The 569,762-nt window shown below is 40.9% G+C and overlaps 48 protein-coding genes, 2 long non-coding RNA genes, 1 other non-coding gene and 1 pseudogene across 129 annotated transcripts in view; 26 read left to right on the top strand and 26 right to left on the bottom strand.

Moving 5' to 3' along the window:
• Positions 1–68,648, bottom strand: part of LOC122568510 (homeobox protein Nkx-2.5-like) — a 179,611-nt gene extending 110,963 nt beyond the window's left edge. For all 7 annotated transcript variants that reach the window (XM_043728348.1, XM_043728309.1, XM_043728318.1 and 4 more), the window contains exon 1: positions 68,488–68,648. The gene's annotated coding sequence lies outside the window, so the exon portion shown is untranslated. The remainder of the gene's footprint in view (positions 1–68,487) is intronic.
• Positions 3,777–23,312, top strand: LOC122568466. 2 transcript variants are annotated; one of them, XR_006317086.1, is made up of 4 exons: positions 3,777–6,019; positions 16,289–16,485; positions 21,070–23,031; positions 23,133–23,312. XR_006317086.1 is itself a non-coding variant. In XM_043728220.1 (3 exons), exons 1-3 carry the CDS (start codon positions 4,987–4,989, stop codon positions 21,313–21,315), a joined length of 1,476 nt encoding a protein of 491 aa, XP_043584155.1. In that variant the 5' UTR covers positions 3,777–4,986; the 3' UTR covers positions 21,316–23,312. The 2 variants fall into 2 exon arrangements, 1 of the variants encoding a protein (XP_043584155.1); XM_043728220.1 differs by having other exon boundaries at positions 21,070–23,312.
• Positions 68,649–68,910: 262 nt separating the features above from the next.
• LOC122565862 lies at positions 68,911–70,733 on the bottom strand. The gene is made up of 5 exons (XM_043722307.1): positions 70,292–70,733; positions 70,082–70,223; positions 69,624–70,018; positions 69,305–69,507; positions 68,911–69,160 (listed from the first exon to the last, which is right to left on the bottom strand). Exons 1-5 carry the CDS (start codon positions 70,403–70,405, stop codon positions 68,911–68,913), a joined length of 1,104 nt encoding a protein of 367 aa, XP_043578242.1. The 5' UTR covers positions 70,406–70,733.
• A 131-nt stretch (positions 70,734–70,864) lies between these two features.
• On the bottom strand, positions 70,865–75,089 carry LOC122565855 (nucleoplasmin-like protein). Of its 2 annotated transcripts, none has more exons than XM_043722287.1 (5): positions 74,899–75,089; positions 74,526–74,641; positions 73,496–73,709; positions 72,987–73,063; positions 70,865–72,143 (listed from the first exon to the last, which is right to left on the bottom strand). In XM_043722287.1, exons 1-5 carry the CDS (start codon positions 74,918–74,920, stop codon positions 72,036–72,038), a joined length of 537 nt encoding a protein of 178 aa, XP_043578222.1. In that variant the 5' UTR covers positions 74,921–75,089; the 3' UTR covers positions 70,865–72,035. The 2 variants fall into 2 exon arrangements, with proteins under 2 accessions (XP_043578222.1, XP_043578232.1); XM_043722297.1 differs by lacking the exon at positions 70,865–72,143 and adding an exon at positions 72,375–72,691.
• A 673-nt stretch (positions 75,090–75,762) lies between these two features.
• On the top strand, positions 75,763–78,250 carry LOC122567573 (nucleotide exchange factor Sil1). Its single transcript, XM_043726261.1, has 4 exons — positions 75,763–76,092; positions 76,501–76,781; positions 76,854–77,116; positions 77,193–78,250. Exons 1-4 carry the CDS (start codon positions 75,969–75,971, stop codon positions 77,890–77,892), a joined length of 1,368 nt encoding a protein of 455 aa, XP_043582196.1. The 5' UTR covers positions 75,763–75,968; the 3' UTR covers positions 77,893–78,250.
• A 40-nt stretch (positions 78,251–78,290) lies between these two features.
• LOC122567581 (zinc transporter ZIP13 homolog) lies at positions 78,291–92,227 on the bottom strand. 13 transcript variants are annotated; one of them, XM_043726369.1, is made up of 7 exons: positions 87,921–89,646; positions 87,739–87,827; positions 87,282–87,634; positions 82,102–82,212; positions 80,538–80,806; positions 79,887–80,448; positions 78,291–79,786 (listed from the first exon to the last, which is right to left on the bottom strand). In XM_043726369.1, the coding sequence occupies exons 3-7, from the start codon at positions 87,331–87,333 to the stop codon at positions 79,608–79,610; spliced, it is 1,173 nt and encodes a 390-aa protein (XP_043582304.1). In that variant the 5' UTR covers positions 87,334–87,634; positions 87,739–87,827; positions 87,921–89,646; the 3' UTR covers positions 78,291–79,607. The 13 variants fall into 13 exon arrangements, with proteins under 13 accessions (XP_043582304.1, XP_043582226.1, XP_043582247.1 ...); XM_043726291.1 differs by lacking the exons at positions 87,282–87,634; positions 87,739–87,827; positions 87,921–89,646 and adding exons at positions 90,781–90,857; positions 90,930–92,227; XM_043726312.1 differs by lacking the exons at positions 87,282–87,634; positions 87,739–87,827; positions 87,921–89,646 and adding exons at positions 90,781–90,857; positions 90,930–92,226 and having other exon boundaries at positions 80,538–80,803.
• Positions 92,228–94,301: 2,074 nt separating this feature from the next.
• LOC122567551 (F-box/LRR-repeat protein fbxl-1) lies at positions 94,302–100,302 on the top strand. Of its 3 annotated transcripts, none has more exons than XM_043726222.1 (8): positions 94,302–94,984; positions 97,198–97,397; positions 97,562–97,836; positions 97,921–98,187; positions 98,262–98,631; positions 98,711–98,914; positions 98,999–99,231; positions 99,315–100,302. In XM_043726222.1, exons 1-7 carry the CDS (start codon positions 94,874–94,876, stop codon positions 99,132–99,134), a joined length of 1,563 nt encoding a protein of 520 aa, XP_043582157.1. In that variant the 5' UTR covers positions 94,302–94,873; the 3' UTR covers positions 99,135–99,231; positions 99,315–100,302. The 3 variants fall into 3 exon arrangements, with proteins under 3 accessions (XP_043582157.1, XP_043582172.1, XP_043582165.1); XM_043726237.1 differs by lacking the exon at positions 94,302–94,984 and adding an exon at positions 95,327–95,641; XM_043726230.1 differs by lacking the exon at positions 94,302–94,984 and adding an exon at positions 96,214–97,067.
• Positions 99,946–101,925, top strand: LOC122567631 (ras-related protein Rab-28-like). Its single transcript, XM_043726403.1, has 4 exons — positions 99,946–100,078; positions 100,907–101,092; positions 101,202–101,435; positions 101,515–101,925. The coding sequence occupies exons 1-4, from the start codon at positions 100,004–100,006 to the stop codon at positions 101,737–101,739; spliced, it is 720 nt and encodes a 239-aa protein (XP_043582338.1). The 5' UTR covers positions 99,946–100,003; the 3' UTR covers positions 101,740–101,925.
• Positions 101,914–106,415, bottom strand: LOC122567546 (hexosaminidase D-like). Its single transcript, XM_043726209.1, has 2 exons — positions 105,005–106,415; positions 101,914–104,883 (listed from the first exon to the last, which is right to left on the bottom strand). Exon 2 carries the CDS (start codon positions 104,832–104,834, stop codon positions 103,083–103,085), a length of 1,752 nt encoding a protein of 583 aa, XP_043582144.1. The 5' UTR covers positions 104,835–104,883; positions 105,005–106,415; the 3' UTR covers positions 101,914–103,082.
• Positions 106,416–107,709: 1,294 nt separating this feature from the next.
• LOC122567542 (shootin-1) lies at positions 107,710–114,043 on the top strand. The gene is made up of 11 exons (XM_043726199.1): positions 107,710–108,833; positions 109,384–109,543; positions 110,404–110,852; positions 111,540–111,653; positions 111,731–111,825; positions 112,017–112,170; positions 112,246–112,374; positions 112,447–112,592; positions 112,985–113,516; positions 113,597–113,655; positions 113,730–114,043. The coding sequence occupies exons 3-11, from the start codon at positions 110,411–110,413 to the stop codon at positions 113,874–113,876; spliced, it is 1,818 nt and encodes a 605-aa protein (XP_043582134.1). The 5' UTR covers positions 107,710–108,833; positions 109,384–109,543; positions 110,404–110,410; the 3' UTR covers positions 113,877–114,043.
• A 105-nt stretch (positions 114,044–114,148) lies between these two features.
• On the bottom strand, positions 114,149–118,438 carry LOC122567627 (protein BCCIP homolog). Of its 2 annotated transcripts, XM_043726388.1 has the most exons (4): positions 118,176–118,438; positions 116,017–116,157; positions 114,959–115,213; positions 114,149–114,884 (listed from the first exon to the last, which is right to left on the bottom strand). In XM_043726388.1, exons 2-4 carry the CDS (start codon positions 116,125–116,127, stop codon positions 114,345–114,347), a joined length of 906 nt encoding a protein of 301 aa, XP_043582323.1. In that variant the 5' UTR covers positions 116,128–116,157; positions 118,176–118,438; the 3' UTR covers positions 114,149–114,344. The 2 variants fall into 2 exon arrangements, with proteins under 2 accessions (XP_043582323.1, XP_043582313.1); XM_043726378.1 differs by lacking the exon at positions 118,176–118,438 and having other exon boundaries at positions 116,017–116,271.
• LOC122567514 (protein Skeletor, isoforms B/C) lies at positions 116,550–167,985 on the top strand. Of its 8 annotated transcripts, none has more exons than XM_043726142.1 (12): positions 116,550–116,653; positions 132,795–132,973; positions 148,649–148,874; positions 149,790–149,901; positions 163,194–163,432; positions 163,525–163,705; positions 163,844–163,864; positions 163,980–164,370; positions 164,525–164,845; positions 165,012–165,135; positions 165,397–165,691; positions 165,804–167,985. In XM_043726142.1, exons 2-12 carry the CDS (start codon positions 132,907–132,909, stop codon positions 165,924–165,926), a joined length of 2,100 nt encoding a protein of 699 aa, XP_043582077.1. In that variant the 5' UTR covers positions 116,550–116,653; positions 132,795–132,906; the 3' UTR covers positions 165,927–167,985. The 8 variants fall into 8 exon arrangements, with proteins under 8 accessions (XP_043582077.1, XP_043582068.1, XP_043582059.1 ...); XM_043726133.1 differs by lacking the exon at positions 116,550–116,653 and adding an exon at positions 117,100–117,187; XM_043726124.1 differs by lacking the exon at positions 116,550–116,653 and adding an exon at positions 119,289–119,312.
• Positions 167,986–172,723: 4,738 nt separating this feature from the next.
• Positions 172,724–176,529, bottom strand: LOC122567507 (nuclear pore complex protein Nup107). Its single transcript, XM_043726113.1, has 8 exons — positions 176,261–176,529; positions 175,638–176,182; positions 175,078–175,553; positions 174,793–175,000; positions 173,857–174,710; positions 173,455–173,772; positions 173,128–173,379; positions 172,724–173,036 (listed from the first exon to the last, which is right to left on the bottom strand). Exons 2-8 carry the CDS (start codon positions 176,158–176,160, stop codon positions 172,935–172,937), a joined length of 2,733 nt encoding a protein of 910 aa, XP_043582048.1. The 5' UTR covers positions 176,161–176,182; positions 176,261–176,529; the 3' UTR covers positions 172,724–172,934.
• Positions 176,530–176,682: 153 nt separating this feature from the next.
• LOC122567567 (mitochondrial-processing peptidase subunit beta) lies at positions 176,683–179,116 on the top strand. The gene is made up of 6 exons (XM_043726247.1): positions 176,683–176,837; positions 177,406–177,624; positions 177,702–178,087; positions 178,161–178,524; positions 178,609–178,863; positions 178,930–179,116. The coding sequence occupies exons 1-6, from the start codon at positions 176,769–176,771 to the stop codon at positions 179,068–179,070; spliced, it is 1,434 nt and encodes a 477-aa protein (XP_043582182.1). The 5' UTR covers positions 176,683–176,768; the 3' UTR covers positions 179,071–179,116.
• Positions 179,117–179,629: 513 nt separating this feature from the next.
• On the bottom strand, positions 179,630–181,893 carry LOC122567495 (MOB kinase activator-like 3). Of its 3 annotated transcripts, none has more exons than XM_043726080.1 (6): positions 181,430–181,892; positions 181,037–181,187; positions 180,718–180,945; positions 180,533–180,648; positions 180,237–180,463; positions 179,630–180,127 (listed from the first exon to the last, which is right to left on the bottom strand). In XM_043726080.1, the coding sequence occupies exons 1-5, from the start codon at positions 181,478–181,480 to the stop codon at positions 180,299–180,301; spliced, it is 711 nt and encodes a 236-aa protein (XP_043582015.1). In that variant the 5' UTR covers positions 181,481–181,892; the 3' UTR covers positions 179,630–180,127; positions 180,237–180,298. The 3 variants fall into 3 exon arrangements, with proteins under 3 accessions (XP_043582015.1, XP_043582034.1, XP_043582026.1); XM_043726099.1 differs by having other exon boundaries at positions 181,436–181,876; XM_043726091.1 differs by having other exon boundaries at positions 179,630–180,463; positions 181,430–181,893.
• Positions 181,894–182,230: 337 nt separating this feature from the next.
• LOC122570388 (mitochondrial proton/calcium exchanger protein) lies at positions 182,231–186,543 on the bottom strand. The gene is made up of 7 exons (XM_043732626.1): positions 186,278–186,543; positions 185,478–185,935; positions 185,213–185,383; positions 184,823–185,137; positions 184,268–184,735; positions 183,741–184,178; positions 182,231–183,669 (listed from the first exon to the last, which is right to left on the bottom strand). Exons 1-7 carry the CDS (start codon positions 186,333–186,335, stop codon positions 183,253–183,255), a joined length of 2,325 nt encoding a protein of 774 aa, XP_043588561.1. The 5' UTR covers positions 186,336–186,543; the 3' UTR covers positions 182,231–183,252.
• Positions 186,544–187,219: 676 nt separating this feature from the next.
• Positions 187,220–193,492, top strand: LOC122570988. 2 transcript variants are annotated; one of them, XM_043734142.1, is made up of 7 exons: positions 187,220–187,349; positions 188,771–189,063; positions 189,151–189,553; positions 189,634–189,963; positions 190,042–190,447; positions 190,701–191,340; positions 191,961–193,492. In XM_043734142.1, exons 3-7 carry the CDS (start codon positions 189,227–189,229, stop codon positions 192,019–192,021), a joined length of 1,764 nt encoding a protein of 587 aa, XP_043590077.1. In that variant the 5' UTR covers positions 187,220–187,349; positions 188,771–189,063; positions 189,151–189,226; the 3' UTR covers positions 192,022–193,492. The 2 variants fall into 2 exon arrangements, with proteins under 2 accessions (XP_043590077.1, XP_043590169.1); XM_043734234.1 differs by lacking the exon at positions 188,771–189,063 and having other exon boundaries at positions 187,229–187,349.
• LOC122570740 (ionotropic receptor 25a) lies at positions 193,247–200,514 on the bottom strand. 6 transcript variants are annotated; one of them, XM_043733741.1, is made up of 7 exons: positions 200,434–200,514; positions 198,629–198,713; positions 197,543–198,400; positions 196,285–197,417; positions 194,534–195,372; positions 194,110–194,439; positions 193,247–194,035 (listed from the first exon to the last, which is right to left on the bottom strand). In XM_043733741.1, the coding sequence occupies exons 3-7, from the start codon at positions 197,667–197,669 to the stop codon at positions 193,693–193,695; spliced, it is 2,772 nt and encodes a 923-aa protein (XP_043589676.1). In that variant the 5' UTR covers positions 197,670–198,400; positions 198,629–198,713; positions 200,434–200,514; the 3' UTR covers positions 193,247–193,692. The 6 variants fall into 6 exon arrangements, with proteins under 6 accessions (XP_043589676.1, XP_043589761.1, XP_043589851.1 ...); XM_043733826.1 differs by lacking the exon at positions 200,434–200,514 and having other exon boundaries at positions 197,543–197,774; positions 197,850–198,400; positions 198,629–199,805; XM_043733916.1 differs by lacking the exon at positions 200,434–200,514 and having other exon boundaries at positions 197,543–197,774; positions 197,864–198,400; positions 198,629–199,805.
• A 327-nt stretch (positions 200,515–200,841) lies between these two features.
• LOC122572865 (hrp65 protein-like) lies at positions 200,842–210,718 on the top strand. Of its 6 annotated transcripts, XR_006318590.1 has the most exons (11): positions 200,842–201,159; positions 201,608–201,826; positions 202,019–202,320; positions 202,580–202,872; positions 202,961–203,151; positions 203,464–203,557; positions 203,759–203,778; positions 205,310–209,125; positions 209,887–209,942; positions 210,082–210,169; positions 210,551–210,718. XR_006318590.1 is itself a non-coding variant. In XM_043738580.1 (8 exons), exons 1-8 carry the CDS (start codon positions 200,968–200,970, stop codon positions 205,514–205,516), a joined length of 1,518 nt encoding a protein of 505 aa, XP_043594515.1. In that variant the 5' UTR covers positions 200,842–200,967; the 3' UTR covers positions 205,517–209,510. The 6 variants fall into 6 exon arrangements, 1 of the variants encoding a protein (XP_043594515.1); XR_006318613.1 differs by lacking the exon at positions 205,310–209,125 and having other exon boundaries at positions 209,900–209,942; XR_006318610.1 differs by lacking the exon at positions 205,310–209,125 and having other exon boundaries at positions 209,897–209,942.
• Positions 210,719–216,087: 5,369 nt separating this feature from the next.
• On the top strand, positions 216,088–216,978 carry LOC122573037 (ionotropic receptor 25a-like). The gene has a single exon (XM_043738967.1). It carries the CDS (start codon positions 216,482–216,484, stop codon positions 216,974–216,976), a length of 495 nt encoding a protein of 164 aa, XP_043594902.1. The 5' UTR covers positions 216,088–216,481; the 3' UTR covers positions 216,977–216,978.
• Positions 216,979–217,368: 390 nt separating this feature from the next.
• LOC122572992 (ionotropic receptor 25a-like) lies at positions 217,369–218,934 on the top strand. The gene is made up of 2 exons (XM_043738844.1): positions 217,369–217,718; positions 217,919–218,934. The coding sequence occupies exons 1-2, from the start codon at positions 217,369–217,371 to the stop codon at positions 218,193–218,195; spliced, it is 627 nt and encodes a 208-aa protein (XP_043594779.1). The 3' UTR covers positions 218,196–218,934.
• Positions 218,935–224,878: 5,944 nt separating this feature from the next.
• On the bottom strand, positions 224,879–295,096 carry LOC122571471 (tyramine receptor 1). Of its 5 annotated transcripts, none has more exons than XM_043735278.1 (3): positions 294,966–295,096; positions 258,190–258,364; positions 224,879–233,763 (listed from the first exon to the last, which is right to left on the bottom strand). In XM_043735278.1, exon 3 carries the CDS (start codon positions 233,744–233,746, stop codon positions 232,538–232,540), a length of 1,209 nt encoding a protein of 402 aa, XP_043591213.1. In that variant the 5' UTR covers positions 233,747–233,763; positions 258,190–258,364; positions 294,966–295,096; the 3' UTR covers positions 224,879–232,537. The 5 variants fall into 5 exon arrangements, with proteins under 5 accessions (XP_043591213.1, XP_043591209.1, XP_043591188.1 ...); XM_043735274.1 differs by lacking the exon at positions 294,966–295,096 and adding an exon at positions 283,452–283,583; XM_043735253.1 differs by lacking the exons at positions 258,190–258,364; positions 294,966–295,096 and adding an exon at positions 283,452–284,622.
• Positions 288,986–298,970, top strand: LOC122571459 (delta-1-pyrroline-5-carboxylate synthase). Its single transcript, XM_043735209.1, has 6 exons — positions 288,986–289,641; positions 292,691–292,994; positions 295,040–295,687; positions 296,677–297,494; positions 297,568–297,858; positions 298,056–298,970. The coding sequence occupies exons 1-6, from the start codon at positions 289,543–289,545 to the stop codon at positions 298,221–298,223; spliced, it is 2,328 nt and encodes a 775-aa protein (XP_043591144.1). The 5' UTR covers positions 288,986–289,542; the 3' UTR covers positions 298,224–298,970.
• A 501-nt stretch (positions 298,971–299,471) lies between these two features.
• Positions 299,472–302,102, bottom strand: LOC122571464 (U4/U6 small nuclear ribonucleoprotein Prp4). 3 transcript variants are annotated; one of them, XM_043735231.1, is made up of 5 exons: positions 301,963–302,102; positions 300,866–301,420; positions 300,411–300,788; positions 300,127–300,340; positions 299,472–300,055 (listed from the first exon to the last, which is right to left on the bottom strand). In XM_043735231.1, the coding sequence occupies exons 2-5, from the start codon at positions 301,389–301,391 to the stop codon at positions 299,596–299,598; spliced, it is 1,578 nt and encodes a 525-aa protein (XP_043591166.1). In that variant the 5' UTR covers positions 301,392–301,420; positions 301,963–302,102; the 3' UTR covers positions 299,472–299,595. The 3 variants fall into 3 exon arrangements, with proteins under 3 accessions (XP_043591166.1, XP_043591175.1, XP_043591157.1); XM_043735240.1 differs by lacking the exon at positions 301,963–302,102 and adding an exon at positions 301,605–301,750; XM_043735222.1 differs by lacking the exon at positions 301,963–302,102 and adding an exon at positions 301,500–301,679.
• Positions 302,103–302,820: 718 nt separating this feature from the next.
• Positions 302,821–304,067, bottom strand: LOC122571724 (histone H4). The gene is made up of 2 exons (XM_043735783.1): positions 303,267–304,067; positions 302,821–303,192 (listed from the first exon to the last, which is right to left on the bottom strand). The coding sequence occupies exon 2, from the start codon at positions 303,183–303,185 to the stop codon at positions 302,874–302,876; it is 312 nt and encodes a 103-aa protein (XP_043591718.1). The 5' UTR covers positions 303,186–303,192; positions 303,267–304,067; the 3' UTR covers positions 302,821–302,873.
• Positions 304,068–304,659: 592 nt separating this feature from the next.
• LOC122571732 lies at positions 304,660–306,227 on the bottom strand. Its single transcript, XR_006318204.1, has 3 exons — positions 306,010–306,227; positions 305,712–305,921; positions 304,660–305,628 (listed from the first exon to the last, which is right to left on the bottom strand). It is a non-coding gene; the product is annotated as an uncharacterized LOC122571732 (long non-coding RNA).
• Positions 306,228–306,364: 137 nt separating this feature from the next.
• On the top strand, positions 306,365–307,305 carry LOC122571658 (histone H3). The gene is made up of 2 exons (XM_043735709.1): positions 306,365–307,186; positions 307,257–307,305. The coding sequence occupies exon 1, from the start codon at positions 306,401–306,403 to the stop codon at positions 306,809–306,811; it is 411 nt and encodes a 136-aa protein (XP_043591644.1). The 5' UTR covers positions 306,365–306,400; the 3' UTR covers positions 306,812–307,186; positions 307,257–307,305.
• A 2,053-nt stretch (positions 307,306–309,358) lies between these two features.
• On the bottom strand, positions 309,359–310,290 carry LOC122571641 (late histone H1-like). The gene has a single exon (XM_043735674.1). It carries the CDS (start codon positions 310,220–310,222, stop codon positions 309,551–309,553), a length of 672 nt encoding a protein of 223 aa, XP_043591609.1. The 5' UTR covers positions 310,223–310,290; the 3' UTR covers positions 309,359–309,550.
• A 2,434-nt stretch (positions 310,291–312,724) lies between these two features.
• On the bottom strand, positions 312,725–313,838 carry LOC122571676 (histone H2B). Its single transcript, XM_043735745.1, has one exon. It carries the CDS (start codon positions 313,672–313,674, stop codon positions 313,303–313,305), a length of 372 nt encoding a protein of 123 aa, XP_043591680.1. The 5' UTR covers positions 313,675–313,838; the 3' UTR covers positions 312,725–313,302.
• A 60-nt stretch (positions 313,839–313,898) lies between these two features.
• Positions 313,899–314,839, top strand: LOC122571668 (histone H2A-like). Its single transcript, XM_043735727.1, has one exon. The coding sequence runs from the start codon at positions 313,937–313,939 to the stop codon at positions 314,309–314,311; it is 375 nt and encodes a 124-aa protein (XP_043591662.1). The 5' UTR covers positions 313,899–313,936; the 3' UTR covers positions 314,312–314,839.
• Positions 314,840–316,100: 1,261 nt separating this feature from the next.
• Positions 316,101–316,614, bottom strand: LOC122571662 (histone H3). The gene has a single exon (XM_043735722.1). The coding sequence runs from the start codon at positions 316,562–316,564 to the stop codon at positions 316,154–316,156; it is 411 nt and encodes a 136-aa protein (XP_043591657.1). The 5' UTR covers positions 316,565–316,614; the 3' UTR covers positions 316,101–316,153.
• Positions 316,615–316,771: 157 nt separating this feature from the next.
• Positions 316,772–317,422, top strand: LOC122571727 (histone H4). Its single transcript, XM_043735797.1, has one exon. The coding sequence runs from the start codon at positions 316,816–316,818 to the stop codon at positions 317,125–317,127; it is 312 nt and encodes a 103-aa protein (XP_043591732.1). The 5' UTR covers positions 316,772–316,815; the 3' UTR covers positions 317,128–317,422.
• Positions 317,423–319,314: 1,892 nt separating this feature from the next.
• Positions 319,315–320,722, top strand: LOC122571674 (histone H2A). The gene has a single exon (XM_043735740.1). It carries the CDS (start codon positions 319,562–319,564, stop codon positions 319,934–319,936), a length of 375 nt encoding a protein of 124 aa, XP_043591675.1. The 5' UTR covers positions 319,315–319,561; the 3' UTR covers positions 319,937–320,722.
• A 216-nt stretch (positions 320,723–320,938) lies between these two features.
• Positions 320,939–329,762, top strand: LOC122571632. 2 transcript variants are annotated; one of them, XM_043735662.1, is made up of 4 exons: positions 320,939–321,407; positions 324,041–324,218; positions 327,427–327,618; positions 328,722–329,762. In XM_043735662.1, the coding sequence occupies exon 4, from the start codon at positions 328,722–328,724 to the stop codon at positions 329,406–329,408; it is 687 nt and encodes a 228-aa protein (XP_043591597.1). In that variant the 5' UTR covers positions 320,939–321,407; positions 324,041–324,218; positions 327,427–327,618; the 3' UTR covers positions 329,409–329,762. The 2 variants fall into 2 exon arrangements, with proteins under 2 accessions (XP_043591597.1, XP_043591589.1); XM_043735654.1 differs by having other exon boundaries at positions 320,940–321,407; positions 327,385–327,618.
• A 151-nt stretch (positions 329,763–329,913) lies between these two features.
• Positions 329,914–332,001, bottom strand: LOC122571590. The gene is made up of 2 exons (XM_043735549.1): positions 330,916–332,001; positions 329,914–330,345 (listed from the first exon to the last, which is right to left on the bottom strand). Exons 1-2 carry the CDS (start codon positions 331,999–332,001, stop codon positions 330,016–330,018), a joined length of 1,416 nt encoding a protein of 471 aa, XP_043591484.1. The 3' UTR covers positions 329,914–330,015.
• A 511-nt stretch (positions 332,002–332,512) lies between these two features.
• LOC122571652 lies at positions 332,513–335,207 on the bottom strand. Its single transcript, XM_043735696.1, has 4 exons — positions 333,873–335,207; positions 333,154–333,318; positions 332,942–333,070; positions 332,513–332,826 (listed from the first exon to the last, which is right to left on the bottom strand). Exons 1-4 carry the CDS (start codon positions 333,876–333,878, stop codon positions 332,620–332,622), a joined length of 507 nt encoding a protein of 168 aa, XP_043591631.1. The 5' UTR covers positions 333,879–335,207; the 3' UTR covers positions 332,513–332,619.
• Positions 335,208–336,130: 923 nt separating this feature from the next.
• LOC122571549 (cytosolic carboxypeptidase 1-like) lies at positions 336,131–367,988 on the top strand. 6 transcript variants are annotated; one of them, XM_043735483.1, is made up of 20 exons: positions 336,131–338,140; positions 339,712–339,764; positions 340,160–340,305; positions 342,533–342,615; positions 343,230–343,341; positions 343,506–343,648; positions 343,716–343,860; positions 344,003–344,134; positions 344,273–344,416; positions 345,207–345,378; positions 345,741–345,807; positions 346,003–346,178; positions 346,275–346,863; positions 347,337–347,846; positions 348,128–348,306; positions 365,692–365,944; positions 366,382–366,506; positions 366,596–366,748; positions 366,833–366,987; positions 367,206–367,988. In XM_043735483.1, exons 3-19 carry the CDS (start codon positions 340,164–340,166, stop codon positions 366,960–366,962), a joined length of 3,255 nt encoding a protein of 1,084 aa, XP_043591418.1. In that variant the 5' UTR covers positions 336,131–338,140; positions 339,712–339,764; positions 340,160–340,163; the 3' UTR covers positions 366,963–366,987; positions 367,206–367,988. The 6 variants fall into 6 exon arrangements, with proteins under 6 accessions (XP_043591418.1, XP_043591380.1, XP_043591400.1 ...); XM_043735445.1 differs by lacking the exon at positions 339,712–339,764; XM_043735465.1 differs by lacking the exon at positions 339,712–339,764 and having other exon boundaries at positions 336,132–338,140; positions 366,848–366,987.
• LOC122571600 lies at positions 348,373–358,793 on the bottom strand. The gene is made up of 5 exons (XM_043735561.1): positions 356,354–358,793; positions 354,680–356,279; positions 352,103–352,460; positions 351,325–351,480; positions 348,373–350,294 (listed from the first exon to the last, which is right to left on the bottom strand). The coding sequence occupies exons 2-5, from the start codon at positions 354,723–354,725 to the stop codon at positions 349,583–349,585; spliced, it is 1,272 nt and encodes a 423-aa protein (XP_043591496.1). The 5' UTR covers positions 354,726–356,279; positions 356,354–358,793; the 3' UTR covers positions 348,373–349,582.
• Positions 367,436–379,931, bottom strand: LOC122571613 (mitochondrial uncoupling protein 2-like). Of its 2 annotated transcripts, none has more exons than XM_043735584.1 (6): positions 379,806–379,931; positions 376,140–376,683; positions 375,785–375,906; positions 373,755–373,864; positions 371,895–372,104; positions 367,436–371,281 (listed from the first exon to the last, which is right to left on the bottom strand). In XM_043735584.1, exons 2-6 carry the CDS (start codon positions 376,257–376,259, stop codon positions 370,896–370,898), a joined length of 948 nt encoding a protein of 315 aa, XP_043591519.1. In that variant the 5' UTR covers positions 376,260–376,683; positions 379,806–379,931; the 3' UTR covers positions 367,436–370,895. The 2 variants fall into 2 exon arrangements, with proteins under 2 accessions (XP_043591519.1, XP_043591525.1); XM_043735590.1 differs by lacking the exon at positions 379,806–379,931 and adding an exon at positions 379,017–379,038.
• Positions 379,932–380,805: 874 nt separating this feature from the next.
• Positions 380,806–380,879, bottom strand: Trnai-aau. The gene has a single exon. It is a non-coding gene; the product is annotated as a tRNA-Ile (tRNA).
• A 1,881-nt stretch (positions 380,880–382,760) lies between these two features.
• LOC122567984 lies at positions 382,761–385,958 on the top strand (annotated as a pseudogene).
• Positions 385,959–387,306: 1,348 nt separating this feature from the next.
• Positions 387,307–394,214, top strand: LOC122571628 (proline-rich protein 2-like). Its single transcript, XM_043735639.1, has 3 exons — positions 387,307–388,241; positions 391,284–391,690; positions 393,855–394,214. Exons 2-3 carry the CDS (start codon positions 391,334–391,336, stop codon positions 394,185–394,187), a joined length of 690 nt encoding a protein of 229 aa, XP_043591574.1. The 5' UTR covers positions 387,307–388,241; positions 391,284–391,333; the 3' UTR covers positions 394,188–394,214.
• Positions 394,215–395,984: 1,770 nt separating this feature from the next.
• LOC122571729 lies at positions 395,985–399,051 on the bottom strand. The gene is made up of 4 exons (XR_006318202.1): positions 397,703–399,051; positions 397,423–397,566; positions 396,206–396,448; positions 395,985–396,125 (listed from the first exon to the last, which is right to left on the bottom strand). It is a non-coding gene; the product is annotated as an uncharacterized LOC122571729 (long non-coding RNA).
• A 197-nt stretch (positions 399,052–399,248) lies between these two features.
• On the top strand, positions 399,249–508,595 carry LOC122571507 (nesprin-1). Of its 7 annotated transcripts, none has more exons than XM_043735352.1 (52): positions 399,628–400,458; positions 417,109–417,170; positions 417,915–418,010; positions 418,089–418,172; positions 418,312–418,404; positions 419,143–419,327; positions 419,818–420,205; positions 420,293–420,439; positions 420,920–421,460; positions 421,900–423,583; positions 423,711–423,819; positions 424,110–425,154; positions 425,409–430,946; positions 431,047–431,335; positions 431,467–431,986; positions 432,076–432,524; positions 432,629–432,824; positions 433,119–433,193; positions 433,916–434,068; positions 434,519–436,766; positions 437,106–438,417; positions 438,682–439,045; positions 439,474–440,082; positions 440,312–441,097; positions 441,328–442,488; positions 442,781–443,560; positions 443,834–444,484; positions 444,809–445,410; positions 445,656–446,298; positions 446,439–446,777; positions 446,926–447,231; positions 447,480–447,631; positions 455,236–456,046; positions 456,691–456,849; positions 456,943–457,305; positions 458,015–458,125; positions 461,459–475,459; positions 476,599–476,703; positions 476,856–477,155; positions 477,607–477,741; positions 480,141–486,082; positions 486,181–486,877; positions 487,069–487,368; positions 487,499–488,455; positions 493,979–494,281; positions 498,114–498,371; positions 501,070–503,805; positions 504,169–504,353; positions 504,719–505,225; positions 505,506–505,749; positions 506,396–506,451; positions 506,876–508,595. In XM_043735352.1, the coding sequence occupies exons 1-52, from the start codon at positions 399,783–399,785 to the stop codon at positions 507,093–507,095; spliced, it is 50,673 nt and encodes a 16,890-aa protein (XP_043591287.1). In that variant the 5' UTR covers positions 399,628–399,782; the 3' UTR covers positions 507,096–508,595. The 7 variants fall into 7 exon arrangements, with proteins under 7 accessions (XP_043591322.1, XP_043591332.1, XP_043591314.1 ...); XM_043735346.1 differs by having other exon boundaries at positions 461,456–475,459; XM_043735359.1 differs by lacking the exon at positions 433,119–433,193 and having other exon boundaries at positions 461,456–475,459.
• LOC122571688 lies at positions 450,290–454,252 on the bottom strand. Of its 8 annotated transcripts, none has more exons than XR_006318191.1 (4): positions 454,125–454,252; positions 452,062–452,934; positions 450,533–451,567; positions 450,290–450,454 (listed from the first exon to the last, which is right to left on the bottom strand). XR_006318191.1 is itself a non-coding variant. In XM_043735754.1 (2 exons), the coding sequence occupies exons 1-2, from the start codon at positions 454,099–454,101 to the stop codon at positions 452,115–452,117; spliced, it is 354 nt and encodes a 117-aa protein (XP_043591689.1). The 8 variants fall into 8 exon arrangements, 1 of the variants encoding a protein (XP_043591689.1); XR_006318179.1 differs by lacking the exon at positions 454,125–454,252 and adding an exon at positions 453,910–454,031 and having other exon boundaries at positions 452,062–453,380; XR_006318182.1 differs by lacking the exon at positions 454,125–454,252 and adding an exon at positions 453,177–453,310.
• A 146-nt stretch (positions 508,596–508,741) lies between the features above and the next one.
• Positions 508,742–514,530, top strand: LOC122571620. 3 transcript variants are annotated; one of them, XM_043735615.1, is made up of 6 exons: positions 508,742–510,442; positions 510,546–510,892; positions 510,956–511,098; positions 511,309–511,542; positions 512,259–512,397; positions 512,679–514,530. In XM_043735615.1, the coding sequence occupies exons 2-6, from the start codon at positions 510,569–510,571 to the stop codon at positions 512,718–512,720; spliced, it is 882 nt and encodes a 293-aa protein (XP_043591550.1). In that variant the 5' UTR covers positions 508,742–510,442; positions 510,546–510,568; the 3' UTR covers positions 512,721–514,530. The 3 variants fall into 3 exon arrangements, with proteins under 3 accessions (XP_043591550.1, XP_043591540.1, XP_043591560.1); XM_043735605.1 differs by having other exon boundaries at positions 512,564–514,530; XM_043735625.1 differs by lacking the exon at positions 511,309–511,542 and having other exon boundaries at positions 512,564–514,530.
• A 545-nt stretch (positions 514,531–515,075) lies between these two features.
• Positions 515,076–525,238, top strand: LOC122571607. Its single transcript, XM_043735574.1, has 4 exons — positions 515,076–516,603; positions 519,685–519,837; positions 523,217–523,567; positions 523,811–525,238. Exons 1-4 carry the CDS (start codon positions 516,013–516,015, stop codon positions 523,973–523,975), a joined length of 1,260 nt encoding a protein of 419 aa, XP_043591509.1. The 5' UTR covers positions 515,076–516,012; the 3' UTR covers positions 523,976–525,238.
• A 1,021-nt stretch (positions 525,239–526,259) lies between these two features.
• LOC122571714 (acylphosphatase-2) lies at positions 526,260–530,531 on the top strand. The gene is made up of 3 exons (XM_043735778.1): positions 526,260–526,495; positions 527,068–527,194; positions 529,941–530,531. The coding sequence occupies exons 1-3, from the start codon at positions 526,423–526,425 to the stop codon at positions 530,053–530,055; spliced, it is 315 nt and encodes a 104-aa protein (XP_043591713.1). The 5' UTR covers positions 526,260–526,422; the 3' UTR covers positions 530,056–530,531.
• Positions 530,519–536,795, bottom strand: LOC122571535 (rab3 GTPase-activating protein non-catalytic subunit). 3 transcript variants are annotated; one of them, XM_043735411.1, is made up of 19 exons: positions 536,386–536,795; positions 536,210–536,317; positions 535,995–536,076; positions 535,770–535,896; positions 535,460–535,661; positions 535,054–535,381; positions 534,413–534,856; positions 533,955–534,334; positions 533,496–533,861; positions 533,227–533,427; positions 532,765–533,146; positions 532,611–532,705; positions 532,285–532,536; positions 532,029–532,202; positions 531,765–531,946; positions 531,465–531,686; positions 531,091–531,381; positions 530,855–531,007; positions 530,519–530,765 (listed from the first exon to the last, which is right to left on the bottom strand). In XM_043735411.1, exons 1-19 carry the CDS (start codon positions 536,468–536,470, stop codon positions 530,613–530,615), a joined length of 4,227 nt encoding a protein of 1,408 aa, XP_043591346.1. In that variant the 5' UTR covers positions 536,471–536,795; the 3' UTR covers positions 530,519–530,612. The 3 variants fall into 3 exon arrangements, with proteins under 3 accessions (XP_043591346.1, XP_043591351.1, XP_043591357.1); XM_043735416.1 differs by having other exon boundaries at positions 533,955–534,190; XM_043735422.1 differs by lacking the exon at positions 536,386–536,795 and having other exon boundaries at positions 535,770–535,906.
• Positions 536,796–536,989: 194 nt separating this feature from the next.
• LOC122571565 (exportin-1) lies at positions 536,990–545,666 on the top strand. Of its 6 annotated transcripts, none has more exons than XM_043735526.1 (14): positions 536,990–537,148; positions 538,213–538,447; positions 538,531–538,725; positions 538,796–539,146; positions 539,217–539,936; positions 540,026–540,260; positions 540,345–540,508; positions 540,641–540,775; positions 540,863–541,006; positions 541,080–541,226; positions 541,315–541,563; positions 541,647–541,899; positions 541,982–542,232; positions 542,343–545,666. In XM_043735526.1, the coding sequence occupies exons 2-14, from the start codon at positions 538,250–538,252 to the stop codon at positions 542,487–542,489; spliced, it is 3,189 nt and encodes a 1,062-aa protein (XP_043591461.1). In that variant the 5' UTR covers positions 536,990–537,148; positions 538,213–538,249; the 3' UTR covers positions 542,490–545,666. The 6 variants fall into 6 exon arrangements, with proteins under 6 accessions (XP_043591461.1, XP_043591442.1, XP_043591436.1 ...); XM_043735507.1 differs by having other exon boundaries at positions 536,990–537,262; positions 538,217–538,447; XM_043735501.1 differs by having other exon boundaries at positions 536,990–537,262.
• Positions 545,667–546,158: 492 nt separating this feature from the next.
• Positions 546,159–547,627, top strand: LOC122571647 (ribosomal protein S11, mitochondrial). The gene is made up of 5 exons (XM_043735685.1): positions 546,159–546,668; positions 546,796–546,923; positions 547,000–547,100; positions 547,180–547,245; positions 547,422–547,627. Exons 1-5 carry the CDS (start codon positions 546,430–546,432, stop codon positions 547,527–547,529), a joined length of 642 nt encoding a protein of 213 aa, XP_043591620.1. The 5' UTR covers positions 546,159–546,429; the 3' UTR covers positions 547,530–547,627.
• Positions 547,628–547,749: 122 nt separating this feature from the next.
• Positions 547,750–556,901, bottom strand: LOC122567977 (clotting factor G beta subunit-like). Its single transcript, XM_043727202.1, has 4 exons — positions 556,702–556,901; positions 550,364–550,668; positions 549,007–549,158; positions 547,750–548,249 (listed from the first exon to the last, which is right to left on the bottom strand). Exons 1-4 carry the CDS (start codon positions 556,899–556,901, stop codon positions 548,085–548,087), a joined length of 822 nt encoding a protein of 273 aa, XP_043583137.1. The 3' UTR covers positions 547,750–548,084.
• Between the last annotated feature and the right edge of the window lie 12,861 nt (positions 556,902–569,762).

Here is a 569,762-nt window from a genome sequence, read left to right as displayed (position 1 = left end):
TCGAAAATATTTGACACGGTCAAACACGGCATCGTTTGGCGAACAATCGTACGAACGTGGCGAATCGTTCCACGTACAGATAAGGAAGCAATTTTCTCGCGTACAAACAATCCCATGTCGAAGAAACAAATTTTTAGCAAAGGATGAACGGGGAGGGGTTAAAACGTGCAAGTCGTAAAGTCAAGTTTCTGTTCGGAACAGGTAGAGCGGCGGCTTTCGACCGGTCAACCCTCGACGATCCATCCTGCGTCTCGTCCTAATCCTGTTTGCAGGATGAGCCGACCGTTGCGACCTATGTTTGATTATTTTAGGATTCTCCAAGGTACGCGAAAGCGTTTTGTCCGACGCGTCGGATAACTCTGTGTGCCGTATGTACGCCCACTGGAAATCCTCTTTGGGTTCTTCTCTATCGGACTATCTGAAAACATCGAGACCCGACACAAGCGTTTCACGAGTCGTTCAGTCTATCCGTGTACCGAGGTAAAGGAATTAGAGGTCTTTGCTTGTACGATCGATCTATTAAAAAAAAAAAACAAAAAAAGAAAAAGAACTGTAAGAATACGCCATCTCGTAAGTTCTCCGGTATTAATTTGAAAATTTTTAATCAGAATGTCCGAACGTTAAAATGCTGGAACAGTTGAATTTCGAAATTTATTTTACGGTTGCTCGTCCGTTGAAAGAGACGTTCTTTTCGCGGAAGACGCAAATCCCAGCAAAGTGCACGCGAATTAGAAAAGCGTCGAAGAAGAGAACGAGGCGGGGTAAGTTGGTCACCTGCGAAAAGTCCGGTGTCGGCCGGTTGCTGGTGGTTCCCGGCAGGACAAAGAGCCAGATATTTAAAATTCTATTGTACCCTTTAAACGGCCGGTATTATCTCGTTAAACTGTAGGCGTGGTGCGAATTTCGAGCTGTGTCCCGAGGGACAACCGGATTAAAAAAGGAGCGACGCTACGGGACGCGACGATCGCCGCAAGTGCGCTTGCAAAAAATTGTCAAACTATGTTGTAACGTTGTTGCAAAGAGTAGCGATGTCTCGCGGTAACGTTTAAAACAGGAGAACGGAAACGGCGAAGGAGACCGTGCGATCGATCGAACTGCTCGTAGACTCAAAACAGTGGCATCGACCAGTTGGAACGTGGTTCTCTAAATCTCTGTCAACGGCGCGCGTCGACAAAAGCGACGTGATTCGAGCGGGACGCGAGGAACGCGAGCACGAGCGCGCGAGGAGGAAGAAGAAAGGGGAGAGCCGTGTCGCGGAGTCGATTTCGAAACGACTGCTTTGCTCCCAGGACGTCGAGACGAGAAACGAGGTTTGGTAGCGAGAGAGGCAGCGGTGCAGCTAGGGGAGTCGCTCAACCATGAAACGCCAAACTAAACGGCGCTTCGAGGCCCAAATATGAGAGCCGACTCCCCTCGATGCTACCACACTTTGCCCTTGCACACGGTGCACCGTGTTCTACCGCACGGCCATAACCAACACGACCATAAGCAACAGGGCTATACGTACACGAGCGCGTACGAAGGTACGCGAACGCAGAGGAAACGCGTGTATTTATTCCGGCGTACGAAAGGAAAGCACAAAAAGGGCATAATGGACCCCGTAGCCAGATAGGTGTATATAATGAGGTTAGCAGAGGGGTGGAGTAAGGGAGGCTAGGCCAGCGGGGTGGTTGTGTCGCGATACGAGAGCGACGGAGAAGGGACGAGGCGGGGAAAGGTGGAGGGGGGATGGTTCCCCCTCATCCAGGACGCATCTGCCCCATTATGCTGCCCCGAGGCACTCCCGAGACCATTAATCCTCGCTAAACGACAGCCATTTTGTACCTAAACTGGATTGCCGACTCACTAACTGGTTTTGAGGACGCTTAATAGACTACTCGGCGCTCCTATTATGGCGATCGAGCATCCGCGCTATATTTCGGTGTCGTTTATTCCCCGCTAATGTGCAAACGGCTTTGGGAATGTCCGGAGACGAGCAGCTAACTCCTCCTTCGCGGAAGTCCAAGGGAAGAGGGAGGATGATGGTACGCGGGGGGATGATGCTCGCTCTGCTCGTTTTCGATAGGAACCGAGGGACGTCCGAGCTTAATCCTCCGTGGATCGTCGATTCGCAGCCGAACGACGACAATAACGACGGCGACGATGACGTTGGTAATTGGAAAAAATCTTCCTCGTTATTGCCGCTGGGGAACGATATCGTCGTTGCTATTAGGGTCATGGAATTCCGGTGCATCGACGACGATTTCGTGTCTATATCCAACTATCTGCGATTGCGATTCGTTTCGGAAGAAAGCGAAGCTTTCGTCGAAAGTATAAAATCGTAACGTCTACTGGAAAGAATTGTCGAGAAAATCGACGGAGGTTTTCAAGAGGAAGGAAGCTTGGTAAAGTTTCACGCGAACATCCTTCCAGCAATGATCCTCCGTTTTCGTTGGATGGCAGCCGAACGACACCCCACGAGCTTCCTGTCGCGCAGTTCTAACAAGATTTTGGTTAATCGGCTTGACTCGGTGTGACGGGAAAGTTCTGCTCCTCTTTCTTCCACGTGGTTCTCCCACGGGACGTTGCGGCTTTTGGCTGTCACCCGGGACTATCACCGGCAACCTGCCGATCGGATTAGTTTAATCCTAAAATATTGTTCGGCCGGTATACAACAACATCGCGAAGATTCCGCGAAAGGACAGTCAACCGCGTATCCGGGGATTCGCCGGCCCAACGCCCCTTTGACGAGATTCGCTCGTTACGGGAGTCAATTAATTTTGCGTTCCGTGGCGTCATTACGACGGTCTTTGATGTAAGCTTTCGGTGCGGATTTTCGGCCCTTCGATAACGAAGTTGCAGAGCCGCTCGTTGTACCGGCACGATATCAATGGCGAGGCTTCGATCTGACGAGAATAAAAACTAGAGACTAACTCGGAGGATCTTATCTCGCTATACTGCGCGTTTAACGTGCACCCTCGTGGACCGCTGCTGTACTCGGTCCGTCATTTCCCGTCTTCAACGGCCAGTCAGTTGGGAATCCACAACAAGCACGTCAAAAACCTGCCAATCAAACTTCCAATTTCCATCAATCACCGACCGTTCGATACCGTCGTCTATCGTAGCCTGGTAGAACGCGAGCCACCCCTGCCTCGTACGTACACCCTCCTACGTGCAAGTCCAGAGATCGCGAAATTTCCGCAGAAAAAATGATCCTGCCCGTTGCAGCAGCACGACCAAGGTATCCCGACAACGTCATTATCTCGTCAAACAGCCGCGTAGCCACGACGACGCGGCGACGCGACGAGGGAAACGAGGAGGAAACGTGCGCGCGCGTACACGCGCGCTCACGCACAGGTACCGACACAGACGCACGCGGGGATTGCCAATCAATTCGCGCATCGCGCCCGGGAATTAGACAATTAGGAGTCGTCACGTTCCCCGAGCAGTCGCCTCATCATCCCAGACCCCGCGTCGTTCCGCTTCAGCCCCTTCGAGCCGACCTTCCCCCACGCTCGTCCACTCGCTCGTTTTCATCCCCACGCGCGACGACGCGCATCAAGCGCCACCACGTTCACGATCCAAGCAACGCCATCTGCCAGACGATGGGAACGCGAGGGGCCAACTCGATTTCCCCGATGCCGAAGCGGGAGAAGAAGTCGAAGGCGACGTTGAAACTGGTGTTGGATTGGCCGAGTCGCGCGGTACAAACACGCCCACCGAACAGGGGTCCGGGTTAGGGCTGTGGTGTGACTGGAGTGGTTCGCATTGGCCGAGGATAGGACACGGTACCGGTTGCACGGGTTCCGCGGGGGCGGCGCGCCACGGCGGCAAGCACCGCGACGCCGGCCGCCACCGAGAAGAGAGAGGACGTCTCGGCAGGCCGCAGCCGCAGCCGAACTGGTAATCAGTGTCGTTTCCGCGCCAGCACCGGCCACCACGCGGCAGATTACGCAGATTACTCTCTGCACACCCCCCGCGCGTAGCCGACCGTTGTGACACCGGATTGTGAGAGTGCGACGGGGACGATACGCGGATCCTAGCTTCGGCTACGAGCTCCGGTTACCTGGGAAATCGTTGCATCGTCTGTTGTAGTTGGACCCTTGGTACGGAATCGTTCGACGGAACTCTGACAACGTATCTGATAGATACGAAGTTGAGAAGTGCGCTTGGTTCTTGGCTCTTGCGATTCGACGTCGTTTCGCAATTGTACTCGCGCGAGAAACTGTGTGCGTCGGACACACAGATCGATATGTATTGACGCGTCGCTGGTTCGTCGAATCGGTACCGAAAAGTGGATCGAAGGAAGAACCGTAAGAGACGGCGTAACGATAATGTCGTTGGCTGCTTGAGCAGAAAGACCGGGAGAAATCGAATCGTCATGCCGGTCTCGTAAAGAAACTGTTGTGACTTTAATGGGGGGATCCGCTCGCGCCGGCTCGGTCGGTCCACGACGATGCGGCGGGTTCTGAGAATAACGGGCTTGGGAGTCGTTCGTCGAATGCCAGCCCGTGAACATTGCCGATGATGCTGCTCAGTATCGAACTAATTGCGAGTCGATAAACTGCTACGATGACGGTCGTCCCTTGGACGTCGCACTGACGTTCGGCAGTTCGCGTCGATAAGCGTGCAGAAGCGAGGAAAACGGAGAACGATGACCACGACGTCGTAGGTCGGTGGACGATACTCGCGTGCCGGTAGAAGACGAACGGTTTCCAAGGATAAAGCGGTGGCGAGTAGCACGTACGTCCGCTCGTTAGCTGCTAGTGGCGTCGAGATAGCCGAGTGAAAATTACGATGTGCGTTAAGTGATCGATGGCGAGGTCTTGCAGAGACATTTAGGAAGCTCGTGCTACGACCGAGGATAGGCGCTACGGCAAAATTCATAGCCTGGTAACTTGTCGAGAATCCCGAGAGGGAAACGTCGGGAACCTCTCGACCGACAACCTGATCCCACGATCCTCGTTCTCCAGCGGTACGAAAAAGAAGGAACAAAGGGTAATCGGCATGAGTAACAGCGAGGGCGTGGTGACGGGCCAAGGAACCGGAAACGATCGCCTGTGCGAGGACGTCGATATGGCAACTTCGACGTCCGCGTCGTCCAACTTGAAGCCACGAAGCGGCAAGATCAGCTTCAGCGTGGACTCCCTGCTGAGCGACATGAAGAAGACCGGCGTCAGCGGTGGCGCGTTCGCTCGACGAGAGAGCGACGATCGGATGGATACTGAGAAAAACGTGGACGTGGAAGCGAGGTATCGCGAGTTGCTTCTCGAGCAGCAGAGACTTCAGAGTAGAGAGTTACTAGCGAGGTTGAGTCCACACGGGCTGGCGTTCGCGAATCATCATCATCATCATCATCATCATCCGTCGAGCAGACTGGATCAGGATCATCCGTCGGCCGGTCGGCAGGAGATTCTCACCGTGAAGGATTTCTCGAGAACGGCCAGCCACGACAAGTCTTCGTCGCCGATTAGAATAGACCAGGAGGTACAGAGGGATCGAGACGATCGGCGATTGTCCGCCAGTTCGCCGGCCAACAGGATCGCCGAATCTATGATTCAGAGGGAACGCGGCCAGGAAGAGGACGAGAGGATGGACAGGATCGCTGGTCCGCGATCCGTGTCGCCGGTCAGTAGACGAGAGATCATGGACGATAGAAGCGACTCCGAGGCGAATCGTTCGCTGGAAGGCGACAGGACCACCGATCATTTGGATCTGGAGGATCAAGAGATCAGAAGCGTGGGACAGTCGGAGGATTTAAACGTGATGGACTCGGACTGCGAGCTGGACAGAGAGCTGGACAACAATCAAGAGAAGGAGGAGAAGTCGAGTCCGGTAGTGCCTCAACCGATTCATCCAGGAGTTCAGAGGCCGTCTCAAGGACCGCCTTACCTAGCCGGTGCACCCGGTGCACCCGGCTGGAATCCTGCGGGATTTCCGCATTCTCTCGCGGGCTTCGCGTGGCTACCCCCACCTCCGCATCCGCACAATCCTCACGGACATCTTTACACGCCTCACGGAGGGCCAACTAGTCCGAACGGTAAGTACCTTTCTACCTTCTGTCCGACCTTCGACCCCGTCCGACCTTCGACCCCGTCCGTTTCCATCCACGCGTTTCCGTAAGGACGGTGCCACTTGCCGGTCCGGAACAGAATCGCCGGATCGAACGGCGCGATCGACGAAGGAATGGAAGTTTCGTTGGAAACGAAAGGCACGAGAGCGAGCAGCGAGGCCCGTGATTTAAATGGCAGGCCCAAGAGGCAGCGTGTTCGAGTCCGCCAGAGAGACGGAAGCCGCTTATTATAAAATAAACGATGGCACCGCTATCGCGCGTCCCACATCTCGCGCTCGAGTCGACCGTAATTGCGCGCGCAATTTTACAGCCGAATTGATCCCTTCGTACAGATTATTCGCAATAAAAGAGTCCCTTAAGAGCGCGTTTAATCGTCGGTTGTAAAAACGAGACGCGTATAATCCACCATGGTATCGCCTTATCGAAACAGAGCCGGCGCGCGTGCATCCTACTCGATGAAACTCGCTTCCTCTCGCTACTTGCTAACACGATCTCGCTATTACGATCTCGGTTCCTGAACCAACCTGTACCACGACGTTGGAAATACACGGGCGAATCTCAGAAATAACAAAGCCCACCTCCTAAATGGTATAAACGGAAGAAAATGGGAAACCGGTTGGCGTGAAACCGCTTGAAATTCAGGCGAACCGTAGAAAGGAGCATCGATTCGCGGCTGGCGCGCGCGCGCGCAACCCATTATTCTCCGGCATCAAAGCCACATCGCGCGGTTCGCCGGTGGAATATTAGCCGAGGGCCGGGTACACGCTACTTATCAAGCCGATTTACGGGTACGGCGTAACTAACTTGCCTCCGTAAATCGTTATTCTCGTTTCTTTTTCGCCTATCGGCGGTGGGTTGCGAGCCGCGCGGCCGTCCCAGGTTACAATGTTGATGATTAGGAAGGAGTACGCCGGGTGCCGGTGGCACAGGCCACGACACTCGTAACACGCAGCCCCATAACGCTCGATATTAGCGTTGCCGGTCACGCGAGAACCCGGTTATTATCGGAATTACGTGCTAAAGCGTTCGCCACTGGTCCGCTTCTCCGGCTACGGCTACGTAATTCAACTCTGGAACTCGGAAGTTGTTAGGCTAGAAAAGCCTTTCCACCTCGAGAAGAGACCACGCTGTGTACGCAGTTCTCTCGCGGATTTATAGTAGGTTTTTCCTCGGGTTGGTTCTACGTGGAATTTCGCATTTTGGCAACGATACATACGCGTTGAAAGGGCGCGTCGTCGATATCCGCGAACGAAAGTAAACGATCAAAGCAGACTCTGAAATCGGGTATCGCGAGATTGTTAGATTCGACGGAAAAATGATTTATTAACGAACGGATGACGCGTTCACGGCAAACACGATGATTGGACGTAACGAATCTTTTACGTTTGGTTTTCGTATCGCGATACGCGACGCGACATGCACAATGCAGAGACGCATTTTTCTGAATCGCGCTCTTTATCTTCACGCCAAAGATCTAACGACGACGGTTTCCAGTTTCTCGACTTTGTTGCGTTAATGTCGCTCGAACAATGACGATGATTAACAATTCGCGATCCTTTGATACTAACTACCCAGGCTATTAGACGCACCTTCCATCCTTCGTTTCCTGGTTGAGCGTTCGTTCTCATCCTGACGCGGATGAGAAACGAGAATCGTTGTTTACGAGGCGAAACGAAATATGTATTTGAAAGTTCGCGGATAGCAGCGCGTCGATGTATCCAGGGAAAACTGTTAGTCGCGTCGGTATCGGTGACGTCTGGTGTCGCAACGATTTCCACGAAGCGATTTGCTCGGCGAAAAAATCGGTCTTCGACGTTAGAGGACTATGACGACCGAGTAAATCACCGATTGACTGGAATTACTTTTGTTTCCTGTCGAGCTAGGGCGTGGAATACGTCAACCACGCGAAATAATCGGTCAATTAAACCAGCTGGCTACCCGTTTCGATCCATGAATCGTTCTACTCGCGGAAACGCACCGTGGCAATGCCTTCGCTCCTGATTCTGACATCCACGTCGATTCTTACACGTAATTGACAATTTCACCTTGTCGATGACAGCTTTGCGTCAACCGCTTTAAAGTCTCGCAATTCTGCCTAGCTCCAATTAAAATTTTTACTCCTGCTAAATTAACTTCGTTCAGAGAATTCGGGATCGAAGTCTTACAGGTTCTCCTCTTCTTTTCGCTAAAAGGTATTTTCACTCTCGTTCGATGTCTCGTAAATTAAAATTTCGCAGGTCGATAACAGTTCCTCGGAGTCTCGACCTCCGATTAAAACTGCTGCCACCTCCCCCCCAATAAACGTTTATTTAAAAAAATCTTCCACGAACCTATGAGATAAAATATATAAACAAAAAGGATATATACTACACTCTCATTGGTTGTCCCTTCGTCCGAATCTCGACGGCCTATGCGAAAATCGACAAATCATGCAAAACGGGGACTCTAGGGAAGCGCGGTTGCGTTGTTCTCGCCGGCGAAATTACGAACGTTACGGTAGTGGGAAACACGCGTCGTTTCCGAGAAAGAAATCTCGAAGGTCGTTAAAGGCTGGTAGAAAAATCTCGGGGAAGGAACGCGAACGCGTACGTGTGGAAGAGACGTACTTCTCTCGGGTAGTGTCGTTACCACCGTGTAGCCGAACGCTGAAGACAGGGGATGGACACAGGGAGATGTACTCGGTAGTTCTCGAGCTCTGAGCAGCATGATAGAGTCATACATAACGCCGGCCATCCATAATGCATTCAAGTCGGTCTAAAAACTGCCCTTGTTAGGTTCGCCCTGGCACACCCAGCTTCCTGACCAACCTCATCCACTCGCGCTTTTTGCGAATAATAACGACAAACCGCTCGCCTCTCCTCTCCCCTCTCTCTACGCTCTTCTCCTTCTCTATATTTTCGAGTCACGATATTTCCTCCGTCTCCTTTTCTCCCTACTATCGCCCCCTGCGTGATCTTTTTCGTTCGCTTTGCAGCGCGAGACCAATTACCCGCGTCTCTCGACCGAGCTCCGGCGAAGTTGATCCGTTTCGAATTTCCTCGACGCTGATTAACGCAATCTTTCCCGTTCCTTCGCTGTCCCGGTGGATGGCCACTGATTAGACGGCATCTCTTCGAGGTGAACGAGTTTTTCGAGCGCGTACGACGCTAGTCGTGGGTGACGACGGTTCGACGTGGCGAACGTGGAATTTCGAGGGTGTTCCGGGACGATCCACAGACGCCAGACATTAGGATGCTTTCGGTAGTTAGCTTCCTTCGGCGGATGCCTGTTCTACGCCGAGATTCGTTCGCTATCACTTCACCTTCGGTTTTTCAGCAGACGTTGCAATCTGGCGAGTGGAATGGCGATTAGATGGATCGGCCAGTTGATGAAGCGAGAGGCGTGCAAGGTGTATGAATATTATCTCGCGAACGTTCAACGTTCCCGTTGCACCATCTGTTAAAATGTCGTTGGGAACTTGCGAGCGGCTGCGTACGTTCGTAGCTCTCGCGGGGCATCGAATCTTTCGTTGGTCGGGCAAATTGCTGCTAGTAAAGCGAACTCGTTCTCGGCTAAATTCGTCGGTGGTCATCGTCGAACGATAGAAACGCGAATGCCGTTGCGTGTCGACGAAATATTCAGCGAAGAACAACGCATTGCCGACAGCTGTGAACGGAGTGCCTTCGTTGCCACGCAAAAACTTAGCCAGACCGCGAGGAGTCGTGTTGCAAATTCTAATTGCCCTGCTTTCACCTAGCTTCGGCCGTTTTTGCTTTTCCGATTCCTACTTGCGGAGTGACGTGCGAAACTTCGACCATAACCTTCGAAATCTCTGTTTCTATAAAAATCCAACTTCCGAACTCTATTCTCGATGGCGTTGATCGCGATCGGTTCGTAGAAACGTCGTGAAATCGTGCGAAGAATGGCAGGCGTCAGCGAAAAGTTAGACGATGGAAAGCTCATCAGAGAGTCAGGGTGGTTATCAGAAAGGCAGGGGTAGAGAGGAGGGAGGGTGTGTGTGATACTAGCCTCGTCCAGCCGATAGATAATCCGTAGGCCTGTCACTGGGCGGTGGCGTTTCGAAAATTATGAATACGGACGTCATTTATAACGCTCGAACGCCACCGTCGGCCTGTACGCATTTATCTGCTGGCCTCCGTGTCCAGGAATGAATTAACGACGCTCGTCCCCGATGATGTTCCACAAAATATTTCGAACAATTCATCATTCCTGCCCGAGCGTAATTACCGTCCACATAGCGTTTCGTCGGGGAAACGAGCACCGCCGACGGTCTGCCGCGGTTTTTCCGGAAGTCGGCCCAAGAAAATCCACCCCTTGGCGCGTTAATTGCCGTGAAACGAGCCCTTTCTTCTCGTTTATTGGTAATCATCAACCACCGACATTCTTCCACAAGCGTATCGATATCTTTGCGTATTCTTGGCAGCGGTTCAGGTTTTTTAACAGGACGTTTCTAAGAATCGAAGAGATGCAGCAGCGATAACGAGGCGCGGATGCGATACGAAGAGAAGAGGGAAGAACGTAATAATAAGCCACGTTTCTCATTTTCTACAGCACAGCAATTTCAAAACTCGGTAGGTCGCGTAGTCGATCGATCCCGCGTTAGCGCAATTGCCTTTTGGTTGGATGTTGCGCTTGAACGTGCGTTTTCTCGTCCTCTTCAAAATTCTTAATCTGCTTGACTGGTTAATTACACCTTTGACCGCTACAAAATTTGATCGACCTCTCGGTTGTTCTTGAAAGCACGACGTCTCTGCGACTAACAAGTTGTTTTCCTTTTCAATCGCGTAATACCAACATTCTTCTGCTTGATGACAATGCGACGCTAAAATGCACGGACATGAGGAAAAACACACTTATCGTGCTTTTTCTACGCGATTCTCGTATTCGAGGCTATTGAAGACGACAGAGAAACGAATTACAGCGTGGAGTCGGACGCTAATGAATCACATTCATTTGCAACGTTTTGTACAATTCGGCGGCTGTTGGATACGTTGAGTTAGATACCGCCGATGGTAGATAAGTAACTCCGCCGGACACGCCGAGGTAGGATAAATGGTGCACACCTGTTCGACGGATTTTTATGGAAGCTGCTTTCAGATTCATGGAGAATTTGAGAGAGACGGTTGTTCGCTATTCGATAACGCGATGAATTAGCATCTCGCCGGCTTCTCATGGGATTACTGTATCTACATTCACCGCATAGCCAAATAAACTAAATAAACCGCACAGAGACATCCGTCGACCTTGTATCTCGATAAAAAAACGAATGAAAGATGTTGAACTTTAGGTAGAACGTCCAACTCTGTCCGTCAACCAAGAATTTGTACAACTATCGTTTGTTCTGATCTTTGCGAAATTTTTCTTTTATAAAAATAGAAAACCAGTAGAACCTATTTTAGAGAATTCATCGCCGAAACTGGGAATTTTTCGACACAGAGAGTCTCACTCGATAGAACGATAAGAACACGTTGCCCTTTGATTTTTCCTAAATGTCGCTATATATATATATATATATTTTCCTTTCCCAACGACGTGACAACCATCGTTTCTAAAATTCGTTAGAACGAAACTGCTGCCGCTGCTAACCAACGTACCGAACACGCAACGCCAACGGAAGTATCGTTCTCTTTATTCTCTGACTCGATCGATATTCCATTCATGCCGATTTTTATCGCTAATTATGCGGCGCAGCAAACGAACGATCCGCATGCACGTTCGGAGATCGTTATTAACGCGTTTAATTAGCGCAGTTCGAGCGCGTGGCTGGGTCTAGCGCAGCGCGGTCCGCGCGCGATTTCTCGGTGAAACGATACGGGAATATTCGACAACGAACGACAACGAACGGACGAAACAATGCGATCGTACGCGCCTGACGCATCTAGCCTCGTTAGTCCCTGCGTAGCATGTGGTAATTAACGAGAATTAATTGGCTAGCAAGAAGAACATATCGATCTGTTGCGCGACTGGAATCGCCGATTCACGGAGACGCGTGCTTGCGACTCGAAGGATTTCTCTTCCGATTGTGGTGCGTTTCATCGCGCGTCGATCGATGTCTCGTTAATTGCGAATCTCCAGCAGATCGAATAATTAAGTTTTCGTTAGGTCTCCGTGTCTTATTCGATAAGGGAATCAAAGAAACAACAATCTTATCGTCTTCTTGGCGGAAAACAACGTGGACGTTGTTGGACTTTTAGTAAATTATATGAAATTATGCACAGGTACTTGTACCGTGTTCGTTCGTAGCAGCTAACGCAAGTAACACGACTAACGTTTCTATAATATTTCTCAATACTCGTTACAACCTGATATTTAGGTGAAAAATTAACGTCAAAGCGTTTAACGTAGAGTATGCTGGAGGATAGAGATGTGGCAAAAAGTGATATTGCCATAACACGGAAACTGGTAGAAGATTGAACGATAAAAGAAAATTATATAGGAAGAACAACGCGCGCTTGCTATCCCAGCGGCTTATGATCCGCAATTAATCGTAGAAAGCGGGCAAATTAGTAATCAGGTGCAACTTATTGCAGCAGAGAAGGAGTAAAAGTTTAATTGGTCGGTTGGAGTTGGAGGTTCGTCTTATTTGCGAAAGAGTCGGAAACTTTGTCTCGTTGCTTGCCGAGAGTCGACGAATATCTGGATTCTCCGCGGAGAACGTTCGCGCGTATACGCTGCCACGTATCGATCATAAATTATGCGAACATTTAATTAGCAGAAATTAATTGTCGTTCATAAGAAACATATTGAACGAGGGGCCGGTGATTAGTAAGAGACGTAACTGGCCGAGATACGCGAATTGTTAGCGCGATATCGCGAGCGTCGACAGAGAGCGAAAGATGAAACCCGTTTCGTTCTGCGTTTCATCAGCGACTATTTTACCCGGCAAAGAATTTATTGCCGCCGCGATGGAGCAACTTCATTGGGAATTCATTACTCTTTCCCTCGCGAGCAGATAATGCGCGAGATGTATGGAGAAGAAGCTCGCGATACAAATGATCCGCGATAAATCTCGATAATTAATAACGAGCATTCTATACGACTCCGTGACACGGAATTATCGGTAAAAAAAAAAAGGTAAGAAAGCGTAGGCGCGGAAAAAGCGATACTTTAAGGGCAACTTTCTCGTGTTGCGTTCTAAAATGTTTTAAACCGTTAAATATCGAATATAGTAGGTACATACGTTCAAGCAACCGTTAATTACGACCATTCGATTTTACTCGATCTTCACGTCGGCCACGACTAATTGCTTTCTTCCATCGCAGTTCCAATTACGAGGCACAAAAAGCGAGGCGATCGCAGTCGCTTGTCTTATCGGAACTGGGATTTACGCTATCGTTGGCCGATTAACATCGTTTGTACATCGAAGCTGTTTCCCGGACGAGGAGAGCTTTTCACGCGCTATAGATTTCTAATTGGCTTTCTCTGCCGCGGGAACAGCCACGCGAATATTCGAATCTACGCTCGAAGCTTGTTTTCGCGAAAGGTATTCCTTTCGAAAATCCTGGATCGTTTCCTCGAGTAACGCCGTTGCGAACGCCTCTCAGCGGCCAAGTGTCGCAAGCGGCCGATGCAATCGCCCATTGAAACTTCCGTGTCCCACGTGGTGCCGGGAGACAATGCCAAGCCAAACTCGCACACAAACGCGAGAACGCGAAAGGAAAGAGCGCAAAAGTTCCGCCAGGCTGGCCAGGGACAGGCGCAGGTGCTTTGTCCACGCGCTCCGCGGAAAGTCAGGCCGCAAGATATATTTCCTCGGAGATCCTAGCGAGCGTTTAATTAGCAGAAATTAATTAGCCTCTAAGAGGAACATATTGATCGGTTATGTGAGCGGACTAGCCAAGCAGGCTGGTCGATAGCGGTGAAACGGGCAACGCCAACCAGAATGGAAGACGTAATACCGATGTCGCGACAGATCCGCTGGACAATGCCGCCAGCCCGTTCCCTGCTTTTTGTCCCTGGCCGATCGTTAATTAGCGCGTGGAATTCGCCGTTGCCCCGCTGCTTGCCACGAAATCGTCATCCTTTCGACCCGGTCCTCGACCGAACAGCGGCTTTTTGTCACCGGGGCCGACCAACGAAATCGTCCACACGCCACAATACTCTACCGATCCACCTTCCCGATGCTATACCGATAGTTGTACCTACCGATCGACGACGGACGATCGCTAACGACGCTTGCTTTCTTCGTACCGTTAACGATAATCGAGTATACCGGTGAAGCGACGCGGCGAATTGCGTCCCCTTAATGTCGCCTTGTCCATGGTGAAAATTGCATCGTAAAAATGAATCGACGGACGAGGTAACGGTAGAACGATGGTTTTTACAGAGTGGCTGGAGCTTTCAGGTAAACGAGTAGTAATTAGTTTCTTTGCCGTAGAACCGGCAGACGTTGTAAACGTTCGATCGCAACGGGTAGTATGCGTACGTTGAAACGTACAAGGATGCTCGAAGCTCGCGAGTTCGTTTAAAATACGACGAGACAGTCGTCCTCTGGCGGAGAAAGAATCCGTAGCAAAACGAGAGCGGACCGAAGGAAGGATCGGCTAATGACACGCGTACGAGTTAATCATCGAACGGCGGCAGGACGCGAGGATAATCACCGCGTTGAACGAAACGCGAGCGTAACGGGGAAACGATTTATTTTTATTTCTTTGTTTTTTCTTTCTTTTTTCCTCTTTACGATTCAATTTCATCGATCGTTGGCGACCGATCGGTGGGGAACCGTTGCCTCGGCGGTCGAACGTGCCCGGGTTCGCTTCTGTAAATTGGGGATTAACGACGAACGCCGCCGACGCTGGTCGCGGAGAAACGCGCGTGCGCACGCACGACCGACGACCGGGTAATTTATGTGAACGCGATCGTTAACGCGAAACGAGGCTGGATTTTCGCGCTGCCATCTCGATCGTTTCTGTCTCTTTGTCTTTTTCTTTCCCTGTCTTGAGTTTCTTGTCGTCGATGAAAGTCCAGTTGGCGTTCTGTACTTGGTTCGTGTCGAACCTGAGGTGAATTTGTTGAGCACTCGCGTACGCCGATTTCCAAAAGAGGACGATCTTGCCATTTCGTACGAGCGTCGATACCCCGAAGCCAAGGACTAAGCTTAAGGCGTTGGAACAATGAAATCACGCAAAATCGTTCTCGACGAACCGAATCGAAATCGGTAAAGGAAGGAAACCGGTAAAAGTTTAGCGCGTTTTCGTTGAAATGGTCGCGCGCGCGCGCGCGCGCACTAATTAACGGCCGCCGATGAACGTTATCGGTGGCTCGCGGATAATTATTATGCAACGCATACACGGGAATAACGTGACGATAATTTCGTACCATCCGAACAAATCTGCGCGGACATGATTAATATTACGAACTTTGTAACGCTATCGGATATTCGAGAGCGTCTCTCTCGTTTCTATCGCGTTCGATGACATAATAAACGATAAACGTATACATATAAATATATACATATACATGTATGTAGCATGGACGATCTTCCTTTCGCTGTTTCGATCGACCGACATAATGCATTTTTAATCGATCGAGTGCCGCCCGAAGGAAGAGACAGACGGAAGGAACGTGTGTTCGCGTTCGTTGTATATAAATAGCGGTCTAGTAAGTAAGCGTAAATATCCGTAAATGCATTTATCATTAACGAGTGGCATGGAGAAAGATGATGAAAATAATGGTATAATTGCAACTTCCCTTCTCTCTTCTTTCCATCGTCTTTCGCCGTGCGTCGGTAGCCACGATATCGAACGTTAATTTATCAGCCTCCGATAGTACGACAATAATTACCTGGACTATCGCATCACCAAAAAATACTCTACGGTTCCGCGCCGACGATATCTTAATTCGCTCTCCCGATGTGATCGTTCGTGTTAATTTAATCCGCGTGTAGACATATTCTCTCGTGTAGCGATCGAACGAGCGCTGCGCTATTGCGGTCGTGGACATCGCCAGTTTATAACGTTGCCTCTTAAACTGGCGCGTTTCGCTACCTTTGCTTCGGCAGATTACGTAATTAGTCTATCTACCTCGAACATTAATTAATTCCTTGGTTCTTCGCGCAAGTATCTTTGAAAAGGTACGACACTCTATTCGACAACACCCTGTTTCACAGATCTTGCAAAAGATGCTCGACTTCCTTCAAATAAATCTCTAATTCGCCAGAGTCGACGATGCTGGGAGAACCAGTCCCCGTTCAATCGTGTTTTGTCACTGATCGGCAGTTTTTCGAATCTGTTGCAGGCGATCTGAGGCTGCCAGGACCGGGGCCAGGGCCGGTCAGGTGCACCCTGAGGAAGCACAAGCCAAATCGCAAGCCGAGGACACCGTTCACCACGCAGCAGCTGCTCTCCCTGGAGAAAAAATTTCGCGAAAAGCAGTACCTAACTATCGCCGAACGAGCGGAATTCTCGTCGTCCCTTCACCTCACGGAAACGCAGGTGAGGCTGGTCGAAAGAGTTTGCCATTAAGCTTCTAACCGCCGCGAACAATTAGCCATTAGAGGAGAAGCGTTTTGCGCGCGGCTTTGCAAACGCGTGTAGCTCGAACGTAAAGAAATGCTGTGCGTTTAGTTGGTATACTCCGTAGAGTATCGCTCGAAGAAATTACGTACTACGGCGGAGATAATCAAACGATCGTAAATTTGTATGTCCTCGTTGAGTGGTCGAAAGTAAATAACGGATGCTCAAGTACCAATATGGAAATTGACTATTAGGTTTTGAAAATGTGTATAGTAAAGCTAAACGGTTTAACTAAACGTGTCTGGGAAGAAGACGAAGATTTACCGGCTATCTCCTCTTATTAGTTCCGACGATACGAGATAATGCACGGAAAACCGATGTTGAGCACGTCTGTGCATTTTGTCCCTTTATGAGACGCGCGCAATCTACGAACAGCGCTCGAATGAACGGTGGTTCGCAAGTTCGAATAACAAAAGCTCGGCCGAAGATGAGCGTTAATTTGTTCGTATGAACGAGCTGCGAGTAAACGGCAGTTACACTGCGAGGAGATTTAATCGATCGTTCGGCCAGATATTAGATACTTGGAAATATCGTAGCCTGAAATACGTGGAACTCGAGCTTGTAAGAGGCTAAGAAGCTATTCTCGGAAACGCGTAAATAGAGAAAGTGGCAAAAAAGAGTGGCTCGCACGCAACAAGAGGCTCATTTCGTTCGAAAGCCCGTCCCGTGAACTTACGATTCGTTCGTCCTTTACGTACATTTGTTCGTCTCTCTGTAGTTTCTCGCGATGCTATTTTATTTCCCTCTGTTACGGCCGGTTCGTTCGTTCTTCTTTGTTTCGTAATTGCCCGGCCAGGTCGCGATCGAAATGAGCAAATTCTTGTCTGGTTCTCGCGCATCAGATACATCACATCGAGGCGGGTAATTACACACCCTTCTACGGAGTCGGCTGGCAATTAACATGATTGACGTTAATTAAATTGAACGTAATGAAATGATATTATACGTAATTTTTGTATCAGGCGAAATGATCGGCGCTCATTTGGCGCGCAACGAACAGAAGACGCTTTTAAATGCCGCCGGTAACGGATCGACCGGGCCGAATTGTTTTCTCCGTTCTATGCATCGTCGTACGTACGCGCGACACCGTGGCGAATCAAAATACATACACGAATTCGTTTCGGTTTTTCGGAGTTTCCGTGCGTTTTTGCGACACCCGATCAGGCGCGCTCGCTTCAGGCGTCGTTTCTTTCAAACTTTACGTCGACCAAGTTTCAAAATGTTTTATATAACGCGCGCAACATATTCGTAAAAAGTGTTTCTAGGAGTGTTAGGATACTTTCACGAACAACTGTACATTGTAGGCGATATAATTGCGATACTAAGAAGGACTTACCATGTACACGCGTAACTATACCACGGCTTGACCGGATCTATAAATTCACCTGCTTGTAGAGACTCGTAAAGTCGATACGCCGGTTCATTTGCTATGTGCACCTTGTAAAATTGACTACGAATAACGAAAACTCGGCTGGAACATTGAAAAGTGTTTTTATCGATACGCTGGGGTAGAAAGAGCACGATGATTAGCTGTCTGACCCTAACTTTCTGCCTCTACTACTAATTTGTACTAGACGCGGTGAACTGTTTCCTCCGCTGATGATAACGAAATACACGCTCTGCCGGGATATTAATTAACCACAGTACTAAGCCGCTAATCATCGCCGGTGCAAGTATGTTTGAAATTGATCGTGTCTTACGAGACAGAAATTTGTCAGACGAATCGTAATCTCGCGGCCGACCGATTCGATTCGTTTAACGGTCGTTTAAATAGCGATGAGAGAAAAATCCTGGGAACGAGGTAAGCCGTAATAAAATTAACCAGCCAGCGTTTACGCCAGCTAGACGTTCGTTGTCCCGCAACACGTGTAGCAGCCAGACCAAAAAGACGATCGTCATCAGGCCATTATCGTTCGTAGCTCGGCTAGCGTGCTCGAATACACTTTGCGTATTCATTACGATGCATCGGACGAAATGAAGCCTCGTGTCCTGTTCGTTTGCTTGGATAAGCTACGATCGTTCGGTCGCCTCCTGTCTTCCTCGTCCTTCCGAAACGGTCTCGGATCGCCACCCTGCCGGCACTCTCCTCTCGTTATTCACCCACGACGAAGAGGTATGTCCGCGATTTGGGTTGCGATATTCGCGCGGTTACAACAACGCGATAGCGCCGTTTTCTCCGTTCGAAGGATCGATCCTTCTCGAAGGAACGATTCGGCGTTGTTGTTCGTGTGTTTGAAAAATGATCCGTTATGGATCGATTCGATCCAGTCGCCTACGTGCTACAGATAGAGGACAACGATCGAGATTTAACCTGTTCGGTTTCTCTGGTCGAAGGATCGATTTTAATCCTTCGTCACGGTGATCGAGAAAAAGGGAGGATAATTGCAGGAACGGAATAGAAAACGCAGAGGCGGTGCTGCTATTCCCGTGGCTGGAAAATTGAGCGCGCGAACCGCCGATGGTAAAGCGTCAGGCTAACCGTGAAAAACAGGAAGTCGTCGCTGAAGAGAAAAACCACGCGGAATATCGCAATATGTCTTTCCTCCTTCGGGGAACCAGTAACGATTTGATTGCACATTGTCACGCGATGCGAGATTTCTACTTTCTAAGCGACGAGAGTATCCTCCGCGAGGCCTGAGTTACGTACATACGCCTAACGTGTCCGACATCGTGGCTGATTTATTAAAGAGTTACGCGATTTATATCGTTTTTTTTTTTTCTCTCTTTCTTTCTCGCATCTGCATTCTTATTTACCCTTAAACTCCGCAACATTATACCAGCTTTAGCGATCAGATTACGGCTCCTTGAACTCGTTACGCGTGCTCCAGGGTGTTTAATGCTAATTCCCCGGGGAGCTAACGTAGTCGGCGCGCATTACGCTCGATAAAAATAGTGGTAACGAGAATAATAACGACGATAATAGGAAGATCGTCGTTGTTACGCATGCAGCTACTAGGACATTAGCGTTCCGATGATGGATTAAGTAGCTGGATCAAGCCTTCTTCCAACATCCTTCATACTTTAACAGTTAGGAATATTTCAACGACTCCAACAAATCTTTTGAATAATTTCCGTTTAATTCGAACAATCCATTGTTTCATCGAAATCCTACGATCTCGAACACCCGTCGTCTTTCTCCCTTTCTACCTATCGGTGCACCTAAATCCATTCTAATTATAAACCTTTGAGCCAAGGTATCGACAAAAGTAACTCTGACTTGAACGAGTACGATTCTTTATATATCGCTGGTGCGATTAATAACGTCGAAACGACCGTGCACATGGATGCCAATTGATTTCGATGTTCGTTAACTAGTCGTTGACGCGACCAACGAGAACGGAAAATTTTCCAGTGGACGATTGCCACAGGGAAATCGCGATCGATTACTCGTACTTGCTACTAAAAACAGACGCTGAACGCCGGAGCACTGATGGTCGGACAGCGTGTCGTAATTCGATGATTCGCGACGCGGCTACAGCGGCGGCCGCATCTGTCCAAACAGAAAAATTGGCCGGCGACTGTGCAAACACAATTAACCGGCCGAGAGAAGGGTTTCGAGCCGCGAATTCGAGCCGCATATTTTTCCACGTAGCAAGTTTCCAACTACATCGACGAATTCCAACAGGCCGCTCCGTACGACCGGCTGCTTTCACCAATTTGAGCCGGCTAATTACGCGCTAAATAGCCGTTCATGCAGTACCGTGGTGCACCTATTTTCTCTGCTCGCCGTTCAGCTCGATCCCGTCGCGTCCCTTGTTAGACCGCTTACGTACCGCACGCTTGATCGATAGCGTAATTATTTAATTACGCGACCGCGCGTATCGACGCGCTCCTCCCGTCTGTGTCCGTCCACCGCGGCCGTTTTCTACTTTAGCTGCAAGTCGCGTCAAGCTTCCGTGGACCAGTCGTCTGCGAGTACGGGGACGAGGTTCCACGAAAATCCATCTTCGAAATTGTAGATCGCGTAGCGGTAGAAGTAAATTATAAGTCGAAAGTAAGCAGCGTTTTGGGTGTTGATTGCAGTCACTGCTACATACCGGATAATAGCACGAGGTGACGCGGTGCTCGTTTCTGTGGTGACGATTTGTAGAACAAATTTCGAGAACCGAGCGCAGCGACGATCGCTCGTTAAGAATTTTTGCTTCGTGCGATTATTACGTCGTTGTCCGTGCAACGAAATATTTCTCGACTGATCTTGAAGGGGATTTGTAGTCTTGTAAGTCCGAGGAGAACACGGTCGTTTCGTAGAGAAATAACGCAAAGATCAAGAGCGCTTTATTTGCACAAATTACGCAATCTAACGGACGCGTATCGTTCGGCTGTGAGATCTCGCGAACGTCCGATCAGGTTACAAGAGGATACCGCGGAGCCAGTAAGAACCGACGAATGCTTCGGTTTATTTTTTTGACAAAGCCAACTTGTTCGCAACGATAGCGCGAAACAATGGATTCTCGAGACCCTCGGTAACCAGATTTAACCCTTCACGAGTTTCCTCTGTTGCAGGTGAAAATTTGGTTCCAAAACAGGCGAGCGAAGGCGAAGCGCCTGCAGGAGGCGGAAATCGAGAAGCTGAGGCTTTCCGCGAGGCCCTTGTTGCACCCGAGTTTTGGCTCTGGCCTGATGTTCTCCGGAGTGGGGCCTCCTGGAACACCAGGAGTGCCTCCCTTCATCGCGGCGGCCATGGCTAGGCACACCCATGTCGCAGCCGCGGCAGCCATGTTCATGGGGCCCCCTGGACACAGACCTTAATAAGGCAGAGTCGAGCTGCGCCAACTCAAGTCGCTCGAATCCTGGCCAGTCTGCCTCATCCAGACTGCCGAACGACAAGAAACGCGTTGCGAGATTCGATCGAACTCGAACAACTCGCGGAATCGACTGGACCATAGCCTGGCGGCTCGTCGACTTCGTTTGGAAAAGAAAAAACGACAACTGCGAGATTCGTTGGAAGCGACCGTGGAATCGTTGTACGGCTAAGAGGTGGAAGAAACGAGGACCAGAGAGGAATCTGTGGTGGTTTGGAAGATGGTGATGGGTTTGAAGAATTGGTGTTGAAGTTTCGAGATTCGGCAAAGCAGAGAAATTATTTTTCGAGGCGCGATCGGTGTTCGAGAGCGAAACGAAGGGGTGAGAAAATCGGGTGGAACAGATCGGGCAGGAGCTTCGAACGTAGGCTTTTCGAATTTGTGGCAATAAATAATCAGTGATTTGTGATCGCGAGCAAAATAGCGGAGAAAGGAAAGGAGGGAACGTGGTTTTCGAAGGGTGGCATCGCGAACGACGTACCGCGATAATTAAGCGGAAGCTCCACGTTCCAAAAGACATTACGGTCTATCGCCAGGAAGAGGAAAACAAACCGATAACCACCGGTCGGGTGAAAAGCGCGATCTTCAAACTCATCACCGTTGGAGAACCTCGGAGAAATCGGAGATTTCGCTTCCATCGAATCTGCGAAACCTATTCCAGTGACGATAAGTGAACGCGATCTGGTACGGACGTGAAGGAAATTGTACGCGAGGTCGGCGCGAGTTTATAACGCGCGATACGAGAATGCCGGTGTTCGTTCGTCGTAGGAAGCGACGCGACGAAATGTTTTCAGCTTTGGTCGCGAAACGATAAATCGACGGTGACTTTTACCGCCGCGATCATTCGCCAGAGTCAGGGAAAAGTCTTTGAAAACGTGGCACCGAACTCGCTGACTTTCGTTTCTCTTTTATTTTTCTATGTTCGCCCGTTTCTTCGCCTCGAAATCGGTTTATTCCACGCGAAACAGACACGGATGAATTTACAAATACGACGACGAACGTGATCGAATAGTCGCTAGAGGCTGGTCCGTGCGATCGTGACGCGACGGCATTTAGAAAGCATTTTCAAGGCGTTTGATCTCACAATGAAAAAAATCGTACGAAACCGATGTACATATTGTAAATAGACGTCTATCGAATCGCGTAAGTGTACGTATGTATATATAAATATTAATATATCGACGCATGTACAGGACGTTCGGCTTCCGATTTCGCGAAGAGAGAGAGAATGCGACGAAAACCGGAGGCGATCGACGAAAAGAACAAAACGAGAAGCGACTCTCGACGACGTTGTGATCGCGACTCCGCCGTTTCAATTAACCCGCTCCTTCGGCTCGTTTATCCCCCGGAGGGAAATTTACGGGTGAGATAATCGATTAGGTCGAAGAAAAAGAAGAAGAGAGAAATACGCTACGTAGCCGATGACTCCACTCTAGAACAGCTCAGCTAGAATTCCCGCTCGCAAATCGTTCTTTAACGATCGCATCGAACCGAGTCGAGAAGTTCGACAGGTCGGACGTCTCGTTCGTTTAATCGGTCTTTCATCGAGGTACGCGCACACAGAGATTCGAAATTAGAGACTTGACACGCGATCTTCAATATTCTGCGCCGAACGCAACGCAACCGGTGTGACGTAACGAATAAATTCTCTTTTTTCTAAAAGGTACGTAGAAATCCGCGCGTTTTCCCAGCCAAATTCTTCGCTAGATTCGGTAAATGCGAGCGTTAAATGGGATATTTCTTTCTGTTTCACGCGTCCAAAAGGGCGAGGAGAAGCGTAAATTCCGATGGCATCCGCGATCGACTCGAGATGGACGAATGTATCGCGAGCACACTGCGAACGCGACGAGGTCACGGATGTACCTAAGCGCTCTGTATAAATGTAACATGATAATTTATCCATGGAAGTATACCATAGCGAAATAAAAATGATTTCAGTATTTACGCCGACTTGTTATCGATTACTCTTGCGTTTATCCAACCGTAATAAATCTTCGAAGGTTGTCGCGTTATTTCGCGGATCGATCGAGGAGTGACTCGTGAAATCGAAACGAAACGCGAGATCCTTAAGTAATCTGCGTGGCTTTCAGGATACGCGACCAAGAGCAAAAGGTAAGTGGAGGAGAGAGTCATCGAACCTGGATCGATCGTCATTACGTACGATTGAACGGGAGAAAATAAAAGAGTAAAAAGAAAAGAATAATCCGTAGAAGTGAGAGAGAGAGAGAGAGAGAGAGAGGATCGTGGCAACGACCTCGTCTCTTAGTCGAGCGTGATCCTTCGTTGAAAGAAGTATTATGTATATCTTATGGAACGGAGGGAACGAAAGGCGAGGGGAAAAAATAAAAATGAGAGAGAAACGAGGAGAAAAGAGAAATGAAAGAAAAAAAAGGGGGGCTCCGTCGGGCGCAACGAAATGTATCGCAAAGTCATCGGTGAGGAGAGCGACGGTCTCGTATATGGCAAGTAGTCGAGGCAACGGTATAGGGCGGCCGAAAGTGTCCGCCAGATAATTAGAAATATGTTAATCCGGCGTAGCCGCTAATTGGTTTTTGACTAAATTTTTAATTAAGTCTTAAGCCCGGGCGGCGCGCTGATTTATCGCGCGGATCCACCGGCTAATTATAAAATATATGTATACGTACGAGAGACCCACGCACACGTGACGCCGCCGCGTATCTACGCGGACCCCAGCCCCTGTGTATGCACCTGTCTCGAATAATCTGTCCATGAGCGTCGTCGACCACCTTCCATTTCTCCTCGATACGGATATCGACCGTCCAATTAGAATCGATTTCTCCCGTCGCTCGCTTCTTTATCGAAATATTCGATATCGTTAAAAATCCTGAACGATCTACGAACTCTTTATCTCGCGTACCAGGTTACTTTCTCGAAGTAAAGAAGATGTTCGGCAGGAAATTAACGCGTCGTAAGATAAGACGAAGTGGTGTTCGTATCCATAAAGAGTTGGGAATTGGAAAAGAAGAGAGGGCAAGCGATCGTCGCGATTCAAACGGAAATTCGACGTTTCGGTTAGGAGTCGACGCCAATGCGTGCATTCGCGTATACTTACGGGTCCACGTTGCCTATCCGCAAGAACGGGGTAGAGTCAGCGGAGCCACCTTCTCGGACTAAAACGAGAAGGCCGGCGGATCCGTTCCACTGGCACGTCCGATCAAAGAAGTTCGCCGCCTTCTTTGAATCCCTCGGCCGCTCGTAACTGTCGTCCTTTCGTTCGAGACCAGTAGCCTAATTGTTTCTAGCGGAGCCGCTGATACACGGGTTATTAGAAACGGTCAAATCGCCGGAAGTTGTCGCTGTTTTACGACCCGAGTCTTGGTCCGTGCGCTCTCGTTTCTATACGACTCACTTGGAAAAGCACACGACCGAACGCAAACTCGGAAACTCTGTGGCCGTTCGTGGTATTTTAATTGCTGGCAACGTCGATCGGAATCGCGCGACGCGAAACTACGGGTAAATCTTGGCGAATCGCAGAGACACGCATCGCCAGAGACAGAGTATTCGTCAGTAGCGTGACTAGAGGGCACAAAGTACGATCGAGCCGGACGTTGTCACGCCGAACCGACTTTCCCCTCTTTATACGCAACTGCATCTTGGCGGAAGATCACCTACGTGAGCATTCACAGAGATATACGGAGGAAACGATGACGACGATAACAACGAGTGGCTGGAGGAGGTCGAAAGGAAGGCGAGCAAACGCGCAAACATCGACCCTCTACAACGACGATTTACCGTTAAAGGGTTTACAAACAGGCGCCAGGTATTTGCTACGTCCGCGGATCGGAAGCTCTCTCGGTTGCCCCTCTTTGTTCAACGACGCGCGGTCCTTTTCTTTCTCGCTGCTCCATGTCCGCTGCTGGCCTCCGTTTCACCGGATCCCTCTATGCCACAGGAGAGTCTCTGTTACACGCGCTCCGATCGGCGCTCCCATATAGATGAAATTTATGTACGAGGCCGACCGATCCTACGCATGCGGTCACATTGAGCGCTGACAATTAATTAAAGAATAATTTCTTGTCTTCGCGATACCCGGAGGAGCGTCGCCAGTTGGCGGCCAATTATGCCTCCGGACGAGAACGGAATACCAAGCAGGCCTGTCGACGACATCGAGAGAGCCCCTTCGATGTGTCCGCTCCGTGCTACCGCACCTCACCGTCTTCTTTCCTCCCTCCCTCCCTCTCTCTCTCTCTCTCTCGAACCGTCTCTACGACCGACTACTCTTCTTTTCCGTCTGTCGCGTTCCCGCCACGATTCCTTCCCTAACCGTGTTCCACGCATCGCACAATGAGAAACCTGGATCTCGCGCGTCCATCGAGAATTTCAACCGGCACGGGATTTCAAACGGATACGATGGAGCCAGCGAAACGACGAGCGATACGCGTCAGGTTTTCGGCGAATTTCGCAAAGTGTGTTGCATGGGATTAGGAGGAGTGAGGGACGCGTGCGAAAAAGATGGAATTTAAACAAAAAGCAAAAGTGCGTAAATCGTTCGTTCGTTCGTTTGGAATTAAGGTTGAAACGGAGGCGAAATATCGTTCGGTTTCAACGACGACCCGTATCGAGCGTGCGAAAACCGGGGCGTACGAGCTGCGGAATTACAAGCGTGAAATGCGTATGAGCATCGTGTTCGCCGGTTTTCACCAGGATTCACGTCGGACCCGAAAAGGGTAAGAACTGGGGCCAAGCGCTAGCCTCTGGACCGGAAGGCAGCCAGGGAGGGGGGAAAAAATTCACGGTTAACGCGTGCATCGAAAGCAGGCCTCCCCTCGTTCAGTTTATCCAAATTAATTGGTCGTAAATTAAGCGGCTGGTCGGACGAGCACGGCGAAACGAAGCGGGAGCGAGAAGCGGCGAGTGGATCTCTCGGGGCCTCTCTCGGAGAGAGGCCGTCCTGAAACGCGACAGGGACACCGTGATCCACGGTTGCGTGCGTACGACGAGGAGGAGACGCGGAGAAAGGCCGACCAAGACCGAAGAAGACGTAGATAGAACGGAGAGGATGGAGAAAGAGGGAGTTACCCGAGCACGAGGGGAAAAAGAGAATTAAAAAGGCAATGCTAGCCGGGGGACAGTAGCGCATCGACACGCCATTATGTGGCGGCTGGGACTAATTTATACAAGAGAAAGACGAGGATGCCGCGGAAAGTCAATCGTGCCAGTGGCCGGTCGAGCGGGACGAGGACAGCTAGGTGGCGGTCGTTCGGGCGACGAGGACGGAGCGAAGAGATCGCGGGCATTACTTAAAAGAGGGTTCCTAATTGGGAGCCAGCCACTGTTTCGACGGGTGTACCGATGCTCGGATTCGTGTCCCGCAGAAGGGAATTAAGGAGGAAGAAAAAGGGACCGTGGATTCGAGGAAGGAAAGCTTCCTTTCTGCCGACCCTCTAGCCGATACTTTGATCGAAATACCTTCCGACCGTGTTTACCTTTTCGGGCGTGTCTTCCACGTAGACACGTTGAAGGGTTAAATTGGCCGTTGGTTTTTTATGGAACGGTAGTATGAATTTATTACGAGGTGTAAAACGACGAAGCCGGGCGAGCGACCTTGGCTGACGATTGATTTCGTACGAGCCACGCTGACCGGAGACCTCTTCGATTGGAAACCTCTTACAACGCGATAACTGGACAGCCTAGCACAGATCTCGACGCATAATTCACCGCGTGAAAGGGCTTTTTAAGCCAGCAGCAGGCCACCGAAGGAATCTTCCCACTAGAGAATCACGACGAGCCTAATCGGTTCTATCTGGCGGAGATCAAACGTATCGAAGCAGCGAGGTACAGCGAGTTTCCTCGTGGCCGCTGGGAAGCTTCGGTACCGCTGGCACGTACGTCGGTGACAGGGGAGGAAAGAAGGGAGAGCAAGAGTGGAAAGAGTTAGGGGAAAAAGGAAGAAAACGCTGTCGGGTATCGATCGTCCGTGGAACGATCGCCATGTCAAGTTCGGCTTTCGATGGAAGCGCGCGCAAGTAAAGTAATCGTTTCTCCCGAAGCTTACACGCGTTTCCCATAAATCGAGCGGATCGCTAGGCAGGTACGCGGATCATGTGCCGTTGCCGGTAATTGCCGGCAAGATGAATCGAGACGAAATCCCGTTTCCGACTTCGTAGGAAATTTACGAAGCCGGCCGGGCAGAGGACGAGTTGCGTTTACGGCGAGAAAGTCGCCCGGCAAGAAAGTCTCGCGGCCGATGCAAACGCCGCACCGCGTCCACGAGACCAGCGGACGCGTTCAAAAACCGCGCACGGATACTACGTGCTCCTAATTAGGTACGAGCTGATGGCTGTTCTTACGCGCACGAAAACGATAGAACCAGATCGGTGACGACCGGTCGCCACTCGTCCACTAAGATTCGCGGCTCGTCGGCTAATTCCCGCCGCGTGTCGTTCCGCGATGACGTACGACCGTCTCTCTAGTTACGGTTTCAACGGGTTAATGATTGACTCGGTGATCGATGTATGGCACAGCTACGGCTTCGAAACTTGTAATTTACGTTCGAATAAAGGCGACAATAAAAATCGTAAATAGTCGTTAAATTAGGAAACGCGACGGGAGAAACATCTGGTCTTTTCTTCGATATCTGATGAAACGAGAGAGCTCGATGAGATCTCACGGACTATCCGACGATCTTGAATTTTCAAGCAACGAAGATAAAGTATTCGTTAACAGTGTCTTTATAATTTCAAGAAGCAACCTCGAGTAGGTTTTCGAGTAGAGAAAGAGGAAAGGAACGAACGTCGTTGCCCGATGAGGAAGGTACTATTCCGTTCGGAATCAAGATCACCGATCTCGATAATACGAGGCTTGTCTCGTTTTATCGTTACGAACATCGACGAGACGAAAACGAATATCGCGCGTTGCTATCGATTTCGGTGACGAGTGGAGAATTGGCTTGAACGGTGGAACGATTACAGGGTGGCGAGAATTTCAGGAATCCTCCTGAAATTTCTCCATCTGCCGGTAGCGCGAGAACCAGCGCAGTGAATTCTTATTCCGGCGTTCCAGGGAAATGGCGTTTGGTAATAAAATCTTTTATTACGCTACTCGACAGGCGGGCGTTAAGATCGAAGCTAGCCTCTCTCTCTCTCTCACACACACACACACACACACACACACACACAAAAACGCTCTGGCTCTCCAAACTGTTTCAGCTTGCACCCAATGAAATTTATTCATGGCGGGAACGTCGATGTCGAACTTTAATACATCGGATATAAAATTAAAAATTATCTCCGCATAATGCAATTGGAGGTTACCTCGTTAACTAAATTACAACTTTCTAACTACCCATAAAACGGTTCCCTAAAAACTTATAAATTTTCGGATCAGCAGGCTTTTTACGGTGCCGAACTCTCTAACGCGCCGAAAAAAAAAACGATCAACGTGCTTCGCGTCGCCGTACGGTTGACAATTTGTCACGATTCCGGTTATCTCCTCCGCCCGTTCTCCCTTCCCTCGCCCACCCCCTCCTCCACACCTATCTGTTTCCGCTCGTTGATACGCGCCGTAATGAGATTACGCTTTCGCGTTGATTCCCGTGAAATTTTCCGACGCCTTGTTGGCTCGATAATTCCTTCCTCCTTCCATTTGCCTTCGAAGGAACACGCGTAACGCGTACGTGTCCCACTACGCTTACGGTAAATACTTGCTCCTTCGAAATCCTTCGGAGACGCTTGTGACAAATTAGACGAAGCTAAAGAATCGTTAGAAACCTGTCGAGACCATCGAAATTATTAATTCGACGTATTCGTGGCAACAACCATCTGTCGGGTCAGTCTGTAACCGTCGTCTAAGAAGGACCAAGACGAAAAAGATAAAAGATACAGCGAACGAAGAAATCACCGTGGCATGTTTTCTGCTCGAATCAAGATCCTTCGACCGCTACCGCTGTATCTGTGTCCGGCTCGTAGTAGCATCGAGAAACAACGTTCTCTTATTAACCAAAAATTACTTCTGGGAATCAGGATGCGAGTATGTAGAGGTAGCCGCTGACGCAAACGATCGGACTTATCGCGCCGCTCGATGCAAGCCGAGCCAGCTCGACGAGTCGTCCCGCAACAAATTCGCCGATTAAGAGAGCCGCTGGTCTCCGCGCGGTGAAAATTATAAATTCAGCGGGATCGTTGAGCGAAAAACGAGCGGGCCAGGCATTCGCGCGGTCTGGTCGATCGGCAATAATTTGTCAGATACGGCAGCGTCCGGCCGGCCATTCAATTATCGTCGCCGACGGCACGCCTCCTCCGACACCGGACGTTCGCTTCTTTTTGCCTTCTCCGTTCTCCGGCGCAAGACGATCGTCGCTGCGGAATGCTAGTTTAAATAGGTGTTTCTCCGCGAACTACTCCCGGCATTCGAGAGGCAATTAGCCGGCCGGGACCACGCGCACCTTTGTACAAATTGAACCGAGCGTCCCGCAGATTTCCAGCGACATCGCTTCCTTCTGCCAGGTTCTGCCACCTTCTGTCGACGCCTGACTCGTGCAACGTACAACGGTAAAGAAGCAACGTTCGAGTAGCGTTTGTCCGCGAAACGCTGCGCAGGCTATTTACTTGTACCGAGGAAAAGAGAAAAATTGGAAATTGAACGAGACTTCCTCGATATGGTCATTAAGGGACTACGGAGATTGGTGTCGTTTAACGTTTGCCGAGGTGTAACTCGAAAGGTACTTACTCGAAGCTGCAATTTTACCGGCAAGTTATTATTGCCTATTTGGCAGAAGAGTGTATACGCTGAAATTAAACGGAAAACTGTACACCGTCTGCGTAGACGCAACTTCTTTATTTCTATATTCCGACTGTGCGAAAGATTCGTACCGTAAATGCCAACTTAAACAACCTTGAAATACCTAATGTTTCGGGAAACGATCGTTCTAAGAGAAAAGTCTATGCAAAATTCGACAAAGTACATACATATTTCTTTCAAGCTATACACGCGTGGAAAGCAGTTGAGGTTACAAAGTCGAAACTAATGCACCCGGATATTTGGCGAACTACCTTAAAATTGTCAATCATTCGTATGTTTCTCGTTCGCGAAGGAACAGTTTTGGGTATAAAGTATAAAGATTAACGCCAACGTCCAGGCCCTCCTATCTCGTTCGTAAGACAAATCGGATACAGTGGACGGCAAAAAGCCGGTCCCATTTGTAACGCGTGAAACGCAGAACGCGATCAGCGTAACGAACGACTATGCGTTTGCCGGTTCGCGTAACACGCGACAAAACGGCGATGCCTGCGGAATTGCCTGTAATAACGAAACGCGGATCGACGAAGAATCCGAGCTACGCGAGACAGATACGAGCTGGCCGTTGCGTTTTTAAGGGACGTCGCGAAGGTTAATATCGTTCTTTTCTCGGTGGATCGCGACCGGTTTCGTAAATAGAACGTAACACCGCGAATCGTCGCGGTTCGGTTCGTCGCGAGAAAAACGTTCGATCTGGACGTTATGAAATTGTATTAATTGGCGAAGCCTGCGCGAACGTATTTCTTAATCGCGGTGATCGGTCGGATTCCACGAATGATCGGCATTTTTCGGATGCGACGCCGCGCAGACAAGTATGGTAATGCGTTCGCTCTCTTTTGCTAAATTGCCTTGGATCGTTATATAATTGCGGCGTTTCTTTACAATCCGTTATTTAAAAGAATTCCTGGTATAAGGAATATCGAAGTTTATCGAACGATGTCGTTTCTCTAACAGGGGAGTCGTCGAGTTGAAAGAATTTTATAGACCGAGAAAAAGTGTACGATATTACTACGAAAAGTACTTGCACGCGATTAATTAGGTCGAAGCGCGTTAAATTTCGTATCAGTCGCTGGCACTTCCGCGCTGTTACGAAAGATCGATACTACGAAACGCAAGAATACGCGCAAACATTTGTTGCGATCGCTATGCGATAAATTTCACGATAAAATTTTCAATAAGAGATTTTTGTTGCATTACGATCGGGATTTTGAACGTTGGGAAACGCGACAAGCAACTTTGTACAATAGGAGAGGAACAAAGTATATGGGAAGCTCGAAAAATTCCGTGGAATCCGACGACCTCGTTAAACTCGTAGATCGAATCGGAATTATCATCAGCAGCGGTGAGAAAAATGTCCAGCACGCGGTGCTGCGGATCAACGGATTGAATAACGCGTGGCTCGTTAACTCCATATATCTCCAGCGTCACTGCGGATGAACATTAACGAAGGAAAGTGTCGTGATTAAAATGCCTGCAACCGCAACAGGGGCGACCGGGTGCCTGCGCGATATACGAACGAAATAACGCTAATAGTGGCGCGTCTTTATATTACCGAAGGATACATGTAAACGGCAATTAAGAAACGGAGAAATGCAACAGTTGAAACGATGAAAAATTGAAAAATTTATGGACGTCGAACGTTGAGATTTGATGGGTAAGTTTCCGATGAACGCTACCGATCGACGATTCGTTCGCTCGAATATCGCGAACACGGATAATTGGTACTCCGACTCTGCGAATCAAAAATAACGAATTAAAAGCTAAAGAGAGAAAGAAGAAGCGACGTTCCTGGAACAGATACAACTGGCGCTTATCATTTAGCGAAAAGAGTTAAAAGAAAAAAAAAAAAGAGAAAAATGTTCGAGTGGCAATTTCAGGGACGAATTCGAGATTCGGGAAATATTCGGTGGGCCGATCACGTTCGTGGGCAGGGGCACGCGGGTATACGCAGGAAATGTTGCAAAAACGTCGCCAGAATCCTGGGGCAATTAGTCGATATTTTAATGCGCAAAAAGCCGGGCCCTCGTTAGATCCTCGCTACGAAGGACCGAGCATCCGCCACTTCCCAAAGGGCCATTGATAAAAACGGACTCGGTTACTCGACCGGTGCGGCACCTTGTTAGCGCAAGGATTCTCGGGTTGACAGCTCGCAGCAAAAATAACACGGACGTTAACCCGATTCCGCTTGCGGACGGACTCGCCGATTCGAATCGAACCACCATGAACCGAGCCTTCTTCGACCGGTATATCGCTTGGACTTGTTGTATTTTTCGTTATTCTCGTCGCCAGTTCTTTTTCGCCTTCCTTAAAGAGGAAGAGGCTCCTATTCTCCCCACCATTATCGAGGTTTGCCTGCTTTTCCCGCTTCTTCTCTCCTCATTTCCGTTAATTTGTTCGATTCAACGTCTCGTAAATCTTTGTCCCCGGTCAGCCGTTAATTCACCGTGTGTAACCGTTTAGCGTTACACACTCTCGGTTCTCTCCAATTTATTTGGCTGTTTATGACCGAGCTATGAATATTCAGGCCCCGCGTAGACCAGCCTTCCCGATTTTTATGGCCTTTAAATACTGTTTCGTATAAATTGAATCAGCGCCCGAAAGTAATTCAAGATCGTATCGCGCCGCATTTTTCGACCTGCCTTCGAACCCGTCCGATAGATCCGGGAGAATTTTCGGCGATCGGCCGAACCGTGTCTCGTCTATACACCGATCAAAAATCTACTTTGCGATCGACAACGATCCTAACGTTTTACAGCTGCGAGCGCGTGAATACGCCGTTGGAGGAAAAATCGGACGCGTTATCGCGATTAGAGTAAAATTTTCGAACGTTTCCCGTAATTACCGCCTACCCTGCGAGGTTATCGTTACGACGGTCACCGTACACTTTCAACTGGCTCCCCTTGCTCCCCACGGTTTTAGCTCGTTCTCTCGATAACGCGTTATTAAGCAAGCGGGGCGTTAACCCGAGGTTCCAGGCATCTACGTTTCAGCGGACGTTTCAACGGCGAACATTTGTATACAAAATGCGCAGGAGCTCGACGTCCAGGCGTAATCGGCGACCATAACTGTTTAAACGATATTAAACGTACTTTATCTCTTTTATGCCGCATTACCCCCGGCAATGCTCTCGATCCCGCCCGTTTCTCTTGCTTTCGCTTTCTAGACTTTATAAAACACTTCTCCTTAAACCTTTATTTCGTCGATTCAACGTTTCCGTCCTTCTCCTTCGTTCCTTCGACTCGTTTCTTTTTCTTTTTCTTTCTTTTTTTTTTCTTTTCTTTTCTTCCTACGAAATTTCACGATGAAACAATTTTTTGTCGTCGCACGGTGTCTTCGTTTATTTTCGACCAGGTTTCGAGTCGCATTTACGCGGCCGGTACACGCGATCGTTGGTCGGTTTGAAACGTTAACGAGCGTCGATGGCGTTAATTTCACGTTACAGGTAACACGAGGTATCAGCGCGAATCGACTTGTCGATGGTGAACTACACGCATCCGTTGCCGTCCTATTAGATATGCGTGCCACCGTTTCCGCGCCGATTAATTGCACGTACGCTTTTGCCCGAGCTACGAATATCGAGCGGCGAATTAAGTCGTGTGCCGATAAGGGCTTTCAATCTTGGATTTACCACGTCGCGACGGTTCTATCTTCGTGGCTTCGATAATCTGCCGGGTTTTGCTCGTAGACTAGATCAACGCGGATTGCGCGAGACTTCAGATCGCATTTCGATAATTTACAAGTAACAGGAGTCGCTCGGATTCTCGCGATCAGTCGAGCAAATTGAACAATTACCGTACCGCCCGTCGTTCGCCCCTTCTCCTAATAATAACGATGATAATAATAATAACAATAATAATAACAATAGAATACGAGTAATAAAACGATGGATACGCAGGAGAGATAGAATCACGGCCTTAATGAAAGATAAAATATTCTATAGGAAACGCGTGTTTAGATCAACGTCATTGAGAATAACTTTGTACTTTTATCGCGCTTTATAGATCGAAATAGTTAATCTTTCACCCTTCTCACCCTTTCCACCCTTTAGGAGGATAGTACCTACCGATAAGAATTCCAATCCTACATCCTAAATGATATACAAGAGCGCTTGCAATGCAAAGAGAAACTAGAAACGAAAGATAAATGTAATCGACGCGGACAAGCAAACACGAGGCAAGGACAACTGGAAGTTGCAAGACGAGTGGGTATCGCGCGAAGACGCAAGAAAATGAACGCGATTCGTGTCGAGAGCCGTGTACGATTCACACTTTCATGCAGCGTGGATATTCCAGTTTCGAGTTATCGTTGCTCGAGGCAATCGTGTGGCGACGTACATTCGCGTATATACGTGTAAACAGAGGTCATTAAGGAACTTCCTACACTTGGACGACTTCCCCTTTGGCCGGGCCGAAAGCTCTAATTATTTCTTGCTTCACAGCGATCACTTCCGCGCGCGGTCGCCACACAGGTGTAACCGTTTACGGGAAGAACGGTCGATCGCGCGCTTAATTGGAATCCGATAAGCGTATGCCGACGTTTCGAGAACCGTTCCCTCCAGCAATGGACATCTAAATAGCCGTACTTTTACTCGCGCCCCGGAACAACCTCCAAGATCGTTCTTACCAAGCTGCGCACGAAGAGTTTCCAATAGGAAGTAAGCGCGTTCTTGTTCGTGCCTGTTGTTGGTATTATGCCGTTGGTATAATTTTTGATATATCGAGACGTTGATGAAATTCTTACATCCGCGGAATATATTAAGAATAAAGTTGCGTACAAGGCTCAACAGTTTCAAATTCCATCTTCGACTTTCCGTAGAATGATCAAATTCGTGTATGACGAGACGTCTGACGTTATTCTGATAAAAAAGAAATTTCCCGTACTTTAAAACCGAAGAAGAGGAAAGATACGTTTGCGTCGATCGAGGTACGAACAGTAAATGGTTGCAAACAAATTTTTAATTTACTTGACGACTTTCCTGCAAGAAATTGTCAGACAGGTCGATAACTTTCACCAACTGGAGGCGAACTTCATACTTATTTTTACATCGTGTATTTCAAAAGTGAGACACGAAAGTGAAAGAAATTTTCCCAGCAACAACGAACGTCTACTTGAAGACCTACGAAAATATCGCTTAGTAAACGCGTCTGAGTATTCCCGATGTAGAGATAAACCGGAGGAAGTAACGATCAGATATTATTCCTGTAATTTTCCATTCTTAGCCCTTAAAATTCCGCTTTGACGGTTTCTTCTAATAGGACAGAATTATTTTCAATTGTAACACAAACCTACCGCATTCCTAAACATACTCCACAAAAAATTCCTCGAGCACGCTCCAGTCCTCTACCGAAAAAAAGGAATTCCAAGTAATCCAAAGAATTATACGTAACAGGAATGAAAGAACGGCGCGTTCTGATCGCGCGCGTACCATCGCAGAACGAGCGATGGCATCGTGGTCGATCGGTGAACGCGGCAGCGGCAGCGGCGGCGGCGGCGTCGTCGTCGTCGTCGTCATTCCGGTAGACGCGATGACAATCTCCGGTGCCGTAGGCCCGGCTAGGTGTGGTCCTATGCTCGAGGTAGCGGGTTTCCAGGAACGCGAGCCATTAGACCTTCTGGCTGGTGTTATAAATTGTACATCGTTTAATTAGGCTCTCTTCCCGCCCGTGTCCGGACGGCTAAGTTATTTACCATTTACTCCCGGTGCCCCTGAGCCGCTGCTATCTCGACCGTGCTACTGTGCATCAAATTGGATCGGGATTGGGTCCTGGTAGCTGTCGCTGACTGCCAACCTACGTTCTAGGAGATGGTCACGGCGTCGCGTCGTCGCCATTCGTAGCAGAGGTTACGAACGCTTTCGACGAGGTCTGTCGTTGGGCTGACGGGGCAGAGGGGGAGGGGAGTTCAGCGCAGAGCGTAGAATTCAGCGAGGTTAGAAAGTCGGTTCTCCTGAACGAAGATCAGGTGAAATCGCTTTGAGATCTCTGTACTTGGTTTTCAAGAACATCGTGTCGAGTCACGTCGCTACTTCACAGCCGCTTTTTCAACATTCTCATGCAACGTGTACTCGAGAATTATTACACGTTAGAATTATAGCCGGAATCGATATGCAAATGGTAGAAATTTCGTTTCACTTTCTTCGTCTCTGCACATCCTGTTTGTTCTCTTCGTCTCGCGATACTCTTCTATGATCCGATTTGTAGACGCGTCACTACCGATCGACGAACAAACTCGCGTATTCTATATTTCTGATTACAAAAGGGAAAGGGATGGAGCTAGGTGTGCTTTTCTTTGAAGAGAACACGCGAAGATAAAGAAGCGATAAATTCACGTATCGCGATCTCGTCGGCATTAACGATGCGAGTTGCGCGAGTTGTCCAAGTAGGTACTGTCGTTGTTTGATAGTCGTCTAGATTACCAAAGTGAAAATCGTTACAGCTACTTGAAAGCACCGATTACAAGCCAATGTCACGGGACGAGAAGATATTTTGCAGCCGGTATCAAGATCGCAAGCTTCCATCGACGACGATTCACGATGCCAAGACAAACTCGGACAAACAACGTTACTCGCTAATTTCGGTTCGCGCCTAACGATCCGGATAGCTGGAATTTTCACTCGTGGATACGAGAGACGCGAAAATGAAGAAATTCACGATTCGAAAGCGACACTGATAAAAATTCCAAGCTTATCTTCGTCGATGGGATCGAAATTAGTTAGCCGGCGATCGGACCGCGCGGCTGGCGAACGACCGCTCGAGATGAACCGAGTAAAAACCGGAAATTATGCTCGCAATTAGAGGGAATACCCGGGTGCAGTGGCGCGCCTAAGCCACCGATAAAATAATCACGCTTAATACGCTCGTTTATTTTTTGCTCGCGCGCAGCCGTTTAAATTACAAGTAGTTAGACCAGTCATCGCCAACGATCGATAAAACGAATCGCGCCATCGACCCCTCCCGCGCGAATAAAAATCTCCGAGTTGTCGATCATCGAATATTTCGTCAAAATACGCGAAAGAAACGAAAGAGAGAGAGAGGGAGAGAGAGGGAGAAGATGAACGACACAAGTATCGAGTGCTCTAGTTGAATTTCTATCGACGCATCGTAAAGATTGTTCGGTTTACAGCTATCTTGGATTTTCAACGCGACTGATACTTGGAGTTTTTGTTAACCGGTCTCCGAACGAAGAAAAGCTAATTCGAGGGAAAGATCGGTCGGATAAAAAATGAATTTTACGAGCGTGCAACGGGATGCCATCGGTCTCTAAAACGAGAAACCACTTAATAACTTCATAGAAACTCGTCGACCCTCTAAAACCGCGATACGATATGAAATAAAAATAGGATTTACTAATTACCAGGCTGGAAACGGCCGCACGAATCCGGCCGGATCCGAAAATTAAGGACTCTGCTTGGAGTTCGTGTTAGCGCCGGCTCGGGTTTGCTCGCAGTGGCAAAAATTCCGGCCTTATCTCGACCGATGAAGTCGAAATTAGTAGCTGGCTACCGTACACGGCCCCTCGCGGCCACGACACGCTGGTGGTGGTGAAAATCGGTGATGACACGACGCGCCGATGCCTGGTAGCGTCGAGAAAGGGATGGCCGTGGTCTGGTGGCCGATGGTGGTGTTGGTGGCGAGCGTAGTCACAGGTCGAGAATGTGTGACGTCGGTGAACGTGACAATATTAATAGCCGGTATGCCAATAGCAGCCGCGCTGCTCGTGGTAACATCAATGGCGAAGTTCCGGTAATAGCGATCGTTCCGCGTAGAAGCGGCTCCGCGAATTAATCGTCGTTCAAAAAAATTTCGCCACGAGCTCTTCCATAGTAATTACGGTTTCTAGTTGGAACGAAACGCGGACTTTCCGTTGAAAAGTCGAAAAATCACGATCGGAGTGCGGCGGAACGAAATCTTATTTCCGTAAATTTACATATCGCGAGGAGATAACGCGACCAATTGTAAATTCCAATCGTAAATTTTTCGAAACAAAGTTTATAATCGTCTGTGCGTTTTTATTTATGAAGTTAACGGACATGGTTTCTGTGCGACGAGAGTAACGCCACGACGACAACAAACAACAACAGCTGGTAATTTCACTAAAGAGAAGATGCGCCTCCACTCGATCGTCAGAGGGGAAAAATGCCTGAACAGAGTAGCATCGTTTCCACGGTTTTCTATCGGCGTGGTCTTCGAAATTTCGCCAATGCAGAACCCGTAAATCGCCGGGGACGCGAGTTCTCCGGCGCGCAAACACGGGGACAATGCATCGGACAGCGGAGCAACAACGGCAAACCGCATTGTTAATAGCGCGGTAATAACAGTTACAGGCGATGTCAGCGGCGATCGGCCGCAGCGGTGGTTGTAATCTGGCTGGTAATGGCGCTGGGCAAACCCACACAAATTTACCCCCTACGACGTACACAGTGGCCGTGAGAGAGTGGCGAGCGCGCGAGCGCAACGGCGGACATCCGTAAGTGTTGGATTCTCGGCCGTTGTTAAGTAAATTGGGTCCCAACCGGTTTCTTATTTCGTGGCCACTGTCTTACTCTCCACGCTCGGGCGTAAGGCGAGCGCTCACCAGCAAGAACCACTCGGGTCCCGATCGGTCGCTTCCCTTCTTCGGGCTCGTTCCCCGGACGTTCAGGGCCGTACGATAGCTCCCTGATAGCCACCGTGACTGTTCACTCTTCGTTCGAGTATCGTTTGTTCGAAAGAAATTTCAATTTGTAGAACATAATTTAGACGATAGAATTGACATAGAAATCGTATTCCTATGTCAGGAACGAAGTTAGGGATGAAATTAGCAACGAAGAGTCAGCGTTCGTTTCGCTACGAACGTGTACATATGGAATTGTAAGAGAACAAGTCCGAAAACCAACAGTCTGACGGGAATCGATAGTCGCAGTATCAATCCAAACTTTTTTCTATCACGTGAGCAAAAATTAATAGGTAAAGGCTCGATCGATTGGATTAAGCGGTGAATTAAGTAAATTCGATCGGTCGTTTCGGCGATTTTATTGAAATGAAAAAGACGACGATACCGAGACGAACGAGACGGATCAAAGATACTCGGTACCGTCGATAGAATCGAAGAAACGATCGCGTTTCGTCTTAATTTTCCTACAGATCCTGCCACATCGAGCGTCCAAGAGACTCGGCTAACGATGCACGTTACGTTTCTTTCATGCGCTGCCGTTTGAGGAGACTAAGCTGCCGGAACAAAATGGAAACATCGTCGAGCCAAGCGAGATACGTAGTCCCCGTGAAATCTCCGTTTCCCCGGAAGCGTATCGATCATAACAGTCCCACAGGACGGAGGCGGCCTGGTGGTATCAGCGAAATACATCGTTGATATCTTACTTAATAACGCGAACCTTTCACCGGTGCTTCGAGTCAAACGTGAACACCGTGACCACGTACGAGCACACCGGTCGTTTGCCATTCGTAGAAGCTAGCGCGAAAACTCGTTAATTGTTCGTGGTTCGTTAACTCGTCCACAGGAAAGGTCCCACTCTGGAGAGTGCGCGAGTATCATGCTAATGGCGGTACTCGACCGGTCTCAAGAGGGATGGACCGGGGAAAAAACGTCACCGACAACAGAACAACGCACCGTACAAGTGCCTTTGAATATGGCGTACGATACTCGTTTCGCCTAGGTTCTTCGGATGCAACGCTTCAAGCGGAAATAAATTAAAATTACTTTCGTAGTTGTCGTAAAAACTGTTGCGGGATATAGTCGCTGGTTTGTCTACCTGGAATTGAAACGCGACCGATTAAAGGCAAGAAGAATTTTTGATCCGCCCACCCAACGGGGCTGATCCGTAAAAGGGTAGTTTAATCGGATATCAAATTATTAACGTTATCGAGAGTATGGCGTAGGAAACACAGCAGCTGGTCCACGCGAAGTATGCACGTACGGCATAAATTTTTGGAGATCGATCGGATCGATAGAATTGCGACAGTTCGTCAAAAAGGTTGTCCAAACTTTTTAAGGAATTGTAAGAAAAAATTCTAGCGGAAAGCAAATCCACAGTGCCTGCTAATTAGACAGCCACGTTCGACGTACGTTCGAAGATAAAGTAAAACGTGCGAAAAAGTCTGGCCTCTGGAAGTCGCGCACAGGTCGTGCACGAACGCTGAAAACGGAACGCGTGCACACGTGTTTCGTGGAACACGGTTGTCGCGGGCCAGCTTTTGTATGTGCGTGTGTCCAGAAGTATGTGCCGCGAGGTGGGTCGCCGCCTTTTGTTTTAGCATGGGCAACTAAGGGAGCCCTCTCTCGAGTGGGTTACCACGAGATCTCGCCAGCTGATATCCCCGGTTTTTTGTCAATTTATAAGGATTTATACCAGCGAACCGCGGATACGCTGCCTCCCCCTTGGCCCTTCCGACCCTCCCTCGCCGTGGACGCGAAACCAACGTTTCACCAAGGGGTGGTCCTCGTGGGCCAGGATCGACGAGCCTGCCCGAGAAAGGGAGAATAAAGCTTCGTCGAGACAAGCTTGCCGGGAAGGGAGGAGAAGCGGCAAGGAGGAAGGGAGGAGCAGTGGATCCTGGAAGACGGTCCGACAAAAGGAAACCGACGCTTCGTTGTTCCTGGAGCTGCGAGGTTTTCGGGTTTTCAGTAAGCAGGAGAGGGTTTCGAAATATCCTCAAACGCCAATCAAACGTACAAGTTTCGTTCGGTACGAAACGAACGACACGACGTTGCTACGATTTTCGCAGCTTCGTGCCTCTAATAGCGAAATCGCTCGTCTTTGTCCGTCGCGTCGTGAAACGTACAACTCGATTCCACCGAGTTGCTCGGCATGACGGTTGCAGGATCGCAACCGCGTCGTTGTACGCTCGCGCTCGTAAAGCGATCCGCCTCGTACGATACCTCGGTGAACGCAACAGCTTGCAAAGCGTAGAGAACTAGAGAGACGAGTTATACCATCGGGGAAATCCAATTCGCCGTACTATTACGCAACGATTAATTACCTGTAGGTCTGGGGGGGATAGCTCGCGAGGTAAGATTAACTCGAAGACGAAATCGGAGCGGAGCACGAGTAAATAGAGGCGATTGTGCGGCCGGTTGGTCGAAGCGTGACGCGGAGATTCGCGAAACGAGTGGACCGGGACCGGGGGTTGACAATTAAGCAATTATCTTCGTCGGTGTCTTCGTCGTCGGGCCATTTCTCTCGGCCCATCCCCCCTTGATCGTCGCAGCCAACGGACAAGGACGACGCGGCAAAGAGGGAAAGTGTCGGGCCGAACGGAAGAAAGAGGAAAGGCGAGTTGGAGGTGCAAAAGGGTAAAAACGAGCGAACGAGCCGCTTCGTGGGTCGAATAAAGAGGAAGAAGGTGAAAGAGCGAGGCAGACGAGGCGAAGGGGGAGGGACCGTATCTTAATGATATTGTAGCCGGCGTGCACACGCGCAGGCTTCCTCTAATTGCGCCACTGAAGCGGCCATGTTACCCAGCCGGGGGTGCAACGGAGAGGGAAGATTCTCCGTGAGGACCGCGTACAGTGTACGTGTCTGCGTGCGAGCTTGTGCGCCGCGCACACGAGGAAACCTTCGCGAATACACGCCGATCGTACGGGCGCAACGTGCACGCGCGTCGAAGAAGGACAGAGCGTCGCAGAAAAGCCATGCGTGCAGGAGGAGGAGGTGGTAGAATAGGGGGTGTAGATTAAACGAGGACGCGAACAACGAGAGGGGTGATGGAAGAGGGGCGACGGAGGGAAAAAGAAGGGGAAGCAGGACAGAGGCAAATAGAAGATGTTCCCGCGAAGAGAAGGACGGCTGACGGCGAAGAGGAAACGCCGATGCACCTAGCGAGGGGCGACAGAGAGCGAGAGGAACGGAGGAAAGTTGTACGAACAGGGGACGCGGAACGCGAGGGAGGAGGAACGAAGGGGAAGAGAGGGAGGAGGGAGAGAGAAAAAAGACGCGAACGTGTGCGAGGAGGAAAGAGAAAGGAAGGGGTGGGAGATCGCGGCGAAAGAGAGGGGATCTTGGAGGTAAAAAGCTGGAAATGCAGCATGGCGGTTGGGAATCGGTAGCAATTATTACGAAACGACGACAGTTGAATGCGAATACTCGTTGGGAGGAAGGGGACGAGGAATTTCGGGCCACCGAGTTGGACGCGGGTGGTGAAACGACGCGGCGACACCTCGTGGAAAAGTCGATTAGACCTCGTCGACGCTCTAATTGTCTCCACGGGCGGACCAGCGACTTTCCACGTCCTGTCCCGAGCGTATTTTAATTTTTCGTTGCCCTTTCGCTACGACGACCGCTGAAAGCGTAATTTGCGATGGAAATGGTTTTTGGACGAGCTGCGTTAATCCGTGACGACGATTCAGAGGACCAGCCACAAAGACACTCGGTCGCTTTTACAGGGTGGCATTTTACAGCGGTCGCCTTTTCACCGTACAAATGTTGCCTTTCGAAATAGGAGAGCAACTTAATCTCACATTAGCCCGACCATATCTCACGTTTAAGGCGAGTGCGCAAACGTGACTGCACTTCTGACATTTCGAATATCGTTGTATTTACCCGACACGTATCCCGCTACAAATACCCGTGCTTCAAACTTATCTACCGCGTGCCTATCTTGTTTGCCATTGCCTGGCCGCTCTCGCGTGGAAACAATGCAAAATAACGAGAATCTGTTCGTTCCTGCTCCTCGGCCGGCATCGTGTACGATTTATTTACAACGAACGAAGGGTTCGCGACGATACGAGGCAATCGCGTGAACGCGTCGCAGGATCCGACGATGATTCAACGAAACGCTGTAAACACGGACGGCGGAAAACGAAGCGGTAAAGAATATCTCTGTCGGATCTCGATAGACAGATTTACTGTGCAGCCGCTAATAACCGTACAAACTACGTCTTACTATTTTCCTAATTCGAAGAGACGAAGAGAGGTTACCGGGGAAAAATTTGACGCGTAATAAACCACCAGACCGTACCACCGTTCGGCAGTTATCGCAATTGCTGCACGGTGCTTATCGTAACGTTAACTGTTCGAAGCTGCAGTCCGCTTGAATTTCCCAACGTTGCCTACGACCTGGCCGAGTTTGCAACGGGGACGTGCTAAGATAACAGGATTGTTTAGACGCGTTGCTACTTTGGAACATTTGCGCATTGCCGGTTAATTGTGCCATCGAGAACAGTAACTTCGTGTTTGGCCGGAAACACGGATAGATATGACGTCAGGAGTGTAATATAATTGTACGACGCGACGCTATGCAAATCGACGCGTCGATTATGCAATTGTCCGACAAATTACGACCGACCAGAGAAAGATCCCTGTGTATTCGTACTTTCGTCACTTTCCGTTCGATCGCTTACGCGGGAGGAAAAGCACGTTCGACGATCAGAGATTTCAATTTCCGTTAATTTACGGTGCCGTCACGGTGTTTGTACGAAGAAGTGGCTGAAACGCTATATAACGCTCTATGGGGGCAAGTGAATTACGACAAAAACGCGTATCACAGCACGAGATTGCGATGGAAGGTGGAAAAGCACGCGCCATGAGCGATCGCGAGGACGGCTCGTGGGGTGGCCGACGTTTCAGGGGATGCGAGTTAAAATGGGTGGGTTGTTCGGGCAAGCAACCACTTTGGCGCACGCGTAACCGCTGCCAGTCAATATTAACCGACGAGTCAGCCTCGAGACTTCGGTGTCACTGACGCAAAAACTGGCCGCACCGAGGCAAACCTTCCAACCCCGACGACGAAACTGCCCCACCGTCTTTAAATTAGCGACGCGCTCGCTTTACCATTACCGCCAACTTACATTACCGATGATACGCGCTTTTATTAAAAAGGTTTATGAGATGAAAAAAAAAACACGAATGCGATAGAAAGTCTGACAGAGACAAATACTTTAGTAATTCGCGAGGATAAACGAGAAACGGTCGTCGAAACGATAACGTGAGAATTAAAGAAGAGGAATACCTTTACGCTTAACGTTAGACTTATCGTGATCGACGCTCCACCTCAACGATGAACGTCACCGACGACGTTAGGTCCACCGAATCGTAACATGTGTCTAAGTATACGTGGTTGATTTCGTTTCTTGTATGGAAGCTTCAAAATCTCGAAAGAGATTTGTTCGGTGTACAACGATGGCGCTTGCAAACCTAACCTGATTATTCGAAAATGACGAAACAAACGTGTATACAGCCACGTTGGACAGCACGCGTTAGGTCGCGTCACTCTGTAGTTGCAGTTTCGGTTTACCAAGTTTCTGCGTCAGTTTCGTTTTTCGTGTTTCAAGGAAAAAAACTATCGTCAGCGAAACATCTTCAACTAACCACCAAACCACTAGCGAAAGACGTAGCGTGCGACTGTAACGATCAGTTGATCAAAATGAAAATAGTGTAGCGAACGAGAAATGAAATAAACGTCGATGTTGCTTCCACCAAAAACACCTGTACGTTTTTAGCATTTAGTCGTTGTATGAAGAGTGAAGAGAAATATATTTGACAATCATCGACCGAATGGATTTGGCAGTCGACGTGCGAAAACTGTTTAGAAAACAGTCCGATTGGCCACGAGAAAAGATATTTTTCGATTTAGCAATTTTCGTTGAGCGGAAGGTGGCAGGAAATTCGTTGAAAAAGTCGGAGAGATCGAACAAGTTACGAACAAGCTTGGCTAGGGGTAGCGAAGGAGGTGTTTGGGCGCGATGTCGCAAATAATTGGTCAATAATACCCTTGCGGGTGGCGAAAAGCAGGCTGGTCGGGGACAAAACGTCGTCGTCGGGGCGTTATCGTGTACAGTGTAGCCGTGTGTTCAACGAATACCAGCCCCTTCCTCCGGTCGGGCCCCTACCCGGAGGCAGCGCTGACAACTTCTCATTGTCCGGGATTCAGCTTGACGTCGCGGGGACGTGCTCATTGTTAATTAAACTACGCGTCGCCGCGCCATTGCCGCAGAACTCTCGCCGTGTTACTCGCCCGATAACTGTGGGCCTGCGGCTGTCTCTCGCGCGCGCGTATCGAACCAAGCGAGTAGCATTTTCTCCTCGCAGCGTTTTACCCTGCCGCGCTGCCCCCGCGCATGCCAGACACGTTTCATCGAGCTGTCGCTAATAACGCGCCGGTTTAATTACCACGGCGAATTAACAGCCGAGCCGATGGTACGCGACCGTTCGATGGCCGCCTTCGCGATCCGCCTTCTCTTTGGCTTCCGCGTGCACCATCATCGTAAAGGATATTTTTTCGTGGGAAAGTCGTTTTGCTCGGACACCGGAGTTCCGGACCTACGTTCAGGCAGGTTTCCACGGAACACGTAGATTACTCGGCCGACTCACAGGCCACGCCGATCGACTTTGTAAAACGAAAAATTGACAAGCCGATCGTTCCACAAATGCCGTTCCGTAGGATTTACGATTTCTTCTTCGCGATATCGTCGCGATACATAGACTTACGGAAGGAAATGTAACGTGGCGACCAACTCAGTCGAAAACAAAGAGCGTAGCTAATCGATTCGGTCTTTGAAGAAAGATTTTCGCATCTTCCAACGAGAGTCGCGGTACCAGTCGTTTGTCGTAACGGACAACGATCGAGATCTGCTGAAATTATTTCTACGGCATCGTGCGCGAAAAGAACGCAACGTCCCAGTGACATCGAATAAAAATATATCGCCACGGAATAACATTGTCCTGAAAGTGGAATCCCTCGCCGACTCGTCGAAGACGTAGAGGATCTTCGGTGCGCTTAACACGAGATCGCATATTACGTACGATGGCCGTCCTAATTCTCACGATCGGGCGTCCCGATGCTCCTTAAGCGGGCCATAAAACGCAGGAAATTACCGGGTAGCAACGTCGTGACGTTCTTGCCGATACGAACCTTATCGTACGTAAGCGGCATCGCTTCGTGCTCGGTGGATCGCAAAAGGGTGGTGACGGGGAGGCGGGGATGGAGGGCAAAAGGCGCGAGATAGAGGGTAGTTTCTACGGAGGCTTTCAACGAACCATCTCACGTGCGACGATTCTCTATTGTGTGTGGCGGCCGAAGCGGCTTTTTCTGCCGGCGGAATCGTTCGACTCCTAATTTCGGAGTCAGGCGATGGGAGAAGAAGCATCGCGCGGTATGAAGTGGATATAAAAGGGACGGCATAAAGTCCGTTCTCGCGCGAGGAATTCCGGACTTTGTTTTTCCATGGAGACCGAGTCTTTTTCGAAACTGTTCGCACCAGGGTTGACAGTATCGCCGCGATGAACTGACGTCTAGAAGTTTACGAGTCGTTTTTGCGGAAGCTGCGTTTCCGCGAGTTTCTTCGTCCCGTTGGAATTTCATCGAGCCGATTTTCACCTTCGATTCCGAACCGGAAAAGGAAAGTACTGTTCGCTCGGTCTATTGGCCGGACGAAGGAGGAGAGATTCCGAAAGACGGCAAAGTCGTACGAGAAAGAACCGGTGGCTCGAGCCACGAAGCTCCCGTTCGTAGAAACGGCGGCTAGGCAGGCGAAGCGGAACGTTCGAAGAATCCGGATCTGCGACATTCGTGCAAATTAGCAGCGACCGGTGACAGTATCCATGATCACCGTGACACCGAGTAACCACTCGTCGCTCCATACATTCCTATCTACGATCCCCGTGGCCGGCCGTGACAGCCACGCGGAGATGTCTGTCCTGTGTGCGCCGTGATCTTTCGCCGTCCAAAGAATCCTCTCTTCGAGCGGTAGCAATATCAGCAACAACACCGACCTCGAACAGAGTCGTATACGTTCTGTTAGGCGGAGGAGGGCATAAAACGAGAGGTCGCTAGCTCGTAGTCGTGGCTGTGGCTGTGGCTGTGGCTGTGGCTGTGGTTGTTGCCGGCGCACCATTCTTCCAGCTTCTTCTCTCGCGTCGCCTTTTGTCTCCCTTCTCTGCCGTTGGCTGGCAGCCTCGTTCGTCCGTATTCTCGTCTCGTTCCGTTACCGTGTCGTTTCCTCGTCGTACGCACGGATCTCCCGGTATCCCTTTCTTCGTCCGTTCTTCGTCTCGACTCGGCTGTACTTGCCTCCTTCTCTTTCCTTTTCGTCGACCGCGTCTGCGGGGACGATAGTCGAGAGCAGAGGCAGTAGAGAGTAGCTACGAGCTCTCTGGAGCCCCGACAATACCCAGGAAATTACATAACTGTTGGAAATATCAACCAATACCAGTGCTCTGGCATAGCCGCGAGAGCCGGCGGCGGCGGTAGCGGCGGCGTCGGTGGTGTCGGTGCCAACCCCTCCGTGCCATTATTATAACTGGGTAGGTGGCGTATTATACGCGGCCGTCGGGGAACTCAGGCGGGCGAACGAGATAGCACCGTGCCTGGAGAATGAAACGAGAAATTGAGTTGTGCTGAAACGGGGAAAGGGGCTGCACGCCGCGGAAGGGGCGCGCCGGAGACGCGGCCGACCGCCTCGACGACCGGCGTCGCGATGGACGCGAACCTCGACCGGGCCCAAACAAATTTTACTCCTCTTTCACGCGGTTTTGTTCCTTAAGGAAATTTCTTATGGCGATTCTTAACGTAACGTCTCTTTGTCGAATTATTCTTCGAGCTGATCTTCGTTGATTTCGTGAAACGACGGCTTGAAAAGTCTGTCCCTTTAATTTTACTAATCGCGTATCGATCGTACTTTAGACATACGTTGCACGGCTAATTTAGCTATAATTACTCGTCGACCATGTAAGGAAAAGAGATGTTTGTACGGAATGGCGGAAAGAAGAAGGAAATATCGACACCTTGAATCCATCGCTATTGCGGAGAGAAGTGCGACGAGAACGGGGAAAGATAGTGCTTCGGTGGCGCGTATACCGGTGGCAGCACGTCGACTGTCGAGTAATTCGCAAAAATTAATTACCAACTTGTTCCACGGAGACAAAGGAAAAAGGAGCTGCTTCAGGAATAGTCGCACAATGGAACGGGAACGCGAACGTTCCTCGAGAAAACCCGGCGTACAATCGTGCGTTTCGTCGCGCGACTGTCGTTGGAATTTCTCGCCGCTTAATCGACTACCGTTAATGAACTTTACGATCCATAGAGCCGATACAATTCGCGCTATTAGACGAAACACGGTAGCCGTAAAAAGAAAATGATAAGATATTTATAGAAATAGAGTAACGTCGACAAATTCCACCGTGATAATTGTAAAGGAATTTAAAAGTGGATAAAACGAAGGCGATAACGAAAGATTAAATAGCGCTTAAAGGAACGATAACGATAAATGCGGATAGATAGGGAGCCACTTGAAACAACGCTATAAACTCGATCAACTTGATACTGTATGCATACCGATAACAGCACCAACCCCCGGGACATTTCAATTCGTAGATACAGAAGGGTCCATAAAAACTGGTCGACGATATAAATAAGCGTTTAATGTTGCGCGTTCCTAAATTGAATCTCGGCCATCCAACGATCTGTGGACAAGATCCTTAGGGGTGAAATCTCCGGGAAACTATTGTCCACCCTGGGACGTACGTCGCGGCTCGTGCGCCAACAGTTACTCGTGACATATCTTTGCCAGCGTTTTATGCACCCCATAAAAGCCGGCATTACATACGAAAAGTCAAGCGGCACGACGATGGACCCCATACGTTCTCTGTTTGCCTATTATGTATGGTTTACCGTGGTTTAACCAGGGGAAATCTGGTAGCCAGAGAGGGAAATACGGGAGGGGGTGAGTCCCGCGAGACTTATGACTGTGATTAAGTGTGATGTATCGAGGAATGAATATCAAAAACTCAGGGCGAAATTCACCCCCGTGATTTCTGCTGTTCCGCGTAAAATCGCGCCTACTAGCGACATTTTTCTCACGATGCGCGAGCAACGGCTGCAGATGTATCGCCGGTGCGCGAGATTCGAATTTCCGACGATCCGACTTTTTCGGCAATTTTCGATCTAGGCAATTTCCTTGAAAACGTGCAAGCGGATCGTGCGACGATCCAAGTTATTTGGATCGGAAATGTTTGCTCGTGACGATAATCGGTTGCACTTACGTCCGACCATCGAAACTATTGAAATTATATTCGCAGAGACCGTTTGGAAACCTGGTCGCCTGCGCCAGTTTCTATCCTCGTTTGAGTAATAGATCGCGGCTGTCCGACGACTACTGGTCGTAGCTCGTTCGCCAACGAGACGTCCCCGCTAAACGCTTTCTTATCGCTAGGCGACTGAAAAAGCGCATACGTCAAGGAACGTGACATTTAAACGCGCAACAGCTAATGAGGAATACTCGCGGCGAGACGGAAATGAGCTGCGAACGTATCTGCTCGATGGCCGCGAGCCGGCATTATGCGTGCTTTTATTCATTAAGGAACAATCGACCGGCGGACAATTGTTATAAAAACTTCAACAGGGAACAGGGAAATTCAGGCTCGCGACGTTGTTCAATGGTGCGTTATTTAGAAACGATCCTTCCTTCGTTTCTGACGACAGTCGTCGTTGCGCGATTATAAAAAGCCTGGTGACATTTTCGTTTGAAAGCCGAGCGCGATATCTGTTACCTAAATGTCAGCCGTTCGCGGAGACGCGAGCACAGTGAAAAATTAATTTCTAAAATTACACGTTGGTCGAACGTAATCGAAGAAAGCGATCGCGCGACGCGACGTATCGTCAACGAGAGACAAAGAAGAGGGTAGAAACAGCCAGCAGCCGATACGAGGAGGAACGATAAAGTGGCCGAAGGCAAAAGACACGGCGTAATGTCCCGCAGAAAGCGAACATTGTGTCGCGTAGCGAAAGGGGTAATTCCGTAGTAGGAAGCCTTATTGGAAAAGAGCAGATAAGGGGGGTTGGCAGCGGAGAAGGGAGGTTTGGGTGGCGCGAGTAGGTGTGAATGGGCGTGCAAACGCGGCGTTGTCGGTGAACACACGAACGAGTGCGGCGGATGCACGCGTGTGTGGGTGGCGATGGGGGTGACGTCGGGGACGGGTGGCGAGCAGGGGCGAGGCAGAGGGGTGAGCGGCAGCGTTGAACGGAAATTAAATATGCCTCACTCGATAAGTCAGAGTACCATAGGAGGGCTCCGTATCAACGCCGGGAGATGAGCTATTGTGCTATTTTCGAGCGAAATCTCGGCGAGGCCATCCCCTCGAGTTCTGTCTCTCTGTGTAAAACGCTTTTCGCTTATTCCGTCGCAGAAGCGAACGGATATCGGCATGGTCGCTGCTTCCAAACGGGCATTCGACGAATATTCTTTTATTTTTTCTCTGTATCCTCTTTTCTTTCTTTTTTTTTCTTGTTGTTGTTGTTGTTGTTGTTTTTATCCTGTTTCCTTTTTGCCGAGTTTGTTTGGAGAGAAAGAGATCGAGGGATGGACGTACCGCGAATTTCCGGCAAGAAGGCGAGGATCGATATAGACTCGCGAGAATCTTTTTTCCTTTCGTGCTTCTGTCGATAGTTGTTATATCTTCCTTCTCCTCTTTCTTTTCTTTCTTTTTTTTTTTTTTTTCTTATTCCCTCCCTCTCCCTTTTTTTTTTTTTTTAGTTTCAGTTTTAATTAACGAAGACGAAGGGGAAAGAATATCGGCGATTTATTGGACGATCGTTTTATTCGCACGAAATAACGAGAGGAAGAAAGAAGTTAATTTAACCGGACGGTAAAAGCCGGCGATGCGAGCGGAATAATTATATCAGATTTATTATCAAACTCGGTACAACCGCGCGAACCCTTAGATAATAGGCTTTTTACGACTCGGTCGCGCGAACTACCCGATTCGAAAGTTACGATACTGTAAAGCTCTCTTTACGAGGCCATTACCGGGAGCTGTTACTCATATTTTTTCCTCAAACGAGTCGAGAGACACTTCCAGCAATATCATCGCGGAATGACCGAAATTCCTGATTTAACCAGAATTAAATATTAATTCCACCTATTGTTTTTCCAGCGACGTAAAAAAAAAGAAAAATACTTCCATCTTCTTCCACCCTTCGTCTCTCTTCGGATACGATCGAATCTACGTCGTGAAAATAATTCACGAAACAATGATATAAAAAAAGCTTGTCGTTCTTAGGGACAGCTTCGTGCCCGATGGAATAGCAGCGTGTTCGGATCGCAGCGGGCCTCCGAAACGAAGGAAACGACGCTCTCGTGAACGATCTCGCATAAACGACGTTGCCGCCACTACGACGAAGTCGTTCGTGCACCGGCACACTTTCGAATATATACTTACGTCCGTTGGAGCTGCAGAATCGATGCTCTCGAGAGATCATAACCGTGACTGGAGTGGCCATTCACGCTGAAAAACTTTCCTCGATGAATTCGTCCCGTGAAATCCCGGACAAAGCCTCGTTCCGACCGACATTTTCGTCTCGCGATGATTTTCCAAAATCTCTAGCCGCTGAAAGGAACTGGCATTCACGCTAGAAGGGGCATCGTGTTGTTGCCCGTTCTTGTGGCAGCGGTTAATGAAGTCATCGCTGAAAGGCGACGAGAAGATCGCCTGTCATAGCTATTCGATATACTCTGTGACGTTGTGTCGACTCTTTCTTCTCGAAGAACGAAATTTCGCGAACAAGTCCCTCGCTGGCAGCAAACATTTTTACCATAAGCGGCTTCTCACATTGGTGTAACATATTTGTCAAAGAGCATGAGCGAAGAGTTTCGCCGCTCGAAAGTACATTGACGATCCTCGAAGTATAAAAGATGTGGAGGTACAAAGGAAAGATTTGGCATGTTGACGCTATTAATTTTCCCGATTTAGCCTGACAAAGCAATTAGTCTTCTCGAGAAGATCTCCTCCTCGACGTTCGCAAAGAAACGTGTTCTTAAAAATCCTTAGTCATCTCGCATCCAAGTCCCCGGCCGTATTATGTAGAAAGGTTAACCCTTTGCAAATTTCCTCCAAACGTTTCGCAGAACAGCGACGCTATAAAAAATATCTTGGAAATAGACTTGGGCAGCGCACCGAGGCGAAGCTAATCGGGATGGAAAAATCACCGGCCGAGCGAACCGTAGAACCTTTTCCCCTGGAAATATTACCGAAACATTACCCGAGGACGGTGCCCATAATGCGGTCATTAGGATCGAAGTCGTGACAGACACTCGATCGGGTCGAAGGCGACGGAAGGTCGAGGAAGCGAAAAATGAAACAACCTCACGGGCCAGTGAGCCGGAGCTCTCTTTCTGGCCGTTTATAAATCCGACATAATGCGACCCGAACGAGATTATTTCACGATTTATCACCTCGGGTTCGCTGAATGCGTAGGGTGGTCTATTAGGTATCGGGAGGGTGGCCGGCAAGATGGCGGCCGAAGCTGGCGAACAATTGCGTTTCGGTCCGATGACAAATGACGCGGGAACCGTCTGCCGTCTCTCTGACTTACGACTTTTCCTTTGTTCGCGACTTGGAGCCGATACCACGAAACCGACTCAGGTGTTTTCTTCGGAGCTGAATTTTTCACGGGCCGTGATTCTAAACTCTCTAAATTCCTGTGGCGCCTCCGTTCTTCCCATCCATTTGCTCGAAATTTATAATAAATTTATTTTTACGTAATATTCTTAATCTCTCCTGCATATCTTACGGTTCCTTTTTCCACGCGAATCGAGACTTACGATACATCTAGCTTCGACCGGTATGCCGTCAATTTGTTAACGGGGCCTTCTTCGGTGTTCTTCTGCGTAGGACGATTTTGTTGACCGAACTCAATTCGTTTGCCTGTTTGCTCTTAATGCTCGATTGCCTCTGTTTCGTGAAAGCGACGATCGCAACGATACGAGTCGCACTAACGTCAATGAATAATCGACGAATCGTTAATTTCGATCGTACAAAATATTTTTCACGGCAACGATGATAAAGTCAGTTATCGAGGTTAATTAGGGTTCCGCTTATAATTACTTCGTTTCGAGCAAAACAACAACGACGCGATAATAAACAAAGTCGAACAATAGAGGGAATAGCGACCAATGTTTGTATTTTTTATCCGTCGTCCATGAATTTTTAGTAGAAACTAGCAAACGAAGAACGGTGACGGTAAAATACCAGTTTGTTATAATCGTGAATTATGGATATTCATCGGCGAAATTGAAGACATCGATGGAAATATTTACATAGTCGAACGAGCGATCGAAACGTAATACTTCCGGCGATTGTAAACCGATTATCGAATCAAAATAATTGGAATACAATCACTTAACCGCGAACGAAGGGTCAATGCTTCGGAACAATCGGGCCAGGCATTGACACTGATGATAATATGTCAATGGTCAAAAGGACGCGTCTGGAAATCGTATATCGTCGTTCGCGTCATAATTAAGTCGAATGTTAAATGTTAAAATTAATCGAAACGAAACTATCGGTTCATTCCGATGAAATATCGCGATATTTCTGGAATTTTCCTGAATCGTAGACAAGTAAAATTCGTTACTACGCGGATTACAAAGTGACGATTATCGTAGATGGATGTTAGATCAGTTAGAAACATAGACGTAAATGTATACTCGTAACGTGCAAGATATATAACGCATAAAAATAAGCAGAAAAATAGACCAACCAGAAGATGGAACGACGATGAGAAATAAAAACGGCCAAGAGGTTAATACGATGTCGTCCGCCATAGTAGAAACGTAAAGGAGAATCGTGTCCGACCAACATCCCCGAAGTACGTTCCTAATCATGGTCGCAGAAAAAACCATCCCGAATCGAATTTGCCGTGGTTGTGTCGACAGTGGTCGCACGATCGCGCGGCAAGATGGACGAGCTCGCCTCGTTCTTGTACTTGCCTTCATCCCTCCGTTGAGAGGAAGCAGCGATCGAGCAGGAGGAACGGAGAAAGAACGAAGAAAGGCAGTACGAGGAGCAAGGGGAGCAGAGAATGGGAGGATAGAACAAACAGAGGGCGAAAAAAGGAAGATTACGAGGAAGATGGAAGGGGATAGACGATATCGTGTGGCGTTCGCTCGAAACGAGAGCTGCCAACGAGTGAACACGAGCCAGGTGCAAAGTGACTCTGGTAGAGTTCTCTGAAGACGGAGGAAGAGCGTTATCCCGCGAAGCTGGCCCGAGCAGGAAGGAGAGAGCGGCCAACAGAGTCCTCGTATGTCGGCCACAAGTTTCTCGGAACACAATCGCATATAATACATATGCAATAGTCCTGGCTGGAGTCCGCTGCCAGTCCGGCCGAGTCCTGAACGGGTGTCCAGAATAGACACCGAAGCTGGACATCGTTGGATCGTGCAACATGGCCGCCGTGAGGCGAGCCCCGCTCGATAATTGAAGGGCAGCCCCCCGAATCCCTTTCCACCTCCTTGTTCCGGCACCGTTCTCTTTTTGTTCGCCGTGCAACGCGCCGTTCTCTCTCTCTCTCTCTCTCTCTCCCTCTCTCTCTCTCTCTCTCTCTGTCTCTCGCTCGCTCTCTCGGTCCGCGATCGCTTGCTAACCGTACCGCAGAGTTATGAGTCGCGGGGATAATGTCGCTTGTTATTAAGACCCCTATCGACGTTTCCTAATCTACGGTTAGCCGGACCACCTTAGACATCGGGGGCTAATTAAGATCGTCGGACCTTGACGGGACGTTGCGCTCTAATTGAACTCGCGGAATCCCTCGACGTTCCGTGAACTCGTCTTGGCGTTAAACCGGTCAGCTTAGAACTTACTCCTATCCTATCGTTTGTCGTTTTTCTTTTTTTTTCTTTGAAATTGTTTATATAGTTGGGCGCAAGGGCGATATATCTATCGTTGCTCTATGCACTCGAAGATCGGCGAAAAAGTGAAAGAAGGAGGGGGTTAGGCAACGACGATCCCAGCGAGACCCACTTAACAAACAACGCTTAGTCATCGATCGAATCTCGATGGTAATACCGATTTTCTCGCGCACACGCCGCCTGCGAGAACGACGGGGGACGTCAGGAAACCCGGTCGGCTCGGTTATCTCCCGACTTATCGTCAGATACAATAATGGCCCGGGAAAATGTCCCCGACACACAATAATGGCCTGTTAAAAGACCCACTTTCTCTCTCCCTCCACGTGTGTACCTTGCGCTCTATCCACCGCTACCTCCCTCCGGTTCTTCTTCTGCTTCTTCTTCGCATCCCTTGCAACCTCCGGAACAGTGGCGTAGCTCGGCCGATAGCCAAAGAAATTCGCGAAGTTTCGTGTTCGATTAACGGCGGCGTTTGCCGTTTCGCGGCCGTTTCCGAGCACCGTCTACGTTGTTCCTGCGACTCGCTTTTTATTAAGGCGGTCGAGCTTTCATCTCGGGCAAAGTATAGCACGTGAAACGACGCCAAACTACCAACAGACCTGTCACGGTTGATACAGGAACAAGCGACTTTCCAAGGACCAAGCCGATACGATTTTCCCACCGTACAAACATACACCTACGAAACAGGCACTCGAATTTGTGTACTGAATGGATACGCCGCTGCAGATATTACGCGCGCGTGCGTACACACGCACAAAGCCCTGCGAGACGCAGTTACACGCGCGCCAGAGAAAGAGAGAGACGAAAAGATAGGTAGAGCGAGGGGCTGCATCCTGTCGGGGGTTGATTCGTATTACTCGTGTTTGCCGAAGGGATTTTAGGCTTCCTCGAGCACGGTGGGGAAAAATAATTAAAAGCGTTTATCTTGCGTAATCCTGGCCACGGGCGGATGATGGGACGCACGAGCGAGGGTAGGTGCCCCACGCACCTGTGATTTCTCCACCAAGCATAACAGATCGTCGCGGAAATATCGTTCTCGACGCTGATTAAACACGAATCGCCCGCTAGTAATCGCAATGGTACGTCGAGATGATAGGAATTTCGATCTAGTCACGTGTTTCCACTCTTGGCAGTATCTACCTTTTGGTTTCATAGTCGGAAAATAAGTTACTGCCTTATTCCCTATCGTGGCACGTTGTGGTGATTTCCAAAAATACGGTGAATTTTGTATAATAACAGGTACAAAAGAGGAATGTTTCACGAAGAATCATTCTCAGCTCTGGATGATGAATTTTTGATGAAAAATTTGTGCGACTGAAAAAATTCCACTTTACGTAATTTTCCGGTAGACGTGTCGTAAAATATTCGAGTTTTCGAGTTTTCAGGGCTAACGAGCGAAACAATCGTTAGGCCGATGTCACGGAATAGTCATACACGAATTCGATCTAACGAGTTTGGTTGAAATTCAGGGTCGAACGATCGCCAAACACTTCCGCCGATGAATATTTATCAAATTTACCGATTGTTGTCTCGACACGGACCGACCGACCCATTCGTTCCTTCTTTAGCCGTGTAGCTGCAGCTATGCATATGCATGCGGAGTGGCGCGTTGATTTAGAAAACAATATCCACGTTATTTGTCCCTTGGCGTAGAATCTCACTCGCGCATCAAACAGTTCACAGTTAAATAAATTCCTTCGCGTTGCATGCGATTTCCATCGATTCACCGGTAGAATTAACATTGGAAATTTCCATTGTTCCAAGCATCTCGCTCCATCGTTTCTTTTATTCCTTCTTTTTCCGTCTTTTTTTCTTCCTTAACCGAAACCTTCCTCCCTCTTCGTCGGCTCCTTCTCGTTTCCTTCTCGGATGCGTAGAATCGTAGAAGGGAAAGAGGATTCGAAATTTGGGAGAAAATCGATAACGAAAATGAAGCTAGGTATTTTCAGACGAATGTGAACTGTCCGGCTATCAATGGACAATATCGCTCGATCGGTTACGCAATTTCATGGAATCGAACTGAATGTCATCGATCGTACGTTACTCGGCGGAATCGATAATTTGTAAAATTCGTCCGACTCGACGGAAATTTAAGATCCGAGATCTGAAAAGCTCGCGATCGAGTAAGCTTACGCAAAGTACGTTGTAAACTTACTTTGCACCCGCCGTTGAAAAAGGTAGAATGTTACATAGAGATTTAGATGTCGATGCGCGATCGCTGATATCGATCGAGAAGAACAAAACGTTCGTAAATCTCTTTCGTCGTAAAAATGAAGGGAAATTCGTAAGGCAAAATTGTTGCATATTCAAGCCGAGCTGGATCGAAAAGCTGGGCCGGGGCGTGTTACAAAATAAGGTCGTAAACGTCGACCGGGGCATTGAAAGGCCGAATCACGCGCACAATGTGGCACACGAGAACCGTTTTGCCGTCTAAAATTGCGACTCGATTCTTCTATTTTATGAGGGCCGCGGCAGAGCCAGCCGGTGCTTAATTGGGCAATTACTATTCCGAAAATTGACAGCGCAGTCAACCGCTATTTAACCAGTGGCGTGTGTCAAAGAAAGAGTAAACACGTCCCGTGACCAAACACACCGGACGGCGAAATGGTACACGAGCCGCCACATTGCCTCTCTCTCTCTCTCTCTCGACTCTACAAATACAAATTTAACCCGCGGGCCCGCATTTTACGACCGAGACATAGTGCTCCAGCGAAATCTCTGTCTCGTCCTCTTCATCGTCGTTCGCGTATCCTACATTCGGAGACAGCCCGTGCACGTATTTACGGTGTGCGAATCATGCTCGAAAGTATGGCCGAAGCACTTGCAAGCTCGTAGCGCTGTACCGGCTGAGCGGACAAAGCTGTGGCAACGACTTTAAACCGAAACTTTTCCTCTTTTTTAGCGTCACTTAGCAAAGGCTATTTCCCGTTTGATCCGTTCCTGGATCCTTTCGATCGTTGGAGTAAATTTGTTCTTTCTTCTTTTTTTTTTTTTTTTTTTTTTTTGGAAAATTAAATAGATAATCACCAACTTCAATACTAGGATTTATAAGATCATAAAGCTCTCGCGAAACGATCGACGAAATTATTGAATCTCCGGAGAATTGGCTAACCACTTGGACTTGCGACTATAATTGCGTAAAATAATTTACGAGCAGCAATAATCGTCAGATCGGATAATCAACGAAGATGTAATATAAAGCGTTCGATGGAAACGATCGAATTCGTGTTAAAACCGTCGATCGGATGAAAAGGTACGAGTAATCGATAGAAAGTGTCGAACGAGCTGAACATATCGCGACTTGCGAATAATTAATTTTATTAATTTGTTATCGATCCCGGCGTTAATATCGGGTCCGTCGTAACGAGCAGCGAGAGCACGAACCGCGTCGTTTAGATCGTAAATCCGAAACTGCGGCGATCGTTTCGGCCCGATGAAATGAAACTTATCGCAATTTCAACGTGCCCTCCATAATGGACGACTTTCACTTTGCGTTGCCATTGACTATGACTACTTAACGTCACACGCACCGGGCTACCGTAGAAAAAGTCCGTGTTAAAAAGGCGTTAAAAAGACGGCGATTCTTATTGGAACGTGATCGTGTTGCCGAAGCTACAGCTCGTTTCGAATCGATTGGTAGCTCAAGGTCACCAGGGAACGATCCCCCACCACCTTCGTTTAACCTTCCTCTCGGCAAATGCCCATAGAATCCTCGAATCTCTCAACAGTCTTGTAACAGGACTACGACTCGCTACATACAAATAGTGGTAAACCAATCGAAATCGATAGTGATAAAATTTTCTCTCGCTATAAATAAAATTTTAAAAACTGCAAACCCGTCGATCGTTGATCGACGACGAATTACGTCGTGGACGACGTAAGTTTCAATCTCACGTTGATAAATTAAGATTCCTCGTTGATAAAACGCTGGCGAAAGTTTACTACGTTGCGCTACTTAACGCCTGAAGTATCGAAGTAGAGGAAAACTTGAAGCTTTTTTACTTGGAAAGTACAGTAAGATTACCATAGAGAAATTGCGAAGGAAAAAATAGTTAAACGCAAGCTTTATCAACAACACCGGTGAATTGAACGCAAGGAACAGGATAAAGGGGTTGAGTGAACGAGATTGCCGGGGTTCATTGTTCCATTTAATTTCGTTGGCCCGGGGGAAGGGCTTAAAGTTTTGAAGCGTTAATCGGCAATTTCGCGGCCGGGAAAAATCTTGATGATGTTACGGTGAACTAATAACGTAAATACAGGTCGGATATATTCGAGGAAGGTAAAGTAAAGCCGCTTCAGCCTGGCGGACAGTTAATGGGACCACCCGTAGCCGTACTCTAATACCGCTACGATTAAATGCAGACAGGATATTAAACTACGCTCTATACATCGCGGTCATAACACATTTTGACAATGCATCGTCAAGGCAATAAAGTAAAATCGTAAACCTCTTGCAACGTGGTTATCCACGACTACGAGCTCGAAACGGTGTCGTATAAGCGACATGCGACGCCATAACGATCCAAACTTTACAAACGATTCTTTCGCCTATGATCAACTAGGTTTGACGCGCGGCAATTTCGAACGTTACCTCTTCATCGTTTTCCAAATTACCTTCCAGCTTCGACGTTCCTCGACGTCTCAAAAATATACAGCGGAAGCCCACTTTTGTACGAACTCGTCGACGGACGGAGAGTAGCCGTTGCCGTTCGCCGATACGTAAAATAGTAATTCGCGTGCGCATAAACGAATTCGACTAACTAAAACTTGGTACGAACGAATGGCGTTCCACCGTAATTCTAGCGAGGCGAAAAAGTAATTGCAAAAGCGTGCAGCTCTAGCGAATAGAAACCGAAGTGGAAATCGGACAGGATTGGAGCGTGCAACGGTACAAGGCGAACGGGGTCGTTCGTTCGGTTTCTCAGCGGTGCAACTGAAATTCGAGTCGGCAGATCTAATGGTGGCAAAGGCGAGTCATCACGTACCTAGGACGGAGAACGGGCTCAGCCACCAGGGGCCACCGTTACAGGGACACGAAAAAGAGAATGGAAATCACGAACGGCAGAAAGAACTCGTGTCGTGTTACCGCGGGCATTAGCTAACGCGCGTGTCATCGCGCCGCGAATCGAGCCGTAGACACGCGAGAATTCGCGGAAAGAAATCGTTCCCTGCACCCGTCACACGGCTAACGAGCTCGCCACGATCGTTGGCTCGCTGCTCGCACGACCTCTCCAAACTCTTTCTAACCGATCGGTTGAAGCTTCGAATCGGCTACAAAGTGGAATTAAGTTCCATTCGATCGTATTCGATCTTCGTTTCGCTCTTGCTGGTATTAGCTTGTCCGAAAAGTGATCTTTGTCTCGATAGAACAAAATGCATCGTACGTAATTCGATAAAATAATATGAAACGGAAAATGTTGCGCATCCATTATTTCCTTCTAAAACGAAAGAAACTTTTCAGACCACCTGATACTTAGGGATTCGATGAAGTTCGAATAATTGGACATCTCTGATCTTTGGTTCGCACGGTGTTAAGTCCGGGAGAACAAAAAACGATATAAATAAATCGGTTGATCTTTATCGAGATTATTATGAAGACGTGAAAGAGACACGTGGCAGATCGTTGTTGCTTACAACGATCGTCTGGAAGCTGCAACACCGCACGGAGACACCGCAACGTGCAGTCGTCGTTCGAGGCTATCCAACTGTCGCAAACATCCATAACAGCTTCGAAATTCGCAAAAGTATTTCCTGGACAAACACAAACGTTACATTTTACGCCGCCGTCCGTGCGAACCTTCTTATACCTGATTCGTTTCCCAGAGAAAGATATACTCGCGTCGCTTTGTAATAATACGTAACACGGAGAACGAGTCTACGTTTAATAGAGCACGTTTAAAGATACGCAAAAGCGACATTGAATTGCACGAGAGAAAAGAAAAAAGAAAAGGGGGAGCGACGAGGCAATTTATCAAGCCGCGAGTTAACACAATATCGCGTTAAGAAGGAGGAGCGAGCGAGCTAGGGAAACTCGGTTTCGAGATGGCTAGTCGTATTTTCGCGCCGGTTGATTCACGAGCCGCTTTAAAGCACTTTTCGTACATAAAGAGGGATATGCAAGACGTTTCGCGATACGACCGGGGTTCTTAAGATGAAATACCGTTATCAGGAAAGGCGCGGAGCCGTGCTCGCGGGGATGATCCGCGACCGCAAATCCGTTCGACGTAATTGTCCTTGGCGCTGACGAATATATTTCGCGGATAAACGGTCGTACGATTTCATCGTGGTCGCGCGTTTTTCATTTTCGCGATATAACGGACGAGATCGAGCATAATAACGTCGCGATAGCTCCGCCGGGGGCAAGGTTCGAGGTTTCCCTTCTTTCGTTTCTCACAATTTGCATTTTCGTACCGTTGGACAGGAGGAAACAGGTTGGAAAGGTTGCAACCTTCTGTCGCTACGAAATCGGAGGAACAAAGTCTTGCCGGGTTATTAATTTACTATCGTCTCTCGTTTGAGGATACGTGCGAAGATAAGACGTAGAAATTATCAAAGTGCAGCTTGGACAAGATCAACCGCTTTACCATACTCCCGTTTCGAATACCTCCGAACGAACGGAAACGTAGTATTCCGTGGATTAGTGACGTTTTCAACCACTGTTGAGGTTATTAGATGTATACAGAGACGCGTGGATAAATTATAAGGTAGAAAGATATATTTTAAATACAGAAGTGAAAAGCACAAGAACGAAAAGAGATGATTTGAGCTGGTGCAGATCCGCACGCTAGCAGCGTTACCCTATAACTGAAAAGCCCGAAGCCAACGTCGCCTGTCGACTGTTTATGGTCTGCCTTCGTCCCAGTCTTTTGTCTATACGCTGTCGATGGCTTCGGTGCTTTAGAAAGCTAAAAAGACCAGATGTAGAGTTTTCTTAAAAGCGGTGACCTTCGACAACCACGAGTCGGTCTAGCACTCGCGACACCTTCCACCGATGTACGTACAAATCCTACAGTCCAAGGGCTTACGATCTATTTACCACGAGCCTTGCAAATATTTCTTCAAGACTAGTTGCACATCCGCTTCCCGATCGACCTCCAGCCACTTTTTTTACCAACGCGACTAGAAGCCTAAAATTCGTTTATCGTATACGTTCGCTGCTCGACTACTTCAAACCTCTTTTACCTCGCTTCGAAATATTTCTACTTCGAACCACCGTTCCGCCAACGAAACGACCCAAAGAGCTAGGAATCTGACTGACGCGAATACCGATACGATTACTCGAAGCTTTCCAACTTATTTCCACAGATCCGCTGCGAGATCCACTCGTTTGCTGATCGGTACGCGAGCAGTTTTTTTTTTTTTTTTTAGAAACGTTCGAAAAAGGTGAGATCGAGTGGCCGGCGAGACAGGACTCGGAGTTTCGCGCGGATCCTGGAGATTCGCGTCGCGCCGCCGATGTGTAGGAACGCGGTGGTCGGCGCACCGCGAGCGCCTTTTAATCTTGTTTCTTCGAGCGTCAGGCATTTTTCTGGGAACGGCCTCTTTCTCGCTCTCGAAAGAGAGAAGCGGCGAGAGCAGCCGGCCGGCCGTCTATTTTCGCCCCCGGAGACGACGATGCTGAACGTTTAAACGGCCCCGCGGTGACAAACGCCACGAACAGATAGGCCGGGACAGAACGGAGGCTCGCGCGATGCAACTCGAACGGATGCTTGTACCATTAACCGCAGACCGCAGATTGGGATAGATCCGAAGCCTAATGGAGTCGTACGCGGCAGCAGAACGGTGAAACAGCGTGGAAAAAAAAGAAGAGGAGAACGAGGAGATCTCGTATCTCGTGTCAAACAAATATCGTCGTTCCCACGACGCCTCGCGAACACCGTACCATCTGTTTTGCTTTGGATCGTTCGCGGTCGCGCCCTTGTTCCGCTCTACGGTTAACGATTTACTCGTGTACCATCGGTGGTGCACGTGTCATCGCCATTAGCTTTTCCAAACAGGTAGTAAATTCTCGGATATTCAGTACGCAAACCTGCGCGAATATACGCGAATCTCCGTAGAAAACGATTCGTGATAACGAGATTTGTGTTTCTCCCGAGGAGAAACGAACATCGACGAGGACTCGCTATCGTTCGAAGAAAGTTACTCGATGGTTCTGCCGAACTTAAACGGATTTATTCCTGTAATTGTAAAAGCAGATGATCTTGCGCGATGAATTCTTTCAAAGATTTCAAGCGTGAAACGAAACTTGTACGACTTCAGATAGAAAGATATGCCAGTCCGAACGAGCGGCTAAAATACGTACTACGTAAATCTTGCGACTCTTCCTGTCGCTAAATCATACCGTCATCGTGGCTTTTATGTTTTCGCCACCGTTTTTCGTCGATCGATCGATTAAGAGAAACAAACGAGCAAAGAATCCGCCGCTTGGTATCGCTCGAGAGCCGAGAACAAACGAAAATCGAAAAGAAAGAACTCGTATCCGTTTAATCCGGTGGATGGGATACGCGAAAGCCTAAACCACCGTCCGGGACGTCTGATTATCCAAAAAGGAGAAAAGAAAGGAGAAAAAGAAACAAAACGCTAGGAAACACAATGAACATCTCATCACGAGGACAAAACCCGTCGCATAAATCGTCGAGAAGCGTAATTGAATTTCTTCTTGGCAGAGCCGGGGGACGCGTTCCCTCCCTGAAAAGGATTCCATTTTGAAGGATCTCGTAGTTACGGCACTGCACGCTTCCCTTCCCCGCTTCTGGCGTGTGGCATCTTCGTTGCTCTCGATGGCTAGCGAACGTTTTAACCCGTGCGCCGGTCTTTGCCGGGATATCATCTGGCGAAGGTGAGACGCAGCAGAGAAGCGCACCCGGTACGCTGGACTAATTGGCCGATAAATCAACCTCCGGCTTACCTTCTCTCCACCGTAGCTCCGCTGGACCTTTTAGACTCATAGGTGGACTTTCCGGACGCAAGGTATACACGCGCCCCGAGTCTAATTTTGAACGGCGGTGCTCCGAGCTCCGAGAAATTCACGATACATATACGACGTTTCCGACAGACCCTTTTCCACGCCGCTGCCGCGCGTATTCCTTCAAACGCCGCTCGTTTCTTCTTCCCACTTTCTTTTTCCCTGCCTGATATCTTACAGCACGATTCGTCGTACAACAGTTTGTCGATCAATTAGCGGACCGAGGATAGAATTTTTTCTGCGCGTTCGCACCGATTCGCACCGTCTCTGTTCCTCTCGCTTTCGCCTCTTTAGATTCAGAGATTCGCCGTACAGTTCGTCGATGGATCGTCCGATCGAAACTACGACTGGTAACCGCGTGTCTCTTTGCAAAAGGCAAAAAGTACAGACGACGAGTCTCTTGGAAAGAAAACAACGATTCGTTGGTACTAATTACACGGCTTGAGAGCGAGCAGCTTAGCGAATAGCTCGAATGCCACAGGTTCGACTGGTTACGCGTGTCTTGGCAAACGCGGAAACGCGATGTACACGCACCTCTCAACTTTATCCTCTGGTTCGCGCGATCTCGGGCGAACTTGCGCATACGTTGGCGTACTTGATGCAGCGATCAAGTCTCGGACAGAACGAGGCGAGAGGTCGGTCCAAACGAGCACCACGAAGATATTTTATCAGCGAGGATCGAGATCACCGCCGATAGCCAAGCGACGAGGCGAGAGCCGACGTGATAAATTCTCGAACGCGACTGCCGCTCCGTCAGTCGATTCGTATTTTCGCGAAAGTTGCAGTCCCTTTCGTCGACAACTCGCCGAGGGATTAGATCGTGCGCCTACGGTTTCTCGCTCGATTGCGACGCCGAAAGGCTCGATTTTCAGAAAAGGAGACGAGACGAAAAGTAATATGAAAATGAGAATTCGCGTGGCTGACCAGCGACTGAGAACCCAACGAATCTCAACGCTACGAGCGATCAGCTCGCACGTGGCGAGATTGCGAAGCAAAAGAGTCCCGTGTCAATGAAAAGTTGTTGAGTTGGAATTGTCGTAGAATTTTATATTTGACGAATAAAAACCTAAAAGACTCAGGAGTCTCCCAATAAGACGCGAAATACGGACAGCGACGAGGAAAGATAAGAAATTACGTAATTATCGTTGATTCGGAGGAGAACCGCTTGACACCATCCACCGCACCAGGCACTAGAAACCAGGCAATCGGATTTCGATAAAATTCCAAACAGCGGGAAAAACGGTGGTCGATAGAGTGCGAGGTCTAAGGGAAGGAAGAAACAATTTAAAAAATGGAACGCGACCACCGGCCGGCGCGGGGTAAGATTATCGTGGCGAGACGATCGGCACTCGGTGCTCCCGTAATTTGTGTTTTCGTTATTGCGTCCGATTCCTGTTCCCCGAAGGCACGAGAGAACAACGACGGTATCTGGTGTCGCTGAGCAGCCGAGAATGCGAGAAACCTCCGCCGCGTGTGGAACAGGTTCTTCGTTTTCCGGGGGCAGATCGGTGTTCGCTTGTTACCGCGAACAGAGAGAGGAGAACGGAGAAAAACGAAGAATTAAGAGGGAACGAGACGAAAGAATACGGCCTGCATACGTGGTACGTGTGTGTGCTCGAACGCCACGTTAAAGGTACACGTGTGTACAGGTCGCACAAACACCAGCACGTACGCGCACTAATCGCATCGAGCGAACTTGTTGGAATTAATTGGTCCGGCCAATTAACGCTCACGGCCTGAAACGCGTCGAGGGCAATGAAGGCGCACGATTGGCCTGCTCCCCGCCACCCTTCGACGCTCGATATCCTTCGGCAGCGAGCGAGCTTCCTGCGAGGCCCCTAATTAATTTCGACTCGCGATCGTTCGCAGAAAATCGGACGGTACCGCGCGGCCACTTGGACAGACCAACGATCGGCGTCGCTCGGATCGATCGCTATCGGCTAGATCGCGAGATAGGTTCGTAGGAAAGTGCTTCCGATCTTCTGCCACGTACTTCCATAAACGGATCGTTCAAGCATGCAGGCTGAGATTCGCCGAGCAACGCGATGCATTTCTAGTTATTAGTTAGTCCGGATTAGGTTTACGGACTCGTGCACGTGCTCAGGTTTACGCGATCTTTCGCGCGGGACGTATTTTTTCCAGCTTTACCGCTGGCAAATAGCGTCAGGGCGCTCGTTGAAACGTTACGCCGCAACGATTGGTCTGGCGCGATTAAGGCCTTTTTAAAGGTCCTATGGAAAAAAAGAAATGATCGATCAACGCGTGAAAATTGTTTTTTAAATACAATCGACGGGGGAATGGAGAAGAGAAAGAGATGCCACGGGACAGAAAACAGACCCGTTTCTCCCTTGCACCGAAAGGAAAACGTTGCGTCCCGCGATAACTCGATTATTACGGAACATATTGATTCGTGTACGCTGCACGAGGAGGGCAGCAAAAAGCGAATTTGAATCGGACGGTAAAACAATGAAATAACGATGTAATCTTCGACAATGGATGGCATAACCGGCCGGAGTCGCTCGTTGTCCGCTTGTTAACGATGAAATATTACGTATGTACGGCAGCTGTCATCTTACTTGTCCTTTGACGGCATATTTATACCGGTTTCACCCTGTTCCGCGGCGCCCGATCGCCGATAACGGATGCCCCTCGCTAATGCATCTCGCCACCAAGACGCTTTTACGCTTCTGAATTCGTTGCGCCGTCGCCTAGACTCTGCACGCGGTAAACGTGCCAATTTGCAGACTATTTTACGCGTAGGAAATTCTCATCGAACGCGACCGAACGAATCGTATTTTTCGTGTTTCGCGGACCAACGATTTTAAGAGTCTCGAAAATATCATTGGATTGTCGCAAACGTTATGCCGTTAGTTTATCACGGAACGATGGGAGAGCTGCGAGCTATCTCTAAGAAGCTTGTAACTCTGCGTTTAAACAGCTTTTTTCCAACTATCCAAGTATCCTGTACCGAGATACGTATTCCCTTTTAGCCGCCGCGTAACAAAGAACAGAAAGCAAGGAACCGATCAAAATGAACGTATCGCGTTTGTATCGTTACGTTTTGTCGGCGAAGAAAGAAGGAAAATCGAAAGAACGAAAAACTTAGTCGTAACGAATAGCTTTTTCAATTTAGCCGACCGATTTATTCCACGACGCGAAAGATACGTTACTCCGTTATCGGGGAAAAAATTGTTTAGATAATAGAGAGAATAAAAATTTGCAACAGGCGCGCCAGCTTGGAACGTTAAAAGCGGAGTTTTCGCGAGACAACCGAGCCGGAAAGCTTTGAAACAATGTGGAAGCGGAGGGCTTATCGATCGTGCGCGATTGATCGACGTGTATCGAAATCCTTCGTGGATCTAACAGACTGTCTTTCGCGGCACATTTATGCCGGGTTCGTACGGTGCATGACGTCCGATGAACGATAACCGGCGTACGCGCTAATACCCGCAATCAGAAACGGAACAGGATCGGGAATCGGTAATCAGGATCGACGTTCGCATTCTCCAAGAGGCCATTACTCAAAGATCTGACACAGCGGGAAAAGAGGTGTCGCGTGACGATTAAACACGCGTTACCGAATTCCTCGTTGATCTATCCTCGTTATTGTTACATATTTATCAGGGGGAAAAAGAACATATACGAATCTCTACGGTTCTATTTTCTATGGTGGGAGAAGCCAGAGGAAAAGAGTTTTCGTTCGTTGAAATTGAAATTCACACTGAGTGATCTATGTATCTGATAATAAGGGACAGATTGATAATTCGCAAACGGGGAATTGGAAATAAAACAGGAAAACGGAAATTCAAATCGTGGCGGACAAACTATCGAGGAAAAGGAAAGAAACGGGAGCGAAGAACTGTTACGGCAGTGTCGAGTTTTCGATCGAGCCACGATCACCGTGGAAAAACACGAAGTGAGAAGAAGAAATGGCGGATCCGTTTAACAAGGTGCTTCGCCTACCGGATAATACATAAGGGGTATTAAGGCCGCTACTCAATTGGGTATGAGCTCACCGAGAGGTGGACGTCTCAATTTTCTTCGCGACTTAATGACCGATCGTTAAAACCCGGCTTCGCCTCGAACCGGCTCCTCGCCGCACGAGAACCGACAAGATGAAACGAGACGAAGCTACCCGGTCCTCTCCTCTGCCTTCTTACCCACACCCTCGTATACACACCGGCAATTCTCGTCGTTCTAACGTAATCACTGGCTTTCTGTCGTAACGACGTTTGTAAGTATCGAGACCCTGCCGATTTCTCGTCACGACTTTACTTTTCTCGTTATCGACGAGTGCCGCGAATATCGTGACAGTAGCTATCGCGTTTTAATTCCTCTAAATAATATCGAATCTTATTCCCCTTATCCCTTTTTATTTATTCCATATCGGTATATTTTATATATCGCAGTAAGAAGAATTTTTATCCCTAGAAATCGTCTCTCTTTAACGACTCGGATTATGTATCGTCGTTTCGAAATAAAACGTTGCGCGATATTCCGCGTCGTAAATTTTTAATACTCAGGTGGCGCTGCATACTGTATCTTAAAGGTTATTGCGATCAAGAATTCGAATATCGTATTACGAATTTACGAGATCAGCTAATTTCATGATTCTTAAGCTTGGCTTTCATTGCCCGTATTGGCTATAGAATTATCCGTAAACGATTTACCGTGCTAAGTAATTACTACCTCGCATTTGCATCGATCAATGTTCACCATTGATTTCGTTCAATTTATCCGTCCCGTGTATCTACAGACTATACAAATTATCTTACTTACCAGAAAAGGAAGCTTTAGAACGTTATTTCGATGCGGCAGTTTCTCTTAAACCGGAAGTTTCGTGTCGTCGTTCTGCTGCACCGTTTTCGTCTTCCAAGGTTGTTGAAATTATTTTTATCACAAAATTACACAGTCGACTAAGACGCAACGACTTTAACGCGGTACCGAACAAACAAAACTGATCGTTTCATACCGAACTCGCCCTCTGCTGGGACAACGTTTAAACAGTTTACTTTCACGCCACTTAATCTACAGTTGATACATCACATTTTATATTCTACAGTCGATATGTTTTTAACAAAAAAAATAAATAAATATAAAAAAGATAATTATAACATTTACATTTTTACAACAACATCCTAGATTCGTAGTCCTAAGTATTCGTTGAGGCGTGCCGCGCGTCCATTCGACCAAAAGCTATGCCTAAATATTCGCCGATGAGCTTGGTTGTGCTTTCGCTAGTCGAATTTCTGGTGCGCTGCGCGCACGTTCCGTTCGCAATTTCCGTGTTTCTTCAGTTTGAATTTCTTGTACCGCAGCAGTCGCGTACTTTTTTATATTGTTCGATCGAAATTTCGACACTAATTTCCCATCTCCAGAGTAATCAACGGGATTTTCAGTATTCGACGACTTAGTAAGTGACAAAGTTTTGTCGACTTCGTTTTCATATAAACTAGGAAAAAATAAATACGTCCGATCAATTTTCGGGGTAAAGAAGAATAGGATGCAAGAAGGAAAACATTAAAAGAAGATAGAAACATGTATTTTAAAAAAGCAGATAATATACTGACATCTGTTACGAAACATATGATCTTACTGAAACGGTAGCCATTTTGTAAATTCTTTGCTACGTCTTTTTTTATTTTGCGCTGCTAGTTTGGCAATAATTTTTGCGTCTACGTTCACTGACTTCGTTTTTTGCATACAGTTATTTAATCTTTCAATGTTTAACGTCAATTGCTGTATTTGCACTTTGAGTGTCGCATTTTCGTGAACTAGTCGAGCGTTTCGTTGCACCACCTGAGAGTCCAAACAATAAACAATGATTTCTTTTTATATTAAAACAAAAAATAAAGAATGAAACGTTATGCAATTTAGAAATGGATTAGGATCAATTGCATTTTTATGAAACTCGCCTGCAAAAATTTTGCTTTGCTCAAAGGTAAAGGATCTTGAAATTTTTCGGAGACGATTATATTCAGTTCTTCTCTCGCTTCGTCTAATTTCTCCATCATATCCGACATTACTCCTAGATGCTCCTTCAATAATTGATCAAATTTCTCCCTCAACGAATCCTTAGCGTATTTCATTCGCAAAAACTTTATACACAAATTGTACGTTGTCTCCACTTTTTCGTTTAATTCTTCTCGCAGCGATTTATTCTCGTCTTCCAAACATTCTCGTACTACTTCTAATTCTTTTCTTCGTTGAGATAATTTCGAGGCACTACATCGTACTTTTTGTCGTTGCATTTCACTGTCAAAGAAATCCTTCTCTCTCTGATAGAGGAATCTTTCATCGTCCAACTGCTCTGAAATTAAGTCGATACATTTAAGAATCGCGATGAACTCGAATCAAGTTTCCAAAGTCTTACGTTTCAGGTTCCTCGCGTATCTTTGTTGTTTCTTCAATTCGGCCGATAGTCGATCATTATCTCGTTGCATATTTTGCAACTGAACATCCTTTAATTGTATTATGTTTTCTAATGATATAACTGTTTCCTTCAGGTCTGCCACCTTTCAGATATACATATATTAGGACCGCTGATTAAATATCCATATGAAATGACTCGTACTCAACGTACTTGTTGATATAAACTTGTTAATTTCTCGCTGGCTACTTGACATTGTCTACTTGAGTGAAAAATCTTCGCGTCTGTACCCCTGTTCAAGCCGTTTTTGCAACTAATATTCTGCATATCATAATAGCGAATATTACGTGCTAGCGATCGGCGGTAAAATTTTCTCGACCTTAAACTACATCACATCAAAATGTTTCGTATTGTTAATTTCATTGATGATGTTTCACTTACCTTAGTATGTTAAAAAATTTAGTTATATAGTAATCTATGAAATTTTTAGGTTCTGTTCGTTTGTAGACAGTCACAGGACTCTTCTAATAAGATAAGCTGATGTACCTCTTATAAATTAAAAATCATTGACATGATGCTTGCATTTATTTCCTCGAGAATTTTATAAACAGGCAATTTCTGTTCTTCACATAATGGCGAAAAATCATTTTCACTAAATTATTAGATATCTTTGATTGTACTAACAAATGACAAACGCTTGGATGTCATAAAACTCTGCAAACTACGAATACATCATTTTTCTTATACAATCAGGAAAGGCGTCTAAATAAAGATTACATCGTGCAATACTGATTAAAAGTTGTGAAATTTTTTATTGTATCGTATATGTACAAAATAGGTGTACAGACTACTTATCAATCGTATGGGCGTGTCCTATGCACGCGTTACATATGCCTTTATCGCATATGACACTGATGTAAGAGCATCACATTGTGTAGTACACCTGTGTAATCCCCTCTTCTGTTATCTTTCATCAAATGGAATGAATATCGAGATGACTCGTAACTATGTTTCTTTTTTAAAATCCTGATCTCATTTTTTTTATCCTCTTTACAATCATTAATAACATTCTAGCATAAGGGTTCTGTGACTATTACCCTTTCCCCATCTTGTACACACGAAAATAATAAATTACACTGGAACGTTATCTTCGAAATTTGTTTCTGTTTTCCCTTAAGGAGCATAGTAATTTATCTTTTTTTTTTTTCTTTTTTCTGCGAATCGCGTTTACATTACTACGTTAGAATAGTGTACCTTCGCATCACTGGAAGTATCGATGTGTGAACACGGCATCGGAGAAGACAAAAAGGAAACAATACGAATACACCTCACTGTGGGTCCGTCCGTGCTTTCCACTAATTTTATTAACAACAACTGGGCCAAATATGTTTATTCTTTCCACATTTGCTTTTAAAAATTCACATTTGTTTTTACATCACCATACATATCTTTTTTTTTCTTTAGTAATTTTCATCACAATTTGGTTTTTTCTTTCTTTTCTTTAGCAACCCCGTAACAAAATAAAACAAGCTAATACATACAATTGGCTCTCAGAAGAATGCCCTCTGAACTTTCAACTCCATAAAATTTTGTCAAAAAAATAATTTTTGATTCACATTCTTAATATCCCACAGAGTTTGTTTAATACGGGTCATTCCTCTAAGGCATTTTGGGGAAAATATTGTTAAAATAAATCCCACTTTCCGTTCATAACAGACATGTGACATGATTAAAATTTTGATACATCAAAGAAATGCAACATTATTCTTCGTACATAGCATAATATTTTATAATAGTTCTTATTGGTCCAGTTGTGTTGTAGAAACGTGGAAGGCAACGTTGTCGTCTGATAATCTGGTGAAACGATACTAGATTCGCACAAATGCGGATGATATTGATGGACTTACGCTTAGCCTAACTTAAAAGTTTGTTGTTTCCATAGTAATAAGGCTCGAGCTTATTTTTTCTTGTTCTTATTAGCTTGATTTTTGTATTTGGCTGCAGTTGTTAATTTGGCATTCTTCTTCTTGGGTTCATCTTCATCGTCTTCCTCATCTTCTGGCTCCTAACATGTTAAAGTAACAAATAGAATATAACTATGCGAATATTTTGCAAAGTTTCAAGCGCTAGTGTTACATTAAAATGGAAACCTAGATGCGAGATTTTGTTTTATAAGAGATTGTATTGTTTACTGACATTCTAATGCATTTCCTGTTCCTATAATACTAAAACTATAATCTGAACACAAAAAATGGAAAAAGGAGGAAACATGATAAGTAAGGAATAAAAGCAACTATTTCAAAATGGATGATTTATTATGGAAAAAAAGAAAAGACACATGGAATGAAAATACAAACGCAGAAAGTTATATCCACGACTTTCATTTATTCCTCAATCTTCAGTGCCCTCCCGCCCTCCCCCCGCACCCCCGGGGAAATTTTAAGTCATATAATGGGATTTTAAAATACTCTTGGTAAAACTTGTTTTTCAGGGATGATTCAATAGCAGCATTTTAATATTAGGACTCTATTTGTCTACAGCTTCATCCATCTTGGCACGCTTCGTGCCATTTTTTTTACCCTCTGCAGAATGCTTTCTTTTCTTTTGCGGTGCCTGAAATTTGTATTCCTAGTATATAGAAAATGAAATACTATCACTTCTGGTAATATACATAATAAAAGCATAACAAGGACTGCTAATATCAAGCTGATCTATTTATATATAATTGCTTCAGTCGAAAATATTCCGCATTTTCCACATATCAATTCTCAAAAAGATCTTATGCAAGCCTAATTAGAATGTCAGTTATTAATACAATCTTTTCTTTAATTGTAATTTTTTCAACAACTTTTAATATGTACATATTATCTATATCATTACTCTAGATTAATCATTATGATTTCTATACCTTATCATCATCATCATCATCGATGTTCTCCTCTTCCATTTCATCATCCATATCATCAAACTCCTCCATGTGTGTACCTGAAAAATCCGAATTAATATCGTACGGTTTATTTCAATGGCTTTTAATTTCATATGCATTTTCTAAGAAAACAAACAGAATGTTCTTGACAAATTATCGCAAAACAATTATCGTAACTAGATAAAAGAGCTGTGAAATATGCATTTCCGTAAATTTAACGTTTGAAGATCTTGTTCAAATACTTTTGCAGTTCGAGATTCCGTCTAAATTTGCTATATTGTCATTATCACAACTGTTAAAAGGCGTCCAGTTGCAATTATCGCCCTTCTCTATGTTATGTTTAAATTTAATATAATTGATTGCTCGAAAAAAGGGTATCAACACCTTAACATGCATTTCATTAGAAATTTAATTATACAAATAAGACGTTAAATCTTTGCTATAAAAAGTATCCTAAATTCGATATGGCAATAGATAATATTCGTTCTTACCAAGTAGATTATGTCCTACTATGTGAACAGGACCACTTCCTTTAACCAAAGTAAATGTGACTGGAGGGTCAGGAAAACTGAGATCCAGAATAATCTGTGCAGTTTTCCCCATTTCCAGCAGAGCAATTGGTGTTTTGATGGGTCCTTTTAACCCCATTGCTTCGACTTGTAATACATTAAGTTCACCAGGTTTAGCCTCTGGACCTAGAAGAGCCTACAAAATACATAAACAATAGATACATGTATACATATGCATGTATATAGGAATAACAGTGTTTTATGTAAGGCAATGTCAACAAGAACCACAATTGTGTATAATTATTACACAAATTTATGAAAGGAATCCCATTTGTGTAGAAATAAAATCTTTATCCTAATCAATTGTAAAATATGACTGCTACAAACAGTTATGAACACTTCTATAAAAAAAAAAGCTTGGCAAACATTCTTAATTTACATACGTTTATAAACGTTGGATTGTTTATCTATAATTAGCGAATATTTTTATATTAAAATATATGTAAATAATATACATTCACGGAACAAACATCATGATCACAAATCTTCATTGCTTTCGTTTCTCGAAAATTCGGAAACAAAAAGGGGGTCCTAGCGCGTGAAAACAAAGAATGGAGGCTATAATAAAGAGCAGCATTTTAATTTCGTATTACGATTAAAAATTCGCGCGCAAACCTAACAAGAAGTGATGAAAGCGCTCGAAAAATCGTGATTGCTAGTGACGCCAAATATTGGTCATATATTTTTGCACGGTTAATAGATACATATACGAAATATTGGCGAGTTCGTAAAAATACAGCAACTTCGTATGGAAATAAATCAGAGATATACATCGCAAATCGAATAAAAAGGCCATTCTCGATGAAATCGCGCGTTAATGAAAATCCGTTACTCTTAACCGAACATCACGAAAAGCAAACGAAACGTATATAATGTATCAAGCAGCAAAAAAAAAATATATATATATATAACGCAAATTTCCAGTGAATTTCTATCGATATTTTTTACTTACCATTTTTATGATCAGCTTCTGATCGGCGCCGAAATGTTGGTTTGTTCCGTCTGCGTCGTCGTTTTTATGCTCTGGATCCCATACCTCGCTAGAATTCAGTCCTTCGAGGGTAATTCCTGGACACAGAAATCACAAGAGTACGCACACGGAATATCGTAAATGCTTGCCGTTGTACCATAGTTTGATAAAAAAAATCAAGTTCGTTAGCTCTTTAGGGGACAATGGGGTCTCCTCGTCACAATGGCCGAAAACCAGCCGGCGTCTCGACCATAATACCGCTCGCGTCGAATGGCCAATGACGACGAAAGTAATAGCGTGCTCCACAAAATAAAGGAGCCACAACGTTCCCGATAACACAGCTTCTAATATTTACCATAAAGATACTCTTCTGCCATGACGATCGACTTGATATTAAAGGATTCTCGTTAGTGGAAGTATAGAAGCAACCCGTTGGAGTGTGCGTGCCGAACGAGAGTAGAGAAGCCCAAGACGCCGCGCGCACAACGTTCGCTGCGCGAAGAACAGTGGTCGCACGTGCTAGACGAACGCGTAGCAAATGAGTTTCACGTACTCAGCCTTGCGCGCCTAGAATACGTTCTTCTCTTTGATTGGTCGATGTACTTTCAACTATCATCAACAGCGTTGCCATCTAATATCATGAACTACACCGAAGACTTTTCGACGGGTATTATTTACCCCCCTCCCCTCCATCTTTATTCAGCCGGTTATGAAAGAAACGAATCGAATGAAAAATGTAACTGTTCAAATTCACTCTTTTTATCATTATTCTTTGCCGATAAATGTAAAAATCTCGCGCAAGATAACAAAAAATTAAGCGTATTAATTATTCCTAAACAGAAGGTTATATATATATATATATATATATAAGTACATGCTGATATACATTAATCCCTATTTGATGTAAACATGGAAGATTTAATTATTGAATTTTTAATAAAATATTATTTCTCCTTCAAAATAGTGAAATATGCAACTATGTAATTACTTTCAATCCTTTTTCCCTAAGAAAATAATAAAGAAATTTAGTATTATATATTTACGAATGTATATTTTTGAAAAGTACCAAAATATTTTGTCTATTATATATACCAATCTCAAGTAATTATTTAAAAACGACTAATATACAGTAATACAATTTGAATGAAAAATTTGGCAACGTTGTACTGAACGACTATTGGTCTACGTAGGCCCTGGTGGCAACACATGAAACTAACATTGACACACTAACTGAATAAATATCGGACGCAACACGTGAATAATACTTAAATTGAACAAAAGAGCGATGAAAGAGACCCGTAGGAAAATTGAAAATTTTCTATAATACAGTTAACAAAATATCATTAAGAGAATTTTAATAATTTTATGAAAAGTCATTGCCGTATCTTGAGAAAAGTCGTAGCCCTCGGTTAACCACAGGAAAAGATGAGAATGCAATCCAATACGATTATTCTAACTTGTTTACTTTTGTTACCGGTAGTTCTCGGAGACCTTGAGAAAAATGAGACGACATTTGTACCAACTCGAGAATGGCAAACTGTGAAAAGAGGTAAGCGAACATTTATTTAATTTCGTTCTACGTACATTTTGGGACTACTTTTTTACGCAACTGATTGTTCTCTTCCTAAGACCACGTCAGTCAAATTTGACATCGCGGTTTCTTCGAGACAATATGTCTGTAGTATTCAGGCCATTTTCTTACGTGCAGGATTATGCAGTTTACAAAATATTTTTATGTAAACTTCTTATTTATTATCATTTCGAATATCTGCAGCTTATTCAAATACAATATTTTATAACTTATACCACAGTGACGTATAGAGAATTTTATTTAAAGGTGCAAATAGATTGGTCATTTACTTCATTTTTTAATTTAATAATTTAATTATTCTTTCATAAAAATGATATCAGTTTATGTTCTTATTACATTCTCCTTTCAATTCATTTAATCCATTAGGTACATCTATACCTGCAGGATTACATGTGCGACACAATTTTGAAACTGGAGTAACAGAAGCTAAATTAATGGACGGTAAAAATTTAGAAAAAAAGGATTCAAACAAAAATTTGAACGGTACGAATACAAATTCTATAATATTGCATCCCGAGAACACAATCCTCGAAGAAAAGGATCATGTACCAGCAGAAAAGACTGATTTGTTTAATTACTCGATCGAAGAATTGAAGGATAGATTGAAAAAAATGAAACAAGAGGGTGAAGATTTTCCAGAAATAGATGTAACTACTTTTAACTATAGTCTTTGTATAACGTATAAGGAATTTGTTTAAATCATTTATAAATATTTCTAGATTGAACACTCAAAAAAAATAAGGCAAAAATTTAGAGACTATGAAGCTTTGAAGAAAGAATTTAAATCATTTGAAATAAACTTTACTGTTAGTGATTCGGACTTGTTAAGTAGCTACATTAAAAAGTTTCAACCTTATAAAAATAGAGTCACTATGGGAATTTTAACGACTGTAGAAACAGAAAGAATTTTAGATATTTTGTATAACTTAGAATACCTGCTTCATCGCATTGATAATGCCAAAGTTTTTGCTGATATGGAAGGGTATGTATAAAAACAATTTTTTTTTCTAATGAAATATCAACATCAGAGTCATTTTCTCACGATTTCTTAATTGCAGTATGAATAAAATTATATCTCCGTGCCTCAATGGAACAAACAACGAAATAAAGATCGAAGCTTTGAGACTTCTGGGTGCAGCTGTCCAATCTAATCCTAAAGTACAATTAAAAGCATTGGAAAATGATCTTGTTCAAAAACTTTTACACATATTGTCTACAACTAGTAAAACAGACTTGAAGTCAAGATGTCTCTTTGCTTTGGGTGCTCTGATAAGGCAGTTTCCAATAGCACAAAAAGTGTGGGTCGATCATGGAGGAATAGAAATATTTGGACAAATTTTAGTCGATGGCCAATTACAAGTACAAATGAAAGTTATGAAATTAATCAATGATTTAATTGTAGAGCGACAGCATATAGAATATATTACGGATGTTGCACAGCAAGAACTAAGAGTACGAGCATATTCTGCTGCTGACATTGAGAGAAAATTATTAAAATATTCATATTGCGATCACTTAAGCAATTTAATGATAACAAGCTTCAAAATTGATCTTAGTGATTTGTTGAGAACTAATTATGAATTTCTTAAAACTATTTCTGATAGCATGATCACTGCTGCTCCCATCTGTATCGACAAGTGGAGAAAACATAAAGACGAATTTCTTCCCATTATACAGCACATACTGGATTTGCATCATGATTTAAATATACTAATAGGTATGCTTCAAACAATCGAAACTTCTCACGATGAATTATAGAAAGAAAAGAAAGATATGATTAAACGTTTGTAATGACTGAGCTTCAGTATTTATTTCGTGTCGTGTAGATATAATTGTACAAAGTTTTCATGTGCGATGAAGAAAATCGCATGAATATTTTGAATATTGACCGTGCATATTTCATAAACATTGTTGTCATCAGATTATTACCAGTTTTAATGGATGGATGTACAATGTATCATAAGAAAAGCGTGTGTGTATATATACAAATTAGAAAATTATTCTGTACATATAATATGTAAGAAATCTGAGTTACCCATCCAGTAAATGTAAATGAGAGTGTCATGTCTTTTTATGTTTTAAGAATATTATTTAATAAATTATTTTTTACTATTCACATTTGTTTCGTTTCATAGAAAAAAAATTGTTCAAAGATATATATCATAGAATAAAATACTTTATTTACAAATAATAGTGATTACATACGAACAGTTTGTTCGTGAAGTCATAGTTTATAGAAAATATACTTGCCAAGTCGCTGATTAAACTAGCTTCGTAATTCCGAATTTCTATTTACATGTGCTTAAAAACGATGCTCATGTATTAAGGTTTCTGTTGTAAAAGAATAATCCTTTAAGTACAAGGATTGCGTTTTGTTCGGTTTATAAAACCAGCACCTTTAGATAATACACGAGACTACGGAGAATAGATGGAATCTCCGTTCGATAACTCATCTAATTCGTAAACTTCTCTAAAATACTCGAGTTTACACAATCTTTCAAATTTTATTAAATACAATGACTCTATATCTACATACCAATTTTACAGATTTTACATAATATCTTCGCATATTGTTCATCATCAGGAATATGTTATATCCTCCTTTCACAATAAGGTAGTTAAGGGTTCAATACATTAGGAACTTAAAATATACATTTGTCGGAATGATCGAACAAACCGATAGATGTACCCACAAAATATACTATTTTTCTTTTTGTGTAATTTACAATCCTTTTTTTTTTTGAGTTTCAATTTTTTTAACAGTAAACGAGGAAGCATAGACATTATGTACACGATGATGTTTTACAATGTGAAAGTCACACGTCAATACTGGTTTCACAGTGTAACGCCTAGATAACGAAGTTTAAGTGCAAAATAAGTCGATATCATAGAAACGGAATAACGTTTCATGCAACAAGTTTTCGATTGTTTATGGAGGAACATACGTATATTTATGTATAAACTATGCCAGGTTTGTAACAGAGTATCCCTTAATGCAACAATATTGATGGATAATACCGAATTGCCGATAATACGATCCCCGATAAACGATCGAAAAATATAAAAGTAACTTGTACAGATATCCCTGTTTTCTTTGTCTCTCTCTATCAGAAGAACATTAATTACCGCAGAAGGAGATCGACGTTATTTTTATTTATCGAATTATCTAAACGTGAACGTATTTCAAATATACAGATGACTATGAAGTTTTATATGAAACTAAAATCAGTACAAAAGTAATTTCTACATGAATTTGGTCAGTCGTTAACCGTCGTTTTTCATTTCCTTTGTCTCCCGGCGTGGATGCACCATCATTGAGCAACAAGTATTACGCGGTAGAATTTCTTATGGCAAATTCGAATGACTTGTCCCGACACGTGTCAAGGATTAATATAATAAAAACTTACACTCGACACGTGTCGATATATATCGACAAGTAGTACCTAATGCTATTGCTAAACGAAGTAACTCTATTAATCGAAAAGAATCGTTAAGAATGCCATAATGGTAATACCAAGGAGCAACGCGCCTATTTGTTTCAAAGATTCTTTAGGATTAGTAGTTTCCTTAAGCAGTTCGGGTAAAATGGTGACCATGCTGATATGAAGGAAGCCACCCGCGGTGAAGGGCAATATCCAACCTGTTTTCGCTCCTAAAGAAACACAATAGTTACAAATCTTAAAAATGCATATTCATTGAGCGAAGAAATTCTTAAGCCGTTTTCCTTACAATTTTAAAGAAGCGATACTTACCTACTTCACCGCCAGAGAAAATTATTGCGGACATGGCTCCAAAAATGCCACCACTGGCTGTGAGAAGCTGCGCCCGCGCAGCATCCCATCTGTTGAATCCACTGCGTAATAAAATTGCGAAATCTCCGACCTCGTGCGGAATCTCGTGTATGAGAATAGCAAACGTGGTGAGAGCACCCAAACGGAAGGATACGAGGAAAGAACCGCCTACAGCCAATCCATGAGTAAAGTTATCTATGATATTGGCTATTAGATTAAGATAGCCAGTTATATGCTTGGACTTTTGTTTCGCAACAGTCTGTTCATCGCTAGAATCTTTGCCCGCTTTGTCTTTTTTCAAATAACCTCTCGACAACTCGGTTGAAAAACCATTAGCGTTCTTTGCAAGTTTCTTTAAACAATCTTTTGCCTCGTTCAGCGGCAAACCTTTTAGGGTATTCGACAACTCGTTGCACATTAATACTGGCTTTATGCCGTTGCTAATGAAGCCGTTCCTATGGTTATCTTTGAAATCATTTGACAGTTCGGAGTATCCGCTTTTCTTTTCTAAGAAGGGTCGCAACTGTAAGAGTAATTTGAATTACTTGTATTAGTATCGTGTGCAAGAACAATATATTTCGATCGTACATTATTTTAGAATCGATGTATCACCTCGTTAATGGCTTTCGAAAATTCATTGGGAAGTCGCTTTGAAAAACCGTTCTTCGGATTGCTTCCGATCAAATTAATACAGTTGTTATTTTCCATCTCCTTTTCAGCTTCGGTGCTAGTTTTTTCGCATAGTTCTGTGTTGTTTATGGACGTATCCTCGATTTCAGTTTCTTGCTCGAAAGCAAACAGTTTCTCCACTATGACGAATACCAAGAAGCCTCCTAGCACCCATAGACCGCAGGTCATCGATGGATGTCTATCATCCGCTGCTGAAACAAAACGACGTAACTTGCACAGATACATGTAAAGCGATTCTAGACCTTAGAGAGGACGACACGGTCATTTGGAAGAGAAAAAGATGGCCAAGGTAACTGAGAAATTGTAGGTAGACTAGAAACGAGCCAGTTTCATTTAGGAGAGGACAGCTGGCAATTGAAATCCGCAACTGAAATACAATAGGGTTTGAGAATGCCGTTTGAATCGCTCATAAAGCAGTCAACGGAGGTGAAGGATCGCCTCCAGTCATGCTTAGCATAGATCTAATATGATGAATTGCAGCCTGAGACCAAAGTGGTCCGTAATTTAAATATATGATCTTCGATTGAAATTTGTATTGCTGCTTATTCAATACGAGTGGTATTGTAAAACCAAAAATACACCGTCACAAAAATGGCGAAGCAAAAGAAGAGATTCATCTATTTTTAGCAGGAATCATTTCGAAATCTTTAATGCTTCTTTTATGTTATACGATACTCCAAATTTTTGCAGAGGAAAGATCGATAAAACCAACTGTCAAGTCCGTGTGTACGTGCATGCGAATTGCATATATATAGTTTACGATTAAACGACATAGCGAGATCAGTCGAGTTTCACGCTCGATGCATGGATATTGCGTCGATCGATCGATTCTTTAACGACCTCGACTTAATCTTTGACACTATTCTCGTATATTTTGTTGAAACTTTTTTCTTTTATCTAACGCTAGCACCACACGATAAACTCGTGGGTCTTCCCGAATAGAATCGTTCAAGGCTGTTACCCCTTGTAACTTTCTCATTACATAACTTTATAGTACACATTGTGTATTAGGTAATGTTTCGTCAATGACGTATAAAGAACTAAATTATATCACTCTAGAAACGTTGTTATTCTTTGTACGTTAGCGATAAGTTTCGCGTGTGATGGTGTAGATTTCGTAGCAATTCGAATTTGCCGTATGGTTGAACATGTTTGAAAGATTGCAACACGTTCGATCGAACAAAAAGTTCGAGAAAGTTTTGGGGGAAGATGGGGATAGAAAATGTACGTTGTTTTCGTTTCGAACACTTCATACTCAATTATGACAAGTTTCAAGATTCTCCGAACTCGAAGAATGAAAAAGAATAGAGGAGAATTTTGTGCCAAGTTTGTTCGTGCGAGCTTCGTGATTGGTTTGCTCGTTATCTCGCGTATGATTCGCCAAAGCAAGAACGAGCCACCAGTTGATGATAGTTTTTTATTATCTGCCAAGAGTGCAGCTGGCACCACTGATTCTTTTCATTTCCTTTCTGTAGTATTTTCGTACCTTTGTTCAAAGAACTGTTCGCCCATGTTTCCGGCAGCAGATGTAGGAAGACGTCGCCCAGAAGGCCACCGACTGCGAAGCTCAGCAATACTTTCAGCGTATTAGCACTATCTGTAACATAAACAGGGTCGGCGTTCTTAAAGAAGATTCTAGAAAAAGAAGCAACATTTACGAATTATTTTTATATCGATCGATATAATTTACTGTTATAATTATTATCGTATAAGTTCTGCGGAAAAATTGATAAAATTATAGATAGAACATGGTATAGGATAAGGAAAACAATTACACGTCATTGGATGAAAAAGTGCAGGAGGTTGTACGTAACAGATCGAAGATGTTCTAGAAAATTGTTCTAACTCTCCTCCTACGCACGTACGCGTCTGTGCACGGATGGATGGTCGGCCTTTCCTGTACGAAGCCGATAAATTTAAAGCTAAATCGGGCGATGTTAACAATTTTACCATTGACTGAGTTTCTTTATGGGCATGGATACTTTCGTTAAAATACGATTTGGCCCTTATCTTCTTTCTCTTCGCTAATCAATGATAATCTAGAATGAGCGAACTCGATATAAAAATATATATAGAATATCGAGTTATCTGAATTTTCGATTAGGCAAACATACAACAGTTGAAATTTAATCAGACGGTATCTCATTTTGTGCCACATGGCCAATTATACTTTGAAAATAATAATATTACATTAAGATAAATAATAATAAAATAATATCCGAATTCAATTATACTTGCTAGCTCATTTACGACCACAATTCGTCATCTGATGGTACATCTCATTTCATCGTAGGTTACGTAAAGCGTGTTATTATCTTTGTTCCCGAAAAAAAATAGGCGGGGGTCTAACCGTTTTATTTAATCGTAACAATAGGCGTTCAAGAAGTTGCAATTTTTATTAAAAATTGAGTGGAAATAATTTCATCGTTTCATTGGAGACGAGATAATTATTCGATAGACCTTGCTCCACTTGTTGTAGAAAAAAAAAGAAAAAATGAAGTAGACTGGCCTCGATAAACAGCCTGAGTTTTTCAAATATTCAGATTCAGATATTATTTTAATAATTTCACGCCAAAATATCTGCATTCCTATTTCTGTAATGAAGTGCCAGGAGAGATACGCAACAACGATAACGGTAATATGCAACAATTAACAAGTCTGTTTTCACAATGGTCGATATACATATTTTTTATTAATTGGCCTTTATCACGAATAGCTTTCGTTAAGTGGTACTACTTATTTTACGCGATAAACGCTTATTTCGTTTAAGGCGACCAATAAACTTTGGAGCCTGTTGGATACAGTAACCTGTTATGGAAAATTCTCGTTGTTATGTAGATGTGTACTGCTACGGACTGTCAATTTACACGTCTAACATGTTCGCGAGTCTACAAAATCGTAAAACGTGTCCACAGAGATGAAGAACATTCGCCGTAGCGATAAGCAAACTAGCAAATAGGCGTATCTTGAAAAATCTACCGATCAAGGATTAATTAATAGAAGCAGTATCATCGTTTTTCCGACATACGATATTACAAATATAACTCGCCTGTCTAGACCTTCTTTTCGATGGAAAATTTAGTTTTCGAGTAATTGTCTCGTTGGCAACGCGAACCTTGCACTGTCCTCGTAATCGATATATCGGTTCAGCAGATTATACGTCTCTCAGTTGCATTTAAAGCGAATGAGCATTTACATACAATATTACACGTGTGTCGCGCTCGCTAGAACTAAACGCCCGTCGATCAACCAAGAAAAAAGTTATATCATTAGCGTCGTTAAGCATCTTCAATAGCCACCGTAATCGTAAAAGCGTTGCCATAACACGGTTTCGCAATCGACCATGGGAACAATAAGTCGTTAGTAATAAAATTGAGGACGAAGCGCTGCCCAAAAACGATCGCTGCAACGACAAAACCATTTCTCTGTTTCCTTTATAATAATGACCAATTAAACGAACGATGTCGAGTAACGGGAGCTTGTTTTCGCATGTTACGCAACTCGCATATTTTTAAATAAACGCTACCAGAGGTAGAAAACCACTTTCTATCATTTTATCATTTCGCGAACAGAATCTACAATATTCTCAGTGCGAGAATTGATTGCAAATTATTAATAAATAAATAAAAAAAAATTGAATTACAATTACAATTCGTTTTGAGTTAAAAAAACTTCCGAATCATCGTGTACGCGAAGAAATCAAGAATTAAGCGTCGCCCGAAAAGATTATGATCTACGTAATGCCAAGTAATATATACGACGTTACTGTTCCCCAGTTGCGATATTCTGATTTTGGAACACGCGATGATAGCGAAATTAGAGAGAAAGAAAAAGAGAGAGAGAGAAACAGACCATAAACTTTAAGAGCCAACGGAATTCCCCGGAATTTATATAGACGTACAATCTCTACCAGTTTCTAGAGACGTTGTTTGGCTGCGATTTCATTACTCAAATCTAACAACGCCAATCTCTCGATAAACTGGCGAACGATGACGATGATGCGTATTATCTTTCGAATTCCGAATTGCATCGCGCGATAATGAGTATTCATCAGTTCTACCTCTCTGAGTTTACAAGAAATTCCTCGAATCGTTTGAGAATCACGTCGCGCCTTTTCCACGATGAAATACCGATACAATGTTGCAAATTGTTAGTAGGTATTCGATGTATTTACCAGGAATACGGAGAATTTGCATAGATTAGAATATCGATTGTGGTTTCATTTAGTCATCGTTATGTTCCTGGAGGGAAAACGCGAATATAAAATTGCAGCAGCGTGATCGAAATTGCAACGCTTTGATTGCAAAAACTGTACTTATTCATAGAAATAGAATCGACGGGATAAGTGACGCAATTTAGAACAAACGTTATGAGTGAATAGTAAACATGATGGCACACGATGGAATAACTACAATGTCGCTACAAAGTTATCAACTAGATAATTCGATAGCGTATCGGGAATCGATCAATAGAACGTTGATGTTCATTGTTTCCTTTTATTTTTCATTGTTCCGTATCGGATAAATCATATCTGCCGATAGTTACGCAAGATCAGCGACAGGTCTTTCGCTGGTTTTCAAAACGCTATATATCGACGAAGTTATCTGAAACATACGATCGGCTTTTAATTATATTTTGAAAAGTAATCACTGCGTTCTCTGAACACGTGACAAACTATGCTATTGCAATATCAAACAATTAGGTACCTTGTTGCCTGAACGTGCCAAATACTTCTTTCTCGGTCTCCGCATTCTTGCCATTACGAGGATAATTGCACGGATGCACAGGAAAGAACGTCTGATAACAAGCTATATGCGGTTGTGAACGATATTAGAGCATCATCACTATGTAGAGCACTGGCGGTGCATGATACTAATTATCTAACGAATCATTTGAAACGCAATCCCCTAATTGTTCGCAATGGAATAATTAATTGACTATCAAGATATCGAGCACACTGAATCCAACCATGAGACAAAGAGGTCGTGCGTAAGGAAATGTTTCGCGCAAGGTAAGAAAAACTTGGCCACGTTCTTCGCGTGAATTTTGCCAAGAAACGCGGTGAAATGCGATCGTACACGCGAAATTATATAGTATATAATATATTCACAAGGAAACGCGGTACGTGTGTCGCGTGATTCTAAAATAGAAAAATCGATCGGATGGCGTGTAGAAGCATTGAAAGAAATTAAACGCGCGATTCGATGCAGCTGAAATTGTTCGTCCACGAACGAACCGCCTGTCACAATCTAATCGTGATCGGGTTGAGCGAAAGAGAAATGGAGAACGCATCTGTGAACGCAAATCGTGGAGCAGAGCAGCGAGACACGCTCGATAATAGATTCGTTCGAGAACAGTCGTTCTCTCGGTTAAAACGAGGGAAGCTGTTTCGTTTCGCGCGCCATCCACGCGATCATTTCCAGATTTGTCCGTAACAATCGTTCCGTTCTAAATGGAATAATGACGATGTAGACTTAAACGCGTTAATTCCCCGAGGCTTCGGACGGCCTTTTTCATCCAAACTTTTAATAGGTCTAAATATATGTTACTAACAACTCGAACAATCTGTTTCACAGACAACGATTTCAATTCATACTTTGAAATGACTAGTATTTAGATGTAACTGATAAGAGTGTAGCATCAGAAAGATAATAGAAGTCGGTAGTAGTATAAAAGGACGATCGTATCGGTAACGGAATGCGCGATAGGAATGCCGTTCATAATGAAAGATCGAAGGTTCCAGAGGATACACGTAAACGAGAATACAGTCCGATCGTTGAATGGCAGAAAATCGGCTTACGCAACCTTGCATCATCGATTTGCAGTTTCGCGATGTAAATGGCTTTTCTCAACCCCTACGCGCCGCTACGAATGAAACAACAAGAAAGAGGACAAACTCTTAAACGTCGATGACCAAAAGCGATGTTTAAACTGGCCAAGAACGAACAGGCGTATGATTCACGTGCCTCGCGATGAGATATGGGAGAAAAGGAACAAGAAAGATCTTGTTCGAGTCATAAACGAGAATAACAATTCGCTTCGCTGCGAGAAACTGTACGGCTCGGAGAGTCACAGTCGCGTTACAGGAAACAATTTAAATTCAGTTTCGCTAGTTGTAATTTGCCGTTTAAATGGACCTACGGCTATTGATCGTGCTTTGCAAGTAAATTCTAGAACACCCTGCGAAGACCCTGCAAGTCGTGGATTTCCTGTCAGACGTATCGCAAAACCGCGAACGATGAAAGCGTGAAAGTGAAAAAAACTGCCTTGAAATTATCGTCAACTAGTTTTGCAACGGAAAAAGTACAGCAGCGTAACGATTAATTTTTATAGTTTCTCCTTTTTGTACCCAAGTATAATGGAAGATGGCCAGTGAAAGTCAGCTGCAACAGCTGGTCCGGTCTTTCTTCGACGGGAGATTCTGAGATGCCCTTTGTAACCCAAGGGTCCCCTGGGATCTCAGGTAGCAAGTTTCCATGTAAAAATGAATAGGAGATACGGGTTGACGGGTCACTATTGTAGAAGAAAAGTTAAGGGACTGACCCAACAAAAGATTTCAAACTTGCTCGTAGCGCTAACGTAATCTTTATGCAAACAAGAAATAGTCTGCATAAATCGACAAATTAAAGAAATCTATTTCGTATGCAGTTAACGTTAAAGTAATACCAATTTTCACGTAATAACGTGCGAAGTGGCGTCGAAATTGCCTGGAGACCATCTGCCTCAACTACCTCGTGTCCTTGAATTCTTTCTACCGGTTAAAACGACGTTACACATATATACAACGTGCAATCCACCCACGGAGGAATTGGAAATTTCATTCGTATTCTTCACTGTGTCCAACAGGTTCCACGACCTTCGGCGTACAGTGTGTGCCACGGTAAGCCATTCACACACGTGAACTTTACACGTTGGCACGATCCGAGCACTTCTGCCGTCATTGCTTCGATTCGACCTTTTACCTCTACGTCCTCCAGTCGATTTTTGCAAGCTCGAAGACCGGTTTCACATTCCCTATCCTATTTGTTAAAAGTGAAATTTTCAAATTAGTAATTCCTCGTTTATTATATATTTTCAACTAATTAAAAGAATAGGCAAAAAGCAAAAAAAAAAAAAATCCCACCCTGTTACGTCGCGTGAGATGGTCCGTGCGACGTTCTTCATTGCCTGACCTTCAAGGCCCAAGCACCATTATACAGATCTTCAATAAACCTAAGGCCCCACCATAAACTAAATCTTATTAGCTTGCAGAACCTTTAATCCTGCAAGTATTTTCGGTTTATAGCTGGTACTTAGAACAGTTACCTTGACTTTTCTAACGAAAAGTGTGAATATCCAATCCACGTTCTTAGTTCAAAAAGCACACCCACACCGAGTTTTCCTCCGTAATCAGACAAGAACGAACTTCACTTGTTCTCATAACGACAGAGCAGTCACTTCGTCTCTATACTTCGTCTACGACATCAAGAGGGTCAACTCAATTTCTACTATATCTACTACACCAGGAGAGTTTTACTTCTACTACATTACTACATTCATCCGTAAGGGCCTTGCTCTACTACGACAGAACATTCAGTGTATCTCTATCGGACCTTCATCCGTCAAATAATCGTCTATGACATTTATATCACACACAAAGGCGTAAGTTTTCGTTGCAATAAGTTGTTGGAAATTTATAAAAATTATAACCTGTTAATCGCAGTGTTATACCACATCAGTAACCCCTATTATCCTAAAAGAAATAAGGGGATCGATCTGTTCGTGGTGTCGATTATTATAATCGTAACGGGAATTTACGACTTCCGTTGACTTTCTCGCAATCGCGTCTCCCCGCGACTGATCGAAAATACCCGAATAAGAAAATTTGAAGTTTGAAAGGTTAAATAAAAAGGTTTACTTCTTTTCGATATTCGTCTCCTAAAATGAACGTAATTTGTTGAATATATACGAGATCACATTTGCATTTCCCGCTTTGTTTCCTAGTTTACAAATTTCATCGCTACAATGCATGCCATCTCCACGCAAGTTCTATGACCTTGTCTGTTCACATTGGCGTGGAACAAGAGTCATCGCGCATTAACACGGACCACGGATTCTGTTAACGTGTTTCGTACACACAATGGACCATCCTGTCTGCATTTTCCTAATTTCACCTGGTATCACTACGTAACGAGACGAAACAACGACTGCTACTCTCGTCGACACGTGTAACACTAGAAAATATATCTCTCGTTTCACAGATCGGAATTAATCCTCGGCCACTGACATCAGGTCAAAGCGAAGTTTCGTCATTTTTTCCCTGACCGGTTATGGTAGGCGCTTTCTTTGGGTGCACGATCCGGTATTCCGTCGTGAATCTTAAATCCATCATCAGATTGGCCATAATTCTATCTTTGTAATATTTTTAATATTCAAAGGAATCTATCACGAATGCAAAATATAAAACGTTTTATGTAGAAACGAAAGAAAGTGACTCAAATATACAAATAATCTTCCGACACCGACACGGTATCAACTGCATGCGATTCGAAGAAGGACAAGTATTCTGGCGCAGTTTGTAGCACTCCACCGAGAGAGACAAGATTATGTTTCAAGAGAAGCCTTTGGCACGATGCATGGGATGGCTGGGTAAACAATATGCGCAGTATTGCGCAGCGGATTCTTTCCACGTGGCCGAATGAGTTTCTTTTCGAGCACTGGGAAGAATTCTTTCTATTCTACGTAATAACGCGTCATTATTTTTACCTCGTCTACCGTGGTGTCGTAGTTTTCAAGGAACATGGCAATTTTGTATACACAAAATTACAAAATTTTTTTCTAAGTAAGAACGAAGAGCATGGAGATATTACAAACAATCGCTAGGAGATACACAATGACGTTAATTTCCATCAATTTGCGTAATCTTCCTGTTGAAACACCGTTATCTTTTTATTCCTAGAAGAACTATACGATTAAATGGATAGAATATAGGAAGAAAGCGTGTAACAAGCGTGTTTTTCTTGTCTTTCGAATAATTCTTTTCGATTCGATTCGATCGAGCACACGTTTCTAATAAAATCAATGGTAAATGATCTTATTTTCATACATTACGGTAAACAGGATACTGACCATACTGACGAGCATTAACACGGTTGAAGAGTAAGAAATATAACTGTCAATCTGACGTAATCTCTTGCAAATGTATACGCTATTCTTTGTTCGCGGACTATTTAAAGAATACACTGGAAAAAAAGATCATACAATTATTTATAATTTCATAAACATCCGTACTATAGAAGTAAGAATTTTAAATCTGTGAAATTTATTATTGCTTCGGTATTCGTACTATTAACGATATATCTGCAACCCATATCTTAGGGTCTAAAAAACGTAACGAAATAGCTTTCGTGTAAATACGTATATATTTGCGTTTATCTTACCTCGAATACAACAATCTCGTATTCTTGTCAAATAGCTGCGTAGTATACTGACATTATCGGGGTTACATGACATATTACACTAAAGTTTGCTGGAAAACATTCTAACAGCAGCGATCACTAAAAAGTAAAGATAAATATATTTTAAACGGTACACGACTTATTGATATTGGGCAGTATTTTTCTAACGGATTTTAATGGTTATTTGCAACGAATATTCTGCAAAACGATTTGTTACTTCTGCAAATGATCATTGAATCTTAAAGAAAAATATCATCCTACGCTCACGCGATAAACTACTTATGCAGACCCTTATCACCTTTATTTATAATATTTTATTGCAAGTTAGTACGGGAAAGACTGATTAGATAACTAATTAGAATTTCATTAAAAAGAAATGTGTTAATTTCATTAGTTCTTATTAATAATCTAATCTTCCAGCAAATAAAACGTGATTCAAAGACCACACACGAAGAACACGCTTGAAGAACACATTAATTAATGTTGAAAATTTTCATTGGAGGACTTCATTTGTTTACTGTAAATTTATACGCGCATGTCATTTATATATGTAAAAAGAAGTCTCTACGTAAAGTTTAAAATAAAAAAAAGTAAAAGCATTGTATTAACCATAAACATCGTGCTATAAAATAACAAATTACTTTGTTGGCACAGATCACCTGTATTAAACCTATTGTGAAGCTATTTCCCGCGTGCGCGGTAAAATGGAAGTAAACTGTATACATAACCTCCTTTAGCGATAGTCAGAATGCCTTGCAACAGGAAAACATCATTGATTCCATATGAATCATTTAATAGGTTCATGCTGATTAAAGAAAATAACATGACAATAAAGGAAAAAGGGGATCAATTGCGTGCCATTGAAGAAAAATATTACCTCCAGTCCTTAGGTTGGCACCTTCTTGAATGGGGATGATAAATAGGGGGAAAATACCAGTCAGTCCAATCAGGGTACTTCCAAGCAAAGAAAACAGCCATGGTGTGTTATCGAAATATTCCACCGTCGTCTTCCACGGCGTCCACATCTCTTCTGCGATCATTTCATATAAAAATCCGATAGAATAGGTACAGTTCTGTTGCATGCACATGTCTGTCGCCATATTTGTGCGTCGTGTATCGAACACCGAACTTGTCAAAGAAACACTTATCTTTTCTCAATCTTTTTGATTCTTTGGTTTCCTGCTTGATGTTATGATCTTTATCAAAGTTCGTTGGAAATGTACTAAGCAAAAATCACAAGAAATTTTTACTTTCGAGGTTTGTTTATGTAAAGATAACCTCTGCCGAATACCTTTAAGAAAATACTTGTATTTTTTCACTGGTTAAACGTGTAGAAATAACACTAATGTTTGAAGAATATCTCGAGCAATGAAACGTCAGCTGTTGAGGAAAAGATTCACCAAGAAAAGCGAATGTTTGGAAATCGTCGAGACAACGACAACTGTGCGCCCGACTAGCCTACACTGAGGACTGAGTACGGACGCTACAAATCAGACAGTCGCCGCCTCTACCAACGTCGTCGATTTTGTCGATCAAATCAAGCCTCTTGTTATTTCATACCGCTGCGATGCGGGGATAAGAGCTGCAAGATCGGTCCTCCAATGATAGATATCAAAATGACTCTGTCCGACGATGTATTTCTCTGTACGCCTTCTTCTCCTACTCCTTTTCTCTTTCTTCAATATGTAACTTCTTATTCGACTCGCATTTGTCACGATAGTCTTTCATACCAGCGAAATCAGGGTATAATGCAGATTGACGTTCGCCTTAGAATATCAGCAGCAAAATGCAATCTTGTCTCTTGGTCTTCTTACCTTGTTATGTCTTTAATCAGGGTACTCAATACGCTGTGGAAATTTGAATCACTGACGGAGTGAAGTGGTCACCTTTGCCGCCACAGCTGATAAACACGATTACACAACAGCATACAGTATATGCTTGGAACATATGTATTCGCGAGAAGTTGCGACTCTTCGGTTCCTATATTTTTGGTTATATAGGTCTCAAACTGGTAGTGTGAGCACACAACGAGTGTGACACTCACCGACCAACGAATAGAATTGCAATGTTGTTATTCTGTCCTTTTTTTGTACTCTCAGATTATTTTGCTAAACAAGAAACAATGTGTTATATCACCCATTCACCACAACGATGCAACAGCCAATGAGTGTTGCAAGGAAAGCAGTCCTTTTTATAGCTACTAAAACACTCCACCAGATTGCTCTACGTACGAAACAGAGACGAAAAACATGTCTGCCGCGGATGAAAAAGATAAACAAAGGATACAAGAGGAAAAGAGAAAAAGGAAGCGAATTTAAATCAATGGAAATGAACTTAACACAATTCAATGACGAGACAATAAAAATTGCTTATTCCAAGAAAATGTTTTGAAAAGAGTAGACGAGAAAGGAAAAGGAAAATACATTTTCATCACTATCGAAGTTCATAGAGGCGCTGCTGTACTTCCTTACAAATCTTTAGATATGCATGCATGTATATACTGTATGTACATGTATAGTATAGATTACAGATATTACACGTAAATTAAATGCGAAGTAAATTGAAATATGACTTTTAGTACCGAAACAATTATGTACAACTGTAAGAGAGATAAAAGCTTTAGAATTTTTTGCATTTGAAATATGTAAAGTACTTCATTGAAATTTTAGAGTACATAGATTTAATTTAACATTCCAATTTTGCGCAAAATGGCCTCCACGTGACAACTAATTTCATTGTATCAAGTTACTTTTTTTGGTACTTTTATCGCATTACTTCCCCGTATTATCTGTTAATAGATGTGTATATATTTCGATTGCATCGTTGCCAAGATAAAAAGAATATTCGATTTTTAAATACTATGGACGTACGTAATTATACGACGTGGCATCTTTTGCAGATAAAATTAAACGCATATTGCTCTTCAGATTATCTTTTTCGCAGTATAGCGAAGTAAATATTGCGATCTATTGCGAAACCCCACTTTCACGATCGTCATTTCGATGATCGATTAACGTATAAACATACACTTTTCTTTACTGCTAGATAACAATTGACTGTCAACTGTTATTACTGATAAGTTTAATAAATACGAAAGCAAAGAGCGGGAAGAATGAACATGACTAACATAACATAACATATTGCTATTGTGCAGTCATATGCAAAGACTAGATTAAATGAAAAATGAGATTTCCATCCGGTAAAACGCGCAATTGCTCGTAGAAGTACATATTATTAAGAAATCTCAATCTATCTAAAATATTGTCTCGTGTACCTTAAATTGTTATGTGCATATATATCTAATAATATTCATACAGCAAATTGCAAACTATTATCTATGTACATACATATATTTATACAAAAATGTTTGACAAGCGTATCTTCTTCAATCGAAACCTACAGTTGGTAACGTAGGACTTTTAACGCCATCTTTATTTACGAACCGCAAACATATGTGTATAGGAACTTAATAAATCTATAAATTTCTATCTTTCTCATTGTTTTTCTGCTTTTCGATAACTTGAAATAGTTAAAAAATAGTATTACGGAATATTGTGATATTTTGTTCTCTTGATATTTGGGAATCATAATGAATCATTTAAAGACACGTCAGCTAGAGGAAAATATTTATGTCGATAAAAAATTATAAACAAACTGGACATAGTTAGTGTACATCGTGCAAGATCTTGTAAGTCACTGTCGGTGTTCGTACATTATGTGGCCTTAATTAATCAAATTGCTAATGGCGCCAAGCCAAATGCTACCTATTTGGCCTGCAATCAAAAAGATATTCAACAACTGTCACGCATACAGGGCGTTTGTCACTCGCAATATTTTTACGGTATATTATAAAAAAATAAAGATAATATAGATTTATATTTTTTATGAGTCATCATTGACACTCCTTATTTGTCTGGCAAATTGTTTGTTTTTGTTAAAGTACATACTGGACAATGAAACGGTCTGTGTTTTACAGATCAAACAGTTATAGAATCAAAGGTTGTTGCGTTTCTTTGTGATCTAACTGTGACTAAAAATAAATACAATGAAAGGGTTATCTGAATAATCCGAAATGGAATTCAACATGTTTTTTGTTGTTGAATTTTCGAAAAGTCCCGCAATGTACCATGACGGCCCTCTGTTGGCTGTGGATCCTTGCGTGGCACAGCTCTCCAGCGAGTCTATTTTAGGGAACGACAGAAAGTTAAGATTATTTTAGTTACATTTTTCACCTCCGATCTAGAACGTAGGGTGCTTAACATAAGAACATCACAATGGTCGACTAGGTTGATTTTCGACAAGCATCGAGGGTTGCATGCGTTCCGACTAACCAACGATAAGTATTTAAAATAACAAAGAAGAAAAAGGATTACTTCGACAAGATTACAGTCATAAGATAATTATGTAATCCAAACGTCAACACATTTTTCGTAAATCGAAGGAAGGACGTCATTAAACGATGGCTTACTCTTCCATCCTCTGTCAGAAAGTATCTACGAAGGAGAACGTACGCAATCTCGATCTTCTTTACCAAAATTCGTATTTTTCCGTGTACTACGTGATGCACAAATCGTTTTTGTGAGATTTCATTCTACGATTTCCTATCGTTCGCTCGAGTGTCATTACGCGTTAAACTAAATCGCAAAGGATATGGTGAAAGTGTAAAGTCTTTATTCGTTCTTTCGTAGCGTTTTCAGTAAATAGTGTAATGTTAGAGTGTGCTGTTTTCGTACGGAGATACATATATATGTATATATAGCCATATAAACCTTATTTTCTCGATATCTGAATTCGTTCTCGATCAACCGATATATCATCGCTATGGATGCACGAAGAATGTCTAACTGGAACGTACTGAGCGTAGAAGCTGCACTTCAACAGCTCAACAACTTTGACGACGATAAGAAGGAGGTTATAAAACGATCGAATACGGTAAATTATCAAAACAGACATTAGCTTTCTTTCTCATAACAAAATTTGTTAAACGTTGTCGCAATAACAATCTTGCATTCTTCTTGCACCGTTTAGAAGAACATCTGCAATATCGTGCTTTTTTATATTTACAACTTGCAAATCAGAATTATGACACGTAGAAGATGGACTTCTTCTTTAGATCGTATTGGTAGGATGTACATACAAGTGCGTTCTATCTATTCTTATCTTTGCCTGATGTCTGCCTGACTGACTGCTTGCCTTTATTTATAACTAATTAAGCTACCACTCAGCTTGAAATGAGTCCTAGCATCGTCCAGTCAGCCGACGAACTCCTGACAAATTGGTTGCCGGCTCGGGACCGTTTCTGAACTCGCGGTGACTCGTGTGCCTGTAAAATATATTGACATGAACGAAGGAACGTTGAACTGTTTTGCGATATTTCTGCATATGACACGGTTTCAATAATTCGGTGTAGATCGAGGAAGGTGTGGTTCAAAGTGATTTCTCCTAGATCGATCGTACAGCACGGTGTAATTAATTGCATTTCCAACAATGAGCACCTGGCATCAGCTGGACGTGGAATTCGCCACGAATGCTATATCTAGAGACGACGTCGGTCGTAGCATTTATCGGAAAAGAATCGCGTCGAGCGTGGTAATTATTTAGTTAAAATATCAATCGATAGTTCTGTTTGATGGAAAAGTTTTGATTCAATTTTGAACGTTTAGCTGGGCAGCTAACAATTTGTCCGCGCAACAGCGTTCATCTTAGTATTGCATAATAACTTTGCGCTTATTTGAAAATAAAAAGATCCTATTTGTACCGGATGAAACCATCTAAGCGATGACGTTATCGATTGCTACTATGAAATTCGTTATCACATCATGTGACACGCGAGATTTCTTGTGATAGAAGCTGAACTTGAACTGAAGTTCAGCGAAAAATGTTGATTGTTAAAAAAAAAAAAAAAAAAGAAGCAGATGTATCGTTTAATAAAATTAGAGCGACGTTTCTATCCATCTTGCTATTTGATCGAAGTACTCGATTTTTTAATATCCCAAACCAATGACATCGATAATCAGGTAACAGAGTCCAAGTGTTTTATCGAGAAACAACGACTCGGATTCTTAAAAAAAAAAAAAAAAAAACATTTTCTTGCAGTACATATATCTTTGTGTAAATACCACGTGTTTTGTTAAGTCTCGTGTCGGATAAGTTCCAAGTCTTACATCAACCAGGCCGTTCTGGCAGATTTCTAAAAAGCCTATGACCCTCTTCGATGAGACAAAATATAATAATGGTCAAGTGTTTCACGACGTCCGCTGAAATCAAAAGAAGTAGGAAAACCCGAAAAAGAAGAGGTGAAATTTTGGTAAACATAAATTTATCAGCAAATAAATTCCCGACTTTCTTGTGTCGATTTTTAAAGAGATGTAAAAACAATTTTCATCGACATTATGTTGCAAGTAAATTGTACAAGCATTGCTGGAAACTCTTTTATTATTAACGAACACGCGCAACGAGTTTCGAACAGTAGCTGTAGTGAGACTCGCGGATATTTCCTAAACTTCACCGAAAATCTGACGTTTACGGGAAACACAAGGAAATGTACCTTGGCTGCAGGTGACGAGTTTAAAATTAAAGCGGAGACGGGTCTTCCAAGTCTTATATTTAGGACGACGCGCAGGCGCGATCCGATTAGAAATCCCCGTCGAAGACTTAGAACTTCTGATTCCTTGAAATCTGCCGTGTGCCGCGATTTTCACGAACCTCCTTCGTCGTTGAATAAATATTTCCGTTTATCTTTACGTATCGGTAATTTTCCGCGCGGTGCAAATTTCAATTCGCCACACGTGGATTAAACGTTCATCGGATCGGATAGATCAACATCCTGTCGATCGAAGTAAGCTCTTGCGACAATATCTTTCCAAGGGGAAACCAATTTTGTGCCTCGAGTACATTTTGAGAAAATAACAAGATGGATCTCGGGGGTGTCGATGTCTGGGGTCAGATCGCCGTGGAAACGTCTCAGATGTTCGTTTCCGAGGGCGGCGTGGTTAAAAGTCGCTTCGCTGGGACAGTAAGTGATCAACTTTACCAAAGATGTGACGAAAGACGTCAACTCGAGTTTGCTTTTTTAATTGCAGGCAGCTGTCCAATTGTTTAACGCGTCTCGTACTAAGGATTATTGTTCTTTCGTTATTTTTTAGACGATAGAGAAGCTACCAGACAAGGTATTGCTAAACGTCTTCAGTTATCTGTCTCATCGCGAAATATGCAGGGTAGCACGTGTGTGCAAAAGATGGCGGCAAATCGCGTACGACACGCGATTATGGAAACACGTATCTCTGCGACCGGAGATCAGCGGATTGCACGTGAATTCTTTGGACAATCTGCTGCACTTGATCAGGTAGTAGATACTTTCTCGATATAATGTTGGCAGGTAACGTTCGCGTCCTAGGTTCACGCCAGAATCAACTTCTTCTCTACTTGCCAAAATATAACTCGTAAACGGTAGCGATATGCTGGATCCACGCAGCCGTAAAATATTAAAATAACATTCTCTGCTAACAGCACGCGTTTTGGAGCTTCGCTGAGGTACATCGAATTGCCGATCGAATTGATCACCCACACGGTTCTTCACGAATTGGCGAATAAATGTCCAAATTTGACTCACATGCTTCTCGACTTCTCCACTGCCATGCAGCTGCACGATTTTTCGGAGATGCAAGCCTTCCCGACTAAACTCAAGTACATGTGCATCTGCCTGTCGGAGGTAATCTTCATGGAGGGCTTTATGAGAAAAATTTACAATTTTATCAACGGCTTGGAGATCCTTCACCTTATAGGTTCGTGTCTACCTTGAATTCCAAGCGAATCCTTATCAAAGCACCTGTTTCAACGAGAAACTAACTACATCTAGAATCTTCTAGGAACGTACGAGAAGGTGGAGGAGGAGGAGGAGGAAATCTACGAAGTGATAAATGTGCACAAATTGAAATCAGCGACCCCCAATTTGCGAGTAATTAATTTATATGGGATCAATTTTGTAGACGATTCACATATCGACGCATTTTCTTCCAACTGCATCCAGCTCGAATGTTTGGCCGTGAATTTCTGTGCCAAGGTCACTGGCTCAACCATGAAGACTCTGTTTCAAAGGAGCAGGAGATTAAAGTGTCTCCTCATGCAGGGAACAAGTAACTAAATATTCATCAACGTGCAATCTTACCTTCGGCAATGCAAAACTTGAAATGTTACGCACCTTTTTCAGATCTCCAGAGCGAATACGTGATGCAGGTAGAATGGGAAAAGTCGAGCATCCAGGAGTTGGACGTTACCGCTACAGATCTGTCAACGGAATGTCTGATCGACATGTTGACCAGAATTCCAGGCCTTCGTTTCCTGAGCGCTGGTCAGCTGAACGGCTTCAACGATAGCGTGTTAAAAGCCTGGGCTGAACTCGGCAATCCTCGGAACCTGATCGCTCTAGATCTGGATAGTTCCGATAACCTGACCGACGATGGTCTGCATAAATTCTTGTCGAGATACGGTCATCAACTCTGGGGGCTCGCCTTATTCGGCATGCCTCATATCACCGATCAACTATGGCAGAGTGTATTACCCATATTGACCAATGCCAAGTAAAACATATTTTTAGATCTTTAATATCTTTAATATACTACGACAAGATACCTCTGAAATTCCTGCATCTTATTTTAGAATTCTTGTAATGGGAACACAGGAGAGGTTAGGCGTGAATATTCACGTGGATCAGTTGATGGACGGAATTGCTAACAATTGTCCAAATTTGGAGCGGTTGGAACTCCGCTGGGACCCAGAGAATCTCCGATTCTCCGACAAAAGTCAGAAGGCTATAGACATACTACGTGTAAAATGCATTAAATTACGGTGCTTAAGCTTGAGGTAATCATACAGCCGGATAATTATATTTGAAGTCGGGCAATAAATAAAATACACTCTATAATTGTAAAATCGATGCGCTTGCAGCGATGGAAGATACTATGAAATAGTAAAGGCCAATTTTGAACGCGCCGACAGACTGACGGTCGTTCGTACGACAACGTGCTGCCGCGTGTCTAATTACTACCTCTTAGCAAATTATAAGGATTTGATTTTTAATTAACTATTACGATATAAATATTTGTACATACGCTGCAGGGATTCGTACATAAATTCTTCCATAAGATACAAGCACCGAAACGAAGAAGCATATCAAGAAGGTAATACATGAAAAGATTAAACAGAGTAGACGCTGAGACAGATATTATGGAACGTATAATTTGTAATAAATTTCTTGTTTCAGCTAGCGAACAACGACGATTACGATAGAACAACGAATCTACCTGCGATCACTCAACTACTTACTCCTGCCCACGAAAGACAGATACATATTTTTTTACACTATTTTCAAGCGCATAGCGTGAGTAGACGACAGGTCGAATTACTTCGACCCTTGAATCTCGAACCGTTTGATATTACCATACCGTTACCTATGTACTATGTACGCTATATATGTATACTATACATATACACCAGCAAAAGAAAAAGGAAAAGGAAAACAAAGAATGGGAAAAAGACTAACTACGTAATCAATGAGAATTATTACGAAAAACCTTGACACGTACAAGTACAAGACCTCGATCCATTATGTCACAGGGTATTCATAATTAATCGAAAGATCGTCATTGGAAAAAGTTTGTCAAGTATAATATCGACGAGAGACAGAGGTACGCACCATAGCTGTTCGTATCGATTATTCGCTAATTTATTCATGCAGCCGTGTAGACGACGACGACGTCGCACTGCCCACGGCCGGTCGGTCGATTCGCTCGATTTCATTCTCTAGCCACATGCCAGACCCTTCGTTTATATATTGCATTATAGTCGACGCAGAACCGTCGTGGCCGACACGACTTTTCGCATGATTCCCGAAACTTTCCGTCGATCGTCGCGTTTCTTCCTTTCGTGCTCCTTTTATCCCGATCTTCCCCAATGTCTGACGTCGAGGAGGACCTACTGGTAAAGAAGCTGAAGATCGTGCTGGTCGGTGATTCTGGATCCGGCAAAGTGAGTTTTCTAATGTTCCCGGTGTTCAACCGGAAGTGTAATCCAAGTCCCAAGCGACAGTGTACTTTTTCTAGTCTTTTGTTTTTGCGTTAATGCGAAGGTAACAAAATATCGATTTGACTTTCGATCGTACATTTTTGAAAGGGTATACACATACGAAACGTCGATGTATTTGATTAAATTGTTTCGAGTTCAGAGTGCCTGAGCTTCGAAGAACCAAGCAACGTATCGATTTATTTCCTCCGTGCGAAGTGTGGTCAGTGCCACAATTAAACATACTTTCGCAAGTATAGAACGTTTTACGTTTATTGCGCTTTACTTTATTGGTAATAACCATTTTCACATCTTCGTCGCACGAAGTGTCATACACTGTCAGCAATGAATCTTTAGCAATTAGAGTCTACAGTCTACGCGTAGTTCGAGCAAAATTAGGTATTCGTGACTCGAGCCGTTTCACGTCTGTCTTGAATTCTTTTCTTCGTCAAAATTCTTTTGCCCAATAACAGGAATAACTTCTAGTTCTCAAACAACTTCTAGCTATTAATTAGCAGGTAAGGATAACACGCGAGTTTCGATCGACGTAGAAATTCCGTGTTATGATCGAATGCCCGAGCAACACTCTACTGATCCGAAAAACCCTTAGTTATTAAGATTACTATGTATATTGATCGACAGTCGATGATTTATTTTAGAATTTTTTTACTTTCGTTTCTTGAAACCGAAAAGCTGTTCTTTAATTAGAAAAGGACGACAGCTTCTCTCTTTCTCTCTCGTCGTAACGATAGAATAGCAATTCTGGATAACTGAAATTCAAGGATCCCTGTTTAGACGAGCATCGCTCAGAAATTTTGCAATAACGAGTTCACGAGACAGTACACGCCAACGTCTGGAATCGACTTCTTCCTGAAGAACGTCAGCGTTGGTTTTTATAAAAACGTTAATCTACACTTATGGGACGTCGGTGGTCTTGCGTTACACGGGAACATGCTGGACAAATACGTCTTCGGTGCTCATGTAAGAAAACGGAATGCATCCGACATACGTTTCAGTCGAAACATCATTTCACAAAGAAAAAAATCTAGATCAGCTGTTCTTCTACAGGAGGAAAACAAATATTTTTCAGATAATCCTTTTAGTCTACGACGTCACTAATAGCTTCAGTTTCGAAGTTCTGGAAGAATGGATAGATAAAATCAGAAAATTGAGCGATAACTACGAGGAAACACCACTGATGGCCGTAGTTGGTAACAAATGCGACATGGAACATCAGAGGACGGTGAAAAAGGATCGAACACACAAATTCGCCGCAGACAATGGATTTCCGTCTCACGATGTTTCCGCTAGAACCGGTGAAGCGGTAAAATATTCTTTAAACAATAAGAGGAGCAATATCCTGTACTTCCTTTTTAAAAAAAAAAAACTGGTTTTCATTTCAGGTCTCTTTGTGTATAGTGACCTTAGCTGCGCAAATTTTGGGTGTTCGATTAACGAAAACAGATCAGGACTATCACAAGCCAATAATAATTGCAGAAATAGGCGACACAGTGGACATGAGCACCATTCACAAGGTCGTGAAAAGGATCCCCACGAAAAAGCAAACTCAAATACCATTTCATCCCCATTTACCTGGTTCAAAGTCGTCAGTTTGCCTGCTACAGTGAAAATTACCATAAGGAAGAGTGGTTTTTGCGATACAATATTTTTGTCGAACGTCAAGGACGGTTCACCTGTACATAAGACGTCCATACGAATATTTTTCGCTACTTTCTTACCGTACATAAGAGATTACTTATACTTTGAGGGGCCAATGCAATAAACCACTGGTGTCTTCGTAGTAGATTTAAAAACAAATTTATTTATTGATAAAATCTTACTACTTGCGGTAATAATGTTAATATGGATCGACGTAACAATGTTAAAAATACTTGTACAATAATAGTAGCATCGTTCGTTACAGTGATGTATATACACTGTTGATTGAGTACATGCCATAGATTTGTATTCAAGTCCTCGGTAATTTTATCATACATGTATAAATGCTGGCGAGAAAAGATCGTTCAATATTGAGAGTTAATCCGTGAAAAAAATCACGGGATAAAGGAAGCTCTATAATCGCATTTAAACGTCGTAAGATTAAATAAAACAAATATAATAAATTTTTATTCGCGTTTTAAAGACCGAGAGAAAACTCGTTCGTCCATATTAAACGACTCGCAGATGTACCTCTATTTTTATAAATTGTTGATTCACAGGTTCTTTTCTATAACTAATTGTTAATGGCACTAATCATGCAAAACTATATGCAAAGAGAAAACAAATATACAAAACAGAATGCATACAACGGAAGAACACGTCATTTAACAAACAAGAATGAGTAAGATCGCGGTGTATGCGTATTCTTAGAACAATTAGCTTTGAATAACATAAACGTAAGATGCCCGTCGGAAGTGTTAAACGGTGAAACATGTTAATAAATAGCAACTAAGTTAGTGGAGCCCTTTTCATTAGGAATTAGTGACGTAACGATTCAGAAGATGGAATAATTAATCAACGTTAGGATCAATTTTTAAATTAACACTGCATCGAAACTATATACGATATTAGAAATTCAAACTTTAAACCCATATTCTAGAAGTGTTAGTTGAAAAACTCTAATTAGTTCGCTCTTCGAGTGCACGAATTAAGATCAGTTTTCATTGATCAAGTGTTCAATCGAATGTTTGTTAGACGATTCGAAGAAGGAAAAAAGGAAAACTAATTTACGGACGGTGCAGTCGATAGAATTTGATCACCCGCTTGAATCGAGATATAGAGTATATTCTATATATTTTAGACATATAACGTGCAAAATTATAGTTTTGGTAAACTTTATATACCATCGATTACTCGTCTCTTTATAAAACAAAGATGCTAAGTGTCTCGATTAATACATCGCTTCTTTTCTTTACTCTAGTGCGATCTTCAGTCTCATATTACACGTTATGGAAACTATTCATTTATTAAACTATAAGATAGGTTTTGTTAGTGGTCTTCTTGGCCATACGTTCTTTTCTAAAATCTTTTCTTTAGCCTCCCATAGTTGAGTGAATTTCTCGTTCAAAGGAGCGATATACGTTTCTATCCATTCTTGTATAGTATAATTGTCATATATGTATTCCATAGCTGTTCTAATTTCTTTTTCAATATACTTTATCTCCGTCTTGTGTTTATCCAGTTCTGCAACCGCTCTTTCTACGTGACTAGGATTTGAAAAAGAATATTTTAAATTGTACGGTTTCAACCATCCCTTAAATGTGTTATCCTCTTCCATTTTACTAACTGCTTGAGTCAAAGAATACAGCCGCAATATAGCAGCATAAATAGATACACCGTGATAACTACATCTGGTCCAACCGTATTGAGGTTCTGGAATACTTAGAGAAATGATGCCCTCGCACTCTAGCGCTTGTAATACTGAAGTAGGTACTTCTATCGGAAATCTACATAAGTCTGGAGCTTGCAGGATCGCTAAATTTACAGCAAGCGAGGGTATAGCAGATGGCAGAAGTTCGCACAGTACGCTAAAGTGATCGTACCTTTGCCACCCTGTTAATATCGCACCCTTAAATTTAATTTCGTTAGAATATTTATTGATAATCTCCAACCAACGCTGATGATTTTCCATATGATAACCAATATCGGTATAATATCTATCTGGAGCAGTAGCACCTTTGAAAGCTGTAGCGAGCCAGACATCTTTCCAAACCGACGCATAGTTCTTCCACAATTGATCTGTCAATGATGCTCCAGGATCGGTGGTATATTTCCAAATAACAGGCTCTACCAATAAATGCAAGCCTCTGTCTATTATTTCATCGGATGATATTTCTCTAAATTCGTCGTCCCACATAAGAACAACAAGATCTGGATACTTATTTTTTATATATTTTGCCACTTTTGAAACATGATCCAGAAATAATTGTTTCTTGCCCCACTGTCTTTTAACCATTGTATCTAGGCATCTAGAACATTCTCCTATCTGATAAACTTCATCAGCTCCAATATGCAAATGCTTTATATCAGGATGTGCTTCTACTATTTGGTCTATCATTTCGTATATCAATGGTAGAGTTTTGTTGTAAGTAGGGCATAAAACTTGCGGGTACCTCGAAACCTCTCTATAGTCTTTATATTGATCTAACTTGAGAACAAATTCCATATGACCGAAAGTTTGAATCAATGGTATGACTATAAGCTTATTCTTACTGGCTATCGTTTGAATTTTTGCAATGTCCTTCCTAGTATAGCAATTTCCTGCACTGATATTTTGTATCGCTCCTTCAAAAGGAAACATGTCTTCGTATTCTATAAGTATACCAGTGGCACCTAAATTTTTGAGCAAATTTAGCAGGTACTTGTAATAACTTGCCTTTGGAGGAGCTCCTTTTAAATCTAAATGCACGATTTTATGTCCCTTAAACAGGGGAACTGTTTCTGCGTGCAATCTTTCATAATTAATATCGTTGAATAACTTTCCTCCTTCACTTTTCAATTTTCCCATTATTTGAGCCTCTATTTGTTTTTTTCTGGCAATGCTAAGAGGATTCTCGGTCAGATCACTCAGTGGATAAACCTCTTCGATCTTAAACTGCGGATTTAATTTATTGGTCGTGATGTCCTTGACCTCATTATCGAGAATATGATAAATAACAATCAACAGAGTAAAACTGATCATTATGGTGATCATTAAAGAGGCTCTGCCTCCTAGTCGTGTCATGATTGTCAGTCCAGCAGAACATCAAGATTGAGTCACCTTATTATTACTTCTGTTTAAACAAAGTTATTATTATTTATAACACGAGTTGATTGTTCTTTCCAATGAATATCGGCACTTGTACTTGTAAAGCAACGTTATGTTGTTTTTAAGCTCGCTCAAGTTGAACTTACATAATATGGATTTGTCATCGGAAAATAATGTAATATTATCTAATTAATTGCATTTGCAAAGAAACGACACCAGTTCTTTTCCTTATCACAGATTAATGACAGAAGGATAGAAACAATAAATCCTCGTTACTGCTATATAGTGATAAACGCTATCAAGGAGCAGGCTGGGCAACTGTACACGATGATAAACGCCTGCTAATATAAATTGTTATAAGATATTTTATATTGGTACATTCATCCCGTTGGATTGTTTAACTTATAAATCAAACATTTATATATAATATATATATATCTCATTTAAATTGAAATTGAAACATCGTAGGAACATTTCAGACTTTACAATGTGTATTTTTATGCGATTGGATGTCACGTTATCGAAAATACGAGAAATATTCCCTAAACTATATACATTCATGTTTCTCACTGCACAGAATACTTGCAAGATTCATTACACTTAACTACTAATTACTACAAATTTGATAAAACTTTACAGTCTACAATAATATATCTATAAGATAATCAAGAGACAATGCATATAATTTGATAAACATCATCTCAATATCTTCTAGAACGAACTACGTACATGTACATATATTATTATTGACAAAGAATTATAAACGAATAATCCATATTTATGCATCGTGAAATTTCGTGAGAAGAGAAGATATGAAATCAGGGCTGCCACTGTCACGAGCTTGACCTATAAATAACAGCTCGTCATTCTGCATCGAATTTACTTAATGAGATCCAGCAGAACCATGATAATTTGCGATGATGTTGAATCAAGGCATGCCCCTGGCACACTCTTACGTCGCAATTTCACTTCGGCTCTTCAAACATTCTTTTTCATTTATCGTCGACTAACATACGTGTGAACAAAGTACTCAATGTGTTCGTTTAATTTACGGAGAAAATAGGCGCATTGATTAGGCGCATAAAATGCAGAACGAAGGGCGTGAAACCAAGAACGAAAATAGAGTTCTCGTACGTTTAACAAGAAAAGAATCAAAGACGAGCGAAACCGGAGAGGCTCACAGCCGTGTAATCGAATCCTTAGTAGCGAAATCTTAAATCCTAGTCCTTTATCTCGTTTCCAGTTTCCGCGAACTGTGCATGACCACCCGTTATATACTTAATGAACGTGACTCACATCTCTTTAGTTATGACGAGAGTAGGGGAATAATTCTAGACAATAAAGCTGTTTAATGATGCCACTCTACGGAAGTTTAAACCACGCGCTTGGAATAACGCGCGTTTTTGCGACCTTAGCGATTCCAACTTGTTATAACATTTATCGTAGCCAATTTTATATGCCAATTGTACTCGAAATTTTTAATTATTGCCGTTGCGTCTTTCGTACAATCCGTACACGTGAATAGGTTAAATCAGATTTATCATCAAAAGTACAGGAGTAAGGATAGTTCTTCCGAAAAACAAATAGTACATATTCCCTGAACAAGATACGACACATAAGAGGGAAAATATTTGTCCTCGCGAGAAAATATTATCGCCAGTGTTTGAAGAGAAAGTCGGATTTTGAATTACGCCGTTCCTGCGCAGTAGATCGTCGACGCTGTGCAGTCAGCGATCAATAAACGTACACGGAGGAATGGAAAGCTATCTCGAGCCCGTCATTTTCCTCCTAACATTTTAGGCATAAAAATAAACGCTACGATCGATGTAAATCATTTTTAAACGACGCGAACGAGCTTCTTCGAAAATTTTATGATAAGTACAGATTCTCCGAACTGGAGCCCACGAGAGATGTTTTTTCGAGGCACGTTTATCGGTGACAAGAACGAAAAAAAACGCGGGGTCGATTGTATCAAACGAATGTGTTTAATTCTCTCGCATTTACATCGGTTCGAGTCTCGAAGGCGTCGACGCGCTTTCATAGCAACCGAACCGAGACAAAGACTCGGCTTCAACGATTATTCAGAAATCATGACTCAAGTCCACGTATGTATGTAGACGCTGTATCTATGTTTGTACAGTTTTTTTTCGCAAGTATGCATGCAGCTGCGTGACAGAAAAAACAAGCGTATCGCAGGGGAACCGAGATCATTGTATCGTTTAACTAATGTACCTGACATATGCATACTTTGACAACTAGTGCATGATATCTGCATCTGCATCTGCATCTGCATCTGCATTGCCGACCAATTAAATCGAAACTCAAGAGGCAAAACCCGTGCGTCGAAACAGAAGATTAGCAGTACGCTCGAGTTAAAGAAACGTCTTCTTTATTGCCTCGTATCCTTGAATTAATCCTCATAATTTTATCAATCGTAGTCTTCGGGTAAAATTTATGAAACCTGCTGCTCGAGGAGCACCGAAATCTGTTATTCGTCGCGGTATGTATAAAGTACACATTTGCTGTTTGTCAATGTCGATAACTCGAGCAAATTCTGGTGAACGAATTCGATGATTATTTCGATTATTAAGCGAATGTTACGTGTGGAGCAGAGACGCGTGCCGTTGCACATTCTCTTGGGGAAATTTTTGATCGTGGGCATATGTACCTACTTGCACGGTTCCGTACGGAGCAACGATATATATATATATATATATTTTCTCAAGAGTCTTTCACGGCTGACAGATTCGGTGATAACGCGTTATTAAAGCGAGCTACTCGATGCACTGCGCAAGAAGAGGCCAATTACACGAGAAAACATTTCTTCGTTCCTTTTATTGGCATTAAAGAAACATCGGTGAACAGCCATCTTTGTTGGCAGTTTACGAGATAACAAGAACAATTAATAGATTAATTGAAATAACGCGAGCCTCGATATGCTACGATAATGTAGGAAAACCGGCGCGTAAATAAGTAAAAGAGAAATAAAAAAAAAGAAAAGGGGAAAAAGATAGATTGTCCTTTTATCGGGCTAACTCAAGCTGGGCAATTGGCATTTCTTTCGAAATATATCGCGAAATTGTGTGTAAACGAAAGAAGTATGGCGTGCGAGGCGCGATTTTTCGCTGACAATGAGAAAACCTTGCGGCCACTAACGCACACACCGACGGCTTTCATTTTAAAGGAAGGGCACGCAATCTCGGGCTCTTTCGAGTCGTCTGGTACCTCTTGAGATAACGTGACATTACGGTCAGCCGTGCGAGCAGTATGCGCGCGAACGTCGGAGAACGCGCATCTTCGTTCTTCTTTTCTGTCGTCGTTCTTCGCCTCCCCGCTGATCGGGCCATAGTTCCATTAACACAGCCTTCGTTGCACAGTGATATTCTTTTATATTCGTTTCATCGTCGTTCAATCGGTTTGTAAAAATGCAGCTACGTGCCCGATCGTGATATATCGATCGGTATATCGGTGTCGAACTTGCCAACTATAGATCGTAAGTTTCTAGTCGCACAGTTTATTCCGTTTTCGTCTTTGCGTTCTTTCTTCTCCTCCTGCGTCGCGTACCTCGCGTAATTTTGTTGCAAAGCAACATACGTAATCGTGGACGTTTGTTTTTGATAAAAAGAATGCGGGAAATTGCGTCGAACGAAAGTATGCACGGCGCAAAGAACACCGTTTGACAGCATTCAACATCCACCAGCGCGAAACAGGAAAAGTGAAAGGACTTCATAGACTTCCCGTAGAGGCAATGCGGCAGGTGATGCTGCCATTCGTACGTGTAACCGTAAAATTACGTCCGACGTGCTTTCTTGACCGACAATCGTGCTCTTGGAAAACGTTGCCTCTTACTACAGTCTCGTCGTACATCTGCGCGCACACAAATTGGTCCTAGTCCAGATCCATGGACAAAAGCGTCAACTGATCGTCGTTCCTTTATCAATCGACCAACGTAAATGGTGAAACGATACCAGCAAGGTGATCAATTGAATTGCAAGTGGCATATACGCACGGAAAAGTGCAACGATCTACGTGACCGTCGACCCGCTGCGTTGATGTTTGCATGACACGGCACGTTTCGAATTATCATTTTGCTCTTCCTCGATATGCCGCGTCCGTCGTCGTTGTCGGGTTCACGGGACGCGAAGCTTGAATTAAAAATAGTCGGGCTTGGTGTAAAAACGCCAACGAAATCTTTGGTATTGCCATAAAACATCGAGGACGTCTGCGGGACAGATTTTGCGGCGCGCGGTAGATAAAGCGTTCGTCAGAAGGAAGGCGTCGTCATCGTTTCTAACTGGTAAACGATACTCGAATTCGTCCAAGTATTTGTACATCGTTGTACGTTTTCTTACAGTTAGATACTTTGGAATAACGATAAGCAACGCCGTAACGAGATAAGAAGTAACGTTTGACTAACCGCGATCTCGATCGGAGACTTCCGTAACGACCACGCAAATGACCCAAAAGGTTTTAGATTCCGGTGGTCGTTAACCTAAACCATTTATCGAAACATCGGATTTTCTAGAATGACGCGGGCCGCAGTGACATTAGCGATCGTCCTCACGAGCAACAGTCGCTCGTGCATTCCAACGAATCAACTTTGAAATGTTTGCGGGAGATCTAGCTGGCTCCCACCAAGTCTAACAACACGTGTCCTCGTAGTCTCGCGTTGGAACGTTGCACGCGTAAGTAAATACGATGCGCTTCTTTGTTTCTCGTTTTCACGCGTGACCGTTAAATCAAGCTGGCGTAAACAAAGTAATACGGCGGAAATTCGTTCGACGGTTGCATCTGTCTGACGGGCAACAGTGTCAGTAACGATGATAGGGACCAATTGGACGGTGACGTAATATATCACAGAAATAACGTTTAAAATTCGAGGAGTGGTCATCGCGACAACGGCGGCTCGTCCGATTACAATTGACATCGGTATTGCGTTTCATCGATTCACGCTGATCGACGTGCTACGAAACTGCCACGAACCGGCACGATATGTATTTTCCTGCCCGATCGTTTATTATCGAGAACCTCCGTGAGAGAAACGTTAGACTCGCCGAACCAACTGACTTCACAATTACCGGTAACTTGATTCGGGATTCGTTGGACGTAACACGTTTATCATTTCCCGGTAAGTTCGCGTGGCGGCTCGGAAAGCATCTTATCTTCCCATACCGGGTACTTCGAGATTCGTGGAATCGAGATTAGTCACGAATACATTTTGACAGAGCCGGCTATTTCTAACGCGCCTTGTGGCCGCAGGGGGTGCGACCGATATGCGTATTTTTAGAAAACGATGTTATTAACCCTCTACTGTTTGAGTACGCTTCGATAGGAATACCCTTTCACGTTGCAATATCCGCAGAATCGTTCGTTTTCTGATCAACGTCTGTCAAATATATATCTATAATATATCGTCGATGAATTTCGATCGCCGCGGGATGTAAGCGTGAAATTTCGTACAGTGTTATAACTATTCTGTAGAAGGTCGATCAACGAGACGGAATAGCAAGGCTCTCGCGAAAGCAAATATATCGTCTGTTCGCAGAGGCGACATGAATAAAACGGAACTGAACATCGTCTTGAACACCGAGCCAGCGAGGACATCCTCGAGTGTAATTCACTCGCACATTCCGGTGCCGAGGATATCGAATGCGATTAAAGCCCAGGAAAGGTGTCCCCCATCCCGCAGGGGGTCCTTCGAAAAGCTGTCGCACAGAGGAGTGTCGGTCGCCGCTCAAAGGGCGTCCTTCGAGAAGCTCGACGCTTCCGTTCAGCAGCAACGATCGAGGAACAATAATTTGTCGAGCTCGAGCATCGAGATGCGCAACTCCGAGACTGAGAAACTTGCTTTCCACGCTACTGCTAACTGCAAGACGAACGAGCTGGTCGGTGTCGCGAAATTGAACAGGAGCAATAGCCTGGAGAGCAAGTGGAAGAGCAAATACGAGGAATCGGAGAAGAGGAGGAAATTGTTGCTACAGAAGAGCGAGGCCGGTAATTAATAATTAGTAATAAGTTTCGCGGCGTAATGAGCGTTTGTATGGGCCGCCTAAAGTCGTTAGAGAACTTTATTATGATTCCATTAGTCATCATTAACGAAGTGACGAAACACGGCTTCTTCCCTCCGCTTGCGAACATCAATTCGATTAAACAGTTGGGATAGGAGGTTGGTAAATATGGAACGGCGCCGGTTGTAGTTACAACTTTCCTCTCGTACATCTTTCGGGAACTTCTATTCTTTTTTTTTCTTTTTTCTTCTTTAACAAGTGCTTTATATAGATATTTCTCGTCGCGATCTTATTTCTCATTTATACGCGATCAATTTCTAACAGCAACTTCGTTTCTTCGAAACGATTAATCTGTCGTTGCAAGAAAGATCAAGGTGTAATGGACTTACGTAAAATAAGAGCAAGGCATGATACGTATAGCGAGAGGGAAGTGGCTGATGCATGGTTGTAGTTCATGGCCAATCATCCGGCAATCATACAACTTAAACGTTATTCGGTCGTGATTCACTCGTGCACGCGAAACGAATTCTATGACGTTTCTTAGTCATTGGCCATACGCGATGAAATTATAAATTAATCGGAATAAAATATCACCTGAGTATCGTGACGTCTGCGTCTGTGAGTACATTTGCAATTAAACTATTAAAGTTCCAATAAACGTTTTTTATCGCAGCAAGCAAGGAACATGCCGACTTGGAGAAGAAATATCAACAACTACAGAGACAAAATAGCACTTTGCAGTCGCAAGTCCAAGAAAAAGAACAGAGACTTCAAAAGCTGCGAACAGGTAGTTGTTTATAGATTGCAGAAACCTTTTCCGACGTTCGTTATTTTTATTTAACGAATTCCTTAATTTCCTTACAGTTTCCGAAGCAGTATGCAAAGAATACGAACAACTGAAGCATCAATACGAAACTGAGACAGGCGCTATGCATAAAGCCATGCAACAAGCATCGCAGGTAAATCTAAAACGATCCGTTTCGCTTTTATAATTGTAGATGCCGTGATACGGAGCTGGCGTATTTTATTGTTCGATATAATCTTTATTATTACACTTAATATCGCATAAGGGGAAAAGTCTGTTTCCAAGGTTGCAACTGGGCAGGCAGTTCTATGCATAATTTATCGTATAAATTAAAATCACTTTCAGTGGTACAGACAAAATCGCGAACTAAAGAGAAGATCGCAGATCATAACTCAAAAATTCCTGCAATCGAATCCGGAAGGCTCTCTAGACCTTGAGATAGCAGACGAAGTTGACTCGAATTTCGAAGATCTTGATCAGTTGAGAGAAACGGTGAAAGGTATAAACAGAGATTAGTAGCTTACAATTTCACCGTTAATTATGCAAGTTATTTGTAAGAGCGGGTAATTTGCAGAATTAAGCAAAGAGATAGCGAGACTTCAGACGGAGTTGCATTCCGCACGCCTTCAAGAGTTTGAAGCTCAAGAACAAGTGACGCATTTGACCACGCAGCTGGACGAGGAGAGAACTCTCAGACGAAAATGTAATTGGGAAATATCTGTACGATTCTCCGACGTTCATGTAATAATATATAATAATGAAATTTTCCAATTAGGTGAGGAGAAGGTGAACGAGATGAAGGTGCAAAAAGAAAACATGGAGAGGGTGACGAAGATGGTTGCAGAGGAAGTGCAAGCGTTGAAAGCTCAATGCGATCGCGAGAGAGAAAACGCGAAGATTATGAAGATAGAGGCCGAAAGGGTAAGATGCCTTTAAAATGGCTATGTCAAGGCAATCGCAAGACAAACAATTTAAAGAATGTCATGTTAGCGTCACGTCCTCTATAGAGATATGCTACCGACCGGTATCCACGCCAAGCTTGGGTACCGTGTTCTAGTTTCGGGTCTTCATACTTGTAAAGAGAGCGATATCTTTCTAATTGATTCTTAGCAATGGTTCGATGTCACGATACTCCGCGTCACTTGTAGAATGATAAGAATGTCCTAGAAGGATGTGGCCACGTAGTGGGAAAGGTGATGAACCATCTGGCGAAAGGACTGAGTCGAACGGCTCGGCACTTGCCCCAGAATCTTGAGGGAGAAGAATTATGCATAAAAATTTATAACAGGCATTCTGTATCGTACATTTAACAGGTACAAAAGGAAAGAAACGTGCTGGCTCATCAGAGCGCACTCCTGATGGCTGAAGTTGGCGATGACCCTAATGGAAGATTATTAACCGTTCTACAAGAGGTGGAGTCTTTGAAGAGACTATTGGAGGAAGAGCAACAGAGCCATGCTTCTCACATACAGATGCTGGAGGAGAAGTTGGAGGAGAAAGAGTCGAACGTCGAGTTCGAAATAGTAGAGGAAAAGTTAAAGCTGGCCGAGTCAGAGTTGGAAGTCGTAACGCAAAGGGCAGAAAGGGCGGAAAAGTCGGTGGAAACTCTGGAAGGAGTGGTTCAAACTTTGAAGGCGAAGATCAGTGAGCTGGAAGAAAAGCTTTCCAGGCCACCACCGCCCCCTTTACCTCCACCTCCGCCGCCGCCGATGTTCAACAACGGTGGACAATCGTCGATAAAATTGCTGACGAAAGAAAAAATTAATTCGGAACGAAATGCGGTGACTGACATGGAGAACATGCTTGGAATCACGAAAAAAACACCGACGGTTGCGCAACAGCCTGGTAATTATGTTTTAGATTTTGCAGGTGGTTGAGCAACTGTGCTAATATCGTGCGTTATCTTTATTTTTTAATCGTTCCAGCTATCGACGATATTATCAACCAAATAAAAGGTGGCCGTTTCACGTTGAAGCAAACGGATGTAAGTTTATGCAATCGTGGACATTAGTTTTGTATACGTAAACTACGTTTCTCAAGTGAAACGATTCGTTGCAGAAACAAAGGGAAGAGGAGAGAAAAAGACGACAGGAAGCGGAAAGCGCGCCGCCCGCTGTCTCGGAAATGTTAAATATTTTGGGTACCATGAGAAGAAGAGCCAAGCCGATAAAGCAATCGTTGAAATCAACAGACTCATCGACATAAAAGTAGATGCTGTCAGTAATATGCAAAAATATTTGTACGTCTCAGGCACGAGTTACGTGCCATTGTTCGGACATTAATCGCAACGCGTATTTTTTTAAACAAAGATCTGTTCTACAAGAATGTTTATATTATTTATTTAGATGGAAAATAAATTTTCTACCACTAAACGTAGTATCTGCATTGACGGTCCATGAAAGATCTAAATATTCATATACTTTTAGGTATAAAGAGAATGAATAACAGATGATTACAGGGCAAGTGACAGGAGACAGTTTGCAGTAAGCAGTACGAAAAGGTGTATTATAAAAAGCTGATTACATGTAAAACATAGTAGTTCATTGTACAATAGATTGTCAAAGAAACTAACTTTCGAAAGCGTATACCCTCCTTAGGTACGCAAAAGGAAGGTGCTTGTTCTTTCTTTTTCTTAGGAATATGAGATGAATTAACGTTAGTCCTTCAAATAGATTAAGGTATTTCACTTTTTATTCTGTCGATAATTGATTGTAATCTGAAAGCTTCGAAGAGAAGCACTCTCCTGTAAGGTGTCATTTCATCGTCAGACTCAGTCCATGTTCCAGATACAGCGCTGTCCGATTCTTTCTCGACTGAAAATTCAAAACTTATTGTTGCTTCCTGCGCAAAAATTTCTTCCTCTGGATTGCTCCATACAATAACCGGATCACACGTATTATCTTTCTTTTTACTTTTTGCTCTTTTAACTAATTCCGGTCTTTTTGTTTTATAGAATTTACAGATTAATATGTAATAGGAAAAATTGAAGGGCATCTTCTTGTTATTTGCCTTTTTTATATCGGACATTAAATTTTCCAAAAGTGGCACGGATATCTGTGCTGGAATATTAACAAATCTTTCGTTGATCAATAAACCTAATACTTCCGTCTCGTTTTCAAGAAGATTTTTTATCATAGTATCTACTGTGTCCGTTGCATGTTCCTTTGCCATTTGTGTCAGTAATTCTCTGAGTTGTTGTATACAAGGATAACTCTGAAATAAACCAACTTGTGCATCACCGAATGACTTTTGTACCAATTAAATGACATTATATACAATATACTTACCTGTTTAGAAGATAAATTAATTACTGTAGTAATACCAAACACATCGTTGACATCGGTATCTTCGTCGTCCGATTCCTCTAAATCCGCCGATTGCTTGACAACCGAACCTACGTAGTTTTCACGGATTATTAAATCTGCCAGACCACCTAAATCAACATGAGCCTTCAAAAACAATTGTTGTAACAAGGTCTTAATGCCATGATAATCCGGATCCACTGGATATCTTCCTTCAAAGTCTACTTGAATTTCCATTCCCTAAATATAAAGAAGAATTTTATACTTTAACGTTTATTTATATTTAATATTTTGTATTATGACATATTAATTGTGAAATATGAAATTTGAGAAATATACTTAACTTAATTACAGAATACAATTCGAAATAAATTCACATTTTTTTTTATTATAAGTAATTTTTATCACAAATTAAAGATGTCTTTGTCATTAACCCCTTAACCTGCGAGGTCGCGTTAGAGACGTGGTACGTCGATCGGGCCGAACATAAACAACACGTGTGAGGGATGTGGTACGTCGATAGGGCCAAACATCAACAAGACGCGTGAGAGACATGGTACGTCAATGTTATTGATTCATTATTTACTTCAAAATAATAAATCTCTTTTGTTCGACGATCAATTGGTAGCAGTTATTTATCAAACATCTTGCAAAATAAAATTAGTCGTACAACTTGTGCACAACTTCGAGCGCTCAGCCAAACTGTCAAGTGGCTTGACACGAGACCGACCATGTCCTTGCTTATGACACGCGCTATTGGAACATAAATCGTAAGACAAGGGGTTAACAACTTACAACACTGTATTTGCTTAACAATGCTTCCATGGAATTGGCACTTTGTTGGTTACGACAGTTATACGAATGATTTTCACAATTGCTAAAGATTATACGCGTACTTAATTATTATGTTTCATTTTCGATGAATGTCAATTGTCTCAAAGACAGCTTTCAAATAAATGCGAATCAAAGACCGCGTGCTCGAAAGTAGGGTTAAGACCGACTAATCACATTTTATACTGATTTTTTTCACTCAAATTGCTTACCTCTTCCTCCAATGGTTCCTTCTCGTCATTCTCACTACTTGACGAACTTTGATCATCGTCCCTGGAAAGTGGGAAAACTCGCTGGTCACGTTTTTTGGTCGGAGCAGCCATTGTCACGGACTAAGGAGCGGTTCTGCCGTTCTGCTGGCCACCACGTGATATATATATCGTAGTATCAACGCGATTGTTTTTAATTTTCAAGATCGATAATTACTTGTTCAAGTACGATATTAGTATTTATATCTTTTTAATAAAGAAACGACCATAAATATTCCTTTTTATCTTTTAACAAATATCGGTTAGGTATTCGATCTTCACATAATGGATGTATATGCAATTATTTCAAATATAAAACAGTAAAAATATTTGTTTAGTATCTACCAAGAATTGTGAACGATAACATTACAATATTAATCGCATAAAATAATTATATCGCATTTAAGTTTTAATTAGTTTAAATTTCAGTTACTTTAAACGTTCGTCGACAGATGTCGCCAAATACATACTTTTGTCGTCGCGCGGCTCCAGTGATCAGTCACAGCTCATTTAGCGCGCGAGTATGCTGTATGCAGTGTAGCGTTAATTTTGCAAGACATTTTTGCACGAAAAAGGAAATGTCTTCGAGGCGAGAAAGAAGGTAAGCGAATTTGACGAACCATGTTATTTATGGCGAAAAGGCACGAATTAAGTTAAGAAAGAAAAAGCAAAAGGATGTGTTTCGTGACTATACCGAAGGTCGTAAATTTCGTATCCACCGCTGTGGAAAGTGTCGTCATTCGTCATGCGCTTGAAACGTACCGCGCAAGCGAACTGTTTTTTTGAATAAACTGTTTGCTATTTAGCTACTCGTTACCCCGAAATGTAATCATTAGGAAGGATAATGCGCGTAACGCTACTTGAGAAAGTTACCTTGGATTCGGTACTCGTTCGATAGGTTTCGATATAACGGGAGGGAATAATTTGAACTCCGAATCACATACTCGTGTGCAGTGAGGCGAAGACGCGTCCGTTGTCGGCACTGCAAGCCAAAATTCGATTAAAGTTCTCGCGCATGGGCCGAAGGAAATCCTGTTTTCTCAAATTTCCCGGAGTCTGTCAGGTGGCACCACGGCGTTCACCGGTCCGGGTACATCACATCGAACAATACGGAGCAGTGCGATCGCTTTTTTAGGTTATAAAAACACGTAGCCTTATAACGTATATCCCCGAGTTATAGAGTAAAATATTCGCGCAAAAAGCAGAGCCGACGGTGGCCCTCTTTTGTCGTGCTCCCCCGTGAATATTTCGTGAGTGCTTTGAGCTGTGGCGGGCGGTGAGATGGCTGTCTCTCTTTCTCTCTTCTAGTACCTGTATTTCTATATATCTATCTCTGTTTCTTTCTCTTTATCTGGTGTTTTTATAGATGTTCGGCTGAATAGATGTTCTCGAACAGTGTACCATGTACATCCCCCCTTCGCGATTGTACCTCGTGATACGCATACAACGTGTATATATCGTGTATCGATGTACACAATGCTCCCGATGCATTAAGGATTAGTTCGATTATCAGCTACGTAACCGGAAGTAAATAGTTTCAGCGAACTTTTACGCGACCCGAAGGAGCTACGAACCTTGTCTTACATCTCCATCTTAACGTCTAACGTTTCTTCTTATGTTTTCTATTGATTTTTTATTCGTAACAAAATAGCATCTTTTTTTTTTCTATATAACATCGATTATCTGGCTTTTCGTAAAAAAGAAGAGACATAAGGAAGAACGAGTAATTTAATAATCGATTTCGTACGAACCATATTTCGATGTACGCGACTAAAAATTTGCTTCAAACAGTCGATCGCATCTCGCAACAACAACATATGTTTCGGTTAATCTTTTCGCGATTACGTTTAACGTAAGCTATGGGTTTTAAAGGCAGGTAAATAACGGCACTATCCGCGGAAGATGCTTAGAGTAAAAAATCTCCTAATTAAGGAAAACGTCAGCCTTTCCTTCTCTCGTAAGTCTCGTTGAAACTATTTAACAAGCTGAAATTGAGCTACTCCTGGCCACCGAGCCACTCTCTCTATATACATACATACGTGTACACGACTGCAATGTTTTTCATTTTTTGGCTGCTCGGTGTCTTTTCTTTAGCGCTGTTCCATAGCATATAGCTGTCTCACCTGCCTTGATCTGTACCACCTGTGCGTTTCGTTTTTATCCTATGCTTCCTCTCGCGAGACGCGTCCCAACGGAAGTTTCTCGACTGCCGGAAACCACGTCGTTTCTTTACGTTTTCCTTGTCGATCCAGTCGCTCGTCGAGTCGTTTCATCGTGACGTTACACGATGAGATACGAGACGATAGAAAGATCGTATCGAAAGTGAACTGTTCCAGGTATACGCGCGATGTGGACGCGAGATCTCGTTGAACGGAGGCGATCGAACGCGATTGCCGATTAATTGCGCCGTCCCTCCCCTGTTCTCTAATTCGATAGCCTACTACCGATAACACGCAAACCACCGTGGCTCGTTTGATCGCGGACGCAAGAGAGAGCGAGCACGCGTTTCACGGTTAACAGGCACAGGCCATGGATGATGTTATAATTTTGGATCTCGTTAGCTTCGGGGGATTTGGTTTATTGATTTCTCCTCGCCGTTTTCTTCTAGACGGCCTTCGAGGTGACGCGTCTATCCGACTTTGTCCTTGTTCGAACGTTTGTTACGAGACGAGCGTTCGTTTCAGTGGAAATTCCAAAGAATTAAGCCGGTGTTAATCGGGGAATTTGGAAAATTTCGATAACACCACGGGCGATCCGTAAGAGTCACGGTAGGATCCCTTATTACGCGGTAAATACGTACGTACCACGGTATACGAATTGGTCAAATGTTTCCTTAAGCGTAATTTCTGTATTTCTATTTTGCAAATTATTTCCGAAATCGAGTTGTACGAGTACCGCGTTGTACGGAGTCCTACCGTAATCGTTTATTGATTTTATGCGATTTGGAATTTCGCGTTGCCCTAGACCGTTCCATACTCTTGCGCTGTTTGTCGCGCCGGTCTGTACGACGCAATTCTGCACGTTTTCGTTTAAACATGTGTACTTCGGTACGATACATCGTACACACGTAGGTCGTGTTTTTGTTCATTGAAACGTTTGTCGCGTCGCTCGTAATATGACAATAATGATAATTATCATCGAACGAATAGAAACGCAAATAGATCACATATCGGCATCGGGAAGAAAGTGATCGCGTCTGCTAAACGTATGGAGTAGTTGGTGCGATTTGGACACAAGGCGTTCCTCTTTTTTCGCCGGTGGTGAGAATTACAGAGCGAGACGAACGAAATTAAGCCATATGGTTATATCGCAGGGGTGTGCTCGGCCCGATGCGCCGCGCAACTGGTTGATTTATCGGTGCTTTCGCGTAGCGAAAACTAGCAAGAAGGCCGAATTGAATTACGCTGCGTGCACAAATTGCTTTATTCAAATGCAATTTAAGGGTCGCGCGTCTTTCGCAGACTGCAAAGGAGAGTTTAAAGAGGCTGTTGCGTTAGGTATCGTTCTCACATACTGTATATCGTCCTGTTTATCGATCTGCTGTTTTTCCCCTCCATTTTTTCACGAACCATCTTCGACAATAATCTTTGGTAACGATTTTCCGTCGGTCAAATTATTTCTCTAATTCTACACGCAGTAACGCGAACTCGAATTTCGAATTGAAAAAGAAATCGCGTCGGTTCACGATCGAACCACGTTTTACGTAACGCGCGACGTAAATTTGCAGAATATGAGGCTGGGTTAATCAACTTTGGTCGACGCTACGTCAAAGCGTTCGAGGTCCTTTCCTGCTTGACCTTTCGAAACGGCAGCGTAGGTGGACATTAACGTCGTATCTTGGCTCGACGTACTCCCGACGTCGACGCTTCTTCCTGCTCCTCTTCTTCCCCTTTCGATGGCAAGAATGCTCGAAGCTGATCACATTGCAGCGCGTCGAAAGTTCGGAAAACGTCGGAATATCGGACGCGCCTTGGTCAAGCTCTTTCCTCCTATCGAGCGGAATTTTTCTGCCATTGGAACAAGTTGTTCGTCGAGGGGATACGTGTAAATTCGATCGAGCGTTTTTCATCGTTGCCCTCTTCGGGTTGCGCGAATCGCCAGAGATTTATCATCCTCGTTTCTGATCCTTGGCCGAAGCCGAGTGGTTGAGAAACAAGACTAACAGGCATCGAGTCGCTACGTTTTAAATAATTACGATTGAAACCGACGTGAAACCGTGATTCTGTACTTTTCTGTTTCGTTTCCAAATCTCCGGCAAATTCTTTTAATTTTCTTCTATTTCTACGCCGTTTCAATTTGGACGAACTCGAAGAAAGCAAAGCGGCCAAAGCAAATAGTATCTTTGACTTTGAACACGCGCACCATATCATTGAGGATATCAATCCGACCGAAATACCTTCAGTTACGCTTCTATACTCCCTATAGGGAAGATTCGCATGATAAAAGCTTCTTAGAGTAACTAAGATTCTTAGGATTCAACAGGAAGTGAAAGATGCTGCGTCTCGAATATCGTGCAACTTTTCTCTGAACCTCGCTGTCAACTACTTAGCGATATCATTCACTTACATGGTCGTGAAAATTTGTTTGTTTATTCGTGGCGGCGCTGATTATTCGAGTAACGATTTAGCGCAGCCGTTTCAAGTCGTCTGGAATAATCGTGTGTCCGCGGTGGATAAAGACAGGTTGTCCTTTTGTTTCTTAAATTTCTCATTCGCGAAAAGAATAACGAAGAATGTAGCGTATAGAAGATGATAGCGTATGATTAATTGTATGTTAGAGTTCTCCTTTATCCGGTTTCTAAAGCTTTCGCGGGGGATTGCTAATATTATGTTACGTTGGTTGGCGCGGTGACGTAGCAGGATCTTTATCTGCTCCGGTCCGGTTTTTCCGGTTTCACCCTCGCGGCTTAAACGTCGTTTCCGGTTGCATCGTTGCCAGTCGGTTCGACCGGCGTTCGAATTTAAGTCGACTCGGTGCATTGTTATTCACGAAGCGTTGCCAGTGAGCGCGAGTAAGAAGAGTAAACACGAACGTTTCGAATGTATTTGCGGGTGCGATAAGAAAAGAAGAATAGAAGAGAAGAGAGCCACGGTGATATTTACGATGAAAATTACGACGGTATCGCGTTGCACGATCGTTGGTCGTTATATCGGAGCCGCGACGAAAATCGTTAATCAAACTGTTCTCGAAATGGAACGACCGGGTCTAATAACTCGCTCGCAAGACAGAATAGGCTGCACGGTGAATGGAAGTAAGGCGTCGTATTACGGCAATGTTCCGAAAGAGAAATCTTCCTTATAACGTTGGATTGTTATGCGAGGAAGGCTCGAGCTGTATAATGCCATTGTATCGTCAGGATAATAGGGCTATTAAATTTGCTATGTGAATATCGTCGAACGATAAAAATATCCGTGATCGCTTATTAAAGTTCTCTCGTTCGCTCAGCCTATGCTATATGTTCCTTTGCGTATCGTGGAAGGAATTCTTCCTTGCAAATGTTCGCCCATAGGAAAAGCAACGAAACGGAAAGAGAAAAATCTTTCTAGCGAACAGTTAACAAGACGGCAAGACAAGGTTACTTGTTGGATCGTTAGGATTATTCCGGTAACCGAAGAGCGTCGATGGTCGTGTTCGAACGACGACGAAAGAGTATAGCAGGACCGTTGCTGATACACCGGAACTAATTTGATAGCGTTTTGGGTCAGCCAGGGTCGTACGGGAAAGGAAAGAGCCCCTGAAGGTTGCGTCCTACTTCCAACGTCGTGATGCTTGGGTGGGAGTGCAACAGAAAGCAACGGGTAGGATAAGGACTGGGTGGATCTAGGGGTGGGAGAGGGAAAAAACTCTACCGCGAGAGAAAACCGAATCAATAAACCTACGATCTCGCCTCCAGCCTGCTGCCTCCTGCCTTGCACCTACTTATGTAACTAGGCGAGCAGTTACGACCCTTCGAACTGCATGCTTGCATTAATGGGCCGACCAAGTACTGCGAATTACCTTGCCGTTCGGATAATTAATTAGCCACAGCGATCTTTTCACTTCGGACGTTGACGCGACGATAAATAGCCGAACGATTCTCGCCTCTCTATCGTCGTTATCTATATATTTCTATATATTTGTAAGTTCGTAACGTTCGATCGACGTTTCGACGTTTCGACGTTTCGAAGCCGCTTGCCGAGGAATTTTTATTTTCGTAGAAGGATAAATTTCGATTTTCAGTTTTTCGGGAATTTTCCGCAAAATTGTACATAGATTCGAGATAGATTCAACGAAGATATAAAGTTTCGCGATCAAAGTAGGCGGATTTAAGTCGACGATCGATTTCGTATCGCTCCCTCTAACGTTGGATGGGGGTGCGTTTAGCCTCTGGCTGCGATCGAATTATATGGCGCTCGCTATCTCGAACGTTTGACGAGTGACAATTAGGGGAATATATCTTTAGAAAAGTAGATTTTATCGTGACAATGATCGAACACGGATAATTGTGTTTCTTGGTGCCTTGGTGCGCAAGGCAACGGTCGCAACATTCGGAATTTATTGGAAAATTCGATCGACGCTATTCCGCACCGACGTGACTTCATTTTCTGGCCAACAGTTGACAGAGTATAATTCTCGCAGAGAGATAGACACCGTGGCAATTGTTACTCGTCTTTGTTTCTCCAGACATTGTTCTCTCATTACGACAGGATGTCACGAGGTTTCAATTTCCGCGGTACATTTAAATCCTTCTACTTCTCCCGATAGCTTGTTAGCTTTAGTTCTCGCCCGCGGCTCCAGCAATTACCCGACCGGTTCTGGCTCGAATTATTTTCTAACGATAAGACAAATACGTAACAAATATCTAACGGGGATCGTTTTAAACCATGTCAATTACGCGACGATAAATTTTTATTTTCAAATAAAGAGAGAACGGCTATGAAAAGAGACGTACGATAATTAAAAGAAATTCGTTTCTGTCGTGCGTCTATCGTACTTACTTTTATTTTATTTTATTTTTTATTTTTAATAACAGGGGTTCGTTCGAACGAGTCCCTGGTTTCGCAAAATTGTCCGGACATCTTAATTGCGAGAAGAACGCGCTCATTTATGATAAACCGGGAGAAAAGAAAAGGGAAGGGAATACAAGGCCGTGGCACAATGCTGTCTGCCTTGAATTTTGATTGGAATGCCCATTGTCTTCCATTTAATTATCTGTTTAATGCTGACCGTCACCTCTTCCGCCCGTCCTTCGTACGTACATGTTCCGTTTGCGTGTCCTACGTATGTACGAATTCGCGTTTGCCGATATAATTAATGACTCGCGATGAAGACCAACGATCAGAATCGACGGCAATCAGCCTTAATGGGGATAACGATGGTGAAACGAAAAATTGTGGAAAAGGATAATACAAAAATTGCCGCGCGAGTATTCCGACGTTTAAAGATCGTTTCTTGTTTTAATTAGGAGAAAATACATTATCCACGGGCGCATATGCGAGGTAGCGACCTCTTGGAAAAAGAATTTCTTTAGAAGAAAATTTGCATGTTTGATGGGGACCATCGAAGATTCGAAAGAGCCTGTACTTTACTTTCGTTTTCGACGAGATAAAATATTTGGTCAGTTACATTGTCTACGGTCTGTTACACAAATACAGTGGTCACGTGGCACGCGGCGAGCTTCAAACGTTGTTTGCGAAGGGAAGATATTAAACTTCCAACATGATGCACGGCCTCTCGGACTCGGAGCGTAACTCCGGAAAGGAACTCGGGAAAGGAATGCGGGTATCGAGTTTCAGCTCCTTTGTGTACAAAGAAACCCTTCGACAACTTCGTTTCAAGCGTTTCGTTACTTATTGCTCGAATAATTTAAAGCAGTAACGAATCTTCATCCGCTACTCGCGCGCTTCATTTTCCAAACTCTTCGTTCACCCGTTAAATTTTCATCGTACCGTAGGCGATATAGTCGCCATCCCTCGAAAGAAAGGCGCCCTTCTCGGTGCGGATCGCGACCGATTTCGCGTCTCCATAGAGCTCCACCGACATAAAAGCCGCCTCATTTCCTCTCGCAACGAAACAGAGAGAGAGAGAGAGACAGAGAGACAGAGAGAGAGAGAGAGAAAGAAGAAACAAAGAATGAAAAACGAAGTAAAATATCATTTTCGAATCGTTCTTTCGCGCGAGCGGTTCGGAAATCGCGCGGCGAAACTCCAGATATACGTATACGCGAGGTTTGGTGGTGGTCGTCGACGCGATCGAAGGGAGCGAGAGGAAAAAAGGACCGAGACAGAAGTAAATAAGACAAAGGTCGGAGAAGGGACGGTAGACCGATGGAGGGATGGAAAGCAGCCGAGGGATGGTACGTGGTTGCGTGTGTGCAACGACGGGCGACAGAGAGAGCTTTTCAAGGAAGCGACGTGTGTGCGAGAAACGCGAGAGCTCGTGCGCCGGCTGGCTACGGACAAAAGCGTGGTTCGAGCTTTTTTTAATTGTGTCTCTCTTACACCTGCTCTCGTTCAACCTCCCTGCCTTGGCTGGCGACACGTTCCACGTGGCCCCATTATCTCTTCTTCTTTCTCTTCTTTCCCTTCTTTCCCTCCTTTTCGTCCATCCTGAATCGGCTCGGTTTTATCGGAGTATCGCTCGACTTACCCCCAAGGACGCGCGGCCGTATCGTCGTCCACGAAACCAGGCTGGTTTTACGGATTCTCGATCGGGGAAAGACCTCCCCGTCGTCGGTTCGGAGAGGGGTGGACGATGACGCGTGAATCGGAGAGATAGAATTTTATTTTCCATAGGCGCCGCGCTATTTATGCCTCGTACGGCTGGAAACGGGCCTCGATACCGTGATATATTCGCGCGTGAGTGGCCGAAAGCCTGTGGTGAATTTGCCGGTGACGCGGCGTAGTACCGCGTGTCCTTCGATTTTCATCCCTATCGTTCCGTTATCGCGACCACCGCTCTCCGAGACAACGACTCTCGCCAGTTTATCTTACCCCCGTGAATTTTCCCACGTTTCCTCTTCATTTCCATACATTGGCTGTCGCAAGCTTGTAGAAAGCGTCGCTGGTGAAATTATTTTTTCTCTATCTCTTGCGGAGAAATGTTGAGGAACTTTCGAGTAGCCTCGATTCGCGCGTTGCTGTACGCGTAGAACTATCAAAAGTCGGGGACGATTGGTCGCGCAACATTGTCGTTCCTAAAGTTTTAAGCGGTTTGCGTTAACCGGGAAAACGTTCCAGCCTCGCCAGTTCTTCCACGGGGACAAGCGTATTCTTGAGAGGAATGGCGCGGCTCGAGCGAGTAATTTGAAATTCAGCTTCGTTCTTTCTTACGTCGCACGAACGAGCTTGCCTCCTCTCTCGCAGCGAAGCAAAGTCACGCAAACGAGTTTAGAACGAGAAGAAAGGAGGAAAAATAGGGAGTAGATGCGTTATTATGTTTCTTCGGAACCGATACAGACAACGGCGAGACGATGATGCGATTTCCCGTTGACGGGAACGAATTTACGAAACGTTGCATGGTCGGTTGTGGGAATCGAGAGGCTGCTTATTTATCGATGCACGATCGGTCCTGCGACAATTTCCCGCGCAAAAGTTGTCGCGATTCCATTATGATGATATTATAGAGAGGAAGGCGAAACGTTTGAGAATCGAATGCAAAGGAAAAGTCGATTAATTGGAAGAGAAAAACTTGGCAAGAAGAAAATCCGTTTTCTCTTCGTATCGGAATGAAATTATTCGACAGGATACATCTATACCGCTAGGAAATTCGGAAACTGTTTGCTAACGGTCCTAAACGTCTTTTCTTCGAAGCACCGACATTCACGTGCTACGTTCGCGCTTTCATTAGTACGGTCGTAACCGTTGAACACACGACGAAACAGAAAGCGCTAGTAATTTCGACTCGCTCCTTCAAAATCCTAGATACCCGATAGGATCCTAGCAGCGGATTCAGCCAGCGCAGTGGCTGCATCCTTTTGCCGCGCGCTGAATTCAAGTAGTCAAAGTGCAAAAGCTCAAAAAGGACGCCTCGCTGCGCGAAGCTTCGGGAAACTCGGACTTTGAGTCTCTCTCTTTCTCTTTTTGAAAGTACGCATTCACGTAGGCAGGTACTGGCATGGAGGAGGAGCAGAGAGGAAGAGAAAGAGGAGAGAGCTTTGAAAGCTGTCGCAGGAACGAATCGGATGGGCGAGCTGTTGAAACGCCGCCGTAGAGGATGTACGGTAATAGATTGTACAACCGGGCGATTCTGCATGAAAAAATAAACCACGAGTGTCGGATAAAAGTTTTACGCGCGAGCCATCGTTTTCGAGAAAATCGACTTTGATAGTACGAGGGTGCGTACTCGCGTTCGCTGCGCGTAATAGCGGAATTACCGTCGCTGTAGTTTGCAAGTCGATTGCGACTGTTTTTACGTTTACGTGAAATTTAAAAGCACAAAATACCCTGTAAATGCATATAAATTATTCGATCGGGTGTATACAGATTTGCATAAACATTCGCGGTCTATTCGTAATGGTTTTTCGCGAGTTGTGTGTTTCGAAAAAAAGAAAAAAAGATTTTAATCTTTGCAAAACGATCCAAAGATCGCTGCATTTTGATCTTTCTCCCTTCACGATGAACCGTCCAAGTTTATCATTTATTTCGAAACACCCTGTACGAGCTAGCGAGTCGAGAAAGAGGTAGCACATTTCTCATTGAAATACCGTCATATTTCCGCGTTGCCAATGCGTTTCGCGCACACAGCTGACTAAGACGTACGAGCGAGCCGGGTTCGATCTCGCTAAGAGCAAATCACGCGCCGCGCTTTCTGTGAGTCGAATTGGAAATAACGCGAGAAACGAAAGCCATCGCTACCCTCTCTCCGAGGGATCGTTTTATCGATAGATCTTAACATTCTCGCCGCTGACAAATTTCTTACATTTGCCTGTCTGTCCGTACGAAACCGTCTCTACATATTTCCAGTATTTCTTTCTAAGTACGTATTTCCTTTGAATTCGCGTCGATTCTCTTGTAAAATTCCACGATCGTGCGGACTTCGTTCCGTTTACCTCGTATCAATTTTATTTCAAATTGCCTGGACGCTTGACGCGCGTAGAATCGCGTTGAGGCATCGTTCGATCGGAAGCGATCTAGGAGCGGATTAAAATCCGACGATGGGATTTCGAAACGCGGCCGATCTCCTTTTCCGCGTGTATATTCCGAAATGAAATTAAACCGTTCGATTCGGTGTCAATCAAAGTGGATCCACTCGGATGATATTTGACGGTTGCCGTGAAAATACGCATCGACGAGTCCTTCTAGAAATTACGTTACGCCCTTATTACCTGTCATTGTTCGATAACGATATATATTTAATTAAATCGGACCCGGCCGATTGAAAGCAGACGGGACGTGCTAGATTTTAACGAACCTGTCAACGTCGTCGTTCCCCTGATGCGGCCACTCGATATTCGTTTCTGTCCGACGGAATGCTCGATCGAAGTTATTGTCTCGCTGTGTTTTCCCAAACGGGCAAATGCGCCCCGTTACGCCTGATTATCGATCTTTATCTAATCGACCAGGGAAATGAACAAGTTAAATTTCTTAAGAAACAAAATTTACTTTTCCGCGATATAGATCAAAAAGTCAGAACGATAGATTTAAATTCGTTGTAACCAATTATCGCGATAGATTATTAATAGAATCGTTTTACGCGCTACGTCCTGTTTGTCGCGTAGAGTACCGTCGATTAATTCGACGTCCGCGAGTGGACGTCGTAACCGATTCCTCGGCGGACGATAAAAAAAAAAAGGGGAAAAAGAAAAGAGAAAAGATGGTTGCGGTCGAAAATGATCGTACAGTCGCGTTAAAAGCAACGATTTCATCGACCACGGGAGCCGCGCGTTACGGACACGTTCAAAGCTCGCACGAACGACCGGCGAAAGTTGGTTATAGCGTGCCGTGCAAAACGTATCGTCGGAGATGACCGGAACTGCAACAACGAAACGACGAAACAGCGATCCGCTTGTTACATCCTGGAATGTTTTTAATTGACCGGTAGATGATCATCGATGCTTGATCGACTCGTGATTTACCAGCTGATGAGTATATTGCGCAGAGTTGTCCGAGCGTAAAGAAAAACCAAGATTTCTCGACTTAAGCACGCCTCCAATAACGAGATCGGCCAGTGATCGAATCCTTTCACCGTTGTTTTAGTTTGATCGCGAATCGTCAAATTTTGAACGAATGTTTCGCTTGTTGTCGATCAAGGATCATCGGCATCGAGAGTGAAAATTCACGATTTTGGCAGAGGCGGCATAGAAAAGAAGGAGATAAAAAGATAAAAGAATCTGGTTGAAAAGGATAATTGCCGATGAATGGGTTTGAAGCGATCGAAAGGGCTATATCGGTCGCGCGTGTATGAACTTTACTCGAAACATCCGGAATCGAGCAACTTTACTTTACGTCGATTATCTCTTTATTTATGTTTCAATTCGGTTTTATTCTATTTTCTACCGTACCGCGCTCCATTCTCCCGCTCGTTATTTTGTTCATATTTACTTTATTTCATATTTCTATCATTAGTCCTTGTTACTGCCTTAAACGAATCGCAATTATTAGCCTGCCATTGTCTCAACTTTGTTTCGCCTTGCCCATTCACGCGTCCTTCTCTCCTATTTAATTTCCCTCTCGGTTCCTCTATTTTCATTCCACGAGCAAACCAACACGGTCGGGGAGACAGATAAAGCCGTTGAGCTGATTTCGAATTCTTTGCCGCGACAACGAAATCGTATTACATTCATTAAAGGCTGTGAGCCGGCTAAGAACACAAAACACTGGCGAGGGTAGCGGGTGAAAGAGGGGGTGGAACAGAGGGATCGGTGTATAAGTGCGATACGTATCGAGGAGCGAGAAGACGACGAGGAGAGCCGAGTCGACTCTAACGTGTCAGTGGAACAGCGAACCTTCTAACCGGGGTTCGTTACAAGAAGACACGATCCGCAGCTGCAATTGCATCCCCTTCTGCCTGACTTTTCTTCCTGATAACGCGGCGAGATGCTCGGCGTGCCTGCGGTCCGTTTCTCCTGGTCTAAATTTCGTCTACGTCTGTCTCTAGCGATGGCGTCGATATTTCCGAGCTCCGGTATCTCCGACTTGCCCTTTATCGTACCTTGACGGAAGCGTTGCGCGTAGGTTTCACGTAGGACGATCTGTAGTTCTTCGAACGAACTTTAACCTATCGCCAAACGAACGTAGGTGTCGAATATTCGGAACGTTATGACGTACGTAGAAGCGACACCGTTCGTCACAGTTACAACGTTTGCCAAATCGTGCGAGATACGAGCTCAGTTGCGATCCGATAGTACGTGCGAGCGGCCAACGGACTGACTATACGGTATTTCCTACTATGTCGCCACTATAACGAGCTATAACATTCCGCTTTCGTCCTTGCTTTCGTCCTTGCTTTTGTCCTTGCTTGCGTCCTTTTTATTTCGTCTCAAAGAATCCGAAACAACTTTCCGCGCTTCATCGCGATCGTTCACTCGTCTCGCGTTCTCCAGCGCAACCCTCGCCCCTTGCCGGTATCGCGACTCTCTTACGCCGTTTGGCCGCGTCGCGATCCTGCAGATCGAGAGGAACCGATCGCACGATAACGATCGACGACGTCTCGACGAATCGGTATCGATAAGTCGACGCGAGTGTATCGGTCCCATCGCTAGCGGCGGTCGTGTTAGACCAGAGCTCTTTAGGTATCCAGGGTGGGGTGAGATTGGGCGCAGAACCGGCGTGGGTAATGGTGACTACGTTGGCTGGTAGGTTCCGCGGGGTTAGCAGGGCCGAGAGGAAGGCGGCGGTGGGGTGGACTCGGGTGGCACGGCGCGGGGGTGCACCGCAAGCTCGAAAGTTGGGAAAAAGCCAAGGAAGGGGTTGTGCTTCGAACGGAGGTCCGTCCGAGGGCGCAAGCTCGAGGTCGTCCCCGTATCCTCCCACTCTGGCACGCGATAGGTGGAGCCTCCCTGGCCGCCAATACATGTCCTGGACCCGTGTACGCTACGTGCGTAACCCCAGTCAGTCCTTCCACGTCCGAAAACGCGCGCTCTACGCACCCGGTGCGAGTGAGCTTAGCGCGGGCTCTCCCTGCTCTCTCTGCCGCGCTGCGCTGCGCCCAGCGTATCCGAACAGGTTAGCCCTTTTCGCGATACCTGCACCAGAACGTTCGTGCTCGAGCGCTTTCAGATATTTGTTAAATCGCCGACGATTCGATCGTTCGTGCCTCGATATCGTTGTCACGCCGCTGTCCCGCCGACGTGATAGCTCGTTGTCACGGATTCGGCGAGGGAGATGCCGGTGAATCTGTTTTGGAATCTGTTTCGACCGTGACGATTCGTCCAGCCTCTTCGTCTTGACTCTGGTGATGCTTTCCGAGTTGCTCGTCGTAAGCATTCTGGCGGGTTCTGCGTGGATTTTCTAGCGCAAGGCGCCACCGCCGCTACGCCAGATCGTTTGTCTCGAAAAACAAAGCTCGCCGTATCGTAACGCGTATTGGTTCTTTGCGAAGATTTATTAAAGAATAACAAGCACGCTGCTTGGTAAGCTGCAGCGATTTACGATTTCTACGAGCAACGATTGGAAGCGCTGGAATTTCAGTGCCAAAACCGCGAAAGTGCCAGGTTGTTAACGCGGAAGGGAAAGTTCCAGTGTATTTCCAGTGACGTATTACCTCGAAAGTATTCGTAGATAACATGGAAAACGGTCGAATAATATTTTAATATATCGTCGTACACGAATGTACATGTAGGACGGACCCTTTCGAATCGATAGATCGAAAAATATCCGACGAATCGTCGGTGAAATAGCGAGTATTGCATTTCGAGCAACTCGACCGCGAATCGTGCGCCGAATGAAATTCGCTTCTTCGTCCGATGTGAAAACGCCAGTCGATTTTCGTGTGCTCTCGTCCGGTGCAAAGAGATTACGGCCACGATCATATACAACGGCATAGTGCGTTGTACGATAGATACGTTAATAATAATCAGCTATCGGTAGAGAAATAATACGGCGGTGAAAGCGTGGAAAACGTAGAGCGTCAAAAACGTGGATCGCGCGATTTCATTTTTACCAGCAACTATATCCTTTCGAAAACGTTTTCAAATATTCGTTCTACCGTACAATCGTAGAATCGTGGTAACAATCGTGGTAGGAGAATAAATCACGATACAATTTCATCAGCGATCGTGTTTAAACGTTCGCGGAAGATGGCGCGTTCGGCTTCACCTAGCTCGATACATTTCTACTTTCCATCGGCTCGCATTGCGCGATTGCGAAGGAACGCAATTATCGAAAACATTGCCGAGCAATGTTGCAACCAAACATTGCATACACATTGGAACAACAACGGTGTACGGGCTTGGCGTACCAGTACGTGTGCAGCTTACTTCCTGTACATCTCTCCTTTGGTATTCGCTAGATGGCCAACAGAGTAATTAAAGATGCAACGTGTGAATGAACTCTGACACGAACACACCGATGGCATTTTAATTGCTCGACGCATCGCATCGCGTATCTTACTCTCTCCTCCTGTTTGCTTCGCCAAGCGACGTTTATCGCGTTCGTGTAGTGAAATCTTCCTGGTCGATTCATATTTATTTACTACTTGCGCTACTTGCAAATAATTCCTACGATCTGAAAATTAAAGTTAAAGACCGATAGAAATTAAGGTAAGCGTAAGAGTAAAACGTTTCGCGTATTTTCTTTCGATGGTACGGTAATCATGTTCTCTGTGCATAGAGCGCAATTTGCTCGCTCAGGAAAAAACGTTACAGCCGTTGTGACAACGCGAGATTCAACGTGAAATCCGTAGTTTCTTGCGATTCTATCGAATCATTCGACAGCAAAGAGAAAAACAAAAAGAGTTAGAAAGAGAGAATGGACGGCGGGAGTCGGTAGACTCGTTCGGAGGAAAATATTTGTTGGCCGCTGATAGAAAGTACCGGCGCGTTTCGTGGACTCTCTCGAGGTCGTGTAGACTGTACGGCTGTTTTTTTCAAACTCGCCAGCCGGTACGGGAAAGGTGTGCCGGCAGACCGATGGCAAATTTCTGCTCAGTCGACGTTGTCTCGGTCAATAGTCAACACGTTCTACAGGAGTCCGTCGCCTCTCGTTCACTTTTTCACCGAGCTTCTTCCGACCGATCGACTCGAGTGTTGATACAATTCGTTTTGCTTAGTTTCTTTCCCCAATTACTCGCACGCGGCATTTCACTCGATGTTCGATAGCACTTTTATCCTCTTTGTCGTTGGTAAGTTGCTCGTTCAACAACTTGGTTATTCCGAATCTCGGTCGTGAAACGTCGTTTAAACGACGATCGATTATTTTCCTTCGGAATCGTTGAACGAATTTCGCACAGCTGTTCTTCGAATTTCGCGAAAAAATAATTTCAATCTCTCTATTAACATATCCTGGCGCGGCTAGATTCAACGATTCAGGGTACATAAATAATCCTGGACGAGTAAGTAGGCGATCATGAAGCTCCTTAAAGCCTTTGTCTGAGACACAGTGGTTTCCGCGGCGAAAGGTTTTCAAGGATCTTCAAGCGGCGTGCTCACCGTCCGTTCTAAAAAACAAAGATTTTCTGACCGCGACAGCTCGAAGCACGCGGAAAAAAGGGAGAAAAAAGAAGGAAAGAGGGAGAGAGAGAGGGAGCAAAGAAAAAAAAGACCCCGCCGAGAAAACTCTCGCGAGGATAGTCGAGGCTTCACAGTGTTCCTTTCGAATTTCCAGATCAAAAGTAAGTGCGCGCGTGTGGTTCGTGTGTGTATACATGTGCCATCATCCGCGTGAGCGATAAGCGGGAGAGAAGAGGACTCGGGCCAACAGAAGCCGGAACCGAAAAATGGATGCGACGTCACTGCGACTCATTTCCGGACTGCTTTTGTTCGCCTACACCGCGTCACACTTTGGTAAGTCATTTTGCTTAATAAAACTACTATTTCTTCCTCTGTGTGCATGCGTGTGTCTGTCTGTGTCGCGTAGTTGAATCCTCGCGTCGCGAATCTTGTCAATTTTCGAAAAACGCGTCCTTCTTTAACCGATCGTTGTATTTCGCGTGCATAGAATGTCAAAATTATATTTTACAGGCTTGCGGATAAGAGGGGGAATTAATGAAAATTGCCCATCCTCTAGTTCATAAGACTCTGGTTTATTATCAGAGAAAAATTCCACGCGTACACTCGATTAATTAAAAGCGAAGATAGCTTAATTCTTCGTGTCTCGAAGAATTTCTGAAGCATAGCCTAGACGTGGTGCCCCTATGATAATGCTTAGATCGTATGTCTTGATTATGCTTACAAATACTATTTCCGTGGAATGTTATTTTATACGCATTTGTGTTTAGTAATAATAATAATAATAATAAGGATAAAAATTTTAGTTTCGTTGGTAAGCGCTTTAACAGCTCGCCATTTTTCCGGTACAAATACAACCAACTAGAACGGCTGACTACGTAACACGTGTTCATACCGCAGCCACGATATTTGAAACACGAATCGCGACGCGTTTGCCTTTCGCTACCCGAGCCCCGTTCATTTCAAAAAGCATTTCGATGTTTCCAACGTCCGTCGATCCAGCGTTTCTGTCAACCTTTCTCCGCCTCTGTTTCGCGTTCCCGCCACAAATCATCGACGATTGCCGATAGAAAAACCCGTGTGAAATTGTCGTTGATCAACCGATCGCGATATGAAGGCTGGTCGATTAAAATCCGTAAGATTAAAACGGGGCTTAAAGTTAATTGTATCAACGGGAGTAACGTTCGCTTATCGGACACTAGGATGGTTATGGTAATTTCAAAACTTTGAGCGATTTAGAAGGTAAATTGCTAAGGAAAACGAGGACGTGGCACAGCAGGACCGAGGCAATGGTGGAAAGGCGGCAGCAAATGCGTCGCCGTAATTGCATAATGGACCTGGTGTGTTCGCGTCGAGATACGAAGCCCTGGCCTGGTTTTTACTCGAGGACTTTCACTCCGCATCACTGGCTCTTCTCTCTCTCTCTCTTTCTCTCTCTATCCTTCCTTGTTTTCGTATTCATCTCCCTCGATACTCCTCCTCTCGTCGCGTTTCTGTTTCTCTCTTCCTTATTTTATCCCACGCGTTTCCTTGTTACTCCATTTTTCGCTCGCCATTTTTCTTCCCTCTCTGTCCGACCGTTTTTATCTTCTCTTGCTGCCATTCTCGGTTCTCTATTTAGCGACGTATCGTTATCTTTATTCCTGCTCGTAAATGTGAATTTAATTTCGCACCTCGAATAATCGAGGTACGACAGATCCTGAAATTCAATTACATTCTACAAGAATTTTCTCATTCGCGTGAAACTTTTGCAACGCTGTTGCGAGGATGCGAGAAACGGCGCTGTAATTTCCGTGTACTCACCACGAATCACGATGAACATCGTAAATAATAGAACCGAGGAGAAGGATCGAGGAAGGACACCCGGTATATAAGGAACAGGCGGGTCTCTGTTACTTGGCATTAGTCGGTTTCAAGTACGGAGTATTGTTTCTGGAGATCCCGCCGCTCAAATTGCCAGCATTTAGCGGCTTATCTGGATTATCGTTTCCCCATGCACGGTCCGAGGGAGCATTTTTCGTGGGGGGTAAAAACGCGGGACGGTTCGCGCTTTTCGAAATTCACCGTGTTTTCTCTCACCGGACGATATTCTTTTTCCTTCTTCCTTCCGCCGTCTGGAAAAGGATTAAAAGGAGAAGAGGATTAGAGACGTTTTCTTTTTCCTTTCTTTTTACCCCTCTTATTCGTTTAATTCTTTTCTTTCTCCCTCTCTATTTCCCTTCTGTTTTCTATCTCTCTCTCTCTCTTCAAGCTCGGTCTCTATAACGGAAATAATTTCAGCGGAGAAGGAAGCGTAAATTCAGTGAGAAAAATTACGCGAGATTTCAAGATAAACTGGAAGCTGGTTTAATGAGTTGCGTTCAACTGGTATAAAAGGGATATATATCGTTTCGCAGCCGTATATCGATTCGCACTGGGATCGTTAATTGATTACAGAGCGCAATATTTGCTCTATTTCTTTGCGTACAGGCACACACGGTTGAACGTTTAACGTTTGACCTACTTCCTACGGATAATTTGAAAGGCTTCTTCCCAAGGTCAATCATGCCCTCTCGACAAAATTTTACCTTGGGATTAGAATCCGATCGGATATTTATTCGTGGACGCTCTCTTCGTGGGCTCGCGCGTGTCTTACAACCGCATTTTACGCGGTAGATATTCCGCGTGCAAATTGCTTTCCACGATAATGAAAAGCATCTTCGTAATAATATTTCGTTTGAACGTTAAAAGGCAGCCACTTGCTCTAGAAATGAAATATTTTTCTCGAATTTCTGCCTGAAAATTCTCGTTAACGACCAACTAGCTTCGCTCAAAGGCTCTGCTTGCTTCCTTTCTTCGTCATGAACTTATAAGGTGTACCATAAATATGTCGTATACTTTCGCAATGTCTAAAGCGACGATAGCCGCCGTCGTATACGTACAAAGCTTCGAGGTACGTTGCACAAGTATCGAAAATTATTTCTTCTTAACGCTGTGCATGAAGATCTTCCATTTACGAAATTCGCTACGCAAACTCGTAACTCGTTACTCGTAACACGAAAAGTCTGAGAAACATGCTCGATTTCCGGGACACCTGGTACGTCGGCATACACGGAGATAGAACAGGGCGCGTTCATGTAGCTTCCAATAAAGCTCCGTTCGAGTGCTCGTTCGGTACTCGACGAATCTTGAATCGGACAATACCCTCGTGGTACGTCCATCTGAAATAACCCATAAGGTCCCTCGAGTGTAGCATCTATATAGGGAGCGGTAATGCCTCGTGGCACGGTTACGAACATCCACCGTACAACCAGCGGAGCAACATTTTTTACCTTCTTTGTCAGGGATTACTTCCGGGTCAGCAGCCAGACTCGATCGTGTCCAATCCACAAGCTTACAGATTACCGGACATACTTGTCACGAGCGTGGTAACGCGACGCGTATCACGTGTAATCCATCGACTTTTCCAGCACGCTTTTACTCACATTTTTCTTCCTTCCATTTCGTTTTTCTCGTACGGAGTTTAGTTCGCAGTAAGACGACTCGGTGGACACGCGTGCAAGCGCGAGTGTCATACGAAAAATATCGTATATTCCAGTTTCTCTGTAATTACGTCCGCTGGAAATTTGTTTCTTCATCACGACAATGCGTTATTTCTCGACTGTGATCGTGCTACGTTCGATACATATTATCTCGAGTCGCTGGAAAACGAAATTCAAATGTACTTTCGCGTATCAGGGAGAAGAGGTCGGGAGATGTCTAAAGGAACGCGGTTCGGTTCGAAGCAGACGCGAAGACTCGCGGAGATGGAAATCGCGAACGAGAACAGGCATTCATCGGACGTTGCGATCGCGAGGTTACGCGGCCGTTCGTTGCAAAAGTAATCGAGCAATTTTTTCCCTTTTTTTTTTTTCTTGCTTCCCCGCGGGATTACTTCCGGTTCAACGAGTCCCGCTCAGTCGGGTTCAATCTCCGTACTCTGTGTCAGATTACAGAGTACTCGCCGTAGTAACATCTATAGTAACACGTGTGTAGTATGTAAACTCGTGGTACGCGTGCGCGTTTACGGACCAGTCGCCCATATGCATAAAAGGCGAGTACTGCATATATGTATATCGCTGGAAAATCGGGCGCGTTCGTGTGCGTTCGATGCATATCAGGGACGCACACGATCTTTATTCCTTTTCTTCGATCGAGATTGTATCGCGTCTACGATTCCATTCGTTCCGACGAGTTATTATTCCATATGAAATATTATATGCTCGTGAAATATTTTTAAACGACACGCGATGACTAGAATGCTACAGAAAAATGATCGGAAGAGATTAAATTTGATTTGATATTTAGGGGATGAAGTTTATCATTTATTTATTTACCATTTAAAAACGAAGGAGTTTTACTTCCATTACGAATACAATTGACACTTATCGATGATAAAAGACGGAATATCGATGTGTCGCGTAATCGCGATACAAGCAACGAAATAATAGACGGATAATAAAGTAAAAAGAATAGAAATGCACTCTGCTTTCCACTCGATCGCCGGAACGAGAGTGAACCGCAGAGCGCTCTGCACCCTGAAACTTAAGTAGCTCCTACCAGAGTGCACACAGACAGGGTGGGGAGCGTCGTTTCGACGCGGCGCTCAACCACGGCGTCCCCTCCGTGATACTCGACGGTAGTATGAGGGGCGTCGTTTCAGCGCTCGCCGCTCACAATCAGACAGCCGAGTCCCCACCGTGAAGCGTACGAAAGAGCACCCCACCATCGCCACGCCACTATGGAAGTGGAATAGGTCAGCCGGACGTTCTGAATAAACCTTGTAGTTACGATTATTTCTATACATTTTGAAACTTTCGATTCTTCTGCAAGCATTTACCGATAGAGTAGCCCAGTATCTACCACTGTGGAATCATTAAAGCGCAGAGTATAGAAAGTACGATATCCTAAGATAACTTTCCATATTTGTTGCTAATAAAATTCTATCGAAATTCCAACGAAAGTAGTAGAATGTTAGTGATGGTTTTCTTTCCGGTATTTCTTCGAGTCACGAGCGACTTGTTCTAGACGTTGCTTTATTCGTTCGTATTTACGATTCGTTCGCTCGTACCGTACGTTAAAGTTCGTTTCGTTATAATCGTCCGTGTGCAAGAAACGAATCGGTTTAGCCATGTTCGGCGTGAAAAATTTACGGAGGATGATAATTTCCCGAGTATATCGCATCGAACAAGATTCCTATATTTTTCTGGAACATCGGACGCTTTGCAATTTTCCTCGCATGCGAGCCTGACGCGCATGCATCGACGTAATCGTGCGCTTGTTCCTTCCATAGATGACACAGATGTGTCGTGGAACGCGCCCATTACCGGAGATCGTTATACGCGACTCGTAACGAAATTTCAGTATCGTTTCTTACGTTCCCAATTTTTCACGCGTTACGGAACGTACTATATAGAGGAATTCTCGCGAATTACCAAATAAAACTGCGATACTCCGTTCCAACAGCGAGACTGTGCAAAAATAAATTTCGACGATTTCTATCAGAATTTCTTCCTTGTCTCGGTCTAAATCTGCGTGTATGTTATACGTATTTACGACGTTCGTTCTCGTAATTGCTACTATACCTTGACACAAATGAATCGTATACCTGGTATCCGATCAGGCGTTGCTACGAGAGTCCTGGAATGCGACGTCGCGTCATTCTCTCGTCCATGATCTGAATTATATAGAAAATTATGGCGCTCTTGGACACGTAATCCCACGTAACGCTTCATTAGCGGTGAACCTGCGTCTCTAGTTTATTCTTAGCACTTAAGTTTGCACCGTAAATATATCAGTTCGACTGAAGCATTATTTTAAGGATCGATATATACTCTCATCGAGAGTCTCGTAGTAGAGTCTTACAGAGAATTTAAATTCTTATCGTCGCCAGTCTTAAAAGAAAGGTTAATAAAGCGACAAGTATAGAAAGTTGGCACCGAGCAAGAGCGAGCGAACTGACGCATCCCCGTAATTAAAATTCGACGGTAATCGAAGGGAGGCGCGCAATCGAAGATAGAGGATCACATGTGCACGTGCGACGCAGCGACAGGCTACTCGGAGTAATTGGAGTCGGTAACGGGTGTACATTTAATGCGTGTATAGTATACTTGTTGCTTGTTCGCCAGATGTGTGGCTCCCAACGGAGCCGGTTACACGATGCTTTCGAAACGGCGAGCAAACGGCGACCACCCTCAAAGTTGGCGGTTCGGTGTTAATAGATGTAAACGGCCAATTCGAGGCTTTAACTAAAGGGATTTCTCCCAGTCGGCGATATCTGCGATCGATCAACGGTCCCACTTGTGACCGATGGAGCAACAGCGAGATATCAATCGACGATCGAAGGATGATATATCGAAGTCCTATTCGCAACGAGGTGGCTTTACTCGCGTCGAAACTAGAACTTTGATCATCTTTCGTCTAGCTTCTTTTCTGCTATTTCCCGGCCTCTTCCTACTCTCGATTAGAAAAAGACAAAATTTGATTCCATTGTTGGATCAGTCTGCCGCATTAACCGGTGGTCCGACATAAAACGCTCGGTTTGCATTGTCAGACGGTACAACCCCTGTACCTTAATCTATCCGCAATCAAATGATCACCCATCTCCCCTGGGGATCCCCTTTTCTTCTTTCATACTATTTTCTTATCGACTCCTCCGGGGAGAGAATAACCCGGAATTGCATCGTGGCTGGGCCTATCCGACCAGCGAAACGGAATGAAAGGCCGTAGTCAAAGAACGCGGACGTATCAGGGAAACAATTTAACTAATGGAACCGTATTGCCCGTAGAGATCTATGATCGTACACGATGCGCGCAACCGGCCCCCTTTTTTACGCGATATTATCCGAATTTTTCACCGGTCGTTCTTGTTATCGCTGGCCGATTCTAATTCCTCGGAATGATATCGATCGATATCGGCCAACGTCAACCGTTCAAGAGAAAGACGTTGTCTCGCGGAGGTACTGGAATCAACGTCTGTACCGTTAGTTGGGCCGAATTCTCTCGATCCAACGAAATATTTCGTTCAGATACTTTTACTGTATTCGTGTGCTTTACCCGTATGCGTCGATGAAGGCACAGATGCATCGCGTTAACTAAGCAGGAACGGCGTATTTCATTGGCTTCGTCTTGTCGACCGTATCGGAGCCGGGTGTAATTTGCACGTCTTGCGGATGCATAATGTGCTATTAGACGAACGGCTGACACGTGCTCTGACACGGAGTCATTATCGACCGTACTGCTGTCTTTCTCGTTATAACACCTCGTGCTTCTATGCCTACGACTTGATAAAGTGAGATACACGCGTGTATCGGAAAACTCATCGCCAAACACGCGCTTTCTTTTACCTTTCTTTCGCTTCACAGTCAAATAAAAATAAAATCAAAATCGAACGAAACACTTTGATCGTCTGCGGCGAGTGTAATCACTTGCCTCTTGGAGCAATCAAATAGAAAGCGGTGGAGATCGTGATCGAAATTGGCATCCAAATATTCCGATATCGATGGCACAGTGATCAAGTCGGCCGAAGGGGACGATATTACAGTGGCGTGTCTCTGGTCCGTGTTTGAGTTCCACTGCGATATGAATGTCTCCCCATGGGGGTGTCGTCGCATATCGATTGGAATGAGGTGCTAGCTACGCGTGCATGTATGTATCTATGTATGCACGTCCCGCTTCCAGCGGCCCTACGTCGTAACACGAATTTCGTGGGAACCGTAGCTTCGAAACGGAGGGAGTCGACCGTGAATCGTCTTCCGACCGATGACACGGTCACCATCGCTGCTCCACGATAATGGTGTCAGCCAGGTACATTTGTCACATGCGCTCCGAATCAGTCCGTATCAGTCCGTGTCGGGCGTTCCGAACGCGCGAGTCGCGAAACGCTGATCTCTCAGGTCACGATCATTAAAATTCGATTTAAGTCATCTTTGATACGAAGCAATAGTAAAATTTGTCTTATCTACTATTTTAGGAAGCATCTGTTTTACGAAATACATTTATCCAACAAGAAGGAACTTTTCGGAGCAACATATAGTATTACGTGCACGCTAAATAGGACGGCTGTCACGTTACCTGTCCACCCTTGCGCTCGTCCCCCATTCCAGTCGCTCAAAAGACCATCCGAGATAATATCTAACGGATAGAGTCCCCTTCCTAGTTACCATTACCCTAAGCCACGTTTTAACGAGCGGTTATTCGATCGAAGATAGTATTCCATTATTACTCGGCGTAAATCGTAACCAGCGACAAACTCCATTTATCGAAATGGAAGCGTAAACAAGTCGGTGAAATAAACGGAAGGAATGTGTCCAAATAGAACGGAAAAGTAAAGATAAACGAAAAGAATCGTCCACGTGGACGTCGAGCAAAGAAACATCTTATCCAGGAGGATTCGTTTTACCCGTAAGCCGTGCCTTTATTTTCTACACCGGTCGTGTTTGTCGATCACCTTGAGCCCTGCAGACAGTCTACCCGGCACGAGTTCTATTTCCCTGGAATCCCGTTTCTTTTCACCGGAAAGTTAACCTGCTCCCGTCAAAGGTATTTCGTGATGTTTTTACCACTTGAACGCCGGCTGTATCGAAAGGCGTGAAAATGCTTGTAGACCACGGCACCGGTTAGACTCTTATAGTAAACGAGGTGCGAGAGATCGAGGTGTATCCTGACTACGGAGCGAGTCGCACAGTCAGTTCGATATCGCCAAGAGAGGAGGGAAGAGGGTGGTCTTAATGCATTTGTCGAGGTAGCTATGGTACGCATCACCAGGCACCCTTTTTGCAAGCTCAGCGTGCTCTCTCCATTCGCTCCCTTTCTCTCCAGCTCTTTCTTCTTCCCTTTTTATCCCCCAGCCTGCATAAGCACGCTCGTTCCTTCTTCTCCTTTTCCTTCTTCCGCGTCTTCTTCGAATCGATGCCGAGTTTCTTACTCCGTTCGATTCACCTAATCCTTTCTTCGTCCCCTTCTTTCGTTTCCCCGTTTATTTCGGTTTAATTTTGCATCGGTTTCACCTTCTCCTCGCCGCTCCTCTTTCCGTACTTGTCTCTCTTTATTTGCGTGTTTGTCAGGTTTTAGAATTTTCCCGAGCATAGCATTGCTTTCGCTAAGTCAGTCTTCGTTTATTCGTCTCTTTATCGCGCTCTTTCTTCCTCTCTTGCCCGTATCTCCGACGCTTCCCCTCTCCCGAGAGTATAATGACTCTAAAACGAAGCGACCGACCCCTTGGCTTTAATCTCTTAACGGGCAAACGGCAAAAAATATCATTCGTATTCTTGCTCGGAGACGGACAGAGGCTGTCTGGCCCGATCAATTAAGGGATTGCCTTGTCTGCGACAATTATCCGGATTAACCGGTGCGCGTCGAAAGAATATCCGCGGATTAGAGCGAACGCCCTTTTAGGGGAATATCTCTATCTTCAAAGACGTTGGAAAAATCGAGAACTAGATTTTAATGAGCGACAAGGAGAAAGTATAAAAAGATCAGATTAGGAAAAAAACGACGGTGACTCGGCGAATGTTTCGGTTATGGAAGAGCGGATCGTTTAAAACGTTAGTCTAAAACGCGGAATATCGTTGCGATCATACGACTATCTTTGTTTCTTCGGTTAAGAATAAATCCAGTCGAGAAAAATGTCGCTCGTCTACGTGGTGACTTAACGATCGGCTGTGTTGCGTAATCGTTGCACGCGCATTTGCTTGAACGAACGCGTTCGTTTCGACGATTTTCCTGTCTCGGATCACAAAACGGCTGAAATCCCTTTCTCTTCCACTCTCGATCATCCGTATGATCCGCTTTTAATCGTATCACGAAAACTTAGAGGTAAGCTGGCTTATAAAATCCCAAGCGACGGTATGAATATTTATACGAACAGGATACAGGTACAACAGGATGTTTGAATAATTCTAAAAACGTCTAGAGAAAACTCGCTAGGCTAGGAAACGATTCGCTTAGAAATAAGGCAGATATCGACGTCGTCTGTCTGACTAATCGGACGACGAACGAATGCCGGTAGAGTAATCGAATATTCTACGAAATCGTTGAATATCCGGCTGTTTAGTCGCCGAAAGGCGACGCCTCCGCTTCTCTTGTTTCGCTATTTTCAAATTCTCAGCTAGTGTCGCAGACGACACGCTCTCTCGGTCGGGAGCACTTAGAAAATCGATAAGCCCTGGCTCGCTTGATCCGCCGCTGGCTGCTGCCAGGCCATATCTTGATTAAAATCAGTGCCACCCGGCACTCTCCTTTCTTCACCCTTCTCGCGCAAGATCCAGCCCTTCGCCTAGCGATGAATCCGGTTAGTCTCGTTAACGTCTTAAGTCACCGGCTTCTCCAACCACCTTCTCTCTTTCTCTCTTTCTCTCTTTCTCTTCCATGCTCTCATAACCTTCTTCATCCACGCCACTTTCTCCTCTCGAGGACAATGGAACATCGAGCTTGCTCGAAAACTTGCACCGCCACTTCTGCTCTAACGCGTGCCCGATAAAATCGTTCCACGACGGGCTTGATTCGACGGAAGCACTCCGGCAGCGCGCGTACACTTCGTCGTTAGGATCATCGCTTCCGACGATTTCGACTCCTCTTTGCTGGCTCCTTCCACCAATTTTTCTTCCGACCAACTTTTTTTTCTTCGCGATTTCATTCACGTTCGATTTCACCGGATAGATAAGTTTGAACACAGTTGATCGTCATTCGATTAATTTAATCGCTGCTTCTTTCATCGCTTCTTTCATCGCGTCTTTGCTATATAAATTGCCCTATTTCTGTGTAAATAATATCGTATCAACGTCGATCTTTCTATTCCCGTTATATTTTCCTCGAATTTACGACATTTCCTTACGACGAGTGAACGAACCGAAGAACACAGCTGCCACGCGTTAGACAAACAATTTTTAGAACGTAACTCGTTATTCGTTGGAAAAGGAAATATTCTCGCTTGTGGTAATTGCTGCACGCCTATATGACATAAGGTGAAAACCGATACTGCCGAGCCATAAATTGATGTGCTCCCATCGCGACGCGGTAGTCGTATCTGTTCCTCCTGCGGCTCTCTCCGCGATCTCACGGTGTCTCGTTTATCGTCGAACGAGATTGGCCGTTCTTTCGCACGAAAGTGAAAGTTCACGCGTTTGTAGGTCTAGCCAGCTACCCAGCGAACCGGTAGAGAAACGACTGGTTGGCTGGCCCGCATGTAAAATCGGATCGTATTCATTCCTTGTGGTCTGATTATCCGATGTTATTTGAACGGGTCAAATCGGTCTCACGAAACGGCAGAATCGTTACAAAATCGAGGCGAGAACACTTGGCGCGGCGTTGCGTCGCGGTTGCGCTTCGAACCAGCGCTAATTGAAACTTTAAATTTAAATTTATTGCTACGTGGGTGGTTACGTAACAGGCGGAACTGTTTACGCGTAACGCTTACCGCGATGAAAAGAAGAGGACGAGTCTGTTGATTGCAGTGACTGCGGTAAGACAGGGTGATCTTACAGCGCATAAATTGGCTCGTTATCTTGGCATCTTGAATGAAACGACGCGCCTGTCGTATCCTGTTTTCATTTTACCTTCGTTTCGCCTCAAGTTTGTAAACGCGTGGTATGTGAAAAACGAAACGGGATCGACTTACGGTTTTTCTCCCGTTCGTATAATCGTAGGGCACGAAACGTGATCAATTTTGCGAAGGAACAAAGAGGAATTGGTAGCTAATTGATTCTCCAATTAGCTTACATCGGTGATCGACGCGGGTACGTTTTTTACGAAGCTGATGGTCACAGCCAGAAAGATGATTCCTGCAGCGTTATTGCGTTACGATTGAAAGTAAATACACCGAGGCGAACAGATATTTCCAGTGGAAACGAAGCGAAGAACATAAGCTGCGGGAAGGCGCGACGCGGTTTCTTTAAGAGCGAGGTAACAAGAGAATTTCTCGAGACTTTTCCGGTTAAACGCGTGGCCGAAGGCACGCAAAGTCTGGCGAAGCCATAAAAACAATCGAGTTCTCGCCGCGACTAAAAAAACATTTGCTTCTAATTAATTAGCTCCAAGTCGGAACGTAGAGCGTGGACAAACTTGTCACTTACTTTCGTAAACGGGAGGTTTCGTAAACGGGAAACTTCTATCGAATCGTTGAAACACACGCGCTATTTCTATCATCGATCGATCGACCGACCGATCGGTTCCGTAAATAGAAACCGGTATAATGTCATTCACAGTTTTGTAATAGTGGAAAGGAAGGAGGAAGATTTAAAAGGAAAGAGAAACGTTACGATTCCTCGATTTCATGGTCGTTGGCGGTGCGTCGCGCGAACCGTACTACCGCGCGACGTGGCAAGATAACGAGTGAATTTTTTACGACTATCCTCATTAAACGCGTGCCCGGAGGCGAGCGGTGGATCCGCTGAATCCGATCGAAAGAGCAAAGACCATCGGCGCCAGAAGCTAACGAATCCTGACGCTCCCAGCCCAGCCAGCCGGCTGCGATTGTGTATTTGGGGCACATGCAATATGCTTTGTGCTACGCTGCCCCGGGGCTAAGGTATTCCCCACAGTGGCCCGTGAAAGCGGAGTTATAAGACTGACGTGTGCCAGAGAGGAGAGACTATTCGAAGAACCTATGCGCGATTCGGGGTCTCATCGACGGTTGCGAATAGCACGACGGAGCCAGGATGCGGGGAAGAGAAGAACGAAGGGAAGAAGCACGGTCGGCCGATGTTTACTCGGTTCGAATGTTGACCGTACTCCCTTCGCCACTCTCAGATCATATCCTGCTTTCAGACGAACCTCTCAGGACACGTAGTCGCAGATTCCGTTAAAGCGTCGCTCACGATTCACAGCGATCGTCTTGCGGAGCATCTACGAAGACGCGGACGATACATGGTTCGTCGATACATCGCTTAAAGTTGGAGGATAGCGGACAATGGGTAGCAGGTAATCGAACGCGAATCCACCGATTAACGACGAGTACGCGAGTCAAGTACGTTAAAAGAAGAGCCGGCTGACCGTGTCAACGGATAGGAAGAAGCAACGCTCGGCGAAGCCGTGTTTAAAGTAGCACCGAGTCGTAGGCGAGGCGTCGCATCGTCGCATTGCGTTAATTCGTCCCGGTGATTACGGATCCATTAGCGTGGCAGCCAACAAATAGCACGGTACAATCCAATAACCGTCGCGGCCCATAATAAAAGGGGAGGCAGTTTAAGCACCAGTCGGGGGTAGTTTAGGCGGTGGCGCGTAGGCACGCACCTACATAATCTCTCTTTGCCTGTGGACGTACTTGTGCACCAGTGTGCGCTCCTGTTTACTAGTAGATATTCTCTTTCGCTTCTCTCTATCCCAAGACGCTTCTACATCTCTACCCCTTTGCGTTCGGATTCCCTTCTTCCCTCTCTCTCTCTCTCTCTTTCTCTCTCTCGTCCTTTCTACTCGCTGTTCTTTCCTTTCTTCTTTTGTACTTTTCTACTTTTGCCCCTCTTTCCGTCCACGTCATTCCATAGCCGATTTCGCGAGCGCACAGCGAGGGTCGACATCCCCCAATACCGGCCAGATAGCGATCACTGCGTTCATTGTCGCATCACCGTAATATCCTGCTATGCCGATGGGGTGTAGACACACTACGTCAACGACAACGACGACGTAGAGGAGGACGGATCGAGAAGAACGGTAGCCGGAACCTCGACGTTCACCAATACAACCGCGATCGAACGGGGTGAATGGGAATCGAGGGTGGACTAAAAGCCTCGAGTCTGCGTTTCGGTCCAACACCGCACCGGTGCGCGCCAACGACGTGTTAATTATCCTTGGGCGACGGCGATGGTGTTTCGTTCCCAGCAAAAATCACGCACCACTAAGTTGCACGTTCAATGGGAATTAATTGAAGAGGGAGCTTCGTGGCGGTTAAGAATTATACGTACGATCGTGCCGAATTACGTCTTTTTGGACCGGTGGAGAACGAGTTGGCAGGGCAAAAAGGTGTACGGCTTGAGGCCCGATGCGGACGAGCGACTTTTGCTCGCAGCGATATCGCGCGGTCGAGAGTCGTTGACCTGCATCGAGCCTAATCGAAGTATCGGCTCGTTAAACGGTTTGCGAGATACATTATTATTATTGATCGATGTGCAATGTTTAATTGATCGGAACGTGCATTTCGGGTATTAGAAATTGTATTAATATCGAGTTGTTACAACGCGTGGAAGATTGAAACATAGCGATAATTAATAAAGCGTTTGGCGTGTCGGTTTATAATATTAGCGGGCAAAACGATTTGACGAAATTTTAACAGAGAGCTACTGTTTTTAATGAAATGCCCAACTTCGATCGGATCTTCTTGCGTCTAGTTTCATCGGGTGGAATATTTGTCGGGAAAATATCGTAGATATACGATCAAAGTCGTTTTTCAGCATCGAATTCGGTTATTTAAAATATCAAATTGTTTATTACCTTTTGTAGCGAGATTGTAGCCAACAGCGGCGATTTATCCGGTTGGTAAAAATATAGGTACACGCGAAGGCGTGTGTGCGTATGCCCTAAATCCAAAATTCCGATCGAACTATTAAGCCGATTGCGACGAGATTTGAAGAGAAATTCGTGCATTCGGCGTGCATGAAATAAGATTTGCAGAGTATCGGTTTTTTCGCCTAAAAAATACCGATGCTTCCCTTTAGCTCTGCTCGGACAGCAGCCAAATCTATGTTTCGGTTTTTGTAAAATATCGTAAAATACCTTAAAATACCTTAAAACGAGGAGAAATGTTTTCGAAACAATGTTTGTTGTTGGAAATATTATTCGATGATCTTTACGTTATTGACGTTATTACGGATGTTTACATATTTGCGGGAGATTAATGTACGCAAAAATGTACACTGTGTGCAATATGGAAAATATTATACGATACAACTGAAGCAAAGAAGACCGAGGCGAGAAAGAATCGTGAAAGGTAGAATTTTGCAATTCTACGAGAGAAATCCTAAAATGCGATACAGGCGAGGAAGAATATTTAAAGGATGAATCGTATCTCTGTTCAAGTATCTCCATTTCCTCGATTATCTTCGTAAAGTAAAACACAGAAGCTGATAAAAGCCGTGTCAGCATCTTCTGCAGCCATTGCGCGAATCATCGTAAACGTTCGCAGTCTAATTACCGCGCTTACAAAATACAATAATACGCGATCCTCGTGACGAGAAAAGATTACTCCGTGCAAATCGAATTCCCCTCTATCCCTGGCAACCGATCGCGGATAGTACGGTCTCTCGAGGAGCGCCAATAAAACCGGAAATAAATCCTATCCATCGCGAGCAATCTCGCGGAATCCGTTTCCCTCGATTTCACGCTTCAAACTGTTAAACGCAACCGCTAATCTGAAGGCGAGAAAACGCTCGAAGACGATCGGTTCGCGCGTCTGAATCCGTTCCCTCCTACAAACGATCCACCGGTGATCTTTACTGCCGCGGCGGCTCTTCCGATCTATTCGCTCGTCCAACTTTATGGGGCCTGTCGAGCAAATGAAATGAAATTCATGCAAATCGCGGCACGGCCGGCTGGTCCGTCGACGCTTTTGTATCGGGGCGGCGATGCGTCCAACCTATATCACGAGGGTGAAACCGTACTTCCCCCTTTTGCAACCGTGAACGTAGCACGCCTCGAACGAAGCCGCCGCTGCGTCTTTTCGCGGTCTCGCTCGTTTAGGCTCCAGTTCGCTCCATATGTTCGACGTTACGTTAGAACCTTATACGAATAACAATCGTTTAATTAAACTATCACGCGGTAGAAAACTGAATTTATTCGAATTTGTCAGACTTGTATTTTTCGTTCGCGCGATAGCAGCTCGAACGAGCGGATTCGACGGGTGAAAGTTCGGTTAATCGAGCGCTAAATAAAATTTCGTCGGCATAAACGGAGTCTTAGCGTATTCGCGTTAGTTTGAAAGATAAAAATTAGTGGAACACGCGACACGCCGAGCGATAGCATTACGCGCGTTAATTTTTTAATCGATAAAACGATTTGTTACAGGTCATGCAAACAACGGACCCAACTACTACGGCAAATTAATCGGCTCGTTGAAGAACTACGCACATGGAATCAAAGGAGACGTGTACGCCGTGGACGACACGACGATATTCATAAAAGGATTCTGTTACGATGGTACCGGACCGGACGCGTACTTCTGGGTGGGCAACAGCTCCACGCCCACCCCACAGGGTTACATCGTCCCGTATCCGGAAATAAAGGAGGGCAGGTAGGAATAAAGTTCTTTCTTCGCGCGTAATTTTCCTACACATATTTCTATCGTTGTCGTTCTATTCCTACTGAAATCTCGATGTTGTGTCGCCATTCTTTTACGTTCGAGAGGCAAACCGAATACACTGGTTCTCGCACGAACAAGCACGAACGAAGAAAAGACGAAAAGCGACAAAGAAGCGTGGAACAAAGTTGCGTACGCGGTCAGGGTTGACGCCTGATACGAACGCCGAGAAGAAGGGGAAAAAAAGAAAAGGGGGACGGAGGTGGACGCAAACGGCATACCGTAACCAAGGGATGAAACGAAACTCAAAGAGCTTGTTGCGTGCGTCGAAGGGACAGGCGGTGAAAGAGGAGAGGATAGGGCGGGGGATGAAACAGACGGAAGGCCGGGCGAACGGATTGCGGGGGTGCAGTTAATAAAACGGGAATTATACGGCCATCTCGTTCGGATTTCGTCCACGCGAGCACTTTATTACGTTTCCACTCGCTGTTACTTGTCTCTGTGTTCCGTTCGTTGAAATTCGGTGAAAAAAAGTTGACACCGTCTGAGACCGGCTCGTCCTCCTTTTCCACCCTCGTCGGAACTCTGCGAGCCTTTTAAGTCGCGAGAGATCGCCTCGCACAATAACGATGTCTCGCTTAAACGGATCCAATTGAACGGAGATTATTAGAGCACGGTATTAGAAGTATTTGTTCCTGTTCGACCGGCTCTCCTCGTCTTCTCGAATGTTCGCGAGCACGATCGATACACGGTTGTTTGCCAAAATCGTCGACGCGTTGCCCGGCCAGTCGATGTACGATCTCGTCGGTGAAAAACTGGTCAGCAAAAAGCGCGGTATTGCTATTAGGATAGTTACGAGGACTACAACACGCTGGATCCTTCAAACCTTTTTCTTCTTGTTGCGCTCAGTGACCCGGTGGTGCTCAAATTGTACAACTATACGGACATCATTCTGAAGCTGCCTAACGGGAAACGGATACGGGACATCAAATGGCTGAGCGTTTGGTGTCGTCGATTTACCGTAAGTCAACTCCAACGTTTCCTTTCTTTCTGTGTTCTATTTACCGTGTGTGTCCGTGTCTAGATACATACCTATACATGCATCTATATGTATCATATTTATACGTAGGTATATATCTATATAGAAAGTATCTTTTCACGAGAATATTCGCTGCGTCGAGAATCTATTCTAAGAAATCTTAAACTTTACTCCTCGTCTCCTTTCCCCCCGTATAAATTCCCTTGTCTCGTTGAATCCGACGATAGAACGACGATCCTCTGTAATCTCGTGTACGGCATTTCCAATAAATTTGTGCGACATACTCGGCTCCTTGGTCGCGGCGCGGAGAACGTGGTCGTGGCACGGAGCCACCCCCGTCGCGCGACGTTTTATTCGAAACCCCACGACGCGCGGAGAATGGAGATAACTTGATTTTTTAGGAGGTCCATGGGCCACCCTATCGGACATGCATTCGTGGTCAATGGTGCGTGTGAGATGGATACGGAAGTCGAGATCAGGGGCGTGCACGCGTCTTCGCACATACACATACGCGAGAACGAAGCAGCATAGTTCGGTGCGTGCACGCACCTAAGGCATGCATTTAAGTCGTTCCTCTCCCATCCCCGGTTCTCCTCGCTTTTTCTATTTCTTCCGGTACTACTTTTCTTTCTTTCCGGTACTTCTTTGCTTTCATGAATTTTCACAGAATCATATCGATTCATGGGATTGACATAAAAAGCATCTAGTTTTCGGAGAAATGTACATTTTCTCGTAGAACTCGCGCATTCGATGTTCGACGATTATCTGACGTTAACGATCATAGTAATCCGGAATAGTTGCAATTACGCCAAACTGGCGATATTTCTGTGCGCATTTCTTTACCGCGATACGCTTTTTTGCGCGGTTCGAGAGAAACATCGCGAAGCTTAACAAGTCTGTCCATCCTTTTCACCATTCACCCCTCTTGCACGCCCACTCGCTTACCCACAGATCCAGAGTCGTCCGGTCGGTCGCACGAAAGTCAGTATCGCTTGTTGGAAATATCCGAGGGAGAGAGAAAAGGTTTGAAACGAGCATATCGACGGTAGAGAGCGGAGCTTTTGCTCTTATATTAGGAGGGCTTTAATATCGAAGTCTGAGGGGTGCTCCCATACCGTGACAACCCTCCATCAGACACGCTCTGTCACCGCAAAACGCGCTGTCCGCCGCCTATGCTCCATTCTACAGGGTGTCCCGTTACGATCCGCCCGGTAAGTGATCGTCGAGTCCTTTAATATAAATCGATTCCTCTCTCTCTCTCTCTCTCTTTCACTCTCGTTTTGAGTGCACCGATCAGGAACGTGAGTAGAAGCCAGACCAGTCGTCTAAGGGGAACACGATGAATGTACGATCGTGATTTTGCGATAGGAATATAGAAAAGGCTGTTCTACCATTTCGCGAAAGGTTGCCTGGAAAAGATTGAAACGTCGCTTTCGAAAAAATCTATTTGTCATGGAAGTAACATTTAAATACAGTGGAAAATATTCTCCCGTTTCTATGTTACGTAGCGCGATCGAAATTTTCCTCTTATCAGACAAGTGCATAGGTAACTTTGAAACTTTAATAACTTTAATAAAAAGATAATGTTAAAAAAGAGATGAAAATGGAGAATCGGGTACATTCGGTTTCCCGCACTAAGGTCAACACCCTGATAAAGTTTAAGAAAGTTAGCATCTTTAAAACGTTGAAACGCGCGAATGAACCTTCCTCCGATAGACGGTGTCTATTTGACGGCGTCTCGATACAACGAAAAATCCCCAAAAATACGATCCCCGGAAGGTCCTTGGTTTCTTCGATACGGTGTTCTTCCATTTATTCGTGATTCGCTAAAGATTTGAAACGGCTGGTGGGGTATACCGATCTCTCGAAGGGGCTGACCGATACACACAACAGGGGTAGGTTTTGCTTGGGTATCTGGTAGACAGGAGCTGTCTGTCAGTCGGCACTACACCCTCGCGTTACGTCGAAGGATGTATTGTTGGAATAAGCCTTCTTCTTGTTCCGCTTTTCCTTTTCCCCTTCTGTTCTCGTTCCATCCATAGATACACCGCTATCGCTGCGCGATGCTTGGGTTCCTTTTCAAAAGAACTCCAGGAGATATCCTTGCTCGATATCAAACCACCGTTCAATGGACCACTGATTCAGATAGGATTTAGTAATTTTTTTCCAGCTTCCATCTCCCCTTGCCGGACAGACCAACGTCCAAAACGGTCTCGCCACTTTTGCACGCGATTGGGGGAAGCCTCTGACTGCCGCGATCTTATCCGCGGGGCTTCCTCGGGGAATCCAAAACGTTCAAGTCGTTGATCGGTCTTTCATCTCGATCTGTGCCTTTCTCTCTTCGTCTTCGAACCGCTTTTCGTTAGTGTATTCTTTTGGTGACTCTATTTGACCACCGTGAAAGAGCAGCGAAGAAAAAGAAAAGAAGGCATTCCGGTGGAAGATACTTTGTTCGTTCTTTGAAATATATTTCGAGTATATCCCGCTGCGATGCCTTGATTCGTAAACTTAATTCGATCAGAGAGTAGACGTACAATGAGAAGAGAAATCGTAGAGTCTGTTGTACGTATCGGTCTGAACAGTGAACGACAGCGACTACTGCGGCACGCGTTGCCCACTCACGACGCTGCCTGCGAGGAAAAATCAGAAGAAAACGAAAGAAATTAAAGCGGAATAGTTTCACCCCTGAATCTCGTACGTGCTTTCTGCCATTATGAATATGCACGGTTCGCGTTATAGGTATTTAATCTTTCTCTGTACCTTTCGTGCGATTACCGGATGTACGATAATAGATAATGATATTATATTGATATGATAATAGATATACGTTTCGTTTAATTTATTTGAAATAATTTAAAGCGTAATACAGTGGATCTAGTCGATTCTAAGATACTCCAAATCGATCCTCTAAACGACAAATTATAGATCGGTGGCGCATTTAAATTCTATCAGCTGGGGTATCGCTCCAACCACCGGTTTTCGGCGATGGTTGTGTTTTAACCGGAAGAAGAAAGGGTCGTCCTGTGGGCGTGTCACGGCATTTGCATTTAAATTCTCCGTCTCTTTCCACGAACACTGGGAGTTAATTAAACGCCTTATAGTTTTCGGGGTGGGATGATGAAGTAGGACTGTTTGTGGCACCAAGTGGACGATCCTAACCCGCTAGAACGTCAATTAATAACCGTTTCAAACGGGTTGTAAATACGAGAATCGCGTTCCGTTTACGGAATACGATCGTCAACCACCGTCTACCTCCGTTGTCAATTATTGCGTCTTCGTGAAAAATATTTCTAACGTTATGTAATACGTATTACGGTCGTATCTTTTGTTTCGTTGGAATGACGAAACTGAAAAAATATCAATCTCGAACGAAGATGAAAAATATATACGTATGTAGCGCTTGTTTATTGAAAAAATATTGTCACAGATTACGCAGTCTTTGCGAGGGAAAAATGTGTGAGGAAAAGCGGGGCGAAAACATGAGCAAAAGCTCTCGTATAAATCGTTTGCATTGACAGTATTTATTGTGCCGGAGCGACAAATGTTTTCCAACCACGTTGAAGGACTTCTCGGAAAACACTCCATGGCATTCCAGTTTCGCTCTTTCCAGCCGGTCGACGCTAATCGTCGATCGGAAACTGGTAATATCGTCTTCAAATATTTTATCGCTGACACGATCGTTAAATACATATCGATGTACGCGTATCGATGGCGCGAAAGAAAAAAAGGAAAAAAACGAAACATTTACAAAAAACACGGAATAGCGTTTCCCGGTCTCAAAGCCACCAAAATATTTTCACGTTGGTTTTAATACCGCCCCTTATAATAGAATCACTCGAAAGCGAAGGAAACAATGTTCCTGTTAAATATAAAAATTCCACTCGAAAAGCTTAAAAACCGCGGGGAAAACAGCAATACGCGTATAAAAGTGCTTCTGTTTTAATTTCATCGTATCAGCGTTATCGTAGCTAAAAAGCTCGTGGTAATATTTAACCAGGGCGAATAAAACTTTGTTTTGCAGATCCTTTCCTATGATAATTTCTTAATTTTAGAATAATTTACCCGGTTAACGATACGTTAGTTGGTAGTCTCGTTAACGTGCTACACATCTCGAATGCGATTTTGGCAAGTAAATTACCAGTGCTTACCGGTGATATACCAATCGACCTATTCGCAAGACCAGCTTTAACCCGTCGGTAACTTGGGCAGTTATCGTTTTGTAAAAGTAACGCAAAGTTGTAAGTCGAGAATTGGATCGGGCCCATCGCTAGTCCTGGGTAAGATCGTTGCGCATGGGCAGAAAGCAGCTCGCCGGGTCGATGTTGGCCGGGGCTGGCTGACTGGCTGCCGGCTGCTAACCGAGGATGCTCTCCCCCTTTCTCTTCGTCTCTATCTTCCCTCCCTTCTGCCCTCTATCCTCATCCTCTCCCTCACTCTCTCTCTCTCTCTCTCTTTCTCTCTCTCTCTCTCTCTCTCTTCCCTTCTGTCCTAAGTCTAACTCTTCTCTGTCTCCGTTTCGCTTCCTCTTTCCCTCCAAAATTCTTGCCGCCGCTATTCACGCGCTTGCTTCCGCTTCCACCTTTTGTACCGTTGTATCTGCAAAGACCACCCTCCCCGTTCCCCTCGACAGTACTTTTTGGAAAAATTATTTAGTTTCGTCATCGTATCCTCGTTTTCATTCCCATCCACAGATTCTCTCTCTCTCTCTCTCTCTCTCTCTCTCTCTCTCTCTCTCTCTCTGTGAACTTCGTTTCTTCTTCGTCCCAATGCCTTCGTTTCTTTCGTTGGCTTTCCTTTTTTCCTCTTTGAAGCGATAGTACTCTCGGTACGATGGTCATTACCCTTGTCTGCGGCGTCGCGACTTCCTGGTCGCTTCAAAGGGCCGCCATTTTGAGAAGACTTGGCCGATGGCTACGCGGTCGAGTGGCGAGGATCAACCGCTTGCTTCGAAAGATCGAAGATACCCTCGATCGAAGCTTGAGAAAGAAGAGCGATGGCTCTTTGAATTTTAAAGGGACAATATCGCGGCATCGCTAGCTACCATCGCTAAGGATTTTTCCAACGACGGAACCGAAAGGAGAAAGCCGTCTCGTTAGTGCTCGTTTTAAAAACCGACTATCGATACCGACCGATAAAGCACAAACGTCGGCAAAGGGATCAGAAGAGCCGAATAAATTCTATTCTCACCCGTTACATCTTCCTCGTAACAAGCGATTACTTGTTCCGTGAGACGAAGATCTTCACCGAGGATGATGGTTTTAAAAGCTGTCGTAGGATTCGTTACAGACATACGATTACGTGATTGCACGGTTTTTACGAGGAAAACTCGTTCGTAATCGCGTAACGCGGCCTACGAACCGAACCGGCTAGCGTGTATTGTAACAGGACGCCATTTTGAAGCCACCCCAAAGCTCGGCACACGTTTCAAAGCAGCCACAACGGTGCATCAGGTGCATGACGGTGCTGCAGTCACGCATATAAGGCTATACACGCGTACATCGTGCGGCAAGTACCGTTGGAATCTCGCCAAACCTATAAACTTACCCTTCCGTCTGAGAAAGATCGGTACGCCATCGAGATTTTAACGCGGTCAAGCTAATCGACCAAGTTTAAGCGGTTATCTTTTGTGTTTCCCTCGCTACCTGCCTGCCTCTTCCCCGCCCGTCCTACTCGTCGTTGAAAATAGAACGATATACTAACGAGAAACGCGAACGCCATCGCGCGTTACAAAAAACGAACAACACCTAGGAAAGGGCAAAATTAACACGAGTACGAAACACCTGCAGCCACGAACTTTTTTACTGTCTAAGTAACCCCCCTGCCGGCGGGGCCGGCGGGGGCGGAAGGGGTTACCGACCATGCATTTTCACGGTACATATGAACAGTATCTGCGCAGGCAGCATTCGGATACACATAAGTGGTCGAGTACACACGAGTAGACGTGGAAATGAAATACCGGGCAGAGTGGTTGGCTGGCGATGGTGCAGAAAGAGAGCGGGTCGGTAGCGCGTTGGTTGGCAAAAGCGGTAGAAGCAAAATGAGTGGAACGAGGCGAAGTGGAACGAAGTTAGTATCTCGCGTCTGACCAGCGACGTACTTGAACAAAAGTTATCATTTTTCGTTGCGAAACGAGGGAGCGAGCGAGCTAGCGAACGAATTCCATCTTGTCTCCTCCATTTTCACCCCTACTTCCATTTCCTTCTACCTGCAGGTCCGTTGGCAGATTTTTCTTTTACCCGTTATCTATCGTTCTCCAGGCCATTCTTCCAGCTTTCTATCGTTCTACTACTCCTAGCTACTCCTTTCTATCTTTCTTTCTATAATTTTCTTCTCGCTTTTCTTACCCTGTAACTCGTCTCTTCCTCCTCAACTCGCCTCCTCTCTCCTCCTAACGTCTCCTTCTCTGCGTATCGGTTCACCGATCTCTTTCTCGCTTTGCCCCGTAGTTCTCCCATCGTTGTCTCTCCCTTTTTCGCTCATTCACCCCGCTCGTCGGTTTCTCGCGGTCTCTCATCCGTCTCTTTTCCAGCGGCTTCTCCCTTTCTGGCCGATTCTCTGGCTCGTTCGCCTCTCCTTCGCACCCTCTGTCATCCGCTTCCCCTCTATATATCTTTCTCGCTCCCGACACGCCGATTGGACGGGAGCTTGCGAAAGTTCCAGGTATCCCGGAGGACCGCCCACCGGTCCTCCTGCAGCCGGGAAAGTTTCGTCATTCCGTGCAGAACAGGGAGGGAATCCGCTGCTGATGTTGCTCCGCCGGCGACGCTGTATACCTTGGCAATTGGTCGGCCCTATTCAGAAATCACGCGACACGCCACTTTCTGATAACCTCCGGCACCGAGGTGTAATTAAATTTCCAAGGATTTCGCGAATGAACCTGGACCGTGTGCCCTAGATCGGTACGCTCGCGTAATCGAGATTTCCCAGAGACTTTCGCAGCGTAGGGACGTTTAACGTAAATATTTTATCGCGTTATTCGCTATTCTTTCTTCTTTTTCTTCTTTTTTTTTTTTCTTTTTGATATTTCACGAATCTTTCCGTTAATAAAAACGTATTAGTTAAATAGGAAACGAGTTCGAGGAAATATATAAATATCGAGTAATATCGTACAGAGCGTGGAGCAATTACGTTGGCAAGTTTATAAACCGGTATCAGTCCCCAGGCGGCGCGCGTGGAAACAGCTCAGTCGGAAAGAAGTTCGAAGTGACGCGAGAAATCCATGTAATTAGACTGGTGAAACGTATTTAACGGGAGCTTATCCCCGGTTAGTATAAAGTTTCGATTAAAAAAAAGTTCCATTAAATCCGCCGGCTAAGATATAGAGGAATTACGAGGAGGGGAGGCTCTTTTAATTTATCATCTGCTTTAAATCCAACGGACGCTGCTTGATAGAAGCGGTGCTTTTTAGCTCCGATTTCCAAGGTTCGGCCAATTGCCAGGATCGGAATTTCACGAGAGCCTCGTACAAACACGATGATACTTCCTGACCTTGTTCCATGCTATATCCTTCGTCCATCTACGCTTGACCTTCGAATCCAATCGTCTTCGTCCTACCTTGTATAAATTATTTACCTCGCTTGAAAATATTTTATATTTTGATACTTCTCTCGAGAACATCGGAATCCGCGGTTTACCTCGATCGAACGATTATCCGTTAAACCTCGGACGTCGTAAGATCGTCTAGACGTTGAGACAACGTCGTGACTGCGTTATCAATTTAATCGTCTGTTGGCACGACGTTGAACGATAATCGCGACAGACTAGAATCGCTGGCCCGGTAGCAGTAAAGTGCAACATAACGTGCGTTTGCTCTCGTTTGACGAAGAACAGGGATAAGGGGCGTTGCTATCGAGCCTAACGAGGCTCGATGTCTCAATTTCCGTAAGAACGTGCGCCTCGCAACAGGGGGTGGCCAATCCCGAAGGGGAACGCCTGCCTGTCTAGGGACGATACGGAGCTGATAAGGTGCTAAAATAATATACGGCTATGACCTGTTCGGAATCTCTCAGATTCGGATGCATCGTCGTCCCGTTTCTTTCTTTCCTTTGTAATTATTAGCCTCCACTGCTGAGATTATCGCTAAGGGATCGACAAACACGGAAATGAAATCTTTAGGGAGAAAGATAGAATCGACGTGTGTGTATCGCTGTATCGGGCACGTGGTAGATTAATTTATTTCCTTGGTCAATTTTTATTACGATAATTTTACTGACCTTATCTTTACGTGTATTAACAAAAGCAGTTGTTACATTATTTTTGGATCGAAATTTTAATACAACGTTATTTGGATTCTTTCTTGGTCGTTCTAGACCGTTCAAAATCTTAATTTCACCAACACTTGGATTGTTTCTCCAAATTATTGTAAATTAACGAAATTCGGGCAATTTCTTTCGGAAAGATTAAAGAGATCAAAGTACAATAATAATTGGTGAATGCAAAGGCGAAGGAAGAAGCAACCTAAAGAAGATATTTTTCAGTCACAAGGGCAGATTATTAGATCCGTTCGTCCTTGATCGTGTAGTCGTCTCCCTTTCCCCGGGATTGTTTCTTGATGCTATCTCTGACTCTCCAGTTTGTTAGGGGAATTTATTTGATTGAATATCGACTGTTCGGGCACCCGCCTCGGTTATAACGAGTATATCAGCATCGGCCGTATCGCACCCGTCCACAGGGACCACCCCCGTGAATTGTGTTCGTGGGGCGGTACGGATCTTAATCCAAATCAACCGACCGGCCACTTGGTCACGTTTTTTTCGAAAATAACGTAAGAAAAATGATCGCGGTGAATTTATTCGGAAATCTTGTTCTCTGAGAACAGGTATAATCCGAGATTATAAATCTTCGAATTTTCCATCCTTTACTTTCTTGCAGCGCGTGATTGCAGTTTTATAATTTATATCCATTGCCACTGGCGGCACCAGGAAAACGTTCGCCACGTTACGCGCAAGACATTAGATTTAAAGAGATTTACGCACGGGTGCGCGCATGGCGCATATACAGACTCAAGACTCGCATAATAGAACCCGATTCGAATCTAAATCCCAGCTTACGAGATAAACAGTCTATTAGGGGCTGCAGTAACCCTCGGTGAAACTTCCACCGGCCTATAACGACCAGATCAAAGGTATCGGATCGACGAGGGCCCCTCCTGACCATCGTATCCCGATTTATAAACTGCCGGTGTCTCCCTTTCGCGCGACTTCAATTTACCGGAAATTTTATTCCTCCGATCGATTCGAATTCCGAGTAATAATATTCCGATCATTTTCGAGGAAATTATTTATCGAATTTTCCATCGACGATTATTAGCAGAAACACGAGTCTAGTCAGATATTAGCGATTCTTATCTTATGTAGTATCTTCAATGGAATATACTGTTATTATATCCTGATATATTGTGATTTATTTATAATGAATGGATTGTACAAATATTGACAGAAAAACGATGGTAGATTAACATGAACTAATCGCAATAACACGCTACAATTTAGACAACTCTCGACACAACGGACCCAACGTTCTCTCTCACGCAGACCACACTCTCTCGACGACGCTAGCAACACTATACTCTACAACGCAACTCGCGCTCTCTGACTTGTCGACTTATTCTCTCCGACTTCCAAACTAAAACTGCCCTGCTCTCGCATCTCTTTTGTCTTTCCGTAGACCTACCACGCACGTGTTCCGTGACCGTTCGTGGCCAAGGCCACGTAGGCCCTTTTTACAAAACTATACGATTGAAGAACGCCTCGGCTCTCGCGACATTGTATGTGGTTCACCCGCTAACTTCTAGGCCTTACGTCCGCGATACTACACTTATAATGAAAAAAGTCCGACGTAAAGGGAAACGTGAAATTTCGTTCGAATCGAAAGTTGACCGGAAGCTAGTTTGATAAGGAGCGATTAATTGTTGGCTGCGGATGATACCGTACGCGGCACGTGATCCGTTCGATGATCGACGTCGAAGTATCGCGATTTTCAGTGTTCCCGGCCTTTAGCGATTATCGCGAAAACAATGGCATTTCTATGGATGGCTTGCAGGGAAAAATCGATGTTGGAAAGCGAGATGAAAAGTTTTAGCGCGTGAACTGTCCGAGATGGACGGGCGAATGGATCTCGCGTGAGATCCGCGTGAAAGAGGCAAAGTGAATGGTTGGTGAAAAATATCGGGCAAGTTCGTTTTAATCGAAGGTGTAACGTATCGAGGAAGATCGTGGAATCGCGTGGGCGATCGTAACGAGTAAATTAAAGGTATTCGTTGGACGATGTCTGTATTTAATGCGAAGGGCTGTCGTTGAATATCGAAGGAAGACGCGTGGGTGCTGTCAAATCCGAACATTTCCTATTATATCACCCACAATTTCGTAAATTTACAACGTAATTAATCGTAACGTGAATACCAAAGTTCCACAACCATTGTCCCTTTTTCGATGGAATTTCTTTCGCGTAAAACCCTTTACACGTGGGCACCTTAAATTGTTTTCGAAATTACCTTCTCCCTCGTGTATGTTTGAACAACATCGTACGGTATCGAGTACGTCGAGTAATAACGAATTAATCGACGAGTAATTCATTCATCCGGGGACTCAACGTGCAAACTCGGGTGGACCCTCGACTCGCATACTCGCATAAGCACCAATTTTCAGAAGATCTCGCCCACTCAAAACACCATTAAGCTCGAGTTCTAGTTCATTGGTAGCCAGCATCTCCGTTCTTCTCTCTCTCTCTCTCTCTCTCTCTCTCTCTGTCTGTCTCTTTCTCTGTCTCTGTCTATCGCACTGTCTGCGTATACGCGAGCACATAGCCACTCGCAGAGGGTGGATATGATTGACGAGCCCTTAAACGAAATGGGATTAATGCGCGTGCAAATTTCAAACTCAGCCGGCGGGAAGGGAAACGTCGGGCCCGACTTGCCGATAATCATTATTATTAACGATGGAATTAGTATTCGACGAAGTGCGGACTTGGGAGAACTCAAAGGGGGCTACTTTGCTTTCCGGGCGCCGACATAATGCCGGCGAAAACTTCGTAGACAATGGCGAAAAGTTTCGCATCCGTTTTGTTCCGTCGTTTCCAATTGGCCCGTCCAAATGTTTAATTTCCTTCACCGTTTTCCGATCACGCTGAACTTTCAAAATAAAGGTGAACGTTAATTTGCCGGTTGAATGGCCGAAAGGAATGTACATCGGTGGAAGATTAATTTTTAAAAGCGACGCCGCGCCGTCTCGTTGCTGTCGCCTTTTGAAGCGTGCCGGTTCGATCAACGACGAAGTTCTTTTGCTCGCCAACTTCCTGCCTCGCCGGAAAATTATTAATCGAGTAATCGGCTGGTCGATCCTTCGCCCAAGTTCCAATCCCATTCACACGCGTTTTCACCTGCGATTTTTCCTTCGAAATTCGACACTACCTGGATGTATCTACCCTGGTTCGAGCCAGTGACGCGTACTTCTTGTGCAAGAGAATTCGTGTTGTCATCGTCGGTTAGTATTGGAAAAGTAATCGTGAAAATAAGATTACGTGGAAGGAGCGTTGCGAAGAAAACGATTAAAGAGGCAAGAAGAAAGGTGACCAGTTTCAAGATAAAGAATAGAACGACTAGTTCACAAGCAAATTCGTCAGGATCGTCGTACGTTATGTTTTAATCAGAAATCGGTCTGGAACGGAATATATGTAAGTTTGTGAAATTTCACGCTTCGAAGAGGCTCGTACAATCCGCTCAAGACGAAAGTAAAAGAACAATTTCTGAGGAATTGCTGTTCGAAATTTTCCGCGCCGTTTATCGATGGATCAAGTTGCCGAGACAAGAAAAACGACAAAGTTGCCGGCAGAGTGGTTCTCGTGGAAATTTCTTGGCCCAATTGGAGCGACGTTTTTCCGTGACTCCGAAAGCTTGTCGAGAGGGAAAAGCAAATAATTTAACGAATCCGGCGACCCTGATATGGAAAACTCATATCGTCGGTTCAAGGTATCGCGCGTATCGATTTCTTTGTAGACAAAAGTCTGCGAGTCGGTTCCAAAGAACATCTCGAAACGGGCGGAATCAGGCCACGTATACAGTAGCCTTGAGCGGAATATCGAAGACGTCGAAGATATTCACCGACTTTTCAATCTTCCACTCTTGGCACACTTCTCGAGGAGTCGATAAAAAAGACAATAGAAAAATAGCGGCCGACAGATCCGGTTAATCGGTGTACGCCAATCACACGTGCAAGTAGATGCTTGAACCTATTGAAAAATCCTTAAATAGTCGAAACAAAATTGGCACGTTCGGATCGAATAAAATGGCCGAAAACGAAATAACTCGCTGTGGATATAAATTTGCAAAGTCTCTTAATCGATCTAAAACGAAAAGGCTAGCAAACGTTTCTTAAATATATAAGTGACTTAAAAACGGCGTAAAAATGGGAGAGAAAAGGGAGCAGAGAATAAAAGGGGGAAAAGAGGAAGCGTATAAAACTGTATCGTACGCGAAATAGATTTGTCCAGGGTTACGGAATGAGTTGAGAAATCGTCGCGAGCGCTGAATTTTCTCCCATAAAACGTTCCCCAGGGGATAAGCGAGTAGATCACCCTGTATACGGGGTGGAATCCGTTTCTCGGATTTTACGAGGTCCCGCTCGAGATCTTTCTTTTTCTACTTTCGCCGGTTCTCCATCCCCCACTCCCCTCTCTCTCAGTCTCTCTCTCTCTCTCGCCCTTTAAACCTCCACCTCTCCAATCGCGTTCCTCTCTTTTACTTTCTATCGTTATTCCACTCCTATGCCTTCCTCGTCTCGCTTATTCAGACGTTTGACGGAACTTAGAATATAAACGACCCCAAACCAGACCCTATCGATACGTCAGCTTCAACAGGGGGTAAGGAATGATAGATCGACTTTTTCGACTGGCAGGGTGTAAATATGCGGTCTCTGAAAGACAGCTTGATGAGACGGTTCCTGTTCGACGCCGGAAATCTCTCTCTTTCTCTCTCTCTCTCTCTTTCTCTCCCTCCCTCTGTCTGCCCTCTTGATCCTTTACCTTCGACAGGGAAATCGAAGCTTCGAATCGCTCGACTTTCTCGCGAAACTCGGTCCCGCGCGAGACTGGAAGAGATTTCTTCGACAAGAAGATTAGAAAAGTTGGAGAATGCAATGTTCAGCGCGACTTTGAGAAACCTCAACTTTAAAAATACGTTTGCTGGAAATTGTCACGTTATACGTTGACGCTTTCCCATCGCTCGGATTGCATCGGTGGAAATGTTGGATCGGATCAAACTTACGTCTAATTTGCCGCAGGTGAACTTCGGAGACGTTTTCATCCCGGCGAACCTGAAAGCGCCGAAGGCCAGAGTGCTGCCTGAATTCTCGAGGTTGGCGCACGGCCTCCGTAGCGGCAACATCACCATCTTAGATTGCAAAACTATTTACATCCCGAATCTGCATTACGACGGCGCCGGTCCTGACGCTTACTTCTGGGTTGGAAACGGCTCGGAGCCCAACACGTTTGGCATCAAAGTACCAAGCGAGAGACAAAGGTACATCGTGCTTGATCTATCCCGTCGGTTCGAACGTTCCCTTAAACTTCGTGTGCATTACAAATAAAAAACGAGCATTTGTATTTTTGCAGCTTGGCACCATTAAGTGGTTATCAAGGAGCGGACATAGAAATCGTTTTGCCGGCTAACTTGACCGTGCACGACATCGACTGGCTGTCGGTTTGGTGCGTTCAGTTTAAGCACAACTTTGGACACGTTATGATCCCGAAGGACCTCGACGTTCCACCGGCTCTTGGACAGACAAAGATCGCGGTAACTGGAAACGAACTGTTCGCGAACAAACTGAATTTCATTTCTTAGTATTCATGCACCTGTTAAAAAAAAAACGTTGTTACGTTCGTTCAATTGAGTCTGACATTTCATTAACGAAATGTATTTTTATCGGGATAGCCGCCTTGGTGGTACGATCCTGTAAGTAACGTAGAGTCTATCAAACAGACGATTTCCACGTGTCAGAAACGATCATCCGTTTTAAATACAAGCGTGGCTCCTATATAAAAGGCAAAAACTTGCGTTGTTTTTGCAGACAAGCAGCACGCCACCACCACCGGACAAGGAAACGCCGCCTCTGTCGAAACTCGAGCTGACCAACTGCAAAGAGATAATGGAGGGCCGTGTGCAGGTCCAGTGGGAGATGATAGGAGACGATATCCAGATCAGAGTGTCCGGCCGGATCAACGAGGACCAGTACGTTGCGTTCGGTTTATCCGGTCGCGAAGGAAAGCCCGAAATGATCGGTGGCGACGTGGTCGTGGTCGCTTACGACAACAGGACCGGTAAATTCATCGCGGTCGACTATTATTTGTCGGATTACGCGCAATGCGACGGCAAGAAGGGTGTGTGCCCCGATGAAAGGGTCGGAGGAAAGAACGACGCCGTTCTCGTACACGGAGAACGAAAGAACGGCGTAACGACAGGTAAGAAATTACTTGTTCGATGATCGCGAAAAGCATTTGTATTTATCGTACCATTTATATACGTACTAATTAATTAGGTCCAAGTGTATGAAATTTATTTATTTCGTTTATCATCGAAGATTACAGTATGTAACGTTCGCGATCGACATTTCAGTTACTTATATGAGACCTATGAGTACAAACGAGCCGGTAAAGGACAGAATGATCCCAAACACAGAGACGAGCGTAATCGCGGCGATAGGACCTCTGAATATGAGAGGAGAAGCCAATGCTCATCACAGCTTCGACAGGACGAACGAGGACATTCGTATTGATTTTACGTCGAGGAACGTGCACGAGTGTACAAATTCCCTCTACAACCTCCCGGACATGTCTGACATCGAACCCTGGCCAGCAGCCGTGATCACCAACGAAACTACCTTCAGCACGAGGATCGGACCTGCTGGTGGGAAAAGAGGATACACGAGGATCACAGGTATCCTTCCTTGTATGCTACGTTCGTTGGATAACTTATAAAACGAGCGTTAAAAAGAAGACTATTATTGGGCTATTATTTTTGGCAAATCCTTTTATACCTTATCTTTTTTATACGTTCGTGTCGTGTTGTTTGAATATCGCAATGATCGGGGATTGAAACGTAGGACAACCTGCTTGGGGAATCGCGTGGTACATCAACGACTTGCTGATCCCTGAAATCACAGTGGAGAGAGGACAGACGTACACGTTCATAGTCGAAGGTGGGAACGATCCGGCTAATCCAGCAAGGCGAGTTGAAATTTCAAACTATTAATAGTCCGGTTTGTATTCTGTTTCCTTGATTTCGCCGCTCGTTCGATGTTCGATAATTATAGGAAATTTGTAGCGCCGGCATACCTCGTTCACTGCCATTCCATCGCAATTTTCCATAGAATTTTAGAACGTATCGTCGAGGCCATTGTTTTACGAATTGTTTCTTTTCGAAATTGCCTGCGGAATGATAAGTTTCTGCTTCTCGTGGAGCGTAAGAACGCGACTTCTTTCCTGTAGGTACCATCCATTTTATATCACCGACAGTCCAGAGGGTGGATTCGGTCAAAAGACCGAGACAGAGCAAAGGGCACAGAGAGTGTTTGCTGGAGTAAAATACGACACGGACGGATATCCTTATCCCACGGCGGCTGGTCGTTACTGCGAATGGGTTCACAAGACGGTAGACATGAGCGCGGATATGGAAACTTTTGAGAATTTCTTTGAAACCCTTAGACTAGAGTGCGACAAGGGTGAGCCCGCTAAACTTGTTTGGACCGTGACTGAAGATACTCCGGATTTGGTCTATTATCAGGTACGATTCGTAAAGATACTATTGACATCGTATGAACGAAAGATCCACGCTTTTGCCATGATTGTGTCGCGAATAAAGAACGTTATTCAACGAGAACAATTTGTCTCCACAGTGTTACACGCACAATAACCTGGGCTGGAAGATAAACGTTGTCAACAGCGCACACGCGGCCATTCCGTTACTGTCGATGGTTACAACGACGTTCGTCGTCGGTATGTTACAATTCATAAGATGAATCAATCCTTAAATATTGCCTAAAACATACGCGAGGAGTTACGAGCGTACGTGCGATCGCAAGGTCAGATCTGAAACAAAACGAGACGAAGGGAAAGGTAAATTCGGATTCGAAGGAAGCTCGCGTAGATAACGACGGTGATAAAACAAAAACAAAAAAAAAAAGGCGATTGTTAAAATCTGCTGAACACGATACAAGGTTGTAAGAAAGTACTTAGCTCGTAAGGTTTAATCGTACGTAAAAGATTAGCAGAATATTTTTAAGATCTCTATCAGATTCAATATTTCATATTATACTATATATATGTATATGTATATGTATATTTATATATACGCATATATATATAATTATATATATTATATATATACATACATACATACACGTATTAACACGGCACTTGAGGAGAACGAGATTCGAGGTGATTTTTAACGTTTAAGAATTTAAGAGACTACTTAGGAAAAGGAGAGCGAGAATAATTTCTGACAATAATAATAATTCGGGAGCGGGGTATAAACGTGGATAATTTCTGACAATAACGTAAAACTTGTATTGTTTATCGTGGGTACAGGGAGGGAGACTGTAATTTATCGAGCAGAATCGATCGGTGTAGATCGATGCGTATATCGGTGATAAACGAAAGAACGGGGAAAGTATCCGTGGTACATGTACAATGTAAATTTTGCACAAAGCTATAGTTGAGTATAATGTAACATTAAAGATCGAGTAGTACTTAAGATATACATTTATAAATGCTGTCGACTTGACAATAATACGTAGGGTAGTAAACGATGAAGGAATCGCTGAAGAGAAAAAAAAAAAAACGGGGAAATATGTACAAGGTAACGTCAGACATTATGTAATTTAAGGGTGATACAGTTGCAAACTATCCCCTATACGTGTAACAATGCTATAATATGTACATACTATAGAGTGGACCTTCCTAAAACGGAATGAAAGTATAAAATGTGCCTTGGGTACAGATAATGAACTTCTCTAATTACACGAATTAGGAACCACTCGGACAAGAGATACCCTGTAGTACTTAGGAGCTGGTTTCTTGCGCGTTGAACGTATCCATACGTGGTCAATTCATAGAACCGAATATTAACGTTGATGTTTCGTTTCGCAAGGATATACTGAGCGAAACGGTTCAGTCTGTCTTAACTGGAGAGTCCAATCGAAATCAATTCGCAAAGACGTAACGGCGAGCGAACAGGTAGCGTGATACGTGCAAGGAATGAGATGTCGTGCAACCAAGAAATCAGAAAAATACATAATCACTCTAGAAACGTAGAGATTAACGAGGTAGCGAAAAAGAAGAAACGATATATCTCTCCCTCTTTTTAAACGTGAATAATAAAAACTATGCAGTGTCCAGATTCTAAGTAACGGGGTGTCCTCAAAATTGCCAGCAGTCAACAAAATTCTTTGCAATTCCGATTGCTTAACGTACGAAGACCAGCCTGTATTTAATTACATATGCATTCATACCTAACATAAACATTATATATATATATATATATATATACATACACAAAAACACACACACACGCGCACACACAGATATATATATATATATTAAACATACATACATTATACGAGGTACTACATGCATAAATATAAAAGAAAATTCGGAAATTTACATCGTTTAGCTGTCAACGTTGTCCAGTTTGTATTCGTCCGCGCTTATCAATCGCGATAACCAAAATGACAATAACGATTGGACAAATATCTAGCACAACAGTTTATACCGTTCTGCTCTACCTTCGATTTACGATAGATCAAAGGATCGGCTCCTCTTCGAGCAACACGCGTAAACAAGCAACGAATACGCACGTTGGACATCGTTGCTCGAGCTTCTAAGCGAGATGCGTCAAAGAAACAACAGTGTCAAGTAAGGATACTACGTATTACACGCGTTTGTAGAGTTAATTAAGCGACCGTAAGGCGAAGCCGAAGATTCGTTTGATCGCCGTGTCGATTCAACGCGTCTGGATTCCAGTGTTTCCGGCGATGCTCGACGGCGATCCTCCAGAGAATACCATACGATTCCACATGATTTTCTTCGGGTCTGTACACCATAGAATAACGCATCCTCGTCGCCATTTTCGTTCTTCTTCCTCGTCTCACTGCTTTTCTTCGTCCCTTCTTCCTTATCGTATCTGTTATTCTTCTTTCTAAGCGAATCCTTCGAGAGAGCGAGGCGGATTGTAGCATGTAAGCGGATATAAAACTCCAACTTCTGTGAACGACAATAATATGATACCGACGGATTGCCGGATCGGAAATTCAGAGGGGCTGCTCCGATGAATCCAGCGATTTACGCGCGACCCGGAAGAGAAAGGAACGTTTCGAAAGACGCCGGACTCGACGAAACTTGCTGTCCCGCGTTTCCTGCTTTTACTCGAGACAATAAACGAGCTGTTGAAACCGTAAGGATCGATCGTTCGTTCGCCAATGTTACTCGGACAATAACGCGATTAATCGCCACCAAAGAGTTCTATATTTTATGGAGGGGATGGTAAAACGTATCCGAAGGACGATCGCGACGATCGAAAGTAAACGCTTGACGATATTCGTGGATACGGTTTACTGTTCTAAATTTTGAAATTCCGACAATAATCACGCTCGATCCTTTCAAGTACAAACGTCCGATAATAATCGATCGCGTTTGTCGGTTATTAGATCGGACAACGGATACGGTCGTTCGTCAAAGGAATGGCCGCGCGAAGAAAACGCTCGGTCGTAGGACAGCAGACGCCATTCGTTAGAAGACAAATATGTATCTGTACGGATCAATTATTCGAGTTGTAAGTGTAGAAAAAGAGAACTTAAACGGCGCACAGTTGCGCCGGCATTAAGCTACTAGCAGTAAACGAGTGTACAGAACGAACGAAAGTTTTAGATAGGAATGTGTAAAGATCTTCTCTTTTTAATAATCTCGTCTCTCCTCTCCTCTCCTCTCCTCTCCTCTCCTCTCCTCTCCTCTCTTTTTCTCTCTGTCCGTCTCTGTCGCGTATATGTGCACTTTCTACGCCACTATTTCTCTCTCTTTGTCTCTCGTTTTCACTTTGTCCCGTAGAATATTCACGGAGCAGCCCGAGCGATGTCCCTTAAGTTGTTAGCAGTTAAGGAGAGAGAGAGAGAGAGAAGAAAAAAGAAAAAAACGATAGTTTAGAAGTTAAGCGAAAACCTTCTTTTCTCGCCGTATCGAGGTGTAATTTAAAAACGACGTAAAAAGAAAATATGAAAAGAGAATGGAGAATATGTACGAGCGTCGAAGATGATCGTGTACGGTCGATCGGCCGTCGTTCGAATCGACGAAACGATGGCTTGGTTTCCAGCGTACGACGTTCGAAGCGTGGATTTCGAATCGTTAGCGATTATATTATAGCAGGTAAACACGTTTACATTTTGTGTCTCTCGTATCGTAGTTCAAATAGCGTTTTACTCGTGTAACTTTCCTTCCATAAGCGTCGATCCTCTCGTGCAAATCGACGAATCCAAGAATCGATTAACTCGAGGAATTCAAGCGAAAAAGAAGAACCTAAGAGACCGATAGAATCTGATTCTATACCGTTAGCGCACAATTCGATATTCAAGCACGTTCCTCCTTGTATAATCCTTTCTTGGCTCATAGTTTCGACAAACTTCTCTATTCGTTATACCCAGTTTTTTCCTCCTACTATACCCGCTCACATATCCCTACGAACATATCCTTAATGTAAGGCTCGGAAGGTTTCAGACGAAACGTTCTCGATTAGTGTTTTATTCGATAAAAGAAAAGACAACAGCGGACTGTCGCTTGAATCGGAACGTGAGGAAATTAGATGGAAATTATCGAGCGTCCTCGAGATCGGCCTTTGTGTCTTTGATTTTTCGCAAATGCCGTCTGAGGGACATCTCGAACGATCGGACGAAAAAATAAGAAAGAAACAGACGAACATCGCGGATTGACGCAGAGATGCGCGAAGAATCGAGATCGATCGGAATTGATAATGGGAAAGATTGGGCGAGTGGCGAACGAACCGTAGAGATAAGTAAAGAAGAACGATCGAACTAGCGATTTTAATAGCGTGGATCGATCGAACGGATGTATAACACTGTCAATATGTATGTAACGACAAAGGTCTTCTTGTTGCAACGATGTATCGCGAAGAGAACTGGAAGGCTTTTAAAAGTGGATATCTTTGTGAATCTTATCCTTGTCGTAGAATATATTTTCACACTTAAGAACACGGCGTCGAGAGCGAGAGAAAAAAAGGGAGAAACGGTATATCGGTGCTTCGGCTCTTTGCGCTCTTGTGAAACAGTCTGCTTTCTTGCTTTCGCTGATAAAGTACGTCTACGCGTGTGACGTACGTGTAAAGAAGAAACGAAAGACAGAGGACGCGTACGGGTATCGAGTTTAAGAGTCGCAAAACATTCCGAGGGATTTTATTCGCCAGCGCGATACGAACAACGTACAAAGTGGTGTCGATAAGAAAGAATTGATTTATTACGATAGACCGTCCTCAGTTGTGTTTAACAAATTCTAAGGATCTATATTTTTGAACGACGAGTATCATTGGGCGAGTGCTACGATGTTTTATCGTTAAGAGAGAACGAGTCGAAGAGAAACCGTGTTTAAAAATCCGATCGAAAGTAGTAGAATGGCCAGACGCGAGTGCGAAGAGTCGAAGGAGAGAAAATTTCGTGAAATCCATATCCAAGTATCCGTAGATAAGTCGTTTTCGAACATGCTGACACCCACCCATTAGTAATTAGTAGGTCTCGTAGAGGATGACATAGCTCGTGAAAGTTTAAACGAAGAAACGAAAATAAAGACAAAAAAAAAAGAAGTAAAATATTTATCAACTACTCTATCCGAGAAACGTGTCGAGAAGAGGAAGAAACGAAAACGAACCTGATTCTGGAAAGTATGCGAAATGTTTCGGCGAATTTATCCAGCTCTCGCGTGAACAAAAAAGTAAAAAATATAACGTAGAATTATCGAGAAATGGTAAAACAATTGTCAACCGTTTTTTTCAACGTTTACGTGTTAGACTAGACTAATCAACAAAGTAACTCTATTAATCGTGTACTCGTATTACTGTAAAGTCGATTCAATTGTCAAGGTCCTCGTGTTTTTACGAGACACGTGCGAACATGGTTTTAAGAACATATCGAACTTTTTCATAATTTAATCGTGCATCGTGTTTTATGTTATTCAAAGGAAAAAAAGAAAGAAAGAAAGAAAGAAAGAAAGAAAGAGAAAGAGAAATGAATAGTACCTAAATAGTTGGAATACCAGCTTAATTTAAACGTTTTGAATGTAATGTAATTACGTTGATTGCGTTTATCGAACACCGAACTACTCGCACGTGTCTGAAGTTTATGGCCATCGTGAATGCGAAAATAAAACGCTCTGGTCCAGAGTGTAAGCCTAACTGCATACAAAGATGTATACGAGTTTGAATTTCGATGTCAATGCAGTGTAGTGCATTTTAAGCCATGTATGTGTATAATGTTGCACGTGTCGTCGTTTCTTTTCGTCTTATTTTTGTCTGTTTTCGACCCAAGAATCGTACTCGTGGTGAAATTGATTCTGCACCGAATAGATTTATGTATCATCGAGCGAGAACAGATATTGTGAAAATATAAATGCTCGGACAACTTGTTTCACGACGCTACAACTAGTCGCATTGCATCATCGAATATATACATTCCTTTTAAAATCTTCAAACAGTTATTTCTCTGATTTCGGTGATATAAAGATTGTTTTCTGCGAGATTACTAATATGTTTGAGGTTAATCGATCAACTTAATAAGAGCATCGTAGCTTTCTGAAATAAGTTCGACAATTTGCGAAACGTACTATCGAATCAAATTTTATTTAATTATCAAACTAACGATTAAATTTGAATATAGTAAATTTTTTCAATAACTGTCCACCAAATATGTATAAATAATTTCACATTCTGAAATTCTACGTACTGGCTAAGAACTCTAAACTATGAAATGAAAGTAATTCGGATGAACATGGAGTAAACATGTATATTTTGGTCAATTATTCCGTGATATACATATCTTTCTAGTTTCGATTCATTGGTGAATAATTACAAGTAATCTACGAAAGCCTACTTGATCCTCTGATTCAGCTACGAATAAAGACATTTCCGTGCAATGTTAACTTTCTTGATATAGTCTATACATTGTACGAGAATAGGCGATGGTTCGTTTATAATATCGGTTCATCTTTTTTTCTTTCTTTTTCTCGGTCTCTTTTTTTTACGGAAATAAAGAGGAAAGTAAGACAGCAAATGTACGCATAAAACCACATAGAGAGAAAAATGCTCTCAAAAAAAAAAAAATGTTATGAAAAGACTGCTCTTGCCGGCAAAAAGTATCAACACCCTATGAATATAGAAATAGAGACTCCAATGTACATCACGCATCACAACCACCTTCGTTCTTTATCATGATTCTTACCTTTTCGTTCGATACATAAAACCTTTGAAAAGGTTTCCTTTGAAATTCTATATACAAATAAACAACACTTTTGTATGTATTTATCCACTATACGCAGATCCACGTCCGAAGGATACCAACGATGTGTATGAGATTTAGAAGTGACTAAACTATAGAGAAAGATCGTGGAATTACGATGATTATTATTATTATTCGAATGAAAATATCTCAGGATAATGTATGTCCTTCATTGACCCTGAATTTCTCCGCAATATTTCACGCGTTAAATCTACAGCTTTGACAGCGCTACATTTATTAATGATTGGGTAAAAGGAGCATCTAAATAATCATGAAGTATATAATATATTATGATTATGAATTATTGAACATTGTATCAAATTTTATATTCACTTCTTGTGGTTGACAATAAACTGGTTTTATAAAAAAGCTAAAGGCATTTTCTATACATTTTTTCGATATTAAAATTCCAATACGTTGTTTCGTTGTTACACATACGATTGAATATATTCCTTAGCTATTTATTTAATTTTGCTAAATTTATTTCGGGTATCCCCAAGGATCTTTCTTTTGATCCATTAGGACGAGAGAAGATTCGCAGATTTTCTTAAACATTTCGCGCAGTCTTCCTTTTTGGAACACCTGAAATAAATTAAAGTATCGATTATTTTACCTGTCAGTTTTAGTACATATTGATCGTGTACGAACGGTGATATATAATATCAGTATGTACCTTATAAAGTTGATACTGTTCAGAGGCAAGAATGTCTGCCAATTGTATACATTCAGCGTGTTCATTCATTTCGGTCATCACAGAATGTAAAAGAAGCGTAACTTTTGGAATACAAAGTTCCCGTAACTTTTCCATTTGATGCTCGCGGGCCGCTTCTTCAGGGGTACATGATTCGTCGTTATTGTTATTTGAGTCAACCAACCAACCACCATCCGGGAATAACAATACGTTAAACAATAATTGTTTCACTGCCTATAAGATTAATAATATTAAAAATACTTAACAATCTTTATTTCGTATCAATATGATAAATTTTATTTCACGAACCTTCGTATGATGTTGCATCGTAGTCTTCCACCTTTCCATTTCTACGTTGTATTGTGACTTTTTATGTTCATAAGCGACTTTTTCGGTGAACGTCGCATATGCGGGTAACTCTTCTAACGGCGTAGGTTTTCCATGATGATAATGAGAAAACCATTCGGCGAAACCTTCTTGGGCGTCAAGATACGTTTTATAACAAAGGTATTCCCGAATCGTTGAAGACGCTCTTTTCGACAGATTATTTGTCATCGTGAGATTTGTTAAAGTACCTTCTAGCGTTGGATATTCAGCCATAATAGTTTCAATGGAATCTACTGGAATCTATAAAATTTGACAAGCAAAAAATCATCGTTTAAAAACAACTGGAGAAACATTTAAAAAGTAAGGAATCGTTCAACTTCGTACCTTATTAAAAGCTTTTCTAGCAGCATCAATTTTTTCATTTGTCAGAAAATATCTTATAAGAGCATTAGTTTGCGACAATGCTTCTTCCCGTTGACTTTGATAAAATATTAACCAATCCAGAGCATTAATCTTGTCAACGTCCGCGTCAGTCATAGTACCTTTCAAATCAGTGGGATCGACGTCGATATTTTTAGAACGTATACTTTCTACTACTAGTTTCGTAATTGCCTCTACGTTTAGATTGGCATCTTCTGCTGCAGCTAAACATTTTTTCCGTTGTTCATAATCTTTTATAGTCTCCAAATAACTGGCATAATTTGTTATTTGAAGTTCTTGAGGTAACATAGCTGTATAGAAAGCGATTAAAATTGGATCATCCATTTCAATTAAAACGCGAACATATGCCAACAGAACTTTATCTCCAATTTTATCTTTTGCATTTTTCCCAATTTGGCGAAAGAAATATATCAGATGCGCTAAAAACCTTAGGAAGTGAGGATCGCAAGACTTCGAACATATCATGTCCTCTATTTCTTCCATCAATTTTGGTATTTGATCCAGTATCAGATATTTCTGAATAAGGTGATCGGGTTTATTCGATTGTGCTCGAATATCAGGGTTTTTCGATGCGTGAAGTTCTTTAAATACATCTTTTAACGAGATCTCATTTTTCCAATAATCGTCGGGCATGTCCGTAAAACTTTTTGCCACTAGATCTCTCACTTCCCTTTCTACTTTAATGTCTAACAGTGTTTTCATATAAGCCCATAGTGCATCTTGCCAAGAAGACGCCACTTGCAGCATTTGTTGAACATTTCCACAAAGACTAGCATAAATGGTGCGATAAAATTGACCTGAACGCGGAGAAATTTTAATTATAAGATGCAGCTTGTGGTAAGTCATGTTTAATAGTACAGATAATAAAACAATCATTACCTACACGCCTTTCCTGAGAAAGTTCCCAAGCGCATAATTTCCAAAGACTTCTATTAGGATTTCCTTCGATAGGTAATTTAGAATCAGATAATGTGTTTTGATAGTTGGGATCATGATGAGGTATCCATCCTAACAGACAAGCAGCTCGCCAAGGTTGTCCACAGTATTGAGCTAATGCTTGTGCTTTTTGAAGACGACCACAGCGAACCTATTTAAATAAAATATATTTTATATATTACATTTTTTAAATATTTTTCGATTAATTCTTTATTAAACATCTTGTACCTCTATGAACATTCTCTTCTCCATCCTTGCGTCATCTTCCCTGTCTAAATCATGGAGAGGTTTTCCCTCTCTTATTGGAGCATCCGGATCTAGAGACGATACCAATGGTCTAGATGAACGAAATGGAATTTGTTCTTTGTCTTTATACATTAATAATTGTCTCACAGTATTTTCCCATGCTACTGTTTTATCTGTGAAATGTTCAGTGATTGGATATTTATCCGCTTGGTCTAATGCATTTTTCTCCAACCAGTCAATTATTAACTGGTATTCTCTAATGTAACTTTCAGTTTTGAATAAATTATCTATTACAACTTTTTCTGATATGTATATATTATTTTCGACTGGAGTAGGAAAATTGAGACTATTTATTCTATTTTGATATAAACAATAAATAAGTCTCCATGTGTTCCTTTCATTTTCTAAAGAAATTTCATCTTCTGATATTTCAGTAGTTTCTACTTTTGACTGCATACCTAAAGGATAAAAAATATATAATTATATGCAAAATATAATACTAAAGTACAAAGTCAATACATACACTATAATTTTCTATGTACCTCTCATTATATCTAACGTGTCTGTGCAGTTTTGTATAAAATCTGCAATAGTATCAAATATCTGTGCCTCTGAAAAGTTTGCCTGTAAACTATGCAAGAAATCATAGAAGAGTTTAGACATAACATCTCTCCAAGGTTCCCTTGCTTTTAAAATCATGCCAGTTGCACTACTATCCTCCATCATTTCCCTCAAGGTAAATTCACTTTTTTCTGAAGCAGCCATTATATCTCGTACTTCATGAGGAGCAAGCGTTAATGAAGTATCAATATCCAAAAGATCATGAGCTTTAATTAATCTTGAATGAAGATAGGATTTGCCCGACATTCTTGAACTATTGATGTCATTAAAGTTATGAGAATCATCCACATCTTTTCGTAAATAATTAGTGTTTTGTAATGATAGTCTTTTAGAAGGTGTGCTTTTTCCGCTTAACCTCAAAAATGACCTTCGTTGAGCGTTTTCTTGATTAAGCATTTGAATAGATTGCTCTAAGTTCTCATTGCTATTGTTTATGGTATCCATTTTGAAACATAGACTTAAAGACCTAAAAACGTTTATGCAAGACTACTTATATCATACAGATAGAGAATATTTACAACTGTAGGATATTTAACAATCGTACCGGTTTTCAAATTCACAGTAGGTACTAATAGCGGGATGAGGATAGGGAATTATTTCAATGTAACGAAATTCCCTACATCAGTATCGCATAAAGTTCACGACCGAGTACGAAACATGCACTTTTTTATATTTACGCCATAATGTATTGTTAATATGTAATATTTAATATGATTATATTTTCTTCTCTCATGTTGGACATGTATGTTAAAAAATAAAAGTATTACAAAGATTTTATAAAATGTAATCAAGCAATAATCTCCTCAGTATTCTTTATTTTAAGAGACTCGACTTTATACTTTATCAATTTGATACTATATGAAACTTTGTACAATTGAATTGTTATCGTATTAGATATGGACTTTGATGTATTGTTTCATCAACATTTATTTATATGTATATATATATATATAATATTAAAAAGTGTGCCAAAACTATACTCCTCTAAGCATCAGTTCGAACTCTACCACCATACTCGCCGCAAGGTCGTACAGTTGTAAAGACTTAAAGAAATGGCGACTCGTCTGCTTAAAGTTAGTTCCGCATTGCGGGCTTATTCTAACAAAACCAGCCTCGTAAAGGTAGTAAAATTCAAGTTCTATCATAACGTTGCTATTATTACTAAGCAGTACCGGAATAATTTCTCGAACTTTACGTTCAATTCAATACGATTTTCTCAAGCTGAGGAACCATTGAATCCATTTACTGCTTACGTAATAAAAATGAACTTTTTAAATGTTTGTAGAAACAAAAGAAATATGATGAATTATTATTAATGAATAACGAATAGAATTCAGTAAATCGTGTTCTATAATATATATAGAAATATTTGTATCAAGCTATCATAACCTTAATTCATCTTGCACAACGGTGTCGTAAACAGAGAGAACTTTAATTTTGACAGATATCGTTTTCTATATTATTACAATGATCACATCAATTTCATTTCAATAATTTATAATGTTATCAAATTTACAATTTGTACAATCTTTCAGTTATTATTTCAGCCTATAAAATTAGTTTTGTCAAGATTATTAATATTGGTATATCTTTTAAATAAAATAAAACCAGCATAAAATGAAATGAATCTTTTACACTTTTGTCCTTTTAGTTTTCTTTGCTATATGTCTATAGTTATATTTATATCAGGTACCAAAGCAATGGCGATCTACATCAGCATCATTAAAAGAAATATTGGTGAATCAACCACCAACACAAGTTACAACTTTAGATTGCGGTATGAGAATTGCTACTGAAGACAGTGGTGCACCAACAGCTACAGTGGGATTATGGATTGATGCTGGCAGTCGCTTTGAAACCGATGAAATTAATGGAGTTGCCCACTTTATGGAGCATATGGCTTTTAAAGTAAGTAATGGTGTTCAAGTTTACTTGAAATAAAATGTTAGAAATGACAATCAAAATGGGAATGTAATTACAAACAGGGAACTACTAAACGTTCACAAACTGATTTAGAATTAGAAATTGAAAACATGGGTGCTCATTTAAACGCATATACAAGCAGGGAACAAACAGTGTTTTATGCTAAATGTTTAGCAGAAGATGTTCCAAAAGCTGTTGAAATTTTGAGTGATATCATTCAAAATTCAAAGCTTGGTGAAAGTGAAATCGAAAGAGAACGTAGTGTTATTTTGAGAGAAATGCAAGAAGTTGAAACAAATCTGCAGGAAGTTGTTTTTGACCATTTACATGCTAGTGCATATCAAGGTACACCTTTAGGAAGAACGATTCTTGGCCCTACTAAAAATATTAAAAGTATTACAAGAAACGATCTTGTTAATTATGTTAGGCAATACTATGGTCCACCTAGGTAATTACAACTATCCATAAAATAATTTTATTATACATATATGTATTTAAAAATTATTAAAATATCTTCACAGATTCATTTTAGCTGGTGCAGGTGGTGTAAATCACAATCAACTAGTAGATTTAGCTCAGAAGCATTTTGGCCAAATGAAAGGGCCATTCTATGATGAAATTCCTCCTTTGTTAGAACCATGCCGTTACACAGGATCAGAAATAAGAGTTCGTGATGATAGTATACCTCTCGCACATGTTGCTATTGCTGTTGAAGGTGCTGGTTGGACTGATCCAGATAATATTCCTCTTATGGTTGCAAATACCCTTATGGGAGCATGGGACCGTAGCCAAGGAGGAGGTGTAAACAATATAAGTTTCTTGGCTGAAGCTTCTGCAACTGATGGATTATGCCATAGTTATCAAAGCTTCAATACTTGTTACCAAGTACTTGTTATTAATTTATATTACTACGTATGTATATAATATTGTACATTAATCATGTGTTAATATGAGATATCCTCTTTATAGGACACAGGACTTTGGGGTGTATACTTTGTGTCTGACCCAATGGAAATTGAATGGTTTGTACATAATGTACAACGTGAATGGATGCGATTATGCACGTCGGTGACTGAAAAAGAAGTAGAACGCGCGAAAAACATTCTTAAAACAAATATGCTCCTTCAATTGGATGGAACAACTGCAATTTGTGAAGACATTGGCCGGCAAATGCTTTGTTATAACCGGCGCATACCACTTCACGAACTTGAAGCTAGGATAAATGTAAGTAACATTCACATATTTTTAATGTTTTAAATACAGTTCTCATATCAATAAAATTGTTTGCAGAGCATAACTGCCTCAAATATTCACGATATTGGCATGAAATACATTTATGATCAGTGTCCAGTAATTGCAGCGGTTGGACCAGTCGAAAACTTGCAAGATTATAATGTCATTCGTTCCGGCATGTATAGATTACGAGTGTAAACATGTTATCATCAATAAATTTAGAACAAGTCATAAGTAACACAGATTTTAGCAAAGGAATTGGAATTAAAGTGAGACTATAAAAATTCAAACTATTTGTAACTATAAAATATAATCATAACTATAATATAAAATTATTATTGAAACTACATAAAAAAATGTTGTATTTAATCTTTAATTTGATATTTTATAGTCTTATTTTAATCCTGGTGAATAAATAGTACATTTCCAAATCATGTATTATCTGGCTACAATATAACAATAAATTTATCCTCGAAAAGTTTATTTGTTGACTTATAATCTGCAGTAAACGAAAATTGTATATAATAAGTGAAATTATTTCAAGTAGTCATAATCCATTTCAAAGTTATTTATAAACAGTGAACAAGTTTTTATCATGGAAATTGGTTTATTGTGTTTTATTAATTTTTAAATTTGTACTCTTTTTTTTTTCTTTTTTTTTACAATATGCGATGTTATCTATTTTTATTATTAGTACAGTGTTATTCATAGAAAATGTTTTTAATTTTTAATGCAATATATAAGAATATTACACAAACATCTTAATGACGCAAAATTATATATACAAATATATTTATAAAATAATTTTATAAATACAATCTATTTATAAAATTAATATGTATCATAAATAATCTATTTATAAAATTATTAGTCTATTTATAAAACTCGACGTATAAAATTACTTGAGTACAAGTGCTAATCTGTACATTTAAAGATACATAAACTAATTTTAAGACATACAATTGTAAAAACATAACTTGTATGTTTATACATTAATTACTTACTGTTACAATTAATTATTGTAATAATTGCTGTAACTATTTACCCACAAAAAGTATAGATTTTCAAAATCTAATTGTTTCATTTGTTACACATTTAATATGGCTAACCAGGGAGAGAGAAATATAGTTACATTAATAAGATATCTCAAAGCGGGAAAATATAAAATATTCTCAATATTATAGTTATTCTCAATATTATAGTTAAAGAACTTAAGCACTGTACACAATAAAGCATTTGTTGAAATTCTTTGATTCTGTAAATTGCAAAAAAAAAATATTATCCTGTGGTATCCTAGTAATAAAAATTTTGCAATACTTTTTGAAAAGCAATAAAATTGTACGGTCATTATCTATTTTACTTACATTAAAGAAAATTTGTTTCATTCTAATTTGGTTATGACTTCATGCATTTATTAAGCTTACAACTATCTAGGATTACTTGATGGTGCTGTTGCTTGCGTTGGTGATGCAGTATCCTTGCAAACTTTAGCAGTCATTTCAGCCAATGGTTCTAATTCTTTTGTATTTATTAATTCAAATTCTGTTACAAAATAGTAAAAGTGTTTGTAACATGTATTTACATGTGCTTCCTAAAATAGAAATATTTTAAATTACATTTTAATATGATAACATTTATTGAACATGTACATGGAACTTACTGCTCCTATTGCTACAATACGATCAAAATGATGTATATAGACATGGACAAAAACTCTGAATAAACGTGTCAAAATTTTCCTGCAGAGTGGTACAAATGTTTTTGGGAATGGTACATCTAAAAAGAAATTGTTGCATATATAAGTTATCAAATTACCGAATATTAACATTTTTTAAAACTTTATACCTGTTGATACAGGAAAAATGGTTTCATTATTAATTTGTGCTTCAATCCAATCCATAAGAAGGCTAACATATTGTGGTGCTGGCAGTGCAGTAGGTTTTTTATATTTTTCACCATCTGCCCATAAGTATTCAAAACGAGCTCCGCCACTCATTGTTGGACAAGACGCAGAATCACAATATTCAGATACAGTGCCATATATCAGATTTATTCTATTAAAAAAGTCTACCACTGAAATTGTATTATTATTTATAAAGATTATGACCTTTTAAGCCTTTTTGTTATATAATAGATAGTAAGATTAATAAAAAATTTCAAATACCATGAACTGCAATCCAATCGTTCAGATCTTCTCCTGGTGGTAATTTCACAACAGATCTCAAATTAATTCCTGAATTCAATGAAGCTTGTGCTTGTTTATGCAAAGAATATCGTAATGTGCCATGAGCAAATTTTTTTTTTGGCCTAAATGTCTGAAATGTCAAATAATTAAAAATCCATTATTAAACAAATTTATTTTTAAATACCTATACGACGAATAAAGCGAAAGATATGGATTAAAATTTAATTCACAAGACTCTATGTAAAAAACTTTATAAAGTTTTAATAACTTTACGTAGTTTAAATAGAATGCTTTTAAGTATAAAAATTGATCGGTAATATCAGGTTAGAATTTTTATTATATTTTAAAAGAATGTAACAAACAGAAATTTACATTCACCTTCCCTTTTTGAAAAAATTCCATAAAACCACTTAACGCAGTCATTATGGTTAAATATACAGAAAACCTGCACCTCTTTCGCGAGTAGCGAGGTAACCGGTAGTACAAAGTATTCACTCTGTCTTCTTACATGTGCTAGAAACCCTTGTATCGTATGTATGTATAAATCTTCACTACATTTTATTATTTTCAATTCATTTACAAACATTAGAATGAAGATAAAATGCTGAAATATTTATCATATATGTAATATTATTTCCTTATAAATAAATTTTGAAATTAGTGCTCGAGTCAAATATACAATAAAATGAACAAATGTAGGTGATTTATGATATATGATGATACCTTTAAATGTCTTATTCATTGACCAAGTAGTTTATGTAAAATTCATATTATTACAGTAATTTTAAGATATCTCGAATATGTATGATTAAAATTTTATGAAAATTATATTATTTCAAGTAAAAATTATATCTAAAGATAGAAGGATTTATATATCTAAAGTTAAATAATAATGTACAAAATCAAGTGGATTTAAAGAAATTAAATAATTGCAAATTAAAAATGTAAAACATCGATATTTGAAAGAGAAAAGAAATCATAATAAATATCTCTTATATTCATATATATAAATTTATCTGACATTTTTTTATTTACATATATAATTTTCTATAACTCGTATGAAACATAAAATACTAAATAAATATAATAAAAATGTGAGTGAAAGATATGTATTAATATAACAATGATAAATATGTAAATATGATTATTGACTTAAATTTAAAAAAATTGCTGTAACTTTTATACAGAAATGCTTTTATTACATAAACTAGCAGTTTGATGCACTAAGGTAAAGAAGTAAATATTTTGCTCTGAGCATCATTACCATTCATGTTTGCCCTGAAATAAAATAACTGTTACATGACAATAGACATATATTATATATATCTTATATAATATATATAATATATATAATATATATATAATATATAGTACTTATTATTCAATTTTTCATATAATATATAGTACTTATCAAAATATTATATAATCGCATCTTTATGTAATCGGTACGTACGGGTAACCACCAGTTTTCTGTTGTACACTTAGTAATTAATTATTTTATTTATAAATGTACATCTTGTTTTAACCTTGATTAAGAAGCTGTTATACAACAAAACAAGTGACCTATTGTTTACGGATTATAATTCCGTAATAATCAATAGTTGAACAGACGGAATGATCCCTTTATGCTATTACAGTATTTTGTAATTAGGTTTTATTGAAATAAAAACTGTATATTTCTATCGTATTTCATTACTAATCATCAATATTAGTAACATTATCATAACATACAATTTTAGAAAGAATTTTTTTACATTGAAAGTTTACATGCAAGATGTAGTTCTTGTGTCCAGCACATGTTACCTAGACAATTCGTAAAACAAATAGTATATTGATGCCATTAAATGCATCACAGTCTTCACAATTCAAAAGCTGTTTTAGTTTCATAAATATAAAAATTATATTAATATTTTTTTTGTCCTTATTCGAATGTTTTAAATCTAAAGACATGCATGTAACAGTAACATTTACCATAAAGTGCGTTACTACATACATGAAACTATTACAATTGTTTTTCTTGCAAACACTTTTTACTTTACAAGCTCGTTTACAAAAAAAAAAATTTATAATAATATCGTACTATGGAGGTAGAAATATAATCTAAAGATGAAAATATAATAGCTTTCTAAATTAGTACCCAGTAGAAAGGTTGTATTCATAATTACATACATTAATCATATTTGTTTGTGCGGTTATTACAGCTGTTTAGAGCCTTCCGCTTTTTTTTCAGGTGGTGGAACACCGGGAGTCAACGGAGGATTTCTGACTGGGTCAGAATTGGAATTACTCTTAAAAACTGCAGCTGACTTCTCTCTTTCTTTTTCGGATGAATGTGCAGCAAAACTTTTATTCGATTCTTCAACAGTTTCTTCTAGTTCTTCTTTGCCGAAACTCTTCTCAGTCGTCACTGGTGTAGCAGGAACTGGTGATTTAGGTGGAACATATTTTGTTTGAGTGCAATTTCCATCTTTAAGTTCACTTGCATCTTTTTGTACCACTTTGTCGGTCTGCCCCTTCTCTTCCAAGATTTCTTCTTTATCAATCAATTCAAGCAATTCATCTACTTGCCTTTTACTTAACTTAATATCTTCTTTACCAATTAATTCCACCACCTTAAAATTACGATATGCAATTAGTATAAATTTTCGCTATTCAATTATTTATTCTATATTATATATTATACCTTTAAGACGTCTTCAATTTTTATAGATCCGTCCCTATCGTCGTCCATTTTTGCTAGAATTTCGGTTATGCGTTGTAATCGATGCTGATCAGGTACATTTTGAATCTTTTTAATTACTGAAATTAATTCATCTATCTTAACTAATTCTTCATCAGTTTTTGAGACAGTAATTTCCTCTTCGTTAACAGTATTCTTTTGTAATTCTTTCATTTGTTTTTCAGATTCAAGTTGTGTCAAGACTGCATCCATCTTATTAATCATCTTATTCACTTTCTTAAACAAACGTGTAGCACCTTTGGATACCTTAATATTTTCTATATCTTCTTGGCCTTTAGCAGCTGCTTTTATTTCATAAAGTTCTTTGATATCTTCTTGGTACTCTGCCATTTCTTCCTTCAGCTCTTTCAATTCTTCTTTTTCAACAGACATTTTCTTATCCTTTATAAAATTGAATACACAGTTATCTTTTAAAAATGGTAATAGAAACTACTAGTCTAATACTACCATAAAAAATAATTTTCACATACCTTCCCTAGAGAATCTAAAGCCTGTTCTATTACTTTTACATCCGAATTTGTAATCTCGTCGGTTTTATGGTTTTGGAAAGCAACAGTGGCGGTTTGCGGTTCTTTCTCTTGCCGCTCCTCTTCGATTTTACGTTCCTCCATTTTAATAATTTCAATATTCGTTTTATGGTCCATCTTACCCTCTTTCTCTCCTATTGCGCCTTGGGTACGTGCAACAACAGTATCAGGGAGGGCAGAAATGGTAGCCTTCAATTTGTCTGACATAGGTATCGTTTCGGGGACCATAAGCGCGCGCGAAAGAAGCAGTAACGAAGGTGGAACTTTTTTATTTAGACTTAAGTCTAACCATTGAGACAATTGTTCCTTTAACTTGCTATCTGGTAATCCGTATGCTCGCATTCCGCGGGCCCTACACGCTTGTTGTAATTCAGTTCTAGTAAGTGAGTCTATACCTTCTTTTTCAATTAGCTGTAAAGATAAGTATTAATTATTATCATATTAACATTAATTACTATTTCCGAAAAAGCTTATTATGTGCATATACATAATAATTACTTTATCATCTGCAGTGAGACTTCTAAGTCTCATTCTGAGTAAAAATCGTAAAAAGTTTGATGTTCCAAGAGTTTGTACATCTAGTACTCTACATAATGCAACTAATTGTGGTCGAGTAAGAGAATCTAATGTAATCTCATCTTCGAAAAGTTTGCTGAATTGCATAATTTCTTCGTTACTGGCTACAGCACCAGACGACCGTACTTTATAAAAAAATTCGGCAAATTCTTTGGCTCTTTTCGATTTATAACCAGGTGACTGCACTGCCATATCGTCCAATGTCTTTTGCAGAAACTTCGCCACTTCAATTTTCATCTAAAATTCAGAAAATTATATATATATGCAAGTTATTAAGAGGGGAATTGTTACTAAATATTATAGAAATGATACCTTCAGTGCTTGTTTTAGTTTATCCTCTTTCTCTGTTGCTGTTTGGAAAGTAGATGGTAATAAACCAGGGAAAAATTTAATAACAATTGGAAGTAAAAATTCCATGAAGGGTACAATAATAAAAACAGAGAAAGGAATAAGTCTGAAGACATCCCCTGTTGTTTTTATAAGCTAAAAATAATTAAGTTAAATAAATCATTAAAATAATTGAATGAATATAACTTATAACTATCATTTATAATTATACACGTAATTCGTAACTTACAAGTCTATGTTCTCTTCTACTGAGTTCTTTACCCTTCAAAATTCTCCATATCAGCTTTGCTGAAATTTTCATATCAAGACCTAACAACCTAAATCCATGATAATAATGTATAATTTCTCCTTTGACTTTTTGCCATACACTTAGCTTTTCTACTTTTTCCACTGATTTTGAACCACTCTGAACAATAGATTCTTGTGCTTTATTTTTTATTTCTTTTTGTTCCTTGATATTTTTTACGGTGTCTTCCACTTTGGAAGATGATTCTTGACCATGCCAAGTTGGTGTAATATAAAATGAACGAGACTGTACATATGACAAGTTATTACTATTGCAGTTCTCTGTTATTGTTGAATGCAATAATAATCTATTATTCCTGGTATCTCTTCTACCCATATAAATAAATGCTAAATTACCATTTATTTGATTGGTATTATACCACAGTTTAAAGCAGTAATATTCTGTAATAAATATACTTTATAAAGCATTTAGATGTAAGATGAAGGAAAGCACGAGTATAATTCAAGATATTTTAATATTCATCAGTTTCAATGACATATATGTTGTAATAATATCGATGTAATATCTATTTCACAACATAACCTACAATCGGAATAATTAGATAGATCATTAACAAAATGTTAATGCAAAGTAGAAAATTTATATTAATTTGTCATCGATATTAATAGCTTTAACTACAAATTCGCCTGTTACATAAACATAGTGTGTACAATCTAGAATATATGTATTAAAAAATGTTACAATTATTATTCAATTTGTTATCGAATAAAAATAATACATACGGCGAATTGCTGTTCTGTGGCCAGATATCATCCTTTTTGTATGAATTAAAGAATTCATCTTGTACTACAATATTTTGTTTGTAATTTTTGTAATCTTTTGAAACCGTTTTTAACTGCTATGTGGTAAAATACCTCACCGTCATACATTTTCCGACTTGAACATAGTGATGAGAGAACAAAGATCAGCTAGTTGTTGAACTAGCGTATCACTATTTTTAGTGTAATAATTAATATCTCCGTTAATACCAATCTAGGATTACTTCTTTCAATATATTTTCTTTTTAGAAGTATTTGCAATGAAATATATATCATAATTTCTCCCGAAAAATAGTTTTTGTTTATTTATAGTGTATTCTTAACCGTTTAAGAACATACAGGTAGCATTTCTAAGGCAAATTAGTTACATGAATGAAAACGCATGAACTTCTCTTTATAAAATATTTATTATTGAATGATTTAATAAATACATAAACTATAATTAATTTAATATTATTTTACTTTTAAATGTATAATATATTTTATATTTTATGTACATATATCTACCTTAAATTTTCTCTTTATCTTATTATCAATTTAATATCAGAGAATGAAATATTAAATTCTCATCGAAGGTATTTAAATGGATTTGATGAATCTGTTCTTTTATCTGGATCTGTTCATTACGACCTCCCTAGATTACACGTGTCATTTCTAGTGCTATGTGTCATTATGTACCATTGATAATATGACAATAATATGTATAAAATATATGTTTATTTTCAATGTACCATAATAAATAAAACCTCAAAAATGAAGTACGAAATGAAGTCAGATAATTAGACTATGAATGTTTATGAAAATTTATATTTTTCTGAATATGATTAAGGAAACAGAACCTAGCTAAAGAAATCACATGTTTATCATCGATAGAAGATTCATTTCTGAACAGACCACGGAATCTTGTGCAAGAACTGTACGATTGCCAGCACCTGTAAGGGGGAGGGGCAATGAAGCTTTTAGTAGCCGCCATGTTTTTCTCTGAGTGGGGTGTGTAGAAGAGGCCGGGGTGAAAATCATCTCTCGAGGCATGCAGGTACGTCAAAATTTCCAAATTTTTGTTGATCATGATCGAACTAGCTACCATGCTTGTCACGAGTTGATAGTGCGTTGTGTATGAAGGCAGGTTTGTTGTTATTTTGTAACGTCATGCAGTTGCTCATTCTCTTGACGAGAGAACTATGACTCAGACAAAACGCATAGCGCAATCTGCAAGGTTATTCGCATTGCTCGAACAAATACCTTTGCCAACAATTCGTAGACAGTCAAGCTGCAGCATTATGCACATGAATTTACGGTTTGTTTTCGTGCATCAGTACGAGAGACACCTATCAAGTGGACGAGGCTGGTTGATAATACGTGGAAAACTTGAAAATTTTATCCTATCATGCTCGAATTCCTGTACCCGCGTAACCCAATGATAAACGTTTTTGACAACATTGATAAAAGTGTCGATTCGTCCTGGTAGATTCTGTAGCTTGTTTTTATTTGCGTAGCTCATCTCCTGACCACGATGTGGAACATGTATTTTAGCTCCACGATCCGTGCAACGTGATTTAATAGTCTTTAATACATGAACGTACGATTCTAACTGCGTCTTAGATTACTAACTGTATTTTACATAAAAATTTTCCAATACTCTAAAATTTAAATGAACGTGTTACAAAACGTGACATTTGAAAATTTAGAGTGGAAATATATGTTTGACTTTGTATTATAGTAAAATAAACAAAATTTCATATCAAATGTTTTGTGTCTATTCTGGAGTAAATATTATTCCCACTTAAGGTTAAGAAATCAGTTTGCTTTAGACATTTAATATATTTTGTATTATATTATATCTATGAAATAAAGAGAATAAATCTTTCAGCAACACTTTGATATTTTATATGGGAACTAACCTTAGTCACCAATTTCTGTTCTATTGTGTTTAAATATCTATGACTCATTTTACTTTTTATTTTTTTGTAATATGTGATATGTATCGTTCGCTAATGCTTGTTATTACAAGTGACTAAGTTAGCCAAATTAGTCTAAGTTAGTAAAAGTGAGATTTATTATTGACGGAACTTTGTTTCAATAAACATTGTTTTATTTTTGTATTACTTTATATGTTTATAGGATAATATATGAACTATTAATGTATTGGCACTAACACTTATTTATATTATATGAAAGTGAAAGTTTTACACAATTACCAGATAGTGTTGCTTATGTAAGAAACGTGATAACAATATTTTATAGTTCAGTTATGAAGTCTTTTATAAATTTAAGTTTGCTATATATGTATAACATGGAGTTTTCAATACATGTATTGTAAAATGAAGAATTATATTTTCTATCGTATAAATAAATGAGAATAATGAAAAAGAAATAACATGTATTTCTTTATTTGCATGAAATATTATTTGCATTCAGAATGTCTAAAGTGATAATTTGAGAATTATAAAATTTCAGTGTCAAAATGGGGAGGAGACTATATTTGTTATCCTTCGCTAAGACCTGCCAGCCTCATTTCCACAAGATATCCACCACCTGTGCACAAGAACTAAATAATTTTTAATATCCACGTAACTGAAATCTCAGGAAGTACCACCATTGATTGTGGGCAACGAAACTAAAAGAGAGAAATTACAAGTAACAAGAAACAAAAGAACATTTATTAATCTAGTAAATGTCAAGGTGGTGGATTCAGTAAAATTGAAACATTAAAGGACAATAATATAATACTGTAACTCTATTGTAAATAGGTAATTTGATTTGTTACTAGCTTTTTCATTAATCTTCATTATATCAACATTTAGTATACAACTGTTAAAATTGATTTGCTTTTCAAGGAGAGAAGATGATCACCCTGGAGGTAGTGAAGTCTGTGAAAGTTCCTGGGTCTAGGAGGAGCTTTATTAAAAGGAAATGAGGAATCCAGCACTGCACCTAGTTGGGATAGCGACGTCCCCTGGAGGAGGTGAAGTGTTTGGTACCAGGGCCGAGGAGGAGTTGCGCCAGTGGCTTGAGGCACGCTTGGACGCACTGGGAATCGACCCCGTTGCGTACTCGCGATTTGTACTCAGCCTACTGCGCTGCCCCGACTCGGCCCTAAGCCCTCCAGAAGAAGCAGTTGGTACAGGTAGAAACGGAGGACGTCGCATTCGGGCCCGACCTAAAGCAAAACTGCCCACGCGAGGAGACACAGAACAAAGACGTGCTGTTGTGCAATGTTTAACAAGTGCTGCTGATAATGTGCGTAACTGTAATTCTTATTATCATTTCATACTTTAAACATCTTTTTACATGTATCAACAATATATTTTATTCTATAGAAATGTGGGGTGGAAACGCTGGTCGACGAATTATGTATGAAACTTCGAGACCTAGAAGGAAGTGGTTCAGATGAAAAAGAAGAAGATTTCAAGAAGTCTGATGGTGAAAACAAAACAAATTTAGAGTCGCTTACACCTCGCGACAGAGCTCTCAGATATTACGCGGCATTTCCTGCTTTGCAACCTACGACCTTGAAGAAATTTTCTCAGAGGAAAGATAGGAATTTTGGAAATAATAACAACAACAATAATAACAAAATCAACGGAGTCAACTACAATAACAATAAGAACGCTAGTAAATCTCGCAATAAGAAAACTAAAATGTCTATTGTAAGTATCCGAGATTAAGTCAAGTATCGTAATATATTATCAAGAAGAATCATTGACAAGTTGATCTACTTGTTATAGAGTATTGATTCACACAGAGCAGAAGAAAAGCAAAGTTTTGGATTTGCTAAATCAATGGAACGCGAGAGGGAAAAAGAGCTAGAATTGGAATTGGATAAACTTCGATTGGCACAGTTACAAGCAAAATTTGACGAGAGCTTAGAAGCACTTTGGGATTCAGGACCAGGCAATGCACAGGACACGGCTTCGATTTGGGCAGCACCTACGCTTTCTATTCCTTCAGGACCCCTTTGGCCGACAGACACTACCGAGACAATCTTTACTGTATCCACCTCAGACAATGGCTATGCTACTGACACGCCGTATCAGGAATCTATCGTTGACGACTCGCCGCTCATTCCATGGGACATCGATTTAATCAGCATTGAAGATTATGCGGATGAATGTAGTAACAAGAATAAATTAAGTGAGTATCTTAGGTACATATAATTTACCAGTATCACGATATAGTAATACTGACTTAAGTATATCTAACGGATAGGAGATCGTTGTGACATGTAAGTAAATAACAGAGTACATCAAGTTAGACGTAGAATATCTGTGTCGTACTGCAATGTATGTTTTATTCTCATTTTTTGTTTCATATACGTGCAAAAGTTAGTTGCTAACTTTGTCATCTAAATCAATGATAAATAAATATTTGATATATACCATTCCAGAGAGCAATGTTAACTGGTCTGACTCAGCTATGGATGGATCATGGTGCTGGAAAGGGCTAGGTAGTAACTTAGCTACCTTGGGCCACAGTCCTCAGACAGGTAGCTGCTTCTTTCCAGTCGCACCGCGTAAAACTCCCATTGGAACACGCAAAGAATCTCGTTCAAATCTGAAGGTAAACAGCCTTCCAGAACCGGACGAGGATTTGCTCACTTCCGCGCGGACACACTTTCGTCCAATAAAGGATGATGGTCAGTGGGCCGATGGGACAACATTTCCTGTGAACAATACTTTAGAGCGGGTCGCGTATCGCAGATCTGAGTCAGGAAACTTGTTATATCTTCCTGGTGGAGAGAGTCCTTATATGGAGTATCGAGAGAATGACTCACCGCTTCCACCAGTATCTTCGAATTTAACGTTGAAATTCAGGGTGCGTCAATGTGACAAGTGCGTTCAAACCGAGCCCATTCGATCTCCGGTCAAACGCAGAATTCTCTCCGAACAGGATCATTTTCATTATACTCCGATCGGAATGGAAGATACTATTATTCGCGAAGAAGAGAAAATCGAGAAAGATTGCTATACATTGGGTCAGCTGGACTGGGTACGGTCTAATGTACCTCTGCACAATGATAGGAAAAGGTAATAAAGTGTACATAAAAAGGAAATCCATACTACATGCCGAAGGCTTTGGTTTTTTCTTTTTTTTCCGTTTTGATTTATTACGCTCTGTTGTACCATTCGCCAACCGTCATCGTGTTGGAAAATACGAAAGAAAAAACGTTATGTACCCGTTATTCCGTACTAGTATAACAAAATATACACAAACAAAGACCTCTCTCATTTGTTCGAATGTGTACGATGTGTACAGATATACAATAAAACCAAAGATTATTGGCTGAACAGTCAAATTGAAAACTGTTATACGTTACGTATTATGTTACTCGAGCTACGAACGTTGAAATACTTTTTTTTTGTTATATTTGTTGTTATGTAACTTGAAATTGGAAGATGTGTATATGTATATGTACTTATATGCGCGTAATCAATCACGTGATATGTGGTACATGTTACGAAATAGAGGAACATTTAATTGAGCAAACACCTCTTGAGAGATTGGTCTCGATGCATTACTACATCGATCGGGTTTTTATTTGAAGCGCGCGATTTGGCGTAACGTAGAATGTATATGGTCCGAGTACTTAGTCGAATTTACTGCAGTTACAATTAACGTTACATATTTAATATGTTTTTTCCGATAGAAGGCACAGTAGCAGTTTCGGATGCCAGCCTCTGACGACTTTGCGTCCGTTGACCTTATGAACTGGATAAATATGAGCTGCTACAAATGCTTTGTGACTGGAGAGTTTGAGGTGTAGCTATACTTTTTTTCTCAAGACGAAGACGCAAATTGTTAACAAAGAAAAGAGAAAAAGTAAAAATATGACATTGGGGGGCCTCTTGGCATGTGGAATTTGTTATGCATGTATCCAAGATGGTGCCGTTAAGTGAAAAAAAAAATGTATCCCCCGTTGTCGTTGAACAAAGAGTTAAAAGAAATAAATAAATAATGGTCGCAACGCGAGCAAAGCGAGACGAGAGGAATATTAAACGTTCATTTAGATAATTATTATTAATCCTTTGATAAACAAAAAGCAGAAAGAGAAACGGGACGAAATAGAGAAAGAAAAAAAAAGGTGTATATGTTTACGCAGCGTTTAACGATGAGAGCGCATGCGACGAAAAAGAAGAGAAGTATGGAGAACGTAGTCAATGAGATTTCGTTTGTAGCTTGTTGATAATTTTATGTGAACTTTTTCGAGGAGAAAGAAACGAAAACGAAAAAAAAAGATATATATATATAATTAGTGCGCTGATTTTTCTAGGAATTGTAGCGTGCAGTTTTCCTTTTTTTGTTTCTCATCTGATGTGCAGGCGTTCACTGTGTGTTTGCATTTGATGCATTGCAGGAAAGAGAGAAAAAAATGAAAATAAAATGTAACTAAGAAAAAAAAAAATGCCAAAAAAAGAATGGAATTAATTTAAAGAAAAGAATAAAGAAAGAGAAGAGCAAGCCAAAAGAGTAATATTCGAGGACGGAGTACTTATAAGTATAAATAAAAAGGATAAAAAAAAGTGCCGCACGATATTAAACCGAGAACCATCGAAGTACTATTCTATTTTCTTGTTGTTTTTTTCGTAACTATTAATGGATTATCTTAATTATATCCCCCTAATTATAATTTAACATCCTAGATGATTAATACCCTGTCTCCCAATTCCATCATCCACCAGATCCCACGTTTTAAAGAAACCCAGAGTATCCAATGCTTTTCCAATGCTCCCTCAGAGAGAATATCGGAAAATATTATTGAAAGCGTACATGTGAGGAAAAACAAAAAATATATATGTATATACAAAAAAAAGAACCGTATAACTTGAAAACAAAATACTACGCCTACCTCGGCGAAAAAGCGGATAAGCGGACGAAAACGAGAGAGCAACGTTATTAGAAAAAAAAAAAAAAAAAAAAACGAATGCCTTTTAGTGCGAAAGGAAAAGGGTGAGTAAAACGTTATTTAAAAAAAAAAAAAAGAAAGAAAAAAATGGTGATATGTTAAGACGTCGCGAGGAAGGTTAGTTAAAATGACAAGCAATGTACGTGAATTGTGATGCGAAGAAAGTGAACGGAATATGAGGGAAAAGAAACGAAAGAATATCCGAATAATGTATTCTCTGCGCGAAGTAATGTACGCAAAGGGAGTAACCAAATAAAGGCATTGCAAACGCTGAAGCTCTATGTCATTTATAATTCTAGTCCAGACTTTCTTCTGTAATAAAAAAAATTGTTAATTTTTTAGATATTTTTGTCCATCGTCTTTTTATGTTTTTATTGAACATTAACCAACGGTAAATATTAACATTGAGGTGATATATCTGTAATACGCGATGATCGATTCATGAATATCTTTTTTTTTTTTATCACAGACACATTCAAAATCTTGGTCTGAGTTGGCTATTCTGAAAACCGTGCGTAGGCGCCGGCTGTAAGTTGAATCTGAGTGGTTTTACTTGTGTGATTTTCCCTTTGGTTGTGTTGTTTAGATTAATCTTCGTGATCTTCGTACGGTGTCGGTAGTACCAGTATTCAAAGGCCAAAGTGAAACAAGCAAAAATAATACCTAGAAATATAACAACGAATACTCCTCCGATATTTTGAATGCTTATACCGTCACTTTGACTGTTTTCTGCATCGCAGTCTTTTCTGTCAGGGTTCTTCTTCCACCATGTGTCCTTTAATTTCTCCAATTTCCTCTTGTTTAATAGTATCAAAATTCTACATCAAAAGGAAATTAGGCAACGACATTAAATTAATTAATTTATCATTTAAGGTAGACAAAAGATACATACGCATTATTAAACTGATCCTTCAATGGCGATCCCTGTTGAACGGCGATCGCGTAAGGCTTCCTCGAAAAATCTTCGCCTACTTGGACCAGGTCACAGTTCGTCATAGTAAGATACTTAATGGTCGTTGAATCTTCTATATAAGCAAACTCGTTAGTCGAATCAAGACGCCGAACTCGTCGTAGCGCTTCTTCGGTGGAAGCTGGAAATCCAGCCTCTTCCATGGCTTGCAACATTTTCGTGTATTTGTCACTAACAGGGTAATCCCACACTGCCAAGTTTGCCCTCTCTACATCTGACAGACTATCATTAAGGCTCATTTCCTTCCAGATGCTAAAATGTACAAGATCAATGCTTTTCATCCCTTGATCTTCAAAGTACTCAACTTACAATCTTGAAAGTAGTCCTAATCTCTTCGATTACTTACTCATAGAATTTCCATTCAATGGCAGCCATTCTCTTGAAGTAAATATAAGCTGAAGAATTTATCACCGGCGCATATTGAATTTTATACTGTTTACTGAGATCCTCCAACGTTTCGATTGGAATCTCTAGCCTGGACACTGTCAGAAACGCAGCTAAATTCGCCGTGTACGATGCGATGATTATAAATCCGAATAACCACCAAGTAGCAGCGACCAGTCGTCCAGAAAGATTTTTGGGAGCCTCTCCACCACCCTGTGGTGTCAGGGAAGTCATACAAAACCAGAAACACTCCCTTAAATTGAATTCTCTTTTCTCGTCGTCGTTCTTGTACTTTTCTCGATTGTTCTGATAGCTGTACGGAGACCAACGGTCGAAGATCCACAACAAGACGCTGGTAAAGAGGTAAGCGGCCAGGATACAGAACCATACCTCGTTCTCCAATACCGTGAGGAATTTGAATAACGAGCTGGTTGTTTTCGTTTTCAACATCATGATGGACAGACCGACCAGATCGTAGTAAGGCACCGTGAAATCGACCACCCTCTCCCTCTCCGCTGTGACCCAGACTGATCCTAGAGCGATATCAGCTCGTTTGTCGATCAGCTCTCTCATCATTCCGTTCCAACTCCCATTCGGATTTAAACTTCCATATCGTTTGTCCTCCGTTTCTCGTATTTCGTACTGAAAGCCTACCGTGTCTTTAATCTCGTCCAGCAAGTCGATGCAGAAACCGTAATACGTGCCGTTTACTTCGTTGTACATTACGAATGGCGGATGAATTATGGTGACTACACGGTAGCTCTTCACCGCTGTGGTATTCATCACTTCGTTATTCGTTATCTTTAGAGAAAATTCAATTAAATTCGAATTGGGTCGATTAGAGAGATAAATGTAAAAATTGAATTATTAAGAGATCGGATTCTTTCGCAGGACTGGGATGGTTCTGTAAAGATATTGTGTTTTCTCTGGTAATAAGACTTCGATGAACGCAGTTGTATTTTTATTAGGACGAGTAACGATGGTATCTCGAAACGAATGGATAAGTACCTACTCGATGCATGAGTCGCGAGCATCAAGTTGCAATTACGTAGTTGAAGGGTTTCGCGTTACATATTGGATAAACAAATATAGTTGCATGAACTATTTCCATTAGCGTGCACCGTTATCAGCAGTAATGGTAAATAAATATAACGATTATATGTCAGGGGCATGACTATCGCGATGGCTAGCCGAATGGAGGTCACGACTAAGAAATTAAATTTCCACTTTATAATTCGTCGACTTAAAATACAAAAATTGAATTACAATGATATTTTAGCACTCCTAATTTGAAGAAATTTAACGAAGCATCCATCTCTGTTTAATTCGATCCATTTCATTTAATCGTAACGTAATCTGTAGTGATTAATTCTGCACGATATTACACTAGAGCCGTGACATTCGATTATCGAACAGATTCCTATCGTCGCGTGACTCAAACACACCATAATTTTTTCTTACTGATCAATAGACTGACCTAATCTTGCTTAGAAATATAACGTGCACACTTTATCAGTTCGTCTGATTAATTTCACGCGTGATGAACTTTCTACGCTCTCTTCTGGATGTTGAACGAACATACACTTTGATACTTGAAACTCGTAGAGAAATTGAAGTTAAATATGAATGCTTAAAATAACAAGGAAGAAAAGTAAACGCAAAGAAAGGAAGATATTGAGAAAAGAAATTGATATTCTGTATACACAAGCTTACCTGCAATGGTGCGGAGATGCTCGCGTTCCAAGATCCACTATCGATAGTGTTTGAAACAATCCCATCTTTTATGTCCACTAAATTAATAGACATCTCGAACTTGGCCCGGTGTTCACCATTCTTCGATCCCCATTTAATTCCAGCATAAGTCGGTGTCATGTTTTTATAAGTTTCCTTTAACCTATTAAAAAAGTTCACCTTCCTTTCTGGGGTATTAGTTTTATCGTATTTGTCACATGTGATATGCTTAGGTTCTACTGGCCATTCTCCGTCATCCAAGGCCGATTTCATTGCCCGAACGCCTAATTGTATTAAATCATAATAAAATGCGGAAGAAATAATCGGTTTTGACAAAGACGACTCTATTGGGCTTTTCTTATTAAATTCTGGCTTCATGAAGAGGATGTTCATATTTCTACACTCGCATCTCGGCCAAACGTTGAGTTCCGGAGTCAATAAAAACCAACCGTACTTTTTGCCAGTAAAGTTTAAAGCTTCTGCCGCTTCCAGAGCTATATTGATGGTATTTTCATCACCAAGAATGAAATAGTTCACTATATCCAAATCTCGTAAGCGAGGTAACTGTGTTCTCATTTCCATTACTTGCTGAGAAGCTTCGTTGATCACGTGTCTCGTTGGCACGTTCAACAACAGACTTTTATATTTATGATCCATGACGAAATTATGATCGTACAGAATCGCAGCGTTTGTTATGTTCAACTGAATACACAATTGTCTGATTACTTCTGGTATTAAATCTGTCGGAGGCATCACTTGAATCAAATAGGATTCCTGGTCTGTGTTTAAGTTCCTCCAGTATAGAAGATCTCCTTCTTGACCGTATTGAGCGGATAACGTGGGGATTCCCAAAGCAGCTGTGAATGAGTTAGATATTTTGGCCCCTAAACCGGCTGTCGTCGTGTCTATCACTAAATCTGGAACTCTGGTTCCTCCTTTTTTTACAGCCGAATCCCAAGGTTTGCAGATACGATCGAGAGTTTCGTTGACGTCAGATTCATTCACTTGAACGCTCCAAACCTCGCCCAAATAATTCGGGTATTTTTCTTTGATTGTCTCTAACGCCGCTATTATGCTACTGTTTGCTACTTTGTTGGCTTCATCGTTAATAAGATCTAAGGAGAAAGACGGTGTACAGAAGAAATTAAAGTTAAAATCGTTGGAACGTAATGGATGTGAACAGTTAACTTTAAAAATTTAGAGATTTGAAAATTGAGAGACTCAAAATTTAATTACTCACAAAGATTAACAGCTCTTGTATTCGTAGATCCTCGATTTCCCACGACGTTTCCCTGCGCGTAAACCGCTGATTCACCGCAAAATCCGAGGAATCCACACATGACGATCGTAAATCCCACGAGCCTCATTTCGAGAATACAAAAAAACTAACTCTAATAATAATCAGTTTTTAAGGCCGTCTTTTACAAAACCTCCATGATTCGTCTTTCTTCTTTTATATTATTCTCCAATTTCTTTGAAAGTTAGTCGAAATGATTATTGGGTATAAGAAAAAAATACGGCGTTAAAATTGCAGTTAATTTCCTTACGATAAGTAACTGACCGATAATCGGGTTGGTTTCGATCGTGTACGTGATGTGTCTCGAGATGGGGATATCGCGTGCGGAAATCGGTCAAGCAACTGAGGGTAGTCTCGAAACCCATAGCCAGACTTCCTCTCCATTTCATTTGTGTTTGCCCATTGGTTGCCGCGGGGATGACCCAATCAATTCTTCCTATCAACGCAACTTGTCTTTTCGTTCCCTTTTGTTACTTTTTCGACAAAATTCTCGATCGTCGTTCGTTTTACATTGCTGCGAAAGGAGTAGTAGACGCGTACGATGTTGGAGTTACCGCGAAGAATTTGCATGTCGTACATCGCGTGCCATCAGCCCCCGTTATCTCGTAATTGACCGGTCGGTCGTTAGTTTTATCTCGTCGTATATATATTGTTGAATATGTATTGTTGAAACTTTCAGTTTGATGTGATATCGATATTTTCGTGACTAACGATCGTAACCACTTGATAGAACCGGTTTGTATTCGTTGCTCGTTTTTTACTTTTGTCCGTTTGTCTCTTGGCATGGCTGTAGCTTTATGTCTGCAAGATAGGATCGATCTAATTTTGATCTATCTATCTTCCCGTTCTCAAATTCCGTAAAAATGTTACGTTCTATCGCGACCACATTCAGTTACATATTTCTTGGTGAAACACTGTTTTCGATTATGAAATAAGAGGTATTTTATAAGATACTAAAGAAAGAATAGTTCAGAAAGTGATATATTTATAGTATTTTAGAAACAAAGTAGAATGGAATTTCTAACATACCTAGATGTTCCCTGGTAATCCTCCATCGAATTCTTTCTATTAATATCAAAATTTTCATAGCTTTTAGGTAGGCAGTCAAATAACTCTGAAAGAAAGCAATAAGCAAGCATAGGAAGAAATGAAAGTTTTAAACTCTAGTAGTAACAACAGCGCCCTATAATTGCCGCGCCTGATCAACCGCTGACTTGTCCTACTAACATGCGACTGCTGGCGCGTTTCTCCGAAATAATCAGCAAACTAAATAAGGGTCGATAAAGTAGTAGGTACGAACACGTATCTGAAACCATCTTTATCTACAGTTGCAATTGTTACATTCAATTTACAGCATACATTTGGGTATTTACAATGGGAACGTAAATGTTTGTTCCAAGGAGTAGCTTTAAGTGCCCGTTTTCCAGCCGAAGCTGAGGTTTCTCTTTCCATACCGTTGCTAAGACGTTTTTTAACGTCAAAGTCTTGTCGTTAAAACGTTATTAATCTTTGTAGCTTAAGAGCCTGGCACTGTATGTACTCCGATTGCAGTTGCGTATGACAAAAATCATAAAATTTGTGGTTAAGACAGGAGCCTCGATTTCGAGTAATTAATGCAGCCAATGATAAACTCGCGGACGAATATGTTCTTGCTAAGCTTTTACTTTAACGGGGAAAACTTAGCTACATATTTATACATGATGACAAAAAATTGTTTAACTAATATTCAAATTTGAGTTATAATTGTTTATTGGTGGTAACCATTTCCGTGACAACATTATGGTAGACCGAGCTGTTATTTCATGAATGAATGATTAAATGTTTGGAAAGTTGATAGCCGGCGATTCGAAATTCTCTGGTTTTACATAGTCATAACTTTTGAACCAGCGGATTTCACGCCTTTAACCTTGCGCGATTACAAAATTACAAAAAGAAGTCAATAATTTTTGGGCTCTAAAGTAAAATAAAAATGAGGAAAGGGTCATATAACAGCTCTAAATACTAAATAAATATGAGCTCTAGACACTCACACGTATACATATTGAAAACTGGAAACATGGGAAACCACGGACCACGGTCATATTTTATATTGCGTCAATTGAGTTGAAAAAGATCAACATGGAGGAAAGGTCTCGCTTCGCGCATGCGCAAGAAGTTGCAGTTTATTTTGAATATTTAAAAAATTACTAGATAGTTACTTTTTTATTCAGATTTCTTTAATAATTTAATAATAATTTTAAAATGATAATTTTAATATTACTAACTGAATACTAAGAAGAATATAAACTTTTGTACGCAAAACTGAAATTGTATAAATGTTTTTCTGAAAGGAATATGTATTTTTCATTCGCAGAAGATATAATAGTAATCATAGTAATTTATTGTATATCAGACTTTAAGTCTATTGCGAGGAAGTTCTTTGGCACAAAGCATTAATCTATTTAATATACCTTTCGTTATAGTATATCGTATACCTTCGTCATAGTTATTCTAACCTTATACATACATAAGCGTAGATATAGTTTACGCAATAATATATATATATGTGTGTATATATACATGAACATAGCTATGATACTAATATACTATACTATAATATCATACTATTTGATTGTACTTGTAATGCTGTTCGGAATTTATTCCTTATTGATACCGTTTTGAGATATTCGCAAAAAATAGAAAATAAAAATATGTAGATTTATAATAATGAACTAAAAACGCATCGAAATAAAAATTAATAATTTATAAATAAATAAATGTGCAAATAAATTCTTTACTCATCTCTAACAAGATGAGACATATTCACATAAATTGTATATAACCGTGGTCTAGACCTGTTTATATGACCGTGGGAGCGTGCATGAATCATGAATATAGAAATATTCTTATATCCATGGCATGGAGTTACAAATTTGCGACAGCACATAGCAAAGTATAATCCATATTCATTTATCGTATAAATGCAGCGTTCTCTTTCTATTCCTATATCGCTTTTTCAACTCGCTCACGCACTCTATCTTTATATCTCTATGTAACAGCTAGTGTTAAAATATCACTTCCGGTTAATCTCATCTATCATACATCCATTAAATGTTTTATCTGTCTGAATTAACCAATCAAATGTAATTCCTATTAATGAAATAACCAATCATGTTCTTAGAGAAATGTACCCATAATGCACCGAGAATGGAGCTACATAGGGGAATTGTTCCTCTGCCCTCTAGCTGCCACTGGTGGATCTCCAATCTTACTACTTCGTTTTGAGACGCCATAGTGAAGGCTTAATTTAGCCGGAAAGTCGAAAGTGAGTTAGAACTGTTTCACGACGGAGTTTATTCTTAACAATTACTGCTTGAAACATCTGAGCGATGGCAGGAATTGAAATACCTAAAGTAATACAAGAACCTCAGAATGCTTCTACAGAAAATAGTAATGAAAATCCACGGGAACGGAATCCTCCGGGCGATAATCGCAGTCCGCGTGGTCGAAGAGGAGGAACACGTTTTTCTGGTGGACGCGGTGGCGGAATGAGCGGAGGAAACAGATATAGCGATGGACCCGTAAGAATTACATACATTTCTTTTTATATACATTTAAAGAATATATTTTTTTTCTATCGCTATATTTGCTATAAACTGATGCGTAATACATACTACAACTGCTGGCTTTATAATTTATTAAACGCTATTATTTATAACTATAATCTCTATTTGTATTATATACTTTAATTTATTGTAGTGTTGTGACTAAGACAAAGTTAATCTTTTTTGTGATTCAGTACACATAATTGATTACATTTCAAAAACAATAAAGTTTTATATATGTATAGCGCTGCATATTTTACTGTGGCAAATATAATTTAAATAAAATATAGAAGTACTTGAATGATTATGTTAATATTTCTCAGATCGGTACATCTCAATATTTACTACCACTAAATGTTGCTTTTCTTTGCCAGAATTTTTATATATTAGAGATAATTAATATTGTTCTTATTTTTATGGTTAGGATCGCGTAATGGAGCGAATTATGAATATTAGTGGACCTACGCATGATTTGCCACCTCAAGAAACTACGGAAAAAAAATTCAGTGGTCGTAACCGTCTGTATATTGGAAACTTGACAAATGACGTTACAGAAGAAGAGATCCAACAGATGTTTCAACAATATGGTGAAACATCTGAACTTTTTCTAAATAAAGAGAAAAACTTTTCATTTGTTAAAATGGTAAGTTCAATAAGTTTTGTTTTTTTCCCTTTTATAATATTCTTACATAAACAAAATGATTAAATTAATTACCGTTTGATAAAAAATGATAATAATATTTGGCTGCTATCTTTATGATGATACATATATTATATACGTATTTATATACATATATACATTGTTAAGCTACAACATAATCGTTATTCTTTATAGGATTACAGGGTAAATGCTGAGAAAGCAAAACATGAATTGGATCGCAAAATGGTTAAAGGACGTGCACTTAAAGTTCGATTTGCTCCTCTTGATTCAACAATTAAAGTTAAGAATCTTACGCCTTGGATTTCAAATGAATTGCTTGAAAAAGCATTCAGTGTCTTTGGTGAAATCGAACGTGCTATAGTTATAGTAGATAAAAAGGGGAAGTCCAGTGGAGAAGGGATTATAGAATTTTGCAAGAAGAACTCAGCTCAACTTGCTTTGCGGAAATGCACAGAGGGATGCTACCGTCTAACAGCGTATGTTTCCAATATAAGTAAAAATTCAAAAAGTCTGTTAGCCCAACGCCACGCTTGTTTGATGTATTTTCCTTATCAACAAGTGCCTAAGTATTAATCATATTGGGGGAAAGAAAAATAGTTCCAAAAGGAAGCATGATACAACAGATGTTTGTATTGTGTGCTGAAGATTGGAACACAAAATCTTATTTTAAACATAATTATATTAGATAAGATAAAGAAAGCTCTTGAAGATTTATGTGAGGCTTTTATATTATAGGTCTCCATTACCTGTGATTGTTGAATTATTTGAACAGCAAGATGATATAGATGGTTATCCAGACAAAACTTTACCTCGAACTACTGAATTTTTTAAAGCTCGTGAAATTGGTCCAAGATTTGCAGAAGTAGGAAGTTTTGAATATGAGTACGGAACAAGATGGAAACAACTTTATGAATTACGTAAACAAAAAATAGAAGCAATAGAAAGAGAAATGGCAATTGAGGAAGAAAAATTGGAAGCTCAAATGGAGTTTGAACGATGCGAGTTCGAAACTAAACGCTTAAGAGAAGGTAGGTATTTAAAAGCATTAAAAGATATTGTTTTGATACATATAACATAAGCAATGTGTCCTCATAAATTGATTTTGATTGATTATAGAATTGCGTATGCGTGAGGCTGATCGTGAGAGGCAAAAAAGAGAATGGGAAATGAAAGAAAGACAGGCTGAAGAACAAAGAACACGCGAAGAAGAGTTACGAAGGCGACAGCAAGAAGAAATGGCAATGGCTATTAGAAGACAAGAAGAGGAGCTGCATAGGCGTCAACAGGAAAATAATTTATTTTTGCAGGTGATTACTTCATACTTTCAACAAAAACAAATTTCAAGATCGCAAAATATTTCTATGACAAATGAAATTTTTACATTTCCGTATTAAAAGATTATTTGAAAAATACGTGCACATCACAAGACTATTATTTCTTATGTATTTCACAATGTATTTATTTTCTTTCATATATTATTAACATTTATTATTATTATCATGGAGGCATAATGGGGGCATATTATGTATACTGCTTATGATGTTTTCGGAATATGAAATGTTGTTAGAATATTCACGTTTCTTACTAATGTTTAAAGTTATGTTCCTTTTTTATTTAAGGGACAAGCAATGAGAGGAGGCGGAGGAAGTGGAATAGTAGGGAAAAGTTATGATCCCATTAGTAACGACCGCGATGGATTTGGACAACCTGATGGTAAGTCTGAAAATGTCATTTTTTATAAATTTTAATGTTTTTCCAGCCTGACGCATATTTATTTATTAATATATTTGAATTGAATTAGTTCTTTTTGAAATAGAAAATGTTTATGAAATGTGTATGTTTTTATTACGTATAAAATTTCTAAACCATAATTTGTTAAAATTATTTTTAATTGTAAATCTTACTTTATTATAGGTGGAAGCAACATGCCAGTGGTAATGTATCCCATTAAATTATCATTTTATATATTTATATATATTTATATATATATATACAGAGTATTTCCGAATTCGTGGTACAACTGGAAAGAAAATGGTTCCTAACGTAAAAGTAAGTCGGAAATATACAATAAAATTTGTTCACACAGAGCTCCGTTTTCGAGAAAATCGAGTTTGAATATTTTTTAACTACGCGTCTTACTCAATTTTACGATCTTGGAAACATCCTGTATATATTTTTCATAAAATATTTGTTTTTTCTTAAAGTATTTCTTTGATATTTCATTTATGTGTATTTCCATTTGGTGATACTATGAAACATTATTATATCTATATACGGGAATTTTTTGTTGAAAAAAATTGAACTATATTCTTGCACGGTAAAAAAGTATTATTAGTGAACACTTTTTGCAAAAAACATAAATGGAAGGACTTTAAGAGTATTCTCATGAAGCATGCTTTCCAATATAATAGGATTCTAATATCTGCAACGAAATCAATTTAATATCAAATGTATATCTCACACTAATAATATTAATTAATTGGCCTGTAGAGGTGTATCAATGGACACTGAAATCAAATTTTTTACTTAATTTTCTTACAACGTAAAACAAGTACTTAATTTTAAATTAATTTACCTAATAAGAAAAACATATCACATGTTATATTTGATTGAAACCTTTTACCTACATTCGTATAATAATATATAGTGCAATTTCTGTTAAAGTCATCTCGCCTTAATTACGAATACAAGTGACATGTTTCCTATTATCTATAGCAAACAACTATCGAAACATGTGACATTTTTTATTTTTCTCAAACTTGGCGCGGCTTCTCTAAAAGTAAATATGTTAATGCATCTATCGCTCATTGGAAGATTTCATCATGGTAGAACACTTATTAATATTCAATGTTATGGAATTAACCGTGGATATTTGAAAGCGATAAATGTATAAAATTTTGAGGAAATGTTAGGGAATTTTGATTAATTCTATGTAGATAATGCAACATACAAGTTGCATAGATAGGTTAAGGTTTTATTGGACGAATTCTTCTCTCTATGCTTAAAATTTTTAGTTTTTGATTGTACTGCAAGTTCAGTACGTTTAAGCAACGATCGTTTATTTCTATCTACATCGTACGTGACTAATTTCTGAACATCCTAATTTTTATCCGTAGGTTATAATAAATAGAATCGATTTTTTTTAGTTTACAAGCATTCAAGCATTCTCCATCTGCAAACAACATCTAACATTGTGTTTTCCCCTTTCTTTTCTATGTGATTTGACGAAAATTGACGATGACCTGCGCTGCTGACAAACATGGATGGGCGCCCTGAACCGTGAAATGTATTTATGGTACATCCAAAATTTACAAAACACCGTTATTCATCGTATTAAATGAAAATCATTGGCATTTCGATGATATTGTCGGCACATAACTTTCGACTGCATTGACCTTAAAATATTATTGTGCTTTTACTCTACACGTAATAATTAAATTCATTTTTCTCTATAACGATGATTAGGATCCAAAGACATTTATGAATGCTTATAATAATATGGATCGTGGTAGTCGTGGGGTCTACAATGATGATCGTAGTCAAATGGATTTGAGGGCCAATATGGGTGGTAATAGGGGTGGTGGTCGTGGAAATAGTGCTGGTGGACGTTGGCAAGGTGGAAATGATCGTAATCGTCAGAATGATTATCCTAATAAAAGGAGACGCTATTAAAAATTGCAGAATTAAAATAATTTCTGTTTCTTTGATCGATCGAGAAGAATCGATAGTTTGCATTGGTAGGCTTCACTCATTTTTTTCCAACAACGTTTGCGACTGATCATCTTTCTCACATTTTATATCATAGCATAGCGTTTTGGGATAAAAATAGTAGCATTATATCTTTACAAAATTTTTTCTTTAATTTCTTCTTATTATTTTGTCTTCAAACGTAAAATCTATGTCCGTTTTATTGGAAATGCTAGCAGCAATAAAAGCTTAGTACAGATTGTTGTCTTCGGGACGGTCGTCCAAATTGTACAATCTACGTTCTTCATTGCTTTGGACGAATCACTCCACGTTGTTTCAAAGGGTTGGAATTCTCTGGGCCGAGATAGTTTCTTAACATTACTTCAATAAGCAAATCTAAAATATCTTATCGACGATGAGAAAACAGTGGAAATCTCTGTTTTAGAAATGTTACATTACGTTAGATCGGTCTGCCTTATATAGCGTACAGTCATTTCTAATGCTCTAACTTTACCCATTTCTCGAATTAAAAAAAAAATCTTAATACAATGTTCTATGAATTTTTGATAAATTTTTCGATTTTTTGAAAACGATGAAGTGTAGATTAATTATGAATATATAATCTATTATCTAATTATAATATATTATATAATTATAATATATTATGAAGTGTAGTTATTCTTTTACGAATATAAATTTGCGAATATAAAGGATATTCGTTTTAAAAGATACTAATTTATCATCAATTTGATATATGTATCGTCAAGTTGCGAAGATTTTGGCAGATATTTTTTTTTGACTGAATTGTAGAAAAGAAATCAATATATTGTTAGAAATACATTGATTAGCAACACAATCATATCATTTTTAACGATAAAGAAACAACTTGAGTTCCCAGTAACATCGATTTCTAAAGAAGAGAATCGCATATAGTGGAAAGATGAACCCTAGGTTGTCAATAGTAGAACAGTGTTATTTCATAAATTTTTGCCATGATAACATATAGATAGTAATGTATAATCTCATAGGATTTTACTTCATGAAACAATATGTAAATATTACAAATAATGTATATCAACTTTTATTGCTACTGTATTGTCATAGTATATACTATATATCATTCATAGTTTGTCATTTCATTTAATCCAATAGATTTCCAAAGTGAAAGTATATACTCTGATCGTATCTTTAGTTTTGTTCTTTATGATTATAAAAAAATATGAAATTAGCTTATAAGCGAAAAGTGCGTTTAATATTGACTGATACCAATATCAAAGTCATTTGGTAACTTACCTTTTTAAGAACAAATAAAATTGTACAGGCGTATATATGTGTCTGTATCAAAGATTGTTTGTTTTACCTTGTACATTATCTCTATTCGTATATACGAACCACGCAATCGTATTACACGCAATCGTACTACTTGTAGGTGATAATTAAGCGAAAGTATTTTGACATTGGTATATCTCTGTTAAATTTCTCGAACTTAAATGTGAGTTGTGAATTTCCTAAAAGAATAGGGACATTATAATTAAAATAGAAAATAATAACAGTATTATTTTTTGTCTTAAATAGTGTTATAAAATATATCTCTTTCCAAATGAATTTTCTTTTTATAATTGTTTGAGAATTCATTTGAGATAAATGTTGATCATCAAAAGATAGCAAAGTTTGTTATATGAAAATGCCTGCCCCATTCTGGCAATAAATTGACATTTTCATATTGACATTTTAAATAAAGTTATAGGCAATTAAGCATAATGAAAAGTATATTTGCTTAGAGAGAATTTAAAAATCATGGTGAATGTAATACAAAGGAACTCTCTATTCTGTTTTTATTAAAGATCTATTATTTTTAAATATCGCCGTATTTCTTTCAGGAAATCTTCAACATAAATCTTTTAATAATGTGAGTTTATAGTACAAATTTTTATTATGAAAATATTTTGTATTTTTTCTATTCACTTTTTATATGAACTATAATAGTTGCCTTTCCTTCAGAAAATTTTGTTTAATTAAAGATATAATATGAAACAGAAAAATATATTTTCATAAAATCTACTTTAAATGACTTGCATTATTCTTTAACCATATTTTGTCTCTCTATCTGATCTTAATCCTACAATATAACTATTATATAAATTGTGATTGAAAAATTTCCAATCGTTTTTCAGTTCATTTATTATTATTGTATTCTCGTATTATAATAATCGTTACTTTGTAAACATTGCTAGCTGGACATAACTTCGTTGCGTTGTTACTCGCCTAATTACTTGTTAATTACCCTGACGGCTGGGTTGTTAATTTAGCCGTTGCTAACTATCACGAACTATTTCTGGTGTAGTATCGTTATGGTCCTTGTGAACAATTTTCGGTACAGTACCATTGTGCTGGCCTTGAACACCCTATGTATTCTTTTGGTCACTCGACCCATTAATGCCGCTGTTTCGAACACCATTGTACTCTTTGTGGCCGTTCGACCCTTTAACATTATATTATCGTCATTCAAGGGCGGTACTCTTCAGCTGTAATAACTTTTTATTGCTATATCTAAACAATCAAACAGCACACCATCTACGGATTATCTTCCTGAATTGAGAGCACCGAAGAGAGAACATTCATGTACTCATCGTTAGACAATACTGCGTGTACGCGATACGACGCTTTGAATTCTGGCTATTAATTTCCAACTATATCCTGTCGCTGGCTCACTACTCGTTACTTGAACCGATACTTTGGGTATTGGCAGCTATACTAATGGGTATTTCGTTCCTTCGAGCGTATTCGCAGAGATGAGAAAAATGACCAGGCAAAGGAATGCGGATCTGATCGCTTACTTCTGACAGACCCGGTATAATCAAAGATAAGCACGTGTATTGACTGCAAGAATCACATATATAAATATAGCAACGGATAACGGCGAGCGATAGAGAACAGTACATATTTGTATGTATTTTCCTTGCTCCTATTTTGTCCTGTTAACCATTTCTTCACCTCTGCATTTATACTTTTGCCGGATTCAAACACGGAGATTATTTGTTCGTCTCCGAGGATGAAGGGCGAGAGGACATTACGATAATGGACGACGATCCCTCCACACTAGCTGCTTCAATCGTACATACGTCTTTACGCTTGTCAGCGGAGCTCGAACTTGATGTCAATGATAACCGATCTTTGTCTTCTCTTATCACGCGGTTTATGTGATTTGTAACAGTGCCCACTGTATTATCACTATCTCTTATTACACAGACATTACGTGTTTTTATTAAATATTAAGTATAACTGGTACTCGCGACAAAACGTCGTTTGTCTCGCTTCTAAGTTCTGACGAAATAGAGAATATGAATGTGTAAACTCGAACGCGTGGAATCGCCGAGCGAAAGGAATTCTTTTTCAGAGAATGAATGAAATTCTTTTCTGCTCCAAATGGAGCAGAGCCTCAATGTCGACGCTCGCAGCGTAGATCAGGGCACGCGTTTCAGACGATCATCAAACGAGAGATACATTGTAAAGTCTACAATGTATCTATATTTCTGACAGAAGAGAGTCTGCAATTACAAGATAGGCTTGCGTACTTGAAACTACTGGTACGAGGTGAGTAGATTTTGTCAAAGTGTTATTATGCATAATTCTGTCTTAATCTTCGGGTGGGATATTTATATAAGTATATATAATTTTAATCCATATTTTGTCATTAGTCGGATATTTAAAGCGCAGACGTTTCATATATTTAAACGTATTAATCTGTATTTATTCAATATCGAATACATAAATTATATTCCAGCCATTGAGCAACTCTATATTTTTAAAGGAATTAATAATTTGCAATCATTGCCAGCGAAGTTGGATTCGTCGTTAGACTTCAAAGTTAGAAAACAGATAGGAAATTATAATACAAAGTGGTTTATTTTGTTAATTATATACACCGAATATATGACTGACTTCATTTTCAACCGATATAATTAATAATAACGAAAATCTAATCATTCTGTTACATAATTATTCTGTAGGTGATTAATTAATACGAGGAAATTGTCCAGCCTAGACGGTGTTTTTACCTCTGACAACCAAAATATGCTCGTATACCAACTTTAGCAAAGGTTGTCTGGGTTCATTATTGAAATCTAGGCTGATAACTGAAATTATACTTACATAAAATGTGCTATTTATACCTAACAAGATGTACTCTTGAACTTTAAGATTCCGAAGGAATTTTTAATAACAATCACATTACCGATTTTATTCGTCTCACGTGTAATCTATGTATAAAGTGCATTAATTTATTACGTTCTATGTTAAAACTCGATGCATCGTTCTTATGTAATATATTTACATTACTTTTTATGTTTTTGCAGGCGCTTATAGCAGTTCCTGGCTGAGGAAATGAATAAAACGTATTGAGAAACGAAAAGTAAATTTGCACAAAAATCATTACGTATCCTTAAAAATCAAGCAAGAAATCATATAAAATATAACGATGAAATATTAATCTCAATGTACCGATTATACAAAATTTGAGACTTGGGATTATATGTAATTTCTATTTACAGATTTTTGATTGCATCTGTTAGTACGCATCCCGTAGTATTCGACATACAAACGAAAGATATGCGTGTAAAAGAAGCTTAAGATCATAAGGTTTGTTTCAGTTTTCTCCTTAATTTTCTATATTAACACGTTGAATGCCACTCTAGTTTTAGGGATTGCCGCCACGATGAATTATTTATTATGCGATACATATAACGTTGAAACATTACCTACAAGAGATACGTTACGGTGTATAATCATCATTAATGAATTTCTCATCTCACCGAGGTCACCGGTGACGCCCGTGGCATTCAACGTGGTGTTAAATTGAGATTACTTTTTTTTTTTTTAGTAAAATTCCTTTCTATGATGACAAATAATTGAAGAGAGATTTCAATGATTGATCCAACGTGTTCTGAGCGTATTGCTCTGAACATGTCAATTGAGTTAACATCTACACATAGCATTAACAAAATATTTTTTCTTTCATAGGAGGAAAATCTACGCGTTAAAAGTCGTTTTATTTATTGACACCATGATGGACGCTTCATTTTCCGGAGGCAGTTGAGCGAGCAATGGCAAGAGCACAGCAGTGATGGTTATTTAGATTACAATGTTTTAGATTGTATGACTTTTAATATAGTTTCTTCAAAAACTGCATTAATGTTGTAAAATGAATACACCATTTCACGCACAAAAGAAGACTCCCTCGTCCTCAGATACAGTTTATGGCACATAAAGCTTAAAAGAGACTGTAGTCTCTTGCCTATTTAATAAATAAAAAGAAAGGAAGATAAATTCTAGAAAATAGAAAATAGAAAACATTCTGTAAAATAGCTATTTTACTTGGTTTTTGTAAGACATTGTTATATTTGATGAAAAGTATAATACATTATTCGGATCTTAGACTGTTGTTAGATTGAATTTCGTTACGTTTATTACGAATATTATTCCTGAATGTTAATTTCTATGCTTTTGATGGCACGCTACAGCATATTCGCCTACATTTGCAGTCAGATTTTTGAGAAAAATCTGGTCGGTATGCATATACCACGAGTGGAAAAATCGACACGGTTCGTTTGGTCCTTTTCGTTGACTCTCGCGGTACGACGGCGTGGCGAGTCACTTTTTCCTATGGCACTTTGCATGAAATCCGCAGAATTCGTCGGCCAAAGAGTTCTCGTTTAAAAGAATTACGCGTTCCGTCCATTGCGAGATGTTGAATAAACGATGGTCGAATACTCGCGAAAGCAAACGAATTGCATCGGGACCAGCGGCTATCCAGTTAATATAACGATTTCAATTAGAGTGGCAGCGGTATGTGCAGTGTCACCGATCGGGATATTTATTCATAGAAAATATGTGAATTTTGTCGATGAAACTCGCGGCCCGACTGACATGTATCCTGATTATACTTCTCCTCTCTATCGCTGTCGTCATAAAGAATTATTTATCGAAAATTCGCATCTCATTGGCCGTTATCACGGAATTAACCGAATGAAAATTGCGCTGGAATATGTTAATATCTGACAAAATGAACGTTACGTATATCGAATCTGTGAAGTTAATCTCCGGCTAATTAAAAATAAACAGTTAAAACTCCACGTTTCGATATACATTGGCTTACGAAAGTATTTCAATATTTACCATAGAGAATTATATGTCCTATGTATCCCCATATTAGTATCGAATGTGTTATGCAAAATATATTGAAATTGCGCGATACACATAATATATAGATACAAAGTATTTACAAGTTCCAAACATTTACGCGAGACTGTGTATTTTAAATTTTCGTGAAAATACAACTCGAAAGTTTCAGTGGAGCGATTAACGAGGGTCTTAAAACAACGGAGGAATCGTTTATCGTTAATTAAAGAAAAAGAAGAGATAGATAGATAGATAGATAGATAGATAGATAGATAAATGGAGAGAGAGAGAGAGAGAGATAAACGATACGGAGAAGCTCGCAGAGACCAAATGTGACTCGACTAAGAAGATTCTAATTACTAGTTCTCAACGTCGTTCCCTTTCTCTTTCTCGAAAGTAACGTCATTTGATAATGGGGATTCATTCGACGACTGGAAGGTAGAAAGGCCGAGGGTATTTCGTCAAGGACTCCATTCTCGTCCGTGTTTCCCTCTTTCCTTCGATTTCTCGCTCTCTTTCTCTCCCCTTGTCTCTCCCCTGTGCAACTAGCTCCGAACAGACGCACAGCCACGGAGACAATATCATACGTCGGGAAAATCGAAGAATGGGAAGCAACAAACGTATCTATGTGTGTGCATGTCAAGGTGCTCCAATTTGCGTGCGAATACGTGGAAAAAGCTCGCCGGTGATTTTACAATACGGCGCCTAACTATAGTGCTCGGCATTGTTAGAAAAGAAATACTTTGTGTAAAAAAAAAGGGGGGGGGAAGAAAAGAAAGAGCGGGCGAGATCGAGAGACGAAAAGCGAGACAGAGAGGGAAAAGTCGAGGGACAGACCGAAAAAGAGGAGAGGGAAAAGAGACGGTGAAAAAGCAGTGGGCAAGCTTTCAGTGTGCCATTGCCGCGGCAACTAGCTACATAGTACAGAAACGTAAACGAAGCCGAGAATCGGCCTTCTCGAAGATTTACAGTCGCCGTTTGGAGCCAACAACTTCCTACAGCCATCGGGAAGTTTCCGACCAACGCAGCGGCTTTCCACAAGGATTCCCAAAATTTGCGGGTACGATCTATTGTCGTCGTTCAGGGATTAAACACGTTAATGTAGTCGAATCGAGCAATCGCCTTTCTAACGTAAAATTGCCTTTCATCACGAAACGCGAGGCAAGAAACGGAGAACGTTAAAAACGTATCGAAATTTTGCAATTTTCCAACGTGATCGAAAGAAATACGATAGAGAGAGAGAGAGAGAGAGAGGTCCGCTACAGTTTCTGATTTAATGCAGCGATGATATCGATACTAATTTCCCACGAATTGCATCAAACGACCCGGTCTCTTTCGACCGCGCCGCGTTTTTTCGTTTATTTTATCGGGATTCAGTGACTCGCGGCAATTAAAGTTCGCTTGGCGATCGCGTTCTCCACGCTTTTTCGTTTCGTCCTCGTTATACCGCCGCGCTCTTCTATCGGCCTCCCTTGCCTTTTTCCAGCTTTTCTCCTTTCCCAGGGATGGAAATTCATAATCCAATTTTCGAGGGCCGCGGTGGTTTTTCGGGTTATTAATCGCGGGAACGTGGACCGCGCGCAAATATGACGATATTTCGGGGAGGTAAAAAAAAGAGGGGGGAGGGGAGTGAAAGCGAATCTAACCGCGGCTGCAACGACGATAAATTTACGTCGTTAATTCTCCTGGCAAAGCCGAATTGGCCTGCCTTTGTTGTAGCACGCTGCCACCGGCAATAAATTCACGATTTCGATATCGGCTCTGCCAAAAGGTTGCCGACGAATTAATAACCGATCCATAGATATCGTCATCTGGCTTGCGGCTCGACGAGATTCGTAATTATATCGCATGGTACGCGACTCTTGCCACCCTTATTTCTCTCGAGATTTACCACTCGACCGATCGCTCAGAGATACGTTCCAATTTCCCTGAATTCCAACGTTTGTTATATTCTGGCCATCGAATTAACACCATCTAAATATCTTCGATGTTTTTCGTTTTTTTTTTTTTTTTTATTAAAATTCAGAAACGTGAACGAGCTCTCTATATAATTAATTATTAAGATATTATACATTGTTCTATCACGTGTTTCTATTCCCGTTGTTACGCGAAACACCTTGAATTATCCAACTACGAAATTACACGTGCGATCCACCAAGGGTTGTAAGTAGTTACTTATAATTAAATAATATAATTGCCACGAACATAAACGCAATTAATTCTCGCTCTAGATTGTTCAATTTCAATTCGTACAGATTTAAAGGTGTATAAATATTTGGCTAGGCTTTTCGAAAAGGCTGAGGCGAAAGCTTACCAAGGACAGATTTATCCGCGTGTCCATCACCGGTTGCATTAATTACTCGAAACCGCGGCACCGGCTTTAACCACGAAATTTATGATGTCGCTCGTCGTCCACGATTGCGATCAGAGTACGTGTATAGTGTCAGGCTTCCGAGCTACGAAGATTAATAGCGCCTTAAGTACAGGGATTTGACATTCTAAGACGTCTCGGCGACACGAACAAATTTACGGAAGCCTCAGTTTCGATCCGGAAACGGACACTCGAATCCACTTCTCCGAACTTTGTCGTTCGCGTTCTCGTTGTTAATACTCTGGCGTGCTTTGCAAATTGAATGTAACAATTCCAATTATAGACATAGATCGTATGAGATACGTGTCCGTGCTTACCGTATTATCGACTATCCTTTATTTAGCCTGTTGATTATTTCGGAGAAAGCGTGTCAGTAGTCGCGTGTAAGTAGAACAAGTTGGCGACTGGTCAGACGTACCGGATATGCGACCAGTTACTACTACTACTAGCTTTTAAACTCTTACACTTTCCTTTACTACGTCTGTTTGCCTGTTTGAAAGGCACGAAAATTTGAATATAGGAAGAATTCGATAGAGACACATTGCCAGGAAATATCTTGCCATTTTATTTACACCGAAAATTCTATTCTACTTTGTTTCTGGAATACCGTGAATCTATCAATCTCTCAACTGTTCTTTGCCTTACAAAATCTTACAAAATACCGTTTATTCTACGATCGAAAGCAACGTTTCGCTAACAAATAGCCGAATATAACGGCGATAGAGCGTAAGATTTTCACGAGGTTGTAGAACGAAAGGGGTGAACATCGTTCGATCTTTCTGCAAAATTAGATAGGTGCCTGTATCTCGCGGCCATAAAACTGCAACCAAGCCAAGAGAAAAGTAGATAAAAGTAAGAAATGACCATGGGAAGCAGACCGATCTATCGAGCGGTAACGGGAATCGCTCCACCGTATGTCATGTACAATAATACCAGTGGCACTTTTTACGGATATTGCATCGATCTTCTGAACGACATTGGATCGTTGGCGGGGTTCGATTACACGATCAGAAAGTCTTTCGACGAAAAATACGGGGATTTGGATGCGAAGACTGGGCTTTGGAACGGTATGATCTACGAGCTAACGAGCAATATGTCGGATATCGCTGTCGGACCCATATGGATCACATCCAGCAGGGCTCAGGTATTTATCGATCCTTACTGCGTCGTAAAAAGAATATAAAATTTCTTTTCGTGTCCTAAGCGACGAACGAAACGCCCGGAACGATCAATTGATAGATAGACAAATATTTGATATATCTATATTATATCGCGATGGCGGAATGGGAATTGCGCGTCGATGATGAGCGTTTCAAAATCGTTCGAACTTTTACGTCGGAATATTGGCAGCGACTAAAAAGCGATTCGGAGAATACACGTGGAAATTTCTCCGTGTGAGATCTTTAACCCTTAGAGTGCTATGGATGCATATATGCGTCTGGCGAAAGTCATCGGTGTGGACTAAGGACGCATATATGCGTTTGTCAATTTTTCCGAGCACCTATGCAGAAGTAATACTATTACGTTTGTGTGAGATAAATATAAATGCATTTCAATGTTAATGCCGCGTTCGAAGAAACTGTCTTTTCTTTTTTTTTTTTTATTTAATACTTTGCATTCACAATTTGTCCAATTTAGACATTTGGTAGAATGATCGTGCCGGCACGACACAATTATCAAGAAGAAAATGTGTTGTTTGTGTGAAAAATAAGAGAAGGAACGACAGAAAATGCGATGTCGGATTATGTATCGATGATTGTTTTGAAATTTTTCACGCACAACTGAATTATTAACTTGTGTTATATTTACTAAATTTAGTTTTTTAGTTTATTGTTTTCTAGTTTACTACCCAAATTCCAGTTTATTGTAAATTTCAATGTTTATAATAAATAATTAATACTAAAAAATAACGCTCTTGAATCATTTAATCTCGTGCAAAAGAATTACTATAACTTATTACGATTTGCGCTTTGAATAGTCACTCGACAGAGTTCAGTATAACGAAAAAGTATTCAGTCCACAGCGATCGTCAGCGCTGGCAGCGTGCCGTCCGTACGGATGGCATAGGCTTCGAGTATTTAGCACCCTAAGGGTTAAGAATGCGGTATGATCGAAAAGAGAGAGAGGGAGAGAGAGAGATCTTTGAAAAGTTTTAAACGAGAGACAAAGTTTGAGAAAATCACATTGCGTCGAATAAGCAGTTATCTTGAAATTATTATTCTATTACTTTTACTTCGCTTTTGAAATTGTTTAATTCCGATCGCTTTACCAGTAAGCTAACCAGTAACCGATGATGGAACTTCTCGATGATAAAAAGTTCGTAAAAGTTAGTGGTATAATGGTATGATATCCAGGTAGTCGACTTCGCTGTTCCGTACCAAAGACCAAGCGGTTTCACGATAATGATGCTGAAGAAAAGGAGGCAAGTCCCGTTCCTCAGGTTCCTAATGATCTTGGAGATCGATGTCTGGATAGGTTTTGCGTTCGCTTTCCTCTTCACGATATTTCTATTATATAGTCTGGAGAGGTACTCGCCCTTTAGCTACCGGAACAATCGGGCAAAGTATCGGAACGAGGCGGACGATCGATTCTCCTCGTTGAAGGAGTGTTTCTGGTTCGCGTTCACGTCAATCACTCCCCACGGAGGAGGAGAAATGCCCAAAAATTTATCAGGGAAAATAGTGGCCGGGACCTGGTGGCTGTTTGGCTTCGTCATGGTCGCCGCTTATTCTGCCAATCTCGCGGCCTATGAAACTCTAGAACGGTTGGAGAGAAACATCGAGTCCATGGACGACCTTAGAAAGCAGTATCGAGTTCAGTATTCCACTGTGGCCAATTCCTCGGCTTTCAGATATTTCTTAGCAATGAGATGGATGGAGGAATGGTTCTACACGTAAGACGCTTCTTGCCTTTTAGTGTCATTTTCCACTTAAAAAATGAATCCTCTTTCGGGACTAAAATTATTCATTCCACGATGATAATTAATTATTCATATAGCCACTGCTTTCTTATGGCCCGACGAAGAAAGCTTCTTGCTTCTAGACTAGTTACGCTTAACCCTGCCGCGATCCTCGAATTTTTAAACTCCGATTTTGCTCTCGTTTCGACCAACAAAGATTTTTAACGCTTCGACGTAGAATCGAAACGAGCGATGCAACGGTGTTTTCACATCTTGTTCGAGTTTGAAGCATCATTTGGCGTTGCAGAGATACAAACAGCTAGCTAGAACGAGCTAGAAAGAACGCAGCAGGGTTAGCATCGATTCGAACGGTACTTGCACGATGGTAAAATGAAAATTGCTATATATAGGAACTGGAGACGTATGGCGTTAGACGAGAGTACACCGGAAGCAAACAGATCCGATTATGCCGTGTGGGATTATCCGTTGGAGGACAAGTTCACGAAGATGTATCTTGCGATGAAAGACACAGGATTTGTTCGCAGCGTGGAAGAAGCGGTGAAAATGGTCCGGGAAGCAAACCGCACTTACGAGTTCGCCTTTATAGCGGAAGCTATAACCGTAAAATATCTGACGTTGACGAACTGCGACTTCAGACAGATCGGGGAAGAGTTTGGCAAGAAACCGTTCGCTTTTGCGGTACAGAGGGACTCTCCTTTGAGGACGAAGCTCAATGACGCGTGAGTCTAACGATTCAGATCGATTCGTTTTCTTGTTCTGCTCGGTGAAATCCTAGTCTCTCGTAGTTATAAAATTTAACTACGCGTTTCCGGGCTAACGATATTACCATGATATAATCTCGAAGTGGAAGAAAACGACTGCCATTAGCTCGTTCGCTCGAAGCTCCATTTAGTGCGTAACGATAAATGTTTAATTAAAGGATTACCAAGCTGGCAATTGAACGGAGATTAAACGCTCTGGAGAAGAAATGGTGGGACGAAAATCCTTCGAGAGCGAATTGCCCGGCTGACAAGGATTTTAACGCGGGCTTCGACGTCGACAATTTGGCTGTTATATTCCTGCTAATCCTTCTCGGTATATTGCTCGCTGTTCTAATACTCTGCCTTCAATATTGCTGGTATTGCTATCAGTTAAATAGAAGAATAAAAAAAGTAGGCCTGTATGCGACAACGCGATACAATTCTCGTAGAAAATAAATAAAAACAGAAAAATGACAATAACATGGCATATTTGCACGTTTTCCATGCTGTTTTGTACGTGTGTGTGCTTCCGTGAACGCACAGCCGTATTTTTTCAAACTATGTAATAAAACACAGCAACGAAAAAAGTGAATGTTAATCAGAGGAAAATGGTTGTTTCCTTTTGCCGGTTTTGTTTGTTCATCAGTTTCGCGTATCGCGTTGTGACGCAGCCGAGGCATACGTAGATTCCGATATTTTCGACTAGCATGTACACATCGATCAACTAACTTTGCCCGTTGTTCTTTTCTTTATCCTTAACTAACATTAAAATCATTCCCACCGATCGTTTGAACGATTTCCAGAAAAAAAAAAAAAAAGGAAAAGAAAGAAGGAAAGAATCAATTTCGTCGCAAGTGGTCACGATTTCCAGTCACAAAGATATCGATAACGCGTTAAAATGAAAGTTTCAACGATACACGTGACGAGAGGAAACTAACGATCGACTGGTCAATTACGAGATAACGAGAGGTGACGGCACGCGACGCGTGACATGCAAATTTTTCGCGGTGACTCAACGTCGTACGCGACGACTGTTCTCTTCGCGGCGATGCGAGACGATCTGCGATCGAAAATTTCGACGAGAAATTATCGAAAGGGAACGAAAGAGACAAGCCGCGTCGATAGGAAAAATCGAGTGGATCACGGCCGTGGCGACCGATGGACGAAAACGAACGAAACGAGGCGAAAGCTTAGCTTTCAGTTGCGAGACCACCGTCGATCACTTGACCGATTTTTGCACGCGATACACCGACCTCGGGAAGCACCGTGTACGCGATCGAAACCAACTCGATTATCTTCCAGTTACTTATCGTGAGAAAATTAGCTGCAATTTGGACGCTGGATTTTTTCCTTCTGTCCGATAAGAAAAATTATTTCGAGGAACTTTCGGAGAAATTGGAGAATAAAGTAAAGAAGGGGAAAACGAATTACGGAGATCTTGTAAGGATGGAACGTAAAAATTGATGATTATTGCAGTTGGTTTTTATGTGTTCGGAATGAAGTTCGTGCGATTTATGATCGCCACCGACGATGTTTCCGGCGGATTTTGCGGCGAATTTGCGGTTCGCGTCGAGTGAAACGCCGTGAGTGATCGAGGGTCTGCAGAGACGTGGCTCGTTGATCTTCGCGTGTAATTAAATCGCTCAATTTCGAATCTCGGGCTTCGAATTTTTCAATTTTTAAATATTCATTTTTGTAACGTGGTTCGTTGAATTCCCACTACAGTCTAGTTTCAAGTTAGAGACACAGCGATGGCTACGCGGTTTAATTTTCTATCGAGGGAATGTTTCATTTAGAGAAATTCCGTTTCCTTATTCCAGCTTATCTACTACGATTTCTGAAAGTTACATAATCCCAGCGGAAACTACGTCGACTCTGAAATGTTACGTTCGAGAGAATATCGGCACAACCATAGCGTGCTTATTGCCAGTAACAATTATCGCAATAATACACACATAAACTTTCATTTTTTGCGCACGAAGGCCGTTGCACCGATCTTTCACTGGATAGACAAAAATTTCTCATTTACCGGAATCGTCGAGAATTTCGCGAAGAATTTTAACATTCGTACAACACACGGGTCCATTGAAAATGATTAATGGTCCGCTAGCGAAGTCCTAGAACGGTCGTACAACTATTTCGTGGCGGATCCATTAGAGCAGACTAGAACTAACCATAAGCGATCGAAATACAATCTGTCGTTCGAGTGGGTGGCGTACGGTGAGTTGAAGGGTCAGGCGGTATAATTTTCGATCAAACATTCTTGATACACCGTCGTACAACCCCATGAATGTCAAGTATTTAATAATACCAGTGGACGATAATTGACGATCCACCGAACGTTTCCTAGTTTCCAACATGGTCGTAACGATTTACGAGCGTGCAATCAGTTGCAACGTGGTGGTTCGTTGTTCTATTCGTGCCTCAAGGAACGATACACAGATACAAGCTCCCTGTATTCCCGCATCAATTTACATGCAAATCGATGGACCGAGAAAATCGAATTTCAGAAAATTCTACGGTGAAAAACATCGCGGTGGTTTATCTTTAAAACGTGGCGCGTCGTTCAATCGTTGTAATATAACGGTATTACGCGATAATTGCAGCCTTGATAGATATTAGGCTACCGGTTATCAGTTTCAAACGAGAATACCAGATCAACGATAGAGCGACCACCTACGCGCATCGAAAAATTTAATAAACCGCTATCATCGATCGATCGATCTTGCATGCTTCACACGTTGCGGTGCTCTCGAGCCCGATATCCAGATAAACCCTGGTTTATCCGCTACTTTCGCGCGTTAATTCACTGTCGTATTTATTGTTATTTCGTAGCGGTTCTCAAGCGGACACATTTGTGTGCAGAGTAAGCTGCTTTATTCTCGAACGACTGTCTTGTACGTACGTCTACGGGATATTGATCGGATCGTGTTATACATATGAACATAACGGAGAAACTTTTTGTAGAGAAATGTCGTTCGCGAGGCTTGTTCTTCCACTTACGAACAATTTCATTGATCCTTCTGACACGACCAGTCGAGACCTTATTCGTACCGTGTGTCGTTTCTTTCGGTTTACGAATCGTAGAGCGAGGAAGACGAGCGGCATGCGAGTCAGATAAAGGGGAAGATCAGTCAGTTGATCATCGATACCGGTACATTTATAGCGGAAAATGGAATTGTTCGAAGCTTGAACAATAAACTTTGAACGACGTACTTGCACCTGAAGCTTTTTTACGGTTTCGTTATCTAACATCCACCCTATAGAAATCTTGCACATATTTTTCGATACCCTGTATATTTAAGAAACGCACATCGTACAAGATATAACAGAATATCCTAGAGACAACCGTTCGTAACTTAACGAAATAATCCACGAGATTCACGTGTCTCTATATTGGTGCAACAAGAAAAAGGAAAGAAAAATGGCGCAAAAGAGGGTGAAGATCGAGTTACAACTGGTCTATACGCTGTTATTACTGAGCTATGCGATATTCGGTGCACTGACTCGTAGTCAGGACACTTTCAATGAGCGTTACAACAACGATCGACACCGAGAACGAAGATGAAAGAGCACTTACCTAGATCTCGTGATGTCGAAGGGGGACGTTTCATTCAGGGGGAAGCCAGGGTGCGCGAAGATGGCAGCAGAAAAGTGCGCCCTATCGCGAGTTGCACGTGCACCGTCGGCTGGATGATCGCGCAAAATATGATGGTCCAATGGCTGATAGTCGCGATTCGCGCGCGTGATATCGCGATCGTGCGCTACATTCTCGTCGTACGATGACCGACGTCTGCGAAATTTTCGGATTTCTCGAATTGCAATATTTTTTGCGCCGGTTGTTCGTTTGTACTTGCGCCGCCTCTTTTGCCCACGTGAAAGCAGCTAAGATGGCACGAGCTAGTTTCTTACTGTTAAGGGCAGAGGTCAGAAATAGCCGGCCGCTACTTTCAGCCTCCTGAGGGGCCCTTCGCGACGAACAGCACCGCGTTTGTTTGTCCACCGGGAGAGTGAACCGGCATCTGCAATTATCTTGCGGAATTACAAAGGCTCGCGTGCACTCCGGGGAGCAAGCTGAAACGTCTTCGTTTACTTTGTGTATTATGCAGAAACGCCACGTGTATGCGCGAAGCTATGGGCTGTGGATTTCACGGAAGAGGTAGACGCGTGACAAACAGATTCGACGATCCGTCTAAATATCGAAACGTGCGAACGTCGCTTTAATCCTCGGGACGAGGTTGATTTCCAAAGGAGGAGACAGGAGCTGGATATTACGACGATTCGAAGGGAAGAAATCAAATCGGACGGTTTTCGGTCGTTGGAATGGACAGAAGCGATATTCGTTTGAAGAGCTGGGCGAAAAAACGCGGCTACGCTATGCATAAAACATTAATCAGAGACGTTAATAGGCACTCGGCTCGCGTGGATTTTACAACTTACCTCGATAACGAAGTTCCCTCGGAGGCCACTCATGTATTTTTCATTGAACCTGCCTCTGGTCATCTACATGCATATTTCGACTGCGTTTTCCCGCGTCGTTCATTTTATTTCCCTCTGCTTCGTGCTTTTCTCCCGCTTCAGCATTTCCAGCGGTAGATATATGTGGCGCGTGTACACAGCGACATTGCGTATAAAAATAGTCGCGGCGGAAAATGAATTTTCCAGCTTCTAGAAAGGGAAGGACTCGGCCAGGAAACGGAGCAGAGCAAACAAGACGAATCGACTAAGCCGTGGCTGGACTTGGTTAGAACGTCACAAATATTGGCACTGGCGTTTTAAAAAATGTTCGTTGCTCCGAGTTAATCTTGTATCTTGGTTAATTGTGGCGCACACGCCAGACCAAGGCAAAGTGGACGAGATGAAATTTCGATGAGGGCGAAGTCGGTGAGATAAAATTCCTACGAGTGCAAAGTCGGCCAGGTGAATTTTTTACGAAGGCGATGTCGAAATAAACGAAATAAACGAAATAAAATTTTCACGAATTAATGCGTTCCTAGAGGAGGATGAAAGAGGGCCAGAAACGAATCGATAAGTTTCCTTGCGCCAAAGTCATACGCCGCAAGCTTCGTCGTTCCAATGCTTTTTCAACTGATTCGTTCGATTACCAGCAAACAGAGTCATTTGCTGAAAGCAATGAAACGCTGGTTCTGGGAGTTATCGGGTTGATGCTACTCAACAAGTTGGATGGAAGGGATGATTGATTTACGAGCACACGCGAACGCAACCTTTTTCTATAAATTCGTAAACGATTTACGTATCGAAAGTGGTTGACCTTTGACGGCAAATTTCCATACGAATAATTTATATTTGCACTTTCTTTTCTTTCTCGACGAGATATCGAATTAAAATTCAGATACCTTTCGAGTATCGTTTCATTAAAAAAGCTGTGTAAGTGGAAACGAGATATCGTAAAACGAGGCAAAGAGGCAAAGTCTGTGCGAGAGAGTCAAAACGCGTTAACGCGTAATCAGAGACATTTTTCGAGAAACAAGGATACGCAAGTGACTTTTTGAAAATATACGCGGCAATTTTTAAGCTATTTAAAGTGCCGGTTATTAAATAAGAAGCGACAGAAACGTAATATCCTATAGGTTTAATGAAAGAATGTCCGCTCATAATTTCTACTTGCGATCTTAATTTCATTTTTCCAGGCTTCGCAACGGCTACCGTCGATAGGCGTTCCTCTTTAAGCTTTTAATTTACGATCGCGCTGTATCACTCCCAGCTAGCGTACTGGTTGTGCAACAGATCACTCCATTCGAATTAATCGTAAAATACCCGAGTTATGAAATTTGACTGCACGTGAAAATTCTCGTAATGTAAAGCGTGCGGAGAAACTGCAAGCACACAAATACGCGGAATAGCGTTCCTTAATTGAAATTCTAGGACCAAGAATGGTATTCCAACTAACTCGTAACCTGGCGGCTTTGTCGGCCACAAGTTCGACACGATAGGACGATTTCGGTTTCCTTTATTTCCCTTACAAAGGAAAAATTTGAACGCGGTTGCCGACGAACACGCGATTGCCGGCGATGAAAACGCAACCGCGGCAAACCGAAGGGCCCCATAATTCCGCCGGGCGATTTGTCGGCCGATTCAGCGACCGTCGCGCGAGATCCGTGAAAACGTGATTCCCGAGGTTCGAATAAAATTGCACGTTAAAGTGTCGGGTATGCGGTGAAATCTCACTATGGGAGATTAGAGCGAGCACGGGATATATCGATCAGCCATTGTCACGTACGAACGAGCGGACGCTCGATGATGTGATAGGAATGTTTATCGAGTCGCATTTTTATCATCGCTATCCGATAAGATTGCTTTTTCCGTGATGCTATGAGATTATTCGATTCGCATGATCATTAACGGCCGGACCAATGCCGCATTGTTTCCAAATGCTGCCAATTACGATCTATGGTTTTCGTGACGCGATTATTACCCGCGCGCAAATTTTCAAATAACACGCGGATCCTGTTGAAACTCGGTTGACCATCGGATTCGTAATTATTGGTATCCGTCGAACGATATCGTCGGTGTTAACATATGCCGCGATTCCAGAGTGTCCGCTCGTTTTTTCGCGCGATATATTTTCGTTAAAAAGTTACGCTCGAGTCAAATCGCGAGTACGTTTTCCGGTCGAAAGTTTTGCGACACGTTTTATTAAACCGACTAAGGAAAGCGTTTGGGTGCTTGTTCGATGAAACTCACGTACCACCGTTACCATAAATCGACCCAAGGGTCCGGATGCGTACTCTGGTCGATTGAAAGTAAAATCATTTAGGACACGTGTTACTTTCTATAAGGTTCGACGAAGGATATAAAACACGACTTATTTGTAATGCCCCGTAGAAAAACATAGCGAACGAGTGGAACAAACTCGTTGGCCGTTTACTTTAGCCACTGTGATTCCGTGTACCATGCACAAACACCGCAAAAGTCGCAAACTTTCTGTTGCTGGTATAAAGCGCAGCCTCGTTTTATTCCGCGACCGAAAAGCTGCCGCAACTGCAGGGATACCTTTACTTTTGATTTTTCATACGATCATTTGACTATGTACATAGACGAGCGTGTGCTCAGGAGAATTGGGGGGAGGGAAGGAGGGAGGGGGGGGTGGTGCTTTCAGGAGATTAATCACATCCGAAAAGGGTTTCCACATTTTACTGGTATATACTGGTATGCGTGTGTGTGCGTGTGTGTTTGTGTATATATATACATATTTTTTGTTCCGTATCTTTTTTATTTCTTTCTCATTTTTCATTCACACGGCGGACGCACGAAAATCCCGAGTCAAGAACCGTTCGCAATGGACAACGATAACAACCGTGTTTCGCCTATTTTTCTTCCCTATTATCCACGTACGATCTTTTAAAAAAATTGTCGCGCATAATTTCCGTGTAATAAAACCTTGCGTATTTCAGCGATTAAAAATATCGCTATGGAAATGTAACGCGTTTATTCTCGGAATAATTACGACACGAATGCAGAGATATAGCGGAAATGATTGGTCGCACCATTTCCTATGAAATAGGAACGAGCGATACACGAATAACGAAGAATCGCGCGAATAAATAAGACGGCTATTGACAAGATAATCGTTGTTCGATGGAACTTAATGGGGGAGAAAGTAAGTTAGACGTCTGTGTTAAAAAAAAAGAAAAAAGAAAAGAAGAGAAATATAAAGGAAAGAGACTGCGAACGAAGTTTTCTAGCGAATCTGGTTAGATCCGACGCATTTCGCGTGTTTGTTCAAGGATCGCGCATCCAAACGAAGCTTAAAGGTCGTGAAATTGGAGGAGAACCGTATAGTCGAGCTGTCTATACGCCACTCCGGTGATGGTAGTGGTGGTGGTGGTGGTGGTGGTGCAGGGTTAATCCACGTGAAACGCGAAATACGAAATATGGAAATTAGATACGCGGGACTTCCGGCTTGAAAATAATTAAAGTGATTCACCGCGAAGGGCACTTTGCGATATTGGGGCTTCGTGGATGACACAGAGAGGCGTATTCGAAAGTCCGAAAGTAACGAATCTCGTACGAATCTCGAAAATTCTCACTCTCTGTGTCTCTCCTCTGTTCTTTCCCTTTTACTTCATTCCGTTTCTTCTACTTTTTCAAAGTCGCGAGTGCGCGCCGATAACGAAGATCGAATATACGTGAAACGTTTAAAAAATTGCCACGCTGGATCCGCGTGGAAATTCCGTGCGTCCTCCGGTGCATCGACAGTGATTTTTTCGCTTCCGGTTTAACAAGGTTCCCCAGGTTGGAGAAGACAATCGACGATCGCTTCGATCGATTTACCATTCACGCTACGCTCCACATACTGGTCGTACACGTACACGAATGCATTTTTTTTGGTATCTTCTTCGCCGATATTGTTTGAATATTTACACACTCAAGCGGCAGGCTCGCATGAACGCTCGATGGTCCGTGCTTCCGGGGCGCGATCGGAGCCGTTTCTCCTCTGCCCTTCGTCTTAAATAAAACTAGATGCGACTCGTCGTACGATCGAGGTTCATCGTTTATTCGTATCGACGAATGTAACCGTTCAAGTTCGTTAAAACTTTCGCGGTAGTGACATTGATTAAAGCACGCGAGTACGCAGAGGTTGCCGATTATTCGGTAAGCGCGTTCGAAGGACCCGATCGGTCGCCACGCTCGAGTTTGGGCTCATGGCGCAAGAAGATTCTCCGTTTGCCAGGAACGTTTGCGAACAATCTGGTGCTGGTGCGCGACGATCGAGCCGCAACGAACGGGTTTACGAGAATTTATCGAGCGGATTTGAAAGCAAGCTTGTCGCGGGAACGGCGATCGAAAGAGCAAGAACCAGGTTTCGAGGTATTTTTGAAATTTTTATATGCGAACGAACACGCTTGAAATGCGGCGGGAGGGTGGGCTAACTTCGTCAACGATTTTATTTCATCAGCGTGTCCTCGCGTGAATATTTAATTAACATCGGCAGGCCAGATAAAAATCCGTTGATTTAGAGCACGCGTTTGTCGCACGATGTTTCGGTTATAATGTTATCTACGCTATAACGAACAGCGTGCATGCTTTTCAAGCGTACGAATTTTTCTATTTTCCGTTGTAACGGATTTACAAGTGACAAATGCACAAAACGTACGAGACGAATGGCTATCGTTAAACGACGCGGGCGTGGTCTTAAATTACTTGGATGGTTTACTGGCTACTTTTAAATTGCGAACACGGGCTTAAATTAGCAGACAAGTCTGTAAAATTACGCTCGACGTTAAACATCCTCGAAAAATTCCCTCCACCGGGACACGCGTTTAATGTAATAAATTCGTTCGCAGAGAGAAGCTCCATGGCGCGAATCGGTTCGCCGGACTCGAGCTGTATTGCTATACTTGTAAATCACAACCAATGGAGTATTAGTTTAATAACTAGATGTGTATATATATATATATATATAATATATTTATGTATATGTTATACGTATCTAGCGTAGTGTTTCTCTCGATCGGGCGACCAGGCCCAATTTTACGTAATAATTTATATGTATATATATATAAGATCGTCATGGAATATCGCGGATCAATTTGCAGCTTCTTTTCGTGTGGCGAACGTATAAAAAACAGTCGCGGAAAAAAGCCGCGAATCGGACAGAATTTCTTAAAAATATCCGTATGCTGGTCGATTCTGCAAAGCATACGATCGGCAAAGAGGAGAGAGGTCAACGGTGAAAAGAGATATAGAAGAAAGCGAAATGGACGAAGGAATTTATCGTGCGCGTCGATCCGTGATACGCGTTTCTCGAAAATCAATCTGCTGATACCGATGTATAAGTAAATGCAATGCTTGAATGTAATATATCATGTAGTACAATAATATTTCTACGCACTGGCGAACTTCCCATCCAAGAACGATCGGCGAGATCTTACGACAAGCGAAATCTTGCGACCTCGATCACTTTCCCACTAGAAGACGATCGCCTCTCATCTAAACGATACGTTACACATCCGTGTAGATTCTAGAAAGTAATTGAAACGTATATATATATATACGTACGTAAAAAGTTTCGATAAATATCGAAAGTATTATTCAGGGGACGGACTCTAATTCCTTCGACCGACGAAAGAAACACACCGTTTGCGTCGAATTAGCCGACAGGACTGGGATGAGAACGTTGGAACGAAATTGATTTCGTTTGGCGGTCATCGTTTCGCGATGGAATAATTCTGGTGAAACGTTCGGGAAAGATGGGCGAAGAAAAGCAAATAGGAAGAGGAATTACGGGATCGAGTAATTTGAAATTCTATGGGCGCAGTTCGGTTGTTCGACAAGACAGTGAAGAGAGTGTACCATTCGTCGGACCTGTCGCGGACTATCAGTGAAACAAGCGTAAAAGGGCACGCAAACTGCCAGGACACGAAGGAACAAATGAAAACGGACGAGAACGAATCGATTGGTACGGGCAGATATTGTTGGAAACAATTTTCTAATTGCCCGACAACGCGTAATTACGCTAATTCTAGCCACGTTTGCTCGTGGCACGCGTGAATTTCGTGCAACGAATGTTTCGTGCAATCGAAAAAAAAGAAAAAAAGGGAAAAAATAACCGGTGAAAACGCGTCCTTCCGTGAAAAATAAAACACGTCCCGTACGCATCAGTCAGTCAGGAAATACGATTTTCCGGACGCTGTACAAAATGTACTTTTTTTTTTCAATTCTCATGTTTTTTATTTGTTTTTCTTTTTTGCTCGCGTCTCTCGTTTGGCATATTTCTTTCGTTCTTCTTCGATGGAACAGCGAACGATAGAAAGATCGACCGGCGAACAAATTTCCCACAGCTCTTTTTTACGATGCGGGTATCGCGCATTGATCGCCGGTCGCTTTTAAATGCGAACGCGTCGTAACACGTGTTGCTCTACCGTCGAATAATCCGTTGGAAAAGAGAATTAAAAGCGAGATAATATTGCTAGTATTAAAAAGATAATGCGATAGCTTGCGTAAATGAGACAGCTAGCAAGAGGGAAGGTGATCTCGTCGAAATAACGTAGCGGCGAGCAATTGTCTCGGGATAGCTGATTAGAGAAAGCAAAGGAACAACGGTCTCATCGGTGGCCAGTGGCTCGCGAAATTCGTTCTTCGTCTGGTCAACGATTCGAACGTATGCAATCGACGTGAAAGTGGTAATGGAGAAAATTTGCGATAACCGAGTCTGACTCGTCGTTTCCGAGTTTAACAGCGATGGAAGGGGAGCGATATAGCTTGCATTTTACGAGCACTTCGAGAGAATGTGAAGTCCGGCTTTGCTGGAAATCGAGTCAGCTTCTCGTAATATTCACTGTCGCGTTACCGGAATCTATTATCGTAAAAAGAGACAAACGCGTATAAAATAAAATAAAGTAAAAAAAGGAAGAAAAGAAAGCGCGGGACAGAGAAGAAGAGAGAGAGAGTCGGAAGACGAGAAGGAAAAAATTTGTGATTTTTAAAAGCGAGGAAGAGAACGTGGAGAAGATTGTAACCTTGACGACGATTGGATGACACGGAGAGGACAAAGCGAAGAGAGCGAAGCAAGAAACGGGAACGCAGAGAAATCCACGCAAAGGATTAAAGAAACGCAGATCTGGGATCGGATTCAACGTCCAATTAAAACTGTTGAAAAGTCGCGCTTAATTCACTCTTGGATAGGAATTCGTGCCGCGTTTGGACAGTGCCACGAATAAAGTAATATTCATTTGTCTATCCTAATAATTAAAAATCTTGTAGCGTCCGTAGCACGGCTACGAACGTGTTCTCACAACCTTATCACAACCTTATTATAGAGCGCCCTGGTGACGAGGTCGACTTTTTTGAATTAACCAGCCTTTCGCGCGATCTCCTTTCACACCAGTAACCTACGATACGTCCCTCGCTAACGCTTTTCCTTTTTGCCATGTGTTTTTCTCTCTTCTTTTTTTTTTTTTTTATCTTTTTCCCTCCATTCTATACCTTTTTAACTTTCGCGTTACTTTATTCGATTTGGCGCGACACTCGAGGGGACGTGGCAAACGTGTCACCTGTTCCCTCGTTGATCGGTAACGACTCGTTTTAATTTAACTCCTCGCGCTTCAATCATTCGCCGATACGACGATACGTTATGCCGTGTTTCATCAGCGGCGCGCGTTGTTCCCCGTGTCCCATTAACGAACTGATTCGCGCGTACCATTATATTATTATACGACGAATCGCTGTGCTCGATAAACGATCGCGTATCGTTATTTACTGTCCGAATCATCGATATGTATCGAGTATACGAGGCTTTCTTTTTCACGCTCGACGAACGCCAGAGCTTTTACTTAATTAAAGGACCAGCGAACGTTGAGGCACGAAGAGGCAACTTTTTCCATTTTCTTCTCGTACGAGCGCTTCCGTTTCGTGCACGTTTCGTGTGCTCGCTATCCGCTGCTCGTGGAAAGAGGACTGGAGGCGACTTACATATAATTTTTATACACAGACACATGCAGACCGCCGCAACATTCTCCTACTCGTGTCGCATAATTCCTCCCTTTGGTGCGTCTATACGTGTTACGAACGTAACTTCGCGTCGAATCGTTGACGTCCTCGTCGATAGCGAACCGACTTCTTTCCTTAGCACGCTTTTTTCACCTTTTCCCTTCTTCTCCTTTAACGGTAACCTTTTTCTTCTCGCACTTGGATCCTTCGTTATCGATATTCACAACCATAACACTTGCGATTAATAACGAACGGAGCGAGTAACGTCTACCGCACATTTAAGAATGCGCGACATCTCTCGCTCGTTATCGTTGCCAAGAAAATACCAAACTCTTTGCTCTTCGCTTTTTCTCCCCCCGGCAGGATCGATGCTCCGGTGAAAGTTTTTCCTCGAAACCTCGACCACGCTCCAAGAAAAATCGACAACAATCAACCACGTTGATCTCGTTACAACGATCCGGCTAACGAGCTCCACTCGTCCATCACATACCCCGTTCTCGATTCCACGGATATATGTGCGAGATTTTTCTATCGGTACAAAAATTAACCTGTTCGACGATTTCGAACGCTTCCTTTCAAAATTAATAGCAAACCATCACCCGATACAAAGAATTACCTGAACCTGATGCCTTAAAATTGCTCATCTAATTAAAGACGTAGTTTCAAAAAAGAAAAAAAAAAAAATAATCCAACCTCGGTTCGATTGCAATTGTCGAATCTCGAGATATTTTCAACTGGTTGTCCGACCATGAATTTAGGAGCCTCGGCGACACTTTGTCCAGAAGATTCTTTGAAGAATGCAAGGTTGAACATGGACGAAGCGAAGCAGCTGCCTTTAAACAAAACGTTCTTTTTAAGAGGACTATTTAAGAGAACGATCATCGGCCAAGAGGAAGGTAACCGTGTCTATTGTTCCGCGAATTAATCCCCGCTGGTTTTTTGCTACTAAAAGAGCGCCAGAGAATCTCGAACGGGTTGTATCCGCCTTGTGCACGATCTCATTCGGTAAGTGAGTTACATTAGGAGCGCGTATACCACCCTAGGATACGTATAATCTATCTTCTAAACGTCTTAACTGGAGTCTTGGTCGATTTCGTAGAAAATTCCTATTCGTAAACGTGAATCTCTTTGAGATTGGCAAACGAGAAGAACGCACTTCGGCCGTGTTTCGGTTCTCATCGACGCGCCGTCGACCGATTCGTCGTTTCCACCGTCTCTCGTATTATTTTAGAACCCGATCGAACTGGAGAGAAAAGGAGAGACGAAAACGTGTACGAAACGAATCTCAACTCTTTATCCGCGAGTATCGCGAGAAAAATGCTGGAAAGCTGCGCGAAGAGGAAATTCGAAAGGCTCGCATTGCCATCGATTCATCAGGCATCTTGAAATTCTTCTGTTCCCAGGGGAGCGATATTTTACGAGGTTCGATAGAAAATGGAACGATCGACTCGACGCCGCAGTCGAATCTCTACGCGACTCATACTACTTGAAAACGTTGTCTATTCAATGCATCGGACTGAATCGACTACCTGTTTGGACGAGCCCGATCGACCGATCGAACGAACGTTAAACCGATCGAATTCGTCGATCTGCACCTCTCCTGCTGTGATTGTTGGCGAAACGAAGGTCCACTGCGAGTTTATTCTACGACTTAAAGCACCCAAGTAACGACGCTCAACGAAAGGAACGAACGATCGCGGGACGATCCAGCTTGGAGATTTCATTTCCTTGAGATTCCTTATCCGCGCGCCTTGTTCCCTCGCCCGCTTTGCAGAATTAATGGAACAACTTTAATGAAACGACCTTTTGCGAGAATATCGCCGGTAAATTAGACTATCGTGCTCGCCGTTTGGTCGCTTAATCTATGCCGCGCGATTGGAACTCGCAGTTTGCTTCGCTCTCGTTATCTCGTCCCGGTAAAATCGACGTTCGTGCCACTGAAAATTCATCTAACGTCTGTAAATTGTGCACGGCCGCGCTATGTACCGATAGATTTTCACCCAGCAAACGCGAAACACGTTTTCGTTCGAATTTTTCCATGGCCTCGTCGCATCGTGGAACCGCCAAACCATATGACGTTTCGTGGCGCGAAACGAACTGCGAAACGATGATCGTGGTAGAGTGGCTGACCGAGCAGCGCATCCGCCTTCGTCGTCGGTCCGGAAAAACTCCAGTCGAACTGCGATGTTCGCGTGGTTGTTGTCGTCTTGCTCGACGACCAATCTCAAGCGGGTCGAAGTTTCGCTGTCGTTCGCGGTGCACTCGGCGAGCGTAACGGCAACAAGAACGAACGGCAATGTCTCTCACAGTCTCGGAATAGAACTAAGCAGCCGCGGCTCCGTGGTTCAACGAATGCGCAGCAGCCTTCTGAACGCTCTTCTATAGTCGAGATTGAAGATCGTGTAGATGAGCGGATTGAGCGCGCTGTTCACGTAACCGAGCCACGTGATGAAGTAGACCATCCGGTCCGATGGACAACAAGCCGGACAGAACGGAACGATCACGTACATGAGAAAGAATGGTAGCCAGCAGACGACGAAAACGCCCATGATCACGCCCAGCGTCCTCGCGGCTCGTCTCTCCTTCGACAACGAGATTCTTTGTCGTTCCTCGATGAATTGATACACGGTGGTGGTTGTGGCCGGTGCTCGGCCACTGGCTGTCCTCCTGGAGGAGGACGTGGTCACTGTGCCGCCACCTCCTATCGTTACCTCGGTCGGTTCGTCGTCGATCAACGATGGTTTGGCGTGCGATCGAGGCGTCGATCTCTCGTTATGGTTAGTTTCCGAACTGACAGACTCTTCCGCGTCGTCTACCTCGCGATGTCTGGTCGATTGCACGGCGTTTATTCTACTTTGCCTGGCTCGTTCTCTCAGTCTTCTTCTCGTTGCTAGGAAGATCTCGAGATACACCAGGCTCATCAATAACAGAGGGATAAAGAACGAGCCTAACGACGAGTAAATCACGTAGCCCTGTCTTCTGGTTAACTGACAGGGTGTCCCTGGCTCCAATTCTTCCGGCCAGTCGTTCCAACCGGCCAAAGGCGGCGAACTGATCGCACCGGACAATATCCACACGCCCGCTATCGTCGCTAGAACTCTCTTCAGCGTTCGTTTCTGCGCGTAATTGATAGGATCGGTGATCGCCCAGTAACGATCGAGCGCGATCGCGCACAGATTCAGTATACTTGCTGTGCAACAGAGCACGTCGCAGGTTAACCACAATTTACAAAGGTGTATACCGAAGATCCACTTGCCCAGAAGAAGATAGGCGACGTTGAAAGGCATCACTAAGATGGCGACCGCGAGATCGGCGACCGCCAGCGAGACGATGAAGAAGTTCTGAACGATTCTCAGAGGTCTGTAGGTGAACACACTGAGGATCACCAACGCGTTGCCGAGTACCGTGGTCAGAACGAGGAAGCCTAGTGTCAAAGAGGCGGCTGCGGCTTCCCAAACTGGCAAGTTTGATCCTGTTTCCTCTTCCGGCGGGCCGCAGCCTGTTACCTCGTAGTCTTCGGTCATCGTGCCGCCTGATTCCCCGCTCGAATTCATGTTGTCGAGCCTGCTCCCTGCAACAATAGATCCTCGTTAGCGTAAGAAGAACGGAAATTGTATCAGTCTGATGATTAACCAAGGATGTGCAAGCTTGTTCTCGCGTGATCAACGTTACAAATTCGTGTCGCTATCGCGTTATCGGTTTATCAAAGAAATAAGTAAAACTGGTGTGTTTCGCACGATATCTTTTTCAATTATCAGGCCAACTCGATTAATTATCATATCCATTAATTAATTAGCATCGCTCGTTCGTGTGCATTTTGCAGCGTTTGCGAGTGTAGAAATATAAAATTAACGATTCTGCGAAATTAACCGTAAAAGTAAAGATTGTGGCGCGAAATACGTGTATTTTTATAGACATTCGTTAACGTCGACGATTATACAAGGAACGTTCATTGTTGGCGTTCGTGGCGAAGTAGCGGGTCTCTTTAACCCGTGAAATTCGTAATAGCTAAAAGGATCTAATTTATGATATCCTCGGGTATATATATATGTTTCTTTCTCTCTCTCTTACGCCAACAGGATTAAAACTGAACTACTTTTCCAAAAGCTTTCCTCCACATTCTGTTGAAGAATTTTTTTAACGCTTTATCGTTAAAAATATAGCGCTACGAAAGGACAAGCGAGTTGCCTGGAAACGTTAACGATGAAAATTAAATTGCTCGTTGGCGCGAAATTTCACACAACACCCGAGAAATAGCCCGAGGTGTACGTATACCGTAAGGTTTAAGATCGATCTCGTAATGCATCGTTGAAGCATTCTCTTAGAATTAGTTTGAGAAACCGTGATGCATCGTTTGCTCGCTAGAATCGTTGCAATTGCTTGCGTCCCTGTCGTCGATCAAAGAGCTCGGCTACACGCTTTGGCTACCTTTGAAAAGAGCGATACAACGGCACTCAATGTTGCGTTTCAAAGTAATCGTTTGGTTTGAAGGGCCATATAGAAAATAACGGGAAAGAGCTACACGGCAGCGGTTTTAAGTGCCTCCGTAAATCCTGGCAACGCCAACACAGGCAGCAGTGTATTTCCCCTTTTATGGAGTCTCGTCGTTTGCATCCGCTTGTTTTTTCTTCCCGTGGCGCGGTGTAGGATTTTACACGCGATGGTTCAAAGCGATCTAAGCCCACACGAAGATAATCCCCGATCGGTGACGCTAGAATTTCGCTGATGGCTGGCGTAAGCTTGCCACGCGTCTCAACCTTCGTCGCGTAGATATCTTAGTTTCACATCGCTTCACCAGCAACTTTCAAACGCGTTCCTTCGCCTATTTGCCGGCTGACTAGTTGCAGAGTTCGTTTCTCAGGCAACTTACAACCACTTTCTTCCTATCGACGAGCAAAGTTTCAGCAGGGGACGCTGGCGAGATTTAACGCGTGTTAACTCGCGCTTCTTCGTTCAACGAAGAAGCGTTCGTTAACGGAAAAGAATAATCCGATGGGGAAACAATTAACTAGAGGGAAGCGAGTAACAGGATGGCGAAATAACAGCTTCGGCGAACAAAGAGATAAGAAGAGGGCGAGAGAAAGAAGGGATAGACAGCGTACTTTGAATGGTATTTTCTCTGAAAATTGTTCCAGAGATACACACGCACGGGATAATCAGCTTGGAAGACAAAAGATGTGAAAATACGAGAACGCAGCTATTTAAGGGAGAGGATTAAACGATTGTCGCGGCTCGTTTTAACGCACCGCTATTTCCCGCGGCTTGTGCAGCTACACAAACACCAAGGTTACAACGATGGTTGCATCGTGAAATTCACAAGTACCTTGTCGAGCGATTCGTTCCCGTTTAGAACGCAACAAATTCCGCGACTATTCTCCATAAGCGGTTGTACGTTGGCTAACCATTAAACTATCGCCAACGTACACCCTCCGTTCGATTTATCTGTTAGTATGCAAGCACGCGCGGAACGTGCGATATTTCGTCCACCGGTCATTAGAAATTTAAATTAACCGCGTGGAACGATAAGAATTTTCAAACAGAACGCGTCACCTCCGCTTCGTTCGTTGCCCGTTACACCGCAAAAGGAAATACCGAGTATCTCTCGGCGGGGAAAAAACCAAGCATCTCCGGGCTATAAGTAATCTGCTTGTTCAAGGGGATACAGTTTCTTGGAAAAAATGCTAAGAGGTATTAAAATCCGAGAGAAAGAGAGAGAGAGAGTAAAAGTATTGTATATTTAGACGATACTATACCTTTATGAAGGTATATAATTAGCGTACTTCGTGTCTTCTATTTTCATGGAATCTTGTAGCTAATTTTCTCCTTCGAGCCACCTGCTCCTTAAACTCGAACGAACACGTTCGTTCGTTGTCAATGTCGATCGGTTTGCCAGCAATTTTTCTATACCGCGAAATTTATCGAATTTCATCATCGAGCCAGCGTTGTCGAAAGAGATGGTACGTGTAAAAGCAGACGGTTGTGACATCAAAAAAAAGAAAGTACGATTGATTTCTGTCGATTTCATGTTCCGATTCTTCGTTGTTTCGTTCCTCGGGAACCGTATTATCGTAAGCAATGATCCATGGCGAAATGAAGGCACGCTTCGTCTGCTGGAATCGCGCGGAATTCAATCTGTTCTTTAAGATGGAGAATGCGATATTGCCAGGGAAACGTTAATAGATTCCGTGGCGTGTTACATTTCGATCGATATTTGAAACGGGCCGGAGATTCATTCTCTCGCCCATCTTGTTCCCTTCGCTCAAATACACCTGCTGACAGACCGAGAATAATGAATAAAAATAGCTGCAAGCTGGAACACGCGCGCCCCGTTCGCCGCTCGTCCGATATCTCGCGGCGCCAAACACGGCACATCTAGAATTTTTCTCGATATTTATGTGTCCTTGGTAAATTTTCTTCCCGTGTTCGTTACGCGTCTATCATATGCGCCCGTCGTGGTACAAAGGAACGTGAAAGTAAAACGTGTCATTTGTTCGCTGATCACGTTCCTCGCCACCTGTCGCGCGTAAACAAAGTTTCTCGAGAGTTTAGAAAGGAAGCAAAAATGTACATATTAGGCTGGAGCATATGAGATTTTCGTTTTAATAAAATAAAGCTTCAGGCGAATATATACGGTTTCTTTCAAGGGTGGCAAATTTAATTAAAACGGCTGTATTATTCCAGAATTGTACAAAGTTGTTGGGTATTCTTCATCTACCGAGATAATTTGCCGTACTCAGAGATGGAATAGACGATGCCTTTGATCTTCTGCGAATCAGAAATTTATGTTTCCAGTTACTTTCGCGTCATTGTTCTCAAGTTGAAACTCGTGCAACAACAACACAGAAACATTTTAACCATTCGCCATCACCGATAATGATAATTTCACTGTTTCGTTGTAGTAAATCCTTTTAATATCGAATATATATATATATATAGATACATAATTTTCTTATTCTTTAATGAGGTCGATAATCCGCGAGATGAAATTCGCTAGACAAATTCGAGCTTCGAAAGGTACGACTCTTCGAATGCGTGAACCCGACAGGAGATTCTTCGTGCACCCTAAAGGTCGTTAGCACAGTCTTTATCCTTTTATCTTTAAAAGGATAAAGACCAGTTTACTCGATGAACGTTTTAGCCTCGATAAAGACACAATGTTCCAAGAGAGAAGCAATCGAGATTGAAGGTGAAATCGAGCATTCGTGTCTTACCGGGATGGAAGCGTGAACCCGAAAGGATAAAGAAATTCGTTCTACTAGCTTTCGAGTATCGTCGGAATCCTCGTAGCGAGCCGGGCGGATAATACAAAACGGATCGAGCGAAACAGCCGTTTCTACTTTCTCGGAATCAACGATTCGACCAAGCGCCTTTTTCTCGCTATATACATAGAGATAGAGAAACGTACGTAAGAGACATTTCGATTCGACGAGCTTTTTATCCGAAACACCGTTTGGTTGCGAGTTCGAAGGGTGAAACGATGGCATTATCGAGCGCGAGTTAGTCGCTCGAGCGATAAACTTCAAGTTCTTGTTCGAAGATGTTCGAGGCATGGTGCACAGTTAGCGTGGGGCTTTTTCTTCCTCCACGCACGGAAATGTCAATCGATTCGAGTTTGCGCGCCCTTTCGCTTTCATCAACGAGGAAATGGAAAATGTGCATTATACAGGATGTTGGGTAATTGGTAGGAAATGGGGCGATAAAAGAACGATGCTTTGGTAAAATCGTTTCTCTCGAGGACCAAGCCTTCGTTTTACATTTTCGACTCATCTTCTCACGGGGAATCGCACTTTGCTCGGGCCAACCACCAATTACCAGCCACTCTGTATATTACACGTCACTGTGGTCGGGATTAATCGAAATTGCACTCGTAAATGGCGCACAGACTTTTTGTCGTTAACATTCCCGTTTTCCTTTGGTAAGAAGAGAAGAAACGGTCGACCGGTGCCGTTTTCCTCGGCGAGAAATGAACCTCGAGCAAGTCCAAGTGCTGTGCAAACAGGACGACGCGTCGCTTCCTTGTCTTCGTAATTTTTAATACTCTCTGCCGACTCTTCTATCGTATTCTCTCTCTCTCTCTCTCTCTCTCTCTCTAGCCTCGTTACCAAAGAGGGAAGAGAATCGATCTCTCCGCTTGCCGGCCATGGAACTCGATTGCAGGTGAAGTCGAACCCGCGAGTCGTCTTACCATTTAATTAAAGTCAGACTGACGTCCGATGAAGATTAATTCGATTATATTCTCGCGAGATCGAATTGATTTTATCGAAGGAGGAATAACTAAAGACGAATCTCTATATCAAACCTTTTTCTCCGGGCCTCGTTTACTTCCGGCAACAAAGCAAATCAAAGTTTGCCGGAGCAATCGGAAGATAAAAGTTGTGACGATGTAACGCGTTCTATCCAGCGACACCTTCGGGGAACAACGGTGGAGCCGGCTGAAGGGACTCTCGAGGAAGTACTTAAATCCGTAATGAGCGGAGGGTGGAGCGCGTGATATCGAGCGAACGGAAATGTGTGCCGCAGTGACGATACGACAGGTGTGATAAATGGCGGACCGATTGAACTGTGAAGCGCGAGCAAACGACCGTTACAAGTAGCGAGGACCTATGTTCGATAGACAGATACGAATCTCAAAGATAAATGGAGAGAAAAGCGCGTGCGAGGATAAAATTGTATAGAAGATAAAATAAACGAGTGGAAGAAATACGAAAGAAAAAAGAAAACGAGGAAATTTGTGGTTACGCAAGAAGAGAAGATGAGAGGCTGAAGAGGCAGAGACTGCACATCGTGTGCTACGTGCAAGTATCTTGCAAAAAGACGGACTGAACGCGAGAGATCGCGAAACGTAGCGAATACTAAGCGGCTGTAAGCGCATCTCGTACGTGTTACAATTCGTCGTTGATAAATCGTGCGAAACTCGGCAAAACTGTTTGGTTTACCACCATGGCGCTTAGTACGTTTCGCTATAAACGATAATGCTGTTATTTTAACAACGCTGAAACTTGCTAACCAGTTCGGTTCGTATAGTTAGAAGACACGTTTCTGTGAAATCGGAGCTCGAACTTATCTCTCTTTTTACACAGCGTTAAAGGCATTTCTTGACTCGGTTCGAGCGTCTACTACTTCCACGTTCAAACTTCTACTTTCTCCTTGTTTCGTGTCATTATCCCGAACAATTTTCTCACCCGTATACTTCTAAATCATCCTCGTGACAAAAAGTTAAAATTCCAGCAACAGCTGGATCGATTTGATTCGAACGTAGCCTACCGCTTACGATGCTTTCCCCTCGCTTTCTACTTTACTCCGAACGATTCTCTGACGTATATTCCTAAATAATTCTGCCGGCAGAATTGGAATTCGAGCGAGAGTTGCCATGCTCAGCGTTACCTTCGCTATCTCGAATACTTTGACTACTATAACTCCCAAGGTTTATTAATATTTTATCACGGTACATAACCCAGTTACTAGCATCTTTGCGTGGAGTCTCGGTGAAAGCGTAACACCTTCCCTATCTCCCGAAGCTCTATCAAAACTCCCTATATAACGTTTCTCCTACGGTGCACTCGTAATAGCTCGACGATAAAATCGGATGTGGATTCGCGAATCTATAAGAACGATCTATGCAGCCGTGAACGCAGTGCGGTGCTACCTGAACACGCGGTACACGCAAACCACGTGAGTGTTTGAACGAAACGGCTTTCTGCGCGACCCGATCGTAATTTACTTTGGCCAGGGAGCCGACAAAGTTTCGACGAGGGCGGTTCCATTAGCAGTGCCCTCACGTTCCACGTGTAATCCGCCAATACCGCGCGCGCGACTTTAGATTTGCCGCTAATTTACCGTCTCGCTGTACTTCCGATGTAAATGGTTCGGACGGCTCGTAACTGCCTAGACCACTACGGTAACATGGACGCGGAACGTCCACGTGTAACCTCGTTTGAATCGTTACGTTGCGTCACGAGCATCATAATCTGCATGCAAACTCATTATTTCCTGCGAAAGCTGTTTCACCGCTGGTAAAAGCTGGCCGATCCTTGTAGATTGAGTTGTAATCGAAAAATTGGATGTGCCACGGTTTAACGGCACGCAAGAAAAAGAAAATAAGCGTTTGAGCAAGCGCGAATAATTGGCTTGGCCGAGTTAAAATACAAATTTCGTTACGATTTAATTCGTCAACGATTAAGGTTTAATCGATGATACCGATAATATTGGTATTGCAGAGATTTTTACTCGATTTCATTATTATTCGACTGTTTAATCATTACTGGAAACAAAAGAGAGAGAAAGAGAGAAATTTCTATTCATAACTTAATGCAAATTTTCATTCCTGTTATGCTTATAAATCAAAATTAATCATATAGAGAATATTCGAGCATATTTCGTCCTCGCTCTCGTTACACCGATGAATATAAAACACTGTTTTCGCCACGAATTAAAACAGTTGATAAAGTTCGTTGGCTCGAGTATAATGCTACACGTGCATACCATGCATATGTAATCATTTGTTCGGCTGAAATTGTTGCCCCTTTATGACGATAATGATGTCAAATTATTTTGAAACGCGAGGACGTGCGATACAGATGCAACGATAGATAGTACTTTTCCTTTTTCTGTTCATCTCTCGTCTGCTTTTGTCAAAAGAGTATAACGCGCGAGCGCATTTTCACCAAGGCATTCGCTTGTTTGTTCCATTTCGCTCCGCGAGATCAGCCAAGTTTCCTGGAAACAGGAGGCGTGCAAGAAAAGGGAACAAGGAACCGTGGCTTTTAATAATTTTCTTCTAAAAGACGCCACTGCGACTCTTTCTGGAAAATAGGTAAAAAAGAGAGTAACCTTTCCGAAACGATAGCCCCGTTTCATCGTTGATATTACCACCAGGATAAAACCACAGACCAGGCAAAACACAAACTTGAGGCTTCATGGGGTTTCGCGTCACGCGCGCTCAAATAAGAATCCTGAAAAAATCGATAGCTTCGTCTTTCAGAACTCGCAGCACGAGTTCCACAATTACAATATTACTGCGTCGATTAAACATTCGTATAAAATATTCTCTTCGAATAAATATTATCTACCAAGGCTGTTCGGGATTTGGAATGGCCGCCTGGTAATTACCAGATGCGATCTTCAGGCAGGACGACCGTCGAGAGTCGACGCGGACCCGTCATAAACCGTGGACCTATTGTACAGTCCAGCTACTTTAGGATCACACGGGAAAAACCACGGGAAAAAGCACTTAGGTCTCTGTTTTATGGTACATCTCAGGAAGACCGGGAACGCGGGTTTCCCAAGTGCAAGATCACTGCGAGCGATCCTTCATGAGGGTGGCCAGACCATACTTAAACATACGTCGTTACTCAATTAGCAGTTAGGAACAGACTTGAGACACACCCGCCACGAACTTTCCTCCACGATAGCAACATCACCCAAAGACACTCTTGCACCAGTCGTCAAGTAGTCGAGACCGTAACAGAATTAAACCGGTAACAATTCTATAGCCAGGGAACTAAACACAGTTGTAGTAAGAGTTCTGGAGTAAGATAAACTAAGCGAGACAAACAGTGTTCTTTATATTTCTATAACCCTCCACCTTGGACGCGAATAACGTTCAAGGCTCGCGATACCAACCGATGAGTTGTGCCTGACTGGTCGTCGGTTAGTTGAGTGTCGCAACAAAGGCTACCTAAAAGCTGTATCAACCCATCGAGGGTCAACATCGCGTGGACGCAACATTTCATTTTCAATTATCTCTCGCTCGATTTACACGATCAAATTCTGTCTTCTAATAGCATTATTGAGATACGTATAATTATTGTGTGCTACACTAGATTAGCAGCGTAGTAGTGACACACGTATGTGAATGTGAGTGTGTGGAAGTACGTGTGTGCGCGGCGTCTCGAAAACGAAAGAATGTAAAATGTTCAGTTAACAGTTTGATATGGAAGTTGATGAGACAAAGAAAGTGCTGAGACGCGTGCGAGTGTGTATCGATGAATATCTTTGAAATCGTTTATCAAATAAGTATATAACTATTTTAATATAAATTCTAAGCGTAAACTCAGTGTTCTTATACCATTATTTCGGCAATTAAGATCCACAATTCTCAACAATTATGACTATGAAAGAAAGATGAAAGATCCAGTTCGTATTGCTTTCGATAGTTTTGTCTTTCAGAACTCGCAGCACGAGTTCGATAATTACGAACATTACTGCATCGATTAAACATTCGTATAAAATATTATTCTCTTCGAATAAATATTATCTACCAAGGCTACCTAAAAGCTGTATCAACCCATCGAGGGTCAACATCGCGTGGACGCAACATTTCATTTTCAATTATCTCTCGATCGATTTACACGATCAAATTCTGTTTTCTAATATTACGACTATGAAAGAAGGATGAAAGATTCACTTCGTATTTCTGTCGTTAGCGTTTCTTCCCATGTGTATTTTACGATAGTACGACAGTTAAAGATATCGCATAACGTTATGCGAAACTATATCGTTTGATGGTTAATAGATCGACATGCGTAAATGTAAGCGGTAACACAACAAGCAAATACGACACGTCAAGGGAAACTTGATTCGCGAGCACAGCTCCGAACGAAAGGATAGATCGCGTGTCCGCCACTATTACTTGTTTACCGATTGGGTAAATGCAATCCCGAATATGGTAATTGAAGCGTTAATAGATATCAGATTATCAAGCACGATACCGCTGCAAACTTTCCATGCGTGTGATTGCGTTTAATTCGTGATTCTCTGCGAGTAATTAAGCCGCACATATAGCACTCTCCGAAGTTATTTAATCGAGAATAGTTTCGATCTCACCTGCCATTTTCATGGTTTGTTACATCAACGAGGAAATCGTGTCGAACCATTTACGCAAGAAGATTCGATCGATTTGATTCGAATTACGAGTAGAACAACTAACGATAGTTGTAAGATTGTCTTTGCTCCACGTTATCGAACTCGCCGTTGTTTTCTCACTGATCGGTGTTCTTATTTTGCCACGAAAGTACATTCTGAACGCAACTTTCGTGATAAACGAGAAGGCAAATTCGCCGAGACTTGAGAAATCCCGTTTTCACGATGTTCGCGAAAGATTTTGCTCGTTATCTGTCCGTTCGTGTCCGGCTAATCTAACTGTAATAAAATAATCGCCGTTTCGCTCAGTCTTTAATCCACTTAATTGCTTCGTTCAAAGCTGCACGTCTAAATTAGACTCTCCTTGAAAGCAGCTCGACCAACACACCGCTATCATAATACGGAATAATTGAACGATCAACTACGCGTTAAAGCTCGTTTGTTACTGTTCCAATATTTGACTAGTGTGTTTCGAATTCCTAGACAATTTAACGCGAATTTAACGCAGGAAGGTTATTGACGGAAAACTCGTTGAAGTTGATCGAACAAAACGGTCCATGAATTAAACATAAATACGAATATTTCACCGTAATGCACAAAACGTTCGTGGTAAACTTTTATGAATAAATTATGCAAAACGTAAAATCACGCTAATGTAGTATCGCGGACATAAGGAGTTAGCGATACAATGTCGCGAGAGCTGAGGCGTTTTTAAACCACATACAATGTCGCGAGAGCCGAGGCGTTCTTCAATCGTATAGTTTTGTAAAAAGGGCCTACGTGGCCTTGGCCACGAGCGGTTGCGGAACACGTGCGTGGTGGGTCTACGGAAAGACAAAAGAGATGCGAGAGCAGGGCAGTTTTAGTTTGGAAGTCGGAGAGAATAAATCGAGAAGTCAGAGAGCGCGAGTTGCGTTGTAGAGTATAGTGTTGCTAGCGTCGTCGAGAGAGTGTGGTCCGCGTGAGAGAGAATGTTGGGTCCGTTGTGTCGAGAGTTGCCTAGATTGTAGCGTGTTATTGCGATTAGTTCATGTTAATCTACCATCGTTTTTCTGTCTATATTTGTACAATCCATTCATTGTAAATAAACTACAAATACTAGGATATAATAACAATATATTCCATTGAAGATACTACACTAATAACCTAGAGTTTAATGTATCTTAATGGTCACAGATAATTCAGCCGCGCATCGATCTTTCCTTTAAATTGCCCTTACGAGTCTGCACGAAAACGAGCTTAGAATTTAAAACAAGATTCAAAGTATTTTAAGGATGTTCGCTACAGTCGAGATCGAACGGGCCAAAGGAAAAATTCACCGATGCCAAGAAAACGTTGGTTGCGGAAAATTTCAGCGAGTCCCGATGGAACCAGACGTTTTTCGTCGCTCGACATTTATGACGCGCGAAATGTTAATTAAGTCGACGGAAGAGAAACTTTTCCGTCCCAAAGGTTCCGCTCGAACGCGCTGCGACTCGCGAAATAGAGAAAACTACGAGAATAGGAAGGGTGAAAATGACCCCGGAACGAATTAAAAAATTGGCCCGTGCAGACGCGCGTTCAGTTTCAGCCGATAACGCGGCTCTTCGTCGAGAATATGTGGCTACAAACGGTTTCTTCTCAAACCGAACGAATCCAGTTAGTTTTTATTGGCATTTTCGTTAGAGGATCGGATAATAAAATTAGGTGAATTAAATTCACGAAACGGTGCCGTTTCCTTGTTTTTCCGCGCCAACATCGAACGGTATTTTTAAACGAAAAGAATCGTCTCTAAGTATAACGCGTTCCGTGTTAACTTTCCATTTACTCCACATAGTTGAATAACATGTTGTTACACGTCGTTACCACGTGGTTCTAACACGTAACTAGCGATTATAGTAATTCGAGCCTTCAACTACGCTCTAGAATATCGCGAGGAATTGTTCAATTTTTGAGGGGGTTAATTTCTGGAAAGAAAAATTCTACGATGTCTGCGCTAACTTCTCAGTCAGAATCGAGTGGCACTTGGAAGAATTTCTTTCTATCGTCTGATATGCTTCCACCTTTTAACGTCTTACTTCGCTTTCGCGATAGCAGCCAGACGTTTCTCCATCTCTCCTTCTCTCGAAATTTCACAGATTCTATAGGATTAATAGGAAGATCTCCGGACAATGCGATTTCAATACAGTCGGTCGTCCTAAGAACTTTGATGGAGCGCTACGCATCCGACGTCGCGTCTCATAGAGCAAGTCGTCGCCGGAAGGTGCAATTATCCCGGGATTAAAGAGGAGCTTTGACAACTAAAACTTTCTCACGATCATTTTCTCGTTCATCCACCGTGCATCATCGACTCGTTCCATTTTCAATTTCCGCGGACAACCGCTAACATCACTTTTACTCGGCATCTTGCTTCTTCAGCTACGATTCTTCGCGAATCGATCGCCAACCGAACGAAAAATTCATTCGCGAAGTTCGCTCGATCAACTTCTCGTTTTATTGTCAATTTTAACCCTTCGCACTCTGAATTTCATTTCAATTTCCTTACCAACAGCTCGCAACGATTTTAAGTGTTTCGTTTGAAATTTAACTAAAAAATAAGACAATTTAAATAACTGAAGGAAAAAACGAATTCACTTAAATACCAGTTTTATTCGCGCTACTGTTGTATTTTCTCATTTTTAAGCCTATGATATATCTCGAAACAATTTCCAGGATGCAATCCTGCTTTTCTTTCGTACGTTTCACAGAAAGACGTGTTCCTGAAAGAATGTCCTGAAAGAAGCTGCTGAGATAGAGAGAACTGGTGTCGATTCACACTCGACGTAGGAGCGTTAAGGGTCAAAGCCTTCGACCGGTCGTTGGATTTTTGTAAGATGCGAAAAGATCGTTGTCGGTGGTACGCAGAAATAATGGAAACGACGAAAACGAAAGCACGAACGATGGAAACGATTCGTTGCAACGATTCATAACGGTCGCAGATCGTAATCAAGGCTAATTGCAAGTTTGTGGAAAACTAGCGGAAAACAGGTTCTGTATGGGAACATTTTGCTAGAATAATGATATACGTCTGATAGTATTTTCGGCTGGTACGGCGCGTTCTGCATACAATGAATAATACAACGCGAAATTGGTGGAATTAGCATGGGAATGTATCGCATAATAGAGAAATCGGAATGTTCAAAGCGCGTCTGAATTTTTCATCTATTGCGCAAACATCGGTCGTATATTCGGCGAATGAATTGCACGAGCAGCTATTATGCTTGATCCTAGTCGACGATAACAATTGTTACGCGAGAAGTTTCGACAGCGATGCGAAATATAGCTGGCAACATAATGAATAATGAATCACGAGAGGGATACAGATCGCAGACAATTATAAATCGTCTGATTTATATTGGCACCGTCAGTTGCGACGTTTTCCAAGCTGCCAGCAATCGAATTTCCTTAATTTTACTTAACGTAGGGAACGAACTGTCTCTGCATCGCGAACGTTGTTTCAAACCGATAAATCTTGCTTATTGTTTCCTACGTGACCATTGTACCGATTGACAAGCTCGATGGAAAAGCGATGCAAGTGCACTTTTCTTTTCTTTTTTTATCAGATAAATAGTCTTTTTATTACCAAAGTGGCAATAATGTGTAGTTATACGTTGCAATAGATTGTAGGCATTAGTTTTAGATGCTAGAGATAAGAATATGCCGAGTGCAATACAAGAAATGTAAGGTTTGTAAAATCGAAAGTTTGTCCAAAGCCGACCGGACTAAACTAAATAAATAAATAAATAAATAAAAATAAAAATAGTCTTTTTATTAGGTTCTAACGTTAATTGTTATAATATAATTGTTTTGTAATTATATAAAAGTATCTACTACGAAACGATACAAAAATACCTTGATCCGATTAATTATTACGTAAATGCTACAATAAACGTAGCACTGTGCAAATATTCGTATAGCCAGTATAATATGCGCATTTATTTAGTGAATTGAATTTAGCGAATATTATAAATTTTCAAAGTTCCTATGTAGAGAACCGTCAGAAACGTCCTCCGAGTATTCGACTTAACACGCAGTTGCTGAAATTCAAGATTTTCTCATCTGTATCACATGCTCCCTGAACCCTTCAATTAATTCATCTAAACGACCATCAAATCCTCTTTGCATAATCCTTGCAATCAGAACTAAAGCAGCTATTACTCTCGTTCCCTATCCCAGACCAAATATCAATCTGCGAAACGCGAACACGATTACGAACATAACCGAGCATGATCTCGCGCGGAACGATAGCGACTTCCGGTTAGAAGCAAAGTGGAAGGTACGTAAGCTTTTAGAATTTGGCTATGAATTTACGATACTGTAGCGTCAAAAATAAAACGTCCGCCTTTCTCGGCTACACTTGCTGCGTGATATCGATGTAACCGTAGAAGCAAACGAAACGTTATGGTTGCCATGTTCGATCGACCGATCGTGGTTTTCCATGGATCGCGCGGAACAACGCAGGATGATACCGAACGCCAGCTTTCGAAAGTCTTTTACAGCCGTACAACTATTTAACAAATTACAACGAGAGCGTAGCCAATTAAACATTGCGGACAGTAGCGCGGTACTGGCGTTGATTTATCGCCCTGAAACAAATATATTTGTTCGTTCATAACGATGAATCCATTGTGGTGTTTGCCATGGAAAACAAGGGAAAGGGAGTGTGATAGACGAAGAGAACGAGACAGAAAGTAATCCAGTTAGTCGCAACAATGCGTCCTAAGCAGGCGAAACGTTGTTTCTAACGACGTTGCATTGGCATAATCTGTTCGAGTGACAAACTTCGAAACTATCTCTATGCTCGTGTCTACGATTGACTGGATAATGAGTGTCCGGAGGAAGTAACGAGGAAACTACGGGGGCGAATTTTAAAGAGTCAGGAATGGCTGAGCCGAGTCCGGTGTCTCTGTTTAGCCGACTCGTTCGAAACAGTCGGTGATTTTCATCGGATCGTTTGGAATTCATTTTCTCTGAAGCGAGGGGAAAAACGAAAAACTTTCTGTTTATTCGGTATCCCTCTGTTTTCCTCGGTTTTTCCTCCAGAAACGTTCCGTCTCTTTTTTAGGAAGAAGGATACGCGCTCCTAAAAAATTATGGAACGTCCCGTTATTACCAGCGCTACGAGGTAACAAGATTTTTAGTATTTATGTGCTCGAATCAAGATGTCTTGGCAGATGTACAACGCTATCGTGAATTCCTCTCTCTCTCTCTCTCTCTTTTCTTCTCTCTCTTTTCCTCTCTCTCTTCCTCTCTCTCCGCGCTATCTACGGGTAAAAGTTGGTTGCGGAGGTGACACGCGGAATTTGTTAAAAGTACGGTAAATCACGTAGCCAGCAGCTGAAACAACCTTCCAAACTTCTGACGGACATTATAAACTGCGCAAAACAACCGCAATTCCCCGTCGCGAGACACAGATGTTCAGACGTCCTGGTCTTATCACGCAGCGTCGCAAAAATGAACTTTCGTGTTTCGATACACTCGCGATCCTGTACTCTGGACTTTGCCGACGTTACGAGACTCTCATCATCGCAGGATCTTTCTCTACCTCGCGAAGAATCCAATGACAAATGTAAATCATAGGAAACGAGGCGACGAAGTCGAGATTCAGCAGAAATTCATGATTCGCCGTGTGAAAACAATATTCAGGGAATATTTTCAAAATTCAGAATAGAAATGACTGTTTAGAGATGGTAAAGCGAGATTTAGCGGTTTTGTAGCCGTGTACACTGCCGTTCGTATGTTTCCTGCAAATTCCGCACAATTTTTTCATTCCGTGGAAATTTCGCGCAACGTTTAGTTTCGTACGAAAGGTGACAGTCTGTTTAAACGATTAACCGGCCATGATTTTGCAGTTAGCCAAGACAATTATATGATAATCAGTAAAAGCTGTTTCTCTAAATAACCGGAGAAGTATAATGAATTAACCCTTAGAGTGCTATGGATGCATATATGCGTCTGGCGAAAGTCATCGCTGTGGACTAAGGACGCATATATGCGTTTGTCAATTTTTCCGAGTACCTACGCAGAAGTAGTACTATTACGGTTTGTGTGAGATAAATATAAATGCATTTCAATGTTAATGTCGCGTTCGAAGAAACTGTCTTTTCTTTTTTTTTTTTTATTTAATACTTTGCATTCACAATTTGTCCAATTTGGACATTTGGTAGAATGATCGTGCCGGCACGACACAATTATCAAGAAGAAAATGTGTCGTTTGTGTGAAAAATAAGAGAAGGAACGACAGATAATGCGATGTCGGATTATGTATCGATGATTGTTTTGAAATTTTTCACGCACAACTGAATTATTAACTTGTGTTATATTTACTAAATTTAGTTTTCTAGTTTACTACCCAAATTCCAGTTTATTGTAAATTTCAATGTTTATAATAAATAATTAATACTAAAAAATAACGCTCTTGAATCATTTAATCTCGTGCAAAAGAATTACGATAACTTATTACGATTTGCGCTTTGAATAGTCACTCAACAGAGTTCAGTATAGCGAAAAAGTATTCAGTCCACAGCGATGGTCAGCGCTGGCAGCGTGCCGTCCGTACGGATAGCATAGGCCCCGAGTATTCAGCACTCCAAGGGGTTAAGAATTATACGTATTTGTCCTCGCAATTCCCTAAATTTAAATCTCATCGAAAAGTTTTGTCCGAAACAGCTGCAACACTCGGGAACTTACCGAAAATTTCAAGCAAAATGTGGAATTAGTTAAGAACGAATACGATAGAAAAATTAATAATACTTGTGGGGGATGGTTGGATCGTGTGGTTTCAATGACGAGATAACTCGATGTTGAAAAAATAATTAATAAATACAGAGAATGTTCGCTAAGACGCTCGGTACTAACTGATTCGCTAAAGACTGTGTATTGATCGCTAATAAAATCGCTCGAGACTGAGACTGAAAAACTGGTCGCTTTACGATCGCGTTCGTTTATTTATAATGGTCGGGGGAGTATCGGAAAATTTAAATTTGATTTTGTTTGATGGTTGCACGTAGCGGCAACGTTGTTTCGCATGGAATTTATTTATTATTACATTATGTACGTCCTAACGATGTTGATGCTCCGAGATAAAACAACAACATGATTCGAATTGTCCTGTAACTCATGTGCCGCTGCATATTTAATTAAATCGATAATAGTGAGAATCGATTAAAATTGTCGTAAATAAAGATGAGATTTTTATTGTAACGTCGAACCTATGAATCCCTTATTCGACTTTTGTAAAATTCGATAATTTCTATGCATCTCTCCACAAGATTCAGATCGGATAATAATTTTGGAATAGTTTTCTAATCGTTGCGAGAATAATCTCACTATCTGGAAATGTCCTACCATTTACAAACGGGTCTGTACGGGGATCTGCAAATACCGTTGCCATTTTCGTGTAACCCTGGACCAAAAACAGTGAGAGGTCCTGCAGGAGGTCATTTTGAACCTAAAGTTCGGGTCCTTACGACCTCGTGGATTTAATAGGGACAGTCAGACATAAAACATGCGGTTGCTAAACATGGGAAAAGCAGCACGTTCGTGCAAGAGAAACCTTGTGCACAAGATTGGTAACCCAGGCCAGACAAATCCGCTCTGTTATGGTCCGCGAGAGCGATATACCGACGTCGTAAAATCGGTTCGAAGTTACAGTTTACATGTTTCGAGGATCGAAATTTTTACCATCGCTATTTTACGGCCTCCCTGTATCGCTTATACCAAGTGTACTGAATTTCACGTCTAACTTTATATCATTGAAGCGGTTTTTGCCCTAATGGAAGAGGTAGCAAACGAAGCGTAACTTTTTAAAGACATTAGGGCGAAAGACCGTGTTGAAAATAAAAAACGCGTAAATGTTTGAAGTAGAAAAGTGGAGAAGTTTTCGAGAATATCGAGAAAATCAACAATTCTGTACGTATAATTCTCGTTTTGTAAGAAACGCGTCCCTATAATGCTCGAGACTCTCGGAAGTGAAATCGATCAATCCCACTTTTCGTCAAAATCTCAATTTCATTATTCGGCTGAATGTTGTATTTCCAAGGAAACGGATTACCTATTTCCGTAGATTGACTTATCGCGAGAAGATGCTAAAAATGAAGATGAAGAAAAGATGATAAAGTAGCAATAAATTTGAAAAGAAGAAATTCCAGAATTATTTGTATTATCAAATATCATTTTTATCTCTATCGTGCCAATTTCTTGTTTAATCTCCGCAACCTCGTTAATCGTCTTTCTAATTTACAGAGTTACTCGGTATGGTTTGCCAACGATGCTGTTCGACGTTGTTTCGTAGCTTGATGGTCGGCGTTTATTTTAAACGCGCACTCCACTCTGCATTTCGCGACACTCCGCCGAAGGATTTTCTCAATGTGTCGTTTGTGTCTTTCTCCTCTTTAATCTCGATGATCTTTGATGTTGTTCAAAGGATGACAATTATGCAATACGTTAATTATGCTGCGACTCGCGCGATGTTGCAGTGTGTAGCCTTAATAGCGAAAGGTCCGTGAGGCGTGAGATAAGCTCGCGTAATCAAAGCATTCCATTTCACGTAACCTGGCGTGATATGGCATGGCATGGCGTGACGCGGCCAAGTATGTTTCTGCATTCATGCACTTTTGAACGTACTGCCTTGTTCCTTGAGGGTCGCACAACCTCCGAGCACGATAAAGGGGCTAGAAATTTTCAAGGACTGCTCGAAACTTTTCAAATTCCGGCCAGTTTCTTGCCTAGCAATAAACGTCCCACTAAAGGGATAATTGCGAATCCTGAGCTTCCCCATTAATCGTAACTTGAAGCCCATGATTTATAAGGAAAAACGTTTCGTTTATAGAAAAGGGAAGAAAAATTCCTTTGACTATCGATTTAATTAACACGGTGCGGCTGATACGGTTTCGTTTAACCCGAATCCTTGTCCATCGAGATAAAACGCTAATCGCAAGGTTCAAGGATGAAAAGAGAAAGATTTCTTATTGTTAGTCTTTCGAAGATTTCTTTTCCCGCTGGTAACGAGATTGCACTCTATTCGAATATTTAGATTAAGATTAATTTGTAAAATATTTTGACGAAGAAGTAATATTCGACCTGAATCGATTAAACCCTCGGGGTTCATCGGAGAACGTTTGAATACGAACGAGAATTACTTAGGGAAATTAGTTGATTAACAAGACAGGAACTTTAACGCTATCCCTCGGTTATGATATAATGTGACACGTAATAAATCATTCCGATAAATCTTTCCGATGGTCTTGAAACATCCTTCATAGGTGTTACAGCCCTCGGACCCGTGAACAAAATCGCTATAAAAATTCATACGCGATTGACACCGTTGTTTAACGTAATTTTAGATAACGCTTACATAATCTATCGCAGCTGTTTGCATGCTCGTGCGAAACCCCGTACTGGACTCGGCCGGTTTGCTAATTATCGCATAATCTAAAGCGAGCAACTCGCGTGCAAAGCAAAACTGGCTTAATGAGTCCCCCGAGAAAAGTAGGAAAGAATCAAGGACGATCGTTGGATCGAAAACTGACAACTTGGCTCTGACATTTTCGTTGCTCGAGACGAAGAAAACCCCTGTGTTTCATCGTGATTCTCCATCATCTTTTTTCCGTGTTATCTCTCGAAAAACCCAACTGTTCGATTAAAGAAGAGGATAAGTCACGATCGAATCTTCTTTTGACCATGGCGAAGTATCGAGAGGAGACGAAGAAGCCCGGAAACAACGTCCAGGAGAACGATTTAACGTTATTGAGAATCTGATTTTGTGCGAACGAACGAACTGTGAGATTCGAGTTTCCACGAAACGCCGGTTTCGAGTTCGAACGGTCCATTTGTACCGCGGAAAAGTTTCCCTAAATCTGCTGAAGAATCGGCTAGACTCGGTTTCCTTCGTTCTCTTTCCTCACGCAGTCGCGATAAATTTCGTTATCGGAAATGTACAGAAACTTTCCAACAACTTTCAAATTACCGTCTTACTTCCGGCAATCAACAGTCGTCGGATTATTACACGAACGTTCTTCCACCGAGAAAAGTATTTGAGCATAAACTTAGTTCTGTGTAATTTGTATAAATTAACTTGTCACGCACTTCTGCGTTCGTTTAATGATAATTTCAATGGCTTATAAAGTAACAATTTTCTATCGCCATGAAAAAGAAAAGAAACGCGTAACGCTAGAGCATGGATTACAAAACATTTAAAGTTAAATCTGTTGCTGGCTTCCAATTACCGCAGTTGAATCTCGCTCTTTTTAATAAACGAAGAGACTTCTAACCATCTGTCTACCAACCTTATTTTTACCGACGACGTTTGCATACTGGGTCGTTCAAGTTCACGCAGTCTTTTTCTAGGTTTCTGTGTTCTAAAAAAACCCGAAAAGATTCACGATAGCTGTTGCAAGTTTGTAGAATATCATCCGATAACTTTTATCGCTACGTGTTACCTTGATTTTCCGAAGCCAAGCAAAATTTAAACAAAAATGTGGACAAAATGGAAAATTACTTAAAATTGCTTAATTTTCTGATTAAAAACGACTCGGACTCGTGCGAATAGACGTAAATGTTCTAACAAGTGGTCCCAAGAGATTCAAATAAAATTACGCGTATGAATAATTCTTTTATTTCTTCCTCAAAGTCAAGAAATTTATTTAACGACCAGAGATACACGAAAAATGCTAGAAAATCCCTTTACTTATAATCGAATAATCGAAAAAAGGAAATATCATCGGCCTGTTTACCTCGACGCCTATTTATATGGCGTAACTTATAAAGGGACGCACGAAAGAGGAAACGAACGAAACAGTCGCGTACAATGGTAGCTGGAGTTCTTGGATCTTCACGGACGGAAGGAGCATACTTCATGAGTTTTCTAGCCATGCGACTTTTATGAAACGTTTACGTTCGAAGGATACGCGGGCGAACCATAATCTTTTCTTTTCTTCTTCTCGACGACACCGGTTTCTCCTTTTACAACTACGCGACGCCGGAACAGCCAACGCTAGCATTGCTCGTACTCTCCCGCCCGTGAAAACACTCGCCGACAGTGCAGGCGAATTGTGTATTCTTCGTCCGCGACTCGTCCAACGCACGCGAATTTTTTACGGCAGGCCGAGAAAGGTGGAAAAAATGGTACTTTCGTGTTTCGAGTCTGCGCTCTTTATTCTTTTGCACTTCCATTTAAACGTACTCGTTACTTTCGTCAAGAAGATGACTTCCTCTTCCGTATTTTATTATTATACAGGTCGATAAGTTTAGAAGGACCGTGTATACACGGCAACTGGTTATCCGTGTGTTTCGTTACCTACGTCACTTACATCTCGGTTAGAGTTCCGTTTCGCTGCAATCTGACTTACAAATCGGTCTACCTTTCGATATTACGATATAAACTCAAAGGAATTTGCCGCGTCTCGTCGACCAGAGACGATACGTTTTCCAAATAACCAGACTGCATGGTGGAAGAATCCGCGGGAGAACAGAAGCTTTGCCAGTTACACTGCGCAGGCTTTAATACACTGATCTTCTAGGAGTGGCTTCTCCCTTGTGTTGTGTCTATTATGAGGATTCTATTCCTTTCTTTCTCTTCTTTTCTCTTACCACGCACAGCCAGGAGAATAGAGGACGAGGAAGAAATAGCAGCGATACCGCGGCGGAGTCGCCGCTTGCCGCGAACCAGAAACCAACTCGTTTGTCGACGATTCAGTTTCTAAGAAGATTGATACGATGCCATCGATTTTATTGAAAAATAATACCAGTCGAACGGCGTGTATTGTGAAAGGACGTTTACGCGGAAGCGATCCGTCGTCACTTTCTTGGTCGGAACGACCCCCGACCTGCCTGATCTTATACACATATTTTCTTTAAAAACTCAATTTATCCCCATCGTACCGTCCTATTCCAGGCTCCTTTTCCTTCTCTTCTTCTTTCCTCCTCCCCCTGCTCCTCCTCCTCCTCCTCCTCCTCCCATTACTTCTTCGAGTTTAATCCCAGGGAAAAGGATATTAAATCAGATAAGCGGCGTCTCGCGGGAAAATGAAAAGTCGACGAATCAAAAAACGGAAGATGAAGACGGGAATCAGAAACGGGAATTAGAATGCATCGAGGACAAAAATGGGGCAAGGCTTGAGGGGTGCGCATACGCTCATTCACAGAGCAGGCGTACGTGTACACGTAGAGGAGAACCGTGAGGCCTTTCTCGACCCTCGAATAGACAAAGAGGCGGTAAAATAGCAGGCGAAACGAAGAAAGATGGTGTGCACGTTGACCCGTTCGTGGTTTCTTTATTGCTTTTTGCGATAAAGCTCACGCTAAAGATCAACCTTAAAGCAGTTCTTCGTCCTCGCGAGTAGCAAGAATTATAATGTGGTCGACGTTCGTCGGATGGTAAAAAAAGATTTGTTAAAATCCATCGTTCGTTCGTTCGTTCTCGCTAGGTTAAGACAGGAATATTCGAGTCGAGCTCGAGCTATTCGACGCGCGATTCACCAAAGATTATCAACAATTTCGAAACGATCTATATTTGACAACTGCACCATAGGATTATTCGAATCATTTTCTTGTTCTTCGATATTTTTCTCTCGCGCAACCTAAAAGGTACACACGATATTTTCTCAGCTTTTCGTTATTACGTTAAAGACCAATGATGTCTCAGCAAGTTTGTCTATTCGATACAAAATTCAAAACTGAATTGTTTAGACGTTGAATGTTGCGTAGCTCGATTAACTTGCACGTCGCTATAGTCGTAAACCGGCGAATCGAAAGATCTACAAACTCGTAAAACGCATTAATTTCCTGTTCTTTCGTTCGAGGTTGCTATAACTTAAGATGCAAATCCTCTGGATGGTTCGCCCATTCCTCTAATCCTAATTCCCCGTCCTGACGGCTAATTAATACGGTCGCCATTTGTCACAGTCGCGATAAACCATTTCGCGAATCGCCATTGTTTCGAAGTCGACGTCGACGTCGACGTCGACGGCTCTATACACATCGCGGCCGCTGTTTCAAGCAGACGTCTGTTATTTGGTATAGACAAATCGAAACCAGCGTAAACTTACGGACGCCTTAACGAAGGTGGAATCTTTACGAGGACGATCGACCGCACGGCTACATTTTCCATCGGCGATATCGTAATTCGACGACGATCGGCCCGTTAATAAAGTAACAATAAACGTCGGACCTGGACCACGGAGAGCACACCGGCAGCAGTTCGAGCAGTCCTGGGTTTGTCTTTGTCGCCGAGGCAATCGATAGAGCTTAATTGACTCGAACATGAGAGAGCATTCGTACGTTCAACGTTACATCGACTCCGTCGGCGAATCGGGTCACGGTTTCGACTGTTCCGAAATTTTCGAAGGCCGTTAGTCGAGCCACGTTAAGAGAAACTCGATCGTGTGGTTACCGCTACTATTTCGTCCAGCCTTTGTACAAAAAATATATATATTTCAAGAGGAAATCAATCGTTAGCGTTCAAGAAAGCTGAAAGCTCTCGACAAATTTTCGGCTCGTTGTTCTTACTGCTTCCGATTAACCTCATTGTGCCGCGTAAATTATTCCTATAAATTTAATTGGCAATTGAATATTTACGCTGCCGATTACAAGTGCGTTGTACCAAATGTAAAGATAAAAGAGCGGAACTAACGTAGAGGAAAGAAAAGAAACAAGTCAAAGAGAGGAGCAGCGAGAAATTGCGGTTTTGCCGTTTCTAATGTTAACGCGTATACATTCGTCGAAGCAACTGCCAAGAACTCGATAGAAGCTGTGCAATATCGAAAACGAGATAATCGAAATGACACGCAGGTGTTAGGAGAAAAGTATTGTACGTAAAACACAGATAAACGATTGACTGCACAATGGGCTGGATAAAGGGGTTACCGTGAAGAGTGTTTCGCGATTTAAATCATCCAATATGCACCAACCCCGTACCTCCCCCATTATACACGCTCCAAGTGACGAATTAAACCTCCAATTACAACTTCGATTAATGACCACCGTTGCGGCTGGATAACAGCAAAATTTTTCAAACCGAACACCGAGCAGCAAACGAATTTTTTTTTTTGTTTTGTTTGAAACGTTCATCGTGTTAGTAGCTGCGTTTTCCGCTGCAACGAGATGAAATAACTCCCGGTGATTAATCATCTCGTTAAAAAACTTGCAGCCATCCGTCCTTTCGCATATCGATACACCAATTGCCGTTACGTGTACGTTAAAAAGATGTACGTAGAGTATCTCTGGTTATCGTCGCGTGTCCAGAATTCTGGCTCGAAGCATCTTGACTATTTTAATGGCATTAAGTGATTCGTTGAAACAATTGGAAGGTAACGAGGCGGAACTATGGTTTGAAATTGTTCGAAATTCAACAGAGATATAACTTTCAATGGAACGATTGTTTTACGGTAATTTTCCTCTCTATTTCCTTTTCTCGGTTGGAGAACGTAGACGTTATAATAGAATCGTACAATTTATGACCTTTCCCACAGGCTTAATAGAAAGTAGATGTCGCGATATTTTATAGGTTCAGTGACACGCTGATCGGCGATAAATTACACAAATCCATCAAACAGCTACTTGCAACGAAAGCAAAATAACGACGAGTATTTCCTGGTTGGAAAATTATCTTAAAGACCTTGGTACGCGTGGCGATCGTGACGAAGCTGTTTGAACATCGTGGAACTTAAAATCGTACGGTTCACCGTTGATCGCCCGTATTTCCAATATATTTGTACCGCGAATACGTTCGTACGTCGCGACGTTATATATTCATTTGTTGCGTATAAATACTCGCCCTAGATGCTTCTCGTGAAAAATTCCTTGAAAAATGCAAACAGAAGTCGATGAAATGGCCCAAAAATATCAACGTGCGATTCCATCGAGTATCTAAATGTAGGAATTTTCGCGTATCAACGATGACACCGATAACGCGGAGTATACGATATCATCGAATCAGCGACGATAAAATACATTCGATAGAAAGAATTGATAGCTTTTTATATGTGAAAATCGTAAATAGAAACTAGAAAAACGGAAACTCGGTCGAAAAGCGTATTTTCGGAGGAACGACGGACAATTTAACGAAGTTTGTAACTTTCGCAGGGAGAAAAATACGATAACTGCTGATGATAACGCTCACCGTCGATCCAACGTCAGGCTGCCAATAGTCGTCCAGCGTTCTCTGTTCGAGGCTCGGCCGTCGTATGCACGCCGCGCGTCACATTTTTGGTCGTCAGTTTCCGGTAATCAGCCGTTCGATCGGTTGGCTCGTCGAGCCACAGCGGTTCGTCGATTTCTATCGTAGACTATATCGTCTGTGTAGAAGAGAAACAGAACTAAATTAAGACGTTGGATGATCTCCGTTGCAAAGAAAATCGTTGATGGTTTAACTATGGTGATATAATTATACTTTTTTCTTGTATTTGTAATTATACCAGCAAGCTAGTATCGAATTTCTCTCTGGGGAGAGTGCAACAACGATCGAAGAACGTAACCGACTAATGGACGACCAACTAGATTTACGCGTTCTATCGAACTAACAACGAAACAAAAGAAAAACTGACTCGATAAACGTATAAATGACACGCGGTGATTTATGCTCGGCCAATCGCGCCACTTCTAATTCCCAGCCAATACACATTCTATTTAAGCCAGGCCATCGATCCTTCTTTCCTGCGACAGACATTCTCATCTTTTACATTCAATCTCGAAATTGAAACATAACGAACGATAGGAATAATTGAAATAAATCTTTTAACCGCTAAAACTTATGAAACGATCGATCAGCCAGGCTTGTTTAAAGTCTTAACGAACTCCCCTTAGGTCGGTTAATCCTGCTCGATCAGTAACTAACGACTAACACCACTCTGAATACTACTTGATTGCCAAGTACAGACTAACTGATTGCTTGCAACTCTGATTGCTAACCGAATCCGAAATGCTGATTCCAACGCTTAAGTTACACACCCATCAACGACTAATCGTAACTTTATCGCACTATAAAACTATCGCACCTTGTCTCTAACTCTAACACGTAAGGAGGTTTTCGTGGATGCATAAGAAGGACGATCTCCGTTGTTGTTACGTTGCTCGAGAACGTCGATTCGCAATTTCGTCTGGTCGCAGTCCCGTGAACGACGCAGGGTCAAGTTTAGCCGATCTTGGTCGGATTAACCGTGGCAGGTTTGTCGGCCGGAAGCACGTTCCGATAGCGAAAGAGGGTATTTTGCAGCGCAGCCGCGTTTCTACGCCAATAATTCGGAAATTTCGCTTCTCCTTCGGCTTCGATATGAACGAACAGGATTTCGTAGTGGCCGCCGCGCCTTCGCAAACGGAAAATTTAATTCCAGTCTTAACCCAGTTCCGGAAGAATGCGCGCTAAGAAGGACCTCGAAACGAGCGTCGATACGCTTTTGCATGCGCCACGAGACCGCGTCGAAGCAGCTGGAATCAACAAACCGAATACACAGAGCTAGAAATACCGTATAAACAGAGAATTCGACTGTCCGATCCTTCTGCAAACCAGAGGAGAGACCGTAGTCCTCTTTTCGCGAATTGCGGACGAAACTAGAATTCGTGGAAATTCCCAGGCGACGTTGCACGTATTAACATCGGCTCCTTTGTCGAAACTCCATGTCGTATAATTAATACCATTGTACGAGCTTTCTTGTTTGAACCGCAGAATCCCTAATTATTATCATGGTTGTAGAAATCATCCAAGTTACCAAGTTACTTTACCTACACGCCCCGAGAACACCGGCGCCAGTGGAAACGAAGATCTCAGATGTCGTCGAGTTTACAGAAAGGGTGAAGGTTGATGGAGCGATTGTTTGATGTAAAAGATTGATTCCTAACACGCCACGCTTGTGTGTAATATACGATATGATCGAAGATCCAACGGTGAAAGTCAACGAAGTGGCGATTTAACAAACACGCGGTATTTCAAATTTTTCGATAAACCATCCGTCGATACGTACAGGATTACGTATTCCAGGATCATATATCCCGATCATCGAGGACATTTTTCCCCGTGCAAGTCGCTGCTTTTGCGTCTCTTTCCGGCCAGTCGTATATCAATGGAACTGCCGATCGAATTATCGTAAAATCGTTGAGTCGGCTGAATTCGCGAAGAAATCGTCGTAGCTCGTTTCACGCTACGCTTTCCATCTACCATCGTCGATTCGAACGATGCAAAAGCTATTAATTAATACGCAGCCGTCTCATACAAATAGCATCGACGCGGTGAACGCCGATAACATAATTTCGCGAACGATCCCGACGTATTTGATTTACATATTCGATTACTAATGCCCATTAAACAAAATGAGCATAATTTGCACGTTTATAACCGAAAAGTATTGCACCGACATTCCGATAAACTATCACGGACGTGGGCATAAAGGCAATATTATGGTTTATCGATCTTGTCCACGGACCACTCATCAACAATTATTTTTCCATTGTCTCGATCGAATCGTATGAAACCGAAGTTGTCGATGATCGGGCCGATATCCCGTACACGATCATTGATCTCTGCAACGTGTCGAGTGGTCCGCGCACGTGTTCCTGCCGTTTTTCGGATAATGCAGACACGTTGGTATTGCCGAATTTGTGGCGCGTGTAGAACACATGAAATTGCAGCAGTTTCGCTGATCGCCGTGTCGATCGGAGTGTTGATAACCCACGAACGGAATACAAGCTCTTTCGTAGATTACAATAGACTTTTAGGTTCGTGGCATTTCTTCGATGATCTACTATCTGAAGAATTTATAACGAAAGAGATCGATATTGCCGGTCATCGAAGAAAATTCTCCATTTCGATTTTTCTTTCGAATTTCTAACGCTTTATCACGCTTCGTAACGTACCGATCGCGTGAAAAAAGATTGTACGACGGTGAATATCGAACCGAATTCTTTTGTTCGGATAATATAAAACAATATTGCTGCGGTCATTAAAACGTTCAGTAAATTTCACGCAAGCTTGTCAGGCAGAAAAGAACTCATTCGATGTTCCCCGGACGCGACAGATCAAAAGGCTCGGCGCAAGTTTTTCAAATCCTCTTTCGGAGTCAGCGACATTCTGCTTGAAGGTGCATCGCAGTTCCGCTCGTAAGACGTTCCCCTTATTTCCAAATTCCCTTTGATATCTGAAATGTCAGCGCGCCAAGCACGACGTAATGAATCGAGCGACCATCGTTATTTGACTGACCGACACAAAGAAATTCCTCTGCCTAGGGAGCTAGTTTCAACTTTGTCGTCGGTGCGACTCGAATTACCTATCGACCATTGCTGATAAAAAAAAAACCAGACACAGAGTCTACAGATACAACAGCGGAACGATGTGCAAACTTGAAATTAAATTAACTTTCTGTCAAAGTGGATCTCTGTTAAACGTTTTTCTCTTATTCGTGAATTAACGTTCGTGGCTTAAACGATTTCAATGGCGTTGTAAATGGAAAGACTACAGAAGAACGGTTCCGCTAACATAATAAAGCCATTACGCAAAGCGACATCACTTTTATACATTTCTCCTTCTTTAAACTCGCCTGTATTAATCCCGAAATCTCGTAATAAGGAGCGCGCGAATCAACAATTTCCTCACGAGATTCTCGATAATGATAAATTAATACGGCAGAATGTAGAATCCAGAACGAATTATATTCTAATTCGGCGGAAGTCGCATCGTTGTTGCCACAGCATCGAGACATTTTGCTTTACAGAGATAAAAGGAAAGACCGATTGTACGGGATCTTTACCGGTGTACGATAACCAAATGTAAAATATAAAATTGTTGATATATATGTAGTATCGTAGACAAAAGGCCTAGGAGTTAGGGGGTGAACCAGATACGATGTCGCGAGAGCCGAGGCGTTCTTCAATCGTATAGTTTTGTAAAAAGGGCCTACGTGGCCTTGTGTGCGTGGTGGGTCTACGGAAAGACAAAAGGCATGCGAGAGCAGGCAGTTTTAGTTTGGAAGTCGGAGAGTTTTAATCGAGAAGTCGGAGAGTGCGAGTTGCGTTGTAGAGTATAGTGTTGCTAGCGTTGTCGAGAGAGTGTGGTCCGCGTCGGATCCGTTGTGGCGAGAATTGTCCAAATTGTAACGCGTTAGTGCGATTAGTTCGTGTTAAACTACCATCGTTTTTCTGTCTATATCTGTACAATCCATTCATTATAAATAAATCACAAATATCGGAATATAATTATAATATATTCCATAGACGATATTACATATATAGTTTGATAGAACACTGATACGTAGAAGTAAAAACTATAGAAATTAGAAAGTAATAAGCGTGAAATATTTGCAAGGATCAATTATATATCGATAGAAGAATGCAAGCTAACAGAAATCAAAGAAAAAGCATTAAAAAGAGCAGCAAGGTACGAGGAGAAAGCCTTGGAATCAAAAAAGGAAACTAGCAAAGGAGTGCATAAAGGAAAGAGAGAGAAACTGGGGAAATGGCCAGGAAGAGAGAAGTGGAAGAAAGAGAAAGAAGGGACCGGAAGAGGTGAGAAATGGAGGGACACAGATGGAAGCAAGAGAAGAGCAAGAAAGGATGACAGCGGACTAAATTATAGAACAAGGAAGAAAGAGAGAAACAGAAGAGAGGGGGAAAAGGATAAGGGAATCCAAATATAACAGACAGTACAGAAAAATCGCGAAAGAAGAGTTACCAAAGTACTTAGAAGGGAGGATGAAGTGGAAGAACAGAAAAATATTAGCAAGATTCAGAAGTGCAGACGAGACCGAAGCAAAGGAATACTGGAAAGAAGAGGGAGAAAAAAGATGCAGACCATGTAAAAGGAAAGAAGAAGACTCGAGACATGTAATGAATGTGAAATAACGCGAGAACCAAAGGACATGGAAAAAACACTGAATGAGACTGGAGAAGGACTAACGGAATTAAAAGCAATAATAGAGAAGAGAAGTGCGATACAAGACGGGGAGGAACGACAAGAAGGAAGCGCAGCAAGGAGGCGAAAGCCCAAAAGTTGCAATAGTTGTTAGTCATTAGTTTTTAGCTTTTAGAGATAGAATAATTTAAGGGAGTGCAACACAATAGAATGGATAAGAGAGAAGGTAGATATACAAGAAGCGAAATGGGTATAAGAGATGTAAAACCGAAAGTTCGTCCAAAGCCGAAAGGCACGGACTAAGTAATAATAAATAAATAACAAGAAATATTTGCAAGAATCGGAATAGATTCGATGTTCGCCTATGTAGGATTGAATCATAGACATATCGCACTGTTAAAATATTTATTCACGAAGCGAGACACGGATCGCGATCATGTTAGCGAGAGCTTTACGATTTCCTTAATCCACAAACGTTCGGATCATCCAAGCGAACGGAATCGGTCTGACGATTTTAAAGGCAGCATATTTCGCGTTCGAGCAAACGCACGTGAAATCCCTTCCAATAGCGTGTGTAATTCGGTGTAAACGTGGAAACAATAACGACCCCTCGTCTGACGACACGACACGTTTCAACGCCTCGAAACATCTTCCTTTTTCTTCCCTCTGTCTCTTCGTTCCCGTTTTTTTTTCTTTAAGAATTCACAGTTTCCGTTCTAAAGAAGAGAAGAAAGGGAGAAACGTTAGTAACGAAGTAGTCGTTTTTACACTTGGTCGTTTAATACGGCGCATCTGTTACAAAATCAACGAAGCCTCCTTCCTTGGAACAATTAGCGTCACAATTTCCTTGCGCGCACCCTACGTTAATAACAATGCAATTACAGCTCCGCTTTCGCCGCCGAACGCAATAACTCCTCCACTCAAACTCTATTAGAAGAAATTACAAACAACAGCGGCAATAAATTCGCGCAGAAAGCTTCCAACCTGATGCGTTATTTACGTTGCCTCGTGGAGGTCAGGTTCGTGCGGCCTTAACGAGCCAATAAAGATGATATAGAAGTCACGATTTTACTTGATAATCGTGGAAAATGAAAACACGAATGCTCCTCGACGAGTAATAAAAGTATCGATGTTCCCCGGCACCTTGAAATCGACACCTGATATACAAGTTCCGGAGAGTGAACTTTCGCGGAGTTCATCATTCTTACCACGATTCTCGATGATTCGATTTCAGAGAGAAAAGAGGGGCGAACAGAGTGAAGATAGAAACCTGTGGAAGACGATATGGAGGGTGCATTTAAGCCACACGACATTGAGCGGCGGAGTGTTGCTGGCAAGCTTCCACCGGAAAATGAAATTCTCGGCCCGGAGTTCGCCGATATTGAACGAACCAGCCCTAATGGGAAGCAGAGGAAGCCGAAAACGAATCGCGGCCTGTCCTCTTCCATGGTGTTTCTACAACGCGCCATTTGTCAAGCTCGCGCTGTTCTAAGTCGATCTAAAAATCTTTTGTCCTGTTAAGTAACTGTCTGACTCGTACGCGGTCCATTCACTTTGATGGATGCCAATCTAACACTTTGCAGACGAAGAGAATCGTTTACGTCGAAAATTAATTTCGTTCCTATTCTAAGCTTGGAAAGAAATGTTGTAAAATCCCAGCATACTTATCGAAGTTTCTGCTGTATCGAACAATCATTCGCGCAGTCGAATATTCGAAATATCTGTCGGCGTAAATATCAATTCTTTTGGAAGAAATTATAGGATGAAATATCACTTGTTCGCCCGCGCAGGATTAACTGATTCTCTCTGCCACGCTAAATTGATTAATACCACTTTTGATAAATTCATCGGTTTCACAGTGGCCAGGTACACAGATAATATTTAATATCTGAAAAAAAGTATTCTACCCGTTTTAATTTACAAAAGTAATGAACGCAGCCTGTAAGCGGCTCGATTCTCCAACAAAATCGTTATTGTATTATTCGCTGCTCGGTTTAAACCATCGATTATTGTCAAGCTTAAATTGATAAACCGTTAAGTATCAAAGATATACCACCAGTCTGGTTGATCGGAGATTAAGAGCTGCAAAGAAACATACACCTAAATCAATGTTTGATAAAGTTGTAAAATTGCGTTAACGTGTAAACAAGCGTTGAATTTGCCGCTTTGGAAATACACAGATGCTCTCTTAGAGCGGCGAAAGATATTTTCCACTGAATAGAAAAGAATCGAATGGAAATCTGAAATTCTTGAACAACGAGGTCGAGGGAGAACGAAATAATAAGGGTACGAAATAATAAACGCGTTGCAGGGTAAACGAAGGCGAGAGAAACGAGGAATCACGAAGGGAAAGAAGACGAAACGTCGACTGAAAACTAAGAGTTAAGGTATAACGGCGCGAGGCGCGCATCGCATCGCATCTATTATTTACAGTATGAAACCGGTGAATGTAGAGACGACGCAGCTAAGACGTCCATTTACGAGTCCCTGAGATACGACTTCGTTTTTTCCTCTGTTCCACCTTAGTTTCTATCGTGCGGAGCAAAAGCTCGGAGTCGCCTATTGTCAGACCAAACCACAGATAGATAGAGAAGAGAGAAAGAAAGTATCGAGGGACAGGAGAACGAAACTTGCAACCACGAGCGGAATTCAGTCGTGGGATTTCGTTAAAGGAGTTTGTACGCGGAAACCGGGATACGTATTGGAAAGTCTGTAAACAACAAAACCTTTACGTCTTTTCCCCTTTTTCGCGTAGACCCGTGTCTGTCTCCCTTGACAGTATATGATTTTACACGGAGAACAGAAGCTCGGTTTTATCGCGATAAGAAGCGTATCGGTAGAGGATATCTGGAGATTCGCGGTTGCCTCGTCACGTTAAACGGATCTCCGATATCGAATCCTTTTCCACTTTTTTTTCATGGAAAGCTCCGGCTACACCGAGAATGATAAACTTCGAACGAATGGAAAGAAAACTGGTTAAAAATAATAGAATTAACTGGTTAAAGTGCAGCGATGCGTTAACGCGATATTTCATTTGTAATTTTTCCGCACAATTTTAATTACCGAGCTCCTTTTCTTAATATTGTGATTACGAAGGGAAATTCCCAGGATTTCATTAATCTCTCTTACCGAGGTATTCCTTCCTCTATCTGAACGATACAAATTTAGGAAATTCGAAGATACTCAAATATTTATAATACGATGAACCATTATTCGTTGGTTAATCATAGGAAATCCTCTTACGTGCATGCAACTTTTATGCGTTACTAATTTCCTTCGTTCAGTCCTTAGTGGATTCGTATAGTAACTTCTACACAATGCACAAGACCAACAAAATAATAATACGCGAAACGTTGAATACATCAAATTATACGATAAAATATTGATACAATATGCTATTTTGCAATTATAGAGGAATAACTTAAAAATAGAGAAAAGATATCGATATAAATCGTAATGAACGATAATAATAGAATTTACGATACAGTTACAAAATCGCGTGAAATGAAAAGTAAATCACGCTAGCGTTACCAGCTGCCGTGAGACGAAAAGTGATATTAATTTAACCCAACCTATAATCCGTTCGCTTATCTTATTTTATTTATATTACAGATGATTAGCATCAATGAATCGAGTTTAATAAACGCGAGACGTGTAAAGGCATCGTACCACGAGACGACGGGAATAATCCCAAACTCAACGAAAAAGTACGAAAACTATTTTTATGAATGTGTCGAAAACTAAAGCCGAGCGTCACAGCGATAACACGTATAGGGAAAAGTTGCTCAGAATGTTGTCCTTTGTACATATTTATTTAAAGGTCATTGAAATCCGTGAGGCGTGCTCTTCTCTGTGTTATTACCTTATATTTTTTACACACAGATATTAAATACATATGAAATATAAAAATATAGAAAATGATCGATCAAATGATCGATCAGAACAAAGAGTGTTCTGTCAACATAAGATTGATACGAGGAGAGGTAGCTATCTTAGCAGGGTTAAATTCACTCGATGTTTACTATCCGAACATCGTTCCCGAAGCGCGCAATCGTCTCCCGCGTGTCTCGGTTCGCAACTCTCTCTTGGGTCTCGTTCCTCAAACATATTTACTCGTAAATGTATACACACACACACACAAGAGATATCGACGGATACCGATGCACTTCGCCAAAATTCTACGGCCAAAACCCGGAGACACGACGAAACAACGCCCTCGGGACACCGCAAATCCTCGAATATTTTCATTGAAAAATTCCATCGAAAGACAGATTGATCAAAGTCTTATTACGCGTTCCGTGGCTTCGACGATAAACAGAGGCAACCTTGCTACCGTATTTCGCATCGATTTTCTATAAAACAACGCGAGTTTCAATCGTTGAAAGTATAAAGAAGGGACATGATTTATGGAAGGATCTAAATAGAAAATGATGTGTGCCCGATGGAGCGCGCGTATCGAACGTAAATAGGATTGTAGCTATACTTTGGAATGAAAAAGATTAGCGAAACACTAATCCTCTTCTCGTAATTTCCATTCGTCTTCGTTAACAACGGTCACGATACAACGAGAAAGGAAAAAAGGTGAAATCCGAGCGACGAAGAGAAGAGGATCATCATTGATTCCATTTGAAATCCTTTTCCATTTAGTCCGTCGACTCTGTCGAAATTCGCTAAAGGACGCGAGAATATACCCGCGAACCTGTCGATACAATTTCTCAGTCCGATGGAACAATTTTTCGTTCGATAGAGCGTGCGTCCAAAGAAAACAGACGTTCGCAGCACCGCCGACGTTCACCTCGTATTTCTTTGCTAAGGGTCCGTAAAATAGTGGCACGACCGTTCTTCACGGCTCGCTGTTACCGCTTTATAGATTTTTGTCGGCTATCATCCTATCAAAATTCCCAGGCTCGCGTATTTCTTTCGAGTAATCCTACTCTGGTATCGCTGTATAAATATATTTTTCGTATATTTCTTGTTTAGTTTATATACGCGAAATAAGAATACGCCATGTGCACAGAAGAAGAAGCATCGTTGTTTCGTTAGTCGTTACGAAATGGCGTTTACGAAGCAACAGAGAGGCTGGAAAATCGCTGTTTAAAAAGTAACGGAAAGATTATATTATCGAAATAGGAAAGAATTCTCGGAATATGGAAACAAGAATTGGATCTTTATCGAACGTATGGCTCGATTATTAAACGAGCATGTTTCGAAAGAGGAAATTACGGTCGTACTATTTTTTAATTTTCATATCAATTTTCTATAAATCTTCTATAAATGAAAAAAAAGGGCTGATCGTTGGTAATTCGAGTATATATCGATAAGTCGAACCTGGAGAGAGATTGAAAAATAGGAAATGAATATTTTCTGTCGAGCTTGGAAAGCTTCGTTTTAATACATCGTAAAGGCACACGAGCACCAGCTACGTCAAAGTACTTTTTTAACGGAATTAAATTGCAGTTAATCCTGTCCGGTGAAATTTAAATTACCGGATGCGAGCTTGTAATTACATCGGGCGCTGTAGTCTTTTCCGTCGGACGTCGCCGCGGCGACACTGAATTTCCATCGTGGCTAGACACGAACGAGGATTTTCGATACGCGGCTGCAAAAGTATCGCTTAATGGCGAACGAACGCTAACTAGAAACGACAGGCCACGATACGTTCCTCGTTACTGTTTGCCATCTGGCGAATCCCAGCGTTATAACCTCCGGTCGGCTGACATTGACGATTCATTGCTACTTGCGTCTGACAAATCCCTCGTGCCATATCCTGACTACTTAATGTCCGATACGTGTCTTGCTAAGCCGTAATTAGGTACTCGATTTCACAATTTATCGTTCAACCATTAAATCGGTTGCATCGACGACGCGACATCTAATGAAAATTTACATTTCGAAAGATCGCATATGTAGTATCGCGGACAAAAAGCCTAGGAGTTAGCGGGTGAACCACATACAATGTCGCGAGAGCCGAGGCGTTTTTCAATCGTACAGTTTTGTAAAAAGGGTCTACGGAAAGACAAAAGGCATGCGAGAGCAGGCAGTTTTAGTTTGGAAGTCGGAGAGTTTTAATCGAGAAGTCGGAGAGTGCGAGTTGCGTTGTAGAGTATAGTGTTGCTAGCGTTGTCGAGAGAGTGTGGTCCGCGTGAGAGAGAACGTCGGATCCGTTGTGGCGAGAATTGTCTAAATTGTAGCGCGTTAGTGCCATTAGTTCGTGTTAAACTACCATCGTTTTTCTGTCTATATCTGTACAATCCATTCATTATAAATAAATCACAAATATCAGGATATAATAATAATATATTCCATAGACGATATTACACATCTGTGTCAATAATCGTATTTCTAAGCTTTCTCGTTACGTTTTTGTGTACACGCCATCAGTGAGATACATCAAACTGAAATAGAAGCTAGAACGATAGGAATTAATATTTATCGAAACAACTAGCAGCGTTATTCTCGCTCGAGTGTGCGTATTACACGCATTATCGGTCGCTACTTATCTCGTGTCCGCTGTGTCACAACAATGTCATTGCTGCCGGCCAAGCAGGTTATGTCTGATAATAGATCCAGATGAAACTAGCATTCGAGCGTCCTAAAAATGTATCTGTGTGACGATACTAGTTTACGTGTTTCTTCCTCGCAATTTCCTCTGGAACACGTGTGGCTCGTCGAGTGGAAAGAAGCAAAGGTTGGAAGAAAAAGGACAGATACGATCGATCGATCATTTTTACGTGAGAAAAAAAGAAATTGTCGCGCGTATTCCTTGTAAATGACGAAGAGAAGAAGTCGTGCAGGGTATACTCAAAAGACGAATTAATCGACAGGTTAATTCGAGTTAAATACAATTTGTCTTTCTGGTTTGTGAACGTTTGATGCGGACGAGCAACTTTTTCCATCCATTCGCATCGTACGTTAAACGGACATTTAATCTTTCTCACTGGCGGAAGTGCATTTAACATAAGAAGCAGACTTCGATTCGTGTGGAAAAAAGCTTAACCTGACGTTTCCCACGTTCCATCGTGAAATATATTACACTGCCATTTAACACTCGACCCAACTGTACAAAGCACACTGTCTGCATGAAAAATGGCTTGCGAATGAACCTGCATTTGCCTGGAAGTAAATCTAATTCATGTTCCTTCTGTCTTACGAGACATCGCTAACGTTAAAAACTTCCGAAGATGCAGGAGGTAGCTGAATTCCATCTTCATCGATAAACCTACATTAATCACCATCTACGATCTATGAAATAACGTCATTACTGGCAAGTATGGCGAAGAACAATAACGCGTAATAAATTACCCGAGAAACTTGAAAAGAGAAAGAAAAAGGAAAAGAAGGAAGAAATACGAGATGAACGGTAATCGCGAAAACTAAATCAAACAAGCAACGTAATCACGCGGTGCTTTGAAAGGTGCATATCCGTTTAAATGAGACGCGTTCCAGTAATTAAAGCGATTATTTCAGTAATGAGTTTCCTTCTCTAAGCGCGTCTCATCGGTTACAGCGTTCGTTATCCGACGATCTCTCCGATTCTTTCGTACAACATGCGCGGAATAAACTCTTCCTCTTCATATTCGCGATGCTTGTCTCAAACAAGTCCTGGGCACCGCGTTAAACATTCTCCATCCTGATTACGAGCTGGAAACTCGCTGCCCGATCTCTGGACGATTCGTCGGTCGTTACTAATTCAACGAGCTCGGGCAAACTTAAGCAAAACGACGGTAGTTCACGGACAATTGGTGGGGCGGGCGTTTCGAAAAACGTTTAGTGAGAAACGTCGATAATCGACGAAACGGCGCAAGATACCCATTTCGATGTACGGTGTTTCAGTTTTATGGCTTTCATGGCGGATAGGGAGGTGAACAGAGTCAGCGTCCTTGAAACTCGCTCGTTCTCACTATTTTTATAGTCGCTGGAATGGACGCGGCCTCTCTATTCTCTCTCTCTCTCTCTCTCTCTCTCTCTCTCTGATCGCGAATCATAAAGCGAAACGTATTTCGACGAACGAACTATGCAACTGGAGGAAAGATACAAGTTGACGGTTTCGCCGCGGAGAAGAAGCAATTGCACGTAAACAAACCTTGGTTGTTCCTTGGCTAATTTGACACGTACGACATCGTCAGAGTACCGGAGAGCAGTTTGTCAAGGGGGAAGAAACGTTGTCTGGATAAACAGTTGGGGGAAAAATAGACGAAAAAAGGATATAAAGATTTAGGCTACTTTGGGGCATTTGATCCTGGTAGGATCCTGATCGCTGGTGACACGTTGCTGCGCCAACACAAAGTAAGGTAAGCGCTTGTGGCGGTGGACTTACACCAGCCATTAGAGAAATGGATACACAAAACACGATCCTCGAAAGCTCCTGCTTCATTATCCCTTCCTACAGATACATTCTCCGACCTGACTTCTAGCATCCCATTGTTTAAGGCACGGGTCTGCTAGGTAGACGATGAAGTCACCGGTAGATCCAAGGCGAGATGCACTTGTCTATCTGTATCCTCTCCTTCCATTCTTCTCTTTCCTTCTTTCCTTCGGTTACAGCATCGCAGACCTATTTGTATCGGGCACGACTGTTGACTCTTCTATCGAAGTATCCAACAGCTGATAAGATAATTAAAAGCGTTTATCGTCGAGTATTTCATTCTGACTTCCGGTTAATGTCAATTATTTGAAGTTTATACTCTTTATTATTTATAACACTTCTTTAACTCATTGAAAACGATGAGCAATTAAATCCGCCGTCCAATTACCACGAAATGACGAAACTCGTGACCTGGCTCCTTCCGAATGCAAGCTCAAACTAGTTTTCTAAAGCTTGCTCCCAGTCAAAAATAACTCACATCCGCGTCCGTGTCGTAAAACAAATTCACTAGCTGCGGTAAGAAAATTCAATCGAAGAACTCTCGTTCTCATACTCTGCCCGACAAAATACATTCTAAGGGAGATTGGTAAAATTTTGACCGATGCGCGTTGAATTCAAATCGTGCCGTTTCTATCAGTCGCTGGTATCGGTTAATTTACGGAAGAATTCGAGAAACGAAGTAATTGAAGGTTTTCACGAACGCAAATCGAGTCTGGCTGGCGCGCGGCGCGAAATAAGCCCAGGTAATTCGCTTGCCAAAAATGAGCAGCCTCCTGGCTATTTGCACGGCAAACAATATAACGCGAAGATAATTTAATTTGCAGTAAAAGGATTGGAACCGCCTGGTTCTTGGCTCTGCTCATTTTTGATGAAAATTTGGCGGTACGTCGACTGTATCATCGAATACGGCAGTTAAGAGACGAAAGTTCGACAAGAAAGGAAAGCTTGGCGAAAGGTTACACAGCCAGACGTTTTGAAATACGCGTTTCAAGCGATGCCTACTCGACGAAACTCGGCATTTATCACTCGTTTCACCGAGACGAGCGAAATAATTAATTTCCATGCCATTAATTTTGCAAAGTATCCTTGTAATCTCATGCGCGCGCAAACTATTTCGTATTCCATAATTCCACGCGGTAAACATCTCATAATGGCTGGGGTCGCAAATTCGCCGCGAAATCGAAATCACAGCCGTGACTACGCACCCGTCGATTTACGTTTATTAAAAAATGTTAGAACGACGAATCGCCGATACGACAAGGCTAGTGAAGTCTAATAAGGTTGCAGGTGCATGACAAACATCACGATTGTTAAGGACTTGCGTAGGATGGTTGATCGTGAGATTTATTAGACGACGTTGCTCGCTGTTGAAACCGTCAAATATATTTAAAACGTTAAATAAATAAGTACAGATAATGTTCGCAAAGACGCTCGTACTAACGCATTCGCTAAGACAGTGTATGTTACGTTGTGCGACACTCTACCTCGACCAGGCCACACACCGCGGGCAAAATGGCAACCAGATGTCCGCACGTCCTTACGGCATAGCCTCAATAGCCTTAAGGACCTATCATAAATCTCAGGCATTTTCTAGCTAAAGTCCTTTAAACCGTACAAACATCTTTTTACTGATTCGTTTCCAAAGCCTATTGTTTATTGCGGGAAGACACGGGAAAGTTAGTTTTTCTCACGTACGATACTTTGCACTAGCAAATATCTATCGAGGGCGGCTAAGACCCTTCCTAGTCCATCAAGCTTCTTTTATCCAATCAGAAGCAAGTCTACTGCCCTCACTTTCCTAACCAAAATTGTCATGAACAAATCCGATGGTCCCTTGCTTTAGACGCACCCATCACTAGCTTTCCTCCGACACAGCATCGCCACTTTAACTTACTTATTCTTCACCGTTAGAATAGTCAACATGTCATTACCGGATTTCTATCCTTAAATCAATCACTTATTTAACTTATACATACGCATCAGTGTAACTATCTTCTATATAAAGTTGTCGGAATAAACATTAATTTATACCTGTTAATTCAGTGTAAATTCAGTTGAACCACCCCTATTGTCGTAACAGAAATCAGGGGATCGATCATTTCGTGGCGTCGATTATCTAATCGTAACGGGAATTTACGACTCCCGTTGACGTGCCTTCTCGCGATCGCGTCTCTCCGCGAATGGTCGAATAAACAGTGTATAAGTCGCAAAATAAGATCGCTGATAACTCGTTGATAACTGATAGACTCTGAACTGCTTACGATCGCATCCAAAAATTCGAATTCGTCTTTGTTCGACGGTGCGCGTATTGGCGACATTGTTTTGCCCGGTTTATTTGTCATTGCATTACGTGTTTCTTAACGATATTGATACTCCGAGGCAAAACAACAACATGATCTGAATTGTCCTCTAGCTGGTGTGCCACTACACGATCGCGACGAGTAGCGAACGAAGACTGGAAAAACACGATGAGTCCACTTCTGTTAATCCTCTAATTTTTATGATATTTGTTGATTAACCCTTAGAGTGCTATGGATGCATATATGCGTCTGGCGAAAGTCATCGCTGTGGACTAAGGACGCATATATGCGTTTGTCAATTTTTCCGAGTACCTACGCAGAAGTAGTACTATTACGGTTTGTGTGAGATAAATATAAATGCATTTCAATGTTAATGCCGCGTTCGAAGAAACTATCTTTTCTTTTTTTTTTTTTTTTTTTTTAATNTTACGGTTTGTGTGAGATAAATATAAATGCATTTCAATGTTAATGCCGCGTTCGAAGAAACTATCTTTTCTTTTTTTTTTTTTTTTTTTTATTTAATACTTTGCATTCACAATTTGTCCAATTTGGACATTTGGTAGAATAATCGTGCCGGCACGACACAATTATCAAGAAGAAAATGTGTTGTTTGTGTGAAAAATAAGAGAAGGAACGACAGAAAATGCGATGTCGGATTATGTATCGATGATTGTTTTGAAATTTTTCACGCACAACTGAATTATTAACTTGTGTTATATTTACTAAATTCAGTTTTCTAGTTTATTGTTTTCTAGTTTACTACCCAAATTCCAGTTTATTGTAAATTTCAATGTCTATAATAAATAATTAATACTAAAAAATAACGCTCTTGAATCATTTAATCTCGTGCAAAAGAATTACGATAACTTATTACGATTTGCGCTTTGAATAGTCGATCAACAGAGTTCAGTATAGCGAAAAAGTATTCAGTCCACAGCGATCGTCAGCGCTGGCAGCGTGCCGTCCGTACGGATGGCATAGGCTTCGAGTATTCAGCACCCTAAGGGTTAAAGATGGTCGCTTTGACTTAATACAATTAAAAAGGCGAATGATTTGTTACGTCCAGAGATACGATTCTTGTATAGAGTGTTTTTTAAATGTCAGAAAAGCCGTGAAGCGCGACTTACCCTGGCTTTCTCCTACGTTTTTCAAGTAATAAAACTAGAAAAAAGTGAGAAGGAAAGTTGCAACGTAGAAACATGTTGGAATAAATATGTGGGAGAAAATGTGTAAAGAACTCTTGTCACGGATAAGCGACGAGGCGATGCTCCTTTCGTCGCTCTCTAATTACGTAAAGACCTTTTGGTATCGTGTCGGCGAGCTGGCGACTCCGGCCTCAAGTTCAAAGCGTCGATTCACAAACAACCATCGCTGGAAGGGTAGACGCGATTTAACTTTGACTCGCCAGGTGTAAGGGAGAGAAGCAACTAAGATGGAGCAGTCCGTGTGTCAAAAATAGGAACTCATCGAGGATTCGAACGACGCAAGTTTCGAACAAATTGCAAAGTCAAAGCGAGCGGTAGCTGGCTACGCTCCTCTTACGCTCCGGACCAACAGGGTGAAACGTAGGAGAGAAGATTCAAAAACGAGTTATGCAAATTCAATGCGCGCTTATACGAAGCTTCGTGACTTTGCAGAACGAAGAATCGTCAAATTCTCCTCCTCGTTCAAATTCTCCCGTATTCAGTGCGCAATTTTAGACACTCGAAATTATTCTGTCCGATTTCAACGGTAATTAATTTCGCTGCGAACAAGACAAGGAATAAATTGCCCTTCTAAATAGCTGGCAAACCTTCGACAAACGGGGTAAACGTAGTTAATCGAATCTTTTGATATGTCAGAGGACGTGTTGCAGTCAATTACGCAGGTAAACACGACGGAAAATCATCGCGGAGACTATGATCGGGTCAGCAGCTGTTTGGCAATTATGAACTCGTCGGCTCGAGTACTAATGAATGAAATTGACGTGGCCGCACAAACGAAGCAGCAACGCACAAGTTAAGCAGAAAGGACGCGTGCCACTGTTGGACCACGTGCGCGTACGTTGATCAGGTTAAGGCAGCGAGTTATCATCGGGAAAGTTTGATATTTAAGTTAACGGAGAGTTGACGCGTCTGATGGTATCGAGCAATTTCTGCAAAAGTTTCGTAGGTCGTAACAACGTCCTAACCAGATCCCAGTCTGCCCGTTCGTGCATCCGTTGCTACAAGAAACTAAGGAAAACAGTGCGCACTCCTTCGACAACCGTGAAAACGAAGGGGACAAGTATCGACGAGGACAAAGGTGACGTGCACGCATCGACAACCGCGATACGATACTGCAACGTCGATGAAAGACAAACTTTTGCAGAGACAAATTAATGTTTCCTTAACATACGTAAAGTAAAGTTGGGCTGTTCGCTGACAGATAAGCGACCATATTGAGATGAATTTTTCCGCAAACATCCCTCCGAACGATATTTCCTTGACATTTGCTTTAACGCATCACGGCGTGTTCAATTTGTATCTATTTTGAAATTTAAATATGAATTTTCGAATAGACGTTTGGAATGGAAATTTTGAAAGGAAATTTCCTGCAAATAGATAGGTTATTTTCAAATTCGTTGAAACTCGGTATAGCTGAATGATCGATTTCAATGTCCTTCGATTATCCTATTCGCCGTCAAAGTATACTTTGGGCATATTTGAGGGATTCGATGTCTCGATACAGATTGAACATCGCGATTCATTTCCGACCGATTAAGCACTTACGGAAATGGAACGCGATTGGTATTCGGTCTCCGGCCTCTCCTACAAGTTAAATTCGCGATTAAGAACGGCTTTCGCGTCAATAACGGGAGCATCGAGCGTGACATTTTCTCCCCGTGCCGAGATAATGGCAAATCGAGTGTGTCCGCAACATTTTCGACCCAACCTGTCAGCCTTTCTTCCCCATGGTCTCATCGATTTTTCAACGGCCCCCTTTCACTCGATACTCGTGCCACGAATTTTCCATCGTATTGTCATCAGCCGTGCGTAAATCGTGTACGTACGTGCGTCCCCTGCAGCATAGAAGCTGCTCTATTTCTCGTGCGCTCGTCTATCTCGCGAAATTTCACCCAAAATAATTCGTGAAAATGGAAAATCAGCGGTTTCAAGACCGAGATATCTTGAACGGAATACGGAAGGACGTGGCGGTCGTGTGGTCGTTAAGGGATGATATTGGAATCGAAGCTGCCGTCATTCGCAATAGGTACGCGTTTCAGTTTGCATTACCGATTCCATGGGGAATTTATGGGACGACACGTGGAGAACTTGCAACCTCTAGAAAAGTCCGCGAGTTCGCGACACGAGCACCGCTACGTTCTGGAAATATCTGGCCGAAGCGAAGGTTGAAAGCATCGCGTGTTGAAGAGAAAGACGGGGCGCGGCTGAAAGAGAACATTTCAACGATCGAAAGGAAGAACGTTTCGAGGCAACGGCGAGACAGCTGCCGCTAGATCCGAGAGATTTTTCACGCGTCGTGTGATTACAATAGATGACTCGCTTTCAACGAATCGGTCGACGACGATAGATACATCTGGTGACTTAAACGATCGCGTTATCGCCGATTGAGCACACGCTTCAAGCGCGTTTGCGTAAGTTCTTGGAAATGTCTTACTTACGAAGTAAAGTGCAGCTTGGTAAAAAGAATCCGATGAAAATTCAACCTCTTTTCTACTTTCTAGGTGATTTTCGTCGAAGACGAACAGCTGACGATGGAACCAGGAAAATGTACGATATCGCACGTGTGATTCGGAGGTTACAAAAATCTATTCGAAATACAAAAAACTATTTATTTAGCGCAGACACGAGAATAGACTTTGAGTAGCAACGGTGAAATATAATTTTCGCAATTTTTCATTTTTAGCCTCTGAAATTTCTCTTTCACGATTCTGACGTTCTTCTACCACCGAACCGAATTACATCGATTGCGAATTGTGACATTTTTAAAACACGTACGCTGTATGTCGATGGCAGCGAGTTTAACGCGCGAAGTAATAAACATTCGATTAACGTAGTAGAACAGAAGACCGCTTCTTCGAGCTGACGACAATCTTGTACGCGTTGGTGGACGATTATGAAAAACGCGACGAGGAAAAGAGTAACAGCCAAGCAGTGGAAGCGCGCGTTTTAATTAAAAGGAACGTTCTCCAAAACGGGACGGACAGTTCTTCCATGCTTCTGTCACGGCTCTTCGCACTCTGATTAATCATTTTACGTACACGCTTTCAGCATGGTCGATTGGTGCTCTAAAGCGACTGGATTATCAGCGTAAAGAGTGTCCGGGAATCTTATGCAGCGTTGCATTTACTTATTCGAACGAAATTATCGGAAGAAATAGTGGAAGGAAAAGAGAAGACGAAAAATAGGAACGTCCATTGAACGTCGACTATCGACCAAACTTCGACGCGACACCTTGCAGAAAATTAAATACGATGGGGAAGAAGCGAGCGTTTTTTAAAATATGTACCGACGATCTACGCGAAGAATTCATCGCGTATGACGCGTGTTTATTCCTTAAGTGAAAATAAATAAGAAACTCGCCGAGCAAAGAGCTTTCTATTCGAGAGAAAATGAATTTCCGGCGAGGAGGAACGCCTCGCTCGAGAAGATTAACACACAGCTCCTTTTTCGTGAGTAAATTTTTCTTTAACCGTGTAATCACGCGTTTCGCTTTTATGGCCTGTCCACGAGAGTAGGTGTTAGGTACGATCACACTATTACCCCGTAATTGGTTGCCATTACGTGAAATTTATGCGACCGCTTGTTGAATTAGGGTGGGAAGGTTACGTCGACCGCCATTTGCATATCCCAAGCCACCAATCGAAGGAAAGGAAAAAAAAAAAAAAAGAAGAGCGCCGCTAGCTTTTGTGATCTTATACCGTTACAAAGACGAAACATGATCAAAACCGTCGACTATTAATCTCTATCTTTACAAGGAACGTTATTGGAAATTCTGTCGTGGCGGAAGAGAAACTCAACACAAGAGTGGTTCCATCGACATGCTTACAAGTACAAATTGTCAGATACTCCGTTTCATTTATAACCGGGTAAAATGTCACGCGAACTTACACATCTCTCGAAAGTTTGGTAAATCATTGACTTTCTATTGTACCTTTGACTTTTCGATAGAAAAATGCCGGGCTTTCGGCGAGTTATTGCGATCGCGTGTGATCGGTCACTGCGCCACGATCGCGTCTCTTCTTCCCTCGCTATTATTATACGATATACTTGAGCGTCATAATAAATACTTCATTTCTTTGATCTTCTCTCTTTGACATATTGTTCTTTCGATTCAGTAAAAAGGAAATTAGTCTAGATTCGATAAATTTACCGACTGCGGGAAGAGGAATAAAGGGGATACGATACGAATAGATAAAAATGAGTTTCGTCGGATGGCAAATATTTACTTTGACGACGCATCGATTATTTCTCAATTGTTGTGCAACCTGAGAAAAATAGTCATTCCGATTCGGTGTTCGATACGTCGGAGGAAAGATCGTGTCAACGTGAGGATTTCGGTACCCTCGGAGGATGGACACTGTACGTGTTCGTCCGATACCATTTAAATGGTTTCACAAATCCGAAGATCGAGTGAAAATCAATGGTACGAAAGTGGTCGTGCTCGAGTGCAATCGACGATGATCTAGCAACGGCCGATGAAACACTCGACTTGCCACTTACCTTATTAAAGCTATTTTAACTGACGCAAAACACGACACTATTTACGTCCTTATTTCTCAGGAAATTTAACAGAGCGCGACTCGTTACGTAAATAAGAGCGGATACCTGAGCGACAAGCGCTCACGGCTCTCAGTCCCGTTAATTGATAAAAAATTGATATTCACTCTCTCGATTAAATTAAAATGGAAAGATTCAGTCGGCTTATCCAGTGACAAAGAAAACGAAACGAGAGAGAGAAAATATGCTTTTTAATCCGTAGCCGCTATTTATGTACGCGGGGAAAACATAGTTGTCACGGGTAGAGCAAGAAAACAGCCGCTGTAAAAGAATTTAATATCGTGGCCATCCCGGTTAATCGGGAAGATCGAGTTTAAAAGAATGGGCAGAAAATAAGCCGTGTAAACAGCGGAATGTTGTCCCTGCCCTGTATATCGTGCACGATGTTGCGCAAACAACAGGCAACGTAAAAACGGGTTTTTAGGTTTTCCCTAGCGTCTATCGAGGGCTCGACAGCCTGACGTATTTATACCCAGGCGGCTGGTTCGCCAGATAATAGAAGCAAAATGAGGATTCAAGACGAATTACGAGGATATCGATCAAACGTATGGCCGGATTTCATCTCGTAGCCCGATAGCCAGCTTTTTCCACGATGGCGCGGCGCGGCGATTTTAAACAATCACTCCGGCGAGCGCGATATTTACGCGTCGTCCGGCGGCTTGCTCCTACACGATCGGTTATTTATAAAACCATTCACGATAATCAATAACCTATGCCGTTCTCTCCCCTTGCAAGGCGAAAATTCACCAACACCTCGGAACACTTGTGCAAAACCTCCTCTCGCATGAAGAGAGGAGAAAAAACGAGAGGGAAGAGAAAAAGCAAGAGAGCTAGAGAGAAAGAGAGATATATAGAGAGAAAGAGAGAGAATCGAGGGGTGACGAATACATATTTATCGAAGCCTAACGACGCGACGGACGAGCGCAATCCGGCAACACGATACGAAACACCGACGGTTCATCGTGGAACCTATTGAAAATTTCACGTCGTGCGAAATCCTCCTACGGTACGCTTAAATACCGTCGAGGGAAATGATTATTAAACAACCCCGAAGGTATTAAGGGAGGACGGTGATTTAAACTTCGTGCTCTGATTGCGGCGAACGCGGTTTAACGGGAAAAATATTCACATATCGCGAGTCAATTTATCATCCCAAATTTCCATACACGCGAAACTAGCAACGATTAATAATATTTCTGTGATATTGGGTGGACGATGAGTAGCTTTTTTAAAAGCATCGAACTCGTAAGCGAAGAGTCGTAAAAAGAAGCCGAGAGCAGACGAAAGGTACAACGATTCCTGTTTCGTCGAACATCAACCCCTTGCTATAGTTCTTTCGCCGATACGGCAACCTTCTTCTGGCTCGCGTGGCGAAACTTAGAAAGACAAACCGGCACGCAAATGACCAGCAAAAGTTTCGTATCGGGTGAAACTCTCTTCCTCTCTCTTTCTATGTCCGTTATCTCCCTTTTTCTACAGCGAAGCGACGGCACGTCGCGCCGAGCTGAACTTTGTTTCGTCGCGAAACGGAATACAGACTCCCGCGACCGGCCAACCGAAAAGTACCTGCTCTTTCTGTACCGTTAATCCGGTCGCGCGGCATGAAGACCGCGCACGAGCGACACGCAAGAATAGTTGGTTACAGGAATTCTCCTAACGAGACAAGACGGGGCGAGCATTATTTCCTGTCAGCGAAAAATATCCCAAGCCGTAACAATGAAATATCTATTCTGCGTCGCGCTCGGGATACTCATGGCCGTGTGCATCATCCCTAAAGCATAACGAAGCGAAAATGAAACACAGCAAGATGTTAGCTCGTTTTTCTTCTATTTTCTCCTATTTTCCATGTGTTCCTTTTTCGCCGCTTCCGGTTCTCTTCGTGTACTCGCTTTTTACTTCGTCATCGTGAAAAGATCGTCGTGCGAAAGTAACGATGAATTTAGAACGAATTACGAGTCTAAATTCTTCGTGCAGTTTCGTTACGAGGAAAGAGGAAACTAGACGATCGGAACGTACTGAAAGCTCGCGTATCTTCCACGATATGCCCCTTTACGTTTCGTTTCAACGTTAGGTATATCGTTCGAAGAGAAGAGACGCTCATCTTTTTATCGCGATCATCATTTTGACCAAAGTGCCTTTCTTATTTCTATTATGTCGTATCGTTATTTGTCTCGCGGATAAAAAGGAACGAAATAAACCGGTTTTATCGCGTCGATACGTCGTGAATATGGATCGCGCTCTCGACGAAGAAAGTGCCATCCCCGTAGAATTAAATCGCTGCAACGTTTAAGAAACTTTCTGATCAGTCTGCGATAATTCGATCGATCGGTTGCAGAAAACCGTTTCATCGTGCAAACAAACTGTTAACTCTACGTTAACTAACCTGAATTCTATTTGCGATTTCTTTTTCTACGGCCGTGTATTTATAACCGATAAGAGTAAGAACGTTCACGTAAGAAAGTTAGGCGGCCGATCAAAGAGAGGTGAGCCCCTTTTCTTCTACGGGCCAATCGAAGAAAAACCAATACCTTTAACCGATCGACTAAATACTTCAACTTTTCGATGAGTTCTGTTCCCTTCATTTTCCATTAATTTAACTTTTCGCCGGAAGCCAAGAGCGTCGAACGCAGGCCACTGAGACGCAAACTGCCTACTTCAGGCAAATTGTAGAGGGATGGGCAACGAAACTTTCTGCCAATAATGTAACCATTCTCCGGCAAACTCGAGACAAATATTTCAATAATAACTGCCGCGTATATACGAGTCTGTACGTAAATCTTAATTAATGGACAACTCCCTTTTGATATAGAGCTAGTCACGCGGTATACGCGATGCCATAGAAATCATTAAACGAGGAGAGAAAAAAAGATCGGTCCCCACTGGTGAGGAAACGAGGTAAACCGTCTCTCGCCTAAGCGACACCTTCGTCAAAAGCAACCCTTTTTGAATTCGCTGGAAATCCGTCGTACAATCCCTTCTACGTTTCTTTGATCTTCGGCATACACGCACGCATACACGCGCGCATACACGCACGGAGGAAGTGCGGCTACACATAGAACGATTTTAATCATTTTACACGTAGTCCCGGCGTACGTGCATACAAAACACCCCTAACGAGACGAGAGTAAGCGGAAACCGCAAACTGCTCAAGGAACTACTTCATACGTACTCTGGAAAAAGTATCTGATTGCCTTTGGTGATACGGTGAAGATTCGATAGATTAAGACGTCAGGTTCTCGGGTCTCGTTGGACTATTTGAACGACTGAGCGACCGAGCCGCGAGGGAAATGAGAGCGATACGCGCGTACGATCGGAATCGGTGGGAGCATAGTCGATAAAAGGCGGTAGAATTATATCGCGAATGTCAAATGTCGAGTAAGAAGAGTACAAAAGGGTGGTTTTCTTTGAAAAACGAGGACACCGACTGAAGACGTATCTGGCTCCTACGATAATAATTTCCTCTCTAGAGTTCCCGGTTTTCTGCGTTTTTCTTTTCCTCTTTTTATAATTAATCGATAGCTGGTCGATGATTGCGCACAGCCCCATAACGAATCCCACGGAATTATGGAAGCGGACGTGTCATCGCGTTTAGATCAAACTTTGCTGAAACTTGACTCTCTTCCAATGGGAGGTGGTAGACGACAGACGCACGAATCGGATCGATTCGTCGATCGATCCTCGTGGACACACGAGGATATGCGAGCGTGACGAACAACAAGTTTCACCAAAAAACCATTCCGGCAACGCGTGCTTCCTTCTGCACGCCACTAAACCGCACAAAATCGTGAAAGAAAGTCGAGCGAAAGAACCAAAGATTATCAGACGAATGCCAGCTTTTCGCACTTCTAATCACGATGACCGAACGTTTTTCTATTTCGGACGGGCACACGGTGTCACACGGATCATCGATGAGCGAACAACCAGCGATAGGAAGCCACGCGAAACAGATTTATCTCGTTCCTGTGAGACACGATCTATCTTCGGGGAACACGTTTTCGTCCGGCAAACCACCAACCACGCTAAGGGCAACGAAACACCCGTGCAGCCGTGTAACCGAAGAAACGTCATAACAAAAATATGTGTATCGATATCTCGGCAATGATAATGAGTCTCGCGTACCTGAGATCGGTTGATCGGTGCTGCAGGGCGCGGCGGCATGGTCCCGTCGCAACACAGCGCCGTTCGACGAGCACTGAGCAGCTATTCTGCGCCAACGGGGTTGCGTCGACGTCGAAAAGACGTGAACGGTTGCCTCTCGCCCCTCGCGCTTACCCTCCTCCCACCACGTACTACCGACGCCACTCTTCAGGGTACTCTCACACGTATTACCCTCCCCCCTCTCTATCCCGCGTGCACACCCCTTCTCTTTGTCCTTCTTCCTCGTACAAGCTTGCATCCACTTGCATTCTTTCCTACTTCCTCTCGTTGTCTACGGCCTGTGTTACGTCCTCGAGGCTGCCACCCCCGTGGCACATGCGCGGAGAATCCTGTCCAACAAAACTCTTCTCTTGGAGCTGCCAGAATTGGGAAAAACGGGCCGAGGAAAAAGGAAGAGGCCACAGGGAAGGGGGGAGAAGATGCGCGCGGGGTGGTATTTTCTAAAAAACGTTCCCTTCCTTTTTACTTTTCCCTTTCACTCCTGCTTTCTCTGCCGCGATTCCTATTTCGTTCCTGCTACTTTCTTCTCTGTCTCTTCTTCCGCCTCATTTTCTCCTTTTGCCAACCTCTTTACTATTCACCCTTATCGCCTCGTTTTAACTTCATCTCCCCCCTTCTTCCTTTTCTATTCTTCTCTCCTGTTCTCTTCTTTTTCGGTATCATCGTTCCTCCTATTATTATTCACCTCGGTTCGCCTGGCGAGGCACCTCTTCGTTCTCGCCACCTCTTCGCTCGTTTCCTTTTTTCGTCCGGCATTGTCCGCCCCCTCGTGTCCGTTTTCCCAAACGGACGTTTTTTGTCCGGTGTCACGCTCGCATCGAAGTCCATCTCTCTAAAACGCGTGGCTGAACCACCCTTCTTTCTCTCTCGCTTCTCGTTAAGTTTAATTCGATGAATCTCCTGCTTGCTCGCACTCTCCTGGCTCCGGCAGGGATTTCCGGAGGCTTTTGTTGCGTGCCGAGGGGCCGCGAAGATTCGCTGCAGTTTTACCGCTTCCGTTTTCCCGCTTGTAGTCCTCCTCGTTTTTCCTTCTTCTCTCCTCGTCTCGTCGCTCCTTTCTCTATCGCTCCTGACGGTTACGCGCGCGCACTACCGCGCACTTGAAACGTAACTTTTAGCATGGCTTTTGGCTACACTTGGTAATCCTAAATGGCTTGACGTTTTTGTCTTAAGAACGGTCGCGTGTAGCTTTTATTCCTCGCCATTTACGTTCTGACTTCTTTCATCGAACAAACATGGTCACGCGGAGAAAATGGAACGCTTGTCAAACAACTATATTTCTTAAAATAATCCCACCGTAGGAAAATACCATGATGTAGATTTACGAATGTTTTACGATACAAACGATCGTTTATTTTATCAGAAACGATAACGCAGTAATCGTTGTCTAATTTTGTACGTGGAATAATCTAACGATAAGGCCTGATCAGAAATGACAGAAAACTGTCATAGATAATTGCAGCGATAAATCGGTATTAATACGCGTTGATGTCGACTTAAAGGAAGCGGCGTTAAAGGAGAAAATTTTTAAAGATAAACCTCTCAATTAGATCTACGTTCGTTCCAATACCATCGTCTTGTCGAAGCGTTACTATAATTTTTAGTATCGCTTTTGTCGCTTCCGCTAATAAATATTAGCCACGTTCTGTGATGATTGTTTCGTGAATCGAAGGCGCGCACAAGATGAATACCGCGGCTACGAAAATACAAGGGATAGGGGATGAAAAGAGTTTTATTCGAAGAGCTCGTCCGTGCGTACTTTTTTGCTCGTGATCATTCGGCCTGTTCTTTGTGTTACGGAATTTCGTCTAAACAAATACCGCTTTCCGACGATCTCCTCTTAGCAACTCGAGATACGAAACAATGCGATCGAGATAGGATTTACTATGGAGTTCGCCCGTTTCCCCTTTGTTTCGTACGAACATTTCACGAACTCGCGCCAATTTTTGCCTCCTGGACCGGAACGTTCGACTGGAAAGAAGAGAGAAACGCATCGCGAGGCCACTATCCCTTGCGAGCAACGTTTCCTTGATTTTAAGTGAATTCACCGGTGGTCCATTGACGACGAAACAACGAACGAACCCGGCTAACTTTAAATAGCTTTCAAAACTCTCCGCCACTACGAATTACTTTGTTTTAAATGATGAACAAAAGGCTGCCTTCTGGCTCACCATCGCTTCGTTCACTCTTTTCGTATCCTTTTTGTTCGACCTTGTTTTATTTAGCTTTTTTCCCCCCTCTTTGTTCCTTTCATAATCCGTAGTTTTCCTTTACAGCTTCGAGTTTTCCTACGCCATAATCGAGTAGAATGGTTCAATAGCTATCTCCGGACGATGTGAGGGAATCATCTATATACCAGTCGTCTATCCTATCCCTCCGTTTTCGTATGTTATAATCGAACATAAAGCTTCTGACGGTGGCGTATCTTCGCGATTGCTCGCTTCCTTTGCCGTGCTTCTCCGCCGATTTGTCATTTCATCCTGGTATTTTCACACCAATGTTGTCGAACGCAACTTTCGGTGTAATATTTCAGGCACGATATAAATCATAGGCAAAGGGAATAAAGGCGCCTTTCGATTCTTCTTCCCGTCTGTCACCGTCTTTACGTGAGAAGATTTTCCCCTAAAAGTGTCAACCATTTTCCAATTCCCCTTCAAGCATCTGCTCTATATTAAACTTTGATCTTCTCCGGCAAGATGAGAACTATCTTTGACAAGCTATGTTTCAGCGAAAATCAGTAGAATTCTGCTGTGTAAATCATTTTTCCATCTCCATTGAACGATCCGACAAGAGAACGTAAATGCTGGCAAACCGATATCAATTATTCGTATCGGCAAATACAATCACGTGCGACATGCGTGTCAAACTGTTTACGGAAATACTTAACTTATCGTTGGATTACCAAACGGACTAATCAACGTCTCTGTTAACTAATTAACTAATCTCTCAGTTAATTAAATTCGTTTTTCATTAATCGATTCTCTCTATCGAAGACAGGCACACTTGTCAAATATAAGCAATTCGTCGAGTCAAATCGTCGTCGGGAATGACGGATAAGTATTTCACGGGGAACAATGAATTTGACAGTGAGAATGATAAACAGCCGCGCACCGTTGCTACGAATATTCGATCGGCATTGCACGCCGACATGATTTAGGGCTGCCGGCGATCCTTACGAGCGACAATCGAAAGAGAACACGAGCCGAACGTTCTGTTAAAACGTACCACCTATAGCGATATCACGTCGTTGCAGCATTATATGCGAGAACACAAATCTCTATACATATTTATAGTCTCCTTGCATATCCGTAATTTCATTCAGTTTTGACATTTTTACCGAAATTAAACGATTCGCTACCGATGGAAATCGAAGATTAAATTTGTCTGGATCACTGTGGAAATTGGCTCTATAACGATATTTCTCTGTTTTAATATATGTACACAAGAATTATGTCGATCGAATTAACGTTCGGATGACGCGATGAATATTCAATGTGTCGGACGTTTTAAATTCGAGTTGTATTAATATTAAAAGCACGCATTCAGATGGAAACAATGAGTATTTTAAAGAGTTGGAAACGTGGAAGATATCAGTGATCGAAACGTATCAAATGGCGTGGAAAATATATATCTTTCGTCGTTGAAACATCATTGGACTGGAAATTGTTTGCAACCATGGAAAACCTATATAGGTACACGAAATCTCTTATCGTAGCATGGAAAATAAACTTTAACTATGTATATATCGACAAATTGTAAGGAGATATATTCTTTGGCGAGCGACGGTATCCAACGACGTGTCTCGTCATCCATTCCCGCCCCTTTTCACCAGCCCGCAACCCCACTTCATCGTCGTCCCGAGAATCTTTCAGAGCCACGTTTTCCATGAAAGGATTCCGCGACCCGGCTGCCAACGAATAACACTGTTGTACGATCGTGTCTCAGACATTGGGTGAAACTTATTTTCGAAGGGAAATCTTCGTATTCCATGGCTACCTCGAAGTTCGCGACGAATATCGATAAACCATCGTTTCTCGTTCGCTGGAAATCCATAAACGAATCCTACGCGAACAAAAAGTTTCAAGTTCCACGACGTACAAATATACGGAATTCGAGAGCTCTGATGAATCTTTTATTTCTCATGAAACATTTTTCTATCAGCTTCGGGTAAAACTCGAAGCTCAGGTTGCGAGAACAAAAAGGGGACAGAGGTATCGGAACAAATAAAATGAATTTCGATCTCACGGATATGTCTCCTTTCTTTTCCTTTCTTTCTTTTTCTTTTTTTTTTTTTTTTTTATAGGAAAATCTGTAGAATCAGCCATTTACTTCGTGCACTTTCTCTTGCAGATCTGTTCGACGACGCGGTAGCGATCACGTTGGATTACGAACAGTTAGAAACTCAGCGAATACGATTGTCTTCGAGCTAACGTTCCAGCTGTTCGCGCGAATTTTAATTACGTGCTGTACAACCGATTGGAACTGTATACCTTCGCGTAAACAGCTACGGAATATTTCATGCTGTTCCGCTGGAAACCGACCCACCGTGACTCGCATTTCCGATACGATTCTCATAATTACGTTGCCTCGTATACTTTTCCTTGCGCCATCAAAACCGATACCTCTCTTCCGTCATCGAGATGGATGTAGCAGCGAATTTTACATCCACCGCAGATAAAAGAAGGCAAACAGCCAGCGCGATATTTTTCGTTCGCGTTTTAGTGCGCGTTTTTCCTGAAAACGAGCAGCTTGACGTTTCATCCACTTTTCTGACGATACCGCGACGAGAGTACTTGAAAAATATCTCCTTATCGAACGTGTTTCGTCTCCTCTCGCGTTCACGTAACACGCGTATATACGCGCGAAGACGTATAACCCAGCATGATCGAAGGGACAGATGGAGTTAACGCCACGCCGCGTCGCGTCGCGTCGCGCCGCTAGCTTTTCATATCCACCCATTCCGTACTCCTATACTTTTTCCAACCTTAACCACTCATATTTCACATCGGATAAAAACGCATCATCCATCTCGAAAAGAAGCTGTAATTCCCTAGTGGACGCGATCTCTCGCCACGCTGATAACGTGCTCCTCCACGAGTTACGAGTTTCTATCGAATAGCAAATGCAAATAAGCTATCTACCACGGCTACGAAAACAAACGTCGAACTCGCAATCGGCCTTTCTCGTTTACGCGTATACATATGTACCGCGATCCACGAGCGTCGGTTTATCGTATGCGAATCTATCGCGCGCATACGATGCCGAGACGCGGCGCTGAAAAGTATGAGTCGAACGCGAGTTAGATAGCGATTCTGTTTGCTCCGATTGCCAGGTCAAAGTTCGCCAACTCACGCTACCATTGCTGCACATCTTACATATTTCACATATACGAATTCGTTGGACAAAGGGTGCGTGAACAGGCGGACTTTGCGTGGCCTTCGCTAGCCACCATTGAGTCGACGTTTTCCTAAGCAAGATACAACGACGTCGATCATCGTCTGAGACGTCAAGTTCCCCGCAGAAGAAACTCCATCTCCCACCCGGCTCATCGCGTCACATTTTTGTGCGAGCATAGGCTTCTAATCTTCGGTCGTGATAACGTCGACGTCGTTTTCTACCGCGATTTCCAACAGCGGCAAGTAGTAGTGTGTCGTTGACCATCGTGACGACCGCTCCACCTCGCTACCGAGGTCTATGCTCGAGTGTAGTCCTCTCCCGTCGACTTCTTTCTTTCCTTTTCTCTTTCTCTTCTCATCTTCTTATTTTACCATAAAAATTCTCCGAAGCGAAACTCGCTGAAAGAACTGCTCGCGAGATATTCCCTTCACGGATTATCAGATTTCCCATTCTGAGACACGATCTTCCGATTGATATTTAATACGAATCCACGCTTCTTTTCTATTCCTATCTCGTTATATCGGTAACCTTCCATTCTTCGGTCGAGAAAAGGGCGCACGGGTGATCAGGTGACATTCGTCGGATTAGAAATATCGTAATAGTGTCGCGTTGGTGAGAAGGTGAGCAAAAGGGCGAAGAAGTTGAAGAGGCAACCATGTACGCGAGATTGTTACTATTGAGATCCAGTAAACTTGGATGTATTCCAAGGAGATTGGCTTCGTCCTCTTCGGGGGCGAGGGTGCCCAAGCAAGCAGTACGTGCAATTTTTCTTATTTTCACCTTTCATTTCTTCGCGGCGAGTCGACGGGATCGATCGATCGGAGCCGGGACCGACCAGAAGAACGATTGGCCAACTTCTATGCCGTCGATTCAATTTTTAACGCGCTCGGCCGTCCGTGTTTTTAATCGAACGTTGCCACTCGAGGAAAGCTTTTGTGTCGTCTGCCGGTGTAATTAATAAAACAAGCAATCTGAAGTTACCTGGCGTGCGCGTCGGCAATTGTTTTTTCGAAATCTTGAAAAAGTTGTAGAAAAGGGGAAAGAGGCACGTGCAACGCTCGTGCAACGCAGAACGATAATAAAATATACATGTTATATCTCGAAAATATTTCGCAAACTTATGGAAAGCTTTTAGAAATATACGTATTGTGTTTGTTATACGAAACTTGAAATTTCATTAACATTATTACGAAGCTCGGCTACCACTATTGTATGGATAAAGTTTGAAACAAATCAGAAAATACAAGCTACATTTTCGCTGGTAAACGTTCAAATATTTTCAGAAGCCAGTGGTAGCTTTAAAAGTTATTCGTTAATTTTGTATGTAATTTTCTTATTGAGAAATCACCACCTCGCATCAAAACTTTCCACTGCGTTATGTCATTCGGTAATAATTTTCGCGACGAGATAATAACGAAAATTATTTACCGCTTATAGAATCGAAACAGAGCCATAAATAACGCGTTTAGATGCTACGTAATGCCATATATACAGTGGAAACCGCATTTCGATAATTTTTTGACAGCAAATAGCAACGGACCTGTTAAACGAGCTTTTAAATGCAAAATGCATTGTTCGATTGTAAAGATCGCCAGTTTAATTGCCTATAGTGCCATAAATGTAACGGCAACGTTATCACGAATACATAATACGAATGATATCTCCGTATACACATGCATGCCACGCAATCACCGGATTATAAATATCGTTCACATTTGCGCTCGTTGTACGAGTTCCAACATCCCGTTCTTCCTGTCTGACTTATGTACCTAATGTACGGTTCGATCGTGGAATATTTTCACGTTCTCTTGTCCATCGAAATTTCGCCAAACGTTTTTAGAAACGATGGATCGTCATACTGAACCGATGTATCGAATAAACGACCAACCATCATCGACTACAGCAATTATCGCGTGTACCGGGTGTTTACTTCTCATCAAAACAGTAAAGATAAGATGAAGTGGACTTTCCAAGGGAATCGTGATCCACCTTTCCTCCTCTACAACATCTAAGAGCCGATAAGAATCGTGTTTTATCAATTGCCACTGAATCACGATACAGCCACGATACGAGCAGCCTGGTAATGGGAAACGATCGTCGATAATTCGGATGGCGTGTACATTCTTGTGTATTTCAAGAACAAGATCGGTTCCATCGTCGCCCACCAAATGAGAATCGATGTTTTCGGTAGACCGTTAAATCAACAGGTCGAGCAAGATGACGATTCTTCAATGACATTTCTGAAAGGAGGTAAAACTTCGGGTATATGGAACGGTCGTTCGGCTTTCTATTCAGGAAAAATCCCTACTGTGGGAAAAACGATTCGAGAAAAAAGCGCTTGAGGGTGTCGTAAATTAGGGTAGAGAGGGTGGTTTCAACAATGAGCTCGAACTCATAAACTGTCTTGCCACTGAGACGCAGAGAATAGGCACTCTTTGTGAAGTAATTGATCCTTATGAACATTGAAGAAATGTACATTTACTAGAACAATTAATATCGTTTTAGTTTAGTTTAGTTTAGTTTAGTTTAGTTTGGAAGTCGTCGATGTTGATCAACGTCTAGGGACACGTATACATTCTAAGTTAAGATGCTACTGTTTTAATCGTAAGAGTCCTTATTACCGTATTTAGTCCTACAAATTACGATTCTATTTAATATATCGAAAGGATACGAATAAAGAATGTAGCAATTTTATTAGATCACGTAGCATCATAGATCCCGTTCGACGTAAGGAATTGCGAATTGATTATAGTTGAAAATGAATTGCGTCTTGGGAAGCGAAGATAAGAGAGCACGATGTGATTTATAACGCACAATCGGCAATCTCTGGCTTGCGAAACCAACGGAATCTGCGTCAGAACGAATCCGGAATCGACAATGCGTCACTGAAGAAAAGAAGAAAAATTTGCATAATCTTGGAGAATTTAAATGTCCGAATGAAAATAGAATCTCAAAACGAAACGCGGACTGGCTGAATAAATGTACATACATGTAAAAAGAAAAAACTGCTTATTTACCTACAGATATTTCCCAGTTTTTTTCTTTTTTTAATCTTTGCATTTCTTTACGTTAATTCGAAAAAATCCCTGAGCAGACGCGCAAAAATTCCTTCGACGTTTAATTCGGTGGTACACAAGTAATCAGAACTGTAATTTTATGTAACAGATAGAAATCGGTCCAGGAAGAGGTTACACGTGTACGCGTGGAAGTGTGTCGAGTGGCAATCGAATAGAAATTGGTAGCCGGGAATTTTTCGTTCTCGATTGAAGTGTTGCACACAAAGATAACAGCAAAGAACTCGAACGATCTTAAATACGATTGTGGATGACGCGGACAGCTTAAAAAAAGAAATTCAAAGATCGTCGGGATCTTTTATATAATTGCGTAAATTTCATCTGGTTACGCGTAAAAAAGAATAAAATAAAGCGCGTCTCATGCAACGAGGAATTAGGTAAAGTATAGATGCAAATTAACTCGATGCCGCGTCGTAGCTACGAAGCTGGCAAAAGGTATAGAAATCGTTCGAGGCTTTTCATTTGCAAATGGACAGATCTCTGCTTTAGATTTTAATGACTATCCTTGATGAATATCACGTCTTGAGATACACGTATTACATCGCGTATGTTTCAAAAAGAACGATACGGTTAGATTCTTGTTGCTTGAAATCCCTTCTGACGAGTTACACCGTAACCAAATGAAACGGATACAACCGACGTAAACAAAATCTTATCGTTAAAAAGATTGAAAAAAATTAATCAACATTGTAAGGGAAATCGAACAGACTTACACACGGATAATTGCAGGCGGTAGAGGGACCTCGTAAACCAACGATGTTCAACGAACGCAGCCAGCTGACGTATACAAGACGTTTGGTGGTGAAATTGGGCAGCGCCGTGATCACGAGGGAGGATGAACACGGACTGGCACTGGGTCGCTTAGCGTCCATAGTGGAACAGGTAGCCGAGTGTCAAAACGGAGGTCGTGAATGTATTATGGTAACTAGCGGTGCGGTTGCATTCGGCAAACAGAAGCTCGCCCAAGAACTGTTGATGTCCTTATCGATGAGGGAAACGCTGAGTCCTGGCGGACACATGAGAAAACGATCAGGTACAATTCTACATAATAATACGTCGATCGTTTACATTTATAAACGTGTGATCATGCTCGAAGGAAGAACGCTTATGACAAAAAATCTCTTTTCAGAGAAAAATATATTTACAGTTTGATAAGAATCTTTCTTTCGCACGTGTTTGTCTTTAAGCGTTCGTATCTGTCGCGAAATGAAATATCGAGTTGCATGTGAAAGCGAAGACATGGTCACATATTGAGAGACAATCTTTCATCATTCTTTGTACATAATATACTAATATATATATACTAACGGGAGATTAAGTTAGAGGCGCTTTTTTCCCAATAGTGAATTTAGTACGCTTCTCTACGTAATGGACTCGTTGGATGTGTCTCGGACGAAGTAAATCGATACTAACTTTTGTTCGATCGTGGAATTCATCGACCATTCTAATTCACTGTACAATTGCACAAAACGGAGAAACTTCATGAACGATTCGTTACAATAAAGGGCAATATATGCCGTTCGATGATAATATTATACCACAAATCGGATATCCGGCCGTAATTCAAGCCGAGACCGATCGTTTCAACGTGAATTTTCTTCTCAGAATATTATCAGCCAACTACAAATGAGGGTATACGTTCACCGCGATTGTACTTTACTTCATTCGTAATCCTTTATATCTCGCGCGCTAATGAGTCTCGATTATGGCAAAAATGTATTCGGATTTGGTTAAGTTACCATATTTTTTCGCTCGTATATCTCGCGAGCTCATCTCCGTACTTAATTCATTCTTTATTAATTAATCCCAATTACGCGAGTCGCCGATGTGAGTCACACGAAACGCGAGAATAATAATGCCCTCTCGCGTTTTAGTCGTCCACGGTGAATCGATCGACCGAATAATACCAACGAGTTATGACGATTAAATTGCCTGAATATAAATTCTCTGCTTCGAGTGACAAACGTACAATCTCCTTGCTTGGTAAGAATTGCGCGATGCTTTTCCACATGAGCACAGTTGTCACAATTAATCCGGTAAGGATCGTACAGACGCACGCACGCACGTATGAAAACAGAAATTGAGAAAGAATACAAGGGACATTTAAAGCAAATTGCACGGTTATCATACGAACGTTAAGAACTTTGCGAACAAAAGGAATAAAATGCTAAATAAATTACGTTGCCCGAGAACCAGCTTATTTCCTTCCTTCCTCTAGAGGACGAACGACGTGTTTGCAATGTACATTAGGAGGAAACATTCCGCCTGTTATTTGCTTGTATTAACGGTGTAGTAGAGATATTTCTTTTTTCGCCAGCATTCACGTGACTGCCGTGTGAAAGAGGTCGATACAGGGGATCGTAAATTTCGTAGCAAATACGAATTGTAGACCATTGACGATGGGGACCCGTCGGAACATCCCCGAGGTACTTCCGGATATACAGGGGCTCCTCGGCAACTTGACAATGTCCGGTCTTCCTATGTAGGTTAAACTAACAACCGCGAGCCGCCCAATTCTTTTACTGGTAATACCTTCGAGATTCTATTTGCTCGGGAAAACATTCGCGGTAATTCCTCCTTTTGAGGAAAGCAGCGATCGAACGCGATAGACAGAAATTGCTTGGAAAATAACGCCGCCTTGTTTCTTGTTACTTCTACGGAAACGTTTGTGTGTCCAATAGTTGTCCACCTTCTCTGGCATTTCTAACTCGTTTTGGCAAGAAAAACACGTTAAAAAAGAATTGCAAAAGCATCGTAAATTATCAAGATATCGCTCTTATTTTATCCCGTTTCTAAATTCATAATAATACCGCGGTTCGTCCAAGATCAATTAACCGTTTCGTACCAATTAACAACTCACCAAAAAGAATTTATTGTATCGCATACCAAATTCTAAAAAGAGAAAAATTGCTGCACTCGAATCGCAATGTATCGATACGCGAGGATGAGCGGTCAACTGATTTTGGACGGACTCCAGAGAGTTATAAGAGCAGAAACCATTCACCTAACAGTGTCGTTTGTTGTACCACACACGATCTACTGGCCGCACATTGTAATTTCCATCTAATGTTCACGCAGGCACCCCTTTAGAACCTAGAGCAGCAGCCGCAGTGGGACAATCAGGCCTGATGTCGTTGTACGACGCCATGTTCGCCCAATATGGAGTGAAACTGGCCCAGGTATTAGTCACCAAGCCGGATTTCTACAACGAGGAAACTCGTAAGAATTTGTTCAGCACCCTGAGCGAATTACTTAGCTTGAACATCGTTCCTATAATCAATACCAACGACGCTGTCTCACCTCCACCACATGTTGACGAGGAAGTAGCCGGTAGTGGAGGAAGAAGAGGTATTTCCATCAAAGACAACGATTCCTTGGCCGCTATGCTGGCTGCTGAAATTCAGGCAGACTTATTAATCTTAATGAGCGACGTCGATGGCATTTACAATCTGCCTCCGTGGCATGATGGCGCTAAGATGCTGCATACATTTAGCATGGACCTTAGGGACACCATCAAGTTTGGACAAAAGTCGAAGGTCGGTACCGGTGGCATGGACGCGAAAGTTAATGCAGCGCTTTGGGCTCTGGATCGAGGTGTCTCCGTAGTGATCTGTAACGGAACTCAAGAGAAGGCTATAAAGAATATTCTGTCCGGAAGAAAGATCGGTACATTCTTCACACAGACGACCGAAACTTTCGCACCTGTAGAGGTTGTTGCCGAAGAAGGTAAAAGCTTTTTTACTTTCCAGCGAACTTTTATGCCTTTCGAGTGCTTTATGAAATAAAAGGAACAGGTCATCTAGGTAGCTTAGATAGCTCCCGTAAATGTTACTTTCGAATTTGCTTAAGGAATTTTAACATATTTAATCGGCGAGGCGTCAAACATGAAAAAGTGTTTGTCTGTTTCAAAGAAAAATAATTCGAGAAAGATGGTTACGTTTATGTACGCGATAGTTTTTTCGTGGAGAGATCGGTTAGTAGCGTCATTTTGTTCTACCGACTATAGCAATATAGGTCATCGATTATCGAATGTAGAAATGAAACGGCTTACGGCTGCTGGTATCGTGGCCATTGTACAATTATCCGCGACACGTACCGCACTCCCCTAAGATATAGAAAAATATCACATTATTCGGGGAAGTATATTCAAACCAAACAACTTTTAGTTAACATGGCCGGCCATTGAAAAAGTAAGTGAAAAGAAAAGTAGTTAAATATTCCTTTAACTCGAGAGCTTTTCCGAGCAAAGTCTCTTCTATCCTCGTTACTAGTTGGGGTAATTTTTACCAGCGTCGGATTCCATTAAAACTTATTTAATATATCCTTTGCGGTTCGACCGTTCGATTGCGAATAGCCAACGCGTTCGACCCTTGTATTTCTTTCAAGAATAATCAATTTTATCCATTCAACGGGCGTAGTTATGTACTTTCTTTCTTTTCCCTTACAATATTGAATTAAGGGGAAAAGGGAATTACGAAGGATGTAAAAGACATTTAAAAAGTAATCTCGGAAAACAAAACGTGCAGAGAATCGAGGTACATGAAAAGGAGAAACTACCGAACTACGTCAAATACTTTATGACGCCAAACTTCGTCTATAAATCAGATCCACTTGAGACGCAATTGCATCTAAAAGATTCTCAACGTGGGATCTGTAATATTAACCCCAATTTATGGAAGAAAATCTTCCTCAAACCCAAAAATAACAATTTCCAGCTCGCGCCGGGAGCCGAGTTCTGCAAGCCCTTCAACCAGAGGAACGAGCAAGCTGTATCAACACGTTGGCTGATCTCTTGGAATCCCGTCAAAGGGAAATTCTAAGTGCTAACGCGAAGGACCTCGAGGCAGCGGAGAAGAGTGGCTTGGCGAAAGCTTTGCTCTCCCGACTTTCCTTGACGCCTGCCAAATTGAAGTCTCTGAGCTCTGGTTTGCGGCAAATTGCCAACGACTCCTTAACGAACGTCGGTCGTGTGCTCAGGAGAACGAGACTGGCTGAAGGTCTCGAACTGAAGCAAATCACTGTTCCCATCGGTGTATTGCTAGTGATATTCGAATCGAGACCCGACAGTCTACCTCAGGTGGCGGCATTGGCAATGTCCAGCGCCAATGGTCTTCTTCTGAAAGGAGGCAAGGAAGCAGCCAACAGCAATCGGTATTTAATGGAGCTGGTAAAGGAGGCATTGAGTACCGTCGGCGCTGCAAACGCGATATCCCTTATCTCAACCAGAGAGGACGTTGGTGATCTGCTGTCGATGGGCAAGCACATAGACTTGGTGATTCCTCGAGGCAGCTCTGACCTCGTTCGTAGCATTCAGGAACAATCGAAGCATATCCCCGTGTTAGGTCACGCGGAAGGTATATGCCACGTGTACGTGGACAAGGATGCGGATCTGATGAAAGCTATGAAGATTATTAGGGACTCGAAATGTGATTACCCTGCCGCTTGTAACGCTATGGAGACGTTGCTTATTCATGAAAGCCATATGAAAAGTAGTTTCTTCACGGATGTATGCAACATGCTACAGAAGGAAGGAGTAAGGAGATTAGTGTGATACTGGAACATAGGAATTGTTGTTATTGGATTTACCTAAGTACTTGACATTTTAGGTGAAAGTAAATTCCGGGCCCAGACTGAGAGAACAACTGACGTTCGGGCCACCAGCTGCGAAAAGCATGAAGACCGAGTATGGAGCCCTTGAATGCGCGATCGAGGTCGTGACAGACATCGACGATGCTATAAATCATATTCACAAATACGGCAGCGGGCACACAGATGTCATCGTTACCGAGAACAGCCAAAGTGCCACTCACTTCGAAAGGGAAGTCGACAGTGCCTGCGTTTTCCACAATGCCAGTACCCGATTCTCCGATGGGTACAGATTCGGCTTGGGTGCCGAGGTGAGCCGTTGACATTGAAACTTCAGGAATTAAAAAATTTACGCGTGGAAAAATTTTACAATTATAAAATTTTAAAGCTTACATATTTAAATATTTACATATTTAAAAATTTAATAATTCAAACATTTAAAAAATTCAAACTCTTTAAAATTCAACTTTGAAATTTCAACAAAATATCAATTTCTTACTATTTTAAGGTCGGTATTTCCACCGCGCGAATTCATGCACGTGGCCCGGTGGGAGTGGACGGGCTGTTGACCACAAAGTGGGTGTTACAAGGTGATGGCCATGCAGCTGCTGATTTTGCAGAGGGTGGTGACAAAGTTTGGTTGCATCAATCTTTACCCATCAACGAATCTGCATGAATTAAATCCGAACAATCTGAAGATGTCGGAATCTTCGCTTCTGCGACACGGAGGATTTTACATCAAGGAGGGAAAGATCAAAGGACCGGCATATTTTTATTCACAAAACAATTTAAATTGCGACCAACTAACATCTTTTTCTCCTCTCTTCAATCACTCGTCGCTAAATGTTCACAGATAGTTAAAAATTTAACGAAGTGGAGACGTAGAAAGTTCCACAAGTCATAATGGCATCTGTCTTCCACGAAGATCTTCCTATTTGATAAAAACATCATTACTGTTAGATCATTGTTATTTTAACATAATTACAACGCTGTCAAAATAATTAAAATTAATAAAAATACGGCAATCTTTATAGAATAGTTGTTGTAAAGTGCTGCTTTTATTAGATGAATGTCTAGTTTCGTCTTGGAGCAAGTATCATTCGCAAAAGTTATTGCCGTAACAAAATATATTACTGTCCGTCACAATATAGCTTTCGTCTTTTTTCTCAACGAACCAAAGAATATTAATACCTGGCGACAAATAAAAGCAATGTATCACATACAACTAATATCGTCAATCAATTTGTACTTGTATTCTATATTTTATTACCTCGTTACTCTTCCTTCTGATTATGAGAGAATTAAAAGGTACAAAAAAAGAAAGGAAATAGAAAATCAATTCTTATCGGAAAAGAAACATCCACTTGATTACTCTGGAAAGTTATCGTGAAACTTATTAAATAAAGTAAAATCTCAACAGAGACCCTCTTGTCCTCAGTTACTTCGGTGTTTGTAAAAGTGAAGTCGTCCGGTTATATTCGAAACTCCTCGACCGACTATCAACTGGTAAACTTGCATTTATTCGTTTTAAGTTACCTCAACCATTAATAACCGTAAGACGCCAATTAAGAATTCTTCAACTACCGAAATTTAAACATTTCAATCGATAAAAACATGTAAAGCAAAATCGTTCTCGAATGTAACGTTCGACATAAATAAGGAGAAATATCTTTCAGTAATTGCGTATGATTGTGTTTATCGACAATGACGTAAAACTACAATCGCACATCAAACTAAGTACAAAGTCCAATCTAAATAATTACAAGAATAATTTTACGAGTAGTTGAAGAACCTATAAATTTGTATTCTGTTGTCAGCAGTAAATATTTTTTAACATTATACTTTAGATTTAGACTGATTTAGATAACCACTATAATAATACTTTCTAGATGTGATTATCATATGATACTACTTGAGGAACAAATGATAAAAATATACGTTTATTACTTCTCTTATAGTACAAAAATGAAGTCTTCCTGTATGCGGCGATAAAGTAGTCTTCCTGAATTCGTTTGTCTTCAAATTATTCTTTATTCCATCAAGTCTTTTTACATGTTTTCAGGAGCCCACAATTTGAACGTTCGATCGTACGAACTAGTCCCGATGAATTTATGATCGGGAGAAATATCGACGGACATAACTTTACCATCGTGACCTGGTAACGTTTTAAGTGGTTGCCAGGTTTTATTTGACCATATTTTCGCAGTATTGTCGTACGATGCTGTGACTAGGTATTGTCCTTCTATTCTTTGGTATTTCACGTCTGATAGTAAATTTGTGTGCGCAGGTATCGTATACACGCAAGATCTCTTTCGTAAATCCCATATCTTAGAAGTATTATCTTCGCTCGCTGTTGCTATGTGAAATCCATTCGGGGAGAAATCGATACCAAAGATAGATTTTAAATGACCTTCCATAAACATAATGCACCGTCCTGTGCGAAGATCCCACACTCGACCGAAAGAGTCATGACCACCTGTGGCGCTTACACTACCGTCGCCCTGAAAACTATAGACCAACATTGTTTTGAACACGTTGTTTTTTATCATTGAAAACATATACAATTTTAGGTATGTTACCTAATACAATGCACAGCTCTGGCATGACCTTCCTGATGTAAGACTTCTGCTTGCTGTTCCAAGTCCCAAAGTCTCCAAGATGCGTCATAGCAACATGTCCCAAGAAATCTGCCAGATGGATGAAATGCTAGCCTTGAAACTCTGTGCGGTTCATGTCCTTCGACTTCAGCTAAGGGTTCCTCCCCAGATCCACCACTCCACAACTTTACTGTTCCTATATACACAGTGAATATTAGAATAGTATTTACCATATATATCATAAAATTTTGGTACAATAAATATACCATCCGAAGCGCAAGATGCTAACACACAAGTCTGTCCAGATTTTTCTCCTACCACCTCTTCAGTAATAGTAGCTTTTGGATGAAAAACAATGCAGCCAACATTACAAGTGTGTCCTTTAAGTGTTCTTAACAAAGTACAGTCAGGTACAGACCATATTTTACACAAGCCTGACCATGAAGCTGTAGCGAGCAATTTGGAATTTGGACTGAACTGACAGAAAGAAATTGGCCTAGTATCTCCAATTTGAGAACAGTAAATTGTCAAAGCTTGTAACTTTTTCAGAAGCTCTTGACGGCGTGCTGTACGCGTAGCTGTTGGTAACTCCAAATCCTGCCTTGCCTTACCCAATCTCGCCTTTGCTCTGGGCAATGAATACGCTATTGAATAAATAAAAATATCACACAGATAAACAATAAAAGACAAAAAGACTAGAAACAGTATATTTTAGGCTCACTAGCAATCCAAGAACGTGCTATTTGGAGTGAGTCTGGCCCTTCATGATACCATGTTGTTTCTGTGTCTCTCTCAATTGGATGGGATGGTTTCTCCTCCTCTTCGTGTTTCTTTTTAATTGCATCTTCACCCAAATTAGCCAATAATTCCCTCAGTCTTGTTCTCCTATCTGCAGGTCCTTCACCAAAAAGACAAATAGGCTCATCCAATTGTCTCAAATTTTTCTTTACTTCGGAATCATCAGTAGACACGTTGATTTGACGAGCTTTCTTTCTACGTTCAAATTCTTCTAAGAGAGCTTGTCTATCTTTAGACATTTCATCTTCAAGTTCCATATATTCGTTTGATATGTGAATGTTTCCCAAAGTAGCTGTAGCATTGGCATTATCTCCCAAATTTGTGGTATTTTTTTCTTCTTCGGAAGATTCAGCCACAGCAACCAATCTAGCACGCTCCGCTTCTTCGAGGGATCCATAATGAACAGTCTTTTGCTTCTTAACATAAACCAAATCTTCGTCATCTGACATTTTAGACAATTACTTATTATAGGCAGAAGCTGTAGAAAACAATACAAAATTAATAATACTATATGGTATCTTAACCTCGTAAAATAATTTAAATATAATCTATATTACACAGAAAGTGTACGGAATTATGCTTCTAAGGTATGATGTTTTATGTAGGTTAAACAGAAATTATACACTAGAATAAATGCAATAATAGCTAGAACTTATTAGCACCTATTAACTGTCAAGCGACACTATATACTTCAAATGATTCAAACACGAACATATCCAAGATAAGAAACAACAATCGATAACATTTCTTTTCGTTCAAATCGACTTGTATCGAGATATCGATATTCAAATGACTGCAGCTTTCTTATAGTTAGTTATAAATTTATACATATAATTTATATACACATAGTCATAAATTTATATAAAATTTTGATGAAGAATAATGGGAATATAAGCGGTACATAACACGGAAATGGGAATCTTTGAACTAACCTAAAATTTAAGAACAAATATTCTGATTGGTTAAACGCGTAGGGTATAAAATTATAAGAATACTTTATTTATAAATATTTATACTTACCTAAGTAATTCCGTGTAGTATAATAATATCGGAAATTAAAGTACATATGTATTAAATGACACAAACTGATGAACATATAAATGAAGACATAAAGAAGTCTCTCGGGAAAGCACGCGTACAAAGGATGGAACCGCGGGAAGTATTGCTCCTATCGCTCACCGACACGCGTTTATGTGTTTTGTATACTTGTATACGCGACACTTACGCGACGGTATAGAATATATCAAAAACAACCAATCAGAACCACATTCATTGCACATACTTTATATGTACTTTGAATCTCATAAAAAATTAATTAATTTATAAACATTATTAATTTATTTATAGACATTAATTTATAAATATATAAATATTTAGTATATAAAATATATAAAATTAGTTAATATATGAAATTTTATTATATCTATTCTATAGTAAATTATATTATAAGGTTATTAGAAGATTTACTGAAATTATATTGTTCTAGAACCTACTATAGTTTTTAAACTAGATAACACAAAAACCTTTTTCAATGTATTATAAAGGATGCAATTCGGAATTGACATTGTATGGATTTTAATATGATTCGAGACTCATATTCCTCTATAAATACCGATTAGTCTTCTGAAATAACTACAACATTCAACTTTATAACCTCTCATTCAACCGTTTTCACTATCCATTATGTATAACTTCAGACAAAAGAACAAGCATTTGATATCTAAAAAGCCAACGCCATGAAGGGTTGATAAGACATCAAAGACTTGGTGTAAACATAGATTTATATGATGGGTCTTGCCTTTCACGATTACTTCTATCGATTTACGCATCTTATTAGGAAGTTCTTTGAAACAGAAAATTCCATCGTCAAAAATGTTGTTGGCCCTGAAAAGGGCCGTTTGTTTGTGAGGACGTGAATGCGGCAAGAGAAATTAACCACCAAAACCGTACAGAGTTCTTCCTTGACGTTTCAAGGCGTAGACTACGTCCATAGCCGTCACAGTCTTCCTCTTGGCGTGTTCTGTGTAGGTTACGGCGTCTCGGATAACGTTTTCCAAGAACACCTTCAATACACCACGCGTTTCTTCGTAGATCAATCCAGAAATACGCTTCACACCGCCACGACGAGCAAGACGACGGATGGCTGGCTTGGTGATACCTTGGATGTTATCACGCAAAACCTTTCTATGACGCTTTGCTCCTCCTTTTCCCAATCCTTTTCCTCCCTTACCACGGCCTGTCATTGTGCACCTTGAAAAGTATCAGTGAAACAGCGATCACTAAGTGGATGTTTGATGCTCCTGGCACCGTGCTTTTATACTTACGGTTGCGCATTCCCCCTCCAGTCCGCGCTCGACCAATCAAAAGCCTTCTTCTAGTAACAGCATCGCATACAAGGGGGAGCTACTTCGGTCGAAAGCCGCATATATTACATTGAATGTGAATTTTTTTTGGAATTAAACTTCTCCTCAATTTGTTGATTTGTTGTAAAGTGACCACTCTAAAATTATGAAACTCTAGAATGGAGATATCAGAGAATACCCACTCACATGATCCATGAGGATTACGAACACTGTTCTCAAATACTTTTAATAGGACAGACAGAAGACTGTAATTGATAGGCCTGTAATTACCAGGAAGGAGTCTATCTTTACCTGACTTCGGGATCGGAATGACCGTCGTGGCATCTCAACTGGTTGAAAAATACACCCTCCTTAGAGAGGCTCGGTAAATATAGTACACATACAATATCATCATGTGAGAAACATGCGTCAAGAAGTTTCCCGGGACAGTGTCAAAGCCAACAGCTTTTTTTATGATTCAACTCGCTGAAGTGCTGAGCAACGATACCAGGGGAAATGAACCCAGTAGACACGTCATAATGATTGAAAGAAGACCCATAAGTTTCTCGGATTATCAGTTAACTTACTGATGATTGAGAGATTCCTGAGGGAGAATCCACCAAACGGCTATGAATATCGGTAAAATGTTTTGGTAAAAGAACGCTGGTGAGCAGATTACGCAGCAGAAGAATAACGTGTTCTTGAAGTTTCGATTTTATGTAATACTGGCTAGAAAATATACATTAAACTGAAGCGTTCTCCATCTTCTCCTCTTGCGAGCCTTAAACGCTACAATCCTTCTTCTCATATTGTCAACAAGAAACTTGTAAAAGTATTTGAAAACAGGGTCACCAGAGCACCACCACCTACGCCTAACTGGGTTCCTAAATCTGCTGAACAAGGCCAAGTAATGAGAGCGGCGTCACCTCAAAAAAGTTGCCTAAATAACTCACCTGATTCTTTTCTATAAACAATCAGCCTTTTTTTAAGGCCAAAATTCTTTTCAAGTTTTCGACTATACTCGTGAAATTATTATTCTATTGCTACCATAAAATACAATTTAAATCTTTATCATGTTTTATTCAAAATTATTGTCGTGAAGCCAGAAAATTTTATATGAATGTCTCTAAACTCCTAATAGATATCTCCCCCTATCTCTCTCATTTATCATATTAGAAGTGTGATTAAATTTCTGAAAAAAAGAGATCAATAGTGCCTATTGACGTGATAAAATCGGATGGACGATATATAATGTAATAATATAGTAATAAGTAATTTAAAATTTCTATTTAAAAATATAAATTCAGGTAGTTCAGATTAATTATGTTTTACGATTCATTTTTATTTTTTATGACATCGATTTTATATAATTTAAAGTACACTGAAATATTTAGAATTTATAATTTTGCTGCAATATATCGTAATTAGAATTTGAAGTAAACATCGTACTTTGGTCCCCTACAGAGAACAGAACATCTGCGTTGAACATCTGCTCCACGTCCTTTGTATGCAAAATCCGGCTTTCACTGAATTTGACGGTTACTCTTTCCTAAAAAATTATCCTTTACTTCTGTCCTAACCCTGATAAAATTTTTGTCTCGAAATTAGGTTTAATTTTTAACGAAACTTAAAACATTGCTTTATCGTCAATTCCAGAAATGTACCGTGTAAATGAAGAAATATTTAAGCTTAAAACAATAAATAAAAAGTGAATAGTCTGTGACTTCTGTCTGTGATCGTTGATTGTGGGTTTTGTATCTTTGAACTAAACGTCATTTTGCATATTAAAACAATTGCTGAATAGCTGGAATGGATTAGAAGGATACTCTCCTTCAACTGCATAATCATAAGTTTAAGCATTGAGATTAAAATGATATTAGTTCTTGTTGAATTACTCAAGGACGTAGAACGCTTCTTGAATTTTTCTATATGGCTCTCCATCTTTCTGCTACGTTGTCTGTAAGATCTTACTTGGTTATGGCATTTCCGCTCTGTTGTGGGAAAGGGGCTTCTTGAAGGTATGGTTTTTTGAAACTCACATACTTGATTTTCTGTTCTTTAATGGCTGCACAGACCACCAAGAATTTTGTATTCACTGTATTTATACGGTAATGCCGAAACAGTACCGAGTATGTGTTCAATGAACACATCGTTTGCCATTCCACTGAGAACCAAATGTCCCTTGCGAATCACTGCTCTGCATCGATTGAATTCTATGAATTTGTGCATGTATACGATGTGCATGTATCAGTCACTCTTTTTTTTCTTTTTGTGCTTTTTCTCCTAGTTACTATTAATGCGGTGCACGGAATATTTGTAATTTCCCTTAAAACTCGCATTGTGCCTGGAAGATTATTGTTTAAATATTGCTTGTCCAGTAGGTTTTTACATTTATCACGAGTAAAGACAAGAAAATGTTTCAAAAACCTGTGTGCCTGAATCAAATGGAAATGATTATAATAGGGAATATGTTTGTTGATTTCAAACGATAATTTGAACATTATAATTTGCTGTGGAGTTTATCAGTGGATCAGTTTATCCTGATTTCTAGTTAGAGTATTTTTAGTTAATTCTTGTACGTGTGTTTTAATATTTACGATGCTGCCATCTGCCTCTTCATATATATAATTGCAAATTCTGTAACCACGTGTAATTATTTTTATATGTATATTTTATATGTACATGTAAATACATAGATTTTCATATCTGATTGAAATTGGACTACCTTCTTCCATTAATGGATATAACTATTTTAATTAAGTCACACGATTTCCTTTTGTACTAGGTATTTATACTGATCTTATACCAACCCTTAATGGTATTATCTATTCTTAAATATTATCAAACTTGGACTCATTTGTTGCTAAAATTCCAAATCCATCACAGCCACAAGTAAATTTGCATGAATATAAATGAAATAAAACAAGCAGAAATAGAATAGAAGCTTTGTTGTGCTAACGGTCGCGCAGTACCCCTTCCAGTCCGACGCTCGACCAATCAAAAGCCGGCAGCCGGTAGTTGCATCACATAAAAGTGGGAACTTCCAAGCACGGAGCGTATTCAACACTTGGTCATAACGCTGAACGTATCGGTGTATTTTCTTACGGTTTGAAAGGATGGCTCGTACCAAGCAGACTGCTCGTAAATCAACTGGTGGAAAGGCTCCACGTAAGCAGTTGGCCACCAAGGCTGCTCGTAAGAGTGCCCCGGCTACCGGTGGAGTGAAGAAACCTCATCGCTACAGACCTGGAACTGTCGCTCTTCGTGAAATCCGAAGATACCAAAAGAGCACCGAACTGCTGATCAGAAAGTTGCCATTCCAACGTCTGGTTCGTGAAATCGCTCAAGATTTCAAGACCGATCTAAGATTCCAGAGCTCCGCTGTCATGGCTTTGCAAGAAGCTAGCGAAGCTTACCTCGTTGGTCTTTTCGAAGATACTAACCTGTGCGCAATCCATGCTAAACGTGTTACCATTATGCCAAAAGACATTCAGTTGGCACGCCGTATTCGAGGAGAGAGAGCCTAAACGAGCCTTCTTTTCTTTTTTCTATAAACAATCGGCCCTTTTTAGGGCCAAAATTCTCTTCGATATAGGAACTTCAGGTTTTAGACTGCTATCTTAAGATAATCATTATTTTATTGCATTGTGAAAAAGGTTCACATACAATTCCCGATAATTTGACCTGTTATTCTTAAAACTAACGGTATAAAATATGATACACATGGCTTAAGATTTCTATAATTCGGGTGTTTACTTCTGCTTTTTTTTAAATTAAGATTCTAGACTTATGAATAGTTATTATTTAATGAAATTTTCTACTAAATATTTTAGGCGGACATACTACTGTTTTCCACACAGAGTGGGGAACATCTGTCGGGCGGCTGCCCCCTTTTGCGTTAGGTAACATGACCCTCCGTCGATATTTGTCTATACCTTCTCTTTCTAACATAACCTTTTATCCTTTTTATAGATTCCTGAAATTTTTATGAATTCAGATGAAATAAAATGAATAAAAACACTGTCTTGCTTTGCATTACTTCCATGGCTTGTTTTTTTGTCTGAGATTATGATGTTAGGCTCAGAAATACTTAATGTATTATATCGATTTCAATTTGTATTATGAACAGCTACGAAGTACTTTCGTTTGGAAATGTTTTGTAATCTGTAAGAAAACTAATTGCATTGATGTTCCTTGATGTTTTTCGATGAGTCTGCTTCGATATTTAGCTAGCCATTTGGAACTTTAAACTAGAAAGTTTTGAACAGATAGCAATATGTAAGTACTTGTTGTTCTCGGAAATGAGGACTGGTTTTCATGATATAGACCAGGATTAAGTATGAGTCATCATATTTGATACAGTTTGGGATTGGTAAGGGATACGATAATGGGAAAAAATTTAATGTATAGGATCTAACCAAACTTCAACTATATAACCTGAACGACATCAAACTATCGAATGAATTTGTAAGGAAAGTATCGAAGAATTAAATTCCTAAGTTCAATTCCAAAATATATCTGTAGAATGCTTTTTTTTTACTTATAGACTTTCAATTTTAGTATATTATCGAAGACAATGTAAATGCCCATTCCAATTCCTAAACATTAGCTCTACTGCTTAACATCACAAGTAAATTAGATTGTAATAAAAAAATATTTATAAAAAGAAATACAATAGCTAAAGACTCTCTTCTTAAATAATGTTCGGGATAATCTCTTGACTTGAGATATCACTGCATTAGACTAAATAAAGCAAGACATCATTGAGAAAAGGCAGCACCGTATTCTGCATTACTTATAAAACCCGTGACGGTGGCAAAAACATGTATATTATAAATTATAAGAAAAGTCATGGTATTCAAATAACCTCACAAAATGCGATTTCCATTTCGTAATTAAAGAAAAGTTTGATACTAACAATTAATATATAACGTAAATAATCAAACCTAAATACTTTATATTCAGTACGCGATTCATTTACGAATGACTCGAATGTTAAGTTGTAAATGCAATAAACATGTTTTATGCTATACTCATTATATAGTCGGAGGAAGTCTCTTTTACTCACAAATCATGTGAGAGTTTCTAGGTTTGACGATATGGCAAGCATTCCCTGTTCACACCATCCAAAATGCATTCAGATTTTTTATAATCAATAAATATAAAAAGAATGGTCAGTATATTATTCACGTCTAACACGCTATTATAGGTTATAAAGTTATGATTTAGCTTTCGACTTCTACAACTTTATTATCGAATGTATATTAAAAACTAGAAAATAGAGACAGAATCTACCTACATACGTTACTGATAAATATTTATTTTTGTAAAATACGTTTATATTTGCCTCATTGAAATGCAGTAAAAAGACTAAAATTATATAAATAAAATATTTGTATAAATCTAAAACGTCCACTTTTATCATTCTTTGTAGCATAATCTGGATAAGATAATGCATCGTTTCAAAGTGCAGTTACATTTCACTCATTCACCACGTTGATTGTATTTGTCTGAAAACAATACAGACATCAGTCTTATCCGAATCATATCTAAGAATTAGATATGTAATAAATAGTGCGAATCATTTATATATAAAAAGAACTTTTCTGTGTCTTATAAGTATCTAACATTAAATGATCGTGATTAGAAAATTTTTAAAATGTTCGATTGTTATAAATGTCATTGTCCATGGACAAAAGCATAACGTCCTATAGTAATATACTTTGGTGATTAGTTCCGCATTATTTTTGATGAAAGAACCTGCTGGCTTCTACCTTAATATGCACATGGTTTGTCACGTCTACTATTTTGGCGGGAACTAGTCGATAGTGTAGGGTAGAGAGGTTATGTAGCAGCGCTTCCCTGTTAGATTCCCTAGTACCTTGACCAATCATACAGCATGGTCGGAAACATAATGGTTTAAAAATCACTACCTTTTTTGTACTTCTGGACAAAGGTCTAAACATAACTTATGGTTACGTCTATAAGTTGCGTCTATAGAAGTTCGTGAAATACGAAGTATATGAAATCTCAACAATGTTTTCAAGAATCAATGTATATCAATGAACACATACTGTTATGTACTCCTTTTTCGTATTTAAACCAATAAACAAAATAAAATTTTTAACTATGATAAAAACCTCGATTTGAATTTATGGGTATTTTGTTTCTAATGGATAGAAAACGGTGATTGTTCCTTGTAAAAAATATTTAGTGGCCCTGAAAAGGGCCATTTGGATTTAAAGGGCAATGTAGTTTGAAAATAATTATTTTTTTGCTGGGGATTTAACTGCTTTTGGTGCAGCTGCTTTCTTGGGTTTAGGTGTTTTAGTCTTGGCCGCTGGTGCTTTGGCGGTCTTCTTAGCTTTCGACATGCTCTTGGCTTCACTAGCAGCTTTCGGTTTTGCAACGGCTACCTTGGATGCACTCTTCTTCGCTGGTGCCGGTTTCTTTTCAACTGCAGCTTTTTTGGGCGATGCCGGTTTCTTAGCAGGAGCAGTTTTCTTCGAGACGGTCTTCTTCTCGACAGATTGTACCTTTTTCGGTGCGGCCTTCTTGGCTGGGTGAGGAACCTTCTTGGTCTTAGAAGTCTCACTTTTTCCAGTAGACAACTTGAAAGATCCAGACGCTCCTTTGCCTTTTGTTTGGACGACAGTTCCAGATGTCACAGCAGATTTCAAATATCTCTTAATGAACGGAGCAAATTTCTCTCCGTCGACTTTATAAGTAGAAGCAATGTATTTTTTGATAGCTTGGAGAGACGATCCTTTACGATCCTTCAACTCTTTAATGGCAGCGTTGACCATTTCTGAAGTTGGTGGATGAGACGCCTTTTCACGTTGCGATTTCGACTTACTTTTCGACGACTTCTTCGCTGGCGTAGATGGATTCTCGGCAGCTTCAACTGCGGTACTATTAGAGTTCGCTTTGTCTTCCATTTTTGTGGAAATACTTTAACACAAACCAAATTGTTATACAAAGTGCCTGAAGGTATCTAAACCAACAATGCTGCTCTTGGTATGATAGTTAGCTTTCATGGCAGCGCGTGTTCTTTCTTAAGCGCGGACCATGGAGAGAGTCTCACCCAATATGTCGGATGCCGCGATTCCGTGACAGCGAAGAAGCGGTAAATATACCTTCACTTTCAACCTTTGTTTCTCCATATTATACGCATGTTAATGAACAATAGTTGCGCGAATATATAGCTACGTGTTTGTAGTTTTATTTGTTTATTAATTTTCGGCTGTATTTACGTGTTCAACTGAAATATTGCGCCGTTCGACGAAGTCCGTCTTTTCGGTGCGATAGGACATCGTATAGAAAAAGTTAAAAATCTAAACATTTACATGAAAATTGGCATAATACTTATATAGAAAATCATAAAAAAAGGACTGCTGCTAATTTATATTCAATTATTTTTATCCTACCTGTAATGGATCGTTAAAAAACTTGCTTGATATTCGATCGCTTAGTGATGTACAACGTGAACCACGAATGTTCTATCGTTGGATTAATATCAATTCCCATGGATGTGTGAAATATTCGGTTTATATGCTCGGAATGAATTTTTATTGTATCTTTCATACTTTTAGTATCCTCAAATGAGGATTCATGATATTTGTCTTTATTTAACCTGTTTTATTTTGTATTCTTTCCTTGATGAGGATCATGATAGCGTGTATAAGGAATCTACCATTCAATATGTAAGTTGCAAATACAAATATCAAAATATTTTCATGAAATCGTTTACTTTGCATTTGTAATTCATTTTACTATAAATTAAGTTTCATCTGAGGAATTTAATCACAATTTTATACGAAAACGTAACGATTCTATATGGAATAACATTTTTTTCCTATAGAAAAGCATAAGTATCATTGTTTCATGTTGTATATTCTATATAATATATCTGCTACAAAAATGTTCCTACTTATGTAATAGTTCGATTAATATTTATTCAAGTATACTCTATGCATATATATACATATACATATACATATACATATATATATATGTATTTTAAACATACTTAGCAAGTCTTGTCTCTTGCTCTATCACAGAGTACTATACATAGTACATTACACAGAATACAAAAATCTTGAAGTTCTTGAAGTTGTATAAACTTAACGATTTTTTGGCTATTAACATTTCCTTAAAAGAGCGAATAGTAACTACGTGATATTCATATGGTATCCATTGCTCTATGCTTTCAACTGTTAATATATTATTGGGAAAAATATGGTATGTCAGCTACAATTTGTATCATAGTATGTTTTACTTTGAACATTAACGAATATTATTACGTTAACAAACAACCCAGAACAACAATAATGGTGTTTTCAAAAGTATTTTACATATAAAACATGATAAGAAAGTTTATGATCGGAGTCAGAACTTGAGGGAGACATATAAACGACAAGACACGTCATCATTGATTCGTTTGTTGCATTTCATGAAGAATTTTCTGCATTCTATCGTTTGGGAAAAGATAATACAACCCTAACTAGAGTATTTATTCATGCGTTAAATAACAGTAATAACAGTGTTTAATATTTAAGTGTTATTATTTCTTATTATTTATGCATTATCTTTTTGCTCATCAGTTTGCCCGTTCATCAAAAAATTTAAGTATGGAGGGCACGCGAAAGGTTGTATGTTATGACATCTGGTGTAAGAAATTTCTACTTTGGTTGCCAAAATTTTGAAAAATAAATGACGCGTAATTGTAGGTGTACCAGTAACATAGGTTAAATAATGTATATTTATTGTATAATTTCTTAAGCAATATATATTATTTAAAAATATTTCGTTGCTATATTCTTCCCTCAGAAATAGTCTTTTCTTAGGTGAACCAATCAAATTTCGTATTGCCAAACGTCTGTGACTCCATCTATACGGAAGTCATTTCTATAATGGTTCATCAATGCTATGTTCAAAATAAGTATTAATAGTAAATAAATGTCATCCATTAACTAAGAAATTCGTTACACGTATCTCTTTTATAAATAAGTAGCATTATCTACGAATATGACAATTCCCTGTGTAGAAAACTGTAATAAAATTAATAATTCCGAATATCATGTGATTTTCATACTTTTAACACGTTCGGTATGGTCGGTCTTTCGCTTCCGAAGATAACTTTTACGATTAAAGCGCAGAAAAGATAGTCTTCTCTAATAATTTATAACATTGTCCTAAATAACGAATTAATCAACGTTTCTCTTTCCTCTTCATTAAAATAATTCTTACGTATGATTATTTGAAAAAGATTTTGCTGTAAACTTCGTACAGCATAGGTAATAATCCCGTTAACGGATGTAAATAAAATGCATGCATATGTATGTATGTTATAATTTTTAGCATATCAAAGTAATATGTAATAGTTGGGAGTAAGAAAATAGAATTCTAACCTAAAATTCGGGATTATAGTATACTGATTGTACTAGTAAAACTGCCATTGAATTTATTTTTGTTATAGTCAATTCAGTACTTTAATATTTCTGATAACTCCCTTATATTCTTATAGCTATTGTCCGGAAATTTCTAATTTTTCTTAAAAACATAAAAGTATTCAGAGGTAAATTATTTAGTAAATTTACATCATTGATCGCCACATTGAATGTTTCTCAGATATGAACTGCGCAAGTCAAACAATCGCAAAACACCGCGGAAAACAATTAGAAAAATAGCCTGCATATTTTCTACAAAGTTTTTATTACATTATTAAAGCGATGTGGGTGGAATACGAATGCAATCTTGCATTTGAAAAATTCTAAGTTAAATACTATACAATCGTGAAATAGTTTCTCACTAAATTATTGGATAACGAAAATATTTAGAAATAAAATGTATTAATGCTACCATATTCTATATTGTATTGCAGTATACACGAGGATTTGAAACTCTATTATAAAAGGTATATTAAAATAATGCAGTTATGAACCAAGTTGTTTAACGTTATTATAAAATTGTTGGCCCTGAAAAGGGCCGATGATTATGTTTTAGAAAGCTGCAGAGTTTACTTTGAGCTGGTATACTTAGTGACAGCCTTAGTGCCTTCAGAAACGGCGTGCTTAGCCAATTCACCAGGCAACAAAAGCCTAACAGCAGTTTGGATTTCCCGAGACGTGATCGTAGATCTCTTGTTGTAATGTGCCAAGCGTGAAGCTTCGGCAGCGATACGCTCAAAAACATCATTTACAAAGCTGTTCATGATGCTCATGGCTTTGCTGGAAATACCAGTATCAGGATGGACCTGCTTCAACACTTTATAGATGTAGATAGCATAGCTTTCCTTCCTCCTCCTCTTCTTCTTCTTATCAGACTTGCTAATATTTTTCTGAGCTTTGCCAGCTTTCTTCACAGCTTTTCCACTAGCTTTCGGTGGCATCTTCGAACTTGCTTCCGTAGACTTGAAGTACACTCGTTAGAACAATTCGAGACTGAATGTCGAACTCCGATCCTGGCTTCTTATATATCCAGAAATGCGCCGGCAGCAGCGCACCAATGGCGTGCGAGCTCGCACGCCATTGGTCCGCTTGAGTTCGTAACGGTCGGCCTAATAAAGGCAGGGCTGTAAAGAAAACGGAATATTTCTCTCTCACATCTGTTGGAGTGCATTTGTGATACTTACCCCAAGTTCAACGTAAAACATGTCTGGCCGCGGCAAAGGTGGAAAAGCCAAGGGAAAGGCAAAGTCTCGTTCGAACAGAGCTGGCCTGCAATTCCCTGTTGGTCGTATTCATAGGCTTCTTCGTAAAGGAAATTACGCCGAGCGCGTCGGTGCTGGGGCACCTGTGTACTTGGCGGCCGTTATGGAGTACTTGGCGGCTGAAGTACTGGAATTGGCGGGAAATGCCGCTCGTGATAACAAGAAGACCAGAATTATTCCACGGCATCTTCAACTCGCCATCCGTAATGATGAAGAATTGAATAAATTGCTCTCTGGTGTTACCATCGCTCAGGGTGGTGTCTTACCGAATATCCAAGCAGTTCTGTTGCCTAAGAAGACTGAAAAAAAGGCTTAATAATATACACATCATTACAAATGGTCCTTTTTAGGGCCACAAAATATTTCATTACGAAGGAATTCTTTTGCGTTCATAATTAAGTAGGATGCATCTAATATTTAATATTTTTTTAATCTTACCATGAAGCAATCAATAAAAGTACACAGTTTAGAAAAAACTTTTTACCATAAATTTTGCTACACATATTGTGAAACAGTTGGAGAAATTCTATTTATGTAGAATGTGTTCGAAAATTATGTTCAAACGGGAACGAGGTGATTCATTATAAGATGATATAAAAAGAAACATTTTTTCATATGACAATTTATTCACGAAGTAGTCAACTTTGAAAACTTGTCATATATAGTTGAACTTGGCTAACTACCGATCGGATATGACTAAACAATCAATAAGAAGTTATTCTACATGTGAAAATGAGTCACAAATTACAAACAATTTTTCTATCTAAGAATATTTTCAAGAAATTGGAGGGCATACTTTATAATACCCTTAACCTTTTTTTTATTTTATTTTATTCTTTTTTTTTTATTTGGTAGACTACAATCGATTCTCATTGAAAATTATAAGTAAATTCTTTTGACGTGGTACTGTAACTTGGATTATAAGAGATTTATAGTATGTTTGATTCTAATTGAAGCTGATGCACCCTTAATTTAAGGCTGAAGTCGCAAATCATACCATTTTATTTGTCTAAGACTCATAGTACAAATACAGGAAATCAAACGACCTTTAAAGAACACTGTTAACCTTTTCCTGCCTGCTTATAATACTTTAAAAGATTTCACTTTTCTTATTGCGTTCGTATTTAAAAATTACGATTTTAAAGCATCTTCAGTTTAAGAACCGCTCGTGCTATCATTCGGTAATCTAGTTTACTACATCGCTACCTATATGTTTGGTACATTCTCTATTTTATACTGTACATTTTAAAGCATCTCTTAGGCGTTTCTAGAAATTGTAAGTTACGTCGAGAAAGGTAAAGAAAAAAGCTTGAGATACAGTGTATCATCTGAAAGTGAAGCTTAGAAACAGAAAATCGTAAAATCAGTCAATAATAAACTATGCACGAGAAGTATTCCAATTACGATATTTATAGAATCTTAAGGAACCATAGTTAAAGTTGAGCGAAGCGAGATATAACTTTGTTTTCTGCAATTGTTAATAGAGCAATCTTGCAAAAATCCTTAAAAATTAAACCTAACAATGATTTTAAAAAATTTTAGAAAGTTTAAGATGAGTAATAAATTATCCCTCTCAAGGAGTAGTAGTCGCAGATGCAATGAATGCCTTGTTTCGTGCACAAAGGACGGACAGATGGGCAGATGTACTGTTCTCTATAGGGAACCGTGCCTATTTTAAATTCTGATAGTAGAATACTCCAGCATCAACTTATTATGTGTATTCCAAATTCTAGTTGTGAAATATTCCATTGAAAGAACTAAATTCTAAATGCTTCTGCACTTTAAATTATATAAGTGCATTATTACTCTTTATATTACTTATCTGACAAATTTATTGCAACCATGGACAGAATCGAATATTGTTTTTCTTTTAATATCTAATCGTACTTCTGATGCAGTAAACGGAAAAGATAAGACGAGGTATCTGTTAAGAGACATTTGTATGAAATTTTCTACTTTCACGATAATAACTTATGAATGGAATATAATAAAGTTCGACATGGTATTTTATGGTAGTAATATAAAAAAAGATAAAGTAGTAAAAAAATTTCAGAGTACAGTGAATAATCGGAAGTATCCTGGAAAAGTTCCTACATTGAAGAGAATTTTGGCCCTAAAAAGGGCCGATTGTTTATAGAAAAAAGAAAAGAAGGCTCGTTTAGGCTCTCTCTCCTCGAATACGGCGTGCCAACTGAATGTCTTTTGGCATAATGGTAACACGTTTAGCATGGATTGCGCACAGGTTAGTATCTTCAAAAAGACCAACGAGGTAAGCTTCGCTAGCTTCTTGCAAAGCCATGACAGCGGAGCTCTGGAACCTTAGATCGGTCTTGAAATCTTGAGCGATTTCACGAACCAGACGTTGGAATGGCAACTTTCTGATCAGCAGTTCGGTGCTCTTTTGGTATCTTCGGATTTCACGAAGAGCGACAGTTCCAGGCCTGTAGCGATGAGGTTTCTTCACTCCACCGGTAGCCGGGGCACTCTTACGAGCAGCCTTGGTGGCCAACTGCTTACGTGGAGCCTTTCCACCAGTTGATTTACGAGCAGTCTGCTTGGTACGAGCCATCCTTTCAATCGGTAGGCAAATAAAGTGATGCAAATAAAGCGATACGTTCACTGGCACGACAAGTCGTAGAATACTCTACGTGCTGGAAAATTCCCTCTTTTATGTGTTGCAACTACCAGCTGCCGGTCTCTGATTGGTCGAGCGTCGGGCTGGAGGGGGAATGCGGAACCGTAAGCATAAAAGCACGGTGCCAGCAGCATCACACATGCACTTAGTGATCGCTGTTTCACTGGAAAAGATCGACTTGCACAATGACTGGCCGTGGTAAGGGAGGAAAAGGATTGGGAAAAGGAGGAGCAAAGCGCCATAGAAAGGTTTTGCGTGATAACATCCAAGGTATCACCAAGCCAGCCATCCGTCGTCTTGCTCGTCGTGGCGGTGTGAAGCGTATTTCTGGATTGATTTACGAAGAAACGCGTGGTGTATTGAAGGTGTTCTTGGAAAACGTTATCCGAGACGCCGTAACCTACACAGAACACGCCAAGAGGAAGACTGTGACGGCTATGGACGTAGTCTACGCCTTGAAACGTCAAGGAAGAACTCTGTACGGTTTTGGTGGTTAATTTCTCTTGCCGCATTCATGTCCTCACAAACAAACGGTCCTTATCAGGGCCAACAATATTTACGACGATGGAATTTTCTGTTTCAAAAAAACTCGCTGTGAAAATTAATAAAGTACTGGTGAATTTCCAATCGCTCATCCTTCACATATTTTGTGCCCATTTTATGTATCACAAGCTTTAATACTTTTTTTAAATGACGACGGGTATCTCCGAGATGTATATATATATACTTTCATCGAATTATCTTTTGTAATCTACGCTTGTGTTGCGAATGAAATAAAAATGTTTCCTTGGACTTGTATATGTGTAATGAAAAACCTAACCTATAAAGCTTCTCCATACATCCAACTTTTCAGGTCGATAGTGTTTTCTAAGCTTATTGAAATTGAAAAATTATTCAAAAAGGAAAAATTATCTAATTTTTCAATCCCAGACATTACCCTCTAGATTTAAACATTAGAATCAAACATACGATAATCATTTATTATTCACGTTATAGTACCATGCCAGAATAATTTACTTATAATTCTCAATGAGAATCGATTGTAAACTACTTCCAAATAAAAAAGAATTTTTCAATCCCAAAATTTACGCTATTTCACGTTTGAGAAAGATTGAAGGTTTTCTTTACAAACTGTGTGTAGAGATCATTTTTCTGTTTCACTCATACACTATTGAGCTGTTGTCAATTACAGAATATAAACATATTTATATATCAGTTTATAAAAAATATATATGCATGTGCCGTTAATAGAGGAAACGGGATACAAAATACACTTTAACAGAGAAATATGCATTTTTAATGTTGCTATGCACACGAAATGTTCTGTGTTTCTCGAAGATCGATGAAAACTTGAATATGCGTGCGAAAAGTTCCCAATTGATGTTAAGTATATTTTCAATGGGGATATCCTTTACTTCTAGCTTTAAAATAAGACGAATTTGTCAAATCCTACGCTAGCTTTATACTCTTATGATGGTTATTGTTAGCTATGATAAAGACAATGTTATATGATAAAGACAATATATAATGTTATATATCCGTTAAGTTAATCAAAGATTTGAGAATAATATTCACTCCCATTTTTCAATTTGAAACACTGCCATTAATGCTTTAATGAGGAAGTAACTTTTTTACAAATATCTATTTAAAAGCTGCAAACCAAAACATGTAAACTTATTTCTTGCATTCGTGATAGTTATTCTACAATAACAATTTTTCTGAAGAACAGTAGAATTCTTTCAAAAATATTCACAAAATTATTCAACGTAGTTACGTAGCATATATTTTGTGTAAGTATTGCACTTCTCATGCATATGCAAACGATTTTCTTTATCATCTTTTTTTTCATGTAACATTTTCTTTCGCATCTCGTATGTTTTTCTTTTGTAAGTAAAAGATTTACATAGTATTCAATACGAAATCGTTCATGCCCGCTTATTCCAGAGATTATTACGTCACAGATTATATCATACTTATTACGTACTCACTACCTAGAATGATCTTATGCTCATAAAAATTAGAAAAATGTTGTCTTGATAATATGAAATGTGTTTTAGTGATATATAATCGCGTGTTAAGATCAGTTGCGTTTTTACATCTGCTCAAATGCCCAAAACGATGAGCACTTGAAAACCTTGTACATTCCTAGACCCTTAATGTCATTAATTAGCCATGTCACTGCGCCACGCCAGAGAAAATTACTGAAAATTCTCAATGGAAGAATTGATTGCAAGTTATTAATAAATAAAAAAAAAAATTCCTAGACTCGATCGACCTTTTTGAATCTCACGATGATGACACTCAAAGAATTCTCCAATTCTCATCAAGATATTCTAATCAGACAAATGAAACGACGCTTGGTTACATGAATGTACATTAATGGAAATTTGGAGTTTGCTTAAACAAGCTGTGTATTTTTCATTCCTTTTTACTATCAAACTGTATTATGTGATATGTATTGTTACTTTTTCTTACTTAAAATATTACGCTTCAAATAATGATTTTTATTAAGTTTACAATTGTTATATTTCTATTAACAATCCAAACATGATTTACGATAAGCACATCATGTTTTAATCAATATTTTTTATTAAATTTACAATTGTTATATTTATATTAACAATCAAAGCATGATTTACAAACAAGAAAAATCATGTTTTAACCAATACTTTTTATTCAATTTACAATTGTTATATTTTTGTTAACAATGATAATATGATTTAGGACAAGTAAACGCATAGATTGAGTAACAGCAGCGCACCAATCAGAGAACGAGAAGCGCAGCGTGGCTCGTGATTGGTGCGCCGCTGGGCACGTTTGACGGGTATAACAGCGCTGCTGTTCCGACGCTTGGCATCATTTTCTACCTACGTGTAGAAGAGAGCTCTTCGTTGTTTTCGTTTCTCGTGTAAACAATCTTTGAAAGAAAAGATGTCTGGACGTGGAAAAGGTGGAAAAATCAAGGGAAAGGCGAAGTCTCGTTCGAATAGAGCAGGCCTGCAGTTCCCCGTTGGTCGTATTCATAGACTGCTTCGCAAAGGAAATTACGCAGAACGCGTTGGTGCTGGTGCACCTGTTTACTTGGCGGCCGTCATGGAATATTTGGCTGCTGAAGTTTTGGAATTGGCTGGTAACGCAGCCAGAGACAACAAGAAGACTAGGATTATTCCAAGACACTTGCAACTTGCCATCAGGAATGACGAAGAGTTAAACAAACTCTTGTCTGGAGTCACTATCGCCCAAGGTGGTGTTTTGCCAAATATCCAAGCGGTACTGTTACCTAAGAAAACTGAAAAAAAGGCATAAGCTGCTTTCTCCCACCACTTAAAACTTACAAATCGGTCCTTTTCAGGACCAACAATCGTTCTTACAAAGAACAGTCTCGAACTAAACTATTCAGATCAATCATTTTAAAATCGTTGATTATGTTCGAGTAAACTATCATCATATCGCTCAATTTACGTAATATTTGACCAATATGGTTGATATGCTGACATGGAGTGCAATAGAGTATAGGAGAGGTTAGGTATATAATATTGAATACTATATAGGACTATTAGTAGCAATAATCAGAAATTAATTTAAGGACATTTCATGGTTTTACGACATACGGGTTTTGAATACATACATTATCACCTCTCCCATCCTACCGTTTCTTTACAAATATCTACAATAGCGTGACAAATCGATAGTACTCCGATAAAATAGCGTCTACTCAAAGGATAAGCAAAACCGCGGATTAAAGCTTCGATTCAATCTTACTGTACGGCGCTAGTGTATCGTGAGAGCTTACGGCGAGCTAAACAGATCTTAAGAAAATAATCTCTGAAAGACCTCCTTTGTGTAAGATCATTGAACTTCATTCGGTGAATAATACGTAGTTAAAGTATACATATGCACTTATCGAATACTATTCGATACATTCGTCAAATGTAATACTAACAAAATTTCAAATATCACATTCTATGTGCATTATTTTTCGTGCAAACTACTGTAAAGCTTGATTGTGATTAGTTACGATTCTTCAATCTAAACGATTTGACTAATGATAAGAAGAAAGAAAACTTGAAAATATAGTAGAAATCAAGTAAATAACAAAGTTTGACTTGAATATTTCTTTCACCTTTTTACTCCTATTCATCACTGAAACATAGATTAATATTTAATAATTGAATAGAACTAACTTTCAAAGATATTGATAAAAGATCGAGGATTAGAATTAAAAATAAGCAAGTCCCCTTGCGAGGACATATACAAACGATAGAAAGGAACGAAATTTGAAGGTTGTTCGATCCCTCCACTGACGCGACGCAATATTTCCATTCTGCTCGAGTAAATCTGTTTCTGGTGTAGTGTCCGTGAGACAAAAAAGACGAGGTCGACGGTTGGAAGTTGTCAATGCCATCGAGAATGGTAGACGATCGACACGTGAACGTTCGAAGACGGAGGGGCCTCGTCAAACCGCGTCTATCTGATGCAGACGAAGCGTTACCAGGTGACTCAACTATACTCGTGTACGTCGGTTTCAAAGCGCCGAAAGAAAGGGAAAGTACCCGGGACATCGAAGCATGGGAGCCTGGCGTGCTCTCAGTCCGCGGAAAGCGACTGAACGCATACGAGAAACGATTCTTCGCATCAATTCTGTCGCGCATTCGTGGAGATCGCGATTGAGATTCGTGGTGACACGTTGTGGACCGTTGGAATATCGTTGATTGGATCCTCGTGTGGCGGTCGGTGGCGATTTTCTGTGACGCGGATCGTACTGGATCGAGGAATGGTAAGGAACGATCGATGTGCATGAATCTTTGTTGATGTTCTTTTTAGCGTGGTAGACATCTTGCTCTTTGGAATTCTTGTATATTTAGGACGTATTTACACACGTATTTACGATCGTTTAACAGTTTAAGATTGTTAGCATTTGACAGTGGGAGATCAAATATTCCAAAGAATTAAAGTTGTGCTCTGTGCTGAATTCTTGTTGGAATTTGGTGTGGAGTTTAATTTCTTTTTTTATATACGGTAGTCAGACTGTTGAAATGTCTTATAAAGGTTATTCAGAGAGAAAAATTCGATGGGGAGCCATTTTTATTTGTTTACGAGGTTCTTCAAGGAACGTTAAACGCACGAGGTAAATGCATTTCGTTCGACATACACGTACTCCGTGAACTTTTTACGAGGCAAGGACACCGCGATATCGGATAAGAGGTCGAAAATTTGAAAGTCGTTCGTGCACCGTATCCACACTGTTGCTATAATCAATATAAACCAATAACCAACCCGAATTAACTTCCCCGAATTAACAGAATTAACTTGTTTCCTAATAGTGCAGAATTTGAACACGTTAAAATAGCATGTAAACATTCAAATTGTACCTTGCTGACGTAGCGAATAAGCATCGATTGCAACATTATATTGCGCAAATTGTGAAAGACCTTGAACATAGATTGGTTTTTAGTCAAGTTAACTACTCAAATTGAAATTAATTATGTAAATTATCTAACAGTACGTCGCATAATTTATATACTAATTCGATAAATTATTTCATAATTATTCGAGGTACAGAAAATCACGAAAATATCGTAGAAATATTTCTGATAGACAGAAAATGAAGTCAGAGTTGTTTCGGCATTAAATTAGAATATCTCAACGAGGTTAATCGTATCTTCGTTAATGGCGGCACAGTCCGTAACCACGTACCTCACGATCTACACCGGATAATACTATTATGTTAGCATTACGCAATAGCGAAAATTTCACTTTCCGCGGTACGGTCACGCGCACAAGTGCCCCAAGATAGCGAACCCGTTTGCACGTTGTGTATGCGTTACCTTTGGATACCGGCGTAGATTTTTATCGTTCGTTCGTGCTCTCGTCTCCTGTCTCTTTTCGAAGCTTTTTTACACCGTCTGACTTGATCGCCGTGGCTTGCTCAACCGGTCTCTCTATCAAAACGCGCGTATACTTAGCAATACAAGGACGAGCGTGTCGACGCGCGCCATAGACGATAAATGATGATTGTCGAGTTGAATATACTTCTCGATATTTGAAAATATTTGGAACAATGCGATTTATTAATTTTATTATATATCGTTATTAAATTAATTTTTCCTGAAAATTTTACCGCGTTCTGACTGGCAATTCTATTTTACAATTTCTTTTATTTGCATGGGTGAAACATGAAACGAATAGCAATAGGCTGTAATAGAAAAATCATCTAATTTATAAAGAAAATGATATTATTTTGGATAGTATCTAACATAAAAGAAATTTATTATGATAAATTTGTAAAAAATTTTAAAGCTCGCGATGGTTTTTCCAGGGTCGATGATTATTCAGAAAATTTTTTAATAAATAAACTTTAACAAAAATAATTGTATATATTGTAAGGTAATGTTCCGCTCTAAAGTCTTCGCTTTCTATGTTTCATTAACACTATGCATGAAATTCGTGGTATCACAATGAAACAATTACACAACAGTTGCGAACTTCGAATTGCGTAATCGACGACCATCTATAAACTAGCTCGATGGCGCGGAAAGGCTTAAATGCAACTACGAACACCGTTCTTCCATTTCTCAAACACCGCGTTCGATAACCGCGCAGAAAAATAACCGATATGATCGGTTCGTAACGTTTTATCGTCAACGGTTTACTGCGCAATCCAGCGTCCATTGTTCCGTATATCGTACGGAAGACTGGCTCACCTTTTCAGTAAAACCCGTCGTCGTCATGATGCAACGGATAAAGAAGCGTATCCTTGAAATAGGCGCTTGAAACGATAGTACGCTAGGAAGAAAAATTAGAATATCATCCTAATCGTTAGGACGAATAGTTGATCGTCTTTCGTGTTAAGGTTATAAAATTCCAGTCAGTTATTTATTATTTATTCATTATTCTTAAGAACATAGAATATGATTTTTTTTTTATGTCTTATATTACGAGAAGATTGAAGAAGCTATAGTGATTCGCGAAAGTATCTGAAGAATTAATTATGCATTATATATTTATATATCGGTTAGTTGCATAATTTTACGGTATTATTTTATCGAAATTTTCAGATTCGTTTCAAATGTTTACCAATAAAATCGCGATAATCATGTCCCGTAATAGTGGCGATAAGATTTTCGAAAATTTCCTACATTTTATCTTCTATACTAAGTTTTCAAAAACTTTCAAATTCGTTGCAGGTTTCGATTATGATTAACCTAAATCCATGTATTTCAAAGTGTTTGATCCATAGCATATGCATAACGCGGAAGAAACACTATCTAACGTTTACATTTTATATGCTGTTTATTCTTACGCAATCGGAAAGAGAATATCGGAGTATATGTGAGAATATAAGCTACGTAATGTTATAGAACCTCCGATTGAATTCATGACTAACGATTTTCTTTTCTTTTTTTTTAGGAGTTCTTCAATTAATCGATCGTACATGGAGGAACATCGATCGATCATGATTGCAAATACGTATTGTCTTCGTGGAATGGAATTACTTCAACGAACCACAGATGCTTCAGAATTTCTGCGTGCCTGACATCGCCAATTGGGACTCACGATGCTGGAACCAGTTCTTGGAATATCGACGGTATGGTGGTTGGTGGTGTACGCCAGTATTCTGCTGCTGCTGTCGCCCTTGGTGCTGATCTTCATCGTATTGCTACCGAACTTCCCGATATTGTTGCTCAGAAGAATGTGTTACATTCCGATCGAGTCTATTTGACAAATTGAATCGTCGATTCTTAGAGATCGTACCTCTTTAAACCCCTCTGAGTTTCAATGTTAAAATTTCCTACGGTATAACGGTTCGGTAAGTCGACGATTGAATTGCAGAAGACTGTTGAAAAATGCATTATTGCGCTCGAAAATTCAAAGCATGCAAAGAGTTACGATAGTCTTTGATAATTCTATGAAAGTACAGAGTTAGCTTTATGATTGTAATTTCGAGCATTTAACGAGAGATTGTAGATTGAAAAAAAAAAAAAAAAAGAATTATAGTCCCCTAATAGATATCTGCACAGAGATATGATATACTTGGGACAATGACCATGGAATAAATGGTCACGGTTGAGAACAGACGTATCTATTTTCCATACATTGTTCAATCAAATCAAAAGTAGTCGTAAAGTTAATACTCTATTATGTATCTTAATTCAAAGCGCTCTAATTAGCTATCTACTACTTTATTTAGGTATACAGATTATTAGGACCATTATTCGTACCGTATAATTTATCATTCCCTTTTTATATGACGATTACGATGTACCTTGGAATTGTCAAGTATACGCACAGTTGATTAGGAATGAATTATAAAGCACTCTCTATCGAAACACCGCTATTTTTGTTTATTTGAATCAACATTTAAACACGATTCGATTCTTCGCTCAGTTCTTCTCCTGTCGTGATTCTTTCGCTGCCGTTGCCAAGATTTCGCCATAGCTGTCGCGTGTAGAACAAGTATAACAGACATGTAAAACCGATATAATAACGGGAACGACGTTTCGCAAAATGCGAGCAACACGAAAATTTCGAGAAATCCGTGCGTTTTCGAATCCGGTAACAGTAGCGTCGTTGATTCTTACGTCACTGAGCTGGTTTATACGTTCGTCTCGTGTGCAGAGCCAGCATTTTTATACATAAACATCTGGCCTACGTGAGAATCGAGGAGCTCCAGAGGCACGTGCTGACCATTCTTAGTTGAAATTTTGAAACATTCGAGAAAGCTAATAATTTTATTATCTTTTTACCACATCTTTGTCTTTCTCTGTTCAATTTGAGACATTCGATCCCTATTTCGTAGCAGTATATCTGTAATGAAAAGGTAAAGGGCATAAAATTCTTAAGCAATCGCAAAAGGAAAGGTTGTTCGGGCAGTTCATAGCGTTTTTCACAAGCAATATGTCGTGTGACAGATTCTAATAGAATCGGAAGAAGATTATTTTATCATGAATTTTACTAAATAATAAATTTCGCTATGAACTTTCTCAACAACTTAACGTTACATAAATAGGACATTTGAACCAATGCCTTTACCTCGATTTTCTCGAGCGTTGATATTTTTCCCCTGAATGTCCTTTAATTTTCCTTTCATTAATGAGAGTATTATGTAAACGGGAGTGGGTTTGTGTGTCATTGAACGTTCACCATTTATCTTGTTAGTCATTCGGTTTCTTTCTTTTTTTTCATGAACTTTGCGAACGAATTATTTTTTTATTCGTCATAAATGGCATTCGCGATCGATTGGAGATTGAATGATTAGCGCGTGTCAGTTCGTTGCTGATTTCGTGATACGTGAGCGTGTACGGTCACTGTCACGAATCGATATGTGTATCTCATTAAATCGGGCAATCCATGTGTCTAACTATCGAGGTCCTTATGTTTATTTCTTTTTTCTTATTTCTTGAAACATTTTAATTTGCTCGTAATGTACGGGTTGTTCTGTAACGAATGGCCTATGAAATGTGAAATATTATTTTTAATTATCGTTAGTATTTGTTGAAAGGAAACATTCGAGTCATAGCCACGTGGAAGAAAAAATACTCATAGCTACAATTAAGTACCCGCACGTACGTCATTAATCAAGCAGTTACGAAAAGATCGACCGTACCCTTTACATGAGACGTGTTTGGGCTATTATCCCTTTAGTAATTACTTCTTCGCAGGTTATCCTTATCAGAAACTGTAAATCGTTTGCCTTGCTTAAAGTCAATATTTCACTGCTGACATTTTTATCATCGGTAACAATCGTCGCTCGTTAATACGATTTATTGTTCTATAAAATACAAACTTTACTTCTTGCAGGATGGAACATATTAATACTAGTATTATTCTTATCTATTTATCTCTGAAGAATGTTTCAAGTACAATATTCTTCCAATTTTTCGAGTTCGAAAATTACAAAATCTGCAAATATTTGAACTTTCAAACTTTCAAATTTTCAAACTTTCAAACTTCCAAATCTCTGAAGAATGTTACAAGTACAATATTCTTCCAATTTTTCGAATTCGAAAATTAAAAAATCTGCAAATATTCGAAATTTCAAATTTTCAAACTTTCAAATTTTCAAATTTTCAAACTTTCAAATTTTCAAATTTTCAAATTTTCAAACTTTCAAATTTTCAAATTTTCAAACTTTCAAATTTTCAAATTTTCAAACTTTCAAATTTTCAAATTTTCAAATTTTCAAATCTTCAAATTTTCAAACTTTCAAATTTTCAAATTTTCAAACTTTCAAATTTTCAAATTTTCAAATTTTCAAATTTTCAAACTTTCAAATTTTCAAATTTTCAAACTTTCAAATTTTCAAACTTCCAAACCTCTGAAGAATGTTTCAAGAGCAATATTCTTCCAATTTATCAAATTCGAAAATTACAAAATCTCCAAATATTCGAACTTTCAAACTTTCAAATTTTCAAACTTTCAAACTTTCAAATTTTCAAATTTTCAAACTTTGAAATATTTGGATATTCAAATTCTCGAACTTTCAAATATTCGAGTATTTAAATTTTTACATATTCAAACATTCCAATTTTTAAATATCCAAATATACAAATTTGTAAATTTTCTAATTCTCAAACTTTCAAATATTTAAATATTGAAATGTTTTATTTCTTAAACATATATATATATATATTCCCCGTTTCGAGCATCTTTAGACGCTTCGTGTTCGATGCACGTCCACGTTCACAGTTCGTCCATCAATCGTACACCGTGCATCGCGGTCCTATGCATGGTAAATGTTTGTCCTTCTGCAGTTCGCTGGTTGATGTAGACGGGCCTGATGTTGAACATTACAGTACCGATCGCGGAGTACTTTCGCTAAGTGGTATGTAGTGGGGGAGGTAGGACTTGAACCCTGATTGTGAGACCCCATGGGCCATATATACTACGGTTCCATGCAGTTCTCTTGCTACTTAGTGTCAGCTTCTCGACGATCCTTGCTGCTCTGTAGGGAAGGTATACCAAGAGGGAGACGGATCGAGTAAAAGGTAAGCGTCGTTCATTTTATTATCGACAACTGATCTTTCGTTACACTCGAATTTATATGACAAAAATTTGACGATTCTTCTTCTTTATGACTCTTCAAAGTCAGGTTTTATTCACGAAGAATGAAAGAACGCGTCGCGGAAGGAAGAAATTCGCGTATGTTAATAAGATGAATCATTGTAGCGAAGCGCGTGTCTACAATGTGGTATCGACGTTCTATGCATTTTCCTTCTGTCAATAATTCCGATAGAATTTACAAAGACATTTTTCGTACAATTGCTGCAACTATAAAAGTTACTAAATTAATGGATGATTTAATTTTAATTTTTCGTAGTTAACCGCTTTCCTTGTTGAAATCTATTTTTCTCTCGATTATCTGAACTTCACGGAACGCAAGAATTTCGCTAGGTGCGACAACTCGACTGTTAGCACACACCTACAAAGAAAACAGTCGAGATTTTATTCCGTGCACGTGTAGCTCGCCTCTTTTGTATGCGATCGCTCGAGCAAGCACACGCGAGATTCTTATCCATGGATGTCTGTTATTTCTCAAGAAACAATGGACAGCTGGTTGACACGCGGTTAAATCGCCAGTCTTGCTTTCTAGAAATCTGGATAAATTTTAAGAAGTTCGTATATCTTTTCACTTACAAAACTAGTTCTTCGTAGCTACGATCTATAAATTACAATCTTTTTTTTTTATATATTATATCTTTTTATGCTCCGTAAAGCTATTAGACTGTACTGTGTATATAAACAGGATAGATTCGAATATCGTGATATTATATCGCGAGGGAATTAATACAACACCTCATAACATTCTGACATTCCCGCATAGTTTTGTTCTTGCATCAACGCAACGCGGTTGATAATTGCAACTATCACGTACGTCACTTTGGGGTCGTTTTACTGTACGTATACACGCGTGCTTGCACTAGATTTATCGACGTTGTGCTCGAACAGGGACTTTGAACTATATCATTCTCTCCGTGACACGATAGCTTACGGTACTTGGTGTTTGTTTCGATTGTACCGTCATTTTTCACACGTTGTATCGTACTAAACATCAATTCCCGTTCTTTTAATTCTATTTAATAATTTTCAGATGAATTTGTTGGTCGTGTTCGCGTTGATAACCGTGGCTTCAGGAAATCCAGGACTCCTTCGGGTTCCTAAAGTGTATAACGCCGTGATTACAAGTAATCAAAACTTGTCCCCGTCCAGAGCATATCCAGTGATTCAACCGATAATCCATCGAACAGCGGTTGGATACGTGCCACCGGTTTATTACACGCAAGTAGCGCCTCATCTTGCCGGACCAGAAGTCGTTCATCTTCCTCAAAATCCTCTAAAATCATACAGTCAACGTGACGTACAAGCCGAACCCACCGCTACCGTCGAACAGCCGAAACCAACTGATGCGAAGGATAAAATAGAAGCAACGAATCCAAGTGCAGAAGAGAATAAAGGTTTAAAGTCAGAACCCAAGAGCAAGAACGGGGAACAAGAACCTCTAAGCTTCTATCCCAATTATCAATCGTTATACTACGATCCCTATTTTTACACGTACAGTGGATTCAACCCTCACTTGGTCCCGGGGACCTACTACGTCGACTATCAACCCTATGGCACTTTAGAACCTATTCCAGCAACCACACCGAAGAACGGGTTCTCTGAACATCTGCTTCCAGCTTACCACGAGGAGAAGAAGCTCGCTGCAAAGGAACAGAAAGAGAAAATACCAGATGTACCACCGCCACCCCTTCCGACAGCTGTGCCCAAAAGTTCCTGAAGTGGAACTTGCCCGACAAGATTCTTCCAGTTACGTTTATTCGCCGTCATGGTCAGACTGATTATTTCATAGTGTTTGGAGGAAACGATGTATTTTACGGACGATGAATGACGTTAAACCTTTTGGAACCGAATTTTGTTTACTCGCGAGGAAAGCTTTCTTTAATATTTATTGACCATAGAAACACATTTTTTTCCCAGTGGTTTTGTAAAAAGAATATATACACCAAAACAGAGTAGTTTTACTGAGAACAAATACATTCGTCGTTTAGTCAATTGAACCGTTCAGAAGCCACACTGAACAACTTCATCGATTGCAAATTACAGATGTTATAAATTCTGTTTTTTCAATTTATCTTGGAATTTATTATTTTCTGTGCCCTCTTCTTGCAATGAGTGAACTTACGAAAGGAAGCCATTTGGTTCTTGAGAATCGAATGTTAATGGGATAAAATTAAGAAGTTAATAGAGACTGCAGTTGATTAGTTTGACTTTTGACAGGCTTAATTAATGAAATATTGATGCAATATCGGGAGCGAAAGGATTAAAAAGGAACAATGAATTTGATGTACGAGGGTATTATGTGGGTCATTTGTTTTAATACAAAATTACGGCACGTGGCTGCAACTGTTTTGTTTTTTGTTGACGGCCCACATCCTCACGGAATATGATAATTGCTCGAGATGGAAGTCGTTGAACTTGAGCTTCGCGTTGATAAGGCTGCCGTCCTCTCTACGATTCACTTCCAGTTTCACCGTGACGTTCTTGTTACGATTCAATGATTCCACTCTGATGCATGTAATGCAAAGATGTCCATCCACCGACGTAGTTATATCCGCGACAGTTTGTAACGCTTGGCGTACACTGATGATTATGTTATGCTGATATACTAAATTACCAATACAATTACCCCATTTCGCGCCGCTTTTGTCATCGTCCTGAACACATTTTTCATTGTTTGATTAGAAATTTGTAGAAATACAGTAAAACTCCGTTTACCTGAATCCCATTTATCGGAACAAAATTTTAACCAATGTTTAAGCGAGATTGTCAATTTCTTGCACATAATAATTTCATTATCTAACAAAATCCCACCTGTTCAGGTATCGTTTCGTATTTGGTAAAAGCAAATCCAAGTCTCCGTGATTATATTCTGTGATTATCAAAATTTGTAATTAAGAAACGATCCAGTTGACAGATTAACTAAAGCTTCTGGTTACCGAATTTGCTTATGCGAACCTCGACTCTGTTGCATAGAGAACGATAAGTAACAGGTAAGAAAAATTAGTAAGAAAAAATGTGTGAATTCCTGTTGTACCAATTGTTTGTTCCTTCATTGCGAGTTCAGATAAATTGAGCTCTACCATATGATAGACATTTACTCATAATTTTTTATTCCCTTTTTTTTTAATAGTTTATTTGCATAGGATATTAAGCATGTTAAGTTTAGTCTGTTAAATCTTTGTAGCATAATATATACAATTTTGATAAATACATGCATAACTTACTAGTTTCGAGTCACTAGTCTTCTGATAGTCATTGTTATCTTCCACATAGTCGGAGTCTTCGTCGTAGTCCTCTTCGACATCCCGTTCTAGCGAATTCTCTGTAATTTGAAATTGGTTTGATCGTTTAATAGGATTGGCTATTGTCGTAGTTTCTATGATTTGTTCTCGAATCGGTGTCGTAGAAGAAGTGGAAGTACTGGTCTGCAGACTGTTGTTCGCCTTATTGACTGCGCGTACGCTTTTATTGATATTATTTATCGCGATCTTCACGAATGAAGGCAAGGATACGTTGTTTTTCTTCTCCGAATCGTATTTATACACCACATACTTCGGAGTCGTGGACGTTCTCTTCGCGTACTTGTCCGCTATTTCTCTTTGACGAGCGTGAAATCTGTCCATAACCGCTTTCCTTTGCGCGTAATATTCCGATTTATCATCCTTCGAGTCCTTAGTCACCGCGTAACGTTTCGATCTGTTTGTTTTATTATTGGGGAAATAATTCACGTAACGTCGATTGATTTTCTTTGTCTTGTCCACGGGTTCATCGTCGTTCGAATCGCTCGAACGTTCTTTATTCTTCCAATTCTTGTAACCAGCCTGAACGTGAGCAAGCATCAGCTTTTTATGGCTTCTCTTCGCGCCTTTGAACTCATTCAACGCAGTCGCGTTTCTTCTTACTCTGTCCTTGTGTGTTTCGTCAATTTTATCTCCGATTAAAAGATGTTCCCCATTCTCGATGGACTGTTCCTTGCCAAAGGGCTCCACTCGTAGCCGAGTGATCTTGTATTTCTTGAAAATCGGTTTAATCTTCGTTTCCAGGTCTTCACCAGCGTCCTTTCTACTAATAAGCATGAATCTCCACAGCTTTAGTTTCTTCTCTTTCCCCTTAACGTCGTACGTTTTTAATCCCTGATAGTCTCCTTCCGTAATTTTCGTCTCCTTGAAGGTAGACGACTCGATAATCACAAAAAGCGTCAACGTCAGGGCACCGACCAACCAAACAGTTTTCGGAGTCATATTCACGATCGATGCGAACGATCCTAGCACCAACGAAGCAAATGAAGGAATTCGAAGAGCGTTTCGCATCTTTGACCTCAGTTTATCTACCGTTCGTGGGGTGAGAGACCTTTCTGTTGCTGGACGAGCGATTGTTTCGATTCCTCAAAAATAATATCCAATTATAACAATATGTTTATAAAATTTATCGCAAACCGATGAAAGCAGACTAATTGATTATCTTCCGACGAGACTACCCTATGATCGTGGCGCCAATGATGCAAAACGTTCATTAGCTTTTATCGTATCGTGCAACACAATTACAGCTCTCAACGTGAACATATTTTGTTAAACACATTTAGATTGCTATTAAATTACCACGAAATTACTACTCCATAGAATCGAAGAATTTAAAGCGCAGCTAGCTAAGAACTCTGCTACGTTGGTAGCTTGTTGGCACAAAGTTTGATGAAAGTGAAGAATGTTATTATTAATATTTGTAACGTTAATTTCATATTAATGTTAGCGGATGATTCGATATAAGTAGAATCGGAAAAATGACACCAAATTTTTGATCGCTGGTGTACGTAGCTCAGAAACTTGAACCATTAAATTTCTAAATGAACGTGCAAGTACAAGGAAGTAACGGGTAAAGGTTTAAATATTTTATTTAATTAGCATGAAGCGTGGAACGTAATACACGGCAGTTTATATCGACTCAATGATAATGCTGTCATCGTCGATGTCTTCCCCGCTCTCGTTCGATTTCTTCATTTCTTTCTCTGGCTCAATCTTCGTGTCCAATTTTTCGATGCCATCCTCGGTGCTTTTGTTCTCTGGTTTCATAGTGGTTGTCGATGGTGGGCTTGGTTTAGGCGGTTCTCCCGGCTGAATGGGTTTCAACAGCGGATACACCTATGAAGAATCAGATGGATCATACTTTTTCGATGCCCAACGCACGCACGAAGCTGTTATTGTTGAAAAAATTTATTTTTTAGAGAAATTGAGGTCAAAGAATTTTAGTTTTTACCGGATTCAGTGGAAACCGGAAGTCATGTACAGGGGTGCTATAATAAATGTTATAAGCAGGCAGATGGGAGACCGAAGGCTTCCCATAAGCGATGACAGCAGCTGGAATACCATTCACATCTACGGGAACCTATAGAAACAAAGCAGCGATAAAATAGAATTTCTATAGAGAAATAAAGGAAAAAATGGTGAAAGTTTCAAGAGACACGTTACATTTTGATAGTAAAACGGAGAGTTCTGGTATTGCAGAAGTTGCGGATACACGCTGATGACTTCAGAAGGGTTATGAGGATCGTTGACGTACAAGTTTAGTCCGATTGGTTTCGACTCTATCGATACGACCAGGATTACAGCGAAGGCAAGCAACGTGGCGTAGACCTTGAAAAACGATGGTGAAAAAATTCTGACGAATTCAAAAAGAACGATTGTTTCCTTCTATTTATAGAATGATATATCGTATCGTGTGACACGAGAAACAATGCGGTAGTAAGCTGCAGATTGATCGTACGAATCCTGTGTCGAATAAAGAAACAGCTAGTCCGATGCTTTTGATAATACGAGCTTTGGCTCGATGCGCAGCATCGCGTGGCCCGCATATCAATGATTCCGATTCACAGGCAACGCGGAAACTGATTTTTTTCCGCAGATGTAACGGTTAGCCGCGTCTTGAGAATTATTCATAAAAACAGTGGATCTCCTCTGCCACTGGTGTTATTATCATTCCCAGCCCTTTTGGTCTTAAATTTATTTTATACGAATGAAAGAATAAGAATATATCGAACGAAATATATTATTTGTCGTCGTACCCGTTCACCGAAATACAAATTATAAGAAACTGTTCATAATGGAAACTTGGAGAAGTAGAGTAGGTGTGCTTCGAGTTGGAAAATTGGAGAAACGATATTTAAACGAACGATCAGAAATAGACTCACCTGCATAGTGTGATCACAGCTTCGCGATAGGCTCGCAAAACTATCTGTACTAACCGGAATTTCAGCCCTACCCGCGATTTATATATTCTTCATGGAGAGCAAACTCCCCCACCCTGTCGAATATCATCCGTGATTGTTTTTTTCCTTTGCTCCTACGCATAGCTCTTCTGTCGTTTCTCCTCGGTCCTTCGTCACGATCAACGGGATACTTGCTCGTGATTCTTTTTTTCGACGACGTAAGCGCTCCATAATGATCGAAATATTTTCGACGTTGCCCGAGGATCCACGATGAAGCGATTAATACGACGCTATGAACGATCTTTGTTAGTTAGCCTGGCAGATAACTCAGCACAATGCAAGATCTGACCGAATCTTGAGAAAATCTCATTTTCCACGGAATGATCTAGCGTGTGTTTTACGAGTTTGTCATTAGGGTAGGTAGAGTTATGACAACGTTGTTTTATCGAGGTTAAGATATGAACTTATGAATAACATGCCTGAAAGCTACAAACGGAAATAGCGAATTTATTGAAAAGTATCACGTTTGGTAACAGGTTTCTATATGGTACATGCATAATATCGGGCACAGGATGTATTATAACGCGAGGTTTATTTACTGTTTCGATTAGAAGGACTAAGACGAGATCGTGGAAGGATAGTCACACATAAACCGGTTAACGTTGGAAAATTGCCGTTTAGAATATGAATGAAGGGTGTGGCCTGGCGGCTCTGACACCCGAATTTACATTTCTAATGTTCCCGTGTCTGTCACCGTTCCGTTTCTTCGATTTCGATCATCGCATCGAATTTCTTCCCAAGGTTATGCGCGAATTCAATACTTGCAGTACATAAATTCGACGAATTACGGGATAAATAAAAATATAATTAATGAAAATCAAAGTCTCTGAGAAAGTATGTGCGTAACGTGGTACGCTGACTTAAAGTTATTAAAAGCGAGAAAGCGATAATTATACGTCGACGTGAAATTCGAGATGCACTTCATGGTATTCGTGCCAAAAGAATTTTTGACATTTTCGTTAAAGTTTGCAAGTAACCTCGTTTCGTAATTACGCGCGACAATTTCGTTAGGAAAATCGTGGAGTGAGTTGGGATTCATCATCGCTTAATCATGGTCGTTCGACGGAACTTGCGAAATCGGAAGTGCTTAACTTCACCGTGACTCGGTCCTAGTATGGCTCCCGAAGGATGGCTCTCGAGAGTGGTTAGCCGAAAATGCAAAAGACAACTTCCGATGGTGAGGCCCAGAGGCGAGAAGTGCAGCATTGACAATCAAGGGAGTAAACACGATGAGGATAAATGTTACGCTGACGTTTCGAGGTACGTATTGTCCATCTAAAAGTCATGCTTCGATAGGTTACATTATTTAAAACAGGCGTTTCATACGTTTCAATCGATCGAAACGTTCATTCGAAATCGTTAAATGCAATCTGCCGCACGATAGACGTCCTCCATTCACACAGCGCCTATTTTATTTATTCGAATAGCTCAAAGCGACGACTCCGTGTAGCAATAAAAACAACACGCTTTGTAATTAAAACACGTATTATAAAGATATGGCTAATATATCGCCGAGAACGACTAGGCGATTTTTGTGAATGCTTTGATCGCGCCAACGTCAAGTAAACAGAAATAAAATTTGACAGATTGATATGTTATTCAAACGATACCGCGATGAACTGTCGATTTTTATGCATTCATGAATAATTCAATGGCGTAAAGGTATATAAAATGCGCATAATCTGTGGAAATATATAAAATATCGAAATATTTATTATGAGAATCTCTTCCTAAATCTTACATTCTCAGCGGTGCTTATAGAAATATGAATTTCTATAAATCTCCGCAGTCGAGCAATAAAAATTGGCCTCGATGCAATCGTTAAGAAAAATAAACATAAACACGAACGCAAGTGATAAGTGCAAGGACCTAAAGTGACATAAAAACTCGGACATTTTTAATAATACTTTATGAAAATTCTCGTTTCATCTAAATTACTCAACCGATAACGAAATCCTATAAAAATATACGTCTAAGAACAAATATATAGAAATATTTTGAGCATTAAAAAGATGTCGGCGCGAACCACGAGGGAGCAGCTGATGGACCAGTTTGAACGAAAGCGCCTTTTCGGAAATCGATAGGAAGAGAAGCTCGTGAGGCGTCGACTGCGCTCGTGAAAGTTCGCACGGGCACTAATCAATCCGCGGGAGCTATCGTGTTTATCAACAAGTGCCGCATACACCTGCCTTCGCGTCAGCTTCCGTAACGGTCGTTCGGCAACAACCATCATCGGTGGCAAGCCCTTCGTTGCCAGTGATTCTTCGAATCGTGTTCGAAGACGAGGTTAAAGCACCGAGTCGTGTTCTCGACCAACCACCACCTTGCTGCGTGATAAATCGTGCGTGTTGCTCGTCGACGAAGATCGTCCTCGCCGACTCTTCCTCCGATCTTCTGCCTCCTTTTCTGGTTTTCCGCTTTTGTTTCCTTCGTTTCCTTGGTTTTCTCGTCGAGCGTGAGTTCATTGGAATTACATACTATTAATAACCCAACGGTGTCGTTGCACGATGCTGCTCTTGACCAGCTGTTTTTCAAAGGATTTTTGCTCTCGACGACGAACAGTGGCATTTTGTCGAGAATTTTCGTGTCGATCTTTTTGCGTCGTCGTAGGTTTATCAGATTCGAGATCGTGAAAAGGGAAAATTAAATTTCTAACGGTTTGTTTCTAACAGCTAAAGGTTAATCTCGAGAGGGTAAAAGGTTAGGTCAATGAATTGTCTAACGAATCATCGAACTGTATTTGTGCTTCTTCGTGTTTTTTTATTCATTTTGTCACCGTTGAATTTTAAATGATAGAATTTACGATAGATGTACTTGATTTCGACAGACTTTAGCCCGAAATGAAAATTCGCCAGACGGGCAGATCTTCGCTGTGTTCGCCGGGAAATATATCCACGAAATTGCGAGAAACTTGTTCATAATTATTTTCGGTGACTTCCTCTCAACGCGTATTATACCGATTTATTTGAGGATCTTCGATCGCGTTTGAAAATTTTCTTGTATCGTTCCGATATACTTGCGCCGTAAATACTTCGCTTCTCGAAGTACAAAGTCACCTGCCGCTCATAATTTACTGTCTCACGTCTTAATAAACTGATGATCTTCACAAAACACTGATGGAAGCTTGGAGACATTATCCATCTTTTGGCAAGCAAATTTCGTTCCTGCCATCTTTCATCGTCGCGTCATCTGCAAACCCTCTTTCCACATATTATGTGCGCGTTGAAATCCGCCGATTTCGAAACAATGCTCGCTGTGATCTCCTTGAAAAAGTCCCGAAAATATTCTCCATTTCAATTTACACGACAAAGTGAATTACACAATTTAGCGAATTTTGTATTCTTCGCATTTTTATGAATTGCGACGTGCGTATGAAAGTGAAGTGAATCTATCGAATCTTAATGAATCAGCGATAAAACGTTATTATTTGCTGGAGTTTCGCTTAACTGTCTGCGATGACCGTGTAGAAACCGTGTTTTGTTCCGCGCTTCAGGACACGAGGTCCAATGATGCACCGCTTAATGATCGAGGGGTGCGATCGAGGAGGGTGGAATCGAAAATATGAGAAAAGGGGCGCGGTTTTCGGAAAGCGGTCGTTACTATAAATAGAGCCGCCTCGTGCGTGCGTGCTATGCTTTTAAACATAGTTTTGGCAGCGCGAAACGTCAAACCGCCTCGGAGTGGCAAAGCGCGTGGATCGTTTCGCGAATTTCACGGAAAACATTGGCCGGAATCCTTGTTCCTTTCTGCAATACCTGGTTCAAATCACTGGACATCCTCGAGTCTGGAGAATAAAATGTGACTGCGTGTTATTATTTTTTAAAAAATCATTCGCCCCTTCGTCAACTCGTATCAAGAAGGAAATAAAGAAATAGAAGATTTGCTGACAACATCGAGTAAAATAAAATTCGTTTCATCGTGAAGTCGCGTTTTGATAATAGAACGATCAATATCGTTTTGAACGTACGTCGATTGAATAAATTAGCTGTTTTATTTCGTTGGTTGTTGTGCCGCGTCTCGACGACTCTTTTCTTGCCTTTTCTTCCGATCAAAGGGAGGTAAAAGAGCGGGGAGCTTCGTCTTGAGGAAGAAATGAAAAGTGCATCGGAGAAGTGTGACAAGGAGAACCAGCGGCCGATGGAGAGAAGCCACGAGGCTGATGGAGACGTGCAGGATGCCCAGGACGAAGAGTAAAAATCGCCATCACACTTACAAAAACGCCTGTCCCCGTGTTTCGTGCGTGTGCTCGTCGCTCTGCGTCAGGTTTCCGGTTCCCGTTCCGAACGCACATTTGCAGACGCTTCGATGCACACTTTGCTACACGCTTCTTTTCGTTCGTATGCAATGGACGCAGAAAGTATTTGTATACCGATAGATTTTAAACAGTATTTCGTAAAATTATGGTTCCTTGGTCAATTTGTATAAGAGGATGAGTTCGTACGTGTATATGTCTTGTCAGAGGTCTGTAAAATCGGCGTGCAGGAGAAATAAATTATCGGTCTGATAATAAATAGTTTTCGCACAAATTGTAGCGTCATTGAAAATTACAGTCGAAGGAAAGGAATAAAAACGTGTTATCAGAAATTTGTTGTACGATATCTGTTCTAGCGATGTCCAAAAATATAGAAGCTCGTTATTTTATAAAAGTTGCTTGAGAAACCAGAGTTTCATAGACTGTTGTTTATGCGAATACTTCCTACATTCATCGTACGTTACACATACGTATTATTTCTACTTCTACTACTACATCGGAGAATCGTTTAGTAGCAAGTTCCAATTTTCCTTGAGAAATATCATCTTATTCAAAGAGGAAGGAATGGTTGTTTGATAGAAACAATAGCGAAACGTTCCGGTGGAATGCGATTCATTGCCGGTTGGCTGGTCTCGCAAGGTTAATTGCAAAATATTGGCATGGATAGCGATACGATTCTGGCCAAATAAATTATAATGTTGTCGCGAATGTCCAATAAAATCGTTGACAATAATTGGTCCGTATATATCGTAGGAAACTAGTTACCGTGTACAATGTGTCATCTTGAACGTGGACGGATAGTTGTCATAAAAAAATGCAGATGGCCGACGAGTCTTTCCATACAATTTATTAACTGAATTACAACTTGCGATGCATTCGTTACCCGTATTTTTTATCGTAGCTTTATTTAAATCCTGTTGCTTATAGAATCATAGAAGACTGGCTAGTTCCACGATACCTTCGACTTTCTTTCAATGCAAACATTCGCGATTCCAGTCTTTCGAATCTTCCTTATCGATCAACTTGAACTTACCATCCTATAGTTGACACTTCAAAAACTGTCGATAATTGATCCGGGAATGCATGCAGCGTTTGCTATCGCGATTAACACTCGAGAAGAAAGGAAGAATGGAGCTCGTGTCATCGAAGGTATCGCGGAAGTTCCGAGAGGAAGTAGATATTGGCCATTGCCGCCATTTAGTTATCGATGCATAATGATAACGAACGACTTTGCCATTTATTTCGAACATCGCTTGTTATTTGGCCGTGTTAATTAACCTTGAATTCGAGGCTTTCCGACGTTCGATTTTCATTTCTGTGACATTGGCTAACAGCGTGGCGTACGTGAAAGGAGACTAATGCGCATTACGCGCGAGAAATTGGCGCAACGCCAATGGACAGTCGATTGATGATACCGTGAATGACTCTACGTTCCTCGCGTACCTGTCCCATTTTCTTTCTTTTTCTTATAGAAAAGAGAATCGTGATTCTTTTGTTTCTACATCGCAGATATACGAAGGACATTGTAGACGTCAGTAGGACAAGCCGCTACGTTCCATTAGTTAAGTATGACAATAATGAATTTTATTCTCTTTCGTCGATACACGATCAAACAAACACACCGTTTTATTTTATTTCGTGCGAATAAAAATAGACGACAGACCCAGTGAAAGTTTTTTCGATCGATTGACACGTGAGAAAATAAAAATTCATCGAATGGTTATAAAATATTTTTCCTTCGAAACGAAACGATCAGTGCGATCGGCATCGTTCTGCTTGCTACTGTGTGCAATCCCCCCTTTGTTATGCGTAGCATTTTGGTAGCACGAGATTGCATGTTCGACATCGGTTTGCCAAGATAAAGCGTGCTGTTTGACTTGCAATTCTTTCACGCGCGTAGCTCTTCTCTGACTCTGACCGATAATTGAGCTTTGATTGTCGGCTGTTTGTGGTTTAGTGTGATGTCACCGAGCAACAAAAGCGCGGACGAGGCTATAAACGAAGCGTTGTTGGAGAAGCTACGAAGTTGCGTGTCCAAGCCACAGGAGGCCGATACGTTCAGGCACATCGCGGCTAAGATTCATGCTCGTGTCACGTCTTCAGGTAACCATGCTTACACATACATGTACCTATTGTTTCTTATTTTCTCTTTATTTTACTTCGCGACTTTCACAATTCAGGAAATTACATTTTTGCATCGTTAACAAGTCCGGCAATAAGATTTCGTGCGGATTTAAACGACGTATAAATAGGACAGCACTTTCTTTCTTCTTCTAGGGAAACATTTTTTTGAAACGAGTACGTTTCTCCGGTAAACCAGTTTCTCGTTTTATTCGTTATCCGTTTCGGAATCGTGAACGATCACCGAGCAATAAGTTTCGAATGCGGTAGCAAAGTTTTAAACGACTCGAAACAGATTGGACACTTTAAGACGGAGCCTCGTGCCGCTAAATTGCTATTTTTACCGCGAACGTTGGCTTCTATTTCATCGGGCTAATCACCAGAAACTTGCACAATTTATTATTCGTACCGTGTCGGGGTGCTTGCACGGCCGCCCTTTCGTCAGCAGCGGGAACACTCGACACGTTCCCGTCTCACGAATTTTCGTCCTCAATTCCTTTTTACGTTGCTAACAAACGGCTCCCTGGTAATTCCCGTTCGCACGAACTCTTTCCATGTAAAACGAACAACCTTCGTGTCAAAAGATCGGGTCAAAAAGAGTGGAAAAATGCATAAAGAACATTACCACATTGTCGACGAAAGAACTCGGATGTCGGATTCAAAGTCAGGCCACTTTTGAATACACGATGGAACCTTCATTATCCGCGCTACAAATCATTTACTTTTGAGCTACCTTGTAAACGTTAATACTAAACAAGAGCAGAAGCTCCCAAATAAAAATGTAACAACTTCTTTTCAGCTGCCATCCTTGTTTCTCAAGCTTTTCTTTTATATTTGTAAGTAAATCGCTCTGCCGAAACACATCAGAAATTGACAGAAAGCCATAAATAACGAAGAGTAAAATAGAAAACAATATCGTGAGGAACGATGATGAAGCATTTTCGCGATGTATTGCAGATAAACACGCTGCGTTCACAATTATATTCCCATGCATGCCACGATATTATCAAACGATCAACGCTGCGTTTCATTAGTACATGAATTTAGACCCAGTTTCACCTATGCGAATTTCCATCACACGCGACCGACATCGCCTGTGTGCAGCCATTTCTTTTTTAAACGATTACGATTGCGTCGATGTGACGATAAGGATTCCACGGATTGGCGAACAGGTGTGCCAAGCGGAGTCGCGCGTCATATATTGGCCGTCACTCGTTATTTTCGAAAAGCCGGCTTTCGGTTACATAAGAGTTTTCTTTAATGCTGATAGATCGTTTGGACGTAATCCAAACCGTACGGTACAATGTTAGACTGTCTCCGAGAGAATCGCGGTCGTGCCAATTTGATAAGGACTCGTTGTCCCGTTGATCGATATTTCTTTACGTTCGGAAGCTCGTGGAAACACAGTGTCGTTGCACTGAGTCATCGTTTGGCTAACGAGACACTTTCCATTGGAAAAAGTTTCCTTTGTTATTGCAACATTATGCATCGTCATTTCACGGTTGCTTCCAATACGTAGTTTCATAGAGCGAATTGCGACAATTTTTTTATTCGAGAAAATACGTAACAGACGGAGAGACGGTCTTCCAGAATCTGGTTGCGAGTTGGTTTGCTCAAGTTCTTTTGAGCTGGCTCGCGTTCAACTGACTTTTTTCTCTAAACGCTCGTGCACGTGTTTAATGTAAGTATCTATTTACATTCTTACGAGACCTGCAATTCCTAAATACGTAAACGGTGCTTTATCAACGTTTCGATCGAAGAATCTCCGATTAGGCGATGCTTTCAATTAGAGGAAACATTAAAAATGTAATAGCGATCGATTATATCGAGAATATGTTGCGCCAATGGTTGAATATTTTCTCAGGCCAACAGCTTAGTGTGTAACATCCAGCTTTTTTATGGATAGTGTTCGTGGCATTGGTCGCAATTGGCCTCGTGTCAAGTCTGAAATAGGAGCCATGTATTTTGTCAATGTCCAGTATGCTTGGTATCGCATCTGTTCCTTCGATTATTCATGGTTGCGGGCATTGATTTATCTATGATTTACGTATGTTGTACTTTGTTGTTTCATTGACAGGAAATCGACCAATATAACGACTATTCGTTGATAATCTTAGAGTACAGACGGTCTGATTTTCCTCGTGGAAATTTCGTAAAATTCTAATTATGGCTATTGTATTAAAACGTTTAAAGAATCGGTATCTTCCAGATCGGCGGGTACGCGAGCGCACGTTGGAGAAATTATGGCGCAAGAATTCCGGCGCGATGGAAATATTCATCACAACGTTGGAGGTGGGTAGCTCTTTCAACTCTTTGCGTTCAAACATATTTTCGTTCGCAAAAGTTCGCTTCGAAAGAATTTACGCGCGATGAATTTTTGAGGGGTAAACGACGCGCACTATCTACGGAGGATTAATCAACTGTTGTCTCAAAGCTTCTATCTTATAGAGCGAAACTTTGTCAATCCCCGTTGTTAGATCACCGCTTGGATCAAAGATGAAGGCGCGAACTTTTACTTGAAATCGCGTTCCTGATTTTCAAGGGGCGTGACCGAACGCCCTGGCTTTTGCGAAACCCGACATTTAATCGACACTTCGTGGATCCAATTAAGCGTGCGGATAACCATGTCACGATTAACATTTTGCACGATATGGCGTGGTTAGGTCGCATCAGCCAGCTCGGTCCCCATTGTCTGTCTCGTCGACAGGGTTTCCTGCGGCATGCAAAACTGGAAATCCGTTCGTTCCATTTTCTGTTAAGTATTGCACGCACGCATCGCAGGAATAATTATCTGCATGGCCTGCTGCGCGTATCGAATATCTCTCGATCGTTTCCTTTACTGTTGCAACGAGTCCAGATGCGTTAAGTATAAATCGTGGAAGAATTATAAAGTTCGTTTGTTACAGAACTGCAAGGATCACGTGATAAACTGCAGTATCGCCAGCATACTACACGAATGCATATCACCCCGTGTCGCGAAGGGGAAGACCAAAGGGAACAAGAACAAAAGTGCCACAAGTAATTGCAATTTCTAAGTTTTGACGAGTCGGTGTTATTGTTTCTGAAGAAAATCTGCCAGTATATCTGTCGTACAGATTTGTAGAAAGTTTGGAAACCTAGATCGTATAATTGCTATAGAAGACGTATGGTTAATTGAAACGATAATTGGCTGTCCTTTACAGGATCCAGCAGCCGAATGGCAGTGATGCAGCTGATCAATTTAGGAATCACGCAAGTTCTAGTTAAGCTTTTAGTTAACCTGCAACACGCGGACACTATTTCGAGCGAAGTGCTCACGCAGGAGGTGCTTTGGCTTTTGGGCCAGGTAATACATCGTCGTTACCTTTACAATCTCATTCAACTTCTTTCAATGTTGTAAATAAATCTTACAGATAGCCCAGAGGGACCAGAAGTTCGTGTCAAAGATAAAGATGCTTAATACGATAAAATTGTTTCACACGCTCCTGAAGCAACATTACAACAACAGCAAAACGCTACTACCGTTGTTGTTGACTGTCAAATGTCTGGCCAGAAACTGTGAGTAAATTGTCTCTAGATGAATAGATCTCTACAATTCAGAGTTTACGGATATTTCTATATTTTCTACGTAGAAATATCTGTAACTTGTGTCGAACGTTATAACTTGTTCATAGTTGTTTAAATCCGATTGGTTTTGCAGCAATCTCTCTTCAAGTGTTGGTGAAGGATGGGATCTCCAGCACACTGGAGAAAACGTTCGTATGCGTTGGTTACATGCCGCATCTGAAACTCAGATTGCTGTTAGAGTGTTTCAAATATTTCACAACGAGCAGTACGTAGACTATTTTCGTTTATCGTTAGCGACGCGCGAGCTGATCCCATCAGCGAATTGAACTTTAGCAATTAGCCGGAATTTAAACGAGTACCGGTATACAACTTACTTACACGAGCATGTGTGTTTTGTTCGTAGAACTTTGTTGCACGAAATTCGTGAAGGTGGGCCTTGTACATCTGTTGATGAGGATTTTCGAAAGATGGGAACGATTCGACGGCCCGATGAGACTGAAGATTTGCAATTGCGCCTTGATCACGTTGCAGCACTTATGCGTCATAAGTGAGTTTATTCGTGCCGACCTTTAAGCGTTGCGAATTACGAGAACAGCCGGCCGGAAGTTGAGTCTGTAGGGCGTAGAACGTACGGTCGTGTGCGATGGTTTAACATGATTCGCTTTTCCGCATCGACCATCGTGTTCTTCGGTTATTCCTAAATAAAAATACAAAGCATTTAGATTAGATCTTTATTTATTTAAATCCATCGAGCAAATTGAAGTTTAAATAACAGGACTTTACTGATTATCTTCCATTATCTATGTTTTCTCGTTCATGTAAGCATTTTATGTTCACGACAAATACGTTCGATTGTCAGAGATTCGTTTAATCTGTTAACCGAAACTTCTTATTATTATTGAATCAAGAATTAATAAAAACAAACGACTTCCAGATAAGTCGATTATATCCTTTACAAGCATAAATGTATAATTCGTTCTCGACAGAAATGCCACAATGCGTTAGGAGATTAAAAATGTTATTATACCCTAGAGTTATGTCAGCCTTGATTAACAACTTAATCGTGTATTAACCGAAAGATTGGCCGAATAACCAAAAGCTCGTATAAATGGAGTTCTACCGCATACAGGCGTCGTTTCTTCTTGTGTAATTATTTTTGAGCCGGTTAGTTATAGCTTAGTTAGGACATCGAATGACTCTAGTTATCTTTTCTTACGACTTATTTGCCATTTCTTGCAGAACAAACATATCGCATGTAAATTTATGTACACGTTATATCCACAAGCGGTGGTTTTACGTCGCCATTACACGTTGGGACTTCTTTTTGCCCGTTTCAGAAGCCGGCAGAAAGGCTATCAAGACGAACAATGGTCTGCAACTACTGTACCGGTTTTGCAGCAACTGTCCGGAGGATAAGGCATACGATTCGTTGCTGTCACGTATATGCGGAATAATCAATCAATGTCTGGAGAAGAAGGAGCTGCCGGTGCCCGAAATGTCTCCGGCAAGGTGAACGAAACATTCAAGGACGCACGAAATCGATAAACGCTCGATCGTAGCTCGAATCGTTTTTTCACGACGGTAGCTTATTGCTGATCTGGGCTAACGGTTCAACTATCTGACGTTATCCGTTATTAATAGTAGAAGAAGCATGTTGTTTGTTACGATAATGGTTACAAGATAAGCGATTGAAAGAGAAGTAGAGATTCGTGTATCGATTTACTAAATATTGAAACGAGAATTTTACTTTGGGTATCTCGAATATTCAGTGTGTCTTATGTGTATTGTGTACATTGCTGCGTAGATATCCTCCGGCGACATGCAGCATGATTATAAATAACCTTGTAAATCTGTGTCGAACTCTTTCGCAGATTTGTGCTACCTGAAGCAAACGTTAGACCGAATAGCGCCGAGAGTGGCAGCGACATCGACAGCCAGGTGCGTATTTTTGTCGGTCAGAATGATGCAACGAGTGAAACGTAAGGTTGCGAGGCGCCACACGGGATCGTAAAACATCGTATAATTGCCTTTTGACGCGGCAATGGTTTCTAAGAAACTGTCTTAGGTCAAATGTTAAGTACCGAACCTTAGCGAGCATCTGTAATCTACAAAGAGCAAAATGTCTCTACGCAGGCCTGTAGCGTGGCTTCTCTTGGAAGACTGTACAGTGACCTTGATTCCGGAGACGAAGAAGAAAGTCAGAATTCAAGGACGAACGTGAAAAATATGAATGCTGCCGACGAAGTGGACGAGAGCAAATTCTTCGCTGGTGTGTTCACTTCTCAAAGATCAGAGGAGGATCTCGCTGAGTACGTCGACAATATTTTTAACAGTCAGCTTTTTGCCTTAAACTTTCATTGGGAGAAAGTAACCTTAATTAAACCGTATGTCCCTTGATTGTTTAGATACGGCGTTTTCTTCAAAGAATTAGGCAACCCACAGAGCCAAGTTTGCGTAGCAAAGTCTTCAACGGAGAAATTGATCGATGCAACAGACACGAGAATATGCAGTAGCAAAATGAAAACGTTCACGAAGGATCCGACAAAAGAAGGGACAACAAAGAGTCAAACGTCAAACAATGACACGGCTATCAAAATCTTTAACGACATGTCTTCGAATTTGTCGGATCAACAGGCCTATTGCGTGATAGCGAGCAGAGTGAAAAGCGTGATAGGTTTCGTGAAGGTGGCTTACCCGGATCTAATCGGTGGCGATGGTCTCGGGAAGGACGAGCCCTTGAACAACAAGGACAGGAAGGTCTGTCGATCGAAACTTCTTACGTGCGTGGAACGAGGTCTTCACGGTGGCACCTTGGTTCAAGAAGTAGTCTATGATCTTGACGCTTTAGCTTCTAATAACAGCGACGAGCAAACACCGGCTGATAATCATTTGTGCAACTGGGATGAGAACAGGATAGGGAAACGTTGCTCCGACACCAAACAGCTGCACTTCGAGTCCAGATTCGAGAGCGGGAACCTGAGGAAAGTTATTCAGGTACAACTCTATGAATATTTCATATTATTCCATCTTAATCGCACTACCAGCCATAAGTTATCGCGGACATCGGTCGACCAGGACACCTTATTTATTTTCTCAAAAGTTTCGATTGCCATCTACGCCTCGTTTTTTGCACGGAACAACCTTTTTCCTGAGAAATAAGGGTATCGGTAATGTTGATTAATCAGCGTCTCGATAATATAGAATGCGAATAAAATATCGATTTACTTAAGGAAGTCAGTATTCCTTAATATCCTAACACTCTCCAAACTTACGAGTATGAGTACGTTATAATGTAAAATACTAAATAAAATAAAACATGCCGTGATTTTCCAACAAGTAAATAACGTGTAAATACGATAGTACTTATGGCTGATAATGTATATCTAATTTTCCGAAGAATGATACTTCCGTTGGTTCTCGTTTCGCGGCAAATCTGCATCATTTCTTTCCAATCCGCTTCCTTGCAGATAGGCCCGAGAGAGTACGATCTAATCTTGACCCCGGATGTGAACAGCGGCTCCAGGCATCAGTGGTTCTATTTCGAGGTATCAAACATGGAGGCGAACCTGCCGTATACGTTTAACATCATCAACTGCGAGAAGGCGAACTCGCAGTTCAATTTCGGTATGAAACCGATTCTCTTCAGCGTGACGGAAGCTGAGTTAGGCAGGCCAGGTTGGGTGAGAACAGGCGCCGATATCTGCTACTATCGGAATTGTTATCAACGTCCAACCAAGGGGAAAAATTACCTGTCTACGTCGTTCACTGTCACCTTTCCTCATGCGTACGATGTTTGTTATCTGGCGTACCATTTCCCTTATACGTACAGTTTGTTAATGACTAATATTTGGAAGTGGGCCAGGAGGGTTCCTTCGAATACGTATTTCAAAGCGGAGACTCTTTGCGAAACGTTAAATGGAAACAACAATCCTCTGTTGACCATTACGTCTTTGGATTCTAAGAACAATCCTGTACAGGTGAGCTTCGAAGAGGAAATACGTATAGAATTTCAGAATTGAAAAGGATATTTTATTAGGCCGATGGATGACGAATGGCGTTGATTTTATTACATAGAAATTTTAACTCTTTGACAGGCTGATACAACGAAGATGAATTCAGAACGAACGGCTTAGGAAATATTTATTTCGACGTATATTTATCGTCAAAATTTCTTTTGATAAAAATTCCTATTTTTTATGTTACACTGCGAAAGGATCAATGGAATGATCTCGAAACATGTTTCCTCTTTATTCTGCAGAACCGTAAAGTGATATTTCTAACATCGAGAGTTCATCCGGGTGAAAGCAATGCTTCATGGGTGATGGATGGTACGTTAGAGGCGCTGTTGAGCAACAACCCTTACGTAGCGAGTTTACGAGACGATTACGTATTCAAAATAGTGCCAATGCTGAACATCGAGGGTGTGGTAAACGGTTGGTAAGTGATTTCTAAGAAGGTAATTATGTTAAAGGTTGACAAAGATCGACACGATACCAACAAGAATGTGTTTCGTACCTTTATTAATATTCAATTACACAAGTTGCACATTCGCGCCGTGTTTACGCAATGATATTCAAGATCCATGCGTCGATGACCTATCGTAGCAGTAAGAAAAATCATCTCGTGAATGTTGATCTACGCGTATGCCGATTGTCATATGTCTGGATGACCGAAACGTTGCGATTCGTACGTGTTCCTCGAGTAACCTTTTTCCATTTAGCATCATTCGAGACCCTGAATACTCTGATTTTAGTTCGAACGTTAAAATTACGATCAAGATCGACGTTCGTTACCGTTATCAGGGAGAAAATCCGGGTCAAACCGATCGGCTACGAAACGTTTCATCTTGCAGACGTACGAATAACGTTAACTTAACGTTAACTTAATTAACACATCGATATGCATGAAGATTCGTGGCACGGGCGGACTCCCAACCCTACACCAATGATGATTCGGTTAGCCTTAAGAACAACGATAATGTAGTTCACCGTGCGTTTCCTCCTGTACCAGCTTAATGCCTGAGATCCCACGCAGATGAGTCCTCACGTTCGTGTTTATTATCATCTACCATGTCTACGAGTCAAATAGCGCTAAATGGATACGTGATCCGATAAAAAAAGACTGCTGAAGAGATAGAGAAGAATCGAGCGCGACCGATCCTGTCACGCGGATGCAATATGTCCGCCGGTGCCACTGATTAAGGATCGAATTGAAATGTTGGAATGAATGCCCTTGCGAGAACGATGTCGGCTATCGTCGGAGATCGACGCCAGAAGGAAAAGACTCGCTTCCAAATTTACGTATGTATTCGAGCAAATTAACTGTTAACTTAGCTTAAGTTTCAAAGCAAACCAAAACATTCTTGAAACTTCATTCAACGGTATCAAGACATCTCTGTTTAAGACGAAACCTGATTTCGAAAGTTTTCCTTCTGTCGATCTAAAGAGCCCGACGATTGCGAACGGCGTGAAAGAATCCGACGAGCGCTAACCGGAAATTTCATTGAAATCAGAACGAATGGATGAGCGATGAATGGCAACGACCGGCCCCATCGTGATCGCGATGGGATCGCTCGACCGCACGCGTGTACGCGTGCCTGATGTCCGCTGTATAAACATTAAAATAACGTACATTAATACATCTAGTTCCTCGAGAATCTCCTATGCTCTTCACTTATTAACGAACAACGCGACGATGCCTAAATTGTAAAGCGTTACTTGGACGGAGGGTCTAATACTTTGCCGTTGGTGCGCACTTTGATGTTGTACCTGTAGGCCGGTTCCGCCTCTGGCAGGATCGTGCTGCTGTCGTCGTCTTGATCCTTCATCATCGACGATTCAGCCGCCTCTGGTTGGTCGTTCACGTAGTAATCTTGGACGCTGTCGTATGGACCGACCGTGTGTGCGTCTTCTAAACCGTTATTTGGCGACTCGGTTTCGCCATGCATCTCGAAATAATCCGGTGACTCTCGATGTTCGACTTTCATGTCGGAGGCCGAACGTAAGGAAGAACGATGAACTTCGCGAGTCTTAAGACCATCGAATACGCTGTCTTTTCTGGCCTGTGGACCTGGAGTGTCGGTAAAGAGGCTCGTGATGTCAGGAAGATGATCCGGCCTGGTGTTGTCCAGTTCAGCGTTAGTAGGTTGTTCGTGATCCTCGGTGATTACTGGCGAAGACGTGGACGGTGATAAGGCGGGTTGCTGTTGCTTGTCAGACGCGGGAACGGCCGTGGTAATCAGCCTGCTAACGACCGGGTCTTCAGGTAATTTCTCGTCGACAGAGCTCTCTTCTTCCGGTGTTAACTTCTCGTCGATGCTGCTCTCATTCTGCTCGTCGTTCTTGCTGGCGTTGCTTTCCTCATGCTCGTCGACCTGGTCGTCGCTGGCTGGCGCCGAGGTGGTTGTTATGTAGGGTCTGCGATTTCTGCAAATCGCGCACTAGTTTCAGCAGAACGTTGTCGTCTCGTTCACGACGGCAAAGCGATAGGTTTACAGAGGATTATTATTTAGAATGGAAAGTTGTAACAGTGACTTGTGGTGTTCCCTCTCGTATATTAGCGATAATTCATATTAGCATTGTCTATGGTGTTAAAAGCATATAAAGTACATAGAAAAAGTCTGGCACCACTGCTTAGCGTAATATTAGTAAGATCAAATATTGAAATCGAGAAACGTTGATAATATCAATTTATAATCAGTAGTGTCCACGCTTTTTCAAATTGACGTGTGTGTTTTCCCTGTCTGTCTGTATGTCTGTGTGTGTGTGTGTGTGTGTGTGTGTGTCTGACGTTTGCGAGAAGCGAGAGAATGTGTTATTAATTATAAGCTGTGTTCTCGTGTTCGGGAACGTCACGAGCGATAAGCAGTTTACGTCCGAACGACAGCAAAGGATGTCGCACAGTTTCCCAAGTACCATCTATCTTAACAATTATTCAGACTACATTATCCAGTGAAGCGTTATTTATCAGTTCCTTCTATCAGTTCTCATAACTCATAACCGCACGGAGAAAAAAACTTGCCAGTCCGTTAGCCACTGTGGACTCACTGGCTCTCTACGACCGCCTATTCAATTAACGTATGAGACAAAGACACCTTGTCCGCGATTAATACGCGCTCGTATCGAAACGTTCGCTCGATTAATTTGCATACGAAATACGAAGGAGCCTCGTCGTACCATAAAATTGTTCGCGCTTGAAAAATCGCCGCCGTTGAAAACCCTTTGGCGTAAATGCATGGTTACAAGAAACGCCTATGGGCCGGCCAATTATCGTGTCTCTTTCACTGATATCTTATCGGTTTGTCCCACCGTTTTCTATTTTTTTGTCCGTGCGCCATCGAGATTCACCTTGGTACACGTTGAACTCTTCTGATAGCCTATCTGCCTATCTCATTTTCTCTCTCTTATTCTCGGCGGTTTTGTGTATTTTTGTGACAAGTATTATCTCACCTCTTACCCCTGAGTCGCAGAGACTGGAATGCTGCCGTAGTTGTAGTAGTAGCATCTTGTTTGCTCGCAGATGAAGTCTTTCACCAAGGTGCAGTCCTGGGCCTCCCATGCTAACGTAGGCGCTGCCATCGCGACGCATCCGTCCGCGCTGCCGCTGTCACCGCTGGAACCGAACAAGTTCCGGATTAGAATTTAAATCACCCGGCATCCGTTTATCGATTCGATGCACGCGTTTCCGGGTGAAGACGCGTGCACGCCGCGGAAGGGACGCCGATAATTATCGTTCGTGACGGCGAATCGATCTTCGATCTATTGTCTTCTTCCTTGACGCGAAAGAATCTTCGCTGTGTTTCTATTTGCCTGGTTCTGTAGACAGAACGTGACGCTTGCTTCCTCCTGGATGCGTGTCTTTTGTCTATGTGATTTCCGGTTCTGACGGGGTCTTTTTCTTTTTTTCTTTTTTCTTAACGAAGGATCGTCACGAGGTTCGTTCCAATCCGATAAATCGTTGTTTCGCAAGGTTACGCGCCGAGATAAAGTTCATAATCGAATAGTCACGCTTGCTACTTTCTGTGTGTGCGTGTCCCTCGTCTACGCGATTTCCGATTCCGATGAGATTTTTTTTAACGAAGGATCGTTAAAAGGATTGGAAGGTTCGTTCCAATCTGGTAAACTATTACCTCGAAAGGTTAGAGAGTGGCATAAGGTTCTTAATTCCAAAGGTCGTTACGAAGTAATCTATGAATTGATTTTAGTGGAAGTTTGACGTGCAAGTTGATGATTACCTTTCGCGTGCCACTCGTTGAGGTTCGGTGCCGGGTGGAACGTCAGCGGGTCTGTTGCCAGGTCGCCTCAACATGTAGTCGAAGGTGGCATTGAACGGAAGACCTGTGCTCATCCAGAGGAACATGTCCGTGCCCAACTTGTTGCCGGATGTCCAGAAATCGTATTTAACGTAGCCGGCGTTTTTCAAGTACTGCGTCATCGTGTCTGCTTTTTCCTTAGTCTCGAAAGAGGCCAACTGCAAGCCCAATGAACGACAGTACTGGTAGGCCAAGAAGTAATTCAGTTCGGGACTGTAGGGATTCATCCTTGACACGAAGTATTGCACACCGTCTAACTGGATCGTTGTGATCCTTTGAGCTGTAAATTCGTTTCAACGAACTTATTATTATTCGTTAGAGATGTTCGTCAATTGTCGAAAGAAAGTATATTAGGTAGATATTTCTGCTAAATGTTTACCAAGTGTCATGTTAATCCCCTGCAATTTATTCCTAATAATTGTCCATGCAGCATTTCATTATGCTTGAATACATGGGCTAAATTTATTTAAATGAATTCAAAATTATGTATCGATAGATGCTGTTTACTCTCGAAAATCAACACATGTTTCATCAATTCAAATGCTAGAGAGCTATCGATCGAGCCCATCCCCGACACAGGGCCAGCTGATGAATAAAAAAGGAAATTCCTTTCTTGTTCTCGTATTATCTCATCGAGGCACGTCTCCGCCATTGACTTCCGACCAGACCACAAATGGCAGCCCCAGACGCGGGAAAAATCATCCTGTGAATTCTAATCTACTCGGTGTTCCATTTTAGCATGGCCGCGTGAACCGTTACGTCTGCTAGCAATTATAAATACTTGTTATTCGTTTAATTCGGAGATGCATGTCGCGAAGCGGAAGAAAAATGCACTCGACGTATCCGAACGAACGTCATTCCCATTCACATCGAATTCTATAGCCTTTCAGCATTTTAAATCAGCCTATTCTAACCATCTAGATCTATCAACTACCATTGTCTTCCGTTTCCTTTTCTTCCCTTCCCGTTAATTAAGCTTCGTAAAATTTGTTACGAATACTGCTATTAAAAAATATAGCTGCATCGGTTTACAACGTCACATCGAACAGGTCGATTGTGTTCAGCTTAACTCACACTCCCGCTCGTCGTAAATCATTTACTATCGCGATTTTAATTTATTACCTCTGGGATATGTGTACATCATTGACGCTGTTCGTTATAGCCAGACTCGCAGAATGACTCTGTAGTTTGTGAGAAGTGCCGTGTTCACACGATACATGCCGTGCGAGTTCATTGACCTTCTACGTCTATTTGGTTAACTGTACTTATAAATTATGACCGGTTCAGGCCACCAAATAGTTCGCAGACGACTGCTACAAAGCCTAGAAATTTCGCACGAGCTTCGCCCGAGCTGTTCTCTCCTCTTGCGTGGAAAAATCACCTCGAGATTATACTAAAATTCCTTTAGGAACGTAGATCGCGTTATTTCCGTTAAATTATCAAATTTCTTATCGCAATTGGAAATCGCGATGGACGTTTAAATATGTATTAGATTTTTCAAAGATTTCACGGAGAAAAGAGAGTAGTATTTTCGACGGCACGTGTTACGAAATAGACGAGCAGGCAAATGATTCGAAGCGCCTTGAGAGAGAAGACGCGTGATAAATTGAAAGGGTGCGTTTCGCGTAAAAATGCTCCGGTTCGTGAAGCCCGCGGCGCAGGTGGTGGTAAACGACCTGAAGACCTTGAGACGTCTGCCGCCAGTGCTCTCTGGAAAGAAGACGCCTGCTAGACGCTATGAGCCGCGATTTCATTCACGAATTACACGTCAGTCGTATGGTAATTAACGCGATCGCGATGACGATAGTTTAAGGGCGTGGAAATTTGCCAAGTATCATTACGCGTTACGTGAAATAAAAATTCAGGACGATTAAAAAAAAAAGAAATATTTATCAAAGAAAAAAAATTCGAATTTAGAAAATACAAGGAAAGAATCGTGACATTGGACGGACCTCTTGTCGTTAATTAAAGTCTGGATGCACGGTATCGTCCGTTGAGCACAAAAAGAATCGTTGGGCGAACGTAGCATGAATAACGAACCGCGAAGAAACGAGTCAGAATGACGAACGAGTGATCTTGAAGTCGCGTGCGTGATCAGCGACCGCGAGTTTCCTCTTCAACGTTTGAATGCACCGGACGTCGTCGCAGTCGACGTTTTCTCCGAGGGAACGACAATGCGAGGACGAAAGCATCGAACAAAGAAGAGAAGTTGGAAAACGAATCGATGCGGGTCGAGGTATTCTCCGGACAAAAACTTGGCGTTACTCCAACGATACGAATCATTAAGAGACTACCAGAATTCGAAATGTGAATCTGAAACTGTCGAAAGTTCGAGCAAACTTCCTGCCAATCCACCTTTTGTTCCTAGCGAGTTCCAACAGCCAGATTGGATTCCTCTCTAGTCTCTTCGATTCTCGAAAGCGAAATTTTTCAGATCGAACGTGTAAATTTTCAGCGAATTGAGCGATAACGACTGATATGTCGAGAAAGTGTACGAACCTGAGGCGAAGGCCGCGACGAGCAGCAACAGTAGAGCGATCTTCATGGTGGCGTGTGTCGATTAATCGATCAAGCAGCCGTTTCCGTTTCCGACTCTCGGAATACACCGGATGTTAGTGTTAGGGTCGCGTTCTCGGACTGGCCTCGCGCTGCGCTGTGGGGCCCCTTAAGAGTCTTCTGCCCGGATCCCAGAGGAGGGGGTCGTTGAAGATGATTCACTGGCTAACCTAGAGCAGGACGAGCGGAGCCCACGAAGGGACGAGCGGGCACGAGAGAGCGGGATAGCTCGAGACGTCGACGGGGGATACGAACCGATCCGAAATGTAATCGACTTGGCCGCGCAAAAAGCCTGCGAGGTGACAAGGTCAGAAAAAAATACGAGGTACCACAATAGATGTCGGTGCCGGAGGGTTAGAGAGGATGATGCGATGCGTTCATTGACACGGCTTCGCTCTCTCATGCGTTTCTTCTCTCACGAACTTTGCTCCGTCGACCGAACTTTTTAGCCCACCAACGCATCAAATGTAGATTCTCGCTCGTTCTCGCTTTATGGTACGAAGATCTGTGAGTGTTTTGGCGGTGTGGAAATTATCGATGGTTGGTTCGATATCGATCTCTAACGAACGTCGATCCAACTAACGCGCAACGCGCGATTGTATTTTCTTTTCTGTTTCAACGTGTGTCTGTAGGTCGTAGGTGGAGCGTAAACGAAACGAAAGTGAAAGAATTGAAACGAGATCGAATCGCTACGAGATCGGAGAGCCTGCGAACGAAGTAGCGAAGCCTGGATTGTTAAGGAAACGGAGGAGAACGAGGCGTGAAGCTGTCTAACAGACAGCGGGAAGATGGTTCGACGGTGGACGCTATTAATAACGTTGTCCCATCGTATAGTTTGTTTTACGTTGGTAGTCGTAGCGGATGGAATTTCGCTTTAGCGTCACTTCACGATGTTCATCGTCCTGAATGGAATTGTATCGACGAGCTGGCGCAAAAAGACACCGACCTCAAGGTAGACTTCATTTCTGAGCGTGGTTCGCGAGAACGCGCCACATACCATCCCTCAAAATCACTGTTTCCCATCGTGAACGATGTCGACGATCGGGATGCGTTAACGATATTACCATTCCAGTCAACTTGGATATCGTGGATGTAAATCACGGCTTGCGAGAACCTTGAGAACGTCAGTTGGCAACGTTTCCTCGTTGGAAATACCTTTTTCGTTTTCCCCTCTTTCGATGTTCCATAGGACAGACGTTCGATTCAACGTCTATCTATCGAGTTATATATAAACAAAATTATATATAAACAGCATCGAGATATGACGTAGGATGCTAATTGGTGGACAAGGCTAGCGCACGATTGCAATTGTAACCTGCCAGGTATTACGGGAATCATACACGCGTTCGATATATTGCGCACGGTGGTCGCAGTGACTCGGTGGAATCTCCATGAAAGTCGGAGTACACTGGCGCAGGAGGTTTTGAACCGGTTCCCTTGTTAAGCCTTTGGCGCCGTCTATTCTTATTCTTCGGTCTTTCCGTGCTTAGTTTTTTCTCCGCCGGCATTGACCGGGCCCCATTAAGGGAAGTATCTTCAACGTCTGAAAAACGCGTAATCGCTTTACAATCGTTTAAATACATCCAGCCCCGTATTTTTATCGAGTTTAATGCGTACCTACGGTCACGAGGATAGAGGAGGATTCCATTTTAAAAGCGTCCACACGTTTCGCGAACGCGCTCGCGCCACATTAATTATTTCGATCTACGCGCTCGGCCTCCGCTGCGACTAACCATTACGATACCACGGCGCGTAGATACGAATGAAACGTTCGAGAACTCTTATGAGAACGATGCCCATCTTAATGTACCGGACCGATATTAACCCCTTAACACAGTGAAGTCGTATCTCGTCTGGCCGAGAGATTTCTTGCCCAGCGTTGCTTTCGTCGTGGATCCACGCTCGCGGCATCAGCGTATTCTCAGCGGCAGCAAAAAGGCTCTTGTCTCAAGGTAGGCTTCATTTCTGACCGCCGCGTCTTCTCTCGCACGAGAGATCACTTGCTTCTGGAATACGTGCTGTATGTATTGTATGCTTTTCTCGCGTCGAAACGACCGCGCGCCACTGAGGCCCAGTTACTTCGATTACGATACGCAACCGGTACCGGAGAACCAACAAGCAGTGCAAAATCCCGACGAGACAATTTTCTTCTTCTTCTTCTTCCTCTCCTTCGTCTTTCTTTTATCTTCTTTAGCTACTACCTCTACTTTGTCTTCGTTTTTTAGTCGCTCTTTGTCCAGACCGTATCCGATCGATTCGATATCCTGTAACGTCTCTGGATCGATGATCATTATACGCGACGTGTTATTTCTGTTACGCGGTGTGCGACCAGTCCAGCAAAAAGGAACTCGCGTGACATCCGAGACCCACCGTGTCTCTTTCGATCCGCGTTCCTCTTCTCGTTGTCTCCGTGGCTCGCACGAAAGCACCGCGATTTCTATGTTAAACGATACACGAGTCGATTTCGCTTCGTTTATAACGAGCCGCGTATCGTCTATTTAAAGATTCGACACGGTTGCGTCAGGTAGGAGCGTCATGGAACGGAATTGCCGAAGGTATGCTTTATTACGGGAGGCCAATGTCAGGTCGATCGTAAACAGAGGCGAGTAATTACACGAGCGAGCAGTTAGAATTATACGGATCCTTAAAATATCTCCCGTTTAGTTTTAGAGTTCTACCGACTATTCTCGTGCTCCCTACTCTTAGAGTACTCTATTATTATAAAATATCGGGGGTTGTTATTTTAAGCTATCATTATATTTTACATAAATCCATCGCAACAGTTCTCGTGTGCTCTATTCTCGTTGCAAAATTACCACGGTGTGTCTGCCTGATCGCAACACGTTCCCATCCACGAGGTTCCGGTTTATTACGATCGCACGATTTGTTAACAATCGAGTTATTCTGGCCTATCTGTTTCGACACACTCGACGAAGCAAAAGGAGAAAATAATCTGGTGACTGTCCACCAGGGGATAAGTCAGGCGGCTAAACTCAAATCTAGTATGTTCGACCCTGTAGCTCGGTTGCGTGGGTCACGCTGCGCTGGTGCATTGGCGCAGGTCAGTTTAACAGGTCGGAGTCTCGGCGACGTATTCCCATGGGAATGCAGTCGTTGTGCCGTGGAGTGCACTTAGGTCTGGCAATGCCTACGGGGGTTTCTGTTCGTGGCCATATATCGGTGGGTGAAACGAAAGCAGAAGCTCGATCCTGGATAAACAAGCGATCCTCCACCACCTCCTTCGTCTTGTTCGTCTCCGTTTCTCCCTCGTGTTGGCCCTATCTGCGTGAACGAGATGCTAGGAACAACTTCTCACAGCCAAGCCGAGAGGGATTCTTGGTCCTTTTTTGCGAAAATAAAAGTAAAGAAAAGGAAGACTCTCGAGAGAGCTGTAGGCAACGCTTCTCGTTGAACGAAGAAGAAGAAGAAGGAGAAGAAGAAGAAGAAGAAGAAGAAGAAGAAGAAGAAGAACTAGAAGAAGTATAAGGAGGATGAGGATGAGGAGGAGGAGGAGGAGGAGGAGGATAAGAAGGAGGTGCCGGTGGTGGTGGAGGAGGCGAAGAAAGAGAGGTGAGGATGCTACGGGGGATTCTTCAAGTCTATTTCAGGCCCTGCCAGCAATCGCTATGTAAGGCCCCCGTTCTTTCCATCTTCCTCTCTACTTCTTAAGGAGAAGAGTAGTTCCTCTCTTCTCCTCTACTTAGCCCCCCGTCCCTTTTCTTCCGAGGTTTTCTTTCTCCTTCGTTCGTTCGTTCCACGGGCATGGAACGAACTCCGTTTTAGCCCGCGAATAGCCTCGACGTTCGAGACGATCCAAGGAGCCATACTGCCCCGAAGGCTTCGACGCCGTCGATTCCTTCCATTTTGATACTTCTAGGACAGTGATCCTCATCATCCTCATCCTCCTACCTGCGAGATACATCTATCGGTGTGTGTTGTTCATGTATATAGAAAGCGAGCATCAGAGTTGAGCCCACGTTCGACGCGCAAGACGTCGTTTCGTCGTGAATATTCTTTCCATCTAACGATATCGCGACTACCGCAATTCCTGACGGCAGCCACGGTTTATCCTCGTTTCTTTCACGCGCTTCCTGTAGATTTACGGACACCGCGTTACCTGAGAAGGGAATACGAATCCTCGATTATTTATAGGGTATCCAGGATTCTCGTCGTTTCCTAGAGAATCCAATTAAAGCGGCGCAAAGTGGTCAGGCGACTTGGCACTACGAAAGGGACGAGCGTCCTTGCACACTCTTTTCTTCGATTCGTTTTTCAGAGCCGTGATTCAGTTGCCAATCCGGACGATCTGTATATCGCGTCGTATCTTCTCTTTCAGAATTTTCCACATTTAGTCCAGCGATAGATTCTCTCGTATCGTTCGTTATCGAATCGATCGTAAGGAAAATTATCATCTTCCAATACAGGAAACCCGTGAAATTTCCACTTAAAATACGAGTAGAGAGTTTCCTCAGCGAATTCCACCAAGTAACGAGCATCGAATTCGATCATCGTCCAACGGACAAGGGTTGAGAACGCAGCGGAGAGCCGGCTTATCGACGATATCTTCGATACACGGCTCATCGATTACGTACCTACGTCTTGTTATGCACACGATGTCTCGCGTATATATATTTAGACAATGTCGTTCCCCCAGGATGTAATGTGATTACACGGTCCCGTGAATCGCCGTAGGAAACAGCGAAACTCGTCGTTGAACACACGTAATCCCACGGCGTTCCCTAAATCATCCTGATATCGGGACCGGCGGTCTTCGGACTCTGTCTTTCTCTTTTCCTTTTCTCTTCTTTCTTACTGTGCCCGTGTCTGGGTCCCCGACGAAACCACGAACGAATCACGACTCGCGGCGCATGTGATCGCCGATAGAACGCAGAAATGGATGATAATAACAGCCATGGCGGCGTACGATCATTAAATGCTGCTCTTGCTACCCACCGTTTTACCTGGGCCCCTGTTCTTGCCGCTGTTACGTGCCCCGGGCTCGACGGACTGACCTAGAACCTGAAACCGTGAACCTCTGCTTCTGCTTGCGGTTACACGTTCTCGAAACAAGCCTGGCCGTCGCGTCGTTTTAGTTAGTTAGTTAGTCGATCTTTTTTTCTGTTTGGAGGTCGCCGAGCGATGCCTTGGCTTCGCTTTCGCGTCGGAGACGGCGCTCCAGGGGCGTTAAGCCCCTATATTGCTCAACCAGCGTTATCGTCTATTTTTAAGTTCCCAGATGTTGGTTGTCCTGAGGCGTCCTTTTCTTTCCACTTGTACTTTTAGTTGCTCGCATTTCCGCGCATTACCGTTACAGTTAGTTTTGCATACTCGATACAGTTGCATTTCGCTTTTGTATACCTACGTACTTTTACTTTTTCTCCTCTTGCTCCGTACTGTTACCTTACTAGTTCTATTTCTACCTTCTCCTCTTCTTTTTCTGTCTCTGTCTCTGTCTCTGTCTCTGTCTCTGTCTCTGTCTCTGTCTCTGGCAGTCTTATCGCATGACGATTTTTCCGACCAATTTTCATCCCGATACAGTGGACAAACTCTTAATCCTCGGGTAGCAAAGTCAATTCCTCTTTATTATTTCTTAAGTAAGTCGAAGATTTCATTCCTTAGGAAAATTTAGTTATCGGTCACGTTAAATGTAAAAAGGCTTCATCGCTGTGAAACGAAATATTCGAGGTACCTTGGCGAGGACAGAATCGTTCTCGAACCAGGTATTTATTTGTCTCTGTTTGTCTAGCTTCGATCGATTAACCAACACGTGGATGTAATAAAGTTCATCTTGGATTCAGCAGCACGAACGGCAGAATTTACATTCCTTCTTCATTATGGGCAATTCATTTATATTCGTGGACTACTGCGCTGTGATTTACGTTATTAACATAGTGGGGGACCGACGCCTACCACTGCTATGCCGGAGGGGGAAAATATTCTATCGAATATTTTTAAAAAGTACAATGGACGCTTTCTATACCGTGTGCCGAATATCAGAAGCTATCAATTTGCTCCATTTTTCAGGCATCTGTCAAAGATTCGCTTCGTTAGGAGCCTGTTACCTTTTCCCTTTTTTTCTTTCTCTCGTAGCCAATTTCGAGACTGTTTCGGTTCTGTTTAGCCGGTTCGTATAGATTCTCGGTATTGCGTGTAGTTACCGGAAAGAATTCCAGGGAACTATGCCTGTGGACCAGCCCAGCCAAGCCTCTAAATTAAATCTCGATTCGGATAGGCGAGAATTCTATTGCCTGTTGGCGCGGAGACATTCGTTCAGGAGAACGGAATCGCGAAATTAAATCTCGGGATTTATTGGACCAGCTGCAACAGCTCGGCAGACGAATATTTCGCACTGTATCGTCGAATTCATCGGCGAGGGAGTAGTTAGAGATGGAATAAATCGGTGTCCGATGACGGGACACGAATGACGTTGGCATAAAATCGCTCTGTTCGTTGCTTCACGGACCGAGTGTATCCATTTAGAAGTAATTTCCTGCTCGCTCGTCCTTGGTGCTTAAAACGTTTTCGAATCGATAAATACCGTTAACTATTCCTCGTTTTCTTATTATGCTCGCCGATTTATCTCAGTCGACGATAAAATCGATACGATGGAAGATTTTAAAGAAAGAAGTTTTGCATAATATTCAGCAAAATCTATCGGCGATCCTTGTAACCGAAGGTGCATCGAACTCTGGAAGAACCAGTCGCGCGAATCGCGCGTTTTCCTTATGTATCTTCCTCTCGATCCAACGTGTCGATAATGTAGCAGAATCGATGCACCGGTTGGACTTTTATTAATTCAGGCTGAATCCATCGTCCCGTCTGGTATATTTACGCGGCTGTATTTATGTGGCGCGAGTGACACGTTGTGAAACGCGAATTTTACGAGGTCCGCGGAACGAGGTTCACCGCGACGAATCGCGTTATAGTAAAAACCTGCACGGACATTCCTCCGTTTCGTTCCCTGTGCAAGGGACCGACGCGTCGTCGCGACGTAAGGGCTGCTTTTGCCGCATCAGCTTCGAAGAAACGATCGGTCAGGGCGTAGAAGAAACGTCAGCGAGCCGAGAATTCATCAGCGAATGCTCGCCCTTTTCTCGACCGTTGCTCGACTCGCGCCAGCAAACAAAAAAGAAGAAGAAAAGGTACGAAAAGAGAGGAGGAAAGAAAAAAAGGAGATTCAGAGGCGAGGAAAGAGAGACTGAGTATGAGAAAGAGAGAGAGAGAGAGAGAGAGCGAGGGAGAGAGGGAGAGAAGGGAGGGAGGGAGGGAGAAAGAGAGAAAGAGAGAGACGGAGTGATAGAGGCCTTGGTTTCGCGAAGGAATGCAAATCGGAGACTGGTCACGAGTATTCTAATGCGCGATCGCTTTAGCCCTTCGGCCGGCCAGGATCCTGAAACGAACGTCACACGTCCCTTTCGTATCAGTGACGCTATAAAGATACTCGCGAGCTTCTTGCCGTAGCCTGGTATCGTTTGCTCGCGTGTGTTTCTCTGTTGCCGCGGGCGAAACGATGTATGGCGGCTTGGCGACCCTCGATTCTCGCCCGCGAAGGCATTCGTGATAACCGCGGCAGCTACAAGGTGCACCGAGTGGTAATTTGCACGTTTAAAAGACGATGTATCACATGACAAATTTAACATTCGCACGTACATTCTTGCGTTTACCGTGTACCATTCCGTTGCAACGGAAAATTATTCGTTCGTGTAACTGATCATGATTTCTCTTACGTATATTCGTCCGTTGATTCTTCTCAGAGAACATTATCGCGCAGACGATCATCGCACGAAAGTCGCAACAGGTATCGATCGTCCGAGGATTTATAAAAGAGTCGCGCGCGCAAACGAACGCGCGATTTGAAACCGCGTTCGATCGCGTTCGAGCTCGGTTACGGTCATATTTCAACGACGCAGGAAATAGATTTCTTGCTGGGTTGCGGGCCGACGGGAAAAAAGGAGTTCACAAGCGTGGTTACACGATCGAACCCCGGGATAACCTCGAAGAAAATGCCGCGAGGCGAGAAGAGATGAAACAAAGATAGAGGGGAAGGCTGGACAGGCTGGCAGTAAAGTTCACGGAAGAAACGCGTGATACGTGGAAGACGACCACGAAGAAATGAACGTTGCCGAGGTACCCAAGGATTTCGCTTTACGATTGCAACAACGATCTACGAATTTTTCTTCCTCGCGTCCGTTTCTTCGTCTTCCCTCTCGGACCTCGTTCGCCGAAGTATCGTGACTTCTGGCTGTATTTTCCTTAAAACGACGTAATCCGGCCATGCTGTACATGTCCAGCTCGAAGATAAACAAGGCTGCGAATCGTTCACCGATTGGCAAATGGCAAATGTTACTCGTAACGGGATTAACGATTCACCTTACTTTGCGTTCGTACACCGCGTTGATACGCAAATAAGACTGACGTCATGTTCGAAATTACTTGATATATCCAGCAAAGAAACAGGGAAATAGAGACGGAACCTGTAAAACAAGGCTTTTTCAATCATCCGTGAATTTCTCGATTTGCCCGCATTTCGAATCTCTCGGTGATACGATAATCGGTTCGGTTCTGCCGAGAGTGAAATCAAAGAGAACACGTGCAACCACTTTCGACGTAATCGTCGAGAACGCGGTTGCACCATGCCGCATCGGTAACGCAGTTCAGTAGCATCGTTGCCGATATCGGCGTCTGGTCCACGATTTCCGAAGAGATTCGAGTAAGTGCGCGCACTCGTGAAGCCGGCAAGATCGAACGAGGATGACAGTAAAGTTGAAACGATGTTGATACCCTGTGTGATTTACGGCCGATCAAATAATGACGATAAATCGTGCGATCGGTGCTCGTTAATCGTAATCCAACGAGCGGGCAATTCATCGATATTTTTACGGGTCCAGGTGTACGAAGCTGACGGCGGTACCTTTGAAAATCTCATGCGCGCAGCCAGTTCGAGACGAGTGGCCGGTTAAGTGTAATTTGTACAGGATCTCTGAGAAGGTGAGAGAAGTTCGCGGTCAAGGCTCCTCCGTTCAAGTCATTGACATCGCTTGCTAGCACGGACAGACTGATGTTGGCCATTACATCGGTCGGCTAATAAAACTGCGAAGAAGTTCGTTGTACAATTGCTTCATTGTCGCTCGCACATTGCCGCCACTGCGCGCCATTTCATTCGCCGATTGTGCCGTTCAATTGTTCATACACAAGTACATTCATCGTTGTCCCATCGTGAAATCGTTTTCTTCTTTCGATAGAATAGGTATTTATAATTACCAGGAAGTCGCTGCTTATGATTATAATAAATTAACGTGGCACGCGGTTGATTTATCATCGACGAAAAAAAAAAAAAAAAGAAAAAGAAAAAGAAAAAGAAAGAAGAGAATGACGTGTTTATAATCGTTATCGCGACTGAAGAAATGGAGAGAAAGAAGCGTTCGGTTAATGGCCGTGTTACCTCTTCTTCTTCTAATTCGAGTTCCTCGAAATAGAGGCGAGGATAACGGAATCAAGGAAATCGAGAACCATTAGAGTTCCGTGTTTTTAACGACGAACGAGTTACATCGACGGTGAAGTTCGTCAGCGATGATTTCATTTTAATACACGTCCGAGTGTAATTTTTGCCGGTTTTTTCGTCGGACGTGTCTCTTTTTCATTCTACCCTTTCCCGTTCCCTCTCGTTCCACGCCGGACGAAATCTATTATCTCCGATGACTGTTGTTTTTCGACGATTTCTGCGAATGTTCTCGACGGTGAACGTCCCTCGACACCACAACCACGACGGCGAAGACAAAGACAAAGACGACGAGGACGAGGACGATCACGACGGAACGTGTCTTCGCGTACATCATCCCGCAGGTGCATCGTCACCGCTCGTCCATTATTCTTATTATTCGCCGCCATCTGCCTCGATGCCAGATATCGATCGTTACGTGGTTATCTTGGGTCCGTGTCACGTGCGTCTGTACTACCTTAAAGACCGGAAGCGATTACGAGGCGTCAAATTGCTAATGTTTGTATTACGTGGTCGATGTCTCGATCGGAAGAACGGTCGAAGATTCCTGTCCGTGGGTACGCGTGTAGCGATTGTTAATCCCACGGTGAGCGACTTCTTGTAATCGTGACCGGTACCTGCTAATTATTTCTATCGCCAGTCAATGTTCCTGCGATGGTATTACGCTTCTTACAGAGGTTCAGGTTCTTGGAAGGGCGGTTGGTTAACCTCGAGATCGTGAAACGAATAATTGGCAATTATTAGGAAAAACTTGTATTTTACTCTCAGGCTAGTTACGTCACGAATTTAAATAAATATCGAAATTTTACGGCTTTGAATATTCGACGTAGCGGAGGACATTTTAACGGGACAGGTTCTCGGTCTGTTTTAGCGTGGAAGAAAGATTTAGGCGCGTCTCGCTAAGATGACCAAATGTATTTGGTATTCCAAGTACCTAGCATCGTGTACATCTTGAAACAATCTCAGGATGACAGGTAAAAGCGAAATGGCGGTCTCGGTTGTGTAAAGCCAGGGGTCCACGGTGTAACCCCACTATTAGCTATGCGAGACGCGGAGGCGTCACTTCCTCCGGCTCGACTTCCGGCCGCCGGAAACGTCCTTCTAACCGCGGCTGAATCCTTAAATGAAGACGATCTCTGACAACAGCCCTTCTCCTTCTTCTCGGTTCGACGTGCACCATCGACGTGCAAACTGACAGGAAATTCTAAAACCGTGCTTCTCAGAAATTTGTTCCGCGTTATAAATAGACGTTTATTCGTTTTATATCGACCAATTCGTTCGCCGGTTTAAAAATAAACCATACAATTTCCATATTTTCGACGTTATTCGTGCACAATACGATAATAGTAACGACGACGATCGATGATAGTATTTATTTATTTATTTATTTATTTATTTATTTATTTGGAAGGTTGGCGAAGAACTCGTTGAAGAGTTTATTTTCGATTGATTATAGTAATCGCTACGGGCTGACGAACGAAGACTTGAACAGACGATGGAGCAATCCGAACCGGGTACTACATCCGGTGATCTATCACACGAAGGGTCTGATGGAGTACTGCACGAGGGTGCTGCAAAGACCTCCCTATGTTTTCGTCGACTATCACGGCCATTCACGGAGGAAGAACGTGTTTCTGTTCGGTTGCTCAAGGTCGGGTTCTTGGAGCGCCGCGGACAGGGCGAAACCGGACCAGCCGGCGCAGTATTTGGTAAGGGGACGAAAGAGGAACGAAGACTACTAGGGTATTATTTTTAGATGCTGTACGGGTTACATGCACCGAGAAGTACGAACGGTAATCTAGCGCGATCTATCGAAGTGAATTTACGAGCGGTGCAGTTTTGAAGCTCGCGAGAGGAGAAATATCAGCGCGAAACGAGTTTCGCCCGATGTAATTTACAGCGAACAGGATCGGTACATCGATTCCGTTCGTGTTCCAATTTTAGATACAGTCGATGAAAATATAGGTTCCGCTGCAACTAGTTTGTACGAACGTGATACAGCTTTTTACCTTTATTCGTCGATCTCGTTAAATTTCCACGATCGCGTGACAGTTAATTTTTAATTAAAATGTTGCTGGAAACGAGGAAAGATAAGAGAACGAGTGCTCTCGTATGACTCTGACTATTCTCGTGATACGCGTTTCAGATGTTGCCGCACCTCATGCAAAGAATATCTCCGGCGTTCGCGTTGCCACTGTGCTCGTTCAAGGTCGAAAGGAACAAGGAGTCCACGGCTAGGGTAGCCATATGGCGGCAGCTAGGTGTTTCGAGGTATACGTGCAGACCGTTACTGATTTACCTTGCCAAAACGACGACTTGATTTGCCAGTAACGCTGCATTTTTTTTTTCATTTTTCACAGAAGCTACACCATGGAGAGCAGTTTCTGCGGTTGCGACCAAGGAACGTTGGCAGGCCTGCATCTAGATACCAAACACTTGAAGGCGATCGGCCAAGATTTCTGTCAGGCTCTGTCGATGATGAAGGACTGTGCCGAGGATTGGAGCGTCGACAAGTAAGTTGGCAGAGATAAAAATTAAGATTCGACGATAGGAAGTTTGTATGAGTTTAGTGGAAAGACGAGGAGGATAATGAGAAGGATTTCTGAACGCAGGTCATTGGTGGAAGACTGTTGCCCGCGAAAATGCATTTTGCGGAAATCCAGAAAGGTTCTCCCTAAATGTATTCAGGATAAGACTGCGGTGCATCACATCGCTGCGATCGCGTAACGAACGATCGAGTAGACGATCCGAGGCAAGATTCGTGTAGAAATTTTGTTCGCACGATCGTACCATTAACGACGATTGATCGTTGTACTAAAATATTTATTCTCCTTATTACTAACATTTCCATTTTAACGAATTAAATCTTGCCTGATCGATTTGCTAACGTTAATTAACACGATAACGAGTCGTTTCTTTAAATATCATTGTTTCGTTTTTGCGTCAAGACGTCTCCTTTTTATTCTCTAGGATCCCCATGGGGGAAGGCATTCCCGAGGAATCAGGATGCATGGAGGATGAGATTTCGTCCAGTTGCGAATCGGACGAGTCCGACTTTGAAACTTAGGAATATTACGAAATTTCGAATTTCATGGAATCGACAGGAATTATCGACGATGGGTGTTTCTTCGTTCAGCGATCGGAATGTTGCGCAGGTTTCTTTGTTGACGAATAAAAGAAGTAAGAACACCGGAGAAAGATTCTGAAGATACACTTTGAAGAATTTTTATTTAAACTCGTAACAAATGTCAAGCTATTTCTACGGAGATCCTATCTAGAAACTGAAGCCCCGTTTTAATGTATACAATCTCGAAAATGAACGCGTCGCCATTTGTAAATTGAAACTTCTATTAAATTTGAGCATGTTAAACATCACCGATACCGAAGGTACGCTCGCTTAACCAGAATTTGAGAACTTCGTTCGCTAAAGCAAACGATTAAACGTCATAAATCAGGAAGAATTTCGAGAAATCAACGTCACGAGCAACCAATCCGGGTAGAAGACTTAAAGCGAATCTACAGAGAAGCGATTCGAATTAATTTCAATGTTGAGAAATCATCGCAGCGAATTGTCCTTTTTCTTACGAACAAAAACGCCCACAAACTGATTTAGTTAAGCGAAAAATCAAGCGAGTGTTCTAAGAGGCAAAGTCCATTTTCTTTTCATGCTGTACCTCGCTGTTTACATTAATTGTACGTGATATTTTATCGATTGTGATCATAGAAAATAAAGCTTACTTATAATACGGTAAATATTTCGCTAAAAAGTATTCACCCGAAACTCGCAAGCATCTGAAAATCCTCCCATTCTTACTCGTACTTTACACTAATCCTTAATTAATTGATTCAGTCTTCTACAAGGTCGTTAATCGCATATATCGCTACGCATCTTCGCACGAAGTTTGCCAAATTCGGGCCTCTAGAGTTCGTATTGCTCAACCTTTAATACAAGCTGCTTACAAGCGATACATACTGTGTGATCGGTGCTTAAAGGTATACCACAATTTAGACCAGACAAATCTAGTAATTGCGGAAAGCGCGAAGACAAAAAGTGGCTAACAGTGTATTTTTCTAACGCGGCGAGAGACATTGCTGTCGACAGTGCTTTGTGCGAGATCGAAGCTCGATCGGTGGGACGCGCGTGCAACGAATCGAATCGAATTGAAAGTAAAAAAAAAGAAAAAGTAGAGAAACCAAGTGGAAAAGCTGCGAATTGTTTCTGCGATAGAAAAGAACAGAGAGACAGAAAGAGAGCGCAGAAAATCGTCGAATCGTAACGAATAATTAATAGAGACAGCTTCTTCTATTTCGTACAGTTGTTTAGCGTGCTAGAAACGTGTAAAATCCAAGTTTGTGATAGAAATATTCAGTCGATTCGTTTTGTGTCAATTCTGTTGGGCGTGATAAGAGATAGCTTGGCCTGCTGCCACCTACCACATCGAAGTTATAGGACCACGTCAATTTAACATTAATCGGGCATCTAGGCGTTGAATTCTGTAACACGCAACTCAATTCGTATCTCCGCTCGGTTTTTTCTATGTTTTGAAAGAAGTGTGCCACTCGTAACGAAGGCCTACTACGATAGAACATTCCATACGCAAAAAAACTTCATGAAGCAGAGTTCATTTGTGACATCTTACATTGTTGAGAATGAAAAACACTCGCAAAGTTAATAAAGTATATATACGATACAGATAATAATACGTTCTTCTTGAAATCGGTAAACGCTTTACGTTGGACATGTTCTATCTACTCTGCAGCTTCTTTTACGCGATACAAGGGCAGTAAACTTTCTCGTTACACACGGTAATACAGTACAAAGAGAAATGTCGATCAATCGAAAGTTTTATCAAATGATTTCATTGTAACGAACTGGTCTAATTGATGTCGATCGAGATTCAAGTGTAACAATAACAACTAATACTGTATGGTACTCGAGCTACAGTTACGGATTTCATGAAGATCGATGTGATCGTGTTAAAAAGACGTTCGAATCTTACAGATAAAGTGAAAACAAGAGACAAGTTTCATCGTTGGCTAATAATAAGACTTGTTAATAAGTGTGAACTGAAAAAGACGAGAAACAAAGAAAGAGAAAAAAAGGATAGAAAAAAAAAGATGTTGATGGACGAGATAGTCGGAATTAATAAGATAAGAATTGCTTTTTAATGTGAAACGTACATCAATAGATGATAACATAGCCTTTAAAATAGACTACAAGTCGTCGATCGAAATTCGATAAAAATTGTGCCCTGTATAATATTAATTGACCCCAAATGAGATTATGAATTATCCGCCCCTACTTTTTTCTTTAAATATCTAGCAACGATTGCGACAAATTATCCCGCATAACGCAAATGTTAGAAGAACGAATTACAATTACACAGATAGATATTAGCGAAGGATCTCTGTTTAATTCGTGCCTCGAAGAATTAATCGGAGTCTAGAAACGGAAATCAGTCGAATAATCATTTTGCGTATGTATGCGCGCGTGTGTAGCTTTCGTTAACAGACGTCGCAAACGCGTTAAAATCAATTTCGATATCTTATTGTCTGTCTGGCGTATCGTAATGCGCGCGATTTTACACTAGTATTCATCGGGGGGAGGGGAAGGGAGAAATTTCTTTTTCCTCTATTGTTCTACTGTCTCTAAAGCTGACTTACGTAGCCAAAAATGTTTCGTTATGGATTATTGAGAGATTTCTAAGATATTCTCGATCGTACGTGCACTTCGTTGAAAGACGAAATTTTGTCGAAAAACGAGCATTACTCTTTCTTTTTTGCTTCTTTTTTTTTCTTTTTTTAGAATTAATTGAATCAGGATAGACCAATTGCAATACGCATGGTATTCAAATTATTTTATAAGTAATTTTGGACGGACAAGTTTTCTCCGTTTTGTCAAATCGCCAACTTGAGTTGATTTCAATTTGATCAGATGTCGATGTGGAGTGCACGCGCGGTCTTATCTACGGAAAGAAAAGTGAAAATACAACGATAGATGGGAGAATTGGCTGTCGTCGTTTGCAAACGAAGCTATCGGTAAGATCAACGAAATTGTGTCTTAAACTTTCTTACACTTAACGTTCTTTGGTAAAGTGGAAGAAAGTCTAATGTCTGTCATCGCGCTAACAATTATACCCTACGAAAGAGCACAGCGTAACACAGCTTTTCTATCGTAAACACACCCTCTACGTATGCATAGGCAAGAATCTCTTTCAAGTACTTATTACATACGAATACGCATTAGGTAGAAAAGCCAGCGATAGAAATTGTCCTCTACAGACAGGCGCTTAAGCGTTACCGAATTCATCGAAAAAAAAACCCGGCAATTCCAACGATCGATAGAAAGTAAGTAATTGTAAATTTCAATGAATCAATAACATGCATTATCTAAGGTACTTAAAGAGAAACTTATACGTATGTATGATGCACGCATGAATATTAGTAAGTATACCTGCAAACGACGGCAGGCAATAAGTTCTATTCGAAACGACCAAATCTAACCAATACACGATAATACATCCTCCCATCTCTAAGCTACATGATCGAAATACAGATTATGAAGCTGCAGTTGATTAAAACACGGCTCGTATGTGTATATCTTGTGAATCGACGGATACGTCGGTCGATCGAGCACGTAGAACGCGACAGCTATGGTGCTCACTGGTCGCCGTTCATCTTCTTCGCGTAGACCTTGAACTGCTCGTAAGTGATCCATAGAACGATGTTCCAGGACACTAAACGCGTGAAGCTGGGCGTGAAGCCTTTGTAGAACGCGGATGGGCCTTCCTTCATCATCATACGAACAGCGCAATCCTTCACGCCTTTGTATTCGCCAGGAGCGCTGTTCATGTAACGAGTCTTCACCACGTCTACAGGACTAGCAGCCAAGGTGGTGCACAATCCTGCCGCCACGGCGGCCGTTATATGACAAGGGATTCCATCGCGCAGGTAATTGCGCTCCAAGATGAACTCCTTGATGATGTCATAGCAGACGATCTCCGCCACGTTCACAATCGCGTTTCTCGAGATGTTGGGCATGGTTCCTAAACACGAAAACGTGGTTAAATTCAGCCGAGTTGATTTTTAATTCTCTTACAATAATAGTACAGTATTGCAATAGGCTACGGATCTTCCGTTTAGACTCTAATACGATCGTATCAAAGGATTACGTTTAATCCACGTGAATTCCAAACGATTCCCGTTTCGAACGAGTCTGCTTATGAGAATACCTACTCTACTTTATATGGATTAGAGGCTCGGTGGAGTTGCGTAGATCGGATTAAAGGGTAGTAGCTATAATAAACTACATACACCGTGGCTAGAATAAGGGTTCGGCACATACTCTTATTTTCCAATGAGGTGTATTTTAGCAGGATCTGGATTTACTCTTTGTAGTCGCTGGTAACTCGTTCTTAGAGAACCTTGATGAAAATCGCAGATAAATTTCGTTGTAAGTACAATCTTTATAACGTAATTCGTAGGACGAGTGCGACACGTGTGAAATTACAAGGCAAAGGGTTCAAGATTTATAAACATTGAACGGTGATTTTCCAGAAGCTCGGCAATTTCCGATGGACCTGTACTCTCGCCCGAAGCAAGAGGATCATATTTCTGCGTGTAAACGGTATGGGCTTGTAATATAAGTACTGGTGGTACCTTTCCAAAGGCCCCGCGTTCCTTCTTCGGCAGCAATATTCCTGTATGCTTGCAGGGTCGAGCTGTATCTCACTGATCGTCCATTACTTCCAGCCTGTAGGCGGACCTTGACGACATCGGTCGGTTGAGCAAGGAGCACCGCCATGGCGCCTGTCGTGATTCCAGCGGCGATTCGTACGGAAATACTCTTCGATCCGCTCCTGTTATTACCTGCCAAGACAAAAAAGTACAGTGAAAAGGCAGTCCAGGTTCGGTGTCGGTGTCTGGATTGTTTCGAGTACGTTATTTACGTTCTGTGTCACGGTTTTAGATCGAAAAAAAGTAGGATGCAGGGTGGGACAGATCGCGCTCTGCGCGCTACAGCACGTTTATTAGCTCATTGATTATATTCACGTTACAGTAAACTCTTCTAAATGATAATTTTCAAACGTTACGAGGTCTTTTTTCTCAACGATTATCACGATTTCGTTTGTTAACGGGTGTACAATATGTTGCGAGAAGAATCGGCACGATTATTGACGCGAGATGTTCGAGGCAGATACCCGAGATCAACTATGAATAGCTACCGAACATTATATTTAGTTTAAACTTATTTTTTAAATATATTCCAGTTACCAGGACTGTTCTCGGCAAAGATATCTATACGTGCGTCGATAGAAAGGTGTTGTTGATCGCGAGTACTTTGTGCCATTGATTTACACGGTTTTAGCAAATCTCTTGATGCGAGTAATTGGAAAATTGATCCGTGAAAAAGGTTACAACGATGCCGATAAGTTACGCGAGCAAACGTTTACAACATGCGACAATGAGGAGCAGAGACGAGATTCGAAATTCCCGCTACGACCGTTCGGCTTCTAATCAAGATATTTTATCGTCTAAGGAAATGATTAGTTTTAAATAGAAATAGTAGTCAGCATCAAAATTCCGCGAATATCGACGCGTATACATATGAAAAATATCCAGAACATACATGCTCCTTTTTTTAACCGATAAATATATAAGTTCGTTTACGCGCGACAGATAGAAACTTCAAAGAAGAATTCCAAAAATATACACGGCGGTCGTATAACGGTTACGAGATCAAACTGTGCATTTTTTAAGTATCTCTTTCCAAATCTCTAATTTTGAAAAAAAAAAAAAAGATATGAAAGAAAGAAAGAATAGCGTTCGATAATTGTAGAATAATTTTGTTACAGAAATCGATCGTTCTCGAGGGTACGCGATAATAGAGGGTACAGATTTAGTAAAGTTACAATTATTTCACGAGTGATCCAATTTGCACAGAAGGAAAATACAAACGGCAATCTGAGGCAGCTACTCATCCAGCCATTATCTTTAAATCTTCTTTCTTCTTTCTCTTATACTTCCCTTTCGATAGTTAACTTTCGGTCGTGGAAACGACGTGGATCAGCGATAGAACTAGACTCGATATTCAATGGATTAAAATATGAAAAAAAAAAGACAAAAAAAAAAAAAAGAAAGTAAAAAAGGAAACGTAAACGAAACAGCGTCACGTCCGAGGCGCTGCATTTCGATTCGCGGTCAGCGATTAAAATCTGGGTAAGTCGATATGGTACATTGCTATAGCTTATTATTTATTATCATATATGTATGTATATATATATATATATATATATTATCTCGTTTGGTCTTGTATAATCTGTTAGAAAAAGCACGCGGCAGCCGATGGTGGCTGATTATCAACCAACCAGCCGTTACTTACGCGTGTGTTACTCATTCGTGTAACAGAGAGATGGAGCACGTGCGCAGCGTATGTTCGCACGCGCTCGCGTGTCTACTCGATTATATATCATATAGGAGGATTACGTAATCAAAAAGTTAGGAGTTTGTTGGATGTACCGTCGATGATTCCAGCGTAGCGTGACTTCACCCCGTCGTAGAGGCCCAACCGTATGCTGGCGAAACACATCTGTCTCTGGAGTCCCGCGGACAGACCTCCGTACAGGCTCCTGTAACCACCCTCGCTCAAGCTCACCGCCCTCACAATTTACCCTCAAACGTAGCCCAGGGTCATATTTTTTTTTTATTTTTATTTCTTTTCTGCTTTTATTTTTTTACAAGTTTGTATTTATTCTACATTTACTTTTCACGATTTCTTTTTTCTCTCTCTCTCTCTCTTTCTCTAATTTGCTTCCCTTCGATTAAACTGACTTTAAAATGCTCGAATTCTTGGCTCTTTCTTCCTCGTTTCTTCGATAAACAAAGAACAAGATTATAAGAAATACCAGAATTTCCTATTTCTAACGTTCCCTCTTATTTCAAAAGGAATCGCTGAACGATAATCTGTTGCCATTTTGAAGAAAGAAAACACACGAAACACGTTTATTTTTATTAAGAGAATAAACGATAGAACGATTATACTTGATAGCGGAGACAGTCATTTTTGTTGATTTACGTAACGGGTCAAAACGACCAGGCTGGTCTTTCTAGGGTTAAAATGTCTAAGAAACACGCGAAGGGAAGCCAATAGAGTCTCTCACGAATAACATTTGAGGAGCACGAGAGAAAAGATCAGCTAAAAGAACCGGGAGAGAGCTTGCGCTGAGAGAGCTGGACACGGTTATGACAAATCGTATTCGCGGTGGAAGCGCAACCATGCGAGGCGCCGCTCCGCTTTTTTTTTTTTTCAAAAATCGTTGAAAAAGGGAAAACTGCGGCTGAGCAAAGGCAAAAAAAAACGAAAGCAGAGAAAAATAAGAATAAAAGACAAGAAAAGAAAAATATATTCGCATAGATGGAGAGTCTGAAGTGGTCACGCGATGCCTTCCTTTGTATCGAACTTCCGCCATTAAAGAACGATTATTACCAGTATCACTATAGTAACATACTTATCGAGTATTTGGAATATAATGGGGCAATCGTCGCTATTTATGAGAATAAATGAAAATCCCTCTTTATCGTTATTATCGTACAAAAATCCGAAAGGCATTTCGTGGTCCAAAGAGAAAATAAATAGAGTGATAAAAGGGAGCACCATGGACGCGTTCTTTTGTCTAGTAAACGCAATTACAATATTTCAAGTACTTTATCTAGCGTTCGATTGTCAGTTCAAGGAACAGTCAATGGCACTCGATAAGATAGAAACTACGTAGAAAAGAAAAAAAAAACAAGAGTAACCCAATTAGCGTTAGAAATAAGTAAAGATAACTGAGGAGTAAAATGCCAGTGCATCAGCGGTTAGTCAAACTTGTATAATCGCGATTTCGTTACTTCCATTATGTTATTTCGATCCCCGTTCGTCGTTGTCGATGCGCTTGGAAATTCGAATTCTATGATTCATAGCGCGCAATTTTTTAATACTTTTCTCCGTTCGCTTGTCTCATCGAGTACAGCGAATTGAACGCTGTACGACCGTAGAGGATCGCACGATAATACGATGCATTTAACGATACCAATGAGATCTGCAAAGTGCACGACAACGACGATAGCGTCGATCGAGTCAGTAGTTAGCAAACAACGAGATCGGAAGAGCAATCGAATCGCGGGGCCATGTGCAGAGAATTGGAAATATTCTGGAGTCATGGAATGCCAAGAAGCTATTTTAGAGAGAGTTAATGTGCGGTCTACTAATTCAACGATAGCATCAAGTTACTCGAACGAACAGCCCCTACGATCAGCCAGTACGGAAATTTTTTTTCTCTTTTTCTTTTTTTTTCTTTTTTATTCTTTAAGTTTATGTAATTAAGCGATCAAATAGTCATTCGAGCGGGCGTAAAGAATCGCCCGGCGTATATAAACTTTGGTTCGAATCGGAAGAATCGTATATACGCTAACGATATTTAATACTTATATCAATATCGTAATCGTAATCAGGCTTTTACCTACCCCTTGTTCGTCTTAAGTTACGGATAGGATCGTGAATAACCTACCTTGCTCCTTCCACTCTGATGATGTTTCCTACTGTCCTCAATAATCCTGGCTGTGTATTTCGAACCGCGAGCATAGAGCCGTCCGCTGTTGCCAACAGAAGAGGACGACTTTCTCCGGCAATCTACAAAAATCGTACGGGTATCACTTACGTTTTCTATCATCGGATAGATAGGTTTTCACTTAACTACGCTCGGACCACTACCGAATATTTATGAGTCAACGATCTTTGACTCTCATCCTGTTCGCAAGAACAAAACGGAACAAAACAGAACGAGCTGGACTCGCTGAGAAAAGGTACATAACAGAACGTTGAATGTTAAGTAGTAACGCGGAAATTGATACGTATTTGGTTACCTGCATTCTGACTTTGGCCGTGTCCAAAGGAAACGTCGCTAAATCAGCGATACAGGCTGCTGTGCCTGCAGAAAGTAATTTCATCCATAAAGGGAATTCGTCCGACGCTTGTTGCTTCATCGTGCTCGTTCTTCTCTTCCTTCTCTTTCTCTCCACCAATATTTTCTCTTTTATCGGGTTTTAGCTATTTAGTCTGATCAGTGCGGTCTAGGTTGATGAATGCGTCGGATGTATGGGATTCGAGTGGTGCAAATTTTCAAATTCCTTTGACTCCTTTAAATCACCGCGTGACTGTATCTTTGATCCTTCGAGCTTGCTCGGCTTATCTGAGCGAGATCCTCTGTTAGAAAAGCGATATGTACACTATATACAAAGTCCTACCAGAGGACAGGAACCTTTAGATGATCATTTAGTAAACGGCTGTGGTTTAGAGGTAGAGCTTTTTAGGTTCCCTGAAATGATCAGGATACGCGTGCAGTCCCCCTGACCGCGAGCACTCGTGTTTTATGTCTTGATTGTGAAGTACTTTATACATACTATTCTTCTGTAACAAACACCAAAGCAGAAACAACAATTGATAAGTTTGTCTTTCATGAAATTCATTAATTTGTCGCTCGCCAACACACATCGATCTAAATTATCTTTATCCGACTATCGATCGACGCTCGACTGCTCCACGAGTTTAACGAAAATAACGAAAGTTCATCGGCCGGCAAAGTGGTGGAGCAGAGTGAAGCTACGATCGTTCGACGAACATCGACGCACCAGAGAAACTACATGTGATTCGTTGTTATCGGGATACGAACACGATATAATATCGCGAAACACGGCCCAAACGAATGCGTCGTGACTTGGCAACTGGGACAAAACGATTGTTTAGTCTCTGTGAACGTAGCCTATCGGTACACGTGTGTCATAATTATCCTGAGAACGTCGACTCTTTTTCCCACAACTCGGATTTTATGTAACGTTACTCCGCGCTCAATGACAGTGTTCTCACGCGTGGACAGCGAAAACGTAACTTGCAGCGAATGACACGAAAATAGATGGCTTAGAAAACTATTGGAAAATGGCCAGCGTGACTATACGCGAACACGTCGCCAATCTTTATCTCGTTTAATAACCTTTTAGTTCTTGTATTTAGAATAAAACATATATAGCTTGTTCAGGATAAGTGGCGCACCGTTCGGTTGCCTTTGTTTCCTCCGATGGAAGAAACGAGAGTTGACTCTACTCGATCGCGGTTTTTAACGTTGAAACCAGTTAGATCTGTAACGCGACGTTGTTGCGACCGTGAGGCTATTTTTGCCAAATTGAAACGTTGTCGCAGGTATCGTGCGCAACGTTCTGACACGATCGGACAAAGCGATGGTGGTTTTCTGTTCTGTCGATTATTCGCGTGCAGCCAGACCTAAGGCTTCCACACGGCAAAGAACGAAAGGAGTACCGTTGCTGAGGCGAGTTGTGGGGCAAAGTCCGCGAGTTGTGATTCGAGTTAAGTCGAACTCGGTCTCGTCTACACTTTGCTCGTCGTATTCGCGTCGTTCTTGTCCGATGTCAAGGACCTCACTCTCTCGTACGATTTTTCTCCTTTTTATAATCTATTTCGTTTATATAATCAACGTTTCGTTTGACTCGCGATTTTTAAACTCCCAACGATCGATTAGAAAATTAATTTTATTCTACCGGATTAAATCTTACTGGAGGAAGATCGAAGAGCAGATAGTCTTGGTGTCGAAATTATTTCAACGAGTCTTGTAACTTAAAATTCAAAATCATAAATTCTGACAATCACTTGTAACCTTCAGCCACCGATTTCTATTGGGAACTTCGATTCCTTCTACTCACTCGGTTCCACGATTTCTCCATCGCGAATGCCAGCTATCGACGCGTTCTATTGTGTCGAAAGGCCATGCAAGCCGCTTGCAAACAATGCGATCGATAGTAAACTCCGGCCATGCGCCTGCACCCGTTGCTGCACCCATATTTTTCATGTACCACACTTACATATATACGTGCATATCTATATACACGTATACATGTAATTTATTAAATAAACTAAATTTACTTCTGATTTTTATTATCGAATAAAACCAATTAATTTTAATTGGCTTTTAATTCTGAATCGCATTACAATTTCTAACGTATTGAAGCAAACGTTTGTCGAGATAATTGAAATAGTTTTTGTTTGCGCTATTGGAATAGTTAAATGTCCATAATTCAGAAGGTCTTCTATGTAGATCTTAGGTCGATCACTTGATAAACAACCGGAAATTGTGAAACAAGTATGTAAACAAGATTGATCTCGTGTATGCTATCCTCCTTTCTAACGACTTCGAGCCTTGAAGAGGCGGACTACTGAGATATCCTTGCGCACGAGGATACAGCTGCTGGAAAGGTCCGGGTATATTGATTATCCTGCACGCGAACGCGGTTGCGGTATAGCGATCGTTGGTACACAATGAAGTCAACACAGTCACTGTACTTTGGTATTCTTTCGACGTTCAGCGATAAATACCGGCAGAAAATTGGCACAGAACAAAATGATTTACTTTTTGCTACGATAATTTTTAATCCACTTTTCCTGAAAAATAGCTTGCCATTAGTATGTTTATATTTTTTCGTCTCAACATCACGGAATACGAACAAAGCACGAAACTATATTAGTCATGGCTATTTTAATTTTTAATGATATTATATTAGTGACATTTCTTTGGCGAAGATTATTTAAACAAATATAATTCGCAATTTACGACTCTTTCAATGTTACACGAGTAGAGACGGATAAAAATTGATAGAAAAGGAAACGTCAATTTAATAATTATTATTTTTATTTTTTCACGAAGAATATTTTCACATCATAACGTTTTCACGTACCGCGTATCGTACACTTCGCTGACGACCGTGCAATTTCTTTGTGGCGAATTATTTTTGAACGAGGAATGTGGCAAAGTTTTCCTGGAAATGCACTAATTCGTGGCAGGTGGTTGTGTGGGAGCTTGACAAATCGATGTTGCCGGCCTTTGACTATTCGCGCATATGCATTGCAGTTACAGACTGCAGAAACACGAATCGGCTATATCCGTTTTAATGACATATTGATTGAAATTTTAATTCGTATTACTCTCGGCATCGGAACGAACGAGTGGAATTTGAAACGGCTGTCCTTCGAATGTACGTTCTTGCATTATGTAAACGACCATAGAGTTTGATAACTGCGACTGCAATTTCCTAGGGACTGGTTTAGCGAAAGCAAGTTCTTTCGATGGTTTTGCGTCGAAGTGACCATCGATATCGTTACTATTCGTTAGAATATTTAAGAGCGACGAACACTGACGATACTTTGTCAATATACTCGTGATTGTCTTATTAACGCGAATACTTTTTTTTGCACTTTACAGTCAACACAATATTAACATAAAAGGAATTGAATACGAGTCTTGAATATTTATGACGAAGAACCATGTTTGAATAAAATGAAACGTCAACGATAGGTCAAAGCACCTGACAAACTACGTCGTTAAATAATTTTGCAAAATTCGCGAAAATTTTCATGAATTATTTAAAACGTTAAAGAACGACAAGATTAATAACCTTTTAAGGAATGGTAAATAAATATTGCTGGAGTAATGAAAAACAATGGAGTTCCGAAAAAAATGTACTTACCAAGTGTACAGTGAGTGAACAACAACACAACTGGAACAGGTTACTGTGAAGGCATCGTTTATACCGGCTCGTCGACCAATGGGAATCGTCCAGAGTTGAATTCTGCCTATCAGCTGCCGTCTGTGACGTCAGATTTGGCCAAAGAAAGCTCAGCTTGCGGCCAAATCGATAAGTTCCTGGAATGTGCTGGTATAGTGCTTTCTTAGTTGCATACGGATACATGTACTGTATATATATGCATTGGTGGAGGGCAGGCGCATTACGGTCGACACCCTTTCAATGAAGAACGGTTACGTGTCGCGGAATGTGCAACCCTGAACCATTGGAAATTGCCATAGCTCATCGTGGAAATTTATTTTGCCGCATATATTGCAACTTTTTGCATCAACCAACTGTATATGGCGCAGCTAACTGTATTCGATCCACAGACAAATAACGCGTCGAAAGAAAGGACATCTTCCAAGAACGTAACTTAAAGAATAATCGATGCGTTTTGTCGAATCACTTTTGTAGATGAAGAATTTTTAACGAATCATTTATTATTTATTTGATCATAAATTGTCATTTTATTTGATCATAAATATTGTAATAAATCTTGTATTTGGCTGTTTCTTTTTTTTTTCGTCGATTTAAGATAGAACTTGGACAAATGATAGCAACTCGATAGCTCTTGATCAATGTCGCTGGCCTTCACGAACGCTTATGAATTTCACATGAGTACTAATACTTAAGTTTTACGATTATTTTATCGGTGTGATAAGGATGATATAACATTTGTTCAATCGCTTTTACGCGTGTCTTCTAAACGTAGTCGATAACTATCATTGCGTATTGGATTGGGAAGGAAATCCACGTGATGTTTCATGTGTTGCTAACGAGCATAGGTATATATTAATCGAAACGATAATATATTAATTGAAACGATAAACAAGACGAAATAGGTCGAATAGTAACAGCTCTTGTATAAAATATGAAAGTCGGGAATGAGAAAAAAAATTTTTGGCTCATGAGGGGATCGAACCCGCGACCTTCGCGTTATTAGCACGACGCTCTAACCAACTGAGCTAATGAGCCAGTTGAAAGAACGTTCTTATTTAAAAAATTTCCTTTTCATTTTTTTACGCTTAAGGCATTTTTAAAAAAATTTAATATTTCTTACATATCGAATGATTGTATAAAATAGTAACTGGAAATTATTTTTTAAATGTACGTCAAAACTAGGTGAGTCAAGTACAAGGTCGTTTATAAATCGCTACGCTGATTCGACACAGTTAAAATCGTATAGGATACTTTTTGATGTTCGTCCGTGTTGACAATTGTATTTACAAAGCTTGGAATTGTAATCGTAAAACGATCGTAAAATCTTGCTAATCCACGACGTAATGAGGGAGAGGGTCTTATTTTTAGCATCCTCAAGATGTTTTTGCTTTTTCTTTTTAAGGCTGAGGATGACGAAGCCAGACGATCATTCCAGACATTCGAATTTCACATTTTTTTCTACATAAACATATCCTATTTCTCTCAAAGAAACGAATTTATATAATAGTAATTGAAAAATAATTTGTATTTCTTGTTATGGAATAATAATTTCTTTCGTTAAACGCATCGTTGTTTGATCAGTCACGCATGATTGTTACTTCCGGTAACTTTTCATAACCCAAAATCCATCCCTCGGTCGAGGCGGTCACTCACTGTGCAAATATAATTAGTTTAGTTAGTTAGGAATTGTAATGTAAAATGTATTCAAGTCGAGACGTTCCTTATGGTTATTGCTTCATCAGGTATAAAATGGGAAAGTCGAATTTTCCCGTGTTTAACGGTTATGTCCATCCGCAAGCGACCGATGGTAAGGCGACTAATACCCAGCAATAGTTTTCCTCTGCGACAGCATTGTCACCGAACTTCACTGGTTCATTGTCCTTAGATCAATCACCATCTCTTGACTGATTTATCTGCCTTAGATTAGTCAACGTCTCTTGACTGGCTTTTTCATCCGTTGATAAATCATGAGTTGTAACTTACTATTGTATTTACACGACTCTGATAATACGTCTATACGCATGTCGCGTAACTATTTATATCTACAAAGTTGTTGGAATAAAGTGTATATTGTAACTTGTTAATCCAGTGTTACAATTAGTTCAACCACTTTTATTATCCTAAACGAAATAGGGGATCGATCACTTCGTCGCGTCGGTTATATAATCGTAACGGGAATTTACGACTCCTGTTGGCGCGTTTCCTCGCGATCGCGTCTCTCCGCGAACGGTCGAACAATGATTATTTGCAAGTCGTTGCATTAGACACAATTGATCGATAATGTATATATATATAGTGTTAGTAATTTTTTAATAGTTTGGACTTTGCTATTCTGCTCACAAGAAGAGTCAAATAGTGTTAACATTATGGGTTGTAGGCTATATCGATACATCATGAAGGACAAGTAGATAACAAATAAGATCATTGTGTCCCAATTACGTTTATTGTAAATGTTAGCTAACATTACTGTCATTGTTCGGAAGCAGGAATATATTTATAAGATACAATACCTCTTAGTTTCAAAATTTTCAACTTTTTTTTTTGACTTTATATGAACATCGATTGAACAATCTCATTTTCAGTTTTAAATGTGTAAGTTACAAAGATATTGTATATAAATTGGAGTTATAATTATTGATATATTCAAAGCAAGTTACATCGAAAGCAATTTATAAACAATACACTAAGAGTTCGAAGGTGTATAAATTGAAATAAATAGTTAAATAAAAATAGGAATATGAATATAATAAAAAATTCATTTTTTAAGAAAGATCAGCTGTTCACTTTTATCATTACAGGGTAACTTAACATTTGTAGTAGAGAGCATCGTCAATGCAGAGGGCATTAACGCGATCTTTTGAAAGTCACCTGCCTGAATCGCTATGCCATTTTCGTATCATATGCGACGTTATCGATTCAGTGTGGAGGAAGACTACAGCGCCAGTGGAGCGTTTGTCGCAATCGATCTATTGTCTGTTGTTTAACAAAGTTTATTGGTATTGGCGAGAGGTTCATCATGTAAAGCTGTAACATATATTTTATACTTAATATCTGTTCGACCGTTCGCGGAAAGACGCGATCGCGAGGAGGCGCGCCAATGGGAGTTGTAAATTCCCGTTACGATTAGACAATCGACGCCACGAAATAATCGATCCCCTATTTCGTTTACGATAGTAGAGTTGGTTGAACTGATTATAACACCGAGGTAACAGGTTACAATGTGCACTTTATTCCAACAATTTGTAGACATAGGCAGTTACACTCAGTGCGTATTGATATAAGTTAAACAGATGACTGATTTAAGGATGAAAATTAATGAAGAGATGGTGACTGATCTAAGGACGATGAACCAGAGAAGTTCGATGACGATGCTGCCGCAGAGGAAAACTATTGCTGGGTGTTGGTCGCCTCACCATCGGTCGCTTGTGGATGGACATGACCGTTGAACATGGGGAAACTTTCCCATTTTTTATCTGATGGAGCAATAACCATAAGGAACGTCTCGACTTGGATATATTTAAAAATGGTTAAGGGTAAAATAAGTAAATTAGTTTTATTATAGTTCCTTAGGATTATTACGGTCTGATTAATTATATTTGCACGGCGAGTGGCCGTTTTGACCGAGGGATGCATTCTGATTCATGTAAAGAGTCACCGGATGGATCGGTGCAATATCGTTGCATTTTTATCTTTTTAATGATATTATTAAAATTTGTAATTATTATTCTATTAAATTATCTCAAAAGTTTCTTTATGTCATATATTTTATAAGGAAATAATAGTATTATAATATAGTATAGGAATTAATAATAACAAATAACTCTAATTACACTATATTAATATCCGGTTAAACTAAATTTCATCACTCGAACAGCTCGTTCTCATTCTCGTGTGCTTTGGTGAAAATCGGTCACGGATATTCTCGAGAAGATCCATTTGTTGATCGTTAAAAATGACGCGACACAGCCTTTCAGGGATTCAGGTATTTTCTTGTTTTCGTTAGCCTGATAAGTTACAGCTGGGTCGATTCAGCGAGGCGAAGGAAACCAAGGCGGGCAATAAAAACGAAAGATATGTTTTCGATAATCGCGATATATTCAGGAACTCGGTCACCGGATACAAGAGCGAACTGTTTCATGGGATAAATGCTCGTAACGTTTGAATTTCGCGCCCCAATCTTGCACATCGTGTCGATCGACAATTTAACTAGTTTCACGAATCTATAGCGAACTAGTCACGCGCCTCTATCGGACCGTACGCGCATCGCTTACGTGAGTTGACGCGTTTTCAAACGTTCATCTATAGAATATTGTTCATAGACTGCTTTTCACAAATATAAATAAACATCGAGGGAGCAAGCCACACTTGCGCGCGTTTCCCCGTAACAGTCGAATAACATTGAACAGAAAACGAGTCTGAACAGAGTTTATGTTTTAATTATAAATTTAACATAAAATCAGAAGAAATGATTTATTGCGCGTGCTTTTCAAAAACGGAGATTCGACCTAAAGCAATTTTGTCACCGAATGAAAAGGAAAACAGGGCAATTACTAATGGAAAAGATAGTACAGACATGATTTTAAGCTCGAAAGAACGAAGAAAGGGAACAGTTTTAAAAAGCAGAGATAATCGCGTGAGTCGTACGTTTGAGTGATGTTTTTCTGGCAAAAAGATGTCGCTTCATGTTCAACGTGGCGATAAAAATGTTGCTTCAAGAACGAATCTCGGATTAAAAGGAGGATCGTGTTTCACAATCGAGAGGAAAGCCATGTCCGGAGGAAGCGATCGCAAACAATAACAATCGTAAGTGAGATATGTGCCGTTTCGTATGCCAATTTGAATTATTGAAGATTAAAGGTTTGAGTAGAGAATCAAGAAAAAAATCAGAGCCAAAAATAAAGACCCGAAACAACTACAAATGGATAGGCGATTTCTGTAATTTAAAATACTGTGTCGCAAGAAATCTAGATTAGTCCAGCCGAATGTAATCTATGTACATAATGCGTTGCGACGTCTGTCTTCGGCCAATTTGCGCAAGAGGAGTGATTCTTGCTTTCTACGATTCTACAAATAAAAAGTAACTATTATAATCATGATTACAATTTATTCTTGCATATTAAATAAAACTGCATATACAGTTGCGTACAGTCATAACACCCTGCTAATCGTTGCTATTTTATGAATTCTTTCTTGTCCATTCAGCACGATCCACAAACTATTTAATTCTGTTGTTCCAATGAACGTAGTATTTATGGAAGTTTCGTCTATAATAATATCAAACAGCTCTATCGACTGATACGCAAACAATTTTTATCGATAAAGTCAATACCTTCGTTGTGTAAACTCCGAGACGAGTCACAGAAGACCTAGAATCGTTCAGCCGGTATAAATCCACGTACGTGGTGTATAGCGCAGTCTTTGATCGATTCGCGCGAAGAACATCGTTTTGGAATGGGATCGGTTAATAAACGAGCATGGCTTCAAAGAGAAAAGGATCGAGATCGGTTGAAATTGCAACTATTCGACCTTATAATTAAGGGACAAGGTTAGCCAGAAAAAGATCGGGTAAGCGAGTCTTTTCTTTCTCTTGTTTTGTTATGTTACGCTTTGACATTGTTTGGACTCATGGTTTGTTTTTCTGACAGAAGGAAAGCTTCGACTGACGCTTGTCGACGATTTGTCGCTACTGCTACCAAAAACAATATCTGTGAAGGTCAAGGTAGACACCTGTTAGGCGTTTTTTCAATCGGTTCAATCGAAACGAAGCTTGGTGTTAACGATCCGAAAATACGAAATTCCAGTTTTGGTAATTTTTACAGTTTTGTAATCTTTTAGTTTTCCTAAGATACAGAGTTGTACAAACCGGGAGCGGGTTCATTTACACGAGAAAATAAGTTGAAAATGCACTGTTAAATAAATGAAATTAACACTGCTTTTAGTGTACCCGATGTCAGCTGTACATCATGCAACAATCGAAGAAGCTGTTGGACGTCGTTATGGCAGATATATATATATGAATACAACGTTCACTTCTATAACAAAGTTAGCTAAAATTTGGGTCGTACTGAAGAAGCGAGGTAGTTTTCACAAAACACCAATCGTGAGCAAAGATAACTATATTTCATAACACTTTTTTTCTTACTCGTCGTTTTTTTCTTTCTGGGTTATTAGATCCATCGTACAGTTCTAAATGAAATTTTATTTAATATGTAAGAGTAAGTGGCAATCGTGATTATTATAGCTATTTTTTGTTCCGTATCGTAGGCAACCAGACGAACGCAGCAGACGACGCATTATGTACGTGAATTTTTTCGGCTGAACTGATCCAGATCTCCTGCGAAATGTTTTGAATAGCTGAAATTCACCAACCCAATCGTAGTTCTTTCTTTGAGTCTATTCCAATAACTCTGGTAGTTTTCTCGATTCTATACACGGATGAATTAATTTTTCATAACTCAATTTGAATTTCGAGCAGCTCGAATATTCAAACATACGGACGGCATACATCGTGGAAATATGTTTGGTCTCCAGACCAAAGCTTTAGTTTATTCATTCGTTTATTTATTATATTTACTTACGTGATTATTTCTTTGTATCATCCTGGCAAGAGATCAAAAGATGAAGATCGTTCAAATTAATAAATAAAAATGTCTGAAGGAAGTATCAGTTGCTATGCTATTTCATTGCAGCATTAAAAGAATAAAATCCCGTCTCTTAGAAATCCTCTCGCGACGAGGAACACGATTTGTCACGGTTAGTTTTGGTGCTATGCAACTCTAGCTTCGAGATAAACAGAAATACAGACGACGTGGATATATTTTTGCAATACCTAAGGACTATTACAAAGAAATTTTCCCCGTACTATCGAACTGTCGCAAAATCCTTCGTCTATTCTATTGTATCGGGGATAGAAGCATTGTACAAGTGGGGAAATACTTTGGAAATTACTCAAGGGTCAAATATAATCCGATTAGATGTCCTTAAAATTTTCTGCATGCTGTACCCTATTCCCCTTAACATCCACAGAAACATGAACTTGATGATGGTTTTGCTCTTCTCGTTGGCTGTAACTTGTCTGCATTATCGATAAATCGTGTTACGAGTTTGTGAGTCAGACTACGTGTACTTATATATATAATTAACAATTGACTTGAGAATACAAAGATGAGAGTAAAGAAGATCAAAATATTCACATCTTTATTCTTCAAATATATAAAATTACAATTTTATTTGAAACTAATTATACGATTCATTTCACTATTATTGTTTTTATATTGTATAATTCTTTCTGAAGTATCATAAAAATATAGAATTCTATACTTTGTTGCGACTATAGCATTATTTATAATTTCATATTAGACTTTAGTTTTTATTCAAACCAACTACTATAACGAATCGGTAATGTCGCATGCGACATGAAAATGGTATGGGAAGTTAGATGAGATGATCCCCAAAACATGGAAAACGAAAGAGCATTAAATGTCACGTCTATTCTGCACCTCGTCGGTGATGCAAGAGTTCTATCTTGTATACTCGTCTGTGGTAATATCATTCTCATCATTACCGACTATATCGCGCGCACACGAGTATGTAAGTACGTACATAGTGCCACACAGTTTTCCCTAAGAAAATAACAAATAAAACGCTCGAACTCACATTTCCATCGATCATATTTTCCCAATATCCGCACCAAAGTCTCAAAAATTGTTTCTCGAAAGTGACGAAAATTCCGAAGGCCAAGAAGCTTTCCAAGCCGATCCAAATCTTCCGAGAGAAAAGAAAATGAGGGAAGGAAGAGAAAGAAGAACAATTCTCGCGGTCTTACCTCAGCGCCGATAATAAAACGGAAGCTCGACGGAAAAAGCGGCCGACAGATAGTGGAGGAAGCAAGAGAGATAATCGTCATCGGGGGCATAAAGCGAGGTACAGGGACGAGGAAATGTAGAACAGGAACGTTAAGCGGAATCGCGCGAGCGGTAATCCCAAGCCGAAAGCTCGAACGACGCCAAAGTTAAATATAAATGTCGCGGTAAGCGGCTCCTGGACCGATGAACCAGCGGATCGACTAGTCTCTTCGTGATCTTCGTCGTGGACCGAACTACGAAAAATCGAACCTGATCGATCTCCGTCGATCACGCGCCATATTTTCCGCAACGATCCTCCTCGATTATTGCGGCTCAGTTCGTGTTGTTTCGAGACCTGAGATCGTGGAACGCGAGACTCGTGCCGAATGAGAGTTCGAGGAATCGAGATTTGAACGAAAATCGATCGAATATACACGTTCTGATATTATCGGAACCGTCGCGATTACCGTGTGCTTTTTGCCTACTTTGCAGATTTACAAACTTCGCATTGGATTTCGTTGATCGCTCGTGTCTGCGGTGCGACGTCTTTTCGGTATCGTTTTCATTTTTATTAATATTCCATTAATTGGTTTGCACGTTAAAGGAAAACTTAAGAGATTTCGTTGGGATCTTGGATTCAACGTTATCGGTTTTCTCGTCGAGAAGCTTGACGTAAAAGAGAACGATGATCTTCTTTCGCGCGTGCTAATTTAGTGAATTATTTCAAGAATTTCGCTACTCCTGTTCTTTTTGTAGTAAAACTTTCTTGCAAAGTATCATCACCTCAATTTCAAATTCTACGATCGAAACAGAAACACAGTCGTTCAACTAACGACAAAGAAGAATGGATTTATACGTAGAAAGAATGAGAAACTTTTCATTGATTAGTCGTAAGCTGAAGGTAATTGTAGATTTTTTCAAAACCAAACCGCACGAGTTCCGTCTAGATCGTCATCGTCAGCTCGCAACATTTAGAGTTTCACGTTAATCCTATTCTACGCGACACGATGGAAAGTTTCAAGGATTATCGTCGATCGAGGATAACCGGTACGAGCAACCTGTGTCAGGAGCATCGGTTCAGAACGAAAACTATTTCTGTTCGTTAATTCGGCAGTAATCTTATTTTTGGACGCAGCATCCGAGGTCCAGGATCCAGCAAGCTAACACTGTATTATAACTACGACGTGTTCCTTTAATTTTCGAACATCTTAGCCCGAATTTTCCTCCACGTATCTTCTTCGTCCGCGTTTATTCGCTTCGTCGTTTCAATGTCAACTTATCTATCGGATATACGTTTGATCTTTTATGTATTTCACGCGAATCGCGGATAAAATATCAGGCTCCCATCTTTCCTTGACATCATAACTCCGATGTGTATTTTTATCCAGTTTGAAGAAAGAATCCGTGTGCACCTAGCTATCGTACGTACCTACCTACCTATACAGTTTATCGTCGTCGAGTGGTAGGTTTTATAAATAGACCGTCAGTCGATTCCTCCAGCCTCAGTCGATGCTTTATTAAAATCGGTGGAACGAACTCGAACGTATGGTCGTCCGAACGAGCGTCGAACATCCCCCTTGTAATGGCGCTCGTGAACTTTAACAAGAACAAAATGGACGTGTGTCTTTGACCAGGCGCGTTTATTTCTTTTCAGGGAAAACTCGCCGCGTTTGATAAATTCCCTTGCTGCTCTCGTTCGCATTTGTTTTCACAACGTCGAAAATGGATCCGCTTTTGAAGTAATGCGTGCACCGGCGTAAAAAGAAGCCAGTGTCAAAAGCAGATAGCTAGAATTCTCGAAATTAGGTCACGACCATCGTTCCTTTAAGTAGAAAATCTCGAAACGTTTCTACTGATCGAAACGTGTATCCGATTAGCGTGTACTGATTTTTCATTTCTCTCGTTTTAATGTAAAGATAATTTATGCATGGAACGCGACCGTTGGATAGTCGTTTTTCTTTGATAAATGCAAACTTAGAATAACACGAGGCGCCATTCCTAACCATGGCGCCATGCACCATGTGTCACGACAAAGCTAATTGTAGGTGTTAATATTCGCGTCACTTTCCCAAATATCTGACGCAGTCGTTGCAAATATACTTGCCTTGTCGTACACGTCTGTGGCCAGTGCTCGAATCGTTTTAAAATAGATTTCTGATTATATTTAGTCGGCCTACACTCGATATCCAGCCAAAAACCTTTAGACCTTCGACCCGTACAGCCACGCTACTCTAACTTCCTTATATTTCGATAATTGACCGACATACGTCTGTGATACTCGTTCGTGTCATACGTATCGTTCAGGAACCCGTAAACGGCCTTCGTTCTTCCTTTACAGATTTTTAACAACGAAGAGATTGTTACAAATATTTAGGTAAATTTGCATCTTTTACCTCGTAAAGACTTTTCATAAAAAGGGTGTTTGATCTTAGGGTCGTTTGATAAGACGAAGAAGAATTTTCTCCTGTTGAACGGACGCAAAATTACATCGACGGGAAGATAGAACAAAATGGGGACGATAATAGTGTCTCGTTTAATTTCATTGTTTCTACTTCGCGACCCTTTACATTGTGTAATGCCACGCATGGCGCCGCAAGCTGTCTATTACACATTTTTCACGCGCTAACGTGCAGAAGTCAGCGGGTAGGCAGACAATCGAAGCACCTATTTCGAGAGACTTTTGGACGATTGCCCATTCTAATCTGCCTACTCACTGCCACTAGGCGACCCAGAGCTCGTTACACGTCCAAGACACTCCAACTTCCATACGATATCTCTTTAATTCTAATCGATATATCGACAGGGTTTGATACATTTTGAAAATATTTTACAGAATTTTTTATAAATTTTATGTATCCTATATCATGTACTAGATGTTGCGTTCTTTCATAGTTTACTATTCTTTGGCTTGAAATAAAATTATGATTCATTTCCTACGAATCGGAGTACTCTTTAAATATTATGTAAAACCATCAGCTATTCTACAGGAAATTCACCATAAATTGTAATTAAGAGAGAACTCGTTAATAGACTGCGGATACTTACGCAAATGTATATTTTTACACGTAAACGCAGATCGAAAATTTCCAGTCATTTTCTCAATTTTACTATCAATTTGAAATTTTGAAATTAATTAGCGATCTTCTTTACGTCGATAGATTTTTAACGAAAGAGCTTTCTCACGTAACAGTAGTAGTTGGGTTGTCCGAAAAGTTTCTTTCGTTTTGGAAGGAAATAATAGACGCACGATACTCTCTGTTTTATATTAGTTTATCGAATTATGCACGAACATAATAATAGAAATTGAACGAAATGGATCGTACCTAATTCGATAAAATAATATAAAACAGAAATTATTGTTTATCTATTGTTTATCTTCTTATGAAACGAAAGAAACTTGTCGGACGGCCTAATATAAAAATGACATCTTTCTAAATTCGTAGATTTCATAGCGGTTCGAAGCGAAAGCCAAGTAAAAGCTTGTCTCATCCGCTTAATTTGACAACTAGCACTTTGCTTTTCATACTTTTTATATTTTTGCATATGACGCACATGCTCGGTTTACTCATCCACGAAACATTGTACCACTTTACAGCGATGCTAGGTGATCGAAGCGCGACACGTGGAGCTTCGAAATAGCCAGAGATGTCGCAGCCGCCGTCGAAATCCCATGGAAAACCCGGACCAGGGGGTAGCTGGACACCCAGACCGAACGTGTCTGGCCAGTACAGACCTCCTTCTCCTTACAGTCCCACGGGCTCGCCGCATCCTCAGCGAGCTCGAGGACCACCTACTCCGGTTCATCATGCTCATCCTACGTCGCCCTTGACGTATACTGGAATGAGGCACCCGATGAGCCCAGTGCCGATTGGAATGCCGATTTCTCCTGGAATGTCGCCTGTTTTTGGATCGCCCACAGGATACATACAGTGCCCTAGACCCAGGTGGCCGTCACCGATTCCAGTAGGAAGTCAAGCACCTAGGCCTTTTATACCGATGCAGGTACGTTGTTCTTCGAAGCGATGGCGATAATAGTTTTCCGTATCAAAATCGGTAATTAGAAATCGTTCATGAAATTTACTAACATTAAAAAGTTTAAATGAAAATTGATTCTCGAGGAATTGAGAATTGATAATGGGATTTATCGATGCTGAGAATTTTAGATTGGAACCGATTTTTGGGATATCGTTAGTGGGATTTATTGTGTGAAATTGATCTTCACTGAGTGCTTACTGGGAATTGATAATAGAGTTTATTTCGTGGCACTGAGAATTTGGATGGAAATTGGAATTATGGAATCGATCGTGTAGTATAGAAGATTTTAGGTGGAATTTAATTCTTGAAAAATTAGTAAGAACAAAATGTAGCAAATCCATGAATTTTTCATTAAGCTGGTCGACTGATAATACGTAATACCGAATGGTAATGAAATATAATTTCCTTCAGGCATTCAAAATGTTTAGAATCGATCTTGAATTTAGGGTGTAACAGGGGAAATACTGTTCTTAGTATTTTCGGCACTCTCGGTAGTATTCTGGTTAAATAACATGCTCTGAGGTAATGTTGAGTAACGTACAATCGAGAACAATCGTCGAAACGTGAGATTCCGTGGAAAGTAAAGCAGTGAGATTTACTGTATTCTTGGATCCATTAGTCATTGGGATAGGCAGTACCGATCAGTTAACATATAGATAGCTGCTAACCGGCTAGTTCTAAACACAGGCTACCGTACGAAATTGTCGGCGAAACAGGAAACGTTGCATGTTAAATCATACTGACAGCACGAAACACGTGTCAACTTCCTCCAGAAGGCATTTCTCGAGGGATCTCAGTCTCGAGAATAGATGTTCCTTCGTGACAGGTGAAATGACTTTTCTAACTCGTCGTTTGATTTTACAATTTTATCAACTTTTCTAATTCATTTAACAAATAAAATTGCACAAGTTTCAAGCGGTTGGTTGGTAGGTTAATTTTCAACGTGTATTTAAACATTATTAAACAACATTGTTGCAAAACAAAATTGCAACGTGTATCGTTTAAATTTTCATCGTAGACTCGGATAAAAGAGTTGAAAAAAATGCGATCTTTGCTATTTTTTTCGCGATTCCAACCAATTGCAATTCTCTCAAATTTCGTTTACGCGTCATCTAGTAAATTAATTCTTGTGACTCCTCAATAAAAAAAAAAAAAATCTAATCGTTCGGTACAATTTTAAATAGATTATTTTGTTCTACAAGGTGTCCGAATATATATATATATATACACATTAACGATTGTAGTTGCTGGATTTTTTAAATGTGTATCACCATTTGTTTTCCTACATTACGAATGCTTCTCAAAGAAACATCCAGGCGTATCGAAGAAGATCCGGGCTGCTTCACAGTGAAAATTCGCCACGTGTACCGTTCGTTTTTCACGCCCACGCGAACGCTCGTCTGACTGGCCGAGGCAACACGACGAAATAGGAACACCTAAATAAAATGTAGGCCGCGGCGGGTTCCAACGACCGGTTTTCTCAAACGCGCGCCAGGTGTGAATGCACCGTTAAATGGCAGAATACAATTTTTCGATAAAGGTTCGCGAACCTTGTTGTGCATCCCGTTATTGTTTGTTTCGCTGTTTCTCACGTTCGAGTAGAGAGGATGAGCAGGGAAGATGAATATGGATCGTGTGGTAATATATGGAAATGGAAGATGATAAAATAACGAGATACGTGACTTATAATTTAAATTAGACACTAGAAGAAAAGATGGTTATTTAAAAGTAATACGTATGGAAATATGTACAGTAGATGTACGGCACAACGTTTTGTGAAATAATTATGTGGTAATTTATTCGAGGTGGAAAATAATTTTTTCTGAATTCCTCTATTATTTTCTTATCGACCGAAGAAGAAGGAAAGGGAAAAGAAATGGAAAAGAATAAAAGATGAGGGGAAGAATGGCAAGGGATAGGAAAAGACGAGAAAGTATCAGGAAACTACCCTCGAATTTTTATACTTTTAATCTTCCTCTCATTTTGGCAATTTGTAACGTTGTCAGGAAAATGTTTTATATAAAATTGGAACATCTGTTATACAAAACTTTGTTATATTTTATTAGCAGTATTAGTAATGAAGCAACGTACATATATTTCTCTCTTCTCATTTTTTCGTGCGTTTTAACAGAGTTCGTTGGAAAGTGGCGCAACACCGCCCTTGGTCAGTGGACCAGCAGAATACATGATTGGAACGTACAGACCCGGCGAATACGAGTATGTTGGAGTGCCATTGGATCACTCGCAAACGGAAGAGGAGTCCAGCGGACCCAGTACCGCGGAGATAATAGCTAACCAAAGTCAAGATTACGTGGATGAGAAGCTTGCCGAGTATCAGGCTACGATACAACAGCTTCAAAGTGAGTATTTCTTAGCAACAGTGTACATATTTGCACGTTTTTATGCGGTTCTTAAAATGATAATTCCTGACGATGGCAAATTTATCTCTTCTCTTACTCGATAAGTTTAAGATAATAATTAAAAATAATAAATTACAAGTAATAATTCGTATTAATCGCATAGCTGTGTGTTGACCAATGAATTTTTGAAGAATTATGGCGTGTGAAGTTTTCCATTGGACGAGACAGTTTTTATAAAAATTTTATCAAAATTAACTTTCCTACAAAATATACGAGCGCTAGATTAAGATTAAATGCTTCGCGACACGTCGACGAAAATTCGTTTTTATTGGCAGCTATCTCTAAGAAACGTTACTTCTGTGCAACGTAGCGTTCAAGATAGACATTGACAATGATCTAACGAAAAACCGATGTTCCAATGCTGTTAAGGGATATTTTTGGCAAGCACGAAATCAATGAACGTTCCATTGCCAATTGAGAAACTTTATGGATTATTTACTAGCCTTGAGAAACGCTCGTGGAAAGTGAAATCTATAAAGTTGATTAAGAATTATTGATAATCCACGTTTCCTATGATTTTCTCTCATCGCAAATGATATTTATATTGCGGTATAAAGAACTTGTTATTGCGGATCACGCGAAAAACGTGCGGTTCTACGTGCAAATACAATAATTATCAGAAAACCGCTAATTCACTCGAACAATTCCAGTGTTTATTATTGCATGTTGCGCAAATGGAGTCGCGTATTCCACCATACGATGCACTATCCTTTTGTGGCTTGTTTCGTCGGATAAGTGCGTGGAACGAGTAAGCCGTACGTTCTACGAAGTTGGAAATATTCGTTTACACGTGTTATCATTTTTCGTCTGTCCCTAAAACGATTCTAAACTCGAAACACGATGGATACTTTGCCAACGTTTACGAAAGATGCATAAAATTTATGCGCGCGTTGAATATATGAATTTAATGAGTTTCTAAGAAATGTTCGAATAATCACCGCTTAGTTATATCATCGACTGTATCGTTTTTAACGAAGCCACGTCTGGTGTCTGGCAATCGATTAAGTTGAGTTAGTTAAGTTTACCGCACTGCGGTGTGAAAGAAATCGAAATAACAGATTAATAAAACACTGAAATAGCAAAATACTGGGATATTGAATGTCGGAGAAATCGACCAGCGAATTCAAAATCATCTCAAGAGTCAGCAAGTTTCCACAAAATCTCAACATCGAAATATCACAAATTATTATAATTATTATAAGCTATCGATCTTAGATGAGTTCTGAGATTCGCAAGTTGCCGGAATATTATGAGTACTTCGCAATAAAAATTGCACTGGAACATTAAAAAAAACTCAGTTTTAATCTTCTCGAACATGAAACTATTTTTTAGCTCGCTTATTTCGAACCATGTGCCGGACCTACCGCAAAAAATTGGCAAGAATGCAATTTGCATATGAATCGGTTTGCGTACAAACTCTTTTGGAACAGACTAGATTCATGAAATTCATCGTGCAAAGGTTATGGATTAGTCTTTATTGATCGTTCACGCACAGGTGCCCCTGTATGCGTGTGATCTGCATACTTCTATGTTGAACCGTGTAGGAGGAATAGACGACGATGTCCAGCCTATTTATAAGTGTGACGAAGCACCTGCCGCGGGTCGTTCATGATCGCCACTACTGACATTTTTCTGTCTCGAAATTCAGAACAATCGGGAAATTCCAAAAATCTATCATTTAGCAAATGGTAAATGTCACCATAGAGGAGCACTCTGGATGCTTTCGTCGGAAACATTTGTTTCAGTACACTTTGATGATTTGTGAATGAAATCTACACTCTCGTCTTATGTTGGCACGCGATGTTTGGACGGTATTACGTAGCAGTGACGCATTGTATCGGTCTGTTTATCAATTTATTTCAGTTTGGGTCGGTTTATTTCGCAATACGTTTACGTTGGTTGAGCAGTGAGTTAATTTTTAATCCTAGCTTTGAATTCTTTTTAATTTATCCAAGTTTCGCACCAGCATAGATTTCTGGTTCCTAAGCGTAGATTTTAATTTTTAGACGATATTTTCTTGTCATAAGAAAGTTTACGATTCTGTTAAATTTTGTATGTTTACCTGTATAGCGGACTATTTTATTCGATTTTATGTACACTAGCGGGTAAGAGCAACGATTTGTGGAAAGATTTCCGCAGTAACTTACACTCTGTCAGAGTAATTTCTTCTGGAGCGACCTGTAGTAGGCCATGTCATAGTATTCGTAGCCATATGTTTAAACGAAGCATATGCGTGGTCTCCTAATTTGTATTCCGACTTGCGTCTAGTTCGTCCATTAGTCAGCGTAGCTATTTTTGTGACAACCTGCGGAACGAAGAAAGTTTATCAACGATATGTTCTTTATGTTTACATGTACGCGTTCTCGTATCAAACAGATGTTTGTTTGTTACTGATAAAACGATATAATCTGCCAATACTTGTTGAGAAAGTGTTTGATACACAATTAAATAGTAATCGCGAACAACCCTAGTAATTACAGACACGTGTTTTGAAAAAATATTCCTCAAATTAAATTCTTTATTAATACATTGTTTAACAATTGTTTTATAATAAATAAAAACGTTCCGGCTTAACGTAGCCTGTATAACGACTTAAGATATCAAGTACCGATATTCTCGATATTACTTGGCGATAAGCACGTATTTCAGGCAACGATTAAGCTCAATAGTTTAAACACGAGAAACAATTCCAACATCGAGGAAAGAATGAATAATATTGAACAATTTGGAGCGCAAGTATGTGACAGAATTTAAATTTTCACAGCGTCTGCGTCGTATCGAATGGATATAATTGAGATAAAAAAAGACGAGGATCGTGCAAACATGTGTCATGAAACGAATCGAAACGATACGACAAGCTTGTAAAGCATCAGCCAGAGACTGCGATTCCTGCTGTTTTGTTTATTAGTTACGATTATCACGTGCGTTACGCAACAATGACATGGGGATAACGCGTCAGTGTTTCGTAGAACAGTATGAACTATCGATAAGACGCGTACTACATTTCTTACGACATTCTACCAACGATATCGCTCGTTCTTTATGCGGTTTTGTCAAGCGAGCTAGTTCCATGACCAGCTAAATTCTCTGAAATCCTACGAATTCTTACGTCGTTTTCTATATATAAACTTTACGACACGTTCATTTTATATCAGTAGATATCATAGATATAATTGTTAGGATTAATAGAGACACGAAAGAGAAACCGGTTCGAATCGGATTATCGATAAAACATGTTATTCTCGGTTATAGCGATGTATGTCCTCGAATATTTATTACGTTTCTGATTTCTCTTCTTGCAAGATTTTGATATGGATCGATGATGCTCTTGAAATAATTAGCATCGCGTAGGCGACACCGGCGATTTCCTTCGGAAAAACGTGACTCTCTCTCGTCGCCAGTAATTCAGCTTCGCTCGTTTATCTGAAAATAAAAAAGGAGTCAATGTAAATTGTCTGTCGCACGCCTCGTCACCGAAGGAAATAGAATCGTGGACCTCTTGTTGCGATTCGTTAATAGCATCGGAGTGCTGCTTCAATGTTTCGCGAACGACACTCACCGATAGTCCATTGCAAAAGTGCCAACAGCTTCTTGGCAAGTGACAGCACGTACAAAGCATCCGCTCATTATCGATGACCATTAAACCATTTAATTAAACTATTCGTTGACACGGCGTATCTAAATAATTTAGGTCTTCTTATTAGATTAATTACAAACCTCTTTCCATTCATCGACGGTAAGAACCGAGTGCTTGAAATGAGGAACCTTTTTTTCATAAAAATTGTAACTAGGTTTTTGTAAGAATATACGTGTAATTAAAATCTCTTTATGCCTCGAGGGACAACCACTCTCTTCCGTAAGTTCCCACGGTTACGTCACTTGTCCTTCTTCTCTCTTCATCGTCATACCAATCAAAGATTAAACGTATACCTAGTCTTGTTGTAAATTCTGTTACAAAGTGTTAAAAGCTTTCTGAGAGGAGGAGTAGCTGTCAACGTTGTGAATGGCAATTGTTTCGAAACAGTGGAACCATTGTTTCAAAATACCAAGTGATGGAACTTAGTCCGATTTTGTACAGTGTAGAATGTGGAAGAAAATTGTGTCGTTACCTTGCGTAAATTTGTCTTATATCACTTTTATTGTAAATTTAAATTTGTCTTTTATCCTCTGAAATTTATAATGTAAATATTCTACACTTTAAAATGTTTCAAAGTTTTCTCGTTAAAAGTATTTTACTTCATCATCGACTAACTTTACAAATTCTTTCAACGTATCTATTAAAATAATCATAAACGAACGTTATTAGCAGCATACGTATAAAACGATATTTCACTTTGTCTCATCTTCTTTTTGCTATTATTAGAATATTACAAATATATTAAAAATATTGCTTAATTAGAGATAATTTCTTAACAACCGTCCAATACATTTACAAGGAAACTTATCAGACAGGACTAGGTCGAATCCCTAACGCAGAAACTTCCTCTTCGTACCTCAAATCACTCGACTTTGTTTCCCACTCTGAGACCCATCGCAATTCCCAGCGGTCGCAGTTTTCTCAAGGGGCTCGCCCGATACAAAAATCGAAAAACGTATGCCAATGCGTATCACACGCGGAATACCGAGGATACCAGGACTCTGTCAAAGAATACGTTCAAACGGTGGCGCGAGAAGTGACATTTAACTGGCTGCGGAGGAGAAGGACGCAGGATAAAAGCATCGATCGACGTTGGCATCAGGAAGGTTAGACGAGAGAGGGCGAACAACGCGAGAGAGGAAAGGAGGAAGAGGAAGAGAAGTCGGTAGGGCGTCGACGACGACGCGTCGGTTTGTGGCGCATGGGTTCGTGGCATCGTCATGGACCTCGTCATCGTGCGCGATCTCCTCCTCTGGTGGACGTCGCGGCCGTGGCGTCGGTAGAGTCGGTGGTCGTGGTGGATGTCCTCGTGAGCGTGCAATGCGGAACGTAGGCAGGGAGAATGTTACGACTGGGGGTATAGGAGGGCACGGAGGGCACACAGCACGACGAAACGAGGTGGGGACCCGGCGAGAGGTCGGGACCAGCGAGAGGCACCAATATCGAACCGGCGGCCGTGGTGCGCGGCCGGAGTGCATTCCGTGAGCGATAGACGCGTATCGCACATCAGACAGTCGCCGTGAACAGGCAGATATGCGCGCGTGTGTCGTTCTTCGTGTATACGAGGTAACAACAGCTAGGTAACGATCATTTGTAAGTATTGTTCAATCCGTTTCGGTGGAACGGAGAAGATCGTGTGGGAGACACGAGCGTGGCCACGCGCCACTAGGACGAAACGAAAAAGAAAGAAAGTAGCAGAAAAGGTGTCACAGTGAGGTTTTTCGCTTTGACCGGCGAGACGACGAAGACGGGAGGCGCAGCGGGTGCTGCCGATGTACATACGTGGTGGTGCGCGTAGCAGGGTGTGGTGTGTGGAGAACAGGTGTCCAGAAGCGCAGCTCGACCGTGAAACGAGCAGAAACCGGAAACGTACGGGGCCGGTGCTCGTACGTCACAATGAATTTTCGGGCTGGATAGCCCGTAGAGGAAACATACTCGCATGAACATCATCGGCGAGAAACCTCTTTGAGACACGGTGGTGGTCAGAGCGAGGTGACGAGTCATGTCACATACACCACCGAAGAGCGCGAGTCCAGCCGGCAGCCGGGGTAGCCCTAGCAGCCCGAGCACGCCACGTGGAGGCCGTCTCCGCGATAGGGTCAATTTCTTCATCGAGCTGTTCGAGGATAAAGAGGCTAGACGAAATGCCGGACAATTTAGATCGCCGACGAATCCCAGACCCTCGTCCGGACCTTCTTCGCGACCATCCTCCAGAGCCAGCGATTCGTCGTTCGAGGAGAGCTTCGAACGATTGGTGGAAGAAGGCGAATTGAACGGCTCGAAGGTGGTAAAATTTGAGAAGATCACGGTGCGAAAGAGCGTGAAAGAGATCGGCAGCGGTGTGTCTAGCTCGCAACAACGAGGTTCACTCGCGGAATCGAGCAGAACACCGAGCGAGGAACACGCCCTCGAGGACTCGGCTTATCAGAGTCATAGCCACGGTGCTGCGAATTATGGAAGTAAATCCAGCTCGGTCACGTCGTTCACGAGATTTCCATCCGAAGAGAGTTTGTCGCATAAGAAGGGCAGTAGCCCTCAGCATCATCTGGGCCTGGACGATCGAACGCCGTCCGAGTGGTACGCGGAATATCGTACTCAGAGCTTCCAGAACGTCGCCACCAGGATCGAATATGTGCGCAGTAAGAGCGAGTACGATGCACACATCGCCGAGATTAAAGGTATTCCTTTTGTTTCTTCGATCCGCTCTTTGTTCTTGCTCACTCCGATCGGGAAAGAGGGTGTTGCCGGTGTTCACACACCTTCAGGGTGTGTTTGATTTCGCTATTGGTCTTTAACCTTGCAATTATTCTCGAATAGAGGAACTTTTTCATAGTTCTTGTAAGAATTAGGTATATATTTGGTTGGAATTCCAGTTACTGTAAGAAGGATCTTTAAACAATCTGTATCAGGATCATATCGTGGAAGGAAGACATTCCTGATATCGTGAAGAGTATTCCACAGATACCGATTTAGTAGACGATGATTCTAAAATTTAATTAACTTTCGTCTTGAATTAGTCGCAAACAAAGCAAAAATTAATTAATTAATTTTTCTTAGTATAAGGTCAAGGATAGCGAAATTATTGCAGATATCGTGGTGTATATTCGCACGTTCTAGAGAAATAAAAACAGAGGCTCTTATCGAATTTACGTAACCCTGTGATTCTCTGTTCCGTTAAATATCATTGTCATTGTGATTTATACAATGCAAATTGTTGTAATAATGGAACTCACGCTAGACGCGTTTTCGAGTTTCTTCGTAAGAACTCTCACGAATCGCTTTGATTCGATGGAAGAACAACTTCCACCACCTCTCACCAACTTTACGAGCCACTGTCGCGACTGCAAAGAACTCCGACTTTGTCTAGCTCGGTGTTAGCACCGGTCAATACTAGGAACGTTGCATCAGATAACAGTAACAATAAGAAAAAGATGATAAGATTTCTTAAAAGGGTATAAATGTATAAAGATAAAGGTTCTTACATTTTCTTACACATTCCTAATATAATTATCCGTCATTTGTTCTTCATTTTGTCTTATTATTCGATGAATTATCCTTCATTTAATTGGCCGTTGATTCAATTGATCAACGACTTCTTCGAGGTCCACGATCGATCTATTTACACTTAAATGGGTTTTGTCGGTTCTCCGTTAGTTGAACGCTACGGTTGATACCTTCCGGTGACGATGATCGATCGCCCGTCGTGGAAATTAAAATAAAATTACGCATTGACCTAGATTCACCGACGACACACGATGGCGATTCATTACTCATCAGTATGAAAGGACGCCCTAGGTCCTTTTTATTCTTTTTCACGTTGACAATCGACAATTACCAGGCGTGCGGCAATAAAAATCGACGAATCTCCTTGTTACAACTTTACTCGATTGAATTTTATCTGGCCTTTGTACGTATGAAATCGGTTTAATTCGTATCTGACTCGAACCAAATTGTCAACAAGACACGTGTTTCTATATGTAGCTAATCAATTTAAGTCAAATTCTAATTATCAAGATACACATGGTAGCTTAACTAGAACATGAAACAATCTTAATCCAAATCAAATTTTTCTAATCAATATACGTGACTCACCCCTAAATGAATATAAACTTTTACTACGTACTCGACCACTTTAATTCGAATTTAATTCGATACTAACCCAATCTCAATTTTTGTAACGAAAATACGATGCTTAACCCGAATCTAATTCAATTTGAATCTCCTTCATAAAGCTACGTTTTCTGGTATCTTTCCTAAAGGTACTTTCAAACGCGAAGAATTCATTGTGGCTCGCGTTAGATAATATTTATCTGGTAAATTGCATAATACCAATCGATGTTACTGTAATACCACAACACCTACGAAAATAGATCAATGTTACCATAATACCCGTTGAATTCTATTGAAATCAGTTTACTTCGTATTCTCTCCAATTTGCATCGTTCCCCTCAAAGTAGAACATTTTCTTACTGTTCGTTGTTCTACATAACGTCACGTAATCAATTATGCGTCGATATTTCCACATGAAAAATAAAATTCCAATCGCTCGAGTTCCTAATTTCAATTTTCTCCCCCGTTTTCAAATTACGTCGGAGTTTCTCGCTTAACAGAAAGCAAGGGACGCGGACGAAGAACCTGGCTTTCTCAGCGATCAATAAGTTATTCGCGGCCGTTAAGTACCATATTAGCAATTCCCTCATGGGGACCTCGTGGTACTTTTCTTGGTGGCGACACACGTTCGCCACCAACCGGATCAACTCTTACGAAACCGTAGCGAACACGGAACGACGTCCTCGTCGTCGCAAGAACTTGAAATAATCAGCGAGGATTAGATAAGGGAAAGACGTTCTTAACTGGTTTTACGTCTAAAATAGATAACGCGGAACGCAGTCATAAGGGTCAGACCTGGTTAAACCAGTCGTTTGAAACTCCATGTAACGAACAAGGTCTGATACATCGTTGCCATTTTGCGGCGATGCGATTTTTTGCAATTTGGAAAATTTATATTTGTGGCATTAAAGCTGCTGGATTTGTCTCTATCACGAATTTTGTATTCTTTATAGAAATTTTATAGATCTATATTTTTTATCCGAATTGCTGGGTAAATGTTTTAGAATTTACATCGCTCGTCCGCACTGGGCTTCACGCCGCGTGAATCTTTATCCTCTGTGTTTCCTGATTGCCGTCGTTGATCGATAACGTTAATTTGCGGTTTACGCTCGATAATCGCATTGCCCACGCTCGGCACTTTGCACTACGTGGGATAAACCGGAAAGATCGGTTGTCGACAAGTCGACAATATTTTCATGGCCACGGTCGACATCGCCGGTATTCAAAATACGTAACATGTAGAATACGAACAATACAAGCTATTTCGCTGTAATTTTCCCACGCTACATATTCATTATTCGAATAAAGTGTCTAAAGAACTTCTTCTGAAACGACAGGCAAAGAATAAGGTGTCGGCGATTCAAACATTGAAACTAAACGACTAAAGTATAAAACTTTTATCCAAACTGGTTTTGTCCAAATCGAGATGGAAGATACGCGAGAGAAAGAACTCTCAGCTATATATTTTAGAAAAGATCGTATCTATCAAATACATTGTTTTAATTTTATGAAATCGTTAACGATTGAAAAATCCCTCAAAATTGATATCTATAAAATTTCTATGAAAAAATACGAATCGGTCGTTTTGGCAATGCTGCTGGCGCAAATGCCAATCGATATCGACAAAATTAATAAAACTAGTCAAACATCGTTCTAATGATTCGAAAACGAAAGTAAAATTTGACATTCCGCACAGACGTTGAATATTAAAAAACCGCAAAATGTTTGCGGTCGTGGTATCGAATAGCCATTGATTGGTTGTGCCCCGTTTACGAGACGCTAGTCGTTATCTTGACCTAACAAGCTTTGTTTTATTTGCATTCGTGAGCAATAGACCGGTTCGTTGCCCTGTTTCTCGATCGACCAGAAAACGATTCGCGTATGGCGACTATCGCGACTAACGTTTACTGGTATCGATGCCAAAAATGTATCTGTGTCTGTTCAAATTTTCGGTAACTTTGCTTTGCTTATTCACGTCTGATTCGGCTACTAAACACCTCGCGTCTAAACTTTCCTGATAACTTTGCTCTACTTTTTCCTCCTTTTTCTCAGGCACAATATCCAGGCATGCTAAGTTACTTTTTTACAACTTTCTTCGCCGTCTACTCAACTTTAATTCACACTGGTCGACATTTTCATTTAGGTTTCGCCGATTTCACTCCCAACTACATGGTATCATATTCAGCGAAACAGATTGTCATAATCTGCACAGTCATCTTTTAAACCGTTTTTTATTCGACAGAGAATATTCGAAATTTTATATCAAAGGGATTGAATATTTTCAAACTTTCCGTGATACGCAGTCACTTTTAAAAATTTCCGTTTTATAAATGGCACATTAAGAGAAGCTTATTGAAATTAAACAGTTATCGTTGAAATAAAGTGCGCGTTGAAATAAACTATATGCAATATATTTATTCGCTAACGGAGATGATCTTTTCGAAAGGTGTACGAAGATTTCTACATCCGTTAAAGATCTTTTTCATGTTATCCATGCGTTATTTAAAAGAAATGTTTTAAATCAATAAAATAAAGAATGTCGTCAATGCGAGCGTAATAGAAATTACCTCCTTATCGGGTTCAGCCTTCGGTAAAGAACAAAATTTTCCTCGTCGAGCTAATATAATATAAATAGTCGGCGATATTTGCACGTGGCAGAAGTACAGAGAGCGCGAAAACAGCGGGACAGTGTTCGATTTAATTGAACATAGTCTTCCTTGATCGGGAGAACGGAATCGAATCGTTCAGATAACGCGAACAGCGGCTACGTTAAGAAAAGAACGACGGTGAGAGTGAGGTCAAGGTCTCCTGCGGTTCTCTGGTCCCCCAACTTATTAAATCCTTACGTCACGACACGTTGGCCAACGTACGAATCGGACGTTCATCGAATCGGCCTTCGAGTAATCGGAATCTCAGTCTCGTCTCTTGTTGGAATTCATAGGTATCGCGTGGCTCACTTGACTAAGCGTTTTAAAAAGAAAAGATATGTTGCGTCAGCATCTACGATATTACGCTGACAAACGATCGTCGTTATGCGACACCCGAGTCCCGAAGTACGAATTTCGTAGGAAGAATCGAGAAAAAGAACGTCGAGGAAAACACGTCTGTTTTTGAGAATCTTTTGGAATCGATGGAGTTCTGTTTACGTTTTGTAATGTACAGATGAGTAGATTCGGCGTCAGTAGTCAGACTAATCGGTCGATCGGGCAGTAATTAAAGCTTCGACGATAAATAAATATACGATAAATTTCAATAAATACGTAAATGGAATTTATATTTATGATTTTACGTTATTTACACCTCTAAATTAAAATAATGAATAAAATTAAAGTAATATACATGAACTTGAACCGAAGATATTGGAATGAAAAGCAAGCACAGTGGAGTAGTACTTCGGAAGATAACCGCTGGAGTAATCAATGAAACATTAAGTATATGGACTTAGAACTAATGAAACTCTTCCATTCATGGAACATTAAATGAGAACAATAAGCAAATGAAAAAAGCTCGAAATGAAATCCTCGATTCTTGGAAGAGATAAAATCGATACAACAAAATGCTCGATTTCGCGATAGACGCCTTAAGTCAGGTGTAATAAATTGGACCAAGGGAATGAATGACAGTTGCGTAAAAGCGACGAGGTTCGCTGTCGAAGAACAAACGATCGTTTGTCATCCGCGATGAAAAATGCACGTAACGATTGTTAGGATTCATGTCGAGACAGTGTGTTTCAGAATGTGACACGATCGAACGTAGCATTGTGTTGCGTATAAAACGTAATATAGTAACTCGTATTAATAGTAAACGATGACGTTATTGGGCGTCAGTTCAAGGCTACGCTCCCAGCGTACTCGTTTTGTCTGGAACCTTTTGCTCCGTCTTTCCTTCTCCAACCTTTCCCAGTCCTATATTTTCTCTCTCTGTCAGCCATATTTTGACTGTTCTCGTCTTTCTTCCATGTCTGCTTTTTAAGGCAATCTTCCGTTTTACGATTCTTCTTCCCCTTCTCTCGTTTTACGATTCTTCTTCCCCTTCTCTCGTTTTACGATCCCCTTCTTCTTCTTCTTCTTCTTCTTCTTCTTTCGTTGCTCAATGAAAGGGAAGATTCTGTAAACTTTCCATATTTCTGTTACTCAAATTTGCTCGGTTATTCGTCGTTACTGTTGAAATTATTGTAAATCCTTATCCACGCTTTCGATCGTACGCAATCGAAGATATCTAAAATTAATCGAGATATCTTTCATCATCGCGTCTGACGTGCGTTATTATATACATTTGCTTGGAATCTTTTTTGGCGAAGGCGTCAAGATGGCGTCAAAGTTACCTTTACATTTTCTTCAAGCGAGTCATTCTGCTTCGAGCATCTTCGTTCATACGTTCGATTCCTATGTAATTCATATTCCATCTACGATATTCCAAATTTATTGCTTCGAGCTTATAGAGAACTCGAGAGCTCTCGAGAGCGTAAGAACTAATGGCAACTCGAGAACTAATAATTTCAATGATCCGAGTCAAGATTGAAATCTTCTCTGCGCAAATCTTAAAGATTACCATCGTCAAATAGAAATTGCATGAATCACACGGTAAATCAAGAGCAGTAGATTACATTATTTTTCTTTTTATCGTATCGAAACCCGTAACAAGCGTCACGGTAGCAACAATTTGTTCCCCTCGGTATTGTACCGTATTGTTCTTTTCTTTAACGATTATAGTGTCTATAAAACATCATACACCGTATAAAACCATACAGAAAATATTTTACGTCTCACAGTCACGGTTATTAACCCTTTACAAAATGAATAACCGATTTACCAATTATACTTCAAATAAAGGAAACAGATTACAACACGTTATTTTGCTTTTCATCGTGTCTGGCGTATCTATCTGTTTCCGTCCGGTTCCTCTCGATACCGGTTCTATCTCGTCTACCTGCTACAGACATCAAGCATCTCGTTCTATCTGCAGCTAGATCCGCCAACTTTATCTTCGTCTAGTCAGGCTGGTTAGTCGTCTGAACCGGGCGAACGAGAAGCGCGAAATTGCAGAGAGCGCGATTTAACAAGGGGGAAGGACTTCCTGATGAGGAATCGGCGTAACCTGCCAATCCAATTGGGTCGATCGATAATCTGCTAGCGAGCCGGCGTTCATATTACGGGGCTTTAATCGCGAATGAAAGACAAATTCGATCCAAGATGCTACGAACAACGTGTTTCTCTAGGCTTCGTGGTAATCGGATTTCGTTCCTTTTTTTTCTCTTATCCAAAGTCGTACAAGTGATACTTTACATTCACGTATTATCGTGGATGATCCATTGGTTCGATAACGATCCGATGGATCTCGAAATCGATAGAGATAGATCGTTTCGTTCGAGTTATTCGAAAATAAAAGACGAAAGGTGCCAGCCAGGTACTTCGTGTTAATCGAATATTATTTTTCTACTTTCCCCGATTTTTCTCCGACGCCAAGTTGGATCTTGAAAATGGTGGCGGTAAAAATGAACAAAAATCAGGGAAGAATTAAAGAAATAATATTTAGCGATGGGAAACTTTGGCTTGTTCGTACGAAAGACGATGCAGCGTCTGGTCGCTCGAAATCTCAATTTCTTTTTTGCTTGCCACGGTAATTTAAAACAGCGTCATGTATTCGACAGTAGCGGCTTTGATAATTTATATTTAGAACGTAATACTTTAGGTGTAACACTCGCGATGTGCCATTTTTGCGCGCACATGGCGTGCAGGTGCGTTCCCATTCAGAAACGCCTGGCAATTATCGTCGATGAGCTCGCAACATCTTGGAAATTGAATGGAGTATTCGTTACTAGACCAAACATAGACCAAGTACCTCCAGTTAAGCGATTACCTATCCCTGAGACACGTGATGGACAGGGTTAAGCCATTATGACAGCTCGCAACCTCTATATTCTATATTCGTCCGTGGATCATTGAAAATGTCGCGCTAGGGACGCAAATATCATCGAAAAATAAAAACAAAATTTTTGCCACTTCTTCGAAGTGAAATAAATAGAAGATAACGTCGATAACGACGTCGTTCTTATTTTATTTATTCCATTAAGTCATAGTAATTTAAGAAGCGCAATTTGCAATTTTAATAAACACTGATGTAATAAAAATGAAACCCTCTAATTAGGAGAATCAACCCTCTAATGGATGGTTTGAATATTCTTTTTCTTGTAAAAAGTTTTAATCGATACTTGTTGTAGGTCGTAACTACAAGGCTAACGCCGTAACTAGATCACTTTTTGAATTGACACGCTTACAATTAGCATCATGCGATACTTGAGAACGAAGCTATGATAACGTCCAAAACGTTTGAGATACGCCAAACCTCGTAACACAACTGAACGGTTAAATTGAATTAAATTTAATTTAAGCCCTATAAATTATTACTAAGTCGATCTAAAGTTTCGATGTCTGACCAAGAACCGAACGAATCTACTGAATAGAATCTACTGAAAGATTCTAATGGTCACAGGGAACTGATCGATAACGTCGCGCCGATGACATTGCTCAGACTCCTAAACGTCATTTACTCGAGACTTTAATAAATTACCGGCGTGGTAAACATCATAGTGCAAGAGTTGCACACCACCAGCCTCGTGTTCTCTATTTATAGTCGTGATACTTTTATTCCAAACACGTTGTTAGTTTCAAGAAAAGAGAGGAACGGTTACGCGATTCGAGATTCGCTTCTCTGTCTTCTTCTTTCTCTCTCTTTTTATCTGTCGTCTCAACCTTGCGAATCTCGTTAGAAAAAACGAATGTTCCCCTTACTACTCGACCTGAATCGACTGGCGTACGAGCGAGTTTACAGCCTATTCGAGGACGAACGTCGATTTCATACGAGGATTAATCGCAGAAAGACAACTTCGGCAAGGATTTCAGCGGTCGAGGCACGGTCGGCACGCACGCCACGAATTTTCTCCAATTTGCTTGACGAGCAACCATGGTCGGCTGGCGGCATGCGATCTTACCTCATCCCCTCTGCACTCTCATTAGGAAGTAATTAACAAACAATCACGCGTACAAACATACGGTCGTTCTTTTTAACGGAGAACGATCGCGATGAACCGGCATAAATTTCATTCTCTTGTTTCATTTCATTTTTTAATTTATTATTTCCACGAAGAATATTCTGTTGCCTGGAAAACTATTCAGGGAAAATATTACTTCGCAAATTGAGTAGCGAATGTTGAAAACTGTAGGAAGAATAGGATTTCCCGAATTATCGAAATCTATAGAAATTTTACACGAAAATGATATTTGATATTTTCCCTACTCTAGTAAGTTACCATTTTGATAATGAACTGGTTTCTTTTAGCCGATTCTTCTGATCATTGAAAATTAATTTTTTACTTTAATAGTTCGAGGATGGAAAATATCGAAAACTGGAAGAACAGATTTACGCGATTTTTCATATTTTCTGCCGATTAGTTTTTCTTGCTTTCGTTGATCGACGAGACCTTTCGAAAATCGTAATATCGCAGTTGGAATGAATTGATCGAAAGAGTTATTGGCTGGAACTCTCAAAACTTCGACCCTCGAACACTTCTCACATCGTGTGTGCAACTGCATGCATAGTATATGGCGTGCAGTTGCATTCGATAATTGGAAGTTAGGCTTTCGCGTTCTTACGAATGCGGCTGTTTAGGAAAGTCGTTGCAGTGAACATTATTATCCCGTTGTGTAAACTTGTTGCTGAAACGAGCTCGTGAGCCATTTTCCACGGTAATCATCTGCAGAAACGGAAGTTAGGAATCACTGGGCGTACTTCACCTTGACGCTTGTCTCTTCGTAATGTATTTTTGAAACGTTTTGAAGAGTTTGAGCATCGATAGACGTGGAACGTATCACGAGGTTGAGTTTTATACACTGCAGTTTCAGTTGTATAATAGATCAATTCTCTTATCGCGCTGGGAATGTCAAGGCCTTGCTTCGTTATCTCAACCACCGTCTTGTGATTATGCTTGTTTAACGATCGTGAATTTCTTTCGCTAATATGACGAAAACAAACGTTAGATCGCCGTCTGTGATCAATTGTTTTTTTCTTATTTAAATCTAATTCTTTTACTTTTACCAACTTCCAGAGAATCTGAGAAAGTTGTACGATATTTCTTGGTGTTTCTATTATACGATGCGATATTTCATAGTTATTATTTTCCATTGCTATCTATATCAGAATTATCAGTGATACAAAAGCGCGACTGACGAAGTGATAAGAGAAAAAAGGCAAAATCGAGATGTTACTCTTTATCTTCAGATATTATGTTTCATTCCTTATGATCTGCTGGGACATAGAACCGTGTAAATATAGAGCAACGTGGTGTAATAAAAATACTCAGAAATACACGGCTGATGAACCAAAGGAAATCATAGATTCGTCACGGGTATCGTTTGTACGTCGCGATGAATTCGATATCCTTTGCAAACAGGAAATACAGAGTGGCTGCATGATTCCTTTCATCAACCAACAGTAGTTTACTATACGAAAACTCGACCCTGACATATAGAAGTTTCCTTAGTTTACTATTAACCCGTTTCTATTTACCTAATTAGTAGATTTAATTAAGCTTTTAAACGAGAAGCAACGATGGAAAATAGAAATACAAATTGATGATTCAAATTCATAATCTGTTTTTGTAATTTCATGCAAAACTCCTGGCAAAATGTATGAAAGAAGATGAAATGTACGTAATAGAATCGGCATAGAATACGTTTTATATAGAGATCGGAATGATATGTATCGGACAAAGTATTTCAAAGATTCAAGCTGTTAGAGTAGACGTGAGACTGGTAAATGGGACAAAGTGATCGATGAAGCAGACATCCTTCTTCGAAAGGATCAAGAAAACGGACAAGTTCGCAAGATTGCAGTTGGACGGAGCGATGAGAAGCTCGAGCCTTGTGAAATCAAGTCAGGAAAAGAGAACAAGGTGAGATGACGGGGGGGAAAAAGCAGCCTTGCTCGATTTTCCCTTTTTCAAAAAGCATTTTCTGTTACACGGACTGGGATTACCGGATGATCGGGACCGGAGAACCTTCGTCAATTTCACGAGATTGGAGTCAAGTAAAGAGAATAGAGGCCACGATCTAAAACGAGAAATGAAGGAAACTATCTATTATTTTCCTCGTTGGATGAAACATAATTTAGTATACGAAATAGAATTCTTACTTCATCATGAACACCCATCTGTGTTACTAAATTGAATTCAAACAAAGAATTATAGAGAATAGGGAGAATAAAACGAAAAAAGAAGAAAAGAATTCTCGAGTTGAGGGGATTGGACTTTAGAAAGAGAAAAGAGAGGAAGACAGAGAAAAGTTAATATAATCAAAAGAAAAAGGTCGATTATCTTCCTTCTCAAGGACACCTACGATTTGGCTCATTAACTACGCAGTTTACGTCAATCTCCATCGAATCTTACGAAATCGAAGCGAAGGAAAGGAGCAAGGTGATTCGCACGAAAAGGAAAAGGAAGCTCGATCGATTCCCCCTCTCTCGTAAGAGAGACATAGCCGCTATCAAGCATATGAGGTCATCCACGAGAATTTGTCTCATTTCACCGATCTCGTTCCGTCCTTTTCTCGCCTTCTGCTTTCAACATCTCTGCGCTGTGCAGGCTGAACGAAAGCGCTAAAAATACGAATTTATATGCGCGACTCGTGTTATGCGTGTGCCTCTTCCCAAGGAAAAAAAAGAAAAAAAAAAATAAAAAAAGAAGGAAAAGAAGGGAGAAAGCTGAGATCATTTTAAAATGTCAGACCTACCGTTCGTCGATGGAAAGGAGAAGAGACGAAGAGTATACAAAGACAGAAGAATTTCTGAAAGGCGAATTGCTCAATTTAGTGCTTTGTTAATTGGGTTGGACTCTATGTAGATAGCTACCGAGAAAGATAAATTTTTAGAAAGTCTTCAGTATCTCCATCGAATGCAAATCGGTTACGAATACTTTGAGAACCTTTGATTTACACGTGGATCCTTTGTAAACGATCGAACTAACGTTATCGATGATCAAATTTTTCGAAATTTCAAGTTTCGAGTTGACGTTGTTAATGAATTCGTGGGATTATAATATGCGCAAGAAATGTCACGAACATCAAATGGCCACTTCTGTCGGGCTTCGACGTGATCGTGTCGATTGTTTCTGTTTAATTACGTTTGGTAAAACGTGACTCGGTTGCACGTCTGATACCCGTTATCTAGCGTCGAGACACGTTCGCCTTGTAAAATAGGAACTTAACGAGCAGATTGCAACGTTTCGTTGGACGAGTCTGCGCAAGTTTAAGATAGGTCGGAATTTACTCGTTGTTGATGCAATTTCATATCTCACATTTTATGTATTTTATGTTTTAACACTTTGTAGTGTTACGTTACAAATTACAGATAATTTGTATTCCATTCAAACATTCATCTACGAACGCTGCTTATTCATGGTACAATAAGTAGAATGGAAAATTCGCAGACAAATAATTTGGCGATGAAAAGCTTAAAGATGAACTATGCACAAGTAGTTTCTAACACAACTATTTGCAAGCCTAATGATCATTAGCATATAAGTACATCTATACGTCCGTCGTGCGACGCACAGTAGATAAGTAGCTTGCTCAGTCAGACACAGCCTATTGAATTATTTTTTTCGTGAAAAGCGACCGCACCTTAGGGACGATGCGACCAACGGTAAAAGTCTCACGAATGCTGACCTGAAAATACGAGGGGATTAATCGTCTTTTCGTCGTCCAGAAACACCGCCATTTTACGATGCACGCGAACACAGTCTCGATTCTTTTTTATTCTCTGCATGAACGTTATATTCGACCGTAACAGTGTACGAATAGTATTTCTTTAAAATTTATCGCACGTCTGCCAATGGCCACGACTCCCATTATCGTTCCATTAAGCCGCCAATAAAATGTCAAATCCCCGTAATTTACAACTAATAACGTAATTCCCTGTTTACACTCGGCCTTACGACTCATTCTCTTTTCCTTCTCTACTTTCAGTTTCTTTTCACCGGGTAGATACCTTGGTTCGGTCCATCCTCGAGTTTTTGCTCTCGTCTCCGATCAACTAGCCGTCACGGTGAACGGTTAAATTACATCGTTCCCGCGAAACGTGTAATTTTACGGTGCATTACGTGTGCATCAATCACGTGCTCTTGTAATTTCCCAATGCTGTGTGAATTAATAAAGCAGCCGCGGCTAATAGATAGTCCAGAGCTTTAATCGTTTCGAGATGGATTTTTCTTTTAACAATAAATATATAGCAACGATACAATAACATAGGCTGTACAATACACCCAACTTCGACAAAATATAGGTTGATCGTAATTTTTTAAATACGATATGTTACGTAGCACCTATTGTCGTATAATAGTATCTTATGTTCCAGTAGATCTCAATTCAGCCAATATACAGGGTGGTTGGTAACTGGTGGTACAAGCGGAAAGGGGATGATTCTACGCGAAAAAACAAGTCGAAAATATAGAATAAAAATTTTTCGTTTGAGGTTTTGTTTTCGAGAAACCACGCTCTCCTGACTTAACTCCGCTTGACTTTTATTTATGGAGCCATGTTGAATCAATTGTCTATTCCGAAGAAATCGCAAGTTGCGAGCAATTGAAAGAAAAGATTATTGTAGCCTTTCATACTTTAAAACGATCGAATACGTTAGAAAGTGTTCATAGAAATTTAATTAGACGAGCGGAACTATGTGTTCGGCAGAATGGGCAATATTTTCAGCAATTTTTGTAATAATAAACTTTATGATTACTTCATATTATTTCATTATGTATTCCTAATCTTCCGTTACGGCAAAAACAAACTTAAACTGCGATAATATCCATCGAGACAACGATCTACGGTGAGATCCGTTATAACGAGACGCGATAAAGTGCACGCGTACCGAGCGAAAATTCAAAGTCGATTTTCTCGAAAACAGAGCCTCGAACGAAAAATTTTTATTCTATATTTTCGACTTGTTTTTTCGCGTAGAATCACCCCCTTTCCGCTCGTACCACCAGTTACCAACCACCCTGTGTATTGTACCATTAGTCTCATAAAGGGTGTCTTTCATTTAACGCTAGTTACATCTTTCCCTCGACGTGTCATCAGTGAGAATATCGTTCGCGTGATAATAATAGAACGTTGATATAGTCGCGAGTAGAAATATTCGAGTGTCGAATAATGTATATGCGAGTGCTCTCAACCATATTTAAAAGCCCTGACTCATCTATCACGTTAAAATACAAGAAATAGCTATTAGCAAACAATGTGATAGCTTCCCACGAGTGGCCACCATGATCTACATTTCTATAGCCTCGATCGAAGAACTTGATGCTCGAGGTTGCCTCCCCACCATAAATCCAACGATATAAAAGTATGGAACTTGAACATCATATGAATATTCAGATTATTTACCTATTAAAATATCGTATTAGCATGTTTATTGCGGATTCGTCGTCTTTAATGCTGTACTTGATACCGTGCAATGCTTGCCTCTATACTATAAAATTTGACGTATGTGTCTGATACGAATTACTGTGGAATATTGTTTCGTCATTTCGTGCTACTTGGTTCGCGTTTTGCGCAAAACTACACTGCACATATACCATGAAAATTCATATGTTTATGAACAGAATTAAAGAAGCAGGACATAGACTAACTAAGTAGTATGTCGAGTACTATACTATATGTGTTTTTGTATCTTTAAATTGCTCGTAAACATGTAAAAGCTCGTGGTGTATATATAACCTGAAAGTACAAGCGAACTCGAATCCGCGTCGCGCACTTGTTAACACGTTGGCCATAGAAGAATAAAAAGCATTTGACGGCAATGTGATAATAGATTTTTATTGACATAGAATAGCGGATACAAGGAAAATATTTCTCCGACCTCGTACGTCTAAAGTCTTTTCTTCAGACTATAGCACGAACACGCGAAAGGGGAACAAAGCAGCGTGTAATAAGCACGTCTGTCGCGAGAAGTGACAGAACGCACTGTGTATGCAGATCACGTATGCGTGCCAACAGCGGCTACACACGAGCTTCTTCGTCTTGCACGCACGTGCAGCGTGAGCACTTTTTAATTGACCCTCGGTCCCTAGCGACTTTTCCTCTTGCGAGCTTATCGACGCCAACGATCCATCGTCCAGTGTGCTCGTTCCCAAAATAAGAGCCATACATCCCTTGAAACGTGATTTATAATACGATTCACGATAGAGATTACGGTGTTTTTCGCGGGAACACCGTAATTAGGCTTGGTCTGAACGTTTTTCGTGCGGAGACGAAGGGTGCATAAAATTAGAAACCCTGGGAATTCGCGAATTTTGCTTGTTCCGAGCCACTCTGCAGGAGTTCCCTGCACTTTCACGTCGTTTACTATCGCTTAAAATATTAAAATATTAAGTGTAAAATATCAATCGACTAATTAATTCCCACAACTATCCTTGGAAAGTTGGCAAGTTCGGTAGAAAAAGGAAATTGTCCGACCATGGACATTTTTTGTATTCCATAGAATAAAATACGTTTCAGAGTATTGCAAGCAATCGAGAAGGCTGTTAAATCGCAAACTAATAGACGTCGTGAGATATAAGCGAGATATTACTAGATGGAGTCTATCAATGTCACGTGTAGGCTACATACGTTTCTTTAACGAAGATATTTTAACGTCAATGTTGCGAAGTGAGCAGCGGTGTAGTAGTATATGTACTTTTACCTACGTTTCCTAGAACACGAAAGGATAATAAGACAAATGCAGGCATATCGTTCCGTATGTAAATTTTCTAGAAAATATTACATTATTGGTTATTTTGATAAAAAAAAAAAAGTTTTAGCGCTAGCTAATTTGTAAATGGGAATGGAACGGCACAAAGGTTAACGTAATTGAGAATGAACGTATGCTTTCCCAGCTGTTAATAGCAAAAAGGAACATACGTAAATGGTTGGAAAAAAATAAAACGGCACATTGGTTCTTTCAGCTAGAAATGAATGAAACTCTATCGTATACACGATTCGGGCTACCTGGAAAGATATTTTAAAGGCCCACGTAAGAGCGTGAACGTTTACTGCCAATAAAAGCAGTCTATTCGACGCGGTATACGCGCATGGCTAAATTTACTACGTGGGAAACTGGTTTCAGCTACTTCGCGGCGATACCTTCTCTATACCACTCTGATCGCCAGTTTTTATTTTCCAATTAACCATTTAACAGAAGATTCGACCAGTTTATATGCGATACGTGGAGCAATACCGATTTCAAGCTGAGAGCGTGATTTCTAACTCGATTTACAGTTCACACAACGCAACGATCACGAGGCTCCGCAATTGTCGATGACGTAATGTCAAGACTGTACGTACCATTTATTCAAACGCTGCGTACGAATATTATCGCCTATGTTTTCTCGCCATCTCCATCACGAATTTCGTCGAATATCGTGTCATAATTATTCTTGGATTTCAGAGGCCAATATCGATTATTTAACGATACGGTATTCGAATTGCAAATTCCACAACAGCCGTGATACCTAGATCACGATACATATAGAAGATATTTTTCAAACTCGATAAAACCAGTTTTTTCGTATATGCTCGTTTATTGCGGGAATTAATGCGATTCGTTTATGTAATCGCGCGAAGAATTTTCACTTATCTCGGATGGGGCACGTTTCGAATATCAACGACGATAGAGATCTACGAGGACTTCTTAGTTTCTGAAAACACTTGTTTTCTTTTCAAAAGTATCTTCAACGTTTCGCTTGTGTCAACAATTAACAGACTCGTTGATCGAATTGTTTGTAAAACAAGGCTTAACGAAACTGCCAACTTAATTTGATAAACAACATTTATTTCGATAAACAAAGCTTGTTTATCCCTCGTGATGCTAATTTAATTCGCATCTTGAAAACGAATTCACATAATGCTACAAAGTTGATACCACCTCGAGATAGATGGTTGAATTTACAAGCTCTTTCACTATGAATAAACAAACTGAAATTTCTCGTATAATTAGACACAGGCTTACTAGTGTCATATCGCAAATAATAGAGAGACGTGGAAAATATCCTTGCTTAGATTTAATTGATACGAGGAGCAGACGATTAAGATCATTAAATGAACGAAAATATCAAATTGGTTTTGAGATAAGCGTAGATTTAATATAATTGTGTCATCGATTTATTAAAAATTCCCTTCTTTTCTTTTCAGACGAGCAAGAACGCGTACAGAAGAAAACTTTTGTCAACTGGATCAATTCTTACCTTTCTAAGGTAAGGACAAGCACGCAAAAATTCGAATAAAACTCGTAGAGACAGTTTTCCGGAACCACGTGACAGGACGAAGAACTCCAAAAAGCTTCGGGCTGTTTCTCTTGCGCAAACGATCCCTTTATCCGTAAATAATTCCCATACAGCGAATGTTAGGCAAATTTTCTTCCCCCTTTTTCGTTTTTTTATCGTCTATTCTATATAATAATGCATCGTTGAAATTACTGCTCATCACGAATATCAGAAGTTCGGTGGAATAACTCGTGCCTGGCTCGCGAGTCTCGATATCGTTCCCCTACTTCCGCACTTCCGGATACTTCGAAACTTGAATTAGAAATCCCGGAACTCGAGGACGTGCATGCCCCAGAACCGGCACGACATTGCGTTCGATGCTGTCCTCTGATCGAAATAGGGAAGATTCACCTGTCATGCTATTTTTAATTTATCCAGAAATACACGCACGAAAACTGTAAGGAAGATTCGTTCGTCACGAAATGAAATCCAATTCAATCAGAAATATGACGTGAATTTGAAAAATTCCATCGACATTCATTTAATATAATACTCATTTAAAATAATTGCAACGACTTCGTTTTCTTTCGTACAGTTAGGGATGCTTGGCAACCATATATTTTTATTTTCTTTTTCGACATTTTTCTATATGCATTCTCGATTGTCGTATACAAGTTTCGTTGTGAGTATCGAGAAGCAAGAAAGGAGAGTATCGATGATCGAAATCGCTTTCAGAGAAGTCCACCGCTTCGAGTGGACGATTTGATCGAGGACCTGAAAGATGGTACCCGCCTACTCGCATTGCTTGAAGTTTTGTCCGGCGAGAAGCTGGTAAGTTTCAGCAACGGTTGTCCCGTAACTCTCGATCGATAAGATATGCTCGTACGAAACGCGTTTGTCTGTTCGCAGCCGGTGGAAAGGGGCCGGAACCTGAAGAGACCGCATTTTCTTAGCAACGCAAACACAGCGCTTCAATTCTTACAGAGCAAAAAGGTGAGTAATCGTACTGTTCAAAAATCCAAAACTAGAATTCTGAAACTTCAAACGTAAGATTGAAAAGATTCAAATTGGAAATTGTTCTATGATTTGAAAGCCGTTTAGTATAATATACATTTGTGACTCTCTGTTGCAGATCAAGCTAGTGAACATAAATTCGTCCGATTTGGTAGACGGACGACCGCCCGTAGTGTTAGGCCTGATATGGACCATCATTCTTTACTTCCAGGTAGACGTTCTTCCATTCGTACAGTCGAATACAATCGAAGCTATTGAAAAAATCGCACACGTACTACTAGAATGCGGTAGTTGCTTAAATAAGACGCCCGTGCCACATGTAACATCGAATTACATAAACGCGTTACGATATCCGCGCGGCAGCACTGCGACGATCGTTTGCAGCGGGGATTAATTTGCTTGTGTCACGAAGTTGTTCGATCACATTTTTTCTACCGAATTGTTTCGTGAAATCTTAGAGGAATAATTCTTTATACGAGCACACTGTTCCTTCTTTTTAACCAATTTTTTTTCCCACTTAAAGTTGATAATTTTTCTTATTAACAAAATTAATCCTCGTTAAGAGCGAAGTAAGAAATTACATTCTATTCTGCTAACCGTATTTATTCCATGAAAACAAGCTACGATCGAAGGATCGAAGGAAGGTGAGTAGCTAATTAAAAAAAAAAGAACTGAACCAAAAAAAAAAAAAAAAAATAAAGAAAAAGAAAAGAGATTTCCGTCTAACCTGATACGATGTTTATATGAACAGTAAAGCCGTAGAAAAAGTCTGTGTGTACAGAGGAGAATATTAAGTTAGCACGCACCTACATGATCTTACGCATCACCCTAGTACGCACGCTAGTCCTTCCCTTTGTGAATTTTTCTGTTCTCACCCTCGATACCCCGACCTTGTTGGTTGTTGTTCGAACTGCATATTCCGCGGTCCACTGATCGCGCGTTTTTCTAGATCGAGGAAAATACCAGAGCTTTGGAATACCTTGGACATACGTGGGGTAGTCAGAGCAGTTTAGAGAGTCTTAGTACCCAAGGATCCGCGAGAGGGACCAGCGAGGGGAAACGCTTCAGTAGCGAGAAATGGAAGCAGGGTGCGAGGAAGACTCTGCTTCAGTGGGTCACCAATGCTCTGCCAAAGTCAGTATTTTATACATAATCTTTATATTTGGCTATTTGTCATTTAATGTCCTGCTGTATAATAAGATTCCATGTAATTTGTGCATTTGCAAAAAACGGGACACGTGACAAAATCCACCGCTTTTACTATTTCACTATTATTACACTGTCACACTATTAAAAAATGTATCACTGGAACTAGCAGAGTATTTAAACTGACCAATTCATAATTTTTCATCAAAACTTTATCCTGTTTACGGTGCATTTCTAGCCACGTGAATGATTCTTTTGTAAAACGCAAATAAAAAATTGTTGTCTTCGTATTGCATGCATATCCTTTTACCTATCTTTCGCGTTGATCTCTTTGATGCTAGTTTCATGCTCCGGTCATTGGAAGTTCTGCCATTAAAAAGAAAACCAGAATTAAAATATCGAAAACACCATTAAACCAGTGCCAATATCGCAACACTGATAATTTCTCAATTTACAAAAAGTAAATTTCTCAACACAGGGACATCCAAGTGCGTGACTTCGGCGAAAGCTGGCGTGACGGCAACGCCTTCCTGGCCATCATCGACGCTATCAAGGCGAACTTGGTGAACATCGCGGCCATGAGAGAAGCAACGAACAGAGCTCGTCTAGCAACGGCGTTCGACGTGGCCGAATCCGAGTTGGGTATCGCCAGACTTCTCGATCCCGAGGACGTCGACGTTCCCCAACCTGATGAAAAATCTATCATGACATACGTGGCTCAGTTTTTACACAAATATCCGGAACCAGGATCCACTGCTTCCGATTCGTTCGCGGCTGTACAGCAGGAGTATGATAATCTGCTTGGTTGGCTGTACGAAAGGCTGAAATACCTGGAACAGATGGGTAGCTCCCCGTTGAGTTATGATGTATGTTTTAGTGTCTGTACGATTATTTTAGTACTCGATGAACAGCGGTTTTAATGGTGTTTTTTTGTTTGAATTTTATATTCGAAGGAGTACGCCGCGTTGAAAGCAGAAGTCGAGCAACAGAGGGTTGTGTACAATAAGCTACAGCGTCTCGTCGAGACGCCTAGTATGATCAGCATCACGCGGGACTCATGGAAGCACGTGCAGGATCTATGGAAGACCCTGGAGATGCTGGTGAGTTGAAATTTTATGAAATAATAAATAATCTATTGGGATGATTTAACAGCTAAAACAATGAAAATTTCGACTGGCAGCTCTCAGTCTGATTGACGTTCTGTGTACCATGTTCCATCATCATCAAAGTTTGACTTTAATAAATTATCAGTTCTATTGTACATGTTAAAACACTGTGTTTAATTATGAAAATTTATTGCTCGGTAGGCAAATTGCATCGTTGACGATCCAAGTGAAGTTTCGCTCGGAAACTCTGTTAATATTGAAATAAACTTTTAATGTTTTACTCAATAAATGATTGTTCGATGAATGGATAAAAATCTCGGAAGATTTTCAAACTTTTTAGAAATCCGAAACAGTAAAATTTAAATATCAATGATTCGATGTATGTATGGAGTGTGAAGAAATATGTTTGCCTATAAAGAATTAACTAATAAACGTAACTTGTATATAAAGATATTTTCTATTCCAATTTCGCAGATGTTACGCTGGCTCTGGCTCCTAGACTCCTATTTGCCAGGTGAATTAGGGGTCGTAGGAAGGTGGCTGTGTCGCGCAGAGGACCTTCTGCTATCCGACAATGACATCCCCGAGGAAATGACAGAAGAAACCGCCAACATAATCTCGAATAAGCTCGAGGAACACAAAAAGTTTTTCCTCGATCTTCCGTCCATGACGGAACGATTTCAAGCGGCGAGAAGTAGCGAGGCCGCGTTGAAAGTACATCCTCAACAATTGAACGAAATGGCGACCCGATTGGATAGCCTACCGAGTCGAGCCGCCAAACGTAGAATCCGACTAAAGTTCCTGGAGCATAAGTGCTGCCTTATTGCTTTCTTGTTCCTAGTTGAAACAAAGTTGAAGAGTTGGAGCGTGAAATACGATACTGAAGAGAGTGTGCACCAGATGCTGGAGCAATATAGAAACTTCGTATCGCGAAACAGAATTTTCCAGGAGTTCCAGAAAGCCTACCTGGACATGCAACAAGTCGTCGAGGACTATAAACGCGAAGGTGACGTAGGTGAGTGATGATCTCTGTAATTTTGTTGATTTAGGCGACGACATTTGCCCATTAAAATTTACAAATTCTCAATTTTTTCAATTAATTTTATTTATTTATCCGATGTTTAGCGTCTGTTATTAAAAGTGGAGAGACGAAAGTACGGTTTTCTCTAGTAATACCAAAATGATTACCATTGGTTCTGATTTAAATTAGAAAAATTTTTTTCAGTTTAAATAGAGATATTAGTAACAATCGTTAGATCGTAAGTCACCACGATTGATAGTCTTTATTAGGTAAAACACACGATACAAAATGAATACGGAGTACTTTAAGATTAAATAATAATTGTCTTAAATTATCGTCAATCATCTACGATTCAACGATACCGATTGAAAGTTATAAATCCCTATCGTGGACAAACGTTTACTCTGCAAATATCTGTTTTGCTATGCCCTAGACACTGAAGAAAGCGCGAGCATCGATCGTTTCATGCGAGAGACCAGCGACAAGTGGAAAAGCGTGTCCATGGATCTGCGTTGCGTGCAAAGCATGCTTGAGGAAGTGGTAGCTTATTGGCGTCGCTGGAACATAATCTCCGATGAGTTCGTGACTTGGTTGAACCGTGCTGAACCTGCCTTGAACCTTCCCGAAGAGGACAAAATGGAATTCTTCCAAGATATCAGCGTGTGGAAAGACAAACACCAACAATTGTCGGACACAGTGACGTTCTTAATCGCCACATCCGACGAACCAGTCGCCTTGCAATTGAAGCAACGTTACACGAGTCTCGCTTCTAGATGGGATTCGCTGTTCCAGGAAGCGAAGCAGTACATGCACGCTGGAGACGTGATACGAAATAGAAAAGACTACAGACAGGGCGTGGAAACTTTACAAAAGTGGCTGAGGAACGTTGAATTGGCGTTATCAGCTACTGATCTAACCTCAACCGAGAAGATCAAGGCCTACGGTGAGAAGCTGCAAGTCTTCCATAACGAAGTAGAAGGAATCGAAGATCTTTTCAAGAGTATCAGCAAAAAGTTCCAGTCACTCATTCAAGATTTATCTCGAGACGAAGTGGACAAAATGATGAACACCCTGAAGAAAGAGAAGGAGGCGCTGGTTAAAGTAAGAGCCTTAATACCGATGCAGTTGCACCTGTACCATCAACTTCTGGTTCAGCAGGAGTCTCTAGAAGCTGGCCAGAAGGAAATAGCTACCTGGTTGGACGAAGCAGAGAGAATGTTGACCAACGTCGACTTATCAGGTGGTAGAGAGCATATTTTGGCCCAGTTGGAGCGGCACAAAGCCTTCTTCTCGAGAACTCTCTACTACAAATCCATGCTGGAGTCTAAGAACAAAGTGTTCTCCAGTATAGTGAAGTCTGTGGACAGTCACGCGGATGTAGCTACTGCGGAAGGTGGCAGAACCTTGAGAGAATTGAACGAACGGTTCAATCGAGTGTCTCAGGCGGCCCAGGCATTGGAACAACGGCTTCAGGAAGCTGTTAGGTGCTGGACCAGGTTCAAAGAATGCGAACGACAGGTCTGTGAGTGGCTGTCGGTCGCTGAAACCATGATGAATGACAAACATACCGATAATAGACGATCTATAGAGTATCACAAGAACTTCTTTAGCAATGTAAATGAGAAGTGGATCCAAGACTTTGTGAACGCTGGACAAGACTTGAAGAATATTCTGCCTGCTGAGAAGCAAGCTCCTATTTTGGAAGCTGTCGAAGCACTTCAGAAACGTTGGAAGGAGGTGTTGACGTTCGCTCCTCTTCATTTAATGAGACTCGAGTTTCGCCTGGATGAAACCACGTTCCTGCAGTACCTGAAGGAGATCGAGGTGGAGGTGAATTCGGAACAGCAGGCTTTGATGAAGAATGACAATGTTGAGAATATACTGCAGAGGAATAAAGAGTTTTTCGTGAACCGTGGTACAGTTCTGGAAGTAGAGAAGTGTCTGCAGACTTTGAAGAAGATCAGCAATGCTTATAGCCAGCTGATACCTAACGATACTAGCTTGTCCGAGGCTGCGCAACATGCTGAACGCCTGTGGGAGGATTCCGCTCAGAGAGTGGAACGTTTGAGGGAACAATTGAAACAAGTGCCTGAGCAGTGGGCTGCCTATAAGAAAAAGTAAGTACCGCGAAGAGTTTCCATTCTTCGAATTATCTTTTTACGAATATTTTTTATTCAGATTTCCTTTTTTACGAACTTTTGCTATCTTCGTGAATTTTTATTCATATACGAATTGTCGATTCAGATTTGACGAGATGGTACGATGGATGGACCATGTAGACAGTAACCTGGCGACTATTCTGCACGAGGTGAATACGCTGGAGGAGTTCGAAACAGAAAAAACGGTATTCCAGGTAAGGATCATTCCTATTCTTACTCTTAAATAATAATAGAAATTTAGACGAGTGCATTACAAGGCATTGTTAACGCGAAGCATGAAATTTTCTCTTCACCACACACGTTGTATTTAAACATTTCTTCTTCATTCTCTTCTTGTGTTGCTTACACTGGACGTAGGTTCAAGTTTTAACGGTAAGTACGATCACGTACACTCCACCATGAAAATTCAATATAAAAACCTCACGCTACAATATCCAAGATAAATGTATCGTGTTACAATAATTTTCTTCAAATTATTCGACAGAAAATATGTAGAGAAGCAGACAGCAAGCGGGAAGAGATGAAATGGTTGGTGCAAACCTTGGATAGCCTGACTTCCAATCGTTCAGATCACGAAGCCCTTTCAGAGCAGAACCGTCTGGAACAGTTGATTACTCGTTATAAGAACCTCATACCAACCATAGAAATCACCATGACGAAAACCGATATCTATTCAAAAAGCTACACGTACAGAAAAGAAGTGCGCGAGGTGTGCACTCTTTTGCACAAGGTCAAAGATCAATCGAAGGTCGACGTAGTGTCTGAAATCCCGGAGACCTTGCAGACCGCGGTTACTCATCAGGAAAGCCGTTTGAATCAGTTGGAACAACAGAGATCAAATATCGTGAGCATGCTTCAACGTGGTAAAGATCTTTTGAAAGACCAACACGCGCCTCCATTTGTGTCCTTGGAGGTTCAGCAATTAGAATCAAGCTGGAATGATACTTATGGTCAGAGCGTGGAGACCTTGAAGTCTCTGAAGAGCTCGCAGAAGTTGTGGAACACTTACCTGCAACAGAAAGAGGAGATCATGAGATTAATCGAGCAAGCTGAGGAAGAATTGAGAAAAATCGAGTCGACTACCTATTACGAAGCATCCCAGGTATCATCCGACCTTCAGAGTAAGCAAGACTTTAGCTCCACATTGAGAAAGTCTACCGAAGAGATGATGAAGAAGCTGCAAGAGACGTACAGTCATTTGACAGAGATTGCACCACCTGAAAGAAGGGAAGTATTGAAGAAAGAGATCACTCAAACTGAGAAACGAGTGGAGACTACTCTGAAGACCGTACAGGAGAAGGTTGTCTATCTGCAGGAGCATAGTACCAGGTGGAACAAGTTCCAGGCGAAATTGAACGAATTGCAATTATGGACGCAACAAAGTGCGCCTCAATCGATTGCAGATGCTGAAAACTTGGCAACCACACCCGAAGAAATGGTTTATAGAACTGAGATCTTGCAGAAAGATATTCAGGAGAGAAGCAGGACGTTGAAATTCCTCGAAGAGGAATCAGAGAAACTGGTGAAAGGTACGAACGAAACTTTCATTATCTTTTGATATATTTTTCCTTTCAAATTTCTTCATGATAGTATTTTTATCATGTTTTAATAAAGTTTCAAACAACTTTCTCATTTATACTCGTAGAGTATGTCGAAAAATTTGGTAGCAAAAAATTGAAACAGCCTGTATAAACTTTTCCTGTTTTTCTTTCTAAAACTAAAACTTTTCTGTATAAAATAGATAGTCATAAATAATTTACAAATAATTTATTTGCATATTCAGGTGAAACTGGCGGTCCTGGAAAGCAGCTGCGCGCTGACATCATAAGCCTGGAGAAGAGCATCGAAACTCTTCAAAAGAGTATCGTAGTCCAACGTCAAACAGCCGTGCAGAACCTGGAAACTTGGAAAGAGTACGAGAAAGGAATCAAAGAATTGAAACCTTGGATCGAAGAAGCTGAGTCAAAAGCAGCCACCATAGGCAGCAAACCTACGACTCTGCCGCAAGCAGCTCAAATGTTAGAAACCGCCAGAGCATTCGAAACACGATGTCAACAGCACTTCCCTCAAATTCAAGATTTATCCTTGGTCAGCCAGCGAATATCAGGGAAAACATCAGCCTCCGACGAAGTGGATGCTGTTCATACTCGTTGGAACGCAGTACACGATATAGCAGTCCAAACAACCACGAAATTAGACAAGCTAGTCACTTCGTGGAACAGCTTTGAATCCGAGATCAAAGAATTTAACGAATGGTTGGAAAAATCCGAGAGAACCGTTCTCATAGAACCAAACACCGAAACACCGGAGGTATCGGTCTTAGAAAAAGAGCTGACTCGATTGAAGGACTTCAACAAGACAATATCCGATCATCAAGCTCAATTGATATCGTTGACCCAAGTGTCTGATCATATCAGTCACGGTTTATCTTTGGAAGGAGCGACCAACTTGAAAGCTCGTGTATCAGACATCAAATCCAGAGTCAGTAAGCTGGCTGACACGGTCAGATTGCAGATCAATCGCGTCTCTGATTCTCTGTTAGCTCGCCAGGAATTCCAGATGAAGATCACCGATCTGGAGAACTGGATGTCACGACTCAGATCGAATGTCGCTGAGATCAGCGATGCAACTGTTGATACCGTTGATACCAATCTTCAGGCTGTGCACGCGTACATTCAGGAACACTCCGAGAAACAGCCCAGTTTGGAAGCTATCTGTGAAGAAGTAAAGGTGATATGTCCCAAAGGATCCATAAAAGCTAAAGCTGCTTTGGTTGACACTTACGTAGATCTAGAGAAGAAGTATAAAGCATTAGGCGACGACTTGCAACAGAAGAAGAAGGGATTGGAGAAATGGATAGAAATGTTGAGTTGGTTGAACGACGCCAATGCTCAGTTAAGTCACTGTAAATACGAAGCTGAGGCTAGAAAACCTACTATTGCTGACTTGGAGAGATTCTCCTCGGAATTGCAGACTATATACGAGAAGATAGACGCCTGGAAACAACATGTTTTACCTGACACTGCCATTGGAATTCAGATCAGAGACAAACAGGGAAAACCTCTGTCCGCATCGGGTTTGTTAAATGATTTAGAGAACAAAGCCTTAGCTCTACAGAACGAGATATCCGCGAAACGCGACAGACTAGAGAATCTTGGCGCCAGGTGGAACAATTTCAGAACACTTCAACAAACTATCACGGAGAAGATATTGAACACCCAAACTGCTCTTCAAGAGACGGTTTACAACGTTGACTGCTGCAAACAGTTGGCTCCTGCCGTGGAGAAGATTGATCGATTAATCGAAGAGCATCAGAAGAGAGAACAGGAGAAAGAGATTCTTCATTTCGAAGGAAGTTCCTTGATGAAAGAGGACCAGAGATCGACGACCAATATTCAAGTTGTTTTATCTTCTGTGGATGCTAATTGGGAGAAGGTTAACGAGCTTCTTCGAGAGCAAAGGAAGAAATACGCTGACATGAACACCGACTGGAAAGATTACGAAGAAGCTAAAGAGAAAGTGGAAAAATCTATCAAAGAAGCGACCAGTTTGTATCAATCAGTGAAAGGAGTTTCTTATGACGTTACTCAAGCGAATATCACGTTAGAGAAGCACAAGAAAGCTTTGGAAATGTTGAAGAAGGGCAGACATTTCTTAGACAAAATGGATTCTAAGGCGCAACAGTTGACGAAGGAAGCTTCTTTGATGCCCAGATTCAATTCCGAGCTAATCGAAAACGACTTAACCGATGTCCGACAGCGATATCAAGATACTTTCAACGATATTAGTGAAAAGCTACAAACCTACGAGACTCAGGTAATCATCTGGAAGCAAATAGAAGAATCGAAATCTGAACTTATCAAGTGGCTCAATAATACCAACGACGCTTTGACCACTGCGTTTGAGCGTTTGATGGACGCAGAGAACTGTCAAGCCAGGTTGATCAGATACAGAGAGGAGTTGCCTGGTTATCAACAATTGTATCAGAACATCGTCACCAAAATTGAACAATTAGTGAAATCGAACAACGATTCCGATATTCCTACCTTGAGTTCTCTTCATAAATTGTTGGACGATCAGTTCAAGGTGGTTAAAAGTTCGGCGGATAAACTGGAATCTTTGACGTGTACGTTAAACGAAAGAGAAAGAGCGATTAGACAGGAGCTGAAGAGATGTGGTGACGTAATATCGAAAATTCGCGAAGACATTATCAAATGCGACGATTTGACCGGCGAAAACACCAAGATTCTTGGTCGTATCAATAAATGCCAGGAATTAAAAACAGAATTGGAAGAATGTGATTACGCTCTGTCTAAAGTTGAGGAGACACTGACGAAGATGTCTACGGAGTATCCTAGCATTTCCAAGTCCAGTTTGCCAAAGGAATTGCAGGCTCTTCAGCTCCGAAGAGATGGCGTGGCCAGTCATGCTAATAAAGTGATAGCAACGTTGGTGGCCTTCTTAACTAAACTATACCACGAAAAGTTCGGTGCTCTTCAACGTATGGTAGCGACGCTTAAAGAAAAAGTAGCTTGGTGCGAGCCTGAACAAAGTAGCGATCGTTATAATCTGGAAGTGAAAATGGCGTCCCTGATGGACGTGGAAGCTGGAATTGCCGATTGCACCGCCAGGAAAGAAGACACTGACAACTCCTTGAAGCTTCTAGCATCTGTTGAAAGCGCCGAAACGATGACCGGCTTAAAAACGGAACGTGACAAGGTGGAGAGTGACTTGGAATCCCTGAAGAGTAGTTACAATAAGATCAAGAATGATCTAGAAAGAAACATCGCTCTATGGCAACGTTACGAACTTACATCAGAGAATGTTTTGTCCTGGTTGAAGGAGAACGAGAACAGAATCAGAGCCGAAGCTTCTGCGTTACTTAATTTAGACGATATCGAACAGAAGATTGCAGAAATGAGTCAAGTACAGAAGGCAGTGATGGAGTATCAAAGTGAACTGAAAGACCTGACTGCTCTAGCTGAAGACATCACCAGAGTTAGTTCTGAATCTCGAGTGAATCAATACATCAGCCATCTTAATACACGTTACGATTACGTGTTGAAGTTCCTGGCGCAACATTTGGACAGACTTAAAGAGTTAAAAGAGAACAGGGATCAGTATGTTGCTAATAAGAAGAAACTCGAAGCTTGGATCGAAAATGCTGAAAAAACTTTGAAAGCCTTCGACGAAATCACCGGACCAAAGCCTATAACTTTCTATCAGTCGCGGTTGAAAGAACTGAAAGCTTTCGCCGAAGGACGTGAAGTTGGACAAGCCATATTAAACAAAACTGCGGAAGCTGGCGAAACTTTGTTCGCTAGGGTCACGCCGGACCAGAGAGAAACGATCAGAACCGAGTTGAGGAACTTCCGTAACCGCGTGGACGCAATGGCGGACCGTGCTAACGTGATTTATAAAAGAATAGAGAGCGACATGATGCACAGGTCTTCGTTCGAGGATAAATTCTCTCAAGTGAAACAATGGCTGGTAGACGCGCAGAATAAATTAGGAGAGAAACAGGAATTATTACCAACCTTACAAGAGAAGAAGCTGACTCTTCATCTATATAGAGCTGTAGCACAAGATGTTAGCGTGCACAAGAATATTCTTCAACAGCTGCAAGATAGACTAAGCTCAGCTCCTGATGACGATGCTAGTGAAATGTTGGGCAACGTGATCGAAGCCCATGAAAAATTGTCTAATGAAGTTGAAGGACGAATTAATATAGCGGAGAAATACGTTTCTAACCACGAAGCGTATCTTCAGACGTTCGAGAAGACTCGGGATTGGATCAATACGGTAATCAACGAGGGAACACCTATAATCGAGGACTTTTCGGTGGAACGTGACACGGCAGAGACTAAAATCACTGCTATCGAGAATCTTCTTCAACTGAAAGCGGAAGGGGATCGAACTCTGGCTGACTGTAACGAACAATTGAATATCGTTCTTGAGCAAACTTCTCTACCAGGTCATCCAGCTTTGTTGTCTAACTTTGAGCAACAGAAAAAGATATGGGAAGATTTCCTGAAGAGATCCATAGCCTCTAGAGACAAGTTGAGGCATATGTTCGACCAGTGGTCCGAATTTGAGAAGATTGTGGAAGACTTGGAAGCCTGGATCAAGCAGATGGAGACACAATTGAAGGATCAAAGTTTGAAGAGTACAGAGGAGGCAAAGAGGGCTCATTTACAGAAGCTAAAGTCCTTGGAAGAGAGCATTATCGCGAAAGGAGCTGAATTTAACGCTGCCATTGAGAAGAGTCAAAGTATCGAGGCTGAAGCAGACCTGGCCACTAGAGCTTCCAGACAATCTACCAAGTATCAGGCTATCAAGAACCAAATAAAAGAAACCGTGATGCGGTACGAACAATTCGTAAAGGAGCACAATACCTTCAATGTGAAATACAATCAATTATTGCAATGGATCACGGACATTCAATCGGAATTGAAGAAGCACAGCGAAATCGTGGGCGATTTGTCCGTGTTGCAAAGTAGACAGAAGCTCATTCGTGACCTTGGCGATACTAGAACGAAGGAGAACGCTAGATTCGAGTCTGTCGTAGATCTCGGAGAGAAATTATATATTCATACGTCTCCCGATGGTAGAGAGATTATCAGACAACAATTGAGAAACTTGAGAACTCTGTGGGATGGATTCACTGAAGATTTGCAAAGCACTACGCAGAAATTGGACCAGTGCCTGATGCAATTCGCCGAGTTCTCCTTGTCCCACGAGCAATTGACTGCCTGGCTTCGAGACGTGGAACGTGCCATGCATCAACATACAGAATTAAAGTGTACCTTGGAAGAGAAACGAGCACAGTTACAGAATCATAAGATTATGCACCAAGAAATTATGTCTCATCAGTCCCTGGTAGAGTCTGTTTGTGATAAAGCTCAGCAGTTGGTGGATCAGACCAAAGACACCTCTCTCAACGTTTTTCTACCTTCTATTAAACAGTTGTTCCATAACATAGTAGCGAAATCGAAAGATTTGTTGGAAAATTTGGAAGATTGCGTGGAGAAACATCATAGGTTTAACCTGCAAGTGAAGAACTTCTCTGACTGGTTGAATGGCGAAAGAGACAAGCTCGCAGAATGCAACGATGTCACTGGAGAAAGAACAGATATTAGTAGAAGATTAGCTACTCTGGCGACGTTGAAGGACGATCAGATGCAGGGAACGGAACAGCTTGCAAAGTTGAAGGAACTTAGTGATACGGTTGTTAAAAGAACCGCGCCGAAAGGATGGGACGCCATCAATAAAGAGATCACCGTTTTGGAAAGCAACCTTCGTCAATATTTAAGCGAAATAGGTATTTGCAATTTAAATAAAATTCTTATATCCATAATGTCTAGTTTTACGATTTACATCATTTAAACAATTGTCCCATTTCCTTCTTTTTTGCCGTGTAGAATCTGTGGAAGAAAAGCAGAAGACAGCCCTTCAGAAATGGCAAGACTTCGAAGACAAATTGGAAACGCATACAAAATGGTTCAGCACGATGGAAGCTGCCTTTAGAGACCAACAATTACAACCAACTTTGCAGGACAAGGAGGCTCGTTTGAAAGCTTTGAAAGAGAAGCGTGACGCCATACTGAAGGAAGAATCGAATATAGACGAGTTCGTTGACAAGTCTCATAGTCTACTACACGCGAGCGGCGTTGAACGTATCAAACCCATGATCTCGCAAATTAGCAATAGGTAAAACTGTTCAAACAAGAATCGAAATCTTTCATTGTCGCCAAATCTAGATCTTTATGTATATATATATTTATTTTTACGAAAAGATGAAATCGAGAGTTTCAATGAAATTGTTCAAATGGAAATTTCAGATACCAACTATTGCATGGCCTTAGCAAAGAAGTAGTGACGAGGTGTCAGAGTATTCTAGACGATCATCGGGCTTATGAAGAGAAACTGAAGGTTGTGGATGCGTGGCTGACTCAATTGGAACAAAGTTTGGCCAGTCTGAAGAAAGACGAGGCAGGTGGAAATCTCGAAGAGAGAGTCTCTCGTTTACAGATATTGTTAGCTGAGAAAGAGCAAGGTGAACATCGATTAGGAAGCTTGATATCGTTTGGGGAGAGGATCCTTGCTGACACATCTGCCCAGGGAAGGGAACTTATTCGTCACGAACTAAGGCAGGCTCGAGAACGATGGGACAAATTTGTAGAAGGCATAGATGAGCAACAGAAGAAACAGGATGCTCAGTCTTTGCAATGGACCAATTATCAGGAAACTTTGCAACAGATTTTGGCTTGGTTAGACACTATGGAGAGATCCGTGAAACAGGACTCGACGATCACGTGGTCTTCTCTTCAGGAAATTAAATCCAAGTTGTTGAAGAGCAAGGTGCTTTTAGTTGTTTTCTCGTTTTGTTTTAAAAATGAAAAAGGTAACAAGGCTTGTTGTCGATAATAAAATGTTGTTATCTGTTATAGGGAATGCACCAGGAAATTCTGGCATACAAACGCATCATCGAGGGTGTGTCTGAAAAGGCAAATGCACTGACGTACGCAGTCCAAGCGCCATCAGACGCTCAACAGAAAGCTGCTTCGGTTTCTGGAAGATACGAGGACTTGGTTGAAATGTCACAAAAGAATATAGCCAACCTAGAGACTCTCCTAGACACGTTCCAACAATTTTACGATCTTCAGAAATCCTATCAAGACTATCAGAAACAACAATGGGAACAACTGACCAATTACAGCGACTACACGGGCAACAAAGCTGCTCTTCAAGCTCAACTGGCCAAGATCATGGAGCTTCAAGACGGCCAGAGGGAAGGAGAATTAAAATTGGATATTCTTAGCGAACATGTGGCTCAGAGTGCATCCAACTTATCACCTAGATCGTTAGAATCTATGGAAAGAGACCTGGCTTCGTTGAGGCAAGATTTATTTTATTAGTTTATCGTTAACTGTATTCGAGTTGAGATTCAAATGAGATTAAACGAGTTAAAATTTCTTGGTAAAATGAATATTTATGTTACAGATTCGAGCATAAGAAATTCGCCATTACGGTAAACGACATTATTCGATGCATCGAGGAGAGGATCCAGCAATGGAGCGAGTACGAAAATTCTTTGGAACGTTTATTAGCTTGGTTGGCGGATGCGGAGTCGTCTTTGAAGAATTACTCCCTAAAGAACTCTCTTGAAGAGAAACAAGAACAACTCGAGAAATATCAGGTAATACTTTATAATCTAAAATAAAGACCACAGTTGTATCTTGCAACGTATGTACACCATACAGGCTTACATCTGTAAGAGCAGATTATTCTAATTAAAAGATTAGTTCAACGTTTCGTCGAAAAATTAACTTTCATTGCGCAAAGTCACACTACGAACGCGTTCTGTTTCTTTTTGCGAATAACGCGCGAACGGTGCGGAGATTTTTTGATTTTTAATCAAGAAGAGGAAAAGATACGAGAGAGATGAAGTGGTATACAGGATCAGGCATTGTATTTTGGAAAACTTTCTTAGGCACTGCAAAAAACCGCCTTATCGTGGGACACGGAAGTGACGGAACTGGTGGCCCTAGGAGACCACCTGGACCAAGTAAGAGAAACATCGAAAAAATTTGTTCGATCAGGGTTGTGAACGCTTTTTTGTCAATTGGTCTCTCGTTACTGTCTCCTTCTCTTTTTCTTCTTCTTCTTTCTCTCTATATTCTAATCGTTCTTTTTGCTTTTTTTCTCTCTTTCTTTTTCTTCTCTTCTTTTCTCAACGATTTAGTTTAGTGTGATGTAAATCGAAAATATTACATATGTATATATATATATATATATGTATGTATATTGAAAATGATTTTATAAGAGCATTGGGGTAAGTTTCAAGAACTCGATACACTGTACACTCACTTTTCACACTATCATACTTACACTTGTTTTTTCTTAAACGTTTTACGAGTAGATACTTTAACACACATAAATTTTCTTCTTATCTCCTGTTTTACTTCGATGCATGCAAACGTGTTGTTTTGAGTACGTTTGATCGAAGAATCGTGTTTCCAAGCCCCTACATTGCGTTGTCATGGCACGCGAAAAAATCCATGACTAGTTGATTGAATTCGCATTAACCATCTGTACATGAACATTCCCAAACATACAAACAAACATGCGTGTTACCTCTGTGAGTTCAAGGTAGTTTCAGAAAGACGGGAAGCTACCTAATCAGTACACACCTTTTAATTAGTTTGTTCGATAAAGTACACGAAATTTAAAGACGAAAGCTTCCTATATGAAGTATCGTGGGATTCCAATGAGATTTCTGTTCCATAGATGTTGATCGTGAATCTCCGGCAGAACGAGGCCGAGTTCGACAAGATGAGCGACGAATCTTCCGAACTGATGCAAATTAGTGGGGAAACAAGGTTCTCAGCCAACGTTCAGCAGATCACCTCGCGTTTCCAATCTATTCAAGCGACTGCTAAGGTGAATATCAAAAATTGCATGTTAATACTCATAATTATAAGGTAACATTTATCTTTAAACGTAAGTTATACAAACAATAATTCAATTATTGATCAATAATTTCGCTAGAAACCTTTAACAGGTCTTTTACAAGTTTTATAAAATTATAAAGTCTATAATTTCGACAAGTAGTTCTATAATCTGCGCGATTAAAATTCTGTGAACAATTTAAGAACAATCTTAAAATTCTAATTCGTCTATCCGTCGTAATTTCATAGAAATTCTTGGAGCAACGAATTATTTAATTAGAAATTCTGATTTATCGAGAAAAAACGTCATCTAATTTAGTCAAACATATTTATCATTTACTCTATTCCCAAACATTTCTTCTAAGAATATTCTAACGCTTCCACGACAATTATATATTACATCGTTCAAATTTAAAGCTGGCAATTGTTTAAAAAATCACAGGAATTGGTAAAGAAATGCGAACAAGCAGTGGCAGACCACGCAGCCTATCTGGAGCGCTACAAACAGTGTTCAGAATGGCTAGCAAACACCAGAACTACTTATCAATCCATCAAAGACGATCTCAGCGGCACTCTTCAAGAGCTAACCTCGAACGTAGCAACGCTGAAGGATCTTCTGGCTCGTCAATCTTCGGCAACTCTTTTAATAAACAACACCGTGGAAGCTGGAGAACGTCTTTACTACACCACAGGCATGGACGGCAGAGAGATCGTTCGTCAACAGTTGTTAGATCTTCAACAAGCCTTCGAAGAACTGTACGACAGTATCGCGTCGACCGAACGAGAGTTACAATCAAAGATCTCACGTTGGTCCGGATTCGACGAGTCCAACGAGTCATTCGACAACTGGCTGAAGACTGTCGAGACTCAACTAAAACCAGAAATCGAATTGAAAACCACACTGGACGAGAAACGAGCTCAGTTGCAAATCTATCGTTCATTCTTGCACGATATTCAGTCTCATCAACAAGATTTACTCGATCTTCGCGATAAAGCTGATAATTTACCAGACTCTACTGACAAAATACATCAGACGCTGAAGAAACTGAACGAAAGACACGCTACGGTGTTGAAACGAGCTGCTGCGTTCGTTGAAAAGTACGAAGGCATAGTCAGTGATCACCAACAGTACAGCAAGGCTGTGCTCGACACTCACGAGTGGTTAGACGCGACGCACAATGCAGTTATTCTTTGGGGTGACACGGAATTAGAACGGGTGTCCCTTCACACGAACCTGGATCGACTGAAGAATTTATTGCAGAGTTTACCAGAGGACAAACCGAGAGTTCAACAGATAAGAATCCTAGGGGAAAAGGTGATTCCAGGAACCCTGGAATCTGGTCAGATTAACATTCGTTCGCAGATAGACTCCTCGCAGCAAGAATGGGAAAGTTTGGTCACTGCTGTCAAGTCTACTATAGAGGGTCTAGAAAACAAGCTTCAACAGTGGAACGAGTTCGAAACATCGAAAGAACGATGCCTCGCCTGGATGAGAGAAACTGATACCAAACTCCACGCGGTCGACTTGAAGGCTACCTTGCAAGAGAAGAAGGACCAATTGGAGCTTCTGCGCACACTCCAAGGACAGGTTCGCGCGAAAGAACTAGAAATAGATGCTGTCTCCGAGAAAGCTCAACAACTTCACAAGAATATCACGTCTCGTACCACACATATGTCAGAGTTAAGCATCAAGTATCAACAGATATCGAACAAAGTGAAGGATCTGAACAGTCGTTGGCACCAATACGTGACCACTCATCAAGAATTCGACAATCAAGTGGCAGAGTGCACCAGATGGTTGGATGACATTAGGAAGAAGCTAGCTTACTGCTCTGACCTGGGTGCATCCTCTCAGAAAGATTTAGAGAACAAGATGGAGGTAATTCAGGATCTATTGTTGTACAAGGAAGATGGATTCGCCAAGGTTCAAGGGATCGTAGAACTAGCTCAAGCTGTCTTAGCAAACACAGCACCAACTGGACACAAGGCTATCAACGATGCTGTTGGAAAATTACAGGAACAATGGAGCGCACTAGCCTCGAAGATGTTGGAGACCAAGACCAACTTAGATGATTCTATCAATAAGTGGGCTGGTCTTCTAGAACAGATACAATCGATGAATAAAACTGTTGATTATATGCAGTCTGCTTTGAACGAATTCTTGCCGTTCCAAACGACAATGTCTGAAAAGAGGTGTCAGTTGGAACGTATCAAGGCCTTGGAAGAGAAAGTTCGATGCGAGAATATCGAGGTGGATAGTCTGAAGATCAAGGTGGCTGAAATGATCGCCAGTGGTCCTCAAGGTCTAGCTGCGTCCCAGGCACAGAGCATCTTGAACAGATTCGACACGTTGTTCGAGAAGATTAAATCGCTGTTAACCGAGCGAGAAGAACAATATAAGGATCACAGATTGTACAAAGAAGCGCACGACGATATTATCAATTGGTTGAGTCGAGCTCGTGAAAAGATTCCATCGATGAAACAGAGGCCATTAAGCGATAAATTGGCTATTGAAAATGCTGTGGCTCCATTGGAGAGTTTGTTGAATAAGAAGGCTCAGGGTGAACTCTTGGTGGAACATCTTCAGCATACTGGCAAGGTCGTCTGCGCGAGTACGAGTCCTCAGGGTCAGGAGATTATAATGAACGAGGTGAAAGCTTTAACTCAGAGTTTCGAAGAGCTTTTCAGAGGTAAGTCTATTAAGAGATTTTTAAAGGATTCGAAGATTTTGAAAGATTCGAGAATTTTTAGAGTTTGGTATCGCAGGGTTTAATCTTAGGATCGAAGCTTTGGTGTACCAACTGATTTTTCATGAAGCTAGTTGCAATGCCGACGAATATTTTCTATCGTTAGACAATTTTTTACATTCGAAAACATTTCTCATATTTAATTCTTGTTCCAATTACATTTCAATGACTTTTCTTTAGAAACTAAAGCGAAATTGAAATACGAAGAATTCTAAGACCGTAGCATGACACTGAAAATTTCCATGTTACATTAAGGACGATTTATTTTGTTCAATTCCACAGAAATTAAGCAACAAAAGGATCAATTGGAACAAACCGTGAGTCAATGGAGAGACTACAAGGACGAATACGAGCGAATAAGCGATTGGTTACAGCAGTTCGACATCCTGATAAAGGCGCAGAAGAATTCTCTCTTGTCAAACGTAGCAGGGAAAAAGAAACAAGTACAAGAAGTAAAGGAAATACTGGAAAACCTATTAAAGAGACAAGAACAAATCGATAAATTCAACAAGACTGCATCCAGTCTTCTATCGTCTAACCTGGACACCTACATAAACAACCAACTTCGTCACTTAAACTCGCGCTATCAGGTTCAAGTGAATCTCGCCAAAGACGTTCTGAACAAAGTGGAAACTAACTTGGCTCAGCACGAAGAATACGTAGCTAATTTGGCCAAGACTTGTGCCTGGATCGAAAACGCGAAGCAAATCATTCGCAAAGGGACCGAGGCAGCGTCCACTAGCAGTCGAGAAGAGCTACAGAACAGATTAGACAACATTCAAGAATTATTAAGGAAACGCGAGGAAGGACAAAACTTGGTGCATCTGACAGTAAACTGTGGAGAGAAAGTAATGAGAAATACTCGATCAGATGGTCGCGAAGAGATAAACATTCAATTAAAGGAGATTCAAAATGCGTGGGAGAGACTAGTGAAGAAGATTTCGACGACCAAAGTGCATTTAGAGACGAGTCTGCTTCAATGGGCGGATTATAGTTCGTCGTATTTGCAATTGCAACAATGGATCAACGACAGGGAAGCTAAATTGCAACAAGTCTGTGAACAAAAGGTGTCGAAAGCTAGAAAAGGTCTGGCTGGCTTGAGTTCCTTGGCTATTGGAGAAAGGAAGGCGAATCTTAGACAGACGAACAGTATAGTTCAGGATATAGTGGCGTTCGAGCCGATGATTCAATCGGTTACCACGAAGGCCGAGGATCTTCGACAGGCCACACCAGCCACGGAAATTTCAATAAAATACGAAACTTTGAGCAAACAGGCGCAGGAGTTGTACGCGAAACAAAAGGAAACCGTGGAACAACATCAGGCGTTTATCGACAGTGGAAACGAATTTATTCAGTGGATAAGAGCGGCTAAGGAGAGACTTGGAAAATGTTCAGAACCTACTGGGGATAAGGAATCGTTGGCGAATAAGATTACACAGTTGAAAGTACTGCAAAGCGAGCTGCCAGAGGGCCAGAAGAAATTGCAACATGCTTTGGAACAAGGGAACGCGGCGTGTCAGATCGCCGACGAGGAGGACAAGGAGATCATCGAGGAGGAAGTTGCGATGCTGCAGGAAGAGTACGACAGCTACGTGTAAGTTTCGTGATCTGTTTCGGACTTTTAGAATATTTTATATTTATATGACGTACTTTCAATTACATCATATGTATTCCATAATTTTCTTGATATATTTCTTGCAATTTTCCTTTTTCTTTTTTTATCTTTATCGACATCGTTGACGTTGATAATAAATAACAAGTTCGATAATTCAATAATCAGAAATCAGAAATTCACTGATTAAATGTTCAGTCCAGAATTAATTATTTAAATACCAAAGTTCTATATCTCTTTTGACAGAGACTCGTTGAACAACACGAAGAGTTTACTGGAAGTAGGAATAGTGAAATGGACGGAGTACGAGGACCAATTTTCAGAAGCTACCGAATGGCTCACGCAGACCGAGCAACTGGTGCAATCGTTCAACAAACTTCAAGATAGTTTGGAAGAAAAGAAGAACGTTCTTGAACAATTCCAGGTCCATTTGCAGACGTTGTTCGACTGGCAAAGAGAACTTGATCGACTGAACATGAAGGCTCAGATGTTATTGGAAACTTGCGCGGACACCAGAATCTCGAACGCTATCACCCAATTGACGACCAAGTATAACGCGCTTCTATCTTTGGCTAAAGAAATAATGAGACGCCTGGAATTACATTATCAGGTATATCCCATTACTGAGCTTCGAGTGTTAGAGATGCTTAAGAGATTAGGATAAAAGTGTACAATGTCTGCACAGTTTAGTGTCACATTCTCAAATAATTTTATCCTGCATCTCCTTGTACTGCAGTCTACATTCTTCGCTATTATTTTGTAATATAAGCTTCTATAGTAACCTTGAAGTTATTTGCTCGTACGACATATTTTTCTACGGTTCGGTATTCGATAGATTTTCAAAATATCTTTTTATTATTTTTTAATAAAAATCGAAACTTGAATATCCAAGCTGTATATTAAAATTCACTATGATATCTTTCCAAAAACACAACGGATTAATTCTAATCTTATTTGATACCGTAACTGCTATCGTATAATCCCAAGGATAGTGCAATCAAAATTCCTAAATAATCCTCCGTACCTTTTCGTCTACAGGAACATCAGCAGCACAATACGCTGTACCAAGAATGTCAAGATTGGATCGAACGAACTCGTGACAAACTGAGTGAATGTAAGGAGATTCCAAGCACCTTAACCGAGGTGAACAATAAGCTGCATACTTGCAAGGCCATCAGACAAACCTTGGAACAAGGCCAGAACAAGCTGCGTTATGCTCTCGAACTAAAGGAGAAGGTGATTATGAACACAGAGCAAAATGGCGCGGCAAAGATTCAAGAAGACACAGAAAACCTCAAGACAGAATTCGAGAAATTGTTAGTCAACGTGGAAGACATAAGACAGAAACTTGCCGCAAGAGCAAGCGCGTTGGAAGAATTGAACAAAATTCATCGACTCACCACGGATTGGATCGATGAGATCGAGGGCAAGATTCAGCCGGGTGAAATGTACAAGAACGATCTCAGTGAAAAACGAGCGGTGTTGGAAAAGTATAAGACGGTTCAGAGGGATATTCAAGGCCATGGTGAAACCGTAGATCGATTGAAGGCTCGTTTGGCTGAAGATTCTAGCATACCCGTTGGCCCTTATCAATCTACCATCGCAAAGTACGACGAATTGACCAAGCTGATCGCTGAAAAAATTCGAGTGAGTATTCATTGAATGTATTAAACATTAATTATTATTATAAATATTAATTAAATGCGTTGAGTCGATTAAATCTTGGATGTTATTTCGAAGTTTAAGTGGAAAAAATACAAGAATTTTCCTCGATTTAATCGAACCTGGTAAATAACAGATGGAGAATATTAATATAAACGCGTAATCGAAATTACAATTATAAATATACCATAAACTTGCCTGTTCCTGCTTTTAGAATTTAGAAGAGCAGGTGAACGATCACGAGAAGCTGCAACAAGCTCACAACGAAGCCGCGGATTGGGTTCGTCACACGAAACTGGAACTTCAGCAAAACTGCGACACCCACGGCGAAAAGGAGCGGATCATCGAACGGGAGAACAAAGTGAATCAGATCATCGCTTCCCTTCCCAAGGGAGAAAACTTGATCTCGAAAGTGATTCAATTGAGCGATGGAGTGATCGCCAGCACAGGTCCCGAAGGTCAAGAAGCTATCAAACAGGACGTGAAACAGCTGCAAGCAAATTGGAAATCTTTGCAAGCGCAGTGTCACGAGTCCCAGAAGACTTTGTCCAACTGTATTTCCAGCTGGTCTCAATTTACAACCGCGTTGGACAGCATGAAACGATGGATAGATCATTTCCAGAAGAAGGTGAACGACGAGCAATCGAAAGAGAACAAAACCCCGGAGGATTTAATTCGGTGCAAAAGTCTCGTGGAAGAAGCCGTTCAACAGAAGCCTGTTTTGGAAGATTTGAACGACAAGTGCGAAGCTTTGTTGGAAATGAGCGCTTGTAGTTGGGCTCGTGACAAGACCGTGCAATTGCAGTCGGCTTACACGTCTTTGTTGACGGATATGCAAGGACTGGTTTCCAGGGTGGAGAAGAATTTATCCGATCACACCGAGTTCTTGAAGGCGAAGAAGGAAATGGAAGACTGGCTGCGTATTGCTCGAGGATCCGTGCAGGATTGCATGGGTGTTGGGGATGCTGAGTGGGCCAAGGATAAATTGGAAACCATTAAGGTGTGTTATCGATAGATTTTTATGCTCGCAAAATTTACAGATTCACAGAATGCAGGTAATACGCAATATTTAAATAGTCAAAACTAAGTTCTCGTTATAATTCTTAATAGAAGTTTCTCTCGTTTTTAATAGAAGAAATCTCTCCTTGGTCGTATGAAAATATTGATTTATCGTTGCTGATTTTTCAAAAAATTGTCTTTTTCCTGTGTCTGATTATTCTGTGTCTGTAGATCGTCGCAACAAGAATCACGGAGGGTCAACATCTACTTTCAACATTACAAAACGCGTACGCGAAAGCCATAGACACAGCAGTGCCAGAGCAACAAGACCAACTGAGATCAGACATGGCGGGACTTCTTTCCAGCTGGGAGCAACTGAGCATCGATTTGAACACGGTTCAAGCTCAGCTCAAGTCTCTGTTACACCGTTGGGATGATCACACGGAAGCTCACGGGAAGATGAAACGTTGGTTGGAAGAGACCGAGAACAGTATGCAGGAGCTTCCAGACACAAAGGGAGAATTCGGTGACATGAAAACGATGCTGGAACGTTACAAGCACATCCAAGAGGAAGTTCGCGGCAAGAAAACCGAATTAGATCATCTGTTGGAAGAAGCTGACGAACTGTCCAAACTGGCGAAGAAGAGCACGCCTCTGGATCGTACGAGAGAATTGTCGAAACGTTGGCAGAATCTGAGTGAGAACGTCGATGAAAGAAAGAGATTGATCGAAAATGAAATTGAGGAATACAACGCTTATCATGCAGCCTTGCAAGAGACTGAGAAATGGCTGTTGCAAATTTCTTTCCAACTAATGGCCCACAATTCACTGTACATCACGAACAAAGAGCAAACGGTATCGCAAATTAAACAGCACGAAACTCTGCTTGCAGAAATCGAAAATTACACGAGTGTGCTGGACGATTTGAAATTGAAAGGAAATGGACAGATCGATCGATACGTGGCTGCCAATCCTGAGATAAAAACAGTCATCGAAACGCAACTTCAAAATGTTCAAGAGAGCTACAATTCTCTATTGAATACCGCGTTGCAGATTAAGAAACGATTGGCGGAATCGTTGGTCAAATTCCAGGAATATGAGAACACTTTGGAGAGTATCATGAAGAATCTGGATGCGTATGAGCCGGAAATAGCGCAAGAGATGGAGGCACCTTTGGATACTCTCGATATTGCGAAGCAGAGATTCGAAAATGCTCGCACGTTGCATAATAAGTTACAAGGCGAGAAAACGAGGCTTGCTCTGGCTGTCGAAGCTTGCGAAGCTGCGGTGGCTTGCGTCTCGAGACCCGGAAGTCCTCTGGATGCGCCACCTGTGCAGATTCCGCCGAGAGAAGTAGAAGTTAGGAACAAACTGGAGGAACTGATCGATCAGGTATCGTATTCTTTTTAATTTTTTTAATTTTTTATACGCGTATTTTTGTATCAAACCTTTCCTTTGCACGATAACTTTCTTTTCGTTTTCATTAAAGATTTCTATTAAAAAAATTTGTATTAGCGAAAACGAAATAAAATAATATGCGTCTTCTTGTTAAATATTCTCGTTATTATCAGTTTATTGATAATAAACGATGAAACGCACCGTTTTGCAGTCGTAAAAATAATCATGAAAATTTATTTGATGACGTTGAAATAGCCACACTGCATAATCAACATCATGGTTTCAGGCTCAGGGACATTTGATGAACGTGACGAAAGCTCTGAACGAACTGGAAGAACAAACTCGTCAGAAGAACGTGCTTCGATCTTGGATAAACCAACAAAGAGCTCTGTGCGCCGAATGGAAGTCTCGGCCAGCGAAATTAAGATCCGAAGCTGCGCACGCCGAGTTACAAGCAATGAACGACTTACTTGGAAACGTTGGCGAACGTCGAACTCACGCGTTAACTGAACTATCGCTCAACGAAGACGATCAGGACATCGAGGAAGGATTGAACAAACTGGAAGCAGAGTTGACGGATGCTATCGCCGGAAAACAAGCTGCTCAGGATCTGATTCAAAAGTATAGAACACAGGTGCAGAGTATTCAAGCCTGGTTGGATGTCCTGTCGAAGAAAGTTGACGTTATCGAGAAAGGAAATGGGCAAACTATCGGCCAAAAGATCGCTAGCGTGAAAGAGATCACAACGGAGTTCGAGTCTCAGGGACCTGGAAAGTTGAACGAGGTGAAGACGTTGAGCGATCAAGTGATGGATTCTGTGAGCAACTTGGATTCACAGCAGATAGAAGAACAAATTAAGTCTGTCGAAAGAAGATACGCTGATATAGCGAAGAAGCTGCAGAGGAAAGCGCAGGTATTGGACATGACTGCTCAAGGGATCGAGGCAACTAGGCAGGAGATCGAGGAGAATCGTGATTGGATTGAGCAAAGGAAACAGCAAGCCCAGGTCTCTGATCCAGTTGGATTTGACAGCAAGCAGGTGGAGGAGAAGCTTCTTGCTCTGAAGGTAATTTAATCAGAAAGGATATTGAGATTTTAAAGAATTTACTTATTCGAAGGAGCTTACATTTTTTAGTCGGCTAGTTGAATTATTATAAACTTTGTATTTGTTTTATAAATTAAAGAACTAGAGTTAAAGGTTCGATTTACTATTTTCCAACAAGTTCTTCAATTATAATACTTCTACTTTAAATTTGTTACGGTAAATAAATTTTCCTCGATCTTCATAAGACATTATGTATACATAGAAACATAGCGATACGTTTCTGGTAAATTTTAGGCGATGCTGAAGGAAGCAGAAGGAAAGCAAATGGTGATCGATACCCTGGAGAAACGAGTCGGTAACATGCAGAACGAATTAGAGGCCAATGAACAGCAACAATTGGAAAATGAAACGAAAGCTTTGCGTGGCGAACAATCTCAGCTTTGTACGATCTTAACTGAAGGAATTTCCAGTGCAACGGCTGCAGCCGACGCTCGACGCAAGTTCGAAGGTGATCTGGAACGAACACGGGCTTGGATCAAGTCGAAGAGCAATAACTTGAAGAAGCTGAGTGGGTACCTGCCTTTGAAGGCGTCGAAAGTCGAACAGGATATCATTCAGCACGGAGAATTGGAAGCTGACATCGATTCCTTCAGTGAAAAGGACCTGAATGATATTTTGAAGCAGGGGCACAATCTGTTGAAGGAATGCAACGAGGAGGATCGCGCGAAATTAGGAAAAATCTTGGACGAAATGAGCAAGGATTACGAAGAGCTGAAGAGCGAAGCGCAAGAGAAGCAGGCAGCACTCGCGGATCTTCTTCAAGGACGAAAGGCCTTCGAAAATGAAATAGACAAGTGTAAGAGATGGATCAACGAAGCTGAAGTGGCCACATCTTCGGATCTGAGGTCTTCTAGCATCGATATTTTAAGGGAACAGCTGGCTAAGGTAAGATACAGGTTTCTGTAGCGAGTTGCGTCACAATAGACGTACAATGATAGCAGAATGCATTGTTTCCTGTAACGTAGAATCGTTTGTATTTCCATTTATTGTATGTAAATATTCAGGTACAGAGGAAACTATATATGAAAACTTTGCTTGCAATTTCAGAAGTATCGTAATAAAAAGCACGATGAAATTCTAATCGCGAGATTACTATTATAATTCAATTCTATGATATTACTGTTCGGATTATAATCTCACTTTCGTTCTCCATTCATCCAACCAATTTTTCATCGTCGATTAATTCCTACTTCTCGTGTATCTCTCCAGTACGATCGTCTAAAGAAAGAGGCAAAGGAGTACGCGGACGACATCGAGAAGCTAATACAGCAAGGAAAATCGATTCTACCAACCGTGAGCGACGCTGACAAACTCGAGCTAAACGAGCAGTTGCAAAACATGAAAGAGGCTCACGGTAGAGTAGCTGGTATCATAAACGAAAGAGCTCTGGCTCTTCAAAAGAGCATCGACGAAGCTGAAGAATCATTGGCAAGGATTGCCGAAGCGGTTCAATACATGACAGACGTGCAGAAAGAGCTTCACGAGCTTAATAAACCGATCGGTTCCCGCGTCGAAGACGTGGAAGTTATGCTGAATGCGTACGAAAAGATCTTAAACGACTTAAAAGCAAACAAGGCGAAGCTATCTGATCTCCAATCGGTCAATGTATCTGATCTTCACGGGGTATTGACTCAACAGGACGACCTCATAAAGGCTATAGAATCGCAAATTGCGAAACTTCGCCAGTTACTTCTGTTACGACAGCAGTTCATCGCTCTGATCACTGATATTACCACGTTCATTGCTAAGTACACGGAGATCGTTCGAGACATCGAGAACTCAGGTCAGACCACGGAAGAAAAGATCAAGAGGTAGGAAATTCTTTGCTTCGTATTATTTATCCAGCTATTAGGAATGAATGTTGTACGTTTTGATCTTTATACATTTTGAAAAATTGAAATATTTATAAGATTGATGAATATTTTGTCATTTCTGATTAGCGCATTAGGCTGCTGTAAAGTATCTATCGTAGAAATATTTAACAATGTTACTAACTTTTATTTCAGTGTTGATTATCCTTCGTAATTAAACACGACTGTTTCCGATTTTTATTCAGATACGACGATGCCATTCTAAAGATCCAAGAATGCGAGGCGACCCTGGCAAGTGCAACGGACAAGGGTCAGCAAATCGCAGCAGAAGGTTCGACTGCAGATAGAAACAACATAACGGAACAATTACAATCGTTGAAGCAACAACTGCAAGGTCTAAGAAGAGCCGTGGAAACCCAGAGGGAGCAACACGAATTAGCTGCGGCGGAACACAAGAGACTTGCGAACGAATTGGCCGAAATTCTCGATTGGTTGGAAGATAAAGAGAAAGAAGTGAAATCTAGGCCTCTTCTGGAGAGAGATCCAACAAGCGTGGAAGCCGAACTGAAGAATCACAACGTATTATGCGAGGCTGTCAATGAACATCTGGACAGAATCAGAAACTTGAAAAACTCTGTGCCTCACGAGGAAGGAATGCCTGGTTCGTTGAAAGAAATGCTCAGCGAAGCAGTGTCTCTGTTGACCTCCTTGCCAAGAGAAATGGAGGAACGTGGAAATTATTTGAAGACTAACATGAAACTTAGACAAGAGTACGCTGCTCTTACTGAGAAACTTCGAAGTTGGGTTCGCGAAGCAGAGGTTAGACTGGAAAGCGACAAAGATGGACTCGATTTTGAGAATATCCTGAGCGATCTCGAGGAGCACAAGGTTCGTATATATCGAACGATTTGATTAAAATGAAATAGTTCGACGTTAACGGCTCGAAAGTCTCGAAAATCATACCTGAAACGTATGATTCAAGATTTGTCAAAACCTTTGAATTTTATTTCGATGAATTGTTCTTGCAGATTTACTTCAGTAGCGAGCCAACGATTCGCGAGCTGGTGTCTCAGCAAATACAACAGGCAGGTGACAAAATTTGGCCATCGTTGACTACGTCCGAGCAAGAAGAATTGAGCGCGGAACAACAGCAGCACACTCAATTACTGAAGAACACGCTGAACACCGCAAAATCTCAACGTGCCAGATTGGAACAAGGAGCTGAAACTTGGAGAGACTACACGCAAACCCTCGAGCGAGTTCGAGCTGTGATCGCGAGGAGTAGATTCACTGACGAGCCTGTCACGACTCTGGCTGGATTGCAATTTAACATCCAGAAGATCACGCACGCGCTCAATGATATACAGGTTAGATGATATACAGATTAGTCGATAATCGTCGCACGTTTGTTTGTCGTTAACAATTACAAGACAATTAGACGATGTTTCTGGCCACTTACTACTAAATGTTATCACGTGTAAATAGAAAGAAACAAATGTTTATTTTTTGGTATAGAATCAACAGTTCGAATTGGACCTTTTGAACGAGCGCAGTCAAGAAGTGCTTCGATTGGCTGATGCTAATAACAGAAAGACGATAGAAACACAAATCGCTGAAATCAGTACGGAATGGAAAGAATTGGTTTCCGGGTTAGAAGGTCGCAGAGACGCTCTCGAGGCGCTCTCCAAACATTGGGAAGATCTTGAGGCGCAATGGTCTGTCATTGAAGCTCGTGTAAATGTCATTGAAGAGAAGAGCAAACTTTTGGATACCGTAGTTCGGTCTAAACAACACTTGCAAGACGTTATCAAGGCTTTACATGTAAGCATAACATCTCTCTAATAATTGGATGGCGATGAAAAGGAAACTGTTTTGATATCGTAGAATTTCGAAATTTTATTTACTTTATTTAGAATAAAAGTAATTCAATTAGAGATCAAATGTGTAATAAAAATATGATGTAGTAAAACGTAAAAAGATATTTTATATGCATAAAGAGCTTAAATAAAAAGAATACAAATATGTATTACTTTGTGAAGTTTATTAATCTTGCTTTTTACTGTGTACAGGAGCTGGTAGCGGAAGCGGAGAAATTGAAACCGATGGCAGAGGAAGTGAAAGATCTATCAGGACCTGTTCTAGCGTATCTGGCAGCCTTCACAGAGGCACCAGCCCACGCGCTCGAGAAAAAGCTGAATAAGTTGCAGAATTCCGTCGAATCGTGAGTCGAAACTGCTCTTTTGTTGTTGTGATGTTCCAGAAGCACTGCCAACGACACTGTATCGGTGTCACCAGAGGATCGTATATTTCTTGATTCGCGAACGCGTTTCTTTCGAAGTCGAGAAAACTTTTTATTTATTAAAATTTATTCCACAAAACGTTGATTATTATATACGGTTTATATTCCATTCGTTTCTCGTAATTTTCCGTTCTTATTAGATAACTATTTTATATCTGCATAGTTTCACACAGATCTACTATTCATCGATTATCAGTTACGTTTTTTATTCCGCTTTTATTATTATTAGATCTTAATTCATGTTATCAAATTAATTACATATTTATCTCTTCTATTTTCTTCCAAAAAATCATTATCCAGTGTTCCGCCAAACTGCGGAATCATCAACAAAGGAATCATGCGGTGCGATTGTGTGCAATTTCGAGGCATGTGCATGCGTGTGTATGTGTGTATGTCTGCTTATGCATATTACCATCCCTTTGAAAGGGCTAGGTAATGTCTGCTTCCCCCACCCTTTCGTATATTTTGTTTCAGGCTATCTTCGCATCGAATATCAATATATTATTTAATCGTATATGTATACTTTTGCAATTCTTTTCCGACATAGTACTCTTTTCAGGATAATTTATTTATAGCCACCAATCGTTAGAATTCGTTTATTATTCATTTCATATCAATCTATAAATAGTGAATTCGAGTTTCTGCTTTAAAAGCTCGTTCATCTTACGCGCGCTGATCTTTCTTGCTACGAGATAAATAATATCAAGAAGTCGACTACGAAACGTTGATTCAACCGGGAAGGCGGTCTCGTTGAAATTGTCGCCGAGGAATGGCAAAAATTGAAGAGATAAAGAAACGATGTCGAAAGAAGGGAAAGGACAAGAGTTGTGGTTTCTCGATAGCGGCAGATTCTTTATGGATTACGACACGTATCGATTTAGCATGCATTACGTGTCCTACTGTGTTGTGTCATAGCCAAATTAATCCCATGACGTAATTAGGCCTTGGAAAAAGTTGTGCACTGCGTGTCGCGATATGCATTGCATCATAAAATTAATATCCAGAAACGAATATAAAATAAGCCGACCGGAGATGCCGATCTTATCCGAATCGTATTTCATCCAGTCCATAGACTTTTAAAAAAAACTGATTTTCCTCAATGAATGATGTGGTTCGTGATTATCATCGCTGCTGAAGTTAATCTCAATCAGCCGCTAACTCTCGTTTTCTGTTCTAATTGAAACGTATCTATGAACTGATCAAACCCGTTCGCTGATATTTCCCAGTTATTCGATCTTCGAAAATGATTAAAAAAGAATAAAAAATAGTGGAACTCCTTAAGTAGAACCCGTTTCATCCTCTGAATATTAACGAATTCGATCAATAATTTCTTCCACGAGCGAATAGAGCCGATTAAAATGCAAATATTTAACGAAACGATCTGTACAAACATGAAAGCGGATTATTTTCTCCAATCTCACTATACAATCCAATAGTACACAACAAATAGGTTGGAATATATAAAAATACATAAATGGCAAATCTTGACACGTTCAAATTTCCCATAAATGCACAAACGTCCACGATTCATCACGCCTACGACAGTTCTATTTCCACTGATGCTGTTTGTAAACATGTTTCAATAGATTGCGCAACGCGTTTCCCGAGTAATTCGCACGACGTCGTCGTCGGGTCATTAATCGAGTGACATTAGGTAATCCGTGACTCCCTGCATTCCCATCGATTCGAGAATCGCACGTGAGGAGAACAGACGAGAGAAAGAGAAAGAAATAAAGAGAGAGAGAGAGAGAGAGGGAGAGGGAGACGGTTCGGAAGACCTTGCACGCCACCGCGGTATGTTCTCGTTTCGAAAAGGGGTTGCATTCGCCAACCCCGCACCGAATCGTGGCCCTCGCTCCCTCAGACTGCTTGGTTGTCGATCGAATTTGCACTAAATATAGATTTGACGAGGAAAAGTGAAGCGACCGCCGTGGCGGCACGTTGGCCCGTTTCTGAATTTCATGGCGTAATATCCGCGGCACGGTTTGCACACGTCAGTTACCATTCGTACGCGGCGCCGCACACTGGAAATAAAGCATGACGAGAGAGTTTGTGGTTGTTAAGTAGTCGAGGTTGGTCCGCGTGTCCTTTCAACCAACCGCTTATTAAATTATCGTCTCAGATAGTCTCAATTATACCGAGTCGTTTACGCGAACCTGACGTTCCGTGGTTATACGACCGTGCTGAAGAATATCGTGATTTCAAGGATTATCCGTGCGATAATAAAGCATATAGTAACGTGTATAAATCGATTGTGATTCCAAAGATTTGTCCCGCGATAGCAAAAATTATGATAAAGTCTATAAATGGAATTGCAAAATTTTGCGCAAGATTGAATCAGTAACTTTGGTGTTTATAATTGGATCGTGGATTTAATTTGAAAAAGTGATCACACGTGTTCTATTTGAATTGTATTTGTCGAGGATTTTATTCAAAGTTTATTGTATAGTGAATCAAACGATATATAAGAGTGTCCGACGAGTATCGCTGTCAAGTTGTGCAAGAGCCGAACAGACCGGCAAGTGCGTAGACGCACGTTGATGGTGAACGAGCACGGCATGTCGATTGACAGTACGTAACAATGAAATTTTTACGGTCGTCTATCGGGATAATCGGATTGTACGCGGTTATTGGCTTAAATATTATGACTGTTAGCCCTCGTAGCCTCTCTATCAGCAATCGATACCGAAGCGGAACGACGAAACGTGTTTCGGTGCAGCACGTGTCTGTTCGGCGTTGCCGTCGCTGCAATGTAACAAAGAAATATTCCTGAATCGAGTGTCGGTCGTGTTACAGAAAATTGTGTAGCAGTGATTGGTTTACTTTGCTCTTTTCGTTTCTTCGTTTCTGAACGATGATACCGATGGATCACTGGATTCTACATGGCGGCTTTTAAAATAGAAGTAAAATTTCTACCATGAACGTAGAGGTGACTGATACGCAGTTTATGATTATCTTCTTTGATTTATTTAACCTTTTGTTGCTGGAGATAAAGCTTCTTTAATAGACACATGTAGATATTCCAAGATCGCTTCAGATCGATTTTTAGATGCTGGCAGTACTATTTTTATCGTAGATTCGTATCGTGGCTTTTAGGGTTGATAATAATAGCATTCGCAAGTTCCATCGTCGTTTTTTACCAGTTTTATGATATTTTGTTCAGTCGTTTGCTTCGTGTCATCGACGAAGTTGCGCTTACGAATGAAAGTATACGAGATTCCAGTATATATGTATCCATATACAGTATCGACGTGATCAAGTCCTTATAAGTCTGAAGAATTACTTAACTGTGTCGTGAAACTTAAAATTGGTATGACCCAAATGAAGCGAATGACAGCAATACATTTCAACTGCAGTGTTAGACAAAGCACGCTATGTCATCCGATTTTCATTTACTTAAATCAATAGTTCAAATTCGATAGTTATAAGTAGACTCTTCGCATTTACTTACACAGATTCAGATTTTTATGAATAGAACCAAGGAGATAGAATCCAAATAGAAATTCGTATCACTACTCTCCTTTTTGAATATTTTTCCTCTAAATTCGAGGATTTTGTTCCAAATTTTCTGTACATTTCTACGTTCTTAATGTTCCTTATTCCACGTGTACGTAAGAAGATCCACACAGTCTACCAATAAAAATTTTATCCAAAGATTAAACGTCGTGCGATTCGCGAAGATCTCTGACTCGGATGGAAATCTTTGTTCCTTGGCGTGTTGCAACATCCGATGCAACCTTTCGATTCGCATTGTAATCATACAACGTTCGTTCAACGTGCCAAAAAGAGTAGGAAACAAGCGCGATGGCAAAGATCTTCGAGCCAATGAACTCGCCTTGCTCCCGAGGCGTCTTTGCTCTGCAAAAGACGAACACGATGGATAAGCATAGGAAAACGAAGCAGACGAAGACGAGAAGAAGAAAAAGTCAGAGAGAGCTATATTATTCTTAGGAACAGCGCGGCGTGCGCCGCTTTTCGGCTGTCGTCGATTTTCGTTCCTGTCCGGCTTGGCGAGCGTTTAAACGTAAGCCGCATGCGTCGCGGCGCCTCGCCAAAAGGAAAATTCAAAGCTAACGCTATTACGCCCTTCTAATAACGTTTCGAACCGCGAACGCTGCTGTTTAGCTTGATCGTGCCGCGCCATACTGTTGTCCGAATTTAATTTCACGGCGGATTTTCAAATATCTCACGCGATTCGAACGTCGTCTTAAAGAAGTCGGTTTTAAAGAGAAACGACTCATCGTCGTGCCAGGCAGGGATAAACCGAAGAACGAGATTTGTCGAGAGATTGACAAATTTATCGATTCGATCACGAGGATCCACCACTGTTACTGAAATTGGTATACACGTACCACCTTTTTGCCGTTAAATCTCATCGCCGATAGATATTCGTTCACGTGTTTCTTCAGGCATAGCTATTTTCCTTAATCTTTTCCTTCCCTTTTTTACGTTCTAAGAAAATTAGATGATAATTTGGATAGGGACTTTTGTTTGATTCGTCCGAGTGTCCTTTGGTGTTAGAATGTTTCAAGAGGATAGTGCTTCGTTGGAATATGGTGGATAGATCCTGCAAAGAGTGGATCATTTGATCGGTGTTACGGAAATATCTCTGTGCTGGAGCACGTTGGATCGAGTCGCATGCCCGCATAAGGATTGCATCACGTGCACGAGATACTTCCGGAACTTGCTGCCGGCCGCGATGTTTCAAAAGCGATAACGATCGTCTTGCAAATATTTCAAAGTGCAGTTTCTATGTAACGCCGCGTTGCGCAAATTCAGAGAATTCGAATGACCAGATTTGCATAAGTTGCAATTTTTCTCTCGTTCGTAGAGAAATCTCGATTATTCGAAATATCGTATCGTATTAATTTATGTAGCACACGTTTAAACAGATATTATCTATTTCGTGAATATTGAAAGTGAAAAAGATCGAATGAAAATAATTAACTGAGCTGCTATTCTTTTCTTATTTAATCTCGTATTAGTCAGCGCGCAACGATACAGAGCGCAACGTGTTTCGTAAATGTTCTGTTCCGTCTTGAAAATACCACGACCGCCGGCTGGTGATTGCACCTTGTGTTAAACGCCGTTCATTATTAGCTACGATGATGTCATCGTGGGAAAAGAAACGCGTTGCGCGTACGAAACTTGACATTGACATCGTCAGCTCTCCACGTATTCTGAAATTCCGCTTCCGGGCTGATATTTGCAGACGTTAGGGCTTTCTGGAACAATTGTTATACACGACATTAATAAGACAAGCAAAGAACAATTTGGCAAACAACTTATACAATGATGTCGACAGTTCTTCCTCTTCTTTTAGATAATATCTTACTAAATCGTGGCTTCGATTCAAATTGTCGAGATGAATTTGACTGATTTCTAGAGGCTTCTATGTCATATTTTATTTCTTATTAGACTTCATCTTGCAATTACAGTAATCTGAATGACTAATCAAAATTGCAACCTTAACGCTGATGTCATTGTTGATCAACGTGAAACATCACGAAAACACGATGCACCGGTTCGTAATCGGACATGAGGCGAATCCAAACGAGACGATGACTGATTTCGACATTTCTCGTAGCACGATACACCTATGGTGATGTCGTCATCTTTTATGAAAACTCTTGGCACCGCTCTCTATCAAAACATTCTTTGATCTTCTTAACTACAATGAAGCAAATTCAAGCAATTCGTACCGAGATCCAATAAAACAATCTGCTCTTCTATAAATCGCTCTATTCTACTTTGTTATATCGGCGTTTCTCTATCAACGTTTCTCTGTTCACAAAATGTTTGAAGTATTATATCATGCATTTGAATTATCAGTAACTATAGAGTAATTTCTAAATTAAATAAAACATTCCAACAAATGAAAAAGACAAGTAGCTAATTGAATCCTTGTATATATACGCGGATTGTTAGAAAATAACAAAATCAAATCTTCGAATCGACCAACAGGAATTAAGGAACAGGATTTCTAATAAGATTTCAATCTCGTTTGTTTGTCGTTTGATAGAAATTATATAAATCTTGTTCCCAATCCTTTTCGATAGAGTGCAACGTAACTTTATGTAGAAACGTGGACTCGAAGATACTTTGATTCTGTTACTTTATAACCAACTCGTGTATAATTCTATAAGAAGTTAAGAAATTATACTTCTCGGAATTTCATATAAATTCAAATATAACCATACCCAAATCACGACTATCGATAGAGCAATTCTAAAACGAAGTGTGAAATTCCAATAAAAGAATAATTCCGGTTCCGACATGTAACCGACAGACTTCTCACACAACCACACATGGATCGTTCGTCTACTTTTAGCCAAAGCGTCCTCCGCTCTGGCTGGAACGAAGCCAACCATAGTTGAACCAGCGACACGCATTTCCGATTCTAATTTCGTCGCACCTCTGCCTCGGACAATTCCATCTGACCGATCGATCCGGCGTATCCTCCGCCTTCTTTTCTTCTTCGTCTCGTGACTCCTTCGTCAACCTCTAGCCTACAAGTAGGCTGGACAGGAGCGCGATGATCGCGCATTGGCACGCATTATTGGAGACTCGTAGGCCACAAGAAATATGCTAAAATCTATTTTTACGCCTGGCCTCCGTGCACAAGCACGCTGCTAAGGGGCAAATCGTTTTCCGTTAGTAAGGTGGCGACCACAGGCTTGCCGACGGTCACGTTGGTATTCCCTTGGCTCTGTAAACACTTCTAACTTCCGACTGGATCGTGTACAAAATACACGCGTATTCGTGAACGTGTACGTTGCTCGGTATCTTGCGGAGAACACGCGTAAGTTGTTGCTGTTCGAAGCTTGTTTGACGGCAGGCTATTTCAAACTTTGTTACTGTTACTTCTTCTTTTCGTTCTAGACAACTTCGTTTCGCTTCGTGCAACGCGATATTAAAAGCTATCGAAGCTGCGAAGTTTCGAATTTCAATCCTAGAAGACACGCTATTATCGCTAGGAACTCCTTTGGCGCCAGGCTCTTTCGTAATTTACATTTCTGTCTCTTCGTTTCGTAAGCAGTGGCGGATGCCACCAAACTTGTAAAAGCTCGAGCTTTGACCTTCGAAGAAGTGCCATTTACGTTCGAAGCTACTTCGACGCCAGGATATTTCACGGTTTACGTTTGCGTCTTTTGGTTTCTGCGCCGCTTCATTCGGATTTTTCTTTCGTAACGCGCACTTTCCGTTTCGAGTATTTTTATCGAATCATTTCATTCCGGACTTTTTCACTTCGAATTCCATTTCAAATCTTCACAGCTCGGATCGTCATGTTTCGAATCTTTTCGCCTGGAATCATTCGTTTCCGAATCTGTTCGTTCGAACAAATTTCATTATTTTTTCGTGATAAACCTGTCATGGAATGGGATCATCGCGGTTCGAATCTCGACCTCGAAGGAACGTCGAGAAAAACGATAAAGCCTCACATTGCGTTTAAAACACCGTCGCATACAAATACTCTTACGCGAGGAATATCATCGGAGAATGAAAGAATTCGGTGCTCCTTGTAGGCTCATCGACTCCCTGCAGACGAAATCCAAGAAGGCGGACGAGGACTTGGAGGCGTTCGAAGGCACCGAACGTGAGATCGAGCAGCTGAGGAAGCGTTTGAACGAGGCGCGAGAACGCGCCTCGAACTTTTACGTCTTCGGTCCGGATCAGGACGCGACCGAGGAGGAGCTTGACGAGCTACGCTGGGCTGTCGAGCAGCTCCTCGACAGCACGAAAAAGTTCTCAGGAAGCACTAAGGCGCGGTACCAAGCTAGCCAGCAGCTGGTCCCTAGTGATCTTGCTCAACACCTGACAGCCCTTGAACTTTGCGCTGAAGCGACGGCGCAAGCGATGGAGGAGAAACAGAGGGAACAGAAACGGGCTAGAACCGTCAGATCGGATTACTTGACCGATCTCGACGAGGTTCAAACGTGGATCAGACAAGCTGAATTGAAGGTGCAAGACAGATCCATCGAGCCTGCCCCTCTAAAGGAACAATTGAAACAGGTGCAAGACGAGTTGGGCACGATCACCGACAAGCTCGAACGATTAACGAGAAACGGCCGTACCATTGCGGAGAATACGAGGGACGATACTGAGAAACAGTTGATCGACAGCACCGTTCACAATGTCACTGAACAGTTGAACCAAGTTAGGAACTGGCTGGACGAGAGGAAGCAAGTGGTAGCTGATACCATCGACGCTTGGCAGAGATTTTTGACGTTGTACGAGGCCGTTAAGGCATGGACTGAGGAAAAGAGACAGTTCCTAGTTGAGCCATTAAAGCTCAGCACCCTTGTGCAGGCTAGGCAGAGGCTGCACGAGTATTCGGTACGTCCGAAACATGTCTATCGAACCGTGATCCTTTCGACTAGTGGAGAAAGCCAGGAGAACGTGGGTTTCTGAAGTTAGAATTTATTTCTGCTCCTTTCTTGGGATTGACCTTTGTTCGATCCCTTCGTCTGACTTTGTTGCATAGAAGCATCCCTTAAATTTTCTACTATCTATCGTCGAACAGTTGATATATGCACACTGGTTACAAAGAACGTTGATACATTTAGTATATTTACATACTAATTAATTAGGACCAAGTGTATTAAATTTCGTATTACTACAAAGGTTTGATATTACTGGAAATGAAATGTAGATACGCTTCGTTGAAAAATATACTTTTTGTAGTCATTGTAAGTGGCAACAATTACTGGTATATTACTGTAACATCCAATTCTTGAAAAAGCAATATTTCAAAGCTATAACTTCGGAGTGTGATTCCCATCGGACACGATGTACAACCAGAAAGCTTCAATTGTAACAGCGACGCAGACTATACGTGCTACGCAGACCTAGAGTTCTTCGAAAACACACGTTCCTTTGCATTTCATTCCACGAATGGAGAAATCACGGTTCGGTATTCGTATCTATCTTTCTGTCAACCGTTCGTTCTATTAATGTTCGTATTCGGGGTGGGTTTGCAGACAGCCGTAAAAAGCTGCAAACAGATCAACAAGAATCTCAGTGATATGGGTAAGGAGCTCGAGAGTATCGGTCAGGTCTGCAGCGTGGGCGACTTGCCCGAGAAACTACTCGAAGCTGAAGAAGCTAAAGTCCAAGTAGAGGGTCAACTGTTGGAAAGGGTTGGTTTTTCTCGATCGATCAGCGAATCTTATTTAGTTAGGGGCGGAAAGAACGTGCGTAAGATGAACAGCGTTTCAAACTATTCGTTTCAGAACGCGCTGCTGCAAGAAACTAGCGAAGAATGGGAGCAGTGCGAGCGAAAGATGAAGGAAGTGAGAACGTGGATCGAGAAAGCGAAACAGAGTCTCGAGTCGCCGCAGAACAAAAAGAAACCATTACGAGATCAACATAGTATAAGGGAAAAAATGCTGAGCGATATCGCGATACAGAAAACGAAAATTGGTATGTCGATGGAGAAACTTCAGGTTCACTTCCGATCTGGGATTGGTGGCGATAGTCGAATCGGCGAAACGGTTGACGAGCTGTTGGCCGAGCTAGACAATCTTAATACCAATGTGAGAGAACAGACTACGGCATTAGAGGCTTGTCTAGCTCAGATTGATCAATATCAACAGGTTAGAATTGCTCAGAGGATTGTTTTCTTTTTTTTTTTCTTTTTTTTGTTGCTCTAGACTGGAGCTGTATTCTTTTGAAACTTGATTGCTGATCCGGTTAGAATTTTAGGGAATGGGAAATTAGCTTTACACGTAGGGAATAGAGAAGTTTAATCGGAATATAGGAAGTTTTATCACAGTTTGAAGTAAGTCGAACAGACAGGATAAATGAGAAAAGATGAAATAATGGTGGTGAAACGGTTGAAGGGTATAGCAAACCTTATTTTTCTGACGCGTTACCTTCTTACATAGATGGTGCTTCGAGGTGCATAGTTGCATTTGTTGCACTATGGAAAATTCGATTGCATTCTGTTCAGATGCATCGGTGCCCTTCTAAAAAAAGGATGTAATTGCATTCTGCAAGCGTATTGCTATAAGAAGAATGTAATTACGTGTATAAAAAGTGCCATTTTACAAGTGCACCGTTACACCGATGAAGAATTGCGTATAATTCCTTCGGATATATCCTACAGAAAGGTGAAACTTCAAAGAAATAATTGTGCTATACCATTGAACTATCTTCAACACTATTCCCTCATCGACAATTATAAAAGAAAAAGATTACCTGTATGCGTAGAATCATAGTACTAAAGTAATAGTAATAAAGGGGATCAGCAATCGTTTCAATGACGCCCAAAAGAATACGGCTGACGTCCGTTTGTCGTTCTAGGAGATACAACAGTTGAGGCAACAGATTATGCAGGTGGAGCAGCAACTGAGGACAATACTGAGCCCGACGTACCTGTCCGCCGATAAGGAGAAGGCGTTACAGGAGCAACAGGTAGGTTTGTCTTGATCCCACCTTTTTACCACCTGCACAAGTGCGCTAAAGCAGCAAGTTGATTTTTTGCATCTGCTCGATACCAACTGAAGACCACCACCAGGATAATAATCGCGTACTTTTCGAATCTCTCCCTTGAAACGAGTTGTTTCTTTTTTACTTTTTTTTTTTTTTTATTCGTATATGTATTAAATTCGTGGTCGGGGGTAGTTTTTCATCGATAAATCACGGATTTCTCTCTGGCATCTGCTCTCGAGACACCATGCCTGATCTCAAAATATTAATTTCTCAAGTGACTAACAATTAACCGTCGATCGAGCCAACATTAATTCCTTAACCGCGTCAGGGTAAAATAATAATTTTTATTGGCTACGGATATTTGTGAAGAGACTTATAATTCCATGTATATTTTCATTTCTATTATTAAAATATAGTTAAATAGATTAACGCGAAGTGGCCAATATAAATTTGTAACATCCATATCAGAATTATACCAATCAGAATTTGGAAACATTTTGATAGTCCGTTTTGAAGAGACAGAGGTCGACGTACCTTTTTCTGATTATAATTTCAATCAAGGTGTTTCCGTTAAAATTTCTCCATGCCAATATCCTTATTTTCATTTCGTACGCATCGTTAGAATTATTTTTCCTTCCTCTCCGAAGCTTTTTTTAAACAATTCACCAATGCTTAACAATATAACATCTGTTAGTAACATGAAACATATGTAACAATCGCTAAACATCTATTCACATCTTTCTCTGACTTTCTTTAACTCTGTCTCTCTGTCTCTTTCTCTCTCTCTCTCTCTCTCTCTCTCTCTCTTCTTACCACTTCTTTGCATCTTTCTCGAAAAAATAAGTTAACCTGTAATAACATCATGCTGATTCCATTGTTTGAAAAATTACGAATTTATATAGAAAGAAAAAGATAATCCACGTGCTCTCGTTGAAATTTGAATGCAACAAAATTGATCGTTCTTTCGTCAAGATAGCGATTGAACGATCAAAATCGAGTTCGTGTATTCGCATGCTTAATCATCGTGGTGGTACATCTGTTACGCGGTATTGGTTGGTATCATGCTCTTGACTAAGGTTTTATCTCACCTGTTCTTTTTGTAACTGAGAGATCAATCGGTCATACATCACTGTTCACGCACGTCTCTGCGTTTATTCGTCTGTTTCTCTACTTTCTATTCGTATCTCATTATCCATGTATACATCACCATACTCTTAATCACACACCTATATGTTGTTTCGTGATGGGGTTTACTTGATTTTGCTTGTTTTCTCTTTTCTTTGTATAACGTCACGTGTTTCTATCTTATTTGTATTTTTCTTTTCTCGCCGTCTCTCACTTGTCTATACTATCTATGTATCAATGAGTGTTACAAGAATAACGCAATTCTGAATCTTTTCGAATTGCACCGCACTCTACATATATTACATATATATATACATGTATATATATATATATATTTATATTCATAGAGTAAATAGAATATGAAGGAAAAATTGTAATAGTCGCACAAAGATATGTAAAAGTCGCATCAGTATGTGTAAAAAAAAAAAAACGAAACGAACGATTGTCTTGCAACGTTTCGTCCAGCACACACAGAAATGTCTGTTTCACACACCGTTTCACAGTAGGCTTTTTCGATCGAGTTTCTGTCGTTCACGAAAGTAGCGCTCAGCTGAACTTGTACGTTACGATTTGAATGTATATGCAACGCGAGCGTTCGTCCTGTCGTGTCGAGAAACGCGAAGATCGACAACGAACGCGATCTACACGCGAAAAAAAAAAAGATGTATTACGCAAGAAAATCAAGTGACCTCCAAAACGCGCGCCGAGACTTGTGAGAACATAGCGAACACAAGTCAACGCTTCGAAAGACCAGTCGAACTTACCTCAATAATTTCTCTTATGTTCATTCGTTTCATTTCTCTTTCTTGTTCTTTTTCATTTAACTTCACATTGTGTTCGCTCTTTTTTTTTCTTGTTTAACTTGTCTTTAATCCATCGCATCGGCTATTTGATTTACGAACATTTTGTTTGCTGTACCTTTTCCCGCCTCTCCTATAAAAATACAAAAATCCATCCTCCGTTTCACGTCCCACGTCCCGCCTTCTTCGTTTCGTTTCTGACCATCGTCTTCTGCTTCGCCATCGTCGTCTTCTGGGGTTCTGCGGCGTCCACACGATTATTAATCGTCTCAATTACTCTCCTTTGTTCTCACCTTTCTTTGGTTTCTCGGATCTCTGTCTCTCTTCTCTTTCGATCGAAATTTTGTTCACGATTTTTCGTCCATCTCGCTCGATCGCTCGGCGTGTTGTTGTTTCTTCGTTTGCTCTGTTCGTTCGTGTAGATCTGTCGGGAGAAGATCAAGTCGTTGCAGAGCAAAATCCAGGCGCGTACCGAGAGATCGAAGATCCTCGTGCAACGTGGCAAACCTGATCCAGAACCGTTAGATCCATGACCAGTTTGGTCGTTTAGAGTCGATTGAGATCGTCCAACGTTCTCGCGATTCTACGTGATCACGATTTTGACAGCCATTAGTGTCGTTCCTCGCGTTCTTTTCTCATCCGGTTCAATTCCGCGCACTATATCCGCAGCGAAGAGTACGTCGACACGAAAATGACGACAGAGTCGAAGAGATTCGAGTTCTTCGAGTTTCAAAGAATCCTGAAGCCTTCGACCTATCGTGTAAAAATGTCGACGTTCGTCCTCGTCCACGGAATGGAAACCGATCGATTTTTAATACCTCAGGATCTTTTTTAGCGAACTTTATATTATATATATGAATGTATGTATGTATACGTATATTGTCTATATTACATTATATCGAGCAAACTTTTCCTAAAACGTGTTATTCGTTCAGGCATAGAGAGCAGAGTTGCGTTCATATAAAAGAAAAAAAAAAAAAAAAGTAAGAAAACCAATTTACCAGTATACTGTTTTAAAAGAGAGAATAAAGAGCCCTCTTTATCGCCAAGCAATCTTGTATTTCTTCGCGAGCTACACCACCGCTGATCATAACGTTAATCTAGCATACACGCATATAATACTAAAACTGTCCGACAAAAGGGAATTCTAATCTTCCAACGACCCCTTAATCGCGCCCCTGACCACATTATTTAACAGAGAACCACCCCGATCTCCCATTATTTCCATACCGACTTAACATCTTATCTGGTTCACCCCTGCCACAAAAATCAAACAAACAAAAAATGCAAAACAACACAAAAAAAAAAAATAGAAAAATCTCCCAGAAAAATTGACGTATGTGTATTCCATTGTTGTGCCTTGGCTGTTCCTCCGTGGCGGATAAAGCAGAGCCTGCAGCAAAGGATGGACGATTGGAAGCAACGCGTGAAGATAGTGCTGGATCAAATATACGCCGTGGACCCGTACTATGTACAGAGCAACGAGACAAGGGTCGTCAATCAGATCTCGTACGCGGACATCGCCGCAGGTCGGACAAGTCCGAGCTCCAGGGGTTCTAGCCCCTTTAGAAATCCCCGAGACGAGGTTTCTTCGGTCCCCCTTTCGATTCAAGTGCTCAAACCTACCGTGCAACTGTCAAGAACAGTGGAAGCCCAGAAGCAACCTGTTATCGAACCAATTGGCGACAATACTCCACCAAATGCTGCAATAGCGGAGACGAAGATGAAAGAAGAACAGACAAGACCCGAAGAGCAGAGCGAACAGAAGGAGCCTGAAGTAAGAACCGAGGTTAGAAGGCGCGTCTCTAAAGTAGATTCAGTGGACTCTAGATTGAGAAATCAGTCGAGAAGATCTGGTTCCGTGCGAAAGGACGTTCGGGGACCTATCAGGGAATCTCCTGAAAGAAATTCGTCCGTGGAGGCTGACAATGAAATTTCTGGATCAGACACTTCTAGATCGGTAGTGGAACAGAGGAAGGAACCGTTTATACTTAAGAACACACTGGCCCCTAAGGTGGAGAGAAGAGGAAGGTCTGCCAGTCCCATTTGGATGCCTGGATCAACTTCCTACGCGGATATTCTTCGTGGAAACAGACAGAATTCTCGCAGCCCTTCGGTGGAGACTAGCAAAGATGCTCACGTAGTTGGTAGAGAAGTCGGAGAGACTGTGGTCGAGGAATCTTCTGTAGAAACTGTTCAGACGGAGAAGATGGAATTTGAGGTGCCCAAGGTCGAAGTAAAGGAAGGGGCAACAGCTGAAAATGCTTTTATGGAAGAACCAAGCGAAGACGTAGCAGTGGAGAGCTATCAACAGCAGCCTGCAGAGGTCGTGCACGAAGTTGTACCTGAAGTCGAGTCTCCTGTGAAAACTTCTGAGGAACCGAGCGAAACTCAAACCAGTTGGACGGACGAAAACATTGACGAGTACGTTTTATTGAATGAGAAAGGTTACGAAAATGTTACAAGACCGCCAGTTGCAACTCAACAAGTTCCAGAGGTCTACAACTATATTCATCCGGCTATTCCTGAATTGGTTGGTTTCATCGGGTCTCAGATCGCCTATCCAGTAAGTTCCTACGTCTACATGCCAGCCGCACCGCCTCAGCAAATGGCTCTTCCTCATTACACCGAAAGTCAGATAGCCTTTCCGTCGGAGCCGTACGTGGCACAGGCTAGCTACATCCCTGAACCAGATATTTATCAGCAAAATCAGTTGCAGAAGCATCAACAAAGGCATCCGCATCAAACTAAATTCAAGATCCCTCCAAAGACTACTCCTGTAGTTGTGCAGAACGTTGAAGAGAAGTGTTTACCTTCGAGAGCTCAACAACCTGTGGATGTTGAGCCTGTCGTTCAGTCAAATGTTCAAGCTGCTGTTCAACCTGCTGTTCAAGCGGAAGAAGTTTCCGAACCAGAAAAACCAGTAGAACCAGAACAGTCTATGCAGCAGACTATCGAGCAACCTGTACAACAAGTTTCTACGCCAGTTGCAGAAAGTACACCCGTTAAAACGAAAAGTACTGCCTCAAGCGAGAGCAAGACATTCTCGTACGCCCAAATTTTATCACAGGGTCTCAGTTCTAAACCGACATCGACTACAAGTAGTCAATCATCAACAACGACGACTTCAATCTCGAAACAGGCGAAAGAGCGTTCACGCTCGCCAGTAAACTCTGCGACATCATCTGTGCACGAGTCGAGTCCTCCTCAGGAAGCTAGACAGACTCGGGAATCGACCGTAAGCAAGCCAGGAAGTACGTGGGATATATCGAGGAGAAGGGAGACGAGAAAGACTCACCAGGAGTCGCCAAAGACGAAGATTCCTGAGAAGAGAGCTCGCAGAGGACCAGAGCAACCGAAGGCTTCAGAAGTATTTCAGAAACCCCAGAAGGAGAAATTCAGGACCAATACGGAACTACAGAAACAGGTATTCGAATTCAAAGATGAGATTACTGTGGAAGATTTGACGGCTTCTCCGAAGGTAACTCCGAAGAGTGTCAAGGTTGAGATTAGAAAGGAACAGGTGGACGATGTTAAACCAGAAAAGAGAATAGATGCTGAAGAAACGAAAAAGATGGAAGATCACAAGCAGGATGAAAAGGATGTTCAGGAGGAGAAGGAGGTTGATGTTCAACAGAGGAGCAGATCTCAGGAGAAGAAACGAAAGACGAAGAAGAAGAAGCCGGAGAAGGTGGATGACGAGATAGAGAAGGCCCTGAAGGAGATCGAGGATATGGATAAGCATAAAAAGAGGGATAAGTCGAGGGAACAGACTAAGAAAGATACGGTTCAAGCTACGGTGGAAAAACCCAAAGAGGAAAGTGAAAAGAAGAATGTGAAATCTAATGAGAGGAAGAAACAGGGTAAATCGAAGATGGAGAAGATTAAAGATGAATCGGAGACTGCAGTAAGTCAGTCTAACGCGAAGGAACAGGTTAAATCGAAGGACGATGCGAAAGAGAACAAAGAGGAGAAAGATTCCGGGAAAAGGACCGCTAAGGATGACGTTAAAGCTTCTGAAGAGAAGGCAACGAAGGTTGAAAGTCGAAAGAACGAACCTGAGAAGAGATCTGAAGTGAAGATCGATTCAAGTGAAACGAAGAAAGTGGATGCGAAGGAAGAGAAACCGTGGAAAAAGAAGCAAAAGGGTAAGGAACAAGCTGGTGCAGCGAAGGACAAATCTAATAAAGATACCAAACCCACAAAGGTTGACGTAGGGTCGGAGCAAATTAAGAAGACAATTGATGAAGATAAAGTAGAAACTCCGAAACAGAAACACGTAAAACCAGATTCAGTTGAAAGTGTTGACAATTTGGAGCAGATAAAGAAAGAAGACACAAAGGCTACGAAGCCTGTAAAATCAGATAAAACGCCTGAAACTAAAGTTGAATCTAGGAACAAAGTGCAAAGCGAGCCTAAAGAGAAAGAGCCAATGAAAGAACAGGAGAAGTCGAAAAAGAATAAGAAACAGAAACAAGGCAACGACCAGGAGACTTCTAAAGTCCAGACACCGAAGAAACAGAGCCAACAGAAAGAAGACAAGAAAGTAGAACAGTCGAAACAAAAGAAATCTGAAGAGAAATCAGAAGTAACAAAAGATGTGAAATTGGATGAAAGGGAAGAAGTTGAAGCAGAAGTTAATGTAAAAACTCCAAAAGACGATAAAGATAAGAAACCGGCTGAGAAAGAGAAAGGGAAGGAGGATGATACAAAAGAACAGAAGAAGGAGGATACTGTATCGGAAGTAGAACCGATGGCAGATATTAAAGAAGAACAGAAAACGGTAATTAGCGCGTTGATTCGCGTAATAGAATCTACGATGGAGATTAGAGAAAGTGATGAGCCGAAACCAGAAACAGTGGTGCAGGAAAATATAGACGAAAAATCAACGAATAAACGAGAGAAAAAACAGAATAAATCTGGTGAAGAACAAATGGTTGAGAGAAAGGATTCGAAGAAAGAATCGAAGCCAGATTCTGCACAAAAGGAGGAACCGAAAAAGGTAGTTGAATTAGAGAAACAGACGAAATCGAAGGGAAAGAAATCGAAGAAAGAACCCGATGTTAGTCAGAAGCCTGCGCCTGAAGCGATAAAGATGACTGAAAAAGAAGAAAAGAAGATCATCGATAAGCAAGTTATCGAAGAGAAATCAATTAAAGAGGAAGAAATTGTCACGGAACAATCGAAAAAGGAATTAAAAACTGAACCTGTCACGCCAAGTAAAGGACAGTCTGACAAGAAAAGACGAAAGAAGTCTAAGTCACCGACAAAAGCAAAGAAAGAAGAAGATTCAAAGTCTGCGTTGCCTGTGGAAGAAAGGGAGAAACCTAAAGAAAATGAAGTAGTAGAAGCGGCTAAATTAGAAGGAAAGAATGGTAAAATCGATAACGATGGCAAACTGACATCTATAGAAGAAACGAGAATTACAGGAGTTGAAGAAAAAATTACTGCGATCCAAACGGAAAATCAGAAGGAAGAAAATATTGTTAGCGTAACAGAGAAGAGTGAAACACAACCTAATATCGAAAAGAGTATTACGGGAGAAAAATCTACAGAATGCGTCGAAATATTTATAGACAAAAAGACGGAAGAAACTGTAAAGAAACCAGAAGAACCTGAGAAAGTTGAAACTAGTGACGTGAAAAAGAAAGAAGGAATTCTACTGCCTGAAGTACCGAAAACCGATAGACCCGAAATCCAAGAAGTTCCAGGAACACCATCAAAGTCCAAGAAAGGGAAATCAAAGGAAAAAGCAGTCACCGAAAATATCGCACCCATTTCCGCGGTCGAGCCCAAAGAAGAACCCAAATCCGGTCAACCAAGCACACCGAAGTCTGACAAGAGAAAGAAGAAGAAACAGGAGAGTAAAGACAAAATCGTGGTCGAACTTCCACAACTAGAACAAACGATAATCACTGAGAAACCTAGCACAGACACGAAACCAATCGAAGAATCTGAAAAATTAACGGAAACACCATCATTAAAACTCGTAACCCCACTGACAGAGTCTCGGAATAAAAAGCAAGGCAATGTTAAAAATCCAATTGAAATGGAGAAAATTTCAGTGACAAAGTCTGACGATTCAGAATCTCGCTCGCAAGAACTGATTGAAAATCCAAGTACAGAAGAAGATTCTCTTCTTTCAAAGAACGAGAAAACTGCAAACGTTTCAGCCACTGTTTCACCAACCACAGAATCATCTTCATTAGAGAAATTGTCGTTGGTCGAGAAAACGGTTACCACGGTGACCAGCAACGTGCCTAAACCTGTCGAAGCGAAGCCATCGGTCGAAAAAGTCGTAGAGAACTTAGAAAGTATTCCCTCATCCAAGGTCGTAGGCTCCAAACCCACCGAATTAATCACCCTGCGTCCTGAAACAGTAGAGAGTAGCCTAACAACCACCGAATATGCTAGGGTATCGGATGATTCAGCTGTTGGTATCCCCTGGAAAGCGTTAGATACGTTAGCAGACGTTGACAAATCAATTTCCGATTACACGGTATATCTTGATGATCTTGTTAAAGACGATCAGCCGATTCTGTTCGGTAGCGTTCAGGATAGGAGGAGAGGTCGTTCTGGAACTCCGAAATCTGTAGGAAGCGCGAGAGACGAGAGGGAGTTGGATAATTTCGAGAAAGAACAGGACGCGAAGGTTTTGCAGGATAAATCTAAGCACGAAGTTGAGGGTAAGAAGGATAGGACGAGGGTTAAGGAGGAAGTTAAGATTATCGGAGAAGCTGCAAGTGTAGAATCGAAAGATTCAGGTGAGTTAGTGGTAGAGAGTGAAGGTGAAATTGTGCAAGAGAAAGGAAGGATGGGTACGGGACCGGAAGGGTCTCCTTCTGATGTTGAACAGGGACAGGGAAAAGGAACGGGCATGATGTCGTTAGAATTGGAATTAAACACTCGTGAAGTAAGTATTCTTCCTACTCATGTAAGAGATATGACACCTGGTACAGGATATATTCCCGAACCTGTAACTGTTGACGTTCCTAAGCTTGAAACGGAAAATATTGAGGATAAAACAAGTGCGATTGAAAAGAAGGTAGGAGACGTTGAGGAACGTAAAGTTGATGATTCTAAACCTAGAACGGAAGAAGTTACAGAAAAAGCAGTTCTACTTGAAGAGAAGATAGTAGACTCTAAAAAACAAGACGTCCCTATTAAAGATGAAGATTCTAAACCTGAAAAGAAAAAGATTGAAGATAAACCAAGCCAGATTAAAACACAAGTTGCAGACTCTAAGAAACAAGTAGAAATTTCTGTTAAAGGCGAAGATTCTAAACCAGAAAAACAAAAGGTTGAAAATAAACCAAGTCAGATTAAAACACAAGTTGCAAAGTCTAAAAAACAAGCAGAAGTTTCTGTTAAAAGTGAAGATTCTAAACCTGAAAAGCAAAAGGTTGAAGATAAACCAAGCCAGATTGAAACACAAGTTGCAGACTCTAAAAAGCAAGTAGAGGTTTCTGTTAAAGGCGAAGATTCTAAACCAGAAAAACAAAAGGTTGAAAATAAACCAAGTCAGATTAAAACACAAGTTGCAAAGTCTAAAAAACAAGCAGAAGTTTCTGTTAAAGGTGAAGCTTCTAAGCCTGAAAAGCAAAAGGTTGAAGATAAACCAAGCCAGATTGAAACACAGGTTGCAGAATCCAAAAAACAGGTCGAACTTTTCGTCAAAGATGAAGATTCTAAACCTGAAAGGCAAAATATTGAAGATAAACCAAGCCAGGTTGAAACACAAGTTGCAGACTCTAAAAAACAAGTAGCAGTTTCTGTTAAAGGTGCAGATTCTAAACCTGAAAAGAAAAAGGTTGAAGATAAACCAAGTCAGATTGAAACACAGGTTGCAGAATCCAAAAAACAGGTCGAACTTTTCGTCAAAGATGAAGATTCTAAACCTGAAAGGCAAAATATTGAAGATAAACCAAGCCAGGTTGAAACACAAGTTGCAGACTCTAAAAAACAAGTAGAAGTTTCTGTTAAAGGCGAAGATTCTAAACCAGAAAAACAAAAGGTTGAAAATAAACCAAGTCAGATTAAAACACAAGTTGCAAAGTCTAAAAAACAAGCAGAAGTTTTTGTTAAAAGTGAAGATTCTAAACCTGAAAAGCAAAAGGTTGAAGATAAACCAAGCCAGATTGAAACGCAGGTTGCAGACTCTAAAAAGCAAGTAGAAGTTTCTGTCAAAGACGAAGATTCTAAAACTGAAAAGCAAAAGGTTGAAGATAAACCAAGCCAGATTAAGACGCAAGTTGCAGAGACTAAAAAGCAAGTAGAAGTTTCTGTTAAAGGTGAAGATTCTAAACCTGAAAAACAGAAGATTGAAGATAAACCAAGCCAGATTGAAACACAGGTTCAAGAGTCTAAAAAGCAACTAGAAATTTCTGTTAAAGGTGAGGATTCTAAACCTGAAAAACAGAAGATTGAAAATAAGCCAAGCCAGATTGAAACACAGGTTCAAGAGTCTAAAAAGCAACTAGAAGTTTCTGTTAAAGGTAAAGATTCTAAACCTGAAAAACAGAAGATTGAAGATAAACCAAGCCAGATTGAAACACAGGTTCAAGATTCTAAAAAGCAAGTAGAAGTTTCGGTTAAAGGTGAAGATTCTAAATCTGAAAAACAGAATATTGAAGATAAACCAAGCCAGATTGAAACACAGGTTCAAGAGTCTAGAAAGCAAGTAGAAGTTTCTGTTAAAGGTGAAGATGCTAAACCTGAAAAGCAAAAGATTGAAGATGAAGCAAGTAAGATTAAGACGCAGGTTGCAGAGTCTATAAAACAAGTAGAAGTTCCTACCAATGTTAAGGAGTCTAAACCTATCACAAAAGATATTTACCCATGTTACTTTACAGACTTGGTCAAACCCTACTGGTTCAATTATCGTCCTTACATCGAGGCAGAGATCAATTTCCATCGGTGTTTCAAAGTAGTAAAGGTAATAGAAGAAAATGTGCCTGCTTCTGCAACTCCAAGATTGGAGAGTATCGAAAGAATTGCTCAAAAATCGATTATGAAGGAGCCTAAGGAAGAAGAAGAGAAGTCAGAAGACACGGAGCAATCTGATGCTGAAAGCAGAAAACTTTCACTTATCAAAGAAACTCTGAAATATCCTATTAGCACATTTTACAAAGTAGAATCCGAATGGGTAATATCTAAGCAGGCCAAAGAGAAAGAAGTTATGGCAACTCCTTTGGAGGAATCTAATCTTACAAGCGTTGAAGTTGTGAAGGAAGCAATGCAGATTCAAGAAGATAAAAAACATTCCGAGGTATTAGATGCTCGAAACATTTCAGAAAAAATCATTGACAAAGAGAAAACTATCGCAGAAATTACCACGGAGATTAAATCTACGGACATGATTTTGGATCAGACGGCAGCTCTTATCGAGGATGTGAATAAAGAGCTTGATATGATGAAAAAAGAGAAGGAGCAGAGTACAACCGAGGTAAAAGTAGAAAATAAAGAGGAAGGAAAAGAACCTGAGGTACGGAAGAAGGAGCAGCAAGTATCTGATAAAAAGCCGAAAGAGAAATCAAAGAAAGAAAAGCAGCCGAAAGATGAGAAGTCAAAGCCTAAGAAAGAAGAAAAGAAAGAAATAACGTCACCGGTAAAAGAACCTGAAATAGTCGAAAAGAACGATATTACGGAATTAACCAAGGCTGTGGAACAACTTACTATGATTATCCATGAAGAAACTAAGGAAGCTTCATTGGCATTCAAACAGTCTGAAGAACTTGAGAAGGAAGATATTGCGATTGTACAGGAGACAGAGTTGGCACAGACAACGGAACAACTTGTCACAAAAATAGATGAACCTTCGGCGGTTCAAATTATAGATCGAAAAGAAGAAGAAAAGATAGAAAAGAATATTACAGAAGAAGAACCATTAATCACGTTAGAACCAAAAATTGAAGAACTAGTAAAACCTGCAATCGAATCTTCTGCAGTAGAGAAAGTAAAAGAAGAAACGAAATTAGAAAAAGATAAGAAGGAACATGAAAAACAGAATGAAAAGAAAGAAATTGTTCCAGAACCTCAGATCCTAATTGAAGAGAAAATTGAGAAGGAAAGTGAGAAGGTTGAAAAGCTTGTTTCTGGAAAGAAGAAAGTTTCTAAAGAATCTAAAAAGAAAGATGTTAAAGAGATAACGAGAGAAGAAAAGTTAAGCTCTGAAGAAAAAGCCTTGCCGCAAGAATCTATCAGTGTCGTGACTGAATCAACAGCAACTGAGAAATCAATGAATGGCAAAGTACCAGAGATAAAAGATTCGAATGCACCTGAATCTCCAGTGATGGAAAGCAAAATTAAACCCTCGGATAAGCCTAGGAAAGAAGAAGGAAGGACAAAATCAGGAAAACAGAAACAGCCTAAAGAAAAGTCCGATATTAAAGCTACGTCTACCACAGAAAAAGATGCAAAGAAACAAGAAGAACAGGAAATTGCTTCACCAGATTCGAAGAAGAAACGTGATGGAAAATCGAAAAAGGCAAATGAAATTCCAGCAGTGATTCCTCAAGAAACACCGACTGAAGCTCCTTCGGAAGAAACTAAGAAAGAAGAATCTCAATCAGAAATAAAAGAAATATCTAAGGAAGAAATTCAACCGGTATGCGCTAAATCATGGGCATCCGTTGTTGGTATGAAAGGAACTAGCGATCTTCCTGCAGAAAATGTACAAACTATGATAGTAGCTCCTCAAGAATCGATAACTGGAACACCAGAATTAGGGAAAGTAGCACAGATAGTAGAAACTGCGCCTGAAGAACCACAAAGTCCACAGACGCAGCATAAGAAACATCAAAAGAAGAAAGATACGAAACAAGAAACTGAGAAGGAAAATATCAAGCCTGCTATTCCTGAGAAAGTTGAAGAATTAGAATTAAATATGAAAGATTCTAACAAATCGTACGCTCAAGTAGCAGCTTCTAGCAAGGCAACTTCTCCACAATCGAATCAAGAAGATGTTGTGTTACTTAAACCGATTCCTCTTATGCCTGATCAAAGCTTGGATAAATTAATCGAAGACGAAACAATTACATCTGGAACATCATTAATAATCACAGAAACTGCAGAGGTTGAAAAGGAAACATTCAAACCTGAGGAAATAGCAACAGATAAAAAGTTGAACGAATTAATTACTGAACAAGACGTTTTCAAAATGGAGTCAACTTCGTGGGTGGAAGAAATTGAAAAAGAAGCAATGGTGGAAGAAACTAGTTCCATGTCGCCAATTTCAAGCGCAATAGTAGCCGAAACGCCACAGAAAATGAAGGATTCGTGGGCTACTATTGTTAGTAAACACGCGGAACCGCTGGAACCACTCTCGTCACCCACTAGCGAAAAGATTATGATGAAAAAACAACAAACTGTCGAACAAAATTTAAATCCCCAAATACAAATCCATGTGGAAGAAGCTCCAGAGCCGATATCAATCGAAGAAGTGGTTAAAATCGACGAACAAGGTTTTATGGAATTCGTAAATCGAAAAGAACTGCGATCTAGACGATCGAGATCGCGATCCAGAAGCATCAGACGAGACGAAGCAAACTCGAAACAGTCGAGTGATAAGCCTATAGTTCCTGAAGAAATTTTAGCAGATGAACAAAAGCAGATGGGCGCGCAAAAAGTGGAGGAACAGAAGAAAAAGGACGGAAACAAAGGAAAGGAGGGAAAATCGAAGAAAAAGAGAGGTGAAGCAAAATCGAGCAGTGCAGATCGCAATCAGGTGACAAAAGGTGAACAGGAAAAGGATAGAGAGAACCTTCAGAAAGAAAAAGATAAAGAAAAGACGAGTAGGATCGAGGAAAAGGATATGAAGAAGACGGAGAAAGAAAGAATAGAGCCATTAGTCGAAGAGAAGACACAGAAACAGCCAGAAAAGAAAGATACTAAGCAACATGAGGGCAAACCGAAGACGAAAGAAGTTAATTTGAGCCAAGAAAGCAAAGAAAAGGCAGGAGAGAAAGTTGAAGAAAAGCTTGATGAGGAAGTGAAAGAAGTAGAGGTTGTGAAACCTGAAACTCCAGAAGTAGATAAAATAATCGAAATGGATAAACAGAATTCTAAATCAGCAGATAAGTGGAGAAAAGCAGAAACGAAGGAACAATCTATTGCTGGTTCAAAGAAGAGTAAGAAATTAAAGAGAGGAAAATCTGATAAGGAACAGCCCAAAGAAGAACTAGAACATAAAGAACAAACCAAACAACAAGATGTTCAGGTAAAAGAAATACAACTGAAATCGGAAGATGAAGTTGTGAAAGAACCAGAAACTAAAGAAGTTAAAGAAATTCAAGAAATATCAACAATTGCAAAATCTGAAGCTGAAAGTAAACCTGAGATTGTCGAAGAAATTAAATCTGAAAAATCGATGTCTCCAAGAAAACGTAAAGGAAAATCTAAAGAAAAGAAAGTAGAGACAGTATCAGGAATTAGCGAAACATCGATCGAAGGAAAGAAGGTACCTGAATCTAAAATTAAAGAGGAAATACCTGCAAAAGAGACAGAGGTTCAAGAAATTAAAGAAGTTGAAGAAGAAGTAAAAATTACAAAACCTGAAAAATCGACGCCCACAGAGAAGCATAAAGAAAAATCTGAAGAAAAGAAAGTAGAAACGGTACCAGAAGGAATCATTGAAACATCAATTGATGAGAAGAAAGTATCTGAACTTGAGATCAAAGAAATATCTGTAGAAAAAATAAAGGACGAAGTAGAAGAAAGTGAAACAAATCAAAAGAAAGAAGTTGATTCTAAACCAGATGTTACTGAAGAGAAAAAAGAAGTATCTGCAAAGGAAGGAACTGAGGAGAAACATGAAGAAGAACCAATTAAGTCTCCGCAAACACCTGTTGCAGAAATAATTGTAGACACTAAAACAGAAACAGCAGAGGTAAAAGATGAAGCTCATGCAGACAAAAAGTTGAAACTTTCGAAAAAGGAGAAACGAAGGCAAAAGAAGAAAGAAAAATCTACTACACGAGCAACCAGCGAAGAAAAATTAGAAAAGGAAACATCTGAGACGTTTGTTCCAGAAAAGGAAGAAGAAACAATAACACTGGAAGAAGTAAAGCCAGAAGAAGTAAAGCCAGAAGAAGTAAAGCCAGACGAAGTAAAGCCAGAAGAAGTAACTATTTCATCTGATGAAACCAATCAAGAAAAAGAACTTAATAAAAAACTACAAGAAATTAAGAAATTGAGCGCAATCATCCCTGAGGTGATTCCTGGTGAAATAAAGCTTGTTCCAGAAACTATGCTTAAACCGATAATCAAGGAAAAGGCAAAACCAAGTAAAGAGGAAGCAGAACTTTTGAAATCAACTGAAGAAAAGGAAAAAGTTTCAGGAGAAATAGAAAGCTTTGCTGAAGACAAAATGGAGACACATAAACTAGTTACAGATAAATCTGAAACTCCCAAACCAGAGATAGATAAATCTGAAGTGCCTAAACCAGAGACAGATAAAGCTGAAGCATTTAAACCGGATAAAATTGAAACACCCAAACCAGTGCCGGATGAAGCTGAAAAATACATAAAACAGAAAGAAGAACCAACATCAACTTCGAAAGAAAAATCAAAACGTAAGAACAAACAGGCGAAGAAAGGTAGACGCGAAGAACAAGAATCAGCAACGAAGTCTACGGATGAAGAAGTTCAATCGCCAAAGGATGAGAAAGAAATTGAAATATTAAGCACAGGTTCTACTATTCCATCAACTCCAGAAACTCCAAATGAAACAGTCGATCAAGAGAAAGACGCGACGATACCTGAAGAGAAAATAGAATCAGGTGCACAATTGAATAAGTTGGAGATTGATGAACCAAGGGTCGAGGAGGTTAAGAAAGATGAGAAAGAAGCGAAGGATGTCTTGCAGGAACAAGTTGTTTTGAAAGAAACAGTTATACAAGAAAGGACAGAAACATCTGCCAAAAGCCGAGAAGAAGTCGATCGTCTAGAGAAAACCGAAGAAATTCCAGAAGCTCAGCCTCTAGAAAAGAAATCTACGAAAGAAGAAAAATCTAAAACGAAGAAAATTAAAGATAAGAGACAGGAAGAGGCAACTAAAGATGTCGAGAAAAAGATATCCGAAGAGGACCCAGTAATTTCCAAAGAGGAAATACTAGACAAAGTTTCTGAAGTTAAAACAGATAAGGTCGTTCCACTCGAGACAAAACCGGAAGAAACCATTAAACCTGCTGAAGTAATAGTGAATGGTAAACTAACAGAAGAAGATGACAAAACTGAGAAGGAAGTAACAGAAAAGAAGACAGAAGAAATCGAAAAGGTACAGTCAGGAATTGTAAAAGAACTCGAAAGTATAATGCAAGAAACCGATCAGCTTCCACAACGAGATATATCAACGGAAAAATTATTACATAAAATTGAGTCTCCCATAACCATAGAATCGATTCAGTCTCAACTAGAAACCGAAGAAGAATTCGAAAAATGTATATCCAGTGAACCAGAAATAGAAACGGTAGATATCGTGGTGGAGCCCGTGAAACCAAAAGTACAATTCTATATAGCCGACGAAATTTTAGTTCTAAGTCCGGAGAAGAAAAAACCCGTACAAACTCCCCTAATCTTAAAAACCCTGTCAGAACTCAGTAGATCCAAATTCCTTTCTCTTGATAGCGGTTTTTGGCCGGACAAACACCCCTATCACGAGGCTGAACGCTACCTGTTCGAAAATTTGGCTAACTATCCGATGGAAAGTCTTTCCGACGATGTCAAACGCGATTCTAACGATAAAGATGATTTCGACGGGGATCAGGGCGGTGGTAATTTGAACGAACGCGGCGGTAATGGTGGTCCCTTGAATTCTTATTTCATGGGTGGACCGCATACCGAACGTCTGATCGCCGATCTCCCAGGTGGTATAGGTAGCTGGACCGATTACAGTACTTACTTGTCGAGCGAGAACGAGCAGAGAACGGACCAGTCCACCGATCTGGTTCAGGAAAAGATCGAGAATCCAATGTCAGATCCAATATACCCCTCCGATAATTTACTTTCTGAGTTATCCTCTGTCCATCTCAAGGACGACCAGTCTATTTCCAAATTCGACGAACTGTCGTTGGAGTGTGACGTTCCTACAACGTCAGAAAATTCTGAAGATGTAACATTATTGTCACTGTCCACTGTCGAAGTATCCGCTTCTGGCGAACAACCCCTAAAGCTCGATTACAAGACCGTGAGCCCGGATCAACTATCAGAGTCCACTTATTCCGATCCACGTGAGTTATCCCCAACACCAGGCATCCCTGACCATGATCCAGATCCCAAGAAACATTTAGGTAGAGAAAAAGGATCGATGCAGCGGCGCACTCCAATCGTGGAGACGGAGAGAGAGATGGGGGTAACTGAAGATGAGGCTGAAAAGAGGATACGAGGGATCAAGGTGCGATCACAATACAAGCTGTGCTCGATCATCACCCAATCGAGCCTGAACGAGTTCATTATGTTTCTTGTTGTTCTTGTTACTGTTGTGTTATGCGAACTCGCGTGTGGCTATATGTATTATATGTAGGACACACGAGCTCGCGTATGAGTGTGTGCGCGCGTGTGTGCTTGGTAAACTGTTTTTTACTGTTTTCTTATGTCTTCGTTCGTTGTTGGTTTTACTCTTCTTTTTTTTCAATTTTTAACGTCTTTTTTTTTCTTTCTCTCTCTCTCTATTTTCATTTTTTCCACTTGTCTCTCGACGTGTGTATACATCGAACGTATTATACTTCTTTCTACTCGCTGACTCTGTACGTTTTCACTTTGATAGCCGCTGTTAATAGTTAATTACCACTGTTAATGCTGCTACATTGCTGTTGCTTCTCTCTATCACCATATAGATCTTTGTTTCCTTCCTTCATTTGCATGCTATAGTTTTTTGATTTTTATTAATGCACGAGAGTAACGTTACTTGATTTTCTGGTTGCGTTGCGGTTCACGAGAACATTTCAAAATTTATTCAATATTTTCTCGCGATAAATTCCACTTGAAAGAAAAGAACATTGACAGAAAATAATTCTTTATAATACCGATTAACTTTATTCTTGTTCAAGGAAGCAGTTTGTAGTCACACGACACGTTACGTCGACGTATTTGATCAACAGAAATCCCTCTTAAAATATTACGTAACATGGTGTATTTCTTTAAACCTTTTTATTTTAGCCAATTTTCCCTCTTATAGCCCTGAGAGAGTATTTCTTAGAGTTTGTCCAATGTAAAAGATCGATGTTACACAATACTATAATAAACACGATTATTAGAGCGTCCTATAGCGTTATAACAATTTCTTGATTCTTTTATCAAATCTGCATGAATATAGCTATATCTTCTAAATTTGTTTAATCATTAAAATTAAAGAAATTGCAGCATTTTTTGATACATTTATGTGTTTTCTGTCTGTGCCCCCGTGTTACGATTTGCTACAAATTCAACGAGTTCCTCTAATCCATCGATTAACAGACTGGTATCGAACGTGCACGGCATATTTTCTTCGCCACAATCAATCTTCACGTTCATTAATACATCGCTATCTTACAGGATATCATACAGGAGCGCCTAATGGTTTTACAGTTGAGTCTTTCGAACCTAAAGGGAACTTACTTGCCACGAGATAGCATAGACTCTATGCTGTCTGCAATCACGGTGAGATTACGCACAAAATGCGATCTTACAATATTTTCCAATATCTTCCTTTTCAGAAAGTTACTTTATTATATATTTATTTCAAATTTTCACAGATGTATATTCGGATATTTCATTCATTCTGTCGCTTGAACTATCGAAATGATTTTCAGAATTTACTAACGGAGCTCCAAGGATACGATCAGGAAGTGGGTCATTTAGAAGAAGAATTGTGTAAAATTCCAGCCGATTTGGAAGCACAGAAGCTTCTGTCGAGTCTAGAACAAGTTCAGTCTCGCATCGCCACCCTTTTATCGCAAGCGGAACAAGGACGCGCTTCTTTGGAAAGAGCGCGTGGACAACAAGAACAACGCGGCCACGATATCCACGAATACAAGAAATTCTTGGATGAAACGGATAACTGGCTGAAGAATATCGTGGCTGGTATGAAGCAGCAACAACCGACTACCAAGGTGCGTTTATATAAAATAAAATTTATTTTCAGCCTTCGTGGGTGATGGTACGATGACACTTTGAATTGTACACAGAGAATCGAAGAATATTCGGCACGTGTTTGCGAACGTTTAGAAAAATTCTATTGATTCTCACTGAACGCAAATATTGTTCGAGTATTTCTCGATCCTCTGTTCTTTTGCAAAAATCATGCAAATCGAAATCGCTTGCATCTCATACATTTAGAATTTTCATATCACGATTCTTCATTCTTATTCCTATTGCCAAGAAAAATTCGCAAATATCAGACACGATAGTTGTTCGTGATTTTTACAACACACGGACCTGGTCGACGATCTCGTAATCCCCCGTTTTAGAATGGCGGCGTGCACGATTTATTTTTAAACGAAACCACGATATGCGGAATTACGCATATAAAACGTCTGTCTGTGTGTCTCTGTGCTGGGACAGGCTTTACAGGACGAGCTGAGCAGTCACGCGCAGCGGGTGTCGGAGCTTGAATCGTTGCCAGAAATCAGCACGCTGGCAAAGGTCCTGAAGAATGCGCTGTTGGAAGTGATGTCGCGACTGCAGCAAAGGCAGCAGGTATCCAACGTTTTCCAATGCACGGGGGCTTTCGCAAACTTCGCTGGTCTTCGCGCAACAGTCTCGTGAAATACACGATGATACAGAAACAGAGAGTTCTTGGAGTATGAAAGAAAATTCAAACGAAAAAAAAAAAAACGAAACTAGAGTTGAATAGAACTATTTAACGAATATTCATTACATAATGCATAATAGTTATTTACATTTATACGAATAGACGTAACGTCATGATTGACTTTTCAATTTAACATATTTCATGCAATACGATTATTAATGCAGAGAATCGAGAAATATGAAATGAGAAATTAAAAATTGAAGAGGAATATTTAGCAAATATTTATTATATATATATATATTTATACATACGACTTATTTTTATTTATTATATTTATACGGACATATAAATGTAGCACCATCGATTAATTTAAAATTTAAAGATAGGTAAACTCTGGTCAAATTTCTAATCGATATCTAGTCAAGTTCTAGTCTATTTTGGGATTGGGAATAAAATAAAAGGAATTATTCAGTCTCTTGTCGATGCAAGAGATCTACTACAAGAATAATAAGGATGTGTACAGAGTATGTATTATATATTAAGAAATGGTATACATATACATATAATACTGCCTGTATCTTATACTTTAGTAAATACATAATGGTAATAGGGTGATAGATATAGTCAAGCATGTAACATTCTTTTTGTTTCCTTTCTGCTTCTTAACGTAGTAATTCATGTTTGTCGTATCACGTATCATTTTGCACGATATTTATTAATGGGTAAATTATGACAGGATAAGGTTCTGGTACACTTGTCGTTTCATCTACTTTTATTTATCTTTATGTCATTGCGTTTATTTCTCACCTGAGCTTCTCATCATATGCAACGAATATGGCGGGTTAGATATCATAGGCGTGTTAGTCGACATAACAACTTGAACCACTAAAAAATATATAGAGTTTTTTATAATTTATGAAAAATGACTATGATTATCAGCCCGCCATTACACCGTCATTTTACGCTCATCGCACTGTCATCGTTCATTCTTCTCACAACTTCACGGTGTATTTATTTATATATAAAACTAGCACTTTTTATGTTTCTTTTAGCTTAAGGTAATGAATGTAATTGTATAGGTGCAGCATTTGTTTATGGAATGTTAATACAGTTACTCTGTAATTTTTTTCATGCTGTAATTAAAGTATTCTCATTAATTCCCATCTCCCCCCTTTTTTATTTATCCCTGGATATCACTAAGAAATTCTACGAGTTCTATGTACATATAGACGCTCATGTATATGTGTATATGTAAAATAACGACGAAACGTCTTTCGTTCGCAATATTGCTATTAGAAAGGTATACAAAATAGCGTCTCGTGGAAATTTTAATCGTTTCGCTATTCAGCAACGCTATTTTATTTTCTTATATTTTATTTTCCTTTTCTTTTTTTTTAATTAATTAATTGCTCGATTGTAAATTTTGATCCGCTCTTGATAGATAAATCGCCGGTTGCTTTTTTCTTTATATCACATATACGTAGACCACTTGGCGTGCCCAAAATAAACGCATTAAAATAAAGTCGGACGTGAGCTAAAAATACGACAGTGTTACGCGGAGTGTTCTTGTCTGCAGATATTCTCGTTCTTACTCCTCGATGATCATGTTTTCTAAATAATTCTTTCGTCTTCGTTTTCACCGACATCATGCAGGTGCAGCTATACCGAAATCGAAATAATCGAAGACCCAATCATCGGATGATCAATGTGGTCTTCCGCGTAAAAAACCAGTGATTAACGTAGTGCCATCATTAACACAGGCGCGTTAAATTTTGCTACCACGACACGGTGGAATCCACTGTTACTTACGCCATTGCTTTCAGCCCTGTTGTGCAACAGGCTTTTTGGACAATGCGACGCAATAAAATCTGCCATTATATCTGGTTGAAACTTGAAATCTAAATGTCAAGATATGCAGCAGCAAAGTAGCAAAATTTAATAGCTTTATTGTTAGAGCTTCAGTCACATCATCCATAAAAAGAAACTACATACATACAATGATCAACGTATATTTAACACTTAATTGCTAGAGTGCGATTAAAAATATAATACTGCTAGATAATACAATTAGAAATATGTTAATCTTTTTACTGTGGCTCCTAATAAAATATTTAAATGTGAAATTGTACCTTACATCACGTAACTAAACATTTCTCAAATATCTAGCAGAATAATGTTCATAATATAGTTAAGGGTTGAAAGACAGTTCTATCATTATACGAGAAAAAATGGATAAAATGTATGATGAAAGATTATTTAGAAAAACATTGCAGCAGTCGAAGAACCAGCATCCAGGATGATCACACAGGTATCTTGAACCAGAATTGTTTCTTAAATTTTCCAGGAGGTTTGCGATGAAGAGGCGCAAGCGGACGAAACGTCAGACCGAGATGATGCCACCCTCGATCAGGCACCCTCCATTCATTCGTCCCTCGAAACTAGTATGCCATCTCTAGCCGACGTTTCCCTGCAAACAGGACAAAGTCTGTTAGCGAACATCGTCGAGAAACCACAACAACTGACCAAACAAACGTCAACAAATAAAATGCCAGTTTCAACGGAATGTCACTCTTTGACCACGCAAACCATGGACATAACACACCCTAACATCGAAAACATTCAAACCCAGGAAACGATAAAGATTCTAAAAACCACAGAAGGTGATCACGATGTGATCGAGATAGCCACGAAGAACGTACCTTCCTCTTCCACTCAGGAAATCGATCAGGAACATGCTGAAGCGACAGCAGAGGACATCGTCGTTGATATGAAATATCAAGATCCTACGAACGCTGACAATACCACCAGTGAGTTAAACATCGTTCACGCTGCTCCACAATCGTTCGAAACTGTCCTGGTCGAACCAGATGACGTGACCACCGAAGTGGTAGTAGACGAAGATGGTTCGAAGAGGATAATAGTAAGAAAATTGAGACGAACCACGATGACTAGCAGACAAACCACTCAACAACACTTATCGTCCACGGCCACGGCGATTGGAGACGCGCCATCCGTGGTGCAAGCTTTCTCAGAGGCCACCATGAAGGATCAACAGGTCACGGTGACTACTACGAAGCCAGATGGTACGATAGAAACCACGACAAGACAGATCCATGGTGGAAAAGTAACTACTGGCACTCCTTATAAAGATGTAAAGGTGGAGGAATACGAATTAGCGCCGCAGTATACGCACATGGTGACCCAAGGTCACGTTCGAGACATCAGCCCACAACCTTTCGAGGAGGGACTGCTGATGGAAAGTGGAGAATATCGGGCGCAAACGTCGAGCGTGCACGCCGTGGTACAGCAAGTTACTAGAAGAGTGATTAGAAAGACTAGGAGGATTATTAGGAAAATTACGATTGTGGATGGTAAAGAGACTACTACCGAGGAGATCATAGAAGAGCCCGAAGAAGTGGAGATCGATGAGAAGAATATTCCGCATATTAGCATCAACGTTATTAAACAGGAGGAACAGAGACAGTTTGGAAGTGATGGAGCAACAGGTGAAGAGAAGACACCGGAACGCGTTTTGGTTGAAGAAGTCACTGATAAGGAAGAGAAAGATTTGAAAGTAGAAAAGATCGTAACCGACGACACACCCATGCAAGGACCGTTCTTTGGAGCATTTGCTAAAGACATGCATCCCAGCACGGGATATATAGAAACAGAACCATTGGAAGAAAAGCCATTAATTGATATCAAAAAAGATATTCCAGTAACCGAGAAGAAAAAAGGAAAAGCTGTAGATGTAGCTATTCCAACAGAGAAGACTTTGGAGAGTCAAGTGGAACCTTCGATAGTGGATATTCGAAAGGAACAATCTCCACGAACTCCTGAAGAATCTTTATCGCAAATTCACCTTGATGACAAGAGCTCAAAATTGGAATTCGTTGAAAGGAAACCTGAACCAGTGGACAAGTACGAGCAGGAGCACTTCCTGGTCGAGGTAAAAGACAAAAAGTTGCTTCCGTCGGCCAGCCAGGCGTTCATCGATGCTGAAGTATCTGCTGTATTGCAGAGTCCCATCGGAGAGATCAAGATACGCGAGACACAGGTACAGCAAGAGTTAGCGAAGTCTTCGATCGAGTCGATCGTATCGGACGACATCACTAAAGCGACCTGTAAGTCTGTCGATGCACCAGTAAGCAGAGAAACACCCGGTATCGAGCTAGAAGGTCGCACGGTAGATGTAGAAAAGCACGATGACACTATAGGCACCGTAGATGTACTAGAGGAAAAGCCATCGATCGAAACGGCGACGACAGGAGCACCAGAATCGTCGCTAGAATTTGCATCAACGGAACTACAAAAGATAGTTGACGTTTCAGAAGTGCAACCTATACAGATCGAAGGGGCAGCTTCGACGATTCCATCGATGGAGTGGGAGAGGCACGACGAACCGGACATCTTACCTATACACGTGAAACAGCAGATAGTGAAGAACTCGTTCATTCCGGAGATCGATTATTCGGTCGACGACTACATGGACGAAGCACTGAAACCGGAATACAAACCGATCTTCCATAAAGTGGAGATATCTCTGGGTGTGAAGAAGGACGGCGAAGAGATGCAGCCTACGGTGGAGGTGAAGAGTCAGACTGAACCGGAAGCAGCTCCTCATCGTATAGTGAAGGAAGACGTCAACATCAGTTTACCTGCAGACAAGGAGAGCAAATTAATTATTCACGACAAGATCGTACAAACTTCTCCACCGGTTGCTGAGCCTACGATTGTCAGCTTGGACAAGTATGTCGGTCTCTCAGAAAGAACAATGATTACCTCGGATAAGTTTACTATTACATCAGAGAAAGAGGAAACTGACAAGTCTGTTATCTGTTCGGAAAAGGAAGGAACTTCTGACAATGTGATTACGTCGGAGAAAGAAGACGAGTACCAGACGGAACCCGCGATAGAACCTGAAGAGGAAAACTTTGTACCGCTGGTTGAGAAGATCGAAGAAGAGGTTAAGTCACCTATGTCGTCCATGGAGACGAAATCGAGCACTTCTCTGGTATCCAATATTGCAGAGTCTATAGAGATCGACGTCGCGTTATCTGATTCTTCGAAACATATCAGCGAAGCGCCACAGCCTGATATCACGAAGATGTTCGAATCCAGGGAGCTAGAGACGTTGCCGAAAGACGAAACATCGGAAGGGGAAGACGGTTATGAGGCGGACAGAACGATAATATCGACGACAACGCCGGATGACGAGAGTGTGATGAGGATGAAAAAGAAGAAGAAGAGGAAGCAGAGAATACGAGGCTTCAAGGACGAAGAGCAAACGGAATTCCCAGAGACTAGCTCTGACGATGAAGAATTCACTGATGATCTGGCGCCGATGGAGAGCGAGTACGCGAAAGCTACGAAGAAGAAAAAGAAGAAAAAGAAGCGTGCAGACGTTGACGTAGGTAAAGACAAAGCTCCAGCCGTCACATCGAACGAGGCGGACACACAGACTGTTCCTCAAGCGTCCAACGTTTCTGTTGCTACATCGCCAAAGCAAAACGAGATATCAGAAATTTATATTCAAACCTCGCCGCACTTATTAGAGGAGACCAAGACACCAGAAATCGTAGAAGTTCACGAAGAAACGCAAACTTCTTCAATTTCGCTCGAAGATTCGGGAAAGATCGAAACACCAAAAGTGGCAGAAATTCACGCAGAGATGCAAACGTCTCCGTTGTCTGTTTTGGACTTTAGCATGCAAACTACACTAGAAAAGGAACCTGAAAAATCGATTACGCAACACTCTGAAATGCAAACGTCTCCATTACCCGCTTCAGATTTTGGCGCTCAGGCTGTTACCGAAGAGCCACCTCAGATAGAAGAAACGAGCACTCAAACGATAGAAACTCCTGAGAAGAGAATGGAAGAGTATGCTGTTCAAACTAGTCCGATCGAAGATACTACAGAAGCCATCGTTCCAATCGAAACTGTAGAAATTCAGGTTCAAACCGTAGCAACGGATGTAGTTTCTATCGAGGCACAAACGTCGCCGACTGCGCCATCAACGGAGATGGAGACACAAACAGCAGAGAAAATGGTTGTCGCTGTTGAACAGCAGACCACTCCACCACCAATTGAAGAGAAGATTTTAGCTGGAATAGCTACTCAAACTGTGACTCCTGAAGCACCTAGGACCATAGAAACAGAAGCACAAACTAGCAAGCCAACCAGTCCAGAAATAGTTACGTTGGACTTCAATATCCAAGCGGATTTGATAGAGCATCCTTCTGTCGAGATAATGGAAACGCAAACGACCCCAGGAGAGAGTCCGCGGCAGGCAGACACTCAAGAAACTGAATCACAGACGATGTTGGCCGGGCCAACTCAAGAAATCATGATACAAACCAGTCCAGTTACATTTTCCCCTGAAAAAGTAGAGGTTTGCGAACTGTCTTCTCAGACCAGTTTGGAAGAGAAGAAACAATCGATGGATGAACAGTCTCAGACCGTCACACCGGAAAAGATAAAGACGTTGGACACCTCAGTACAAATAAAGACGTGCGAATTGTTCGTACAAGTTGAGGAAGGTGTACAAATCATTCCCGAAACTCGCGAAGATGGCGCGCAAACGAGCGTCGAAGAAGAGAAACCGTTGTTGGTGACGGCTTCACAGCAAACAAATAATGTATTACTAGTACCTCGAGAAGAAACGGAAGTGGTTAAAGATGAAGAAGGCAATGTGATAGAGGCCACGATGGACGTGGTAGATGCAGAGGTAAAGATGCCTCTAAAACTTACAGAAATTCCAGTAGCACCTGATGTACAAGTACAAGAATATAAAGAATACCTGGATACGAAGATCGAGGAAATAACAGAACCGGAATCTGTTATGAAAGAAACTATTCAAGAGGAATTCAAGGACGAACAGAATCTCCCTGAAAAGATAGAGAAATCAGAAATTGAGGAATCGGTAGCTCCTTCGAAGGCAGACACCGACACCACGGATGCTGAATTTAAAATCCGTTTGCAGGCAACCATAGAATTCCCAACTAGCGACACTACTACCGATACTGCGAGTAAATTCACTGATAGTTCGCAGGATACGACTATTACAGAGGATTTAAGCTCTGCAGGAAAGATAGACGACAGCGTTGGAAGGAGGCAGAAACGGAAGAGGAAACACAAGACCAACGAAACGTCCGTAACGACTGAAAAGGATCTGGAATCCATATTTGGACAACCTGTAGAATCGCGAGATGTGTCTCTAAGATTGTCTTATTCCGATGTTACCAAGAGAAACGTGGGTAAAGAAAAGTCTGCCTCCGGTGAATCTGGTTTCCTCGAAAGAGGCTTTGACGAAGATGATACTAAAATTGTTCCGGACGAAAAGGTAGACGAAGAAATTGTACAAAGCACATCATTGACAATGATTGAACCAATAGCGATTAAAGACGCGCAAGATGTATGGACGTTAGTCAAAGATGAAGCAGAAGGCCAACAAGCGTCAACTGTTCCACACATGCCTTCACCTGAACCGATGGACACGACCGAAGAACCATTTTCTCCTGTAGAATCAGTAGAAATTTTGCAGGAAGATGACCGGCCACGAATCAAAACTTATGCGGATATCATCAGTGAATCTTCGAAAAAACCAGGAAGAGATCAACCTTCGTGGGAATTGTCCCATCACGCGATACCACAGAAGAGCGCGAGTTCGAAAGCTTTCTTGTTATCTGAAACGACAGAATATGAACCTCAACATCAAATCACGCAGAGCAATCAAACAACCAAAGCGATCACTGACCGAATGCAGAGCCTTCGAAACGCTAAACAACCGAGTCATCTAGGAAACATTCTTCATATAGCTCATCTGGATAAAGTGGCAAATGAGAAACTAGCTGAAGAACGAGCTGCAGACGTGAGGAAGGAACTGTCTCACTTGAGAGACGCTGCTCAAGAAAAAGACGCGATTGCCGTTGAAGAAACTCTGGTTGTCATCGTAGATACGATTTCCACTTGGTTGGAAACCATCGAATACAGAATTTTCTTGAGCAAAGAGTGCCCCACTGGTCCCTCTCACGATGATAAAACTTACGTTGAACTGAAGGACGAAGTGGAAAATGTGGAAGAGAATATTCAGGAGCTTAATAATATCTGGAAATTAGTGGAGACCAGTTATCCAGGGGAAGATAGGAAAAACTTGCAGGAATGTTTGAATGCTCTCATGACTCAGGTTAAGATGATCGAAGAGGCGACCGATGATGGAGAGAAACAACTTACGAGTGAGCTCGCTAGGTGGGACGAATTTGTGAATGGAGTGAACAATATGTACAGGTGAGATGTTTGTTCAAAGTTAATAGTACCTTTCATCCTTTCTAATTTTTATCCAAAGTTTAAAGTTCTTCTCTTTTCTTTTTCTTTTATTTTAATAGATTAATCGAAGAACAACGAAAACTGCTGAACGAAATCATCGAGCTCGAAGCATCCACAAAATGGAAGCTACAAGAGCTGGACAAACTGGAAAATATGAACCGGTGTCACATGTGGAAGACAGCAACGTTACTTACCACTTCGCACGAATTGCTACGCGATTATCCTGGGAAACATATTCCAGAAGAGACCTATGCGGCTCACGAGATGACCAAAATAATCGAGCATGGAATATGCATCGAACGTGAACGTCTCCTACAATTATTAGCCTTGGCTGAAGAGTACGAGCAAACTCTTCGAGAATTCGCTCAGATCACCGAGATCGCGGAGAATTTATTAGAGAGTCCTATCTCGGTGATGAGTTTAGAACATTTACAAGAGGAGATGCAGAAGCATAGAAAGTTCTTCGTGAATCTAAACCATTGTCGAGCAATTCTGGAGTCGCTGGAAGGAAATTTGGACCCAGAAACCAGAACTAAATATTCAGATCTTCACGAAGAACTGCATAGCAGAGCTATATCGTTGCTAGATCAGGCTGCATCTAGAGCTCAGCAAATGGCTCTGGCTGCGTCTAGGTGGATTCTTCTGGAACAAGGGGTGAAAGAGGAGAGAGGATGGCTCCAAGTTGCTCATCAACGAGTTCCTGATCTCCAGACTGTGACGTCGTCTGATTATGACCAGTACATCTCCTTATATCAGGTAAATTAATATTTTCTTCTTAAAGAATCGCAGATATAAATAATGTCACGTATTTTAGTTTAGTCTTGTATGAATTAATTTGAGCTACTTTTTATATAATGGTATCGGATATTGGATATTTAGCGTGTATCGATTTTCACTGAGGGAAGAGGATACGGCGAACACATACGCACTTGATTTTTTTTTTCTAGTCTCTGGCAATGGACGTTGCGACACACCACGCTCGGCTTATTCAGCTTCTGAACGTGGCACGCAATCTTCAAGAATTGGTGAACATCGAAGATCCCGAAGATCGTTATGGCGAAGCCTTAGACGTTATCGTGAAGCTTCAGGATAACGTAGAGTCGTCGTTGAGGAAATTGTTGGCATTTAGAGAAAGTTGGTGCAATCAGGAAGCACTAATGAACCGTTTGGAGAACTGGATGACGTCGGTGGAGAAGGAATTGGTCAGTATCCGCGATCCTTCAGGAGGCCATATACGCCAATTCTGGGTAAGTAATGAAAAATCGTTCGAACGATTAATATATTTCAAGAATTAAGTTAAAAGAATTGTTACAAAATCCTACAACCGAAGTTGAAACGTCGAAATTCTTTACACGTCGAATATCTCCATCTTATTAGGAATTGAAGGCGCAATATGAGGTGCACAACAACATTCGAGAAGAAGCTAGCAATAGCTTCGAGCAAGCCCTGAGAATAATTCCCTTATCGGACGAGATGTTGCAAAGGCAGTTCCATCGTGAGGTTCAAGATCGTTGGAGCGACGTCTCGCAGAAAATAAACGACATTCAAGAGCAAGTAACTCGAAACATTTCCTCCGAAGACATTTCGTCCAACGAGAAACTAAAACTCCTCGAGCGAGAACTAAACGAATTACGAATAACCGTCGATGGTTTTCACGGTGTTCTAAAGACGGAAGAAGAACTAGATCTATACATCGAACGTTTGACAGTCTTATTCGATAGGATCTGCTTGATCCAAGACGAGCTAGGTCGCCTAGGCTTGCTTCCCGTAGCAGAGAGCGAGAAGGTCGGTGTTCTACTGTCTTCGGCTCGCAGAATAGAGAGCCAAATTAGCGAAGAGTTAGACGCAGCACAGTTGCTGAGGGAAAGGCTTCAGGCGATCCAGCGTGGCCTTAGTCGCGTTAGAAAAGCCCATCAACGACAATCGTCTATATTGGATCAATGCGAGGGAAGCGAACAACAGGGAAGCGAAGTGGTCGCAGCTGCTGTGGATCGATGTCAAACTGTCGCCGACGAACTGGCGATTTTATGGCAGGATATCATGGGCCTCAGACAATTATTACACACTCTACCAACAGTAATGAGAGTCTCGGTATCGCCAGTCAGCGTCGAACGAGATATTTCCAACCTTCAAGACACTCATACAGACTTAGAAGCCAGATGTTCGCGATTGTTAACGTTGTTGAAGAACAGGCTCGCTTTATGGAGAAGATTCGAGAAACAGTTGGAGATGGTACAGCAATCGGTTCAAGAGGCTGACTACATGATGGAATTGTTAACCGTGCAAGGATCTGTCGATTATGAAAGACTACTGAAAGCTACCGAAAGGCTAGAGGTAAGTTTGAACTTTTATGTCGATCTTCCAAAGGTAATCGTACATTGTGTAAGTACGTTGTTCTTGGTCGGGTACCTACGTCACGCGAGCTAATTGTCGTTAATCAAGGAAGAATCCTAATCGAAACCGTGAGTCGATTCACGACCCCCGATGTAACGTTTCGAGGCATCCAAGATTTACAATAACACGCCCCCGGTGCTCGTATGCTCGAACATTCCTTGAAAGTCTCTCGCGCCTCGGAATGCGTTAAAACTTGCAGAAGTTTGAATAACTAACCGAATGGTATCGACCGGCCTGCTTTTGCGCGCCCTCGACACCTCCAATCGTTCGCAATTGAAGAAACTAGTATGTAACTCTACTGTATAGACAGTATTTCTATGAATATTCCAAAATAAGTTTCGCATAAAGGCTGGAAATCTAATATTGGAAACTTTGTTCATTGCAAGATATATACCTATGTAATCGAATTTTCGCCGATTACTATATGATACTTCCAAGAATAAGAAAAGAAGAAAATAAAAGATATTCTGGAAGGCGTAATAAATTACAATTAATTTCAGGTATGGAAGATTTAAAAGCTAAAGATAAAGTTACTTAAAATATATTTGCTACATAGATAGTCAATCTTCGAATATTCAAATATTCTCTCAACCGACTTTCAAATATTTCAAACGTAAAGCTTTTAAAAGTAAAGCGAGAATTCGCAAAAATTAAAATCCACTTACCCAACGCAGATTATCGATCGGTTGACGCTCTCGCTGTGCATCAAACTTCGAATATTCCATTTTTCAAATCTTCCAAATTATAGCAGACTCGAAATTAAAAACACGCGTTTCTAGAGACGAAAATGAAGTGATGTACGGAAGCATTTCGATCGATGCTCTCACCGGAAGACGCACTTTCCTCTGCGATAACCTTCGCCACGTGCGAGGAAAGCAGCGCGATTCACAGAGCGCGCAGGCGCGTAACAAGCCTGGGATCGGTGTTATCGGAGGTCGTGTATCAGTGACACGAGTTCCGTGGTCGCGGTCGTGTCGAGCGCGCGTATTTGAACGTTCTCGTTCCTTCGTACAGTGACTGGCGACATAAGTGACACGCGAGTGCATTTCTTCTTTCGTATTAAAAAATCTTTCTCATTATGGAGGTCCTCAAACATCAAACGCCACAATTTTGTTAACGTTCGCGGAATGAAACGTAAGAAATATTAAAAATGTGGCAACGCGAATCATGTGAGAAATTGGTGAAACGATCGATGCAAATGATCGTAAGAAACCGTCGAGCATACTTGTGCCCTGGACACGTCGAGTTGATTGAGCGGAAGTAAGCATTGAATATTGATAAAAATGCAAAGTATCCGAACAATTGAAACCCGAGGACGCATCGAACTCTTCTTCAACTTCGTTTCACTATTACGTTAGAATATGTAATGTAGAGTTTGACTATCGTTTTAAGACATACGGTTACTTTTTATTTATACGTTGTTAGTTCTTTGTTATTTATTTTTTTTTTTCGACATTTGATATTTTTGGAGATAAGGGTTGAACGTAACGGTGGGACGATAGAAGCGAACTCGTAATGTTTTGTCACTTCGTGGTGTCCCGTGTGTCGTAATCCTCTGTACAAACAAACCGAACCAGGTCGAAGAATGTATATACAAATATGCAAAAAACGGAGATGACTCGTTATAGAAGGAATATAATTAACAGCTGTGCTCGAAAGTCATTTTTAGTTTTGTTGAAACAAACGTTGTAATGCTTATGTTTCGTGTCTGAATAATTAGAAACAATTAGTCGCAGATAAAAGTCCGTTGACGATTAAACGGTAATCGGCAACAGGTCGGACCAAATGAATTGTCCTTGACGAAAAAACAGATATCGAGTCATCGCGAGTAAAATCCCTCATTTACATTTTTCATGTGCGACGGCGACGCGGCCTGAAATTCTTCCATTCCACGTGACATTATTTGAATTACAAAGAATAAAAGAAAATCAATTCAAGAAATAAAGAAGGACAAACGAAAAGAGCGAGATGTTTACAAAATTCAATTAAAATCTTTTTTATTATTTTTCTTACACTAGAATTGTGAATTACAATAGTCTAATTAGAAATTTTATTGAAAAACAATGAAAAGGGAAGAAGTATTTAATAGAAAGATTCAATGATTCTTTACTACTCCTTCTTTATACTTGAACATTGGAATCGATCGAACCTAAAATATTTACTCGCAATGTAAATTATAACTTTCACTTATCAAATATTCAAATATCAAAGAAGAAAGTGCGGTAATACTTCAAAACAACGTGAGAATAAAATTCTGCCCTTTGCAATGCTATAAGTAATAAACATGATGTGAATCATAATAATCGCGGTGCATGTCGAAGTAAAAATGAAGGAAACGAGCATGTAGCAGACGCTCGCTGATCCACATTGATATAATTATATACGAGGGATGACACAGACGAGTACGATGGCCAGGATGTATGACGCAGTGATACGGTATGTAAACTATGCCATGTGGAAAAGCACGGATTTACCTAGCTTGCAAAGGAATCGATGTTTACGATCTCAGTACGATAACGATTGTTTCCGATTAGGTTTGTCTTCCAAAATTTTTGCCACGAGTTTGCAAAATTCGAATACAACGACAACAAGCGACCGCACCCAAACGCGCATTTTTGACCTCCTGTTTGTTATTCCGCGTACGGTATACATATGGCTTTGTTTGCTATAGATGAGTCGTTTTAGATAAGATTCTCTTCCTTTTTCATTAGCTTTTTAATTGGGCAAGGGAATATTTCTGCAATAGCTCGGTTTGTTTGTTAATTATTTATACAGCGATTAATCTCGGGATGCTCGTACTACAAGAACAGATAATTATTATTAATATATTCACATATGAGAAAGGAGTTTTGCAAATTAACGATGCTGTGGTGTCGTAAAATATGACTCTTTATTCAATAATCTTCTCCGCTTAAAATTCGTATTTCTTTTAGATATTTTTTAATAAAAAATTGTTTTCTTCGCGTTTCAACACGACTACGTTTTCGTTATGCAATGTTCCTTCAATCGCTTTTATTTTTGACGCTCGGCTGATAACGTCATAAAACACTCGAGGAATTTTATTCTTGTCGGCTATATCATATAAAGCGGAAGCTCCAGGCCAGTCGCAACTTCCTGTTCCGTTAGTTATCGCAATACCGCGCCCACAAGAGCAGGCCGGTGCATTTTAGTAACTTCCGGCTCGCGAAAAATCGACCGATCAGCTTCGTTAAAATCGACAAGTACACCATCGGCTGCCATCGTGGCACTTGACGGCTTGAAATAGACACGAAGCGAGTCACGATTATCCGAATTAATGGCACGTTACACGAGTTTCGGGATGCTCTTTTCCTGTCACGAAATTCCATTTCATTTTTCAATTACAAAAAATATGCATATACCAGCTCCCAAGTAGAAACATACGACTTAAAATTATTTCAGGACAAAACGTTCTAAAGTAAAACTTTTTACGAGCGTTAAATTGGAACAAATATCCCTTCATTACAGTTTCATGCGATTTGTTCACGAAACTCATAGATTCTCAGCTAAATAAAACTTACGGTAATTTTACTTCACTTAAAGTATCAGTTTAAAATAAATTCCTCGTTGAACATGAAGCGAAGAAAATTATAGAATTGGCTGAACGAATTCGAAGAAAAAGTTGCCTGGTGTAAAACGAGGTTTCGCTAGAAATGCACTGGCGGCTATTCGATTTCCGCCAAAAGGTTTCGCCGGAAAACCGTCAGCCAGGTGAACGAACTCGAGTACACGACACAAAATTAGTCCAACCACGTTCTGACCGAATTCGAGCCACACAGGCTTCGAAACGTGCTCGTAGTCTCGTGACTCAAAATTATTTATAGCGCATATTTAAAGGAAATTGGCACGTGCATTCTTTGAGTAGCAACAACCACATACACATTGTTATGTACTCGAATATTATAACGATTCCAATGATATCCCACGATCGTGCGAATATCCCGCGCTCTGAATAGTATTCTTCGCGTTCGAGAAATACGAGCACTGGGGCAACCAGAATTTTCTAACGAGTTGAAACTTCTGTCGAACCGGCTTGAGCCTATAGAACTTACCTTCCTTAATTTAAATGCCCGATCTAGCGTTATTCCATTTTTCAAGGTATTTTATTTTGAGATATTAAAATATCTTCGTGTTTTCTATCTTTTAAGCGTCGTTATATCATATAGGTTGTTAGGATGTAATGATCAAATATTTGAAATTGAATTTTAAAAAGCACGGACGATGGAATGAAAATGATAAAACTTTGATCTTCTTCAGTTTTGAAATAGTAAATAGGACATATTAGTTAAAGAGGGTAAAATATTTCTAATGCAGTAAATTAGATAATTCCAACTATTTTCTTTGCAAATATCTCTTTATAAATATCCAAGAGACTAAAATATGCTAATAGAGGTAACTTTATGTGGACGAAGAGGATTAGGAAACGTGTTTGAAAGGCCTCTCGAGTTAATAGCTACGACGGTCGCAATTAACCAAGAGATCATAGAGCAATACATTCATCGTTCGATTAATCGTGTCAAGAAACAATGGAACAATATGCAAAGTCTCTTCCTGTATTTATTCTTCCTGTGCTCGAGGTTATATAATGACTTCACGATTCCACGCGGTGCAAAGGAATAAAACCGAACCTTCTCGTATCGATGTAAAATATCGCGGAACGTACGTCAAAGATAATTTTAATCGTTAGTAATATGCATGAAACGCGTGCAAAGTGTATTTTCCCTGCTTAGAATGTTTATCTTATATGGAGAACCCGTATACGATGAAATCACTAGCCGAACGCGGTTATCCTTGGTTACATCGTGATATATTAACATATGGAAATCGAAAATGGAGGTTGTCATAAGAAGAAGTAACGAGTAAGAGTCAACGAAGAGACAGTTAATCGTTCGTACAAAATCAATTAAAGTTTCATTGAACCCCAGAGGTCCGATAAAAGAAGCCTTTCTGCGCGAGTTCGCTTCTCTGATCCGTATAGCGAAACGCGGATAAACAAACCGATTAAAGGAACTCGACCAAATACGCTTGATCGTATTGTGTATCGCGCAATAAAAGAGGACACAGGAGTCCTATAATCCTTGGTAATTGATCTCCTATAGAAGATTGATTTTACCCATTAGGGAACTAAAATATTTCCAATTTTTATACATTCGAACCATTATTATATTATTGCATTTGTTTAAAATAGTTACATACAGAAATGCATATACTTTCTCTAAGTAAAAATCATTGAGCTAAGCAATGTTAGAATTTCACTGCACCGTTCTAATTACACTGAACTTCTTATCAAAGAAATCCATTAAATCTTTCGTCGACTTTTTGCAAGTTCCTCCGACAATGTCCGAATTCACGTCGGCAAGAGCACAGAAGAGGAAGAGAGACGGGACGCAAAAACTTGTGTATGCGTGGGTTGTGTACGAACGGAAATATTTTATCTTATTGCAGGGTCTGAGCGGTGATTTGGGCGCGCGAGAAGTTCTCATTGGCGAATTGCGAGAGGCTGCCGAACCTCTGCGGGAGGGTTGCGCTGCAGAGGTCCGCGAGAAGGTCGAAGCAGCGGTAAATGAGGCCGTACAAGCCTGGGAGGACACCAGGGCCGAATTAGATGCCCTTTGCACCAAGTATCAGCACGCGTGCAGATTGTGGCAGCAGTACAAAGACTCGAGTGCCGCTGTTAAGGCCTGGGTGGACACGCAGATGGACAGCGTCGCCAACCTGCCACCTGAAGAGGCCGTCAAACACATCAAGGTACGCGCGAACGCCTCTTTATTTACGAAATTTGCACAGCTGGTTAGTTAGTTTATTGATCGATTGGTCGGTTCACGCGTGATTGGCACATGCCTCGATTCATTTGAATTTTATGATACTTTGGATTTTATCTGAAAGGAGAGGAAACACGAGATACAGCGTTATCATGAAAATGAAAAATTGGAGCGTGAAGAGATTAAAAGAGAAAGAAAGAGAGTAGCTGAAAGTGGAAAGTTTCTCTAAGTCTATATTTAGCGTCCGAGTCATCGAATTTGGAATCGTAATTGGCTCAAACTGTCAGATAACACCACCGAAATTTTATGTAGTCTTTGTTGCGATTTCTAAACTGGGGATTCTATTGTCTTTCGAACGATTCAGAGAGTAAACTGTTTTTATCTCTGTGACTCATCGGCGGGCATCGGCTAATGAATTTTGCCGGTAACGCAAGTAACCACGAGGATTCAACTGGCAAGGTAAATGCGATAAAGTTAGCCGTATCTATCGTAATGTTGGATTAGGCCGTTAGACGAATACGAATGTAAAAAAAAAAAAACAGCCGGGCAAATGTTTGGACGCCTTCGACCGTCTTTATGGTTTTTTTTTCGTTTGAACGTTAGTAAACTAAACGGTAGAATCCTCGGTTTGCTTTCGTATATTATTACTTTAAAGGCTTGACAATTTATGCTGGCAGTGGCCATTAACGTTATCACGTCATATATCGATGACATAATATTTATCAACAAAACACGGTATCATTTGTACACACTGTCGAACAAGACAAACTATCTGTTGGGTCTAGATAAGCCGAAAATGTTGTATCTGCTAAAATTTGTTAACCTATCTTCACCCATCGACACTACGCTTCATAATTTTTTTCTGTTATCCTTCGTTTCGCTTATTATTCCGTTTCCCTTCGAATGATTAATAATTATTCTGACCGCACTTTAGCTACGAAAAGACATCTATTAATTATTTCTATTACTGTACCCAACCGAGTATTTATAGGTACCCGTTAGATACAAAAGTCGATACTGAACCTGGTATCTACTCTCGCTAAACACAAGATCAATAACCAAGCAATCATCTCATCCATTTAAAATCATAAAAAAGCATCTTCCCTCCACCGACAAAGTCGATATCTACCGTTTAGTACCACGAAACCGGGAACCATGACTCTACTCCTGCATCGCTCGTGAAAAAAAAAAAAAGACTCTTCAGACAAAGCGATAGCGCGACCAGAACGTCATCGTCCCTTGAATGGGAGCCTCGGGGTAGTGTCATCGTCCCCACCACGCCTAGTGCGGCACAACGGCACGTAGAAGGCACGATTCACCCTACGCAAGTGCGCCGAAACGTGGCTGCGAGGGTAGGTCGTTGAAATACGGGGCAACAGAGTCTCTCCCCACTCGAGTCTCAGGGTATGCGCATCGATCCCCGAAGAAGCGAGGACGCCAGTCTGGTCCAGAGCGTCGAGACGCTTGTTTCTTCACACATCTATTCTATAATCGTCGACGTGTCTCTGTGTGTGTTCACTATCCGTCTCGTTTCTCCGTGTATTATTATCGTTTCTTCAAGAGACCGACCGATAAGCGTACATCGCTCGTAAACACGTTTCGCAAGCATAGCAATTCGCGCGATTATGCGCGTACCATCGACGGTGGCCAAGAACCGTGTCCAGTTTCCGGCTAATCGAAAATTCGAACCGCATACCCGATGTCGCGACGACACGTGCCCGATTTGCTCCTTCTACCGTCGGCTTGTCCGTCCGCGGGTGGATTGTGCGTGACGTGCTGTGAAAAATAGGAACGATGAATAGTGACCTAAATTAAGAAGCATGTGCACACCCGAGGAGATAAAGGTACGATCGAATTGGGATTCTGCGATATCAAACGTGCCCGGCCTCGCTGAAGGACGGTTCTGCTCTCCTATAAATCTGTGCGGCTTATCGATCTTTTACGTCTTACCGTGTTTAGAGAATTTATATGGTGATACAGGTGGTTCGATTGATTAAATTTTACACAATCGTTTTAATTCTTATTCCTGTTTGATTAAAATGTACGTGATTTCGGCAATTTATATGACGATAGCATCGTTCTTATAGCGTTGGTTTCTATTGCATACTTGAATTTATACGTAGATTTTAGTTGGTTTTATTCGATTAGAATTTACACGACAATGATAGACGATGATAATGTATTGTATTCGTTACTTGAATTATATATATAGATATGTTGTTTCAGCATGATTCAATTATAGTATGCAGTCTATATCGACATCGATATATGACGTTCGTGGTTCGAGGCGTGGGATAATTTTGTGTTGGAACTGTGTAATCCGGCGCACGTGTGATGCAACGAACTGGAATAGAATTTCTGCGGAGTCTTCGTGCATGACACTGTGCGCTAATCTACTAAATTGTAGTTTGCATTCGACGTCCCTACTACTGTGACTATTCCTTATCAAAAGATGCAGTTATGTGGCTGTTATCGAGCGATCGTGTACCGTTATTCTTACGTTTTTGATATAGAAAAGGATACAGAAGAATCGCGAACGATACCGAAATAAAAAAATGCTTTCATAATCTGAGGAAGGTAACGCGCGAGACTGAATGCGCGTTTCGTTAACTTAAAATGCACGTAGGCAAAAATAAACCGAATGCGTACTGGAAACGCGATCGAAACGCATCTACTATTTCACGCATTTGTCATTGCAAGTCGATTTTTCTCCTTTTATTTCCCCACAATACCTTTCTTTTCTCTTATTCTCGTTTATTAATTCGAATCATTTATTCCTGCGCGCCCCATTCACGTATTCTCGTTCACACATGTCTGCGTGTTCATGGCTGCCATGAATTTCAAAAAGCATTCGCTCGCAGCTTGCTATCTCCGGTTTCGTTTCTCAAACAATAACACGCGTTTATTTCTAGCATACAGACAACTCCCCTATCTTTGACGCGTATTTAACAGGTTTCTGGAATCCTGCTGCGACCACGAAACTATCATAACAGCTCGATACTAAAACACTTTAATCACCGTGTTTGCAATTAGCGCTAACTCGTCGAGACAAATTTAGATAAAACCAGTACGGAAGTGTCGTTTTCTTTACACCATTTCCTTCACCGTGCCGATAAAAAAAATATAGAAAAGATCATTTGAAACTCGAACGAGATCATCGAACACTCAGAGCTGTTCCACTGAAACTGAAATGCATCTGTCAAATGTACGTATAACTCTACGACTATCTCTAGACGAGATGGATCTCGTGTCGTTTCATTGTGATACGTGATGCTTAAAAAATATCATCCGTACATCGATAAGTTTGCGAGATATCTTGTTTATAGAATCGCGTCAATGACATTGCGTTATGAGAGATTTCGTACGTGAATGTCAAAGGATTCGTAATGATAAATATAGAATATTTTAACCTTTTAAAAACACAAATTTTTTTCCTTTAACGCTTCCTATACACAAAATGACATTTGGCTGTGAATATTAAACGCGAGATGTTTCTTCTATAACGTTACACAAATCACATTACACCGTGTGGTATCACATCCAAGGATGCAAAGGGATTAGAAACTCTCCAAGCGTGGAATGTCACTACACTCTTAAAAACACATACAAACTTCGTTTAGTTTCCTTTTACATAATACATTTTACATGTTCAAACACGTGAGATATCTTAATAATAACGTCGAACAAGCAACAGTACTCTCTTGTCTACGGGTAAACAAGGGTTAATCATCCCTGAGGGGAGGAAACCTTGACTTTGATTTAAAGATTGTCGATCGAAACTAAATGTCAACCTAAGAGTGTTATTCACTTTTTGACAGATTTGCGAGGAAACGATGGCGGAACACAAGGAAAGGCTGGCGGAGCTTCAAGGGCTGGTGGCGCAGATCGCGTCGAACGTCGGTCTGGACGCGAGTGGACCGTTGAACTGCGAAGTGGAGGCACTCGGACAGCGTCTGGATGACATCCGTGAAACTTTGTCGTGTCTAGCGGATGCGGCAGACGCCCGTGCCCTCAACCAGGAGCTCACACGTGGCGATTTATGTCAGACGAAAAATTTCCTGGACTCGGTCCAACAGGCAAGTTGTTACGTAATCCCTTCGTGAAGCATTTATTTTTTTCGTGATATACTTCCTGCTTTAACTAAACGTTCTCTATCTTCTCCTTTTTTTTTTTACTCGTTTCATCCTTTGCTTCCTAGTTTCATGGCAGACTGCGAGGTAAATCTCACTTTGATTGCATAACGCGATCGATAGAGCGTAACGAGTGTTTTATTTTTACAATATGGCGATATCAGGAGGACCTTTCAAGCTCCTTTTTGCATAGAAAACGCTTTCAATCGGATCATGCATTAATTATAAATATAGATATCACATAATTTATTATTGGCAGAGATAAAGGTACTAAACATCGGAGGTCTATGAATAGAGAAATTGTAATAGCCAAGAAATCGAGAATCCGAATAAGGAGTTAACTCATCCTCCTCGATTAACGAGTTTGATGTGTTTCGAATCAAATATTTCATTAATTTTCAATTAAACGATTATTTACTTATTCACTTATTTGATTGTAAACCAAACGTGGAAATTATCTTAATGAAAAGTTATAAGAAAAATCGATGCATTCTTATTACACGAACTTGAAATATATCGGACACTTTCTCCTCCATCAAGTTCGAATAGATGAAGTTATACGTTACAATGTAGTTTAAGCATAGCTGCTGCGTGAATGTAAATGATCTAACGATGACAGGTTAAAGCTCTATTACCTCTCTGAATAATTCATGAAGTATTAGACGCTTTGAATTTATCTGTCGCTTCAAACGCGTTTGCAAGACAGATGAAAAGTTATGGGTCGAACGATAAATCTGGATTAAGCCGTGAAATTCCATTTATGCGGTTATCACTTTTCGGAATTTGGTCGGTATCCGAGATTTGTAAATATTTTGAACCCGTGGTATAGTTATCGGTGGAAAACGTCTTGACACGTGCGCCTAACATCGTACGGTGAGCGAGTGCGTGTTTATTTAAATTAGCGCCAGACGCTGCTAGGGACATAACTACTCTTCCTCAACGGAGGTCATTGTTCGATACAACGTTAGAATTCGAACAGAAATCGAATCGGACGGAATCTTATTGGAGAACGAGTATAAACACTTTCAACTTCCAGGCTGTTTCTTTTTCTTTTCCTTCCTAAGTACGTTGGTTGTAAGTGTGTAAGACGTTTTGCCGCAGTTTCCAATCAAATCTTCAAAACCAAATGAATATTTCAAATCTTCGAGACGATGAAAAATTTGCAAGTCTGAAAAGTCTGTCGACATTTGAAATTTAAAAAGTCTGCAAGAGTTTCCAACTATGGCGGTTAATTAAGGTTTCAAATTCATAAAATGCGGAAAAATTTGAAATTTAAGATCAAAGCGAAAGATTGAATTATGCCGAAGCGATAGACTTGATATAACGAATAACAGTTAATTTGGGATCAATGGATCGCGCAGAAAGTGAATCAGCGCATCGCGGCGCGCCGTCTGAATTCCACAGGGGCGCGTTTCTGAGAAGCGAGCTTTCTAAAGTAGTAAGCTTCGTACTCGTTGAAGAACAGCATATGCTCTTCTTATGCTGGCCTTCGGAGATTCGCATAGAAGTACAAGATACCGCGTGCAAGCGAAACCATATAAATTCCACTTTCTTCCACGCGTAGTAAAACTATTTATCTCGTGGTAACCAATAGAAGAAATGATAAATATCGATTTTTTTCTTCGTTTAATCCTCCGACGTAACATTTTACGGCAATCTAACCGTCGATGTTTCAAGTGGCTCGAAAATACACTTGAGCGCACTGGTTACAAAATATATTGCTGATGGCTATTTTTATTATCGTACAAGGCTAACCTAATAGATAGAGGAAGCGAGTTCCCGAACGAACCTTGGCCGATTCTGCTGTGTCTCGAGTAATTTGAATTCGCTTGGAATTTTTTGAAAGGAACCCACGAATCGCAACTGCGGCTGCCTGTCAAGGTGATTCCTCTGGCTGCGTCAATGGAGTATATCGTTGTATACGCGTCCGTCAGTTTCCGGCGTGCTATCGGGTGCTTGGCACAGGCCTCGATCATTATACCTCGCACGCGCGTTTATATTTTAATCGCCGTAGTTCCGAAACACTTTGTTGTGTCAAGGCCGAAGGGCTTGAGCCCGGGGTGGCAATTACATCAGTCACGAAATCCGCAACAGCTGAATCCGGACGTGCACCCTCTCGACGCGAAACTTTTGCCGCTAACGTACAGGGAGTATGCGACTTCGATTGTGTTTCCGATCGAATTTCACTGTGGATAGTTTATACTGATTCTTCGTTTGTCGGTGGAAATTCCCAAGGGCACGAGGAAATAGTGCCGGGAAAGCGGTATCGGAAAATAGCAAGCAACGAAGCGAAGCACACTTGAGATAGGCAGGGAGATCGTCTTATACCGGAAAGACTCCTTTTTTGATCAGTTTCGCTTAGACTTACGGAATTTCATGTATTGAAGGCAGATTTATTTTTTCCTATGCTAATTATCTTTTGCTAAGTATCCGAATAAAGGTTAAAGTTATTGCTTATTGCTTTTTAGCAAATACATGGTTGCAAAGAAGCTAAATATTAGGAAGTTTTAGCTTCTGCTACGTTAGTTATTCTTTGTCTAAGATAAATCAATTATTTGGTATTCAAAGAAAAGAATCTTTATCCGAAATAAATCTCTTATTTGAAATGACCACGTGTTTAACAAGATTTATTATTTTTTTGCAGAGCCTCACCTCGGTGAGCCAAGGCGAGTCGAAGGAACAGTTGAAGCTCCTCCGTAACCATCTTCTCGCGCTCACGTGCACGGAACCACAGCTACAGTCGATCAAAGAACGCACTCTGGAGGTGTCGACGCAGGAACTATCCGTAGTCGAGGTACTGCAACGATGGCAGAACGTGTTCAGAGAAACCTTCCAACAGTATCACCGTTTATCGGCTCATCTAGTCAAAACGCAGGATGGTGCGACTGCCCTGAAACTCTGGCAGGAGTATCTGTCCGACGTGCAAGATTTCCTATCTAACGACGTGTCCGGGGACTACAACGGTTTATCGAAACACAGAAACATGTGCGAGGTGCATCGAAATCTCCTGACCGACCAACAGAATCTCATTCTCACCGTTCGATCGGAAGAGGGCAGTAACTTATCGACAACGGAACAATTCAACATCCTGACGAATTTGCACAATGAAACGTTGGCTACAATTATGGAAAGACACGCGGCGGTGCGTGACAGATTGGATGCGTGGGACAGGTACAAATCGGACCAAACTAAATTGCTGTCCTGGCTAAAGGAAATAGAAAGAGAACGAAGCCAGTTACACCTTCGATTCATCCAATTACAAAGGCTAAACGAAATTCTTCAGAGGATACAGGCACTGCTGGATAAAATAGAGCAAGGCAAATCTCAATTGGAGTCTCTGCAAGAACAACAAGAAACTTTGCTCGTGAACTGTGACCAGACACTAGCCATGTCCATTCGAATGGAACTTGCAGCTCACGCTCAAAGGATCGCCAATCTTAGTTCCAGTCTCGAAATCTGGAGAGACTACATACCGAGGATACAAAAATTGTATGCAGAATACGAAGAACAGGCGAAGCACGTCACGACAACGTTTTATGAAATTGGTCAAACTCTCAGCACAGCGTTCCACGCGAGGCCTGCCAGTTTGTCGAATACCAAGCAGCAGCTGGAATCTATTCAACAACTGCAAAACAGACTAGCTGGCATGACCACGGATTTAGAGTCGCTGTGTGTAATCACAGAACAGCTGAGGGAGTGTCTGAGTCCCATCGATATGAAATCGTTGAATCAACAACAGGCGCTTCTTCGGTTGCAGCACGGAGACCTCGAACACCAGACCGCGTTGCTTATTTGTAGGTTGGACGAACGTTGCGACCTTTACGATCGTTGGAAGGATAGATCGGCCAGGTTACTTACATGGATAGACGAGACTGAGATCAGAATTCAAGACTGTGACACAATGGCGCCAAACGAACCTCAGGAGACCCTGAAGAGACTGGAGTGTGATCTGCAAGCGGATATCGCGTTGAAACAGCTAGAACGTTTGTGGATACAGAACACTGGTCAGGATCTGATAGAGGTAGCCGAGGAAGAGGAAAGCGAAAGGCTACAGCGAACTCTAAATGAAGTGAACGAGAGATGGGAACGGTTGCTGGCTATGGGCAAATCTAGAGCCAGTAAATTGGTTGATTTGATGAGAACTATGGATACGTTGGAGAAGAGGATAAGCGAGTTAAGGAGCTGGTTGGCCAGCGTGGAGTCTCAATTATCAGAGACGTTCGTGATCGAGGAGATCACTCAGAACTGCATCGACAAGAAGCTCGACGATCACGAACATCTTCAGAAGACGATCGAGGCAGAAAGCGGAAACATCGGCGAAGTGTTGAATCTTTGCGAAATTCTGTTGAGCGACTGCGATGCCTGGAAGACTTCCTTCAACACGGACGCGATAAAGAATGGAATGGAAGGCTTGGAGCGTAGGTGGACAGCGACCTGCGTGAAATCTGCAGAGAGGAAAGGGAAGATCATTCTCGCATGGAAAATTCTTCAAGAACTGGAGAAGATCAGAGCGGAACACGAGGACTGGCTCGAAGAAATCGACGTGGCCCTTTCAGAATTGGAGAACAACCTGGATGAAGTTTCCAAGGAAGAATCGAAGAAAGCCATTGAGAAAACCAGAGGCATCTTCGATGATATAGAGGCGCACGAATCGGTGATCAAGATAATCGAACAAAACTTTAGTCGTTTAGCTAGGACAGGTCTGGAACCAGATAATCTAAAGTCGCTTATCAGCGAGACTAGACGGCTTATCGATAAGTGGCAAACGTTGAAACCTCGAACGAACGCTATTTTACTGGCGCTCCAACAGGGACAGAAGAATTATCGAGATTTCATCACGGTGCACGGCGCGGCGGTCGTCGGATTAACGCAAGTCGACGTTCGACTGACCACGACGCAACATTTAGCTACGTTTGAACAAAAGTCCTCGACACGTCGAAGACTACAACAGTTGAACGAGATCGAAGAAGAGCTTCGTACGCAGAACCTCACATTGCAGAAAGCGGATGAGTTGGCGTTGAAGGTTATGCAAGAATGTCATCCGAATGACGTGGCAACTATCCAAGAGCTGGTGGACGAGTATCAGCTGCTATGGAAAGACATAAAGAAGAGAGTGTCTTCGTTGAGAGCGGAAATCGAGGGACAAGAGAAGTTGGAAGTTGACGAAGCTGTGCAGGTGGAGACGTTGAAATTCGAACAGGACACTGCTGTTCAAGTGGACACTTTGCCGAGGATAGTGAGAATGACGTCTAGCGATGCCTATCTGATAGAATTGGAAGCTGCTCTGATTGAGTGCAACCATGCTTTGGATACGCTGGAAATAGCAGTTAGGCCGGATCCTGTCGCTGGACCAGGATTGAACACAGCTGCTAAGAATATCGTAAGTTTGGATATTATTCGAGTGCTGTAATAGATAGTATAATAAATATCTATTGATATTCATTGAATAATTTAGAACAAAGTATTTCAAACGAAAGTTCAGTGACGTTGAGTGAAGAATCTATTGATTATTGGCAAATTTGAAATTATTGCCATTTAAAAAATACAAGATGACTCCAGTTTCTTATGTATGAAAGATTCCAAAAGCTTTTCTACGCTGATAAACGCTTAATATTAATAAATTTCGTTTGAAATATTTTTTTATTAATTGTTAAAACTAGAATCTAAACATCATGGCAATTGATTCATGCTATGTCTATGTAATTGTTGAAATATCACGTTTGAAATATCTTTTATTTAACAGAGTAAACTAATTGGAAGCTGTCAATCGTCGATCGAATTGGTTCGTCACTTGCACGGTTTGCTCATTGAGGATGGAAAATTAAACGCGCAGGTTGCCAAGGCGAACGAAGTAGCGGCGTTGACGAACAGATACGAAAATCTGTTAATCCTGGCGAGAACACGAGAACAACAAATCAGAGAACTCAGGTAGGATCATTTACCTTAACACGTATAATCAACTACCTAATTACTGTTGCTATAATAGATATTATCATTAGACGTTATTGTACCTGTTTCAACAAAACCAATTGAATGTTAAACCAGAAATTTTTCGCGCACAGGTCACCTAACTCTGACGTTTACACCTTTCCCTGTGATCAGTGAGTGTTCCCATTTCGCACTAACAGTTTCTCATTAACAGTTGTTAACGATCTCCGCTCATTCCATACCTGTTTTTCTCGTAGTAAACTCTGAACATTAGCATGCCAAAAAAGTTCACTTTCCAAAAATTTCGTCTAATCATAAGAAATTTCATAATCATAAGAAATCACATGAAATTTTGTATATTACAGCGATAATGGTAGATTAACCTGTCCCTTATGTTCGCGCCGTAACTGGGCTCAATTGGAGAACGATCTCTGGAGATTAGAAAAATGGCTGGAATTCGCAGAAGGCACGCAAAGTGAACAACATTCGCCACCAAGCAACATAGAACAATTGGAGGATGTCATACAAAATCACAGAGAATTTGTACTCGATTTGGACAGTCATAAGAGTATTCTAGTCAGTCTGAACACTGTCGGCGCTCATTTAGCCGATCACACGGAGGAACTGTGTCGAGCGATGCAACTCAGAGACAGATTAACCGTCGCAAACACGAGATGGGAGAAGGTGTGCAACGTGACAACACATTGGGAGGAACAACTGCAAGTTGCGTTGATGTCGAACCAGCAATTCCATTGTATTATAGAGGAACTGCTTACCTGGTTGGAGAAAACGGAAATTAGTATACGAGCCAGCGAACCGGTCGACTTGACCGAGTCACCGGAAATTATGACCGCCAAGTACAATAAATTCAGGTATGTTTTAAGAGTGTTACATTCCAATACCTGTAAAAGATTACATAACTGTAAGATGGTACATATAGTAAATGGATAAAAAGTAGTAAATAACACACCTAAATTTTGTCATGTTCCTTTCATTTTTCAGATTTTCTTTCCTTCGTATTATGACTTCGTATTATTATCTTTATTTACAATTGTTCCAGCATCTACTAAATTAATCAGACAACAGAACAAATATTTCGCGTATTCTATCCGAGAAGAGACTGCAGTTAAAACAAAATCTTTTTCTTTTCAGAGAACTGAGGAGCGATCTGGAGCGGTGCGAGCCCCGAGTTCTGTCGCTTCAAGAGTCGGCTAATCAATTACTAGACGAGAAAGGCGAAACCAGAGCACGCCTACAGGAATTGCGACTCAGATTGCAGTCCCTTCGCCGACTGACTGGTATATACGCCTTGAAATTAGGGGCAGCTTTAGGAATGGATCCACGAGATATTGGACTCGCAGCCACAACTTCTTCTCTCGCGTCCCTCTCTCACGATGTAAGCTTCGTCTTGTATCTTTCTCACCTTCCTTAATTGAATATTCGAAACGAAACAAAGTCCTTACTATAGAAGACTATTGATATTTAATTTCTGTAAAAACGAAGTAGCTTGTTAAAAAAATTTCCAGGGAACGTCGATGCTCTGAGGCTACTTGCTGGAACTCGATGGTTCTCGCTTCTTAAATGTTAGACCTCAGTGTAGCTATATGTGCACTTACGTCGTAGGATCACGTTAATCGATACTTGAAACACGGGACACGGATTGCAATAAAGATCCAACGAATATCGAATACGAAATGATAGAACCATCTGAAACAGTTCTATGAATAGTTTATGTATGAAAGCATCGTTGATGATGTCTTTCATATCTTTTCCGATTGGATAAAAATAGATGTGACGAAAGAATGGAACATGATTCTACGTTTTTCTCCTCGTACTTCATTTTAATTCGCAGTTTGTATTTTACACGATGAAGACTGTCAATGATATTTATCGTGTAAGATATACAAGTCGAATTAAAATAGATATCCTAAAATTACGTAAGGTTGTTCCTGGTTGGAATTTTATTATTCCATGTCCCGTGACAGTAGTATTCACACGCACAGTACCTTATTGTTTGTGTTTTCTCTTTTACTGTATTGTAGCTACTCGACGAAGCTGCCTCTGGAACCGCTCAGCCCCACGACGCACCTGGCACAAAGTATGTTTTCTTCATTTTCTGTTTGAAATTCTGAGCTGTGTTCTCCAACATGATTTCTATGCATTTACATGTAGAAATGCACATAATCATAAAGTTACCTCAATATCTCGACATCGAACAGAAAACTTGGAGAACGTAAGCTCAGACAGATTTAACTTCCAATACTATTCGTGGCTGAAAAGATGACTTGCGATCTTTTATGCTTCCCTTTTAATCTATAAACGTAAATGACATAGACGACACTATCTCAATGACAAAAATACGAGTACGCTATTTTTAAGATTACGCTATAAATCAATGAAATCTGCATCGCTTTAACTAGCCGACTCTTCAGCCACGAACGATGGTCTGTTCAAATAAAGTATCATTTCCAAAACTCACGATTGAAATCGTAATAAATATGAAATAAACGCGCGTGTTCCAGTGGTGACAATGGCGAACGTACGGTATTATCTCGGGGATACCGTTTCCTGGGCCGAGTATTGCGAGTATCCTTGCCGATCCAGGCGCTGATGCTGCTGCTCCTCGGCGTCGCCTCGTTGGTACCATCCGCCGAAGAAGACTACAACTGCATGCTGTCGAACAACCTCGCCAGAAGCTTCACGCCAATGGTCGTCTATCCGAACGGGCCACCTCCTATCTAATGATAAAGAAACCTAATCTCGGACGCACCGATTTCGTAGGGCCCAGAAGAATGTTCAACCGAAATATTCAAAGAAGTCGCGGGAAGCGGAAACGCGAGATCGCGCACGATCTGCGTACATATGTACCTACTTAACTAGTCTGTCATATGGCGATCCATTGATGCAATCGATAAGAGAGATCAATAATAGATCTGTTATTTTTTTTTTTCGTATGTCAAAATTCTCCTCGAAATGGTCGCACGTTTAAGCAGAACTATAACGTTCGACTATCTTGATGAGAAAGAAGAAAAAAATGGTCAGACGCATTCTTCTATAGACGATGAGTTTACACGTAATAGAGTAATCTAGACTGAAAAGTCTCATGTTGGGATATACTAAACTGAAATCGAAATTTCTTGGCCTTAAATCTAGTTGGATTAAAGCAGGTACGGCGCCTTTGATCTGACCACGTCCCAATGAAAGACTACGTTTAAAGACAGTACGAGCAACGATGCTTGCTATTCGAAAATTTAATGAATAATTCAGTTGTTCTTTCGTTGGATCTTTTTATTTGCTCTTAATATAAAATTCGATGATTTTCATTCGTTTATTCATCGTTGGTATTAAAGGTACAAATTTGTATATTCTCCGTTTGTATAAAATTTGTAATATAATTGGACCTTCTCGTAGACAAACTTTAAATAGAAAATTGTAATTTTTTTAAAACTTGATTTCCATCTCTCGCTACTAAAATTGTATAGATTATATTGAAGTAATACTTACGTTAAATACTATTTAACATATTGATGTCGACATACGTTAAAAATGTTACTTAACGAATATATTCCATGATAGCGTGATATTACATACAATACCAGTTCGACTTTATTTTTTATACGTTGCATTTATAACTCGAAGGAAAGTAGGCAAAGAGCGAAGCTCGATTTTGTATATCGAGAACGAAACGTCCACTGACCGATATTTCAGAGCGTGATCGCGATTAACGCGATTAGTCATTGGTGCTAGTTCGACCGCTATAGAGAGAAACATAATAATTAATTATAATATATTATTATCATCGAGGTGTTTTCGAATTGTTCTCCTTTCCGTTCATTTTTCTACGATTTCTTAGGGTAAACAATGGATAAGGGAAAAAGCGAAGAAGGGAAGGATAGAATAAAAAGAAAAATGAAAAAAAGAAAGACACAGACGTATCGCATAATAATCGAAAACGCATAATGAAATTACCGACGACATCTCGGACGAGGTGCATCTTTTCCGAACGAGAACGACACAATTTTGGATACGCACAAAAGGATCATGAGTTTATTATTCGAGGTACAAAATAAGAGAACGACTGTATTTAACGGCCCGCTAGTTTCGCTTCCTAATTTATCGATATCTTGCTTGCTGCGCGACCGAGCTTTGTTATGTATTTTTATAAGGACAGAGCTTTCCGAAGACGGTGTACATCTGTCGATGTAATATAATTATAATAAATTAAAACCTATAGAGCCTTCATTTCTTTCCTCCTTCTTTTACAAACACTATTTATCTTCCGATGGGGTTAATCCATTTTCAATGTCTAGAAAGAATTCTATGTTTGTTAACCGTATACTATACAATTTTCCGCATTCGCGAATAAAGCTTGCGAGGGAATTTATTATAGTGAAAAATTATTTAACGATGGACATCTAATATTTGTATTCTCGCTTACCATGCAACTACACACATGACGTATATACGTAAGATTGTCATCGAATGCGTAAAATTAACATCGATCGAGAGTTTGTCAAATCGAAAACATCGTCAACTTATAAAGAAACCATTGCAAATACCGCAGGGATGCTATTATCCATAGATGAAGACGTTGTATACATCAATGCTTCTTCTTTGAAATCACGGTCAATGAATAATTCCAAAAAAAAAAGAAAAATAAAATAAAAAGGAAGAGAAAATGAAGAGAGGAACCAATAATAATAGCCATTCGTTCCTGTAAAGAATTAATTTCTGCTCGAAAGAAGGAATAAAGTCATGTGCTTCGTGATTCATTAATGATTACATGATATTTATAACACGCATTTATTAACACTTCGATTATCACCTGACTCACCTTGAACCAGCGACGAGTCTAAGTAACAGAGCAAACATTCGCGATCACGTGTATCCTTCGCGTGAATTCAAGTGCAGTTTGTTCGAAGGCATCGCGGTAATTAACAATGATCCCTGGGATGCAATTATCACGATTGAAAGAAAGCGCGAGTCTCGCGGGCGCCACAATTAACTTTATCAGTGGCGCCTGAAGAAGCGCCGTTAAAAGGAGCATAAATTGGAATATGAGCTCCGCTTAAGTCTGGTGTTGACGCTCCGCGTTAACTACCCTGCAAGTTCATTATACTCAAGACGCGTTTATACTGCAACAGAAATGGCTCAATCGTTTCGCAATGTCGTACAAATTTTTCTCTTCCAACGATAAGTAAAACACGCAACGTTATAGTAGTTTGAAAATTCCTTCTTTCCGCCATTAACTTTCGAAAATTGTTCAAGGCGATCTAGTCAAGTGACGTATTCGCGAGGCATTTATGATTTAAGGATCGAGTAGACTACGTACGCTCGCTTAAAATAGTTGCCGTCTGTAAAAATTATTCCATATTTTCTCCATCGCGATTATGTATAGAAATAAGTCGATCTTAATCTTACTGGGCATCTTATGCATACATACTTCGATCATTTGCAATCGCTCAAGTTAATGACACTTTTGCTTAGTCGCAAGGGTAGAAGAACTAAGATGTCTAATGTTTTGTACCATTTAAAGAAATAAATTATATACCGTGAATGATTTCCTTTAAACATTGACACCCTCGTACAAGAAGAAAAGCTTCTTTATACGCTATCGATCACAGGTTTGGTTATACTTATTACTAAGACAAATATTCTTGAATAATTACTAATTTCAATTCCTTATTTTTCACTTATTTTATATATATATAAATATAAGAAAAAGGTGACAAAATAAATTAATAATTGGAATATCTCGTAAAGTAAATTGTATCCTTATGACTATTTTGGACAATTTTGTCATTCTTCATACTAATTTCTCTATCTCTCCTGTTTGCATACGTACCAACGTATGCCTGTGTGTTATAACAAGTCGGAGTCGAGATCGAGATAATTCTCGCTAGTCGCATATCTGCATCTCAGGATCAATCTAATGAAGTCTATCCGCAGCTGCGTCGAATGCTGACAGGCTCGGGAGAGAGAGAAAAATGCAAAAAACTGGACAGCATTTTGCGAACACTATCATTCAGGTCGTGTCCAGTGATAACGAAGGCGACGGCACTTTTAGTGTTGACGGAACGTTAGTTTACGTAAGAAGACTTTTACACTTAGCTTACTTATCATTATACGACAAACGAACAGAAGCGGTTCAATCGTCGCATCCTCTGAGTCGTTTTAATCTTTGGTCATCAGGTAGAAGAAACAATTGGCTAGGTATGTCGAATTTGGATGGAAGAAAAACAAAAAGCTTGAACAACATCCCCGAAGTGTTCAAACGGCGCGATCATGACGAGTCGAAGGTTTTGTGGAAAGTTTTATCGAAAGTTTCCTTGGAAAACGTAGCCAGCGAACGATTTAAGACTTTAAATGCGAGAGGAGAGGACGCTTCTCCTTTTACTGTTCCAAAGCTCGAAGTCATAAAGCAAAGTGACAACGATGAATCGAGTAATACCGAGGATGAAGCGAACGAAGAGAAAGGATTAAAAAAGCCAGAAGTGCCGAAATTGGACGCCGAGGATCAAATAAAAAATACTTTTAAGGTAACTCCTTCTTACATCTTCTGATTCCTGTCAGATTTTCTTATTTCATTCCTTTCCGGTCAGCTCGATTTTTCAAATATAAGTTTGAAGAGACAGAAACGGATCCTATCGATAATTGACAGTTCTCTGTCGCTCATTCTAATTACTCCGATGACCATCAGTTTTTGGAGAGGGACGTGGACCTTGATGGATATCTATGCTGATATGTAAGTTTATTTATGCTCCGTCTAGACATACTTATTAACTATTGCGGTGATAAACGATGCGAAAAATCTATGAATAGATCGGAAGAACTATTAGTAATTTTTGTCAATTAAAACGATTCGTTGTAATAGTCTAAATCACGCGGAAATAAAATTGAAAGAAAAATTACAATAAAATACACGTATAGAATTATGATTTTGAAATGTTCTAAGGTTCCCGGAATTGTTCACGTTCCTCTTGGGTATTCTAATACACACATGTTTTGCAATTATGAGGAATTTCCTGCATGATCGTGTGCTCGATATATCAAAAAGGAAAACTTTCCTGAATAAAACCTATTGCAAGATCATCCAAATTTTATACACATACGTCTTCGGTATTTCCTGCAATATGCACTGGAGGGGTGCTTGGATTATTTTCGACCACTTCTTCATTTACAATATTTGGTGAGATCGGTAACTCGTATTTTATTTTAAAAGATAATTCTGAAAATCGCGTTCCGCGGATCAATCTCTCAAATAGATAAAAATTAATTAATCAATAAAAGATAACAACGGAGACAAAGATGCGTTAATAAAAAGAACAACATTATACACTTTAGATCTGTGCAGAAAAGGATAAAATAATTTATTTACATTTTAGAGGATCACATGGAGCACCTTATCACTAGCAAGTAGCTGGGATATATTGAGACGGGACAAAAATAGTCTGTTAATTGTGTTTGATACTTTCATTTCCTATGCTAATCTTTATGTTCATCATGAACGCTTTTAAAGATAGTGAGCGTCTCGTGCAAGTAGAAATATGATGATAAAGAGTAATGCCTCAAAACTGACGTTAAAGCATTAACGACAGCATGCCAATTTTCCAGATATAATTAATCGAAGCTATATTGTAACTTCTAATTGTTACGACTTATTTCTAAACCGTAACCATTTAATCCAACTGACTAGATTGTCCCAAAAATTATTTCTAGCTCTTATTACTACAAAATGGTTCATACGTAATTCAATAAAATAATATAAAATAAAAGATCTTGTACATCTGTTATTTTCTTATAAAACGAAACTAACTTTTGGGACAACCTAGTATTTTTACAATAAAGTAATATTCCTGATTTCTTTCTATATTAATATTCGTTAATTTTATCAATTTCCTTTAGGGTAACTGTAACCGCTACTTTGGCGCCAATGATAATTTTGGCGATCTTTCGATCAATTCGTAATGTTATAGCCATCCCTTCGGTGATCAACGTCGACATACTCGCCTTCGTCTTTCGTTTTCCAACGAGGTATAAGCTGGTAAGTTAATTAAAAATATATTTAAATTGTAGAATTATTGATATATTTCGTGATAGGATACACGAAAGATCTAGCAATCGTTACATGTGTACAAAGAAAATAAAAAAGATTGTAATAGATGACCAGTTATGTAAATAAAAATCTTGATGGGGAATCCGAATTGCAGAGATTTCACGATTTTTCTTGGCACTTTGAGAAATATTTCAATCGCTGTTAGATACGGATATCAGTGCGAAAGTCGATGAGAAAAATAAATGTTCATCAAGAGTTCTATTTCACAGATTGTGTATCTCCTCACGAGAGGAGACCTTATCAATTGGTAAAGTGATCGAACAAAATCTACGATGCCGTATCACTTAAGTATCGCAATCGATTGTCAAACGGTTCTAAAGCCGAATTTTCATTGGGAATATTCCGTGAATATCATTCGTACGATAAGATTCATGAATTGTAAGAATTACAAAAACACATATGAATAAAACACGTATTTTAATTATTCAAATGTATAAGATGTGTTTGATTATTATATTAACGATGATAAATGATCTGATCTGATTCGATTCGATTATCTACTGACCAATCATATAACGATACAGAAAAATAAATCATGATAATACGAAAATTACTATCAAAAAAATTGTCCCACTTATCGGGTTTGTAGTAAGCTTTGTATCACAACGTACAAACTTTTAATATGGCGAAAGAAAGCTATTATTGGACTATAAGAGTTATCATGTTATCTGACAGGTACGTTATCTATTCATTGACGCCTCTGAATCGTGAAAATCGTGTACATCGTCGTAGAACGAAAGAATTGCAACAAAGAATCTCACAGGCTTGAAATGGAGGAGTAAGACTTGTAGCAAAAGAGGTAAAATATTATCAGCATGAAAGCTATTAAATACCGTCGGCTAATGTTCCCGTCCAATTAACTTTAAACTGATATTTTACAACTTAACTAAACCCGAAGAGCAACGTTGGCTTTAACGTTAGATCCTGATCGAGGATATTGACAATATATATTATAAATATATGTATTGATAGTCTGAGAGCACCCATAGCCATTTTTCACAAAACAAAAGAAGAAACAGGAATCAATTAACAGTTTGAAGAACAATATTCTTATGTGTTACGTTCCAAGAGAAAATATAATTCTATCCATTGGATGAAACAAGAGAAAAAATAAAATAAGGCAAAGAACAAGAGCAATTTAAAAAATAAGGATCTTACTTGTGCAATGATCATTAAGAGTACGACGATCCTAACGTATCTCTGTGATTCACAATGACGGATTCAATATACAGAGTCGTAGGTGCCCGAGATCCGAATGGACGCTGGAATATTTTTTTCTCTACGTTCAACAAAAGGCTGTCACGAAGGAAAAAAAAAAGAATATGACAGGTCAAGGTAGATGGTCGTAATCCAAGCTTGATTGGTGTACAAAAAGGTGCCGATTAGCGATGCGTTCGACAAAAGCCCGATGAAACTGGCAGACAGGAAACGCCACTCAAAAAAATGAGGCTTCAAGGTGGTTCAGGCCTCTTCTCTTCGGCTACTATCTTGTTTCTTATCAGTTAACACCGGGTTTCCCGGATTTGTTAATTAGCGCCTGACTGTCGCGTATACGTCGATCACGATTTACGTGACTGCCATACTGTAGGCTGATAAAGTACACCGGTTCAGGTTCAATTAAAATTTCCTCCTTGCTACCAGTCCGCGATATCGTCTGATGACACTAACAGCCGCTAATTGCCGTTCAAGATACTTGGTCGAGGGATAAACATGTATACGAAATGTTTCAGTAAAGCGTTATTAATAATTATGAATAGAAGGCGGGTAAAGTGAGACGATCTTAAGTCGATGTTTAAATCGAATGTCATTTGATTTAAAAAATCATAAATGATCTTCAAATCATGTAGAAAAAAGGAAGAAGACTGGTTGAGGTGCTCTCAATTTATCTCATAATGGAGTGTACTCGTGTCTGCATAGGGAGAGTCATTAAGCAGCTCATGTACTTGACAAACGAATACTAAATTGGACTCAGACGGTGATCAGGCCAGAATAAACGAACTTTCTCATTTTTCATTTAAAAAACACCATTTTCAAACGTATGAAAGTCTGGGGAGCAACTGAAGAAACATCATCGTTAATAATTACGAAAACGTAGTTTCTTATACGCTATTTTTAACATTTCTTTTGCATTTTGATCGCAGATTAGGATCGAACGTAGTCACAATGCAAGGGATGATCTATGATATCCTATATCACGTGATCTCGCAGAATATGAATAGTTGGACAATTACAGTCGATACATTTATTTATGTTGAATGCATGATTTCCAAAGTAACGCAGGATGAAATCTGTGATTACAAGATATTTGATACTATACAAGGTATTTAGTACCATACTTTTTCACCTTTACGTTATTTTTTACATTTTCATAATCATTCTTCCCACTGGGGGACCTTGGAAAGGAAACGATGCCTTTGAACTTTCTTAGAACTGGTCGATGGTGGGTGTCGAAAGCTCGTACCCGCGTTCGTTCATCAAGCGTGCACGTAGCTTTAGCGACCTATGGGTGGGGGGTTGTGAGAGAGATCGAGGAAGGAAGGGAAGAGAGCAGAGCAGAGCACCGTACTATTCTCTATGCCATGGCCCGTGTGACGAAGCTGTTCATGATAATGCGATAGTGTTGGTCTGTGCTTAGCACTTGATAAAAGATAGCGGTGACTGAACAGATGTCAGTACTCACCCGCAGCCCGACCTGTCGGTTGACGGTCTCACGTATCTCGCCCCGTGTGCATCCGTGCATCGTCCACGGCCAAGTATTACGCTCTTGCGATTGCGATCCTCGAGAAAGTGAACGATAACACGAAAGCCTGGAGACGCAAGCGAGACGTTTTACGCGAACGAGATTGTGGATAATCGAGAATATTGCCAAAATTATCGTTTCTTTTTTATCAGTTACGATAGGCATCGATCCTGGAATAGACCAGGTGCGTTTCTGTGCGATGTCAAAGTTTCCGGCAGTCTGAAAATGTCAAGAGGAAACTACGACATTTATTTCGACTTTGTATCTACTGTTCGAGAAAATTGTTCCCTAGAGAATTTCGTGCAAGCAACAAACGAAGCTTCTTCGATAGGATGATCACTGCGATCCAGAGACAGTATTACTTTAAGAAGATCCGCTGCAAAGCTTGATCGTCAAGCCGGAAATCGTCCAGCAGAATCTCGACTAACCTCGAATACTCGTGTAGTTAGAAGCAATAATGCGGAGTTATGGCTAAGATACTCGACTCGACCCGAGACGAAGGATCAACAGTGAGATTAAACCTAAACATCGGTCGGTAAGGAGTCGTCAACGTCGAAGACGTGATTGTTTGTCTGAGTTCGTTTGAGATCGTTGAGCACCGTCTGGAGACTCGTCGCGGGGAGTAGTCGCCGCCGTTTTGAATTGAACTTGACAACGATCGTGATTGAACGAGGCTCAATTGGAAGACCAAAGAACAGCTTTTCTCGTCGAATAATGAGAGGCTCTCGGTGGAATTCTTCGAAAGCTCGACCCGAAGGCGTGCACCACCAAAGAGAGCGTACCATCACAGACTCGAATCATGCATGATGAGCGGTGCGACTAGGCTCGATCAGGATTGGATGAGAATGGTCGAGTTACGCGGTGGCACCGGTATGACGAGCGGGCTAAGCGGTCGGTCATCGAGTCGTTTTCATTACACTATACTCACTATTTTGGACACTGTGTTCGCGGCTACTGTGGCCGCCCCGGCGGTGGTTGGTTACTGGAGAGGTACCTGGGGCTTGAGCGACGTCTACGTCTATCCGGAGGATCCGGTTCTCAGCAGCTTGACCTCGATAGTGATCGGTTTCATAGGGTTGTTCGCGTTCAACGTTTCTCAGAATGTCCTGAACGAGCTTTTACACCCGGACAAACACAGATTGTCGTATTACGTCGGATCCAGACTTTACACGGCCGTGTTCGGGTTTTGCTGCGTAAATGCATGGCGTGGCGCCTGGCAGGCCCTCGACCTGTACACGGAACACACAGCGAGCACCGTTTTCGCCACCACCGCCGTTAGCCTTCTAGCATTGGCGATCATGCGTGCCATCAGGAACATTTCCGCGCCACCGTTCTCCCTTTGCTTGGACTCGTGTCCCGGATACTTCGAAGTGCAAACCATGTTTCGCGTGAACGTAAGTAACTGATCGTTCGTACACCGTAGAAACGTAGAAACGTGAAGCTGAAAGAGGAAGAGTCCGATAGATCGCTTATAAATACACGCAAAGCTGGATCTAAGTATGGATCGGTCGAGATCGAATCAAGTTTGTAGGAAGCTTTTAGAGTTCGATTACGGACTTTTATGCAAATTTATATTTCTAAGAATACAATTAAGAAGGTAAAACCCTGGAAGAAAATTGCTTAACCTTCCAAGAATTATAAAAAGCAGTATACTTTTGATATTTCATGTATTTTTCCGTACCATGTGCACTCTGTGCAATTTTGCATCTTCAAATTTCTTATAAGCGCATGAAAATTCGCTGTTTAATCGTTATCTTTCGATCCTTTATGTAATAAGCGATACAGAGTAATTATCATAAATTACGAGGCAAACAAATTATACTTCCTGACAATTGTTTCTTCGTTTTCCTCGTATCAATTGCTTCCTTCAGTTCTTTTTGTATGAGCAAGTGATAGAAATGATCAATTAAACCGCTATCAATTATGACAAGAATACAAATAAGAACCGATGTGTCTTTCTGAATTCTCGAATTCTCAAAGCGTTCAATTTCTAAGAGTGAGATTGCAGAAAATTTACTATTCTTGCTACGAGAACGGTATATATCCTTCTTGCTTTGTTTCGATTATCTTCATATTCTACCATTCTGTTTCACCGATATTATTATGGGTGACGAGTAACCCGACTGAATGAAATTACCCGCAAGGCTACGAAATCTCGTGAATCATTCGTGTCTTTTGAAAATATAAATATTCACAGCTACGCTATCAAACGTACATTTCTATCGAGATTAACGTAAATGTTATAAAACGCCATCATACACGTGGTTTTTCCTTATGTTGAGCTTGAAAATCACAGTAATGTAACTAAATTTTTAAGAATATAATTTAAAATATAGACCATTGTTTTACTCGCTAAATATCATGACGAATATTAAACTTTGAACATTTTATTCTTGCATATTATGTTCATTCTGAACATCTTCGTTGGTCATAACTTTGGTCTCTGCTTCGACGCGCTTCCATTGAAAAGATATAACGAATGATAAACGCAGAATACTATTTTATGGAAAATAGCAATGGATTGTCTTACACTACTGCGATTCTCAATCCTCCAGATATTGATCGGTCGAATCTTAAGTCGGTTATGTCTTACGGTCTTATAAACGAATTAAAAAGATGGGAAAAATCGTCAAATAATCGACTCGTCTCGGCAAAAATGATCACGAGCACCGATGCTTTTCATTGAAAACGAAAGGGGGCTAAATGTTAAGTAGGAAACGTAAGAGGTCTAGACAGCGTGTTTTGACGCATCGGTGAAGCTGGAGCCGTGCGATGCACGGCATCGATGCGATGTGCAAGGTATAAGCACAGTTTCCGGCTGACTCTCCCAATACTCGAACAGCATCGCGTCCGTGCAGTTAGCACACGCACGAGCACGGCCTGCAGCCGCAATTTTCGATGTTTTAACCTTTCTCCTTCGATCGAACGAAACTCGAATGGAGAATCGAACGATAAGATACACAAATTACACGCTTCTGTCTATATTTCGTATCTCTGACACGAGTGTTTCTTTATCTAAATTTTTCTAAAGGAATATTTATCTAAAGTTTGCTGAATGATGAATGGAGGATGAAAGAATGAGAATGGAACACAACTGGTTTTATAACTTGGAATTTCTAAGCGATACTGTATGTTGCATATTATGTATATATATTCTAAATATTTGGGAGGAATTTTTCAACATTCTGACAGTTCTTTTTAGTTGGACAGTTCTTCTTAGATTTGGCTTTTGGTCGATCGTTGTTTTATTTTATCGATGTCTAGAAATGATTTATCGAAGATGATAACGAAGAAGAGACGCAGCGGGATGATCTTGAATTAATTATCACTCAGTTGAGTCCTCTCCGTCACTTAAAAATCGAGGACAGAAGGGTGTCGCGAAAAGTCGACGGGTGATAATACACTCGGATGAAAGTTTACCTCACAAATGGTTCGTCGACCGGAAAATTCTTGTACTTTTGATTTATCGAAATGATTCTCTTTCTCAAAAATGAACCGCGGATCGAACGATAGATCGCAGAGTATTGGAGTAAAGAACGGTTTAGTTAATACGTACATCACGTTAAGAAATCAAGCTGGACGTTTTCAGATAGACATCCTTTTTACACCTTTATCGGATATTATTTGGATAGACATGGATAGACAATAGATTTTTTATGCTTGAGTTTATATTGTTTTAAACGTCTCCTTCCACAATTTTCACTTCTCGTAATACCGCAATGTCATAGCAATATCCCCATCCCTTTTCGACGTGCCAGCAATTTAATGTTCAATGAATCAGTGAATTTAGGGAAGCGTGAGTTAGCGATCCGCGTGAAGAAATCATCAGACTAGAACGATGTTTCTAGTTCATCTTACGGCGACTGAAAAAAACGTTAGAATAATTTTGGAAGATTAAAGGAAATAGGCGGGAAAATCTAGAAACATCAGGAATAAAATAACAATAAGCTTTCATCGAATAAATTTCGTTCACATTCGCGCTTGGAAATGGAATCGCAACCCTCTCGAGACTGACGATACGTCTCAAGGTAATTAGGTGATTTTTACACAAACTTCTCCGAATTGTTCTAATGGATTTGTCATTTGTTTTAAGAAGTCTCAATTCTGAGAAGGAAAATTATAAGTATGACTATATGAATTTGTTTTTGAACAATCAGACATCTAATAATCACATGCCGTAGTACCAAAATTATGAAATTTTCAAAGGATGAAGTTGATCGGCTTTACATATTATTTCGTTTATTGTTAAAAAAAGATGCTCAATTCTAAATATAGTATTTTCGCAAAAATCTTATATATTTATCTTGTAGGATAAACTACGAACTCTATTTTTGCCATAAATAATCTTTGACGTAAGCGATACGCGATTAGCAATAGCTATGCGTTGTTTATCATAGTTCCCGCTCTCTTCAAACATTTCCCGATTTCTCACCTGCAAATGATGTTTATCTATTATTTATGTTGCCTGATTGCAGAACACGAGAGACTGGTCGTTGTACTTATTGGATTGTGCCTTCAGCGTTGGAGTGGTTGGTACGTTGGTTGTGTTCGTTTGGAGAGGTGTCTGGATACTTTTCGACCTCTATCTTTTTCCCAAAGATCGAGAATATTCCGCGATCGGATCCCTCGTGAGTATTATTATTGCTCCTTCTCTCTTTTTTATTTTTGATAATAATAAATGATCTTAACTCTGTTACGGTTGTCGAATTTTTATGTCAAGAAACAAACAAATTTTGCACATTGCACATACGTATAAACAACAATATTTTCGTATGTTCCTAAAACTCGAGAGATTTCTCAACGATGGAAACGTAGCATTTTCATTATAAACAATAATTTCTTAGCATAATCATTGTGGAAAAATAATTGAAAAAGTTAATCGCTTTTTCTTAAATCGACGAAAGCGAAGAAGCTCTTAACGTTTACAAATCGTAGTGTGATTATTTAACACAAAACACCAATTGGCATTGATAAAGATATGAAAAGAAAGTGAAGAAAACTCGATCTCATCTTGAAGATTGTCCACGTTACGATAGTCTATTCACCTCAGATCGCGTGAATCCGTGAAAATACGGTGTGCGTACAAACATTCGATAAAGCAGTGTCCTATCGAACGAACGCGTGTCATCGGGTGTCATTAGCAATCACGTGTTGAACGACATTTTGAAACGTGCCACCTACACAGAGCGCGGTGAGCGGCACGCCGTTGGTCCGATTGTATAATTGAATATTCGCCAATTGTATGATTGCGAGGGCACATGACAAAACTGTTCACGTATGTATGTGTTCGCAAAGACACTTTATTACGGACTGCATTTACTTGTCTGAATACGTTGCGGAGAGAACGCGGTCAACGAGAGGATTTGTTTAATTTTTCAATAATGACGATCGTTGATCTCCAGCCGGAGACCTATACTCGATGCGATTAAACCGTTCTGTACCCATCGAAATTGCTATAGAAATTCCTATCGAAATTCTCCATTGAAATGGTTCTCTCAGGGTGCCTTCAGACAATCAACAATATTATCAATATTTCAAGATTCTCAACGAAAATATGGTTTATCAATAAATATTAAGAATATGTAAGGATAGTCTGAGCGCACCCTCGTAGTATCTCTAGTAGGTGGATGCGTGTTCTGATGAAAGAAACGTCTGAAGATCGGAATGTGTATATTTAGAAAAATGTATATGTTTGATTACTCTGGATCCTCTTGTACAATAGTTTACTAACTAATAATATTAGTAGATTGATAGGATCGATAAACAAGTTGTGGGTTATAGATTTCTCAGTTATAATTCTATAATTTTACGTTAAACAAAGTAATTAGTTAAATTTAATGATATAAAAGAATCAAATAGAAAGGGATCTATCGATATTACTAATTTTTGACCTTGTAAAATTTCATTCATAATGGTTCAATTCTGTATGAAAGTTCTCCAGGACAATAGTCAGAACATGCATCCACTGTAGCCATAGTCTTACTCTCTGATTTTACGCAATCGTGTCGCGTGCCATATTGTTCATCGATCACTCGTCGTTTAAGCTTCGTTGTTCTTCTACACCGACGATCGTGAAATTCTTTCTACAACGTTGGCAAACACAGATGAGCGCACATAAATATTTCGACATTGTGAGCACAAGCTCACAACCCGTGGAATTATTCGGTTGCAAAATGATATTCAATTGGCGCCGTGTATCCTCCGCGACAACAATAACATTCGACTGTTGCGACTTTTTCCCCGCTGGATGATTGGCGGAGAATAAAAAACGCGATCGCGGCGTGTTCGAAAGAAATCTGACGCGACATACGTCTGGCCGATGCGAACGATAAGATTTGTCTAGAAATCAGGCAATTGTACCAGTTCGATGTATAGTCTGGCATTGATGAAGACATGAATCCGAGTTATCGAGAGAAAGATCGACGATGTAGGATAACTTGGAGTAAATAAAATCGAATTGCAATACTTTGGCTTTTAATTTATCGATTTCGATAATTCCAGATTCCTGCAAGAAAATAAATAAATTCCATGGCGCCAGTCTTCTTCTTTATCAATGCTGCTACTGGACGAATGATCGATTTTAAAGTAGATCAATATCTGCGATACGAAATCAGCATTAGGGTATTTTCACAATGTCCGGTTTCGCCGTCGTCGATCTTCATCGTCCGGTTGAAAATGAATGTTGGCTGATCACCAGCCAGTATCACGCTCTTGTTCTACACCGTCGTGCCGATTACGTGTTTAGTCGAGTGGCAATAAAATTATATAATAAAAACAAAATAATAAAATAGCACGGTGGCATAGAAAACGAGCATTACACCGGCCGGTAATCGGTAAAAATGTATGTTCAATCGGAGAATGTGAAAATGTCCTCGAATGTAAATACTCGATTTGATTGATCGACGTTCGTTTGATACGACTATCCTCCTGATGCAACTGTTTCTTAGGAAGTTTGAGAAACAAATCTGAATAGGAAAATAAACCGTCTTGTTACGCTTATCGAAGGTTAACGCATCGGCTTAAAATACAAAGATAAGAGTAGCTTATTGCTATTTTAAAAAAACACTTATGCGCGATCATTGATAATATCACGATGGTATTTACTCGACGATGCTCGATATCAATTTGATGACTGATTCAATGAACCTTCCAAATATTGTCGGATGAAAGTTTGAGTAGATGATGAAGTCCATTTGAAAAATTTGGCAGAATTTGTCGAATAATGTGAAATTCTCGAATCGTGTTTGAAGTCCTTACGAGAAATCTACCAGATACGATTTGCACGATGATGGCGATAATGTAAATCCTCAAGAGGGTCGATGATTGCGCGAGGGTCATCCAATTCACGCATTTACTCGCTCGTAATGCCGCTTCGAAACCGTGAAACAGCGGCCAACTATTTGTCGTCGGTTGATTCGCTGAAAACTCTGACCAACGAGAACGAAAACGTCATTGACGAGCTCTTTTCTCGGCAATGTCGATCGAGCGCGTCAGACAAACAGAACAAAATCGACTGTAGGATTTGTTAAAAGACGAATTGTAATTTTTCCTTATAAAAAGATAGATATAAGAAACAGAGGAAGATCAACCTAATCCTGTATAAGGATATCGACTTACGAGTAACATGAATCTTATTTCATTCGCTTCTCATTGTAATCATTATATTTCTATATATAGAATTTCAAGAAATAAGAAATAAGAAACACGCCAAAGAGAAGAGAAATCGAATACACTAAAAAATATTCACAACGGGAAGAAAAGTTATAAAAATGGGTTTGAAAGATGTAACAATGAAATAAAAAAAAAAAAAAAAAGTAATACAAATGGAGGAGCTGAAAATATAAAAGACAACATTCGACAATTGTTTCATCTAAAATAATTCTCAGTCACTTTGATCAAGGATATTATCAAATTGGTAAATCGGGACACCTAAAATGAATAATTTGCAACTGCCAATGGTTCTCTCTGTTTATTATATATTTGAACAATTGTCGGGTGCAATTGCAGGCCATCGGATACATGATAGTGACGGTGACGTTTTCCTTGCAACCATTGATGCGGTACGCGTGTGCTCGTCTTCAAGGCTGGGCCCGTTTAATAGCGGCCGATGGTTTCCTGCTGCTCAGCTTCCTGGGCACGGTGAATGTTTGGCGTGGCATCTGGAACGTATTGGATCTGTGGCTGGTCCCGGACAACCGAGAATTGTCCTGTTGGATCACCCACGTTGGGTGCTTCGTATTCCTCGTACTTCTCAACTGCAGCAATTCCATCCTCGTTCGCGGCGTTTACATCGACGCCGAGGAGGACGACGGCAAATGCGTCGTATTTCCTTGCCACTATCTTCGATTATTCTTCAAGGTTAGCCCATACATGGAGTCTGCTTAGTTTTGATTTTATTTAGACTTCAATTTTATTAAAGAAAAACATTGCAAACTAAATGTCGCCTGAATGTAATTTACATTCCTAGTGCTTTGGTGATCGACTATTTTTCATTTCCACTTGCTTATAATCAAAAGTCTTATGTATATTGTTCGCTCGAGATATACAGCGATATAGATTTCAATACATCGGTCTAAACGAACAATGATCGTCTGCTTGTAGGTCGAACGCGAGAAGAAGGAAGCGAGACGACGAAACCTGCTGGTTGCCTCGAAGGACTTTCGACCTCGACCAGATGGAAATACCAAAGACACCGAAAATGGCGCGCTTCTATCGAACAGCACCGCCACGACTATTCTACCAACGAATCCTGAATCTCTCGTCTAATATAAACACCGAGGAAACAAGACTCCAAGAATTCGACTGAATTCCCTTTCTGATACTCTCGCCGATCCTCGTGCAATATCAAAATACAGAAAGAAAAACCGGCTATGGAAGGAACATACTTTAAGAGGAATCGGTTTATACTATTCTGTGCTCTCGGCCAGTGATTGTATTAAGTGATAAGTTCAGGGTCACGGAAACTTTTCCAACACAAACAGAATACACGGGCTTCATATTGAAGTCGTCGAGAAGTTTGTTAAGCATCGACGAGTAGACGACAGGTAGACGATGGAATAAACACAACGAATAGTGAAATAGCCGTATAGATCGACAGATAAACGTAGGTAGACACGCAGATAGATGCTTAGAACACCGATTTAAGTTAATCGAATAGGTAAATCGATATGGAAGAAAAGAGAATGGAATCGGGCAAGTTCTCACAATGACGAATTCAACGAATGACTGTGAAAGAGTGACGATTATATGTATATAAGGGACTGCATGCATGCATGTGTACGTGTGTGTGTGCGTGAGTGGGTAGATGAATGTGTAAGTACAAGAAACCGAATGTATATAATTCTGACTTCGTGCATGCTTCGAGCGCGGATCTGTGCGAGTGCATCCGGAGACGTCGACGAGACGAAACTGAACTTGCTTTGTTCACGACAGCGTACACACAAGCGTGTCGTTAAACGTAAGTTTTACACGATAGAAGGTACGTGTATATACACGTATAGAAACATGCACATGGCGATTACTACTCGACGATTTATTCAAAATTCAGAGCGATTCCGTGGGACGAATCCGTGCGTTTGGATTGAAACGCTGGTTCAGAGATCGAACCATCGTGCGTTTTTTCCTGATAATGTTATTGATATGAAATCGATATGACACAGTGAAATACGAAAGATCGATGGACGATTAAACGAACGTGTTTGATCAGCGAATGTTTCAACTATCCGTGACCCGATTAATTTACTCAACCGATTTATTTCACGTGAAACGATTAGTTAATAAGGACTCGTGATTATTTGAAATAAATAACGAGAGAATATCACAAGATGAAAAGTGTTCGTCAGCGTCGATTCCATAGGATTTCTAGTCATCGTTAGTCGCCACCCTCATCGTCGATGCTCCATTCGATCGAGCATTATCGAATTTAACCTTTGTCCGAACGCTAATGATTATCAAGAGCGTACGCTTGTGATCCTAGCGTTAGATGAGACCTTGATGATGACAATGGTAATAGACTGGATACGATCATTATAAATGGGTTATAACCTTCTCCCCCGCATCCTGTACACCCCGCAGATTTTGCTCTTGTACATCAATTACGACGTCATGGCGTACTAATAATTAATTAACTGGAATAATGACGGGACAATGGGCGACTGGCACATCGATAGGAAGTGGCTAGTTCGACGATAAGCGGCTGCCCTCCTGGCCTACATTTAATATTTTCACAATGAACAATGTGCCAGCCGTTGCACCGGAAGTCCGACGTCCCGCAGAAAACCGGAATCGATCGCGGTCGATTAAAAAAGCCGACGAATCAGAATGTTAATTATCGCTCGAACGCTCGAACATCGTTCTCTAAACACGCATATTGCCATCGCAAGATTCTGCAGGCTGTTTCATATGACAGGAGCAACGATATACACACGATATATATTTATACGCTCGTATACGCGACTTTTACCACATTCGTTGAAATAAAAAAGAAAGGATTAAGCTTACGAACCTTCGGCTTTATATTATTTATATCTTTATATTATAACAGACTTTAACGGACTTTCCATTACGGTACCATTTAAACTGATGACACTTTTACGATGCTTACCTTACCTATACTATAGAATTAATTGCGGCACCACATATACAGAGACAAATACGAATTTTTATCAATAAATAATGGTAAATAATCATTATACACTCATCGTAACGAAAAAGTTGACAGAACAATTCCACCTCTTTCCATCGTTTTCAAATTGAATCGCAACGCCAGCAAGTCGTGAGCCGATCTGCCAAGAAGACTATGCGTACGGCTGTGAATGAGTGACTAAAAAAGAAAATACGCGAAGGGCGGTTAAAAATATAGAAAAGGGTCCCCGAGAAAAGATGTGGACGGTCGAAGGACGATACACATCGGTAACAACAATGATTAGTGGTCGTGGTTGATCGATTTTCGATCGATCGCAATTGGATTCTACTCGACATGGTGGGGAGTCTATTTGAGGCGTCGCGACGCCGTGGTGCAATGATCAGAATCAGTCGGTAGGTCGTATCACAGCGAAAGGTGAAGAGAGTGCCCGTCAGAGAGAACGAAAAGAAATCTTCGCCAAGCAACGAGCGTGTTCTGTATGCTGATCGCGTACCGGGAACGTTTCGAATTTTCACAAATCGAAGAAGTGGAGCTAAGGTGACCCGACTTTTCCCCTTTGCCTGGTAAAATGGCAGCGGACGACCCTCTCTGCAATGAACCTCTACTTTCCGTTGAATTCGAGGTCTTTGGCAAGGTGCAGGGTAAGAGTGTAGCTTTATTGGCCAGGAGATCGACGAGTATTCGGTTAATGTTGTTTCATTTAAAACCAAACTCTCGTCGAATATTTCTCGCGTTGTTTTACTACGATTACGGGGACCACGGCTTGGAATGAATAGAACGTCAAGGTCGAAAGAAATGTGTGTTGGACGCAGTGATATGTCAATTGTAAGATAACAGACGCTTCGACAATGGATAATTAATACGGAGAGGAGAGAAAATTTGTGGATTTTCTTCGTATTCTTCGGTTCAATGAGACAACTAACAAACGAATTCGAAAGATCTCTGTTGCCTCAAATGGTGACAATTTGGTTCATTACTTTGCTGTTAATATTCTTAAGGAAGTTCAAGGTTATATCTAGATTCTTGTAAAATTTGACTTGTCACTGCCTAATTCGCTTTGAATTGAATAATTGTCGATGAGACATCGGCAAATGAGGAACATTAGTGGGACGACAGTATAATAGAACTAAAAATTAATGCAATCTGTTTCTCGTATTTTCATTCTTTCGCATCGTGTTACTTTTTAATTCAAACTGTGCATATTTTTCGTCAGGTGTCTATTTCCCAAAGTACGTGAGGGACATATGTCAGCAACTGGGGATTTGCGGCTGGGTGAAGAACACCAAGTCCGGCACGATACTTGGAAAAATGCAGGGACCACGTGCGCTCATCGATCAGATGTGAGTTGCGATTCCTTGTCACGAAGCTTTTGCACAAACCGTCGGTGGCGCCGATCGGTAAACAATGTGAAAGTTCATTTTTATTCGAACTTATCTGTTCCTCTGATTACCAAGAAAGAGAGATAAAATAAGGCAAATTTGCAGAGAGCATATTCCCCCTCTTAGCTTTCTTCGCTGCGTTCAGAAAGAAAACAAGTGGAAAGAAGGAAAAACCGAGCTTCGTTCCTTTCGTTTGTTCGTTGGTTCTGTCGAACAACTGAATAAATTCGTCGAATTAACCCTGATATGCTTGTTATTCGAAGTAATAATCGCAATATGTAATCTTTTGTAACATTACTTACACTTAACGTTATGTTTAACGTTTGTTTAAACAGTTGGAGTTACGAATGAATAATGACAATCAAATATTATGCAAAAGCTTCGTTATAATATCATACGTTCAATTTAAATCCCAGGTTTAAAGTTTAAATTTTCGAAAGAATGAAATTACATGGTAAGACATCGTAAACGTGAAAAGAAATTCGTGAGTGTCTGAATTAAACTTCCTTCCGTAGAACGTTTTGTGCATCAGGTGTAGAGGAATACGAACTCTTGATCTCCCTTTCTTTCGTCTTTTTCTTCCTTTCACCTTCCGATCTTCTCCTTCGTTCCGCGAATTGATGACACACGAGCGCTAACGTAAGCTCACGAATTCAGTGCTCCCGTAAAATCGCGTGACCTTAGCCGCAAATTGCCGAGTAACGGTCATTAGGTAGTTGGGCCTGACTTTAATAATGATCTAATGAAATAATAGCGCGGACCGCGTCGTTGTCTCTTTCCTTCGCGAGTTATCGCCGAATCGCTCTGGTTTCCGACTATTGTCAACCAACCGCTTCTATCGCGTACGATTCTTCGGCAAATAATATATCTTCGTTGCATGGAGAACACGCGGCAGTGATACATGAATTATTCCGCAAGCTATTTAATCAAACTTTCGGGATTTTTAATTGACATCCCACGTTCAATTCGATACCACGTACATACCGTAAAAGTACATGCTGACTCAGATCTGAAGTATGTTCTCTCAGAACACTCAAAATTGGACGTATTAATCGTTTGATTCTGTTGATTTCACCGAAACAATCATAACTGAATGATACTTGCAATTCACTTACAAATTAGACCAACGATGACGAGAAATTATATCAACGGTGATATCGTTCATCTTAATAAGGATATAAAAGAAGAGCAACGAATTCTTTGTAAGGAACGCCAGAGAAAGAATAAGATGAGAAGGATGTAATCGTTATTTAGAGAAGTGAGCCAGACCTACTGATCCATATATTTTGCCAATTGCGTAGAGAGAGAGAGAAGAAACTAGATACTAGAAAGATAAATTATTTCTCTTGGACGAACAACATTGCTGTTGTCGTACGAATAAATATAAACTTGAACGTAGACATTAAACAGTTATATACTTTAAGAGACATGTCATGAGACTGATTTCGCGGTCGAATTTCCGCTGCTCGTGAACCTGAAGTCAAAGAAAATAGCTCGGTCGAGGACGAAACATTGATTTCTGGCTTCTCCCCAGAAGGAATTCGTCCAGCAACTTCGTTTCAAATACGTTGTTTCTTCGTTTGTCGTTGTCTTTGTATGCCGCGAATGTTATTTATATGAATTGGGAAATTCTTTTGCCAAGAAGGGAAATAAAATTGATTCGAATAATAAAATCTCACTGAATTGACATCGTTGTGCGCTCATGTTTCAATCGAAAACAAAAACATAAAGCTGTTTCCTTAATGAAACAACCTTTTGTTCAGTTTAAGGATAAGTTCAAGAATTCGTATAAATCTTTCACTGTGTAATCATTGTAAATGTTTCACGAGCGAAATGCTGAATTCAGAATATCGATGATAGATCGGATCGTCAATGCGCCAATGGCTCGTCACTGTTGTTGTCGCGAGACAGCTGATCGACTTTAAAGATCCTACTTCGATAGAGTCGCTTAAAATATCTGAACTCGGTCTGATTAGCCGCTAATTATAATTGCGAAGTGTGCGAAACTATACTCGTCACTATCGAAGATAGTTGCGTATACAATTTGCGCATTTAATTCACTCCTATTCGACGATTAATTTATTAATAAACTTTACGCGATCGTAAATTATTTTGTCGATCTAAAATAGCTTGATGATGAAATTTTGCAAATTCAACATTCTATGAAAGAGACGCGGAAATGAACACTGCAGTGATTTCAACGCGTGTAGAGAACGGATGATATTAAGGCTTTATTAATGAATAATCTAAACTTGCGTACGCTAATATTTCGTAAATACTTTGCGCGATAAATATTGAGGTTAAATTCAGTTGTCATAAATTTAATTCAATTCATCGTTTTTAATTTAAAAATTTAATTTTTACATAGACTTTTGTTTCGAAAATAGTAGAGCGAGACTCGTTTTCTCTTCTCCTTTGACGAGAAGAATTGCATAGTGATAAAATCGTAATATCGTCGTAAAATACGCAAACATCATAAAACTAATAATAGACAATAAAAACAAAAATGTCAAGCGGAAATACAATCGGATATCTGTCACCTGTTTGTAAATAAGTTGCAGCCAGCATTGCCAAATTGTAAATGTTAAGAGAAGAAATTACGTAAATCTCCTCATTAGTAATTTAAACAACAGTTTCTAATTGTATCACAAATTATGTAAATATATGATAACCCGTTTTCCTACTATAATTGGTTTTCTTATTTCAGGTCACAATGGCTAACGAATGTTGGAAGTCCAGGTAGTCAGATTGATCGCTGTGAATTTACAAATTGGGAAGGCATTAGTAGGCTACAATACAAGGGATTTGCAATACGTTTTTAATTAAACTGTTTCTTTTCAATGACACATTTCTTTGGAAGTTAAATCGAAAAAATGTACTTTAAGGCACCAAAGGTAACAACAAGCACCGGTATATTTTGAACAATTAAAAAGCTTAAATAATTAAGTGATTCTTTATGAAAACATATAGTTCAAAGTATTGAAAGTATTGAATTACAAGATATTTTAATAATTGTAAGATGTATCATTTGAAATGATTAAATATCCAGTTATTTTTAATGAAAAACAAATGAAATAAAAATACATAGAGTTATAGAATATTTGTCCTTTAATTCGTCATATGTGACATATAAACATACATGCATATTTATGTCACAGTTCGTTGTGATCAAATATCTCTGTGTTATATCTCAATGTTTCAAGCACCACTGATGTAACGGGATGTTAATGATACATGTCAAATATATTTTATATTTACTTAAAACATCAAATTCAATACAACGGATTAAAAACAGAAAGCACAGATAAATTTATTATACTCATTCCCTACAACAAATTAATTTACTTAAATATCTTAATTTTATTTAAATATCTGAGTATCATGTCGTTCCCTCGTAAATAAACACCGCATCTAACATTAATTGCGCAAGATGATAATTAGAGTGTGTTTCGGGCAAATGTCTCGAGACTCGTCGTATCAATTCAATAGTGTCATCGTTCGAGCAATTCGTGTTAATTACGTCCGGCACATCCTAAAAATAGTAATCTCATTTGTATACTAATATTAAAATTTATTAAGAATAAAATGTTCGCAATAAATTTTATGATATGTAGAACTTACAAGACTTTCCAAGTATTTAGTAAGAGTTGGACTTATACGAGAAACTTCCTCTAAAAGATCAGGTGATTTTGAAAGATATGCCATCATTCTTCTTCCAGCAATCGGCAGAAGATCTTCTGCTAATTTCTCAACATCGTTTACAGCTGTAACAACCTATCTCAAAATGACAAATGTTTCCTATTCTGTAGTATGCTATATGTACGAATATATTAAATTGTAATTCTGCTTATACTTACTTCCTCTGCTAGTCGGTCAAAACCAATCACATATAATTGACAAACTTGATGTATCCTTAGTTCATCGTTACTTATTTTCCAAATAGATGCTAATGTTTGACACTTACTCATCCATTGAATAGCTTGCATCGAACTACTTATTTTACCATCTATTGTTTCTTGATGGATAAAATCCATTGATGCATTAATTATTCTGCATAAAAATATGGTTCTTAAATTATCTCTTTTATCGTCTCTGTACCATGTTAACATTACTTTGTCTGCCATTGATTGGAAGAAGTATGGCTGTACCTATATATTTAGAATTCAGCGTGCATAGAAATCATAAATATAGATGTAAATTTCGTAAACAATACTTTTTTTGATTTACTCACCACAGAATCAAACAAATTATTTAATGGTTTTAGAACTTTCAAATTAAAATGCGCTATCATATGTAAGACGTTAGCTAATTGTAGATGTAACATGATTAGATCGTACCAAGCGGGTGCTTGAGAAATAGCTAATGCAGCAAAGGGTTGTGGGCCGGAAGTGCATACTTCCCATAGTTCTTCTGATTTAATTACAATATTCTGTCCTACTTCGAGCATTTCAGACTAGGATGGCATAAAGTATATTTATATCGCTTTAATTAACTTTTAATTACACAAAGCATTGATCTATCAAAAACTTACATCGATGAATATTTCTAAAAATGTGACGCAATCTTGTAGAAATATAACTGCTTGTGTATCGGATAAACCGATTTCCTGCATACACAATCTCTCTTTTGGCAGTTTTCCAAGCTTATTAATTAATTTTGCAACTGCTTCCATTCGTTTTTTTATTTGAACTGACCATAATAAGCAACAAACACCTAACAAAGGTGTAAAATTTATTTACAAAATGACAAAAACGTATAATATATAAAATGAATAATTTCCAGAATCCTCTCTCACCATGCCTCATACGTTTCATTGGTATTTGTCGTAAAACACATAATGCAGCTTCGAGCGACTTCAATTGCGAAATATCTTTATTCCACGACATAGCAAATTCCCAACAGATATTAGCTAGCAGAACACTAGTTGTCAAACTGTATGGAAAATGACCTTTTAATAATTTAATTCTTTCTGAAAATCAAAAAGAAAAATGCATAATACAATCTAAAAGACCATTAAAAAATGTTAATATAAAGATGCTATTTTTCTTTACCTAAAATACATATATTAGCATTTGTACTATCTTTCTCTTCACTTTCTGTATCAAGAGATTCTGAAAGAGGCTTTTCTACGTTAGATTGTGAAACATCATCGGCGTTACAAATTTCGTCGGAAGAATTCAGCGTTTCCAAAGAATCATTTGTTGGTCGTGTGTGATCGAATTCCGTATCTGTTGTATCTACTAATTGAGAAGGATCAATACCCGTAGAAGTAATCCATTTTGCAACTATCTCCGATACAGAACCTGATTATAATGATATAAGATAAAAAATACGTTCTTTGACAGTATTATAACATGTAACTACAACGATACAGTACCTTTCCCTTTTGACAGAACAGATCCTAAAGATATATCAAATTTTACAAATGGTAGTGCAAAAAATTGCGTTGTAGTATCTGATGGAGGTTCTTGGCTGAAATTAAAATCTTATAAGCATTGTGATACTTAAAAACAAATTTCATTATTAATTACCTTACAATAGCATCTAAAATCGCAATATCCTCAAGATTTCCAATAAGCAATGTAAATTGACAAGTATCTTTAGTAATATCTTCCCATTCATTTGTCAAGTTATACGCTTCATCGTCTGATTTTAAATCGTTAACAGAATCTTGATGCTGCTTTGTCTCTTTCAAATCATTCTCATTTTTGATACCTTTTTCTTCTTGAACATTATTATCCTCAGTTTTGTTATTGCACTTTTCTCTATACTTTTCTACAGACATTGCAACATCTCTGCACATCAAAGCAGCAGTAAGTGCATTAAATGGATTTGTTGAATCCAAAAGAATATTACGAACCTTTTTCCACCATAAAGATATTTCATTATATTCTGCACATATCTCTTTAACACCTATATAGGTATAGAAATAAGGTTTATTTTATGAAAACAAGAATTTAGACTTATTAACGATATATATTCTCCGAACTTACTGGCTATTGAGCAAATAACATTTAAGAGCTGCGTAAATTGTTTTAGTTCTAGTTCTAAAGATACGTCCCGTTTCTTATTGAGCCAGTATATTAAAGCAAATTTCATGAAAACAAATGGTTGAATGTTACTACTCTTAGCGACTTCTTTCCATGTCTCAATTCTATCATACGAATATACGCAGCCTTTATACATTAATTGAGCTAAAAAAAAAAGCCCAATTATTAATAATAAAATACATATTTCTATAATTATATACTAAAATACTTACAAATCTGATGTTCTTTTTCTGGTTTTATGTCTTTTTTAATATCTATAAATCCTGACGTTCCAAACTCGAAACAAGATAAAAAATCTAAAAATATTCTCCCATCCTCTTTAAATTTTACTCTACATTCTGTGCTAGAATCTGAACACGTGTAACTATTTACTTTATTAAACAATTCAAAAATTCTGTGCACTTCTTTCTCAGTAGTTAACAAAGTCAAAGGTAAACTTGTATTATTATCATCTATAGAAACATTATACTCTGGTGTATCAAACTGAGATTTAATATGCTTATAAAAATGAATTATTTGCTGCAACTGTGTTGTTAATAAATAAAGTGTTTTTGTTGTAGGTTCCATTTCTTCTTTTTCTGTAATATAAAACTTATTGTGTTTATTATTTCAAATAACAGTTTAGCAGAATGAAACCTTGAACTATGTATTAATAATAAATATGTACGTACCATATTCATCTAGCTTTTTGATAAAACAATTTGTAGCTGCGAGTAAAGCATCAGGAATAATATTTTTATTTGACATTAACATTTCCAATGTTTGTACTTTTATTTCGTTACTCTTCAAATCTGAACAAACACTCTCAATTTCTGATATTAATTTCTCATGTTCAAAATCTTCTTCTCGTAAAAATGTTTTCAATTTTTTAAGTATATGTATATCACGCGCTCTCTTCCCATTTTTACTATTAAGAGCAAAATGAAATGGTACTGTAATTTCCTTCAAACCTCCAAGTGGATCCATAAATACACACGAATATTGTGGTTTATTTTTTGATAGATGTACATTATCATTTACACCAAGAAGACCATAATTGATATAAAGTAATCTATACAATAACACTCACTTAAACCAATAATTTTACATCAGTTGCCAATAGAAATGTCTAAGAAAGAGAGTTACTCACCGTCCATGTTTACTAGCAGTAAATGTAGTAATTTTAGGACCTTGTTGAGTACTCCATATGTCTATTACACCTTTTTTTGGAGCATAAATAACTAAAAAGAAAGCAGAACGCAATTGTGGAGTCTGTTTAAACTTAGTAAATGCTTTGTGCATTCCAGAATGTTTTTCTTCCTCCACTTCAATCCAACCACATTGTGCATCTCTATAACCTTTCCACATTCTTGTAGCTATGCAATATCTGTTATCTACTAATAATACTCTGCCCATTGCATCTAATATTACTGACAGTGCTTTATTCGGACTGGATATTATCGAATAACCCTCTCTCATAACATCACTTAAGCCAAACCTACAAGTCATTGGTTCAACCGGTTCATGAGTACTAGTTTTTGATGCTTCGAGCGATGCCTGATGTTTTGAATTTCCCCAATTGAGAGGAAGCCAACTAAACAGAAAGAATAGTAAAGAAATGATATATAATTGCAAAACTCTCTCTATCTATAATGACATGATTAACAATTAAAATTTCAATTATTAAAACATTGTATGTGATATTCATGTAGTTTAACTATATCTCTTCTTGCAGATGATACATCCTTTTGACAATAAATGCATAACATGAATTTATTATGCAACACTTACGGAACAGCAGTTCCAATAGCATTTGCTAGTTTGCTGGCCATTGCTATTGCAACATCTGATAGAACTGGAGCTGAACCACCTTCTAAGGCATAATGAAAACCAACAAATGGACGTTTACCAGTTACAAGAACTAAATTATGCTGTGGTGCACTAGATCTATAAGATGCGTTATATCCACCGCAAATTGAAGCTGTCATTAGATGATCAAAGCTATTTACAGAAGTAGTACCAATTACTTCTGAATCGTTTACAATATCTTGGCTCTTATAACCCCATTTCTTATATGATAAATTTGTAATAGGTGGTAGGTCATCACAGTTTGCTTGAACTTTAAGTAAAAAAAAAAAACATATTATTATAAATATTAAATTTCAATAGAATAATAACATAATTTTGATTTCTATACCTCTAGCTAAATAATTCCTACATGCTCTTAATGTGGAAAACAAGGGAAAACCTTGCAACACACACACAACACTATTATATGTCACATGAACTTCTTCAGCCAAACCGATATCACCTACGTGTTTAGGCGAACGAAAAGATTGACATTTTAATCCCACAACTGGTTCATTATGCAATTGTTCTCCAAATAATAATGCGCCTGTCTAAATAAAAAATAAATAACTCTATATTCATCTCTATTATAATTTAGTTTAACTGTAAGGATTACATTTTCTGAATGATCATCACACATGTAGTTAAACTTGACTTACTTCTGTGTAAAACTTGATAAAACCAGTATTAAAACCAACTATAATACACGTCCAATCTGGATTAGTGCCGCTGCTAGCTTTTCCCAATGACAATAATGGTAAACAGATTACAGATGTTATCCATTCACTAAAAAACACTTTCAATATATGGACATATTTTCAAAGAAATTTATCATAGTAAAAAGATATAAAAATTAATATAACACTATTATAACAAAGACTTACTTATCTTTTTTTGCAACTTCACCATACCATATCATATGAAATTTATTTTTTGCTTCATCTGGTTCTAATGAATCCCACCTTGCTAATATGAAATTATTATATTAATTATAAATAATTAAATATTCTATGTTCAATATACTGTCATTTTTAAACAAGTTATATACAAATTACATAGTAGAAATATACTATTTAAAATTCAATAATATGAGACATACAGATTAATATAATCATCTTTGTATTATTTGCCATAGCAAGAACATCTCCAGTTGATGATAATGATATAAAACAGTCTTGTAGTGGTAATTCATCTTGTGGAATGTCATCTAAAAAATGTTGACACTGACATTTACCATTCCTTTAGGAGACAAAACAAAAGAATACAGTAACTCACGTCTTCTAGTAGAATCTCCAAAAAGTAATTCTTTAATATTGCTTGTATTGGTTAGATTTGCAATTCCCTTTATTTGACAAGACATATCTAATCAATTACATTAATATGCCTGTTTTGAATAATTTCAAACTTTGATCACTCTAATATTACAAATGCTACTCAGGTGATTAGAATATTGAAATTTTGATAGAGACACTTCACAATAAGATAATAAACCACAAACTGTCATATGCTTGCGAATAGGATAGTAATCGCAGAGATTCTTCATCTAAGACTTCACATTTCGTGGTAAATAAACATTCAATAAAATGTCACCGTTCTTATTGCATTAATAATGCGTTATGAATATCGAAAAATCAAAAATACGTAAACGTCAACATGGATTGACAACTTTAGCTAAGAAGCAAAATGTAGATGCGCATTAACCATTCATATGAAACGTTATTCATACCAAATTTTAAGTCAAAATGGAGAACACGTGTTGCATGACATCACGTGACGTAATTTGTGACGTTTAGAAACAGTCGCTAGAGTTTTTCTGATTGGACAAAACAGATCGTTAGGACCAATGAAAATGTTCGTTTCTCCGCAATGGTCCGCGTAACGTGTTCAGCCATTTTGTTATTATTTTCGAAAATCTGTAGGTTGGATTTAAGGACAACGTAAAGCTGCCATTTTACACATTTCTCATTGAATGTGGGGGGAAAACGAAGAAATTCTGTATGAGATTTAAGAAACATAGTTACGACGAAGAACGGCCTCGGTGGGTATCGTACATTTATGAGTGGAGCTCTCTTCACTGGCGATCGTCGCAAACGGAGCAGAGGCAGGAGTGACGAGCGAGAGAACGTGCGAAAGATAGAGAGAGAAAGAGACGGTGAGGAACAGCGAGTCTGTGAAACGAGGAACGAAATTGGTCGCGCGCGGGAATCAGCGGTTGTGTGTTTGGCCTTTTTCTGATTGTGATTTACTGCGAGAGATTGTGATTACTCGTGTGAAACGTGTGTTTTTTACCTACGAATTGAGAATCTATGTGTGGGAGTTGATACGGTATGTGCAAACGCCGTTTACGATAACTTTATTCGTTGAACAACGACGCAATGAGTAAAGTGCACCCGGATAACAAAAATCTACAAATTCCAATGATCTGTTATTAATATTTTACACCTCTATCAGTATTTATTTCTGCTTGATTGAATGTATTAAATGAAATACATTTTACACTAAATTTTCAAACATTACGCACAATAAATTTTCACATAACCTTATTTGCGATTGTCAAATGTAGGTTAGGTCGAGCGGTCGCAGTGCGGTGACCTCCCTCGCTACACGTTAACAATGATTTCCTTTTTATTATTGCTTCTGTTTAGTTTCATTATTTACATTACGTTCTATTCTTTCAGTATACTTGACTTGTTTATAAGTAGAAATAACTGGTTTTCACATAGAAGCAAAACAATAGTACTTAATAATACAATCTTCTATAGGATTCTAATACTCCTGCCTGTAAAATTCTAACAACATATGACAAGCATTTTGCCAAAAATAATGAAATATTAAAAAGAGAAACACACTTTCTTTTCATGTACATTGTCTATTAACAGTAAATGTTAGTATTGTTTATGTTATTATGTATACTTTTGAACTTAATACTAAAATTATTTTTCACTTTGTACTAAGTTATGCTTTTTTAACTATTCATTAATTTGTGGAATAAGATAGCCCGTTTTTGGAAACGTGATGTCTTGTAATATTTGTGTCTTATTGATGCAGTATATATCTGGTTTTAATAAGTCATATAAATATATCAAATTTAATTATTTTCAGATAGAGTGTATGAAAATTGGATAATTTACAATAAACGATGGCAACGTTAGCAGAACAAGCATCTAAGCTTTTGGATTTCAATCAAAAGCTAGATATAACACTTCTTGATAACATAGTAGGTTGTATGTACACTGGGATAGGTGAGCAACAGAGAGTTGCACAAGAAGTATTAACTACACTTAAAGAACATCCAAACGCATGGACCCGTGTAGATACTATTCTAGAATATTCACAGGCAAGGATTTCTTTGATTAAAGCTAATATTTCTTAAAAATATGTAGAGAGTTATTTAATTTATGTATAATTATATGTGTACAGAACCAACAAACAAAGTATTATGCTCTACAAATATTGGAACAAGTTATAAAGACACGATGGAAAGCATTACCACGAAATCAGTGCGAGGGTATAAAAAAATATATTGTAGGTCTTATCATAAAGACAAGCAGTGATCCAGAAACAATGGAGGCTTCAAAAGTTTATCTTAATAAACTTAATATGATTTTAGTTCAGGTAAGTAATTAAAGTTACAAGAATGTAGATACTGTTTAAATTTCATTTTAATAAACCACATCTATTACAGGTTTTAAAACGTGAATGGCCAAAAAATTGGGAATCCTTCATTGGTGACATTGTTGGAGCAAGTAAAACAAATGAAAGTCTTTGTCAAAACAATATGGCTATTTTAAAATTATTATCAGAAGAAGTATTTGACTTTTCTAGTGGACAAATGACACAAACAAAAGCAAAACATTTGAAAGATACAATGTGCAGTGAATTCTCACATATTTTTCATCTCTGTCAGTTTGTATTGGATAATTCACAAAATGTTCAATTGGTGGCAGTTACATTAGAAACTCTTTTAAGGTTTTTAAATTGGATTCCTTTGGGATATATTTTTGAAACAAAATTAATCAATACTTTAGTATTCAAGGTAAATATAACATGTTTTTTATTAACATTTGTTGTGTAATATTATAGTATTTTTATTATTTTCTTTACAGTTCTTAAATGTACCCATATTCAGAAACATTACACTAAAATGCTTGACTGAAATCGCTGGTGTTACAGTAACAAATTATGAAGACGTATTCGTAATGTTTTTTGTTAATGTAATGCGACAGTTAGAACAGATTCTACCCCTTGATACAAATATACGCGAGGCATATGCAGCTGGTGGAGATCAAGAACAAAATTTTATTCAGAATTTAGCTATATTGCTTTGCACGTACCTAAAAGAACATGGGTATTTTATAGAAAGAAAACAATTAAATGAATTACTACTCAAAGCATTGCACTACCTTGTTTTAATTTCTGAGGTTGAAGAAGTTGAAATATTTAAGATCTGTTTGGAATATTGGAATGCACTAGCAATGGATTTATATAAAGCAAGTCCTTTTGCCCCCCAAACGCCGTTATTTATGGCTAAAAATATGACTGTCCCGTCTAGGAGATTATTCTTTTGCCCTGTTTTAACTAAAGTACGATATATCATGATCAGCAGAATGGCTAAACCAGAAGAAGTTCTTGTTGTAGAAAATGAAAATGGAGAAGTTGTTAGGGAATTTATGAAAGACACTGATTCTATTAATTTATATAAAAATATGAGAGAAACTCTTGTGTATCTTACTCATCTTGACTATATGGATACTGAAAGAATAATGACAGAGAAGCTACAAAACCAAGTAAATGGAACAGAATGGTCTTGGAAAAATCTCAATGCGGTAAACATATGCTTAAGATGTTATTATAGCATTCATAGTAAAAATACCAAGGTATACTAACAGTTTCAATTTTTTTTTTTTTTTATTAGTTATGCTGGGCAATAGGCAGCATTTCTGGTGCAATGCATGAAGAAGATGAAAAGCGATTTTTGGTAACTGTTATCAAAGATCTTCTTGGTCTTTGTGAACAAAAGAAAGGAAAAGATAATAAAGCTATTATTGCTAGTAATATTATGTATGTAGTTGGGCAATATCCAAGATTTCTCAGAGCGCATTGGAAATTTTTGAAGACTGTTGTAAATAAACTATTTGAATTTATGCATGGTATGGATACTACATCGTATAACGATTCCACAACATTATAGATTCAATACAAAAATATATTAAGTGATTTAAATATTCTTACAGAAACTCATGATGGTGTACAAGATATGGCCTGTGATACATTTATAAAAATAGCATTGAAATGTAGGCGACATTTTGTTACACCACAAACAGGAGAATTGGTACCATTTATTGAAGAAATCCTTTCTACTATTAGTAGTATCATTTGTGATCTTCAAACACAACAGGTAAAATCACTGAAAACATACGAAATAATTATGTTATATATGTTACATGCAAAAATTTTTCAATATATTTATTGATGATACGTATATTGTATACAACTTTCTTTTTATTTACATGTTCATGCTATAATATAGGTACATACATTTTATGAAGCGGTTGGGTATATGATATTTGCACAGACAGACACAGTAATGCAAGAAGAATTAATAGAACGATATATGCTTTTACCAAATCAAGTGTGGGATGACATAATAAGTCAAGCATCTAAAGTAAATATTAAAAAATCAGAAACACTTTATAAGTTAATGTTCTTCTAATTAATTCTTGCTTAACTTAATAAAAATATTTTATTTAAGAATGTAGATGTATTAAAAGATCAAGAAGCTATCAAACAACTTACTAGTATTTTGAAAACAAATGTAAGGGCTTGTAAAGCACTTGGTCATCCATACGTGATACAGTTAGGAAGAATATATTTAGATATGTTGAACGTTTATAAGGTATATTAATGCTGTTTAATAATTTATTGAACACTTAAATATATATATATTAGCGTTTAACCATCTTTTTCAGGTTATGAGTGAGAATATAAGTGCTGCAATAGCTTTGAATGGTGAGGTAGTAATGGAGCAATCTTTAATTAAAAGTATGAGAGTAGTGAAAAAGGAAACATTAAAATTGATCTCAGAATGGGTCAGCAGAACAACTGATCGTCAAATGGTAGAATTTCATTAATCTAATGGTTATATATTCTAAAGATTGTTAGTATTATCGAAACAATTTAATTTATTGTATATATCATGATCAGGTCTTAGATAGCTTTTTACCACCTTTATTGGATGCCGTCTTATTGGACTATCAAAAAACAAATGTTCATTGTGCTCGAGAACCAGAAGTGCTAAGTGCTATAGCCACTATCGTGAATAAATTGGAATGTTACATTACCAGTGAAATACCCAAAATATTTGATGCTGTGTTTGAATGTACTTTAGAAATGATAAATAAGGATTTTGAAGAATTTCCGGAACATAGAACGAATTTCTTTTTACTTTTACAGGTAACAATATGTAATATTCATTACTTACAAATCGTTTTGTTATGTAATTTAAATATTACAGTTTGAACATTTTTATATTTTAGGAAGTGAATGTTTCTTGTTTCTCTGCATTTCTTATAATTCCACCAGCACAATTTAAGCTTGTACTTGATTCTATAATCTGGGCTTTCAAGCATACAATGAGGAATGTTGCAGATATAGGGTTACAAATATTGTATCAACTTTTACAAAATATTGAAATTTCTGCTCCCGATGCTCAAAACTTCTATCAGACATACTTTACAGATATCCTGCAACATATATTCAGTGTAGTTACAGATTCATCACACATAGCAGGTATGTACATATAAACAATACCAATATGATTATTAAAGTTTATTTTGATATAATTAATTTCGTTTCTGTTATAATCATTTAGGCCTTAATATGCATGCTACAATTCTGGCATACATGTTTTCATTGGTTGAACTTGGGCGAATCAAAGTTCCACTGGGACCTGTACCAGATAACACATTATATGTTCAAGAATTTGTTGCAAGATTGCTTAAAACAGCATTTCCACATTTAACTGATAATCAGATTAAAATAACTGTACAAGGTTTATTTAATCTTAATCAAGATATCCCAGCATTCAAAGAACATCTTAGAGATTTCCTCGTTGAAATTAGAGTGAGTGTTGCTATTTTATGCATGATATTTCCTGTTTATGATTCCTTGTTTATATTCATACAATAATTAAGTACAAATATATAATTGGATAAATAAATTGTTTTCTAAAGGAGTACACCGGCGAAGACGACTCAGATCTGTATCTCGAAGAGAGAGAAACTGCATTACGATTGGCACAAGAAGAAAAGAGGTTACAGCAAATGGCAGTACCAGGAATACTTAATCCTCACGAAATACCAGAAGAGATGCAGGACTGAATTACCAGTCATCTTCGTTAACTGCTTTCTGTACATCTCAATAAGAAACATTCTGTTACACAGACTATTCTATCCTTTGATCTGCGATGTTTCCCACATGTACCACAGCTGCCATCAAGATGGATATACATTACATACTTTTTAAAGCCAAGTTTACAATATAACATTCTTGTAAAGGAGGTAAGCCCGAAACGCGCTGATTGTCTGTTATACAATTTTAAAAGAATTGAAACTTCTGTTATGAGTAACAGGTGAATGCATGCTGAGCAATACTATTTTATGTAGCGAATAAAATAACATTTATACATTGATATTTAGTGGTCTTAACAAATATTTCTTTAATAAAGATGTTTCCCAAAAGCGTTATTTGGTACTGATGCAGTAATAAATGTGTATGCTAAAATTTTGATTTACATTAAAACACGTCCTATATAAAGGAATTAAAAAATTATATTTGTTTCTATATATGTTTTTTATCGATATCATTACATAAATTTTAATGTCAACTATTAAATAACATTTAATAAAATTAAATAATCTTGTTATAATAATAAGGAGCAACCATGCGATATTTGATATTGGTGAGTGTGCTACATTCTAAGGTATACATGTAAGTAAAATCATTTTCTAAACTAAATTGGATTTCAGATATGATATTTAATTCATATTATACATAAAATAGTATTGTTAAAGCAAATTTAGAGGATGTTACACGTATATGTGTGTGTTTGCATAAAGTTGTATGATAATGCTATTAATATTACCATATATAGATATATAGGTACATAGTATATAAATATATATGATCTGCAAATCATACAGAGAAATTTTGTAAATTAAAAACTACATGTCGTATATAGCATTTGTTTAAATTTCACTTTTCTGATATTCCCTACTCTTCAACGATAAATATGTTCTGGATGAACTAATTAATTTTTGTTGTATTTAACTATGATAAGTAAATGAAAAATATACATATATGTATATATGTATATATATATATGTATGTATGTATATACACATATGTGTATATTTAAAAATTTTCTCTCAGTGCATAAATACTTGTTTCTTTTTTTTTTTTTTTTTTGTTCTAGTACTTTAGCAATGAAAATAGTTTATAGGTAGTTTAAATAACATTGTCTGGGGGAAAGGTTTCTAACATTTATTTTTTGTTTATACAAAATTTTATTTATGGGTCTACTTCTACTTCTATTTCATGGCTGTTGCATTAACAAACTTTTAAATGCAACTTCTTTAAAAAAAATGTTAACTACTGATAGTATTATATAAAATTGAAAACATTACATTTTTGTTCAGACTTAAATAACGAATAATATAAAGTATTTTTCTTATACGTATAATGTTGCAAGAAAAGTTCTTGAAGTGAATTATTAACTTACAAATATAACCGACTGTTACCATATCGTAGTAGTGAACGATTGGGGTAAATGATCATTTTTAAATTTATTAAAAGATCGAATAAAATTCTCGAGGAAAAAAGAGAGAAATTTTCGTATTGCGCGCGCGTACACGCGTTCGAGCTTGCCTCCACCACAATCAATGCTACAGGTGCTTGGTCTTACAAGTCATAAATAATCATAATGCATGGTAACAACTTAATAATGTAAAAATTGGTACATGACCTATAGAAACTGTGAAGGTAGACAAAAATTCTAAATAAATTTCGTAAAAAAAAAAAATTACAAAAAAGAAGAAAAAACCGTTTATGTGAAAATATGATACAAAAGAGAATGTAAAACGTGTTTGATTCTGTTCGCGAATTAAGAATTATTTCTTATGATATACGATTTAAAATTTTTATTACAAAATTGTTTTTGTCGAGGATAACACGATCATTATGAATATATTTACTGCTCATGCCGCACTTTTCTCTGAAATGAGCGATGAAAAGATAAAAGAGCGTCATGGCAAGAATATAATAATACCGTTACTGCATTTGAATAAAAACGTAAACGATTTGTATCATATGAATGAATCGAACGACGGTAGCTCTACTTGGAACCCTGAAGCCATTACATTTGATACTATGCGACTCGGGTCTCAAGATAAGCCGCTATTACTCCAGCAGAAGGATCGGGGAAAGAAAATCAATGCCACTTGATGTCATTCTTTATTAGTAGGCTGTATTTATTTGCAACCGGTATTGCAAGGAAACAAACAAACAAACAAAAAAAAGTTTAATGGCATTTTCAAACGATTTGTGATATACCTTGTAAAGATTTATCACAAAAGAAATTATTTGTATGGATAGATGTAATAAGTTACAGATTGTATTTAGTCATACATAGTTGTATGTGATAAGATTACGTGTAATGAGGAAAGTGCTTAAAAGTCGTAAGATATCAAAGTAATAATGGTATCTAAAATAAAGCTGCAACTCAATGTTTTATAAACTGTTCGTTTGTTATACGAGAATCCTAAATTTAACAAGTTTTTACAGTATAAGTAATTTTGGACGTAAATAAGTACAGCTAAGGTTCAAAAAATGATATATCTTTTCTGTTATATATAACAATATTCGGTCGATTAAGAAAGGTAATTTCAGACATGAGTAAGGAAAATGAACAATTCGTTATCTTTCTAAATTAGTCACAATAAGATTGAGAATTCGTGAATAATATTTGAAGGATGAATTAGACAATTGTAAGAACTATATAGTATGAAGTTTTATTGTGTGTGCTATACAAATTTATCATTCAGAGTTTTAAATATAAGAATTCTGTAATAAGGGTTTTTTAAGTGCTCGAAATGTTTGAGAAGATATGTTTCTTTTTGTGTTGATACACCACAAATAGAAGTAATTTAAAAAAGAAACTTATGTTTATCATTACAGTATAGAGATAACACAATTTTATATCAGAAAGTAATTGATTGCAAGACAAGTCTCTTGTTCTCTCTCTAGAATTTCATTTGACCTGAAGAGGAATTAGAAACTAAATTTTGTAAGCTGTTGTACGATGACATTAATCTTATAAGTTATCAAGGATCATGTGACATAGTTGTGAGTACTGAGTACGTAATTACGGAATGGTCCATCACGCGTGTTTGAATGAGTGGATGCATAAGTTAAGAGTTCTATCAGTTATTCATTATAACGACAAAAATATGTAAAGAGTTTAATAATACTTACTAATAAAATAAAGAATGCCACTATAACGATGCTTAATATTTCCGGTAGGATTATGATATATGAATAGCTAAAATTTTGTTTCTCTAATATTGATTTTCAATATTGATCTTTTACTTTTTAAAGATATGAATTAGTAACCGTTATTTAGTCGAAGGCGTATAGGAAAATGTTACGACTGAATTTATAAAAATTAGACAGTCTGGGTATTTTGCTTTTTATAGTAATATAGTTTCATAGCAATCGTACTGCATAATTAAGCAGTAACCAGTTAAAATAATTTCATAACAGTTACTAATTGTAAAATTCAAATTTTGTCTTAAGATATAAATTTGGAACAGGTGTAATCGAAAATGTAAAAATATTTAGCAATTAGCGAATGACTATATGAATTTCAATAATTTCAAATTTTATTTTTAGTATCTGTTGCATTTGAAATTAAAGTTGTGTATTATTTTATTTAAAATACATCGAACCTAATGTAAGCGCCACCTCTGTCAGAGGAAACGAACCTGTTTATCTTATTGCTCTATTGGTAATTTTGAAGAGCTTATCAATTCTTACGAATCGATAACGTTGAAAACAATTAAATTCAGTTGAATTAATTGTTCTTGTTAAACATTCAATTAACGTCCAAATATGAATAAATGTTTTTCTAAAATAATTTCGGTTTTAAGTTTGTTGAAACGAGCTGCAGAGTGTAAGGAGTAGCATAGCACGTACTACTCTGATAGGCAGAGTTTGTCAATTGTTTGGTTTTGTTTCGGATTGCGAGTATATACATAAGCGAAAATGATTCTGTCCACTTTGCAATCTGCAGTAGGATCCTTAACAAGAAGTACGATATTGTCTAATGGGAAATTTACGGTATTACCGTATTTGAAATTCACTAATGTTCGAGATATTCACATAACCTCAAATACTATGAGGGAATTTCGAGTTGGAAATCAAAAAGTAAGAGCTAGCGAAACAGGGAAACATGTAATTATGGAAGGAGAAACAACAACCAATATGACTAGTGCAAGTGAATCGTAAATATTTAATTTTATACTGCATGAGCATCACATTTATATCATAGCTTTGTGTAATATGTTGTATCTTCTTGTAGATAGCTATGCATATTAGTCTAATATAATGTTTACAAAATGTCCATTTCAGGAAAGTGTTGTTTCCTGATGCTTCTACACAGTATAAGCTTTACAACGGTGTAAGATACGATCACTTACATATTATTAATATTAAGTCAACTCCTAACAACACAATAATGTCCCTTACTGATTATAAAGGAAAGTTTTATTATAGAAATATTGTTTCATCGGTATCATTTGTATAATTCTATCGTAATCGATGATATTTTTATAGGAATGGGAAAGATGTTATATTCGGCTGGAATAGAAGGTTTTAAAAATACAAAGAAGGGTACTAACATTGCGGCGCAACAAGCTGCATTTACATTTGGAACGGTAAGAAAAATTTCTTGATATGTTTACTCAAACTTTTGTAACTTTTCGTGTTCTTTTAACGTGCTTTATATTTTCATAGCGTATTTTTAAAAGCGGAGTCAAAACGGTCAGATTGAGAGTACAGGGAATTGGACCCGGCAGAATGGTAGGTGAAATGCATAAATTAAATCTTTTTGTCAAACTATACAGAATGTTTTAAAAAGGTAGGGTCAACCTTTAACAATGTATAGTATCCTCCGAAAAAAGCAAAATGGTCTGTCCCAAATCTTTTGAACATTTTGCGTGTATATTCTTTCAATGACTGTTTTCACATCCATTCAGGGTGCCCTAAAAGGTCTTCAGCTAACAAACCTACAAGTTGTTTCTGTCACAGACGACACTAGAGTATCGTGGAACCCTCAAAGACCAAGGAAACAAAGAAGAATATAATTTATGACATATATTATGATGTATTTGGTAGATTAATTTGTATTAAAATGTAAATTTTGTATATAATTACGTGTTAATTATATTATTAAATTACAATACTCTCGTGGCAGTTTGATTATAATATATAATATCTTATCTGATATAATTGTAATACAAATATTGACTAGATAAAGAGACGAACTTCATAAATTATTTATGCTTACAACAATGGCTTCGCTAAATTTAATTAATAACTTTATTCTATAAACCTATAGTCTTGCTGCGATCAGCGAAATTTGTATTACAAATCGCGTCTTATACTTTATATTAGTTTTCTACATCTATCTTTTAAAGTAAGTTCTCAATAATTTAAGAATCTCCATTAAGACTAATTCAAGCATCGGTTTCTGCTTCGAAATTTCTTCAACGAAAAAAATATGTTACATATTTGACAAGATCGATCTTCTTATGGTACTTCGCTCTTTTTCTTTAAATACGCGAAGAGAAAATGCGTTTCGAAGTCTATAGAGGCAGTTCCGCGGAAAGTGAAGCGAATGGAAAGCTTCGAGTTTCGTTTCATCGTAGTACGTGTTGCGTGATCCAGGGTATGTATTCCGAGACTCTAGTGTATATACCCGGAAGTCGTGGTCGTGCGCAACCCACTCCTGATGAGACCACCCCCACCACCATTATGTTACCATCGGCTTGACTTCCGATCATCAAAGGTCCGCCACTATCAGCCTATGAGAAAATACAATTACATTTACATATGTACGTCTACAGGAAATGGAAAATTTCTCTCTTTCCAATTTCATTGTATGAGGTCAGGATAACATTTACCTATGTCCTCGATATAGGCACAGTGTCTCCAATACAGAAAATCTTTTAATCGTTATGTTTAACAATTACGTGTCGCCCGAGTAATTTTAATGCGTCGTCTTAACATACGATAATCATCCATTGCATAAACACGGCCGACCAAACGTAAAGCGGCGCGATAACAGGGTCCTGTTCAACGAAGTAGAAGGCGGCCGTCAAATGACCCGCGAACAGAATCGTAAATCCGCGATGAAACGTATCGAGTTGGAAATAGCGGCGCGTACCACTTTTCCCGCAGTTACCCGTTCTGATAATTACGTCATACCAGACCGCAATATTTTGTCAACATATTTTTTGACGGTTTTCAATCCCTTCCACCGCCGCCCCCTTTTCGCTGTCCCTCTGGCTGTTTTGCGGTCGAACGATTCAGTCCGGTGGCGGAGACTCGGCCCAATCTCTGCCTGTTAATTCAACCTGCGTACGCATCTATGCGAGCAGCCGGATATTTATCGAAATTCGTGTGGTGGTCGTTGGACAGCACGTGAATTTCGTATACGAACGAGTGACACGTGACCCTCTGTTTAACTAGTTGCACATGAATGACAGAAAAATCGATACGCGCAGCTAGTTGTCTACGTATAAACTAGGGATAGATACGAGACGAGACGATTTCACTTACCCAGCAAGAGTCGCGGCCACCTTCTTCGTGGCCGGCGCACATTTGCTTCGACTCGACGCGGGTCGACTTTCCCTGACTCGCGTACCACTCGCGACATACGTTGTTCTCGATCACGCGAACCTCCACTTTCTGCAACACGTCCGCTCGTTTATCTGCAAGACAAAATAGAACGAGCTTTTGATAAAGAGGCTACGTGGAATCGGTTTTAATCGGACACGATTGTCGAGTGCTTGAAATCTACGTTTATCTCTTTGCTTTCGGTTGCCTCTTTTGTCTTTCGACTACATGTACATGACATAGTTTACTATTTATTGCTTTAATCATTGGAAATTTATTGCTTGGCAGAAGCTACGTTGGTCGCCATACGTATCATATCGATCGTATATCTAATATTGCAAAGGTATATTTGAAGATCGAAAGGTAGGAAAATTCTCAGTGACACGTGACTGGTATCACAGCTTAAACGATATCGCGTATTTAAAAATGTTAGTTTACTGAAATGACACGTAATCAGCGTAGGAAGTTTTCTATAAACGAGGTGTGGTAATATCGATAGATATTCCTGAAATAATAAAAGTAACCAAAAGTACGTAGAACGATTAAAGCTACGTAACATTTTCACACTTGAAGGGTAGTCGATGGTTCTTGGTAATCCTGGATAAATTAAAGCTAAAATTAAGAAACTAAATTAGGCGTAATCTACGTGACGGCCGTAATCTTATATTATGAGGCAAGGGATCGAAATCAATTTTGTTCGTTCTCAAAGTTTTGACGTAGGAAGTTTCAATATCAGTAAAAATATCATGCAAACCATCGGTATATTTTTCCGCATTCCCTTTAGAAAATTTCCATTGCTCCGGAACGCGTATCGTGAACGCGGAAGCGTTCGAATCGAGCAAATTTCACCGAGGGCGCTTTTAGGTGAAAGTTCGACTCGATCTCTTAGCGCCATTAATTTAGGGCAGCGAGCAGGAACTTTGGTGAAACGCGATTTCGACCAAGGTAGAATTCGCTTACTTAGTCGTTCGTGGAAAACTTCGGTGGCACACCTGTTCTACTTCCGTGCCCCTTACAATATCATTATCGAAAACAAATAGACTATGGCAACGTAACAAATTTTTGCTCCCTTTGTTCGTATTTAATGCGCCGATAAAATCATTGGTTCGCTGGAAAATCCACTTTGTAACAGCCTGGTAGCAGAAGCAGCGATTTTCTCGCCAAGTTACAGTCGATTTTATATCCCATTAATCCGATGAAACGCCAAGTAATTAACGTCAACGACTCTCAGTTCTCGAGCGAATTACCGGGCAAAAGGAAGAAGCGAGAAAGAGGGGATGAAGTGGAATTATTTACTTACATTTGGACCTGTCTTCGCCGAACCAACCCCATCCAGCAGCCTTGGCGAGTTCCCCGCCGAAGGCGCTATACCCTGGTTTCCCTGTGGCCACAGGTAAACAGGCGGGTTTCACGCTCTCCGACCAAGCGATTGGCCTTGCAAGTTCCAGAAGGGCAATATCGTCCACGTATTTTCCGCACTTGTGACCAGAGTGCAGGATAACGTTCGTCACTCTCTCTTCCTTCGACGCTGGCACTTCCGGCCCCTTCAGATTGTACTCGCCGAGGCTGATCCGTAATTGACCGGTGGGGATTATAGAACTGCCTCTGAATCAAAAGCAAAAGATATTTATCGTTCGTTAAATCGTCGTTGAGAGTAATATCTATATAGTATATTTTATTTAGGAAAAAGGAAATTTCACGGTGGTCCGAGGAAACGATGCTTCTATGAAAAATTGTAGATGCTATGGCATAGAATATCGAAGTATGCCTAGTACTTGTTACGATATTTCTTAACGGAGAGACAAGTGGGTGAAATAAATCTTTGCTTCGGTTCCATCTCCCTCATTCATAGTAAATTATTTTCTAGCTGTTCTTAATCTCTTTAACGCTGTGATAACTCCCAAGGAAGCACATTTTCCATTTTGTCCCATATCTTATCCCGAAACGTACACGTTACGCGCTACTTCCTTAAACTCGCATCCTGTAAATCCTTACGCTGTAAAGCTTCCAAAGAACGTCTGTTTGAAAAACGACGAGTTATAACTTCCACTTTACACGCATTACGGATACATGTAGGCCAAGTAGGACAAATAGCTGGGTATTCTGGCCGTTTCCGGACCGCAAGGAGTCAAAGTCCAGTAACGATGCCGGCAAGTAATCATCGTGAAAGTTAAGTGCACGAGAAACCAGGTGGTATAAATGTGTGAAATAAAGGCAGCATTCTATATTCTTCGTTTTACGTTCTTTTCCACTAACCTTTCTTCTATTTCTTTCATTCCTCTCGATGTTTCTAAAGTAACGGAGCCAACTCCTTCGTAGCCTTTGCTCGCGATTATTTAACCGAAAGTTTTGCTCCTCTCCGTAGCAAAGCTTCGATATTGGTATTCGAACGGCCTCCAAATGTAGCGGTTTCGCTTAATTAATTGGTCAACGCGGCTTCCGAATAATTAATGAAATTATAACAGTTTTCGTGCCACCCTCTGCTACAAACGAGAGAGCACGAGAAGATGTCTCGTCCCAGTTTCTTCGTTGCCTCGATTCCACCGACTCGCGGATGCTGCAATCACATTCGAGTCGTTTCCCAAGTTTCAAGGTTCGTCTCTTTTTACGAAGACAACCCTCTGTTTTAATGGACCCTTCCATCTTCGTCGAGGCAGTCCCATTGTTCCGGCTCCCGTTGTGGATTATACGATTTAGCACGGATGCATCATCGTAGTTACTCCCTGCCCTTATCATCGCACCCCTTCCAATTAAAATGCACCGCTGGCTAAACGCTGAATCGCGCCACCGGTTAAGGGGAGTGGCCTTTTTAACTGGCAACTCGGCCATTAATCGTACCGTTAATTCGCTTGTAAACTGGTGAGCGCGAGGAGAACGGTTGCCGAGTATTTCGCGGTGAACTTTGTTTCTGTTCGTATCGATTTAGTCGACAATACAGAACTTGCCATTTATTCTCTTTTTTACTGTTTTACTTGAAGCATCCTCGAAATATTATTGCATGATGTTCCGACGAATAATAACGATGAACAGATCTTTGTATCGTTACGTACTTGAAATTCTTCGGTCTGTCCGTGACCATTTTTTCCCATTTCTTGCTTTTCCCCCTCCCGCGATAACTTAACGAATAATTCTCTTTCGCGCGTAGAACCGCATTAACGAAATTTATTTCGGCCGTTTCCGTGAACGATAAAGAAAACGCGGACAATGGTCGGAGTCGGATATATTTTCACGATCTCGCGCTAGCTGGTAACATTTTGTCATGCGTTTTGCATGGCCGCTAGCAATTACCGAGTGGTCTGTAATCTACACGCAATCATGGTTTACAACGCCGAAGCTCCGTTGGATTCTCTCTATGGCCACCCTGTCCAGTTTCAACCCCTTCCTCCGTCATCTCCTCCCTCCCTCTCTCTCTCTCTCTCTTTCTATTTTCATCCCCCTCCCTCCCTCCCTCCCTCCCTTCTCTCTCTCTCTCTCTGTTTCTCCGTGTCTCTCTGTATCGTTCTGTTTCTGTTATGTACTCGACAAAGACAAAGATAGAGAACGCCTACACGTTTCATCGCGCAACACCACTGTCTCGACGTTTAATTACACCTGCATGGACACCGTTCCACATAAATCTCCGCGCTGTATCCGTGAGAAAAAAGAATTACGAATATTTTCGAAATCCTCTCTCGATTTTAGCCAGTGATTGGAAGAGTTTCCAGGATCCTATTACGATGCTTCGTGTGCGATTCCCTTTAAATGAGAAGCGTGGAAATTACTTTTAAATTGAACCACTGACACATTCTGCCCCTTTTTGCGACCCCTTTTTTCTTTTCATTTTAACGTATAATACCGTGCTTTAAACATCGATTCTTAAAATCCGATCGAATCGATATCGACATTTACAATCTACGCGTATAGTCGCTGTATTTCTATTCTTTGTATTTTATCGGCTGATATTTCAAATTCTATGATAAATTCTTGTCGCGATATAATACGTATTTTCCGCGTAAACGATAATTCGCGAAATGTAGACCAAAATATATTCTATACGTGCCGATCAAACGAAGAGCGGTATATCATCGATAACCCATTGCATAATTAATCGCAGACAATTCCGCGAATATGGGGAAAAGGTCGTTGTTAACAACGCGAGCGATTCGATCGATCGTTTAAATAATCTCGTTTGGCCGATCAGTCTGTTAATCGTTCGACAAGAATTCTATTGAATCGTATAAGTATACACCATCGAAACGATTCTTCGTAACGTTATTATTTTCCCTTAAACGCGTCCCGTTAATCGTTCGTATAAACGATAGGAACGTCGTGTTATGCAACCGTTGAAGGATTGATTCGCGTATCCACACAAACACACACACACACACACGCAAACACACATCTCCAGCCAGGACAGAAACGTTTTTCACTCTGGCATTTAATAAAAGGCCGCCTCTTGACTCTATTTGGCGACAGTGTTTACGCGAGTAAATAGCGGCACAGCAGTTTTTAACTTGACACAACGCTCTTTGCGTTTCCATTCGACTCGCTCGTTCGCCGGAAAAATACGCTCGAGGTTTCATTTAAAATGTAATCGTCGCTCCAATTAACATCGATATCGTGTCCCGCGTGCATATACGACCGCAGGGAACGACGGGACACCGGCAAACGACACACGGTCCCGCCGTTTTATATAATTTTAACGAAGTGATTGGCCGTTTATCCGGCCATTCGATAATCACAAAGCCAGACAGCAAGTCAGAGAAACACGTTTGTCCTGTTAACGGTCCTCGATATTTCACCACGTAGGCATTATTTCCCTATACATATCTATATATGCACGTACAAATGTACATTGCGGTTTGAAAGTATCCGGATATCTGCTTACTCTTCGCGAGATCTATTTTCGTTATAAACTTATATATATTATTATTTATATATTATTTATATTATCTATATTTATTCTCAGACTGTTCGCTATTTAAAGTACAAGGCAGATTCAGAAGATTCTATTGAACCGATGGACAGACTTTCGACGTTAGTACAATCAATGGATATTTAAATAGCAAATGCGTGTAATGGTATTTCCAGCGAAGAGTAAAGTACGTTATTTAGATTTACAGTGATAAAAGTGGCAAGTGTTGCTAATTACTAATTCGTTATGTCAATTTGTACGCATTGGTAAAATGTTGTTACTACGATACGTAATTGGGTGAAAATTTCCCTCCGTGTTCGACTTCGACTTTTATCTTTAACTCATCCGATCTTATCCCTTTTATGTTACGATGATTGTGAACGTTTGTAATTTTTTTTCTCCGAGAGAATATGTTTCGCGGGAAAGTGACATGATAAAAATAGGTGTAGCGCGACGTTGGAATTTCGTAGTATTCCCTTTCCTCTTTTCTTCCCTTTTATACCCCTCTTTTTGTTTTCTTTTTTCCTGACACGTTACGTAATTTCTAGAGAGGCGCGCATTAAACTTTTTATCCTTTCGCCGAGCGTGATGATTTTTGCAAACTGCAGAGCGTAATCGCCGCCGCGCGCAACACGCGGATTTCTAGGTTTTTAAATCTGGCACAGATTTGCATAGATTGCACGGATGGATTAAGTGGATTATGACGCAATAACTTGCGGCGCTTTTTTGAGGCAACTTCGTTCTTAAAAAATTGAACTACTCGGGTCGAACTTTCGAGTGATATCTCCCTCCAATTTCTCTTTGGTTTCGCGCCTGCAAATACAGTGATATTTCTCGCTCGTATCATTCGTTACTCGCAGAAAGGTACAAACGAGACGATTTTCTGTCATCTACATTTTCCTCTATAATCATTTTCCAATTGCTCCAAATCCGATTATTCGTCGCTGGCCAATGTTCTTACGAGGATGGATGAAAAATGATCGAAAATGAAGCTATAAAATTTTATCTTGCTAAAAACAGACGCCCTACGATAACATAATTTCTTAACATAGTTCCTTGTGTTTCGACGCACTTGTTCTAAGTCGCGCAAGCATTTTTTATGTTCTCGGAAGAAACGTTTTCGACTGATCGAGAAGCAACGAATCTCTTAGGTCTCTTACAGCTTTTTAGAGGTCGCGAAGCTCACTATCGCGACTTTATCAGAGCAGAGATTTATATCGTATCGAAAGTACGAACCAAGGCTTATAAGCTTTAGTACGAGTACGTTGAAACGCGAACGACTGTGATTAAAAAATTGTCCGCTGCTCTTATTGAAATTGCGAATAATTATTACTTCGTTCTCGTTATCTTTCATTAATTATTCTGCAAATTTCGAAGAACGAATCGCGCTCTATCGTATTTATGTATTACAGAATATCCGTTTTTACGATACTCGTGGCGAATGCATTCGTAACGATACATTTGCATGCTGAAAAATGAATACTGTTTCCGGTGGACGAGGTTTAACCGCGCGGCTATCGAATACCACCATTCAATCGTCGAGATCGAATCGGAATAATTACAGCTACGGTTTGTTGGACAAGATGGTTGCTTGCGTTTCGCTGACATTTTAGCAGCGATATCAAAAACGGTAGAAAATTTTGGCACACACGGGCGCCACTGTGAATATCGTTCCGCGATAAGATCTCTCTTTCTCTCTCTTTACTCCCTCTCTCTCTCTCTCTCTCATTCTCTCTTGCACCCTATAGCGGTGCTCGTAGATTCGATTACAGGGAACAATGGGCAGCTTTCCATGAAGAAACAGTCGGTTTTCTGCCATGAATATTTTCGATGGCAACCTGCATATTGATTACGCGAACACCGCGTACACCGGCATTATTGCAAAGAATGGCGGTATAAACTATCCGGCCGATCGATATTGTAATGCTTTGAAATTTAGGTACTCCTTTTTTCGTTGTTTTTTACGAACTGTCGGGGAAACGAGTTTCTAAATCGAATGGACCGAGCGATTTATTTTGAATTTATAAATAATCGAGCCATATTGTAAAAATATTCAGGGTATTGAATATTGGGTAGTCTTCTAGGCAACGGTGTTCTTTTAAAAGTAAAATTCGATGTTCGAAAAGAATGGAATTTTTATTTCTATAATCATCTTTGCTCGATAGTTCTTCGTCCTTTTTCCTCTCTCTCTCTCTCTCTGTGTTTTAATATTCGTATTATTTAAAGAGAAATCAATCCGATAATAATATCGAGGAATCTGGAAGAATTCGATGAACGCAGAATTTCCGAACGATCGACGTAACATTCAACGAAATTAATTCTTACGTAGAAAATATTCGTTGTCTCTAATTTAAAAATGTCAACTTTATATAGCGCGAAATAAATTTCATTTACTCATACATATAACACTTGGTACATGTATAGAACGTTTGACATAATATTTGAACATGGCAACGAAGCTTGTTTTATTGATAATCTATCTATAAATAAGTGATTGCTTGAAAGCAAATATAACACCAGGAAACGGTGGAATGAAATGCACCGTATATTTGCTGTGCATCTGTATTTAAGTCATACATTTCAGCCGGTAGAAACAGTGATATAGAAACCTTGTTGCATAATACCTCGCAATTTCATAATTAATAATTAACTAAATATCGAGGCCATTAAATTATTTATTATATTGTCGATTAATTAATAAACTCGTGTATGTATGTGGAATAGAGGATGCGTAGTATACTCACGAACACAGGCAATGGGCTGCAGTCAGGACGAATCTTGAATTAAGTATGGTACCGCCACAAAAGTGTCCGCCTTTCCTGCTTATGCTCACCATCCAAGGGAATTCGTGAGGAATTGCATTTTGTCCTCCAACGAGTCTCGCCGTACGTGTGGCAATGTTTCCTTGACCGCAAGGGACATCGGCGACTGTTATTGCAAACATCGTATTGCTTCGTTAACATCCGATAGAAAACAACTGCAGTCGGATGGAAAAAAAGAAGAATATGGAACGGGAAGTTCGGTAAATTTTCTATGAAACGGTGATTAATAATTTAGTCATCTTGATTTCTGGAATTTTTGTCGAAAAGTTAATGAACGATTTAAAAGCTATTCTTTGATATTTCAAAATCCAAGAACACGATGAACATTAGGTGACATTCTTTTATTTCAATGATAAAAACCTTTTTTAATCGTTCCATCTTTCTATATTTCGTCCGAGTGCGTATAATTCGCGAAATTAGAAAGGGATTAAAAAGTCTAAACCTCATCTTCGTCGCAATTAAGTGGAATTACGAGAACAATTTACAATTAAAGGGAAAATGGTCTGAAAAAGTTGCGACCATCGAAGAACCCGAGTTCCCGGTTTCTCCGGTTTTTTCATTAATCGTGCTCGTACACGGGAGCGCCAGGAAAGTTCGTTTCGACTTTTATCAAAAATAATCACCCGGTAAGCGAGGTGTTCGTTAACGCCGAATCAAATCCAGTTTCGGTCGCATCTTTTATGAAAATGGCGTGCGTTTACATAGTATGTAGGAAGAGAAAAAAAAAATCGTTTAATTGGATCGTTGGATGGTCGTTCGAATCTAAATAATTTCAGCAATTAAGCGAGTCGAGAATTTATAAATCTCGTTTCTTTGAATTTAATGAAAATCCACGATGTATTGGTTCTGTTCATTTTAAATCATTCTAATAAGTGTTCTGTACCACTTGAATCACGACTCTATTTACTGAAATATTCCTGAAAAGTTTATGAGCTAAAAAAAGACACAAATGAGCAGTACCACCAAGAGAATATTTAAATACCTCTTTCCATATAAAACACCGTGTGAAAATATCTCCTCGCGATACCATATAGCTGTCATCATAAAATCTCTATAAGGGATGATCCTGAGACTTGTATCCAAAGTTTCCTTCAACAGCGATAGCGATAGCAGTGACGGATAATCACGCATGAAATGAAAATCCCGCTAGAAATTCTGGATCTTAATCCTCGTACGATTTACCGATCTGTTCGTCTGTGCGCCTCTTTCTCCTAAAACTAATCTATAAAACGGGCAACATCTTCAAATCCTCTGACAGGATTTGGACGGCGGGAGGGTCAGGTTAAAACCACGAACGAGACGTGTCCATCTAGTGATGTACAAGCGTTTAATTGAAAGCTGAAGCAGCGCGTACAGCGGAATGTTAACCGATTCAAGAGGAACCAGCCGCTGACGGCACCGTTACTGGCATCGCGCGAATTTAATGCCCCGAGCAGATAGGGATAGATACGGCGGATCTGTCACCGCAATCCCTGCGACATCCCTCCGCTCCCTCCACCAGAATCACTCCCTACCCTTCGCGTTTCCCCTCTCGTTTCACGCCTCGGCTGATTAATTGGACCTCTACGTCTGCACCACCGATCCCACCCACTCTGGTTTCGGGGGTCTCCCTTCGACACTGCAGTTTCCAGCCCCTTTCTCTACTTCCGCTCCCTCTCTCGCGATATCTCTTCTCTTCTCTGCTCGCCTCGATGTCACCCGAATTACGGGAAGAAGACAGAGAACGAAGGTTGCACAGAGGGTGGAGGTGGGTTGGTGGGGTGGTGGTGGTGGGCAGAGAACAGGCATAGAATTCGAAGTCACCTCTATTCGGAAACGCGTAATAGATATGTCAAAAGCAGGCTATGAACATGGTCATGATAATATGCTGATGCCTTCGCCCCCGCCATTGGCGACTTCCCCTTCGGCTCGTTTATCCACCTCCTCCTCTTCCCTGTCGCTGATTTCGTTCACAGTTTGGGCTAGGCCTCTTTTTTTTTTCTCTTCCTCTGCTGCCCTTTCTATCCGACGATGGTCGAATGGACAGGTTGGAGATTCTTTCTCGAGTCTTTTGTGTGGATTCTGGCGGCTGCAGGTGGCAGCGGATGGGGTTATTTTAACGGCTGGAAAAACCCGGATCGCGGCGCGGAGGCTCATGGAAAGAAAGGGAACCCTTTCGGTTTGCTTTGATTCGCTTCTTTTTTCCGGTTTCCCTTTCAAGTGGTTTCATGCCGATTTAAATTGTTGCCAGTGCGTTTTGAATGGCTCGAGTGAGTTTGACAGCCATTCTTCCGGTAAATGCGGTGCGGTTTCGACGAATAGGGTTGATTAGGAGAATATCGTAATACTTAGAACAATGCTACGTGATATAGTATACTTACGATTATCTATAAATCGAACACGTACATATATCAAGGTTGAAAAGTTATTTCAAGCCGGATAAACGAAATGAATAACTTTATGGTTTCAACGACTATTTATTACGTATCCAACGGATAGAATAGCTTTCAAAAATATATTTGTTGTTTCTTTGGTACTTTTTCAGACTACGCTCGATGGTTATTCCGTTTACCACTTTATCCGCGTCCTGTCCATATAACGTATTTTATTTGTCCCATAAATATGGAAAAACGTGCTCGTGACGTAAATGACGTGTATCACGATGGTGAACTCGGGCGGGTTAAAATTGGCTACATAAAAAAAGGAGTGTAAAAAAGATGAAAGAGATGGTCGTTTAACAGGCTGATTAGAACTTGTCGCGTGACGACCGATATTTTAATCGATCGGAATATTTTTATCAGCGTTATACGAAATTTTCATGGGATCCTGTGGCTCGCGTTGTTCCGCTGATCACGAAATTCAATAGTATCTAGAAAACGCGAATGTCGAGTCGCATGAGATATGGCAATGTAAAGGATTAATTGAGGCTGTCTAGATCGATGGCAATTTATCTTGATAATTAATTTATCTTGCCACTCGATACATGTCGACATTATAACCGGACGGTTATGAAAATGATTTACGTAGTCGCAATGGAAATATTTCGCTAATATTATTTCCGATCTGCAAATCGAGAGAATCCTCGGAATTTCGAATCGCGAAAGTTGCTACGATTCTACTTCGTAATGGATCATTCTCGTTTCGATATGCAACCGGATTCCACACTATTATTCTTAATAATGTTACAGTGCGTAATCGAAATTCATAATCGAACACAGGTGATTATACTTTACAAATCTGTCTCTATGTCTTTGTAAGTTTAAATATTATTGTACGATGACACCTATTATTATTTAAGTACCTAAATATTTAAGTAAATGTTTAATTACATTTTCTAATCTCCAATTTCTATTAGATTGGAATGTACGAAATGCCTTTGAGTTCACATAACATGTCATACGAATTCTAATTATTCCTGGTATCCGATAATGAGGTTTTTATGTCTTCTTTACAAACTTTTTTCAACGTGATCGACGATACTTTGATCTATCAGATCTAAACTACAAAGAAAGTACGTCTCGCACGCACCAACTCGATACATGCTATCGCTCGTCATCGAAATAATAATTCCCAAACTTCTTCCCAAAAAATACCGCGTGCATTTTCAAATTCTCTGTCATTGGCTCACGTAGCGAAAGTATGCACTAACGAAATCTGATTGTCCACGGTGATAAGATGACGAACGTTGGCAACGAATCAGACAGCAATTTTCAACTCGATATCTCGCGGTCAAGGCGCCACGGAGCCCATTAATCATACGCGCCTCCTAATTACCGTCTCCGATCGTTTGAGATTGATTTCAGAAAAGATTTCAAGATGACGCACGGGACTTGACGTATCACTCACCTCCCCCAGCTACTCAGCATTACGTCACGACGATGCCATTGTTCGAATCAAAAATCGATGAATTTTCGTTTCTCTAATTTATCGGCAATTACACGTGTGCCCATTAACGCGATTACCTTTCTGTGCGTACCGGCCATTAATTTGTCCCTGGCTATACATCGAATGTTATGCATCGAATGCATAAACCTGACGTTGGCCACTGTGTCGCGAGAAATTGGAAAATTGTAGGCCCGCGTGATAGTAATTGAATTTCGAACGGCGTTGCCCCGGGCGCAACCTTCGTCAGGTTAAGAACCTCGCGAATGATCGTTGAGGATACATTGGCCTGTCCAAAATTTGTCGAACTAGCGAACTGGTCGAGGTCATACACCGTCTAAGTCAGTCGGCCTTCGACCGGGTTATACACCCATTTTTCTATTCAGCCTGTGTGTGCGTGCCTTCCGCATACGTAAGTCGCGAATAAGCGACGTTAGCAGGCAAAATATCCGCGTTCTATGCCCGTTTCTTCGTGCTACCTTTCATGCAAAATAACAAAACATCGCGAGAAATATTAACATTGTAAATTTATCGATTATCACGAATAATCGAAATTGCAGATTATAAATAAAATTATACACTCCCTCTGGACTGCTATGTATCGAAAATTACAAAGTAAATACAGTCATTTTAATTTACGTGTATCCGAGAGAATAGTTTATATTTAGAGAGAAATTGATCGATAGTTTATCGAACAGCGTGTGTTTCAACGGTTGGCGCGGTTCTGGTTATGAACGTCCGAGATTATGGAAATCCCCGTCTTTCAAAGAGTTCCATGGCGGCAATATTTCAAGGCGAATGGATTTAAATTAGAATTCGATTCGTTTTAAGGAGCAGTCGCGCGTGACCGGGTTGCAACGGCACAAGTGCATCGTTGCATCCATTTGGTAATGAATGACTCTGAAAATCCAATGTTAAGCTTGTCATTTCGTGTAACTGCAATTTACGCTGCCCTGCCCCTTCGTTCACGCATAGGTTACCGATCGGGGGCTAATGTCGCGGAAAATTGTTACGTTTAATAAATATCGCTCGGATCGATACGGATTTTCGGTGCCACGGTTATTTTCGATGTGTACAACTTGATGAAGTCAATCGCAATTTCATGTTTGCATAGAACTTGATTCGAATATTGTATTGCATATTTGGTGCTCGTGAAACATGCCCGATAAAAATGTAAACAGCGCATGAAATCGAGCAAACAGATTTAAATGGACTTTGTCTTGTCTGATTCGAACTTTTGCGTATGTGTTCTTCTTTTTTCAAATGTATTTACTTTTATGGGTTACGGTCCCTATGTTTCTCGGTCAATGGTTTTCAAATAATGGTTCTCAAATACTTAAAAAGTCGATATAGTAACGGCGGACGTTGAATTCGGTTTAGTAACTTCCCGCGTTCTGTCGTTATTCACAAGCGTTTTCTTTCGCTTCCTATTCGCTTCTGTTTCTTATTTAATACCGTGTTTAGAAACCTTGCCAACTACTTTTTATATTTACCTACTTTTATATCTTTGCTTCATGTTTATATCTCTCAAATATCGTCGGAATATTCGGTCGATAATTAATAAACAGAACTCATTAAACGCCCAATTAGTTGTAACGATTAGATATCAATTTTCGACATTGAAATTCGAACTAATAAATTGATAACGACCTCGCCCCCTCGTAACATACCTCTGTCAGAATCAAGCTAACTGTACCATAAATAAACCTAACGTAGTTGCTCGAAAAGAAAAGTTTCGCGGTAGCAAGAAACATAAACTACTCACAATTATTGTATTCCTTGGAGATACAGCCGACAACGGCGACGAGAAACACGAGAGACGAAAAAATGACGGAAACGTTGCGCGGGACCATGTCTGTTCCGATTTTCGGTGATCGTTTGTCGGTGCACAATGAAAAAGTGTCGCAGTGTCCGGGTATCGGGGCTTCTTTATACGTGGTTCGTTACGATTGCATCTTTCTCGTCGTTCAGTTTCGTTCTTTGTCTCGCCTTCCACCACCCCTTTGCTCGTCACCCGCCTTTCGGAGGCTCGAACATCGAGCAGCCGAGACTCGTGGCCGTCTATCGATACGATTGTCGCGGCGGAAATCCAATGATAATGCGAGTACGAAGCCGAGTCGGCCCCGATGTGATTTTCAAGGTGATTTCTTCACACTTAATACGCCTGGCGACGTGTGTCTTTCGGCGACTGGTCGGTCAAGGGCCAAGGGACAGATGCGTATCGATCACGATGCCATTGAGTCCGCGATTTTATCATCCGTCAAGGACTCGCGTTCGCGCTATATATCGTTCACGCGCACTATCATTTATACATATATATATATATATATATAGATTTTTCAGAATGGTATCTATGTTTCGCGTGGAAAAGTTGACACGTCTGTATATTTTTAGTATACGTATTTGTAGATTTTTTTCCCGGAATAGGAAATTTGTGTTGCACTCTGAGCCGCAAAGTAACGAATGACACGATGAATTTATGAGTAGAGGATGTTTCATTGATTGTTACGAATGAAAGCTTTTTGCAGTTATGAAAGTTGCAGGTATATAATTGAACGTACAATCGATCGTAAAATTCGTAGTGATTTTTGGTACATTTTTCTATTACGGTATGTGGAATCCGTAGGATGACATAAAAAGAGGAAAATGGTAGTGATATACTGATTGTGAGTCAAGGTTTATGACACTTGACTGGCGTGTATTTTAATATGTAGTAAGTAAATACAGAAACGCGTCTTGAAGTCTTTGTATTTAAACACGGGCTTTAAAGATTATGAATGGCCTGAGGGTTACCACTCGAGTTATGGATTACATATATATATGTATGTTATAAATTTGTGGTTTATTTACTTTTATACTGTAATAAAATTATCTCACAAATAATTTGTCGCTTTAATAGGTAATTACGTAGAAAATACCTTCTCTCGAAACTCAAGAAGCGAGATTAGGATCGATGTGAGATATTAAGATCTACGAGTCTCGTATTTGAAACAAAGTCAGCAAACTAATGCTCTTGTCCATGTTTCTTCTAATTTTCCGCTATTCTCGAAAATGATCCTAATCTTAATGGTTTAAGGTTGTTGCTACATCGACACGACCTCGTTGTATGAGAGAATACGATCTTTTCCATAATCACCTTAGCTTCTTCTTAGATAAAATTAACTAATTACCCGTTGTACCACTAGACGAATATTTAGATATCAAAAATGCCTTTGTTCCTTTTCTTCTGCCATTTATTTGCCCTTGTTAAACATTTCCTAGCCTCCTTGTTCAAACAACATAATACCAGCATTATGTTGTCCTAACGTTCACGTAATTACATCAAAATTAAAGCTGTTCATGGCGGGTAATCGTATTTCGTGCACGCATACGTTCTCCACGACGTTGTTATCGCCGACAAACGACAATCGGATTATGTGCCTACGAATAATCACTGTGACAGGTGGTCAGGATAATCGGGGGCATGGAAGCTGTTGACCGCGTGCGTTTCGCTGTAGAACGATGCAACATTAGTAGATACAATCTCGTCATTAGATCCAAGCAAAATTTGGGCCATTTCTTGTCATGCTTGTACAAACGATAACGTACGTTCCATTCCGGACGATCGAATCGCACAACGATTCCCAATTGAAAATTTAATCAAATATATTTGGTAATTAGTCGCGATTAATATTCTAATGGTTGCAATTACACCGTGGACTCGTGCAAGTCTTTTGTCGGATAAGGAGGTAAAAGAGATTTCAAAGTACCGTTTCTTTCGCTCATCAATCGGTATTAATCAATCGCCAGCGAAATTGATTACTCCTTAAGGGAATTTTGCTGATTAAGTGAGACGAATTTGATTACTTTTCGGTATAACGAAGCTTCGCGATAGGAGAAGTTGGAAGATAATCTTTCTTCGATTTATGACGAATATCGACGTAAATCATTGAAAAAGTAATTTATCGACTGTAATTCCATTTTTCACAATGGTGGTGGTCTCTTTTTATTTCCATTTAATTTATTCTCCAAATTTACCAAATTTCTCTAGTACACTTTTCAAAAACTTCCTAACGTTTTCCATACTCTATCCACCCTAAAATTCCACTAGAAATTATGAAAATTTTATCTCCAAACTTATTCGCCCTTAAATAATTGTCCTAAAATATTCCGAATATTTCCAGCCATCAAAAATGCATCACATTTCCATCCGCAGTTGGAAAAATCGTAAAATCTACGTCACGGAAGTTAAAAAATGGGAAATTTCTAAAACAGCCCTTGGTCTAGAACAACCCTTTATCGTTGACTCGGTAGTCACTTCTCAGGGTTCGTTTCACCACGGAGCACACAGGCGAAATCCGCTGCGTGTGCGGTCACGCATGCACACGTGCATACAGCAGCCGGTACGCCACGGGGAATATGAAAGCGAGAGTCACTCCACTGTTACTCCATCCACGTTCCTCTGAACTTGACCCACTCTTTGTCTCTCGCGGAGTAACGTGTTTCAGTCGCGCCTACGACGTAACGTCGCCGTCCCTCTTCCCACTCGTCGGCACTTTAGCCGGGCCTCACCTTCGTCGCGAGCAGCCGCTCGAGCTCTACCTGCGCCCGACAGGTACATCACGAAATATTCCTGCAGCTGGTTTTAACCGGGTCAAGTTCGTTTTCAGACGCCGGAGATCGGACCCGACCATTCCCCACGGACGCGGAACTGATAACGAGTCGCTCCTCTTCGCCAGAGACTTATCGTCTCTTCTGGTTTACGCCGCTATCATAGCGGTCCTATGAATCATTTTTCTTCGTTTATCTTTGTCCCCTTGCTTCCATGTAAATGCTGTAGTACTTAGGCTAATTGTTTTTTTTTAGCAGTTTTAGCAGCAGTTCTACGATGAATCTGTAGGGATTGAAATAGGTTGATCAATCAACTGACGAAGCTAATTCGATTCTTAAATTGTAGCAATTGTGAATTTGCGAATCCCAGGAACCTGGCCGTGTCTTTCTAGGAGTTATTGATGGTCTCCTCGAAAGGAAGGAAATCTATATACGAAGCTTCATTGTTCTTCTTTATTTTGTTGGTTTCTGCAATTCTTACGAGAAATTGCTTCGTTTTCAGCTTTTTTATTTTCTCAAGATTCGAGAAACATATATATCTATTTCTTATGTTAAGGAATTATTACGTGATTTTAGAAGAAGCTGGATTCAAGTGGTAAAATAGTTAAATACGATAGCAATATCTGAGATCATATTTGTTTTTATACGGTGCGTACGTGGCCAATGTTCGTTCGAACGACGTTTTTGGTGTTCAGTGCTAACTAATAGAAGGACAATGAAATATCTGAGCGGTTGTAATTTTAGTTCATGGCATCGATTCGCCTATACACGCGGTGAGGTCGAAACCCTGTCTCTAGACGAGGAGTCACTGACATCGCGAGGTCGACGAAAACGAAATTTAGTTCGGTGCACTTGAGATAGAAACGACCTTCGTAGCCCCTGACAGTAAGTCACTATCCTATGTTTAATCATTCATTCCACTCAAAATAAATAGTTATTCCGAAGTCGTTCTCATTGATGAATATTCTTATTTTGACTACAAAGAAATTTTTTATTGAAACGTAGGTACATTCGGCCACACAATGCAATTCTTTTGGAAACAAACAAATTAGACGTAACTGATTTATTTTCTTTCAATTTTGTGTTTCTTATACAACAATTTCTATCGAGTATTGGTGGACAAACTTTAAAACGATCAAAGTCTCCAGTTATATGAAATTTTCGGCTTGTTCACGGGTATTTCTGTAGCCAGGAAATTTCACTTTCCCTTAACGTTGTTTGATACGGTTACCGGAACACACACGAGCAGAGAGAGAGGGAGAAAGAGAGAGAGAGTGTGTGTGTGTGTGTGTGTGTGAGAGAGAGAGAGAGAGAGAGTCTTGGGTCAAACGGTGTTCCGGCAGAAACGGCGTCAAAACGCCGCCGGGAATCGCCTCTCGCGACGAGAATCGAATTGTATAGAAGTCGAAAGCCTGCAAGGCCTCAACTACAGACTATCAATGGACTGCATAGAATGTTGCGAATCAAATTACACACGGTGTGGGAAATAGCGAGTACAACTTGCTTGGCTAGCCAATCACTGGCCGATTCATGGGAAAGAAAATCAAATTCTGTTGATGCCGAGTGTGGAACGACATCGTAATGTCACATCGGATAAATCTGCAAAATATTTTCACTTTTGGGCTAGTTTTTCGTCTCTCGGCTCAGATTTTTCAATTACAGTTTCAATCCTCTATCGATTTCAAACGACTCTGAGCTTCCATAACAACAATCTTAATGATTTCTATGACGTTCAAATGTCCCTGTCTCCTTAATGACAACGATTTGAATGCCTTCGACTTTCTAATGTCTTCGACTATCGGTAACAGGACCGCAATGATCGCTGCAACTATCAAACGATCTTGACTTTCTATGACACGAGCTTGCTGATCTCCTGTGGACCTTGAACGATCTTGACCGCCAATGGCGTAATCATATTTTTCAACTAGTCTTCTCTGAAAATGAAAGACATTATCATCCAATTATAAGCCTGCATTAATTTCGAAAAACTATACGAGAACGAGATAGACACGAAAATAAAGTTCGCACGCGACGTTTTAAGATACAGCTTGCAGCTTCGTTCGTGATATATTATATATAGCATCTATTTTATATGCATATAATGTGATTGTCCCCAGTGATGGACGCGAGCGCTATTTTATTTCGCGGATTTCATTAAATCTTGTCGCATTTTCAGACGTGTTTTGTTCTCTCGCTAACCGGTTTACACATCTGTTAAGCTTGTTATCGATCGAGTTCGAATTTTTCCAATCGTTTCCCCTCATTTCTTTCTACTTCTATTTTCTATATAACTCGTGAAAATGCTTGCCAACGAAAATGTTTCGCGCGCTATATCATACGACACAATATCGCTTCCATTTTATCACGTAGCTTCTTTTTAACATTTGAAAATTTACATAAATATACATAAATCATCGATAACTGTAGTATCAACAAATTCTATGGAAAGGACCAGCAGAATTCTCTGCGTATTATATTTATCATCGAAAAATAACAACCTAAAACTAAAGGGTAATTTATTTTATTTATTTATTTATTTATTTATTTATTTGCGCACGTACAGCTTCATATGCATATAAACAGATAGGCCGGAAGCGAGGAAGAATCAGTAGTTACAAAGGAAACAGGAAAAAGTGATAATCAAATGGAAGAAAAAATGGAAAAAATGGTCCGTGTTGTAACAATAATTGCCATGGATAAAATAAATTAGCATAACAAAGAGTACAGTTACCATAATTCGAGAAATATCCTCATAGATCATACTCGCGTCAATATTGTGAGATTACGATTCTTATTATCATCAAACCCATGTGGGAGTTTGCGTGCTAAATGTTGGTTGTATCGGCGTCGTTCTTCGTGAAACGACTCGCAATGTCATGTGCACGAAATGTCCCATGTGACAGAGTGACTGGTGACGAATCATTGCATACGAATGATAACGTGACATTGCTGCATCGACGTGATTACGACTTCGATATGTTGTCGGAATAAACTGGCAACCTGGTTTAAACACGACCTAGTCCTCCTGCCCTGGAAAGGTGTTCGTATCATTGTTGTCTGCGGCGTGTTATCAGCACGAAAGCCAATAGCGAGTCGAGACCGTGGAAACGTGTACTTAATCTATCACGAGCAATGTATTTCCCGATTATATTGTCGGCCAATTTATTACACCTTTCAGATACCCCTGCGTATACAGATGCATAGAAGGCTTTGGCGGATAGTCAATGGAAAATATAAAAATGGTGACGGTGATTTGCTTCAACTACGAGATCCACATTCATTTTGGTAACTGTCTCCGGGAATTATTCTTTTCCGAAGATTCTTTAATTACGAGGATAATTAATTACACACAGTGTTTAGAAATACGTAGGTGCAGTTAGGAAAATCGATTCTAAATGCGAAGACAATGAAACGAGTGTATAGGTTTTAGACCAGACATATCTTTAAGGAGTGTTTCGTATACCTCTCTATACAGAAGAAACATTATTATTAGATCAAAGAGGATTCGTAATTACTCGTTCTTACTGTACGAGATCTACAAATAATCTTCCTCGATTCTACCATTTATTTGAAAATCCTTCCGAATTAACGACATTTCTCTGCTACAGACATCTTCGATCATAGCTATATATATTTAAGTAAAAGATTCTCCTACTCTTCTGACAAATTCTATTTTTAATGAATTAAAAGCTATTATAAAATAATCACTCGTGTATATGCAAATTCATCATGGGATCAAAGCTGTGAAAGATATATCATACCGTATGATAATTCCTCTTTCATATTGCTATTCACTTTGAACTTTTACTTTCGAACCTACCCGGCGTACCCTATCGACACGTCCGTGTCCGTTAAATTCCAGGAGGCGAAGAATCCTGTCGCGGACGTCCCGGTTTCCAATAGTACAACGCGGGGTGGCGTCTTCCTCGCAGCGCGGATTGAAGAAACGGATATCGAAACGGAGCGAACTATCTCCTTGGCACGGAACTCGAAAGGAATTCATTCACGCTCGCTGGTCTCCATCGAATCGTGCTATTCCGTCAATTCGAACGGGAAGTCTCTTTGTGCTCGGCTTCATTGTTCGGTCATCGAACGCGTCCAAGTGTCGAAGTGGTCGCCGCCTCGGTCGGGTTACGTGGTATCAGTTATATAGAAACGAGTCGTGGAACTTTGTCGAATAACTTTAACGAGACACAAATAAATAAATCGAAGATCGTTGAACATTTCGAGCTCGTCTTTATCCAGACGAAGATTTATGCTGTTTTCTTTCGCACAGCCTCTTCGTACCGGTTACGATCTTTCTCTATTTCTTCGTTTGCCAGTATTTGTTTTTCACTTCGTACCAGCGAACACACTCGTGGTTATTTTCTGGTATTTTCTCTGGCGTTCGGATATTGTTAAATAGAATGGAATAATTTTGTAAAGCGTAAGACTTATCGCTATAATGACAAATTAGCTTCTCAAACTTTTGATCGTTTCGTTTATCAACCGTGGCTTATATTAGAAATTCGTCGATAATACTCTTACTTTGT

The sequence above is a fragment of the Bombus pyrosoma genome, linkage group LG1 (assembly GCF_014825855.1).
Source record: "Bombus pyrosoma isolate SC7728 linkage group LG1, ASM1482585v1, whole genome shotgun sequence".
NCBI classification, from domain to species: domain Eukaryota; kingdom Metazoa; phylum Arthropoda; class Insecta; order Hymenoptera; family Apidae; genus Bombus; species Bombus pyrosoma.
This window is presented reverse-complemented; position numbering and strand designations above follow the sequence as displayed.

Bases quoted from the DNA above. Each gene is read 5' to 3' on its own strand.
- LOC122571613 (XM_043735584.1), bottom strand. From the start codon at position 376,259: ATGAAGCAACAAGCGTCGGACGAATTCCCTTTATGGATGAAATTACTT. The intron at 375,907-376,139 runs GTAACCAAATAC...CGATTTTTGTAG, and splicing joins CGGCCAAAGTCAGAATGCAG to ATTGCCGGAGAAAGTCGTCC. The intron at 371,282-371,894 runs GTACCACCAGTA...TTTCGTGTTTAG, and splicing joins AACGCGGGGCCTTTGGAAAG to GAACCATGCCCAACATCTCG.
- LOC122565862 (XM_043722307.1), bottom strand. From the start codon at position 70,405: ATGCAGAATATTAGTTGCAAAAACGGCTTGAACAGGGGTACAGACGCG. The intron at 69,508-69,623 runs GCGAGTTTCATA...TTGGACTCTCAG, and splicing joins GCAAAGCAAAATTTTTGCAG to GTGGTGCAACGAAACGCTCG. The intron at 69,161-69,304 runs GTAAGATCATAT...ATTTTTTCCTAG, and splicing joins ACAAAATGGCTACCGTTTCA to TTTATATGAAAACGAAGTCG.
- LOC122573037 (XM_043738967.1), top strand. From the start codon at position 216,482: ATGATGCTGAAGAAAAGGAGGCAAGTCCCGTTCCTCAGGTTCCTAATG.
- LOC122571714 (XM_043735778.1), top strand. From the start codon at position 526,423: ATGGCAGCGGACGACCCTCTCTGCAATGAACCTCTACTTTCCGTTGAA. The intron at 526,496-527,067 runs GTAAGAGTGTAG...ATTTTTCGTCAG, and splicing joins GGTCTTTGGCAAGGTGCAGG to GTGTCTATTTCCCAAAGTAC. The intron at 527,195-529,940 runs GTGAGTTGCGAT...TTCTTATTTCAG, and splicing joins CGTGCGCTCATCGATCAGAT to GTCACAATGGCTAACGAATG.
- LOC122571668 (XM_043735727.1), top strand. From the start codon at position 313,937: ATGTCTGGCCGCGGCAAAGGTGGAAAAGCCAAGGGAAAGGCAAAGTCT.
- LOC122571676 (XM_043735745.1), bottom strand. From the start codon at position 313,674: ATGCCACCGAAAGCTAGTGGAAAAGCTGTGAAGAAAGCTGGCAAAGCT.
- LOC122571658 (XM_043735709.1), top strand. From the start codon at position 306,401: ATGGCTCGTACCAAGCAGACTGCTCGTAAATCAACTGGTGGAAAGGCT.
- LOC122567567 (XM_043726247.1), top strand. From the start codon at position 176,769: ATGGCGACTCGTCTGCTTAAAGTTAGTTCCGCATTGCGGGCTTATTCT. The intron at 178,525-178,608 runs GTACTTGTTATT...TCCTCTTTATAG, and splicing joins GCTTCAATACTTGTTACCAA to GACACAGGACTTTGGGGTGT. The intron at 178,864-178,929 runs GTAAGTAACATT...AATTGTTTGCAG, and splicing joins AACTTGAAGCTAGGATAAAT to AGCATAACTGCCTCAAATAT.
- LOC122567542 (XM_043726199.1), top strand. From the start codon at position 110,411: ATGAATAAAACGGAACTGAACATCGTCTTGAACACCGAGCCAGCGAGG. The intron at 111,826-112,016 runs GTAAATCTAAAA...AATCACTTTCAG, and splicing joins CCATGCAACAAGCATCGCAG to TGGTACAGACAAAATCGCGA. The intron at 113,517-113,596 runs GTAATTATGTTT...TAATCGTTCCAG, and splicing joins GACGGTTGCGCAACAGCCTG to CTATCGACGATATTATCAAC.
- LOC122571632 (XM_043735662.1), top strand. From the start codon at position 328,722: ATGAATTTGTTGGTCGTGTTCGCGTTGATAACCGTGGCTTCAGGAAAT.
- LOC122571628 (XM_043735639.1), top strand. From the start codon at position 391,334: ATGTCGCAGCCGCCGTCGAAATCCCATGGAAAACCCGGACCAGGGGGT. The intron at 391,691-393,854 runs GTACGTTGTTCT...GCGTTTTAACAG, and splicing joins GGCCTTTTATACCGATGCAG to AGTTCGTTGGAAAGTGGCGC.
- LOC122571600 (XM_043735561.1), bottom strand. From the start codon at position 354,725: ATGAAGATCGCTCTACTGTTGCTGCTCGTCGCGGCCTTCGCCTCAG. The intron at 351,481-352,102 runs GTAATCATCAAC...GTTCGGTTCCAG, and splicing joins CAACGAGTGGCACGCGAAAG to CGGTGACAGCGGCAGCGCGG. The intron at 350,295-351,324 runs GTAAGAGGTGAG...CGCGATTTGCAG, and splicing joins CCAGTCTCTGCGACTCAGGG to AAATCGCAGACCCTACATAA.
- LOC122570740 (XM_043733741.1), bottom strand. From the start codon at position 197,669: ATGAGGCTCGTGGGATTTACGATCGTCATGTGTGGATTCCTCGGATTT. The intron at 194,440-194,533 runs GTAAGTAATCGA...TGTACATTTTAG, and splicing joins ATTGAATGGAAATTCTATGA to CATCTGGAAGGAAATGAGCC. The intron at 194,036-194,109 runs GTATGTATCTTT...CTTTTGATGTAG, and splicing joins AAGGATCAGTTTAATAATGC to AATTTTGATACTATTAAACA.
- LOC122571620 (XM_043735605.1), top strand. From the start codon at position 510,569: ATGTCGAATTTGGATGGAAGAAAAACAAAAAGCTTGAACAACATCCCC. The intron at 510,893-510,955 runs GTAACTCCTTCT...CTTTCCGGTCAG, and splicing joins AAATAAAAAATACTTTTAAG to CTCGATTTTTCAAATATAAG. The intron at 511,099-511,308 runs GTAAGTTTATTT...AAATGTTCTAAG, and splicing joins ATGGATATCTATGCTGATAT to GTTCCCGGAATTGTTCACGT.
- LOC122571464 (XM_043735231.1), bottom strand. From the start codon at position 301,391: ATGTCAGATGACGAAGATTTGGTTTATGTTAAGAAGCAAAAGACTGTT. The intron at 300,341-300,410 runs GTATATTTATTG...CTGTGTATATAG, and splicing joins AGCATCTTGCGCTTCGGATG to GAACAGTAAAGTTGTGGAGT. The intron at 300,056-300,126 runs GTAACATACCTA...GTTGGTCTATAG, and splicing joins AGAGCTGTGCATTGTATTAG to TTTTCAGGGCGACGGTAGTG.
- LOC122570388 (XM_043732626.1), bottom strand. From the start codon at position 186,335: ATGAATTCTTTAATTCATACAAAAAGGATGATATCTGGCCACAGAACA. The intron at 185,936-186,277 runs GTATGTATTATT...TATTTATTACAG, and splicing joins CCACAGAACAGCAATTCGCC to AATATTACTGCTTTAAACTG. The intron at 185,384-185,477 runs GTAAGTTACGAA...AATTATTTTTAG, and splicing joins GTAGAAGAGAACATAGACTT to CTTATAAAAACAACAGGGGA.
- LOC122571662 (XM_043735722.1), bottom strand. From the start codon at position 316,564: ATGGCTCGTACCAAGCAGACTGCTCGTAAATCAACTGGTGGAAAGGCT.
- LOC122571565 (XM_043735526.1), top strand. From the start codon at position 538,250: ATGGCAACGTTAGCAGAACAAGCATCTAAGCTTTTGGATTTCAATCAA. The intron at 539,147-539,216 runs GTAAATATAACA...TTTTCTTTACAG, and splicing joins TCAATACTTTAGTATTCAAG to TTCTTAAATGTACCCATATT. The intron at 542,233-542,342 runs GTGAGTGTTGCT...TGTTTTCTAAAG, and splicing joins ATTTCCTCGTTGAAATTAGA to GAGTACACCGGCGAAGACGA.
- LOC122571641 (XM_043735674.1), bottom strand. From the start codon at position 310,222: ATGGAAGACAAAGCGAACTCTAATAGTACCGCAGTTGAAGCTGCCGAG.
- LOC122571647 (XM_043735685.1), top strand. From the start codon at position 546,430: ATGATTCTGTCCACTTTGCAATCTGCAGTAGGATCCTTAACAAGAAGT. The intron at 546,669-546,795 runs GTAAATATTTAA...TGTCCATTTCAG, and splicing joins ATGACTAGTGCAAGTGAATC to GAAAGTGTTGTTTCCTGATG. The intron at 547,101-547,179 runs GTAAGAAAAATT...ATATTTTCATAG, and splicing joins CTGCATTTACATTTGGAACG to CGTATTTTTAAAAGCGGAGT.
- LOC122567546 (XM_043726209.1), bottom strand. From the start codon at position 104,834: ATGACACGACTAGGAGGCAGAGCCTCTTTAATGATCACCATAATGATC.
- LOC122567495 (XM_043726091.1), bottom strand. From the start codon at position 181,480: ATGACTGCGTTAAGTGGTTTTATGGAATTTTTTCAAAAAGGGAAGGTG. The intron at 180,946-181,036 runs GTATTTGAAATT...ATACAATTTCAG, and splicing joins CGATTGGATTGCAGTTCATG to TGGTAGACTTTTTTAATAGA. The intron at 180,464-180,532 runs GTAAGTTCCATG...TTTCTATTTTAG, and splicing joins GTATTGTAGCAATAGGAGCA to GAAGCACATGTAAATACATG.
- LOC122571590 (XM_043735549.1), bottom strand. From the start codon at position 332,001: ATGCGAAACGCTCTTCGAATTCCTTCATTTGCTTCGTTGGTGCTAGGA. The intron at 330,346-330,915 runs GTAAGTTATGCA...AAATGTGTTCAG, and splicing joins AGACTAGTGACTCGAAACTA to GACGATGACAAAAGCGGCGC.
- LOC122567977 (XM_043727202.1), bottom strand. From the start codon at position 556,901: ATGTTTGCAATAACAGTCGCCGATGTCCCTTGCGGTCAAGGAAACATT. The intron at 549,159-550,363 runs GTAAGTAAATAA...TTTGTCTTGCAG, and splicing joins CGGCGAAGACAGGTCCAAAT to ATAAACGAGCGGACGTGTTG. The intron at 548,250-549,006 runs GTAAGTGAAATC...ATTTTCTCATAG, and splicing joins GTGGCCGCGACTCTTGCTGG to GCTGATAGTGGCGGACCTTT.
- LOC122567573 (XM_043726261.1), top strand. From the start codon at position 75,969: ATGAGAATGCAATCCAATACGATTATTCTAACTTGTTTACTTTTGTTA. The intron at 76,093-76,500 runs GTAAGCGAACAT...TTAATCCATTAG, and splicing joins ATGGCAAACTGTGAAAAGAG to GTACATCTATACCTGCAGGA. The intron at 77,117-77,192 runs GTATGTATAAAA...TCTTAATTGCAG, and splicing joins GTTTTTGCTGATATGGAAGG to TATGAATAAAATTATATCTC.
- LOC122571507 (XM_043735346.1), top strand. From the start codon at position 399,783: ATGTCACATACACCACCGAAGAGCGCGAGTCCAGCCGGCAGCCGGGGT. The intron at 438,418-438,681 runs GTAAGTTTCGTG...CTCTTTTGACAG, and splicing joins GAAGAGTACGACAGCTACGT to AGACTCGTTGAACAACACGA. The intron at 447,632-455,235 runs GTGAGTCGAAAC...TGCTCCTTGTAG, and splicing joins TTGCAGAATTCCGTCGAATC to GCTCATCGACTCCCTGCAGA.
- LOC122571727 (XM_043735797.1), top strand. From the start codon at position 316,816: ATGACTGGCCGTGGTAAGGGAGGAAAAGGATTGGGAAAAGGAGGAGCA.
- LOC122567514 (XM_043726142.1), top strand. From the start codon at position 132,907: ATGGATGCGACGTCACTGCGACTCATTTCCGGACTGCTTTTGTTCGCC. The intron at 148,875-149,789 runs GTAGGAATAAAG...TGTTGCGCTCAG, and splicing joins CCGGAAATAAAGGAGGGCAG to TGACCCGGTGGTGCTCAAAT. The intron at 164,371-164,524 runs GTAAGAAATTAC...TCGACATTTCAG, and splicing joins AAAGAACGGCGTAACGACAG to TTACTTATATGAGACCTATG.
- LOC122571674 (XM_043735740.1), top strand. From the start codon at position 319,562: ATGTCTGGACGTGGAAAAGGTGGAAAAATCAAGGGAAAGGCGAAGTCT.
- LOC122568466 (XM_043728220.1), top strand. From the start codon at position 4,987: ATGAGTAACAGCGAGGGCGTGGTGACGGGCCAAGGAACCGGAAACGAT. The intron at 6,020-16,288 runs GTAAGTACCTTT...AATCTGTTGCAG, and splicing joins AGGGCCAACTAGTCCGAACG to GCGATCTGAGGCTGCCAGGA. The intron at 16,486-21,069 runs GTGAGGCTGGTC...CCTCTGTTGCAG, and splicing joins TTCACCTCACGGAAACGCAG to GTGAAAATTTGGTTCCAAAA.
- LOC122571459 (XM_043735209.1), top strand. From the start codon at position 289,543: ATGTACGCGAGATTGTTACTATTGAGATCCAGTAAACTTGGATGTATT. The intron at 295,688-296,676 runs GTAAAAGCTTTT...AACAATTTCCAG, and splicing joins AGAGGTTGTTGCCGAAGAAG to CTCGCGCCGGGAGCCGAGTT. The intron at 297,495-297,567 runs GTAAGGAGATTA...TTGACATTTTAG, and splicing joins ACATGCTACAGAAGGAAGGA to GTGAAAGTAAATTCCGGGCC.
- LOC122571549 (XM_043735434.1), top strand. From the start codon at position 338,110: ATGGAGACGTGCAGGATGCCCAGGACGAAGAGTAAAAATCGCCATCAC. The intron at 345,379-345,740 runs GTGAACGAAACA...ACTCTTTCGCAG, and splicing joins CCCGAAATGTCTCCGGCAAG to ATTTGTGCTACCTGAAGCAA. The intron at 366,749-366,832 runs GTAAGTTGGCAG...GATAATGAGAAG, and splicing joins GAGGATTGGAGCGTCGACAA to GATTTCTGAACGCAGGTCAT.
- LOC122571688 (XM_043735754.1), bottom strand. From the start codon at position 454,101: ATGCGTGTCGCTGGTTCAACTATGGTTGGCTTCGTTCCAGCCAGAGCG. The intron at 452,277-453,909 runs GTATGGTTATAT...CACTCTTTGCAG, and splicing joins TATCGATAGTCGTGATTTGG to GATCTATCCACCATATTCCA.
- LOC122567507 (XM_043726113.1), bottom strand. From the start codon at position 176,160: ATGGATACCATAAACAATAGCAATGAGAACTTAGAGCAATCTATTCAA. The intron at 174,711-174,792 runs GTAATGATTGTT...CTCCGCGTTCAG, and splicing joins TTCTCAGGAAAGGCGTGTAG to GTCAATTTTATCGCACCATT. The intron at 173,380-173,454 runs GTTCGTGAAATA...TTAATCTTATAG, and splicing joins CGATGCAACATCATACGAAG to GCAGTGAAACAATTATTGTT.
- LOC122570988 (XM_043734142.1), top strand. From the start codon at position 189,227: ATGAGGAATCCAGCACTGCACCTAGTTGGGATAGCGACGTCCCCTGGA. The intron at 189,554-189,633 runs GTGCGTAACTGT...TTTATTCTATAG, and splicing joins TAACAAGTGCTGCTGATAAT to AAATGTGGGGTGGAAACGCT. The intron at 189,964-190,041 runs GTAAGTATCCGA...TACTTGTTATAG, and splicing joins AGAAAACTAAAATGTCTATT to AGTATTGATTCACACAGAGC.
- LOC122567627 (XM_043726388.1), bottom strand. From the start codon at position 116,127: ATGGCTGCTCCGACCAAAAAACGTGACCAGCGAGTTTTCCCACTTTCC. The intron at 115,214-116,016 runs GTAAGCAATTTG...CTTTATATTTAG, and splicing joins AGGAACCATTGGAGGAAGAG to GGAATGGAAATTCAAGTAGA. The intron at 114,885-114,958 runs GTAAGTATATTG...GGTTTATTTCAG, and splicing joins TTAATTTATCTTCTAAACAG to AGTTATCCTTGTATACAACA.
- LOC122567581 (XM_043726272.1), bottom strand. From the start codon at position 91,152: ATGGCGACAGACATGTGCATGCAACAGAACTGTACCTATTCTATCGGA. The intron at 82,213-90,929 runs GTAATATTTTTC...TTTATGTTACAG, and splicing joins TGCCAACCTAAGGACTGGAG to ATAGTGCTAATACGCTGAAA. The intron at 80,807-82,101 runs GTACGAAAATAC...GTTTTGTTTCAG, and splicing joins GAACAGTTCTTTGAACAAAG to CAGCGGATGATAGACATCCA.
- LOC122571535 (XM_043735411.1), bottom strand. From the start codon at position 536,470: ATGTCTTGTCAAATAAAGGGAATTGCAAATCTAACCAATACAAGCAAT. The intron at 534,857-535,053 runs GTAAGTGTTGCA...CTTTCTGTTTAG, and splicing joins GCTATTGGAACTGCTGTTCC to TTGGCTTCCTCTCAATTGGG. The intron at 531,008-531,090 runs GTAAGTATAAGC...ATTTTGAGATAG, and splicing joins TTGACCGACTAGCAGAGGAA to GTTGTTACAGCTGTAAACGA.
- LOC122571607 (XM_043735574.1), top strand. From the start codon at position 516,013: ATGATGAGCGGTGCGACTAGGCTCGATCAGGATTGGATGAGAATGGTC. The intron at 519,838-523,216 runs GTGAGTATTATT...GTGCAATTGCAG, and splicing joins ATTCCGCGATCGGATCCCTC to GCCATCGGATACATGATAGT. The intron at 523,568-523,810 runs GTTAGCCCATAC...GTCTGCTTGTAG, and splicing joins ATCTTCGATTATTCTTCAAG to GTCGAACGCGAGAAGAAGGA.
- LOC122571471 (XM_043735253.1), bottom strand. From the start codon at position 283,728: ATGCAAGCTTGTACGAGGAAGAAGGACAAAGAGAAGGGGTGTGCACGC. The intron at 233,764-283,451 runs GTACGCGAGACT...CTATTGTTGCAG, and splicing joins CACCGATCAACCGATCTCAG to GGAGCAGGCTCGACAACATG.
- LOC122565855 (XM_043722287.1), bottom strand. From the start codon at position 74,920: ATGGCAGAAGAGTATCTTTATG. The intron at 74,642-74,898 runs GTAAATATTAGA...TTCTGTGTCCAG, and splicing joins GGCAGAAGAGTATCTTTATG to GAATTACCCTCGAAGGACTG. The intron at 72,144-72,986 runs GTATAGAAATCA...TTAACATGTTAG, and splicing joins ATGATGATGATGATGATAAG to GAGCCAGAAGATGAGGAAGA.
- LOC122572992 (XM_043738844.1), top strand. From the start codon at position 217,369: ATGAAAATTGCTATATATAGGAACTGGAGACGTATGGCGTTAGACGAG. The intron at 217,719-217,918 runs GTGAGTCTAACG...GTTTAATTAAAG, and splicing joins AGGACGAAGCTCAATGACGC to GATTACCAAGCTGGCAATTG.
- LOC122572865 (XM_043738580.1), top strand. From the start codon at position 200,968: ATGGCAGGAATTGAAATACCTAAAGTAATACAAGAACCTCAGAATGCT. The intron at 202,873-202,960 runs GTAGGTATTTAA...GATTGATTATAG, and splicing joins AACTAAACGCTTAAGAGAAG to AATTGCGTATGCGTGAGGCT. The intron at 203,779-205,309 runs GTAATGTATCCC...AACGATGATTAG, and splicing joins GTGGAAGCAACATGCCAGTG to GATCCAAAGACATTTATGAA.
- LOC122567551 (XM_043726222.1), top strand. From the start codon at position 94,874: ATGGATGCACGAAGAATGTCTAACTGGAACGTACTGAGCGTAGAAGCT. The intron at 97,398-97,561 runs GTAGTAGATACT...CTCTGCTAACAG, and splicing joins AATCTGCTGCACTTGATCAG to CACGCGTTTTGGAGCTTCGC. The intron at 98,915-98,998 runs GTAATCATACAG...ATGCGCTTGCAG, and splicing joins TTACGGTGCTTAAGCTTGAG to CGATGGAAGATACTATGAAA.
- LOC122567631 (XM_043726403.1), top strand. From the start codon at position 100,004: ATGTCTGACGTCGAGGAGGACCTACTGGTAAAGAAGCTGAAGATCGTG. The intron at 100,079-100,906 runs GTGAGTTTTCTA...ATCCCTGTTTAG, and splicing joins GTGATTCTGGATCCGGCAAA to ACGAGCATCGCTCAGAAATT. The intron at 101,436-101,514 runs GTAAAATATTCT...TTTTCATTTCAG, and splicing joins CCGCTAGAACCGGTGAAGCG to GTCTCTTTGTGTATAGTGAC.
- LOC122571724 (XM_043735783.1), bottom strand. From the start codon at position 303,185: ATGACAGGCCGTGGTAAGGGAGGAAAAGGATTGGGAAAAGGAGGAGCA.
- LOC122571652 (XM_043735696.1), bottom strand. The intron at 333,071-333,153 runs GTAACGTGTCTC...TTGTTTCTATAG, and splicing joins CTCCGTTTTACTATCAAAAT to GTTCCCGTAGATGTGAATGG. The intron at 332,827-332,941 runs GTAAAAACTAAA...GATTCTTCATAG, and splicing joins TCCGGTTTCCACTGAATCCG to GTGTATCCGCTGTTGAAACC.